The 475,713-nt window shown below is 46.0% G+C and overlaps 5 protein-coding genes across 17 annotated transcripts; 1 reads left to right on the top strand and 4 right to left on the bottom strand.

Moving 5' to 3' along the window:
• Positions 1-20,372: 20,372 nt before the first annotated feature.
• Positions 20,373-289,046, top strand: WDFY4 (WDFY family member 4). Of its 6 annotated transcripts, none has more exons than XM_013063131.2 (62): positions 20,381-20,540; positions 39,450-39,700; positions 49,909-50,023; positions 50,876-50,982; positions 53,052-53,186; positions 55,430-55,619; positions 57,428-57,617; positions 57,942-58,099; positions 59,543-59,995; positions 62,319-62,423; positions 64,189-64,379; positions 69,765-70,345; positions 85,850-85,943; positions 100,453-100,667; positions 101,616-101,710; positions 102,583-102,820; positions 103,230-103,306; positions 104,300-104,521; positions 105,160-105,338; positions 111,450-111,681; positions 112,819-112,964; positions 113,997-114,108; positions 114,819-115,009; positions 120,474-120,626; positions 127,132-127,205; positions 129,444-129,605; positions 130,212-130,303; positions 132,600-132,699; positions 135,287-135,492; positions 136,310-136,479; positions 138,575-138,700; positions 141,484-141,648; positions 144,281-144,484; positions 145,085-145,199; positions 146,451-146,608; positions 149,537-149,775; positions 152,491-152,612; positions 154,040-154,225; positions 155,807-155,943; positions 180,742-180,819; positions 189,279-189,485; positions 190,909-190,960; positions 194,023-194,189; positions 206,700-206,848; positions 212,010-212,130; positions 214,587-214,672; positions 216,344-216,406; positions 249,215-249,257; positions 250,392-250,511; positions 252,402-252,519; positions 254,180-254,289; positions 263,040-263,193; positions 265,126-265,217; positions 270,141-270,353; positions 272,884-273,031; positions 274,122-274,285; positions 275,178-275,336; positions 279,610-279,789; positions 281,550-281,732; positions 283,649-283,733; positions 287,454-287,565; positions 288,603-289,046. In XM_013063131.2, exons 2-62 carry the CDS (start codon positions 39,467-39,469, stop codon positions 288,667-288,669), a joined length of 9,540 nt encoding a protein of 3,179 aa, XP_012918585.1. In that variant the 5' UTR covers positions 20,381-20,540; positions 39,450-39,466; the 3' UTR covers positions 288,670-289,046. The 6 variants fall into 6 exon arrangements, with proteins under 6 accessions (XP_044924759.1, XP_044924758.1, XP_044924757.1 ...); XM_004765845.3 differs by having other exon boundaries at positions 20,382-20,540; positions 274,101-274,285; XM_004765846.3 differs by lacking the exon at positions 20,381-20,540 and adding an exon at positions 20,848-21,080 and having other exon boundaries at positions 274,101-274,285.
• LRRC18 (leucine rich repeat containing 18) lies at positions 223,600-244,814 on the bottom strand. 5 transcript variants are annotated; one of them, XR_200446.3, is made up of 4 exons: positions 244,726-244,814; positions 228,118-228,973; positions 224,677-225,070; positions 223,600-223,809 (listed from the first exon to the last, which is right to left on the bottom strand). XR_200446.3 is itself a non-coding variant. In XM_004765843.3 (3 exons), exons 2-3 carry the CDS (start codon positions 228,879-228,881, stop codon positions 225,049-225,051), a joined length of 786 nt encoding a protein of 261 aa, XP_004765900.1. In that variant the 5' UTR covers positions 228,882-228,973; positions 244,726-244,814; the 3' UTR covers positions 223,600-225,048. The 5 variants fall into 5 exon arrangements, 2 of the variants coding, with proteins under 2 accessions (XP_004765900.1, XP_044924761.1); XR_006603179.1 differs by having other exon boundaries at positions 223,600-224,864; positions 224,955-225,070; XR_200448.3 differs by having other exon boundaries at positions 224,955-225,070.
• A 19,527-nt stretch (positions 289,047-308,573) lies between the features above and the next one.
• On the bottom strand, positions 308,574-405,900 carry VSTM4 (V-set and transmembrane domain containing 4). Its single transcript, XM_045068488.1, is given in 9 exon segments — positions 308,574-309,961; positions 336,909-336,970; positions 338,231-338,337; positions 356,219-356,252; positions 366,171-366,278; positions 377,534-377,602; positions 397,631-397,907; positions 397,909-398,030; positions 405,819-405,900. Coding segments are annotated over 9 exon segments (960 nt in total). The 5' UTR covers positions 405,874-405,900; the 3' UTR covers positions 308,574-309,835.
• Positions 405,901-419,636: 13,736 nt separating this feature from the next.
• FAM170B (family with sequence similarity 170 member B) lies at positions 419,637-422,389 on the bottom strand. Its single transcript, XM_004765847.3, has 2 exons — positions 422,161-422,389; positions 419,637-420,835 (listed from the first exon to the last, which is right to left on the bottom strand). Exons 1-2 carry the CDS (start codon positions 422,270-422,272, stop codon positions 420,084-420,086), a joined length of 864 nt encoding a protein of 287 aa, XP_004765904.2. The 5' UTR covers positions 422,273-422,389; the 3' UTR covers positions 419,637-420,083.
• A 17,883-nt stretch (positions 422,390-440,272) lies between these two features.
• Positions 440,273-474,358, bottom strand: TMEM273 (transmembrane protein 273). Of its 4 annotated transcripts, XM_045068786.1 has the most exons (7): positions 474,225-474,313; positions 462,044-462,140; positions 451,956-452,009; positions 451,148-451,288; positions 450,093-450,123; positions 446,165-446,188; positions 440,273-441,037 (listed from the first exon to the last, which is right to left on the bottom strand). In XM_045068786.1, exons 2-7 carry the CDS (start codon positions 462,060-462,062, stop codon positions 441,013-441,015), a joined length of 294 nt encoding a protein of 97 aa, XP_044924721.1. In that variant the 5' UTR covers positions 462,063-462,140; positions 474,225-474,313; the 3' UTR covers positions 440,273-441,012. The 4 variants fall into 4 exon arrangements, with proteins under 4 accessions (XP_044924721.1, XP_044924723.1, XP_004765905.2 ...); XM_045068788.1 differs by lacking the exon at positions 462,044-462,140 and having other exon boundaries at positions 450,076-450,123; positions 474,225-474,358; XM_004765848.3 differs by lacking the exon at positions 462,044-462,140 and having other exon boundaries at positions 474,225-474,357.
• Positions 474,359-475,713: the final 1,355 nt, after the last annotated feature.

Genomic DNA, 475,713 nt, shown 5'->3' with positions numbered 1-475,713 from the left:
GGACGGATAGCACCCCTAAGTTACAGGTTTCCTTTTCTGACTGCCCCGGGAAGAGAATAATATCACCTGATGGCCCCTGGTCGTGTGTCCATCCCCCTGCTGAGGGGTGAGATCAACTCCCACCGATCCCCATGGAGAGGGGATACATGAAGGGAGTTTCCCTGAAGCAGCTATGTTTGTCACAGCCCCAAAGAGAAAGCAGGTGAGTCATAAAACTGTGCCATGATCCCCAGTAGGAACTCAGCAGTGAAAAGCGATGAGCTTTTGATACACATGACAAGGTAGGTGGATCACAAGGGTATTACGCCAAGAGAAAAAAGCCCATCTCCAACAGTCATACACTGTATGATTCTATTTACATGACATTCTCAAAATGACAAGATTGTATACATGAAAATCAGATTTAGTGTTTGCTCAGGTTAGGGATGGAGGGGGCAGGAGATGGGTGTGATGACAAAGGGGGTAGCACGAAGGAGATCTTTGTGGTGATAGAATAATTCCATCTCTTGGCAGTTACAGAAATCTACCCATGTGATAAAATGTCATAACATGATACACATTGTACCAATGTCAGTTTCCTGGTTCTGAGATGTAGCCAGTGGGGAAAACAGGGTAAAGGGTATGTGGGACCTCTCTGTAACATTTTTGCAACTTCCTGTGAATCTATAATCATTTCAAAATACAGAGTTTTTGTATTAGCAAATGTATACATTCCTAATCTATTATGTATCCACATGAAAAGGTCTTCTTAGGAAGTTAAAACTTTGCTAATATAATCAATTTTAAAGATTTCTCTAAAAGATCAAAAGGCAAAATGTATATGATAATTAATGACTACAAATTGAAATAAAAGCTCCTTGGACAAGACTAAATTTTATTGTGGTTAAAAAAAATATGAGTATACAAATGAAACAATTGTCAACCCTGGTGTTGCTTGTTGCTGGGGGCCATTGGGAAGGATCAGTTTCACACCTTGTATAGGTTATGTCTAAGACTACAACCATGCGTTTAGGAGTGAGTTGTTTAATGTTACAGAACATTTCCAAACTGCTACATAGAAGCCCTGTGAATATTGCACTCATGGGCTGTGCCTATGGGACTATGAAGTTGAGCTCTAAGAGAAACAAGAAAATGGATGCTTGGCAGTATTGGGAAATGAGATTTTGTTGTGGAGAATCTACCACTTTCAAGTGCTCTGAGTGGCAGGGTTTGAAAAGCTAATTATATTTTTTTCTATTGTTTCCATCTTCAGCCTCTCACCATACACTGAAGCTGTGTCCATGCTGGTCCATGCTGGTCACGGCACAACCTGTAAAGACAAACCTGAGCCTACCCACCGAATCCATGACATCTCCTTTTTTCTTGAGGATGTAGGGCAAGAGATGTGGCTTCTGGACAGTCCTAGTCTAATGCACAGATGTTTATGGTCAAGGCCATGGATCATCCTTAGGCCAGCACTTTGTGTAAATCTCAAGGGACAGAGGTTCCCATGTATGCTTTAACAGATGTATGCTGTTTATATTTGGGTTATTGTGGGCCCTCAAAGCATGGTGCCCCAGGCAGGAACCCCTCTGCTTCCTGGACACGTGGCACTTTCTGTCAGTGCTCATAAGGGTCCCTGGGTTTCCATGGCAATAGGCCTCCCCTCTGGGAGAGACTGGCTCTCAGAAGACATAGAGGCTGCCCTACTCACCTTGGCCTCCCCCGCAGGACAGAACTCACAGGTACTGGGGTTCAGGGAATTTGGGGACACTAGTTGGGCAGGCTTCTCTGAGGGGCCAAAGGTGCCAAGGGCTCTGCCAAGTAGAGCCCAGCCTTCCTGCAGAGAGAGACCCTAGCTGGCTGCTCCTGGGGAGACAACTGCCATGGCCCTTCTTCCCTGGACTTGATGCCACCTCTGAACAGAAAGCGCAAGGTTTCAACTAATGCTGTTCCAGACCAGCTGAAGGTAGTGTGACTTTCCCCCCATGTTCTCCTCCTTTTTTTCTATTCATCAGGTAGCAGATGCCCCAAAGATGGCCTTCCAAGTTCCCCCTCCTGCTGTGTGCATCTCTTCTCCTATCAAGAGGTGGACATGATGATGGGACAGAGTTGCACATAGCCTCTAAGAAGCCTGTCAGCATCGCTTTCTCTCTCAGAGTGTTAGCCGCCATGTTGTTCATGCCTTGTGCCAGTCTGGCAAGTGATGAGAAGCCATCCGGGGAAGAGAAGCTACAGGAGCTCCGAGGCACCAGCCATGGGAGTCGGAACCCTTGAACGTTCCAGCCCCTCTAGATCCCAGATGAATGCAGCTGGCGGCCCTCAGCCCACACTTTATGAAGCAGAAGAACCGCCCATCTGAGCCCTGTCTGCCTTTGGTCTTACAGAGTCATGAGAAGCAACCACTGGCTGTTATTTTAATCCATTATGTTTTATTATACAGCAGTGAGTACCTGAAACACCCTCCAGGAAAACTTGGAAAAATCTGATGGTCAAATGTTTGAGCACCTACTATTTCCCAGTAAAGACTGGAGTTTGAGGCTGGGGCCATACACGTGAACGAGAGAGTCCCTGACTCAAGAAAAGCAAGGGGGCAATGATACCAGAGTGATGTGCAGGATGAATGAGCAGTAGGGAAATGTAGGTGCCTGAGGGCAAGGGAGGACAGAGAATCCTATTGCAGAAAGGCAGGAACTAGAGCAAGGCATCTGGCCCGGTTGCTCCACACAGCAGTAAGGACCAGGGGGTGGTTGGGGATAGTCTCCTGCAGTACTTTACATGTATGGATTTTGCCAAAGATGTAATAATGATGCTACTTACAGATGATGTCAGTGACATGCGATGGGCTAGGTGCTGTGGATCCTCCCACTGTTTTCCTCACACCTACCTATGAAGAAGCATATTGCTATGGTCCCATTGTACTGATGAGAAAGCTGAGGCCTGAGGAATTGCAGTGACTTGCCTGGGGTCAGGCAGCTAACGAGGGACAGAGGCAGGAGCCAACTGAGGCTCTTGGACCAGGAGCAGAGGTTTACGGTCATGATGCTGTTCACTGGCTTCTAACTTAATGTTTTTAATCAAACATTTCCTCATGGCATTAAAAATCATATCCAAAATGGCATATTAATGGTCATATATTGTTTTAAACTCTCCTAAAGCAGAACACTTCAGGTTATTTCCACGATGCAGGGAGCACCTTTCAGCATAAAAGTTTGCTCTGCTCCTGCCTTTATTTATGTTCCCATATCATAACATTGTAAAGAATAAAAAGCTTTTTCTGACTATTGGGTCATTTCCTTTGGACAGATTCAGAGAGGGTAAATAAAATATTTTAAGTTTAGGGTTTTCTTCAAGAAACCTCTGGAAGGAAAAGACCATCGATCTCCGTGAGTGATCGTCACACCCATCCCTACTTAGAGCGATCATTCCCACATTTCATAGTTCTCCGGAAACACAGAGAGGTACTTCTGCAGAGGACCTAGCTATAATGACTCATAATGAAACCGCCCATAAATTTTCCCTTAAAACGTGAAGTGAACCTGTGGCTGAGGTTTGAGAATTCAAATGTGCTCTCTGGGCAGTTACCTTGGTGGGTGTGAGCAGAAAGCAGAAGTGGCCTCGCCTCCCTGCTTCTTCCCCTTGCGTCAGAAGCAAGCCAGCTCCCGCAAGAGCCCCGGGGCTGGCAGCCTCCCCCGTCTCCAGGCAAGCCAGGCAGGCAGCAGGTGGCCTTGTGCGGTGCCCGGTGGGGGGTGGGGAGCTCTTCTCTGAGAGGACAAGTATTGCCCCTGGGCCTGCTCACTGGCATAGCCATGTCTTTTAGAGAGTCTTATAACTGCCCCATGAGCCTGGGGCAGGGGTGGATATGGGAGGGATCAGCAGCCTCTTTTTAGAAATGTGGGTGAAGGCGCAGAGGAGGGATCTGCCCTATTAACCTGCTCTTTCCCAGCGTCCGCTTCCTCATCTTCAGGGTCAAGTCCTAGTTATCCTTGTAGCGGGTCTCCTAGTCCCCCAGGACCACAGTGGCCCTGGAGCCTGGGAGCAGGAGGCCTTTCCATATTATCCTAATTTCTTATGCGACATGATGGTGAGGTTAGCAAGCCTGTGAGACAGAGGTGTGCTGATAAACCCTTAAAAACTAGCTCTCAAAAATATGTCTGTCTGTCTTTCTATCAATGCCTCTCTCTATCCATCCATCTATTTCAGTTTATGGTAAATTTTACTGATATAAAATATGTGTAGCACATAATAATAGTAAAGCATACAATTCTTGATTGCAAATTCCATTTAGTCAATTAATTCTAATGGAATGCCGTTACTACTTTTTGCCAATTTTTTTGAATCTGCAGCCAGACTAGAGTGTCAATTTAACCACGATTTGACAAATGGAGTCGCACCCTGATCCACTGTGCTTTCCCCAGTAATTTACTGTCATTAAGTCGGATGTGTAATTTACCGCTAAACTCTCTGAGTCTCAGGCAATGTGCATTAACTGAGACCACTTGCAGCTTTCTGTGATGCATAGGTTAGAACTTTCCTCCATTGACAACGGTGTGAGTGACTTTGTTGAACTGAATAATTGTTTTCAAACAACGGAAAAATATTTCCTCAATTTTGTATGCTCTTCACAATGTGATGGCTATAGTCACAACCCAATTTAAACTTAATCTGCGTTAGTAACAATTTCCCCACCACTTTCTTAAGACTAATCCACAAAATAACAAGTCAAGCCCTCGTTGGAAAAATAGTTTCTAGTTTCCAAGATGTATATTCTCCCATCCAGGTCAATTTTAAAATACCACCATGAGCTGGAAGGTGTGTGGTTGTACATCATTGTACTGTTTCCACCACAGACACAATAACCTCAATAGCACGAGAGCAAATTGTAAGGAAATGAGTAGATTGTACGTACTTCCTATCTTTGTTTTAATATATTTAATGATGTTTTATTTATTTATTTATATTTTAAGTTTTTTTTTTTTTACTGTGTTATGTCAGTCGCCATACAGTACATCATTAGTTTTTGATGTAGTGTACCATGATTCATTGTGTATAACACCCAGTGCTCCATGCAGTCCATGTCCTCTTTAATACCCATCACCGGACCAGTCCATTACCCAACCCCTCCTTCTAAAACCCTCAGTTTGTTTCCCGGGTCTCCCCACTCTCTGGGTCAATCATGTTTCTTGATTCTACAATGAATATTGTGGGAAACCACACTATTGTCAATGTTGTTTATTAGTTTTTGAGTTTCTAGGGCCAACCTATGGACAAAGCAAGTAAGAGACTTGTAGTTAGCTAACACAAAGATTTTAAACCATGATAACATGAAAACAATAGCATAAGAAACATAAATAAGGGTATGGGAGAGGAAGAATAACTGGGCTAGTATTTTTAGCTTTCATAGTAGCCAATACCGTCTTGATTTAGTGAAGACTTGAGTGTACTATGAAAGTCATGAAAGCAACTGCCAGAAAGAAATATAAGAATCGGATGAACAAAGCTGGAAAGGCAACATGTAGAAGAATAAAGTAAAAATATGATTATTAATCACGAAGGTATATGAGAGAGGAAGAAGAAAGTAAGGAAAGGAAGGTAATTTTCTTGTTTCTCCTTTCTGAAGGTCTAAAGGTACCGTCTAAAATTAACCCTAAAATAAAAGTATTAGTTAAAGTTGTCATGGTAACCATGAGAAGGTCTACAAGAAATCACTCTTAGTGATTATTTGGGCAAAGCTGAAAATGTCCACAGGCAAAAGAAGCTAGTTTTTGTGTTTTTGTAAGCTGAATTTTCTTCCATGTGCAGGTACAGTTTTATAAATGAAAAAAAAAATCAGAATTCAAAAAGCAACTTCTGCTTCCTCATCCTGCACCTCCTTTACTTTGCAATAATCTTTTTTACAGTCTATTTTGCTTTTGACCACATATGCAAATACCCTGCATTCACATTTCATCCCTATTTCCACTTTCCACTTCCTTTGGCTCTCCCCTTTCCCCCTGCTGACCAGGGGAATTCTCTCCTTATACTGGGGAATGGCCACATTTTGTGCTTATCCATGCTACAAATATTCACAATATGCTGAATACTGCACTTTGCCATAGGTACATTCTTAGTATTTAAATCCCAGCACGCTAAATGTATGTATTGGAAAGGGAGGCTCAGCAGGCTTAGACACCTTACTCCCAGTCCCACAGTTTAATGGCTAAAATGAACACATTCCTCTTCTTTGCACCAAAGGATTCGGATAGTTATACCAATATCAGCATGGGCACCCTCCCAGGAAATCCCCCAGGCAGCACTGTTGAGAAGTAGAGGGTGCCCTGACCTGCCAGTTTGCACATGTATGCTATTTGATTCTCAAGGAACCAAAATCTGGATGAAACTGTGATTTCTTCATTTTCAGATGAGAGGACAGTCTCAGTGAAGCTTAAGAATGGGCCTGAGATCACCTTTCCCTGCCTGCTCCTCCTCAGCCCCCAGCCACCTGCCTATGGGAACATGTGGTCAGTCCCTTCCTCTGATAAGTCCTATGGCTGCTGGGAATGGTGCTCCCAGGAGGGAGGACGGCAGGGTCCTGCAGCTCCCTCTCTGAGCACAAGGGCTCAGTGCCTCTGATGGGAACATTGGCAGCCCTGCTTCTTCCGTTGATGTTCAATGTTCAGAGCTCAAGCTGATCCCCTCTCGCTCTGCCTTTCTCTGCAGGGCGTGTCCGGGAGCCATGCCTGAGTGGAGACCCACAGGGGCCACAGGCCAGCTGGCAAAGCGGTTACGGAAGCATGGGGCCAGCATCTGCTGTGCCTCTGCTGCTTCCCCTGTCACTAAAGGCCACTGTCTGGGGGGAAGAGAGGGTGCTGCCACAGCACAGAGGCCCTCAGGATGGCTGTGGAGGAGCTGGGCTCTGTGCCCTGTAACTAAGGGTGTGGGACCTGAAGAACAGCCCTGGGACACAGAGAAAGGTGCTTCCTTTCCTTTACATCAACTCAGCGCAGGCTGGAGTTGGGAGGGAGGCTCCTCCACACCCATCTGACCTTGACCAAGCTCATACATCCAAGAGGGGAAGCTAGGTCAGTCTGCTCTTTCTGCCCCATGCTGCCTCTCCGCAGTCCCCAGGGAGTGCTCCTGACCTCATCAGCAACTCTGGCCCCACCAACCCCAGCCTCCCAGGCCTTTGGTTCCCCTCCTCCTGGGTCAAACATGGCAGCCTCTCATTCGAAGTGACTGCATTCCTTTTTGTCTCTTGCTCTAGGAGAGGACAGGCTTCGCTGCCTTGCAGTGACCTTTCTGGGGCATGAGCGTCTGGCTGGATGCAGGAGGAGACAGCCTTCCCTGCACCTCTCCGGTGCCCAGGCTCTCATGTGCTCATGTGCTCAGGGCCAGCCACCCTCAGGGCCAGCCACCAGTGACTGTTCTGATCAGGGGATTGGACCACGATGGTGACCCCAAAGAGACCTAATCACAGTCACTTCCCAGGTCCCACCCAGGCCACATTTGGTTGGCCTAGGCGTTTACAGATCCAAATGAAGATGCGAGTGGAGGGAACAGCTCTCTCTGGGAGGCTGAGCTCACATGAGACAAATACTTAGGAGCCACGCATGGCCGTGTTCCACCATGGTTGCCGTGGACCAGGGAAGGGAGCAGGTGGAATGGTACAGCTGGAGGCAGTGACCAGAGGGACAGCATCTCCTGCTCACTTCCCGAAAGGCAGTCACTGGCTTTCTGCACCTCCAACGGAGAGTGTCCCCAGTGAGGCAGGTGGAAGGAGCACCCAAGGCTCCTGCCTGTGGGGACTGAGGACACACCTCCCATCCAGACCCTACACTAGGCTTCTCTAAAGGCAAGGGAGACAATTCTTGCCTCCAGAAACCGTGTCTCTGTTCTCTGCCCCAGCCTCCTCCGAGCTGTCAAAGGCGTGGTTGCTACGGCCACCGTATGGCTGTCTTCATTTGGGCTTTGCCCTGGGGGTCAGTTTTACTTCACAACCAGGCCTCGGAGGCCCAGAGCAGGTTCTTGAGGCCACGTTCCCTCTTTCGCGGTCCTGGTGACAGCCCGGCAAAGCTGCGCGCAGCTCCGCCCAGACGTCCTGGTCACGCCTGCGCAGCCCGCGCGGAAACGTCGGTTCCCCCACATTCCCAGCGCGTCTCCCAATGTCCCCGCCTTCCTATCCGCTGCTTCTGGCCCTCTCCCAGCCAGGTCCCAGCCCTGTCTTCAAGGAGACTCAGGCTCTGAGGTAAATCCTTCTCACGCCGCCCTTCAACCCTCGCTGGCGTGTTCTCTGTAGCCGGGAAGGGTTGAATGGGGCTTTTGGAGATGGAAAAGCAGCCCCTCCTGGATTGGGTAGAATGTTGGGAGGACCATCACCTATGGGTCTCATCCTTGCCACGCCAGCCTTCTGCTGCCGGCTGTGTCCAAGATTCAGTCGGGGCTTGCCATGGTTGTTCAGGACGCGGCACCATGGCAGAATGCTCCCTTCCTCCTCTGCCCCTCCCCTTCCTTCCTTCTTTCCGCCCCCAGGACAGCTGCTGCCCAGGTGGTTGACCTAGTGCAATGACCGAAGGCACTTCATCCCTTCCACGGCGTAGCCCCGGGCACTTGTGAAACGAATGTATGTTTGACTTTGGTTTCTCCTGGTTCCCCCAGGCCTGCAGGCAGCCTCTGGGATTCCCCCACCGCACTGCTCAGCTGCGCCTGCTCCTGGAACCCTAGCTTTTCACGATGCCCCCTCCTTGGTCTCCCACGGGAGGTCTGGGTCCCTGGCCTTGAGCCTGGCCTTAAGTCTCTTTGGGACTGACTTGCCTCATGGTTACCTCTCTGGGGCTATGTTCACCTCCCCGCGCTGCACCTACCAGGTACTTCATGAATGCTGTTCATTTTTTTCTTTAGCATTTTTTTTTGCATGTAAACAGTGGGATTCACTTCGCTTTTAGTGAGTGGTGAGAAATGATCTAATTTTATTTTTTCTTACATTTCTATCCAGTTGTCCTAATACCGCTTACTAATAGTTCATGTTTCCCCGCGGATGTGAGATGTCACCTTTGAGTACACTAAATCTGCACATCTGATTGAGCCTATTTCGGGATCTTCTATTCCATTGTTCCCTTGATTTATCCCAGAGAACACTGTTCACATGATAGGTGCAGAGTATGTTTTGATTTGTGGTATACCTAGCCTTCCCTTCTTGCTCTCTTTCTCTCCTAAAAAAAAGTTTTATTATGGAAAATATTTTAATATATGTAAAGTAAATGTAATACTATAATGAACCCATGTACTCATGGTTCAACTTCAACTATGATCAGCATTTTGCCATTTTGGGTTCATTTATATCTTATTTGCTACTTAATTATTTTAATCATTTCTTAATGTAAAATTTTATGTATATTGAAATGCATGATTTTTAAAAAGATTGCTCCATTTGTGTATGTAACGCATACCTCTATCAAAGCATTAAATATTTCCCTTGCTTCAGAAAGTCCTTTTGGGCTCCCTTCCATTCCATACCTCCTTCCCAGAGGCAACCACTGCTCTGATTTGTTGTTGTTGTTACCGTTGGTTATTTTTCATAAAAATGGGATCACAGAGCATGCTTTTGTATGCATCTTTATTTAGTCTGCAAAGCCTGTGAGATTCATCTGTGTTGAAGGGTGTAGGGATAGTAGGCTCTTTATTTCTGAGTAGACTTCTAATATATAAATATACCATGGTTTGTTTATTCATTATCCAGTTGGTGGACATTTGGCTTTTTTCTGGTTTTTAGCTATCATCAGTAAAGCTATTATGAATACCCATGCATGATCTTTATGTAGACATGTATTTTTATTTTATCTTGGGTCAGTTGGCAAGAATGCATTCCTGAGTCACATGTGTGTTTCATGTTATAAAAAACTGCTAAACTGTTGATGAAAGTAGTTGTATCATTGTACATTCCTACCAGCAATGTAGGAGCATTCCAGTTGCTCCAGGTCCTCACTATTTGGTGTTAATAATAGTTTTTAGCCATCATAGTGGGGTGCTGAGGCATCTCGGTGTGATTTTCCACTTATCCAGTAAGTGATAATGTCAAGCAACTTTCCATGAGCCTTTTGGTCACTAGTATATTGTTGTACATAAATATCCATGTACACATATGCATATATGTATATATTGTATATATTAAAATTTTTTTGGTATCTAAGTCTTTTGTACATAAAGCATTGTGAATCTTTTAGTTATTGATTTGATGGAGTTCCTTATATGTTCTGGTTACTTTCTTGATCAGATATATGCTTTGGGAATATAATTCCAGTGTATGACTTGCCTTTTCATTGTCTAACAATCTCTGTCCAGGAAGCCTTTTCCTCTTCTCAGGGTCTGTAGATATTTTTTAATGTTTTCTCTTAGGAGCATTATAGCTTTAACTATTTCAGTCTAAGAAACCCCTTATGTTTTGTTTGTTTATTTGTTTTGTTTTAGGGTCTTTTTTCTTTTTTCTTTTTGTATATGGTGTGATTTAAGAGTCAAGATTGATTTATTTTCATCATGGAAATCCATGTTATTCCAGCACAATTTCTTTTTTTAAATTTTCTTTAAATTCAATTAATTAACATGTAGTGATTATTATTAGTTTCAGAGGTAGAGGTCAGGGATTCATCAGTTGTATGTAACACCCAGTACTCATTATACCATGTGCCCTTCTTAATGCCTGTTACCCAGTTACCCCATCCCCTGACTCCCCTCCCCTCCAGCAAACCTGAGTTTCTTTCCTATGGTTAAAAGTCTTTTATGATTTGTCTCCCTCTATTATTTCATCTTGTTTTCTTTTCCTCTCCTTTCCCCTATGCTTCTTTGTTTTGTTTCTTAAATTCCACATATGACTGAGATCATATGATAATTGTCTTTCTCTGATTGACTTATTTCACTTAGCATAATACCCTCTAGTTCCATCCACATCACTGCCATTGGAAAGATTTCAAATTTTTGGATGGTTGGTGTATGTATATATATATGGTATATACCATATATATATACTTATATACATTGAAAATTTTTTGGTTGGTTGGTATATATATATAGTATATATATGGTATATATGTATACATATATATGCATATATATGTATATACACACACCACATCTTTATCCATTCATCTGTCAATGGACATCTGGGTTCTTTCCATAGTTTGGCTAATGTGGACATTGCTGCTATAAACATTGAGTGCACATGCCCCTTCAGATGACTAAATTTGTATCTTTGGAGTAAAAACCTAGTAGTGCAATTACTGGGTCATATGGTCACTCTATTTTTAACTTTTTGAGGAACATCCATACTGCTTCCCAGAATGGCTGCACCAGCTTGCATTCCCATCAGAAGTGTAAGAGGGTTCCCCTTTCTCTGCATCCTTGCCAACATTTATTTGTTGTTTCCTAATTTGTTAATTTTAGCTATTCTGATTGGTGTGAGGTGGTATCTCACTGTAGTTTTGATTTGTATTTACATAATGCCAAATGATGTTGAGCATTTTTTCATGTGTCTGTTGGTCTTTGGATGTCTTCTTTGAAGAAATATCTGTTCATGTCTTCTGCCCATTTCTTAACTGGAATTTTTTGTTTTTTTTGGGGTGTTAAGTATGATAAATTTTTTATAGATTTTGGATACTAGCCCTTTATCTGATAAAACATTTGCAAATCTCTTCTCCCATTTTGTATATTTTGGGTTTGTTGACTCTTTCCTTTGCTGTGCAGAAGCTTTTTATCCTGCCTTGGAGATGTGTCTAGCAAGAAGTTCCTGTGGCCGAGGTCACAGAGGTTGCTGCCTGCATTCTCCTCTAGGGTTTTAATGGTTTCTTATCTCAAATTTAGGTATTTCATCCATTTTGTGTTTATTTTTGTGTGTGGTGTAAGAAAGTGGTCCAGTTTCATTCTTCTGCATTTTGGCTGTCTGATTTTACTAACACCATTTGTTGAAGAGACTGTTTTTTCCCATTAAACATTCTTTCCTGCTTTGTCAAAGAATTAGTTGACCACAGACTTGAGGGACCATTTCTGGATACTTTATTCTGTTCCATTGCTCTAGGTGTCTGTTTTTGTGCCAGGACCATGCTTTCTTGATGACGACAGCTTTGTAATAGAGCTTAGAGTCCAGAATTGATGCCCCTAACTTTGGTTTCCTTTTCAACGTTCCTTTGACTTTTCTGGTTCCATACAAATTTTAAGATTATTTGTTCTAGCTCTGTGAAAAAAGTTTATGGTATTTTGGTAGGGATTGCATTGAATGTATAGATTACTCTGGGTAGCATAGACATTTTAATAATATTTGTTCTTCCAATCCATGAGCATGGAATATTTCTCCATTTCTTCGTCAATTTCTTTCCTGAGTGTTCTATAGTTTTCAGATTACAGATCCTTTGCTTCTTCTTCTTCTTCTTTTTTTTTTTTTTAAAGATTTTATTTATTTATTTGACAGACAGAGATCACAAGTAGACAGAGAAGCAGGCAGAGAGAGAGGAGGAAGTAGGCTCCCCTCAGAGCAGAGAGCCCAATGTGGGGCTCGATCCCAGGACCCTGGGATCATGATCTGAGCTGAAGGCAGAGGCTTTAACTCACTGAGCCACCCAGGTGCCGCAGATCCTTTGCTTCTTTGGTTAGGTTTATTCCTAGGTATCTCATGGTTTTTGGTGCAGTTGTAAATGGTGCCAATTCCTTAATTTCTCTTTCTTTCTTTATTTCTCTGTCTCATTGCTAGTGTGTAGAAATGCAACTGATTTCTGTGCCTTGATTTTATATCCTGCTATGTTGCTGAATTGCTGTATGAGTTCCAGCAATTTTGGGGTGGAGTCTTTCAGTTTTTCCATATAAAGTATCATGTCCTATGTGAAGAGTGAGAGTTCGACTTCTTTGCTGATTTGAATGCTCTTTATTTCTTTTTGTTGTCTGATTGCTGAGTCTGGGACTTCTAGTACTATGTTGAGCAACAACAGTCCAGTACTATTTCTTGAAATGGCTTTGTTTCTCATGAATCTTTTCTCAAAACATCCCCATACATTTCTTATTGCCAGAAGCTGCATTCCATTCCCCTTCTAAGCCTGATCCTTACTGATATCCTCCCTCTGGTCTCATGAGATCTCCCTACAAAGTGGAGCCTCTTTAGGGAGGACCTCATATCCGTCAGTGCTGCATCAGTGTGGGAGGGCATAAAGGCACTCAGAGCTAAACAGAAGTTTCAGCTGTTTCTTCCTACTTCCCTAAAATAAAACTGTTTTGGCATGGCAGGTGTGTCGCTGTGTATGATGTGGGTGATGTCTATGAATTTCCCACAGACACACCAGATCTTATCACCTCGGGTGTCAAAGGCATATGGCTATATCAAGGAGATGGCAGTGGGATAAATGGAAGCGTTGATCAAGAGAGATTTTTTTTCCCCAGTGCCTTACTGAAGCTCTCATCAATAGTGATGTCTGTACCTTCTCAACCACCAAAGATAAATGAGCTTAGCTTAAAGGACTTGTTCTGGGTTTAAAGGTCCTTGAGGAAGGCATTCTTCTCTCTTATTTGTGTTTGCAAAACCCAACTTAATACCTGGCCCTGATAAATCATTATGCTGGTTGCAGGGGGTTGAATGGCTTAAGTTTGAGTAATAGCTTATGATTCTTCTTTCTCTTTTCAGTGGGCTCCTTTTTGGGTGTGATGTCAGTGCTACCAATGTGGAGGTGCAAATTCTTCCAGTTACTTTTGATAATTAAAAGAAGTATTTGACCATTTGTACTTTTCTGATGCCCTGTCATTCTCCACGTCTCCTCCTGTCATCAGCAGCATCTATCACTACCCCTTCAGGCTCCAGGTGTTTTGTAGGGTTGCTAGTCACACTATTATTCATGTCCTCCATCCTCAAGAAGGTACAGTCTGATGGTTGGATTTCCTCTCTTTTTCTGGAGTTTATCATAATCCTCACAGGGATCGTGAAAATTCAAGAAAATTGCTTTCTCTTCAGATTTAAAAAAAGTCCCACTGCTATGGAAACAGGCTTCTTTCTTCTTGATTCCAACTTGGTGTAAGAAATACATTGTAATAATGAAATGGGAGAGTGTTTATGATGAATTAAGTGAAAAAAAAATCAGACCCAACATGTTATAAAGCAGAATTTATGGCATGATTTTAAATTTGTTAAGAAAAAAAAGATGAAGACCAAAGAAATATATTTTGGTAAACACAGAAGAAAAAATGAAATGTTATTCTCACATGGGTTATTGCTTAGCGATTTGAGGTATTTAGATATTAATGATTTTATTTTTTTGCTGTATTCTTTATACTTTTTTGTACAATGTATAAAATTAACTATTTATTTTTATTTATTTTATTTTTTTAAGATTTTATTTATTTATTTGAGAGAGAAAGAGAGAGAGACGGATAAGGACAGAGATAGAGAGAAAACACAAGCAGGGGGAGAGGCAAAGGGAGAGGGAAAAACAGGCTCCCATGGGAACATGGAAACAGGGAGCCTGACGTGGGGCTTGATCCCAGGACCCCGAGATCATGACCTGATCAGAAGACAGACACTTAACCTACTGAGCCACCTAGGAGCCCCAACATGATTTATTTTAAAAGTCAGGAAAATTTTATCAACTTTTTTTTATTTATCTGAAGAGAGTATGATGGAGACTATGAAATGCATTCTCTCTTAATAATAGGAATAAGGCTGGCATATGGCTGAACTACACTTCCCAGCCTTCCTTGCCATTGGATATGGCCATGAAGTCCCAATGGGATGTGAGCCAAAGTATTGAATGCCACTCACAAGTTGGGCTTTTGTGAGTAAAGATGGGCTTTGTCCATTTGCTTTCCCAGTTTGCTGATGGGATGTAGATACCAAGACTTTAAAGGACAAAGTAGCTTGTGTTCCTGAATCACTCTCTGAGGGACAACCACCTGCCCACTTGAGTAAGTGTTATGGGAAATAACCTTAACAGAAACTTTGTTTACTCATCTCTTTCTCCAGAGTCCAGCTGGGATCTGGCATAGAATAGATGCTCAGTGCATTTTTTTTTTTATTATTATAACTGAACGTTGACTTTCCTGGTATCTTTGTCACAAAGTTACAAATAAAATACATATCCTTAACTTATCTCAATTTTATTACACAAAGTTAATAAAATGCTTTTTCATGTAAAATGAGAGAAGCTTGCAACAGTATGTTTCCACTTACTCCTTCATCTTTTGTGGGACTGCTGTCATATATTTCTTGTAAGTATGGTATAAACTCCAATGCACAGTGTCACAATTTTTGTTTTAAACAATCCTAGTGTTTTAAGGAATTAAGGCAAGAAACAGTAAATAGTTTAATTATATTTGACATTACTAGGGCTCTTCCTTTCTTTCTGTAGATCCACATTTCCATCTGGTGTCTTTTCCCTTCAGGCTCAAAAATTTCTTTTAGATTTCCTTCCTTCCTTCTTTCCTTCTTTCTTTCCTTCCTTCAAGATTTATTTATTTGTTTGACAGAGAGAAAGAGAAAACAAGCACAAGCAAGGGAAGTGGCAGAGGGAGAGGGAAAAGCAGATTCCCTGCAGAGTAGGGAGCCTGACTTGTGACTTGATTCCAGGACCGTGGGATCATGACCAGAGTAGAAGGCAAATGCTTAACCTACTGAGCCACCCAGGCACCTCTCCTTAGAATTTCTTGTAGTACAGTTTTTCTGGATATGAATGATTGTCATTAATCTGCAAATAACTTCATTTCATTCCCATTTTTTCAAGGATTTCATTGACTAAAAAGTTATGTGTTACCAATTTCTGTTTTTTTCTTTAAACATGCTAGAGATATTTTTCCATTGTCTTATGACTTCCATTTGTTTCCTGACAAAACATCTGTCTGAGGTTGTGTTTTTGTTCTCCTGTTTGTAATACTGGTTTTCTCTGTTTTTAAGATAACCTTTTGTTTTTCACTGTTAGGAGTTTGACTCTGATGTCTGTAAGTGTAGGTTTCTTCCTGTTTTGCTTAGGACTTACTAAGGTTATTGTATTCACAATTTGCTACTTTTCAACAAACTTTGCAAATTTCAAACATTATTTCTTCCGATATTTTTCTCTACTCTCTTCTTTTTCTTCTTTCCCTCTGGGGCTTCAGTTACACATTTATTATGCCATTTGGTATTGTCCCAAATGCAACTGAATGCACGTTTATTTTTCTTCAATCTTTTTCTTCTCTCTCTTTCAGATTGAATAATTTTTCTTTAATGGCCTTTAAGTTCATTATTTTTTTTTTCCTTTTGCAGTTACCACTCTGCCATTGGCCATCAGTAAAATTTTCATATTAAATATACTTTCTGGTTCTAAAATTTACATTGTTTTGTCCTTCTCTTATTTTACTATTTAACACATAAAAGTGTTATATTTATTTTAGGTGTACAATATAGTGATTCAACACTTCCATACATCTCCCAGTGCTCATCACAAGTGTACTCCTTAATTTCCACCACCAATTCAACCCATCCCAGTTTGGTAGCCATCAGTTTGTTCTCTATAGTTAAGAGTCTGTTTCTTGGTTTTCTCCTCTCCTCTCTGGTAACCATCAGTTTGTTCTCTATAGTTAAGAGTCTGTTTCTTGGTTTTCTCCTCTCCTCTCTTTTTTCCCTTTGCTTGTTTGTTTTCTTTCTTCAATTTCTTATATGAGTGAAATCATATGGTATTTGTCTTTCTCTGACTGACTTAGCATTCTACCCTCTAGCTCCATCCATGTCATTGCAAATGGCAAGATTTCATTCTTTGTTATGGCCAAATAATATTCCATTGCCTACTTATACCTCATCTTGTTTATCTATTCATCTACCAAATGAACACTTGGGCTACTTCCATAAGTTGGCTATTATAAATAATGCTGCTATAAAAATAAGGGTGCATGTATCCCTTTGATTAGTGTTTTTGTATTTGAGGGTAAAAACTCAGTAGCGTGATTACTGGATCTAGAGTAATTCTGTTTTTAACTTTGTGAGGAATCTCCATATTGTTTTCTACAGTGGCTATACCAGTTCACACTCCCACCAATAGTGCCAGAGGATTCCTTTTTTCCACATCCTTGCCAACACTTATTGTTTCTTGTGTTTTTTATTTTAGCTATTTTGACAGATGTGAGTGGCATCTCATTATAGTTCTGATTTGCATTTCCCTGATGAGGAAGGATGTTGAGCATCTTTTCATGTGTCTGTTGCCTATCTGGATGTCTCCTTTGGAGAAATGTCTGTTCATTTATTCTGTTTTTTAACTGGATTTTTTTGGGGGGGGGTGTTGATTTGTGTAAGTTTGTTATGTATTTTGTGTAGTAAGCCTTTATTGGATATGTCATTTGTAAGTATCTCCTTACATTCAGTAGGTTGCTTCTTAGTATTGTTGATTCTTTTCCTTTGACATGTAGAAGCTTCTTATTTTTATGTAGTCCCAATAGTTTATTTTTATTTTTATTTCCTTTGCCTCAAGAGACATATCTAGAAAAATATTGGTATGGCTGGTGTCGAGAGACCTTACTGCTTGTGCTCTCTTCAAGGATTTTTATGGTTTTATGTCTCACATTTAGGTCTTTCATCCACTTTGAATTTATTTTTGTGTATGGTGTAAGAAAGTGGTCCAGTTTGATTCTTTTGCATGTAGCTGACCAGTTTTCCCAGCACCATTTGTGGAAGAGACTGTCTTTTCCCCACTGGATATTTTATATCCCAATCTTCTTATATTTTCCATTTATTTGCTGAAATTTTGTACCTTGCAGTTATTATGACTATCTTTTCCTTTTAAGTCCTTGAATACATTTATAATAGCTGCTTTAAAGTCCTTTGGTGATACTTTCAACTTTAGGTTTATCTTGAGGTCTATTTCTATTGACAGTTATTTTTCTTGTTATAGGTCACATTGTTCTATTCCTCCAGATTTCTACTAATTTTAGTCATATGCTGGAGAGTATAAATGTTAAATTGAAGGGATGCTGCATTACGTTTTCTTCCATTAAAGGATGATGAGTTTTGTTCTGGTTGGCAGTTTGACTACTGGAATCTCCTTTTGGTTCTGCCGAGTTTGCTTTTATTATTTGTTAGGACTTACTGATTTCCATTAAAAAAATTTTTTTTAAAGATTTTTATTTATTTATTTGACAGACAGAGATCACAAGTAGGCAGAGAGGGAGGCAGAGAGAGAAGAAGGGAAGCAGGCTCCCTGCTGAGCAGAGAGCCCGATGCAAGGCCCGATCCCAGGACCCTGAGATCATGACCTGAGCCAAAGGCAGAGGCTTTAACCCACTGAGCCCCCCAGGCGCCCTCTATTTCCATTTTTGAACTTGTTCCTAGTTTGTGGCTTCTTCTTTAGTGTATGGTTCTTTCTTCTCTGTGTGGCCTTTCAGGAGTGTAAGATGAATTCTCCATATACTCAAGGAGGTCTTTCCAATCTGAATGGGATGTAACTCGAACCTTCGTAACACTGCCCAATCTCTGCTACTTCTGTTCGGTTCTCAGCCTTGGAGCAGGTTATCTAGGTCTTTTGGAGTCTTACCCTATGCATGCACAGGTGACCCATGGCCAAGGACTCACATGACGAGTTCCCAAAAAACACACTCCTCTCAGGACTCTGCCCTGAACATTCTAGCTCCTTCCATCTTCTGCATTTTTATTTAAGGGAGATTATTGCCCCTGGGCCTCTGCTCGCCTGCACCTTGCCAGGAAGTAGCCATAGGAAGAAGTCAGGACAACTACGGGGTTCACCTATTGTGTTATTCTTATCTTGAGGACTATAGTCTTCTGTTGCCTTCTCTTCAGTGCAGGGAAACTGTTGTCTTACATATTTAGAGTTACTTTCAGTAGGAGGGTATGTTCTGTAACAGTTACGTTGTTATAAATGGAAGCAGAAGTATAATAGCTATTTTTGGACATTTTAGAAAAAAAATCACAGAATCTCACATTTCCCCTCAATAAAAATATACACGTACATGAGCAGTTCATAGTTCCTGCTTCAGTGTCTGAGCATGACCAAGTGTCTCAATAATAACTCATATTTGTACAGCTCTTTCTAGTGTTTAAAAACCCATTGGCAAATATTACTTGATTAGTCCCTAAGACATCATAGTCATTTTGCCCCACAAATAAGAAATGACGTAAAGATGTTGACTGTGCTAATACAGTAGTGGAAATTTCAACCAAGATTTTCAAACCAGGAGCTCAGCCTCTAACAACATATTCTTTTCAGTCGACAAAAGTAGGTCTCTCTCTGGGCAAGAGTCTTGTCCCAGCTACCAAGAAAATTAACACTTCTCTTCCCACAGTGGTACACAGTATACAGCATCATGGGCCTTGGATATAGTATAAGGAGGATGTTAATTAGTTGCTTTAAAAAATATTGGAGTCCGTTTTGGCCTGACAAGATGATTCTGGTGCTGGTGCAGTCACTGTGGCCTGTCTCCGGGTGACCCCAGATACCCCTCCTGTGCTTCTGGCTTTCCAGCTTCCAGTGTGGCTTCCTTTGTACCCATGGACAGTGGATGAGAAATGAAAGCTTACATAAGGATGCTGGTGACTGGGCCTGGGATCAGTGGGGGCATGTGGCCTTCGTCTTCTGCTGGACAGGGTCTCCCATTTTGGCTGCTGTCTCCTGGCAAATTTGCCCTGGCAAGAGTTGAGTTTTGTTATAACTGTGTTTTCATTTTTGAACTAATATCAGAGCCTTGCTGCCTCCCGTAATAAAGGATGTGCCCCTCACTTATAGTTGCTTATGAATGGCCAGTTGGTTATGAACTAGGAATGGGCGATGTGTTAGCTTGTACCAGTCAGACATTCATGCTACCTACTGCTTCTGCTCATGGGGCATGGGGAGGTTGTGTGCTTGGGTGGACATGCTGGCTGATGTTACATGGACGGTGTTGTGGAGAGCTGATAGGAAATGACTCAAGCTAATAAACCCAAGGGAAAGAGCATCATGTTGCTGAGTTTCAAAGAAGTTCATCCTATTATAAGTCTTCCTTCATCATGACTTCAATGTTACCCACAGCTGGCCATCTAGCCTTGGAGGACTCCGTTGGTTCGTAGTACAGCTTGGGTCTGAGGACGGAGGATTAAAGACTCCAAGTGGAGAGCTCTCTCTGGACCCGAGTGAGAAGAGGCAGATGACCCCATGCAATGTCATGGATGCCTGTTAGACACATCTCTGACTAAACTTGCCCAAGCACCACTATTGTCTGTATTTTATCAGAGGTCCAAGGGGGAAGTCCATCTGGACAGCACAGGGCTAAATTCTGTGTCCACTCCTCACTAGCTTTTCCTTTGTCCTCGGCTCCAGCCAGCACTGCTTGACCACTGAGCACCCTGCCCTTAGGGGCCTTCCCGCAGGGCCCGAGTCATCCACCAGAGCTCAGGCAGTTGTGTTACCGTCTGGGTCATCTGCTGACTCTCCACTTCTGCTTTCTCCAGGAAATGAGCAGAAACGCAGCTCAAGTGATTCATAGTGAAACATTGTTGGAGACTAACAATGCTGGCCGGATCCTCTTCCCCCAGGCCTGAGGGGCTTGGGCTGGATCTGGGGGCACCCATGTCACCTGACGTCGGCAGGCCCTGACCGCCACACCTCTGGGTAAGTCATCTTGTTCCTGGCCAGGCCATGCTGGGCCCGAGGTGGGCATGGACGTCCTGTCTGTCAGGGAAGGGCCTTCTGGTTGCCTCCTAGAGAGCTGGCATGGGAGTCCATGCGGCCACCAGTGCCTGGTCTGGGCTTGTGGATGTGGGACAGGAGGTGGGCTGATGAGCAGAAAGTGTGTGCCGGGTGGGTGGTACAGGTGGCGGGGGCCACTCGAAAGCATGGGTCTGCTGGGGTGTCTGTCCCTGTTGGAGTTTGCCGAGCTGGGCTGAGCTCCAGCTCCCTTCCTCATCCTCCTACCTCAGGTCAAGCCCTTTCTCAAGGTTCTGCTAAGGAAGGTGACGTTGCCACACGTGAGAGAGGCTGGACGTGGGCCTGTCTGTACTAAATCCCAGGGATGGAGAGGGGAGGCTGACTGTAAGGCTCCTCTGCCCAGAACCCTACAGGCCTCTGAAGGGTGTTGAGCTGTGAGGGCCGCTTCCCGGGGACAAAGAGAGCTAGCATTATTCTGGTCTGGTGGTCATTGCCAGGGGTCTGGTAAGTAAGGGCCTCTTCAGGCCTCCCTTTCTTCATGTGAATCACCACAACAAACCTTAGAAATGCCAATATTTTCTGAATAAGCAGGACCACCTGACTCACAGAGAATTTGCTTTTCTCTCCTGAAATCGTACCTTATAGAACACTGAACTCATCCTTTGTCCCCGCTTCTCTCAAGTGACAAGGAGCTAATTCAGCTTTTTATGTATTTTATGTATTTTATGTATTACTTTTTTATGTATTACTCTTTCCAGGGGTATTTTAATGTTGACATGATATTCTGCAAAATTATCCATTTAATTATTTGAGAAATATTTATCAGAAGCCATTTCCTCCCAGCACTGTTAAAGGCATCGGGGGCAGCAGACGGGGCCAGTGGTGCTTGGTGCCGTGGGCTGCATTGGGATGGGGAGCAGGGGTTTGGGAGTGGGGGGTCGGGAGGCTGGAAACCTGTGTACTTCTGGGTGGAGCCCTGAAGGAAGGGAGAGTCTGGAACCTGTGATTTTTGAGAATCATTCTGGGGCAGGGGACTAGAGAACGTCAAGGTGCCTTGCAAGAGGCCTGGTGGGGGTCTGGGGGGAGAATAGCGGGGTAGAGAGTGGTGAGGGCAGGCCAGTGACCTGGCCAGAGAGGGATGCCACGGGGTCAGGTGAGGGAGGGTCTTCCTGTTCAGTGTGAGGATTTGGGCTGTTCTCCCCAGACAGGGCGCTTCTAAATGGTGAGTAGGTAGAAAAGAAAATTTAGAAACAGTGTATAGGGTATAAGAAATATCACCGAAGTGTTTTTGTTTTTATTTTTAAAATTTTTTTAAATTTAAATTTTATTTTATTTATTTGACAGAGATCACAAGTACACAGAGAGGCAGGCAGAGAGAGAGGGGGGATGCAGGCTCCCCACTGAGCAGAGAACCTGATACAGGGCTCGAACCCAGGACACTGAGATCATGACCTGAGTCGAAGGCAGAGGCTTAACCCACTGAGCCACCCAGGCACCCATGTTTTTGTTTTTTTAATCATCAGTGTCTTTGAGGTCCTTCAAAGGCTTGGTTTCTCCCTCTCCTGTCAGAGAATATGGTTGTCCAGAATTTGGGGATTATTGGTCCCTTGCTTTTCTTTCTAATTTTACCTCACATGTTTAAATTGCTAAATATGTGCTACTTAGTTTTGCACGTTTTTTGGACTTTGTAAATAGGAATTTTTTAAGTCTTTTAAGATGTGCTTCATTTGCTCCACAGTATGGTTCTGGAATGTGTTTGTATTGTTGCATGTGCTTCTGATTCATTCATGTGTATTGCTTGCTGTATAATATTCTGTGATATATACATAAACCTCAGTATATGTCCCCAAGTTAATTCTGGTGGACACTGGGATTTTTTTAGGTTTTTGTTCTTGTTTTTTTTATTATAAGCTGTTAGGAGCTCCAGCACTTGTTAGGTATTGCTAGGACGCTTCTTGCACATATATCCCAGGGTAGGTGTGCTCGAATTCCCTAAGGTGTAAGCCCTGAAAGTGGAATTGGTAGGTGTACAATCTTCACCCTTACTGGATGATACCAAATTGCTTTTCTGAAACAGCTGCACCATTTTACCCACCTATCAGCAATCTGTAAACGTTTCTGTGGCTCTATATCTTCACCAACATTTGATATGCTGAAGTTTTAATTTTGCCAATCTAGTGAAAATGAAAATCTACCTAGGCTTTTAATTTGCATTTCCTGAATTACTAAGGTTGGGCATCTCTTTATGTGCTTATTGGCCATTGTGGATCCCTTTTCCTGTTCAGATCTTTTGTCCATTTCTTGTTGGCACCATCTGTCTTCTTTACCCTTCTGATGTTCTAGAATTTAATACATATTTGGGTATTAATCCTTTGTCAGATATATATATTATATTTTACTCTTGTTTGTGCCTTGTCTCATTACATTCTTGGCAATTTCTGCTAATGATCAGATTTCTTAATCTCAAATGAGCTTCATTTATCCATACGTTCTTTTATGATATACGTGTATTATCTAAGAAATTCTTCTCCACTATAAAGGCATACAATTATTCTCTTACATTATTATTTTCTTTTATAATTTTGCCTTTCACATGTAGAAATCCCTCATCTAAAAATGATTTTTCTGTATGACATGAGATAAAGGGTAATGTTTTATTTTATTTTGTTTTTCCCATATGGATAACCAAAAATGTTAGCTATATTACTTAAAAAGGCCATTCTTAGGCACCTGGGTGGCTCAGTTGGTTGAGCGTCTGCCTTCGGCTCAGGTCATGATCCCAGCATCCTAGGATTGATCCCCGCATCATGTTCCCTGCTTGATGGGGAGTCTGCTTCTCCCTCTGCCCCTCTCTCTCTGCTTGTGGTCACTCTCTCTCTCAAAAATAAAAATTAAAAAAAAAAATAAAAAGGCCATTCTTCAGCCACTTATCTACATCCACTCTGTTGTGAATCACCTTGTCATGTATATGAAGTTCTGTTTCTGGGTTCTCAGTACTGTCTGTCTGTTTATCTCTTTGACAGTACTATATGATATGATTAATTCTAGGCTTATAACAGATTTTGATATCTGAAAAGAACTATTTTATTTTCTTCTTCTTCCACTCTGTCTTGTCATTCTTGGTATGAATTCATAAAATTCTAACATTCATATGAATTTTAGGAACAGTTTATCAGACTCTACAAAAAAGCTATGTTTAGGTTTGACTGAAAAAGCAATTTGGAGAGCTAAACCATTTTTATGAAAATGACTTCTCCAATTCATGAACATGGTTTGTACCATTTATTTAGATGTTCTTTTAAATATTTAAATGTTTTATAATTTTCCTTATAAAATAGTGCATATTTTGTTTAGAGTTACTCCTAAGTAGTGTGTATTTTTATATAATTTTAATTGTCACTAAAAATATGTGTTTCTCACTCACTGATGCATGCTTGAATTTTAAAGAAGAATCATTTAAGCTATTCTATGGGTAGCAAAGGAAGAAGCAAGACTATCAGTTAAAAGAATGTTGTAGTAATTCAGGCTAGATGTATTGTTGGCTCTTTCCAAAGTGATAGTAGAGATAATGGGAAGTGATCAGAGTGCTGAGATTCTAGATACTTTCTGAGTATGAGATTTGATGATGTTTTAAGTGTAGTGTGTGGGAGAGGGAAGTTGATGACTCCAGAGCAACACGGGGAATGGAATCATCCTATTTTGAGCTAGGTCATGGGTAGAAAGAACATATCTGCAAAGTGATGGTTATTCCAGGATAAAGGTTTGAACAGACAAAGGTAGAGATGTATATTAGACACTAAGTGTAGAAATGAAGTCTTGGCACCTCCTGTCCCCATGTGACCTTCACAGTAGGAAAGCAAGCCAGCTTGGTCTTTTGGGGGGCAAGGGGCAGATATCTTGTGCAGGAGGGAGAGAAAAAAGGTGAGCATCTTGGAGTTCTTGAGCCACACTATAGAACTTTTTAAAATTTATTTATTTACATTTATTTACTTATTTCCAAGTGAGGACATGCATCTATTTCCATTTGTTATGCAAACTATCAAAATACATGTGCATTTTGTACCTCAAAAGACTTTCCAGGCAACACTCTTAAGCCTTTGGCTGATGGCCCGAAGCATTTGCACACCTGTTAGAATCTTAGGTCTCCAAGTCTGCACCTGTGCTATCTAACACAGAAGCCTCTAACCACACCTGAAATATGGCCAGTCTAAATTGAGATGTGCTGTAGTATAAAATGCACATCAGATATCAAAGATGTTTCAAACAACAAGAAAAAGAAATGTGAAGTGAAATATCTAATTGATACTTAAAAATATTGATTGCATATTGAAAATAATATTTTGGAGATACTGGGTTAAATAAAAATATATTTGAGTAAATGGCTTAATTAATTCCAGCTCTTTATTTCTACTTTTTAAATGTGGTTACCAGAACAATTTTAAGTTACGCACATGGTCTGAATTCGTGGCTGGCTTGGTATTTCTTCTGGGCTGTACTGTTCAGAGGTATTTCATGTTCCATGGCCAGAGGCTTTTATGGGAAATACAGTTCAAGAAGGATGGGAAACCAGGGAGATGAAAAGCCACTTGTCCCAAATAATTCCAGGGAGAAAGAAAGTATGAAGTGTAAGAGGAAGGGATTTAGTACTTAAAATAAAGAGACACTGGGCAGGGTCCTGGTATTTGCCATCTTTTTTAATCCCCACAATGAGCTCAGTTTCATTACTCCCATTTTACAGATGAGAAAATGGAGGTTTAGAGAAGTAAGGTCCTTCATCCTCAGACAGTAAGTAAGTCAGCTGGGATTTGAACTTAAAACCTGTGCCATTTGAATTAGCTGCTACCACCACCATGAGTTGAGGAAACACTTCTGGAGAGAAATAATCAAGGTTTGGCAGAAGTTTGGAAACTGCTCTTTCCCTTTAGCAAATGGTTAATCCTATTTTTGAAAATTCATCTTCCCCGATGATTCACAGGAAACAAAAAGATTGCGTGGGGATCCTTTTTATTCCAGCATCGCCCATAATAGCAACCGAGACACCCCAAGCATCCTGTGATTAGGGAGCAAGAGAATGAATTACAGGCAATAGACCAAGAGCATGCTTCTTGGTCATTAAACCTGATCATTTAAGGGACAAGGCAACATAGACTATGTTTATGATATGATGATAGACGATTGATACAATGAAACGGTTTATACGTCAGTTATAAATCAGATATGCTTCAACATGGAAAGTAACATGCAGAAGAAAAGGGACTTACCTGTTGGTCTTTGTGTTTTTAACATGATAATAATAACAATAGCAATAATAATAATAGTATCACCCAAGTAGCACTCGGATATGGCTTTTTAAAGGATACAAAGAGATAAAGATGCATACATGAAGAAACTGTTAGTGAGGTTGGGCAGTCCATATCAGAGTCCATAGACTCTGAAAAACAATCTGAGGGTTGGTGGAACCAGGTGGTGGGTATTAGAGAGGGCACGATTGCATGGAGCACTGAGTATGGTGCAAAAACAATGAGTACTGTTACACTGAAAAGAAATAAAAAAAAAAAAAGAGTAAGGTCGAAGTGCACTACAGTGAACCCATGGACTTCCTCCTCCCACTCTTTGGGTGTGGACCAGATGGAGGCTCGAGGGACAGCAGGCTGGGAGATGGACGTACTAAAGGCAGGGCCCAATGATTCCTCCTTCTGTGTTTCTGCCAGAGCATGCAGACCACCCCTTTACTGGGTTGGGTGGCGTTGTCCACCTCCTCCACGGATGCGTGAGTGCATGAGGCTCTCACGTTCTCCTTGAATCCAGCATATGTGCAGCAGCTGCAGGGGTGGGTGTGGGAGTGCGGTGGTAAGGAGGGACTGCCATCATCCTTGTAGGGAATGAAGGGTGAATAAAGAACCAGGGGAATCCAGTGGGGATGGGCAGAAGTCCATATAACCAAAAGGGGAAAAAAAACAACCAAACAAAGCAGGGCAATACTTTGCAATCAGTACACAGAGCCTGGTAACTTTTAGTTTTCCTTTTCACATACATGCCTCCAGGAAACATTTAATTATGTAAATTAATGGGGGGCAAGTCCCCCCTGCCATGATTCCACTGCTTCCCCTTGCAGAAGGGATCTCTCACAGACTCTCCCCTCGAAAACATCACCTTGGTTCCAAGAAATACTTCTTTCCCTGCACAATTTAAAGTGTCTGAATAGTCTCAATTTTGACATGTGTATTTAATGTGAGGATCCCCTCCCCTCATGTAATTAAATAATTGTGTCATTTTATAATTGATAGAAACCTGGAGTGGAGGAAATACAGGAAAGAGGAAGATAAAGTGTATTCATGCCTAATGATCACACAGGGAAGAACGTGTTGGGCGCCCCAGTTCTTACAGGCAGTAGGTATTGATAGATTTGGGAATTGTGAAGCGCTCACTTTTATTCTGCTTGACTCCACACGTAGTGTCCCGGCACAAATGGCTTTGGCTACCACGCTCCCCCTTTTCCCTGGACCTGGAGGTGATCATAATCCTGAGCACCTGGTGTAATTACTAAGTGAGATCTGTAGTGTGGGTGTAGGATTGGAGACTGGGAAGTGCTGTCATTGAGTAAGTGGGGGAAGGGGAGCTAGGGCGGAAGGGATAGGTAGGGGGCTAGTGACTAGGCTCATATAGGGGGCCACATGATCAGGCTCACCCCAAATCCCAGAAATGCTGAAGCCTAACACAACCAGAGTTAAGAGAACGAACCAGACCACCCTGCCCTGGGAGTCAGTGGTAGGTGGGTCACATTGTGACCGCAAGGAATGACCAAGTCGTAAAGAAGAAGTAAGCCATTAAAGATGTTACCGCAGTCCTTACTCAATGGTCCTATCAGTGGTAGAGACTTTAACAAGATTTAAGTTCCTTGGTCACTTTTCAATAAAAGACCAACCACAAAAGCCCTCAGTGGCAACTTGCTGGTTTGCGACCCTCTCACTCCTGAGATCTTTTGCTCTTTCCTTGCTCAAAACAATTCTATCACTTTGCTCACTCTCCTTCATCCGCAAGATTTGTTCTTGGACTCTGTGAGGCAAGAGCCTCGCTCTCCCGCTTCACTATGGGATGGTAGAGACTACTTTCTAATCACAAGGTGGCTCAGTGGCGGGAGGAGTTTGGAAGTTGGAGAGAAGAGGGTTATTTCTCAGTTGTGGCATCGGGGATGCCTGGCCACGGAGGCAGCCAGGAGCTGTGTTTGGAAGGGTTCTGTGGAGCTGAAGGAGGGAGGGGCATCCCAGGGAGAGAATCCTGAGTAAAGGCGAAAGATCAGATTATGAGTGGACAGTTCATTTGGCCAGACTGCATTGGAGGTGCGGCGAGAAGTGAGGCAAGGAAGGAGGTTGGGCCATGTCACTGAGGGCCAAGAGCTTGGGAGTGCTCCTTGAGAACACGGGGACCACTGAAGACACTGGAGCAAGGGAGTGCCGTGTCGGAGCTGTGCTCCCCGGTCTGCCGCTGTGGGGTAAGTGGGAGACAGGTGGACAGGGTGGGAGAAAGCTGACACTCAGGGGTGCAGGCGACTCACTTCCCCACCTGTAACATGAAGCACCCAGAATAAGGCTCTGGAAGGGTGTCTGCCGATGAAGTTTTACTTTTCAAATCAGCTTCATGTTCAGAGGATTTACATTTCTCTTCTGACCCCTGGATGAGTGTTTAACCAGAAAGAGCATCCTACAGCCTAGTGAGTTTCTGGTTGTGTCGGAAATATCTTCTTACCCAAACCTAGTTCTACATGCACAGGAAATGCGAGAATGGCATTGAGGAGGATCAGAAGGAAGCAAGGAACCTCAAAAAAGTACCCAAATGGATGAGATGGGTTGCCTGCCCTCTGCGGGGAGGCAGGCCAGGGGGAGCCCACGCCTGTTGCACCCCTGAGTGTCAGCTTTCAAGGCCAGGGCGTGGACCCAGGGCGGTTCTGCTCCTTCCCTGTTTACTAATCCAACAACCGGCCACACAGAGAAAGCTGTATCGAGCCACAGTTCCGGCAGCTTGTTCTGGAGGCTGAGTGTTGATGCTGGGTGTGCTGCAGGTGGCAGCCCCAGAGGGACCGGCCAGCGGGTGGCCACCTTGTGCCCAGGCTCATGAACTGTCAGCCTCTGTGGTTCCCAGAGTTCAGCTCTTGCCTCTGGGGGTGGTGAGATCACCCTGTTCTGGGCCAGCTGGCCTGCAGCGGGAGCTGGGGCCACACAGCAGACTGGGCACCAGACCTCTGGCCAGGGACCAGCAGCATCTTCGCGGATCCAGCTGGGGAACCCCTTCGGGGCTGTTGGCAGTAAGACCTTCCAGCTACATATATTCTCACCGCTGTTGTTGACTGTCGGGCCACCCTGGTCGGCTTCAAAGTCAGAAAAGTCTGGGTTTGTCCTTGATTCTGATGCTTATTAGCAGTTTGAGTTCAGACAAGTTCCCAATTTTCTCTGCGTGTCAATTTCTCTGTGGCTTGCTTTCCGCCTTTATGTCAGGGGGATAACGATATCTCCCTTACAATTTTTCTAAGATTAGAGATCACGGACAGCTCTGCCAGCAGATGCTCATCCAGGGACGGCCACGTACACTTGACCCACACTTCTTAGGTTGGAGAGCAAGCCACAGACTAGCAGCGGAGCGGCTCCCTGATGATGGGGGCTGGGCCTCTTGTTCCTTGTGCTGTCTCTAGTCCATGTCTTTGTGCAGACGGTGACAGCTCGGTTGCAGCTAAGCTTGGAGGGTCTGGCCAGGGGAACTGCTCCCTGGCTATTTCGGGCAATGTGGAAGTCAGTGCACATACCGAAATACAAAACCAGGGACCCTCCTGCAGGACCTGGCGAGTTCCTACATTCTGTTACTGTTGCACAAACCACAGAGGTGTGTGCTAAATGGGAGTGCTTGGCCTGGAATCAGAAAAAAGGAAGTTAACAATGGTCGGGGCAGGTGCAAACCACCCAGTTCCTGTCAGTCAGAGTCCCCATCTTAGTCTTCATGGGGGTGTTCCTCAACTTCTGGAAATAACCGAGGCAGGATGTAGGCTTGTGGGTGGGCTCTGCTGTGCTCTGCCAGTGGGAGCTCCTTGCCCTCGGCTGATGGAGGAGGTGGGGACACTTGCTAACTGAAGAGGACTTGGGGCAGCACCCAGGCTGCTGCTGGTCCTTGTGCTGGAACTGGTTGTTAAGCCTCTCAGGGAACCTCCAACACTACTTGTTCTACTGTCCCGTCAGCCACTGTCTACAGGGACGCTTGCCATTACCCATGCTCTTGTACTCGCCCTGGAGCTGGCTGTTGGGGAACGCACTCCTGCTCCTGTTTTCCACTTTTTATCTTTAAGATGGCCAACTCGCCACTTCTAGCTTTGTCTCTGCGAATCCCAGGACATACTTCTGAAGCCTCGATTTAATCCACCAAGTATCCTGCTCTCCTTTCAAGCCAGTGCCTCGTTGTGAGAAAATCTGAGATAGGACACTGTCGGCAGACAGGCCAGGGGTGGGCTGATACAGAAGAGAAGCCAGGTCTAGGGTGGGGTCCAGCTTGCCCTGGCTTTGGGGATGGACCTTAAAAAGTGACCAAGGCTCCAGAGCATACCCACAGAGAGCTCTCTGGCTTTAGGTTCCTCCAGGGAGGGCAGGCAAATTTCAGGAGCCTGAAGGCAACAACACACACAAAGGGAGCAGGCTAGGGTGGGATGTTTGTGGAGTGGGGTCAGGGTGCTGCTAGCCACAAGGCAAGAGGTGTGGGCATTGTGCAGACATCTAGACTGTGCTGGGTGGCCTCTCACATATATTCATGTGCTTAATTCTTTCCAAAGTCTGGTGAGAAGATACTGCCCCCATTTTACAGGTGCATGCATGGAGGTTCAGAGACTGTAAGTCACGAAGGCAGAAGGCTAGCGAGAGGCAGAGCTAGGATTTGAATCAGATCTGTCTGAGGCTGCTCTGGGTCTGCCCTTGGAGCTGGGTGGGGATGCAGTGAGTCAGGTTTGGCCCAAAACTCCAAGCTCGGGGTGGTGATGGTGTCTTACTAGGGAATTAAGGCTGCCACAGAGGCAGACTCAGAGGTCCCATTCCCACGCATCCTGAGCTGGCCTGCTGGTGGGCCTGGCACCCTTGGCCCCTGCCAGGTCACAGTCTGGCCTCCACTCACAGCTCTGGGATCACCTTGCTCAGGGATTCTTAAGCAAGGTACTCCTCCAGGGCCTTGCGACTTCTTCCCAGGCCGCTTCCCTCTCCTGGGGATGCATCGAAAACACCTGGGACATTGTAGAAAACACACTTGCCGGGGCCCCACCAGACCAATGAAGTGGTCCTCTTCAAGGAGCAAGGCCCCACTGGGTGGGGGGTTCCGGTGTGTGGCCTGGGCTGGTGCGGATTGCTCTATTTCGAGATGCACTGAGCCATTCTTCATACCGTCACCTTCTCTTAGACGTCCCTTTGCCTCTGTGTTTCCATGACCCTCGTGGCCAGAGCATTCCTTGCCTATACCTGGGGTGTACTTGAGGCACTGACTCTTCTTGCTTCTCGTTTCTCCCTGCTCCTGGCCTGGCTTAGTGCCAGCCAGGAATAACTTTTCTAGAATTTGTTTATATAGAATCTATTTATTTCTACAATCTGTTTATCTCTTCTCCCACACCTTCAAGATCTTCTCATTATCTAGAACACCATGTCCATGTCAGTCTACTCTCCTGGTCCTTCTTGACTTAGCTGCACCGTGATTTCCTGGGCTCCCTTCTCCTCTCCAGAGAGCCTGTCTGCTTGCACTGACCTTGTTTCCTGCTCACCGCCCTGTTCCGGCTCTTTGGCTGGCCCTGGCCTGTGCAGATGGGGCCGCGACGTTTGTGAAGCAGCTGCAGCAGGATGGGGAGAGGCAGGAGGAACATCCCTTTCCACATGCTACCCATGACCTCTTTCTCTTGAGGACCCATTGTCTGCAGTTGCACGTCTGGTCCTCTTTCGGTAGGTTCTCAGCTGCAGAGACAGGTGGGGGGTGCTTCTCTTACCCACAACCCCAGATCTGGCTCCTCCCTGCCTAAGAAGGTACAGCTCGATGTTGCAGCTGCTGCATGGTGTCTGCTCAGCAAACACTGAGGGCCGAGGGAAGGGCTGTCCCGCAGAGGGTGCCACTGTGCTGCTGAGCTCAGAGGGAGATCAGAGCTCTCTCGGGAACACTGGCTCTCAGGAGCTTGAGGCAGACTCTGTGGGAAGTCTCAGGCCCTGAGGAGCCCCTAAGGAGACCCTGCGACCGTAATGACCAAGCTCTGTCCCTTCTCATCTTGCTCCTTCACAGACAGTTGGTACTCGCCCTGGCATCCAGATGAGGTGTGAGATGTGGTGGTATGAGGAGAGGGAAGGGGAACCTGGAGGGGGTGTGTATGGACAGGGCTCTCTGGGGGACCATGGAGAAGCTAGGGTGGGTTGCGGTTGTGGCCATCCTGAGTGCTTCGGCTTTGTGGCCCCTGGGCAGGGCAGGCAGGGAACGAGGTCGTGCGTTCCATGTTCAGAGGTCTCTGTTTTGGGGGCCTGCTTTGGCAGAAGCAAAGGGACGGTGACATCGCTGTCTCCTGTCCACGTCACACCACACAGGTGCTCATGCCCCCTGCTGTAGTTTCTGTTCCTGGAGTTTTGCCTTTTCCAGAGTGTCACGGAAATGGGATAGCACAGTATGTAGTCTTTTGAGACTGGCTTCTGTCACTTGCTATAAGACTTTGAGGTCCATCAGGTTGCTGTGTGGGTCAGTAGTGTGTTCCTTTTTTACTGGGGAGAAACATCCCATTGTCCGGATATACCTGAGTTTGCTTGTTCCTTCACCCGCTCAGGGCCATTTTGGTTGTTTCCAGGTCTGAGCAACTATGAATACACCTGTTATAAACATTCATGCGTAGGTTTTATATGAAGGTAAGTTTCTATTTTCCTAGGGTAAACATCCAGGGGCCTAACTGCTGGGTGAGTATATCTTCAACTTTCTAAAAAAACTGCCAAGCTGCTTTCCAAAGTGGCTGGACCACTTGTATTCCCATCAGCCAGGATGCATCCTTGCCAATAATTAACAATCTGTGTCTACTTGTTTTTTAAAGACATTCTAATAGGCGTATCCTGGTATGTCAGTGCTGTCTTTCTCTGCAATCCGACTGTCTGGCTCAGTTCTTCTGGTTAGCTACGCTAGGCTGTGGAGGGAGCAGAGCTTCTATATTACTAGAACTTCTACAACAGCTTCTTCTTTTCAATTTACTTTTAACTCGTAAGCTCTCCTGTTAGCAGGAAATGGTGGGGAAGAGGAAGTGAGGCCTCGCCCCCACCTTGCCCATGTGTTTGGAACAAGAATGGCTTTGTTTTTATTTTCTGAGGGCTCTAGGTTAAGGCCAGGTCCTTGCTGACACAGGGGCAAGAGAGTATGGATCCGCTGACATGTGGCGAGGAACTGACTTACGAGCGGAAAGGAAAACAGATCACGTATAGCCATGCATGGAAAGCTGCTGTTCTGCTGTGTATCGTCTGATTTAGAGGTGCCCCCAGCTCCAGGGCCTGGGGGGCCATTGCCTGTGATGTAGAAGGGAAACAGGTTTGCCTCTACCCAGAGTGCACAGCGCGGAGGCAGAGTCACATAGGCTGAGGAGAAATGGGGAGGAATTCCATCTTGAATGGCACCATCACAGCTCTTTGTCACCAAGTCTGGGCTTCTCCATGGAAGACACTGAGTCTTCCCTGTGACCTGCCCTGTTAGAGAGCAGCTCCAAGCAACTTCCTGCTCCGTTTTCCCTCGAATGGCTTCCCGGCGCCTTAGCTCCGAGGGCTGCTAAATCCTATCTTATATCCTGAGGTTTCACCTGTTGGCAAATCACTCCACAGAAAGTCAGGGAAGAAAAGGTCAATGGTGCTTTAGCTGCCCAAACATCAGCAACCCAGCTGACTCTCCAGCACGCAGCCGCGAGCCGGATGCCCTGGGCCCTGTGCTTCTGACGCATCCCAAAGCAGAGTTCTAACGACGCTACGGATTTATGCAGGTGGGGTAGGAGCGCGGATGGGCAGTGACACCTATCTTGGGGAGCCCACGTGGGCACTTCCTGGGAACCCCTCCCTGTGCTGTTACTGTAGATCCGCCTCTGGTTCCCTGAACAAGGGCATGGACAGGGAACTCCTCCCCTGCACCTGCCCACCATGCACAGCCCCAGGCTCTCAGCCCACTCAGGCACCTCTCCAGTGCGTCCACATGGACTCATGTCCCACGTCTCTTCTGTGGTCAGTGCATAAAGGCCAGAGGGGAGAACTGAGATCACCAAGACCATTTCAATGACGAGAAAGCTAGTGTTGGAGAGGGGGAATAACCTGGTGAAGGCATCGCAGCAGCCCAGCTGAGACTGAACCTCTGCCCTGTGACTCCTGTCCTAGCCCGAGGCTCCCCTCAGTTTGAAGGCGACAGGAGTGGGCAGCTTCCTACCCCGTGCCTCTCTCTTGCTGCCTCACGCAGGCGGCAGGAAAGCAAGGCCTCTGGCCTGCCTGATTGGCTGTGTGAGGAACCATGACTAAACTGTGCTGTGTGTGACATGTCCTGAGCCTGACTGGAAAACAGCTCACTGGCAGAGAGGGGGCTTGGAGACCCCTGGGACACCCCCCACAGCTTCCAGTCCTCTGGGTCTGCCAAAGCCATCTTTCCCTTTACCTCACCCCGACTGTACTGCAGCCCTGCTCCACCCAAACCTCTACCTCTCCAAGAAATATTTGTAGGGAGGCACGCTTCCCTCAACCCAGGCTACCTGCCAAGCAGGAGTCCAAGCCCTACCATCTACCTAGGGTCCCACACCAGTCCTTGTTTGAGCTTAGCCTCCAGTGTGCTTTGCTGTCTGCAGACCCAGGATGGACTCTGTCTTGTCTGCTGACGGACAGTGGGACCCTGGGTTGGTCTCTTCCCTGCTCTGAGCCTCAGTAACAGCTGCAGACAGAGGCTGAACCCTTTGACATTGCTGGAGGGTAAGAAGATGATGTGAAGTGTGCAGGCATTTAGAGAGGCACCAGTAAATGATTGTCCATCCCCTCCTTCCTAATGGTCACACGTGCCAAACACTAGCTTAATCCTGGACCCCTCACAGGGGGGACCTGTGAGAGGTCCTGTTATGATCTCATTTTATAAATGAGGACACAGGAATGAGATGTTTCATCTACTTGTTCTAAGCCCGTTGATTCAAGCTGGAGAGGCCTCGTTTCCGAGTCTCTGCTTGTGACTGCTATGGTGTGTGTATTAGGGTCGAGTCTATGGAAGTTTGGGCCCTGCAGTGGTGTTTGGTCAACTTATTGATTTTTGTGACAAAATGCCCTCAGCCCCCATTATCATCAGGGGAGGCCAGTGGGTGGGGTCAGGCATCTTCTGGGTGAGACTCTGTCTCTTTTTGAAACTTTGATGTTCGCTTGTCATGGATTTTTTGGCATTAATTTTGATTTTTATAGACACTGCATTAAAATGTTATGTATCTTGGCTATTGAGATTTTTTTGGGGGTCCCCTTACATCTTGTGCCTGAGGTGAGTGTCTTAACTTGCCTCAACCTAAACCCAGCCCTACCCCAGTGACCCTACTCCCGACTTACTCCATTTTGCCCAGAATACGAAAGTGTTAGCACCTTCTCACAGATATAAGAAAGCACTTTTGATAATGAAGTGGATTAGAATGATTTCTTCTTGCCATTTGTCACATAGCCCTGAGAGGTTAGTTGCTCCCTGTTACCTTCCTCTTACAAATAAAGTAGGTCTAGGGTGATGGGCAGAACCAGGGTGGGGGATGGCCACAGTCTGACAATTGAGTCAGACAACTTCTCCCTGGGATTTCATGGATCCCCATTTGTTAGAAATTCTTGTTTTGAAAACATCTCTCTTCAAGAGAATGCGATTCAAATGTTTCACTTCAGTAAATACAACTTCTTAATTTCAGAGGAAATCTGAAGTGGTTTCTGATATCTCCACTGAATAGCCAGCCACTTTCCCCAGGACCACATTTTCACCTTATCTTCTCACTGGCTTGATCTTAAAATGTGGCATGGTGGCAAGCCCCCAGAGGGGTGTTATTGAATGGAACTCTTAGTTGTACCTGTAAGGGTGGCTACAAAATGACTTTTATGTGCTGGAGGCAACACTTAGCTTGGCTTTAATAGTCATTCTGTGGATTGGGATGTCTGTGCTGGACCTGGGACGGGTTCTGTTGGTGATGGAGATGAGATGGTGGTTTGTTTGGCATATAGGGATTGTCAGAGTCTGGGGGAAATCCAAGTAGAGATCTTGAAGTGAGGAAACAGAACATGTTTAGAGGAGGGGTCTGGACTTCAGAGAGAGGTTTGTGTGCCATCAGTATATGAGTTCATTTATTCATTCATCCATTTATATAGTAACATTTTGTTGAATGTCTATGTAGTGCCAACCACTGACACAGATGCAGTGCCTTCCTTCACAGAGCTAACATTCAGTGGATATGCTCTCAGGGGAGTAGGAGATCTCCTACAGGGAGCTCATGAAATGAGAACACTTGCCATCTGACTCCAGAAAACCACTGCAGGGATCCCTGAAGGAGACTGGGCAGCAGACAGACAGAAACACGGTATAGCAAGATACACGGTGGGATGCCAACAGAGATGCCATTGCTTTTTAACCTACCAAGTGAGCAAGAATTAAAAAACGATAAGTAAGAAAGTGTGAACTCTTGTGCATTCTTGGTCAGAGTACTATGCATTGATGCAGTGTTTAAGGAGAAGCAGTTTGGAAATATGTGTCAAGATTCAGCTATTTCCCTTGTAGGGATTTAAGAATGTATTACAATCTATTATTTAATCACGGATATATGCAAAGACTTAAGACATAAGGCCTATCATTGAAGTATTATTTATTGTAGTGAGTAATTTGAAACTACTTAAGTGCCTACGTGTAGGAGATTAATTAAATGAATGATGATCAGCATGGCCCTATGGTCACCATCAGTCATTCAAAATGAAGATGTAGAGGATCTACAACATGGAAAATATTCATGATCTGTTTTTGTGACAAAAAAATGTTATGGACTAATTTGTTAGAAAAATGGGTTGAGAGAAGGTATTTTTGATTTTTAAAACCAACAAGGGACAAGTTTCTAGAATATGCTTCCTCAAAGCAATAAGCAAAAGACAGGCAAGGAAAAATCAGCAAAGGTTATGAATAGTCAGTTTCCAAAAAAAGAAGTGCCAATAGCTAAGAGGCATCTGTGATGCTCAGGCTCATTAGAGAAATGCAAATTAAAATGACAATGAGGGATCACTTTACTTCAATCAGATTGGCAGGCATTAGAGAGCTGGGTAATTGGTGAGGTGGTAGAGGAGCCTGTGGGCAAAGTGTGGTCTGGTGCCAGCTTTCTGGAAACATCTTAGTTGGTGGTACTTAGTTGATGTAAGCAGGCGTATAACCTTGACTCAGCACTCCTGCTCCCAAGTCCATACCTGGAGCCAGTCCCATGCAGTCCCATGAAGGGACATGCATGGGAATGTCCAGAACAAACTTGAATGCAGCATAGAAGTCGCGGACAATCTGGCCATGGCTGCAGAGTGAACAAGTCAAATAGGCATGTGATACCCACTTTGTAACATGGGGCAGCAGTTAGAAGGAATGAAGTTGACAAGCACAGAGCCCCACAAGGGTCGGTCTGAAGGCATATGGCTGAGTGAAAAAGTGAGCTGCAGAAAAGATGCAGAAGGTCAGTCGGGGAACTCATAATGCCTGTCTTCAGAAATCGTGTCACCTGTGTTGTGTTTTATAAGGACCCATGTTGTGACGCAAGTGGAGCAGGCAGGGCAGGGTGGTGAAGAAGGAAATGCAAGTGGGAATGGAGGGCCAAGGAATAAGTAAATAAACCAACAAAGGCAGACAGGAGCCTGGTCCAGGTCAGGGAAGCCTGCCAGGATGTGAGCCATCCCACCACCTGCTCCTGAGGGTCAACCCAACAAAGGAAACCCAACTCCCACCAAGCCCCAGCCAACCATCAAAAGCAAAAGTGTAAATACAAAGTTTGCTTCAACAATATGAGGAGGATTTTTATTATTATTAAACAACGTATACATAAATAAAAGCTAGAATACCAACAGTCATTTTTCTGGGTACAGGCAAATGGTGTCAAAGGCTCAGAAACAGCCAAAGTAAAACCAATACATCACTGAAATAGTAATTAGTGAAAATTGATCGTCTACACACCAAAAAAGACAGTTTGTGAAGTGGGAACACTCAACCCAGGACATGGAATGAGGCTCAGGGGTTTATTGTTATAAAGCAGCTTATATAGTGAGAAAGTGGTGACTTTATTCTTCACGGTGAGAGGTTATAATGTGAGAATTTTCTTTAACGACTGGCAGTTGGTCAGTGGTTGCCTCCTATCAATCTTGGAAAACAGTTTAAGTTTTGCTTCTGATTTCCAGATGTGTAAGCAAGAAACAACTGAGGTCAAGTTAGTTTTGCAAAATAAGTTAAATTAAGCTTTGCTTGTATGACTAAACTGGTTCTGTCTGCTCAGGGAATTTTCCAGGCTGGTTTGTTTTTTTGCTTTACTACTTGATTGTCTTCCTGATACTTGGTTCCTTTCCTGTTTTGACACTGAAATTACATGGCTTTTGTAATAAGAAAATGAAGTTTGAGAGTAATAAGCATGTGTGTTGGAAGAAGCACTAGGGACTCATGGAGTTGTGTGTGTAAAGGGTGAGAATGTTTCAAAGAGAGGTGGTGCGTCTGGCCCTATGACCCTTCATCCACTCCCATTCTAGCCTGCAGGGGGTGTGTGCTGGGCTAAAAGATAAAACATGACATACACCCTGAGCTCCTGTAGCGTAGAGCAGAACACTGGTGGATCCGTCTTTTTGTGCCCATCCCTCTGGTTCCTACCCCATGATTGGTGGTTGTTGGTCACTGGCCAGATTCCAGAAAGGACTTTTACAGGGTGACAGTGTGGTCAGGGAGGGCTTTTTGCAGGAAGCCTGAACGTTCTGGGCACCATGTGGAGTTTCCTATACTCCTGACATGCAACGAACAAATCTTTGTTGTACTGTGACTGAATCATGACTCAACTAAATACAAGGGCAGTTGAAAAGTCAAGGACACAAATAAAAGCATCTTCTCGAGATCACCCTTTTGGCAAATTGGTCTTTGGCTATTTTTACCACATAAGTTCTTGTCCGCATGCCTACTGAACCAAGATCTGCGGCTCGTGCACATCATCCCTGTGTGTGTTAAAAAAGGAACTCTTTTAAGTTAGCATGGGGTGAGGGGGGGGTAATTGAAGAGTCCTTTTGAGGACAAAGTTCTCTAACAATATGGAATGTGAATCAAATAATGCTGAGAGTAAAGAACCTATATCCTTTCAGACTCATGCGGTAGAAGGAAGTTACCACTGAAGATATAAAATTACAGGCTTGTACAAATGTTGGTGACAGTTGCACATATCCCCTCTACTTACTTGGCCTTTTAGAGGAGGAGCAGCAGCAGGTAATAAACCAAACCAAACCAAACCAAACAACAACAAAAAACAAGCTTTGGTGTTAAAGGTTTGCCTTTCAACTGGATGTCTAGTTGCTGATATGCCTTTGGCCCAGCCACTTTCCTTCCTTATATAGTGAAAATAAAAATACCCACTTGTCCCCTGCGTCTGTGTAAAGAGCCCAGCATAGTTCCAGGCACATGTCAGATTGCCACTGTAAGTCACATCTAAGTCAGAATCTCTTTAAAAAAAAAAGTCTTCCTATTTTTGTCAGTTCAGTTTCAGATTCTTAGCGGAACCATCTTCAATAGGAACTGAACTGAGTGAGTACAGTACCTTGTCCCACACGCAGCTTCATTAGGAAGTGCTGTGACAGGACTTGACATTTTTGTTTTTTGTTCCGAATTCAGATCTGCTTTGCTAAGGCATGGAGGCAGAAGAAGTTTCAAGGGCTGAAGACAGAGCTGACTATCCAGGTTCCAAAAATGAAGGCCAGCCTGATGTTGCTCAGCCTGACTTCCCACATGGAGGGAAATCTCCTGGTCCCACTGCTCTCTGGGAGATGCTAGAAAGGAAGTTTCTAGAATACCAGAAGTTGGCTCACGGGAGCCCGGTTGAACATCAGCAGAGCCTGTTGGATCTCCTTCCGCTGTTCCTGAAGGTTGGTATTCTTATTTTTGAAACTGTAAGTAGATGATACAGTGCTCTGGGGACACTTCTGGGATGATTGGAAGCTGGAGTTGGTGGTTTTAATATCATCACAAGTGGTCCCTGTTGGGTTTCTTAGAGGGGAATGTTGTGCTATTTAATAAAGATGGCAAGCAAGGCTCATCTCCAGGATGAGGAAGAGTTGGAAAGGACAGTTGGCTCTTGAGTAATATTGTCTCCTTAGTTAAAAAAAAATTATATTGTTCAACCACCATTCTAATGTGGAGCCAGAGAAAGACCAGTCCCTCTGGAGCTAGGGAAAGAAGGTGTGTTGTGGATCGCCAGGATGGCAGGTAACCTCAAACACCAGCAATGCCAACAGTAAGGACAGAGAGAACCCAGCCACTGGCATGGGAGAGAAGCGCAGCCTCTCCACAGAGCTGCCATTCTGGCCAGTGGCAGCTGGTGATGGTTTGGGTACAAAGGATTCCTTTTGTTGTCTCAGAACAAAGGTCCTGCCAATGAGGTCTGCTTTATAGGTGAATGTATTGAAGTTTAGTGGCAGAGTTGGAGACACATCTTTTTATGAGGGCTTAGTTTTTGCTTGACTATTGATTTTGGGTCATTATTTAAAAAATACAGAGCTACATTCAAAGCACAAAGAATATGAGATACTTTTCACATTCGAAACTAGGCTAAGACAGATGGAGACCTTGCCAGATTTTCATTGGGAAACTCCCTTGTTGATTTGTTTCATCTAACTTATTAACCAGAAATATTTAAGGATTTCTAAAGATGAATTGGAATCTTCTCGGGATCATATTTCTAGGATACATTGTGTATCTTCTGTAAAGAATTTTGCCAAGTAACTTACTGCTCATGAATTCATTATTTTCCTCCATCTTTTGGACTTGTATACCCCATCCATTCCATTTCACAGATTGGATAACTGGCACATAAAGAATGTACAGGAAAAGTAAAACTAAGTTAGGAGAGAGAGCTAAGGTTTCTCATTCCTAGCCCTCCTTGCCCCAACGACCCTAGCTTCTGGAGGGTGGTTTAGTCTCCTCCAGTTCTCAGGTCACCTTTGCCTTATGGAAGGAAAAATGTGAGCAACCTCCTGTCCTCCACCAAAATTTGCTGCCCCCTATGTGTGTGGGCTCGGCCATTGCATGGTCTCTTTGCCACCCATCTGGGCAGCCATGGCTCTGTTGAAAGGGCTCTCATTCATGATGAGACAGAGCTTGGTACTTCTTCACCTCTGTCTAGATTGTTGATTTAAGAATTCATTCATGTGTTACACACATAAACTCTTATACCCTGAGCTGGGCTATGATAGTTGTGAAGACGGACAGGGGTTTTACACCATGGAGAGTTTAGTCCAGAGTGGAGAATACTAAGTAGCACCCAGAATGTGTCTTGTTTGCTTGAAGGAGTTAGCAAAGGACTTTGTGGCCATTTTTTTTCAAAATGGAAAGTTTTCGTGTGAAAATCAGATTTCCAGTTTTTCTTGAAAATTTTGGTAGGTGTAATACTGACAATTGGATGGAGATGGTTAGGGGCACCCCTTTTAGACAGAAGATGGTCTCTGTTTCTCAGTTTGCCACAGTCCACCATTCCTTAATATCTTTCACCCAACCCGCATTACTCATTTCTGTTCCCTGACCTGAAGGGATTTGAGCTTGTGACCTCACACGCACAAGCAGTTCTTATTACTGAACTTTGGTAGTGGCCCATGTTTCCCAAGCTCTGCTCTTGTCACTAGAGGCATAATAACCCTATTGTTGAACACATGGGTTTTCGTGTCAAATAGAGCTGGTGTCCAGTCCTGGCTCTATTGCTAATTAGCTGTGCATCCTTGAACAAATTATTATATATTGATGAACCTCAGTCTCCTTGTCTGTAAAGTGGCATCAGTAACAGATTGCTGGGAGTCTGTGAGGGTGAGAGGAGATAATGATTGTAAAGTTAACAGCACATGGAGAGCAGGCGTAGTTCTCATTACCTTTCCACCAGCCACCAGGATACTAACTGTGTGTGTGTAGTTTGAGATCCCATTTCCAGCAGTGTCCAAACTGCTGACACAACCTATATGTTTTGGGTCCCTGGAGCTCACCTCTGATGAACCCTGCAGAACTAGAATATTCTAGGCTTTTTATTATTGCTTAAAATCTCTATTTTTTAAATTAAGTCCTACATGTCTACAAACCTGTTGTTGTTCCTATTAAGAAAACCCCACCAGAGTGACAGCACTTAGGCTTCTTAATTAAGGGCTGGTATAATGGAAGGGGAACATGGAGAAGGTTAGAGGGTTATTGTTATTATTATTTTTTTAAGTATAGTATAGGTAAAAGCTGAAGTGTAGATGAAGACTGAGAACATTCACTGGAATACAGGTACTCCCATAAGAAGTCAAGCTTGAAACTACTCTGATCTGAATTTTATAACCACAGAACAGTGTTCTTCAAGGTCATCTATAAAGAACCCCCTTGGAAATACAAGGATTTAAAATGTCATGCCAAAAGGGTGCCTGGGGGGCTCAGTTGGTTAAAGGTCCGACTCTTGGGTTTGGCTCAGGTCATGATCTCAGGGTCATGAGATTGAGACCCTTGTCTGGCTCTATATTCAGCACAGACTATGCTTGAGGATCTCTCTCCTTCTCTCTCTGCCCCTCACACTTGTGCATGCTCTTGTTCTCTCTCTCTCTCAAATAAATAAATAAATAAAATCTTTAAAAAAATCAAAATAAAAAGTTATGCTGAAGCCTTAGTCATGCACTGGTTATCCTGACAGCCATGCCCCTACTGGGCTCTGAGATAACTGAGGGCTCTAAAGGAGTCTTGGACTCCTTTGGTTGGTGGAACTCAATTCTCTATACCTGACTCTTTTCACTTTAGGGCCAAGGAAAATTAAGATAATCTGGAATATTCTCTGTTTTAAGATAATGCACACAAGGGATTTTTGAATCACGCCCCCGCCCCCCCCACGACTTGGAAAAGGCTGTGTCCCTGAATTGGGGGCTTTTTTGCCTGCTTTGCCCAGGCCCTGTGTCAGTCAGAGGTGGTATGGAAGGGGCAGCCAGGGGCTCGGGGGAGGGTTGACAGCAATGAGTGCCCAATCTCAGTGGCCGCCACCTGCCTCCACCTAGTGAGTCTTGAGATTTGGAACAGGGACTGTTTGGTGTGCCAGACTCCCTCAGAACTGCTTCTTTCCCACCTTCTTCCCCCCAAAACTTCCCTCTGGCCTCTTCGGCTTTCTGTCCTATTTGATTCCTCCAAATCCACAGCAGAGGATCGTGTTTTCCCTAACTCTGCATTAACTGCTAGGCAAGCACAAGAATGGGCTTGGTTGGTTCCGTAGCAAATCCCAGCCCCACTGCCTCCCGAGTGGAGAAGCATCTACAGGGCTGTTGAAAAGTGAACCCATGCAAAATTTGGGTGATTCTCTTGGTAGTAAGGAAGAGCCTGATGGAATTTGGGGCATTGGAACCCCAATGAGGAACTGCTCTGGGAGGATGAGTCAGAAAGGAAGTTCTCATCCAGAGCTACAGCCTCTCCTCCCCCATGAGGCTCCATCCATCCTATACAGAGGTCAAGGAGGAGTTCTTAGCCAAGAGTGGTAGGCACTTTCACTGAGAATAGCTAATAATATTCACCAAGGTCTAACTACCTAAACAAGGCATTTTGTTTAATGTTGATAAGCTTTCATAATAACCCCGTGAAGTGGGGGTCATATGTATCCCAGCCTTGCAAATGAGGGAAGAGAGGTTTAGAGACGTTGTGTAACTTGGCTGGGGTCACTTCGTTGTTCGTGAGGAGCAGAACTCAACAGGGACAATATGCCCAGGCCTGTGTCTTTAGCCCCTGGGCTCCCTCACTTGGGCGGCGCTGGGGTTCATAGAATGGAGCACATTTGGCTTCCTTCTCTGTCCCATGCCTCCCTGGACATATGGCTTTGCCTGGCTAGTACTGAATGGTTACAAAAAGAATGTCATGCCCTCTACATGTGATGTTTGGATAGCTCCAGGATGTTGCAGATGAAAATGAGGTTTTAGAGCCTCCACAGGAAGCAGCAAGGAGTTGATGACTTCTCAGTGTGCAGAACAGTGTTTCCATGAAGGACTCAAGTGACTATTGTGTCCATGCCACAAGCCTTGGGCTTCGGTCTTTCTAGAACCCTTCCTATCATAGTTTCTCACATCAAGAGAAGAAGGCCTTCCTCTAGCAAGCCTGGGCAGATCCCACTGGCCCTGGGTTGAGTTTGTTTTGAGAGGGAAAGGAAGTGCTGTGGGACCTCACATTGCTTAGAGATATTTGGTTATAATAGACACAGGGAAAGCTAGAGCTGTAGATGTAGTAGTTGAGGACTGTTCTTGGAATGTGTACTTGGAGAGAAAACAGGCAGAGAGATAGGGAACCCCTATCAGTGAGTGTAAAATTCCTCACTGTCTTCGACAGACGGCCTGGGGGATGGGACCAGTGGGGACAAGGGGAGCTCTGTGGATGTGGTAGATTATAGAAGCTGAGAATGGGTCCACACTGCTCCCTTCAGGAGGTGGCATCCACATCCTCTCCTCTGGGATCTGGATGGATTTGTGATGACTTGGCCAATGGAATAGGGCAGAAGTGAGACTTGCAGGTCTAGGCTTCATAAGACTTGCAGGTTTTTCTCCCCATCACTTGTCACTTCCTGTCACTCTTAGAATTCTGCTACCATGCTGTGAGGGGGTCTCAGCTGCCCTGAGTAAAAGCCTACATGTAAAGGAACCGAAGCCCTTGGCCTTGCCGCTGACAGCCAGGACCGACTTACCAGCCACGTGGGTGTGGCATCTAGCAGGTGGATCTCTAGCCCTATCAGTTTCCCCAGCTGAGTGACGCAGAGAACAGATGTCCCTGCTGAGCCCTGCTCAAATTGCAGACCCATGAGAAAAATAAGCCCCTCAGTTTGGGGGTGGTTTGTTGTAGAACGATCTATAGCCAGAACAGTGGGTAACATGGCAGGGAAATCCTCCATTTCCTAGTGTGGAGGGATTGGATTTAATTCGATGGCACCTGGGCGGTGAATGTGTTTGTGTGCGTGTCTGTGTGCATGTGTGCAGACACACGGGGAGCACAGGAACTGTGAGTCTAATAGCCCTTCCAGTGGTGCAGAGTTCATGCCACCCAGTGTGGACAATCATTCTCATGGAAACCCAATTGATAGTGGAGGAGAGAGAAGTAATGTTAAATATAATAATAAGGATGAGCAATAATTATTCCCAAGTGAAGTGTCCCAAGGCGGCAATGAGGGTAAATACCATTCTTTGTCCATCCCTGATCTACCCAGCCTCAGAGTGGGACCTGCAATGCGGCTTCTTCCCATCTCAGAGAAACATTTTTTTTTTCTGCCACCAAAGTTTTGATGCATCACTTTTTAAATTCACAATGGAGAGGGTCAACTGTGTCACAGTAGCAGGGAAAATTTGCATAAAGTCTCTGAAATGTGTTGAGCTCACTTAAAGACCAAATCACCAAACTCAGTGGTAATGAAGAAATAGTAACATTGCAGCCAGCCTTGAAAACCAACCGGGTTCTGTCATTCAAAAGCTGGGGTTTTCTCCCAACCCCTCAAGAGCTTTTGTCTTTCCTCATTGTCCTTTGGAGGCCACAGTATCATTTTCTTTCTCTTTCTTCCATGGGAGAGACAGCCATGAGACACAGCTGAGATAATGCGAGTAAATAAAATTAAAAAAAAAAATATTGAGCAATATTCTCCCAGCATGCAAGTCCCAGTTTGGGGGAAAAAATTAGGTCCTTTTGGAAGCTGCCTTAACTCTTCGGGGGTCTCCACGGTACCATTCAGTAAATGATTGCCTCTCCGCATCAAACAGCACCCTAGTGGCCTGAAAGAGTTAACGTGGCCTCCAGAAGTGCCCATCGCGGTCCCAGGAAGGAGTGCGAGCCTTGGGAGAATCTGGCTGAGCATACAATTACTGTTCAGCTCACAGTGGCCCAATTTACTTTATTGTAGAGTGCCTGCAGGAGTCCCACTGCTTGAAGACGATCTAGATGCTTCTGAGTCAACTGCCTGCAAATTGGTCTTGGAGGGGTTTGCCAGTGCAGGGAGGAGGCACAGGAATTTGTTAGATATCATAGCAGATATGTTAGTCCTGGGGAGGAAATAATCTTACCAGAAATTCCCAGCCGAAAGGACTGATGCTTTCTTTCCAGGTGATAGCCGCTTTCCAGATGGCAGCCATAAATTTCTTAGTTACGCACATGCTACATGACTATGAGTGAGATAACTCAGCTCTTTATTCTGCTGTTTACCTGCTTCTCTGGGCTTACTCTCCGGCCTCAGCCTTCATTTCTGTAAAGTGGGAATAATCATAACAATACTGATCTCAAAGAGTTGTCATGGGATTAATGGAAGGAATGCACATAAGTGCTTGGTCCAGCAATTGGCACAGACCCAGCATGCAATACATTCAGCCATCAATCTGCATGTTGTGGATTTCATCATCATGTGTTCACTTATTGAGTATTCGTTGAAGGTTGACTACAGCATCTAACACTCACCTAGCATGTCTGTAATGGCTTTTTAAAAAATAATTTATTTATTTATTTGAGTGAGAGATTGAGAGTGAGTGAGCATGAGAACACAAGTAGAGGAGGAGGGAGAGGGGAAGAGAGAACCAGGCTCCTGGTGGAGCAGAGAGCCTGACGTGGGGCTCGATCCCAGGATCCCGGGATCATGACCTGAGCCTAAGGCAGACACCCAACTGACTGAGCCACCCAGGCGCCCCTAGCATGTCTGTAATTTCAGCAAAGTTCTGATGAACTGCTTTCTTATTTACTAAGGTAAGGGACAACTCTGTCCATTCCCCTGGGGATAAAAATATATGTTTATAAAAAATAAAAAATTAAAAAAAAATAATAAAAAATAAATTAGCCAATAAACATAAAAAAAATGGACAATAAAAGAAGTATTTCAGGTACAAAGTTTTGTTCAAAACAAAATAAATATTCCTGTACTCACCACCTATATAAAAAAAATAAAATATTTCAGATAAACTGAAGCCTCCTGTGCATGCCTGCTAGAGCTCAGTCCCCTTCTGCCCTCTCTGGTGCAAATCCCCATCCTGCTGAGTTATCATTCCCTGTAGGGGAATATATATGTATATATATGTTCCCTGAACATATTATATGGATACAACATGTATTATGTATATCAAATATATATATCCAATATATAGCCATGTTATACAATAATATGGATCATAATAATCATAAGTGATATTATTATGAATTTTATAGGTAGACTCATAGGTTTTTCTAGACTCAAGACTGTAATATAATTTTATAACTTGCTTTTTGCACCCAACATTCTATTTCTGCATTTACCCATATTGATTCATGTCACTCTATTTCTTTTTCAGATCTATATCATATCCTTACATAAGTATGCCACAGATTATTCATTCATTGTTCTGTTGGTGAACACTGAGTTCTTCCAAAATGTCACAGTCAGAGATACAGTTTGTGTTCATGTCTTCTTGTGTACACAAGCAGGCATTTCTACAGGGAATATGCCTAGAAAGGAAATGCTGAGTCATAGGATGTGTCCCCCTATAATTTTATTGGATTGGATGAAATACTCTTCAAAGGGATTTTATTATGCACGTTGTGCTCCGTCAGTAGATCATAGGGGTTTCCTGGTCCTTTCTCACATTTAGTATTGCCAGGCTTCACATTTTTTCCAGCTGGAAATATGTGACTGTCTCATTGTGCTTTTAAAGATTTTATTTATTTATTTGACAGAGAGAGATCACAAGTAGACGGAGAGAGAGGCAAGCAGAGAGAGAGAGAGAGAGGGAAGCAGGCTCCCTGCTGAGCAGAGAGCCTGATGCGGGACTCGATCCCAGGACCCTGAGATCATGACCTGAGCCTAAAGCAGCGGCTTAACCCACTGAGCAACCCAGGCGCCCTCATTGTGCTTTTAATTTGCATTTTACTTACTATTATTTCCTGATTATTTTCCTTGTTATTTTTTGTATCTTTTATAAGTTACTTGTTTCATTTGCCTGTTTTAAGAAAATCAGAGGTTTTTTAAAAAAATTAATTTGTGGGAATCTGGATGATATTCCTTTGTCTGTTATATGCATTCCAAATATTTTTTTTTACCAATCCATGGCTTGTTTCCTTTGTACATAGCATCTTTTAATACAGAGAACATTTCTTTTTTTTTATTTATTTCTTTTCAGCATCAAAGAATTCATTGTTTATGCACCACACCCAGTGCTCCATGCTCCATAATACCCACCACCTGGCTCCCCCAACCTCCCACCCCCGCCCCTTCAAAACCCTCAGATTGTTTTTCAGAGTCCATAGTCTCTCATGGTTCATCTCCCCTTCCAATTTCCCTCAACTCCCTTCTCCTCTCCATCTCCCTATGTCCTCCATGTTATTTGTTATGCTCCACAGAGAACCATTTCTAAAAGGTTTTTACTTTTTAAGAAATATGGTATCCACAGCAAGGAAACACATCCCTCTAGAATTTTGATGCTTTTCTCACCTTTTCTAGAAGGAAGATCTCAGGTTTAAAGAACTCAGTCACATCTTTGGGCAGGAATATAATTTAATATGGCTGGTGAGTAGGAGCAGTGTACAGCAGTCTAGCAAAACTCTATTTTGTGGAGGCCACTAATTGCCAGGAAACTGGAAAGAGGGAGTTGCCAGGAACTCAAGTCCTGTGCCAAGAAGAGTCACTCCACTCTGACTGTTGGTCTGGAGAGAACTCTCCTCATCCTGGGACTAGTAAACTTTGCCTGTGATGACACAGGAGAACAAAGGGAGAAGATTCTAATGAAAAGCAGATTGGGAGGGAATTCTGAAATTCTGAATTCTTAGGGAAACCTCAGTGGAATTTTAAAATTAATGACTTCTATTAAATAGTATCCTAAACAATGAAAGAAAAAGTCCAAGGTGAAAAAAGGACCAGATAGGATAGAACTAGAGAAGAAGCAGAGAAGAAAGAATCTTAAAGAATTAAAAAAACAAAAAAACAAAAAAAACAGAAATAGGAGATTAAAAGGGACCACAACCACGTGGACCCAAAAGAATTTCCCGAGCCTGGACCTAAGCGAGAAATCCAAGGAATAGATGGAAAAATTTCATTTCGTGTGAATTTCAGGTTTCTGTACAGTGAAACCAAGTAATACCAAATTAAAAGGAAAAAATGATAGTATTGTGGACCAAGTGTTAGCATTTTTTGGTATGTGAAGAGCTTTTTAAAACAAATAAGAAAATAGTGAAAACCCTGATAGAATAATAGGCTGAGGGTAAAAACAGGCACTTCAAGAAGCATAAAAAATGTTCATCTATTTTGGTAATCAAAAGACTGCGATTGAGGGTAAAAACAGGCACTTCAAGAAGCATAAAAAATGTTCATCTATTTTGGTAATCAAAAGACTGCGATTGAGAGGAGATTTTTTTTCTTCTATAAGCTTTCTCATTTAAGATGAAAAAGCAGGACAGTGCCCCATGCGTTTAGAGAAACTAGTCCCCTCCCATGAAGCCCCTGGAGAGGCTAATCAGGTAAACTTTTTCTGGGGAATGAGTTAGTAATCTGCATCAAAGCAGTAAAACAAACAAACAAATAAATAAATAAATAAATAGCATGTTCTTGTAACTTGCAATCCCACCCTTAGGAATTTATCAAAGGAAATAATTTTATGATTAAAACTTAGATATCTGCACAAGGTTCGAGAAGCAAGAGGCATGCAAGGGTAGAATCAGAGAGGTAACAGTTGATGGGGTAAGGAAGTTGAGGGAGACGGGAACCCAGAGAATCACCTTTGGAATTTCTCACTAGGGCACCTGGGTTGCTTGGTAGAACCATTCACAGAGACAAAATACACAGATCTGGGAGGAAGGCAGTGGTTTGAATTATGTGTATTTGACACTTTAGGAGCATGGGTTCAGGGGCCGATGCTCAGTGCCCAGTTGGTTGTGGGTTTGGAGCTCAGCAGAAGCTGAAGAATTTACAGGCACTAGGGTAGGAATACAGTGGAAGGTGTGTTAGGGTAGATGTTAGGGTAGGTGTTTCAGGGGCCTTTGGGATACACCTGGGACAGTGAGGTGATCCATGGGTTTGGGCTGGCAGGGAAAGTGGCAAGGCGATTCTCATACCTTGTTTTGTCACTTTGACGTCTTTGCTTGGAATCCTGTTATTGCCCTTCAGGCCTGGGAAAACTCCGTGGGGATCATCTGCTTTCCCAGTCTCCAAAGGTTGGCAGAAGATACTTCAAACCAGCTTGCCCAAGAGATACAGAAGGCACTTGTGGGAAAGCCTGCAGGTAAGAGAACACTTTATGGTGAGCAAAACCATCTTACGTGTTCCTCCCAGGACCCCTATGAAGCTCTTCTCTGCTTTCCAGGGGAGTCAGACTGGTGCCTTCCAGAGAGCACTATAGGCTCACTTCTGCTGCCGAGGATGTTGGGAATGAAGGGAAAAATTGGCAGAGAAGAGAAGAGGGATGTGCAGAATTCTGCTGCTCCTGGGAAGGACACACACACACACACACACACACACACACACACACACACACAACCAGGGTCTCTGGGAGGGGGCGTATTAGGATATAAGGCACACCTGTGTGTTCAGTGAATAGCTCAATCCAGAAAAGACATAGAAGCCAAAGCGAAACATGTTTTCAGTTTTGGGGCTCCTAACTTGCAATTTTCTGCTCCTATAGCTGGATCCTGAAGGCTGGGCAGAGTTTCAGGGTGACACAGGGCTGAGGGACAGGAAGGGATTCTAGGGGGAAGGAGTACTTTGAGAATGGTGCAGATTGCAGGCATCTCTGCAAAGTAAGGGGCTGAAGGATACAGGAAGAGGGGTGAGGACTCTGGATTGGAGAAGACCAATAGCTGGGGAGCTTCTTATTATTTGGTAACGGAGAGCCATTGATGGTTGTTGAACAGGCATGTTGACATGATAAAGAAGGTCCTCCCAGGAGATTAATCTGGCGGAGTGTGAGATGTTTGGTATGGATTCAAATGGCATTGTGGAGAGGAGAGGAGAAGTGCCCTAAAGATGCGAAAGCACATCTCATGGGAAAGGAGGCCAAGGGGATGGAACGGAGTGTGGGCAGGTCATTGCCCCGCCCTGCTGGTTACACTTTCTCCCCTTCATGTGCTGTTGCCAGAGCAAGCCAGGGAGGCAGCTGGGCAGTTGCTGCGGTGGAAGGGGGATGTGCATCAAGATGGCTACCTGCTCCTGAAGTCAGTATTTGTGCTCACAGGGACAAACTCGGTAAGTTTCGGACCCCGTGGGCCCCACTTGGGAGCTCTGTATCCATGTGCAGCAGGAAGTCCCAGGAAAGGGCAGTGGCATGTCTCAAGTGTGTCTTTTTCCCCATGATACTGATTTATCATTTCTCCTGCTCTATGTCCCTTCTTATCTAGAACATGGACTTGAGCAGCTGAAATTCATTTTGGAATCCTGCTTTTTTTCCGTTGACCAGCTGCCTGTAACCTTGGGCAGATTGTCACCTTTCTGGGACCCAATTGTGTGGTTAATTTTAGAATAGAGGATAATGCCTTAGTTCTAGGGTTAGTGCAAGGATTAACAATGGCTGATGTGTACGGATGGTTTCCTGTGTCAGGGCAAGACAGGTGTGTCCTGTGCAGGTCAGTTAAACCCTCTACGCCCTCTCACTAAGACTGTGAAGCCACTTTAGTCACCATCCTGTGTATTGCTGTCTGTCTGACTCCGGAGCCTGTGCTCTGAGCCATTGCTCTTTAATGCCTCCTGCTAAACTCAGACCGAAGGAGCCCACTTTAGGCACCTTAGGCACCTGTCCCATGCATGCCCGGAGATAGTGCCTGAATGAGTCTGACTTCTCTTCCTTCCCTTCCCTTCCTACGGTACAACCGTCCTGGTTGCAGACATGTCCTTCCTATGACTGTGGGTGACTGTGTCCTCTTAGGCAGAAGCAGTGCCCGGGAGCTGTGACTATCACCAGGAAAGGCCAGAGGCCCTGGACAGGGCAGGCCCAGAGACTCGTGTATCTGGTGAGAGTGCCCACTGCACTCCAGTCTGGCACTCAGCGCCAGGAGCAGCAGGGAACCAGATGGGGGCACAGCTGCCCTGAGGCTAAAGGTGGAGGAGACCTCAGCTGGGCATCTGAAATAGTGCTTGGAGCTGGGGGAGGAGGTTGGCGTGCAGTCCTTCATTGGGGGAGGGTCCCTGGCCTTTGCTCTATATACCTCCTGGAACACTACCTGCATGGCAGCCTGAAACACAGAGAGGGAGCTTTTCTGCCCCTGGAGCAGGACTGCTCACACTCTGGAGGTAAAAATTAGCCTAAGAGCTTGTCTTCCACTGTGAGCCACCAGCCTGCAAAGTAGTGAGACAAGTAAGTAGGTGTATTTTAGTGGAGCCCGTGCAGCGTGAAGTACAGGGGAGCCCCCCCAGGCCAGGCTGCAGGAGAGCCAGGTGTCCAATACGGGTGCCCTACCACTACCATGCCCTGGAAGCTTCAAGGCAGAGGGATAGGACCAGCATCCTGCTTTATATTCCCGGTTCTGGCCCAGACTGTGCATTCTTCCTTTCTTTTTCTCATTTTGCCACCGTGTGTGTCACCTTAGTCAGCTGGGTGGGAGGTCGGGTGGACAGTACGCTTCAGATTAATGCCAAATGTGTGCACACATGCACACACACACACACAGACCTTGCTGCTGCCATAACCCCAGGGAAGCGGCCAGCTGAGCAAGTGGAAGAAAGGCTCCAGAAAGTTCCATACTGAGCCTGGTCCCCTCTCTGCCTACTTCCTGCCTTCTCCCCTCTGGCTGGCTGCTCTGGTTATCAGTGCTAACTTATAGGACTGTTTCAGTCTTGGGGAAGTCTGAGATATGAACCAGGGGATGGGAAGGTCCTTGATCAGGTCCTTCATTCCAGGTTTTCACTTGTTCTGAACCACGCCCTCCCGAGTGTCTAATTCCCTAATCAGGAGGCAACCTACCCAAATCAGTAGTATAATCGTGTAGGAAAGCCCTTGTGTTCTGTTCTGTACCTGTCCCTCTCTCCCTCATTCCCTCCCTTCTTTCCTCCTTTCCTTCCTTCCTATTACCTATCCTATAAAAGACGAAATGTTTATTGAGTACATAGTATACACTGTATAAATGTAATCTTCACAGCTGCCCTAGGTGGGTCAGATGATTGTCTTTGGTCTTAAGAATGTGTTGCCCGGAGAGAAGATAGGATTTACCCACGTTCCCAGCTAAAATGGCCCCAGGGACTGGCTAGACTGTGCTGGTCTGGGCCAGAGGGGTGCTCTGCAGGCTCTGTGGCCATGGGTCATGTCTGCGCTTCCCTTGCAGGAGACGCTGGGCAGAGTTGCTGAGTCTGGCCTTCCAGCCCTGCTCCTGCAGTGCCTTTACCTCTTCTTTGTCTTTCCTCTGGAAAAGGACGAGCTTTTGGAGAGTGATGTTCAAGTTCAGAGGATGTTTGTGCAGGTGAGTGAAAGGAGGGCTCCCCAGCCCTTGGCCAAGACCTTGCACTGCTTCTTAGAGATGTCTTCATCTTCCTCAGTCATAGCCCCAAAGCAACTCTGTCCTCCCCAACGGTCAGCTCATCTGTCAGTCCCCAGTCTCAGCCAATGCCAGCAATCCTATGCATTTGGAAAACAGATGTTCTTCTCTCTCCATCTCATTCCTCCCTGTATCGATAGCCCCTTGTTCTCCCCCAGAAAAGCGTGCAGCTCCTCTACCTCCTGCACTTGGCCCCCACAGCTCCCCTTCCTCCAGGGTGCATTCCCAGGCCCTGCCTGCCCTCCCCAGCATGTGGAGTCCCTATCTCTGGCCCCACCACGTCCTCTGAGGACAAGCATGCTAACTGATTTTGCATAAGGGTAACCAACATTTCCCAAGTATTTCCCTGTCACTCCCCTCCCCCACACCTTGCCATGGCCTTGCATCTCTCCCTTCCCCGAGCCCTCTCTTCCATTCCAGGAGGAGTGTAGTACTACAGTTCTGATTCCATGTCAGCTAAAGCATGGTCAGTGAAAGTGGTAGTGGGTGAGGGGCTGGCATTGGGACCCTGGGGATCTGGCTCCCAAGAACACTTTGTGAGGTCACCTCCTTCCCCCTCCCAGAAGCTATCTCAGGCTGCTCAACATCAATGTAATTTCCTGGTGTCCTTCCCCATTTTCCCTATCCTCTCTAACTACCAGCAGTAGCTTTTTTTTTTTAAGCAGAACTTCTCACCTCTTTCCCTGCCCCCTTACCGGCCAGTTCTGCTTTCTCAGGCTCCCAGATGCTGCCGTCTCCAGAGGACTCCTCCCGCCTCTCTAGAGAAGACCTTGGTTGGGGGGGAGGGAAAGGAGGGCCCTGTGTCCTGCTCATCTTTCCGCAGCCAGGGCCTCAGGGCGCCGTCTCACAGAGCAGGTGCTTACGAGTTTTTGCAAATTTCCGAGTGCATTTGTGCATTGCATATGTTCATTCATGTTAGCATCGTGTGAGATTCATTCTCAAGCCAGAATCATCATTATCCGAGGTTATCTCACAAGTTCACTTATGGTAGGTCACTCCTCAAGCTGCATTTGTTGGAAGCTTGGGCATCATTTATCTGTATATAAATCACATTCTCAGTGGTGGCAGGATGCAGTCCCGGGCACTTTGACAAGCCCTTACCATGTGGCTTTCCCGTGTCCTGCAGAGAACTAGTGCAACCCTGCCTTCACGGTTCGGTCCATGCATGGGTAGAACATGAGCCAAGTGATAGGCCATGGCTGTGTTCCTGGGGCTTTCCTTATTTCATTCCGCAAAATTATATGGAGCTCCTTCCATGTGCTGCTCTACACCAGACTGGTGGTTCCAGCAGCAAGCATAGTACCCTCTCTCGTCGAGGTGACAGAAAGATGGGGAAGCCAAACAGCGGAAATAATCATGTGATTAAAGAGCAGGCCCCAATTTTTTAAGTGCTCTGAAGGAAAAAATGGAAGGTGTCCTGGGAATTGAGGACAAGGGGACCGGATTTAGAGCAGAGGATGAAGGAAGGCTGTCCAGAGGAAATGGCTCTGAACTGGAGTTGAAGGTTGTAGTGGAGGTGTGAAGGGGAAGGAGAGGGGACAGGAGCAGAAATGGTGTCGAAGGGTCCCATGGCCAGCAGATGGGGTCTGGAGCCCCGTTCTGTGGCTGTCCAGCTTGGACTCTGTTACTGCAGTCAGAAGGGGCTAATAGATTCAGATGGAAGGAGCTGTCCATATCTGCTGGAGAAGGAGATCTAGTCAGACCACCCAGAGCCAAAGGGTGGACTGCACACAATCACCCGAGAGAGGAGGTGGGGCTGGTCTGCACAGAGGTCTGTGAGCCATGATGTACCCCAAGTGGCAGGACCATATCAGAAGTCCCTCTGGTAGCCACTGGGAGATGCTGGGAGAGGAGGCATGGGGCCCAGAGAGGAAGTTCTAGGATAACTTCTGTGTAAAAGGTCAACTCTCTTGAGTCAAACCCTTCTTTGTGATTCTGAATTGGAAAGGGTAAAAACTGCTCGCATAAGATGAGGAGTGCAGACCTTAGCCCACGCCCTGTCACCCTTTTCTAGATGGTGCTCCTGACCCTGAGGCTCTGAGGCAGAGGGTGATCCAACAACCCATCCTTTGCCCTGAGACATACCCCTGGGAACTCTGGAAAAGGAGGGAAGGAATCTGTTACAGGAAAGAGGCTTCCTAACTAGGCATCTTTATTTTTTCCTCCAGATGTTGCTGAACATTTGCTGTGAGTCTCAGGGGCTGGAGAAACTTCTATCAGGAAATGAGCTTCAGTCTCTAGTGATTGCCACTACCTGTCTTCGGGAACACAGCTGCTGTTTTTGGAAGGAACCCACCTTCTGTGTGCTGAGGGCAATCTCCAAAGCCCAGAACCTCGGCATCATCCAGTACTTGCAGGGTATGACCCCCCGGGAGACCAGGGCTGGGATGTGGGCCCACTTTCTACAACGAGACCCTGGAACCAAAAAAGGCATGGACAAACTGAGTCTTCACGGATGCCCATCTTGGCCTAGTAGATGACCCTTTGCTTGGTTTCCTTCATAAGAGTGCGTTTATTATTTATTTTGGTGCTCCCTCGGAGCACCAAAGGGGAACTCATTTACTGTGCACATGCTGTCAAACACAGGCCGTGCTGGACCCATTTGTGTGTTATCTCATCTGTGTCTTTGAGATGGATATTAATGCCATTTCATAAAGTGGAAAATGGGGACCAAGGGTGGAAAAACTTGCCCAGCTCCCAGCTCACAACCCCGAGAATCACATTCTAAACCCAGAGATGTCCAATCCAGAGCTTCCGGCTCTGATCTGGGCAGCATATGTAGTGCTGATGCTATAGATTCTGGAACCAGACAGCTGAGCTGTGGACTCTAGGTCTGTCCTCCTGTTCTCATAGCTGAATGACCTTGAGCACTCAAGTGCCTGTGTGCCTCAGTTCTTTAATCTGTAAAATGGGAGTAGTAAACCCTTGCCCTGTGATCTGTCTTTTCTCTGGGGCCTCCTGTAACAGCGAAGCATCAGCTGGGGACAGCTGAGAGAGTTCAACAAATCTACTATTGTAACTGAGCCTGGGACCAAACGTTAGCCCCAGGTTAGGGATTCAAGGCCAGGGCCCAGCAGTAATGGCCCTTAGCTGAGCTGGGTCTGAGATGATCAGCAGCCCAGGTAACCCCTGCAGACTAGAGTCAGAGACCCCTGAGAAAAAGCTGCATGTGTTGGCGGCAGGTGTCTCTCACTGTACCATTATTAACAAAAGAAAATTTGTACCTCGGTGGGGGAGGTACTGGAGCACTGAGCCCAGGACTCCCTTAGGATCGGAATGAGCAGTTTCCATGGGCATAGAGGCTGAAGAGAAGTTTTGGAAGAAAGGGCTGGCCTGGTGGTTCCCTGTAAAGCCTGCAGCTCTTGGGGCTGACCTGCCCAGCATGCTGACTTTGGGGGGGCATCTGAAGCTTTGCTGCTGAGGAACAGAGCATGTGTGATCTTGTAGACGATTTTCCTGATCCACTGTTGTGTCTTTCCTGGCACTCAGAAGAGCCTTCCACCAGTGAAAGAGCTCTAAAAATAGTGATCCCTCAAAGTGCAAATCCAGTGACCTCTCTCTTATGACTCAAATCTTCGCGTGGCTTCTCACAGCTCTGGGTAACCAGCAAGTTCCATGGCTAGGCGCACACTTCTGGGCCCTGGTCCTGCCTTCCTCCCTTCCCTTGCAGCCCACACTTCTGGGGGCCAACCCCCCGGGCACTTTAGTAGTGGAAACACACCAACACACCACCTTTTTGTCCCTCACTTTCTTTAGACTCCTGTATCCTTCCCTGAACTTTTAATCAGGCTGATCTCTGTGCATCTTCTGTGCTGCTTCCTTAAAGAAGGTCTTTGTCAGTGCCCAGCTCTGGCACCGTGTAGCTCACGACCTGACAGACCCGCCTGTCCCACCCCTGCTGCATGCTGGGAATTAGGAGCAGCCGGCTAAGACTCTTCCTTCCTCTTCCTCTTTCACCTACTCTCCATCTGGGTCTGCAGAACGGGGCTCTTGGGACGGCACTTCCCACGGGGGAGACTTTTTGTTGACTCAAGTCCCAGTAGAAAAGTGTTTTGAATTAATTTGCATTTACATCTTGATATGTACAGTTTAAAGGAGAGCGGGGAGCAGACGGCTGTGGCAGAAAAGCTACGGCCTCCAAACTCAATAAGGTTTTCTTCCTGCAGCCATGGATTGCATCAAGCTCTCCCTTCAGAACCTCTCCAAGCTGGCGGACAGCCTCCCCGCTCCTGAGGTGAGCGAGGCAGTGAACCTCATCTTGGGCTTTGTGAAGGACTCCTACCCCGTCTCCTCAGCTCTGTTCCTAGAGTTTGAGAATGGAGAGGGCTACCCTCTGCTCCTTAAAGTGTTACTTCGGTAAGTGGTTGTCCTTGGTGGGGGGGAGAAATTGCCAAAGTCTAGGTCTTTTGGGATGGGTTCAGCCATGAGAAGCGACCTTCCCATGAGCAAATGCTGTAGCTCTTCACAGGTTTATATGGATTCCAAGTACATGCCCTTATACCCAAGGCTGCCATTTGCAGAGTAGCTTTTATCCAGGGTGCTCCCCTTGCCTTTGGTGCTGGGCTGGTGGAGACCTCTGGGGGACTGGCATTTCCTCGGCGTCCCTGTGACGAGTGCCGTGAGCCAACATGGCTGCCCCATCCAAGAAGCCCACAGACCTGGCCTCGTCTGTTCCCACAGGTATGACGGGCCAACGAAGAGCGAAGTGGACCCCCATCTGGAGGAGCTCCTTGACCTGGTGGTGTGGTTGACGACCTGTGGGAGGTCAGAGCTGAAGGTGTTTGACAGCGTCACGTACCCTCAGCTGGAAGGCTTCAAGTTCCATCATGAGGCTTCTGGTGGGTCATCTTATGTCTCTGGGGGCCTGGCAGTGACTGACACTGTGCCCTACAAATGCTACACTGGTCTATTACTGCCTCTTTGTGGAGAAATGAACACTTGGCTCCTGTCAGGGATTTTGTTGTACCTCTGTGGAGATTACCTATGGATTTAAAATCTCCCCTTTTTAGATTTTTTTTTTTGATGTCTTGGTGGGATTTAAAGGAAATGTTTGCTTAATAAAGGCAAAGACTCTCTCAGGTAATGGAGGGAGCCTCTGATCCCCCCCCCCCCCGACCTCTGCTATGATGTACTCTGCAACATGTGCTCCTATACAAGGACTGAAGTCCCCAAGACAGCCACCCAGGCTCTGAGACAGGGCCACCTCCATTCTTTGAGATTGATTGGTTATTTGATTGATGAACTCTGTGGCACCAGTGGGACAAGGCAGGTATCTGCTCCCTAAAACATCACTGTAGAGACAGTCCCACATATACAGAATCATGATCTCCTCCGTAACTGGCTGATAAATGCATCGGGGACAGTGGTGACACCAGGCAGGTGGGTCAGGTCTGTCAGGGTTACTCAGGAAACTTTGCCCAGAAGGAGCCATTCAAGTGGGGTTTCAAGGCTTGGAGTGGATCACCCAGGTAGAAAGGAAGAGGATAAAGTTCAAAGGCAGAAAGTACAGCCTGAGGAAATACATGGAGACCACACACATCTGGGTGAGTCTGGGGAAATGGGCACAGAGACGGGCACAGACCAGAGCGTGGTTTCAGGAACATCCCTGGAGTCTGAGGCAGGGAGGACTAGAGGCAGGGAGTTCTCTGATGGAGAGTTTCCTGGGCCAGAAAAGATGAGGCTTTACCCTCGAGCTAGAGAGAAAGGAAGGGATGGTTTCTGAAGGTGTCTCTGTTTAGCCGCTTGGCTAGAAATGAAACTGACTTTGCTTAGTAATCTTTAGTATCATTGAATCTTAATTGATTAAAACCAACCCTTCAGCCCAGTGCTCCCCAAAGGAACTATAATGAGAGACATACCACATAATTTTAAATGCCCTGTAGCCATATTTAAAAAAATAAGAAGAAACGGGTCAAGTTATTTTTCATAGTATATTTTATTTAACCTAATATATCCAAAATATTGCCATTTCAGCATGTGGTCAATATAAATGATTGTTAGTGGCATTCTTTAGGCTGCAGCTTAGAAATCCACCATCTATTCTTACACTCATAGAACACACCAGTTGGGTGGCTGTATTTCTAGGGCTCTGTGAATCACCATGTCTTGGACAGTGCAGCTCTGGCCTTACTCACACTCAGCACAGCTGGCTTTTCTGGACTTTCTCATAGACATTCACCTACAGGAGCTGGAAAATAGAAACTATAAATGGTATTTCCCAACGGTAATGCAAGTATGTGTTTCTAGGCATGGGCAGGAATTATTCCCTCTTTCATCTTCAGGGGTGACTGTGAAGAATCTTCAGGCCTTCCAAGTCCTACAGAATGTTTTCCACAAAGCCAGCAACCCCATCCTCTGCACCAAAGTCCTAGCAGCCATCAGGATCATGTGGGCCTGGAATGCCCGCAACTTCTTCCTGCTGGAGTGGACCCTGCAGCCCATCTCGCAGTTTGTGGAGATCGTGCCCCTGAAGGCAGCCCCCGTGCAGAAGCAATTCTTCCAGCTACTGGAGGCCCTGGTCTTCGAGCTGCATTATGTGCCCCACGAGATCCTGCGGAAGGTGCAGTGCCTGATCAAGGAGAGCCCTGAGTCACCGTGCTCCCTGGTGGCCCTGCAGAGTGTCCTCAAGATAGTTGGCAGGGACCTTCTCTTCACGGACATCTTCCGGGACTCTGGTCTCCTTGGCTTGCTGCTGGCCCAGCTGCGGAAGCGGGCCAAGATCCTGAGGAAGTCAGGTGCATCCCAGGATTTTCGGGAAGGGAAGGGAGCAGGTTGGTGGTGGGGGGAGGGGTCTGTGTGACATTCTGCCACCCAGCAACATAACAGAAAAAGTGAGTGTGCCCATGTCACCTGGAATGGGGGGGGGTGGTTGGAGAATATATCTTGGGGCACTTGGCTTTGCAGAGTGGACAGTCCTCTATTTCCTGTAACCAGATTGATCTTCCCCATGAAGAGGCCAGAGAGATGGGTGTACCTTTAAACAGACTCATGGGGCTAACTCAGGCCAGGGTGAATTCTCAGCTTGCAGATATTTCCTGCACTGAATGGTGTCTGAGTATGTAGCTGGAGAGATGTCAGGGAGGCAAGGGTGCTCCGAGAGTCCTGGGGTTCTGGCAGGGCAGAGGGTATGGCATGTACGTGTTAGGGGGTCAGCTGGTACACAGCCTCCTTTAGGTGCTATCAGGCCCAGTGTTCTCCTACCTGGAGCAGTGATCACTGCTATCCAGTTTCCCCCTCCAAGTCTTGTCCCACTTCTTGTGTTTTGTGTCCTTCTGGGCTCTGCACCTGTGGCTCCTTGGCAACATCGCTTCACCCCTCCCTTGGCCCTGTGCTCTTAGCCTCAGCGGCTTCTGCATCCCCCTGGGACTCCAGGGTCCCTTCTGCCCAGGCAGGAGTACTCGCTGGCTCCTCTCACTGCCTGACCACAGCCCCAGGCACACACCCTGATGTGGTTTGTCCACGCCCCCCACCTCCACCAACCTGCAGATAGGAGCCAAGGTTTGAGGACGCCTTTTCTAGCTCTTCTTGGCTTTCCCACATCTGCCCCTCTGGGCTTTCAGCCTGGAGAAGTCACACCAGGACACTGAATCCCGCCACTTTCCTCTCCCCAATATTTGGTCTTTTCTCCTACTGCACTGGGTGAGAGGGACTGAGGGCTCTCTAGCCATTGGCTGCTTTTGGAATTGGGCTTCAGACTCAAGCTGATGTCATCTGTCTGTCTGTTCCCTGGGTCTGTCTGAGGGGCGGAAGCTGAGGGAGAGAGTGTGGGCACTGGGGTCAGACAACCCTGGACGGAAATCCTGGTTATGTTACTTAGGAGCTGAGTGATCCTGAGCAAGTTCCTTAACCTCTCTGAGCCACTTTCCTCCTGTTAAATGGGTACAAGAATGTCTACATCATAAGGATGTGGTCAGCATTAAATGGGGAAGTACTGAGGTCCCCTTGCTGTGCCTGGAGCATCACAGGTGCTCAAGAAATGTTAGTTGTCTTCTCCCCTGCAGCTTCTGTGGCAATGCATGGAGGACTGAGACAGACAGGCAACTCTGGGATGCCTGGAAGGACTCACATCTCCCTGGAAGTGTTTGTAAATCGGGTCAAGATGGTGGATGAGGAGCTCCCTGCTTTACATATCTGGGCCTCTGGGCTGGGCCTTGGAGACCATCCCACCACATGCTTTTTTCCACTGCCCTTCACATAGTGTTTTTGTTTAATGTTTCTGTTGAATTTGCTTTTAAATCCCATCTCCAGACCTATGACCATTCCCAGCAGAATTTGAACTTTTTTGTGAGCTGATGTATTCGGTCTTACTTTGTGCTTTCTATTGTCTTAGTGTTCTAATGCTAGTTGTATTTCATTGTTATAGTGTCTCATGTCTAGTGTTTCTGTTGTTTCTTATTTTTCTTAGATAATTTGTCTCCTGGTTAATAAACTCTACCTTTATCCACTCATTCAGTCATTCCCCAAATAGGTATTGGGGGCTTTCCTCTTGTGTCAGGCACTTTTCTGGCACTCAGGATTCAACAGCGGACACATAGGCCTGGTTTGCCTTCATGAATCTAATGGAAACACCCATCCATTCCAGAATTTGGCAAGCCTCTCCACACCTCAAGTGGGAGCTGGCAGTCCTCCCTCCCAGGCATGAATGGCAAAATATAAAACTGTCCAGAGGAAATTCAAAGAGGTGGGCTTTGGACATTGTGTAGAGTAGTAGTTCTCAAAGAGTGGTCCTTAGACCAGCTCCATTAACATCATCTGGGAACTTATAAAAAATGCAATTATAGCATCCCACCTAAGACCTCCTAAGCTAGAAATTCTGGAGAGGAATTTCAGCTTCCGATTTTAGCATGCCCTCCAGGGGATTTTTTTGTGCTTAAGTTGGAGCTCCAATGGTTATAGGAAGTAATATGGTGACTTCTTCTGAATTAGGATGTATGTTCTCTTAAAATAGAAACATTATGTTCTCATTTCCTCAAAAGTATAGGAAACTAATGGAATCAGAGATTTGGGGCCATACCAGGTGTACTTAAGATTTTATTTATTGCTTCTTAAATATGGCAGGAAACAAAGAGTCCATGCTTGCTGTTCAGGATACAGAAAGAGAACTGACCTGTGTGATGCTGAGAACTGTGCTCACACTTCTGAGAGGCTCAGTACGGAATGCAGGTAAGCAGGGGCACCAAACTCGTTTTGTCACTGCTGGGGAAAACATTAACTGTCTCCCATGATTTATGTCCGTGTTGCCAGGTTTAGCCAAGGAATAACGAACATGAAAGCTGTGGCTAATGTCCATTTGCTGGTTGATGTCCAGTGATCATCAGTAACTTGGTAGACATCTTGGTTGACAAATTTTACTTTTTTTTTTTTTTTTAAGATTTTATTTATTTATTTCACAGAGAGAGATCACAAGTAGGCAGAGAGACAGGCAGAGAGAGAGGAAGGGAAGCAGGCTCCCTGCTGAGCAGAGAGCCCGATGCGGGACTCGATCCCAGGACCCTGAGATCATGACCTGAGCCAAAGGCAGTGGCTTAACCCACTGAGCCACCCAGGCGCCCGACAAATTTTACTTTTAAGATCATTGAATAGAGTTGGGATAGAGATATCTTAAAGTTATGAGACCACATAAATTACCCTCTTTCAAGTAAAATCTATGAATATCCTGCTGCATGGACTAAGTTGCTTTTCAAAAAAATCAGAATTGTAAAATGTAGGTAAAGAAAACTAGCCATTTTTAAGAGGCTTCTAGCCCCTGATGAGTTCAGTAGCTCCATCCATACAATACATTTTTAGCTTCTTATGATCCTGTGACTTCATGTTTTTTTTAATTTGGTGCATTAACTATGCATGTGTATACATTATGTTACAAAGCAGATGTATCAACAAAATGACATCATTGGTTTGGTGATTTAGGGTGTCTTTATCTGAGCCCCTCATAGATCAATGATACCAAATGTAAATAATTATTTCATATCCAGAAACTCTGTAATGTTAGACTATCAAAGATTCCCTGGTGGTACTGGTTAAAATGCATATTCCTAGGCTCACTCCCAGAGATTTAATTAGTAGCCGGTCAAGGTAGAGCTCAGGAATCTTTTTTTTTTTAAAGTAGGCTTCATGCCCCACTCGGAGCCCAGTATAAGGCTTCAACTCAAATTCATAAGATCAAGAGTCAGATGCTTAACTGAATGAACCACCCAGGCAACCCACGGACCTATGTTAAAATAGTCTTCCAAGATGATTTCCATGTAGGGATGCCTGGCCCATAAGTGGCAAATTCCTGTCTCATGGAGCCAACCAGCTCAAGTCCATGTCATGCTGCTTGAATGATCTGATTACTTCCTTGTCCACACATGATCACACCAAATATCAATCCTGCAGAGGGAATTCTTAGGATTACTTTTAAACAAAAGTATGCCACTAGACAAACTTCCTTCATCCGTCCCCCCACTTCAGGAAACTAGCTCAGAATTATATATGTTCGTAACTTTAATTCTGGTTTGTTTTCAATACGAATTTTGGCAGAGAAGAGAGAGAATCGCCCTTGGCCCTGGATTAGGGTATGAACTGGCAATAAGGGATAGAGGTATGATCTAGTTAACATTTATATTAGGTAGGTTCCTAAGAAAAATTCACTGAAAATTTTTTAGAAAAAAATTTCAAAAGCAGAATTTTCATTGAATTAAAAAAAAGGTATTTTGTTTGTTTGTTTTTGTTTTTTAAATTTCTCCAAAGCTTCAGCTTCTCTTTTCCTCTTCTCATTGTAACAGTGGGTATAGATTTTGAAAATTAAAAAAAAAATTATTGGGAAGAGGACACACATATAAAGGGCACAAAACACACTTGGATGTTGAAAGTGAAAGCCTTCTTGTCATTAAAATGAAGGTGCTGAGGCCCCATGGCTCTAGCCCCATACTGTCTGTCTGGTCCTCAGTTGTCCTCAAAGACCACGGCATGGTGCCCTTCATCAAGATCTTCCTGGATGATGACTGGTACCGGGGAGCCTCGCTCAGCATCCTGGAGCAGCTGTCCGTCATCAATGCTGAGGAGTACATGAGCATCATTGTGGGCGCTCTCTGTTCGTCCACTCAAGGCGAGCTGCAGCTGAAGCTGGATCTTCTGCAGGTGATGTCAGGTCTCCCTTTGCGACAGGCTTGCCCGCGGACAGGTGGCCGGTAACAGGCGTTCACATGGGACATTCCCTGGGTCACTGTATTGTCCACGTAGGATTCCTGCTATCGCCAAGGAATCCCACATCCTTCGTAGCCCTGTCAGGCATTCCCTTTCTCTGTCTAGTCCAACCAGGGATGGAGGGGGATGCCATGCAGGGACCACTGTCACCTGCGCATCTCATCCAGCCAGGAGACAAAGGAGCACGGAGAGTTGCATGAGGTGTTCTTCAGGCCTGCAACCCTGCAATGGGCTCACTTCTGTTCAACTTTCTTTGTGCACAACTCATTTGGATATGAGGGGAGCCAGGAACGGTAGTCAGGCTGGGCAGCAACTTCGCAGTGACACGGTCAGCTGGGGAAGTGGAATCTGAGTCAGTGGTGGCCAAGCAGCCGCCTTGTTTACTTGACCAGCATTCAGTGAGTGTCTACCTCCTGGCAGCGGAGGGCCTGGGACACAAGGCCATCCACGAGCTCCCACATTTGGGCTCATAGGAAGTGAGCCATCATTGCAGTGCTGTGTGGTGATGCCCCGGAAAGTACTGGGCACAGGCTTAGCCACGGGAGCAGAGGACTAGGAGAGCCCAGTCCCGCCCCACGTGTTGAGGAAGGTTTGCACAGGGGTTAGTGGAGCTAGGATGAGAATGTAAGGGGCCGACAGAGGCCTGGCCATGGAGGACACAAGGGGAGGAGTAAAACCAGGGTGTCATTTGTGGGTAATCAAGACAAGTGTAGGTTTTTGTTTCTGAAATACTGTTAAGGATCATCAAACAATCGTTACACAGTTAAAGTGGTAACACCTGTCTCACCACCATCCCTTCAACAATTCTGTTGTCGCTCTTCCATTCCTTTTGTCTTTGAGGCCTTACAGTTTTAAAGATTCCCTTTCTTTTGTTGTATGCTGTTGAAGAGAAGAGCAGAGGAAAATGCGAGTATCCCCCAGGGACCTCTCAAATACATGGGCAGCACAACTCCATGCACAACGTATGCTTGTGTCTCCGTGACATGCTGCCTTTGATCACCGGTGAATTAAAAAAAAAAAATACAGAGTTGCTCTGACTTCCAAAATTAAACCAGCAGGCTTACTCAGCCATGACTATTTCCATACAAAACCCTTCTAACATTTAGAGAATGGTGCTTGGTTTCTTTTACCTACTTGCTTCTCCACAGAGCCAGTCACTCTGTCACATGACTGCCGGAGATGTGTGTTCCCATCGCCACATGGCCTGAGCCGGCATGCTTGGCATGGCCAAAGCATCACGAGAAGCCAATCCCAAAGGACAGAATGACCATAATTACCACACATTTCACAGATGACCAGAACCAAAGCAGTGATTTAGTTGTAGAGCCAAAGAAATCAGCTTTAAATGAAATAAAACCAGACTTACGTGAAACAAAAAGTTAACTGTCTTGAAAGATAAAGATACTAGAGTCCCATGATGATGTGAGGTAAACGGACAGAGAGGGCTGTGTGAGAGACAGTAAGGGGGAGAGAGATATTAAGAACTGAAGGCAGTTTATAGCTTGGGAAGACTTTAGCTTCCTATGATCCAGTCTTAATGTTCCAGCAGAGACATGGCCAGAAAGCATCTAATACAAATTATGAGTTGAGCTTGAATCTGAGACTAATGGCTTAAAATCTGGGGATCTTTCCTCTTTAGCATGCTATTATTACATTTTTTTCTCACGTGTCTGTCTTCAGCCTGATTCACATGAGCCTTGCTGATAAGCAACAGAGAAGGCATATGACCAAAGTCGTGAGGACTTGGGTTTCCTGGAGGATGAATCATTGAAATCCCCATCTGTTTCTGGTATTTTCATATTGCAAGTCCAACAGATCCACAGGGGGGAAAGTTTTGACTTTCCTTTGCTTGGCGAGAACAAGTGTTTCTATGTCCATTACAGAGTACTCTGCATTGCTCGTGAAAAGTTCATCTTCTTTGCTGTGCCGCCCGGAGGCACCTTATTGGAGTCCTGCTACCCTTGGGTAATAGGACTGCATTTCTAGAATTAGCAATGTAAAGTCTTTCTGGTGTTTTACAGATTCAATATAGTTTCAGAATCATGCTTTCAAGGGATTAACACTGTGTAAGCTTATTTAACAAAGTCATACCCTGTTGTTCAATGTGCCATCTTCTCCATGGGTTCTGGGTCACTGCTGCATGGTTGCAGGGTGGTGCCTGGAGCTGCCTAGGGCTCTCCCAGGCCTCTGTTGCTCTGGTGGGTGGTGCGGAGGCGTGGGGCTGCTCCCGCCTGGCCCCCCAATGAGTCATGTGAGTGACTCTCCAATGTTTGCTGGAGTCTGATATAAAATCTGTATTTTTTCTAAACATTTGGGAACCTGCTGGAACTTTTAGAAACAAAGATGGCAAATTAGCTCTTTCTGGCTGGATCTCGCTCTTTAGAAGCTGCACGTGGACTCTGCCCGAAGCCCTGGGCCTGCAAAGTGAGTCAGATGTAGGATGAGGGGAAATGATGGAGTAGGGTGGCCTCAAAGGTAGAACCCTCAGTCCTCCCTCTCCAAGGTTTGCCATCTCTGACATGCATTTCTATCCAGGTGGGACCTTCACTTCTTTTCTCTGAGGCAGTTGGGCAGCAGCTTTGGAGGAGAGAATTCCTCCAGAAACACCCGCCTTCGGGCAGTTTCCAGAATCCAGGTGGCGCTTTCATACCAACACACAAGCACATGTGACTTCACCACCTAATCCTGGCAAATGATAATTGAGTTAAAGAATAATGTAAGCAAATGAATTTCCTCCCCACTGCCAGTGGGACTGTGATTGGGTTATGCACAAATTCAGATTGATCTGCTAATATACATTTAGCTGTTCAACTCTGGGCTTAATCACATTACCTCACGAGTCTTCCAGCATGACACATGGAAAATTATGAGGAATAACACATAATAGAATGTGAAATAAATCCGGTTAGTCCTAATGTCGTTAACGCTTTGCAGCAGACATCCATTTTATAGATTCAAGCTGGAGGGATACTAACTCCGAGACGATGACATGGTAACTGAGTTAAGGAGGAGAAAATGTGCTTAACGTTGACCTTTCTTGAAATGTGTCAACCCTAGCCTGATTACTTTGACTTCAGCTGATTAAATTTACTCCCTTCCGCAGGCTTGCAAGCCCCGGTGATGCATTGCCACGCAAAGTTGAATGACAGTAATGGAGACCCTCCTCCTAGGCCCCCAGTTCCTGACAAATCGTTTCCCGAAGTAGCACAGTATTTATTTTCCTTTATGATAGAAATGTTTCTCTTTAGTTGCTATGAAATTAAGCCTTTGTAATTGGATTTTGGACTCTTTACTTTATGACTCTGCAAATATGAAATTAACCCCATCCCAAGAAATAATAGAGCCGTCTAAGTTCTAATGAGATTACCCCCATTTTAGATAATGATTTTGAATTTAATAAATCAAACAAAGCAACAATTAAGGACAGCCATTTCTTTCTCCTCCCCCCTCCCAACAGGAGGAGAAAGGAGCCATCTAGGAATTACAGGGGACAGACCCTCTGCGAGACACGGGTCTTAAGAAGGACTTCATTGGGTTGTTCTGTTGTAAAAGTATCTGCTCTCAACACTCTTTGAAGTATAGAGTCCTTTTGAATGATATCTGGTGTCAAATTAGATGATTGGAAGGTGGCTTCTTGGATAAGAGGGGAGTTTGGTGGTCACCCAAGTGCCTGTAATTTGATTTGTTTGCTTTTTGATCATTTTCCCTTTTTCATACTTGTTTTGTCATGTGTCCTTGTGATAAATGGCATAGTTTCATTCAATTCATTTACCTTCAACAACCTCCTACTGGTTCTAGGAGACACAGAAAGCACTCCTATCAGTTTAGAGGGTTTGACATCCTAGAACTTAAAATTTCCCAATGTCTTGGTGATTGGTGACCAGGCAAAAGGCCATGCTCTACCATATACCAGTGCTCATCCTTTTACATGGAATGTCAATTGGTGGGAGGAACCACCACCACCAACACACTTCAAGGTCAGAGTGGGTTTCCAACTTGGTGGAAGAAATAATATTCTGTTGGGAGTGAGTTGCTCCTACAAGGCAGGCACAGATGGAGCAGATCTGTGTGTGGCTTGTCCTGGCCCCAAGTCCCATGGTGGTGCATAGGCACAGGCTGCTGCTGCTATGATGCATCAACATGGAGAAAGGCCTTGCTTGTCTTGAAGGCTTAGTGTTGCTCCAGTGGCTAGTGGGGAGACATGGGGTTGAACTTCACACTCACTAAGCATCACCCTTCTGGAGAACCTGTTTTAACAGTCTACATGCTTCTTTTGAGGACCTGCCTATAAAATCAAATTTCCCTGGGTTTTGAGCCAAATTCAGAAGTAGGCCATATATTTTCCTCCCTTCTTTCCTTCCTTCCTTCCTTCCTTCCTTCCTTCCTTCCTTCCTTCCTTCCTTCTCTCCCACCCTCCCTCCCTCCCTCCAAAACATTTGTCAAACCTAATGTACACCACACACTGTTCTCAATGAATGGCACATTGTAAGTGCTCAATAAATGTTTGATTTTAGAAGGAAACAAAAGTTTGTCTAGGAATAGCTCAGTGACCTGGAGAAGGCAGATTCTGCCATGAATGTTATGATAGCCTAAAATTCACACGTGCTCTATTCTATAAGCTAGAGTTATGCTTCCTTCCTTTAAACGTTTCTCTCCTCTACCTTGATTCCTTCATATTTCCACACCAGATATCAAGCCGATTCACTTTACCATCTTTCTTCATTTAACAGAGGCACTCATGTTTGCATAGAAAGGGAGACACATAATGATAAGCTACCTTATGGCGATTTCACTGTGAGTCTTTGCAGTACAAGGGATGGCTCATCCCACTTATTCAGCAAACATTTATGAAGTGTGTGCTACATTCCATGGCATGGAGTTGCCTGATTTCACAGAACTTCAGTCTAGTGGAGGGCTGAGACAATTTCCAAGTCTCTTCATGGCAGCGTGAAGAGAGTCTGATTCAACAATTGACGGGGGGCTGTGTGAGCCCTTGACCTGGGGGCAGTACAATTCAGCGGTCAAAGGACACTTCCTGGAGGGAGATGCATCGAAGTTAAGACCCAGGACAGGAAACCAGTGCAAACCCTGAGCATAGGCCTTGGCAGCATTCATTTGAAAGGAGGCACTGAGGGGAAACCTAACTAAAAGGAAGAGGAACAAGGTGGATACGGTTTCAGAATCACTCTCAGGTAGCCCGCTGCTCCCACAACTTGACCAGGGAAGAGCACGTGCAAGGCTTTGGCAGTGGTGTGCGGGAGCTTGACCTTAACAAGCTGCCTCCTGGGTTTCCTCATTTTTATCCTGTTGGTGTTTCAGTCTCTCCTCAGGATCCTGGAGACCCCCAAAGGCCGTGCTGCTTTCAGAGTGTCCAGTGGCTTCAATGGACTCCTGTCGCTGCTCTCTGACCTGGAGGGGTCGCTCCAGGAGCCCCCGCTGCAGACGTGGGTGATGGTGCCCCCCAGCCAGACCCTGGACCTGGTCCTGCACACCCTTTGTGCCTTGTCCGCGGCATTGCACCTGGACCCCGTCAATGGTGACTTCTTCAAGAGGAATGGGCTTTTTGAGAAGTTGGCGGAAGACCTCTGTTTGCTGGGCTGTTTTGGAGCCCAGGAGGAAGAGGGAGCCCCTCTGCACTCCGGGGCAGACACGAAAGCCAGGCCATTTGCTGATTTGCTGAGTGTGGCCTTTACCTCTACGAGCCCATTCCCACCCAAGATACAGAGCTGCCTCCAGATCCTCAGCTTTCTGGACAGCATGGCCAGTGGCACCCTTCACCTGCGCAGAGACCTGAAGGAGTCCCCAAGGGCTGGGCAGGACCCAGTTGTGAATGCCCAGAAGGAAGAAGCTGGCAGGGATGCCCAAGGCAACTTCAAGCAGTGGCCAGATCTGGAGGAGAGGTAGAGCTTTGCCGCCTGCTTCTGTAATTGGGTCATGAATGCCTTGCTCTCTCCCGTTTTCTCCCCAATATCCTGTGCATGTGTAGTAGGTCGGAAGCCTAGACCTTCAAACTGGGGCGGTGGTGGGATGTGTGGGAGGGTGCACAAATGTCACGTGTCTTTCTTCCCTTTAAATCAAATTAACTTTGACTTAAATCTCCTCTACTGTGGGAGCTGGCAGAGAACCAATCTGAGTCAATACGTGGTTAGAGGATGCTTTTGAGTTATACAAGAACTGGGGGGCTTCTCAGATCTTGGAAGCCAAGGGCAGAACTCTGCCGATAAGCTCACTTTCTCCACCGCCATCTTTGCTGCTGCTCCGGGGAGACTTGGTGCCTGTGCCCAGCCACCCTGCTGTCCTGGGCAGCCTTTGCCCACACCCCCCCCCCCGCTGCCATGCCTCTGCTTTGCCAGAAATGAGGTCATTTGACTTGCAGGATGACCACAGTAACCTTTTCTCCTATTCTTTCTGGCTGCTTTCACTTCTCATAACAAAAACAGTCATCACTGCTTACCTCTCAGGGCCTTCTCCTCCATGAGCCCAGACTTTTATAGACAACGCTCTACTTTCATTCGCACAAAACAGACTTCCACTAAAGCGATTGAGCACAAAGAGCACTGCTCCTTCCTTTGGAAATGCAGGGGAAGAAAATGAAAGAACATAACAGCAATAGTGGGTTATCGTATTTTTTTTTTCTTTTTAAGATTTTATTTATTTATTTGTTTAACAGAGATCACAAGTAGGCAGAGAGGCAGGCAGAGAGAGAGGAGGAAGCAGGCTCCCTGCTGAGCAGAGAGCCTGATGTGGGGCTCGATCCCAGGACCCTGGGATCATGAACTGAGCTGAAGGCAGAGGCTTTAACCCACTGAGCCACCCAGGCACCCCAGTGGGTGGGCTATCTTTTTTATTCTCCTCAGGTAGCAATGACAAAACACAAATTAATATTGCAATAAACTATCTTGCCTTCTACCTCTCCACACTGTCTGACCTTTGCTGCCATGGCTCTCCCTTCTGAGAGACGTTGTACCCATTTATCCAAAGATGTTGGATTGGCCATGCAGCAGTGCTGGGGGTTGTTGGTGAGGGGGACGAATGCCAAATCTCCAACCATGTAGATAATCATATCATTGTTCTTGTTTCTCCAGCTAATCTGCTAAATTAATTGGTTTTCTAACCTTGCATTTGTGCAGGCACCAACTTGCTCATGAAGTATTTATTGCTGCCTTTGATTTGCTGATTTTTTTTAAATTAATTTTTTATTTTTTATAAACATATATTTTTATCCCCAGGGGTACAGGTCTGTGAATCACCAGGTTTACACACTTCACAGCACTCACCAAAGCACATACCCTCCCCAATGTCCATAATCCCACCCCCTTCTCCCAAACCCCCTCCCCCCAGCAACCCTCAGTTTGTTTTGTGAGATTAAGAGTCACTTATGGTTTGTCTCCCTCCCAATCCCATCTTGTTTCATTTATTCTTCTCCTACCCACTTAAGCCCCCATGTTGCATCACAACTTCTTCTTGAAAAGGACTTTTGTTCATGAAAAAAATTGGCCTTTCACGCTCTTTTCTTGACTATTTTCACTATCAAGTTTATGGTAGCCGCCTAAAGTGAGTCGGGGCAGTGTTGTCTCTTCTATTCTCTGGAAGAGTTATATAAATAAAGATCACTGTTCTTATTCCTTAGCTTTGTGATAGAATTTGCCAGTAAAAACCTCATAAGCCCCATGTTTCCTTGTAAGAAGATTTATTTTTCTGAGAATAAACTTCTTGAATCATTCTCAGTAATTTTTCATGTTCATTTTCCCATTCTGAGTTCCAATTTACTGGCTGGTATAAATAAGGCTGTTCCCAATATCCTTTTAACTTTTTGCTCCTGACATCATTTGCTGCTTTTCTCTCCCCTGCACCCCTACACCCCAGCATTCTGGACAGATTTTTATTTATCAGCATTTCTCAGGGGCCAACTTTCAGCTTTTTATATCTCTCATACGTACTTTTTTTTTTTAAATATTTTATTTATTTGACAGAGTTAGAGAGAGAGCACAAGTAAGCAGAGCGTCAGGGAGAGGGGGAGAGAGAGAAGCAGGCTCTCTGCTGAGCAGGGAGCCTGATGTGGGGCTCGATCCCAGGACCCTGGAGTCATGACCCGAGCTGAAGGCAGCTGCTTAACCAACTGAGCCACCTGGGCGCCCCACATACGTACGTTTTAAATTTCTGTTTTCATTTGGTTGTTCTTATTATGTCCTCAACTTTCTTTGGGTTCATTCTGGTATTCTTCTCTTTAATTTAATTGATTAGGAGACTTCTTAAATGCAAATTTTTGTCACTTTACTTGAGCTGTATCATGCAACTTTCATTATGTTGCACTTTCGATATTATTTAGTCCTAAATATTTTAATTTCTTTTGTGACTTGTAGTTTGATTCTTGAGTCTTATTTGAATTATGAATTTCCAAAGTTACAGAGTATTTTTGGTCATCTTTCATTGTTGTTGAGTTCTAATTTTATCATCATGAGAGAAGGTGGGCTGTATGATGGCCATGCTCTGAAATTAGTTGAACTTGACCTTGTGGCCTCCCATGTGACTAATCTTCATAAGTGTTCCATGGGTGCTTGAAAAGAATGCATATTTTCCAGTTGTAAAACTCAGTGTTCTATTTATGTCCTTTACATCAAATTCATCTATTGTCTTCTTCAAATTTTCAGATTATTTAATCTGCTTGATACATCACTTACTAAGCTGTCTTAGATATTTTTCATCGTAGTGATAGATTTGCCAATTTCTGTTCATTTTTGCCTTACATCTGAGGATATTGGAATCACACATCTTGATAATTTTTACATCATCTCATGGAATCAGAAATTTTTACCTTCTATGGTGACCCTCTTTATCCCCAATAATATATTTTGCCATAAAAACAATTTTGTGTAACCATAAAAAGGCTATGCTAGCTTTCTTTTGGTTAGAATGTGCCTGGAATTAAAAAAAAAATTCTATTGTTTCAGGCTTTCTGGGTCCTAATGTTTTTGGTGTTTCTTTTGTCAACACTAAAGAGTTGGTTTTGTTTTTGCTTTATTTTGTCATTTAACCCAGTGTGGTATTTTTTGGTTATGGAAGCATGTGCTTTGTTTACATTTTTATAATTACTAATATGTTTGGAATGATTTCTACTTTGCTATTTTGTATTTTCCATGGTCCCCCTTTTTCTTTTGATTTTTTTCCTTGTCTTCTTTTGAATTATTGGAATTTTAATTTTTTAATTTAAATTTTCCCATTGACTAACTTGGATCTTATACTCTCTATTAGTCTTTTAGTGATTGCACTAAAATAATTTAACAGTTCTCTTCATAATGTTTAATCCTTTACTCTGTTTACCATTGCTATTTATCTTCATCCTCTTCCCAATATATATGTGTTCCATGTGTAATATGTAAACTTAATTCAACTCTTAAATGTACACTTACATTTCCAATGTATATATTACTGTTGCCTAATATTAATTTTGGGCCATGATCAATCTAATCTAAATCTAATTTTAGCAAATCCAACAAATAAGGCATGTATTCATATATTTTTTGTTGAGGTATAATTGACATATAACATTATATTACTTTCAGGTATAAAACATAGTTATTCAATATTTATGTATACAAATATTTTAAAGACTATATGAGAGAGAGAGAGAGAGAATGCTTGAGTGGGCTGAGGGGCAGAGGGAGAGAATCTCAAGCAGACTTCTCACGGAGTGTAGAGCTCGACGTGGGGCTTGAGCTCACAAGCCTTGAGGTCATGACCTGAGCAGAAACCAAGACTTGGATGCTCAACCAACTAAGTCACCCAGGCACCCCTCAGTATTTGTATATATTGGGAAATGACCTCCACAGTAAGTCTGGTAATTAGCATCCATCACCAAACTAGTTACAATTTTTTTTTCTTGTGATAAGTGCTTTTTAAGTTTTATTCTCCTTGCAACTTTCAAATATACAATATAGTAATATTAACTGTAGTCACCACCATTAACTGTAGTCACCATCAACTGTAGTTTTCAAATATACAATATAGTAATATTAACTGTAGTCACAACTGTAGTTGTACCTTATGTTCCCATGACTTATTTATTTTAAAACTGGAAATTTGTACCTTTTGACTGCCTTCACTTATTTTGCCAACCCTCTATGCCTTGCTTCTGGCAACCCTCTGTGTAATCTTTATATCTATGAGCTCTTTTTTTGTTTTTAGGTTTCATATGTAGGTGAGATCATATGGTATTTGTCTTTCTCTGAAGCATATTACTTAGCATAATGCCCTCAAGTTCCATCCATGTTGTCACAAATGATAAGATTTCCTTCTTTCTTATGGCTGAATAATATTCCACTATGTATTTGTACCACATCTTCATCCATTCATTTAATGATCACTTAGGTTGTTTCTGTACCCTGGCTATGGTAAAGAATGCTGTAATAAACATAGGGGTACATGTATCTTTTTAAGTTGGTGTTTTCACTTTCTTCAGATAAATGTCCAGAAATGGAATTGCTGGATCATATGGTAGCTCTATTTTTAATTTTTTGAGATATCTTCATATTGTTTTCCATAATGGCTGTACCCATTTATATTCCCACCAGTAGCACATGAGTGTTCCTCACCAACACTTGTTATTTCTTGTCTTTTTGATGATAACCATCCTAACAGGTGTTGAGGTGGTGTCTCATTGTGATATTGATTTGCATGTCTTTAATGATAAGTGATGTAAAACACTTTTTCATCACCTCTATATCTTCTTTGAAACATCTCTTTGGATGTTCTTCCCATTTTTTAAAAAAGATTTTATTGACTTATTTGACACAGAGAGAGAGAACACAAGCAGGGAGAGCAGAAGGCAGAGGGAGAGGGAGAAGCAGGCTTCTAGCTGAGCAAGGAGCCCCATGTGGGGCTTGATCCCAGGACCCTGGGGTCATGACTTGAGCCGAAGGCAGTTGCTTAAGCAACTGAGCCATCCAGGCATCCCATTCTGTCCATTTTTTTAAAAAATTTTTATTTTTTATAAACATATATTTTTATCCCCAGGGGTACAGGTCTGTGAATCACCAGGTTTACACACTTCACAGCACTCACCAAAGCACATACCCTCCCCAATGTCCATAACCCCACCCCCGTTCTCCCAACCCCCTTCCCCCCAGCAAACCTCAGTTTGTTTTGTGAGATTAAGAGTCACTTATGGTTTGTCTCCCTCCCAATCCCATCTTGTTTCATTTATTCTTCTCCTACCCACTTAAGCCCTCATGTTGCATCACCACTTCCTCATATCAGGGAGATCATATGATAGTTGTCTTTCTCCACTTGACTTATTTCTCCACTTGACTTATTTCGCTAAGCATGATACGCTCTAGTTCCATCCATGTTGTCGCAAATGGCAAGATTTCATTTCTTTTGATGGCTGCATAGTATTCCATTGTGTATATATACCACATCTTTATCCATTCATCTGTTGATGGACATCTAGGTTCTTTCCATAGTTTGGCTATTGTGGACATTGCTGCTATAAACATTCGGGTGCACGTGCCCCTTCGGATCACTACATTTGTATCTTTAGGGTAAATACCCAGTAGCCCATTCTGCCCATTTTTGATTGGATTTTTTTTTAGTATTGAATTGTATGAACTCTTTATATATTTTGGGTATTGACCATTTTATCATATATAAATTTGAAAAATATTTTCTCTCATTCTGTAGGTTCCCTTTTTGTTTCACTGCTGTACAGAAGTTTTTAAATTTAATGTTAGTTCTACTGGTTCATTTTTGCTTTTGTTATTTTTGATTTTTGTCAAATCCATAAAATCATTGCCAAGACCAATGTCAAGGAGCTTACCCTCTTTTATCTTTTAGCAGCTTTATGGTTTCAGGTTTTATGTTCACAGCAAGTCTTTAATCCATTTTGGGTTAATTTTTGTGTATGTGTAAGGCGATGGTCCAGTTTCATCCTTTTGCATGTGGCTGTCTAGTTTTTTCTCAACAGCATTCATTGAAAAGACTGTCCTTTCCTCACTGCATCATCTTGGCTCCTAAATTGGCTCGTAAATTAATTGACAACATGTATGTGGGTTGATCTGATCTCTCTATTCTGTTCCATTAATCTATGTATCTTATGCCAATGCCATACTATTTTGATTACTCTATCTTTGTAATATCTCTTGAAATCAGGGATCATGATGCTTCCTGCTTTGTTCTTGTTTCTCAAGGTCATGACATCTCTCACTGCAGTGGTACCACAGTGGCACCTTGTGAGATGGCCTTGACCAGATTCCAGGCCCTTCTCTTCTTGCTTTGTCTTGGGGAGAATTCCCTTTCTGAGGCTCCCTGATCTCTCTGTTCTGGGGAAGGGTGTCCTCGAGGAGGCCTTTACCCTGGCCACCTGGAGAGCATGGAGGTCAATTTGGTATCTCAGCATTGAACCTCATTCTACCAGCTGTTAGAGGGCAGGGAAGTAGTTGTCGGCACCAGAAGGCATTAGTAAGTGGTTTTGAGTGATGAGAAGCCATAGTCATTTTTCAGATGTCTCTGGGGGCTAAGCTCTAAACACTTCTATTCATTTAATTCCCTTCCAATCCTAGAACTTTACTAATAAAGAAACCAAAGCTAAGAAAGGATAAATGGCCAAAGTCACACATTTAGTAATTAAGCAATAGAATCAAATTATAATCCTAGGTCTATTTTCAAAACCTATGTGTGTGTCTGTGTGGCTGTGGGTTTCTATGGGTATGTGTTTTTCCTGCTTCTTCTGGAAACTCCAACAATAATGGCGATGATTTTCCAAATGTTCTGACATAATAGCTTACTGTTTAAAGTTGGTCTCTAACCTATGGATGGCATCAACCCACATTCTTTACTGATTAATCCTGTGTCAGATGTCACCTTGGTTTCATGATGAGTAATTTTTAAATGTATAAGAGTCAGATTTCATAAATAGAGCAATTTTTTCCTCATTAAAAGAAATACATCACCCTCGACCTTTCCTAATGGTTAGAGAATAAGTGAAAACCTATCCTCTCTCTCATGAGAGAATCTGGGGGATAAAGGCAGGGCGGTGGGCTGAGAATAGGGGACAGGTTGCTTATCCCTGCCCACCAAGAACATTTGGCATCTTCTTGGACAAGTGCCTTGGCTCAGCCCTGTCTGTGCAAAGTGGACCTTGCTCTCCAGGGAGGAGGGGCAGAGGCTATGGGCCTTGGACTCAGACCAAATGCTCTATGCCTTCATGGCCATGTTCCTTGGGCCTATTGCTTTATCTATGTGAGCTTCAATTTCCTGATTTGAAGGCAGTGGTAATAAAAGTATCCACTTTGAAGGCTGCCATGAGGTTGGGGTTGGAGATGATAATGGTGCTGGTCATCGTGACCACAGCTGCTGTCTTCCAAGTACTTGTGTGCCAGATGCTGTGCTCAGATTTCCACAAGCATTAGTTGGTTTAATTCATGTAACAACGATGATTTAAGTAACACTGCTCACAAAATGGAAATGATATATTATGGAATTGCCCAAATACATATGCAATGTGCAAGACTCTGTTGGCTGTCAGAGGACTTGTTTCCTGCCTAGGCTTCGACCTCTCCTGGCCTCTGCTGAGCCTCATGGGCGGACTTCTGTTCATTATATCAACAAAAGGGACAATATCAATGACTTAGAGTTTGAACCCAAGTTGTGGCTATAATGCTCATCTGTAAGGGGACATGCTGCCCAAGATGGCAGTGTGCACCAGGCAAAGACAAGGTGGCAGGGGGTGCTCGGCTGACCAGAGCCCTAACCAGTCCTTTGTCCTCCTCTGCTGCTATTCATCTGGAATTAATAATCATTCAGTAAATATCATGGCATCGAAAACCCAGTAAGATTTTAATTTCTGATGTATATAATATATGCTCTCAATTCAAAAGACCCAGCGAGAATGCTTGGCAAACTGTGAAGTTGAAGTATGTAAACCTTTTTTGCCTTTTTCACAGTAGTTGTGGCTCAAATATTTCTACATACCCATGCTCCTAGGATAGTCTAGGGGTTTGCTGGAGTCAGAAGCTTTGCAGACCAGGCTGCATGAGGGCCTGACTTTTTGCAGCTCTCTCTGAGACCTGGGGCCCTGGGATGGAGGCATTTTGGAGGGTGTCCCTCTGATGCTAGCCCTCACTCAGTCCGCCTTGAAATCAGCACCCCATTCTCCAAGATTCAATGGCTGGGGCAGTGTTGGATCTGGATCTTAGGTGCCTTGGAGGGTGGCCTGGCTTTTTCCCTGGTAACTCCCCTGAGCTGTCCCCTCCCAAAGGGGTCTTGCTCTGTCACACCTGCCATTCAAACCGGGCTTGCTTTTCCATGCTCCTCTGGATGACCAGGAATTGAATGAGTGGCATGTACCCATGCAGACATTATGGGGGAACTTGTGCTTGTGCACATGTGAGTACATTGGGTGTTGGCTGTGCATCTCAGGTGTGAGAACCCAGCTGAGCAGGAAGCATCTGCCCAAAGCCTATCATCCCTTCTGTGGAGCTGTGGCTTTGCAGGGAGCTTTCTCTTAAACCGCCATGCACTAGTCAGCCTTGACACACAGCTGATGTTTCATTTTGGGCAGTTTCACTTCTGGCAGCCAGCCATGGTCTGGAAGCAGGTGATCCTCCTTCTGACGAATTGTAGGCAGGCCAAGGGTAGCCTGATGCGGAGTCCCATGCCCGTGTCATCCACATGACTCCGTCTCTAGGTATTTTATCACTTCCGTTGCCACAGGAGGGGTGTGTAGGGCACAAGAAGATATTTGGAGAGACAGAGAGACCACATTCACATAACTTTTATTACCGCGTATTATTAGAATTTTCTAATAATATTTATTATTAGCTGCTATTGATTTCTTACTGTGCCTAATTTATAAATTAAACTTTATCATAGGTATGTATGTTTTGGGGAAAAAACCCCAGGATATACAGGATTTGGTGCCATAACGAGGACTATGGTTTCTCGTGGCTCTTTTTTTTTTTTAAAGATTTTATTACTTTATTTGAGAGAGAGAGAGTTTGTCAGAGCAAGAGAGTGTGAGAGAGTGCATGCGCACTTGCATTGAGAGGCAGGGCAGAGGGAGAAGCAGGCTCCTTGCTGAGCAGGAAGCTGTCTCGAAGCCAGTCTTGGGGCTTCCTAGGACTCTGGGATATCATGACCTGATCTGAGCTGAAGGCAGCCACTTTACCAACTGAACCCCCCAGGTGCCCCTCTTATTGTGGCTTTTGAGATCTCTGACTGTGCAGCTGCCATGCAGCCTAGTGCAGACCTAGTCCCCGCTCTGCTGCATGATGGCCACCCTAGAGTGTCCCTAACATATCTCCCGGACAGCGGTGACATGGCTCTTCCTTCAGAAGGCTGCTCCTGCCTGTGCCTCTCTGGCTTACCCCCGGTACACATCTAGTCTGGAGAACATGAGTCCAGAATTTCAGTAAGCACTCAGGGAATGCCTGTACTGGTGCCAAGCGCTCGGGGTCAGGCACTGGTGAGTACTTGGGGGAAGGGGCAACTGACCCCCTGCCCTAGCCCTACAGCTGGGTGTGGGAGAATCAGAAGTGTGAGCAGATCATTATACCACTGGTGGATGCCACCCAGGGCATCCCCAGAAAATAAGGGGGAATGGAGCAGCGCACCTGACACAGCCTGGGAGAGGGGTTCCGTGGGGCCTTCCTGGGTGAGACGATCCCTGAGCTAAGCTAGGATGAGAGAGACCGGTGCCTGGAATGGGAGGGTTTGGAAAAGGCATTCCCAAGCCTGAAATACAGACCCCACAGCAGCCACACTGAGTGAGGAAAGCCCAAGGCCTTGGCAGGGATGATGGACTTAGAGCCACACATTTGAGGGCAGTGCTGAGATGTGAGCCTGGAAAGGGGTCCAGGCGTGAATGACTCCCAGGCTGGCAAGGTGGGGGATGGTATTTCGTGGGGGAGCAGGCAGACAAGTTGCAGCGGCCACTCTGATGTATGTGTATGTGTGTGAATGTGTGACTGTGGTTTTGTGTATGAGTGTGTGTGTGTGTGTGTGTGTGTGTGTGTGAGAGAGAGAGAGAGTGTGGAGGGAGAGAGATGGATAGAAATGAGAATGAGGAGGGGGAGGAAAGCAAGAGCTGGGGGTCTCTCCCCTGGAGTGATGGCGATGACTGGCATCCAGACAACAGGTTGCTCATGGGAGAACGTTTTGAGACCTATTTAGGACATACTGTCTGGCCTTGGTAGCCAATGGGATGAGTGTGGAGGAGGAGGGACTGGCGCAGGCCCTGATAGGGAAGCGCTGGTAGAAGATCTGGTTTGGGAGAAGGTGGTGGTTGTCTTGGGTAGCCCGTGCAGACTGCCAAAATGAGATTGTATTCTTTTTAATTTTCCAATGAATCACTCAGGAATCCACTGACCTTAGTAAGAAGAGATAGAGTAGCTTGAGCTGCCCAGAGAATTTGGATATCATCAGGATGAGGGATAGTCTGACTTCCACAGCTAAGCAGGAAAAATACATGGATGGATCTGAGCACCATGCCTTACCCTGTGCCGCTTCCATGGTCACAGGGTGGGGAGATGGGGATAGCCAAACTCAGGCTCTGTGTGATGTGATGTGGTCTCACTGGTTCTGATATCCCCACAGGCCTCTGGATTCTTTGAATGAAATGACATCACTCTTACATTGTAAAACTCGACCAAGCACCCCTCTTCCCCTCTCCTCAGCTCTAGGCCTTGAGAGATATAGATAATCATTTATATAGTCTTGGATTATAACTTTTGGATTATAACTTTCAGTTACATTCACAGGTCTTTTGCAAGATAGATTGAGCCATTCAGGATCATGAGGTCATGTGGGTTATCACTATCTCTCCACCCTCCTTGGCATTCAGAACCCCTACCCTTATTCCTGCTCTTGGGATCCACATCTCAGAGCAATGCTTCTCCCAGTATGGCCTATAGCCTACCTGCCTGGATCAGAATCATATAAGTGCTAAAATATAGTCTCATAAACCAGATTTCCTGAATCACAGTCATTGGGGTTGGAGTTTAGGTTTCTATTCTTTATTTTTTGTTTTTGATTTTTTTTAAAGCTCTTTTGTATTTGTCCATCAACAGATGAATGTATTTTTAAGTACATTAAACTTAAAGAACTTGGTCCCAGGTGATGGGCATCTTTTTCTTTTTTTAATTTTGTTTTAAAAATTTCTTTTCAGTGTTCCAGAATTCATTGTTTATGCACCACACCCAGTGCTCCATGCAATATGTGCCCTCCATAATTCCCACCACCAGGCTCACCCAACACCCCACCCCCCTCCCCTCCAAAACCCTTAGTTTGTTTTTCAGAGACAACAGACTCTCATGGTTCATCTCCCCTTCCAATTTCCCCCAACTCACTTCTCCTTTCTGTCTCCCCATATCCTCCATGTTATTCCTTATGCTCCACAAGTAAGTGAAACCATATGATAATTGACTCTCTCTGCTTGACTTATTTCACTCAGCATATTCTCTTCCAGTCTCGTCCGTGTTGATACAAAAGTTGGGTATTTATCCTTTCTGATGGAGGCATAATGCTCTATTGTATACATGGACCATATCTTCTTTATCCATTTGTCCATTAAAGGGCCATTGCTGCTATGAACATTGGGTACAGATGGCCCTTCTTTTCATTACATCTGTATCTTTGGGATAAACCCAATAGTGCAATTGCAGGATCATAGGGAAGCTCTATTTTTAATTTCTTAAGGAATCTCCACACTGTTTTCTAAAGTGGCTGCACCAACTTGCATTCCCACCAACAGTGTAAGAGCGTTCCCCTCCTCTTTCTCCACATCCTTTCCAACATATGTTGTTTACTGTCTTGTTAATTTTGGCCATTCTAACTGGTATAACATGGTATCTCAATGTGGTTTTGATTTGAATCTCTTAGATGGCTAATGATGACAAACATTTTTTCATGTGTCTGTTAGTCATTTCTATGTCTTCTTTGGAGAAGTGTCTGTTCATGTCTTCTGCCCATTTTTGACATGATTATCTCTTTTGCATGTGTTGAGTTTGAGGACTTCTTTATAGGTCTTATATACCAACCCTTTGTCTGTAGTGTCATTTGCGACTATCTTCTCCCATTTTGTGGGTTTCCTCCTTGTTTTGTTGACTGTTTCCTTTGCTGTGCAGAAGCTTTTGATCTTGATGAAGTCCCAAAAATTCATTTTCACTTTTGTTTCCTTTGCCTTTGGAGATATATCTTGAGAGAAGTTGCTGCGGCCGATGTCGAAGAGGTTACTGCCTATGTTCTCCTCTAGGATTTTGATAGATTCCTGCCTCACATTGAGATCATTTATTCATTTTGAGTTTATCTTTGTGTATGGTAAAAGAGAATGGTTGAGTTTCGTTCTTCTACACATAGCTGTCCAATTTTCCTAGCACCATTTGTTGAAGACACTGTCTTTTTTCCACTGTATATTTTTTCCTGTTTTGTTGAAGATTATTTGACCACAGAGTTGAGGGTCCATATCTGGACTCTCTACTCTGTTCCACTGGTCTATGTGTCTGGTTTTGTGCCAATACCATGCTGTCTTGGTGATCACAGCTTTGTAGTAAAGCTTGAAATCAGGCAACGTGATGCCCCCAGTTTTGTTTTTCTTTTTCAACATTTCCTTAGCAATTTAGGGTCTTTTCTGGTTCTGTACAAATTTAAGATTGTTTGTTCAAGCTCTTTGAAAAATGCTGGTGGAATGTTGATTGGGATGCCATTGGAAGTATAGATTGCTCTAGATAGTATACCCATTTTAACAATGTTTATTCTTCTGATCCACGAGCATGGAATGGTCTTCCGTTTTTTGGGGTCTTCTTCATTTTCTTTTATGAGTGTTCTATAGTTCCTCTAGTACAGATCCTTTACCTCTTTCCAGGTATCTTATGGTTCTTGTTGCTATAGTAAACAGGATCAACTCTCTCATTTTCCTTTCTATAGTTTCATTGTTAGTGTATAAGAAAGCAACTGATTTCTGTACATCAATTTTATATCCTGCTACATTACTGAATTGCTGTATGAGTTCTAGTAGTTTGGGGGTGGAGTATTTTGGATTTTCCACATAAAGTATCATGTCATCTGCAAAGAGAGAGATTTTGACTTCTTCATTGCCAATTTGAATACCTTTTATTTCTCTTTGTTGTGTGATTGCTGTTGCTAGGACTTCTAATACTATGTTGAACAAGAGTGGCGAGAGTAGGCATCCTAGTCGTGTTCCTGATGTCAAAGGGAAGGCTGTCAGCTTTTCCCCATTGAGGATGGCATTCACTGTGGGTTTTTCATAGATAGATTTTATGAAGTTGAGGAATGTTCCCTCTATCCCTATACTTTGAAGTGTTTTAATCAGGAATGATTGCTGTATCTTTTCAAATTCTTTTTATGCATCAATTAAGAGGACCATATGGTTCTTCTCTCTTCTCTTACTGATTTGTTCTATCACATTAATTTGCGAATCTTGAACCACCTTTGCATCCCATGGACAAATCCCACCTGGTCATGGTGGATAAATTTTTTTAATATACTGTTAGATCCTATTAGCTAGGATCTTGTTAAGAATCTTAGCATTTGTTTCCTTTGCCTTTGGGGACATGTCGTGAAGGAGGTTGCTGTGGCCGATGTTGAAGAGGTTACTGCCTATGTTCTCCTAGAGGATTTCTTACACTTTAAAAAATCTTTTTCCTTTTTGTTGTTCAGACTGGGCAATTTCTATTGATCTGTCCTTAAATTCATGGACTCTCTCTCTTCTCATTTTCTTATTGTTTGCACTTAGTGAGATTTTAAAATTTGTTATTGTATTTTCAGTTCTTAAATTTCCATTTGGTTCTTTTTTATTGCTCCCATTTCTTTACTGAGACTTCTTTGTTTTTCATCCATTTCAATAATATTCACCCTTATTCCTTAGAGTGTGGTATATAAACAGCAGATTTAAAGTTTTTGCCTGATTAAAAAAATAAAATTTTTGTCTGATAGTTTCAACATCTGGGTCATCTCAGGCTTGTCATCTGTTGATTATCTTTTTCTGTGTGAGGTATTGATATTTCCCTGATTTGTTCTGTGCTAAGTAATATCAAATTGTGTCCTGGATATTTTGAATGTTATGAACTCTGGCTTTTGTTGACATCTGGAGAATGCTGATGCTTTGTTTCACCAGGCAAGCAACCAGGTTAGGTTTAGCCTGAAAGTTCTTACCCACCTTCCGTGGACCATGTTTCTGTTATTAGTTTGGCTTCACAGACTTGGCAGTGAGGTTTGATCTACCCTATATTTTCCCTGTGCAGTAGTCAGTCATGGGTGGTCTTTACCCTTGAGTTCAGTTCTCAAAGCCTTAGGAACTGGTTTAGGGTCACATCCACACATACAACTCAGAATTGAGGCCAGAGGTTGATACAAAGTCTGACTTTCTTAAGCCTCTTCCTCTTCATGTCTCCCCAACACTTCATGGATACCAGGGGTCTCTTCCTTCTCCTCTGTCTAGGAAGCTGAGGCTTTAGTTTCCCTGCTTTGACATGTACCTCCTGCCACTGCATCTGTTTCTGGTGCCAATCAGGGAAAGGAAAGAGAGAAAAGAGCGATGGAGATTTTGCCTACACTCTTAGAACTGTAGATCTTCTGGTTAGAGAGAAGGATTAGTCTTCTCCTAGACACTCAGACACCTGCTGGCTGCTGCTACTGCTATGAGGTTATCTGGAGTCTGACTGAGAAAGAACGAAGGAACGTAACAAAGAAAATCTCAGGGCTTCCCCTCCATGCTCTGTGACCTGTAGGAGCCTATTTTTCTGTTCCTCAGCCCAGAAACAGAGAGGTTTTCTTGGCACTCTCTCCTTGTCTATATATGGTGCACATTTCTGTTTTCAGATGCCCTCTGAGCCCATACCCAGGAATTCTGGAGGGGGACACCCCAGAAAATTCAATGCAGTTGAATGGTGCTGTGGGTTTGGTTTCCTTCTCTGCTACCATTTACTTTTCAGAGTCATCAGAGAACTGCTTATTTGTTCTATGTGAGTTTTGAGTTGCATTCAGGGGGTAGGGCAGAGTTGAGTATGTCTACACACCTTGAAGAAACTCAGAAATGTTTGTGTGTATGTGTTTAACATAAAAGGAGAGCCTGTCTATCTCCTTATGCCTGGTGGGAAGGGGAGAGGACCAGACAACTTACTTGCATTGAATATCGACTATGAGCCAGCCACTGTGTCCTGGGGCCCAAAAGCATTATTCTGTGTCTCTCTGAGAGAAGTATGGTATTATGGGTTCCACATACAGCTGGGGAAAATTAGGCTCAGATTAATTAGTTCAAAATTATATAGATCATACGTGGTAGAATAAGGATGTGTCCTGTGGCCTGTCAGAGAAAGATTCAGAAAGGTTTGTGAAAAACAGAAGAGACTAGAAAACTCAAAGTTGATATCCTGCTTGCCCTCTCTCTGCAGGGTGGATGAAGGGGATGCTGTGATCATGCACCCTGGGGTCCTGTGCATCATGGTGAGACTGCTGCCTCGGTTGTACCACGCAGACCACCCCCAGGTACTTGTGGTTGAACACATGTATTTGTCTTTCTCACATGATGACTCACTTAAGCTCCTTCTGGCCAGATTTCTTCTTCTTTGCCTTTGCCCTCAGTACCTGCATTAGCGGAGCCCCCCCCCCCCAACGTGAAGCTCCTCCTGCAGGGTAGAGTCAGTGTGTCCATGACTCTTGATTGAGTTTTGCTGCCCTTCCCTCCAAGGCCATTCAAAACAGGTCATTTTTGCTGGTGAAGTGACCCTACTAAAATCCACAGCCAAACACAAACTAGCTGAAATGATTCCGCCTTCATGAGGCCAGCCCTGGGTACTGAGGATAGCACTGAGCATTGTTGGGGCTGGAAGTCCTCCCCACCACCCCTGGTAGTCATCCATCCTGTGGGTGCTGGCTGTGATCATGGCTCGGTACTCTGTGTAGGACATGCCAGGCTAACAAGATGGGATGTGTCTCTCACGGGGACCAAGAGATGGTGCCAGTGCAGACAACTGAATAAATAAGCCCACAAATAAATATACAATGACAGATTGTGGCAAGTGATAATAATAGGGAAAAATAAGATGCTGAGAAAGAATAATGGGAATGGAGGTGGAGGAAGACCTGATTAAATCTAATTTAGAGGAAGGGGTGGAGGTCAGGGAAGCCATCTCCTAGATGGTGACATTCAAGCAGGGCCCTGAAAGATGAGTAGCAATTAACCAGGCAGGAAGAAGCCTGCTGCAGGCGGCTGGAGTGGGAACAGAGGGGGAGAGTGGGAAATGTGCCAGATGGGGCAGGCACAGGATGGCTGGAGCCCTGCTTATAGATGGAGTTTTTTCCCTAGGGTAGCAAGAAGCTTTGCAAAGGAGAGGATGACTCTATCAGGTTTTTGTATCAAAAACTCTGTTTATTGCATGGAGAATGGCCTAGGAATGGGGACAACAGTTCAAAATCCATGTCTGCAGGACCACATCGAAGGTGGCTCAGCTAGGGTGGTGTCTGGGCAAGGATGAAGAGAGAGGAAAGACAGACTCACAGGACCTGAGATGAGACCCAGGAGATGGGAAGAGGGAAAGAAAAAAAAAAAAAACAAAAACAAAACCACCCAAGTTCCTATCCTCACAGAACGAGGAGCTCCACAGGAGGATGAAAAGATTGAGTAACAGAACAAGGTCATTCTTGTTGAGGAAAACCTGGAGAATCCATGCTCTAATGAGTGCAGAGGAGAGGGTACGAACTGGACTGAGCAACCAGGTGTGGTGCTGGACTTTTTCATGGTTTGTCCTCATTGCAGTTTTCTTGGGAGTATTATTTGTCTCTGTTTTCACCAGTGGGGAAACAGAGGCTCAGATCATTTAAATGACTTGGAAGGATTCTCAGTTGGCGGACATGGTATTCAATGTGGTCCTACCTGGTGGCAGGTCTCCTGGTTGTTCCCTTGCGCAGTTGTGGCTTCTGTAGGAGGAATGAGGGACCGGGATTGTGGGTTGAGCTGGGCTTTGTCCAGGACCTAAAAATGAAGTGATATGTTCTAGGAAGAAATGAACACTAGTGGTGTCATTAATCACAGCCTGAAAATGACAATGACCTAATAAAATGTTGCAAACCTGCCAAAATCAGTGAGAAAAGTGGAGCGGGGAGCAAAAGCCTTGATGTGTAGGGAAGGGAACTGTTTTCACCAAAAAAATTCTGTAGTATTTCATACAGGCTTGCAAAAAAGTGCTGACTTGGTTCCATGTCTCTATGTCCCTTTATAACTGGAATCTTTTTTGTGGTTCCTGCTCCTTTGCTGGAAAGTGACCATGAAGTGATGGTCAAACCAATGAAGAGAGACTCATCTCATAGTAAAATGGAATGCATTTATATTTTTCTACATTTGCAGAAAATAAGTAGGCTGGAGTAAAATGGGCTTCATCGCTTCTTCAGTTACCTGTTGCTGTGTGACAAAGTGCCACCCAGTTAACAAACTATGTCATTCTTTCTCACGGTGCCTGTGGGGTAGGAGTTCGGACAGCCTCAGCAGGGACAGCCTGTCTTTGCATCCCAAAGTGATGGGTGGGCTGGACCATTTAAGATGTCTTCCTTACTCACACAGATGGCACCTCACTGGGCTGGCTCCAATGACAGGAGTCTCCTGGGCTGGGCCCGATGCCTGGGGCCTTGGTTGAAACTGTTATAATAGCATTCTGGGTTCTTCTCCATGTAGCCCTCTCCATCTAGCCTCTATCCATGCTCTTCTAAGTGAATTCTCCATCCAGGCCACATAGTAGCTCAGGGCTCCCAAAGGCACAAAAGCAGAAACTTCCAGGTCCTCCGAAGGCTTAGGCCTTGAACGAGCTGACCTTGCCTCCACAGCATTTGTTGGTCAAAGTGAGTCACAGGTTCAGCTTAGACTCAGTGAGAAGGGCCATATGCCTCCTCTACTGATGTGAGGGGTTACATGTGTGTAAAGGACAGAGGGGATTGTTGGGGGTCATCTTTTAAGACCAGCACCTACTCGCCTTAAGCATCAACTGGTAGATAAAAATATTTGACCCTGAAATAAAGCATCTTCTAGTTCTTTACATGTCTTCTAGTCATTTAGTTGTCTCAAATCTGGGACTTTACTTTCTTTACCTAGATGTTCAAGACAGGGTCTGCCTGGACCATTTTGGACACTAATCACACTTAGGGCTACCTCTGTGCCAGGCCTGTTGTTTCATCAGTATTCATAATAGCTTATCCCAGTACACTAGAATCTTCCCACATGGTAGGGACTTGAGGCTCAAGAAAGGTGGGTGACTTCCTGTGGTCATGGAATTGGTGATGGGAGGTCTAGAACTCACTCCCTGGCCCCAGATCAAGGTATGTTTGATGAATGGCTCTCTTATCTTTGCAGCTTTTGCAGAATGTAAGGTCATGATCTCTTGGCATTGCTCAATTTTGCAGGTGCAATAGCTTTACAGTAAGGATGTCTGGCTTTCTTAGCTGTATTTCCAGCCATACAGTGTACCTGGAATGAGAACAACCAAGCCAGTGGTATGGGTGGCCTTAGCAGCCAAATGGTTGCTGATGGGTGTGTCGTGCCCAACTCCATGGCGGTGATGACCGATGAAATGATGCAGAGCAGAGAGTGGCCTGTCTCTCTGCAGCTCGTGCATGGGAACTGTGGCTGAATCTGAGTTTCAGATAAACTCTGTGCCTTGTCATGTTAGTGTATGGAGTGGAACTCGATGGCCATCAGATGCATTAAGTATGCAAATGAGAATTCCATCTGGTAGGATTCTTTTTCTCTATTCAGGTCACAATAAGTAATTTAGGAAAAGTCTAGTTCTCCCTCACTGTCTCTCAAAATGCAAATGAAATGTAGTCGTGCGTTTTCTCAAATATTTTCTGCAGATGCCAAATCAGCAGCTATTAAAAGTTGAGTAATTACAGTAATTAATTTCTGAAAAGGGAGGGTGGGAAACCTCATAACAATCAATAGAATAGTAAATCAAATGAGAAAGGAGACCACACAGGAAAATGCTGGAATGAAAAGGACTGCAGGACTGCATCTTCAGGGCAGGAAGTTTCAGTAGATGGCAGTGTTACGAAGAAGATGGAATATGAGTTCCCCTCATCTCCCGGTCTGTTGGCCTGCCGGCTCCCAGCATTGTACTCTTAGCCACCTTCCTATCTGACGGATGAGAAATTGATGGCTTTCCAAGGTACAGATGTCATTTCAAGAGTGACAACTTAAATAACTACATATATGGGTGGTCTGATTTATTTCTAATTATGGCCACATGAAATTTGTTTTGCTTACAACCAAAAGGTGTCTTCCCCCTCTCCAAAATGCTAGCACCACAAGCTGCTCTTAGAAAAATAACCCAGCTGTGTCATCATCAATATTAAAACTGGATTGTGGGAATTGCTGTGAATGAGGCAGAAATGGCATCCAGCGTGGTTCTCTGGGAATTGGGTTGACCTCAGAACTAAACAACTGATTGGAAAGAAGATATTTTCCCTTTCTGGCATGCTCAGCAGCCACAGGGTCCCCAGCATCACTGTGTTTTCATCAGGACTGTGGCCTTTATTCAGTTCCTGGCAGAGGGGTATTTGCTTGTGTGCTCGAGGACTGTTAACTCAGATGGTGGGAAGCCAGAACCAGGTTAACAGAGGTGGAGCACACAGTGCTTTAGAACAACTAGTGTGATCCATATGTACCTGTGAATAATTTTATTCAGCACCTTCCAGATGCCACTGGGGATTCAGACATGAATGTCACAGGAGCTCACAGTCGGAGTTGAGGATGGCTAGGGAGTGTAGAAGACAGTAAGACCACACTCTGTTGCCTAGAACAGAGGTTTGCCCACTGGGCCTTGGGACAGAGGGGGAGGAAAGCCACAGACAGTTGGGGAAACCAGAACCGGGCTTTAAGGAAAACATGTGCCCATGGCAGATCAGCTGGAGGAGGGAGGGGAGAGAAGAAGATCATCCACAGAGAGAGGTACATGTGAAGATGTCTACTTGGGGATTCTGAGTAGTTCAGCTGGGCTAGGATAGACCATATGGGTAGAGGGGCAGTGTGTGGGGTTGCGATGTGCAGTCAAAGCCACTCCACGAAAGATGCTGAATACCATGCTAAGAGAATTGAATTTTCTTGGGGTACCATCCATCATCATCATCATCATCATCATCACCATCATCAACATCACCACAAGCACTACAGTCTTTACTGAGCACCTGTTACATGAGGGCAGAGTTTAGGCTCCAAAGACAGCAGAATGTCATCAGATCTCACCTCTGCCACTTCACAGTCACACAGACACAGGAAATGATTCAGCTTTCACGATCCTTCACTTTCTTTGCTGTCATATGGGAGTAATAATATCATCCTGTGGCATTATTGTGAGGATTAAATGCAATGAGTCCTTAGCATGGCGAGCAGAACATACACTGCACCATGGGAAACACTTACTAAATGGAATTACTGCTACTAGTTGCCAGAAACTCTACAAATGCTTTATCTTTTAATCTTTATAATAACCCTGCAGGGTGGATATCAGTATCCCCACTTTGCTGATGAGGACTTGAAACTTGTAGAAGTTGCTAGGTGGTGGATGTCCGTGGTGCCAGGCTCCTGGACTTCCTGCCTCTGTGCTAAGTGGCTTTTCCTTTATGGACGTGGTAGCCATGGGAGGGCTTTGGAAAGCAACAACACAATCAGACCTGAGTATTACAGAGACTCTGATCTACAGTCAGCCAGCACTGAGTCACTGTTGTGTGTGTTCCAGATTCTTCTGCCACTGAAATGTCCTTCACAGTCTGATGCGACAGAGAAAAGATTGGGCTTAGGGCTGCGTTCATCTATCAACTCATTCATGTCTTAATTTAGAAAAGGGTGCCATTTTCTGGAATTAGTCTGCATTTCAAACACATTGAAATAATTGTATGGGTTTCAAATAACTGAAATATTGACAGCATTAATAGCTCTGGGTAACATTGTGTAAGGGCATGCTATTTGAAAAGAGCTATTTTCTCCAACAAGGAAATGGATAAAGTAGGAGTCTCATTTTGTTAAAGTATGACACCTTAGAAATTCCAAATATGTTGAATTTTAGATATCCTGTCTTCTTTCATACTAATACCCCATCCCCAAAATTTCTGTTGTCCCTGGAAAAATGTCAAGCCTGGTCAAGATTCAGTTTACTTTTTAGGGTAGCCTTTTAAATAGAGCAAATACACATAATCTCACATGATGACCAAAAGGATCAAAGGAAAAACACAATGGGTGTAGAACGATGGCATAGAAGTTAAAGCTGTATGGGAAGACTTCTGGCCCAATTATCAGGGCACCTTGCTTTTAACCCCTTTTCCCATCATTAGTTCTGTGACTGATATAGGCTACCTTTGGTTCCCACACCTTGGTTTCAGCTACTCAGATTTGGCCTACATCACAGGGGTTGCAAACCCAATGTTGTGGGGCCAGGAAGGTGAAAGAAATGTATCAGTGGAAATAATAGGGAATGGTGAGTTCTGTGGCTGTTTGGAAGGGTACTTGTTCTGCCTAAAGGCACTTTTACTTAAATAGGGGGCAGTAAAACAGAAGGAAAGCCAGACTATGCCTACCAAATAAAACACTTCTAGATACCATCAATTTAGAACCCTTGTGTGATCAGGGTTCCCTCCGTTATAATGAGTGCATCATACTGTGTTAAAATCATGGGCTTTGGAGTAGGACTGGGTTGAATGTCAGTTCTGATACTCATTAGCTGTGTGACCTTAGGAAATTGATGTATCTCCAAGTCTTTGTGTTCCCTTATTATATTTTCCCATTGGGAAAAACAGTGGAAAATATAGTTGTACTTAACATAGTACCTGGCACACAGTAATCTACTCATCATACACTGGCTCCATTATATACCATCCCCCCAGCACCCTTTTCTTCTAGATTGGCAGTCTGTATTCCTAGGACTTTGGGTCATGGCATATAGAAATTCGGAAATAAAAATGGAAGATAATACATTTTAGGTATATTTCCAACTGGAGTTTTGCTATTATTAAATTATTAACAGAGAATTGATGTTGAGCTATATATTATAGTCTGCTTGTGAATCAAAAGCCTGAGTCCTCTCTTCTGCCTGTTTTGCATTTGATCCATGACCTGGGTGAACTCAAGTGGCAGATGACATAGATCTGGGAGGAGGAGTTACCCACTGGCTGACAAAATGGGGATGTGAAGGGTCTCTACCAGCCTGAAGAATGTATCAGAATCCCTTTGGGTCGAAATTCAGCAGAGATGATCAGGCCTATGATCATGTCTTAAAGCACATATATACTGGGCTGGGAAGGACAGAATAGAGTATGTGGAAGAGTCCCAGAAGGCTTAATGCATGGCCAGTAATTGTCCCAAGTTGGGTGAGACCACTGCTATGGTGAGTTCTACTTCCCTCTATATTTATAGAAGTATAGTGCCCAGCTAAAGGGAAGTGGTAGTCCCATGACCCCTTAACACAACATCTGTGTTTGTCCAGAGGTGAGAAGCCAGGATGGCGAGGGATCTGAAAAACCTCCTTAGTCATGGAAGGAATAGTGAACAGATCTGAGGGTTGGGAGCTTAGAGATAGAAGACATTGGGGACATAAGGGCTGAGCAGGTACTTGTTAGTCAGCTGGTGGTAGAACAATGCACACAAAGACCAGTTAGTTAAATAGCAGATGGTTTGGGCTCAATGTAAGGATATACTTGTCCAGTCTAGATGGACAGCTGGAGAGGTGGTTCCAAGGGGCTCAGAAATATGGCCACTGGCAAGTTACATATAAATGAGACTCCACCTACCCTCTCAAGATGGCAGAAATGGTCAAACCCATTTAGGGCTTGCACACGGCAAATACTGTGTACCAGTTACTAAATTCAGATGATCCCAGTGTGGGCCAAAGCCATGAACACTTAGTTTTTCCCGTAAGTTTTGATACATTGGCCTAGGACAGGATAGGATAGGTACCCCCTTCCCACCCCACAGAGTCACCAGTTTCAACTGACTTTACCTTGAAAACCCAGAGGTGGCCAGTGCTCTGGAGGCTTCAGCACCTGGGGGCCTGTGAAGCAGTGATCCCAGCGGCAAAGTGCAATTGACTTTCTGGTTTGAATTACTGTCCCTCCACACACTCTGTAATCTCAGCAAGCTGTAATCTATCTGGGCCTCAGTTCCCTCATCTGTAAAATGGAGTAATAATAGCATCCAGCTGTTGGTGTTCCAGGATTAAATGAGCCAGTATGTGAAAGCATTTAGAAGAGTCAGCCTTCAAATAGTGAGTGGGCAGTGGCGTTAGCGCCCATCGCAGCCATGGGGCCTGTGAACATGGTAGGTGTATCTTCCTGTTCTCTCACTGAGCTTGTGTGATGCACAGTGGCCATGTAAAGCAGGTGCTTGGTTGGAAGGAGTTTTGCTGGTATTAAAAGACAAGACCATGGCTAAGAAGAGTTAATATCCTGAAAACACTTGCATCCTATAAGAAAAAGCACTTTCACAGAAACTGTTTCTACTGACTCCCCCAAACAACATACCAGGGATGTCAGTATTTTCATTATTCCAGTTTTAAAGCTAAGGAGCTGAGGTCTTGAGAAAATAAGGAACTAGTCCAGGCTCTCCCATTCGTTAGTGTTAAAGCAGCCTGAGAACCTGGCTGTGGGGAGATTTCGGCGCTCTCTGCCTAGAGGGTGAAGGGAGGATGAAGGTCTGTCTGAAAGCTCAGAACCAACACACCAGGGCTTAAGCCACAGTTGGCATGTGAATAGATCCTTCATCTCCAGAAGAGACAGTGTTCTCTGCAGTCTTCTTTCAGGAAACTTCTCCAGACACGCGTGGATGGCTGTCTGTGAGCCGCAACAAAAAATCTGCTTTAAAAATATCTCTTAGCAAAAGTTGTGTCAACAGCGTCCTTTGGCTAAAGCACCAGAGACACTCAGGGACATTTAAACCACCTTTTCCTGGGTAGGTAGGAGAGGGAGGAAGCCTTGGCCCTAGGTGGGAAGGATTCGGGCTGGAGAGTGGTGTTGGGCCCCACACAGCCATCCACTGGGCTCCATTGCTCACCTGACCCAGGTCTCATGCAGTGTCCAAGGTGTTGGAAACTCTCCACTGATGTTACAGGTTCCAGGCTGGGCAGGCACCCTCCTGGATGGATGTCTACAGGCTGGTTTCCCTGGTGGTGTTCTCAGGGCTGACCACAGACTCATTGCAGGGGAGGTTGTTGGGTACCGGGGGTGAGGAAGCCCAGCTGATAACTACTTGTGCTCTCCAGCCTTTCCCTGAAAGGCCATGCCCACTTTCACCCCTTCATCTTTGCATGTGCTGTCCACACCCCTGGGAAGATAATTTTTTCTGCTGGCCAGATTATTTCCTAATTGCCCTCCAACACCTACTGGGTACATCACGTTTTCTGGGCACTCTCGGCCCTCTGGGGTAGGGGTACCTCCTATGTTCTAGAACACTTTTGCCCCTTGGGCTTGCACTTAGTAGGCAACTATTGCATTTGAGGCAGAGACAGGTGCTGGGCAACAAGGGTGAAGAGTCATTGTCTCAGGCAGCGGTTCACAGTGTGCTGGGGGACAAGGGGTGGTGGGAAGAGGTCTGTCTATCATCTATCTACCGAGAGAACCATCAGAGTATGGTATTTATGATTGAGGTATGGACGGTGCTATTTGGGGAAATCAGGAAAGATTTCTCAGGTGAGAGAACATATGAATTGTCTCTTGAATAATAAGTAGGAGCTCGGTAAAGGGATGGGGCTGGAAAGGACATTCACAGCTTTGGGCGTCAATCAAAAAGGGCATAGGGAGAGTCAATTACCATATGGTTTCACTTATTTGTGGAGCATAACAAATATCATGGAGGACAAGGGGTGTTAGAGAGGAGAAGGGAGTTGGGGGAAATTGGAAGGGGAGGTGAACCATGAGAGACTATGGACTCTGAAAAACAATCTGAGGGGTTTGAAGGGGTGGAGGGTGGGAGGTTGGGGTACCAGGTCGTGGGTATTATAGAGGGCACGGATTGCATGGAGCACTGGGTTCGGTGAAAAAATAATGAATACTGTTTTTTCTGAAAATAAATAAATTAATTTTAAAAAAAGGGGCATAGGATATTCAGCAAAGGGAGAGAATGTTACTAGGGCTGGAGCGTGGGGTGGACCAAAGGGAAAGATGAAATGAAGTTGGAAAGAGACAAATACTTTATAAATACAAGATCCTAGGCTTCTGTTACCAGGCAGCATCAGACATCATATGCGTGTAGTTTGTGAAGGAAGCATCCACGTGCAGCTCGGTCTTAGTTGCAAATCTAATTAGGGACATCAAGGAAGCCATGCCTTTAGACATGGGTTCTGCTCATTCAGTGGGACTCGGACCTCTACTCATAAACCAAGATCACAAACTCCCACACCTACAAGGCCATGTGGACAGCACAAATGAGTCTACCAGGCTGATGGAGACTGTGGCAGAAAGGAAAATGTGCACCCATATATAGAAAGGACTAATTCTAAGTAAGCAAAGATAACCATAAGAACTTGTCAAATGACACCCATCCATGAGTCCTGTTTACTTGTACTATTTCTGAAGAGCTGAGGTCACTTAACTTGTACTATCTCTTTTCCAAAATCATCGAAGACCATTTCATCCAAATTGGAATAAGCAACTAATCAAAATTTGGGTAGCTCAGTAGAACTCCCTGGTTTTTTCTAAGTGTCTGGAGGAAACAGACATGGTCATCTGAAGGTTTTTACATCGGTGGCAGGACACACTGTAGAGTTATGTGTCCAAAGCCCATGCCTGCTGGAAGGGACGCACCCCACCAGGATCCAGCCCTCACTGGACTCTGGGACTGTATGAATCTGGACCAGAAGAGAAAGAGGGGGAGAAAGAGAAAGAACAGCAAACATCCACAGTGGGGCACGGATAGACTTGAAGCCACGACTGTTAAGTGGAGAAAGTAAAAAACTCCTGAAGGCTGCCCCACAAATCGCTCTGTGATAAGTTGCCTTGCGGGTCCTGCCCGCCGGCCAGCCTGGTGACCCCACGCACTCACCATGGAGCCCTAATTGAACCACCATCCCCTAGCCTGCATTGGAAGTAATATGCGTTAGGAAAATCAATCCATTTGTAGGGGGAGGAAACCAGACTGGTTTCCTGCTACTGCTCATATTTTCACTAAAACCCCATTTTACTGGAACCAACATTGAAAAAAACAGCACATTTTATTCAAAACAAGGCAATATTGGTATTGACAGAGCGGCAGTGATTTTCCCTCCTCCATTATGGGGTATTGAGCAATTTTGGAGTAAACTTGTGGCATCATTAGACAAGATCAGCATTTCTCCCTTTTGAAAACTTTTGCTTTTTTTTTCTTTGCTTTTTTTTTTCTTTTTTGCATATTTAGATTTTAAGTAGCTCTTTTCTGGTGGATGAAAAAGAAAAAAGCAAACAACAACGAAAAAAGAAAGCCAAAAGCCCTCAAAGTAGTAAGTGAAGTGCTGATAATAAAACTGGAGATTGTAGACATTTCTTTTTAATTCTTATTAATAATACATTGTGGTGTTATTTTTGCATCTTGCTTCTACAGACTGTCTCCCCAACTTTCATCCCAAATTAAAAGACTGCAGTTACCAGATAATCTAGGTTCTGGAAGAGGGAAAATTCAAATCAAGAGGGCAGAGGCTCCCTTTGTGTTCTGAGAGGAGGCGACAGGAGGAAAGGCAGAGTTGTGGACTCCGTGGGGTGCAGGGAAGGATGCTGAGGGCCGTAGAAGAAAGATCTGGGGAAGGGGGGCAAGGAGGCGGGGTAGATTTCCACGTGGAGGAACTCCTCAAAGTACAAGTGGTGGAATTGTTTAGTGCAAATGAGTTTTGGCATTTCTTCCTTCTATCACTGGTTCCCATTGGGCTGTACATTGCCTCTAACAGTTTATACTGGCCACGCCAGTACTGCAGTGACAGGGAAGGGGTGGTGTCAGTCCATTCAGGCAGCTATAACAAAACACCATAGATTTGGTGGCTTCTAAACAACCAAAACTTATTTCTTATAGTTCCGGCAGCTGGAAGTCCTAGAGCATGGTGCTGGCAGATGCAGTGTCTGCTGGGGGCCCACTGCCCCACGAATGGCCCCATTCTTACTGTGTCCATACATGGTACAAGGCAAGAGAAGGCTCCCTGGGGTCCCTTTTATAAGGGCACTAATCGCATTCATGAAGGATCCACTCTTGGGTCCCAATCACCCCACAAAGGCCCCCACCTCTGTACATATCCTGTTGGAAATTAAGTTTCAACATATGAATTCCGGGGGACAGAGACATCCAGTGCATTACAGGGATCATATTATTCCAATGATGAGATCTTCCCTTGGCATCAGGGATGGTGGCAAAATGGTGACATTTCAGAAGGACAAAATCCTGTCTCAGAACAATTGCCCTTAAAACCATTCTAATGAGGTTTAAATTTTAAACTAAAATTAAGATGGTCTAAAATTTTAAGTTGAAAGTGTTACCGAAGATATTGTAGATATGTAAATTTTGCCGAATGCCATCAGTTTGAGAAAGGAGCTCTGGTTGATGTGCTCCTGGAAGGGGGAAGGGAGGAGGGAGGGTGAGCTGTATGACCCATTCATTTTTTTTAATCTAAAAATTAATGATAAACAGCGTAAATATGTGTCTCGATACATTTTAGTCCTTAAAACATATGTACAACCAAGCGGTGTTTATGACCTAAGGATGAATGCCACCGCTTTCTTAATTTCTGTCCCTTAGTGACACAGATATACTCTCGACCATGTGGCAGTGTGTTCCAAAATCTCTGCATGTGTGAAGTCAAGATGGGAAGTGAGGTGATCCTGAGCATGGAGTCTGGGGTCAAAGCCAAGCTCTGATCTTCCCACGTGGCCTGAACAATGTATTTCTCTGGGTTCAGTTTCCTCATCTGTGAAATGGGCAGAGTAAAATTACCTCCCTCATAGGGTTCCTCAAAGGGATTCTATAACCTATACATATCAAAATGCTTAGACTGGGGTCTGGCACATTCTGAATACCCAGGAAATACTCTCATCTCAGGGCAAAATTTGGCTCTTATAGGAGATGCCAGGCCTGGATTCCCTTCTAAATCCAATGTGTGAGGGGCTGCAGGGAACCCCTCCTTCCCAAGCACTGTAACGCAGCTGCTAGAGCCCGTTTCTCACTGTGCTGAGACTGTTCCCTCTCCTGTCTTGCCTGTAGTCCATGATTCCCTTGAGAGCAGGAACAGTGTTGTGTTAATCTTGAAATGCCTAGAGATTTACCCAGAACCTGACATTGAAGAGACAGTTAATAGCTTGTTTAAGGGAGAGAGGGAAGAAGGGGAAGCAAGAAAGGACCCCAAGAAAGCTTTCATGGGAGGTGTGCATATCAGATGGTCTGTGACTCAAGGGGATGAGAAGCCAATCACCCTTAGAAGAGATGATTCAAATTAGTGCCTTTGTGGTTAGTCCTGGCTTTCCACTGGGACTAACCTAGACATGATCTACATTGTTCGAGATCTCTTTTCTTGAAACCAAAAACTAGGGCAAAGGTGTGCAGTATGAAAAGCATACCAAGGCCCCAGGTTGGGTTCCTCGGAGGTAGAGCCCAAGACTGGAGTTCAGGTAGATCAGATCCTTCAAGGGAGGGACTCAGGAGGGGAGTGGAGGAAGGAGGTGGTGTAGGAGAAGAAGCTCAACGGGGATGTGCCATCAGCTGAAGTCCAGCCTCAGCCTGAGCCACTAGGGTGGGGCCCCCCAGGGCATGAATTGCACCACAAAGACTGAAGGGTGCAACCTCATGGGCTACGGTCAGGTGTGTGGTGTGTGTGTATGTACACATGGCAGGTGGATATGTGTATATTTGCATGCATGTGTACGTGCATGCATGTATGCACACAAGGATATGTATAGTTCTGTGGGCATGTATATACATATGCATGCTTATGTGCACACATGCGCATGTATGTGTATACCCGTGTAGTACATGTGTGCATATGCATTTGTGTGTGCATGCATGAACATACATGGGGGGCCACTTAGCAGAGGACAGGTGGGGCAGGGCAGCTCCCCCTTAGAGGACTGCTGTCCTCCAGAGAAGGGGGAGTGGTGATGGGTACATTCATCTGGAGGAGGAGGTCTGGGGGAGGGTCCCATAGCATCCACAGCAGGAAAATTCCATTAAGTTCTAACTGGTATCCCTCTGACTTTAGACCCTATCACATATAATAGTGAAAGAGAATGCAGGCAGTCCTAAGAGGACTCCCCACCCCTAACACCTCCACTCCTGCTCCAAACTGTTATCTACAGAAGCCTGGGAATTCCAGGGGTTGATATTTTTATGAAGAAAGAAAGATTGCTAGGGCACCTGGGGGACTCAGTTGGTTAAGTAGCTGCCTTCAGCCCAGGTTCTGATCCCAGGGTCCTGGGACTGAGCCCCATGTCGGGCTCCCTGCTCAGCGGAGAGCCTGTTTCTCTCTCTCCCTTTGCCTGCTGCTCTGCCTACTTGTGTTCTCTCTCTCTCCCTCTCTCTCTGTCAAATAAAGAAAATCTTAAAAAAAAAAAAAAAGAAAGGAAGATTGCAAAAGCAATGTATTTGGCTCAAATATTTACTGAGCTGACTCTGCGTTCTCTTCTGTGGACTTCAAGGACACAAAGATACTGAAATGACTGGAAAACTAGTCAGGGTGAGATGACACCACAGCTGCCCGCGTATGAGAGGAGGACAAGGACAGTTGGAAGGTGTCTGGGGGATGACAGCAGGGGCTGGAGGCACTGGGCACCGGAGCCATACCTGGGGCTGGCCTGGGCACTGAGTGTGGTTTGGTTGAGCCACAGCCAGTCGGCGTGGACATGGCCTGCAGGCCTGTCTCCTGGCCACGCTACACCTTCTGTGCCAAGGGTATGGACTCAAACACGGGACTGCAGTTGCCTGGCCCCCTAACCTATTTGAGGCCTGATTGGGGGTCGATCAAAGTTGCCCACAAAGTACTCTGACCTCAAGGGCTCACCGTTTGCTTTCGCTACCTCTTAGCTTTCCCAGGAGATCCAGTGCTCCATGGCCAGTCACATCCAGTCCCTGGTGAAGTCGGAGAAGAACCGTCAGGTCATGTGCGAGGCAGGGATGCTTAGGACCCTCATGGCCTCCTGCCGCCGGGCCTTGACCACCAGCTCCAGCCCCTTGCACTCGGGCCTCATCAGGATTTTTGAAAAGCTTGCCTCCCAAGCAATCGAACCAGATGTGTTAAGGTACTGTGTGCCGTGCATTAAATTCAGCTGGGCCGCTGGCAGCTGTGCTCAGATAGAGTGGGAGGAGTGCACAGGGACAGGTGTTCTTCTCCCTCTCCTGCCTCTCTACTCTGTGGGGTGTGGCCCTTCCCAGCACAGGACACTGTGAGTCTAGGGAGGAGATCATACAGACAGTGGACAGGCCCACAGAACAGACATGGCCTCTCCCATGGAGTTGATAGTCTTGGGGGAGAGGGTTCTGCAGACAACACAGCATGTGCTGTGGGGGTGTTCAGTGGACAGTGCCAGTGCTGCATGAACTGGGAGGGCCACAGTTGGGAGAATGGGTGGAAAGGGGCAGGGCTGCCAGGCAGTGGGTGGCTTAGGCCTGAGGCGTGTGCCAGTGTTCACGGGACTGGAAAGGAAGGAAGAGGGCATTGAGGACGCCCCACTGAGAAGGACGGGGGGGGGCTGTGAAGGCTTGACACCCCAAGGGGTCAGACTGCTGGGAGCTGGGCTGCTGCAAGGAGCCGGGGCAGGACTCCTGACAAGGACAGGGACCGTGTATCCTTGGGGACACTTCCCGCTGGCAGCCCCTCCAGGAAGGCACCTGTTTCCTGGAAAGCTGAGCAGGACGGAGAGAGGCATGTGGCAGAGCAGACAGAGCAGAAGCAGAACAAAGTAGTGCAAACTCCTTTCCCCTTCAGGGTCCAGTGCAAGGCTTCCAGCTGGTCACTGACTAAGTCAAAGCCACCTACATGCACTAGCTCTGCAGTCTGGGTGCCTGGCCAGGAACACCCTGCTGCTGCGTGGTTTGAGGAACCATTCCAGGCAGAGAGAGGAAAGCATGGAGGAGGGGATCAGGGAGCACCAAGATTTAGGAAAGTGCTCAGAACTTTCCTAAAGCTGGAGAACACTTCTATCCATAAGAGGTCTTCATTTCTTTCTCTCCTCTGTTACGATTCCTAGACAATTTCTCAGTCTTGGAATTCCCCCACCTCCGTCGGCTGCAACGAAAATCCTGCATTCGTCTTGTCTGCACAGAGGGGACCCTGGAGGCTCAGGTGAGGACAAAGGAAAGAACAGGGAAGGTTAACAGGAATGAAAGAGAATATGCATTCCTTATAAGGGAGTCTACAATAGGTGAGAAGCAGACAGACTTAAAATACCTGCTGTGCAAAGGACCGAATGAGGAAAAGCAGGATTGGTGGTCCCAGAGAAAGACCACATCTGGAAGGAAAAGGATGTCCCCTGCCCTCCTATAAGATAGGTGATGGTAAGATTGTACTTGACCCCTTGAGGTGCAGATCATGGAAACAGTGATAGAGTTTCCTTCGTGACATGATGCTGCGCCTGGACAGAGGTGCCAGTGATGGCTTTACGCACAGCTCACAGCTCAGGGCTCAGCGAGGAGGTCAAGAGGCCAAAGCCCTGCGTAGATCCCTGGTATCAAGCATGGTCCCTGGGAGGCTGCTGGCTCCAGGGAGCAGCTTAAAGAAAAGAAAGCTGTGAGCATACCGAATGTGAGATCACATGAGGGCATGAAGGCAAGGAGGCACAGCTGAAAAGCGTGGATGGAGAGCCAGCTTGTGCTGGCAACCAGTGGTGGGGAGCAGAGCTTTCAAAGAGATAGGCTGCTGTGAGTGGGGAGATCAGGGAGCCAGGATGCAGTGTCAGTGAGTGACTACCAGTGGGGCAAGCTGGAAACTGGGGGGCGGGGTGATGTTTGTGGGGCATGTGGACTGAAGGCAGAAAAGTTTTCCAGAAGGAGCATAGTTGATGCAGGGGTGTTCCTGAGTCAGCAGAGAGCCACATCACAGTGGTTATGCTAGCCCTCCTCCTGGGCTGCAGCAGAAGCTTTGGGGCTGTTGTCAGAAGAGCAGTAGAAATGCTTAAATGGGGACATGGCTCCTCATCTCTTCTCTTGTTGCTTTAGGGTCCCAGACTGCAGCAGCAGGGACTGGTGAGGGTCCCGCAGGAGCTGCCATGGATGCCGGCCCCAACCCAGCAGTCACACATACCCTCAGGGCCTCGGGGACATCCCAGGGCTCAACCACTGCCCTTCAGACCTCTCTGAGCCTCATCTCCATGACCTCCCCACGCCACCTGCAGCCTCAGAGGGCTGTCCTGGCTCCATCGTTTGTGGAATTTGACATGTCCATGGAAGGTTATGGGTATGACAGGCTTTCTTATATTTGGAATGCAATTTATTAATTTCCCAGTGCCTCTGATGAATTATAATATTGATGACAAAACTGTAGTTCTCATCAGCTCTCACCACTCAGAAGCAGAAAATGTCTGGGTCAGGGACAACCCTGTCTTCTCAGTGGCTTCTCAGGGTCAACATCATCAGCCACGGAGTGCTATGACCCTCTCCTTCCCCTTGTGGGTCTGCTTTCTGGAATGCCCTCCCCTTTAGGGTCCAGTGTGAATTCCATGCCTTGGGGTCCTCATAACAGCATCAGATGCTTTCTGTCCTCATGCTGTAAGAGGGAGGGAGGCCCCTGTGGAGGGACAGAGGGGAGATGTCACAGCCAAAGCTGGTTTGTGATTCACTGATCTGAGACACTTTTGTGTTTCCAGCTGTTTGTTTATTCCGACCCTGTCTACAGTTATGGGAAGCAGCACAGAGTATCTGGTCTCTGGAGGGATTGGGACAGGTAGGTGATTCTTGGGGGGCTCAGCTTGCTGAGCTGAAGTCACCCTGTCTCCAGAGCAAGTGCTGAGGGAGCCTTGATGTCAGACTTCCACCTGGCCTTTCAAAAGACTGGAGTCTTCCTTATTGGATCCATAAATGAGTCATCCTTGTGGTTTGTCATGCTTGTGTTAGGGCAGGAGGATCCCAAGGGCCCAGCCATGACTCTGCATACAGTGGGGACTCAGTGGTGATTTGATGGCAGAGTCTGGACTGGATTTATTTTGTCAGCGATTGACACAAGGTGAAATAAACACCTCACCCCACCTTAGGCCTCTTTCTAGAGAAGAATACATGTTCTATGTGGATGGGCATCTGGTCTACTTGGGCCCTGGCAGGCTTTGCTCAGTGCTGTGCTCAGCTAAAAACTGGCCGGGCAGGACAGGACAAGTGCCCAGTGCTGTCTTAGCTAAGCACCCTTGGTTAGGAGAACCAAAATTTCTCTGGGGTGGTGGGTGCATTCACAGCCCATCCGCACGGGACACCAGGTCTGATTCAGCTAATTCATGGAGGATGGTGGGCCCACTCTGTACCGCCAACCCTGTTACGGGGCAGGAGGACATGGATTTCCCTATAATGGAGACTTCCCCATATGAGGTTCAGCTGAGGTACACCTCGCGTAGCATACTGCCCAGCTTTAGATCAGCCAATAGTGACCATCTGCAGGGTTGTGCCCTGACACCCTTGGCAAAATGGCATGGCATAATAGGTGGGATAGAATTGGAGAGAGGCTCTGGAGATCTAGACTCCTGGTGGGAATATGACCTACTCCTGCGAGTATGAATAAGGGGACAAGCTTCTGTGGTGTAGGGTTGACATAAAGTCAGCATGAGTCAGATCAGGCACAGGATGGGTACACAGTAGGGCCACACCTGGGCCGAATCAGAGCCATGATGACTCTAGACAAGATTCCAAAGCAGGAGAAAGTCTAAGGGAGATGCTTGTGTTCTGACTCCAGGTGCTGCCAGGTCGTTCCCTCCATCTGGGGGCCTGACCTTCTCCTGCTGGTTCCTGATCAGTAGGCACAGCACAGTCCTTGAGGGCCACCCGCTGCGCTTCCTAACCCTGGTGCGTCACCTGGCCAGGACCGAGCAGCCTTTCGTCTGCCTCTCTGTCAGCCTGTGCCCGGACGACCTCTCCTTGGTTGTGTCTACGGAAGAGAAAGCGTTTCAGCCGCTGGGTAAGGTTTCGGGAGCTGGAGCTGTTTTTGCCCACACTTGGGAGAAGTGGAACTAAGTCAGCATGAGAGCATGGGAGACCAATTCTCCTTCAGTGGCGGGTGGCTGGCCCAAGTGCCGCCATTTCAAATTCTGCCTGACTCTCTAAGCTCATCCCCCTGTGATGGCCAGAAATGGCCTGTTCTTTTGTCCCCTGAGAGAGTCACTGTTTCATAGAGAGATGCCCAGAAGGCCCCAAGCGTGGCTTGGCGTCATTGTCACAGAGCACAACTACCCGCCCCCTCCCCCTCCCGAGGACTCGAGGGCAGATGTGCGGTCCATGTGGGGTCGACCCCCGAAGCCCGACTCCGGGGTTTGAGTCCTTTTGCATGACCCCGGGCAAGTTTCAGATCCTGTTTGTGCCTCAAGAGGCTAAGTGGGGATTGTGATAGCACTTACCTCACAGGGGGGGCTGTGAAAACGAAGTGAAGTGACATTTGTAACCGCTCTTAAATCAGCGTCTGGCACAGAGCAAGACGTCAAGCAATGATGGCCGTGGTTGTGCTTGTTTGGGCTGTGGCTCCTCAGCACAAGGCCCGTTCTCCCGGGGTGCCGTGGCATGATGCTGTGTGCCAGGTGTGATGCCCATGTTCTCTTGCAGACATCATGGAGCCCGAGGATGATCCCGAGCCTTCCGCCGGCCGCCAGCTGCGGGTCAGGTGTGGCCAGCTGCTGGCCTGCGGTCAGTGGCACCACCTGGCTGTGGTTATCACCAAGGAAATGAAAAGGAATTGCACCGTTTCCACCTATCTGGATGGACAGATCACCGGCTCGGCCAAGGTGAGCTCTGCTTGCCCCACCGCGATGCCTTCTGGCTGCGCCACCTGGAGCTGTCTCCCTTCTGCTCCTCGGCCTTGTTTGGCAGCGGATTTGGTGTCTAACGAAACTCCCCCTTGCTGCCCAGAGCGCTTGGCTGAGCTCAAACATGAGGAAAACCCCAAATCCAAGAAAGCAAAAATCCTTCAGAAATTGGAATGAAAGCCACACAAGCAGAGCAGAAGATGAAACATGGAAATAAGAGTAGTCAGACTATAAAGTCCCAGAGCAAATGAGGCTTCTCACAGTTTGAGTTGTGGATTCTCCGGGAAGGTCTGTGCAGGGTCTGAGGTTTTGCTTTTTGAAGAAGCTTCCTGGCCAATCTATTACGACTGTCTGCGCGCTGCGCTTAGAAGCCAGGCCCTCGGGCTTGCAAGGACACCACCTCTTACCAGATTTACAACAAAAATGACGAGGAAAAGATGGTTCCCTGCTTAGAGAAGGCAATGGAATGTGAACACGTAGCTGGAGAGGTGTCTCATCACTGCCATTTAGAGTCACCTGCTGCCCTGACACATGGGGAGAGGAAGCTGGGAGATGAGGGACATGGCAGGTGTGTCCTGGCAGGCACTGGGAGAGCTCCCCAGGGAAGCCAGACTGAGAAGGGCCCAGAAGACACCAGGAGATGGGTGAAACCCAAATTTCACCCAGGTTTCTGAGAGAGCAGCTCAAGCTAGGCTGCATTCTAGAATCACTCGGAAAGTATTTTTTTTTTAATTTATTTTTTTAAATTAATTTATTTATTTTCAGCATAACAGTATTCATCGGAAAGTGTTTTTAAAGTTCTACTGGGGCAGGCTGCTCCTAAGGGCAGTCTTAATAGGGTCTCTGTGTGCAGTGTAATTTGGTAATCTTTTCAGAGTTTCTCAGCTGGTTCTAATATTTAGCCAGAATGGAGAACCTTAGATTAATAGGGTTTCTCATTTTGATAGTTTGACATTTGAGGCTTGATAATTCTTTGTTGTAGGGATCCATTCTCTGTGTAGTAGGATACTTAGCAGCATCTGTGGCTTCCCTAGATGCCAAAGCATCTCTCTCTCTCTCTCTCTCTCTCTCCAGTTGTACTACCAAAAATATCTCCAGATATTTCCAAATGCTCCCTATGGGGCAAAATCACCCCTTGTTGAGAATCATTAGGTTAGAACAACCTAAGTTTGATATAACACCTAAAGATGAATTTGGTGCTATCTTCCAGTATAATTATCTTATCAAAAAAAGGGCAATGATAACCAGAAAGATTCAGCAGGAACATAACAAAAATAGGTCTTTCAAAGCATGGAGTTAATTCTTTCCTCAAATCATTGATGATACTAGCCATTCTTTCCTTCCTCCCTTTCCCTTCCCTTCCCCTCCCTCCCCCCCCTCCCTTCCTTCCTTCCTTCCTTCCTTCCTTCCTTCCTTCCTTCCTTCCCTCATTAAGTATTTTGGAGCACCCATTCTTTGTCAGGCACTGTTTCAGTTGCTAGGAATTGTCCATGCCCACCAGCCAAATACCTCCGAGAGTGCATATAGTACAAAACAAGAATTAGATTTATTAAGCTTGCTGTAGAAGGACACTCTATTTCATGAGGGGGGTAACAAAGACTTGGGAGGAATTTAGATAGGATTAGAGCTCATTTTAGGTGATTTGGGGAAGGGTTCAAAGAAGTGGAGGTTGGTCTCTTCTCAATTGTGTGCTGTCAGAAAGAGGGACTTTGATGTCTGCGTATGTTCACAACTTTTATCCAGGAAGCAGGAGGAATGGAGCAGGTTAGAGTTGTCATTGGAGAAAAAAGCAGTATCACTCATGTTAGCCAGGATGGAACTCTGGTTAGTTTTGTGGTTGCACAGTGTCTTTGTTATTATCTGTTTAGGCATGATTACAGAGTGGGCTTGTTTTTTTCTTCTTTTGCAAAACATGTTAGTGTTTGTGTTTTGTCTTCCAAAATAGGTTGGTATTCTGTGAAATGGTTCATGGACTTTGAGGCTAAGAAACAAATCCTGTTGATGTTTGGACCTTGCTCACACCTAGCACAGGGGCTGGCACCCAGTAAGCATGCAATAAGTATTCAGTGAATTGCATTGAATTTACAGCCACAAGGAGTAAGACAGACTGGATGATAGCATAGTTGAGTGAATTGGTCCATGGATGAAGAACTGACCTCGTGGGACGAGCTAAGCCAGAGTTAGTTAGCAGGAGGTTGGCAGTGGTGTGGGGCCACAGGAATATGCCAAAATATGCTGTGGGGAATGACCAAGAGTGGAGTCAGACAGAGTTGACTTTTCCAAGATGATCTCAAGTTGGTTCAGGATCAGCAAGTGAAATTTAATTGGAATAAATGTGAAGGCCTGTGTTTAGAGGCAGACATCGGCTGAGCAAGAACAAGATGGGAGAGCTTAGGTTATGGATGACCCAGTTTAACAGCCTTTACCTTAACAGCCTTACCTTAACCTTAACAGCCTCTAATGTTAGAGCCTTTATTTTAATTTCCAAGGGAAGATATAAATTTTGAAACGTGGGGAATAGTTCAACAGCCTGAATTGAGCAAAATGATGTGGGAGAAATTTGAGACATCTTATGTTTGTAAATCAATGCAGATGGCGCAGTAAGTAAAGGCAGTAGGAATTTGGAAAAAAAGACAAGCTGATTGCAGGGGTGGGGCAGAGCTTCAGTGTGGGAGAGAGAGAAGTCCCTGCTTGGCACGAGGGGAGAGGAGGAGAGAGCACAGTGGACCCGCTCTAGGCAGTTCTGGTGCTGAAAACTTGGTTTGTTCTTGTTTGAAAATCTCATTTAATTGTTAGAGAGAAAAAGACTATTTCTGAAATTGTATGACCCCTCATTTGAAACTATGTATTTATATACATAAATGTGGATATAGTGATTTTATAGTCATTATAAAAATTATATAAACACATTTTGAAATACCTGAAAAATATTGAAAAGAAGAAAGAATGCCTATATTCCTTCTATCTTACCATACTTTGTAGTTTCTTTTAGTTTATTCCCTTCAGAAAAATAGCTGTAACTTTATTGCATAGAAAATATTATATATTACTTAATTTTTACTAGTATTTAAAATATTTTTACCTGTGTAAACTTTGAAATTATCATTTTAAAATTTGGGTTGCCGGGGGGAGGGGGTTTGGGAGAAGGGGGTGGGGTTATGGACATTGGGGAGGGTATGTGATTTGGTGAGTGCTGTGAAGTGTGTAAACCTGGTGATTCACAGACCTGTACCCCTGGGGATAAAAATATATGTTTATAAAAAATAAAAAATTAAAAAAAAAATTTGTGATACTCTGTTAACTAGTTTTCTTCTACTTTATTGAAATTTTTATTGAGATAATTATAGGCTACCATGTAGTTATAAGAAATAATAGCAAGAAATCCTGTGTACCTTTTACCCAGTTTCTCCCCAATGGTGACATCTTAAAAAACCGTAGAAAAATTTCTTAACCAAAATATTGATATTGATACAATCTGCTGATTTGTTCAGATTTCCCAGTTTTACTTGTATTTGTGTATATGTGTATGTATGTGTTCCACACAATTTTATCACATGTGTAGGTTCCTATGTCCATGACTTCTGTCAAGATTCAGAATGTTTATGTCACTACAATGCTCCCTTGTGTCCCTTGTGTTGCCCTTTTATAAAAACTAAAATACAGCCACTCCCACTCACTCACACCTGCCTCCCTTATTCCTGTCCCTAACCTTGGCAACCAAGAATCTAGAATGTTGTCATTTCAAGGATGTGGTATATATGAAACTGTACAGTATATGATTTTTTAGGATTGGATTTTCAATCAACATAATTCTCTGAAAATTCATCCAAATTGTTGCTGTACATCAATATTTAATTCCTTTTTATCACTGAGTAGTATTCCATGATATGGATGTATATGTTAACCATTCACTGATTGAAGGGCATTTGGGCTGTTTTCAGTTTTGAGATATTACAGATAAAGCTGCTTTGAACATTTATTTTCCTTTTTTGTTTTTTTCTTTGTTTTGCTATGAACGTTTGAGTACAAGTTTTTATGTGAACTTAAGTCCATATTTCTCTTGGATAAATGCCTAGGAGTTCAATTGCTGGGTCATATGGTGATTGTATATTTGGTTTTATAAGAAACAGCCAAATCATTTTCCCAGATTGACTGTGCCATTTTACACTTCCCATCAGCAACAGATGAGTGATCCCGTTTCTCTGTATTTGGTGTGGTCACTATTTTTCGTATTAGCCATTCTGATAGGTGTGTAGTGATAGCTCATTGTGTTTTTCATTTGCATTTATTTAATGGCAAATGAGATTAAAAATCTTCTTAGGTGCTTATTTGACATCTGTATATCCTCTTAAGTTATGTCTGTCCATATCTTGTGGCTATTTTCTAATTGGATTGTTTTTCTTCTTGAGCTTTAAGGTATATATTCTATATACTAGTCCTCTGTTGCGTGATTTGCCAAAGAATTTCTCATAGTCAGTAGCTTGTGTTCCATCTTCTTTCCCATAGGAGTTTGGAGGGCAAAAGTTTTTGTTTTGATGAAGTATAATTCATCAGATTTTCCTCTTATGACTTAAACTTTTGGTGTTGACTCTAAGAACTCTTCGCCTAACCCTAGATCCTAAAGATTTTCTTCTGTGATTTCTTCTAAAAGTTTTCTAGATTTATATTTAAATTTGTTATCTCTTATGAGTTAACTTTTATAGGAGGTGTGAAGTTTAAGTTGAAGTTCATTTCTTTGCCCATGGGATGTCCAGCTGTTTCCACAACATTGGTTAAAAAGGCTATCATTCCTACACTGAATTGCTTTTGAAACTCCATCAAAAATCAGATGGGCACATTTGTATGGATTTATTTCCAGATTCTATATTCTGTTCTACCGATCTATGTGACTACATCCCTACCAATACCACACTATCTTAATTATTGTAGCTATGTATTAATATTGACTAAAATGGTGCCTCCCACTTAATTCTTCTCTTTCAAAAAAAAAAAGATAATCAAAATCACTCTTATTTTTTGAAAAAGAAAAATTAATCTATATGTTTAAGTTATTCTAGGGCTTGTACCTTCAAATATAAATGTTAGAATTAGCTTGTGTGTGTCTATAAAAGCCTTCTGATATTTTGATAAGAACTGCATTAACCTAATCATTTTAGGGAGAAATAATATTTTTACTATGTTGAGTTTTCCTATCCATGAACATGGTTTGCCTCTCCATTTATACAGGTCTTCTTTCATTTCTTTTGTTGACATTTTTGAATTTTTAGTATATAGATTTCAAACACTTTTCATTTAAATATTTCATTTTCTTTTGAGTGATTGTAAATGATAGTGTGTTTTTTACTTTTAATTTTTTAAAAATTTTAAAAATTTATTTTCAGAATAACAGTATTCATTGTTTTTACACCATACCCAGTGCTCCATGCAATCCATGCCCTCTCCAATACCCACCACCTGGTTCCCCCAACCTCCCACCCCCCACTTCAAAACCCTCAGATTGTTTTTCAGAGTCCATAGAAATGATAGTGTTTTTAATCTTGGTTTCTGCATGTCCATTGTTATCCTCTAGAATGTGACTGATTTTTGTATGTTGATAATGTATCCTGTGACCTTGCTGACCTCACTTATTATTCCTAGGTGCCTTTTTTTTTTTTTTGTAGATTCTTTGGAATTTTCCACATGGACATATTATTTGCAAATAGAAATGATTTTATTTCTTCCTTTCTATTTGTATATGTCTGTAATTATTTAGTACATAAAACTTAATGGGTGTGCAAATACTGGACATTTAGATTCTCAGTGGAATGACTGGAACAGAAAAGATAAACATTTTAGTGGCTCTTAATATTCCTTGTCAAATTTGTTTCCAAAGACACAGTGTCAGTTTTTTACTCTCACCAACATTTTGTAAACTGCTTTCCTGCATTGTTTCTCAGCTTTGAGAGTGAGCTTTTTAATGTTTGTAGATGAAATAAGTTTTTACTTTTAGAGTGTAAGGTATATCATTTTATATCAATGAGTGTTTATTTGATTAATTCCGAGGTTAAATCTTTCTTTTTCCCCCTACCCCCATCCTTTTAATTTTAACAGATGTTGTATATTCAGGCCTTACCAGGGCCTTTCCTTTCAATGGATCCATCTTCATTTGTAGATGTTTATGGATATATTGCTACCCCTCGACTTTGGAAACAAAAGTCATCATTAATATGGCGTCTTGGGCCTACATACCTCTTTGAAGAAGCCATCTCAGTGGACACTCTGGAAGTTATTAACAAACTTGGCCCAAGATACTGTGGTAACTTCCAAGCTGTGCATGCTCAAGGTATAGAGTGTTTTGATTTATAATGATCTCACTGATATTATTTTTTTAAATGGACATCTAGTTATTTATAGCATATTTATAAAGAATAAACTCAGTATAGATCAGTCATTAGGGAAGCCCTCTGTAATTGGATCATTATAAATTTAAAACCCAAAAGAAAATGTCACAGAAAAGGAAATGACAATATCCTTTAGATTTCAACTCCAAAGCCCATAATGGAGGAGAATGGGTGGGTAATACCATCAGCAAAGAAAGAGAGAGGAGAATGCGATAAATAACTTACATTCCTTTTAATGAAGAAGCTTTTTAACTAAAGTATACTATTGTATTCAATTATTAAACAGTCAGACAAACATCCACATTTCCATTATTGATTGCTGGCTGTTCAAGTAGGGAGTACTGCTCTCTGTGCTCTATCAAGTCAAGGGGGTCAGCTCCCATCTGGGAAGAATGATGAATGAATTTATGTACAGAAGAAGCCTTGTGCACAGTGAAGGGCAATTGAGCACTGTAGAGTTTTTCTGTCTCCAGGCCCCATGTCTTCTTCAAGCTTCCATTTCCTCTGGCAGATGGCACTGGCCAGAGCCATGCGATGAGGTCAAGTCTAAAATTTTGCTCACTGCCTATTCAGGCCATGCAGTTCCACTAGCCCACATGGCTTTCTTTGACCCAGGGACCAGGGTGCTCATTCCAAGTGTAATGTTCACCATGGCATATAGCTCATTGAAGATATTAGGGCTTTCAGCCCAGTCTCTCTCTGCCTCTCTCTCTCTCTCTTTCTCTCTCTCTCTCTCTCTCTTTTTTTTTTTTTTTTTTACACCAGCTCTCTTATCACTTAGCATTTTGGTTTTGGAGGATGAGGTTATATCATCTCTTTGGTAGATGCTTCAAGCTTTAGTAATTTCACACCCCAGTTGCTCTTATTTTATAGTAGGGTTAATCCTGTGAGATTTATCCAGTTTCCTGTAAGTGTCAGAGAACCACAGGGGCAAACATGTGACATAAACATACACTCAAACAACATAAGACAGCCTCTCAGTGGTAGCTTCACCATATAGCCATAGCTATTTATTTTACTGAACTCATACTTTCTCTTCTGTAGAGATAGTAAAGATGATCAAAGCTGTGTTGTTCTAGGAGTGGACCCTGATATAGAAGCGACGCCCCTCATTGCTGAGGAAAAGGTATCCTTTGGCCTTCACTTAGCCAGCTCCTCTACCACCAGTGTTACAGACATCAGAAACACTTACAGTGAGGTGGACAGCCGCCTGATTGCCAAAGAGGTACAACTTCTGCCTTCACTTGTTGCCCCCTTTTGGAATCATGACCTCATAGCTTGCTTCAGCTTTCAGTGCTTAAGTGGACACAAACTCATAAACATGCACGCGCCGACAGATTCACACAGGCGTGCTGCCCGTTTCATTTGTTAAAATAACACATGCCTCTTCACCCATTCGGGTCTCCTGGGACTAAAGCTTTTATTTGGAATGCTCAGAAGAGAGAGCAGGTGCTCTGTATTCTTCACTGGAGAACAGGAACAAATGGAATTTGAAAAACCTTTGTGACACTGAAAACACGATTGAGCTTCTCTTTTCTAGATGCTACTGACTCCCCAGCCCTGCAAAATGTTCTGTGAGTTGCCATGCTTATTTCAAACAGCCAACTTGCCAACAGCAAGCAGACATGTTTGTAGAGGACGCTGCCAGTAGATGAAGTATTTCCTAATCCCTGCAGAGCACGGTCTTTTGCTTAATGCTGATGAATTTGGGCTGATTCGTTTACATTCTCTCCATCCTCACAGACAGAGGGCCACCTCCCTTTACTGAAGAGGCTCAGTATATAAGGGATGAGGTCTTGTTGTGCACCTCCGCAGTGCCTTTACCCACAGAGTACCCCAGACTCTCGTCTGCCTAGCCCTTTGAGACCAGTGAGGCCGGGCCTTGCAGAGGCTGGACAGCCTGGACTGGGAAGGAGGCAGCCTGGTTTTCGTGGCACCATCCCATCTCCACATGTTCTTGGGTCCACCTCTCCCTCATTAGCTCTTCACTGTGACCTGTGGGACATCTGTGGCATGACTACACCACCAGAGCTGCTCCCACGTGACTCAGCCACAGCCTGGGTGGTGGGGCATGGGAACCCAAATTTTGACGTCAGTCTCCCTGACATTGGTTCACTTATTATTTATTCACTGACTTTCTCTTACTGAGTGCCAACACTGGACCAGGCCTTGGGGTGCCTGCTCTCCAGGACCTTGCAAATAAAAGCTCTTCCATTCCAGAATATTTCTTAGGACTGACTGTTGCTCATTTCTCTAGATGAACATTTCATCCCGTGACAATGCCACACCTGTGTTCTTGCTAAGAAATTGTGCTGGCCACCTCTCGGGTTCTCTCCGAACCATTGGCGCTGTGGCTGTGAGCCATTTAGGTAGGTGAGGTCTTGCCCTTTTGCTACTGTTTGGGAAGATGGGCATGTGGCTATCATTGCTTGTGCAGCCTGGACCTCTAAGCGGCTTCCCAGCGAGGGTGAGGGTTGGAGTGTTAGCCTGCCGCACTGCACAGAGATCAGTTCACCTTGCCACATTCGCCAGTTGCCAGTGAACTCAGCGACTATCCGGGCTGGCATCTATGCACAGTGGGACCTGTCGAGTGTGCATGGGGCGGTGGGGGGGCCCTTTGACAGAGGCAATGGTTGTGGTTATTTGGGTAAAAATAGCCACTGACTGCTGCTTGTCATGCAGCTGGGCAAGAGCAGGGCAGGGTGTGGGTACAAAGTCCAATCTTACAGGATTTAGAGCACAGACAAGAGCTTGGGGTTGTCACAACCAGCGTCCCAAGGCCCAGAGAGCTTGTGACTCTCCCAGCAGTCTGGATGGAGACAAAGGCAGTGATCTGAAATTCTTTGGGCTGTTTCAGCCTTTTGGTGAGCCAGGAAGAACTCAGTACAGGATTTTTCAGGGTGCTAAGACTTTCAAACCTCTATCCTTCCTCCTGCTCCCAGCCTGTCCTAGGTGCACAGGTGTCTCTACTCTGGGTGGACAGTGGCACTGGCAGCTCTTATGTCCTTGCAGGATTCCAGGGGACTTGCCATTGCCCTGCAGCTGTGATGTATTGATGGAATTCCTTTGTCTCACACAGGCGTAAGGGTGTTCCACTCCATCCCGGCAGCCAGCAGCCTGGACTTCATTGGTGGGCCCACCATCCTCCTGGGCCTCATTTCCTTAGCAACAGATGACCACACCATGTACGCAGCCGTGAAAGTCCTGCACTCTGTCCTGACCAGCAATGTCATGTGCGACCGCCTAATGCAGCACATCTGTGGGTACCAGGTAATCCCACCCTCCCCTCTGAGCCTGTAACTCCTGGAGGAGCGGAGAAGAGCTTCACTGGCCCTACGGGACTTTCCCTCCAGCGTAACTTCTAGAGAAGGGAAAGCAAGGGAAGGGTCTTGAAGCCAGTGTCACCACAGCGGAAGGCCAGGGGATAGCCAGGCAGAGAGGGACTCTGATCAGAATGGGGGTGCTCACCTGTATACCAGTACCTTTCATTGAATTCAGGAATCATCTGTCACCTACTTTGCACCTGACATGATGGTAGCCAGGGTGCAGGAACCAGGGTGCTGGGTTTGAATCTTGCCTCTTCCTCAAACTTGCTATGTAACCTTACATGACTTACTAACCTTACATGAGTTACTTACCCTAGCTGCCTCAGTTCCCTTGATAATATGATACGGACATTCTCCTGTCCTTTGTCCTGGAGTTTTCGTGAGCACTAGATCATTTAATTCAATGGATGGCTGTGTATTATGGCTGTGCAGAATAAGGGCTCTGTAAGTGCCAGCTATCTCTAGTTCTTACTCTCTTTGAGCCTCAGTTCCCCTATGTGTAAAATGGGAATAATAACAGCACTTGTTTTGTAAGCCTATGATGATTAAGTGAGTTCATACCTGCCGAGTGTTCAGAAGAGTACCTGCTCAGAGTAACTGTGATTGTTAATGCTGTTTACTATTTGTAAGGTCACCCAAGACACGTTCACTGCCCTTGAGTACCTTCCTGCATGGCTAGAAGGAAATCATGAAGGGCAGGACTAGTGTCAAAGTCTAGACAATGTCACTGGGGTGCACAGGCCATGGTGGTTCCTCCTGGGTACAGCAGGAGCTAAGAGAAAGCCTTCTTGTCTCTTTGGCCCCCAAGTCAGGGTCTGAGAAGAAGAAAGCTTCTCAGACACACACCCTGTTACCTAGACTGCTGCCCCAGCTGAACAGTGGCCCATTCCCTCTGCTTCTCCCTTTAATTGCATTGATATCAGCCATAGTTCTATATTACAGACCTGATGATCCTTCCTTCCTGTGCATACCCTTCAAAGGCACCCAGTCACTGGTAGAATATCCCAGACTCCTTATAGTGGATTCAAAGGCCTTTAAAAACTGGCTGCCAACCTGTCCTGCCAGCCCCATTTAGCCCCATTTCCTGCCCAGCCAGTGAAACTTCCTCCCTGAATCCTGCATGGTCATGGATTGCTAACCACCTCATATTACTTTGTGTACCTGTAATCTCGGCTTGGAGCACCGCCTCCCTCTCTTCCCCAGGTCAGGCTCTAACGGCAAAGGGGATCTCTCTTCTAAGCCCTGAGCTGAGTGTGCAGCCGTATCCTGGCTGTCCTTGGTACTGCACATGTGCCCGGTCTCAGGCTCTTACCCAGTGCTGTAATTATGCCTCTGCTCATCTCTACAGGACTGTAATTGTCTAAAGGCATGGGAGTTTCCTTATTCTTTGCCAGTATATTACTGACACCAAACAGATACTCAGTAAATATTTTGGTAATTAGTGAATGGGTGTGTCTGGTTTATGTTAAAACTCAAGAATTAGGGCTTTGGGGATATTAAAATTTTCTCTGAATCATGTTAAAAGCAGCTGTAGTGGCATGTGTTCTACTTCAGCACATGCAGATCTGCTGTGACTAGGCATTTGGGCTATTATTGTGAACATTTCCAAAAAGGTACATAGCACTTCCTGTTCTTGGGGGTTTACCTAAAAGGATAAAATAAGACAAATACCAAGATAATTTAAAATTTTTTAAAAATTAAAAAAAAATTTTTTTAGTACCCAAGATAATTTTAAGATACATTGAATGTAGTAAGTGTCCGAGGTTCTCTTCCAGAACTACCATGTTCTCTGTGACTTGGGTGTTCTCCAGCCATCACTTGGGTGTTCTCCATCCTCCCAGAAACTCCAGGTTCATGGATATCTGGAACTCTCACTCATGCTCACTGTGGCCTCCCCACCACCAAGTGTAGGGCCTGCAGCACTGTGAATTTTCAGTGAATGTTTTCTTGGCCTAAGCAGAGTGCCTTGAGAAAGATGATGTGCTATAGAGGTGGCTACAGAAAATGTGGTTACAGGTAATGGCTACAAAGTTGGCCAACATCACATGTGGGACTGTGTAGCTTGAGTTTTTCAGGAAGAAAGAGGTGGTAGAGACAAGGAGTGGCTCATGCATGGAATCCATGTACTCAGTTCTTGTTGACCGAATATCTCCTAAGAGCTAGGCAGCAGGGATATGGATGAGTCGTGATATGGAACTCGATCCCAGGACTCTGGAATCATGACCTGAGCTGAAGGCAGATGCTTAACTGACTGAGCCACCCTGGTTGGCTGGGAGGGTTCTAAAGATGAGAAATATTACAGCATTTTTGTCAGTGGGAAGAAGTAACAGGAGAAAGAGAGAAAAACTCTCCCGCTGGGCCATGTCCTCGAGAAGGTGAGGGATGTGCTCCAGGGGCCACCTGGATAGAGACCCTGTTTAGGACAGGAAGGAGTGCAAGCAGGCATCAGTGGATCTGGTATGGGCAGATGAGAGTGTTCATGTCTGATGGGTTCTGTCTTCTCAGCGGAGTGTGAAGTGGGGTGGTGGAGGCAAAGGGAGGTTGGGGAGAGAGGAGAAGAGATGAAAGCCTCATCTTTAAGATGAAGAAAACAGGCTTACTAGAAAAACAGAGTTGGACCACCAGGTCAAATGGGGTCTACTTTGGCATTTGACACTATTACTACAAAGTGAAACCAGTCAGCCTGCATGTGCAATTTTTCTCAAGCAACTTTCAGCCATCCTAATTATGTCTGGATCAGGGAATAGGGAATGGTCAGATTTCAGATATAGCTAAGAAGTGACTGGAGCAGTCTGGAAAGATAATGAGTATTCACTGATCACGGGTCATCTTGGGCAGTTGGGCTGCTTTAACAGAATACCACAGACTGGGTGGCTTGTAAACAACACAAAGTTATTTCTCACAGTTCTGGAGGCTGGGAAGTCTAAGATCAGAGTGCCACCATGGCCAGGTTGGATGAGGGCCCTATTCTGGATTGCAGATGGCCAATTTCTCATTGTATTCTCACATGACAGAGATTAGAGGGAGGGATCAAGCTCTCTTGTGACTCTTACAAGGGCATTAATCCCACCATGAAGCTCCACCCTCATGACTCCTTCTAACTCTACCTACCTCCCACAGGACACATTTCCAAATAACACTGCATTAGGGGATAGGGTTTCAACACACGAATTTGGGGAGGACACAAACATGCAGTTTATATCAGCAAGCAAGACTTCCCAATAGCACATTGGAGAGGATATCTGGGAGGACAAGGTGAATGGCTGGATGGTGTCAGATCCAGGCTTAGGGAATTGAGTGGTGGATAAGATGGGTGAGAACTCAGGTACCAGTAGATGGAGGCAACCTGAAGTTTGTGTGACTGAGGTCAACAGAGACATAAGGCTAAGTGAGATCCTGCTCATTAGTCTCCGAGTTGGGTCTGGACCCCTGGGATCCCAGTGGTTCCATCCTTATATGTTGTTGCTTCCCTGGGCCCAGCACAGCAGAAAGGCACACTCGGTGGTTGCAGCCTAAAGTAAGATGCTGGTGCAGCTGGGCTCATAGGGATGTGGTGGCTTCCTGGTGACACAGCAACGTTTATGGGATGGTTATGAAGGCAGGATTTGGTAAAGGGAAATGAGAAAGAACACAAAGAAATGCAGGAGGAAAAATACCTGGTAGTACAATTGCTTAGTCATAGGGTAGCTCTTTCTTCACCTTTTTGAGGAACCTCCATACTGTTTTCCAGAGTGGCTGTACCAGCTTGCATTCCCACCAGCAGTGTAGGAGGGTTCCCTTTCTCCGCATCCTCACCAGCATCTGTCATTTCCTGACTTGTTAATTTAAGCCATTCTGACTGGTGTGAGGTGGTATCTCACTGTGGTTTTGACTTGTATTTTCAAGATGCTGAGTGATATGGAACATTTTTTCATGTATCTGTTGACCATGTGGATGTCTTCTTTGGAGAAATGTCCATGTTTTCTACCCATTTCTTGACTGGATTTTTTGGGTTTTTTTGGGGGGGGGTCTTGAGTTTGATAAGTTCCTTATAGATTTTGGACACTAGCCCTTTATCTGATAATAATTGGCAAATATTTTCCCCCATTTTGTAGGTTGTCTTTTAGATTTGCCAACTGTGTCCTTTGCTGTGTAAAAGCTTTTTTATCTTGATGAAGTTCCAATAGTTCATTTTTGCCTTTGTTTCCCTTACCTTTGGAAATATGTCTAGCAAGAAGTTGCTGTGGCTGAGGTCAAAGAGGTTGCTGCCTGTGTTCTCCTCTAGGATTTTGATGGTTTCCTGTTTCACATTTAGGTCTTTCATCCGTTTTGAGTCTATTTTTGTGTATGGTGTAAGAAAATGGTCCATTTTCATTCTTCTGTATCTGGCTATGCAATTTTCCCATCATCATTTCTTGAAGAGACTGTCTTTTTTCCATTGGCTACCCTTCCCTTTTTGTCAAAGTTTAGTTGACCATAGAGTTGAGGGTCCACTTCTGGGTTCCACTGATCTATGTGTCTGGTTTTGTACCAGTACCACACCGTCTTGATGATGACAGCCTTGACACACTGCAAACAGATTGACAAACATAGTGATCCAAAGGGGCACATGCACCCCAATATTTATAGCAGCAGTGTTCACAATAACCATAATATGGAAAGAACCGAGATGTCCATTAACAGATGAATGGAGAAAGTGTGTGTGCGCGTGCGTGTGTGTTTAAAATGGAATATTAGCCAGGCATCAAAAAGAATGGAGACTTGTTATTTGCAATGACATGGATGGAGTTAGAGAGTATTTTGATAAGCAAAATAAGTCAGAAAGAGGAAGACAAATATCCTATGATTTCACTCATCTGTGGAATTTAAGAAATGACTGAACATAAGGGAAGGGAAGGGAAAAAATGAAATGAAAATTGAGAGGGGGCAAGTCGTAAGAGGCTCTTAACTCTAGGAAACAAACTGAAGGCTGCTGGAGGGGAGATGAGTAGGGATTGGGGTAACTGGGTGACGGGCATTAGGGAGGGCACATGATTTAATGAGCACGGAGTGTTATATGCAATTGATGAATCACTCTACCTCAGAAACAAAAAAATAAATAAATAAAAAAGAAATGTAGAGGGAAACCAAGAGAGAATGGCATTCTGAAAACACAGTGGGGGAGATTCAGGAAGAAGCAGGGGGTCCCTAGTGAGAGGTCAAGTCACACACGTACACAAGTACAGAAAAGTGGACCCTGGTCAGAAGCAGACACAGAAGTTGGGGTGTGTTTTTCCTCTGAGAACATGGGAATGAAGGAGGTAACAGCAGAGAGCAGAGGACTTGCAGGCTGAGCAGATGACAGGTGCTGGTGGGAACAGGCAGGCGAAGGAGAAAGAGTTCTAGTGATGCATTCATGAGGAAATTGCTTTGTGTTTTAATTTTTTCAGATAATGGCTTTTCTCCTGAGGAAAAAGTCCTCTCTCCTAAACCATCGAATTTTTCAGCTCATCCTCTCGATTGCTGGCACTGCAGAGCTAGGCTTCGGGTCATCTGCTATCACCAACGTTGGCGTCTTTCAACACATCCTCTGCAATTTTGAGGTAAACTGGAGACTGGCCATTAGCCCTGAAAGAGTGGGTGTGTGTGGTGGTAAAGAATGCCTGGAGCTTCCTCTAAACTCAGGAGGCCAGCTTCCTCAGTAACCATGGGGGCGGGGAGAAGGAAAACCTCAAAAGCTTTGGAGCCGGGGAGGTCTGGGTTTATAATTAATATGAGCCCATCAATGGACTGTGTGGCCTTGGGCGAGTGTCTTAATTTCTCTGAGTTCTAGTCTTCTCATTTATGAGATGGGAAGCATCATGTTCCTCCTACAGGCTGGCGTGGGGGTCAAACCAGATAGGATCTGTGAATGGATTCTAAAACTGGAGGATACCGTATATAGAGACAGAGATACAGATGTAGATGTAGATATAGATATAGATAGGCTTAAAAAATATATACTCTGCTCCCTTTAGATGGTGCTTTGCTGTTGACAAATATTCCTTAAAAGTGCTGACTGAGAGACCCTGAGGGAAGGACTGAGGCTAGGTGAGGGGTACTGCACAGAGCTTCAGCTGGATTGCTGTAGTCACAAAACACCATTTACTGAGTGCCTCTGGGCTCAGGCACTGACCACGTCCTGGAGACATGCTGGGGTGAGAGCACAGTTGGGTCAGATTTGTAGATCAGGGACTCCAGGGCTGGGTGGGGTGGAATGTGTTCAGAGGGGGTGGAGTGTATGCTATTGGCAGATAGGAAGGATGGGAACAGCCTTGGGGATTTCAGAGCAAGTGGCTTGCAGGGTGCCTGCCAGGCTGTGTGTTGCAGGCAGAGGGGAGGCTGGAGGGGGAAGGAGACATGACAGGTGAGAGACGCTAGGCTGCGGGATGGGACGTGCACGTTAGCCAGTCCCTGCTGCAGTCCATGGAAGGATTTTAAAAATGGATTTTTTTAAATTTAAAAATGATATATGCTCATTATAGAATATTTAAAATTACAGAAAAATGGGGGTGGAAGCTCTGATTTCTGAGATCCAGATGACTCTTGTCAACTTTTAAGGCATGGCTTTTTTGTACTTTCTATGCATAATACACATATATTTTTATATCATAGTCATGATCATAGCATAGACATATTTTAAGTCCTGCCTTTTCTTTTCTCATATAACAGACATGAAAGATATTTGTTATGGATTCTTCTTTTTTCTTTTAAACACTTTTTTTTTAGATTGTATTTATTTATTTGACAGAGATCACAAGTAGGCAGAGAGGCAGGCAGAGAGAAAGAGGAGGAAGCAGTCTCCCTGCTGAGCAAAGAGCCAGATGTGGGGCTCGATCCCAGGACCCTGGGATCATGACCTTAGCCAAAGGCAGAGACTTAACCCACTGAGCCACCCTGGTGCCCCAAAACACTTTTAATGAAAAGGAAAAGACACTAATAGTCCACTTGTCTGCCTCACATCTGACCACTTTAGGAAGCTGTTGAGTCCACACCTTTGGAGGAGAAACAATCAGCCAAGCCAGTCACTTGCACAACCCTTACTCTCTTGTACTCAGACTCCGGTTCCAAATGCTCCTGTGTTAAGAGTACATACTACATCGCATTACGAGATGGAGAGACAGGGAGAACAGCCCCCCTAGAGCTCATCTCCCGAAGTCTGGGACTTTAAGAACCAGACAGTGACAAAGACACAGCACCAGTCCATGGACAGGCAAAATGGGGAGGAAATAGGGCTTGAGAAAGAAAGATGAGAAACGTACATGGAACCAGGAAGTAAAGGAGGGAGGTATCTAAAACCAGAAATACACGAGAGCTAGGAAAACCCTTGTGACCTGTGCTGTCCCACTGCACACAAGTCACTAAAAGTCCAAGAGAGCATTTGCGAGACCTGTCCAATCAAGAATTCAAGGTCCCTTCCATTACATCATACCCTTTCTTAATCTCATAGGCTCCCAGCAAGCTCAATGCTTTAGCCGCTCTCTTCAACTCTCCCATCATTACTCCTTCAATGACCCTTTCCAATAATGCTTGTTAAAGATAACATCACACTTAAAAACATTTGTTATGGACTTTTATGAGGTTTTTTCTGAATCAGAATAATATCTGTCTTATAGCAAGTTTGTGGTTTCTTCACCATTCCTCTATTGTCAAAGTCTTAGATTTTCCCCCTATATTGTTGTTTTGAGTAAATGTTATTTTGTTGTTTCCCCTGCTTTAAAAACTGTGTCCTTTGAACAAATGATCAAAGTTAAATTATTAGGATAAAGGCTTTCTAGATAATTTTTAGATTATTACTAAGTTTTGCTAAATTCCTGATACCTAAGGATGTTAACTAAAGAATGACATGCTAGAATTTTATTTTAGGCCTATTACTCTGGTGGCAGGAGCTCAAGGCAAGGGAGAGTGGGTCATGAGATTGCTACAGAAATCCAGGTGGAAGATTTTGAAACTGAATTTTAGCAAAGATGGTGGGATAAAGAAGATTAATGAAGTTCATTCAGATGAGACGTGATTAAGAACTGAATGAAAGGAACTCACTATATAACACTGTGTATTACAGAGGACTGTTGACCGCTGCTGCTGAAAGCCAAATTTAGAGGAAAATGTATAGTCATCAGTATATATGTATTAGAAAAAAGAACATTTAAGGGGCGTCTGGGTGGCTCAGTGGGTTAAGCTGCTGCCTTCGGCTCAGGTCATGATCTTAGGGTCCTGGGATCCAGTCCCGCATTGGGCTCTATGCTCAGCAGGGAGTCTGCTTCCCTCTCTCTCTCTTTCTGCCTGCCTCTCCATCTACTTGTGATCTCTCTCTGTCAACTAAACAAATAAAACCTTTAAAAAAATAAAAAGAACATTTAAAATTAATGAACAGAATTTTAGATGAAGTTAGAATGAATAAACAGAAATGGAAATACAAAAACCCCAAACAAGAAAACAAACAGAGCAAAATTCAGAGAAAGAAAGAAAGAAGGAAAAAGAGATGAGAACATTACTTAAGTAGAAAAGAAACAAACATAGAAAGGATCACCAAGGCCAATAACTAGTTCTCATAACATAGAGCTGTTGAGATTGACCAAGGGGGGAAAAACAAACAGGAGGCACAGCTAAATAATGTTAGGAAGGAAAGGGAAGCATAGCCACAAAGGAATGAGCAATTAGAAAGGCAAAAAGAAAACAGGACCAACAACTAGGTGTCAATAAATGGGAACACTTAGCTCATTTGAACAATCTCCAAGAAAATTTGTTTCCAAAATTCACTCAGGAAGAAGTAAAAATCCAAATGGTCCCATAACCATCAAATAACAGAATCACAGGATTAAAATCTTACAAACAAACAATGTCCATAAGGCAAGTCCAGGCCCAGGTGGTCTGTAGGGAAGTTCTGCCAGTCAAGAAATGAGCCATTCCAGCCTTATCAACTCTTCCAGGAAACTGGAAAGAGAGCACTCCCAGCTTATTTTGTGAGCCAATCTTGATTGCAGAACCAAAAAGGACAGGATGGGACATGAAAACATACAGGCCAATCTTATTCATAAATATAGCTGCAAAAATCCTCAATAAAATATTAGTTAATTGAACCAGGTCCTGGATCTGGATGAGAAGGTTATGCAGGTTATGCAGGAAGCCAGCAAGGTATGGAATATAGGCTCCCAGAGCACAAGAGGAAAGGAGATAGGCATAAATGACTTCACCACCCTGATAAACAAGAAGTAGCAGGCCTTGGCCTCACCCCTGTACCTTCCAGAATGCTGTGGCTGAGTTCAGCAGCTTGGCTCCGAAGCATGTCCACCAGCAGCCTGGCCCAGAAAGTACCCATAACCACAGCTTGCTCCTGGAATGATCATGGGTAACACCCCACCCCTCCCTGAATAAACTTTTAGGGAAGCTGGTGCTTTTAATGCTGGAGTTAAGCAAACAAGCCACCTATAAAGACCAGAAGCTAAAAAAACAAGGTAAAACAAAATGAAATGAAATAAAATTAAAGGATTAGGAGGACAAAAGTTCAAAACCAAGAGAACTTTTCCAAATGTCTGCCTCTATCAAGTGAAGCAAGGGCAAGGATGTGGAAGTTGTAGGTTTTACAATTCGTAGGATTGTATAAAATTTGGAAGTCACTTGGAGGTCAACTGAAGGTCACTCACAGGCCTAGAAAAATGTAACTATTGGGGACAGAAGTGAGGTGAAGGGGGGAGGATGGAGTCGAGACATTTGGTGGACTTTTGAAGAAGAAAAAAAGAGAAGAAAATAAAAAGGAGGAAGTTTCAGGACTTAAGGGTCCTGAGTCCGGTTGTAGGCTGCGGAGGAGGAAGCAGCAGAAAAGTATAGTTAAAAATGCCAGTGGGAGAATCACTATTGACCTATTGACGGGACAGGTTCTTCAAGGAGAGGAAAAGTTTAGAGATAAAAGAGAGGGTTACAAAAGAAAGGGTAGATTCCAAGCTTGATGATAGGGACAGATAATTGAGAGGGAGGAGGGAGACAGGAAGCTGAGAAGCAGGAAGGGACAGGAAGTTGGGAAGCAAGGGAGGGCCAGGAGGCTGAGAAGCAAGGAGAGACAAGAAGGTGAGAAGCAGAGAAGAGACAGGAAGTGAGAAGCAGGGGTGGGGGGCAGGAGGTCGAGGCTTCAGGTTCCTTGAAGAAGGGATAGGCCAGCCCATCCTGAGTGAGGTGGTTCCAGGGGTGGAGAGAGGGTAAAATCTGACGCATTATCCATTAGATATTTAAAGAAATCTGATCCAGACATCTCAATGCAGTTCTCAGTATAGAGGTTATGTGACACAGGACAATAACCAGAAGATTCAATTGTCTGTGTTTTCCATATTCCAGATACTTGGTATTATGTAATTTCTAAAGAGCTAGGCAGCATTCCAATGTCGTGTGGCAGCTTCTTATTGTTCTAATGCTCTGGAAAGGAAGTAGGAATACACTTCCGTGGGAAAGGTAAGGGCTCAGGGCCACACAAGATTGGTCAGTCTGATCTCACTGTCTCAGATCTCCCGGTACCGAGTCGGACAAAGCATTTGCTCTATGACTGACTTCATGAATAAACATTCCAAGTGTGCAGGCTCTCAGATTCCTACAGACTTGCATGTTGGGGTGCCATGCCTGCCTACCCCCATCCCTACTGGGGCCTCATCAGCCCACACCAGCTCTCCCGAATGGCCACTGCCCTCCTCTGGTTGTGCCAGGCAGTGGCTGAGCACACAGGAGCTGGGAATCTGTTAGTGTGCTTCTGGCTTAAGAGCAAACCACTTATTTTACTTTGATTTACTTTACATTCACTCTTTTAAAAAATTTTGTGGGTCCTTATTAAGTGCCCTTTGTGTGGCATGTGTGGGGACTAGAGAGGGGGTCGTCCCTGCCTTCATGGGCCTCCTCAGAAACCTGGGTTTTTTGAGGTTCTTTTGCTCTCACTCTCACGTAAGAGGATAGAGCAATGGTCACCTGCTTGACTCAAGTGAGGTTGATTATTAACCCTGCGGTTCTTCCTCTGGAGGAGATGTCTGGGGAGAGCACAGAGAGGAGGCAAGAGGGTGGGCTTGATGGTCAGACCAGACTTCGAAGCCAGACTCTGCCAGTTAGAAACTGTGGGGTGCCGGGCAAGTTTCTGAGTCTCTCTGAGCCTCACTCTTCGTAGCTACTACATGCAGACAATGATAGCATTTTAGGACTTCGCAGGGCAGTTTTTGCCTCTAGCAAACAGTCTCTTTTATAAGTGTGAGCTCTTTGAGCTGCCCTGTGAGTGCACTCTTCCAATCCCATGTCAGAACCTTCTCCTTCTTGGCCCTAGGAAGTGTCAGGATTTGGAAATAAGAAAGAGTAGTGCTGCCTCAAGGCACAAGGCACAAAGGCATGCCATCCACTCTGCCCCGGCCGGACGGTCAGCAGCTGTGTTTTGTTCACTGTGAATGGAAACAACCTGAGCGATAAAGTTCACTCTAGGAATCTGAGTGCCTTCCCTTTGGTGTGCAGCTCGCAGTGGGTCGTGAGGGTTTCACGGAGGTGGGAGCTGAGGAAGGTGATACGTGCACAACTTGGGTGGGTGGTCACAAACCACTCTGATAGCATCTGGTAGCCTCTGTCTGGAAGCATCAAACCAGACAGGCAAGACTCAGCTTCTGATTCCAGTCCTACCGCTTGCTGGTGGTGAAAGGGACCTGTCCCTCTGTGGGTCTGTCTCAGGCTCTGTTTCCTCATCTCTACCTTGGGAAGACTGACACTTGCCTTCCAGGCTCCAGTGAGGGTGAGCTGTACCTGGCAAGAGGGGCTGCAGGGCTGAGGGCCAGGCACAGGGTACAGCAGGTGTCCTTGGTTCCCATCCAGACTTGCACTGAAGCACCGGGCAACAGCAAAGATAGGGGAGAGAGGAACCATGTCTGAGCTTTCCCCTGGGAAAGGCAGCCTCTAAGTTGTAGGTGTTGGGAGAGCTGCACTGATTCCTGAGCTGCTAAATGGCGTTAGTGGTTTCAAGCCTAAGGAGACCAGGTGCAGGGCTGTACATGCATACCCTGCCCGGAGTCCCTTCTCACGTGCGTCTTGGCTTCACTGTGTGCTTGTTTTCTCCAGCTCTGGACAAACACCGCGGACAGCCTGGAGCTCTCCCTCTTTTCCCACCTTGCAGAAATCCTTCGATCACCAAGGTAGGCCCAGTTTTGGCAGGGTGGGGGCTAGAACTGATGGCTTCATGCTGAGACGGGGAACTGAGGGTTGCAGGACAGGCTAGGGGCTCAGCAGCCACGGCCTTCTCCCATTTCCAGAGCTCTGAGTTCCCGGCGGGCAGCATGTCTGTCTCAGACCATGTGAGCTGCTGTAACAAAATATGATAGGCATGATGGTGTATAAACGACAGAGACTGATTTCTCTAAGTTCCAGGGGCTGGAAATCCAACATCAAGGCCCTGGCAGATTTTGTGTCTGGTGAGGGTCCTGCTTCCTGGTTAAGGGCAGTCTTCTCACTATAATGTCACCTGGTGGGAGGGGCGAGGGAGTTCCCCGGGATCTCTTTTATAAAGGCACTCATCCCATCATAAGGGCCCCACTATTGTGACCTGTTTACCTCCACAAGACCATGCCTCCAAATACTATCACGTCGACAGTTTGGTTTCAGCATACGAATCCTGGGGGGATACAGACATTCAGTCTTTGGCAGTGTCCTTCCCACTGGCTCATGTATGTAAGGCAGGTCTCTCCCCTGGTGGATTTGGGCCCAGGAGGGGACTCTCCAGCTCTAACTAGCACACGCTCAGGGGCTCAACAAACAGAAACACTTCTCTGTGTCCCATTTACCTCCCAACCTATTTTCCCTCTAACGGACTCTTCTGAGTCACTTTTCCGATTGTTCAGGGCTCTTTTGGTTGCAAGTGGTAGAAATACAACTCAAACCAACTTATGGAGGGAAGGAAGGGAAGAAAAAAGGAAGGGAGGAGGGAGAGCAAAAGGAAGGTTGAGAAAGGGGATTTTATTGGCTCATAGGTTGGGCGGGGGCAGATCTTCACATGTGGCTGGGTGGCGTTCACACTGGTTCATCTGAGACCTGTCACCCGTCTTGTCCACGCTTATCTTCCATGCTGGCATCATGTGGGCAGACGGCAAGATGGCCTCCGGGCAGCTCCTCAGAGCAAATCCTCGGCCCACAGAGGTAGCACAGAGGGCTTCTTTTTTCCTTTTTGTCTCAGCAATAGGATGGGGTCTCAGTGGGCCATCTTGGGTCCCGTGGCCTGACCGAAGCATGACTTCACCTCTGCAAAGGACGGAGGGGAGTTAGAACATGGGAGGTCCCAGTCCCTGGGATCAGAATAAAGGAGAAGGGAGGCAGGAAATCCACCCTCACACCCCAACTCCTTCCTTACCTGTCAGGCCGGTCACCCCCACGGCCACCTGCCTCCTCACAGAGGGCTGTTTCAGCTTATCAGTAATGCCTTCGATGTTTTGAATAGATTTGTGACCCTTTTTTCACTCAGCCACTCCCTGGGTATCTGCTGCAAACCCGTTCCATTTCATACCCAGTTCTTCATGCTGGAAGTTCCAGAACCACAGGACAGTCTTGTGGAGAAGGAATACAGACAAACAGGCTGCTCAGTGCTGTGATAAGAAAGCACCAAACACAGCCGGAGCCTGCACATTCTCCCTGGCAGGTGGATGCATACAGACCACACACAGAACGGGCCTGGTGCTGCCCCTGTATGTATCGGGGATGTGGAGCCTGGCAGAGTTCATGCTATCAGTCCTGAAAAGACAGCTCGAGAAGGAGCCACCCACCCCACTGCCCCCTCCTTCATCTTTCTTTTTCCCTTTCCCACTTTCTTTCTTTACTGGTTTCTACAAGATGGACATTTACCCTGGGAGCTGTTTTCTTTGGGGGGAGTCGAATTTACTGGAAATTGAATTTGTGATTTTTCTAAGAAGGAGGATGCAGATGCTTGAATTCTGTCTTTCTCCCCTTTGACTCTCAGTGGCGTTCATCCACTTTGTGGTTTGGGGCGAGCAGGAAGAGCACACACCCAGACAGACTCGCCCAGGGCTCCGTGCTGTTGGGAAGTGCTCCGCGGTCACACGGAGTCTGCTGTCTTCCTTCTGAGTTTTCTGAGACCGGCATTAGTTTTCCCTGAGGCTTAGAACTTAAAAGTCAATAACTGGGGTTGTCTTTGAAGGCAGTTTCCGGGGGTGGAAGGGCACGGGAGGCTCATCCCTGAGCAGCTCTGGCACTTGGCAGACACATATTCAATGGGTGTCTGACAGCATTTTGATGAGTTGCCAAGAGAGCACTGGAGTCAGAGGGCCACAGAGCAAGCCCAGCCTAGGAAACCTTTTCAGCAGAAACACAGCAAATTTGGTTCATTCCAGTAAAAGCTTTTACTGCCTCTACTCCTGGGCTCACAGGGAAGGACCCCGGAATGCTGAGATTGCTCACCAGGCCCAGCTTATACCCAAGCTTGTCTTCCTCTTCAATGAGCCGGGCCTCACCTTCTCCAAGATCCCCACCATCATTGCCATCTTGGGCTGTCAGCTGAGGGGCCACTTCAGCATCCAGGACTTGCTCAGGTACTGTGCCAGGCTTCCCAGGGGGACAGGCAGGGGTTTGGGACTATTTCACAGCGGAATATAGGCCCCAGTTCTTTCCTGACCACACTCAACCCAGCAACATTACCCTTCAGTGTAGTGGCAGATTCCATTTCCTTAGAACCTTCTAGAAGTTCTGTTCAGGGCAGAGAGTTGAGGAAAGGGGCGGGTCTGCTAGACTCCCAGCAGGACTATGTGCTCACTGCTCCCTGGTGCTCAGACACACTTATTACGCCAATGATTCGAGAATTTCCATGAGCACAGTCATCCTCATCAGCCATTAACCCAACAGGTCTGCTATTTGCAGATTTCCCAAAGGACAGTCCCAGCTGACCTGGTATTTATCCCTTCCCATCCTCATCACTATCTGTTTTGTTGATCTGGCAGAGCCAGAGCTAACTGCTCTGATGAATCCGGACAGATTTTAGAGGTCTATGGAAATACTGCATTGATCACAGAATAACATGATTCCCCTCATACCCTCCCTTGAAACTGATTTGGGTGGATCTGGGTACAAAACTTGTATATGTGTTGAGCAAGCATGGGTTGAGCTCACCATTCAAAGTATCCTTCTCTCTCTGCATTAAGAATCGGACTGTTTGTTGTGTACACCCTCAAGCCTTCTTCGGTGAACGAGAGGCAGATCTGTGTGGATGGGGGCCTGGATTCCTCGGTGCCTGGTGAGAAGACCTTTCTCAGACACCAGTCTGAAGGCAGGGAATGAACCTTATGGCACCCCTTGAGAGCCACCTCTCATGGGGCCATTTCGTAGAGGGAAGGGTTGAGTCAAAGGAAGGGGAAGATACCCACAACTGAGCAGTTGTTCCCAAGTACAGGCTTGTGAGGTCATAGTTTTTGTGAGTAGGGTTGCAATCACATCAAATTGCATATTCTTCCTTCACAACCTGGAGTGGCTTCCAAGACCTCTAGGATAAAACTTGGTTCGCTATAGGTCAACAGATGGGATCCTTTATGATCCAGTTCCTGCTACCTTCTTGGTTGAATCTCTCCTACCCTTCCTCCCCTGATGAGCCCCAACTTCAGCGCTCTGAAGGCCCTGCACATCCTAGTGTATGATGATCTGCCCTCCAGCCATGCTTTGTCTGTGCTGTTCCCTTGGCAGTCACCCTGTTCACCCCAGTTCACCCCAGTCCCTCCTTCACCCACTGGAGGCAGAAATGCCTCTCTGGTCTCATCAAGCCAGTTAAGTCACCTCCTTTGCTTATAAAACTGTTGGGCCTACTCTAATGCACACTCTTGTGATTTGTTTCTTTAAGGCTCTTTCTTCCCAACCAGGCACAGAACAAGAGCTATGTCATGCTCCTTCTGCTAGAGGAGGTGTGAAGGGAATAGTCACTGACCACTTTGTCCTGGGCCCTCCAGATCTATGCTGTCCAACATAGAAGCCTCTAGCCACATGTGGCCACTTAAACTTATTTTAATTGATAGAAGTTAAATACAATTAAAAGTTCAGTTCCTTGGTCATAGTAGTGACATTCCAAGTACTTGCTAATCACATGAGGCTAGTGGTTACTGTATCAGACAGGGGAGATATAAAACTTTTTTTTTTTTTTTGCAAAAGATTCTATTGGAAAGTGTTACTTGATCTGGAAAAATCTCTTTTCCTTAGGTCAAACCCGAATAGTAGGAATTACTATTCCCATTTTCTAAATGAGGAAATGGAGGCTCAGGGAGATTAAGACTTTTGGGGACAGAATCCAAGTAGAGAGAAATCGGACCCCACTTCTTCAAGCTGCCTCATCAGTCCTATTTCTGCAGCATGGTTTGTGTGCCCTGAATTGGTTTGTAAAATAACTGGCTAACCAAGGGAGTGAATGAATGAATGGATAATGGGACAAAAGTAAGCTTATTTAGTCACCCCTCCTTCTTTTTTTTTTAATTTTTATTTTCAGCATCACAGTATTCATTATTTTTTCACCACACCCAGTGCTCCATGCAATCCGTGCCCTCTATAATACCCACCACCTGGTACCCCAACCTCCCACCCCCACGCCACTTCAAACCCCTCAGATTGTTTTTCAGAGTCCATAGTCTCTCATGATTCACCTCCCCTTCCAATTTCCCCAACTCCCTTCTCCTCTCTAACTCCCCTTGTCCTCCATGCTATTTGTTATACTCCACAAATAAGTGAAACCATATGATAATTGGCTCTCTCTGCTTGACTTATTTCATTCAGCATAATCTCTTCCAGTCCTGTCCATGTTGCTACAAAAGTTGGGTATTCATCCTTTCTGATGGAGGCATAATACTCCATAGTGTATATGGACCACATCTTCCTTATCCATTCGTCCGTTGAAGGGCATCTTGGTTCTTTCCACAGTTTGGCGACTGTGGCCATTGCTGCTATAAACATTGGGGTACAGGTGGCCCTTCTTTTCACGACATCTGTATCTTTGGGGTAAATACCCAGGAGTGCAATTGCAGGGTCATAGGGAAGTCAGGGAAGTCACCCCTCCTTCTTATATGGACTTCATTCTGGACTCTGCAATTCAAACTCTGTCTTTAGTGTGACATCGGCATGCTGAAGGCCTAGCTTGGAAAAGCATTGAGAAGAGGAATTGAGATTAAGTACTAAAAATCTCCACCACTCTGTTCCCAGTGCCTCCTGTAGTGCCCAGCATGTAGTAGGTGGTCAAGAAATGTTGCAGCCTATGATAATGGGAAAAAAACATTTTTCTACTAGAAGATAAATTTGACCTAATTTTTTAGGATTTTGGGGGGGGGGTGATGGGAAGCATCAAAAACATCTTCAGTTAAAGGGAACTTAAGGAACCTTTCCTGAAATTCTTTTTAAGCATTGCATAGAACTCTAGATTCGAATGCCAAACTTTGAGTCTCATCCATGGCTAAATTCCTGAGTGAACTAAGTGTTTGGTGAATACGATTGCTTACTGCGGCAAATATTATGTCTCTTTACATCCGTTTTCTCTCAAATCTGAATTTCCTTTTTTGTAGCTGGAAGCCAAACATCTGGAAAGACAATCTGGCTCAGAAACCAGTTGCTGGAGATGCTGTTCAGCGTAATATCTTCCTCCCAACTTCATCTGTCCTCTGAGTAAGTAGCTCCAGGAAGAGTGATTTGGCCTGAGCTTGCCTCCTACAGGGTGCAGTATTAAAACCTTTTCTTAATGAAAAGTTTAGCATCTCCGAGTTGTTTTTCTGCAGTGTGTTTCCTGCACCAGTCAGAAAAAAAATTATATTCTCTCCACTCAATAAAGCAGACCTTGCCCTGAGATATTCTGATGCAAATGTGCAATGGGCATGAGTAACTCAGAACAGATTTGGTATAATGACAATAAGCTCTTTTTGTCGCCATTGCTATAGTGTAATTGTTATTGTTTTGGCAGTTGTGACAAGTACTGATTTTGATGTCCTGTACTTGGCAGACAGTAGAATAGAGAAATGGTTAGCCTAAATAACATCTATCAAGGAAATGGCTTGCCAAATTCTTCTGCTATTTACTGTCAGTTTTTTAGTTATTTTTCCAAGTTGGAAAAAGAAGTATCTGCCTTCAATTAACTTCTGAAACAATGTGTAACCATAAAATCCCATTAACTCTCTCCCCCAACTGCCTGCTTTATGTCATTCATTCATGCATTCATTCATTCATTCATTCAACAACTATTTGTTGAGTACCTACTGTGTGCCAGACACTGTTCCTCACTCTGAGAATGCAGTGCTGAAGAAGTTAGTCCAGATCCTTGCTGCTGCTGAGTTGACATTTTCATGTGTATGTATTTGGGGGACATAGGAATGGGGTAGGGAATCACCCTTCAGTAAAATAGCCTTGCAGGCAGTGCTTAAAAGGTCTGCATTCCTAGACTCTAAGGATGGTAGAACTGGAAGTTGCCCTGTAGGTGAGCTAGTCCAACTCTTTCCTTTTTCATCTTTTTGAATGAGAATGTAGTGTAGCGCTTAAGCACTGGGACTCTGATCTCTAGACCTCCTGGGTTCAAAGCCCAGCTTTGCCTCCAGAGACCCTGGGGAGGTTAGTTAAACCTTCTATGCCCTCTTTTGCTCATTTATCTGAGGATAAAATTAGTGCCTGCTAAAGAAGGAAGTTAATATGTGGCTAGCCCTAAGCACAGTATCTGAGATACTATAAATATTACATAAGCTAACTGCAATGGCCATCATAATCTCAACATCATTATCCTCACCATCATCATCACCACCATCGCCACCATCATTATCGTCACCACCACCATCATCATCACCGCCATCATTATCATTATCATCCCCACTATTATCACCACTACCACCATCATCACTACTACCATCATCACCATCATCATCATCATTACCATCATTATCATCACCACCATCATCACCACCATCATCATCATCACCACCATCATCACCATCACCACCATCACCCTCATTATTTTTATCTTTCCCACCATCATCACCACCACCACCATCATTATCACCGCCATCATTATTATTACCACTATTCTCACCACTACCATCATCATCACCACTATCATCATCACCATCATCATTACCATCATTAGCATCACCACCATTACCCTTGTTATTATTATCTTTCCCACCATCATCACCAACACCATCATTATCATCATCATTACCACAGTCATCATCACCACCATTATCAACATCAAGAAAAATGACCATAGCTCATCAAGAGCCCTGCCAAAGTTATCCAGTTAGTCAAAAGAGGCAGGGATAGAAGTGAGGACAGTTTCTTGACTCCTAGTCTGGTGGCCACAGCCTCGCTCCCTAATCTAGTAGCTGGCACTGACAACATTGCCCCGTAAAGATGGGCCCAACTCTGGTTCCCAGGAGGCAGAGTCCTTTGCTGAGCTGTTACCCCTGAGGATTGGTTGCCTACCTCCCTATCCTCCAGTCCCTTCTAGCAAGTTTGTATTCTCCAAACTCATCATTTTAAGATTTTATTATTTATTTATTTATTTGACAGAGAGGGAGAGAGAAAGGGAGAGAGAGAGAGAGAGAGCACAAGCAGGGGGAACAGAGAGGGAGTGAGAAGCAGACTCCCTGCAGAGCTGGGAGCCCAATGTGGGACTCGATCCCAGGACCCTGGGATCATGACCTGAGCCGAAGGCAGATGCTTAACCATCTGAGCCACCCAGGTGCCCCTTAAACTCATCATTTTAAAATTCATTTTTGAATGTGACACTTAAACATGTATTTTGCTTAAATTCATAAATATGCATAAATATTGGACTATTCCGTTGAGATTAATTTTGACCTGTGTATTTGAAAAGGGAGTTAACCAACCATTATGTGTTTTATGTGACTGTATTGATGTAATTAGATGAGTGGCTAGTCAGACCCACTAAGTAGGAGTACTAGCGGAGTAGGGCTATCGAGAACCTGCCCATTTATTCATTTGTTGATACAGTTTCCAATTGCACTGAAAAGATTTAGCCAGCTTACACTTCAGCCTTTAATAAACATATTCAGCCATTTAACAGCAACCTTGCCAGCATTTTATTTTACCATCCTTTAAAAATATAACATGTACTTCACTAAGTAATAGCCAAGTTAACCTTAATTTTCCTCTCCTTGGTGACAAGGGAGGCTGGACATTATTTGTATCTTCTGGATGTGATCTTTGCTCACAAACTAAGATAATTTACTGCATTTATTGAACCCTGCAGGACAAAGGAAGAGATGTTTCTGAGCCTGGGGCCTGACTGGTTCCTGCTCCTCATGCAGGGCCACGTGCATCACAGCACCACCGTGCTGGGGTTGAAACTGTTGCTGCACTTTTTGGCAAGCCCCTCCCTCCGCGGGCGATTTAAAGATGGCCTGTGTGCAGGATCCTGGGTGGAGCGCAGCTCGGAGGGTGTGGACATTGTGATAGGTGAGTGTGCAGCCTTCTCCAGGAGGTTCTTCTCCCACCTCATCCTAGGCTGCGAGTGAGGACCTGCCAGGCTCCTTCCTGCTTGGGGCCTTCACAGCTCTTGCAGTAGGATCACCTTGACCCCTGAACCCCATAAGCCCCAGTCGCTTCCTACTTCCTGGTCAGGATCCTCTTTTGTCCTCACTGCTTTCCAGATGCTGGGGGCTTCCTTTTATTCCTCAAAAGTTCCTTAGCCCTTTTCCTCTTCCTGAGATGTTTCTCCCAGCCCACAACACTGGGAAGGCTCTCCTGGCTAGTGTGGGTCCATCTTCTAGTCTCAGTTCAAATGTCGCTTCCTCCAGGAGAGGAGGGTTCCACCTGAATTAGGGCACCTCTGTTATATTGCTTTTTTTTTTTTTAATGGTTCTTGTCACAATTCACAAGCATCTATTCGTTTAGGTATTTAATTCCTTAATGTCCCTCCCTCTTGCTACATTCTAAGTACTTGGTGAGGGTCTGGGGTTCTGTATATTTTGTTGAAATGCTATGTCCCTATTGTTTAGTATAAAGTTGCCCTACTGCCTCTAAGATAGTAGGCACCAAATAAGTATCTGTTTTTGAATAAATGAAGGAAGGAAGGAATGTGTATGTCAGGAATAGGAAAAGGAACTCTTTTGAATACTTTCTTATGCCCGTGCACGTATGACATATCTTTCTATCTGGCATTTCTGTGGGATGGGTAGGTGGCAGGGAATTCCTTTGCCCTATTCCCACCTTGACCAGAAGCAATAGCAGTTGTTCTCAATTCGATTTTGTGCCCCTTCCACCTGATCAACAGATAACCTGAAGAGCCAGACCCCCACGCCTGACCAGAGCCCCTGCCTGCTTCCTGGGTTCCGCGTCCTGAAGGACTTTCTGGGCCACCATGTGCATATTCCAGAAGTCTACCTCATTGTGTCCACCTTCTTCCTGCAGACGCCACTTACAGAGCTGACGGATGGGCCCAAAGTAGGTTCTTGGAGTGCCCCCGGGATGGAGTGACCCACCTGCTTTTATGATCCCATGTGACCAAGGCACTTCCTTAAGATTCTCTACCCCTGCCTCCATCCACATCCTCCAACTTGTGTTGCGTTTGACCCACTTCCTTGCCTCGCACTGCTACCCCCTTGGCTAGTTCTTCAGATCCCCTGAGCTCCTGGGCCTCTGCCTCCCACCCTCCCTGACAGCAGGTCTGGGTTTTAAGTCTTTCTCCTTTTGGGCATGGCTAGAGAAGTCACATGATGATGGGAGTGACACGGGGAGGTGAATGCTGCCACCGCAGAATTAGAGCCTCGGGTTATGCCTTTTGAAAAAGCATGTCTCTTTACCTTAGCCAGACCCCTCAGTTCCCCTGCATTTTAGTGTCAGCCATATATGCTATCAAGTCTCCCCCCCAAAGCTGCTCTGTGCTCAGATGACTCACCTCACAGTGGGAGTGGAGGATCCCGGAAGGGCATTGTCTTGACACCCCACTTTCTACCACCTATTTATGCCATGACCCTCTTCATCACCTTCTCTCTATTGTCGCTGGCAAAGGCTGATGGATTCCTTCCACCCCTTTCCTGAGCGACCAGGGGTTAACCCTTTCTCCTGTATTTCCAGCCCCTCCCTTTCTACGGACTCTTTCCTCATAGACCATAAATACGTGACCTGTGTCTCCACCTAAATGCAGAAGCTGCCCCCTTGACACCCACTCTTGACCAACTGCTGTCTTACTTATCCTCCTCTGTCCTGCTTTAGCCAAATTTCTCCGGAGAGGAGCCTACACTTAACTAGGTATAGCTTCTCACCAAACAGCCCTTCACTCATTCATTTGCACCACATCCAAGGCTTCATGAGCTCCCCTGATGGATGGGGTTCCGACTCCACAGCCGGCATCAGGGCCCTCTGCCACTGGGGCCCTCACTTTTCTCTCCAACCCACTTTGTTCCCTTGCCCACCCTTGGTGCTGTGAGCCTCCTTAGTCACCTCTCCAGTAAGACCAGCTGCTGTGTGCTTGCCTCCCCTGTGCCTTTAACGAGCTCTTACTCCCATGTCCCCTGCCTGCTGAGGGGGTGGATGGACTCTCATCACTCAGCTCAGATTCCGCCTCCTGCTCAGATCCCTGGACAGGGGGACTCATTCTATCCCATGTGCCTTAGCATTTCCTGTCAGTGGCACTGACATTGTTATGTGATTTCCTCTCTCTTCAGCTACTGAGCTCCTCAGGTGCAGACCCTACTTCTTACTCACCTTCCTGGGTGCCTGACAAATAGCAGATTCAGAAAATTGTTTCTCAGTCTCAACTGAGTGGAGTTAAACTGCCCTGAATTGAAAGTGGGGGAGGGGCTTGGCTCTGTAAACTGAAGGCCAGAAAATCTACCTCTCTTGACATCCTTATATTTGACCTATCTAAATCTTGATATATGCTAATAGTATTAGAGATCCACACTTCAAAATAAAATTCTTAATATGCTGTGCTAAGTTCACCGAAACCGTGTATTTCTGTTTCTTCAGGAACGTATCATAGGGAACAAACATCTCCTCAATGTCAGGATGTTTTACATATTTTATTTCACTTGATATTTATAACCATCCCATGGGGAAGAGAATGTAATTTTCATTTTATAGAGGAGGAAACTGAGTTTCCAAGAGGCTTCAGAGCTTGCATAAGCCCAACTTTTAAAGAGGCAAAGTCAGAGCGCCCTGGTAGCCAAGCCCTGTGTTCCCTCTGCTACACTCGGCACCTTCCTCAAAGCCTTTGAACTCTTCTTATGTCCTCTGTAGTCTCACTTACAAAAATTCATGACAGTCGATTGGGATCGCAAACCAAATGGAAGAGCTGAAGTCAAGGTGAATCACTGGTGGGTTAGCAGCATCTTCTCGGAGCCATGTACTTCCCTTATGCACCACCAAGCGGGCTGACGTTCTCCACATGGACCAGCCACCTAGGCTGTCTGCACAGCTACTGTGCTGTTTGCCTTTCCCACTCAGGCCCTCTGGAAAATACAGTGTGCTGGCTGGAAAGCCGGTCCCCTTGGTGTGCCTCCAGTGGTCTCTCTATAGCCCCTGCCCCCTCTTTCAGGATAGCCTGGATGCCATGCTCCAGTGGCTCCTGCAGAAGCACCACAATGAAGAAATCCTCCGGGCTGGGCTGTGCACTGAAGGTGTCCTGCTGCTCCTGGAAATGCTGAAAGCCACCATGAGCCAGGTGAGACCCATCCCCCCCACATTTCATGAGGAGGTTCTGATGGGAAGACAAATCTTGAAGAGTCACCTTGACTTTTTCCAGCAGTTTCCCTTGCTGATAATTAACAAGTGTTATTCAGAATGCTTGGTAGAAGAGGCCAGGTGGGTTCCCCAGCCTAAATGTCCTCAGTAGAGTTTACGCACTCTTGCCAGAGAACATCTATTTTCCATTTGTTTACATATTTGAGTTTCTCACTGGGAGATTTAATGCTTTCAGTTAGGGGAACATTTCTGAGCAACTGCTTTAGGTCAGGAGCTTCAGGGGACTGGTAGGAGGTGGAAAGGGGCCTCTTTCCTCAAGAAGCTCACCTCCGCCATGACAAGTGGGCCTCACACATGGGTAAGCTGTGAGGTAGAAACCTGTTAGAGAAGACAGATGCCACCAACCACATACGTGACATGGAGAGCCATTAACTCAGGACTTCAGGGTCCTCAAGAGGCAGGTGGAGAGGTTATTTTTGACATGGAGGCAAGTGTGAGGGGTGAAGTCCCCCTGTGAATGGGAGTAACTGTGAGCCAGATCAACAAGAATTTGCATGGGAGGCTGAAAACTTCTGACTTCATTCTATAGACCCCAATGGTGACTGGAGGCTTCATTCTGTGTGGGGAAACCTTATCGCTTCTATAAGACAATGCATGTTTACCTTTACAACTTTAACCAAAGAGGAAGATAGAAAGTAAAAATCACTTGAAACACACCCATGCAGAGATAACCGCTGTGAACCTCAGGGGAATGTTCTTCCAGACACCTAGGATTATACCGTAGCCTTACAGAGGGGCCACATAAACCCCTCTTGCCTTTTTTTCTCAACACGTTGTTGGGAATTATCTATATTTGTACATGGAAATTTATGTTGTTTTTCAGAATGTTCATTGTTATAAAAACTCTGTAAAGAACTTTCTTGAGCAGATATCCTTTCTCTGTAGTTTGATATTCTCCTTAGTGTGAATTCTGGATTTTGGATAGTGGGTCAGTCAGTGACCTTCATGTGTTTTCTTTTGGATGCACTTCTCAGGAAAGTTGCATTAGACATTATACATACACGTCCCTACATCTAATCTACGTCCCACCATCCTGTATGGGAGTCCCCAGCGCAGTCCTCACAGCCCCAGCTATGGGGTCTTTGCTTTTGACCCAGTTTAAGTGTCACATCTGTAATTCCCCAGATAGCCATTTTATGTTTGACATTATAATGTAAATGTTTGGTCTTATAATAATAATAATAATTATTATTATTTTTTTACTCCTCTCAGCAGACTATACGTTTTCTTTGTTTTACCTGCTTTCATGTTATTCAATTTTTTTTTTTTTTTTTGCTTTTTCAAAATAACCTTTACTGGTTAGAAGGGTAACAAACTCTTTATGCTGCAAACTGGAGATACGTATTTTTTCAGGCACCCAACTCCGAAATTAATTGAACATTAGGTCTGTAATGGAACCATGAGTAAGCTTTCCAAAGAAGGAAAGTATACAGTTCACATGCTCTGACTAGGACATAACAAAATGAAGTGTATAACAATAATAAAAAACAAAAAGTCTAACCACATTCACGAAATATGAGTCAAGAGGTCTTTAAAACTGCAATCACATTAATTCTAGAAAGCAACAGCAACAAAAAAATGAAGATGCCAAATATTAGAATCTTAGAACTAGACAGGAAAATAATCGGGAGATATATCCAAAGTTGGTTGTTTAAATCAACCCACAAGTCCTCAGCTCCTTATGTAGTCAGAGGGTGTGGGGTAAAGAGAGCATGGGTTACACATACAGAAGAGAAGGGAGAAATAATCATACAGAAAATTAAATGAATTTAAAAAGGCCATTTATGCAAACTGAATAAAATATTACCTAAACAAGATCAAAGAGACATTTGAGATTCTAAACAAGGCAATAATGAAAAAAAAATGGAGCCCAAGAGTTTCATAAGAGCAACTTAAATAATACAAGAATTATGGATTTAACATCTTCTTGAATAAAAAGAAAGGAGAAGAGTATTTTTTTATCATAATACTGATAACAAAACCTGACAAACATAAAACAAAAAGAAAACTGCAGCCCACTATTATTTATAAATATGCACTCAAAATCATAAGTAAAATATTTATAAACAGAATAAGGAAGTGCACTGAGAGATTAACAGAGGGACTCAGTGAGCTCTTTGCAAAAATGCAAGAAATCTATTGGTGCAATTCATCATAGGTAAGTGGCTAAAAGAAAAAAACACCTAATTACATGTTAAAAGAGTATATCATAAAAATTAAATACATTTTTGTTTTTAAAAGGAGAAAAAATTGTGATCTGTACTTTCTTAGCATAATCTCTCTCTCTCTCTCTCTCTCTCTCTCTCACACACACACACACACACACACACACACACACACACACATTACAGCCAGATTGCCTGGGTTCAGTTCCTGGCTTTGTCACTTATCTGTTGGGTAACCTTTGGCAAGCTACCCGACCTCTCTGTGCCTCTGTCTTCCCATCTGTAAAATAGGTGTAAATGTAGAGAGTGGTCGTGAGGGGAGAAGAGGAATGTGTGTGAAGCCCTGTAACAATGCCTGCACATATTAACCCCTTCCCCAACTGGTGACTAGTATCCTGGGCTAACCCACAGACTTAGGTGTCTACAATTTAGGTGTCCTGCTGACTATCTCAGAAAGCCTTCGATTTCAGATCCTCTGGCTCCCCTGCAGTCGCCAGCCACATTCCCATGCTCAGCCTCTCATGAAGTGTGCCTTCAGCCCCCAGGAGGCTCTGGAGATGACGCCTGGGAACAGTCATTCCCTGCCAGCGTGCTGCATTTCCTTGGCTGTGTGCACAGCACCTACCCCCAGGATCCTGCCTGGCGAGCCCCGGAGTTCCTCCAGACGTTGGCTGCAGTCACCTTCCCTCTGGGGACCCACAAGGTAGGACATTTCACTGCCCTGCCCAGTGAGAGCAGGGGTGAGCATTATCATGCTTCAAGACCAAAGGGTAACAGTCCTCCTTAACCCCACCCCAAATTAAAATGCATTTTAAGGCAACTTGGCTGAAACATTAAGTAAACAACTTGGGTAATTTTCCTTTTCTTGGCTGAGATGCAGCTTGAGTCGTCCTTCAGCTCTGAGATTCAGTAATTTTTGGAGTGGTCCGGAATCTCAGTAATGAGAAATTTGATGGCGGACCAAGTCCAGTTCTGTATGGAATATTCACGCTGCTAATGTGAGCCAACAAATTCCATCCCAGGAAACCAGTGGCCCACACCCCTGACAGGAGACATGGAATACGAAGTGTCCTATCTTTGGGGATCACGCCTCTCATCCTGTTTGCAGGCCCGGGACTCTTTGCAGTCAGAGGGTTTGCTGAGGCCCAGCTTAGAGCCAGACAAGCCAAGGTTGGGAGGGCAGAGGGCCGACTGGGTCCTGAGGACGTGATGTGAGTGTGGGCCACAGGAAGAGAGGCCCAGCGGGCCAAGCGGGCTTGGTGGGCTGGGAGCATGTGGCCAGTGAGAAGAACAGGTGAGGATGGTGGGAAGGGCAGGTGAAGGAGAGGAAGGCAGACATCCCCCATCACCCCTACCACAGTGCAGTAGGAAGCTGAGACCCCAACAGGGAGGCTGAACCTGTGACACGTGTCTGCAAATCCATAACCACGGCTAAAGGAACATGTTAGAAGGCACGCAGTGCTATGGGGGAAGGTTCAGAAGCCGTGCTGTGCACAGTGTGGGCATGCAGTATTTGTTCTGTAATTCTCGGCTCAACAACCAAATGGATAGAACCAATGTGTTCATTCAGCTCCTCTTTTCTAGAAGTGTGTTCATGGTGATAGCTCCCGTCAGCTGAACACCTGGAGGGTCCTGAGCCTGGTGCTTTATCTGACCCGAGCAGGACCCTAAGCAGGTGGTTTCTGAAAGGGGGACAGTAAGCTCCAGAGAGGCCAAGTGGGGCCGAGCAATTTCTGCTGCATGTCGTGGGCCGTAAGACCCATCTCACAAAACGTTTGAGAGAAGGAAATAGGCCAGAGTTTATGTGATTCATGAGTGACAGAACCAAGATTGAAACCTCACTCTCTCACCCCAAGGCCCAGTTCCTTTCCATCAGTCAGTTTAAAATAAAATTAAATGGCCAAATAAAATTCAAGTAATTGGTTTTAATGAATAAACTAAGCATAAAGACTAGAAGATTTGCAAAAAGATAAAATGGTTTGTTGGGTTGATATGAACTAAAAGAACATACTGGAAAAGTAGGTGTTAAAAAAAAAAAAGATGCAGTAAAAAGCAAAGAAAATCACTGTGGGCTGCACTGGAGGGGTGGTGGGTGGGACAGAGTCCAGGCATCCCTGGGCCAGTCAGAGAGGAAGGACAGTCCTACAGGCTGTCCCTCATCATCCCCCACACTAGGGCCTCTGGAGGGGACCAGGACCCTGAAGTCTGTGGTCTGACATCCTTCGTCCAGAGCCCCACCTTAACTCCTACACCTGCAGGCCAGGCTCGCCATCTGCTGAGCCGGGGTTCCAGCCGGCTGCCTGCCCGCAGCCCACTCCCTGACCCAGGGCTCTTCCTCCTCACACTCAATGGTTCCTGCTGGGGGCAGGCCTGGCCCAAAGTCACCTCCTCAGTGACTGCAGAGGAGCCAAACCCTGTCTTGAGACTCCTGGCTCCGGTTTCAAAACGCTTATCCCCACACCTCTTAGCCTTGTCCCAGCTCCAAGTCAGCTTCAAAAAGCCTTTGTTGCAAAGAAAACGCGACAGGCCCTCTTGATGCAGAAGGCTGGTGGCCAAAAGGCTTCGATTTGCTGTAAATATATATGGCATCTTTCCAGTCAAGTCCACACGGAGCTAATTAATGCAGTCACCACCTCCCTAGGTGCCATTAAATTCATTTTATGGCTTAATTAAGAACGGCTGCATTAATTTTATGAATGAGCAAAGGGAGGTGCCGACAGATGAATGTGCATGGAAAGTTCATGGGCCGGGAGTCAGGAGCCCCTGGCCGTGTGTCCTTGGGTGTGTCATTTGGTCTCCCAGCATCCCCATGTCCTCCTGGATGTATCTGGGCTGACAACCTCTGCCTCACGGATCTCATATTTTTATAAACATAAAAATGAGAAAGTGAAGGCCAAGGTGCTTCTGGGACTTGGATGCTAGGCCTCGAGGAAGTCCGCCTTGTCTCAGCAGGTGGTCCTGTCTGTCAATGTCAGCAGGCCCTGGCAGGCAGTAAAGGTGAGGGCTCCCCCAGGAGGTGAGGACAGGCTGTCTTGCACACAGCCCATGAGGCCAGGCATCACCGTATGCACTGCTCATCACTGACCACTGCAGGCCTCTCTTGCTCTGTGCTCAGCCTCTTTCCCTGGCTTCTGCCTACCTCGTGTTCAGAGACCACAGTGGGCCCCCCGATGAGCAGTGAGACTCTGGGCAAGTGGCCTTCTTCCTCAGAGCCTCGATTGCCTTCCATGTTAGTGGGTTTGATAAGAATTCCACCTGTGCACATCTCAGAGATGGTCACAAGAGTGCCCTGAGGCAGGTGGGGCCACTCATGTTGGCGTTCTCTCATCTTGGAGGAGCCCATGACTCAGCCTGTCCAGAATGCCAGTAGCCCCGGGGTGGAAGCTGAAGGTGACGACATTGCAGAGGGTCCACAGGCTCCTGCCAAGTCACATCCCACGCGGAAGCAGCTGAGGGAGTTCATGCAGCGACTGCTGAGGGACTCCTTGCTGGCAGCCTCCAACCCCAAGCAGTGGCTGCCCCTGGAAGTGCTCTTGGAGGTGAGCTGGAAAGGGTGTTCTGGGGTTGTGTTTTGTGGGAGAGGCCTGGGAGGACATGGCACCGCAAGGCTGGGGGGTTCCCAGGGAGACCTGGGAGCTGATCTCTCTGGAGAGCTCACCTCGGCCTGCAGATGTCAGCCAGCTGGGGGTTGAGAACGTCTGCTGGGACTGCCATGATATGGTGGGAATGGCAGACCCTTGCATGGCAGGGAGCTCACCAAGTAGCATTTGGAGAGATGGGCGAGGGCAGAGCTTAGACAGGTCCTAAAGAAGCAGAGCCTAAAGCAGGGATTTTATGGAAATTATCTGGGGGCTGTATTCTCAGAGAAGCAGGAAAGAGCAGCAGAGGGGGACAGGGGAAAAGCAAGCTAAGCAATGGTCTCCTGTGGGTCCTCCACCCAGGAAGTGGGCTTCACCTCCCTGATGAGGGGATTTCATTAGCCAAGGGCAATGCCCTGGGGAAGGGGCAGTTGTGAGCTGCAGGCTGCCCACACTCCCGGCAGCTGTGGTATTAGCATACGGGGCACACAGAAGGCTTGATGGCATGAGGTTGATGTGATGGCTGTGTGGCCACTCTCTTAGTCCCCAATGTGTTTCCAGGCATCTCCACACAATGCCACCAGCCAACAGAAGCGAGACTTCCAGTCTGAGGTCCTGCTTTCCACCATGGAAATATTTCACATGCTGAATGGAGGCAATGTACCCATGCTCAGAGGTGAGTAGGGGTGACCTTCTTCTCCTTTATGACACAGAGCTTCTGGCAACTGAACAGGAAAACCTGCCCCTGGCTCACAGGGCTGCAGGGCCTCTTGGGAGCCACAGAAGCTACCCTCTACCTCCAAGTCAGTTCTTCCACAAATCCACAAAGAGAGCTCACCAACACTACCTAGAGGCTCTAAGGAAGGCATGGTGACCTTCTCCATGACACCCCTGCCATTACTGGACCACTCAGAGACAGAAAGCCTCTGAACCCAAATCCACTCTCCTCTGGTTTCAGTAAGATTGGCCTCTTCCCTTGAGTCAAGATGGCAGCTAGAATTTAACATTCTTCTGCTCAGCATCTTGTTCTCTGCCCCCAAGACTGGGCACAGCCAGGGTTTCTTCAACAGAAGACCCTGGATGAAGATGATGCCATTGCCTCTAAGAAGTTGAGATTGAAGATGCCTTCAGAATGCCTAGGTCTGGGGAGCCGTACCTTCCCCACAGAACTACACTAACATTTTCTCTGTGGTTTCTGAGCCATGGAATCCTTAGTGACATGGCTCATCTTTCAGACTCTTCCTTGCCCCACAGCGTGGCAACCCTGACTTTTGGTCTTTCTTGGAGAGCATCTGCAGGGCAGGAAGGTAGCGCAGTGAAAAGCATTAAGCGGGTGGTCCCATTTCTGCTCTGGGCTCTATCACTAGATGGCCGTGTGACTCGGGGCAGGTGCCTGCAGTTGTGAGTGAGGATGGCGACTGTGGCTAACTCAGAGGGCTCTCACAAGGATTAGCTGAGATCATCACATCCCCTCTGCACACAATGCCTGCCATGGTGGTGAGCGCACACCGATCAACTTTACAGCTTTACCTTCTGTTCCCTGTAGCCACAGGGCCTTGGGTCACCATGACAGCCTCCCCATTCACCTTAGGCCTTAAGTGCTCCTCCACCCACCTTCCAGATGCATGGTGGAAGAAATGCTGCCCCCGGTTTGCCTTCTCCACACTTGGTTTATGTCACTGACAAAATTGTTCAAGACTAACTTAGCTTTGAAAAGCATGTGTATTCACTGGGCACATACTGTGTATAAGACCCCATTTTCCAGCAACAGAGTATACAGAAGGTTACACTCAGGTATACAGAAATGAGTAAGCTGTGGTTGGTTGCCACAAGGGACTTGGAGACTGTTGTGGAGAGAAGGCTATTCAGACTCTGATGATTTCTCAGATGTGGTCTATGTCCTTACGATGCCCTCCCCGTCCCCCAGGCAGTAAAGAGCCTCAGCCAAATGCAGAAGCTGCTGCTGCTCCTTCACTTGCAAACATCTCCCACTTCACCCAGAAGCTGGTGGAGAAACTGTACAGTGGGATGTTCTCAGCAGACCCCAGACACATTCTTCTCTTCATCACAGACCGCATCGTGGTGGTGAGAACCTTGGGCTGGCCATGGTGGTGGTGGCGGTGTGGGGGGGATCTCTGCTGACCCACCAAGTGTCTGTATGACTCACTGTTGGCTGTCCTTCCTGGAAATTGATTCTGAGAGGGGTGGGAGGAAGGAGGAGGACCTATATGGCCCAGGTAGTACCTGGCGGATATTGCGTGCCCTTCAGGGCTCTTACCTCAGGCTCCTTGAGAGCCGTCTTGGGAAGTGGGAGCAGCACCCCCCCATGCTAGCATCTGAGCTCTGTCCCCTCCTAGACTCTACACCCCCACGTTAGTTTTTATTGTGGTTATTGGTTTAATCTTTGTTATTGTTATTCCCCATCAACAAAGGGTCAAAAAGTTCCTTATGTCCAATAGGCCTATTTCATTTCATTCTTTATATGCACCTATGGGTCATATTTGGGCCTTCCTGCAGTTTTCATGAGTATTTTTTCCCAGCCCGATTATTCCTGCATATGCTCTCCATCTCTCCCCAGATCAGTCTACATACACATCCAGGCAAGCAAATGTATGCCTGTAGATACACCTTCAGATGTAAGTTTGTATGTACATGTGTGCACATTTTTTATTGTACATGTGTACACACACACACACACAGAATCACACAATCTCCAAATTCTGGAGAGGAACCCTTTACTTTGTCCTCATCTTCCTTTCTAGAGACTTTTCCTGACAAGTGGCCATTGGCTCTTTCTTTGAACCCTCCCTGTCTGAGGAGCTCATGCTGGTGTGAGACGGTCCCAGCCAGTGGGGCACCTGTGATTGCTGGAAAGCTGAAATCTGCCTCCAGAAACTCCCACCAGTGGTTCTCGGCTTGCCTTCTGCAGCAGAACCCAGGGGAGTCCCTCTCCTTCCTCTTCACACCTCCTAGAGTGGTAGCATGACAGAATATTGCTGTCTGTGGAGCTACCTGCAGACCCCAGGACAGGGCCTTGACATAGTTCCTAGGGTGATAGTCCGAATGTATTCAGATGCTCCCTCTAGAATAGCCCCAAGATGGGAGAAATATGCCTTGTTGACTCTGAGGGGATTAGAATCAGATTCTTACAAAGTTGCGTAGAGAAATGAAAGTAACCATAGAGCTTCCGTCTTGGTTCGGGCCATAATGACAGCACCACAGACTGGGTGATTAGCCAACAAACATTCTTTCTCATGGTTCTAGAAGCGGATGAGTCCAAGGTCAAGATGCCCACAGATCTGGTGTCTGGGGAGGGCTCTCTTTCTGGTTTGCAGATGGCCATCTCCTCACTATGTCCTCATGTGATGGAGAGAGAGGGGACACAAGCTCTTTATTGTCTCTTCCCATAAGGCCACTCATCCCACCATGAGGGCTCCATCCTCATGACTACTTACCTCCCAGAGACCCTGTCTCTAAGTGCCATCACCGTGGGAAGCTAGGTTTTCAACATAGGTGTTTCCGGGGGGGGCGGGTAACATTCAGCCCACATCAGCTTTCCTGTGGTCAAAGCAAACACTCAGAGCTAGCATCAAAGAATGAGTACACCCTGGGGCTGATGTGCCTTCAGGGGGACGCCAGGCCAGACTCTGCTCTGCACATATCTGCCATCCTTCTCTCCTCGCTGCCTTTGACTCTCACAGATCTTAACTTCAGGTTGATAGTTGTGACCTATCTGAGAGGCAAGACAGGATGATGATTAAAAACACAAATCCCAATTTCCGGCATATTTAAATAAAACTTAAATTCATGGGCATAAACACATTCATTACCTATGCAATTCTAAGAGAGCAATCTATGACTAACAGATGATCTTCTGAATAGAGAAATATTTTGTACATAATTTTGGGCTATGGATTCTTTTAAAAAAATTGTAAATGTATTTTTATTGAGCTATAATTGACCTATAACATTGTATAAGTTTAAGTTGATACATTTATAGATTGCAACAGGATAAGCATCATAGTGTTTGTTAATACCTCTATCAAATCACATAATTATCATTTCTTTTTCGTGGTGGGAACAATTAAGACCTAGTCTCTTAACACCTTTATTTATTTATGTCTATCTATTTATTTATTTATTTTTCTTAGCCCCTTTAAAGTTTATAGGACAGTGTTATTGTCTATAATCACTATGCTGTGCATTAGATCTCTAGGACTTTTGTTGTCTATTAGATACAATGAAGCCAAATAGATGGTTGGACACACCAGTGTTACAGCTACCAGTCAGGACCATCTGCCTCCCCCTCTAAGTTTCTCATGTACAGAAATTTGTTGGCCTCCCATCTACTTTAGATGATATGGTGGCTATGAGCATGACTCAAGTGTCTGGGGTGGGTTTGACCTTTGCTGACCACTGAACCTCTCTGACCCTCAGTCTTTTTATCCCTTAAGTGGGATAATCTTAGTGCTTACTTCATGATGTTATGATGTTTAAATGAGGCAATGCATGTAAATCAATGCAAAAATACTTGCTAGGATAACTGGAATATTGTAAACACTCTAGACATAACTACTATTAATAGTTAATAATATGTTAAAAAATTAGACACTGTTATTAGCATGTTCTTATATTTTGAGTATCAACCACATTATCAGCATTTTAGAAATTTCGGGTTCATGTCTATTTTTATAATATGGGGGTCGTCAACTTTTAATTTCTTTTCTTTTTTAAATTTTTTAATTTTTAATTTTAATTTTTTAAAAACATCCTCTTCCGCACAAGTGTTTGATCAATCCAGCTGCTCGAATTTACTTTAGTGATCATTCACTTAAATAGAAGCTCAAAGGTAGAGGAAAGCAGTCCTATTTGAATTAGATCACATCACTTTTTGAAATACAGAACAGAAGCTAAGATTGTGTCATTTTCATAGTTAACTGGGTCCATATCTAAAACTCGCCAAGTGTTCACAAGCATGTGTGTGTGTATGTATGTGTTTATTTTATGACACAGGTCATCGAGAATGCCTCTTCTCAAAGGGATGCTGTCATCAGTGCTTTATACAGCAGTTTAAATAAAGTCATTTTGTACTGCCTGTCCAAGCCTCAGCAATCCCTCTCCGAGTGCCTCAGTCTTCTCAGCATCTTGGGCTTCCTACAGGAACACTGGGACATTATCCTTGCTACCTATAACTCCAACGTCAGCTTCCTCCTGTGTCTCATGCATTGCTTTTTGCTGCTCAGTGAGAGAAGGTAAGAGCTGCCTCCTTGTTTCCTTGCCTGCTCGTGGTCCATGCACAAAAGCAAGCTTCAGAGGGACACTTGATTGGGGTCAATATGAATAATATATATTCTTTGGTTATCTGGTTGTCCAAATTATGTGCAGTGTTTGACAGTACAGTAGATTGTCCTCAAATCTGTCCATGTAACTGAGCCACCAGAATCATCAGGAATAATAATTTACCCCATTTCCATAATTTTCAGGTTTTAAGATAGCTGATTGATTTCATTTTAGGGGCAGAAAGCTCCAACACTGAATATATAATTGATTTTATGATGCAGCCCAATTTCAGAAATATTAACATTTGATAAATGTAGTCTTACACTGGGAAAATATGTAATAAATTGTATCATGCAAGCCAGACATGATTTTCTACATACACACTATTTATGATATAAAATGATATCCATAAGCAAATTTGTATAAGAAATACTAATAAATAATAGCATGGAGGACATGGGGAGATAGAGAGGAGAAGGGAGTTGGGAAAACTGGAAGGGGAGGTGAACCATGAGAGACTATGGACTCTGAAAAACAATCTGAGGGTTTTGAAGGGGCGGGGGGTGGGAGGTCGTGGTACCAGGTGGTGGGTATTATAGAGGGCACGGATTGCATGGAGCACTGGGTGTGGTGCAAAAATAATGAATACTGTGATGCTGAAAATAAAAAAATAAATTAAAAAAAGAAAAGAACCCTCAGTTTGTTTTGTGAGATTAAGAGTCACTTATGGTTTGTCTCCCTCCCAATCCCATCTTGTTTCATTTATGAGAAGGGGGTGGGATTATGGACATTGGGGAGGGTATGTGATTTGGTGAGTGCTGTGAAGTATGTAAACCTGGTGATTCACAGACCTGTACCCCTGGGGATAAAAATATATGTTTATCAAAAATAAAAAATTAAAAAAAAAAAAAAAAAAAAAAAAAAGAAAAGAAAAAAAAAGAAATACTAATAAAAAGAAACTGAATTAAGTTTAATTTTTAAAAGATTTTATTTATTTGTATGAGAGGGAGAGAGCATGTGCTGTGAGGGAGGAGCAGAAGGAGAGAGATAAGCAGACTCTGCACTGAGCATGGAGACTGACACAGGGCTCGATCCTACCACCCTGAGATCACGACCTGAGCTGAAACCAAGAGTTGGATGCTTACCCAGCTAAGCCACCCAGGCACTCCCTGAATTAAGTTTATTTAAATGATTTTCTTAAATCCAAAATTCTGAGAATATGTTAGATTTCTCTGTGTATATGTACATTCTTCTTTTTCTCTGTGAATATTCTCTATCACCAGTGGCTTGGCACCATACTGCGTACAAATACGATCTCTTACAATAGAACTGTGTTGAGCATAAGGAAAGGAGGCCTATGCGATATTATACTTTGCTCTTGTCTTCTTGTTGTTGCTACTGTTGTTGTTTATTCTTATTTTTATTACTTGAAAAAAAAATCCAAAAATCCGGTCAAACTGACTATTGAATGTTAGCAAATTCAACTTGATTTGTCTTAAAACTCTCTGGCAATCACTGGAAAACACTTCTAGCCCAGAGGAGGCCCTTGCCATGTTATTTGTTTGATACAGAAGAATTCCTTTTTGCTGGGTTAAAGTGGGAGGCTCTGCTCTCTTGCCTGTGTTTTAAGAAGTAAGCCTACCCATGTTGGAAGCATAGGTGAGAACAGAGGAGTGCCAGCGTATGTGTATGCTTGAATTTCCAACTTGCTCAGATCCCTCTGTTCAGCTAAAGGGCCTCCAAATCCAAAAGGACTTTATTCTAGGAATTTCAAGAATGGATTGTCATATGGTGGTATATTTTCATCTCCTTGTTTGTCATTTTTGGTTCAATCCACAAACTTGTACTGAGTGGATGTTCTGCTTAGTTGACTGAAGGGTCCCAGAGAAGAAGGCACATGGATTAGGAGCCCAGAGCACATGGTTCATGAGGAACTTCAGATGCAAACCACTGTGCCTCCATTTAGAACCAACTTCATGATGTGCAGGAAAAATGGAGATGTGGGGCCTTGTTCAAAAATTACTAAGATTTCAGGGCACCTGCGTGGCTCAATGGGTTAAGCCTCTGCCTTAAATTGGCTCAGGTCATGATCTCAGAGTCCTGGGATCGAGACCTGCATCCGGTTCTCTGTTCAGAAGGGAGCCTGCTTCCCCACCCCCTCTTTCTGCCTGCCTCTCTGCCTACTTGTCATCTCTGTCTGTCAAAAAAAAAATAAAATCTTTTAAAAAATTACTAAGATTTCAAGACAATGGCAGCAGAGCCCAAGCACAGAACCTTTTTAAGTGTGGACCTTGTGAAACTGTACAGATCACAGGCCCATGAAGCTAGCCTGGCCCCTCTCAGGTGGGATGAGGTCAGTGCCAAGCAAAGGCAGAGTTCAATATTTTGGGAGTCTACAAAAACAAATGACCAGTTCTGATCATTGGGAAACCAGGAGAAGGTTCAGGGAATCTGCTGGGAGTATGAATTAGATTTAATAAGACTGGAATTAAAAAAAAAAAGAATTTTTTCTGTTCCTAATTGTGTATCTGTCATGGAAGTAGTTGTGAGGTGTTTGCTTAAATTCAAATAGACAAGTTTTTCCAGTTGATATGTACTAAGTTTGAAGGATGATTATTTGTAATAGAGAACAATAGAATGATCCCAAGGAAACTGGAGTTTATAGTGAAAAATCTCTTGTCTCCTAGTTATCCGGAAGGATTTGGATTGGAACCCAAGCCTAGAATGACTCCTTATCATCAAGTGTTTCTTTCTCCAAATGAAGAAGGGAGAGAAAAAGGAGAGGAAGACTTACCAAGTTTGAGCGATGGTACCTTATATTTGATGTTTATTTTTGGGAGAGTGGTTGGGTGGTGGTAAATTCTGGGTTACATTCTTCAACTCTGTAGGACTTGGTCAGGCTAAGAACTTGGAGGACTTACTATAAAATTCCAGGGGGCTTTACCATAAGGTGATTTCACTTCTCAGGAGGTCCCTTGAATTTTCCTTTGGACTGCTCAATAGGGGAACTGGAATGTCATCTTACCTCGTTGAAACTGGCTCTTTCTCAACTTTCTTCTCTAGAAAATGGGAATGGAGTAAATAAATTCCTTATTTCCATGAGATTTTTGGCTTGATGGAGTTTATTTTTAGATTTGCTAATATCAAAACAAGTTAAAGGGATTGGAAATTTTTTAAAAAAATTAAAGCCAGCTCCATGTGTTTAGGAATTGCTCTCTTTTGGTCACATAGGTGCCCAAAGCCAGTGCTTAAAACTGTTAAGTTTAAAGTGTACTGTAACACAGTGTTAATTACAACATGAACACTCATATTTGGGGTTTGGCTGGTAAAGTGGATGGAGAAATGTTAATCCTCCTAGAGTGAGCAAAATGGTCTATAGAATAAATGAAACAAGATGGGATTGGGAGGGAGACAAACCATAAGTGACTCTTAATCTCACAAAACAAACTGAGGGTTGCTGGGGGGAGGGGGTTTGGGAGAAGGGGGTGGGATTATGGACATTGGGGAGGGTATGTGCTTTGGTGAGTGCTGTGAAGTGTGTAAACCTGGTGATTCACAGACCTGTACCCCTGGGGATAAAAATATATGTTTATAAATAAATAAATAAATAAATAAATAAATAAATAAAGAGGAGTGACTCTGTGGTCCAAGATCCAATGGCATTTAGGGTCCTATAATTATGGGGCACATCAAGTAGAACTGGCCTGATGGATTGGTCTATATCTGGGCAAATCCAGGGCACTGAGATTGGTAGGTGGTAGGAAGCATGATTCAGTGTTAGGAAAGAGGACTGGCTTGGGTCCTGGGTCCCTAGCCATGGTTCTGGGCTTGGTGTCCATTCCTCTGAGGTGCCAACATAAAAGGTAGGTTAGACACAGCTGTTGGGGAGATGTCATTTGGTTAGCTAGAGCTTACTCGGGTAGTTTTCTATTTGGTATCTAATGGAATTGAGGGTAGGAGAAAGAGACTCCTTTTGTTCATCAGTCATGTTTCCCAGCTCTGAACATCTGAAGCAGGCAGGACTTGGTGGTGGGGAGTTAGGGGTGGGGGAAAGGCCAGCTCACTTGGATATTGGCAGCATTGTCTACAAACTGACTGCTTTCTAGCTGGAGCTTTGCAAGCTTGAATAATATTCAAGAAAGATGCAATAAAAGCAGCCATGATACACCATTCCCTGATGCTTGCTGGGAGAGGCACGAAGGCCATTCTGACTATGTGATGTGTTCTCTCTGTCAGTCCAGCACAACATCCAAAAGATTGTGCGAACCCTATGGCAGCAGCTCGTGGCACAGAGGCGGCAGGAGCTGGAGGACACCTGCAAGATCGATCTCTCTGTGAAACCTGGAGAGAGTGAAGTGAAGATTGAAGAGATTACCCCACTCTGGGAGGAGACGATGCTCAAGGCCTGGCAGCATTACTTAGGTCTCTGTCCAATTGGCCCCAGGGAACAGAACTGCTGGGTCTCACAGATGCAGACTTCCCCAAGTTCTGCTCAGGACCCAGAGCCTTTTCCAACCACATCTTCTCTGTCATCCCTTTGGTGGGTGGGATGGAAATCACTGAGATCTCCTGAAACTTTGCTCACAAAGAATGTGTGCTGCTTTGCATCCTGGGTGAAAGGAAGGTCAGAGATGCAAGCAGGTTCTAGTAATCTCTTAGAGAAAGTGTATGCCATGTCAGAGATCTAGCCTAGAACCCTAGAACCCTAGAACCCTAGAGCTTAGGGTTCTAGGTCTTTCCCTGATATTCCCCTACCAGCTTTGAAACCTTGTACTAAGTCATGGAGTGACCTGTAGCCTCAGGTTCCTCATGTTCCAAGTGAAAGTTTTCATCCCCAAAATATTAATGATCCTTGAATTCTTTCAGTGACTCAACACTTTCTCCTTCATATGAGTTAATACAGCTATAGGAATGTTGTTTTAATTTTTAAATTTTTTTAAAAATTTTATTTTTAAATAATCTCTACACCCAGTGTGGGTTCGAACTTACAACCCTGAGATCAAGAGTTGCACACCCTACTGGCTGAGCTAGCCAGCCCACCCACCTGGAACTTTGTTTTTAAAGTGGTCATCACTCTTAAATTATAGCCCATGTACTTGTTTTAAGTCTTCTAGCATCACAAAATTCACAGTGATTCAAGAATTAGTTATTTCCATGTGCATCACCCCACACTGCCCAGCGATATAGAACTTTTATTTCATTGGCTTTCCAAACTAGCACTAGAAAATATGTATATATGTACATGCCTGTGTACAATTTGAGGTCAAAATGTCAGATTCCATTTCAGAGAAAAGTTTAATGGAAAAGGACCTCTGTCCCCATACACATGCAGTGAATTAAGTGGTGAGATGGACCTCAGTGCTTGCTTACAAATGCCTCTCTTTTTGGCCAATAATCATGTATTGAAAATTCTGTACATTTGACCATCTGTGTTTTTTTTTCCCTAAAGATTTTATTTATTTATTTAACAGACAGAGATCACAAGTAGGCAGAGAGGCAGGCAGAGAGAAAGGAGAGAGAGAGGGGAGGAGGAAGCAGACTCCCTGCTGAGCAGAGAGCCCCATGCGGGGCTTCATGCCATGACACTGGGACCATGACCTGAGCCGAAGGCAGAGGCTTTAACCCACTGAGCCACCCAGGTGCCCCGACCATTTATGTTTTAAATGCATAATCTTACTTATTCTTCATGACACCAGAATGAGGTTAGATGCTCCTATTGCCAGTTTACAGGATGAGAACACAGGGACTTCTGTTTAATTATCCACATCTCACTTTGAGTCAGTGGAACTAGGAGTCTAATCTGGGTCTGGTGACCCTGAAACCCACACTATATGGCTTAGAAGATGGCAATGTGTGCTTGCAGCCTGGGCTGCTGTCCTTATTGGAGGTGGCTCACTGGGCTTGTGTCCCTGGCTGGCCCTTTAAAAGCCAAGCCAGTTGTAGAAATTGTGTATGCTCTTCCCTCAATTTTGCTTCTGACACTTTTTGCTTCTCTGTTCCTAGCATCTGAGAAGAAGTTGCTGACCAGTCGCTCGAGCGTGGGGCACCACAGCAAAGTGTCTTCATGGAGTGGTAGCTTATCTTCGGCCATGAGGCTGGTGCCGGGGAGGCAGGCCAAGGAACCTGAGTGCAAGACAGAGGTGAGCTCAGACACCTTGCCTTAGAGAAGCAGCACACATTCATTCCAAACCCCATGAGGGATGTCTTTGCTCTCTGTTGCTTGTGGATATGATCCAATTCCATATTCATCTGAGCATGTAAGATTATGCATGTGACTTTCCAGTTGAAATGACTTCTAGGGGAGCCAGGTTTTAGGCTGGCTTTAACTTGAAGTGCATATGGGCTCCCCTTGAGCTCCAAGAGCAGGTGGGTGTTCCTTATAATGTTAAAACCCAAACCAGGTCTTGTTCCCACACTCCTTTCTAGTCAGGTGTGTTCAGAGAGCCCTAGCTTGCCGCTTAGCAGGAGTTGTATGGGTGGGCTCAGCAAAATGAAGACCATCCCGAGGGTGGTATGGATGTGCCGAGCCCCAGAAACTGCCCACCTGTGTCCCAGCACTTGCTCCCGAGTAGGAGGGGTCCAGCCCTCTTTCTCTGGCTTCACTCTGGAACTTCTGTTCCTTGACCAAGTCAGCTCTGACCCCAGTTCAGTCTGGCTAGCAGCCGGGGAAGGGACAGCAGGGATGCTAGGTATGGGCGTGCCTTGCATGGGGACCCTTGTATGCTATTGACGTGCCTCTTGCCAGTTTTCCAACCACTCCCAGGTCACTGTCATTGGCATGGCTCAGTTGTCTCTGAGTTCTGGGGAGATTGGTTGAGAAACGGTTTATGTGAAAGACACTGGAATAGATTACAGTGTTTGAAGCCCCTGTAGGTCCACAAATGGCTTACAACAGTTTGCTCTGGGCTCACACTGAGAGATCTGGAGGCAAAAAAATTTTAAATTGGCTCTGTCTTTGGTGAAGGCAGGCTGCTGAAGATACTGTCTTCTATGTCAGTTGGGGTCTCCGTTTATTCATTCATTCATTCACTCAAGAAATACTTATTAAGTGTTTACTCTGTACCCTTCTGTGAGCCCTGAGGTTATAAAAGAGAGAAAATCTGACATATTCTCTGCCTTCTTGGAGATGCATTTTAGGGGGTGAAGATAAACAATAAATAGATACATAATTTGTAAATATGGAGGGTGCTAATTGCAATGAGGAAAAATGGAACAGGGTAACTGGGAGAAGGTGGTTGGAAGCCCTCTCTGGAAGGGGGGCATAGGAGCAGAAAAATAAGGCAGAGACTCTGGAAAGAGTGGTTAGGCAGGGAGGACCATCAGACAAAGGCGCTGAGATGAGCGTGAACTGGGGTGTTCTAAGGCAGCAAAGAACAGTGTGGTTGGACTGAAGTGGGGAGAGGGCAATCCCAGGGGAAGTCTCCCCTGGCTGTCACCAGCAGGAAGGCCTGTGCTTTTCCAGAGCAACTGGCAAACACCAGAACTTCTGTTGCAGTTACATTTCTTGGCAGGGTCATCTGGGTACTCAGAAGCTCGGAGAGGTGACTGGGGCCAGGCTGTTATATAACTACACACACCTAGCCCCATAAAATTCTGCAAAACACGTGAACACATGCACACATGTACGTGCAGACACCCCTCTCCCTGCTTCTGCCTTTCTGCTGGAACCTCGTCTGTCTTCAATCTGATTTAGTCATCCTGTCTTCAGGTTGTATTATCTTGCAGACTCTTTAAAGATAAATTTCTTTTGAGACAAAATTGACTTATGTTTTAATTTTTTTAAAATGAACTGTGCCTTTGCTTTGGAGAATCCTGTAACTCGGTCTGGGCCGGGCACAGTGCGTGGTACAGAGGAGGATCTTAAAATAAGTGTGTGGTACTGTACGGAGCGAGGGAATAAAATGTTTTCTCTCTTTTGGCTGGGATGAAACTCAGCAGCCTTCCCATCCGGCACCCATCACTCATCCCCGTGAGATGCCTTTGTTGCTAGCAGAAGGCACAACTTCTCAGGTACATATGTAGACTGTGATGTCATAGGAGAAGAGCATCAACTATTTGCCCTGGGGTCTGTTTAATTATTTTTAAAAATTAATTTTGATTATTACAGCTGATTACACCTCAGTGAGCAATGTAATTGATATTTTCTAATGTATCCCAAGGAACATTTTGTACAACACGCTTTTTGTTGTTGAAGGTTAAAGACTCCGTTATTGGTTTTTGCCTAAATATGCCACATCATTAGTCCCTCCAGTGAGAAGGTCGCCATCTGGAAAAAGCAGCATGGAGACATTATTCAGGCACAAGTGCATGAAATTGGTGTTTCTGCATCTTCTGTCTCTCTTCTGGAAAGAAGAGGCTTGTAATTAAAGGAGTTGATTTTGGAGGAAACATTATTCATTTGGTGTTATTCCTTATCATGTCAGCAGCTGACAGCTCTGCAGCACTGATAAATTGTTCCTTGGAGTGAGACATACGATGTACCATTTCTAATGCCGCTTACCTATCTTTGTTTTCAGTAGAAAATGTTTTCCTCTTGGCAGGTGAGCTGAACTTGGGGGCGAGGCTGGTATGATGGAGGTTATTTCTTCCTTTTCTTCTCCTGACCCCATCACAGGCCCCTCTGGGATCAGATGGTGAGGCTGTGGCCTCTCCTGGAGTGAATGAAGGCTGTGGGGGTCAGCCTGTTGGGCGGAGCTGGGGACGTTGGGCTCCCTTGAGGCCACCATAGGCCAAAGATGGTGTCCTGGAAGCTTCTTCCTCATGTCCACCCTAGAGCAACCATGAGTGTGCACCCCAGTTGACCGTTCCTCCTTCCAGCACCATGTGCCACTTGCCAACACAGCTTTAGATTTTCTTGTTTAACAAGAAGTTGAAAAAACATCAACAACTCGTGAGGGTTGCTTCGCTCTGACAGACGCACCATGTATGTTGTTAACATTATGGGGAAGCAGGTGAGGGGTTGACTGAACCCTCTGGACTATTGTTGCAACTTTTCTGTAAATGCAGAATTATTCCAAAATCTTTTTCTTTTTTAAGAGCATTAGCTCTTTTTTTTTTCTTTTTTAAAGAAAGAGAATTAGTGAACAGGAAATAGACAGGACCTGAGAGGCTGGGTGGGAAGGGGCCGTGAGGATGAGTCTGTGCGAGGCCTATGAGCAGGGGGGTGATCGAGGTCATGGCAGGACGCAGGGAGAACGCCGTGGCTCATGCTGGATGTGGCCAAAGTGAGGGCTTCAGCTGTGGGAGAGCAGTGTGTGTCTGTTTCTAGGGGTAGGATTGGAGGTTAGAGCCCCCGAGGGAGGGGCCAGGCTGGTGGCTGTGACATCATTTAGATGGGAGATAATGGAGGCTGCAGGGGCAGGAGTTAGAGCAGTGGAGATCAAAAAAGATGCACAAGAGAATTCTGTTGAACCAAGGCTGGGATGAGCAAAAGAAGGCGGCTGCCACAGGCAGAGGCTCTGACCTCATTGTAATCAGGCAGTGAGAAGAAAGGACAGTGGCTGTGGCAGGTGTGGCAGGAGCGTGTGTCCCATGGTTCTGTTGGATCTGCAGAGCATGGGAAGAACAAGGGTTCCTTGAGGAAGAGGGTTGAAAGTTCAGGGTCACTTCTAGCCTGTAAAAGCCTGTAAAAGTTCAGGGCCACTTCTAGTCTGGGTGAGTACAGCTGTGTCTGGTTCAGCAAACATGAGCTGGATTTTGCCCCACTTTCCTCCTGGGATCAGTGGTACATGTGTGCGCAGCTGTTCCATAGCGGGGCCGGGTGGACCCCACCTGAAGAGGGAGACACACACTGCTGCCTCCAAACAAAGCTGAGAGCCTTATGGAGGAGTCAGACCTTCTGGAGCAGGGCCAGCCCCAGTGTCCATGTTTCTGTGGCCTTTGGAGTTAGCTGAGCAAGTTTCCAGTTGCTGGCTTCAAAGTGGGAATGGCTCAAGTAGGGAAGAGAATAATAGAATAATAGAATAATAGAATTTCAATAATAGAATTAATTAGAATTGAGAAAGCACCACAGTCAGAGGACACCAAAGTGAGACACATTTGCTCCAAGATCCCTGGTGTCTCATAGCTGTCCTATGGGTGAGCCCTGTGCACCCACCAGGTACACTAGGGCCTCCAGTGAGACCATCTGTGCCCACACGTGGGAACTTTGATCTCAGAGACCAGACACCTGCGCCGTCAGGGTGACCACAGACATGCTATTGGCTGCCTCCTTGAATGTGTGCCCAGGCTCGCCGTCCCAGCTCCAGCTCCTGAGTAGCCTGCCCCTGGTAGAAGAGGAGATGCTGGTTGAGGCCAGCAACTGAGACAGCTGAACAAAGTGCAGGCCTGGCTTGGGTCCTTGGCAAGGGAAATGACATTTTTGACCCTCTGATTCTGAGCGCTTTACCCACTATCTCTTTTAAAAATCATTGTGAAAAATCTCAAACATATACCGCAACAGAGAAAATAATAAGATGAATCCCCATGTATCTAATCCATCACTTCCCATCCACAATGTTCATCTCATGGCCAATCTTGTCTCTATCTCTATCACTACCCACTTTCCCCTGCTGCACGGAATAATTTTGAAGCAACATCCCAGACATCATATCATCTCCTGCATAACTGTTCCTGTACACTTATTTTCTCTTTAAAGAAATCACAAAATCCAAATAAAAATTGCAGAAAGGGAAGCAAGTGTGCAGAATGGGAAGGCTTTAGCCAGCACTGGGGGAGTGATCAAGCAGTTCCTGGGCTTTCTTTCTGGCGTGTTTGTATTCATCTCCTGCTGCTGTGTGATTTTGGTCTTGCTGAGGCTGAAGGCACAATGAGCCTCAGAGAACTCAGTGCCCCTGTTTCCGGAAGGAGGGGAGGGACTGATGAGGACACAATGCTTTTGAGTTTGGTGCTTCAGAGCTTCTGAGTTTGGGGGATGCATGGGATTTACCGTGGAAGCCTCAGCTGTCATTCACCTGGGGAAAAGGCTCATGGGGCAGTAGAGCCCGAGGGCTAAGAAGAGATTTTTGAAAATAGAAAGAAATGGGCTTAAAATTTTTTTTTTAATTTTTCAGTGTTCCAAGATTCATTGTTTATGTACCACACCCAGTGCTCCATGCAATAAGTGCCCTCCTTAATACCCACCACCAGGCTCACTTAACCCCATACCTCCTGCCCCTCCAAAACCCTCAGTTTGTTTCTCAGAGTCCACAGTGTCTCATGCTTCATCTTTCCCTCAGATTTCCCCTGATTCACTTATCCTTTCCTTCTAATGTCCTTCATGCTATTCTTTATGCTCCACAAGTAAGTGAAACCAAGAGATAACTGACTCTCTCTGCTTGACTTATTTCACTCAGCATAATCTCCTCCGGTCCCCTCCATGTTGATACAAAAGTTGGGTATTCCTCCTTTCTGATGGAGGCATAATACTCCATAGTGTACATGGACCATATCTTCTTTATCCATTCGTCCATTGAAGGGCATCTTGGCTCTTTCCACAGTTTGGCAGTTGTGGCTGTTGCTGCTATGAATATTGGGGTACAGATGCCCTTCTTTTCACTACATCTGTATCTTTGGGGTAAATATCTAGTAGTGCAATTGCAGGGTCATAAGGAAACTCTATTTTTAATTTCTTAAGGAATCCTCACACCGTTTTTCAAAGTGGCTTCACCAGCTTGCATTCCTACCACTCCCCTTTCTCCACATCCTCTCCAACACACGTTGTTTACTGTCTTGTCAATTTTGGCCATTCTAACTGGTGTAAGGTGGTATCTCAATGTGGTTTTGATTTGAATCTCCCTGATGGCTAAATGATGATGAATATTTTTTCATGTGCCTGTTGGTCATTTGTATGTCTTTGGAGAAGTGTCCACATGAACAAAACCTGAACAAGCATGTGGGCTTTGACACAAAGGGAGGTCAGTGGTGGAGTAGCAGGTAACACCTGAGGAAGTCAAAATGCAGCTGTGAAAACAAAAGACAGAGTTCCCAGAGTCTGGCTACCGTAAGAGTTTCAGTCAGAAATCTGTAAGAAATTTTAAAAATCTGAAATTCAGAAGGTTTCATGTGGACTGTTTTTACTTAAACTTGTTGTAAATTCAACATGGTATTTGTGGGCAAGAGAGAAAGGGTTTTCCCAGGAGATGAATGTGCCTTTAAGAGAGATGTATGGAGACAGGTGGCCTAAATCTGGGGGGAAATTAAGACACATGAGGAATTCTAAAATTGGGCCAGAGGAGCGATCCTCATAGTATGTTCTCACTGGCATGGCAAAAGGGCAGGGAGACATCCTCTGTCAGCAAATCAAGAGAGGAACTGGAGGGACAAAGCCACTGGAAATCATAGGAAAGAGAAGAGTGATTCAGAAAACCTAAAATCAAGCACTTGGTAAGAAATCACAATGCTATGTTGTTGGAAAACCCCATTGTGTTTGGTGGTGGGAAAAGGCTTGTGAACAAGTAATTAAATGAGACTATGTGTTAGAGGAATAAAACCACTCGGACACAAATGGAAGTATGATTTAAAAAGAGATGTTGGAAAGTGTAAAACCCTCTATGGATGTGAGCACGGTGACTAAGGCCTTCTGCTAAATGGAATCTTGGTTTTTATAATTGCCGTGGGCAAGGCTGCCAGTGACTTACTTTCTCCTGATGCTTTTCCAGAGATAACTGGCCCTAAAAATAGTGTCACTCTTCCCGGCCTGGCTTAGAGCTCTTCATGGTACGTCTGGACTAGAATTATTTCAGAAGGGACTCCCATTACACTCTGGTTGTAGATGTGTTAGGGAGCAAGAAAGAGAAAAATGATGAGGTCCACCATCTTATTTCTCAAACCCTGAAGTTTCCTATTTCACTGAACCTGAAGTTATGTAGCATGAACTGTGGCCCCGGTCTTGCAGGAAGTGGTATTCTGACACCACACCCAGAACAGACCATCCAGGTGGTGGAGGTGGGAACACAGCGTCATAGGCTCATGGGAAGGCAGCCAGGCTGCGGCAACGCCGTGCGTGTCCTTGGTCCAGGAGTGTGTATGTGTGTATGCATGTGCGTGTGTACGCCTGCATTGCCTTTTAGTTGTTTTTCAAGTGGTCTGGGCGCCTAACCAGGGTGCTCACTTTCTTTCCCACTATTCCTTGACATACTCATACGGTACACACACACACACACACACACCCTATTCTTCAAACAGTTGAGGTAAGAACCCACTCGTCACATTGTCATCAAGAGGTGGCCAGGAAGGAGTCAGCTGGAACAAGAAACTCCATATAGAAGGGAACGTGGACGACAGGTCCCGACAGCAGAGGATTTGAAAAAGCAGCAGCATCACCCACAGAGCAGTACTCTCCAGAACAAGACGGAAGAATGGCTATGGGCAGATAGAGACCGTGGCTTTCCTCTTTCCATCTTAAGGAAATCTTAAATGTTACTAGTCCATCAAAAGTCCTTGGTCCAGGAGTTTGAAAAATAGAAGCAAATGAACAAAGCAAACACTGATACCTTTAATGATGTTTCTTTACCAAGTGCATCATTTGTGAGACATCCTTATCTTCATAATAGAAGGATAATTAACATCACTAATTATCTAATTAAGTTCATTAAGCATCCACCAACAGGGCACCGTGAAGTTGACATTATGTTCTACTGTCAACAAATGCTTTTGATTTCTTAGGAAGTAATTAAAATGTAAATTAGCATGCAATTATATGCACAGGGGAAGTTTTGAATTAGATATTCATTTCAAAACTGCTTAGAGCAACATAGTTTTTGTTTTTTCTTCAATAAAAGCCGACATTTTGCTATTAATGGTATATATTAAAGTTGCCATTCTGTTGTTCGGTGTTTGAATCATTGCCAGGTTAGAGTACTTACACGACACACGGCGTTGAGTTGATACGTTTGCTACTGTGCTTTGTGCTTTTGTTCTTCTTTGATCATTTTATTCGACACGTTGGTTTGTGTCTTGTGTTTAAAAAAATCACAAGTGATTTTTTTTTCTGAAAACCTTCTGTAACTTAAATCTCTAGATGATTTTGCCCTTTAGAGGTATTTTAGATCAAGTATTTTAATGTATTCCTTCCATCCGGTTAGATTCAGGGAATGTAATCAGTGGCTTGTTAAGTGCAGGTCGCACACATGCCCATCTATACACAGGAAAGAGGGAAGGGGCACAGAGCAAACTTGTGGTCCAGCCATCCTTGATTGCAAGTTCACGTTTCTCTCCTTTTTAGGGCGGCCCCTTGGTTTCTGATGAAATAGTATAACTTAATTTATTATAATGAGATATTACAACTGTTATGCTAAATACAGCAACCTCATCAGATGAGGACCCTTCCTGAAACATCACAGAGTCCCCAGACATTTGCTGGAAAAGAGGGTCCAAGACAGAAGCCACCATGCCCAAATCCCCAAAGTTTGCATTTTTTTAAACAACACCAACTGAATCCCGGAATGCCCATGTTTTAGTAAAGCTCATGGTTTGTTGTCACAGCTCAGTGGGTAGGATGCGCACCTCCCCCATATTTTAGCATGGAGATACTGGGCCCTTTGAGCATTAACCTGATGTCATTTGTTTAGTGAGAAGGAAATTCTCTGCTGATGCCATTGAACATCCCCAGTCCCTTTCTGGATGATGTTTCCAGGGATGGATTTAGGTGTTGCCAGACCTAGGCCCCTTGGTTTTGTGTGAACGAGATTTCAGATAAATGCAGAGAGAATACAGTGGCATAAGAGAGGCTGGCTGTCCCTCGTTCTCTTGAAAGGATTGTTGTCAGACTCTAGCCATGAGTAGAGCCTGCTGAATCACTAGCTGCTCATCATTGTGGATGTGGACCTCCCTATAGTCCGGGCAGAGAGAGGCTGGTCTCCTGGGGCAAGTGGGGAACAGTTAGCATGGTACAGGGACTGGTGAGGGGGCCTGAGGCTGGCTGGACTATGACAAACAGAGACATCACGCCAGAGGAAACCCACCCAGGGCTGTCCATTGAGATAGGCAGTTTTGGGGGTGGGGCCTGACTTCTGTCCCAGCTGTCAAGCTGTGAGCTGCGGTGTGGTCTGCATCTTTGCTCTCATTTGTCAGTCCAAAAGGGGCTTCTTTTCCCCACTCACGTAAAGGATAGTGTAAGCTAGCAGAGACCTTGGTCTGACCAAGAGATCCCACTGCTAAAATCAGATGATGCTGACCTTCTTCAAATAGGCAGCAACCACCTACTCAGTGAACAAATGGAATTTTCTCTACCAGAACTTTCCTCTCAACTGTTTATTCCTAAATCTTATCTTGAAATGTGGTCTACCATATCATGACTTCCCAAGAATGCAAAGTCCACACATGAGTAATTAATGCCAACAGTAACTCACTTCATCCTAAGGCTAGCTTGTGGTCCTGCCTCTGGCTAATCACACATTTCCTCATCTGTGAGCAGCACACAGTGATGGCAGAATCGCTGTGCTCCACAAATGCACCATGACACCACGGCACCAAGGGCTCTCCCACCCGAGAGTGGCACAGAGCCACCTCTCAGTGCTTTTCTGGTTATTCAGTCTCACAAGAAATGGGGCTAAAGTTGCTTTTCTTTTGGCAACAAGATGATAACTTGAACCCTCGCCAAGAGAGCAGGCACTGAGGTTAGGCAGGTTCCACAAATCAATGGCGTATGTCCAACAGCAGGTCCTGACCACTGCCTGTTGAAAGGGACATTGAATCTAAATTATGTTTGAAAAGTCTTTAGGGACAAATGCGCAGTTCCTTCTCCAAAGTGGTCTATCCAAGCAGAAACATCTAGTCTGAAAAAGGTAACTAGATCTTATCTCTCTCCCATTTTCTGATTTTCTTTCTTTCTCTTCTGTAGTATTTTTTTAAAAGATTTTATTTATTTGAGAGAGAGAGAGAGAGAGCAAGTGAGGGGAAGGGCAGAGGGAGAAGCAGAGTCTCCTCTGGGCAGGGAGCCCCACACTGGGCTCTACCCCAGGATCCCAAGTTCATGGCCTAAGTCAAAGGCAGATGCTTAATGGACTGAGCCTCCCAGGCACCATTCTTCTGTAGTGTTTTTATTATAAAATCAGGCTTTGTTTGTACACCATTTATGAGGGGTGTCATAGAGGACTGTTTCAAAGTAACTTGAAGTCCCAACTCTTCAGCTCAATCCACAATATTTTAATATACATAAATAGCTCATCCAATGAAATTCAACAACTCATGAATTTATTGAACAGACATAGTGTTCCTCACTAAAAATATAGAGATGAATAACTCATGAACCCCATATTTAAAGAATCCTGGTGCTGTTTATTGATCTCCCTACTTAGAGAGCATCTAAGAAGAATCATAGTAGATGGGTTTCTGAAAAAAATGTCTATAGGTCAATATTTTGTAAGTTGAAACAGATTTGAAATTAATTTAGAAACCTGGCAATTTAAAGGAATCATGGGTTGAATCTTTTGAAAACTGAATATAGTCATTTTTTTTTAAAGACGAATTATATACCTAGGAATCTATTCAGATTTTTGTATATTAGATTTCCTAATGTGAGACATACCTGCATTCCAAAAACTAATGTGGTATTTGGGGGAAGGTATTGTCATCCTAAGAAATGCTTTCAATTTTGAAAAATTATGACCTAAGGATGGGGGATGGAACACATTTTTGTTTACTTCTCTAAATCTGAGTTTTTAAAACTTAAAAAATGCAAAAGCGTTTTTGAGTCTGCAAGACAGAAGTGGCCCCAACTCTATAAATGAGAAGCGGGCAGATGGTCGTGGAGTGGAGAAGGAGTGCGGGGCCCTCCCGAGGCGCTGCTGCCATTCACAACCCGCTAGGGTCTGCTTCCAGTGTGGCCACCAGGCGCCTGCCATGTGAGTTACAGCCGCCTTCTCGCCCTGGGACCCATCTATTATGAGAAACCATTTTGGTTAATTAAAAAAGTGTTTCAAAGTCTCAGAACAGGAAGTTCTGAAATTTTCTTCACTTTGCTGTTGCCGATGGGGGCTGGTGTCAACTTGGCTCCACAGCCAGGCACAGGAGGGAGAGAGGGGACAGCAGAAGGAAGTGTGGTCGCCCAGTCTTGGGGGCCTGGGAGAAAGGTTGTGAGGTCCTCAGGGGCTGGTTGATCTACTGTTATTATTAGGGGTGACAAAGGAAGTAGCTGGGGCTATCGAGTGAAACTAAAGGGCAATTGAATGAGCACGTGTCTGATCGATTCTTGCAGATGGTTCCCAGCTCATGGATTTCTATGTCTAGAAGCTGCTGTACGGGCTGGGGAACCAGGCGAAGTGTCTGCTCTTGGTTCCGGGAAAACAGACTATAAGCAAAAGTGAACAGATGAGAAAATATTAGATAGTCCAACATAATCGGAAGGAAATAGATGATGTGCTGGAGACTGCCTCAAGATCACTGTGGGTTGGAAGCGATCATGAAGTTGAGAGGGAAGCGGAGCCCTCCAGCATCTGGGGAATGTGGACTCCTGAAACAGACCCAGCTAGTGCCAAGGCTCAACAGTGGGAGTGAGTTTGTACACTGGAGAACAGAGATAGAGAGAAAGGTCCATATCAATGGAGCAGGGAGCTCCAACGGGAGAGTGGTCCCAGAGAAGAGTGCAGGAACCAGCGGTCAAGTGCCCTTCTAGCTTCTCTAGAGGGTCAGAAAATACATTGGCATCCATGCCTCCATCTGCATCTACATGTCCATGCCTCTCTCTCTCTAAGCACACATCTCTTCTCCAGACATTCCCTCTTTCAATGTTCTATGCACATTCATCAATTTTCTCTTCTATCCCAGGCCTTGGGCATAAGCCCAGTGGATACAGGCACAGTCCCTGACCTGGGGATCCCGCCTTGTAGGAGGATGAAATAATGACACTGTAATAAGAGGTTCAGGCTCCGGAGCTGCCCAGAGGAGAGGGAACCTCACTTGGGCTTTCTGGAGGAGTTTGAACTAGATAAGGAGGAGGAGGAGGGCGAGGAGGAAGGATGTGAGGGGAGATCGTTAGGGAGGAAGGGGCCCCTCCAGGTGCAGAGGGACAGTTGTGACCATCTGCCTTGTGGCTCAGCTGGTAGTCTGGCACTAGCAGAATAGCATATCCAGTTTATCTTTCCTTAATTTCGTGTATGTATTTATATCCTGATTCACCCCTCAGAGGATTTATGGAACCTTTAGATGAGGATGCATGTAATAAAATAAAGGAATGAGATCAGGAAAAATAATCATGGAAGAAGAAAGCCAATTCCTGGGGAATGAAGATCATAAACACGCCGTCTATAAAGAGATCCTGTCCAGCACCTACACGGTTCTGGCTTTCTGGCTGCCATTGTGGAGCCAGAGGCAGAATAGTTCATATGTGTATTCCCCGCCCACCAGTTACTCTTCTGCCAAGAGGCGGAAGTGCTTGAGCACAGGGAGATGGGGAGAGCTAAGCGGTCCCCCCTGCCCAGCGTCTCCTGGCCACTCCCACTGTGAGTTTTTAAAGATCCGATCTGAGCCTCTCATGTCCCTGATCAAAAAGAAGCATGTACCGCCACCCTGTCCGGGCTAGAGGACGCAGACCCACAACCCCACTGCAAGAAGCCCGATCTCAATGCTTTTCCAAGCCCATCCCTCGCCCCCGTCCTGCACTGTCTTCAAGTCAGACCCAATTCCGTATTTTGTTACAACGCACTCTGTCCTCTCCCTTCCATATTTTCTGGCAAACGTGGTCCTGTCTGCCGGGAAGAGCCTCCCCCTTCCATGGGACCAACTGCTTCTCCTGGACTTTAAAACCGTGCCCCTTCTGAAAGCCTGCGTGCCCTCTCCAGCCTGGCTGGGCCCCTGCGTAGCCGAAGCTCTATTTGTCCTCACAGTGGCCGCAGCTGTGAGAACCAGCCTAAGGGAGAGGGAAGGGTTGGGGTTGATTTTGTTACCTTCGAGCTACATGCAGGCCCCCCCTGCCCCCTAGAGTCCCCCGAGACCTGTGACCGCTGAGACAGCAGAGGTGAGCAGGTGTGCACGGCATCCAGGAAGACAGGGATAAGGTTAGCGCTGTCCTCAGGGAACTCCAGCTGTGGCCGCCCCCATTCTTCTTAAAGACTAAAGAAGGAAGCCTCCCTCTGAACCGCAACTCCCATTTGTTTGTCTGAAATGTTCATTACCATGTGCAGGTCGCTCCTTTGCTAGGCAGCATCTGGAGTGAAAGGAGCCATGTGGGTTTACCGGTGCTGCCGTAACAAAGCAGCACAGCTCGGGGGCTTCAGCAGCAGACATCTCTTTCCTCTCACTCCCCATCCGTCTGAGCCTCGTGGAGGCCCTGACACCTGAGCAGGAGGCCAAGAGGAGGGAGGGTGGCTTCCTTGAGAAGTCCCAGCACCTACAGTTCCAGAGCTTTCGTCCTTTGCTGCCCTGGAGGGTTTTTTTGTTTGTTTGTTTAAGTAGTCATGCTCCGTGTACTCATGACAATCGAATTTAATAAAAACATCACAGTTGAAAAAAGACAAATTAGAAACCACCGTTCATCTTAGAAATGAATACGTGAGTGAATTTAACACGAGACGAATTGAGCTGTGGCGATCGGGTCCCTCCTCAGCCACTCGGAGCACCGGTTGTTTGTCAGTCCTGCTGGAAATATGATTATTATTCTGGTATTGCTTGACACTTATTACAAGTCTGGGGCTGTGTCTCCATAGCAGAGAGAAGCACAATTATCTGGGCACTTGGAGAAAAGAGCGCTTCCTGGCTGGAGTCATCCAATAGATACCCTGCCGAGACCCCTTGATCACGATCACGTCTTGCTCACTGGACAGACGCCCCTTCTTTCTATCAGTCTGCTAACATTGGATGGGTGCATGTATAGACATATATGACTAACCACAAACAAAGAAAGTGTTTAATTTCTTTTGTCAGGGAACCCAAACCTGGTCTCCACCAAGGACTTATATTTAAAGGTAGATGTGTCAGCCTTATACAGAGAAGGCATAACAGAAAAACTTCATTGAATGTTTTACAACCCGGAAAATATTGAATTTAAGACGGGTTTAAAGTGCAAAGGGTGTGAGGACCAGACCCGAAATTGTTGCCACTGACCCTGAGGTTCTCCTTAATCCTGATCCCATCGAGTGTCTCACTCCGGGCAGGGAATAACCAGGGACAGAGAATTCGGCCCAGCAGAGTGACAGCAGTCTATGAGTTTCATTTCAGTCTTTCAAACTTTGGTCATTGCCTCTGTTTGCCTGGACAGTGTCCCCGAGGAGCTTATTCTAATCGAGGGACAGGGCTGGTGGGAGATGAGCCACTGTAATTCAGAGTACTACTCTCACAGGGTTTCTGCTCTGCCCTGGGAGCCCCGAGGAGGTGTTCCAGGAAAGAGCCGAGTATTAATGATGGTTTCATGTTAACTACAAACCGCACACACAGACTCAGTGACATTGCACTGTTAAATCTCTCCTCCTCTCAGCCCCCACCAGTGGAGAAGAGGGGACTGGTGAGTGACAGTGAGAGTGACCAGTGAGAACGGAGATCCTTGGGGATGGGAGTTTCTTCCACATCTGGTTTCACGTCTGCCTTGGTAAATGGGAATTCACCTGAGTTTTACTTGAACCTGTCTCTTTTTCCTTTGGCCAGAGAAAGTCAGAGGTTAAAGGAATCTAGATTTGACACTAAAATCAAACAGCATGGTGATTGTTTTTTCTTTATGGAATTATTAATGAATACTTAGAAACTTTCAAAAAAATTGTGAAGACTGCCCACAGTGGAATCATGTTATATAGGATTAAGTGTAAAAATACATTCATGAAATGAAAATCAAGTTGTCAACAGTACTCTTAAAATTCCTTTACATTATTCACCAAGAACGATACCATGGTGACTTTGTGAATTTGGCACCAACCTTCTCTATATCCACTAGGCAGATTTCCTACCATTTTGGGGGGATAAGTTACTATTTCTTTGTCAAATGTCTGATGAAGGGGTTGGCTTATGCAGTTAGGGGGAGCAAGATTAACCTAAAATTATTTGTCTTTAAATGTGAGAATCACACTCAGTACAATGAGTTGCTTATACCCAAGGGAGATGTGGGACTGTGTCCGACTGGGAGAACGGTGACTCCTGTCTTCCACCTCAGTTTCATGATGCAGTTTAGGTAGAAAGCTTGTGAGAATTTCATTGTATTTTCCAATATGCTTTTTACTTAGGAATACCTTTCATGTACTTTTCATGTTCATCCTGTACTGTTATATACAACTCACGCAGTTTCCCCTGGTGTTAACATCTTAAATTACCATGGTGCCTTTTTCAAAGTGAAGAGCTGACATTGATGCATTACTAGTAACTAAATTCCAGGTGCTATTTTGGGTTTCACTAGTTTTCCCATGAATCCAGGATCCAGACCTGAGCCCCACATTACACTGAGTTACCATGTCTCCTTAGGCTCCTCTGATTTGTGACAATTTCTCAGATTTTCCCTTGTTTTTCATGACCTTGACAGTTTTGAGGAGTACTGGTCAGGTATTTTGTAGAGTGTGCCTCAGTTTTGGTTTGCTCAGTATTTTCTCCTAATTAGCTTGGGTCATGGAGCTTGGTAGAAAGATCACAAAGGAGAAGTGTGCTTCTGGTCATACTGTGTCCGGTCCGGGGTGCGTGACACACATGTAGCATCATCACATGGTCGTGGTGGTGTCTGCCAGATTGTTCCGCCGCAGAGTTCCTCTTGTCCTCCTCCCATACTTGATTCTTTGGAAGCAAGTCCTTAAGTCCAGCCCACCCTTACGGGTGGCCTCCTGGTGAGGGAAACATCTACATCTATTGTTTGAAATTCTCTGTAAGGAAAGGTTTATCTCTTCTGCCCCATTATTTATTCAATCTTTTATTTGTATCAAGAGGGACTCACGCATATTTATTTTATAATTTGGGGCTGTCGTCCATTAAGCCTGTTATGTATCTTGTGCTCAAATTGCTCCAGCTTTTTGCTGAGAGTATTTCATTGATCTCACACTTGCTTTCACTGGTGCTCTCTTGATCTTTTTTTTCACTGATTACAAAAATGAATCCGTATGAATTTTATGTGTTTTAATGCATCCCACTGTAAATGTTCTAACATTTTTGGAATGTGTATCACTCAGGATAAGTTATGGTACAGTAACAAGCACCCCCACATCTAATTGTCCTAAAATTGCAAAGTCATGTTTCTTCTTTGTGCTACAAGTACTGTGTGAGTTGGCCAGGAGTCTGCTGTACCTTGTCCTCACTCAGAGACACTGGCTCATGGAGCAGAACACTGAGTCTAGAACATTGAATGCTGCTGTGGCAATTAAAAAAGAACTTAGTGAATTGCTCGTGAGCCCTTCAAGCTTCTGCACGCTTCTCCCCAGCATCACATAGCTCAAAGGTAACAGGAAGGGTAATCATGCCATGTACCTACAGGAGGAGAGAACTGGAAATATTTGGCACGCAATACTATTTTCTATTACGTTTTCTTTTCTATGCAAATTCATATACATTTAATTGTTTTTGTTATGGCTAACATTTGGTTTTCTAACCTCCTTTTAAAAATATGAATATATTGGGGCACCTGGGTGGCTCAGTAGGTTAAGCCTCTGCCTTTGGTTCAGGTCATGATCTCAGGGTCCTGGGATCAAGCCCCACATTAGGCTCTCTGCTCAGAAGGAGCCTGCTTCCCTTCCTCTCTCTCTGCTTGCCTCTCTGCCTACTTGTGATCTCTTTCACTCTCTCTGTCAAATAAATAAATCAAGTCTTTAAAAAATATGAATATACCAAAAACTCGGTTCCATATCCTTAAATCTTATTTGACATCAGGGCTGCAGTGAGTGATTGTAGCAGTTACATGTTAAGACATCTGGCCAGAGTGGCAAAAGGAAGCTAAAATCCAGCCTTTGTTCCACTATTCAAGTCATCCATCCAGGCCTAGAACAGTGTCTGCCCAAAGGGAACACAAAAACAATATGTGGGCTAGTGGTGGCCATTTGGAAGAGCATGATTTGTGGTGACTGCTTAATATTCTCTCAAAAGGATAAGCCATTCTTCCATGTGTTGATATTATGGTGTGTCATTTGTGCTACTGTAAATAGGATGGTGGAAAATCTTGTCAGTGAATATTCGTGTACATATCTAATAGTTTCCTTGCAAGAAATTACTAGCAGTAAAAATGGTGAGGTTTCAAAAGAGATGTGTGGCCTGTCAGCCTGCAGTCGATACAGTCCAGGTGAAAAGCTTAGTCCCACACCCAGCATGTGTGCTGCTTGGCTGGAGAACCCAGACTTCTGACTGTAATCTCAGCCCCAAGTTTCTGAGCAGGGTCTGAGGGGCTGTGTTCAGATATTGGCCTTCCTTGTGTTTGCGAGGCTGCACAGCTGTGATTACAGGGCTAATGATGCTTTAAACAAACAAGTGTAACGACCATCATCAGTGGACAGCGGGAGCTTCCTCGGAGGCCCTGTGGGCAGGAGGGTCACCAGCAGTTCGCCAGCCCCAGGGGTGCCCTGGCAAAGGTGGATCCCACCAAGCTGAGGGCAGCTCACTTACAGGGGACCCTCCAGTAGGATGTGCCCCATTCCCCATTCCAAGATCTGGTCTGGATGCTGTAGCCAAACCCTTCCCTAAGGAGGCACTGGGAGAGCAGGGCACAGGCTCTAAACCAGATCTGCATCCCTCTCCAGTCTCCAAGCGGCCTTCTGAGGCCCTTTGTTCTACTTCAGAGGTTCTCAAACTCTTTAACACACAGGCAGTTGCTAAGCAAAGGCTATTTCGTTCCAATAAGCAGTGCAGAGCTCTGCTCTGAATTTGTCCCTGATCGACGTACCACATCCACTGCTGCCCAGGCAGATGGGCCTCTGCCCTTGAACCGACCCAAATGGTCCACCTCCTGCCTCCACATCCTGAGCATGACAGCTTTCCAGAGCATGAAATGTCTCCATGGCCACTGGGAAAGTAACGTTCACCTAGCACGGTGGAGTGGAAATGCAAGCCGGGGAGACAGACAGGGTGCCAGCATCCAGGGAGTCATCATCTAGCATCACACTTCCATGGAGTGTTGTTGGAGTCCCTCATCCTCTCTTGTCCCATTTCCTCTTCTGTAAAATGGGAATAGTCCCAATACAGATTTGTCAGGAGAAAAGCATTAAACATGATAATGCCTATGGAAACTTCTTTGTCGGTGTGCGGTGCTAGGTCCTTCCCTTCACCTTGCAGCATGAGGAGCCTCTCCCTTTGCCACTGTTCAGGTGGACCTCTGCTGGGCTGCCAGTCCCATCCTTTCTTGCTTATCTGGTAAAACCTGCACCATCAGGGACTTTTCCTTTGCTTTTCAAGCTTTTCCCACCCACTGCCGAGCTCCCCGCAGCCTGGTAATACACTTGAGTCATGTTCTTTCTCTTTTATCATGTGACTCTGCTCCCACCTCTGTTTCTCTTCTTCATGAGTCAAGTTTCTTCAATGAGTTGCTTTACACTCTTTGTGTCCACTCTCTTATCTCCACATTTCTAACTGACTCGTTGCTGTCAAATCATTCCTCTGAAATACTCACAGAAGTTACCAGTGACCAGTTTCAACAGACATATCCCATGGGCATTTTCAAGCTTTGTCTCACAGGACTTCTCCAGTGCATTCGCTATGGTCACATGGCTGTTGTCTTCCATGACATCCCTTTCTCGTTTTCCTTAAACCTCTCTAACTTTTCTCCTCCTGGCCTGAACTTCACTAGTGTTCTCCAGGTCTCATACCTTGTCTTATAGGTCTCATCTCTGTACTTACTCTCTGTGCAGGATCTTATCATCTCTCAGGGTTTGCCTAGCACCTGGTTGCTCATGACTCACAAATCCATCAACCTTGGAAGTCCCACCTGGGCTTTATTCTAGGGAGGCGCAGCTGTACCTCCGACACTTGACATTCAGCATGTCCTCATATCACTTACACTTGCTCTTTCTCTTATTGTTGTGATCACTGTTAATTTTTCTTCATTTAGTTGATCTAATTTAATTCATTAGGCAAACTGGAAATATTGGAGAAATTCTTACCATCTCATACAGTCACCAGTTCCTACCGATTTCATGTTTCATAAAATTCTTGAATTTGACAATTCCACATCACTCATTCCATTATGTGATGTCTCACTTGTACTGTCATTGTAGTGTCCTAAGGGGGCTCCCTACTACCAGTCTTGTTTTCATCGATCAAATTCCTGTAAGAGTGAGTTATCAAAAATGCTAATGGACTACATCAGACTTCTATTGAATACCTCCCTTTTAAGATATAACTAAAGCAACGTCTCAACCACAGAGCCTTCTCTGAATGTGACTCGGGACAAGGTCTTCTCTTCTGTGTGCATACGAGGTCCCGTGTTCCCATGTCCTGTGCTGACCTCTGGCTCAACATTGGCCATGGCAGCTTATAACCATCCGTCTCTCCCATTAGACTCCACAAAACCAGATATGGGGCTCACGTTTGTACTCCAGTACCTGGAAAATAGTAGGTGAGCAATGAGTATTTTCTGAACTTAACAATAGAGAGTGAATGTGAAATTAGAAATGAAGTATCTGAGCAAGGATATGAACAATCCTGGGCTATAGCTATGGTAGAGAGGAAATTTATTTAATTTTTTAATGTTTTCAACTGATCTTACCCAGGACCTACACAAAAATCATCTCTTTGGGTGACCTTTTCAGTTTACAAAGTACTTTCAGCCTATGGTCTTATCCCCTCTTCATGACATCTCTTCAGAATAGTCAAAGGAGGTCACATGAACCTCATCTTGTAGACAGTAGATCAAATTTCAAAAACGTTAAGTGGTTTGCCCATGTACTGTGGCTAGTAAGGGCCAAGTACCAAGGTCCTTGGTCTTCTACTCTTTCTACCTCCCATTCTCTCATTCAGCAACACTGAGCAACATGGGAATCTGGATATCTTTTCATACGCCTAGCTGAAAGTCTGCCTGCCTGGAGCTCCCTACCCTAGCCCCAGTTAATTCCCTGAGACCATTCACACAAGACCCGTCCCTTTTTGGCAAGATGGCACATGTGCTATTTTGATGGGAGCTACTTTGTGTTCAAGTGTTCCCCAAGAGTTCTTTTCTCCTGCTGCATGTCTCTAAGGCATCATATTAGGAAAAAGTCTGGGCTTTTGCCTTAGATGTAAAATTAGTCAAATTTGTCAGCATTTTATGTCACTTGCGATGCTCATAAGGATTGCTTTACTTATAAATGTGTATAAACACATGTAACCAGCAGTATTAAAGAAAATTTTGCAAGAAAAAAAAAAGGAAATAAAAGAAAATAAAGGAATCTTCCGATTCCCACTACTCCAAAACTGTAACTGGGGTTTTAAAATTGTATTGTTTTCATATTTTTTGAGTCTTTGCTTATAAAAATTTTTTAATCTTATCAAAATATAACATAACATAGAAAAAGTGTTCAAATCACAAATAAACATATTTAAGAATTTTGAGAATAAGCATGTGACCAGTACCCAGATAAGAAAATGCAGCAGTAATGGCAACCCAGAAGCACTCCCAAGCTCCATGTCCCATCCTAGTCACCAGTCCCTTCTTCCCCCAAAGTAGCAACTATTCTGGCTTCTAATACCATACATTCATTTTTCACATTGCTACTTTTTTTGTAAATGAAATGACACAGTATATATACTTTGCTCTGACCTCACTCCAAACATTTGTGCAATTTATTCATGTCATTACATGAAGTAGTAATTCATTCATTTTCATAGTGTTGACACAATAATTCTCAGGACCAATTTATCCTCTTAAAAATGATTGAGGACTCCAAAAAAGCTTTTGATTATGTAGACTGTATCTATTAATATTTACTGCATTAGAAGTTAAAACAAAATTTTAAAAGTAATACCTTTATTAATTCATTTAAAAATAACAGTAATAAACCCATTATATTTAAACATAACACTTTTAATGAATAGCTTTATTTTTCAAAACAAAAAATTGTTAAAAGAGAGTGGTATTGTTTTGTAATTTTGCAGGTCTCTTTAATATCTATTTGACATAGTAAGAAGATAGCTGGTTTCCTGTATCTGCTTCTTTACTCAATCCTTTGTACTATTTTTTTTTTGGTTGAAATATATGAAGAAAATCTAGGCCCTGAAGTTATGTAGGAGAGAAGAAAGGAGCATTTTTAATAGTCTTTTCAGAAAATTCTAGACATTCTTTGATACTACACCAAAACTTAACAAGTAGTAGTTTCTTAAAGTTTAGTTGAAACCTTTATCAGTGAAATTTTTGTCTTCAATTACATTAAAATCGATTGATCTATTTTACACTTTGAATGGATATTTTAAACTCCTACATGATTTTGTAACATGCATCTTTGCATTCTTTCAGAATATTGGTTGCCTGAGTTACATAGATCTCCCTAATGTTGACATGCTTCCTTGCACAACATGATTTTTATCATGTTCATGTCACCATTAGTCTTATAAGAAAAACTTTTAGCTGCTGGGAAACTGTTAAGTTCAAAGAGGCAGATACACGTTGTCCAACATTCTAATATTTAAATTTGAAAGCTCAATTTTATCTTTCATAGCAAATAGTGTCAGGCTGCTTTATTTGAGTTGATGGGCTTATTTTGTTTATTTTTAAGAAAATATCTGCCTAACAGGTCTTAATAACTATAATTTTGTCTTTGAGTCATTCTTTCAAATAAAAATGATGTTCTATGACAAAAGCTGCCAGTTTAGCTCATAACTCTAACAATTGCATAGTGCTTTTTCTTGAAACAACCAACATGTTTTTGGGTATTCAGAAGAAGTGCTTTATGCATACTTCCATTTTATCACACAGATTATTAAAAAAAAAGTATATTCAAAACTTGAGATTTAATAAAATGAATATTTTCTACTGTTTTATCAGTGACATTCTTTTTTTTTTTTTTAAAGATTTTATTTATTTGACAGGCAGGGATCACAAGTAGGCAGAGAAGCAGGCAGAGAGAGAGAGAGGGAAGCAGGCTTCCTGCTGAGCAGGGAGCCTGATGCAGGGCTTGATCCCAGGACCCTGAGATCATGACCTGAGCCGAAGGCCGAGGCTTTAACCCACTAAGCCACCCAGGCACCCCTATCAGTGACATTCTTTTTTTTTTTTTAATTAATTTATTTATTTTCAGCATAACAGTATTCATTATTTTTTCACCACACCCAGTGCTCCATGCAATCCGTGCCCTCTATAATACCCACTACCTGGTACCCCAACATCCCACCCCCCTGCCACTTCAAACCCCTCAGATTGTTTTTCAGAGTCCATGACATTCTTATGTGAGGATTTTTTCCTGCTAAGATTTCCTAGTGGTGAGAAATATATAAAATGATGATTATACAGTTGGTGCCAACCCCTTGGTTTAGATTATGACCCTAATTCTACTCCCCATTGCTTTTGGGCTATCAGTAGAAATGTGAACACAGTGAAAAGAAGGCAAAGATGTCCCAATGTTTTGAAAGTAGCTTTTACTTCACAGACTCCTGAAAGGTTTACAGGAACATCCAGGATTTATGGACCACTTTAATAACCATTACTGTAGAATATTCAATATATAAATATATCAAACTTGATGTACCCAGTCTGTTACTGATAGACATTTGCATTGTTCCCAGACTATTCAAATACTGAGTAGTACTGACTAGTACTAAATAGAGCCTGTTTCAAACACTGCTGTTATGAACATTGTTTTACATGCCTTTAGGAGCACATATATATGAATTTCTATTAGCTATATATCCATGAATGAAATCTCTGAGTCATTGAATAGGAATATATTCACTTTTTAAGATACTGCCAAACAATATTCCAAAATGGTTGTACCAATATAGCAGTGTAAGAGAGTTCATTTGCTCCATATCATAATCAAAATATGATATAATTAGCCTATTTGAATTTCTGAACATTCTCATTGTGGTTTTAATTTATGTTCCCCAAATGACAAATGAGTTGACCACATTCTTGTATGTCTATTGGCTAGTAGGACATCTTTTATTTATTTTTATTTTTTTTAAAGGTGTGTTTTATTTATTTGTCAGAGAGAGAGAGAAAGAGAGAGTGAGTGATCGTCCAAGCACAGGGAGCAGCAGGCAGAGGGAGAAGCAGACTTCCTGCTGAGAAGATGCCCAGTGCAGAACTCAATCCCAAGAATCTGGGATCATGGCCTGAGCCAAAGGCAGGTGCTTAACCAACTGAGCCACCCTTGCATTCCTAGGACATCTTTTAAAATTAAATGCTTATTCTATGTTTTCTTTTTAAAAGTTTCTATTGAGTTTTTTTTTCTGGTTTTCTTTCCTCATTGATTAGTAGTTTTAAAATATATTCTAGACATGAGTTTTTTTTTTTTTAGAATGGTAAAGCTAAATCCCTCTGATTTTTTTTTTAAACTAAACTTTTTATCTTGAAAATTGTAGGTTTATATGCAGTTATAAGAGATAATGTAGGGGTGCCTGGGTGGCTCAGTTGGTTAGGCCTCTGACTCTTGATTTTGGCTTCGGTTATGATCTCAGGATTGTGAGGTCAAGCCCCGTGTCAGGATTCACACTGAACTTGGAGTCTGCTTAAGATTCTCTCTCTCTTCCCTCTCCCTCTGCCCCCACCTGGCTTGTGCATGCTCTCTCTCTCTCCCTCTCTCTCTCTCTCTCAAAAAGGAAGGAAGGAAGGAAGGGAAAAAAGAAAGAGAGAAACAGAAAGAGAGGAAGAAAGAAAGAGGAAGAAGGAAAGAGAGCGAGCGAGAGAGATACCATGTACCATTTACCCAGTTCCCCCAGTGGTGCCATCTTGTAAAACTGCAGTAAATATCATAACCAAAAACATCTCAATCACCACAAGAATCCCTCACAGTGCCCTGTGATGGCCATTCCCACTGCTTTTCCCCTTATTCCCATAAACTCTCATAACCACTTGTACGTTTTCCATTTCTATAACTGTGCCATTTCAAAATACTGTTTAAATGGAACTGTACAGTATGTGACCTTTCGGGTTTGTCTTTTCACATTTAGCATAAATCTTTGCAAATTCATCCAGGTTGTTGTTGCATGTATCAACAACCAACAGTTTATCCTTTTTATTTATAAGTGGTCCATGGTATGGATGCATTACAATATGTTAAACCATTTGCCTGTTGAGGGACATCTGGGTTGTTTCTAGTTTTTGTCTGTTACTGAATAAAGCTGCTATAAACATGTATGTATAAGTTTTTAGTTTTTGTGTGAGTCTACATTTTCATTTCACTGGGATACATCCCCAGGGGTCAACCTGCTGGGTCATATGGTAGTTATATAGATTTTTAAAAACACTACTTACCTGTTTTCCAGAGTGGCTGTAACCATACCTTCTTACCAGCAGTACATGAGGTTCTAACTTCTCTGTACCTTCACCAGCATTTGCTGTTATTCCCTTTTAATTTTAGCAGTTTGGATAGGTGTGTATTAATATCTCACTGTAGTTATTTTTTGTTTTTGTTTTTAATTTAAATTAAATTAATTAACATGCAGTATATTATTAGTTTTAGAGGTAGAGTGCAGTGATTCATCAGCTTTATGTAAAACTCAGTGATCAGTACATCACTTGCCCTTTTTAATGCCCATCACCCTGTTACCCTGTCCTCCCACTCCCCACTGTAGTTTTAATTTTCATTTTCCTAGTGGAAATGATGTAGAACATATTTTCATATGTCTAGTTGCCATCTGTATATTCTGTAGTGAAGTGTCTATTCATGTCTTTGCACATATTATAATGGGATTTCACATATGGTGTGAGATAGCTAGAAGTAGAAGTATGCCATAGACATGCATGTGAGTATGTGTGTGTGTGTGTGTGTGTGTGTGTGTCTGTGTGTGGTATCAACACCAGTGAAGTCTTTATTTATGAGGTTATGATTGATTTGACCAACAAAACTTGTAACTGTTATTTCTCCTGATAATTGGTCAGAGGAGACAAGTTCCCATCTCAAATCACAACTGTCATTAAGCTGTCACTTGTTTCCTCTCTTTTCCAGGACTTTGTGTCATGTATTGAGAACTACAGAAGAAGAGGACAGGAACTGTATGCATCTTTATACAAAGATCATGTACAGGTGAGAAACAAGCTCTTTTCCCTGCACAGAAGACTGGACACTCCCTTGATTCTGAAATGAAGACTCAGAAGGGCCTTTGGTTTAAATTCTAGTTGGCTAAGTCAACCATAGGTGAGCAACATGTGTGCTGTAAGCAACTGAGCAGAGAGGTAGCATGCTTATCCTTTCATCTACTCATTCATCCACTAGTAAAGAGATGTCAAGAGCCCAGGGTGGGTGCCTCAGACACTGTGCTGTAAGCTCGGGGCACAATTGTAAACAGAGCAGACATGGGCCTGACTCTCTGGTAGCTTCACTCTACCTCTGTGTATTAAATAACAGCACAAATAAATAGATCGTTATTACTTATGACAAGCAAGAGACATGGAAAATATAGGTACAATGAGAGATTATGATGTGGGGAGAATTTACCTTGGGCAGATCAGAGGCCCCCTCCAAGAAAGTGACCATAATGTTGAGATCTGAAGGAGAAAGGTGTGCAGAAGTATTTTGAGGTTGTGTTTCTCCCTGTGGGAGGACATGTGGGAAGATCCTGGTCAGGAAAGAGCTGGATGTGACCAATTAACTGGAAGAAGTGACTGGGTGACCTGAACTGGAAATGAACAAGGGTGATGATGAGGCAGGACCAGAGCATACAGAGCCTACTGCCACCTTAGGGCTTTTGCGTTTTATCTGAAATGCAAGGGGTTGCCACTCATCAGAGCAGATTTAGATAATTAAAACACTTCTCTAGGTGTGATTTCTGGACAGTGAGAGTAAAGGGTATTGTCTTTCATGCCAGTGAGATCTCTGGTTGGGTCTCAGGTCTGCCTCTTCCCGGGTGTGGAATCTGAGCCTCGGGGTCCCCATCTTGAAGATGGGATCATACTGCCCAACTGTGACCATTAAAGAACAAGTGTAGAGGGTCTAGAAGTGGCTGGCAGGGAATACATGGCCCATGTGTGGTTAAAGAAGTTCATCTTTAGTCAGTGTTGTTCACAAAATGTGGTTAAAAACGGTTGCCAATATCAGGAAAATACAAATCAAAACTACAATGAGATACCACCTCACACCAGTCAGAATGGGTAAAATTAACAAGTCAAGTAATGAGAGACACTGGAGAGGATGTGGAGAAAGGGGAACCCTCCTACACTGTTGGAGGGAATGCAAGCTGGTGCAATCACTCTGGAAAACAGCGTGGTGGGCCCTCAAAAAGTTGAAAATAGAGCTATCCTATGACCCAGCAATCACACTACTGGGTATGTACACTAAAGGTACAAATGTAGTGATCTGAAGGGGCACATGCAACCTAATGTTTATAGCAGCAATGTCCACAGTAGCCAAACTATGGAAAGAACCTAGATGTCCATCAACAGATGAATGGATAAAGATGTGGTATACAATGGAATACCATGCAGCCACCAAAAGCAATGAAATGTTGCCATTTGCAATGACATGGATGGAACTAGAGAGTATTATGCTGAGCAAAATACGTCAATCCGAGAATGACAATTATTATATGATCTTCCTGATATGAGGAATCTGAGAGGCAGAGTGGGAGGCTTGGGGTGGGGAGGAAAAAAATGAAACAAGATGGGATCGGGAAGGAGACAACCATAAGAGACTCTTAATCTCAGGAAAGAAACTGAGGACTGCCAGGAGGAGGTGGGTAGGGAGAGGGTGGTTGGGTTATGGACATTGGGGAGGGTATGTGCTATGGGAGTGCTGTGAAGTGTGTAAGCCTGATGATTCATAGACCTGTACCCCTGGGGCAAATAATACATTATATGTTAATTTAAAAAAAGGGAAAAAAATGGTTGTCAATAATAGAGCACAACATATAGTATTAAAACCTTACTAAATATATTATTTTCTTTATGATTTCTCTGTTCCAAAGCCTATGTTAGGTATATGAAAGGCAGAGATGATAACACTACTGCTGCGCCTGGAGGGTTCTTAAAAATCAGTAGGGCACCAAGAGTTAATAAATAACCACAAATACGGTGATGAGGCCAATCCTAGGATGCCCTACTATAAAGAGAAGAGCAATAGAGTGTAAAGGACCACGGGCTGTGCCTGGGGTGAAGTGAGGAGCCAAGGAAGGGTGGAACAGCGGTGCCCAAATGTCAGGGAAACAAAAAAGGCTCTGATCAACTTAAGGCAAGTAATTTGGTCTAATTATTTCCATATGAGCTCATTTAGGAGCCCACACATGGCCCTGGGACTATGGATTCATGAGCTGTGCATCCTGTACCTCAGAAACATGCAGGTTAACAACGCAGCCTTCCTGGCTGTTCTGTAAGTGGAGGCAGTTCATCACAAGGGTGGAGGAGAAATCTAGGGGTCTACAGGACATGCTGCCATAAAAGCGATCAGGAGGCATTCTGATTTTTTTTTTAGCAAAGCTGGTCCTAAACAGACTCTCCATTGCAGGAGGGCCTTATCAGGGACATCTTCCCCACTGCAACATTACCGACTGCATTGCACAGCAGGATGGGTGCCCTGCTGGCTTAATTGCATGTTACCTGTGCCCTTCAAACAGACCCCTGCCCATCAGTGTCCCACCATTTGTATTTACTGACTTCTCTCAGGACTAGCAATATGGCCAATAAATTCAATTGTTACCGGGGGAAAATAAGATGAATTGTTTAAGATTGCATTCTTTATTTATGAACATCCTTATCATACTTGTTCCATTTCAAGATGAAGGATTTGTTTGTCTAAATGTCCAGATCAGCATCCAGTCAAGAGTGTGAGATCTCTCTTCTCACAGTTGGAAGACCTGGGTGATTTGCTTATGGCTAGGAGAGACGTGCTGTGTGGCACTTTGTAAGTTTCTGCTGCAGTTTGTGAGATTGAAAGTTCATAGGGGAAAGGACAGAACCTAGCAGAGGCTCCAAATCCAGAAGGAAACTATCCAGCCTTCTGGAGCATTAGCCTGGCTCATTTTCAGCAACAGGCCTGAATGGGATTCAGAGAATACTTGAGAAAGCTGTGTAGAGTTCTACTGCTTGAGGTATTTTTGAGAAAATCAGCATTTTGAGGCTAATCCATAAGGATACTTTCCAAGTGTTTAAATATTTAAGACAGATTGTTTGAACATTTAAAGGAAAGCAGAGGTAATCACCGTCTGCCAGAGATAATGGGGTCTGGAGTGTCTACCCTAGTTTTTTAAGGGACAAAACATTTTCCCAGTGCAGACCCCTCTCCACTTCCAGAAAAACCATGTTCAGATTCTATAAAGAGTTCAGACTTGTGAAACCTGCCATGTTCTTCAAGGACAGCTTCACCCAAGTATACTCAATGAGATCTCCCCAGGAGGGTGGTACTGGTGAGATTCAGGGATTCTGGCCCCATAGGACTTTCAAGAATAGGTGGAATAAGACTTCTCTAACTTGGTATTTTACCCACAACTGAGAGGTCTCTGGAGATGGCAGGAGCCCGCAGCATGACAAGGTCACATTACCCAATGCCCTGGAAGTTAAACCAAGCATCATTATATCCCATCATTATATTACCAGTAAATCTGGCAATTCTAGTATTCAGTCTCTCCAATTTCTTGTCATTCTGGAAGTACTGGCAAAAACCATTTCCTGTCCTCTGGCCCTGCCCAAATCCCTCTTTATCTTTTCCACATTATATTTGTTCTATTCCTGATGGTCCAGCTGCTTTGGTTCTGCTCTCTTGTATGCCCAGATTGTCCTCTTCTTGTGGGGAGTCCTTACCATAACATGCAGAAATGCCTCATTATTCCTGTGATATTTTTAAAACATTCCAGGCTTTTCTGGTTAAAGCTCTTTGCAAGGTGCCTGTCATACCAGAAGTAGACTTTTTTTTTTTTAAGTGTATGAGAGGCATTGTTCTTGGGTTCCCTAGGGTCCAAACAGGCTGTTGCCATTTCTTGCTCAGTTTCTGTATATTCATCAAGTGTTTGTCACATTTCTCTCTTTTTTAAATTTAAATTCAATTAACCGACACATAGTACATCATTAGATTCAGATGTGGAGTTCAGTAATTCATCAGTTGCATGTAACACCCCATGTCATCATATCACATGCCTTCCTTAATGGCCATCTCCCAGTTACCCCATTCTCCCCACTGACCTCCCCTCTAGCACCCCTCAGTTTGTTTCCTAGAGTCAAGAGTCTCTTACGGTTTGTCTCCCTCTCTGATTTCTTCCCATTCAGTTTTTCTTTACTTCTCGTATGATCCTCTGCACTGTTTCTTACATTCCACATATGAGTGGAACTCTATGATAATTGTCTTTCTCTGATTGACTTATTTCATACAGCAAGATACCCTCCAGTCCCATCCACACTGATATAAATGGTAAGATCTCATCCTTTTTGATGGCTGAGTAATATTCCATTGTAGACACACATGTACACACATATACATACATACATACCACTTCTTTTTTTTAAAGAACAAAAATAGTGGTATTTTTAAATTTTAATTAATTTTTTTCAGTGATCCATAATTCATTGTTTTTGCACCCAATGCTCCACGCATTATGTGCCCTCCTTAATTCTGATTTCTCCCAACTCACTTCTCCTCTCCATCTCCCAATGTCCTCCATGTTATTCCTTATGCTCCACAAGTAAGTGAAACCATATGATAATACCACATTTTCTTTATCCATTCATCTGTCGATGGATATTTCTGCTCTTTCTATAGTTTGGCTACTGAAAAAATGCTCAACATCACTTGCAACCAGGGAAATAGAAATTAAAACCAATGAAATACCCCTCATACCAGTCAGAATGGCTAAAATTAACAAGTCAGGAAATGACAGATGTTAGGGAGGATGTGGAGAAGGAGAAACCCTCCTACACTGTTGGTGGGAATGCAAGCTGGTGCAGCCACTCTGGAAAACAGTATGGAGGTTCCTCAAGAAGTTAAAAAATAGAGCTACCCTATGACCCAGAAATTGCACTACTAGGTATTTACCCCAAAGATACAAATGTAGTGATCCAAAGGGCAAGTACACAACAATGTTCATAAAAACAATGTCAAAGCTCTTTCAAATGCAAACATCAGAAACTCAGCTCCATCTGGCTTAGGCAGCAAATGAACTATTATGTCATACTGAAAAATGTAGGGGAAGCAGGCTTCAAGAAGAGCTGGATTCGTGTATTCAAGCTCTGTTCTAAGCCATCAGTTTCCTTTCTCTCCCTCCTTCTTCCTCTCTTTCACACATTCTAACACACACATCACACTTACATCAACACACACACACGCACGCGCACACACACACACACACACACAATCACACATCCATGTAAGAGATTCCTACAACATTGAGGAGCTGGTGCAGGTGGACAAGGAGCATGTGAGCTGATGCGAACTCCCACTCTAGTCCTCAAGCTGTGCACCCTATAAGTAGGCAGGTTCACATGAAGCCTGGGGACCACTCTCTAGCTGGCACAAAGGCTGTGTCTTCCTGTTGAGCTACATCCCTGTGGGCTGTGTCTGCCTCTTAGTGCACCACTGGTGCTCATAAAGGCACCCTGGCGTGGGGCTGGTGGCCACGACCATGAACATATGCATCCACCTCTCTGCCCTGCCTGCTCCAGATGGGGCTGCAGAGAGCACCACTCCCAGTCCCAGGGAATCAGGCACACTAGCCCGTCCTATAATCATCCTCCACCCGCTTAGATTAGCCAGACTTAGATGCCATTCAGAATTGAAGCCAGGGCTGGGCTCAGCTCCTCCTCCAAAGCACCAAAACCGGGGGAGGACTGGTTGCCCAGAGGAAAAGCTCATTGATACTACGACCCAAAAGTTTCCATTCAGCCCCAAATCAGAGCTATTTCTAACATACCAGAAACCTTGCCTCTAAGTCTTTGGCATGGTATTTGGCTCAATAAACTTTAAATTGAAAAAGGACCTTACTTGGTGCAGAAACATGGGCATCACAGAGCACCTTACAGGTGTGGGACCTCAGGGCTCTTGGTCTTTAGTCATCTCATGTCCTCTGTCCTGTGACCACTTGCAGCTTTCTTTCATGGACTAAATAATCACTCATCTCTGAGGGGTCTCACCACTGACACGTTTCTGTCTGGCCACAAGTATTCCAGACAACTTATTTGCTCTGTGTTGAAAATTTGGCTAGCCATGAGCCCCCAGGCTGCATAGGCAGATCTTTGGGAGTGAAGAGACTACTTTTTTTTTTTTTTAAGATTTTATTTATTTGAGGGAGAGAGAGAGAGAGAGAGAGAAGTTAAGTGGAGAAAGGTCAGTGGGAGAAGCAGACTCCCTGTCAACCAGGGAGCCTAATGTGGGACTTGATCCCGGGACTCCAGAACCATGACCTGAGCCGAAGACAGTCACCCAACCAAATGAGCCACCCAGGTGCTCCAAGAGACTATCCTTAAAATACTAATTTTAAGGCCAGCGTGGACAACCCATAGTTTGGGATTGTTTATCCTCTATGAAGCTCTATATGTTATTCCAAACCCATCAGCAATCTCCAAGGAGCTGAGAGATTTTCCCTAAAAGGGTATTCATTTCATATAATCTAATCCCTGTAAAAGGTTTTGGACAGACATTATTTTTCTGGAGTTCCTTATTAACCAATTGGAGTATTATATAAAATGCTGTAACTCTTTTGGATATGAATTTAAGAACTGTGGAGAAACAAAATAATCTTGCTTTGAAATGGGATTTGCTTTATTCACAGTAATAATACTGTTTATGCCAAGCAAGTCACCACATAAAACTCTTGAAAATATTGTCTCATTTAATCCTTACACAAACCCATGGTTTTATTATTATTGTAATATTATTAACCACATTTGATGAGGAAGCTGAAGTCCCTTTACACTGGACTACTAGGAAGTAGCAGAAACATCATAACAACTCAGGTTCATCTGATGCTAAAGACCACAGACTAAGCACTGTGTTGTCTGTTATATATATATTTTTAAGACTTTATTTATTTAAGAGAGAGAGAGAGAGAAGAGGGAGGCGCAGAGGGAGAGGGAAAAGCAGACTCCCTGCTGAGCAGGGAGTTGAGCCTGGGGCTTGATCCCAGGACCCCAAGATCACAGTGAGATGACCACAGGCAGCTGCTTAACTGACTGAGCCACCCAGATGCCCTGTTACATTTTCATGGGAATTTTCTAGTTCCAAGAATGATTTACCTGTTCCATATGGCCTGGATTTACAGAACCTAACTCTAAGTCTGCCATGTCAGTCTTTGGAGTATATAGCATCAGAAATCATGAGTTAATAAAAAGATGTCAGACCCTCAGGAAAGGCACTAGTGGGCAGGCTTAAGTGAAGGCTTTGGAATCAGATGGACTGGGTTTGCATCTCTGCTCCATCACCCGGTGGTCTTTGGAGAAATCACTACTCCTCTTCCAGACTTGATTTATTTATGAATATAAATATTTATGAATATAATAGAAATTATTTGCAAGTTTCAAGTTTTACTTATGGTGCTACTGGGTAGAGGAAATGAGATAGAGCAGGTGAGGGGCTCAGCCCTAATGCACGATAATGATTTTTTTTTCTCTTTATGTTAAGTTTATGAGATCTGTGCTTCTTGTCATTAACACTTTCACCTTTCAGTTTTCTGAAAACTTCAAATCAAAACTTAGGGCAAATACCATCAAGTATTTGAATAATACTTTGAATAAAACTTTGAAAATCAATGTTCCCTTGGCAGGGGATGCTGACAACTTGTGTGGCATACAAAGGCAGTTCAGGGGTGTACGTTATAGAAGGTTGGAGTTATATTGTAGCAGAAGGTGTGACAGCCAGATTTCAAGTATGCAAACAATGAAGATTTCATAGGTAAGGGATAACTTTCAGTAATATCAAAGGCTTTAGCTTCTATGAACATTCTAGAAGGCAATATTCTAGAACCCTGTGGTATTAGGATTAGAAAGACCCTTAGACAATATCCAAGCCTCTCATTTATCCGTTGGAGAATCTAGAGGTCCAGAGACAGGAATGACGTGTTCACATCTGCCAATTGTTGGCAGATGTGCTGATCCCCCACACCTCCAGTCCAGACACTGACAGGAGTATCCTTCGCATCATGTTTGAAGGGCAGGGTCTGTGGTAAAACACCCTGTCCATTTTGAAGAGTAGGGACTGTGATGAGATTCTGCATTCCACTTAGAAGATAGCTGTCCAGTGTACTCTGATGAATCGTCTCAGGACCTTTGGGACCAGTTCTGTCCTGCACAGCACCCAGCAGTCATGTTCCTGTGAAGGCCAAAGGGCAGATGGCTTTCTCCTCCTCCAACCTGGATTAAATGGTTTCCAAGCTGAGAAACCGATCTCTTCTCCCAGACTGGTCCTAGCTCTGGAGTGCATTACACACCCTGAAGGTGTGCAGAGCTTCCTAGAAGGGTTTGTTTTTCTTTATCTGAACAATTCAGAGGCCTTAGTCTGTTCACCCCCAGAAGTTTGGGGCCAAGCCCATAAGAAAATTTATCCAGGAATGACCCTGCATTTCTGCTTCCCAGAGGCAGAGATGTGACAGCATCAAGGCAGCCAACACCTGGGCCAGGATTCAAGAGCAGCTTTTTGGGGAGCTGGGCTTGTGGGGCCAAACAGCAGAAGCCACACTTTGCTCCAGATGGGAACTGGACTGGAGAGAAGGACCAGCTCGCATGAGGAAACGCATCAGACGCTTGTCTCCCCTGGAGACCCTGAGTCCAGAAAGGCTCAAGGTAAGTGTTGGACACAGCAAAACAATGGTGCTTCCAGGCAGGAAAGATGTAGAGAAGTGTCTCCTTTGCTTTTCTTTCTCATGCTCTTTTCATCAGGGGTGCTTTGGCATGGGTAGGCAGGAGAGATCATGTGCACAGGAAATGTGGGAGTGCTGTAATTTATTCTCAATGCCATTTAACAGAAGAAAAGAAACTCTTTCTCCCTAGTGCATAGAAAGGATGCTCTAACTACAGCCTAAGTAAATAAGTAAATGAGCCAGTGAATGAATGCTGGGGTAGTTCATATACCGACACCACTAACCTAGTACCACACTGACATCCACAAATATTGCATCTGATGCAATCATCTGGACATCAGTGTTTGCAAAGAGCCAAGTGATGGCCATTGTCTGTTTGTAACAATTATTTGCTATGGAACAGTCATAACTAGTGCTGTTATGGGCATTATTGCACAATCAAGTCTCTTTAACAAGTTTTACAATGGAAATAATCTTGAACTCAGCTATTTCTGCAAGCTTGAGCCCATGACCCATGTAACCCAAACAATGTTGAGGCCACATCAGATTCCCAAACAACAGAATCTAGGTGGGCCCTGGGAGTTTGCTGTGATGAATTTTTGAACTCTGTTGTCAAACTGACAGTGTTGCATTTTCAAGAATGTGGAACCAGTTAGATGAGGAGTGGAGATGGAAAAATCTGTTAATAGTTCTTTCATGTCCTCGTTGGACAATTCTGATTCAAGATATTACAGAGGGCAACCTTCCAAACACTGGAATGCAAGACGTTTCCTTCCACATCCATCCTGAGATACAATGTTGGGCTTATTCTCTGCTCTGTAACCTCAGAATCTTTTACACTTTAAATCCTTTATAAAATTTAATGAAAAAAAATTATATTTCATTTATTCAGTAGACACTTGAATTTTTAATGTACTGTCAATAAATCTCTGGTTTTATGTAGTATTTTTCTCTCAATGCATTCCTTAGGAAGTGGAGGCAGGAAAAATAAGTATCCTGCCCTCTGTGCTAGTGACAAAGGCAAAGCCTGGCTAGAAAACCTGGTCTCTGGTTTCTCAGGCTGCCTCGCCCCAGGTCCTGTGCCTAGTCCCCTCTCCAGGGTGGCCCATACCACAGACATCCGGGATGCTATTGAATCCCATTTTGGCATCATCTTTGGTAATTACTGTAAGTCCTACTTAATGGAAGATTGTGGGTTTTTGCCCCTTTGACTCGGGACCATCCATACTTGCATTTTATTGTGGTCCTTCAGGATTTAGGATCCCTCCCTCCTTGCTTCTAAGACTCCAGTAAATGAGTAATTCCAGGGCGTCACGTGTATGTGTGTGTGTTTGTGGGTCTGTGTGGTAGGGTGGCAGGCCATAGTCTTCAGGATTTCATTTGTCTTTTCCCTGGTTTTATTTCAGGAAAACCAAGACAGAAATGGCAGTGTTTCCGAAACAAATGTTGAAAAGCAAGGTATTCCATTTATCAGTTTACCTGTTTTTCATTTGTAATTAAATCACATCTTGGTTTTATTTAATATGAAATTCATATTTTGGAAAAGGAAATGCTGCCAGTCTAAAGTGGATGGTGCTTAGACTCTCTTCCTTACTGTGCTCTCCAGAGTGAGGAGGAACCTATTCCAGACCTTGACTTTCTGTTAGGTGAAAATTTTTATGTTAAATGTGCAACAGTAAGAATTTTATCTTGTCAATTTACTGTACCAGAGAGACCTTAAAAGTGTCCCCAATTAATACAAATACATGCTCAGTATGTGACCCAAAGTATATAGAAAGAAAATAAGAAAGTGTTTTAAAGTAAAAATGGTAGAAGAGATATTTAGTACTTTATACACTAAATTCTGTTTATAAAGATGACAGCTACAATAGTCATTATTTCCTAGTCTAAAAAAAATACTTTGAATCATTTTTGATGTTTACACTTACCCTTTATTTGTGTAATTTTCGTGGAGGAATTTGGTTGAGTTGACTTGCTGGAAATCCACAGTTTATTTTCAGAGGTCATTTGGCACGAACACATCTGAATACACACACACACAAATACAACTGACAGACACACACAGATGTATACACTCTAGTCCAGATTGCGTGTTTCTACCAGACCCTGCCTTTTGCTTCAAACACTGCCTGCCTGTGAGTTTCATTGTCTCCTGAGGTGCAGCTAGTGCCGTATCTTTAACCAAACGACAACTTCCGAGCACTGATCAAACTTGTCTCGCTTAGTGCCTAAGTACTGGATTCTGCATCGAGCCTTCTGTCTTGCTAGTCTACAGTAACAGCGCCCAGAAGTGAGGGTGCTGGGCCCTGATCCCATGTTTGTTTTTTTATTATTGATTATGTTATGTTAGTTACTATGCAGTACATCATTTGTTTTCGATGTACTCTTCCCTGATTCACTGTTTGTGTATAACACCCAGTGTTCCAGGCAATCCATGCCCTCCTTGATACCCATCACTGGGCTCACCCATACTCCCAACCCCTAAACTTTCCCAGCATCCATAATCTCTCATGGTTCATCTCTCCCTGTGATTTCCCTTCCTTCATTTTTCCCTTCCTTCTCCTAATGTCCTCCATGCTATTCCTTATGCTCCACAAATAAGTGAAACCATATGATAATTGACTTTCTCTGCTTGATCCTATGTTGATTTGGGGGTCCCACTGTGGCACCGAACTTGGGATAATGTCATAATGCCATTTGCTTCTCTTCTCTTTACCCTAAGCCACACGAATCCAAGATCAGAGGGGAAATCTGCAGAGACTGTGTTGGTAGAAGCATGCACTGATGTGGACTATGGTCATGGGCTGCTGAGTCCTCTCATTCCCATACAAAGATCCCTGCCCCGAGTAAGGAGTTCAGCCAGGGAAGAAGAAGAAAGGGCTTATGTTACAGTTCTCCCCTATGCTTTCTTGGGAGCCTATATCTCAGTGTTCTCTATGCATGGGGAAAAGCCTCTGGTGGCTGTTTCTGTAAGCAGCAGACACTTTCATTCATCCAGTTGGGAGACTCCCAGGTGGGGAGGAGTTCAAAGAGGTGAGCAACTTAGCACAAAGAAAATGGCCCCTCAGCTTTGCAGTCATGTACCATGCACCTGCCTGTTTTAGGCAAGTGGACATCTAGGACAGGGGAGGGAGAGAACACGATCCAGAAATCTGCAGCTCTGTACTCACCTGGTACCCAAATGTCTATGTCCAGAAGTGCATGCTTGGGAAATAAATCTAGGCGTGCACACGCATGATTGCAGCACAGTGCATTTATGGTAGAAATAGAAACTATCTGTGCCTCCAAAAAGTTGGATATGGATTAGATGATTATGAAAGAGCCACACAACAGAATATTATACAGCCATTTTAGGTGAGTTCAAAGAACTTTTAATGAAATGAGAAAGTGCTCATAATCTCAAAAAAATTCTAGAGAAGATGGGGTGCATGGATGGCTCAGTCTGCCTTCGGCTGAGGTCATAATCCCAGGGTCCTGGGATCAAGTCCCACATTGGGTTTCTGCTCAGTGGAGAGTCTGCTTCTCCCTCTCCCTCCCCCCTCCCCTCTCCTTGCTCTCTTTTTCACTATCTCACTATCACACTATCTCATTATCACACTATCTCAAAATAAATAAATAAAATCTTCTAAAAAAATTCTAGAAAAGAAAAACTGTAGATGCAGCATAATTCCTATCACGTTAAAAAAAAATCACGTATGTGTGTTTATGTGTATGTCTACACATATATACATATACATCCAGAAAAGATATTAGAAGTAAAGAACCCAAATTGTGAACCGGGAGGAGAAAGAGACTTGGTTCAGATTCAGCCTCTGGCTCTTTGTGACCATGTGACCCTGAGCCAAGTAATTAGCCTCTTCCTCTTTTCCTCGATTGTGAAGGGAGTTTGAAATAGAATCTACAATCCAATAGAAGTAAATGAAAAAAATGCCATCAAAAGCATCCAGCCCAGAAAAAGAGCTTACTTTGTCAGAGCTGTGGTTTATTAGCACTGTCTCTGGGTGCCTGAGTGATACTTGTTTTTCCTTCTCAAATATTTTAAGTTTATTCTCACAATTTCATGGTTTTCCAAGTTTTTTTTTTTTTTTTAACACTTAGATCATAGTGCATCCATACTTAGGAAACAAACAAACAAACAAACACTGTTTTAAAAGAATAAGGTAAAGTTCAGAAAAAAGAAAAAAAAAAAACAGATTCTAAGTGACCCTAAATGGAATTTCTCTACTGATGAATGAGGGTGGATTTTGAGGTGGTGCCCCGCAGTCATTCTGGAGCTGCAGCGTTCCAGACCTGGGACACCTTCCAGAGTGAATCAACCCAACAGTGTGTTGACTGTACCACAGGGTCAGGGGATGATATCCACTTTCAGACACAGTGAGGGGCACGCTGAGAGCCACACCACTCACCTCTGCCCTGAAACCTCACGGTTTCTCTCCATGACTCACGCCCATGCTGTGCACCACCCCTCATGAGGTCAGGGGGCTTGTGCCAAAACTGTGTGTCCCTTTATGCTGCTGCAGATGAGCTGACACCAAAGGAAGCCGAGAGTGGGAGAGAGGAGGTGGCGGTGGACTGCACCCAGCTGACCTTCTTCCCTGCCTTACATGAAAGTCTGCACTCTGAAGACTTCTTGGAACTGTGTCGGGAAAGACAAGTTATTTTACAAGAGCTCCGTGATCACGAAAAGGTAATGTAGTGCACCATGATTCTTCTTTAAAGGTTATCAGGCATGAGATCAAGCTTTCCTCATTCACATGGGGGGTGATGCTTCTCTTCAATAAAAAAAAAAAAAATGAGCAAAAAGAGCAATCATGCTTCTAAATTGGTGGGCCCAGAGCAAGGGGACAAATGGAAGCTGACAAACCTTGCATCGAGATGTTTAAAAGATATAAATCAAGGGGTACCAGGGTGGCTCAGTTAGTTAAGTGGCTGCTTTGGCTCAGGTCACGATCCTGGGGTCCTGGGATCCAGCCCCATATCAGACTCCTTGCTCAGCAAAGAACCTATTTGTCCCTTTGCCTCCCTCTCCCCCTGCTTGTGCTTGCTCTCTCTCTCTCTCTCTCTCTCTGTGTGTCAAATAAAGAAATAACATCTTTTAAAAAAAGATATAAATCAAGCTAATGCACTGTTATAAAATATTCTCTAACTTCCACACTAACCTTTATAATACCTGGAAGACCAGTTTCAGATTTAGAATTCTTGATCTTGTTTGGTTTGACCCTAGACTGCTCACTCTGCCACCAGCCTCCCCGGGCCACCATTCAGGCCTTGGGATGAGCACCCTTGCAGCCCTGGCACCCCTCAGCAGGGTGGACCTGGAGAAGATGAGTGCCTGGGCTAGGGGGCAGGTTGGACAGTTAGCAGGGAAATCTGCAGTCTAGGTTGCCTGGATCGGGGTTGGAGGACCTATACCATGGCCCCCTGCTATGACTGGAGAAGGGCCAGAGGGATCCCTAAAGTATGGCTCCAGCAGAGAATTACTCTTACCCAAATCAAAGAAGGGTATGAAAGACGAGGCTTATGTCTTAGAGTAAACCAGACCTGAGCTCAAATCCCAACTTGGCAATATACTAAATTGCATGTTACTGAACATTTTGAGCCTCAATCTTTCTTTCTTATCTTTAATGAGAAGTGTAGAACAACCATTGCACAAAATTCTTGGAGGGGTAAAATGAAATAATGGAAGCAAAGAGACTTGCTCAGAACAGGGCATATGTGAAGTAGCCCATTAAAGACCAACTCTCTTCTCTTACTAAAGCCTAGGTGATTTAAGAGCCTCTGAGTCTCACCCATCAACCCTCTGTTCACAACATAAGTGAAGGAGCTTGGCCAGCAGAGCAGAGGTGTTCTGAGGTGGGCAGGGGGACTCAGAGGCCATGCAGGGACCACACAGAGATGAATGTGTAAAAGCTGAGGGCTAGTCAGGTGGATGAGAGCAGATCCGAACTAAGACTCACCAAGGAAGCAGCCTGGATTTCCAGGAGCAGGTGCCCAGCTTAGCGAGCTTGTGAGGAGCATCAGCAGGTGCAGAAGTAAAGGACATCCTTTCCAGGGCCAGGTTCCTTGCAGAGACTCCTGGGGGAGGGGGGGTTAAGCTGGGTTTGCTCCTTGCAGGGGCTGGATAGAAGGGGGCCAGCTTGAAGTACATTGCCAAATGGTCCCCAGCACTTTTATCAAGTTTCTTAGCTGCTTTCGGACTGGGTCCCTGTTTAACCAATGTGGTCTTGGAACAACATCATCTTCTCTACACCTGCTTACCCCAAAGCTTTCAGGCACAGGGTAAATGTCAGTCCCTATCACACCTCACTCATGACTTTGCTCTTGCTGGTGCATCTAACGTGCCCTGGCTAGCCAACTCTCTGAAGCCAATCTTGGCCACTTTTCCACTCTGGGATGTAGAGTACCTACAGTTTCCACTGCCCCTGCATCACTCCCTCCCCTTGCTCCAGGCACACAGCCTGACCTTTCTCACTTCACCTGTCTGCCTCTCTCCCTGCACTTATGCTCTTTAACAGAGCGGCTGCTGGGTACCTAACCTCAGGCATGCATGGAGGAGACATTCAGTAAACACTTATGAATGAAGGACTGTGAAATTCATGTTTGTTTTATTTTGACTATGGAACTGAAGTGTGTCTACTTTGTAAAATATTTACAGATCGAAATCAAAACATGTACACATATATATATATGACATATACACATACACATATGTATTTATATCCTGTGTGCTATTCATGATACCAGCTGCTGAGGACTAACAGCTGGTAATGGTTTGGATTATCAATAGAGTATTGTGTTCATTTGAGAAATGTTTATCTAGTATATGCGTAATCAGTTGAAAAACAGCTCGGAGATTAATGTTTTCTTTCTATAAAAACTTTCCTCATGCCCTTAAAAGCTTATATAAAGTGGTGATTCTTAGCAGGGGGCAGCTTGACCCCCAGGGCACATTTGCCAATGTCTGGAGACTTTTTCAGGTTCATGAGTTGGCGGGGAAGGGATGCTATTGACCCCTGGTAGGCAGAGACCAGGGATGCTGCTAATGATCCTACAAAGCTCAGGGCAGTTCCACCCCCCACCAGAAAATAGTTATTCAGTCCAAAATGTCTGGCAGGAAGTGTAAGGTGGGAAACCGTGAGAGGAAGGATGCTTGTTAAGCAGCTGTCACGGTCAGCATCCCCTCCTCTTTCCTGATAGGGTAAGGATATATGGGATTGTATGTGTCCATATTGGTTATTTTCATCATTTTGGTAAGAATACGTCAATGGCAATGCTTTGCTTTTGCTTGGTATATTGATTTTCTGCTGCTGCCATAACGAAGTACCACGAACTTAGTGACTTAAAACAGCACACGTTTATTAAACGCAGAAGTCCCCGCACAATATGGTTGCACTGGTGCTCTGCTTTGAGTCACACAGGGATGAAGGCAAGGTGTTGGCAAAGCCGTGTTCCTTTCAAGAGGTTCTAGAGGTAGATCCATTTTCAAGCTCATCCAGGTGTTGGCAGAATTTGGTCCAATGCTTCTATAGGACTGAGATTCATGTTCCTTTGCTGCCTGTCAGACAGGGATCATTCTTGGCTTCTAAAGGCCACCCACATCCCTTGCCCCGTGGCCCCCTCCTCTGTTCTCAAAGCCGGCTGCTGTCAGTCAAGTCCTCTTCCCCCTCAGACCTTGCTGGTCCCTTTCCGCCTGCCTTTCCCATCGCACCTCTCCCACCAGCCAGCTCTTCTGCCCTCTTCTGCTGCTAAGGGCTCACGGCAGTACCTCGAACCCACCAGATTATCCAAGAAAATCTCCCTATTTCGAAGTCTGCTGATCTGTACCTAATTTCTTCTGCAGGTTCTTTCAGCAGCACCTAGGTTAGTGTCTGATGGGAACATCAGGGATGAGGTTCTTGGGAGACGTCTTTGGAATACTGCCTCCCAGTTGGTATCACTTAGGGTCCATATCCTACCTAATCCATGTCCTCCCCTTCCAAGCTCCAAGGGGAGCTTCTGTGGGTGACCTCATTTCCATGTACTTTTCAAGGCCAGCCTGGGTCTTCCAGCCCTAACTGGGCTGGGCAGAGGGCAACATCTGGAATTTACCATCACAGCCAAGGGCTAGTCTTAGCTCCAGTATTTACAACAGCTGGATGACCTCGGTGACTGTCCTGGTCTCGGAGAGCTTTATTTTTGCTGGTTGTCCTGCCTGGTGGCATATCCCTCAAGGGTCGTATCGAAGTGCTGGTTCCATGATCCTGAAACCCACAGGGGACTGATTTTGCCAGCCTCCAAGACACAGAACAGGACCAGGAAGAGACGGCTCTCCCAGCCTCCCCTGCCTTGTACTTAAACTTCAGTCTTTCTTGGTCTCCATGTCACACAGCAGGAAGCTGTCAGAAGCACCACATGTAGCTTGTTGTGGTAGCGGGGATCTCCCGGCTGTGCAGACAGGAGCCAGCTGAACCCAGCAGGGGCTGAGAGCAAGAGCAGTCCCGTTTGCACTTAGCACTTGGTGTATCCCATTGCCTGCCTGGAAGGGGTGGGGGGGGGCAGGGAGTCCAGAAGAATGTCAGCTCCCTGGAAAGAGAGGCTGAACAGCTGTAAGGTCAAGGTGATCCTGCCATTATCTGGACATTGGGTCTTTGCACAAATTGTTTTGATTCCCTCCGTTGTTGCTGGTTGCCTCTGGTTTCAGGGTCAGTTACAAGAGAGGTTGTTTCTGATTCAGCCTGCGTCTCCCAGGATCGGTGGGGCCAAACCCCTGGAGGCGCTTGCTCCCTGGAGAAGGAGGTGTGGGAGGAGAGCAGCCAGGGCCACACAGGGGCTGCTCCTGATGGTGAGGGGTGGGGGAACAGTGTGGCTGCAGCCTGGGGTGCTCCTGCGAGGCAAGGTGCGCTGCCCAGGTGAGTGCCTGGGCAAGATGTGAGACTCAAGCAGCCTGAGTGGGGCCGTTGTCTTGTGGATACGGTGGAGAATGGAGAATGACACTGAGAGTCAGAGAGGTGCCCACGAGAGACCTGCCTGCTGGGATGGGGCCCCTGTGGAAGTTTCTGCACCCACCACCGAATGTAATATTTTGTGCTCACACTGGCCTCACAGCCTCCTTTTCTCTTTGTTAGTTGCCAGGTTTGGGGCCTGGATTGGTAGGTGGTGACACAGAGGGAGTCCCTGAATTTAAAGCACACGGCCAGAGGGAGCATGAGGAAGCAGGCCGCAGGAGCCCAGAACATCCTGGGGCTGTGGAGCAGGTCCAGTCTAAGAGCTGCCCGTGGAGCAGGCCCTGGCTGATGGGGGTTGGGGGAGAGGGTGGACCCACCCTGACCTGCCCCCGTCCCCGCCCAGCAAGTGCCTACCAAGCACTCTGCCCACTTGGCTGCCAACACCACGTGACACGTGGCTGTAACTACGGCCCAGTCTGTGGTTTTGTGACAGGCAAGCAGAGGCTTGAGTTTGTCCTTGTCCTTCCCCTTCCTGACATGAAGCATTTGTGCTCGGAAATGTCTGCTGAGCTAGAGAACGCAGCTGTGTTGAGAGGCGCCTGCAGGGACCCAGCCAGGGGTACAAAGCTCAGGGAGGAGGCAGGCAGCCTGCAGCCACTGCCTGGGCCTGCTCTCCAGTCCCTGGGGCCCCGGCTGGGGGGGAGCATGGAGGGGCACAGCTGAGCGGGGGCTGGCTCCCACAGCGATCCACCAGCAGCGCCAGGAAGGCCAAGGCCAGCAATCGGTGCCGGAGGGCAGCTGGGCACAGGACAAGTGTTCACACTGGCCTCACAGCCTCCTTTTCTCTTTGTTTGTCGCTGTTTTTGGCTAACATGTCACTAGCTGCATGTCTGGAGCTGTTGCTCTACGGGTTTCCTGCAGCACTTCATCTAGTCTCACGCCTATGAAGGTGACTGTGTCACTTCCCTTTCCCAGGTGGTGACCGTCAGGTCTAGGATCCCTTGCCTGGACCTGATCTCAGATCAGTGTTCCTGGAAAGCCATGTGGATTTCCACTCTCTCCCAGCTCACTGTGTTGAGCAAGTTACACTAACTCCCCACCACCCCATTCCCATACTGGGGCTCAGAGATGTTGGCTGCAGGCCCTGTTGTGCTTTTTCTGGTAAACCTTCTGGTGAGCAGTGGCCCAAGCGGGCAGGCCTCCTGGTCCCTCACTGCACACAGCACCTCTGCCCAGGACATGGTGTGCCAAGCGTGCACCAGCCCACCCGCCCGCTTATGCCCTCACCCCTGGTCCACTGTGGCCTTCATCTCCCGTGTACTTTCCCGATTGTCAAGGACAGGAATTGTCCTTGGGGAAGGAGGGATTGTTGTATTGACACTTGACCCATGAACATGTTCAACAAAAACAGAGGAAGTTTGCCCCTGGCGGGTGGGTGTGTATATTTGGAAAGTTGGGGGGATGGTGGTGGTGGTATTTTCTGTCTTTCTCGGGCTGGCACATTCTGCCTGCATGGAGACATTTTGTAGCCAGCACTGGTTGTAAGCGGGAGATTCCCCCAATTCATACATCTCCATTAGACCTTCAGGGTCTGTGCTTTTTCTGAATTTCTCAGAGAAGCCCAGCCACGACAGGAGTGCGGGGTGGATGTGCAGCCATGCTCCCAGAACCTGCTGCCGACCAGCCGTCACGTACGCTAGACAGCCCACGACAGGCCCCTGGTTTCTCCTCCCCCACCACCACTGCAAGCGCTTTGCCAGAACAGAGGTTGTAACCTCTTTCCAGGCTTCTGAGTGGGGGGTCTGTCCCCACCAGAGGCCCCAGGGAGAAGCAGGAAAGCCTGAGGCTCCTGAGTGACAGCCACTTAACTCATGTCTTCATGCCGTGTGGGAGTGCTGATCGCCCCCCAGCAATACCTGGGACAGTAATTATTCTGCGCTATCTTTGCGTCATTGATTAATAATCCCCAGAACCCCAAACACATTTTTCTGCAAATAGCTCCATCTGACATGAGAAGCAGTATATTCAGTGCATGTTAATTGTGGGCCTGAGTCAACCCCTATGCTGTTGGGGGGCGATCCTCTGCACCCCACCACCCAAGCTGCTCTTAAAGCCGAGTCTCCCCTTGGCAAAATGGGCTTCCAGAGTCCAGTCCAGAGTCAGAACTCAAGTGACAGTTGATTTCACTGTTGCTACTCTCTTTAAGTACATGAAAAACTAAAATTAGTTTTTATACAAACTCAGTGTATCATATTAGCTTGAGGCTGCTTGCAAGGAATCAGGTCAAAGGGAGTTATTTTTGCTCTGGACAGCAGAGAGCAGCATCAAGCTCTTCCCAGGTATTTTAAGATGAGGCCATTTCTGGAAAGTGAAGAAGTGTGTTAACCTGTGTAGATGGTAATTTTCCGTGGAGGTGAACGGCCAGGACTGACTTTCGAAGATGCAGACTGTGTATGTCCCTACTTAACACCTTCAGTGACTCTATTTGGCATCCTTTGTGCTCCAGGCCACTCCCAAGCTGACCCTGCACTTCCTTAGGCTTGTCTCCCTGACCCTTATGTGTATACACACACACACACACACACACACACACACACACACACTCTCACACCTGACTTCTGACTCTAATTGTATACAACTACTTGCAAACATGTACAGACATGTCCACCCAGTTTAAGACTTTGTATCTTGGAATGCTTCTCCCGGGTTTTATCCTCTTTGCTCCTAGTTCCAACCCTGGGGACGCCTCCTTGGGGACCACTTCTATGATGTCAGCCCTGCCCCCTCTCTCACCCCCGTGTGGGCCAGACAGCCCCCTTTGTGTCCTGAGTGCTTGTACCCCGCCCCCCAACCACACCATGCTGGGACAGTTGATACTTTCTCTCCTGTTAGACCATGAGCATGGTCAAAGTGTGTCTTGTCTGCCTCTGCGCCTAATGGTGCATGGGACACACACTGAATATTCAGTGCGGATCTGGTAAAGGGATGCACAAACGAATGAATGAGTTATGGGTAATATGCTGATGGGAGACGAGATCTCATCTTTCATAATCTCGCTGGTGTCCAGAGTCAGTTTCTCGAAGTATGGTCTTCGAGACCCACATCGGAATCATCCAGGCTGCTTATTAAAAATGCAGATTCCAGGTCCTACTCTGTACCTGCTGCCCCAGAATATCTGGGAATGTGGCCTGGGAATATGAACTTTAGCAAGCTGCCCAGGTGATTCTCATTCATTCTCTTGGAATAAGTGCCCAAGATCTCCAAGTCCAGGTTTTATAATTTCCAGAGCTACTCTAGCTAGAAATGTGCTATGGTTTCAGTCAGCCACCAATGAGCAATCCTTAGTAAAGGCAACTTCCCTGGACTCTGTGTTTTGAACAGTCCTCAGTATGTTTCCCTTACGCTGATGCCATTTCCGTCCTTTCCATCTGCTCTGGTCTGAGCCGGCAGTGGGAGGCTGAGAGGCTCAGCCGTTTGCAGGCTTGTCGGCGGAAGTGGCACGTGCAGACAAGCAGGGGGCATCCCTGCTCCTTGTCTCTGCCTGCAAAGACGAGCTGCTTTAACAGACCCATGCATTCTATGTCTTCTCAGATTTGCCTAATTTATATAAAAATAGTATCTCGTTATTGTTTCATGATACATTTTTTGATCACTAACATGACCAAATGCTCCATTTAAAAGTGATCAAGATGCCAGAGTTCACAGGTAGCCAACATAAATGGAATGTATATAGTCTCTCTCCTTATTATACTTAACTTTCTCATGGCAATTGGTACATTTTTGAAAAATTAAAATACTTATTCCATATGCCAGTAGAACAGAATGCATCGAGAGCAGGGTGTAGGCAAGCAGAAGAATACAGTGTACACGGCAGCTCTGTTCTGGGTATCTCATTGGATGGCTCTGCATCTCACTTTCTCTGCTCATTGAATTAGGGCATTACACTGACTTGCAGACTAATAATGCTGGAAGAACTTCAGAGGGCCTCCAGCCGACCTTCCCCTTTTGCAGATGTGCACACTAAAGCCTGACTGTAGGAGAACATGCTGGCAAGGAGCTGCCATGGGATGTCCCAGCCAATTGTTGCCCCTGTAGCTTCAGCTCTGGGATTTCGGGATTCCCAGCCAACCTGTTCCTTATCATGCATGGGGCCAGGTGTGGCCACGTACTTCTTCGTGATCCACCTGCCAGAAGTGATGATACATCATCTAGCCGACCTCAGAACAATTCTACTTCTGAAGCAGAAGATCCTCTTTTTAAAGTGATCAATAGAATCACGGCATGAGGGAATTCTTAACCATGAGTAAACTTGGGAGGCAGCCCTCCCAGGGCTAATTTAAATGGAAGAGCAGGTAAGAGTTCACTGAGGTTCATTTTTTAGTTTTTAAAATGCCATTCTTTTCCAGCAGAATCAATTCTTAAGCTATTAACCCAGCTCTCATCAGACATTTTTCTCGTGGTTTGGTTTATTCTGGTTGTTACTTAATTCTCCCCAAAGGAAAACACCAGGGGCTCATAGGAACGTGCTCCAGCCCTCGCTGTGGGCACCACAGAAGGTGGGTGAAGGTGGGACTTCGCAGGGAAGGGGGGCTTGGAGGTACACAGGCTGGGGCTGGTGCCGGGGCTGTCTCTGCCCCGCTATGTGACCTTGAGGATGAGGTCTCCTCCGTACAAAGGGATAAGAGGAAAAGTTTTAACAGGCTGATATCACTGCCTCCTGATGGTGCTGGTGGGATTGTAAGTTGGTGCCACCTTACAGAGAAGCAGTCCAGCAACCGAGGAAAATTTAAAATACCCACAGCCTTGATCTGCAGTCCCACTTCTAAGAATATATCCTTCAACCCACCATCCTGCGTGTTCCATGTGACCTATGTCCAGGGATGCCCACTGCAGCATCGCCTGTAATGTCCAGACATTTGAAAACAGCCTGAATCCATAGGGGAATTGGACAAATAAGTCTAGTACATCTTTGCAAAGAAATACTCTGTACCTATTAATAAGAGTGAGTCCACTCTCTAAGAAAGGATTTGGAAGGACCTTCAAGGTGGGCCATTTAAAGGAAAAAACGAGATACAGAACAGTGAGCATATGGATACGCTGTAAGTATAAAACAGAAAGGGCACATAAACATCCGAATCTCTTTGTATGGATAGTGGATACATTGTAGGAGCTGTCCAACTTTTCCCCACCCTCAGACTCTCCAGCTAGGCTGGAGAATTAAGCTGACAGAAGACAGACCGACAGGATCATACAGATTTTACCTTTATAGGTATGTGGGAGTCTTTCTTCACAGGAAAATGAAGAACCCAAAGGGGTTGGGCCTAAGGCCTTAAGTTGAACAAAGTGTAGTCATTGTGAAAAAGTACCCAAAGTGTACAGGGAGGCTGAAGGGAGGTTCGCCCAACTGGGTTTATTTGTACAATTTTCTCTAGGTCTGACCTCTCTGTCTCGGGTGCTGAGAATGTTCTTTTCCTCCTAATAGAAGGAGAACATTTTTCACCTGGGAGTTTTATATCTTGCTTCCACCCCCCAAAAAATAAAATAAAATAAAATAAAATAAAATAAAATAAAAAAGGGGGGTGGTAAACCAGAGTGCCCTTCCTGTACCTGATGTTTTTTGAGTGTCTTTGACTCAAAATAGTCATGGCAAAGTGGCATATTTGGGGGGGGGGCGCTCATCTGCTCTCCTTCAATACAATAAAGTGGTGATGGTGCTTGTCTCTGGAGAAGGCTTTCGGGGAAGCAGGAGGGCTCCACTCAAATGCCTAACTCCCAAAGTAGACATGCGTCCTCAGTCATTCCTGTTATTATTGGTATCACCGGTTCTGCAGGTGTCTGGTACAGCTCTTGTTCATTCCACTCCTTCTTGCTTAGGTCCCCTACTTTCTCCTTCCTCCCGCTTGTCGCAGAGTACCTCCACACCCCAAGCCGTCTTTCTTCCAGGGGACTGCAGAAATAGCCACATGACTGATCACCTTCCCTCCACTCTTGGCTCTTTCTGTCCCCTCCCATAGCTTCCTGTTGCAATGAGCATAGAGTCCGCTGACCTCACCAAGACACCCCAAGCATCCCCATCCCCGGATCTAAGCATGTCTACTTCTCAACTCCATCTCCGCTACTGTGACCTGTTTTCTGCTCCCCAGATCTGCCTTTCCTGCCTCTAAGCTCTGTATTGAATGCTCTTTTCTCCTCAAGGGCTCTCTGAGTTTTCCATGGCTGCCCCATTTCCATCCATCATGTCTTAGAGTTTGTCTAAAATATTGTCCCTTCTAAGCTTCTCTCTTCCTTACTATGATCACCCTAGTTTTCCTCTCTCAGCACATATCACAGTTGGCTATAGTTTATTGGCTGACATGCATCCTTACTATCTGTCTTCCCCCCTGGGTTTTAAGCCCCATGAGGGTAAGGTTCTTGTTTATCTGGTCCATCCCTCTATCTCTGAAGCCCAGCTCAGGGCCTGGCATGTAGTAGGAGCTGAGTGCAAACTTTTGAAAAGATGACTGTCTGGATGAATGAACAAATTTGGAAATGAGTCCACGGGGAACTCTGGCTCTGCGGGGGGCACGAGGGCTAGCTCCTCCGACAAAGTGGGTGCAGGAGAGGCCAGGGGAACCAGCTGCCTTCAGGAGGATTGGGTTTTAGGTACTGCGGCTCTTGGCTAGTCCCCGCTTAGGAAAAATAGTTCAGAGATGACTGTGGGCAATGCTTATCTTGGAACAAAAAACCCTTGGCACATCTTCACTTTCCGGCCTTGGCCCTGACAACCGATTCCATTAGATGCACCAGTTGGAAAACTGGCATTCAAGGCCTGCTTTCCAGATTCCATCAGTGTAGTCCCAGTATTGTTCCCAACAGTGAGCAGGGGGCTTAGCTTTAATTACAGGCTCTGCCACTTACTAGGTGACTGATCTTTGGTAAGATTCTTATCTCTGTGACTTTTTTTCTTTTCCTCCCCAATAGTAAAACCTCCCATCCCTGATTGTAAGAATTATATTGGTTAGCATGTGTAAAATGTTTATAGTGGTTGTATGTTAGATAGTAAACAAACAAACAAAAAAATCAGTTCCTCGGGCGCCTGGGTGGCTCAGTGGGTTAAAACCTCTGCCTTGGGCTCAGGTCGTGATCCCAGGGTCCTGGGATCGAGCCCCGCATTGGGCTCTGCTCAGCAGGGAGCCTGCTTCCTCCTCTCTCTGCCTGTCTCTTTGCCTACTTGTGATCTCTATCTGTCAAATAAATAAATAAAAATCTTAAAAAAAAAAATCAGTTCCTCTTTTGAGTAACTGGAATTAGCACAGAATTACCCGGAGAAAATGTTGGCCTTGGCCTTACTCTTAGTTCGTTTCGGGTCCATCTAGAATTCATTGATTCCCTCACTTGTTCAGGGATTTATTCCGTGTAAACAACCACTGAGTCCTTACTTCATGCAGAAATCCAGGTCATACCAAGACACAGGTCAGGCTCCCTGGGGAGCCAGCTATGGGCCAGAGATGTGCACGAGGGACATTCCCTGGGAGTGACAGTCACAGGGTCGTGCAGAGGGAGAAGTGCAACTCTGATGCCTCAGGTGATGCCATGAGAGCTGGAGGTGTGGGGTGGGACTGGGGCACAGGGTGACTCTTCTTACCTGCAGGCACCAGTTGTTGGGTAGAGACTGACACTAGGAAGGGCGCGTGCCCTGCAGCTGGGCTTTCTCATTAGCACCGGTGATTGTGGAGAGCTGCCACAATTTCCAGCCACTGAGAGAATGAGCTTGAGTCTGAAAGGAGGGATCTGGGGGAGCACATGCCTCCTTTGTGTACATCTGGACTAGCCATGGCCTTGCAGAGGCAGCAGGGCCAGTTTTACACTTGTGGTTCTGGACAGGCATGTTCCAGTCCTGGTGCAGCCTCTCAGCTAGCCTTCCAACAAGCTCCATCACCTGTGTCACTTCTGCTGTTAACTACGGAAGTTTTCTTGGTTGGGGAGGGGTTTAAAGTGACAGGACGATGGTCAGTGTGCTCAGTACAGCCATAAACGCTCAACCCACGTGTTTTGGTAGGGTGGGGGTGGCCGTGGGTAATTCAAATAACAAGACCGTGGTTTTGGTGGAGAAGGGCCCCTGAGGCTGCGATGAACAGGGCAGCTTTCAGGCAGTGGCTCCGTCCCTCGAACAAGGAGCCGCTCTCACCTCCAGACCCTCAGTGGGCGCCTGCTCGCCACCCTCATGCCCTCTGTAGGAATGATGGGCGTGCTTCACATGCACACAGACTGACTCTGGCACTGTCTCCCTCCAGGTGACACAGAAGTACTCCCTGGTGATCGTGCAGGGCCATCTGGTCTCTGAAGGGGTCCTCCTCTTCGGCCACCAGCACTTCTACATCTGCGAGAACTTCACGCTCTCTCCCGTGGGGGATGTCTACTGTACGCGCCACTGCTTATCCAAGTGAGTTCCCAACTTCTCCCGCAGACTCTTTGCAGAGCCTCGACTTCCTTCACGGCCACCGCTACTCCTACCCCTCCCACCTTGGTGTTATTGTGGGCTTCGCTTTGGGCCTGAAACTGAACCATGAGAAAAAGCAGAAGAACCCTAAGACATGGGCATCCCTAACCGTGGTTTCCCAAAGCTAAAATCCGGCATGGGTAACAAGGAGGCAGCTCCTCATGCTTCATGAGACACAGAATGCATGAGGGGGATACAAGGCAAGGGGGCTCTGTTCTTAGGTGGTTTGGGTAACGGGAGCCAGTCCCACCAGCTTCTTCATTCAGCAGCTTGCTGACTGGCTACGCTGCAGGAAGCACACCACACTCTTCCCCTCATGCTGAATGAGGCACATGAGGGCACATGGCAGCACAAGCAGGTGCTTTTGGAAAGACTTTGGAGCACACTGTTTTCATGGGACAGAATATATGTCATGGGAGGACTCTTCTGGGCTCACAGTTGATGAAATGAGGCTAGTGTCCTGAGCGAGAGCCCCTGGAAGACATGGTCTGAGATCTGGGTTTGGAGGGATGGATGAGATTTGGGTAGAAATTCAAAGAGTCATTTTTTTTTACACCAACAGACCAAAGGGATGGATGAGATTTGGGTAGAAATTCAAAGAGTCATTTTTTTTTACACCAACTAGTACCAGAAGTCTTTGGCAGGAAATTCAGAGGTGGTTCTTCTTCTTCTTCTTCTTCTTCTTCTTCTTCTTCTTCTTCTTCTTCTTCTTCTCCTCCTCCTCCTCCTCCTCCTCCTCCTCCTCCTCCTCCTCCTTCTTCTTCTTCTCTTCTTCTTCTTCTTCTTCTTCTTCTTCTTCTCTTCTTCTTCTTCTTCTTCTTCTTCTTCTTCTTCTTCTTCTTCTTCTTCTTCTTCTTCTTCTCCTCCTCCTCCTCCTCCTTCTCCTTCTCCTTCTTCTTCTTCTTCCTTCTTTTTTTTTCCCCGCCAGAGGTTCTTCTTATATATATATTTTTTTTTCAGTGTAACAGTATTCATTATTTTTGCACCACACCCAGTGCTTCATGCAATATGTGCCCTCCCCAATACCCAAGTGTAATTGTTCTATTGGGTTCAGGTAGCTCTCACTGATTAATCTTCTTGTGTTTATAAAATACAACCACCCAAAATCCAAGTGACTGTGTTCACACCTTTGCTAGGACTTCAGTGGTCAGGTCATATGCTTCCTGGATCATCTTGATTTTTCTGACTAGCAAAGGTTCACATGATGACAAGAGAACCTCTTAACCCAGTGGCCCTCAAACTAATATCAAGTCACCTTGAGGGCTAGTTAAAAGAGACTTCTGGGACTCACCTTCATCTCCATTGCTAGTTTAGTGGGTTCATTGTAGGGCCAGAAATTTTAACAAGTTCTCAGCTGTCGCCGATGCTACTGGTCTCTGACCACATTTTGGGGACCCCATTTTGAGAACCACTGTAACTTCTAACCTGCCAATAACTAAGAATTTCAATGCCTTGTTGTCATATCACTTCCAGCCTATGGCAGGAAGCAAGAATTTAAGAAGTGCAGAAGAAGAGTATGTCAGCTCACTCTCCCTTGATTAAGATTTGCTCTAAAATGCTTGGCCTTTTTTTTTTTCCATGCTAATTTCCATCTTTTATTCATACCAAATATTCACCCATTGCTGTGGGTCTTCTGTGCTCTTCCAAGGCAGGAGGAGCCTAATTAATACTTGGCATGTGCATCCCATCTTATTGCTCATGTTTTATTGATACTGATCAATATGGACGATGGGTCTGCAGACTTGCCTTTCTGAGAGCCGATGAAAGCTTTCTACTCTTACCTCTGTGCATGGAATGCCCGTGTAATGACTTATAGAATCCATTGCTTCACTCTCCACCTCTGGTTTAAATTGAGTTAGTGTTAGATAAGATCTTATTGATTAGGTAAATTGTGTTTATGAGGAGCATCTAATCCTGATCAAACTGACTATCTCTGCACTTTTACTCGAAGCCCTGTTGTCAGGCTGTATGGACCCACTTGATTTGCAGTGACAAAGGAGACCTCCCATGTGTGGAAATGTGCTTCTCTGGAAAGTGAGTAGGAGTAAAGTGAGAACAAATGACTACCCTGGAGTGTCATTTGGGAATTGCTTAGGTGATTTTAGTCACCGGTCCTCAGAGAAATATTTGTTAATCAGACAGTGCTTTCTAGCTGAGGTCTTGTCTGCTGCCCTAAGAAACTGCCAGCTCTCATGGAGATGTGGTTCTCAGAGACTGGCTATTAGATCATGTCAGATCAATGAGGATTAAGTCTTATTTTGACCACGGAGACTAAGGAAGATACATAAATAAGCCTGTTAAAAATAAAGCTAGCGCAACCCTGAAATGTCTCTCTAAAAGACTGCCATCAAATTGAGTAGAGTTGAGCACTAGACCTTGAAAGAGGCTCTCTGATGCACCATAAAAATATCCCAAATAGAACTCAGGAACAGTGCAATCCTCCAGCATTGATTGCACTTGTGTGCTTTGGAACTTTCCTCAGAAAGTAAGAACTTTTCCAGAAGGTTTATTTTGCCTTCAGTAAGATCGCCTGTTGCTTGAATAGAATGACTATACTTGTTTCCTAAGGCTGGATAACAAAGTGCCAAAACCTGAGTGGCTGAAGAAAAAAAACAAATTTATTTTCTCCCAGTTTGGGAGACTAAAGTCCAAAATCAAGGTGTTGGCAGGGCCGTGGTCTCTCCACAGCTCTAGGGGAAGATCCTTCCCGGCTCCTTCTAGCCTCTGGTGTGTCCCTGTAGCCCTCAGCCTTTCATGCCTTGCAGATCCATCACTCCAGTCATGGCCACCTTCTCTCTGTGTGTCTTCACAAGATCTTCCCCCTCGGGGTGTGTCTATGTCCAAATTTCCTTTTTATTTAAGGATGCCAGTCCTATTGCATTAGAACCAAGTACCCTATTTCTTAAAAAAAAAAAAAAAAGTCACATTCTGATGTATTGGGGGTTTAGGACTTCAACAAATCCTTCTTGGAGGACACTACTCTATCCAAAATAGTGTCAAGCAAGCTCACATGATACAAAATTGGATTCATTTTGTGGGAATCCAAGCCATCTAGCTGGTATTTTGTGCTTATAATCAGATATTTTCTCCACATCAGTCAGCAGTTCTGAAGCATCATTGCTCCATTTAATTTGATTCAATAAATCCTGACTGGACATCTGTACTGTGCCAGGCACTGTGGTAGACTCCATAGACACAAAGAGGTAAATCAGGTGTGGGCTGAGTCTTGTAAAAAGTTTGTGATCTAGTGGCTGATTCTGGATTAAAATTACAGGTATAAATTCTGACAACAATTGGATAACCTCAGAAATAATTTTAAATATTTTAATCTGATATCCCCACTTTGACTCTCAAAGACCAGGTCAACCAAGATGATTATCACTTAGTTTAATGTGGTTTCCCTAGGTAAGAATATTAAAAATTATACTATGCCCACTCTGAGAGACTTGCATATGTCATGAGAGCCGTCAAGTAAAAGAGCTGTTAGCACCATCCTATAGCCACAGCTCTACCTAAAGAAGAATATAAATCAGTTTCTCCTTTCTGTTCATTGACCTTAGGTGCTTGAATTCTGACTTAATGTGCAGAACACATTGAATACAGCGTTGGCCAAGAGACCCAGTCACAGCTGTGTCCGACTAATGCTACATTAAGACAGAACTCCACTTTGGACTTACATCAGTGAACTTAATAATGTTTTTTACAGTTTTATCTTCCTGAGCATTTGGGTCTCTCTGAGCATTCCTGCCCAGTATGGTTATTCCATCCCTGCAAGTAGGAGAAAAATGAATGCATTTCCTCCTAAAAGCTCCTGCCTAAAAGCATTTTCCAGAAAATTCTTCCTCATGTCACCAGTGTCTCTGAATGTTGGGTCATGGGATCAGTCAGCAGAGAGTCTGCTGACAGGAGGGAGCTCACAGGGAGAGCTCTGTAAAAGCCAGCAGGCCTTTCTGCCTCAGAGGAGAAAAGGTGTTAGTGAATGAGCTTGGATTTTAGAGTCTGAGGACCCGGGTTTGAATCCAGTTCCACATGACCTTGGAAAAGTCACTTCTTCTCTTCGCTGACCTGGGTGACAGACCCATGTCTCTGTCACCATGTCATGTCCCATGTCTAGTGGCCAGTTCTGCAGGCCGGGTGAGGAAGGCCCCCTTGGAACTGGGGTGGGGAGGAGACAGGATGCCAGCTTCTTGCCTGTTCCTGCTACCTTGTGCGGGCACAGGGGCTCTCCCGGCTCTTGGCTCCTTGGATCTGTGGTTGATATGCAGGCTTCTTGAGGCTGAGGTGACCCAGTGTGGCAGTGGGGGAGGGTCTCCAGTTCTCAAGTCCTGAAAGGGCATTTGATCTGAGCTTTTGCAGCCATGTACAATTTAAATTTGCTACATCACTCCGAAGCAAGTCTGTAACTGAAATCAGTCTTGTTAAGTCCCCGCTCATGGGTGGTGAAAAGCTTGATCTGGTTCCCTAAAGGTGATTCCATTACTCCCAGTGCACGAACTGTCCTCTTTGGGGTGAATCTGAGCCCAGTTCATGATGCTCCCTTTCTCCCCTCTCCCTTTCTTCCCAGGGGGAGTCATTCTGCCCTCTGAGAGAGCTCCTGGCTCGGGGCCAGTGCTGTGGGGGCCACAGCCGATGCTGTGGCCAGTGTCCTTCAGCCCAGTGCACATGTCTCTGGGGCTCAGGGGTGGCTGGGCCACCCCAGGCCCCACACTGCTGAAGCCACCCTGAACACAGGCTTTTTAGGGAGGCTCTTCATCTTTCTGTCCTTGCCTTCTGGCCTGACATTTCTCCATGTGTAATGGGGTCTTTTACTCTTTCCCCTCTTTGACCCATGTGTGACCCATGTGCCCAGAGAAACTTCTTACACTCATGCCCCACCTTGTGCCACTGTCTGCCTTGGAGGCTTTCCCCACGTCTGATGATACTATGCGGCACCTGCTCCGGGGTAGGCTGATAGAGGCAAGGGGCCCGCAGGGCTGGCCCCCCTAGCTGGCAGTGATGGCAGCTCTCCACCCACGGTGTCTCCAGAACCACGGTGGGGCTGTGGGGCAGGAGGGGAACAAGCCCTCCACATGCCCTCTCACTGCTTATCCTGTTTCCTTTCCAGCATCAGTGATCCATTCATCTTCAACATGTGCAGCAAAGACAGGTCCTCCGACCATTACTCATGCCAGAGTCACAGCTACGGGGATCTCCGGGAGCTCCGGCAGGCTCGCTTCCTGCTGCAGGTACACCCCGGGGAGGGGTCAGGAGGGGCACCAGCTTCTCATGGCATGGGTGGTCCAGGTGCCAGTGAGGCCCCATCAGACTGTGAGGGACAAATTCTGTGACCCCTTTTACACCTGTGTAGAGCCCAGGTGTGCGAATGTGGCCTGATGTCCTGGTTGGCAGGTTTTGATGTCTGCTGTACTCACTCCCTGCTTCACAGCTCCCTGCTATTTGGCTGCTGGAACCTTCTCTCTCTTGCTGCATCATTTAGAACCCAGACTCTTTGCTTTATTTTCCCCTTGATGTGCTCCAGAGTGGCCTTGGAGATTCTAGAATACAGGACAGGGCACCTCCACAGCCTCATGGCAGAGCGGATAACTAGAGAGTCCAGGGTCAGCCTACCTGTCTCAGGGTGCGGACCACCTCCATTGACCTCCGCCCCTGTCCTTTGCCCTACCCATGGCCAAACCCAAACTCCAAACACCTGGGCATTTCTTGGGCCAAGTGGTTTAGAGATCTCCTAACTGTCCCCTCCAACCAGGCTCCCAGGGCTTCACCCAGTGCCTCCAAGGGCTCACTAGGGGCTAGAGGAGCCCATTCTTCAGAGGCAAGGATCTGCCACCAGCTAGGCACAATCGGAGGCTTCTCACTTGAGTTGCAAGGGGAGGAGCCCCTGCTGGCCTCAGACACCCCTGGCCTCCCCCAGCCCAGCCTGACTGGTAATGAAGCTGCGTGTGTGTCCAGAGGCCTCCCAGGCACAGGCAGAGGAAGAGATGAGAGACCACGCTTGGAGTGGGGATGGGCCCCAAGCTCTCTTCTACCCTTTCTGTAAGGTCTCTGCTCTGCTAAGGCCAACAGGGGGACAGGGTTTGGCCCTAATCAACCTGGCCATAAGAGTGTTTTTTTGGTAAATGTCTTTGGATCTATAATTCATCATGGAATCCTCCTCCTCCTGGGGGGCCTCCTTATAATTTTCTGACACTGAAGCTCAGGAAGGCCTTTTAGGCAGGCTTATTCTAGAAAGGATCCACAAGCTGCTGGAGTCCAACCAGCCCTCTTCCTCCCTCTCCACTGATTTTGTCCACAGAGTGTTGGTTCTCATCTTGCCTGACCTTAGTGAGCATTTTTGTAAGGACAGTGAGTGAGAAGGGGACCGCTGGAGGAAGCTCTGCCCCGAGGGTTCTGGGTAGTGTGGCCAGCATGGGCCTCGCCCTGACCGTAGCAACGACGTCTTGAGTCTTCCAGCATTACATGGATAGCGCTCAGCACATGTTTTGGCACTTCTAAATACTCAAAATTATTATTTTATGACTATGCCTACCTTATAGGTTATATATAGTAATACATAGGTATCAGCAAATGAGTTTCTTCCCCCTAGTGCCCCTCAGTAAACAGTGATGGTTTCCAGATGTTTGGTTATTGGCCTGACATTAGTGGAAGGGAGAAATGGGAGGGTGTGTGAGCATTGGGTGTGGGATTTGGGGGCAGGAAGAGCTTTGTGAGCAAGACCCCCATTTCTCTTAGGTTCTCCCAGGAGAAAGTCAGATCTTGGCGACTCAGGGTTGCCAGGAGAAGCCGTTACGTCTGCCTTGATCATCTGTTTTGCACAGTGCTTAGATTTCTAGTTGCAGAAAATACCCGAAGCTCCTATGTGCACCCCCAGCCGGAGGGGGTTGCATTATCATCACAGACACTTTCCTCTGCTCAGGAGTTTGGTGAACAGGACTTTGAAAGCTCTCTTCCAGCCAGGCGGAAGCGGGTGACTCTGATGTAGCAACACCCCTGGGCCTCTGTGCTCAGGCCTCACCCCTGCCTCCAGCCCTGGGAATTCTCTCCCGGACCCCATCTCATCTCCGAGCCTCATTCTCCATGCAGGCTCTCTCTGTGGCTGTTCCAAATATGCTATTTACACAGCTTGGAATAAAAGGAAGGGAGACAGGGAGGGAGGAGAGAAAGGAAAAAGAGAGTATGTAGAGTTCATTTTGACATTAACCAAATACGCTTGCTAGGTCAATAAGACCACAACAGATTGACTCGCAAAATGAGCTGGGCAAAGCACCCTGTGCCTGCAGGTCTGTGGGTCCGCTGCCCAGCTTGTGAGCTGTACATGCCCCCCAGCCAGTTCCCCTAATGTTTCTGATAGGGTGACTCTCTGGTTCAGGAAACCAAACTTGTGACCCAGAAGTGAAAGTGTCTGAAGGTATCGCTGGACCCTTTCCTCCCTGTCTATTCCTGGCTTATCCTGGGAGTGGGGCTCTTGCTTTCTGTTCAGTTGAAGGAAGTCTGAGCCCCCCTGCCCTCCTACTCATTCTGAGGGGACTCCCCTCGTCACCGTCACCCAGGAGGTTAGAAGAACCAACCAGGAAGGGTTGACTGACACAGAGAACCAAATGACCCCTGGTTAGAGACTCTGTGGCCTGGTGTCCCCTCTGTTCCAGGCAAGTTCAGCAGCACTGAAAGAGGTTTCTCTTTATAGGACATCGCTCTGGAACTCTTTTTCCAAAATGGATATTCCAAATTTCTTGTCTTTCACAACAATGATCGGAATATGGTCTTCAAAAGGTAAGGGTTTAAAAATCCTCCTCTAAGAAAACTGATCACGAACTGATTGCAGAGCAGAGCAGACATGGCTCTGTTCTGTTCTCAGGAGCACTGTTTGCAACCCACAGCAAGCAGGATTTAGGTCAGACACAGGAAGGACTTACTGACCTACAGAGCTATTAAACCATGGAACCAAGTACAGAAAAAGCAGCAGAAGTACCTTCCCCAAATCCTGGGATACAGGCTCCATTTCACGGACTAAAGTAGTTTAGGACAGTAAGGACTAAAGAGGGAAGAACATGTGCAGACACAACACATTTAAGAAGCTGGCTGTTTGATGGGCCTTCCAGAATCTTCTGGCTTTGTTTTTTTAATTTTCCAAATAATTTTTCTGGCTTAATTTTTCTTTTTGATCCCAGTTGCCAATTTTAGCTGCTCCAATTTCGTATTTCACTGGAAAGAATTCCAAACAACTGATTTCCCACTTTTTCATGGAACATCTTTTTTTCTTAAAGAGAGAAGCCTGCTGTTTTAGTTAAACTTCTTTCTCCAAATAGATCAACCAGTCTAAGAAGTTTAAGCTGGGGTTTAAATGTTTTGAGACTAATGGTTATTTTTTTTGGCACTATTAAAGTTATAGACAGACTGATTTGTGGAGCATCTAGAAGGGCCAGAAAGAAAAGGAGGTTCCTAGCCATAGACAGAAAACACAGAAGGCGGCAGATGGACAGAAGGGGTGGTCAGCTTCACTTGGGGCTAGAAGTTCTGAGGTGATTTGTGACATCCCTCATTTTGAGCTCAGAAGTTCTGGCCCTGCCTTCCGACTGGCCCTGGCCAGTAGCTGGCACGAGGACCAGCTGCTGGGACCAAAGGGCAGGGCCAGTGTGAAGATGACTCCCGCAGAGAGGCTGTTGCCCCAGCTCTGGGCACATCTCCATTGCCTATGGGCCATCCTCTGAGGTGCTTCCAAGGAGGGCTGTTATATGGCCTCCTAAAGCTTTCTTCAAGTGCTATTTTAGACCAAACCGAAGAAGTACACAGGCAATGTGGAACCTCACGTCCATTTCCCCCTGTGATTTCTGTGTGTTAAACACAGTTTTTCCACAGTTAATCTAGATGTTTTATTTTTTAAAGATCTTATTTATGTATTTATTTGACAGGGAGAAAGAGATCACGAGTAGGCAGAGAGGAGGCAGAGAGAGAAGGGGAAGCAGGCTTCCTGCTGAGCAGAGACCCTGATGCAGGGCTCGATCTCGGGACCCTGGGATCATGACCCGAGACATAAGCAGAGGCTTAAACCACTGAGCCACCCAGGTGCCCCTAGAAGTTTTATACATCCTTGGCTCAGGCAGTGAATGTTGGCCAAACCATACCTAACCCTGCCTCAAGGAGCCTTAAATTAGGTGGCATTTTCAGTGGTTGCTGAAATTGGCAACAGAATTGTCGAATGCCTGGCCCAGCCTGCCAACATGCAGATTGTTTTATTGTTACCATTTTATTAAGGCTGGAGTATATAATGACAGCATGTCTCAGAGGTACACCCCGGTCTGGGTTCATGACCTGGGGGACAGATTAGGGGGGCAAGTATGGGGGGGGGCAAGTATGTACCCTCCCTCTGGACTGTCACCAGAAATGTCTCCTGGTGGTAGAAGACTCTTGACTGCTGCTGATGATCCTTTCCTTTTTGCTTAGCTTCTGCTCTTTCCAGCCCACCTTGAAGGGGAAAGGCATCACAGAGGACCCCCTCAATCTAAGGTAAGAGCACACAGGCAGGTGTCAAGCCATGCTCTCTGGACATGGCACTGGCCTTGCTTCAGTTGCTTTCATTTGTCTGATCCTACGGTGAAGAAGTCATGCAAAGAGCACATCTATCTACCTTCCCCTTCGTTTTGCTGTCTCCCATCCCCATCCTCTCAACCCTCTTCCTGGAGCTGCTTCTGTCAATTAAACCTCTACAAAGGGAGCTTGAAATTCCATGGGCTCCATGACTTTTTTAGACCAAAATGCAAGAAGCAGCCCTCTGTCCTTGATGGGCAGGGCAGGCTGCCTGGTGTGGTGTTCACGCAGGCCCAGCCTTGGTGTCAGGACCCTGGGTAGGGGCTGGGAGCTGTCCCAGCTCTGTCCTTTTTTTGTGGGTGGAATGGGCATCAGATATTAACTTACGAATCTGTGATATGGAGCACCTTGCCAGAGAGTGACATGCTTCTAGCCTCCTCCTACGGCCTCCTTTAACAAGTACCTGGTTCTCTGGATGGCTCATTTGGGATTGGTAGTGCTTTTATTTCAGTTAGCAATGAAATGAGAAGAAGAGATGGTGGCTGTTTTTTTCTCTGGGAGTTTATGTTGAGAGGGGTGTCCCCAGGAGATTCAAAGTATTTATAATAAAAAAATATATATTTTATAATGATTGTGCAACAGGTACCTCCAAGTCATTCATGGCAATTTATCAATAAGGTGTTGCTTGTGGTGGTTGCTGCTTGACAGAGCAGCAAGTGGCCAGCATCTTCCCTGTCCTCACTGTGTGTGCATTTCCTTGAAGAAGGTAGAAGGAGGCAATGTCAATGAGTGAAATACAAAGTATATTAGATAATCAGTATAAAAAAACAATGTAGTTAGAGGCATGAATTGAAATCTTAGGGTGGTAAGGAAAACCCTCACCCAGAAAGCAATATTTGGATTCAGCTGTGAACAAAGTGGGGAAGCAAGCTTGCAGATCACCGGGGGAAGAGCATTTCAGGCTGAGGGAAGAGCAAAGGAAAGGCCATGGGTGGGGGTGGGGAGCACAGTGGGCTCAGCTGAGGCCAGCGTGCTTGAGGTGCAGAGAAGAGACGGGAGAGAGGGAGCAGGGGCTGATTCATGCAAGCCTCGGGGCTCCTGGTGATACTATTGGGTTTTACTCTGAATAAGTGGGCAGTATTGAAGGAATGCTGGGACCTAACTTATAAAAGAATCACTCTAGCTTCTGTCAAGAATAAGTATAGTAGGTCAAAGGCAGAAGTGGGAATCCACTTAGGAGGCTTTGGCAATAATGCAGCTGAGAGATGGTGATGGCTTGGATCGAGGTTGCGGGGGCACAAAGACGGCATGATGTGCTCTGTTTATGGACACATTTTGAAGCCATGTCTGCTGGGATTTGTTGGGAAATTAAGTGTGGGGTGTGTGTGTGTGTGTGTGTGTGTGTGTGTGTGAGAGAGAGAGAGAGAGAGAGAGCACTTAAAGATAAGACCAAGGATTTAGGCTTGAACAAGTAGAAAATAGGATGGAAAGACTACAGGAAGAACTACTTCAGGGTGTGGTGGATAGCAGGAGCTCAGTCTGGGACATGGTAACTTTGAGATGCCTGACATCAAGGTGGAGGTATCATGTAGAGTTTAAGGGAGAGGTCCAAGTGAGATAGAAACTTGGAAGAGTATTTAAGGCCTTGAACCTGGCTAAGATCACCAAGAGGAAGAGTCCACATGGAAAAGAGGTCTAAGGATTGCGCCTTGGAACATGCCAACCTTTAGAAGTTAAGGACGTGGAGAGGAGCCAGCTGGAGAAATGGAGATGTTATAGCCAGGGAGATAGGAGAGACTGCAGGTGTGGGAGACGTCCTTTAAGCCAAATCAAGTGTTCAAGGAGGGAATGGTCAACCTTGTTGGTGATCAGATATTATTGGTAGGCCAAATAAGAGAGGAACTAAGAAATGACCATTAAATTTCTCAACAGGGGGTTATTAGTGACCTTCAAAGATCAGTTGGAGTAGCTGCCAGCAGAAGCTTCCTGTTGTGCCAGAAGATGACCCTTTAGTTGGTAGATTGTGGGAAGTCCAGGGCATACCAGGGGATGGTTCAGGAGGCCCAGGCAGCACTGGGCTGCTAGAAGAGGGGTAACCATTTACAGGTGGGAATGGACGTGTTTCAGTAGTTCAACAGTTCCAATTGTGCATATCAGCCCTGGTGACCTCATGTTATTTATGTTTCATGTAAACTTTAATGTCCATACTTGGATTTCTCTGCAACATTTCAGTTCAAGTATGTAAAGCCACTTCATATAAATGAAGCAAAAAAGCAGATTCATCACCTCACATACCTGAAGACCAGCAAAGGTCTGGCTCCAGGCATGTTAGGATCTCTGGGCCCAATAAACCCCAGCACACTGTAGGTGTACACCTCCCAGCGAGGGTTTCCTTTGAGTTGACTCCATTCTTGGCAGGCTGTCCAAGCATAATGGCATCAATGTCCCCAATAGCTCTAGTCAATGACTTGGGAATTCTACCACAGGAGGAATGCTCTATCCTAGTAATTTCAGAAAAATCCCCAAAATGATTTTCATCTGTCAAAGTTAGGTTAGTGCCCATCCCAGAACTTATCAGGAGTTTTCGTAGGCCAGATCAGTGTCATGCACCCACCCACCTTCTAGAAGTGGGATCAGTCTCACCCAACAACATAGACCATACTGACAGGGTCATGGTTCCCCAAGATCATCAAGGCTCTGTTATCATAAGAGGGCTGAATACTGAGGGATCAACAAAAGCAGATAGCCAGCCACTACTCCATGTGGAGAGCTCTCCCAGGTACCACCAAATTCATGAGCTGGACACTATTTCCTCTCTCCCTGGAATTTTTCTCTCTTTGCATCAACTTTGACATGCCACTTTGCTGAACCCCATTTGTCTCTGCAGATCCCTTCTTTCTTATAAATGATGCCTGTGCTGTCACTCAGTGGGCATCCATCTGCCCCACAGCTATGAGCCTCACTCTGTCCATTCCTATACTGTTGCTCTCAGAGTCTTCAAGATGCCTTGCCCTGACAATGCATACTTATGTCTGCACAGGTAAGCTTCTGAAATTCTGTCCCAGATGGAGGGGGAGAAGACAAGGGAGCTTCAGAGGGAAGAATACATAAGACGAGCTAACAAAAATGACCACAAAGTGTCAGGAGAATTCCTGACCCGGGGATGAATCAAAGATGTAGAAATTACTTCTCATTCATTCATAGGGATGACTCTAGACACCAGCCTGTGTACTACCTTGTCCCTGTGAGATACCTGGGCATTTTATTTTACATTTACATTTTATTTATTTTTTGCACGATGGCTATCTGGGCCCATTGATGCGGGATCTTCTGGGGCCATTCTGTGCCTGCCTGGCACAGCCCTAGCACAGCTCCAACCATGGAGGCCCTTGGGAAATATAAAAGGGGAAATTTCTGGAGTCAGTTGGGAATAACACATAGTACACCAGAGAAAGGCTTATCAAAGCTCATGTAAGATGAGCTTTGACAAAATGAGGAAGTCCCAGTGGGAGCACTGGTCCTAGGCTCTGGGACTACCCAACCAGCTGGGGACATGGTGAGACTGTTGCAACAACAAGCAGTGGACTTTGAAATCAAACCAATTTGGGCTCTCAGTAGGTGCTCAATAAATACTGTAATTTCTTTGCTTAGCTTTAGCATCACCTGCTATATTTGTAGGGTGTATATGGACCAATTGATTAAAAACAGGTGGCCTTCTGTGCTCTCGGACCTCGTACATCCTTCCTCTCCAGCTCTTCTCCCACCAGCCACACTGGACCTTCAGGAGTTTCAGAGAGGGAAGGCAACAGTGGCCCCCAGCCTTCAGGGGGCTTGGCTGGCCATTACCCCATGCGTAGAGCAAACTTGATTATTTTCCATTTGTATTACTAAGGGCAAGGCCCAATCCACACGGTGGGTCTTGAAAAATACCCACCTTCTTTTAGGACATTCTAGGAAACAGGAGTTTCTCTTCTTTGATAGAAGTATGCAGTTTCATTCTGAGAGCTTTCAACTGGCCCAAAAGTCTTGGCCTGTGCTATAGGTTTTTATATCTTCAACTTCCAGCTTTTGAGAACCGATTTGGTCCCTCTGCAGATGATCCCCTCCTATAAGGGGGTACCAGAGTTTTGCCTAGAATTCCCGTGGAGACAATGGCTGTCTCCATAACTGAATTCCAGGAAAGGCCAGTGGGTTCATCCTGGATGAACCTGGGTTCTGTAATCCATCCATGTCTTCCCATAGAACAAGACTACAAGACTAGAACATTCTGATGAAAGCATGGTAGCTTGATCAGATATTCATAGGAGGCAAGATTCTGCAAGTCTCCAGGGGTTTCTCATAGAAAGCCAGCTAGATACTTCACTAGCTAAGTGTCTGGCAGCCAGAAAGCCCCACAGACAGGGGCTGAGATCTGAGGAGGACTGGCTGGAGGAATAGAAAGTACAGTTGAAGTGACGGGGAAGGTCAGCTGGTTGAGAATGTATCCGTATACTCACAGTCTTCTGCATCCTCCACAGAGGGTGGCAAACAGCTGTGAACTTAAATGCAGGGTACAACGATCATTTTAAAATGACCCCCAAATTCTTTTTTTTTTAAAGGTTTTATTTATTTGACAGACAAAGATCACAAGTAGGCAGAGAGGCAGGCGGTGGGGGCGGGAGGGGGAGCGGGGCTCCATCCCAGGACCCTGAGATCATGACCTGAGCCAAAGGCAGAGGCTTTAACCACTGAGCCACCCAGGTGCCCCCCAAAATTCCTTTAAAGGAGAAGAAAATAGATCTGATCAGGTACCTGAGTGATCTAGTTACCTAACTGTCCTGAAACTAAGTAAAAAAGATAAAATTGTTCTGGGTCATATCATTTTCCAGTGACAGAAAACAGGAAATAGGGGGTTTTGTGAACTTTTCTTTTTCCTGGAAAATACTTTTTCTTGGCACTGAATATCAAATTTGTCCTTGTCTAAAGGGTAGTGGGTACCAAAGAAGGCAGTTCCCTTTTTACAAGATGAGAAAAAAGAGCGTTGCCGAATATAATCTATATTGATGTTCTGAAAAAGTAGGGCCCTACCATTTGGACTGACTTCTGTGCAGACGTTTCTTTGGGATGCCAGCAGTTTATACTGGCTGGCCGGTGGTCTCAGTTGGTACTGAACCCAGAGTTTAGAAAACTCAGAGAAACACAAAGCTGGGATGCCTATCTTGTTCTTCTTGACATCTCTGTTATACACAGCCCACAATTTTGTTTTTAAATTTTTTATTTAAATCCAATTTAGTTAACATTTAGTGTATTATTAAATTTCAGTTTAGTTATTCATCAGTTGCATATAACACCCGGGGCTCATTATATCGTGTGCCCTCCTTAATGTCCATCACCTAGTTACCACATTCCCCCCCCACCTCCCCTCCAGCCACCCTCAGTTTGTTTCCAAGAGTTGATTCTCTTCCAGTTTGTCTCCCTCTCAATTTTCATCTTACTTTATTTTTCCTTCCCTTCCCTATGTTTGTCTGTTTTATTTCTTAAATTCCACATATGAGTATAATCATACGGTATTTGTCTTCCTCTGACTGACTTACTTCACTTAGCATAATATGCTCTGGTCCCATCCACATCATTGCAAAGGGCAAGATTTCATTCTCTGCTATGGCTGAGTAATAGTCATATATATATATTATATAAAATATCTTTCTTATCCATTCATCTGTTGGCGGACATCTGGACTCTCTTCATATTTTGGCTATTGTGGACCTTGATGCTATAAACATTGAAGAGCATGTGCCTCTTTGAATCACTATGTTTGTATCCTTTGGATAAATACCTGGTAACACACACACACACACACATACACACACACACACACACACACACACACACACACACACACACACCTTCAAAGGGGCCAGAGGCATCCTTCCATCCTTCCCTAGCCCTGGTCTCTGAAATGCTCCCTGTATCATCAAAGCTAAGTGGCCCTGGGCTAGAATAGAGTAGACTGTTAGGTGTGAAGCAGAGCTTATATGTGGGACCTGATTGTATCTGGGTATTTGTAGTTTCTGAAATGTTCTCTCAATTGTATAGCTTACTTAAATGTAACATTTAAAAGGAAATGCATTTTCTTTTTTGGCACAAAGTTCTACAGTTGAGTGTTGTCAGAGTTTTCTTTATAGATCTTCATTGAAAAATAATGAAAGACAAAGAGCTTAGAAAACCAACCATAAGAAGCTATAAATTCCCATTAGATGATGATCTTGCAGGACGATGAGTCACACCCTCAGAAGCACCCACAGTGTGGAGGCTGAAATTCAAGTGTCTCTCCTCCTCATGACTGCTCCTTCAGTCCTGCTCTTCAGAGATCATTGCTGTTGACCAGCTGAGAAGCTAGGAATCTGTCATGTACATGATCACTCTGATAATGATAGCTTCAGCCTCATCACTGAGTGCAGAAACATGCTTCTTGTGCTTCTTGGGAAAGCAGGGGCTTGGGGAGGAGTAACTGTAGACACAACAGAGCTCAGACCCCAGTGTCTAGAGCTAAGTTGCTGAAACCTGGGGTGAACTAAACAACTGGTGGTATAACCATTGCCCCAGCATTTAGGAACTATCCTTGTAAAAATTATTTTATTTATTTATTTGACAGAGACACAGAGAGAGAGGGAAGACAAGCAGAAGGAGTGAGAGAGGGAGAAGCAGGCTTCCAACCCAGCAGGGAACCTGATGCAGGGCTCGATCTCAGGACCCTGGCCTTATGACCTGAGCAGAAGGCAGATGCTTAACGACTGAGCCACTCAGGTGTCCCTAGGAATTGTTCACATCGTTGGCTCAGCAGGCCATGAGCAGCTGAGTCCAGTGACCTGCAGTGAGCCCTATGTGGATCATGTGTAGACCTTGGTTTCAGTCCCTGTTCATGTGACTCTTCTCTCTCTTGCTCACATCTCTTCTTTGCTATACCCTTAGCCAGGACCTCAGACCCACTTCTAGGTAACAGCTGAAATTAAGCCTCTCTATCTATACCAAGCCTGGCCCCTTTATCATTCCAGCTTAGTCACATTGTTTCCATGGGGCCAGGAGGGGTTGGGGTGAAAACCCAGAAAAATGAAGAGTAGCCCACTGGTTCAAGGTCCCCCACCCAACTTGCTCCTTGTGCCCACTCACCACCAGAAAACCTGAAACATGGATAGAGAAGCCATACATTTACTTTTTATTATTATAGCATCTTCAGTGACAAGATCAACAATGGATAATTTTAGATTAGTCTGGTGAACTGAGGTCAAGGTGCTCTTTCTCCTGAAATGCCTTAGCTCTTCGGGATGGTTGCAGCTTGTCATATTTACTCATAAATTAGTACTTGGCAGATGTACAAGGATCTGTTTATTGCTGCATCCAGGCTGCAAGATTGTTTAAAAATTTTTTTTATTTTAAAATAACTATAGATTCACTGTAAGTTGCAAAAATAATACATAGAGTCCCCACACAGCCTTCTCTTAATTTCCGTATATGGTTGTTACATCTGATGTTAACTCTGGTACAATTTAAAAACCAGGAAATTGACATTGGTATACTATGTATACATAGTTCTGTGTCATTTTCTCCTATGTGTAGAGTTTATAACCACCACCACCATAACAGGATGAGTTGTTTATAGCACCACAGAGAGAGATCTCTTGTGCTACTATTTTATGGTCCTGCCCACCTTCCACCACCTCTCAACTGTGCTAAAGCCTGGAAACCCCTAATCTGTTTTTCATCACAATCATTTTGTTCTTTAGAGAATGGTCTAAAAATGGAGTCATAGAGTGTGTGACCCATGGAGGTTGGCCTTTTTTACTCAGATTAATGCTACTGAAATCCATCCAAATGATTGCATGTATCCATAGTATGTCCCATTTTATTGCTGAATAGTATTCCACGATATGGATACACTAGAGTTTAACCATTTGCCCATTGAGAGAAACTTGACTGTTTTTAGTTTAGGGCCATTACAAATAAAGAAGACTGCTTACGTTTAATGTAATTATTGAAATGTTAGGATATAAGTTTGCCATTTTATTTTTTGTTTTCCTGTTTATGTTTTTTCCTGTTGTTCATTTCTGTTTTCTTTTCTTTTTCTTTTTTTTCCTACCCATGTATTACTGAAAAATTTGTTAAAATTCTACTTTGATTTATCTACAGTACTTTTGAGTATATATCCTTGTGTAAATATTTTGTATAAATTTTAGTTGCTTGACGGATTGCTTTATACATACATAACTTACCATAGGCGACTGGCGTAGAGACTTTACCAGTTTGAGTATAAAGACCATAAGTCTTTTAAGTCTTAAAGTCTTCTTATAAAACTTTAATTTTCTGTGACTTATGTCTATCATTTTCTTAAACATTTCCTCTATATATGTAAAAAAAATTCACCAAATATTTCCCAAAGTCATTTTCACACATAAATGGTCTAAAGCAAAGAGAGACAAAGTGAATTTAAGAAGCAAGTCAGTATCTTGGCCAGCACCACAAGGCCTAGCTTCCAGAATGTTCCCCTTACCACTCTCTTTCTTCTCCTAACCGAGGGCTTTTCTTCTTCAGAGTCGTTTATCCTTGTTGGCTGATTAGTCTTCAAGTTTTTGCCATAAACTACTCTAGGGAGATGTTGAACGGATCCTGGGGATGGAGACACAAGAGACTGAGGTGATTTTACTCCAGGTCATGGAGGCAAAACACAGCAAGATGTCACACAGGGGTCATTCATGCCTGGCTTTCAGAGCGGGCAGGGACTAGGTTAGCCTAAACGGGGTTTTTGTTCTGTTTGAGGAAAGCAAAACCTCATGGTTTTCCTAGCAAGTGTTTTAGGCTTAATGCAATATTCAGGAAAGAAAAATGACTGAATAAAGAAAATGTGCAAGATGACTCCTGTTTTATCTCCAAACTCTGCTTCATTCTGCTGCCAGGGTTTCCTGGCTAACAAGGTATCTACCATGAACATCTCTTGTGGCAAATCAAAACCTGCCCATTTATTTATCAGTCCTGGTGAAGGTAAACACATTTATAATGCTTTCCTAAGACATGGCTGTGAGAATGAAAGCATTATCAAGCACCAATGATGGCAAATAAATGTCATCTTGCACACCAACCATTCAGCTGGCAGTGAATCCAGGACCAGTGCTTGAGAGTTGTTGAGGACCAAGGGCCATGGAAGAAGTATGGTGTTGGGGAGCAGGCGAGAGAGTAAGGGGCAAATGTGTGGTCCAGAACAAGATCTGCCTAGGGGCACAGGGAGACTTTTTTGCTTCCTTCCTGTTCTCTTCCAGTTCCTTTGAGTGACTAAGAGGGGAACATTAATGCTAAAGAAAAAAAATGTCTCCGGGGGTTAGGAATGGAAATGGGTAGGATCCAAATAACTGGGCACCGCTCTGTGTTTGGATCATGTGTCCTGCATGGATTCTGTACTTCTTGGTGAGAGATGAGGTTGCTAAAACAGAATGGCTACCTCAAGGACATGCTCAAGGCCCCACATGCTAGGGGTGCCTCCTGAGCCTAAGGCAGGACATCTCATCATGTACTTTACAGATGAGGCTGCTCTGTTCTTCTTGGGAAGGGCTTCTGGGAAATCACTTCTGGGGGAAATGTAAAGGAGGGTACATACTCTCAGAGCTGACCACGAGGCAGCGAGACAGATTCTCTAATATTCTACTGCTAGATACATAAATGTATAATCCTATTATAACTATTTGATAGCAGGTATCAAAAATTATTTTAAAAAACATGCTTCTTATTAACATTTGCAATAATAAAGCTACAGCAAGAAAACAATGCAGAATAATTTATAAAGTCTTCATGGTAGAGACTTGCCTCACAAAATTATTTCTAGGAGTGAAATTCTGGAAACAACTTGAATACCCAAAAGTAACTTATGTGTGTTCAACAGGCTCACAGATGTTTTAAATTATGGTTATTAAGACCATGTACCAACATGGATTTCAAAGCAGGATGAAAATGAGATAAATGTTGTCATTTTAACTGCATATAAAAATATATACAGAACCATAACTAGTAAGGAAATCTGTCACTATGATCACTGGCTCACACTGTAGGGCTGTGGATAGTTTAAGATGTTATATTTAAAACTATGCTGGGGTTTAGTTATTTTCATAATGGAAAACATTTAATAAAGGGAAAAGTTGAAAAGGGAATTTTGAGTCATATTTTCAGAGATTTTGGAGAAAGAGTTGCCACAGCTAAGCATTCCAAAGGAAAGTAAGCAGCGAGGAGTGAAGAAATGAAATATGCTGTCTGCTGTGCTTTATCATGTGAAAAAGAAACAAGCTAGTCCCACTGCATTAACAGACCCCCCCTGCTTTTCCATGGACCACAACAAAACTTGCCACCAACATAGGAAAGCCTTGATTCGGAAAAAAAAAAAAATGATTTCCTAAACATATTTTCCTTGATCCTCCCCTTATTTAGGCAGCGGGAAGGGATGAGTGGGTGTTAGTGACTCGTACAGAGAAGGTTCTCTCCACCATTGTCAATTCTACCCAAGACTAACTGTGACTAGGGACACCGTCCAAAGTAGTATTTCAGCTTTGAGATGCACCAAGCTTTAGTTCATGCAGAGAACTGACTTCTGCTGAGTACTTCCTCTGTGTGCTATTTGCTATAGGTGCGCAACAGCCCTTCCAGTTGGGGCTCATACTATTCCCACTTTACAGATGAGCAAACCGATGCTAAGTAAGGTGTCCAGGGAAATGAAAAAACCAGAGCTGTCCTGGACCTGGATCTGTCCAGCTCCAGAATCTTTGGCTTTTCTCTAGGCCAGGCCAGACCTGTGTACCACTTGGCTCTGATTGCCTTACTTTCTCGGACAATAATCTGGTCCTGTCTTCTTTCAACTGGTCTGCCCAGGACAAGGCAAGCTTTCTCGTGCTGACCCAGTCCCTGTATCTAGCACAGTGCCTGGTAAGGTATTTATTTATTGACTGCACTGACCCATACCTGCACCCATTCTTTCCTTACTCTCACAAGAGTCTGGAAAAGAACTGGATATGAGAAGATGGGAATGCAATCTCATTCATTCACAGCCAGGAAAGAGCTTGCAGATTCAGTCTAGAAAGCTCCTAGAACCAATTGTGCATATGCAGACAAGAGAAAAAAAGGTAAGACTGCCTTTAGTACAAGACATTACCTATCAACACTTAATGATAATATCTGCCCATCTCTGTGGCTCAGTTTGGTCACCTTCCCAAAACTCAATGCCCATCTGCCTTCCTACCAATCCATGCTCTGAGATTCCTGGTCTCTGAAGCCCTGAGCCAAAGCATGCCCACAGAATGAACTCCACATCTGGGAGCTGGCAGTCGGTCCTAAATTGCACTGTGACTAAGAGTGTGCTGGCCGTAATGGCTATCCTGGTCATGGGCTATAGGCAGGAGAATTCTGGGAAGAAGCGGGGATGGATGGACCTTTTCTGATTCGTTGTGCCTATACCTGTGGGTGTGTGCATGCAGAGAGGATAGAAGAGACACAGAATTAAAAGCCCTTCATTCAACAAAATTACAAGCCAAGGAGGAAGGGAAAGGTATTTTATGGGCTTGGCTAGAGGAGCTGTTGCAAGAATAGAGGGCTCCCACAGTTCCCTGTAGATGCCACCCCCTACCTTCTTTCCTCCCTCCCTTTTCCCTTCCTGCTTCAGGGTTAGGGTCCCTGGTCACCTCCAGTCTTCCTGGGAATCCTTGGCCATGGAGTTGGGTGAGACCAAATTGGAAAAGATGGCCTTTTTCGGTGCTCCCGTGGCAATATTCTTGATTTTGTTCAGCTTGTCCCGGGCCTGTTGGCATTTTCTCAGGCAATTTGAACAAAGATCTTTGTCTTCCACCAGATATAAGTTGTCCAGCCTCTTGATGGTATCTAGGAATGTGTCTGACTCCTCCGACTTGGGAAAGGGATTTCGCTTTATGTTGAGCTTTTTGAGCTTGGGGAGCTTGGAGATGCTGTTGGGGATGCTGGTCAGCAGGTTGTCATAGAGCCCCACCTCATGGAGCTCCTTCAGAGCACCCAGGGTGGTGGGCACACTGTCCAGGTGGTTTAGGCCTAGGTTCAAGGTGCGGATATTCTTGAGCTGATTGAGCTCCGCAGGCAGCCCATTGGTGATGAGCCTGTTGTTGCTGACATTGAGGTAGAGCAGAGTCGTCATCTGGCCGAGGGACTCAGGAAGCTTGTCAATATAGTTGCTGTGCAGGTCCAGCCACCGCAGGTTCTGGAACTTGGAGATTGATTCAGGGATTTTTCTGATCATATTCCGGCTAAGGTCGAGCTCATCCACATCATTTAGTCTCAGGATACACTTGGGGAAATTGGTAATTCCCATCTTGCTCAAGTCAAGGCGTTTTCTCCCATCAAATGTGATTTTGATACAATTCTTGGCCACTTTGAGGGTGATCTTCTTGCCCTTAGGGCCTTTCCCGCCCTTGGCCATGTTCTTTTAGTAAGGGCGTAGGTTTGAAGTGTGCTGTTCTGATAGGTGGGTGGTCGGCTTGAGGGAAAAGTCACAAGAAACTGCTATATATACTGTGACAAGAAGAGAAAAGAAGTCTAGTTAGGAGCTGACATGAGGGCACCAGACTCCCCTTGAATTGTAATGCTTCACTCGCTAGTGGTTAAAGGAGAGAATGAGGAGGGTGGACAGAAATTAGGGCATCAGCAGAAGTCACCTAGCCAGAGATCTTCAGCAAATTCAGTGTCCTCTTCGGGGGTGCAGGGTCGGCCAAAAGGATGCTCAATGTTCCTCTGGCTGTGCCATTCCCTGACATACGAATCTCTCCACTGTCCTGGGCTCAGGCATACCCCACCCCCACACACCACCACCAAGGGCTACGTTTGTGTGTGTGTGTGTGTGTGTGTTTTCTTGACTATCTGCTACTTCCCAGACCCTCACATAAATCTAGTGTTCCCTTACAGTTATCCCATGAGTCCCTAGGGTGGGGACTGCTGAGTTCTCAGAAGCAGCACAACCTGGGTATGAGGGAATAGGTGGGAGTGAATGGACTCACATCTTACATCTCTCCTCACCTTCTTCCCGGACCCAGAGGCAACAGTTGGGCATGAGCTACTGTCACTGCAGTGTGTCAGGAACAGCAAGAGAGCATCTTTCACTCGGCCCGCAAGTGCATGTGGGTGCCCACACCTCTGTGAGGAGGCTGGAGGAGCCAGGGTTGAGCTTGGCAGCAAGAGAATGCTGTCTTTTTCTACTTCCTACCCCCATGCTTCCTCCCTCACTTCCTTCACGCTGCGGCCCCAGGGCAGACACCTCTGCACTGACAGGTCTGATGTTAGCTATGACTGCTGCCCTATGGAGAAGTAGAATGGACAGAGGCATGGGTAGATTCTGGCCTCAAAATGCTTGGCTTAGAAGTCTAGCTCTGCATTAAAGAATTTTCTTAAAGTTTCAGTGCCACAGTTATCTCATTTATGAAAACAGCCCTCTGATAGGGCTCTTGGGGAGTGTAAATTATCTAAGCCATAAAGTGCTTACAACAGTGCTTGGCACATAGTAAAACCTTGATTAATGTTAACCGTTAAATATCATTATCAGAAACTTTGCACATATTCCTTTTAATCTCCAACTGTCCAATAAGATCCATAGGATTATCTCCATTGTAAAGAAAAGAAGACTGAGGCTTGGGAGTAAAGAAGATCTTTAGCTAAGAACTATCCTGTCCTATTCTAGGGGCTGTTTTCTAAAACCTGGTGCCCTTTGCTTACTGATTTTCTATCTAGGACCAAGCTCCCACCCTGGACAAAAGCATACTGTCAGGAGACACATCATTACATTAGCTCCATTTTCCTACAGGCATGAGTGGGAGAGATGTCCTATGATTTCTGTAGTTCGTTATTCAGGCCCTCTATCAGGAACCAAGTTTGCAAAACACATGAGGCACCAGCAATTGGGCTATGTGAGTCTATCATCACACATTTTCCTCATTCAGTAATCCTCAGTGTCAAAAGGAAGTGGGTAAAAATTACCCTCCAGAGGCTTACTATCAATCATGCTATTGCCATTCCTAGCTAAGGTCAGAGGGTCCAGCCCTACACAAGTCATCCTGGATCAGAGCCTCCTGGGATGGAGATCTTCAGAGTAAACCAACGGAAGCATTCTTAGCTCTCAGCAGCACTGGTGTTCTTTCAAGCAGGCCTTGCAGGCTGAACCCAGTCTTTAGAAACAAGGAACTAAGCACATTCAGGCATAGCTGGCTGGTTACCAAAGACAGTACCGTGTTTACCACTGTTGCAGTTTTTACATCATGCAGAATTGAGGAACCAGAAAGGATAAAGCAGGCTAAAACTGATGGCTGGGATTCTAGCTGCAGTTAGGATGGAACAAGGGCCCTCTTCCCTGTCTCACCGGTTGAATGTGGCTAAAGGCCCCAGACAGAACTCCTGGAGCAGCTCTTGGAGGATAAGATGAAGGCTAAGGTTAAAAGATATCTGATCATATGGTGATAAAGAGTATCAGACAGATTGGAAAAGTAACTCAAAATAAGACCAACTTTGCAGCAATGGTGATGGGAAGATTTACAAGAAAAGCCCCCTTCTGTGCTCAAAACCAAGAAAGGGGGACTCTTGGGGTTGTGGAGAATGAGGGAGATGTCCTGGTTTTTTTTCCCATTTGTTTTTTCCATCCTCTGCTGGCTCAGCTCCAGGCAATCCCGTATCACTAGAGTCAGCCAGGCAGGCAGCTAAAACTCTGAGGGAGGAGAACAATTGTCTCTGACCAAACTTCTGTCCCAAGGAAATGGATGTTGCTTTTTTCTCTTTATCCTACTGCCACTTGGCCCCAGAGGCAGAAATAGTGGCAGGGAAGTACACAGCTGATTTAGAAAATAAAAATCCCAAGATTCTATCCAGAAGACCAAGGAGGGAAGCCACTCTTAGAGCCCCAATGGGTGACTATAAAGAGGAGGGGGTTTAATTAGCTTGTATATGAACTCCTGAACACACCCTGAGATGTCTATGCATGGAGAAAACCATGAACAAGATCTTTAGTACCCAATCCCAAACTGTGAACCCAAAAGCTTTGAATGTTGAGCTGAGAGGTAGATCACCGCACAGATCATTTCAACTGATGCTGAAAAAAATGTATGACAAAAGTTAACATCCACTTATGATGGCATACCAGTAATAGAAAGGCTCTTAACCCAATAAAAGACGCGTGCATGCACACACACACACACACACACACCCTATATTTCACATCATACCTGGTGACTGAATAAATGCTTTCCCCCTAAGTTTAGCAACAAAGCAAGAAGGTAAACCCTCAGTGTGCCTATTCAACATCATATTGGAAATTCTAGCCAGTGCAATAATGCAAGAGGAATAAAAGGCATACAGATAGGAAAGAATGAAATAAAACTTTTTTACTCACAGATAATCTGCTTATCCACCTAGAAAGTTCCACCAAATTTAAAAAACACTCTTGGAAGTAATTATTGAGTTTAGCAAGGTTACAGGATATAAATTAACACCTTGGTTAACACACACAAAAAAAGTATGTATTCCAACAAGAAACAATTGGAATTTGAAATTTGAAAAATACTAATACACAAATAAAATTTGTGTATTTCACATAAGTAATAAAATTTGTGTATTTCACGTAAGTAATAAAAATGTACAGCATTTCTGTGATGAAAATTATGAAACACTGATGAAATAAAGCAAATAATATCTAAGTAAATGGAGAAACATAGCATAAGTTGAAAGACTCAATATCATGAAGAATCAATTCTATCCAAATTGGTCTAAAGATCAATTAAAATTCCAGCAGGATTATTTGAATGAAAATATTTTAAAATTTATATTGAGGGGTGCCTGGGTGGCTCAGTGGGTTAAAGCCTCTGCCTTCGGCTCAGGTCATGATCCCAGGGTCCTGGGATCGAGCCCTGCATTAGGCTCTCTGCTCTCAGCAGGGAGCCTGCTTCCCCCACCCTGGCCCACCACCTGCCTGCCTCTCTGCCTACTTGTGATCTCTGTCTGTCAAATAAATAAATAAAATCTTTTTAAAAAATTTATATTGAAAGGATAAAGAAACTAGAAATCCAAAAATTCTAAAAAAGAAAACATCAAGTTAAGGGAATCATGCTTTCAGTTTTAAAATTTATCATGTAATTACAACATGTGGTGTTGGTGAAGGGACACATACATAGATCAGTGGAATAGAAAACAGATCCCAGAAATTAGAGCCACACAAAAACAGCCAAATGGTCAAATTATTTTTGACAAAAGTTCAAAGGAAAGTCAATGGAGAAACAGTGAACTTTCCAACAAATAGTGCTGGAACAATTGGTTACCCACAAACAAACAAACAAAAATAATCATCTCAAACTATTGAAATGAACTCAGATTAACTCAAAACGAACCACAGATATAAATGTAAAGTGTAAAACCAGGAAACATCTAAAAGAAAACATACAAGAAAATCTTCATAAGCTTGAGTTGGGCAAAAGTACAATCCATAAAAGAAAATATTGACAAATTGGACTTCCACAATATTTACAGTTTCTGCTCTGTAAAAAAAAATCAAGAAAAAGACAAGCTATAGAATGGAAGAAAATATCTGTAGATCCCAGGTCCAACAAATAACTAGTATCTAGAATCTACAAAGAACTCAAGGTCAACAATAAGAAGACAATATAATAAAAATAGAATGCCCAAGAGATTTAACAAGATTTTTCACCATAGAAGTTACAGGGTTGGCAAATACGCCCACAAAAAGTTGCTCAACATCATTAGTCACTAGGAAATGCCAATTAAAATCACAAACAGATACCACTGCACAGCTATTCGAATGTCTAAAATAAAAAAGCAAAAACCCTTAAGAAATCTAAATAGTACAAAGATTTGGTGAGGAAACAGCAACCAGAAAACTCATGGGAATTCAAAATGTTCCTCCAAAAAAACAGTTTGGCAATTTCTTATAAAATGAACTGTATACTTACCATACTTACCCAATATCTCCCCAACTAGGCAATTACCCTAGAAAAACAAAAATTTAGGTTCACACAAAAACTTATGAATGTGTTTATAGCTGCTCTATTCGTGATTGCCAAAACCAGAAGAAAACAATCCAAAGACCTTGCAGTGGGTGGGTGGATAAAGAAACTGTGGCATATCCTATCACGGAACACTGTGAAACAGAAAGAGGACAAATCTGTTGATCCACGTGACAGCTTGGATGCATCTCAAAAGCATTTTGCTGAACAAAAGAAGCCAATCTTCAAAGCCCATATAATGAATGATTCCACGTAATGGTGTTCTGGAAAAGCCACAATGATGGTACAGAAAACAGAGGAGTGGTTGCCCGGGACTAGGGGCAGAGGAGGTTTGACTAGGGGCAGAGAAGGAGGGAGTTTTCTGGGGCGCCGGAACTGCCTGTATCCTGATCGTGGTGCTGGTGTGAAACTGTACATATGTTAGAGCCCAGGGAACTGTGCACTAAAAAAAGGAAAGTTTACACAAATTTACAATTTTTAAAAAACTTAAAAATACTTAGGACTCTACTTCTGCTTCTGTCCTTTTCACTGTGGCTCCTTGCTTGGCCTGGTTTAGAAAGCCTGCAACTTTTTTTTTTTTTTTAATTTTTTAATTTATTTTTTATTTATTTTCAGCATAACAGTATTCATTATTTTTGCACCACACCCAGTGCTCCATGCAATACGTGCCCTCTATAATACCCACCACCTAGTACCCCAACCTCCCACCCCCCGCCCCTTCAAACCCCTCAGATTGTTTTTCAGAGTCCATAGTCTCTCATGGTTCACCTCCCCTTCCAATTTCCCCCAACTCCCTTCTCCTCTCTAACTCCCCATGTCCTCCATGCTATTTGTTATGCTCCACAAATAAGTGAAACCATATGATAATTGACTCAACTTTTGATGCGCCCACATAGCCCTGTTTTGCCCGGTAAAGGGCATCCAGATAATGTACCACGTGGCATTGCTGTGGCACACGTGCATATCAGCGCAGGGAACAGCCACCCACAAGATGGCATGTCAGAGCAACTGCCCTACTGCACTTGAATTGAAATCATAATTTAAAGAAAGATGGGCCAAGAGCAAGGGAACCTGTGTTCTGATCTTATGGCTAACAATGACTTTTCTGCGTGGCAAGGTGCCAGATTTAGCCCATAAAATTACACACTTCCAGCTAAATTTGAGCTTCAGATAAACAAAGGACAATTTTTAGTATACATTGTGTCCCAAACATTGCATAGTTCCATATTTTATTTGGCAATTCTGTCTCCCGGGCCTGAACAATAGTAAAGTTTCCTTTGTTCGTGACCCTTGTGTTAGTCCTTTGGGACTAATTTAAGCAAATCGATGTACTTATTGCCACATTCATTCGTTTGTTCACTCACAGAGGAAGTATGCTGAGAGCCTATTAGTTGCTGCACAGGTGAGCAGTAAAGAGGGCCAGTCCCCAAGCTCCAAGGGGTAAAATGTAGATTGTTATTGATTCTCCTATTGAGCTCCCCAAAGCTCAGGGATAAAGTTCAGCTCAAATACAATAAACATGGGTTAGAGGAGCCCTGGATAAGAAGAATGCTTCCAGTACACTGAAGACCAGCCAGGTGAGCCCTGCTGAGTCTGTTCCCCAGAGCCCACCCACACCCTGATGAGAAGCCCCCCAAGTTCTGATGATGGGAAGGCAGCAGCCTGGAGCTGCCCACAGAGGACTTTTCCATTAAAGAGCTTCTCTCCAACAGGCCCTTTAGCTCCAAGCTTGCTTATGAATTGCCTGCAAGGCAAAGCAGGGGCTAGGATAACAGATGCTGCCACTTCCCCAGCATATCTGGGGCCGCAGTCAGCTCCAGGCCAGGTGAAGCATGATCAGCCCTCACCCACTTCATACTTCTTCCACCTTATCTGGCTGGGGACCTTGCTCTTTGCTATAGAGATTAGGGTGTGTTATATTTGCTCAGAGTCCATGAGGACCCTCTAAGCTGCTGAGTACCATTGGAAGCAGACTAATGTCAGAAGCCCCCAAAGGCCAGGAGTATCCCTTCTCTCATTCAACTCGGAATGGTCAGCATCCTGCCCAGTTCTGCCCATCAAGTAGGAGAACAAATATGGGCAAAAGAATTGTAAAACTCATGATCTTTCGATTCAACAACAACTGGTTAGATGGTCTGATATTACCAATTCACAGAATCCTCAAATGTCAGAGTGGGAGTAGCAACCCACAAAAGGGCAGCTGGAAAACAGAGAAGGAGATACAAATTGATAAATGGATAGATGTAGATGGATGGATGGATGGATGGATGGATGGACGGATGGTTGGAGAGATAAGAGGTTTCATATAATGAATAGCTGAGAAGCCCTAACACAATAAGTTTTTAAATGCACTGGGTCTTTTTGTCCTGAACAATTGGTTTTTATACTTTGGAAAAACTGGACCAGTTGGTTGACTCTAATTTCTAATTAATTTTTCTATCTAGTCATCGTGAATCAAACAGCATGGTGGGACACCCCGTGGATATCTAAATTAAAAATGTAACAGCAACCTATATTTTCATGCCATCAAAATATTTGCAGGCATTTTTAGTTGTAAGATTGTTATCATCACTATGCTAATAGAGTTTATCTTGTGTGTTGCACTCATGTGTCTTTATATTTGTAATTAAGACTGACTCTGTATATATCTGATATCTTTAACATCTCGCTAATGTAATCTCACAATAATTATTTCACTCTTGACTAATGCATTGAGACACAGGACAGACACACTATAGAGCCCAAAGCCCAAAAGTCACAGCTGTTTCCCAGCCAGTATTTAGAGCTAACTTAAAAAGTTAGCTCTAGGGGCACCTGGGTGGCTCAGTGAGTTAAGCCGCTGCTTTCGGCTCAGGTCATGATCCCAGGGTCCTGGGATCGAGTCCTGCATCAGGCTCTCTGCTCAGTGGGGAGCCTGCTTTCCCCTCTCTCTCTGCCTGCCTCTCTGTCTACTTGTGATCTCTCTCTGTCAAATAAATACATAAAATCTTTTTAAAAAGTTAGCTCTAAATACTAAAAGTCTAAAGCTCTAAAGGTCATGCTGTATGAGTGAGAAGTATCTTTTGCTTGCAGGCCATCTCTTAAGGGGAAATGATGTAAACTTCCTTCAGTAGAATCAGTCATTCCAAAGGCACTGCATTTATTCTCTCTCCTGACTTTCATAAGACCCATTCCCTGGACACATAAGGGGCCAGCCTCCCCTCCACTGTGACTACCCATGTGGCTTCCAATCATTCCATGTGCCCTCTGCCCCTTCCCCAAGCATCTGTGTCTTCTCATAAGAGGCAGCCAGGTGGCAGGTGAAGATGTGGTTGCGTCCTCTGGGACCGTCTGTGAGCTGCCCTTGGACCTTCTGGCCAGGGCTCCAAAATAGGCACTAATGTTTGACTTGGGCCCAGTCTGCCCTGGGGGAAAGATTTATCATTTGTCCAGTGCCCACCCTGGGCCAGGAACTGTGCATTCATCTATTTGCTTTACAGGGTAGCTGGTTTCCGGAATACAGGCTCACTGGGGGGTGTAAACATGAAGTGCTTTTATTTTTTCCATTCCTGCCCCCAGCTGTGTTATGTTGAGCCCCTCTTTCCTGTAGGCAGAAAGACAGATTACTAGGAAGGGGATAGGGGACAGACTGGAGACAGAAGGATGTCTGCGGAGCTCACAGCAACAGCTCTACCATACACATGGCAAGAGAGATGCAGACAGCAGGCGTGGAGTCTTACAGGGCCCCCACGATCATGCGCATTTTCTGACATCATCATCAGATCCACTCAGCATCATTCACTTGGGTGACATGTCGTGGCAAGTCACGACTGCAGAGCTGCGGCTGAGCCCTTCCTCTATCTCTACAGCAATGACTCAGAGGTTCATTCTATCTTTAGAATAAGAGAACGGAGGCTCAGAGAATCAAGTGACTTTCCCAAGGTAACACAGACAATGTAGCACAGCCAAAGCAAACACAGATATGTCTGATACCAAAGCGTACGATCTCTGTGCTATACTAGGCTGCCTTTCTTTCCTCTGTCTACTGTTGCCATTGCTCTAGCAATAGGAAATACTATTTCCTATATCCTATTCCTAGGGTGGGTGGGGGCACATTGCCAGCCCCGTGACTCCAAGGAGAAGAAGGCATTCTGGAATCCTAGCATTCCCAGGGCAAAATATACCTAGAACAGAAATTAAAGCTGCTTGTCCCGCATGTCCCCAAAAGATGTGCCACCTCTGGCTTTGGAATCTTTTGTCCCTCGGCCGTCCCCAAGCTCCCCCATGGTGTGAGCTTCTTGCCACATTGAACATGTCAAGAATGTGAAGATACAGATTTTTCATCCAGTATGGCCGAGGAATGGTAGCCCCCACCTTCCCAGGTTCTCACCAGAGACTTGGGGCCCTCTTCTCCTCTGGGGGGCTGCTGGCTATGTAGGCGCGCTGAGAGGCTGTATGCAGACCACCAGAAGTTTGATTTTCACTGTGCAGGCTTACTGTAAAGTCTAATCCCTGTGAGTTGCTCGTGTGCTCTTTCCAGACAACAGGCTACCCCCCTGTGTCAATCACATGATTCTCTCTACTCCCTCCCCCTCCCACACGCATGCTCAACCCCTAGAGGCACATCATGCCCTCTGCTTCCCGCCACCTCCCTTAGCCATTTCATTTGGTCCTCACTACCCTCCCTTGAGGTGAGAATAGTCCTCCTACCCAAAGATAAGCACGCCATGGGGGGGAGTGGGGCATGAAGTAGTTTATCCAAACTCCCACAGCTCACCTTATTCCAAGGCTTCTGGGTAGAACATCCTTTCCATGATAATAGAGCTGCAGCAAACAGAGTGTCTGTGTGGGAATCATCAGGTTCACTCCATGTGGCAGTTATCTGGTTAATCGGATCAGTGCGGCTCTAAGTGTCTTCCTGGGCTATTATGCGTGTACAGCTCTGTCTACCCTTAATATTATTTACTTCTCCGTCCTGAGCACCCGTGCGGCTCACTCATGCTGTTATCTGTCAAACTGCCCCCTTCCCCTGGCGGATAATAAGAATTCAACTTTTATTTGGAGCAAAAGTTCCCAGGGGGTCACATGGCCCAGTAACAGAAGATTATGATTTCTTATTGGTTTAATAGCATCTATTTTGTAATTCTGAATGTACTCTGTTTTAATTGGATTTGTTAAAGGAACAAAAGGGAATAGGTGCCTTACGATTAAAATAAAATATTAAGATTATTAGTTTAACAGACTAGAAATGCCTTGTTCATCAGCGAACGCATTCAAAACACACAAACCAACCTCCGCACACAGGAAAGCAGAAGGACCAGTCATTCCTGGCACCCGCAGACCTTCAGAGATGAGCGCTAATTCAGTTTCAACCAACGGGGTTTAAATACTGCTACTGCCAGATAGATGCTATTGCATTTTCTCCCCACGGCCTAGGCCTCCCCTGCAGATAAGGCAATGGGCTCCGAAAAGCGGCCTGGAAGGGTGAAAAGTACAGGGGCTTCAGACCACCTGGGGTGCCTTCTGCCTCCCCCTCTACCATCTGGGGGACCCTGGACGGTCCCCTGAGCCTCACAGAGCTTCAGCTCCCCCTTCTGGGAATAGGATCACAAAAGTGGCTGCTTCTGAAGGTGGGGTGAGCATAGGCGAGCCCTGGAGGCCTGTGCTGTGCCTTCCTGTATTGGGGGAGAGGGGAAATCGTGGCATGATCAGGACAGCGTAACTGGTCAACAGTGGAGCCACAACTCCAGCAGTCCCACGGAGTAGAAATCGGATTCAGGCTCCACAGCCCCACGTCCTTACTGTGGCATCTCTGCCTCACCGGGTGCACTTTAGGTTACTTTATCCTGGGGGACAAGGAGACAGCTCCTTGAGCCACAGGACCCCCAAGAATGGAGCCCTGAAGATCGACCGTAAGGGGACAGTTGAACTTCCCATGGCTCTTTTGGATTTACTCATTCATTAACCATAGGTACCTGATAGCCGCTGTGGATGGGCGTGGTTTCATACAGCAAGCCACAGGAAGCGGGAGAGGAGCAAAAGCAGAGAAGCGTACAATGCCAGGTGGCAAGGAGTGCTAGGAGGAGAAAGAGTTGTGACAAAAGAAACAGAGATGGTGCTGGGGGGAGGGAAGGGGGCGTACGCTTCTGGAGAGGGTGACCAGGAAGGGCCTCCTTGAGAAGAAGACAGCCGGGCAGAGACTGAAGGAAGCAGGGATCCAGGGAGATGGGGAGGGTGTTTTGGATGGAGGAAACAGATGGCAAGGCCCTCGGCAGAGGGGAAGGGGGGGACAAGCGCCGGGGAGAAGGAAGAAGGAAAATGGAAGGAGGGTAAAGAGAGAAGGGGGTGGGCGGTGGAAGGGAGAGAGAGAAGAAAGGGAGCAGGCAGGCCAGAGGCACAATCAAAAACAAAATAAGCAAAAAGAACAACAACAGCAAAAACACACCAAACAAACAAAACGAGAACAGACGTGACCTGGCTTATTGCTTATTTTCCAAATGATACTCGGGCTATTGTGAGAAAAATCCCCAGAGCATGTCATACCAGAGAGAGCGAGCCAGTCCCCACACTTCGTCCAAGGCCATCACAGACAAGCCCAGGTTCCCTCCGCTCTAATTTCTACCAGAGACTGGAGAAAACCCAGCCACCTGGCTGGCATCAGCCATAGTGTGTTACTGGACTGGCACGTCACTGTGAGGTGTGCTCTCAGACAGGGTCTCGGGGCCACCAGGAAGCAACCGTGCACAGGACCTCTTACGTGCAGCCCACTGGGTGGGAGCTCTCGGGGGTAGTGGACATAAACCAGACATGGCAGGGAGCTGTCCGGGCTGGATGAGAACTGTGTCTGCCATGGGCTCCCTGGGGGCCATGGCCAAACCACTCACCTCTTCTCAGTCTACACCCTATACCTGGGTGATCTCACCTAGTGTCTTTATTTAAATACACCAATGACTCCCCAACTTTTGTTTTTTGTCTAGACCTTGCCCTCTGACCCCAGACTTCTTTATCTTTCTGCCTACTTAACATTGCTCCTTGCACTATGCGAAGACACCAAAACACATTGTGTCCCAAACCAATCTCCCTGTCCCCCGCGCTGCCCCCACAGCCTCCTCCAGCCAGGCCGACAGCAACAGCATCTCGGCCCCAGATGCTGGCTGGGGCCCAGACCATGGCATCACACTCAACACCCCTTTGCCTCTTAGGTTACATGTTTGGTCTGTCAGGAAATCCTGCTCGCTCTGTGCTCAGGGTCTATCCAGAATCCTACCATTTCCCACCATGTGTCTGGGGGTCACCCTGAGCTGAGTCACTACCGTTTGCCACCGGGCCTTGGCGGCGGCCTCCTGTCTTATTTTCCTGCACCTGTCTTTGTCCTGTGCAATCTGTTCTCGACACAGCAGCCAGAGGATTTCTGTTACCACAGCAAGTCCCTCCCTTTTACTCCTTGGTGCACACCCCTCCAGTGACTCCTGTCTCACCCAGATAAGGGCCAGACACTTACCAGTGGCTTCATGGCCTGACCCATTGCCTCCTCTCTGAAGGGTCCTCCACCACTCACAGCCACACTCACTCCACATCCACCACTCAGCCCGGCCATTCCTCTAATCCACCCCTACAAACTCCTTTTTATAGCCTTTGCTCCAGCTCTTTCATCCTTCTGGAAGGTTCTTCACTCAGATACTTACTTGACCGACCTGTTCATCTTCTTCAAGGTTTTGGGTAAAATTTACCTGCTCAATTCAGCCTGCCCGGATGCCCCAATTAATGAAGCACACCGAACCCCAGCGTGTCCTGATCCTCCTAGTTCTGTTGCACTGTCTTCCATGATACTTATCACCTGAATATTATTTCTAATAGGCTTACTTGTTGTGCTTATTTTTATCGTCTGTGCCTTTCTCTCCCCCCAACCCCTAATCAGATGCTGCACTCCCAGTGCCTGGAATGGAGGAGGCCTTCAGTCAGTCTTGGTTGAAGGCATGGATTCTAGGTGTTTACCAAGCTCATCCCAGCTCCCACGACCCTAGCCAGGGGTCAGCTTCCTCCCAGATCCCACGACTGCTGTGGAATCCCTCGTGACCCACTATTTATGCACCTACTTTGAAAGGGCTTCTAGAACATGCAGACTATTTTTTAAAGGAGAAATCTGTGGGGGAAAGTCGTCACTTTCACACCAAATAATTATCAGTCACCAAGTGCGTACCCAGCCCTGGGTGGGACACCCTTGAGGACAGGAAGACTTTCCAAACAGATGCATACAAGGGTGTGATGAACTTTTTGGCTGTGAGATTAAGTGTGCAGTGAGGCTGGAAAGTGGGTTAGCAGTACGACAAATGAAACTTTAATTGGGTTCGGCCAAAGGGAAAGAAAACGTCCCTGGAGTGAGTAGCCGGATGTAAGACTTGTGGAAAAATTTTTGCTGATTCCCAAGGACAAAAGTCTTTGCAACCTTTAAACACAAATCATTAATGATAATATTAATAATAAAAGAAAAAACATAGCAGCAATTAGAAGCTATGATTATACCTTTGTCCACTGTTAACCTCTAGAGCTTGCTACAACCCAAGCTACTCACTTGCTCATTCATTCGTTCGTTCATTCAACAATTTGTATTTGAGTCATTCTATTGGTCAGGGTCAGGTTGGAAGAGACACAGTAAACAAAGTAGACATTGCTATACTTCTCACGAAGCTCCTATTTCAGGCGAAGCAAATCAATGAATAAAAACAAACAAAAAGGCCCAAGATCATTTCAGCCGGTATAGACACTCTGCAAAAAAATCAAACCTGGGTGTGGTGTATAAACAATGAATCTTGGAAGAGTGAGAAAAAATAAAATTAAATTAAATTAAAAAAAAAAATCAAACCTGGTGGAGGTCCAAGGGAATGTCCAGGATCAGGGAAAGAATACTGGGGAGGGGTGGCCTAATTTAGACTCAGAAGGTGGAGCAAGGACTCTCTGAGGTGACGTTTGAACTGACACTAAAATGAGGGCACATGGGAGGATTTGGGGAAGAACTCCCTTGTGCGGTGGGGGGTGCACCAGGGCAAAGGCCTACCAAGCTGGGAGGAGCTTGTGGTGTTTACTAGAAAGGAGATGTCTCAAGGGCTGGAACAGAGACAGTAAGGAGAGGGTAGAAGATGAGGACAAAGGGCTGGGGAGGGCCTGCCTGAGGGGGGACAGCATCACCCTGGTTGCTGGGAAGTCTCAGAGGTAGGGAAGGAAGAGTAGATGGAGATAGCCCCTTGCAGGCAGAAGATGATGACTACCAGGGGCATAGGAAGGAGAAGGATGGCGCATATTTACCGTATGTGGGAGAAGCAGAATTAGAATGGTCTTCTGGGTTGCATGTGTGGGTCAAAGAGAAAATGCAGCCTGCCGTTCTAGCGGGCCTGGCATTTTCTACACGTTTCCTCTCATGCTGAACGCTAAGTTTATGTCCAAGTGCATTGCGTGCATTATCTCATTTGATCCATCCACCCCACTTTACGGAGAAAGCCCTGAGCCTCCAAGTGTGTCCCTTGTCAAAGTCACACGCTGCTCAGTCCTCTTGTCTGGGGGCTGAACTGGCATTCGGCTTTTCCGTGGAAGTTTGATTTTACAAAGTCCAGTGATAAATCTGGCCCTCTGGGTTGACAAGGAAGCTCCTGACTCATATTTTCCAAACAGTAGCCTCAGTGGAACGAGGTTCTGTGTAACTCTCTCTCTAGACCAGGTCAAGCCTCACCCTTGAGATTCATCCCTCACGGCAGAGATAGCATGTGTGTGTTATCGACCTCGCTCTGGGGGCTGAGATGAGGTCTGTGATGCAAGTCTGGGAAGAAACTAGAAGTTGGCGATGAGTCAAACTGGCAGCGGATGGAAAGGCTGGCGATGGATTGTGCAGCCGGGGGACCCATCATGCCTGTTTGGAGGGGTGCATTTTTCCCTGCACACCTTCTGTTCTAGGGAGACCAGGGACCAGGAAACATCACCCAGTCTGACTTTCCCATCACATAGGTGATGGCTGGAGGGAGAGAGCATGAAGTCACCCTCACCTCTTGATAGCAATGGTAATTCCAAGAGGAAATTGGAGCCACCAAGAACTGGGCCTTAAAAATTGGTCTCTAGACAACGGTGGGGCTCAGGGTCTCTGCAGAATGGGCAGTGTCTGGCTCAGTGCTTCCATTTCCCCTGCAGGCTCAGACTCCGGCCAGAAGGCATGTGAGTCACAGACCAGTCGCAGCTCTGTCTCTCTAGATATATGACTTCGTACACATTTCCTAACCTTTCTGACTCCTCATTTCATCCCACAGGAGCTGGTGTTCAGGACTCAGTTCACGTAACATCACATATGGTTCGTAAATGTATTGAGAACTCACTATGTGCCAGACCCTTTGCAAAGCAATGACACTGCGTAGCTTTTAACATATTTGAATTCAGTTCCTGCTTTCAGACTGTGTGTAGCAATTATACTGACCACCTATTACAGGCCAGACATTTTACAAACATTATAAGGAATTCTTATAACCACCTATATATTGGTTTTCATCTCCATTGGACGGATATGGCAACCAAGGTTCAGTGAGGCCAAGTAGCTTATCCAAAGTCACAAAGACCGGAACTAGGAGCACCTGCATTTTCCCATTATACCTGTCTTGGAAATAGGGACATAGGCAGGTGTTCCAGTGTGTTCCTTGAAGAGTCTCTCCTTGCAAAGCCCACCCCAGCCTAGGACATGACTGCTTGTTAATGGGTCCCAGCATTCAGGACAACTTGTGAAGAGAGTTAGCTTCCAGACTTCTCAAAAGATGGCGTGTGCCCCCAAACCCCACTCCGGTCAGCAGTCATTAGGCTCCAGCCTCCTGAGTAAAGAAGTGTAGCCACCCTGCACTCCCCCGATGGGTCAGTCACTGGTGGGGTTAAGAAGCATTTCAAATTCTAGTCACCTCTGCCTGTGGAACAGCAAAATGCTCCAGATGCAGACTTTGGAAAGAGACCCAAGTGTGACCCCAATGTCCCAGAGACTCACACACTGTCCTTCCCAAGCTGGCCATGGCCCCAGGCACCCAAGAAAGGCCGGCTGGGTCCCCAGCTCGGGCCCCTGCTAGCTGCCCTTCCTGCCTGCAGCTCAGGGCCAGCTTCCTCCTCTTTAAATAATGAATTAGCTCGTGTCTAGGGTTTGTAAATAAAGCACACCAAGAGAACCAGCGTTTCCAAAGTTGCTTACTCAAAGGAGGAGAGCAAAAAGCCAAGTTTGTTTGGCAGAGTTCAAGTAAATCGATAAATGAGGGCCACCACCAGAGGAAAACTTACCCCGTTTGTGCCAGTTCCTCCTCCTCCACTGTGAAACTTTGTCACCAGGCAACAAGAGACTTGGGACCTGGAGTTAATTAGCATAGTCTTGACGCCAGCCTGCAAGGTGGGAACACAATAGCTGAGAGGTCTCCAGGACACACAGGCGCAGGCGCAGGAGCTGTCCTCGTGGCAGGGTGGGGGGGTGAGGGGGGGCGCCCGGGGCCTGGGCTCCTCCAGTTTCTTGTTGGGGGGGCTTTCCTTTCTGCCACCCCCAGCAGCATGGTGGATACTTCTCCACCAGACAGAACTGGCCTGCCATGGCCACACCGGAAGTGGACATTGCTAACGGAAGAGCAGCCATGCTTGCCCCTTTTAAGGGACAAACACCTTACTTTTATATAAAGCACAGAGTCAGTCCCATGAAATATCATTCGTCTTCCTCGTTATTTGTCCAAATAGCTTTTTCAGCTCTTTGATCTGTGAGAGAGCTATCTTTTATCTGCTTATTTGAATTTAATTATTTCTTGCGTTTTTCTCTTTGTGCCCTTTTCACACGATGAAGTCGGAATGACCATAATGCGCGTATAAACCGTACAATTATATAGTCATTTTTGTCTCACTTAATATTATGTTAAATGCTGATGTGTAATTTCTAAAATCTACTGCTCAATAGAATGTGTAATACTGAATCTGGTTGACTGGGCTTTTCCTCTTGTTTCCAATTTGGTGCTGTCGTGACTAGGGCTGCAACAAATATATTTGTACATTTATAATCTTTTTGTTCAGTTTTTTCCTTTAAACTAAATTGCCAGACATTGAGAAGACCAGCAAAAAGTTACCCATGAAAACTATTATGCAAATAATAACATTGTAGAAAAATTTGAAAATGCATACATAGAAATAAATAAATATGCCCGAAATTACACTACCCAAATGAAATTAAATAAAATAATTAGCAGATAAGTAATTTGAACTACAAAATAAATCCAAGCACTGCACATTTTGAAAAGTATTAAAGCAAAAGGAAAGAGTTGAAATTAAAAAAGAAAAATATGGTTAACCACAAAAACTTTAGATACATGGATATCACCACTGTTTTTTTTAATGCAAAACTAAAAAAAAGGTCATTTAACTTAGACAATAAATGGATTTAAAATAATTATCAAATTCAGATAAGTAGAAAATTAAAAGTTACCCAAAGTCCTAGGACCCAGTGTATTTCTAGACTATTAGTAAAAGTATATCATTTTAAATTAGAAAATAAACAATGTGAAAATCATAGAACACAGATAAGCAAAAAAGCTAAAAAACTAAAATCAACATTTTATGGAAGAAAATGCACAAGAAGATAAATAAATTTTAAAGTGCAGAGATCTAAAACCTCATGAGAATTAAAGCCGCTCAGTTTCAGCATCTGGAGATAACTTCCTGTTCTATATCCTTCCAGACTTTTAATATCTCAACAGCTTCATGTTTATCTCATGGGTATGCAGTGATAACTTAGCAACTTTGCTAGGGCTCATTGTTTAAACCCAGGGGTACACAAATTACTCATTTGTCAGGAAACTGCCTTCTAACTCAGCCACAACTAAGGTTTTTGCCTTTGTTGCCTTTTGTTTACCTTTGTTTTCTTTGCCCTGGCAGAGGAAAGAGCTTGTCTTGTGAGTGGGGGCCTTGGGTCAGGGTTTGGTCCGAACGCGTGCTTTGCACAGTCCAGTGTGTCAGAGTTTCACGAGTCTCTGCAATGTGCCATTTGGGGGAGGAGGAAGCAGGCTATCCGCGGAGCGGACAGCCCAATGCGGGGCTCGATCCCAGGACCCTGGGATCATGACCTGAGCCGAAGGCAGAGGCTTTAACCCACTGAGCCACCCACGCGCCCCATCCACTTTCTCTTCATTAAGTGAAGAAATGGCTGCCTCATTAGGTCGTTGTGGAAATTAGACAATGGGTAAAGTCTTTGCAATCTTTAACGCATGACAATTACTGGTATTTTTTATTATTATTATTATTATGTCTCTGAGTGAAGGGGATGGGAGATGGCTTCCAGTTACACAATGACTAAGTCATGGGAATAAAAGGCCCAGCATAGGGAACACAGTCAGTGATACTGTACTAGTGTGTGGGGACAGACGGTAGCCACACTTGTGGCGAGCCCAGCATAATGTTTAGAGATGTTGAATCGCTCTATTCTCCACCTGAAACTAACATAACATTGTGTGTCAAGTGGACTCAAATAAAAATATAGACATAAATTTTTTTTAAAAAAATAAAAAATCAGTATAGGAGTATATACATAAATTCTCAAATTAAATGAAATAAGAAAGAAGTGGAAGTGATAACATAAAACAAACATAAATAAACAAATAAAAAGTTAAAAACTATGACTCACCTTTGGTTAGGTGTCTCGGCAGTGCTGGTAACGGCGTCCTTTGCTGGTCGTAAGGGAATGATGGATCTTCCTTGGAGCTCATAGCCGATGAAATGAGAAATGGGATGGTGACATGCCTCTATCTTCTGCACACCATTCCACCTGGGGGCAGTGTCACAAAAGACCACCGGTAAAATTCTAGAACCCTCTCTGAAATTGAAAATGGCTGAGATTGTCTCTCATTGCCTGAGCTATAATAGGTACATTTTGTCCCCTTATTTCCTGCCCCCCCCCCCGTCAAACTTGCAAAATAAAGTAGCAAGACTAGTGAGCTTTGCCATACGGACTCCACATGCTTGTAGCTCGACCTCCTCAGGAATGCTCAGCACATGTCCTTTCCAAGGTGGTGACCCCCACTGTCTCCAACCTGGGCTCTGCCCATGTTTGTAGCCTTTGAAGCAGCCTGCGTTCCAGAACTGGGATAGGCGGCCGGCCCCAGACTGAGCAAGTGAACCAAACCTTCGCTGGAGCCTTTGCAACCTAAAGCAATAAACTTGACTATCTTTTGCTTCTGTTCTTGTTACTGTCATTTGCCTAGATAAAATGGACATAACAGATGATTTTTCTATTGGGGGTGATGGTGTGGGGAGAGGTAAAACCCAGGCTGGGCGCTGCATTCTATTTATAAAAAACCTACCAAGGAAAGAATTGAGTGAAAAGCGATGGGAAGCCTGAGGCAGAGTATAGGCCGGCATTGCTGGGGTGAGAAGGTAAGGGAACTGCCCCTGCTCGGGCACTTGGGCAGCCAGGCCTTGTCCAGACAGACAGAGGCTGGAAGGATCCTGGTGCAGTGTATGTGAGTAGAACGTAAAACGCATGTTGGGGTGACATCTGTGGGCACTTGAGTGGGACCGAGGAAGAGTGAATGGCTGAAAAGAGGAAACATGATGTGGTTGGGTTTGGCAAAACATCTTGAACAAAGGTCATGAGAGCAGAAGGAGAGTCAGAGAGGGGAAGAAAAGAGAGCTGGAAAAGGAACCAAAGGATACCACAGAGGCCAAGGAACTGGCTTCCACAAATCCATGCTGAGCAGAAAGGGCATTGCATGTGGAGAAAACCCCTTCCCGTCCCCTTCCCAGCACACCTTGTTGCCTTCTAAACTCTTTCCCACCACATTGGTCAAAAATGGTATTTCTTTGGTTCAGTTTGTATTTCTCAATTCTACGTGTAGAAACATAAATCAGTACAGCCTTTTAAGAGGACAGGTTGGCAATATGTAGCCAACTAATATGTAGCCAACAAAATGTTCATACTTTTCATCCCAGTAGAACCGCTGCCAGAGATTTCTCTCGTGGATACGCTCACCAAATACCCAGAGATTTATGTCTGAAGCTGGTCACGGAAAGGTCATTTCTAAGGACCAATCCCCACCCCCCGCCACCCCAGGCAGGCTCAACCAGTCCCAATCCATCTGTACAATAGGGTCCTGCTGCTGTAGAAACGAATCCCATAGAGCAATGAGAGCTGACTCCACCCTGCTGTGAAGTCTGTGACAAAACACAGATGAAATTATCCCCCCATATTGTCATAAAAACAACAATGATCCAAGCGCATAGACAGGCCTAGGGGTAAAACTATTCTGGAAATCATTAACTGGGGCTTCTTGAGTAGGAGTGGTAGTTCGGAGACTCTGATTTTACAGTCTTCCACATTTGTTAAACTATGTGCCTATGTTATCATCCCATTCCAGTATGTTATAATCACGTATGTTACATGTACATGGGGAAAGCAGGCTGACACGTGGCTGTGGGAAACCCAGTGTGGGGTTGTGAGAGGTCAGCCTGCTTTTGCGTGGCCCCAGGACTTCCCCCACAGGCCACACGTAAGACAGCAGTAGAATATCGCAGCATCCCAGCAGAGCAAAAGTAACCATAAAAGCCTAACCTTCAGTAGGGTAGTGTGGGGGCAAGTAGAGCTTGGATAATAGTCTTATTACCCTGCCTGGAGAGGGCCTGTATGCCCTGGGAAGGCTGTGGCTTTTCTGGATGCACCAATCCCACAGAGCTCCAGAAATTCCCACTTCTCCCCTCATTTGTGCCTTGAGACATTTGGTCACCGTCATTGTTTTCTGTCCCACAGGAGATACCCAGGCTTCGACCGGACCATGCTGCAGAGGTGGCAGGTAGAGTGACCCCGTAGAGGACTCTAGGTCTGAGGAAACCCTGTGGGAAGGCAAATCACAAAACAGCTCTGGCCCCAGTGATGGAGAGACAAAGCACATGGGGGACTCGGGAAGGAACTTATTTTTTAACTTACCAAAATGTCCTGAATATTTCCCTACAAAGATCTCAGTGATCAAAAGTGGTCTTTGAGGCTTGGAGTCCGAGGTGGGTGGTGTGTGTGTGTGTGTGTGTGTGTGTGTGTGTGTGTGTTTGTACACATGCATATGCACCTGCCCCATCCACAGACATGTGTAAGTGGACACAGTGTAGAGGGGCTCCAGGGTTCTCTTGTTCTGAGAGGACATGCATGACTCTCAGTTTGAATGAATGGACAGTTAGCCTCTGATCCTCAGTGAAAGGCTAGGACCCCAAGAGGGCCAGTCCTAGAGATCACATGGCAACAAGAAATGAACTCCTGGTCACACTTATCCCAAATCTTTTCCCAGCAAGAGGGCCAAGCGAGAACTAGCATGCGGGTCCCCTGTGAGAGGTGACAGCTGTGCTGGACTCAGTGTCCTTTCTTCCCTTGGCCATTTTTCCCAAATATAGGCCCTGACTCCGCCTTGACTGTACATTCTAAGACCCTAAAAATGAATTTTATCCCGACAGAGAAGGGCAGAAAAGAAAGTCCCTAAATTCCCAGAGGGAGACAGCTTATTCAACCTGTTGGTGAGGGCACCTTTCTCTGTGACTGCAAGGCCCCCTTGACTAATTTGTTTTTAATCATAAGAAGGTCAGCAGTAAGTTCATCCATCGCATTTGTGCTCTTCCTTTAATCAACTTTTGAGTATCACACTCAGCAGCTGAACAAAAGAAGGCTTTATCCTTGGCCTTGGATGGCTGTGCTTTATTTTCTCTTTTTTACTGGCTGACTTTGCTTCCTGAATATATTTGCTTCAGTTCATGTTGAAATGAGTGGGGCCTCCCTGCTTTGGCCTGGCTTGGGTGCCAGGTGCACGGGGAACTCTGGAGGCGTGTGGGGCCTGCTCTCACCCACACAGTGAGGGCTGCAGAGGGTTGAGAGATAGACCCCCATGGCCCTTAGGAAGATGCCAGTCATGTTTGGTTTATCTCCTCTCTGTCTCTTCCGGCAGAAAAGGGACATCAGCAATTTTGAGTATCTCATGCACCTCAACACCGCGGCTGGGAGGACCTACAATGATTACATGCAGTATCCAGTGTTTCCCTGGGTCCTGGCTGACTACACTTCACAGGTATGGTAGTCACGTGGCTGCTGTTCAGATGTCCTGAGGCTTTCTGACCCTGAAGATCAGAGTGTACTAAGTCAGCACACAGAGCCTCTGCTATGAGATTCAGTCCACCTGGGCCAGAGGGCTGCTCCGTGTTCCAAAGGAGGCCTTTGGAGTCTGGGAGCTCAGGTTCCTCTCCAGATCTACCTATGGGAAGGTGACCCTACCTGTGGGATGATCAATATGACGAGGACAGTTGCTAACATGAGCCCCGGAGGGCCTCCTGGCTTACTCAGTATTCTGAAGGCAACTGATAGCCATCTGCTGAGACACTGCCCAGTCCTGCAAGTGAAGGAGACCATGGAATTTATTCCCGAATCAACATGTGTGGGTGAGGGGTAGAGTAAAGGGGAGAGACCCAGAGACCCAGAGAGAACAAACTACTCCTCTGTATCTTGACTTCAGCCATCCGGATGTTGGTATGTGGACTTCACTCAGGATCTGGACTGAGACATGTTGGGACAGGGTGCTGACGGCGAGGCCAGATCATTCCCTCTTTCGGCGTGTGCCCCTGGGCCTCAGCAGGCAGGGAGGGAGGAGGAAACCTGACACAGCCGGGCCGAGATGACATTGCTGGGAATGATCTGGCCACGAAGCACTGTCCCAGCCACCTGGGCTCTGGCCATCAAGTGGGATGTTGGGCTGTGTGTGTAAAGGAGAGAAGGTGGCTAAGTCCTGCTTCAGACTAGCCCTTGCCAATCCTGCCTGGGACAGCTTGGAAGACTGACACCCAGGATTTGGGAGAAGGAGCCTCAAGCCTTTGTGACCTCCTATCCCCAGTTAAGACATTTAACACAAAACTCTTCTCTCCAGCTGCACATTGCCTTTTATTTCCCTAATGATCCATCTGAGGCTGAGCTATTTCAAGAATGAAACATGCAAATCCCAGCTTTAACTCACATGTTGCAAAGGGGTGGTTTACCAGCCCCCTTTGTTTAGTCCAAAATTGTGATTACTTACCCGTGTTTAGAAATCAGGCAATTTCTCCTAGAAATGTGGATTTCCAATACTTTTGGAGAATCAGGAGATGCAGCAGCCTGGAAGCCCCATTCTGCCCTGGCAAAATCACAGGGGCCTGAGAAGGGTCTGCCTCACTCTGCTCCCACCCCTGGTTCTGCAGGTGTGGAGATGGGGACAGGCCCTGCCTCCCCAGGGGGACTGCAGTGGTTCATGGCTAGTGAAAAGGAAAAGAAGCATTAAAAAACACTTTCTATGGGACATGAAAATCCTAGAGGATATTTGACTCCTCTGCTAACATGTAGAGTATCTCTGCTCAAAGCAAACGTCTCTGAGGACACCTGGCCCTAAAAACCTCAGGTCTCCACTGCCTTATGTTGTGTTCCCCAGGGCAGAGGAAGGGGTAAACTTGCATGCTGTCATTGCACAGAAGGGAGAGGCTCCAGACAAAAGAGGATGCTCCTCACATTTCCTTCCCAATCAGAACCTTCTAGAGAGTCCGTTTGATTCCTAGTAAGGACTGTGAACTACTGGAGCATACATCTCTCTCCATGGGGGCTGGAGCCAAGCACCTCATTGACAACAGGGATTCTTTTCAAAGTCTCTTTTTAGTAACTGGTGGCAATGTTCTGATTTGGGTCAACTTGGAACAGGTTCAGTGTGAACTCAATCTTCCCCTCCTCTTAGTTTCCTTCTCTCCCTTATTAAGTCTTTGTGGATCACTGACTCTGGGGCCATAAAACCCCAGCACGCCTGCTAATCACCAGAGGGGGTCAGACCAAATGACGATAAACCAATAAAGAGAACCATAAAACTAAAGAGCGTGGCTCCTGAAGTCTCACTGGGGCACAAGAGGGTCTGAGGGGAGTTAACTCCAACTACACATCTGCCTTCTAGACATTGAACTTGACGAATCCCAAGACTTTCCGTGATCTCTCAAAGCCTATGGGGGCTCAGACCAAGGAAAGGAAGCTGAAATTCATCCAGAGGTTTAAAGAGGTTGAGAAGACTGAAGGTGGGTAGATCCCAGCTTGACTTTTTTTTTTTTTTTTTCCTGCAGTGTTGCTCATTCAAGTACCTTGACAAGGTCGTTGGTAATGATTCGGGCTCTCACCTAGCATGGAAACAATTATGTTTGGATAGAAACAGCTCTAATCCTCTGGTCTGCACCTTGACTGCAGGGAAGAGTTCCCTGGGCAGGTTTTACACCTACTGATGCCCAAGCCCCACCCCTAGAGATTCTGATTTAAGTAAGGCTGTGGTGAGGCACAGGGAGTACTGAGAACTACCGTGCTAAGAGCTGCTGCCTCCAGACCTAGGGCTACCAGAGGCGGAGAGCACATTCATTCAGCATTTTGTGTGTATTCCCAGCACAGGCCAGCCCACATTCATAAATACAAGGGTCCATTCCAAAGAGAAGGGAATTAAACACGGACAGTTCAAACAATGCATTCAAGATCACAGCTTCTAAATGGCGGAGCCTGTATTTGCTGGACTCTAGAACCTACCTCCCAGTCTCTTCATCAGCACATCACCTTTACAATTTTTATCACATTCACATGCGACTTGAATTCCTAATGCCTTAATTTTTTTTCTCTAGGTCTATTCATTTCTGAACTTTGATGAATGTATTTTCAAAAGAAATTTTTCTATCATGCAGTTGATGCTAGCTCTATTGGTTTTCTCAAATCCTTTGAAATAAACATATAAGTTAAAATAAGGAGCAGCTATCCATGAACCATGAAAATTTCCCTTGGGAACCAGAGGTCTTGTGCTTTGGAAAGGCTTACACGGCACAGAGACGCTGCTTTTGGTGAGCAGGTTCTCAGCAGGACAGGGAGGGTCCTGCTGCATCCTGCACAGCCCCATAGAGGCCTGCCCGGGACCCCTGCACTGCATGGGGCTGGCACTCAGACTTGCTCAGGGGAGATGGGAGGATGTAGACTGTTGGGCAGGCCCTCGTTGCCCTGCCTTTCCTCCTGAGGCTGAAGGTGAATCATTAGGACCCTTCTCGGGGAACCCCCCAACCCCGCGTGCTGTTCCTCTGGCTGCCGGGCGTGGCAGGGCCCCTTCCACAGGGGCAGGCCAGGGGAGCATGGAATCTCACCGTGCTTTCCCATCTCACCTTGGGTGTGCATTTGAGCTGCCTGTTGGATTTGGGACCTTGTGCAGGTTCCTCCACCAGCCCCCGGAATAACTGGCTTAGACAGCTCCTGCATGGCACCAGGGAGGGCTTCAGGCTGAGCATGGGGCTAGCGGCAAGATGGTAAGAAGTCACCACAGGGAGCTGGTTCAGGCCTTGGCCGACTGCGCTGGAGGGATTGTAGGCATGCTGGGGTTTTCTATGTGCCCCTTAACTCAGAAGGCCAAAGCCACTGTCTTCCCATGAATCCTGAGTGCAGCCTTCCCAGAGCCTAACTCTGCCTACGTTCTCAGGTGTAGACCACTGGGGACTCGTGGGTGCCACTGAGGGTCTTGAATGTGCTTCTCATCACCATGGCTACTGGCCAAATCATGACATCTGCGAGCAGAGCCAAGGTTTCATTACGCCTGCAGGTGCTATCTTGCGCGGGGCTTGTGCCTGCCGCTCATGATTGAGCCTGGTAGAGTCTGTGTGTCTGCAGTCTGTCCCAGCACAGGGGGACATCCATGCCAGACTTGTCCTTTCATTGCAGGAGATATGACAGTCCAGTGTCACTACTGTACTCACTACTCCTCGGCCATCATTGTCGCCTCCTACCTGGTCCGGATGCCACCATATACCCAGGCCTTCTGTTCTCTACAGGTGAGCTCCCTTACACACACACACACACACACACACACCACTATCTCACCGACGAATGGCTGGGCTTGGATGAAGCAGGGGTCTCCCTGCTAGAAATCCAGTCTCAGCCGGTGATTCCCGGATGTTGGCTCCGGGATCCTGGGCATTCCAGCTGGGGCAGGCTGCCCATCCTCACTGATCTGCAGTGACCCGCACCTCTGCCCAGTGGTGTTGCAGAAAGACTCCAAAAACAAGAAATGAGAGGTAATAGGGGGAAACATGCATAACATAAGTCAGTTTTCATGAAAAAGGAAAAGCAGAAGGCTTGAAGACTTCCTTGAAGGTGGGTGGTTGGGAATTAGAAAAATAAACACAAAGAAGGAAAAAAAATAACATTACAAAAAAAGAGAGGAAGGAAGAGTGAACGAGTACCACTTGTGACTTCGGAATGCTGACAGCCATGCTAAGTGCAAGTTGAAAGGCTTAAAAGGACAAAGTACTTGAATAATGAATAGCTGAACCAGAGAAAGAAGCTGACCAACTTACCCACCCATGAACCAAGAGACCATTCATTGTACCAGCCTAAGGTTGCCAGATTTCACAAATAAAAACACAGGATGCCCGGGTACATTTGAATTTCAGGTAAACAGTGAATTTTTTAGACTAAAAAAATGATTTGTTATTTATCTGAAGTTCAAATATAGCTGGGCCCCCTTCTGTCTTTCCTCAGCCCTATGCAGCGTGAAGGGAGCAGGCCCTGCTCTGAGTGAGTGGTATGGCCAAGGCACATGGGGTTGCTGAGACAGGGTCCTTTGTAGGCAGTCAAGACATTTATTTTCTTTCTGACCTTATTGCTGGGATCCTGCTTCCCAGGTTGTCCTAGGGGCGCAGCTGTCAACTGGGGAGAGCCTCTGGGTAGCCCAGTTCCAGCCAGCTCCAAAGGGAAGCAGCTCACAGTGCAAGTGCACGGCCTGGCCAGCTCCAGGGCCTTCCCAGCATCCTACGGAGAGGAAGGCAGGAGCCACGGTGGGCAACAGGCCACGAATATGCACAGACTTGCTCCAGTTATGAAGTCCAACAAAGAGAAAGTACGAGTGTTCCAGGAGTGTGGGGTTTTGGTTTGACCTCGCCCAAAGGCCACTCTTCGTGGTCAGATGACCTTGGCCCTGAGAGACCAAAGGCCACGTCTGTACTAAATCCAACTCCTGAGCCCTAGGTGGGAGTGGGTAGGCAAGGTCAAGGTGATTTCTCCAACTAGGAACAAAATCCCTCCAGTCTTCTCTGTCTTGGCACAGTGTTCTCTCTCCTTAAAGGCATGGATTGTCTAGACATTGTATAACCTCCTCTCCCTGGAAATACACTCAAAAATAATAAGTGTGCTTCCCCTGAGCCTTTCTCAGGCAACAAGCATTTTAAGTAAGTTTGGTTTGGAGAACAAACGGTCCCGGAGCTCTAGCCCGTGCCAGGAATCCCATCCAGACGTTGCTCATTAATCCACAAGAAGAGATGATCGCGTTGATGATGATGGCGATGCATTCTGTTATAGCACTCCCTCCAGGCGGCGCTGGATGCTTGAAAAGCTTTCTTTTGTCCCTTCAGTCTCTGTAAAGTCCCATCTCTACGTGTTACTAAAGGTCCTCTCACGTGGACAGGAGGCAGAGTGAACTTGAAATGGTATCCGCCATGAGATTTATACGCCAGATCTGCTACTTCATGGATACAGAATCTTCTGCGAGGGATCTTACCTCTGGAAATGAGGGTTGATTTTGCATAGCTTCCGGAGCTGCTGAGGTTAAACGAGAAACTGTGGGTAAAGCCCCTAGTGCAGGGCTTGACACTGCGTAGGCAATAGATCCTGGTCACTTACTTTCTCCCTGCAATCAGCCAGATCGAAGCTGAGCAGGCCTGAGCTTGTTCAAGCTGGTCCGCTCTGGGCTAAGCTAATTCAAGACAGCCCGGACTTCGGAGAAGCATTCCAGGACAAGACGAGCCATATGAAATAGGTGTGCTGCAGACCCACAAAAATGCTGGGTTAAGATCAACCTGAAGTTAGTCACAACTAGTCTGAGCTTTCTTTTTAGCTAGTTTGATCCATGAATGAGCACACTAAACTGATTTGAGGTGGTCTGAACCAGCGTAAGATGGTCAGAACCAATTTTATCTGCTTTGGGGTGACACACATTAGCTCCGGCCCTTTAACTCCCATGCTGAAGTCTGATGTGACTCCTAGTTTTTCCTGGTTTGACTCTCTGTGGCTGTTGGCTCATCTGAGCTGAAATAAGTTGGGTTCTCCATGTGTGCTATTTTTTACTGACTCTTCTAGCACAACCTGAGAAAAATCCAGCATCTTCTGCTTTCTCCTTAGAATAAAAGATGAATTTTAGCTCCCAAGGGAATGCTTAAAGGCTATATCTGGGGGAAAATGCACCTGGCTCTCCTTTGGGAGTCCTGGGACCTTCACAGACCTCCTTAGGAATGTTCCTGAAGTCAGGCTCTTTCTCTTGCCCCCACCGTGCCTCCTAGGGGACAGGTCCATTTCTTCTTAAGGGACCTTTGCTTCACTCCTGTCTGGTAACGAGGAACGGAACCTCACTACAGTCTCAATAGTAGACTTCCATTCCCCAGCATGGACCATGAGGTAGCGAAGAGTGAGAAATTTGGAGAAGATGCAGAATCCAGGAGTGAGCCCTTCTTATTTTATTTATCTGGAGAGCAGGGAACTGAGAGGGTTGGATGGACCCAGAGCTGGGTGTGTTTGCAAGAGTCAGCCTGACAAAAGGCGTGCTTCTCCATTGCGCATGAAGTAAGCTCTGCCTCTTGCCTATTAGTGTGAAGGAGCCAGACTTGCCAGTTGCTTGTTCCATGGCTCGGCAGGGAGGATGAATCTTTGGAGTGGAAAGCCATGTGTCTAAGCCCTGCACCCCGTGTGACCCTGCGCACTGTCAAGAGGCAGACATGGTGCCTTGGGTACAGTGGCTTGCCCAGCCACCCCTGAACTGGATGAAGACAGAAGGGGGGGCTCTGCCCCACAGCCTAGAATTGCCATGCAGCACATTCTGATCCCTGGGTGGAAAGTGTGCTATGTTGCCTTCACTTTTGCATCTTGCCCACTTTGGGCTGCTCTCGGAATGACTGTGTTTGATCTTCTGCCTCGAACCGGGTATTATAGCGATAGACTCTCACAGTCCAGAAGGTATGGCAGAGAGGCAGAGGTACTGCAGAGAGGCAGTGCGAGCCAAGCAGGTGACACCACAAGTCGCGGGGGATGAGATGGGAGCTGGTCATACGCTGTCACCCCACTCTGTGGAGACCTGAGACTGCTGTCTTCCAGAGCCGGGGGCTCAGCTCCTAGGACGCAGTCCCTCTCTGGCATCTGTCCGGCCTGGAGCTGGTGCCTGAGAGCAGCCAGGAGGCTGCACCACTGCCGGGGCCACAGCCCGCCCCCCCGCCCCATTACCACCCCAGCGGGAGCACCAGTGGCCATGAGGCCCACAAGGAGACTGGCCTGGGCAGGGCAGAGCGAGGCAGCAGCGCCCCAGCGAGGGCACAGTGGCCGTGCTGCTGCAGCTGCTGTTACATTTAATCAGAAGCTGAAATAAAGTGCTGTGTTAATTAAGTCGCAACCCGTGTGACGGCAGCTGTTACCAGCAGTAGGGAAGGGTTTTCCGAACCACCTGAGGCGCGATGCCTGGTTTTCGCGTAAGACAGATGCTCACTGCAGAGAGAACAGAGAGCCGCCCAGGCAGTCCACGTGGAGGCTCCGTGGGTGACAGGCCATGGGTCCGGGGGGAAGCTGTGTCCAAAACAAAGGCACAGTTATCATTATGCTGACTCAACGAGGAGCATTCGGAAAGGCTCATGTAATAGAGACAGGAGGACCTGAGTCAAAGTCCTGGCTCTAGAACTTTCTCATGAGTAGTATTGAATCACTGAGCTTCCATTCCTCCTTTATTTTTTTTTTCCATTCCTCCTTTAAAATACCCCCTGCCTCGGTAGGTGGTAAAGATGGGGTGAGTTACAGCAGGGGAGCCCTTTGGCTGGTTTCTAAATGCTCCATATTTGTCCACTGTCCTCCCTGTAAGAGTGGACAGCAGGCGTCTGTTGAGTAAAGGGCCACATCCTCCAGGAAGGAAAGCTAATGGCTACGCTGGGGGAGGCCCACCCGGCATCGAGAGCAAGACTGACGAGGCAGCCCAGCTGGTACACGGGCTTCCCAAATTCTCGTCGGGCCGACAGCCCAGCTGGCTGAGTGGGATGTCAGAGCCTGGCATTCTGAAGAAGCCCGCAGAAGGCCAAGCCCGGCTCTTTCCTCAGCTGCACACATTGGCCCTGGGTGGCCCTGGGGGGCCCTGGGTTGACTCTTGGGTGGTGATGGGGTCTCAAAATTGACCAGCTGATGCGCTTACTCTTTTGTTCCCTGTCCCAGACCCCGCCCCTGCTCACTTCCCCCCAGATCCCACCTTCTGCTTCTAGGAACTTTTATTCATTTATTTTCTTAGGTATGGATGTATTTTTTTTATTTAATTTTATTTTTTCAGTGTTCCAAGATTCATTGTTTATGCACCACACCCAGTGCTTCCAGGAACTTTTAAATTCTTTTTCTTTTTCTTCTTCAGAGCCCTTGGTTACCTTCCCCCATGTATCTGAGGTCGGGGCCCCAGCCCAGGATCGCTTCTCCATTCCCACACTGCAAAGAGGGACAGGGGCATCGGGGCAGAGTCCTCGGGGCATCTTTTTCTGTCCGCCTGGCACTGCAGGAGGTGCCTCACACATGTGTGCACACATGCACACTCACACTCACATGCTAACCCATGTTTGTACACCCACAACCGTCACCCCAGAGTAGAGTGTGGGAAACATTAAGACTTAAACTCCCTGGTGGGAAACATTAAGACTTTAAGAAACTCCCTGGTGTTCACACTGCAGGAGGGCAGAAACCCCCGTGCTGGTCCACCCAGTTGCCCAGCTGGGGCACCCTCTCCTCTCGCTGACACACCCTCTTTCACGGACAGAGGACAGCAGCTTAGAGGACCCATGCACACAGTTGTCCTGGGAGTGGATTGGTTACATGGGATACTTGTAAATTACCGGAAAAACCATTTCCAGGAGAATACATTGTCAGACTGCTCATAAAACCAGTCCCATACTTGAATGTAGTGGTGGGTTGACTCAGGTCAGTCCCACCGGAAAGGAAGGCTAGACTTTCTAGCACGTAGTGTGCAAATCTCTGTGTTTAAAGGTCCTTGAGCACATGTAGTTGCTGTACTCCTTGCGGGTCTTGATCAAGAATTGAATGGGTTTTTTTCAGCATAGTTTCCCTGCCCACACTGGAGAGGAGTTTAAGAATGTCTGTCCCTCTTGAAATGCTTACCCAGGGGCACAGGGGCACACAAGAGCTGTGCCTTTACTACAGAACACTCCTTTCAAGACCATTTCCAGTTTTGTTTTGTTTTTTAAGACTTATAGTTGGTCTTTTTGTTTTTGTTTTTGTTTTTTTTTTTTTTATTTGTCAGAGAGAGAGCGAGCGAGAAGGAGCACGGCAGGCAGAGTGGCAGGCAGAGTCAAAGGGAGAAGGAGGCTTCCTGCAGAGCAAGGAGCCGGATGTGGGACTCGATCCCAGGACGCTGGGAACATGACCTGAGCCGAAGGCAGCTGCTTAACCAACTGAGCCACCCAGGTGTCCCCCATTTCCAGTTTTAATAGACGTATCACAATCACAAACTTTTTTCTAATCTGAACTCCTGTCATGTCCAGCAGAAGTCCTAATTGGCCATTTCTCTCCCCATTATTTTGATTTTAATTTTGATTCATCTCTTTGCAAAATTTTGTACCCCTTGGAAGTATTTTAATTGAGGACGAATACCTAGGGTTATATTGTTTGTGAGCCCTTAAATATTCAGAATATCTTTCTGGCTTCTTCATGAAGGAGTGATATCATTTAGAAGTAAAATCCAGCTCCTCTACCTTTTGCCTTCGAAACCTCCAGCCTTAGCTGCCTTGTCTTCTAGCTCTTTAGCGTCACATGGAAAAAGTTTTCTGCCAATGAGAGGTTGTTCCTTTGTTGATAATCATCATCATCATCATCTTACTATTGTTTTTATCAGCATGTCGGGTACACATAGGATTCATTGCTCTTGGTACTCAAGGATGCGCCAATATGCAGAATGGATTTAGGAGCAAAATCTTGGCTCCGTAATTCTCTCCGATCATTTGGTTTCCACTCAGTCTGTATACTTAATTTTTTTGTTGTTTTATTTTATTTTGTTTTGGACTTTCCTCATGGCAGGGCTCTGCAGACCTTCACTGTGCCTCCCTGCCTCGCTCCTTCTCTCCCTTCCTTTTCTCTGTCTTCTCTTCCTTTTCTCCTTCCTTCCTTTCCTGAGAATCAAGTCATGGCTGAGACTCCCTGCTGGCGGCCCCTGGATTCCATGTCCATGCACAGACTTACAGTACAAGCAATAGAACAGCTCCACTTTTTCTTCTAGGGAATTTGGCTTTTCTTTTGTATTGCAGAGGTGAGAAAACCCATTAATTTTGAAACAAATGTATGCAAATACATTTATTAATATAGGAAATAGGAAAATCAGTTATTGCTTCCTTTATAAATAATACAGGCTTAAGTTTTAAAGATATTACTTTTGCTAAAATGCATTAGACAGCTGTGAAAAAAATAACATTCTTCTTTGTGGTAATATCTTTAACCAGATTTGTAGCACTAACAATATTTCCTATGTATATATTATTTTTATTTAATACAGGTAATCTTTTTATTACCAAATCATATTGTTTCTCAGGAGATTACCATCAGTACTCATAAAAGCTGCAAAAGGAATCCAGGAGGACGAGAAGGCATCAATCTCCTGCAGATGTAAGGCTCGGGCTGCAGATTAAATATGCAAAGCTCTTAATATGTTTCAATGAGCCACTTGTTAGGTGCATATTTATTTAAAAACACTCTCCCCCTATTTTGTTTCCATTTCCATTTGAATCTGATGGTGGGCAGCATCCCCTAATTTCAACACAAGAGCAAAGTGACCTTGGAGAAAAGCCACATTCTTAAGCTGCCCAGGTAGTGTGTTCTGTTGCAATTCTGCTGCAACTGGCTTTCTCAGTGTCCCTGTCCATGTCTGTGTGCAGAGAACGACCCATGGGCCTCCCTGGATCCTTAGGTCTGACTCGGAAAACCGACCAGCCCACCAAGATGTCCAGATGGGGTCCATCTCAGGCGAGTGGCAGAGTCTGCCTTTGCAGAAAGAGCTGAGACTCCTCGCCCCACAGGTTAGGAGATCACATTTGCCCCAGGCCCAGGGACTCCCCCCAGTAAGCTGGCACAAGGGCAAAAGAAGGCATGTCCGTTGGAGGAGCATCCATGGGATTGACCTAGTTCTGCCACTGGTTGCTTTTGATAGCCTTGGGAAATCCAGGACTTGTTGAGGACCTTCAGTTTTCTGGTGTGCAGAATGGAAGTGGACTTCCTTCCTGACACCCCTGCTGTGAGGATCAGGAGCCAACATCTCTGTATAAAGTGCCTAACATGTGGAAGACTTGCCAAGGGGTGGCTGTGGCCCTTCTTTACTCATCATCTACTCCTGCAGCTGCCCCAAAGCTTCCTTAGGTAAATGCTGACGAGACCTCAGTCCCCGAGAAGTGAAGGGAGCTGGCGGGTGCAGAGGAGAGCTCTACGCATTTGTTCTCAGGCCACAAGAACCCTGTACAAGTTGGCAAAAGGAGGACAAGTTCTGATTGAATGAAGGCCCAGCCTTAATGGGGACAAGAGAAGTATCCAATCCCGGGCAGGTGTTTGGGGATGTCCCCAAACTTAAGTAGACCCAGAGCCCCACTTCAGAACCTCTTTCTGGAAGTCCATCTGCCCCCAGCATCGTCATTCCTCCAACCAGACCTTTTTCCCTCTGCCCAGCCCTCAAGGCCACCTTATAAATAAGGGTAGCATCAACTAAAGAGATTTGATGACCCAGATGAGAGGAGCAGAGCATTCAAAGAAAGAATTTTTTTTAAGTCTTACCTGGTGCAATCCTAGTTGCCAGGCTTGGGATGCATCAGGCCACCTGTGGAAATGGGAGATGGAACTGGGGCAGTCCTTGAAGAGTGTGTAGACATCTTATCTTCATGGACCAGCTTCCTGTATCTGGGCGGCTGGTATCCCTCCAGATCTTCATCCTCAGACCTGTTCTCTCTTGTAAGACTGCTCTGTTAGGTGTCAGCAGGGCCCTGACCTAGCCTGCTTCCTTCTGCTTCTGTTCTTGGCCTTGCTTCTGCTCAGAACACTCTGCCTTCTTCTATGTCACCAGACTTGCAAACTCACCAGGGGTCCACTTCTCTAGAAAACTTGCCCTGATCCCACATGACATGGCTGACCCGCTCTCTGTCCTGTAGTGGGTCCTTTGTGTCCTGTCTGTGCGTGATTCAGAGTGGGCCCTTAGCACATGTGGGGAATGGACAGATAAATGACTCTGCTTTTCCTGTCTCTGATCTGAGCCCGGATTTCTGAAATGGAGAATGAACAGTGCATCACGTGTCCTTTGAGGAAGCCTCAGGGAAAGGGTCCAGAGAATGGTCGAGTGAGCGGAGCCACGAGAAAACCATGGCACGCACACGTGGAGCGGTGAACGAACCTGTGTGGGAGTGAATGGAAAGAAAGCTCTGACGGTGAAGCCGTGCCTCAGTGGCCGTGGGCGAGGAGAGGCCCACCCGGGCAGTGCCTGCGTGTCTTTCTCACTACAGGTGATCACATGGGCTCCCTTTCCTCACAGGGTGGAAACTTTGATGTGGCAGACAGAATGTTCCACAGTGTGAAGAACGCGTGGGAGTCGGCCTCTAGGGAGAACATGAGTGACGTCAGGGAGCTGACCCCGGAGTTCTTCTACCTGCCCGAGTTCCTCGTCAACGGCAACGCCGTGGAGTTTGGTGCGTGGAGGCTGTGGTGCGGCCGGGGTGGGCTGGGCAGGGGAGGGATCGCTCCCCAAAGCTCAGGCAGTGACCAATTTCATCACTAACTTTGCTGGTCACCTAAATGAAGAGACCCTTCACCAAACCAGTGTGGTCATTGTGAGGTCTCCCCTCGATGGTGGCCTTCAGTGGTGAGGTAGAAGCCAAGGAAGGACTTGAAGGCCCCAGCTGCCAGGATGTCTCTGAGGCACAGTCCCACCCATCCTGTGAGGGTCCCCAGGCCTCAGTCTGCCGTGAGAAGCCCTGCGTACAACCAGGTCTATGCTGACCCGCCGCGTGACCTGGGCAAACCCCTGCCCCTCTGTGGCCTCGTTTTTCTCCGTGGCCCACAAACAGGTTAAGCTGGGCTCTGAGTTGGACCCAGAGAAGCTGGGTCTTCCGGGAGAGATTGCTTACCGGATAGGGTCTAAGGGGAGTGGTATGGGGACGCTGGTGGCTCCTTCTCTTTCCTGTGCTTCCGGCTCCACCCCAGGAGGAACTAGGCCATCTCCCCGGTTTAGAGGAGGAACAACAATTTCAGGACACCCCTGTGAGCAGGTCCCCTGGTGGCTGTGTGTGTACCTTGGTAGCCTCCGCTGTAAATGTCAGGGTGACTTGTGGAAGGGGCCATGTGGTCAGAGCCTGAGGCAGGGTGTGGGCCACTGCACCCCAGAGGAAGGGAGATGGGATCCCTCACCTGATGGGGGGCACTCGTGAACTGTAACTAGCATACACCTGCACCCCAGAGCTCCCCTTCCTCGGGACCCTCCTTCCTCCAAACAGCCCACAGGGGCACCTTTTTTGGCACTGGGGATTTAGTTGGGGCTCCTGGAATCGACTGTCCTGAAGGTGTTTACATTCTGTACAGGCATGGAGGAAGGGGAGAGAACATATAAACATATTTATATAAGTGAAATTGTATCTGATGCTGAGAATTGTTATGAGGACAGAAGGTAGGAAAATGGTTCAAGAGTGATTCAGAGGACACTGTGTTAGTCTGATCTCCAGGAGGCATTGCCTGAGGTGGTGACAGGGGAGCTGAGGCTGGCTGGTAAAGGAGCCACATGAGGCACAAACCTGTGGGCCAGAGAGAAGCGGGGAAGGTTTTATTTAGTTGAAGGCTCTGGAGGGTTTAAGCAAGACCACAACCAGTGTTTATCGGGCAACCATCATATGCCTGGAGTTTTTCTAAGCACATTGTGCGTATTTTTCTTTTCATCCTTCTACCAGCCCCCTCCCCCGGGGGGTGGCTAACAGGTAGGAAAAGTGAGTCCCAAAGAGATTAAGCAATATGCCCAAGGTTGTGCAGCTAATGGGTAGGAGAGAGACTTGGGCTTGGATCCAGACTCGTTCTATTGTCTGGGGAAGCTGCCTCTAAAAACCTTGCTGTCCTCACTTTAAAAATGGAAAGAAAATACATAAATTATAGAGTTAAATGAAGATTCAGTAAGATGTTGTGTGCCAAGCACCTAGCATAGAGCCCTGGCATAGTTAGGTGCTCAAAATACAAGAGCTTTTACTGTTACTGTGATTATCTCCTTATTGCTCTAGCCCCGAATAGAAAGCACCCGGATAAAAAGGCACAGAAGGTAGGGAGGAAGACAAACAATGACCACACCACTGCCATTTTATAGGCAGTTTGTGAAGCAAACACAAACCTGCCTGGGAAGCAAGGAGGGCCTTGTGGAGGGTGGAAGGCTTAGAGACCAAGTAAGAATATTCCAGGCAGATGAGTGGGGGATGCACCAGACAGAAGCAGCAGCAAGTAGTGAGGCCTGTGCAGGACACAGCTCTTAGCCTGATCTGCCTGGAATCAGAAGTCCTAGACAGGACAGTGTGTATCCCCCCTGGTTCCTAGCCCAGTTTGGGCTCCCATTCATGCAAAGCCCTGCTGTTTCTCACCCTACTCAGGCTGCATGCAGGACGGGACAGCACTGGGAGACGTGCAGCTCCCTCCCTGGGCTGATGGGGACCCTCGGAAATTCATCAGCCTGCACAGACAGGTGAGTTGAGCAGGGTCACACCAGAGGCCCTGGCATCCTGAATGAAGACTGCAGTATCTTCACTCTCCGTGGAGGCTTTCTGTGTGAGCACAGGGCTAGTGATATATGTTTCTGAGGCTCTTATGTCTACAGAGCCCAGAAAAGGTGCTGGGCTCCATTCTCCAGGTTAACAGGAAAATGTTTGTGTTGTGGACTCTTCCAAGAGTTCCATTAGATTCTGTCCTTGCGCCAGTTTGTTGTGGGAATCACTGGGAGAAATTAATTCAGTTTCTTTTTGGATCACCTGGGTCAAGTCAGTGTCTTTAGCTGGCCCTATAGTCAGGGCCATGATGGGGCCGTACTGCTCTATATAGCTCATAGAAAGGCTGTAGACCCTGAGGGGCTCCTTTTAGCCAAAGGATTTGCCAGGACTGGGGAATACTTGGCTTCTCAGCCAGAGAGGTTGATGTGGTAGAAACCATTTTGGGACACATATCCTGGATCAAATACATGCATTAGCATAAACCACAAAAATATATGTGATAATATCATTACTCATCAGAGAAACATAAATTAAAATCATGGGAGATGACATTACATACTCACAAGAGTGGCTAAAATTTTAAATATGACAAAACCAAGAGTAAGCAAGAATACAGAGCAATCAGAGTTCATTACACATTGTTGGTAAGAAAATAAAATGGAAAAGGCACTTAGGAAAAAACTTAGTAGTTTCTTACAAAGTTAAAGAAGAATTTACCTTATCACCCAGCAATCCCCCTTGCATATATTGACTGAAGAGAAATAAAGATATGTCCATGGAAAAGCATGCACAAAAATATGCACCGGTTTTATTCAGACCAATCAAAAACTGAAAACAACCCAAATGTCCAGCAACTGGTAATGGATAAACAAATGATTCATTCACGCAATGGAATACTATGGAAGAGTATTACTAAGAAAGAGATTACTGATAAATACTAAGAAAGAGATTACTGATACATGGAGCAACATGAATTAATGAAAAAGCATCATCCTAAGCAAAAGAAGCCAAAACTCAAAGCTACATACTATAGGATTTTATTTATATGACATTCTGGAAAAGGTAAAATTATGGGGACAGAGAGTCGATCAGTAGTTACTAAGGTCTGGAGTAGGGAATGATGGAAAAGGAGTACAAGAGAATTTTTTTTTTAAGATTTTATTTATTTATTTGACAGACAGAGATCACAAGTAGGCAGAGAGACAGGCAGAGAGAGAGAGAGAGAGAGAGGGAAGCAGGCTTCCTGCGGAGCAGAGAGCCCGATGCGGGGCTCGATCCCAGGACCCTGAGATCATGACCCGAGCCGAAGGCAGCAGCCCAAACCACTGAGCCACCCAGGCGCCCCAAAGAGAATATTTTGAGTTGATTTAAATGTCCTATGTCTCAGTTGTGGTGGTGATTACATGACTACATTCCTTTGTCAGAACACATTGAACTGTATATTTTAAAAGGGTGAATTTTATTATGTGTAAATTATATCTAAAAAGAAAAAAAAATCTGGGGTGGGCCTGGCTAGTAAAAGCAAAGTTGGACTCTTCCCTCTGTCCTTCTTCCTTGCCAAGGAGAAAAGTCTTCCCTGGTTTATCCTTGCCTCTGGAAGTGTAGTAATGGTAGGCATCTCTCCCACAACCCACTGGTCTTGAATAGCTGGACCAGAGGTGAACTTAACCTTCAGGTGACAGCAGCCCTCTACCAGGTTGTTCTCAGAAAAAGTTGTTGACCTGGGCTGAGTGAGCAGATTCACTCTACAGGACTGACTGCAGATGCCGGTGGTCTAGTGGGGAGGCAGCTTGATTATATAACCACACAAATAACAGAAAAATTATAACTGCACAAAGTGCTACAAAGGAGAGAAATTCAATGCCATCAGATATAGGTTAGAGGTGAGACCCATGGGACCTGGGTGATGACAACAGCGGGGAGACATCTTCTGGTAGAGTAAAGATTAGGTTGGAGTGGATTAAGGTGTTAATGATCAACATCAGTGAAAATATCAGAGTAGGAATCTCTGAAAATCCTCTACTCCATAAAAGCAATAAGAATAATGGCAAAGATTATCATTAAAAAAAAAAAAAAAAACTCTCCAGAACTCTGGAAATTAACCAGAGGCTTAGAAAAATCAGGGAAAATAAAAAATCAAAATTCCTTTCTCAAAGGAAAAATGACTGAATCTTTGTAAGAACAGCAAGCTTTGCGTTGTTTTAATTTATACTCTTCTCATTTCTCCTCATCTCTGTAGTAGTTTGAAAACCAACAGCCCACAATAACAGTCAAAACCAAGAGCCTAACAGTCATTGGAGGGTGAAGAATGGGTTTGGAGCTCCTTCAAAACCCCATACCCAGAGAACTGTCATTAGTTGACTTGTTAATGTTTCCCTGAATGTCCCCACCAACAAGTCTTTTCTTCAGTGACATTTGTGAAAAAATAAACCAGAAACAACTGTTTGACACTGTGGCTGCCAGAGGCAGTGGATATAATTGGGCAAACAACAGACTAACCAAAAAGCTTAAATAGAAAAATTAGAGAATGAAATATTTATTAGGAGGCCTTGAAAAAAACTTCAAAATATCTCTGGAATCTAGAAGGACACACACAACTGTAGGGATACTTTCATGCGCAAGGCTGTGTTCATGCTCCTAAGGTCCTAAGCTTCACTTCAGGCTGACATTGAGGCTCTGTGCAAGCAAGATATGGAGTAAAAGCAGAGTTTTTATCAGGTGGTTGCTGCCTAGCTGAACATTGAAGCTTTGTGCTAACACGCACACAAAGCCCCTCCCTGGTGAAAGACTGGAATGCTAATTGGTCCTAGGCATTTAAAGAAATCTTCATCCAATCATAAGATGATCATTAAGCTAACAGAGCAGAAATTTTAGTGGCCACATACAACAACAACAAAAATACAGACCTTATAGAACTAGTTCAGAAAAGTCCTAAATAAACCAACCAGCAAACAACAATAACAAACAGTAAAGCAACAACAAACCCTGGAGAGAGGTAAAGATCTGATTTCCAGAGCTGATACATCATATTATCTAAAATGCCCAGTTTTCTATAAAAAGTATGAGACATGTAAAGAAAAAGAAAGTATGGCTCATAATGGAGGATAAAAGCAGTCAGTAGGAATACCTCTGAGGAAGCCTAACCTTTGGACTTACTAGACAAAGACTTTAAATCAGCTATTGTGAATATGTACAAAGCATTAAATAAAACCGTGTTTAAAGATTGAAAGGAGAGTGTAACAATGAGAAAAGATATATAAAGAGATAGAAATTATGCAAAGGAACCAAATAGAAATTGTGGAGCTGAGAATTACAGTAACTGAGATGAAAAATTCACTAAAAGAGATCAATAGCAGGCAGAAGAAAGAATCAACAAACTTGGAAGATAGGTCAACTGAGATTATCCAATCTGGGAAACAGGAAGAAATGAGTGAAGAAAAGTGAGAAGAATATATGCACCTGTAGAACACCATCAAACATACCAACATACACAAATTCAAAGTACCAGAAAGAGAGGAGAAAAAGGTACAGAAAGAATATTTAAAGAAATAACGTTCAAAATATCCCAATTTTGATGCCAAATATTAATTTATACATTGAAGACACTCCATAAATTCCAAGTAGAATAAACTCAAAAAGATCTATATTTAGACACATCATAAATTGTCAGAAAGGAAAGTCAAAGGAAGAATCTTGAAAGCAACAAAAAAAAATCATCACTTAAAATGTATCTTCAATAAGACTAACAGTTAATATTTCATTAAAAATAGAGGTGGGACACCTGGGTGGCTCAGTTGGATGGGCATCTGTGTTTGGCTCAGGTCATGATTCCAGAGTCCTGGGATTGAGCTCTGCAACAGGATCCTTGCTCAGTGGAGAGTATGCTTATCCATCTGCCTCTGCCCCTACACACCTCCTTATGCTCTCCAGCTCATGCTCTCTCTCTCTAATAAAGAAATATATTCTTTAAAAAAAACAGAGAAGTAAGAAGGCAGTGGTATGAAATATTCAAAGTGCTGAAAGACTATCAACCAAGAATTTTATAGCCAGCAAAGCTATTCTTTGATAATGAAGAAATTAAGACACTCTGAGACATATAAAACTAAAAGAACTTATAATTAGCAGACCTGTCCTATAAGAAACACTAAAGGGAGTTCTTCATGCTAAAATAAGACAGTAACTCAAGAAATAAAGGAGGTGAATGATAATAAGGAAACAGACATGGTAAGGATGGGAAGAGACAATGCACATCAAACCCCAAGCCAGTGCCTGGGACCTAGAAAGTGCACAGTGTAATCATTGTAGCTAACATTAATTACATGGAGTTCACTGTGTACCAGGCATGGACACAAACCTAACCTCACATAATTCCACAAAGAAGGTACAATTACTGTCCCCATTTCATAGATGAAGATGAAGGAACTGAGGAACAGAGGTGTTAAGGAATGATCATGGCAGTGCTGGCGCCCAGCTGGCTCCACAGCATATTCTCTTAACTGCTACACTTAATCTCAACCTCCTGATATTTCTGGTCAGAATCAGCTCTCACTTTTTCTTATATCGATCTCAATAGGACTCCAGGACTTTATTTTCAGTCTTCCATTTAGATATCACTACAAGACATAGATATTTTGAACCTCATGATTATAGCATGGCGTGAATGAGCTAGGGTGATGGCAGCAGTCAGATCCATTTTCCCACTAGCTGGAGGCAAGAATGGGATGGTCATTGGGTTACACGCATGTCCACCCACTTAGTGCTCATCAAGCTCAGTGAGATGTCACACCTTTCCTGTGCAGAGACAGCATCCTGAGACATGTGCCCCCCTCCTGATCTGTGCAGAGGGCTCACAAGTCCAAGAGAGGCCTTCATTTTTCATGCTCTTTCGGTTTTGGTTCCAGGCTCTGGAAAGTGATTTTGTCAGTGCCAACCTCCACCACTGGATCGACCTCATCTTTGGGTACAAGCAGCAGGGGTCAGCTGCAGTGGAGTCTGTCAATACCTTCCACCCCTACTTCTATGGTGACAAAGTGGACCTCAGCAGCATCAGTGACCCCTTGATCAGGAGCACCGTCCTGGGGTTTGTCAGCAACTTTGGACAGGTGCCCAAACAGGTACAGCATCTATGTTCTGGGTCTTGCTTTCTCAAGAATGTGAGCATTGTGAGCTTGGGAGTGACTAAAGACATTTTCTCCTGGAGAGGACCAAGAGAGGACTGGGGAGGGGAAATGGTCTTCCTACACCTCTCAACATCAAGGATTACTCCTCTGTTACCATCTGATGTTGATGAAGATGATGATGTAGTTAATGATAATGGTGACGACTAGTTTCCCCTGTGGGATATGTGATGGACACTATAGTAAATCCATAGGATTTAATAGTCTATATGGGTGTCTATGCTGCACAGTTGCTGTGCAGAGCCAAGGAATGGAGACATCAAGTGCTTGAAAGTGACTGGAATATGATGGGCCCTCCGCAGATGTTAGTTACTAGTATGATTCCCTCATTGAATCCCCTCCTAAGCTCTGGGAATAAAGATTATTCTTTTACAGATCAGGAAGCTGAGGCTCAGGGAGGTTGAATACATAACTTGCCCACAATTATACTTCAGCAGATGCCAGAGGTAGAGCTCTACCCCCACCTGGCTGTTCCCACAGCCTCTGCCATGTCACCAGCAGTGGGAGAGTATCTAAGTTCTTCCTCCAGGGCACCTGGTGAAGTTGCTGGGGTCCCATATTGGCCTTTTGCTCCACTGGCTCCATCCCACATCAGGATAATCATGTAGTGATATGAGGCTGTGCGTTCATGGGCATGTCCTAGTGAATAGTGGGCAAGAGGAGTGCTTAGTTAGCTGATCCCAGCCTGGTTGGCCCTCAAACTTCAGTTCAGCATGGAAAAGTACTATTCCTAAGGATATCCATTTGGGCTACTAGCATGGCCCCATGGGCTGGGGTCTCAGCCTGGGTGCTCAGGAGTCATGCTGGGAAATGAGTGCATAAGCCCAGCCAATTCCAGGGCCATCTTGGACAAAGGCCTATCCCATGTGTAACCATGAGGCTTGCAAAAGCTCATCTTATAGTGCAAAATTAGTAACATCTTTTCTGCCTGGTCTTGCATACCACGCTGCAGGTTTGCTCTGCTCCCTGGGGAGGGCAATGTGAGAAGTGCCTAAAGGTGACTTGGAGAATGAACAGTGCATCTAAAATGTGGGTTTGGCCAAGGAACACTTCATAGGAAGGAGGGAATTTCAGGAAAGAAGCTTGGGTAGCCTAATGGTTTCATTTTTTTTTTTTTTAAGAAATGAAATAATCCAGATAAAGCAATTAAATCAAAATAGTAGTTGCCCCCAACCAATTGTTTCCTGTGTTGTGTCATTGTCCTTGTCCAAAAGCAAAAGATATTTTCACATCCATATGCTCAGAGAGTGCACACAATTTTAGATTCTGATTTCATTTAGTGATGTAGCCTATGAGCTTTTACAAAGATATTTCTAAGTAATTATCAGAATTAGACTTCTTGTAGTGGTCCCAGCTAGAGGCAGGATTAAAATACTTCAAGGACCGTGCACTTGCCATCAATGGGTTCTGCGTGCTGAGGCTGTGACGGGCCGCTGGCCTGTGGTGCTTTAGTCATTTTGCTTGCCAGGAGGGACGGTCTTTATTTAATGCTCAGTTAAAAGTCCCCATTCTGATTTCAGTTTGCATTGATCACTCACCCAGCTTTACTAGGTAGACCAGCATCTGATCGAGGCCTATCACTGAGCCTAGGCTGCTGTGAGAAGCCCCCTCCACACCGCCAGCTGCTTGCTGAGCCTTGCCTCTGCCCCTGTGCCCAGCTGGGGTCAGCTCCCACCCCTCCATTGTGGTACCCAGTGGATGTTTCCATCGAGGAGCAGAAGCGTGGGCCTGATGACTGGAAAACACGGCCTCATTGGGGAGGGGAAGGTGGCGAGGTGGCCTCGGTTGCCCTCTGTGGCAGCAGCAAGATTCTGCCAGCAGCATGGCCTTGCACTTCACGTGTTGCCTGGTTATGCAAAAAGTTTGGCCTTAGGGACATTTTGACAGCAGAGATCTAAGAAAAATGAAATTTACAAAGGCCACTAATGGGGGTTGCCTGTGCTCTTCGGAATGTTTGAATGGATGCCATTAAAGAGTTCTGTGTTGCTGCCCAGACAGATGCTCCTGCAGAGAGTTTGTAAGGGAAAGAAGAAGAAAAAAAAATTATATATATATATATATATATATATATATGAAATAGCTCAAGCAAATGAAGAGAGACATGTGATCTCGAGAGGAAAGGGGGTCATTCTGACCCCATGATAGGAGAGGCCACTCTGCCGGGGACCAGGGCTCCTCAGGGAGGTCCTCCTGCTCCCAGGCAGGGTGGGGAAGATGACAGTTGGCAGCCAGGAAGGCTCTTTCTGCCAGTCCAGCGCTAGGAGCTGCAGGAAGTGGCTGCCCCTCTCTGAGCCCCAGGCCCCTCATCTGCGACCTCCGAAGGCTGATCCAGAGAGTTCTGTTCATGCTCATCTCAGTTAGGAGCAAGCCCAGCTCAGGCAGCACTCAGAGCAGAGCGGCTGCCGCCGCCTCTGGCCATCTGTCCCTAATGACTTGTGTGGTCTGCATCTGTCCCCTGTCTCTCCAGCTCTTTACAAAACCCCACCCAGCCAGGACCGCTGCGGGCAAGCCTTCACCTGGAAAGGATGCCGCCCTGCCTGGGAGCCTGCCCAGCCACCCGCAGCCCTTCTTCTACAACCTGCAGGCACTGAAGCCCTCCCAGGTCACGGTCAAAGGTGACTACCTGGTCTTGCTTTGTTTGGCGCCCTGCCCCAGAGTTGTCCCTTTGGAGGTTCATGGAGCACAGACCCTTCAGGATCTTGGGGTCTGACTTGACATGGCTGTGTCTCTAGTCACAAAAGGGACCTGGGGAGGTCTGCTCCAGAAATGTCCAGAACCATCTCTGTTAGATCCCGACAGACTTACCTGTGTGTCTGAGACACACATTCCTCCTTCATGTATCTCTTTCACGCACAGGCGCACACATGCGTGTGCACGCACGCACGCGCAGGCGCGCACACACACACACACCTCTTTCTCCCTCTCTCTTTCCTGCACACACCCCTCCTCACCTCCAAAGCCAAGCAAGGAATTCCCAGATTCCCCAAGGGAGGGTTGCAGCCTCTGCTTCTTGGTGGTACTCGTATTCATGGTTGCTCCCAAGCCCCCGGGTGGGCCTGCGGCCTTTAGGCAGGTTCATCTGTCCTGAGCAGATAGCCTAGTGGGAGTTCCAGCCCACTGCTTCCTAGAGACACGGTGTGTGTGAGGTCCAATGTCTGTACCACCTGCGGGCTGCTTGGCTTTGGGGAACTCGCACTACATGGGGCAACATTCTGAACTTGTATAAGGACTATAAGGTCGGGTTTGTTGGGGTTTTGTGATGTGTCTTTTTTTTTCCCTTCAAATCCAAGAATAGGGTCTTTGGCACACCCCGCCCCACTAGATAAGGTGTCTGGGAGGGGCAGGAAAGCCAGAGCCCCCAAGGCTCCTGTGGCTTTGTGTCATCACCCAGACAGCCTCAGCCACTGCTCCCCTGGCATCAACCCTTAGAGACACTGAAGACCTGCATGGCCACATGTGAGCTTCATGTATGTGTGAAAGCAGGGGATGAGCTGAGGCCCAGGTTAGGACCAGAGTCTAACACGAGTGAGGCCCTCAGAGTGACGTGCTCTGGCCAGCCAGCGGCGTCTGCCCAGGCTGGTGCTTTGCCAAGTCTGTGTCACCTGCCACAGCTCCTCTCTGGGCCCAGTGATAGTGGGTCTTGTCCTTTGGTGTGTAAGCTCCACCATACTAACTGGGGGGTAGATATGTACCTTTTCTCTCTAGGCTCCGAATCCCCCAAAGGAGCCATTGGCCACATCGTCCCCACGGAGAAGAGCATCCTGGCCGTGGAGAGGAACAAGGTGCTGCTGCCTCCTCTCGGGAACAGGACCTTCAGCTGGGGCTTTGACGACTTCAGCTGCTGCCTGGGGAACTACGGCTCTGACAAGGTGGGCGGGCGTGGGGTACGGGCGCGGGCTCAGGGTCTCAGCCTCCATCTGCTGGGGCAGAGGCGGTTAGGAGACGGGCCGGCCCAAAGCAGGCACAGCTGCCCACACCCCACCACTTCCATGTGGCTGTGCCTCCTGCCTGGGAGGGAAGAGTGTTGTACAGCTGGGCTCAGGGCCCTCGGGGCCAAGCCTCCAGCCTGGGTTCCACGGAGTGGAGCTCACAGGTTCTCAGTGCACACTGTCACCTCAGAGCAGTCTCTGTCACCACCTCGTCACTCAGCTGCATGGAGGCCGTTCAGACTCTCACTCAGCCTGGGTGGGAAGTCAGGGTTCCTCCGGCCCCAGTCGTGGCTCCAAGTCAAAGGACAGTCACTGGGCATTCAGCTGGTGCCAGAAGCCAACCATCTGGCTAGTCTTCCTCCACGCTTACACCGGCCCATCCAGCGAGCTCACTTCTTGCTGTGGCCCTGGCAGCCTCCCAGGCTCCTTGCCTCTCCGCTCTCCCCTCCCACCGTAATTCCCACCCACCGATCACATGCATGAACTCCCTGCCCTCCAAGCCCTCTCTCCCCACCCCCAGACTTCCCTACCACTTCATGAGGCAGCCAGAAACCAGTTCCAGATGTCAGTCCCTCCTGAAAGCTGTCCCTGACCACCTCAGGCTGTTGTTGGCCTCCCCACTCCCTAGAGTATGAGCTCCCTGGGGACAGGCTTGAATGGCCTGGATTTTGTCACCAGAGCCAGCCTCCCAAACAAATGAAGTGCCCCCCCAGTTCCCGTGGCACACAGGGCAGCAGTATCCAGACCTGCCTTTGTCCCTCTGTCACCCTGTCCAGGCTCCCAGCCTTGTGCTGGCCGGGGCACCAGTGCTCATCCCACTTGTATCTTCTAGATCCTAATGACGTTCGAGAACCTGGCTGCCTGGGGTCGCTGTCTGTGTACCGTGTGCCCAGCCCCCACCACGATCATCACCTCTGGGACCAGTGCCGTGGTGTGTGTGTGGGAGCTCAGTATAGCCAAAGGCCGCCCAAGAAGCCTGCACCTCAGGAAGGTATGGTGCCTCAGGTGGGGATGGTGCCAGGGTGCCAGTGGTGAGTGCATGGTCTGGTGTGGGCCAACAACCTGAGCACCGAGAGCCCCGCCTCACTCAGGAGCAAAAAACACAGTGAGGCCCTGGAGGGTGTCACACAGCTCTGTGCCACGAGAGAGCCACGGTTTCATGCCCGTGGGGGACTTGACAAGCCCGCAGGTCAGGTACCCCCATGGAGACCCACGCCTCTGGGAGAGATGCCACTTGCATGTGCCACAGAGCCAGGGAAACCAGATTCCTTGTGCTAGAGAATGTTTTTGACCATATGCCAGGGACATGCTTATGCCCACAGCCTCGTTTTGCCTTCACAATAGCCCTGTAAAGTAGGTACTGTTATCATCCAGACTTCACTGCTGGGGGTGGGGAGGAAGCAGGTGCAAGGAAGTTAAGGGACTCGTCCTAGAGGCAGGAATGGAGAGGCTGTTTCAGAACAGAAATGGTTGTGCAGGAAGAGAGCAGAAGCAGGGGCGAGTGGACTCCTTCGGGTCCTGCTTCCGGAATGAGCGCGGCTCTACTAAGAAGCCGAGTGTCCTTACTGTTTACTTAACGACGCCGTACGTTCATCTTACTCCTGTAAAGCACCCACAGTTATGCCCACTTTCTCAGGAGGACACTGAAGCTCAGAGAGAGCAAGTTTGCACTTTCATCTCGGTCGATCTAACTTGAAACCCACGCTTCCTGCTTGTGCACCCTTGAACTTGACTGAGAGTATAAGAGTATGACTCAACTCTAAAAGGCAACTTATGTTTCTATCTGTCTTGTAGTTAGCCATAGAGACCCTAGATAACAAGACACCCAAAAGAATCAGACAAAACTCACCATGGGTCAGATTTCCTAAACTAAACGTTTCACAGGAACTGATCCTGGGTTCCTCTGGATGCTTTTGCAGCCCCACCCAACACATGGCTGGTGCATGGTGGGCTCTCAGTGAACGTGAAGAGAAGTCAGTGTTGAGGGGGCTGATGAACGCTGCAGGGGCAGTGGTACCTGCTGGAGGGGTTGGGGGGGGCAGCAATGTGGGCCAAGTGCAGGCTGCCTTCACCAGACTCTCCAAGGTGGTCCTCCAAAGCCAACCTCGGAGCACCCTGCTTTTTCATGTTTTCATAGCATTTTGGGTTTCCCAGCTCTTTCCATGAATTGCAGTCAGGGGGCTGGGTTCTAATTCCAGACCTAAATAAAGAGCCTGTGCATTCCTCTGTGGAGCATTCCCCTGGCCAAGGCACCACTGTGGGGACAGCCAGAGATCCAGCCTGAGGGCAGAACTGTCCATGGCAAGTCAGGGAAGGGGGCTCCCCTTGCTGCTCCGAGGTCCCTTTTAGAAATGAAGATGAACTGTAAAAGCCCCGGTATCGACAGCCTAAAAATGTCATTCATCATCCTCTCCTAGTTATAAATCAATAGGGAAAGGGATAGAGAATCCCACCCGCTCTTATCTCCTAGGTGAGCTAGAACACTTTCTCATTTACCTGTAGGGGCTGACATGGCCTTGGGGATCCCCCCAAGACCCCCAGCTGCTCAGTGAAGGGATCTGTCCCTGACTTGTTGACAAAACCATCATTAAATAGTTTCATAAACTGTTTTTTAAGCGTTTTTTAAAGATTCTACAACACTAAAGACAAATTTCAAATTCACTTCAAAGTCGAGCAGTTCTCTCTAATCCCTCTAAAAGTTTTCATTGTTGCTCCTGCCCTCCCCAGATATACATATTTATACCATTCTGATCATTGTGCAGATATGTTTATTCCATCTTCGCCCAGCCTATCCAATTGGTTCTGCTTTTCCACAGTCTCTATAATTTACATTTCAATTTTCCATATTATTCCATTTCCATAAAATTACATCTCAGTTGTTTTGTTATGTCTAGCGCACCACAGTTTAATAAACCATTTCTTCTGAAACTAGACAATTACATTACTCCCACATATTAACTATTTTAAAGAGTGCTGTGGAAAACAACTTATACAGATTGCTGTTTGCTTCTGATTAATTGTTTCCTTAAAATAAATTTCAAGAAGTAGAATTAGCAAGCAGGGACATAGTGCTTTATCTCCAGTGGTCCCGTAGCTTTTCCGTGCCACCAATGACTCCGCGTGCCTGTTTTGCCACAGGTGTCCAGCATGAGCAATTATTTCTCAACGATTTTATTTTATTTATTTTGTGCTACTTTAGTTAGGTATGATAATATTGTGCAGTTATTTTAATTGGCCGCGGAGACAGGTACAGCTGTAGTCCCCTCCCCACCCCGCCCCTTTATTCTGGTTTCACTTCCTGTGGTTTCTGTTACCTGCCGGTCAGCTGTGACCTGGAAGCAGATGCTCCTCCTTCTGACTCATTGTTAGGAGGTTAGTAGTAGGGTAACACCGTGTCATGGTGCCTGTGTCATTCCCCTCATGTCATCTTATCAACTCACATCAGCACAGGAAGGGGGGAGTACAGGGTCTGATAAGATTTTTCAAGACAGAGAGGCCACATTTGCATAACTTTTATTACAGTATATTGTTATCACTATCCGATTTTATTATTAGTTATTGCTCTTCATCTGTTGCTGTGCCTAATCCATAAGTTAAATTTTTTCATAGGTATGTATGTATAGGAAAACAAAAACACAGCAGACATAGGGCTCAGCATCTGCTGAGGGGGACTACTGTTTTCTGAGAAAACAAAAGAGCCAGTAGGGAACAAATTTAAATCTGTTGCCCTCTTCACTGATTTCCCTAGCCTTTCCCAACAGCGGTGGCTGAGTGCCTGAAGTGGGAGACAGTAAGCCTGATGTGGGTGGGCCATGTCTGCACGCAGGCTGGTCCCCCTCACTCTTGGGTGCCTTCCCTCAGAAAGCAGCAGACTTTGCTCCATTAATGGACAGCACGCACATGGGCCCTTGGGCTCAGAGTTTCTCCTTCTGAATCCCCTGCCCTGACTCCAGAATCCCCCGGCTTACAAGCTTTGGAGTCACCATGTCCCCTGCGGTCAGAACTTAGTCATCAGAGCTCCGGGCAAAGCCTCTGCTTTTCTCTTCATTTAGACAGCTTCCAGTTTCCTAAGATGACCCAGTCCCTCTTCTGTGGGTCACAACCAGAACCTTGCCAGTACAAGCTGCTTAGTGCCACATTAGGACCTATTAGAAACAAACAGGGATCCTTGGCAGAACTTTTAATTGCAGTGTCCAGGCAAAGTGACAGCTTTGAATAATGAAGCTCAGCCTCATTGACCCAAATGAGCGAGCAGTCATCTGTCCTGAGGGTGGAGGTTTACCGCTAGGTAAGCCAGGGTAATCACCTTTCAGAATGCCACCTCTGCACTTCATTGACTGATTCCAGAGGACGGCAGCACAGGAGCACGCAGGAGCTCTCAGATCAGGCTTACCTGGCAGCTTCTGGGACGGTTGTGATGGAAACCACACTGTTGCCAGCAGCAGTGGGCCTGGGCGCGTCGGGTCACCCCAGCTCCTCTGCCATGCATCCCCGGGAGCAAGGGCTCTGCCTTTATCTGGATACGCGAGCGTCTATAAGCCAGGCCAGAAGCAGCACAGGCCAACCTGAGGGCCAGGACCAAGTTGCCAAGTGGCCAGACGTGCTATGAACCCAGACCCATCACACATGAAAAGTGACATGTTTTTTCACTGTGACCTGACCTCCCTGCCTTCTTCCCATTTTAGCAGGCAGATGCACTTTGTTTCTGAGGCTCCCTTGGTGTGATGCTCAAACTTGAGCATGGAAGAACATTTCCTGGAAGACTTATGAGAACCCAAGTTTTGGGGCCCCAACCCCAGAGTTTCTGATTCAGTAGGTCTTAGATAGAGCCCCAAAATTTGTATTTCTAACATCTGGGTACATGCACCTGGTTGGAAGGCCACATTTTGCAAATCAGTGTCCTTTCATATGACTGACATATGTCCTTTCATATGACATGACAGATGCAAGACAAGTGCAGGTGAGCACACAGCAAGAGGGTGCTACTGGCCTGTGTTTCACTTATGACAAAAGGACTGCAGATCCTGGCTGGGCCTCAGCACCCAGAGATGAATGGGACTGAGTTGAGAGGCCAGCATGGACACACGCACATGCGCACTCACACAGGCAGGAGTACACAAACCATAGACCTTGGAATCACAGAATCACCCTGAATCTCTGTTTCACCCTCTGGGACCCAACAGTGAAAGGGAGGGCTGGATATCTCCATAAGTAGCTGGATTGAAGGTCCCTCTCATACCTGTGGGTCTGCCTCTTGTCCCCAGGCCTTGTATGGACACACCCAGGCTGTCACATGCCTGGCAGCGTCGGTCACCTTCAGCCTCCTGGTCAGTGGCTCCCAAGACTGCACCTGCATCCTGTGGGACCTGGACCACCTTACCCACGTGGCTCGCCTGCCCACCCACCGAGAGGGCATCTCTGCTCTCGCCATCAGTGATGTCTCGGTACGGCCCTGTCTCCTCGATGTCCGGGAGCCTGCCTCGCAGTGTGGTGTAGTGCCCCAAGGGAAAACCTGGGGACAAAGAGAGGCTGACCCCCCAAGAATGTGGAGAGGCTCCCGGATGTGTGGAGTATTCTTTACTCAGGCAAAGTGGAGCCCTCAACATGTGCAGCATCTCAGGCTAGATTTTTTTTTTCCATTTTTATTTTATTTCCCTCAGGGGGATGGGGGTTGTGGGTCGTGCGGGTGGTGGGAAGTGTCTGTTCTTGCACAGGCATGAAGTTGGCTTTGGTAAGAGATCTGTTCGGCTTGACTAATTCAGCTCAGTGACGGCAAACCAGTGTTAATTCAGCAGGTGCTTCTAGTCTCCGTAGCAAGAAGTGCTTCTGCTTTGTCCCTCCAAGCTGGCTGCCATAGATGAGCCTGTCAGGAACATGTATGTGTGTGAGAGAGAGAAATATTTGCCTAAACCTCAGTGTGGAGTTTCTCACAGGCTGGTATCCCCATTTTAGGGCATGGGGTTCCCTAAGAATTCAAAGCCTCTGCATCTACTCACAGAAACACCCAGATCAGTGCACGGACAGAATGAGCAAGGGGATAATAGAAGGAGGGGGAGATGATCGAGAAGGCTCCTGGTACCAATTTTAGTCAAAAATGATCTCCATGTAGGCCTGATCCAGGATGAATGTTGCATGGGCAGATAGAGGATGGATGGATGGATGGATGGATGAATAGGTATGTGAGTGGATGCATGTTGGGTGAATTAGTGGGCAGATATGTAGATGGGCAGATAGAGCGTGGGTGTGTGAATGGATAGATGGGTGGATAATGAGTGAATGGATGAATTGGGGGATGTTTAAGGAAGGGAACCAAACCCTGATCTGAGAGAGCATAAAACCCATAAATAATGTCTTCTGTCCTTAGAGAAGACTTAACATCAGGACAACAACTTGTTGACTTCAACTTGTCCTGCTGGGCCCGGTGCTGGGTACTGGACAGAGATATATCAGATATGGTCATTGGCCTCAAGAAGACTCTATATCAAAGAATTCAGGAAAGGACATGATGGACCCCAGTCCAGGGAGCTATGGAGGGGCACTGAGTTCCCTACATCCCTTTGGTGGTTAGGGAAAGGCTCAAAGGCATGGCTCCAGCTGGTTTATGACGTTTTGGTAACAGTGACCACCACATCATTGGCTGTAACATAGACAAGGACTTAAGAAGAAAACTCTCAGCATAAACATTACAGGAGATTAAATGGGGACATTTTTCCTCAGAAATTCCCTTCAGAGGGACACTGTCCAATTTTATGATCCATATACAATCATCCAAACCACTTTCCTCACCCTCCACCAGTGATATGCTGATTTTCTTCATAGATACAGGGCTGGCCAGCCAGGTCCCATGTCCAGAGCCAGGGGCAGACTCCAAGCTAGGTCTTCTATGCTAGCCAGTATATGGTCAGTGAGAGGGCTCTGGGAGGAGCCCAGAGGGTGAGCCAGCCAGCTTGTGTCAATGAAAGCAGTATCCAAACATGTGATTGCAATAGAAAAATCACCAGGAATCTGCAGTGTGTGAAAACACAGCAGATCTAAGAGCCAAGATCTAAGATCTAAGATCTAACAGTGCTTTGGTGTGTGAAAACATAGCAGATCTAAGATCTAAGATCTAACAGTGCTTTGGTGTATAAACTCTGGCAGAGCAAGGGGCAGCTGGGCAGGCAGTGACCCCAGCATGGAGTAAAGTCAACTCTCACGGTTGCAGGGCACCATTGTCTCCTGTGCGGGAGCCCACTTGTCTCTATGGAATGTCAATGGACACCCCCTGGCCAGCATCACCACTGCCTGGGGCTCTGAAGGAGCCATAACCTGCTGCTGCGTGCTGGAGGGGCCAGCATGGGACACAAACCATGTCATCATCACTGGGAGTCAAGACGGCATGGTTCGGGTAGGTGTGTCTTGGGCAGAATGAAAGCATGGTACAAGAAAGTGTTTTTCTCTGTTTCGCTCACTTCCTCCAAGAGTCTAAATGTATAGGCTGCATTTGAAACCACAAGCCATACCAGACCAGGTCTCCATAGCAAGTGAGGACAAGGGCAAGGCCCACTCCTAGCAAAAAGTAAATAAATAAATTCATATATATAGAATTTTATATACACATATACTTATGTAATGAAACACGTAATGTCACAAGATGTGAGAGCTGAATGGTCAAATGCACAAGAACATAGCCTAGTGCTGAAAAGAAATATTTGGGCCATCCATTCACACACTTGGCTATCCATCCACCCACTAATTCTGTTCTTCACCCGCTAGTCCATCCAGCTGTTTATGTCTATACTTTCCATCTACCCATCCATTCCTCCATCTACCTATCCATCTGTCCAATAATACAACTACCTACATACCCAACTATTTATCTCTCTGCCATTTCTTCTTTCTTTCCTTCCTTCCTTCCTCCCTCCCCCACCTCCATCCCTCCCTTCCTTCCTTTGTTCTTATGTCTCTATCCAATCATCTTTCCTTCTATATATACATCCGTTTACCCATGAATCCATCTATCCACCCACATGTCTGTTCATCTATCCGTGTATCCATCCGCTAATTCTGGCTCTGTGCCGAAATCTTCATACAAGCCATAGGGGACACACAAATCAATGGTAATAGGCCCTTACCTTCAAGACGCTCATATCCTAGAAGAGAAGACAAACAGAAAATACCTGTATGCAGCCCATGCTATGACCAGGATAATCAAAGAGTGTCATGGATCCTCTGAGGCAGGCCATGGCGAGGGAGAGCTCCAAGAAACCAGGAAGAGAAGGAAACAAACACTGAGGTGTGAGGATTAGCACAGGAAGAACAAGGTAATTTTTCTGAGACTGACAGGAAAGATGAAGGAATAAGTAAATATAAGGAATAATTCAGAGGCTTCCTCAAGAAACTGTCAATTGAATTCCACAGTTTATGAAAGGAAATGTCAACTGAATGCTACAAGGTGTTCAGGAAAAGGCCCATTGAATTCTACAAATGGTTATGATATCTTCCTGTGTGCCAGCAAGAGACAAGACTGAGGAAGGCCCCTCAAGAAGCCCTGTCTGTGGGCTCTCAGGGGTACATGGTCTCTGCAGAGAGCAGGGTGTCTTGGGCTAGCCAGAACATGAAGAAGCCAGCGAGGTCTGGACTTGGTGGGGCGTGATCCATGCTGTGGGTCAGTCAGAGGAGCCCGGGCTGTCTGAGCAGCAGGTGCATTTCTTCCACAGGACCCCAAGTTGTGAGTGGGAGTCTTTCATACACTTGGCCCTCATTCATCCAGGATGGTCATGGAGCTCCTGGGATGGCCCGGGGCGGTGTTAGGCCTAGTGTGGAACTCACAGAAGCATTAAAGGAGGCTTGTCCTTGTCCTTTGGCTACAGAACTTCCAGACTTTGCTAGTGAGAAGCCCTACGTGGTCAACCTGAGGACACTCACAGGAGGGCTTGGGACCAAGAGCCAGACACAGAGGATGGGGAGGCCTAGCTGCTGAGTGGTGAGGGAGGCCTCCAGGGATGGCGGCCATGGGATAAGAGGGCATTAGCTGAGTAAAATGGCAACCAGCTCGCTTCGGAGTCTCATCCCTACAGCTGAGGTCGAGGGCAGAGGTCCTGTCACAAGAGTGCGGAGTGAACCCACCAAGTGGCAGCTGTGCTTGGCTGAAGCCTAAGTAATTTCTCCCAGAGAATACATTAGTCCTGGAGGTGAAAGGGCCATGCTCCTGCCCCTTCCCTCAGAGACTCCCTCAGAGTCCCTTGGATGAGAGGCACACACCTGCAGACAGCATCATTTCTCCAGCCAGAAAGATGTTCTTTTTGTCTCTTTTCTGGGCAGATTTGGAGGACCGAGGACATGAAGACATCTGTTCCCGGGCTGGCAGCCCCAGAGGAGCCCTCAACTCCACCTCCAAGCCCTAGAGGTACCTGCCTGGCTGAGGGCGTGGGACATGCTTGCCTTGCTCAGTCTTCCCTGTCCTCTCTCTCCCATCCTGTAGCACAGTCAGGCCTGCGAGCCCAGGGAAGCCATCGAGTCTCTCTGGATGTTGCCAGGTTGGGGGGACACGGCCATTAATTGCAAGCTGCTGGTGGGATGTGAAGCATCGTGGAGAAGTCCTGTTGCATCCTGGTCCCATGATGCAGGGACCAGTGAGCTCTGCGCTGCTCCTCAGACGTGAGAGCAGTGGAAATGGTGACTGTCAGGAGCCCGTGAGCTTCAGAGCGGGGAGAGTAGGGGACACACCTTGCAGAGCTCAGTTAGATGTTCTCCATCTGCCTGAATGACCCTTCAATCCCAAACTCACCAGCCCAGGGTCTGGGTCCAAACACCTACTTGCCTAGACAGCCAGGCTACAGACAGGAGCAAGAAGGGGACAGGGATAGGTCTTGCCATATGCCTAGGGAGAGGAAGTGGTTCCATAGTGCCCTAGCGTGCCCTGTGGATCCTGGCTTAACCCACCCAACTCTATAGCAAGCCCTTCAAATTGGGTCTTGGTGCCCTCTGCATAAATATCACCCAGAAGCCTTATTAAAAATGTAGATCCACCTTAAACTCCAGAAAACGATGGGTATTGTTAGATTTCCTTATCCAACAGGTCCCCAAGTAAATGGGGTGTGCACCAAAGTAAGAGCACAACTTTTCTGGAGCCCTCTTTGGGTTGTGGCAGATGGGACGGAGGTAGGGGAATCTTCTCTCTCTCTCTTGCTATCATGGCCACTTGGTACCACCACCAGTCTGGCTGCCATTACAGAACTCAGAGGGAGAGGACTGGCCAGGCTTACCATGGTGCACACTTGCCATACATTCTCTTATTTGTCACAGCAGTCATGTAAGGTCGATTTTGCTATGACACCTCCGTGTAGGATAAGGAAATTGAAGCACAGAGAGGCTTAGTAACTTGCCCAAAGTTATATGACTACTACTCTTCAGACTCAACCAACCTCAGACTAACTTCACACCGCCAGACTAACCTCGACTGCAAATCTTGCCACACATTACCGACAAAACCATCCCCTGACCACAGGCACAAAGGTCACCATCGAAGCCATCACCTCCTTCTCTTCTACCCCAGCTATCCCCATGGCCCCCACCATCAGCTCCTCCAATGCAGCAAACCTTTCTCAGCTCTGTATTCATCGAAGATTTTGGCACAGAACTGAGACATCTTTCTCGGTGTCCATGACGAAAGGAAACATGTTACCATGAAGGGATTCTCCTGTCATCCTGAGTCCCTCTGTTTAGCTCTGCATCCCAGGACCCATGGTCTTTCATGGGAGAGAATTTTCCAGAGTTCTGAGGGCTGTCTTCTGAAAAGAGTAGGCATTTTCAGTTAGTTCATTTCTGGAATGTACTCCACACCTTCTTGAACCATTAGTCAGCCATTTATGGTTTTTTTCTTCACACAAGCACACACAGACATCTCATCAGCCCTTACGAGGTCCCACGCTCTGCCCTGGGAATCCTTTCCTTCAAAGTAAGGCCATCCGGGAACACTTGTCAATAATCTGGGCTGCCCAGACCAGCGACCTCACGAGGATCTACCACCACATTCACTTCATTGTTCCTAGTATCTCAAGGGTCCTTTGGGACTATAAGGAATCAGCCCATCTCAGCTTAAAAAGGAAGATGTGTGGGGCTGGTGCATTTTAAGAAACTAACAGCACTTCCTTGGAGAGCAGGGGCCAAATGTCCTCCCCACTGCCACGCACGTGGAAGAGAGCTAGCACAGGATCCTTATTCTCTGCCCATGCACAAGTGCATGGTACACCTGCCCGAGGGCATGCTAGTTCAGGCTCAGGCGCTACTGGAGCTATGGAGGCCCAGTGAGGAAAGATCCACTCCCCCGACCCAGCCACCCAGGCCCAGTGAGGAAAAGGTAGATAAGTGGATGCCTGAACAGAATGCTGGGTGAATGGAAGGACAGATGAACAAAGGGCACCTCAGAGACTTTCTGCTGGTTCTTGAAGTGCCAGCATATTTATGGATGTCTACTCACATGGATGTCTACTCAGGATCAGCAGTTGTGCTGAGATTGTGCTCATTGGGAATGGGGTCCAGAGCAATGGGAAGTGAGATAAAAAGCAGGAGACAAGGCTCTGGATCTGGCTCTGTCCCCAGTAGCTTCTCTGTCCCTCAGTTTCCCCCGCCCCATCAGCTGGAGATGTTCCTACACCCTAGTAGGGAGTAGAAAAATATTAGAGAATGAGAAAAATGAGAGCAGAAAAATAATAGGACATAGACAAGAATCTACTCAACAAAATGCAGATCATCCTTGCAATTTTCACATGCTTGTAAGAGCCTTCCTGACTCGTATACCAGCTGATGACATTAGGGAGCTCACAAGACAGTTTCAGGCTGCCAAGACCCACCCCCACCCCCCGACCCAGCCATCCAGGCCCAGGCCCACATCTTTCCCTGCCATTTGTCCTGCCCTGACTGAGGTCACTGCTGTCAAATAGAATTATGTGCCAGGGCTGTGATCACAGTTCAAGGGAGGATTCAGGTGAAATGACATGAGGGCACTGGCACATTGTTGAAAACCAGGCGAGCCACGGTATGGAGCTAGAACGTCCACATGCAGGCTTACAAACGTAAGCCAGTAGAAGTCTTGCTGTTCTCAAAACATCGCTTGAAACGGTTTTGCTGGAAAGTGACAGTTCTGGGTGTGCACAGATATTGGCACACGTGTCCTGTTGGTGTGGATATCGCTGCATCCCTTAGATGCTGTAAGGGGCAAGAGAGGGGATCTTTGAAGACATTAAGGATGCTGCATTTGTGCCCAGATGTAATCTAATTTCTGCCTGGGATTCATTTATTTGTCATTTGAAGCGAGGACCAACCCCGGGGAGCACAATTCATTTTAGGAATCACCCCGTAGATTTTGACTTAGTCTGGCACATAAAAAGTGCTAGAGGAGGGCTTGTTGTCTGGACTTCTGCACAAACACAAAAGGCACATGCATTTCCCAGGGCCTGGGAAGAGGTCCCCTCGGCCCAGCTGGGGCAGCAGCAGCAGCATCTTCCCGCCCGGCCTCCGAGGGGCCTCGCGGGGATGGACACAGCTGATGTCTCTCCACCTCACCCCTCCATGCTGAAGGAATTACTGTCTGTCCCCAAATGCAGTCATGAAAATGAGTGAAGTAACAATCATCGAGTTATATTTTTTGAAAAAACGTTCTCAGCATTTAATTATTGGTTGTGGCGTGAGAGGATTTAGATAAGTTGATAATGCCGACTTTATGTAATTTATTTTTACTAGGCAATTACGGGCTGCATTACATCCTGGCAGCAAGGTATTGTGGGGCATCTTATTAAGCATAAAGCCAGTAAACACTGATGAACAATTTTGCTGAACTAGGCATGCAATTTAGAAAGCAATAATACACAAATCCAATTTGGTACACAATGGATACCGCGGCCCGTCAGCACATGTAACTATCACAGGCTGCAAATTAAATTGGGACGGCCCTTTTTGCAACAGCACAGGCCAAGATTAAATATATTTTCCCCCTCAATTTAACAAGTTGCTGACCACAAATATAAATACGTGTTTATGTGTTTGTGGCCCTGCATGTGGACACACACGTGCCTGTGTGTGAGGCCACTCAGGGTTTCGGGTGACCCTCTTGCCGTGATCCCCACAGGTCACAGGTGGGAGAAGAATCTTGCCCTGTGTCGAGAGCTGGATGTCAGCCTTGCCTTGACCGGGAAGCCCAGCAAGACCAGCCCTGCGGTGACAGCTCTGGCGGTGTCCAGGTAACCAAGGCCTGGCTTCTTCAGGCCTCCAGCAGAGGGCGCCAGAAAAGCCCCTTGGCTCTAGGCTCCGGTTCCCAGGCCCTGGGAGGTGGCCTCCGTACCATAGGAATCGGGGAGGGCCCCTAAGGCACAAGAGGCAAACGAGGTGCCCGGGTAGGGCCCTAGGACATTTTTTTAACACACGCATGTTCTTGCTTGCTCTCTCTCAAATATCCGTGAACTCATAAAGAAACCGTAAAGGTAAAAGTATATGGTTTTGTAGTTTCATGCCGTAGAAGGACTTTTTTCCTGAGGCCCACTACCGATTATAACATTTGGTGTGGTGATGATCCTACATCATTGAAAAAAGAAAATGCCCTTTGAAAGCTCCAAGCCAATGTAGAATGGCCAAGTGTCAGACACTACCCTTGATAGACATTATTTTATTCTTGCCAAGGCAGTAAGGGGTGCTTACCGTCATTAATCCGTCCCACACAGCAGGGAGTGTAGCCTCAGGAGGCCATGGGCCTTTGTGAACTGCTTCCCTTCTTCCCTCACTGCCCTGGAGTGGTGGCTTGGGGTCCATGGTGGTGGGAAGCACTCAGTTCTAGAAGCCAGACTGAAGTGAGGTGGGCCAGGGGAGACCATGGGCAAAGGGACGGAGAGTGCAGAGCCCTAACTCTTTGCTGGAAAACTTGCCATTTGTTTGTTTGGGGGAACCAGCTGTGTCTTCATTGGATAACAGGCACACCTGGAGATGCTGGAGAGAAAAGTCTGGGCTTCACCCTGCCTCTTGGAGCCTGGACATCATGGAGTGTCCCCCACAAAGTCACGAGGGAGGCTACAACTAGCGTAGTTCAAAAGTCCCCCTCCCCCACAGTCAAAACATTCTCCTGTTCTCCCAGCACCCCCACCCCTGCCTCAGGTGGAGGCCAGGTGCATGTCCCATGGGGTCCTGGACTGAACCCCCTGTGTCGCAGTCTCCTGAGGGTTGGCTGGGATAAGTGGGACTCACAGGCTTGGCTCTAACACTCCTATCTATTCATTCTCTTCCCAAGAAACCAGACCAAACTCCTGGTCGGCGATGAGAAGGGGAGAATATTCTGCTGGTCTGCAGAAGGGTAGGAAGAAAGAGACGGCGGAGGTCTGGCCCAGCGGCATGTGTCCTGCGAGGCAGCAGCACCCCGTGAATGCAGGCTGACTCAGTCCCTGGGGCGCAGGGAAGTCTCCCCCAAGGAAGGGGCTGCTGGCCCTCAGAGCTGCACACCCTGAACTTCTCCACGGCCTGTGGGACTTTGGCCTTGGATTGTCCAAGGACGCGCTCTACAAAAAGGAGTCGCACCTGGGAGCCTGGGAGCAGTGATCTGGAAACCGTGACTCGCTCACAAGCTGCCCACAAACTCATGAGACTCACCTTTTCAAAGAGCTAATAGGGTCACTTCCTGGAAACTAATGGGAATACTGGATTGTCTTTATTTTATTAAAACAACTATTTTCCAGAAGCAAGAGGGCTCGTGAATATAAAATCACCCCCCTTTTCCACTCAGATGTTTCCTCCCAGACCTAGAAATGTAGGGAGGCCCCAGGGACGCACAACCCGCCCAAAGTTTTCTCAGGCCCTCCTGTCTCCCTCCATGGAACCTGGCGCTCTTGCAGGCTTGCCTGCCGGACAGGAGCTCAGGGGGAGCGCGGGGCCATGTTCAGGAGGCCTACTTCTGTGACATGGAGGAAGGGGTGCTTCTGAGGTCCATTGGGCCCCTCCCTGGGTGAGAAGGGCCCGTGTCTGACCCCAGGGCCAAGGATCACACTGCCTCCGGCGGCACTCTTCGCAGACAGCCCATTTGCAATCCCCTCATCAGTCTGGGGCTGCACCGGAGGACCATAAATTGAAGAGCAGAGAGCACCACTCCCCAGGAAGGCAAGAAGCAGGGTCAGAAATATCAAGGCTGGGGCTGCTGTCATGTTTCAAAACACCATTCATCACATTTTCCCAGGGCTGAAAGGTCTGCTGGCCCAAAGGCTGTCTTGGGCTCATTGACTTGACAAACACATCCTGAACCGATGCCTTTTGCTTCCCCAGATCACTGGGAAAGGAGGGGGGATGGCGTCAGGTCTTATTGTTGGAGTCTTGGGACTAAGATGTCTGAGCAGACAAATGTGACTTGAGGAGGAACGCTGAAGAGACGGACACCCTGTGCCCTAGGTAGGCCCCCGGTGATACTGTGGCTCTTGCAGTCGGCTCAGGCTGCCAGGATACAGTGTCGCAGGCTGGGTGGCTTAAACAGAAAGGCTTTGCACAGTTCTGGAGCCGGGAAGTTTAAGATCAGGGTGTCGGCCCAGTTGGTTTCTTCTGGGACGTCTCTCCCCACCTTGTAGATGGTTGTCTGCATCTTCACATGGATCTCCTCCTGTGTCTGTGTCCTAACCTCCTCTTCTTATAAATATACCAGTCATGTTGGATTTTAAGGTCCATCCTCATGACCTCATGTTACCTTAATTACCTCCTTAAAGATGTTATTTCCAAAAACTGTCACATTCTGAGGTCCTTGGGATCAGGACTTCAGCCGATGAACTTGGCCAGGATGCAGTTCAGCCCAGAAGGAGGCGGCTCTGGAACAAAGCTTGGGAAGGCAGCTGTGAGTCAGCCATGAGCAGGTGGAGAATGAGACGTTGCCAGAAGAGAAGACCGCGCCGGCAAAGGCACAGGGCAGGCCAGGCCAGAGCTAGAAAGAGCCAGCCGGCAGAGCGAGAAGACCATGCGGAAGCTAGGAGCAGGAGGGGCTGTCACCTCAGGCAGCCTAAGTCCTTTCCCCTGTATCCCCACTTCCTGCCAACAGCAGCCTCAGTTTCTCTGTCTATAAAATGGGGCTACCTAACAACTTGTCATGGGGTTCAAGTCGTATCTGTCTATTTTACGGAGGGCTGAAGAGGACAACAGGTGGCCTGTCCTGACATGATGTAGTAGATCACTGATTCAGTCACTCACCTGTGTCTTCTCCTGCTGAGCCAAGCCCCGTGCCAGGGTCCTGGGGACAGAGAACATTCTGCCTGTTCCCAGAGAGGTTCCCTGCCTGGGCTGGGGAGAGGCACAGAGTGAGCATGACGGGAAGCATGCTGTGCGCCCAGAGGTCTCTCAGGCTGGAGCAGGGATGTTCACACAGGAGACCCTTGCTTCAGGAACATCCTGGAATGCAAGCCCACCTCTTAGTTTCTGGGTCCCTCCCAGAGCAGAAGCCCACGTCCACATGTTTAACAGTTTCCCAGGCCGTGCTGATGTGGGGCCTAGAGTGCCCACTTGGAGACATTCTGGAGCAGACAGAGACAGGACCCAGCAGGGGTGGAGGCCTTTGCCCTCTGCTGCCTACGCTGCCATCTCAAGACAAGTGCTGATGGGCTTCCCTGACCTCTGAGGTCAGGGACCCCCGTGTTCCACTGGCTTTCACTGGCTCAGCCAGAGACAGTGGGCATGCCCAGTGCTCGCCCAGTTGAGCTCATCCCCATGACAACTACTTAATAGCTGTGAGGCCAGGGGCACCTGGCGGGCACAGTCGGTTGAGCATCTGACTCCTGGTTTTGGCTCAGGTCATGGTCTCGGGGTCCTGAGGTTGAGGCCCCCTCGGCTCCGTGCTCAGCAGGGAGTCTGCTAGAGATTCTCTCTCCCTCTCCCTCTGCCTCTGCTCCTGCTCACACATGCGAGGCTTTCTCTCTCTCTCTCTCTAAAAATAAAAAAATAAATCTTTAAAAAAAAAAAAAGGAAAAAACTGCGAGACCAACACCCATCTTCCCAACCCTACCACTGCGAAGACAGAGAGCTCCCACACTCCCATCCTGGGAAAGTCTCAGCTCTGCTCGCTATTCCAGATAAATGCTCCTTTCCCACCCATTCATCACAGTAATGCTCTCCCTGACCTTTGGTTTTCCATCTCCGCTGAGAGCCCAGGGAAGGGAATTCAGAGCAATGGACCTCCCTCTCACGGCAGACAGGACGGCAAGGCTTTCAGTCCAGTCTGCAAAAGTGAAGATCAGCATGTGCATTTCAGTCAACACTTTGGGAGACAGCTTTACCCACCGTGGGTCCCAGCAATGCTTGAGCCGTGCCCACCTCTCTATCTGGACAGGCTTAGGCTCACCTGTGACATACTTACCCTAAAAACTCTTCATTGCTTATCAGAAGTTCAAATTCAACCGCTTGTATTTGTATTGATTAAGTCCCAGTGCCCTGCTCCCTGGAACTCCAAGAGGCAAGGAAGGATGGTGGCCGGCCCAATGACCCTACACGCCCACAGTGCTCAGTGCGTTGTGGTGGATTGCTTCTGTGAATTGCTAGAACCCAGTGGAGGGACTGCCAGGGGTTCTTTGTGCCACCAATCATGTTTCCTCTGTCCCTCACTCTTGGTGGGTATACCCTGACCTTCCAGTTTTGTCCCTGTGTGCGCTGGAGTCCACGTGGGACAGAAGCTACCTCCCCCAGGCTCTGCCAGCAGCTGGGAACCAAGCCCTGAGCACCCAGTCTCGGGGCTGCCGAGAACTCAGAGATTGGATTTGGCCACATCAGCATGCAGCCGAGCAGGGCACATGTGGGGAGGAACAGACTCTTCATATGAAAATCCTGATGAAATTTATTTAGCATAAAATCAAATCTCTCTAAGCCAAAATCAGTTTTGCTTTAGTAAGTTCTGGGTACATGTCACATGTGCAGATCCAGGGCGTGTATGTGTGTGTGCATGCTCACACGACTGAGTTGTTTCCATTTCATTCTTACGGCTGTTGCCGGTAGCACCTTCATAGTCCTCTTAGTAAACAGGATTCTCCAAATTATCTCCTTCCCCCAAATCCTTGAAAGCTCAGAGAACACTGTGAGGTCCAGGGCAAAGCTCTCTGTCTGTCCACAAAGCGGCTGATACAGACACCTCTCGCCCAGGACCCACTACTGCCACCTGCCAGAAATGATCACGTTACACCCCGCACCCTGCCGTGACTCCAGGTGCCCCGGGCCCAGCGGCCCTACTCCTCACTCAGGCAGCAGGTGGTGATGCGATCTCACTGACGGCAGAGTGATGGCTTAACTATCCTTCCAAGCAGCTGCTCCTTTCTTCCTTCCATCCATTTATACTTCCTTCCTTCCTTCATTTACATTAACTACCCACTCAAGCGACTGCACATTCATTCATTCATTCATTCATTCACTAGCATTGCCCAAGGGACCACTGAGTGTCTGTTCCAAGCCAGGCTGGAGCCTGACAGAGAGCCCTAAGAGCCTGGACACGGATGCCTGAATCTTAAGCCCTAAGAGCCTGTACCATCGGGGGTCACACAGCCCCTCTAATTCTGCTGTTTTACAGGTGAGGGAAACCAGGGCCCAGAAAAGGGAAGGGAGGTAACTAAGGTCATGGAGCAGGTCAGGCAGGTCAGTGGCAGAACCTGGTCACGGCTCTGGATGAGATCACCACCCCTGCAGTACCACACGGCCTCACGTTCTTTGGTGGGTGTGGGGGGGAGGCGGTGGCACAGGCAGATGGAGGTCTAGCCTGCTGCCAGGCCCTGGAGCCTCAGCCCCTGCCTTACTCTCCAGTGCCTGGGTTTCTGGGACCCTACCTCACCTCACAACAAAACATGGAGAATGAAGAGTGGATATAAATGCTTCTGGAAGAATAAAAAAGAAAAATGGGTTGAATACTTTGTATGGGAAGAGACCACCTTGGATACCTCTTACAACAAGGAACTCACTGCCTCAAAAAGTAGCACTCTGAGACCTGGGAGTTGATCCTCCTACTTGGAGCACAAGTCACGGGAGGTTCCTGCACTGGGCAGCCCAGACCCCCAGAGTCTGGGGAGCAGAGGCTGCGATGTTGCCCTTTTGGACTGGGCATGGCTCTTGGCTCTGTGCCCCTCAGCCCTGGTTGTCCTTCTTTCCTGGGGTTCTGTAAGTCAGAGGGAAAATTCCCCACCTCACAGGCTTCTGGAAAATTCAAAGAGATCCTGTGTGTAAGCTTCTACCACAGAGCAGGGGCTCAGGAAAGGCTTATTATTGTCATGCTAATTAATATGGTTTCTCACACAGGGCCCGATTAGAGAATAATACTTTCCTTTTCTTCTCTCTCCTTTCCAGGTCATCATCCCCTTATTCAAACGCTTCCAGAATTTTTCTCATTCCCGACCACCTTCACAATTTCTCTAGGCCGTCTGTATCAACCACAATGATCTTAATGTTGTCTTTAACTTCATGTGTTCTGTGAATTTTAACCTCTAAGCATTAATGTCTGTGAAATCACAGGTTTGAGACACAGTTCCTATTTTTTCTAATTACATAAAAATAAAAGGGAAAACAACTCTTCCTCATGTCCCCCTACAACCACCCAGTCCGGGGTCTCCTAGATACAACACCAAAAGTGAAATCCACTAAGGAAAAGTAGGTAGATTGGATCTTGTTCAAGATATTCTGTTCTTTGAAAAATACTATAAACAAAATAAAAGACAGATGGAAAAAATATTTGCAAATCACATATCTGACCCAGGACTTGTAACCAGATGATACCTTAAAGCTCTCAAAATTCAATGAAAAGAAAATAACCCTGTTAAAAAAAAAAATACAAAAGATTGGAAGAGACACTTCACCAAAGAAGGTATCTGGCTGGCAAGTACGCCCACAAAAAGATCTGAGTATCATTATCATTCGGCAAATGCAAATTAAAATCAAGTAATAGACCACAATGTTATAAAAATGGCTAAAACTGAAAAGACTGATCACACCAAATATTGTAAAGGACATGGAGAAGTGAAATTCCTTTATGGCGGGAGGGAATGTAAAATGGTACAATCACTTTGAAAAACAGTTTGGAAGTTTTTAGAAAGATAAACTCTTTCCAGTATGAAAGCAGTTATAGACAACGCACAGATAACGTAAAGGGATATGTGTGCCTGTTTCTAATACAATGTTTATGGATGTTTATGGATACTGAAATTTGAATTTCATGTCATTTTCACACCACAATGTATTATTATTCTTTTGATTTTTTCCAAATATTTAAAAATGGAAAAACCACTGTTTACTTGCAGACGATATCAAAAGAGGGCTGCAGCTTGCTGACCCGGTTCTTGGGTAAGTACCCAGGGCCATTTCCACGAGGAACAAGGAGAGGCTTTGGGCATACGGCCTCTGCTAGAAGGTTGGAGGCAGCAAAGCCAGGTCCATTTGGGAGAGCAACTTCTCCCCACTTCTGCGTGAAACACAGCATGACTGGGGTTCAGTGAGCCAAGGGACACAAGGGATCCAGATGGCCGTGGATCACCAGTGAGAGAAGATGAGGAAGGTGGAGACCCATCGAGGAGCCGAAGGTAACAGCCACAGGAGGCTGGACCAGGGGAAGCCCTGGAGTCACCCCTGAGGGCTCATGATACCTCCAGTTGACTTCCTGGAACAACGGAGGGGTCATCCCATTTGGATGATCCTCCATTGCGTGGCAGAGAAAGCCCACGAAGGAGAGACATTCCTTCCCCATGCTGGAGAGGCCTAGGGACTTTGGGGTCTCATGGTGCGGAGTGAGCAGGCTCCTCTTGACCAGTGTGACAGGCTTGGGCTCTTCAGAAGCCCCCAGTGACCAAGAATCAGCCACGGGTGCTCCTGGCCCTTTACGGCTCAGAGTAGTGACTAGTGATTACCCCCAGCAGCCTCGAAGAGGGGTCACCCAACCTCACATATTGGGGATCTCTGGGACCTTGGGACCACGGCAGGGTCACAAACAGGTGGTTTGAGGAGCGTGATAGAGCCTGCAGGAGTCTTCTGTCTGGGCTGGTGAGAGCGAACCATTGTTTGGAGTCTGAATGCCCTGGGGAGGTTTGAATGGCACTGCTGGTGTGGAGCCCACCCTGCTGCTTCCCACAGCCAGGTCAGGTCCACATCATCAGGCCGGCCCCAAATCCATTTTAATTTACAACCACTGGGCCAGCACCTTGGGGGAGACTCAAAGCCTGAAAAACGTGCAGGCACCCCCACTGCCTGGCATTCAGGGGGCAAAGGAACACACGCCCAGGATCCCCCGAACTCAGACCCCTCGGAGTCAATAAGTGGCTGGCAAGAATTCTCGGCCATTCCCTGGAGTGATGCCCTCCTCTGGGCACTTTCTAACCCGTTCCACGTTTATCCATAATTACTTTTCCAGACCTGACACAATGGTGAACAAGACAGATTGAGGTCCCTGCCCTTGGGTAGCTGACATGAACACAGTCCAGTCATGGACACAGACAAGAACACACTGAAAAGATGAGCTTGTGAAGCGGGCCATCGGGGAACACTCAGGCTAGAGCAGGGAGGGACACCCTTCAGAGAATTGGTTGCTGAAGGGCAAACCCAGATACATGTTGTCTCATGTTATCTTGTGTCTTACAGTTAAGGAAACGGAGCCTGGGAGAGGCTGGGGGCCCAGTCCCAGCTGAGGGGCCTGGATTCAGGGGGGTCTGTGTCCCCACCTAACAGCCTCACAACAAAGAGCTGCGGGACGTCCTTTGCAGGACAACACTGAGCCCTGCTGGGTCTCTTCCAGTGTCCTTTCCTTGGCTCTAAGATGCACTTCACCCTGTCCGTGTCTCTCCCCTGTCCTTTCAGAAGCATTGTGGCTCTCTCTCCTTCGTGCTCCACAGACCACCTGGGCAGCCAGCAGGTGGCGCAGGGAGGGATGGGCTCTTCTGTGCCGTCTGCCTCCCTGGACTATCCTGTCACCAATACAGGAGACAATGGCTGCTTCCTCTCTGAGCACTAGCACCAAGTCGAGGGTCTGCTGTGGGGGACAGGGACACAAGGCCGTGAACGGGACCCAGAGGGGCACCTCAGATCGGTGAGGCAGCACCCTCTGGGTGGCTGGGGAAGCCTTCTCATAATGACTCCAAAGACCGTTCTTCATCCCACCTCGGCTGCTGGAGAAGAGGTGTGTGGGGAAAGGAGCTCCTGAACTGAAGCACCAACCAGCCCCCAGCCAGACTCTTCCCTGGCCCGCCACTTCCCCCTGTTGCCTCCACCCTAGCCCATCACTCAGGAGCGAAATTCCCGCTTTCCTGCCCAACCCCCTGAGCATCGGTGAGGTCGTGAAGATCAGAAATATTGTCCTGTGTGTTTACGTCTGTCTGTACTGCCTGGGGCGCTGGTCCCATGCAGGCACTCTGGGAAGGTGTGTTGAACGATGAACTGGAAGGAACCCTCAAAATTCTGCAAGTCTGTTTTCCCAGCATCTGGCCAGGCCCTCATAAGCGGTCACTGCGGAGAGCAGCACCGTGGCTGGGAGGCTGGAGAGGAGCTCTGGCAGGGGTACCCCCCGGCTATCTGGGCCATGGACCCCATGGCCCGGGGATGAGCAGACACTGGGCTTGGCACTAAAGCAGTGAGGACTGGAGGTTGAAGACAGAGATACAAAGGGGAGTGAGAGACCAAGAGAGAGTGGGCAATGTAACGGAAGCAGGTCGCTTCTTGGGACAGGACCTGGGCAACAGGCAGGACACCTGGTGACCAGCTAAATGCACCTGGACCTTCCTGAGATTGGCAGTCTCACTGCGGCAGCCAAGAGGTGGGAACACCGGACCCTGGCGAAGAGGTGACTTTGAAGTAAGACAGACTGTGGCTGATGTCCCAGCTCTGCCCATGCTCCGCTGAGGAACTCGAGGAGCCTGATGTAACTTCTGAATCTCGTTTTCCAAATCTATGAAATGTCCACAATCATACCCAACCCTTGTGAAAACATCTAAGGTGTTGTGCACGCATTCCCTTAGCCAGGTGCCCGACACAGCTGCTCGGTAGTGAAGCTGGCCCTTTGGTGTCTTTTTGTCAACCAGCCTAGAGCCGTGGGCTGCCCTTTTCCTCCAAGGACATTCTAGCCTATTCCCCTGCCTCCCATCTATTCATTCGTTGAACGCTGAACTCTCACAGTGTGTCGGGTGCTGGTCAAGGCCCTGGAGATGGAGCAGGGCCTGATAAGTGAGTCCCAGCCTCCAAGGAGCTTGCATTCTACTCCAGGAGACGAGCAGTAGAAACTTAAGGAAAATACCTGGTAAGTAAGTTGCCACAGGTGGGAAAGGGGCAACCGGGGGGTGGGGGTGGGAGTGTGACAGGGCTCCCAGGGATCGCTGCCCCAGGAAGGTGGCATCTGCCCCAGGAAAGTAAGACCTGAAGCAAGCAAGATAGTGAGCCAGGTAGGTGTTGCAGGAGAACATTCCAGCACAGAGATGAGCCAGTGCCAGTGTCCGAAGTAGGAGCATGCTGCTTCCAGAAACAACAGGGGTGGGGGAGGGGGTGACTTTGAATTGGGGCGGAGTGATGAAGAGAAGCAGGGACAGGGGCAGAGTAAAAATGAGGGGAGGGTCCCAGGGAGCACCCAGAATGGCCAGAGGTCACTGCGCAGCAGACACGAAGGGAGGGCAAAAGGTTCCAGGGTTCCAGACCCTGACCGTCCCACATCCTGGGACCGTGCCTCCCAGCTCCACCCGAAGATGCAGAGGGCTCACCCACCGCCACCAGCTCTCATGGGCCACTCCTTCCTGTTCCTGTGGCCGCAGCATCTCACATCCCGGGAGCCATCTCTGGAGTCTGGCCACAACGCTGTGGGCATTACCTAAACTGGGAGGCCCACGTCAACTGCCTCTCCCCACTTGGCTGAGGCCGGGCCCCCGATCCTCCGCTCACGTCTGCTCCCGGAACAGCGTGTCTGGGCTGGGCGGGAATCCAGCCGCCGGACTCCAGGCGGAGCCCAGGGCCGTGCGTGGGGATCGCTGTGAAAAATAACACAGATGGCAAGCCTCGCCATTTCCTGTACAACACATAATTAGGTTAGATAAGAAACTAGCTGTGTCTAAGTGCTATAAATGTCTATATTAAGCTATTTTGAAAGTGCCGAGCACTTTGACATTTCAGAGTTCAGAGTAATTGAGGTATTGAAATAAAATTGCTTCTGTTATTTAAAAGGTCATTATCGTCTTCAGCTAGATATATGAGGACTATTTTCCACTCTAGTGAGCTGTTCTCCCTGGCGCAATTAGTGTCGCTTGAGCAGCGGCCTGCTGGGGGACCCCCAGCCGCAGCCCCCGCCAGAGCCCAGGCAGCCGCTAGGACACACGGAGCAGGAGGGAGCGGAGGAGAGTCTCCGTCAGTGGCCGTGGACCCCACCCTCCATGCTTGGGGCTTTCACGGGCACTTCCTGTGCAGTTGGTCCCACCCTCACGGGGACTGCAAGGACGCTGGCGCTTTGGCAAGGCTGCAGAAGGGAGTTGAGGCCACCGGCAGTGACGGAGCAGTGGCAGGTGCCGCTGGGGACCGGCAGGGTGGCAAGCGCTGGCCACCGTGCACCGAGCACTTGGCATGCTCTGGAAGTCTGCCAGCCCTTTACTGTTCTGGCTTCTTCAAGGTTTGTCATCATCCCTAGAGGAAATGTGCCCATTTCAAAGATGAGAAAACTGATCCTCAGGGCAGTTGAGAAGCTGGAAACAGCAAGAAAGTGGCTGGAAATGTTGGAAGACTCAGGAATGGGAAGAGTATTGCTCAGGGCCCAACCCCACTCCCTGTAGCTCAGACAGCCCTGGCCTCTCTACACCATGACCTGCCCCTCCCCCAGCCTATGTCCCTTGTGCCTTAAGGGCTCCTTGCAAAGAACAGAAATAAGAGTGGTCTCAGCTGGACTACTCGGCCCCGCAAACTTGGACCAGCGGTTCCTGGGAGGGAGACTCTGCTGACCCAGGGCGCTGGCTTGCAGGAGAGCTGGGTACCAGGGGACACATACTGGTACGGGTACGGGCGCCCTTGCCAGGCCTCATCAGTCGCATGGTGTTCCTGAGAGCATCCAGATCAGGTGCACATCTCAAACAAACTCTGCAAGCACGGCTCCTGGAACGTTCCTCCATAAAAACTAAACATCACAGCTCTTCTCCCATTCGCATTCGAGCCCCTCACCACCCCCACCCCCGATGGTTAAGTTCAATAAGTAGAATGCTCTTAACTAGAAATGAGACACCTAATTAAGTACCAAATTATATTCTTGGTTATCACTGATATAATATATCACAATCTCCAAATGTCCCTCAAAGGGAATCTTGACTTCCAAAGGCATCTTCAACTCAACAGTGTGAGGTCCACTGCTCTGGGAAAAAGATAAACGGCAACAAGTCAGCACTCCACCTGCGTGAGGCCCTGTGCTGCACAATGGGGAAAAGCTTCAGAAACAGCACTCGCTCTCTGAAAGCAGGGACTCTAACTGGTATCTGTACCCCCATGCTCATGGCAGCACTATTCACGGAAGCCAGAGAGTAGGAACAACTCACGTGCCCATCGATGGATGAACAAATAAGCAAGACATGGGAGACAGGTGTGACGCAGTAGTATTCCGCCTTCGAAAGATGGGAAATTCCAAAGCCTGGCACTCTATGGCTGAACCTTGAAGACGTTATGGTCAGTAGAGCAAGCCGGTCACAAAAAGACAAATACTGAATGATGCCACTGACGTGACACCCCTCGAAGGGTCGAATAGAGACAGAAAGCAGAATGGTGGGGCCGGGGACTCAGGATAGGGGCGTATTGGGAATTATTGTTTATGGGGAACAGAATTTCAGTTTGGGAAGACGAAGAAAGCTCTGGAGACGTGTGGCAGAGAGGACTGACTGCCTTGTGAGTGCCCTCATTCACGACAAACCGCTAAGACGATCCATTTAATGTTAGGTATATATTATATATATAAAAGTAAAAAGTAAAGAAACAAGCATCCTAGTGGGGCCACTGACACGGCCAGTGACGTGTGGCGGGTGTGACAGCATGGGGGAAGGCTCAAGTGACAGGAGACAGAGCAGTCTGTTTTACATCGGTTTTACTTGCGCTCATTGGTGGTTACAAGTTCTAGTTCTCTTGGCTACTTGATGACCGCTGGAGAGCTGTAAGGTCACACCGGGTTCCACAGAGGAGAAGGGAGCCTGGCTGAGCAGCACGAGCAGCGGGGTGCACGGGGCCGTGGCGTCCCTGCCGGGCATGAAAGGCTACCCCACAAGGTCGAGGAACCCAAGACGATGGGCCGGGCCAGGGTGCAGGGAGGCAGCAGCTGACACGCCTGCTTCAGCCAACGAGCAGGAAAGAGCTAGAGTGGTGGGAAACTCAACCAACCCTGGCCCTTCCCCAGACAGAGTACTAGAGAGAGTACTAGAGTACTAGAGAGAGGGCGAGAGAGAGTACTAGAAAACGGAGTGTCGAATATGGGAGAGAAAAACAACACACCCGAAGACCCTTTGGAAAGTGTAAGCAATTTACAACCTAACCTCCTCTCACTACGTGGTCCCACAGTTGGGATTTCTTCTGGAAAAATAAAATATTGCCTAAACCTCTACACATTAGCCCGACCCCGTCAAGATACTGAAAACAGGTATCTCCCTAGGCAGGTGAGGTCTCTTCCCCCAGACCCAAGTCTTCAGCTCTGGTCTCCTGACTCCAGATGTTTCTGAATTGTGGGGCCAGCCCCGAGCCAGCCTCCTCGCCCTCATGATCCAGTGTTTTCCAGGGAAGAAGCACCACCTCCTTCTTACCCACAGAAGAGGGGCCTCCATGGGCCTCTGAGGCTGTCTACACCCCCAGGTTTCCGCCAAGCCCCCCACCCTGCCGGGACTGACCACAGCCCCAGCGCAGCCAGCCACGACTGCCTCATCGCCACCCTCCCCAACCCCTGACAAGCATGTGATTGCAGGTTGGTCTTTGATGGAAAGTGGTGGAAGGGGCTGCCAATAGGACAAATATAACTGTCTTTTTGCTGAGTTGTGGAAGCTCTGGATAATGTGGTTTGGGGCACAAGGTTTGGATGCCTTCGGGAGGAATAAAATCTATAGGAAAAATTTCCCTGGGTTTGGGTTGTATTTTTTAGTTTTCAAAATATCTTCACTGTCCTTTTCCATCCTGTGTCCCCTTTCTAGATATCATGAAGCCAGTGGGTGCTGGGCTCTGTGACAGGCCTCAGGGACAGTGTAGTGACAAAGCAGATAGGGGCTGCCCTTAGTGGGACTCGCGCCCTGGGGAGAAGAAAGCCATCATTTCCTTGTCCTGTCCCCCAACCATGAGCATTCTGAAGAGGAGGACATGTTAAGGAAGCAGAGCCAGGAGCTGGAGGCCAGTTGCTGGCATCTTGTGGAAGGTTCTGGAAGCAGGAAAAGGAGGTGACTCTGTGCCCAGGCCTAGCGCTGTGTTCATGTGGGTCAAATAACTACCAGTAGATGTTTTCATCCTCAGTCTAAGTGACAACAAGCTGATGGGAGAACCAGGTTCCCTGCACCAATACTCCCGTCCTGGGCCTTAGGGCAGCTCCTCCCTGGGGTGTAGCCCCTCCGGGAGCCCTCTACACGCCTGTCCCTCCCTGCCGTCTTCTGAGGCTCACAGCAAGGAGGTAGTGATGATAAACCCAGCCTCCCCTCCCCTCCAGAGGCCGACTCCTTCCATATGGGAAGGTAACTCTTTAAGTGTTATCAGCCCTGGTCATTTTTCACATGAGGGCACTGAAGGCCAGAGAGCTCGAATAGCTTCTCAAAGACACACAGCAGTTAAAAGGCAGACTTTTAGAGACTCAATAACATGAGTCTTAACTCATATGTCTCTAAAGTTAAGACTCTATGAGTCTTAACTCATATGTCTCTAAAACATAACTTTTAGAGACTCAATAACATGGAGCACAGGATTCAGTCAGAAGCTCTGGTCCAAATTTGGACTTCTGACTGAATCCTGTGCTCGTGTTATTGAGTGAGAAAAGCCAGGACACCAGCAAACGAAAACCCCAGACCAGAACTCCATTTATAGGCTCTGATCTGGTCTCTGGCCAAGGACAGTGGGGAGGAAGGGAGGTCCGCAAGTTTTCAGCTCTGGCCACCAGGGGGCGCTGCCAACCCCCGACCGGCAGGGCTGCGGTCCAGATTTGGCCAAAGCCAGACAGAGGTGGGAGAAGCACCTGGCCCGGAAAAGCTGGGGGAGGGGCGAGGAAACGGCGTGTCCCCACTACCTCCCAGTCTCTTAACTCAGGAAGTCCCAAGCCCGGGATGGATGCTTCATGATCCCCTTCCTTACACTCATGATTACATGGGCTGTAAAAGGAAGGAGCTTGCCAATTAGCAAAGGTCTCCTTTTTACTCACCTATCTGGAACAAGCCTGTGGCCAGTTATGGGCATAAATTCCAAATCTATCAAAATAAGAGAACACACTAAAGCTAAAAGGAACAAGGCCACCAAGCTCCCTTCATTGGCGATGGGAGTGGGCAGAATTCTAGAATTTTAGGGACTTTCAGTAAAGACTTTTCTCTGCAGTGTCATCTTTTTGGTCTTTCTGCCATCTGTCAGGTGTACCAAATTATCTTTTTACTGCAGCTTTTTTCCTAAGCAGAATGGCCTCAGTTCCTTTCTTTCTCTCTTTCTTTCTTAGATTTAATTTATTTGACAAAGAGACACAGTGAGAGATGGAGCACAAGCAAGGGGAGTGGGAGAGGGAAAAACAGGCTTCAAGCTCAGCCCCAGTGCGGGGCTTGATCCCAGGACCCTGAGGCAGACACCTAACAACTGAGCCACCCAGGCCCCTGGCCTCAGTTTCTGCGTGATGATAAGGTGATCCCCACTGCTGGCTGTGAGGGGAAGCACAATGCCCAGTGTCCCTCAGCCTGTGCACTGTTTACAATCCCATTTGAAAGGCCTGTGGCCCATCCCCCTTCCCAGGCACCCTGGGCTCCTGTGCACTGTGGTGGCCCAGGTGAGGCAGACAAGGAGCCCCACACCCCCTGCTCTCCTGCCATGCACCTTCCCACCAGGAGCTCTGCATGCAGCAGGATATTCACAGGGAACCCCCTGTCCTCTGCCTCCGGGCAGATTCTCACCCCTCTACAGAGCTCTGCTCCCGTGGACACTTTTTGCAAAAAGCCAGTCCTGACCCTTTCCTCCTTCTGGTTGCCAGGGTACTTGGGGATTATTTCCTTTTTCCGTGTCAGATGACAATAGAAAGAGCACAGGATTGACACTGTACAACCGTGACGGTTAAGCCAGCTCTGCAATGCACGGTGCAGCCTTGGGCAAGCTACGTAGATGCTCTGAACCTCATTCCTCCCAGTCTGCACTCAGAGCTGACTGAAGGCGGGAGCCATGTGGCCCGAATGGAGGGACAGGTGCCGGCAACATGAGGAGCGCCCACAGGAGATAACGTGACTCCAGCTCTGCCCTCTTGAGCAGGCTAGCTGAGCTCTCTGTGCTCAGCTTCTTTGTCTGCAGAGGCAGGCGGGACAGTCTTGATTTAATGAGGTAATACAGAAGATGTGCTCAGTAGGGTGCCCGGCCCCTGGTATTTGTCTCTAAAAGTCAGCAACAAGTCTGCAGCTGCTGCTTATGACCCACATCTCCACTGACCATTTCCTGGTTTAGTTTCCAGTCTGAGAAGAGGAACAGTGGTGTTCTTAAGCAGCACTGGCTAGCTGGGGAGGGGCCTGGGATGCTCGTGATGTGGTCAGCCATGGACACCGGCTTCTGAGAGACGCGGGTGTTGCTGGGGGGAAAGGGCTAGTGGGTAGACTTGGAGCTCAGGAGAAGGGCCAGGGACCCCAGGTCCAGCGCTCCAACTGGTAGGCTGCCTGGGGCCAGAGCTTGAGGGTGGAACTGGAAGGTTTGTGTGAGGATATTGAGGGGGGACAATCACCAGGTTTGATTCCCACTGGGCTCTGCTGCCAACTAGCATCTCCCTTCCCATCCTTACCTTCCCCAGCTGTAAAACAACAGATTTCATCATGATGCTCCTAGGGGACGTTGTCATTAGGACCCTGGCAAAGAGTCTCTAATGGTCCCATCTTACGTGGAGCGTGGACTCCTTTAGAAAACTGACGAGTGCATCAGGCGCTCACATAAGCAACACAAACTTCTACATAAAAATTCCTGGGTGTCCGTGGATTATCTCAGATCCCACCCCCCATAGACCCGGGAGTCTGGGGTCCTAATCATCCTCATGCATAGGGAGGGAGCATCCCCAGCTACCTGCTAGCAAGCTGTAATAAAGGAAAATGAAATGCTGGTTCTACCAGCCATGGCCACGCCCACACCCCCCCACACCAGCTGCTAATGAGTTTTTCTCCTGTTTGCTGATGGAGGACACTTGTAATAAAGTTTAATGTGGAAGAACAAGGTGCATTTAACCAAAGCTGTAAACATCTCTAATTCTATTTAAAACTATAGGGTCCAGTACATTAATGTTTAACAATCAGACACGAAATTGATGTGAAGCTAATCGAGCTGTGTTTATTAGAAAGTGGAGGCCGAGTCATCTTTTATCAATGACAACAGAAGGAGCAGAAAACTGCAGTGGCCCCCGTACCCCCCACCCCACCCAGGCTTTAATTAAGAGTCTTCCCCAAATCACCATCCTATGGAAAGACACTGATTATTTCAGGGAAAATCCGCTGAGCAGATAACACGGGGCTCAGTGCTAGTGTCTGTCAGCCCTATGCACTTGGGGGAATCACTTTCCTCAGCAAAACAAATCATTTTTAAAAATGCAAAATGTACAATTAATTCACAAAGAGCAAAGGCTCAACTTCTATTCTATTCGACCTCTGCAGAGTGCACACTGCTGAGGGCTTCCTTCTTTGAGAAACTCCCAGACATGGTTTTCACCAGCCCTCTCCCACTCCTCTGATCACTTGGTTTCCCCTGGCCTGCTTTAGGCTCCTCACCAGCTCCTGGAGCTGCCAGCAGGGAGCTCCCCATCGCTCAGGCACCATCTCTCCACACTGGGCTGCCTCTCCCTGGGGATTTTGCTCACTCTCAGGCTTTGGCTATGACCTATACTCGGGGGACAGCCCCCAAATCTCCAGGGGTTCCAGATCCACATTTCTCAACAGTTTGCTTTGATGCCACTCAAAACATGGTCCAGATTTAGAAGCATGGGCATTCCTTGGGGGCTGGTCAAAAACACAGACTCCGGGACCCCACAGAGACTTCCTGAACCACGATCCACAGCTTAACGAGAACCGGTGATGTGGTAAAGTGTAGGGAGTCCTCATCTATCCTACCCATCTGGACACTCCACCGTAGCTCACATTCAACCTATCCATGCAGAAGGCAGGCCCTTCCTCCAAACCACGAATGTCTTCTTTGTTTTCCCACCAGTGATTAGCTTCTGTTCAGTATGGGGTAGGGTTAGGGGGTGGGATGTGATGGAGAGTCAATATCCCACCATCCCTCAATAGCCTCAATAGCTAAGAATGACACAGAACTGGGTTCCACCTTCTCCCCCAGGAAATACAGGGATACTGAAAGTCATCATGTTCTATACGGAAGCCACCCTAAACTTCACAGCCACACAAAAGACTCCTTCCAGTATTCCAGTGATGTGGCTCCTTTGAATCTCCACCCCTTGTCCTTCCCCTATTGTTTCCAGTGCTGCTTAGTACTACGCCAGGCCTGCTGGTATCCATACTCCAAGCCAGAGGGTACCTCCATCAGGAGATGATCAGTCCGAAACCTGACAGTCCCTCTCCCTCAAGAAGAGTATCTTCAGGGTCCTGAGAATGCAGGCTCAGTGGAAAGGTACTGAGCACAGCAGAGATCATGGCTCCAAGTCCCTCATAGGACATAATGTAAGTGGACCCCTTGGCTAGTGAAGCTCAGGGCAACTCTTTTGCTGCCCAACCTGGGAAGTAACTCGGATACATACTATAGTAATCAGAATTATCACCATTGTAACTGGATGGGGTTGAAAAAAACTAGGACTTAGAAGGTAGGAGAATGGGGTAGTTGACTGAATCAAAAGAAGATCTAAAGGAAAGAGAAGTCTGGGAAATTCCTTGGGGTAGGATTCTGTGCTTTCCTCCCTGCTTCTCTCTCAAAGTCTCCTTCATTCTTGAAGGCTTCTCTACTCATCAGAGACATGGCTGGAGGCAGATCTGGTACATGGCATCCTGGCTTCGCTTCCCAAGGGAAAGATGGTTTGTTTCTCCCAAGGATTCTGGTTAGTCCAGACCAGGCCTCTTTCAAGATTTGGATTTTTTTTTTCTTTTTTTGTGGCCTGGAGCATGAGTTCCAGTTCATGGTTGGCCCAGCCTAGGTTGTCGTCATGCATATCAAAGGCTGGATGATGAACAGGGGCGTGAATCGTCCCTAAAAGCATCAACGGGTTTAGTGTTCTTATCCCAAGTGAGTGTTTGGGCTTATCGATGTGTGGGATGACCCAGATGACTATGGACTGAGAAATACCAAGGGCCCCATGTCATTTTCACTCCAGCAAGTATCAGGAAGGGTGGGAACGGGGCTGCTGGCTTTTTCTGACTCACCCTGTGAGCTAACAAAATCATGATGCTTTAATGAAGACATGATCCCAAAGAAATCCCAATCCTTCCTCCAACCCCCACCATACCTGCTTAAATTCAGAGCATGGGGATGCTGTTTTTCCATTCAGGAGACCTTGCCTCCTGCCATGTTTCCATGTTTCCACGTTTCCATGTAATGCCTGGCCTAGGTCAAAGTTCACCACCAAATTTTAGAGAACCTATGAGCGATGGGTTCTTGTTTTGAGTTCACTTAAATGTATAAGCGATTGTCCCCTTTGTAGACTGCTTTAATACAGTTGTTTCAATAGACGCTTGAGAATAAAAGCAAGATGAAGAGCTCTTCCTAATTTCTATTTGATATGCTTTCCCTTTCATATCATTAGAAATGTTAAGGCATGGTTATCGTCATGTCTAAATATGGTAAGTATGCCAACCATATTTGATAGAGAATAATGAGTAGACCCATTTTCTAAGTTTACTATGATAATGAAGTCGAGATTTATCTCCCCAAAGAAACTCCAGGGACAGATCATCCATTGCTTCTAGTTGTGAGCTAGAATGGATGGTTAGCTTCTGAGCTAGTGGGATGGTTTGCTTCTGGAGATAATGGTGGGATGAGCTCTGCTTGGATGTGGATGGTACCTTCCAAGATTCCCTAGGGAAGCATTTTCAGTAAGGGAGATGGTCTGCGCAGGATCCTGTCATCCTCTCTGTCCAGCTGGCCCCCCAGTCCCATAGCCCAGGGTGGATTTGTGCCGCTGTTACCAGAATGTTGGAGGAAACGCCTGAGTTTGACTCTATACTGATGACCTGTTCGACTAACTTGCAGCTACCAGCTCTAACTTGTGCCCTTCTTCATGGCATGCGTTATTTCCATCTATGATGGTCCTACGCTCCCTCTGAATTTAAGAAGGTTTGAGGGTGACTGAAGTTCAATTCAGTTCTGTGGAAGCCTGGGGGCTCCCTACCCTCTTGCCTGTCCCCACAATCTTCTCTTCATGTGCCCCACTCTCCATCCCCACCGGGCACCCCAGGGTCCTACTAGCCTGTATGGCTCCTCGTGCAAATGAAGAAGTCACCCTCCTTCCTCAAAACACCACAGAACCATATTCTGCAGGAACACCACCATGATAAAATAAGATAATTATGATAGGAATTGTACACCAACCATACATTCTGATCCCCTAAAGGATGATCTGGAAAGTTCTAGTGAATTCTTCCAAGTGGTATTTCTTCTTCAAAAGCTGTGTGGTTTATTCACTATCTTTGGAATTTGGCAGAGGGGAAGGGAAGGAGATACAGGTAGAGGCCGAAGAGAATGACTTCCTCTTTGTAAAGTCAGGCTATTTCTGCTTCTAGAAAATCTACCTGCTCTTAATCTGGACCCTTTCCAATAAGCCACAGGAGATACTCATAAGCTATCATGGGTCTTCAGGAGTGTTATTACTGTAGAGCTAAGTTCAGGGACAAACATTTATTTTTTGAAGCTATGGTAAGGAGAGCCTTACACTGAAAAGAAATTTCATTCTGAAGATATGTACTGGCTGTCGCATGAGCGTTAACCTAGTGTAGTGGGCATCAATGTATTCTACCCAGAATCTGGGAGTAGTCCTTATTCCATTACATGAACTCTATGGCAGGTTAGGTCACCTTACTACAAACATGAGTTTGAGGTAATTAGGGAATAAGACACTTGACCGAGTTCACTTGGCTATACAGAGGGGCACAGCTCACACTCAAGGTTGTGTTTAAAATATATAATTTACCATATATACATGGTCCATTACAAAGCCGAACAATTTCTACAGTGTGCTATAAGTGAGCACCCAGAGCACACCCCACAAAAAAGTGTCCTTAACAATACAGTCAACAGGATGTCTCTCTTCTAGAAGGTCTCCGTCTTCAGGGAGATCCTGGGTGTTGTAGCAGTCCACACAGGGCAACTTCCGCACAGATCTCCTCAACCGGCATCCCTGTCTGAGCCCAGGCCAGACACGTGAGAAAGCCCATGTGAAGTTGGCTTGGGAGAGGTGCTCTACAACAGTAGGGTCTTTAAAACACGTTTGTCCAGCTCGGCTTGCACCTCCTACTCTCCTAGCCCAGGGGAACCAGGCAGAAAGCTCTGCTCACACAGAAGCAGACATACAATCAGAGCAGTAACTCTGTACACTTCTAAGAGGCCCACTTCCAGCAGTGTGTCCATGGATGGCTGGCTCCCTCCCTTGCTCCCTCCCTTGCTCCTTTGGAAAACAGTAAGAACTTTCTGGAGAACAAGAGTTTCTATAGCAATGCGGGTCCACCATGCTGAAGTCCTTTTGAATGGTGTGCTACTCGCCCTGCAGCCTTGGGGGATCCCGGGTGGGGAAATGGGCTCTGGCGTATTTGGAGATACTGGGCTGTTAGCTTAGACAGCAAGGTTCCCCACAATCTGCCACTGCCCTTAAATCTCCAGGGTCAGTGCATCTGTTTAGAACAAGAGATGCTTTCTTGAGTGACCGTTTGCAGTAAGCAGTTTGCTCCGCTCGAGGTGCCCTAGAAATGCTCTCCGACTTTCTGAAAAAACAATTAGTACGTATCTACCATCTCACACTTGCGCCTATAATGGCATTTCCTCTAGCTGTATACTATGAGCTTGATATCACAAATACAGGAAGAGTAGAAGATTAAAATAAGATTTTTAAAAAGATTAAAACCCAAAGAAAGGAGAGGAAAACATGAAGGGGTTTGGCTCAGCAGAAAATCTCCTTGGGTGCTCTCCGAATCAGAGTCCATACTGCTCGGGGCTCAGACCCAGACACGTCCCGTCCTGGGAGATTCGTCTTGGGAGATTCGTCCAAGGGCTGCGGCCCCTACTTTTTTACGGAGAGGAGCCTTGTACCCCACCACACAGGAGACACGAGGGAAAATACAAAAATAAGGGTTTTGTTTCCAAGGTATCATAAATAACTGGGGTGGCATGTATTAAATAGGACCACGGAAGAGGACCACGGAAGAGGACGCCACGTTACAGCTTGTTCTCCTCAAAGAGGATCTGGGCGTAGACGGTGCTGGTGGGGAGGCCTTTGGCAGCCCGGTGGGGTTTGACCAGCTCCAACTCAGCGTAGGTCAGGCTCTCCTCTGCGATCTTCGGCTAGAAGACAGAACACAACACAACTCTAGCTGACCACAGGGAGTTCCACATCATACCTTCTTTCACTGCGTGTGCACTTTCACTGCATTCTGGGATCCAAGGGGGAACAGATGGACATAAGTTTTCCAAGGATAGATAAAACCTCAATAACATAATAATACAGATCTGTCTTCTAAAGAACATTATGCCCTGCAAAGAGACAGCACGAATTATTCTTTTTTTTTTTTTTAAAGATTTTATTTATTTATTTGACAGACAGAGATCACAAGTAGGCAGAGAGGCAGGCAGAGAGAGAGAGAGAGAGAGAGAGAGAGAGGGAAGCAGACTTCCTGCGGAGCAGGGAGCCCGATGCGGGGCTCGATCCCAGGACCCTGAGATCATGACCCGAGCCGAAGGCAGCAGCCCAAACCACTGAGCCACCCAGGCGCCCCAGCATGAATTATTCTTAACTCGACAAAGAACACTAACAAAAAATGATTAAACATTAGGCTACAAGGGCGCCTAGATGGCTCAGTCATTGGGCATCTGCCTTTGGCTCAGATCATAATCCCAGGGTCCTGGGATCCGGCCCCGAGTCAAGCTCCCTGCTTGGCAGGAAGCCTGCTTCTCCCTCTCCCGTTCCCCCTGCTAGTGTTCCTTCTCTCCCTGTGTATCGCTGTGTTAAATAAATAAATAAATAAATAAATTCTTTTTAAAAAATTAAAAATTAAAAAATAAACATTAGGCCGCAAAGTAAACTTTAATCCTGAAAGTGTTAACAGTTTCTATCTCTCTCTCTCTCTTTTTTTTTAAGAAATGTTTCGTTTATTCATTTATTTGATAAAGAGAGAGCATGAGAAGGGGGAGGGGCAGAGGGAGAGAATCTTTTTTTTTTTTTTTTAGATTTCATTTATCTATTTGACAGCCAGAAACCACAAGTAGGCAGAGAGGCAGGCAGAGAGAGAGAGAGAGAGAGAGGAGGAAGCAGGCAGAGAGAGAGAGAGAGAGAGAGAGGAGTAAGCAGGCTCCCCGCGGAGCAGAGAGCCCGATGCGGGACTCGATCCCAGGATCCTGGGACCACGACCTGAGCCGAAGGCAGAGGCTCAACCCACTGAGCCACCCAGGTGCCCCAGAGGGAGAGAATCTTAAGCAGACTTCCCGCTAAGTGTGAAGCCCAACTTGGGACTCGATCCCATGACCCTAAGATCATGATCTAAATGGAAATCAAGAGTCAGATGCTTAACCACCCAGGCACCCCACTAACAATGTCTGATCAAAAGGGGAAAAAAAGGGGCGCCTGGATGGCTCAGTGGGTTAAGCCACTGCCTTCGGCTCAGGTCATGATCTCAGGGTCCTGGGATCGAGTCCCACATCGGGCTCTCTGCTCAGCGGGGAGCCTGCTTCCTTCTCTCTCTCTCTCTGCCTGCCTCTCAGTGTACTTGTAATTTCTCTCTGTCAAATAAATAAATAAAATCTTTGAAAGAAAAAAAAGGGGAGGGAAATGATAGAAACAGAAACAAAAAATTCTAGAAATTAATAAAATTAGAATGGTACCATCTACACATTTTTTTTGAATGACTTAATCTATACAAAACTAAAGTTCTGGAATATCTTGATAATGATGAAAAAGAAAGTATTACTTGCAAGAACCCAAAGAATTCAGTACTCACTGAAAAATCATAGTCTTAAATATTTATATTAATAATATGAATTAAGTGTATCAAGCAACCAATTAAAGAAGTTAGGGAAGAACAAAATAAATGAAAAAAAAAGTAAGAAAGAAAGACCAATAAAATTAAAACCAGATAATATGAATCAGAAAGCAGAGCAAGAGTATTATAAAAACACCCAAAAGTGTGTGTTTGGAAAACACCAGTAAAACAAATAAACTGAAAAATAAATTAATCAAGATAAAAAGGGAGGGAAGCCCAAATGAATAGAATAAGTAATGAGGAAGGGGATATAATGTAAGTAATTTTTTTTTTAATTTAAAGAAAAACTTCTTTGCTCAATTTATTGTCCCACATTTCAAAATACAGGATAAAATGGGTAACGTTTCAAAAATATGTGAATTATAAACATTAACTCCAGCAAAATGAATGTACTAATTATCATTTTAAAAGAAAAAGGAAAAGAAAAGAAGGGAAGGAGGGGTGGGAGGGAGAATTGGAGGAAATAGTGTCAATAGCTCTTTCTTAAAAACACCAGGCCCAGGCAGCTTTACAGGAAACTTTCTACAAGAAATTCCTTTAAGGAAAAGATAATTCCAATGTAATTAAACTGATCCAGAACATTAAAAGAAGAAAAACTTCATTTATTTAAAAACAAACTCACTTATTAATGTACAGTTTAAATCGTATTTACTCAGAATTAAAAAGCACATTAAAAGGCAGATAACTGTGTTCCTGGAATGCAAAGATGGTTCAATATCAGAAAAAATCTACCAATACAATCCACAATAGCTATAGAGGCAAACAATAATATGGTTATCACTATAAATGCTGGAAAAGCATTTAGTAAAATTAAAAAGAAACATTTTTATTAAAACCAACTTTTGAATGAAGGACATAGAGGTGTTTATTTTCCTGCCATAATTAAGGAACATAACCAAAATAAAGAAAAATTGGGGGGTTGTTATGGAGTGACATCAGCATTACAGCAGCATGTGTCATTCCTTTTTTCTCTCCCCTTCCATGTACAACTAATTGGACATCCACAACAGAGCATACCAGGACAGCCCAGAGATCTGTCCATCTGTGCACCTGAAGATGAGTGGACCCGACTGCAGAGGGAAGGGGTGGTGGCAGAGAAGGGGTGGGCTGCCCCAACAAGCAGCCAGCACCACCTTTCTGGCAGAGGGGTGGAGGGTGAAGGCAGTGAGTGGTGGTCTGCCTGGCTATGTGCCTCCCAGCTGGAGGTCTCTGAGGAGACCACAGGGATGGGGGAGAGGAAGAGAGACTGAAGGAGGACCATCCCCACTTCAGGATCCCCCTATGGAGCAGCTGGCACACCCAAAGCCCCAAGCACTGAGTACACACCTTTCCTACTCACCCTTGCTCTGCCCCAACCTTTTCCTTTTCTAAAAAGGCATAGTGCTCCCAACCTGAGTAGACCTGCAGATCCCTTACCAGAAGCCAAAAACTTGTGCTATAGCGCCACCTTCTGGAAAACAAGAGGAAGGTTCCTAACTATGGACCTGTTGAATTGAACTGTTAGAATCCTAGTAAAGAAAACCTTGCCTACATAAAAAAGGTGTTCACTACTTCAAATGCAGTGGCAGAACCACTTCTCTTCAAACACTGTGAAAAATCACAGTAATATGAAAACAATCACAGTAACATGGTAATACAAAATGACAATTTTCCAGCAACCAAACCCAAAGATATGGAATATTGTAACCTAACTGATAATTTGAAATACTTGTTGTAAAGAAGTTCACCAAGCCCCAAGAAAACTCAGTTAGATGATACAGTGATCTCAGCAATAAAACTAATAAACAGAAGCAATGCTTTACCAAAGAGACTGAAATTCCAGAACAGGACAGAACAGAAATTCTGGAGCCGAAGAACTCAATAAATGAGATGAAGAATGCATTAGAATGTACTGGAAATACAGCAGATCAAATGGAAGAGAGTTCTAAGACAGAAATATAGAAAATATTCTAGCATAAGAGACAAGAGAACTGAAATGCTTAAATAGTGAAGAAATCATGTGACTCATCTGACTCTATTAGAAAAGCCAACATAAGAAAAATGGGTATCCCAGAAGGAGGAAGGGGGGGAGGGAAGAGAGACTGTTTAGAGAAATGAGCTGAGAACTTCCCACTCCTGGGGGAGGAACTGGACATACAAACAAGTTCACAAAACTAGCAGAACACCTTATTATCTTAATGCAAAAAGACCCTCTGCAAGACACATTATATTAAAACTGTCAAAAGCCAACAAGAAAGAAAGAATTTTAAAGACAGTGAAGTGGGGGAAAAGACAGTAACCTACAAAAGTGTCCTTGTTAGGCTAACTGTAGATTTCTCAGCCGAAACTCCACAGGCCAGGAGAGAGAGGAATGACATATTCAAAGTCCTGGAAGATAAAAACCATCAGCTAAGAATATCTGGCAAAGTCATCCCTCAGAAATGAAGGAGAAATAAAGGTTTTCCCAGACAAACAAAAGCTGAGAGAGTTCACTACTACTAGACCTGCCCTTTAAGAAATGCTGAAAAGAGCTCCTCAGGCTGAAAGAAAAAGAGGAAATGTACTCAAAACTTTGATTAAGGCTATACATAGAATTATAATACAATAACTCTTCTTTAGAATAGTATATTAACCTCTTTACAGCATAAAGGTTAAAGGAGAAGAGCATTAAAGAGAACTATAGTTACTACAACTCGGAACATATTTTAGAACAAATGGACTTAACAGACATATACAGAACATTCCACCCAATAGTGACAGAATACACACTTTCTCAAGTGCACCTGAAACATTCTCCAGGATAGATTATCTTAGTCCACAAAACTTATCTCAGGAAATTTAAGAAGACTGAATCATAACAACTATCTTCTCTGACCACATGGTATAAAACCAGAAATCAACAAGAGGAAAAATCTAAAAATATGTGGAAACTAAACAACACATTTCTAAACAACCACTGGATCAAAGAAGAAATCGAAAGGGAAATAAAAAATTATCTCAAAACAAATGAGGATGAAAACATAACATCGAATACTGTGAGATATATCAAAAGCAGTTCTGAGAGGACTATTTATAACATTAAGTGCATATACTAAGAAATTAGGAAGATCTTGAACAACAAATTTTATATAAAAGAAAACAAACTGAGCCCAAAGTTAATAGAAAGAAGGAAAAAGCAAGCATAAGAATGGAAATAAATGAAATAGAAACCAGAAAAATAATAGAAAGGATCAGTGAAACTAAGAGCTGGTTTTTCAAAAAGATAAACAAAATTGGAAAACCTTAAGTTAGACTAATTTAAAAAATAGAGAAAACTCAAATAATAAAAATTTAGAAATCAAAGAGAAGAACTTAGAACAGATACCATAGAAATGCACAAAATCATGAGACTACTATGAACAATTATATACCAACAAGTAATATAACTGAAGAAAAAATGTCTACATTTCTAGAAACTCACAGCCTAAGAAGACTGAATCAGGAAGAAACAGAAAATCTGAAGAGTAGCTTAACTAACTGTAAAGAGATTGAATCAGTAAAAAACAAAACAAAACAAACAAATAAACAAAAAATCTCCCAACACAAAAATTTTCAAGAGCAGATAGCTTCATTGGAAAATTCTACCAAACATGTAAAGAACAATTAATACCAATTCTCTTCAAACTCCTCTAAAGTATTATGAAGAAGGGAATGCTTCCACCTCATTCTATGAGGCCATTATCACTTTGATTCAAAAACCAGACAGGGGTACCACAAGAAGAGAAAACTCTAGACCAATATTCCTGATGAATATCAATGCAAAAATTCTCAAAACAGTGTTAGCAAATCAAATTTATGAACATATTAAAAAGATTATACAGCATGACCAGGTAGAATTTATCCTTGAGATGCAAAAATGATTCAAAGTACACAAATAAATAAATGTAATTCACCACATCAATAAAATGAAAGATAAAAATCACATGATCATCTCAATAAATACAGAAAAAAGCATCTGACAAAACACAGTATCCTCTCATGATAAAAACCTTTAACAGACTAGATATAGAAATAACATACAAAGGGCCATATATGACAAATCCACAGCTAACATTTTACTTAATGGAGAGAAACTGAAAGAGTTTTCCCCAAGATCAGGAACAAGGCAAGGATGCCCACGTTCATTATTCTTATGCAATATAATACTGGAAGTCCTAGTTAAGGCAATTAAGCAAAACAAAAAATTAAAGTCATTCAAATCAGAAAGGAAGAAGTACAATTATTATTTGCTGCTGATATAATCCCTACATATAGAAAATCCCAAAGAATTAGTAAAAAACCTATTTCGGTAAAGTGGCAGGATACAAAACAACATATAGAAATTATCTGCACTCCCTTACACTAAAGATGAAGCACCTGAAAAACAAGTAAAAAAAAATGAACTCGTTCATAATGGGACATCAGAAAAATATATACTTAGGAATAAATTTAACCAAAGAAGTGAAAGATCTGTACAATGAAAACTAAAAAACTTTGCTGAAAGAAATTGAAGAAAACACAAACAAATAGAAAGATATTCCATATTCATGGATTGGAAGAATTCGTATTGCTAAAATGACCATACTATCCAAGGCCACCTACAGATTCAACATAATTCCCATCAAAATACCAAAGGCATTCTTCACAGAAATAAAAGAAACAATCCCAAAATTTATGAAGAACCACAAAAGACCCCAAATAGCCAAAGCAATCCTGAGATAAAAGAACAAAGCCAGTGGTATTATGCTTCCAGATTTGAAACTACAGCATAAAGCCACAGTAATAAAAACTATGGTACTGGCACAAATATAGACATATCAGACAACTGAAAAACCCTAGCATATATGGTCAACTAATATTTGACAAGGGAGCCCAAAACACCCAATAGTGAAAGGATAGTCTCTTTAATAAAGGGTGCTGGAAAATTGGAGAAACACATGCAGAATAATGACATTGGACCACTACCTCAAATCACTCACAAAAATTAACTTGAAAAGGATCAAAGACCTAAACAAAAGATCTGATACCATAGAAGTCCTAGAAGAAAACACGTGAACAAAGCTCATTGATATTGATCTTGGAAATAATTTTTTTGGAAATAACAGTAAAGATACAAACAACAAAAGAAAAAATTAACAAATAGTACTACATAAAACTGAAAAGCCCCTACAGGGGATAGCAAACAATTAACAAAATGAAAAAGCAACCTATAGAAAGGGAGAACTTTTTTCAAACTGTATTAATGGATAAGGGGTTGAAATATTCAAATAATATTCAAAATGTATACAGAGCTCCATCAACCCAATAACAAAACAAAAAAATCCAATTTAAAAATGGGCAAAAGAATTAGACATTTCTCCAAAGAGGACATCAAAATGGCCAACAGACACATAAGATGCTCAGCATCACTCATCATAAGGGATATACAAATCAAAACCACAGTAAGATATCACTTCACACTTGTCAGAATGGCTATCATCAAGAAAATAAGACCACAGGAGTTGGTAAGGATGTGGTAAAAAGGGAACCCTTAAAACATTGTTGGGAAGAATGTAAATTGGTCCAACCACTATGGAAACAATATGGAGGTCCCTCAAAAAATTAAAAATAGATGTATCATATAATCCAGCAATTCCACTTCTGGGTATATCCCCAAAGAAAACAAAAAACAGAATTTTAATGAGATGTATGCTACCCCATTTTATCGCAGCATTATTCACAAAGCCAAGATATGGACACAGCCCAAATGACCATCAATGAATGAATGGATAAAAAAGATACACTATATATATACACAATGGAATATTATTCAGCCATGAGAAAGGAAGATGTTCTCCCCTTTGTGACAACATGGGTGGGCCGTGAGCACATTATACTAAAGTAAGATAAGTGAGACAGAGAAAGACAAGTTCTGTATGATATTACTTATATGTGGAATCTCCCAAAGTTAAACTTATAAAAAGCAGAGAGTAAAATGGTGGTAATCTGGGGAATGAGAGGAGTCAAATCAGAGTGATAGTGCATAAGGGTACAAACTTGTAATGAGCAGTAATAAGGCACTGAGATCTAATGCACAGGGCAATCCATGTAGACAATAATACTGTGCTATGATTATGCACACGTGTATGTACATGTATAATTATATAATGTGATAAACATCGCTACATTGGCAATCATATTACAATATATAAAGGTATCAAAATAGCACAGGTATACCTTAAACTTATACCATGTTACATATCAAACTTAATAATAAATAAGCATTTTTATTAAAGATAAATATATTTCTATATATAATAAATAGGTTATATTATATAAATATATTCATTAAATAATTGTAAATTATAAATATATTTATTAAAAAATATGTAAAGAATACTAGTAATCCAATTCTAGTGATATTAAAATCTAAGGCTGTAATAAGTAAAATACTGTGGTACTGGCAAAGGAATACACCTATACATCAATGAAACTGATGAGAAAGTCTAGAAATGAACCCGGAATTATAAAATAAATTATTATTTTTCAATAAATAGTGTTAAGACACTTGGGTAGTCATTTAAAAAAAAAAATCCCTACATCATTCTTTACACCAGACAAATCCCAGAAAAATTTAAAATTTTAATGTGGAAAATAAATTCATAAGAAGTGCTAGAAGAATGTGTGGGGACATTTTTTAAAAATAACTTCAGTGTATAGAAGGTATTTTACACAATACTCCAGGATCAGTACAAAATAGATATGCACATCTTCGTGCCATAGACGGCAAAATATTTCCTAAATAAAGCAAAAGGACCATTAAATAATGAAGAAGAAAATAGTTGCAACTCATATCAAAAGACCATACAATTCAACAAAGATTATAGCCAATAATCCATCAGAAAATTAAACAAAAGTACAACAGACAGACCAGATAGTTCACAGGAAAGGAAATTACAAGGCTCTTACACATACAAATGAGACTCAACCTCTCATTGAGAGGTAGTAAGAGAATCACGATTTAAAATCAGACATCACTTTTTGTCTTGTGTGTTAACAAACATTAAAGAAGAAAGATTGCCCAAAGAAACAGAAGAAATGGGTCCTGTATATCGTTAGTGGAGGTGTTTGTTGGTACAAACAAGAATCTGGAAACACTTCAATGGACGTCAGCAGGACGTCCACTGTGTTCATACAGTGGGTATATGGTGAAGTCTTTAAAAAGAATGATGGAGGGGTGCCTGGGTGGCTCAGGGGTTAAAGCCTCTGCCTTCGGCTTGGGTCATGGATCTTGGGGTCCTGGGATTGAGCCCTGCATCGGGTTCTCTGCTCAGCGGGAAGCCTGCTTCCTCCTCTCTCTCTTTGTCTGCCTCTCTGCCTACTAGTGATCTCTGCCTGTCAAACAAATAAATAAAATCTTAAAAAAAAAAAAAAGAATGCTGGAACCATACATGTACTATATGTTTTACTATCATTTGGGCAAACACGTGTGCTTCTATTCTACATGCTTAGAAAGTCCTTGGAACCTGCTTGGAAATCAAACACCTGGTACGAATCCATGATGCCCTCCACTGATGTAATCTAGATGGCCGAAGGGAGACCCACAAGTTAGTGTGCAATTTGTTGAAGCTTCTCACATCTTCTAGTAGGCACATGTACATAAGCAGCACATTAATTAGTTTTTAAGTCATAATCAGAAAAATAAGAGTCAGTCACTAATTTACAGTCATAAAAAGACACATGACTTGCTTTTAAGCAACCTGTTTGTCATTTTGGTTTCTTGGCTTTGGTTGTGTTGTTTTGTTTAGATTTTTGATTTTTCATGCTTCCACCTTGGTTATCGAGCCAAGATTCAGGACAAGTAAATCATTCGCATTCGATTTAAGTTTCTTAAAAAGAATGCCGAAAGCAAAAAGCCTCTTTTCTTCTGAAATGGAGCATCCTAACAGAGACAGGAAGCAAGAGACAAGGAGAGTTCCTAAACTCCTACAGCCAGTACGAATGCCAAGCGACCTTCACAGATTGGCCATTTTTAAATTTCCAAGGACATTTATAGGGATGAGAGCCTCCTGCTGGTCTTTGGACATCAACAGTCTTTACATGGCTTCCTAGTTGTCCATAGATTCCAAGCCAACGAAAATCCCGTTTACATCTTGCTTTTCTTTTAATTACATTTCACATTATAATGATTCCATTTAGAAATGCCATGTGTCCTCCAAGAAGCACGCAAAAACCTAACTCATGTAAATTTTAGAACCCGGATTTAGGAAATCACATTGTCCAGGGGTTTTATCACATTACTTTGAAATTGCATTGTTTTCTAGTGTGGATTATCTGTTTATTCTTAAGTTATTCCATTACGTTTGGATATGAAAAATAACACTAGCTTTCTCAATACAGGTCACCAGGCTGGCTGGGCTGATGTGTTGTTTTCATACATTTTTATGATGTTTCTATAGTAAACATAATTCAATAAAGCCAAAGCACACTAAATAAATAATTGCATCTAGAAAAGCAATAAAAACAAATAAAATTAGTACTTTCATAAGTGGAAAGGTACTTCAATTACCGCTACAAGCAACAACCCACCATAAAATGTGTAGAATCATTTCCCTTATGCATATTTCTGGGATATAATAATTTGATTGAAGCTATGAGGCAGCACACAGGAGGCTCCACGACGTGAAGTGTATACAGTTTCCCACAGAAGATGCGTAATGTCGGTCCTTGGCACCTTTAAAGATCCTTTTGTTTTTCTGGCATTCACACTTGGCTGTCACCATCAACCATGTGCTTAATTACACTTCCCAGCTTGTTTAACTGGAAACAAATTCCTGATGGCCAACGGAAGGCTGTAAATGCAAACTCTTTACCAGTTCTCACCAAGCCACCTTGTTTTTGCCCGGATGCTTCCGTGGAAGGTTCAGGGGAGAAGCAAATTGGAGCAAATGATGAGAGTCATTAATTACCGGTGAAACTGTAGAACTGGTAGGAAAGCCAGGAGCCAGGAGCAGCAAGTGAAGGTTAAGGTGAGTGATGTAAGAGGGCCCAGCTGGGGTGAGGACCCTGCAGCCCGTCTTCTAGACCCCTTCCTACTCACACAGAAATGTATGCGCGCTCCAGAGCACAACCTTCAGTGCTCTCCAGTGGGCTGTCCACACCCACTCAGCTGCTTTAGACTTCTCTCAGACACAAAAGAAACTCCTAGAAGCAGGATTTCCAGGCCCCGGACGCTTGGGTCTGATGTTGCTGTATTCACCGGAAAGCAGGAGAGAGAAGAAACAGGAAGGAGGGAACGTGGACCAACTGCTGAGAAGGTCTGACGGGATCCTTTAGAAAAGGCCCTAGAACTTTCCAAACATGAGAGAAGCATCTGATCCATTTTCTCTTTGTCAGGACTGTTTAGTTTTATTTTCTTTTCCCTCTCAGCCTATAGAGACCCCTGGCCAGTTCTCTATTCCTCCAATAAGGGCTTGGGATTTCTGTTCCACTGCTTGGGATCTTGCCTGTTCTAAACCTCTTCTTTGCTTTATGTACCTGTAATCTCACTTGGGATACATTTTCTCCCAGCCAAGGGAGAATCCATTCCTTTTTCCGGAAGGGGACTCAATAAGCAAGAGGGGATGGAAGTTCACACACAGACATGTGTTGATGCATCAAGGAAAGGTCTGAATGGAATTCTGAAAACTTCTTCTCTAGGTTGGTGGAAATGTTCATGGAGAGGAGGCAAGGAGACCAGCCCTGAGGCCAGCATCTGGGGCTGCCAGCAGAGAATGGCTATAGGACCACTTTGGACCTGGGCTCAGATATCAGATATGTGACCCTTCCACTGTCCCTAAGGACCTCACAGATCCTAGGCTTGTACTCAATAGCACACTGACCACCACTGAGCCAGATTACATTCTCACATAGCACAACTTCCCTCGGAAGGCTTCGGAAAGCATCATCACACAAACCAGTTTTCTCACGCAGTGATGGAACCTTCTGGACTCTAGGTGTAATGAGGTCAGTGTGCAGTGAAATGCCAAGTCTTCCATGGCCCATCCTTCTGTGCTGCCAGTGGTGAGACACTCAACAGCAGATGACAGTCCCCAGGCTGGATTTCCCACTTCTAAATTAAGCTCTTCTTTCCCCTGGTTTTAGAGTATTGATTATGGAAAGTGGGTCTATGGGGAAGGATTTACTGGACATGGCTCACACTAGAGAAGTCAACCCCCAAGAATTCAGAAGTCGTGCATCTCTTGGGGACACAGCACACTTCAAGCTCCTAACTGGTAGTTTCTGAGTATTTCATTCCAGGATTCAAACCAAAACTTAACATTCTTACCAGGATTGAGACAGAGAAAAATAAGAGAGAGAGGGAGAGAGAGAGAAAGGCTGATTGAACATTCCACGCAGACTCCTGCAAAACAACATTTTTTTTCCTAGAGATCACAGCTGGATGTGCACGTTGAATTAAGTTGCAGGAATAAAAGAAAAATGGAATTGCAGCCACTGCAAGTTCTCCAATGTCAGAAGTTCAATTGGGTAATAGCATTATCTGAGCAAAAGATCAATAACTAGGACATGGGGATGTTTATGCTAACGTCACCTTAGAGTTAAAAAATGTGATTGCAGTTCTACCGACTTGCACTATCAGGAATCTATTTGCCCAAGAGAGAATTACATATTATCAAGGGCAGACTTCCTCTTCCCCCTTCAAGATAAGTGCTCATTTTTTATTCAACAGAGGAATACCTAGTAAAACAAATGCTCCCCTCACGACGCCCACACACAGGACTCCAGCCACCAAAGATGTGGAGGCAGTGCTGTGGGCGAGGCTCTATTTGATGGCGGGCCCCGGACAGGTAGCCGTAGGTCCAACCTCTGGAAAGAAAACTATGCCATCGTTCTCACTGGTCCAGTTAGAACTGGCATGCCTTGGATATGAACTTGACTTAATTTTGAATTCCACAGGTCAGCCGACTGGCGTACTCTGCTTTGGCCACGCTCTGTGTCAGGTGGCAGCAGACTTTTTTTTTTTTTTTAAGATTTTATTTATCTATTTATTTTAGGGATAGAGAGTGAGGACAGGGAGGAGCAGAGGGAGAGAGAGAGAGAGAGAGAGACTCTGCATCGAGGGCAGAGCCTGAAGTGGGGCTCGATCTCAAGACCCTGAGATCATGACCTGAGCTGAAATCAAGAGTCAGAGGCTTAACCAACTGAGCCACCCAGGCGCCCCTGGCAACAGACCTTTGAGTAGAGAAGTCCACTGCACGGGTGGAACTAGGAAGCTAAGCAGTGAAAGGGTAGCACTGGAGAAGGCCAGGGGAATTTTATGAGGGAACTCCTGGAGTCACATGCCAGGTCTACTCACCATCTCCTTGGAGGTGAGATCACTGGTCCACTAGGACCTCTGACTTCAGCAACATAACTGATACCAGAATCCTCACTCTGAGGGGAGGGTTGGGATTCAGCCACACTCCCCAAATTCAGCATGCAGCTGTGACTGCTGACACGGATGGGTGCCTCTTGACATTCTGAGCCAGGGTCTAGAGACCAGGACCCTTGGTCGTCACACAGCGGCACACAGGCACATAATGCCTCCTTCGTCTGTTGCTTCAGACTTCCATAAACCTCGGGATTGTATCTGCCCAAATTCCCTCCCCATGCCTGGTTTCACATGATTATTCAGAATTGATAGCCAATGAACCAGTGTTCTCTATGGCTTTGGAAGGATTTGAAAGGCTCTGGAACTTAGGAGAGAAGTTTTGGAAGGAGATTAAGATTTCAAAGTTGTATCCAGGTTTTTGGCACCGAGGGTTGGATGAAGTCACTTGGAACTCTTGAGCAGAGCAAATTCGCATCATGCTCTTGACTCTGGAGAATTCAAAGGATGTTTAGCAAAGCGCATTCCCAGAATGACTATGACATGATGGAAAGTCACATGCCCCTGGCTAATTGCTCTGAGGACGCTCAGAGGTGACCAGCTATAGAACGCTAAAGCCACACACAGAAAAGGCCCAAGGCTTTACAAGTCATCAGACAGATGGAGGTCTCTAGATTTCACCAATGTATGTTTGGAAGCTAAAATGTGATTATAGATAAAGCTCTTGGGGAGGATCCTGACACATGAAACTTTTCATAGTGGCACAGTTATAGCGGTGATTAGCTCCATGATCTAATACAGACACTCATTTTCTTTTCCCCATGGACCATAGATGTATGTTTTCCCAGCTTCCTTCCAAAAGTACTTTTACTGGCAGTATTCTTCAAAAGAATATTTATGTTTAGAAAAAGAGAGTGTTTCTTCTTCTGGAATCCCAATTATTCTAATGTTGTTTCGTCTTATGGTGTCACTTATCTCTCGAATTCTCCCCTCGTGGTCCAGTAGCTGTTTGTCCCTCTTTTGCTCAGCTTCTTTATTCTCTGTCATTTGGTCTTCTATATCACTAATTCTTTCTTCTGCCTCATTTATCCTAGCAGTTAGAGCCTCCATTTTTGATTGCACCTCATTAATAGCTTTTTTGTGATTCACAGACCTGTACCCCTGGGGATAAAAATATATGTTTATCAAAAATTAAAAATTAAAAAAAAAATAATATTCTCAAACAAAAAAAAAAAAAAAAGAAAAAGAAAAAGAGAGTGTTTGATTATCTCCTTCTACGTAGGAGCCCACTATGAGAATCTTCGATTTTGAACCCTCCGTCTTCCAGTCAACTGGAATCCTTAACGCTCTGACTCACAGAGTGTCTGGGCTTCCAGGGTCTATGTGGTGGTACATAACAGCATAGATTCTCAGGGACAGAAAGGCTGCTGTTTTCCTGCTCTGTGACCCTAGGTGAGTTTCTCGGCTTCCCTATGCCTCCATTTCCTTATCTATAAAGTGAGACTCATGATAGTATCTATCCCACAGGGTTATTTTGAAGATTAAATGCATTAATATGTGTAATGTACTTAGAAAATGACCTTGTCGGGAAATAATAAATACTACACAAGGGCTCGCTTATTATTATTCCGATAATTTTTATTATAGAGTACAGACAAGTGTTGTTTTGACAGTTGGTCCCTTTGAAATACTTAGAGGCAGAGAGAAGAAGACACTCAAAAATCATTTGGAAAACGCCACCTGCCAGATTCTGATGGATGCCACTGGACCTCAGGTCAGTGCCAAATACATCCAGTAAGATATATATATATATATATAGAATTTTTATATTATATATATTATATATATTTTTATATTATATATTAAATATATTATATATATTTATTTATATCTATAATGCATAGTGGTAAAGTTGATCCATCTAAAACAATAAGTCAAACCACTCACTTCTCTGCACAAAATTCTCCAGTGGTTTCTTATTATACATAGAATAAAATCTAGAGTCCCTATCAGGATACTGATCCTTCATGATTTTGTCCCAGGAATCCTCTGACCTCAGTTCACACCACACATCCGCCTTGCTGACCAATGCTCCAGCCAGACTGGCCTCCTGGTGTGTGTCAGACACACCCACACAGTACTCCTTGTCCAGAGCCCACCTCAGGGCCCTTGCCCGGGCTGCACTCTCCGTCTGGAATTTCTTCCCCAAATAGCAGTGTGGCTTGCTCCCTTACTTTACTGGGCCTTTGTTCCAAGGAGGCACTTTCTCCATCAAACGCTGTCCTTCCTGGCTCATTTGCTCTGCAGTACAGCTCTGCAGACCACATATCACTCCTTGGAATTATAAAGTCCTGTTCATCTGCCTTCTCCCACCAGAATGTAATCATAGCACCTAACTCTATACAGGAAGCACTCTTATCATCGTCATCATTTTACCCAGGTAGAAACAAAGTCACAGAAATGGCAGGCTTGAGGTCACCAGCTAGGAAGCAGGGGCACTGGTGCTAGAGCTAGTCTCCAAGCACGCCGCCCAGCTCCGCAAAAGCACGGACTCTGTCCACCCTTCACTGCTGCATCCAAGAGTGTGCTGGGAAACTGTGAGCAACTCATTCTTCAAGAAAAATGTTCTGCTTTATGGCACTGGCTGACTTACATGTGTAAATTTCATGATGCCAAAGGAATTTGTTTTCTCTTGTGGACAGACGTGGGCTGGAGCACGCCACTGGCTGAAACTTAGCTTCCCGGAAGGTGCCTGATTCAGGTGCTCCTTGGCACACAGGGGAGAGTCAGTGAACATTTTTACAGGATTGACTGAATGAGTTTAAGATGAAATGAAAGAAAATCAGTCTGACGCTGCGGGAAAAACCTTTCTCTGAATATCCTGGGCCTTAGGTGTACAGTGAGGGGATGCTTTTGGAAATCATGAGCAGACCCATGGGATTTTTTTTCTCTTTCAGCCTATTTAGGGTTTCCGTGAGCACATTCTACCAAGAAGAAGGATACATAGGTTCTACTTCCTGGAATCATATAAATCTGCATGGCTATCAACTTCATAAGTTAAAATATTGACATATGATGCTATCAGGTACATAGATGAAAGAAATGATACCATGACACTTTGCAGTTATTAAAAGAACAGTATGGGTCTACATATGTACTGACATGGAAATACGAACCTGACATATATTATTAGTGAGAAAACATTTCAATGTGTAATCATTTTGTTTCAGATCATTCTCATTTTTAGGGAAGTTGGCACACGTTAATCCTTTGTCATAATCTGTAACCATGACCTACACTGCTTGTGGGCTGACTGTGTATACACTTTGGGAATATATAGAGAGAAAGATGGATATAATAAGTGTGTACATACACAGAAAACGGCTTCAAGAATGCAAGCCAAATAAAAATCTGGCAACTACAGAGAAATGAGAACCTACGGGAGGAACTTCACTTTCTAACCTTAACAAATGGATATTCTGAACTACCAGCCCCAGTCCAGTGCCCCCAAGTAGGATCACTATCGCAACTTTCATCATATAAAAACCCCAGATAGTGAGGTCAAGACAGAAACCACTCCAAAACATGGACTAGAACTTTCTTGAGTGCTCTCAATGAGAGGCCACGGAGCCCGGGGAGGGGACGGACAGGGACCCGAGGCCAAGTGCCCAACCAGACCCTGTACTGTCACTTCCCAGTGGGTGATCTTGTGCCAGTCCTTACCTCCCTGAGCTCCCTGCCTCATCGGGGAGATGGAGCCAACAGCAATCTTAGGTCAGGTTGTGCCAGCGTTCCTAGGGACAAGCACGGGGATAGCGGAGAGTGCCATGGAAGGGAAGGGTCTGAGTCATCACAGTCATCGCCATCATCATCTTCATCACGTCACCACCGTCACCATCACCATCGCCACCACTAGCATTATGTCAAGGGCACAGTGCACAGGACACAAACCGAGCAGTAAGACCAGACATAAAATAAGAGCAGGTATGCTGGCCCATTTGTTGAATTCATATGTAATGTGAGCAATGGGTCCACACGATTGAATTCGCAGTTTGCAATCTTCAACTTTCTGTGTGTGCCCGAATCACACATGCACGGGGCTTCTGGACATCACACAGGCTTGTTGGAATGTATGAATTCAGCTTTTGGAAGTTATAATAATAAATTAGAATTAAATCCGGCTCCAGGGCCATAAAATCCCGTCAGTGCTCTATTAGATCTTCAGGAACTCAGAATTTCACATCCAGATTTCCTTCTGGATATTCTGAATACTTAGCTTGATGACACAAATACCATGATTTTTTTTTCTTTTCTTTTTTTTTCCCCCAAAATGGCACTTTTTTTTTTTAGTGTTCTCTATTTGAGATTGAAAAAGTCTTTCAATAACAATTCTGAAATGTTTTGCACTCAAAACTGAGGTTTTAAATGAAATCAGCTTTTTCAATTAAAAAAAAATCAGATGTGAGTACAAATGATATTGTTTCACGAGATTACAAAAATAAAATAGAGTAAAAAGGTTTAAAAAAAATTTCCCAGCAGTGCAATGATCCCAACAACGAAGTGCCCAATAAAAGCGGCAAATCAGCTGAGCTGAGCCGGAAAACAAGCCACCGCTCTGAAGGGACGGTCCCTGCAGACACACAGGGCTGGGTCTTCCCAGAGTGGGCCTCTCCAGGACCCCCAGGAGCAAGATGGGCCTGTGCCACATGGTGGGGCCACTCATGGGGCTGGACCTGCAGGACCTTCAGGCCTCCCCCCAGCCTCGGTCAACCTCTAGCCCAGCTTCCCTCTCTGCCACCTGTTCCCCTCGGTCAGGAGGTTCTAAGGCTCATTGCACCTGTCCCCACAGCTCCTTGCACACTGTGTGCCGGCACTCAATAAATGTGTGAGGAATGAACAGGTATGTGGAAGACTGCAATGTGACAGGACCGCCTAATGACACAGTAAACAGGGACCACAGTCCTGAGGCGGTCAGTCCCGAGTCACCTTCCTCCTCAGAGCACAAGGTCACATTATTCTCCTCAGACGAGGTGAGGCGGGCTTCTCCTACAGCACTCACTTGTGGAGTAGGATCCCTACCATCTCCCAAAAGGGGGTTCCTCACAAGTGCTTAAGGTGCTACCAGTCTTCCTGGAGAGGAAGAGCGTCGCTTGGCCCACCATGAATAAAATCAGAGCCTCCAGCGACCTCCACTGGCCTCTTGACACAGCTGAGAAGCGTCCAGCCAGGTGGCTGTCTCTGGTCAATGCCAAGCAGCAGAGGGCCTGGGAGGTGACATCCCTGTGACAGAGTTGACAGTCCCTAACAGGAGACTAATCAGATTCCACCTCCACTTGGGGCCAGTGGGGGGGCCTGCTTCACCTCCTTGAGGACCGCGTTGTGCTTACCCGGGGCCCCGCGGCCTGCTCTCTCCGGACTGGAGCAAACCCGTGAAACCAAATGACTTCTGTTTCCTTCCTCTCATCCCTTCCGAAGCTCAGCATCTATTCTTCCCTCCAGTCAACATACATAACTCCCTGTGACAATAATGGGATATGCATGTGTACCGAGGGGAGCATAGAATTTTTATCTCTGTAAAAATGGTACTAGCGTGGTACCAGCAAAGTTTTTGTTTTTTTCCCAAGGCTTTTACTTGGGGCAATATATTGTACATGTGGTTGTGGGTTTTTTTCTTCTTTTTAATTTTAAATCGAGATTATGAACATATTTTATGCAGGTTAATATATCCTTTTCATGTAAAATTTAACTGAAACCCGTTCTAGCCCATTAACGACAACAAGAGAAATTCTCTGGCTTATTATAAACATCCTTCAAGAAACCTGAAATGCGTGTCCTCTGGAAATAATTTTGCTGGGATTTGGGTTATTATTAAAATCCTCTCAGAATTCTATCACTGGTGCCTAATGTGCCTCCAAGCCCTGTTCTGCTACGGATCAGAGAGAAACTCTTTCTGGTCTTGGCAGGATGTTCTCGATAGTGAAACGGGGCCGGGAGAAGGGGCTTCTTTCCTGAGACCGGGAAAACGTGGGACAAGGTGAGGTATCTGGGTCCTGGGCTGACCACTTAGTGGAAGGCGGTTCTTCAGACAGGTTCCCTCTCAGCTCTGCTGGAATGAACCACAACCTCTGTGTGTCCACTGGGAGTGCTCTGATCTTTAAGAATCCATGAGAGGAGGCAGGTGTACTGCAGATAGTGAGCTCGAGGGAACCCCAGGCGGGCAGGTTCGGTCACACTCTCTCTACGTGTCAGAACACTCTGCCTGTGAGAGGCCCTCGGAGATCACAGCGCAGAGCTACCCCTGGCTGACGCAGAGATAAGCTGTCCAGGAAAGGTCCTCAGGAATGAAGGAAACTCACCGTACCCTTTAGAAGCAGATTCTCGCATTTAATTTTCTCTCTGTTGGTAAATAAGAAAACCCACGCAGTGGGCTGAACTCTTTACTAAAATATAAAGTCAGTCCAGATGTGACAGACTCTGTCTTATTGGCCATGACCCAACCAGAGCTGACTACTGAGTTTGATAGTTATTCAGAGCAACTTTCAAACCTTCATGTTCATCAGATTCATCTGGGATCTTGTAGAACTGCAGATTCTCATTCAGTAGGTCTACAGTAGAGTGTGAGTTTCAACTTTTCAACTAGCTTCCAGGGGATGCCCGGACTGCTAGATCATAGACAACACTTTGAGCAGTGAGGACTCAGAGCTCCAATCACAGATCTCTGTCCTCAATCGTTCATTCATTCCACACATGTTCTACAAGCTCCAGCTCCTCTACTGGGGACACAGTGATGAGGAGGACAAGTCCTTGATGATTTTGAAACTAGAGCTAATTTAAAATTCCTGTGCATCAAAGAACATAAGAGAGGAAAAAGGCAATCTACAGAATGGATAAAAATATTTGCAAATTATATATCTGTTAAGAGATTAATATCTAGAATATATAAAGAGCTTCTATAACTCAACAACAACAACAAAACAAACAACTTGGTTTTAAAATTAAAAAAAAACAAACAGGGGAATGACTCAAACAGACATTTCTCCAAAGAAGATATACAAATGGCCAAAAAGATGCTCAACATCACTAATTGTCAGGGAAGTGTTAAAGAAAACCACTATGAGATACCATCCCACACCCACTAAAATGGCTACTAGCAGAACAACAATAACAACAACCCCCAATAAACAGAAGATAGCAGTGTTGGCAAAGATATAGAGAAATTGAATCCTTGCGCACTGTTAATGGGAATATAAAATGGCACAGCTCGAGGGAACCCCAGTAGGGCAGTTCCTCAAAAAAATTAAAAATATAATTATCATATGACTCGGCAACTCTACTTCTAGGTATGTATCCAAAAGAACTGAAATCAAGAACTCAGAAATGTATTGGTACATTCACGTTCACAGCAGTGTTATTCACAATAGCTAACAGGTAATAGCCACTCAAATGTCTATGGACAGAGGAATGGATAGGCAAACTGTGGTATATACATTCAAGGAAATATTATTCCAACTTACTAAAAACCAAAAAAGAAAGAAATTCTGACACATGTTGCAACACGGATGGTCCTTGACAGTGTTGTGCTAAGTGAGATCAGCCAGTCACAAAAAGAAAAATGTGATCTCAAAAAGAGAAAAAAAAAAGACTATGTGATTCCACTTGCACGAGGTACCTAGAGTCACCAAATTTATAGGGACAGAGAGAAGGATAGGTTCCAGGAACAAGGGGATAGTGAGTATTATTTAATGAGTACAGAGCTTTGCAAGATGAAAAGAGTTCTGGAGATGATCTGTACAGCAATGTGGAGACACTTAACACTACTGAACTATATACTAAAAAATGGTTAAGGTGAATTTTATGTCATGTACATTTGAGCACAATTTTTAAAAAAGCAGCCCATCCTGTCTCCACCATCTAAGGTGTCCACAGTGTGGAGAACTGTAGTGTAAGAAATGCAGAAGTCACTTTGTAAAAGGAGCCACATGATGCTAGTGGAGGAGAAAGTGAAATCGGGAAGCTTCAGAGTGGTGTGGGAAGTGCTAAAATACAGGTCAGGTGCTGTGGGGGTCCCACGGAGAGGCCCTGAGGTCAGATGGATGGGGAGGCAGTGGGCATGTGAGCCAGTTACGGCAGTGAGTAGGGGGACAGGGAGAAGCCTGGGCATACTGAGAAGTAGTTCTCACCACCGCACGTGGTGGGGATGGGGAGGGGGCAAAGGCACCCAGATTCTGGACGGGACAGCCATTCCTGGGCGCAGGCATATCCAGGTGGAGCAGGGTTGGGGGTGAGTCATCAGTGTGCACTGTAGTTAATTTGGGGGAGCAGGTGGAGCCTCCAAGGGACTGTACCGTAAACAGTCAGAAGGACTAGTCAGGCACTGCCTGCAAGACCCAAGTGAGGGAAGGGGCAGGCTGCCACGTAGCGGCTGCACCCGTGCAGGTGTTCACTCTCCTGGGTCATCTGTTCAAGAAAAAGAGCAGCCCAGAGACAGCTAATATCCCGGAGAGGTGGAGGAGGAGACGCAGCCTAACCACCTGGGGCATGGTCACCACCAGGAAGCAAAGCAGTCAGCTGGGCTGGTGGCAGACAACCCATGTTTACCTCCAGGGACAAGGACACTAATGCCTCGAAGGGTCCGAAATGAGAGTTTCATTGAAAAGTGCCACGAGGGTAGGTGATGGGGAGCTCCCTGACATGCAGGGGCGTCACTGATGTTCTCCGGGTCAGGGGTAAGTGGGACTCTGAGGGAAGAAGGGCTCCACAAGAAGTGAGTCCGGAGGTGAGTGGTGCAGGACAGGACTGGCGGGGCCCCCGGGGTCCTGGGGCCAACGGGAGACAGCCCACACAGGAAGCCACGTTTCATCCTGGAAGGAAGGAGGGAGCCCCGAGAGCATTTTCAACAGGGTGATGACATGGTTGGAGCTATGGTCGAGAAGGATCTCTGGGCAGCAGCGTGGAGGATGGATCTGAGTGGGACAGGCAGGATACAGGAGACCCGCAGGGGAACGTGTGAGAAGGAAGCCGTGATGTGCCTGATTTCTCTGTGGCTTCAGTCTTCTGCTCACAAAGGGTCATTTCTTCCTCAGAGAAGAGAGGTGGCCTGAGCCTTCTAGCTCCCGAGTGCTATCCCAGTGCCTTCATTACAGAGGTGCAGGGGTGAGGCACGGAGCCAACCTCAGCGAGGAGGGCGCAGGCTCAGAGGTAGGAGTGTGTGAAGGTCCGCTGAGCCCAAAGGACCTCTTTCTCTTCTCTTGTGGTTCGTTCTGGGGTGCTGATTGCTCTCCCCTCAGATCCGTCCTTCTGTGGCTATCCGTGAAGCACTGAGCTCTTGCCTCCACATCACCGAAATGGTTTCCTCCTCCTCCTCTCGGCCTCCAAGTTATAACTGACCCAGCACAATAAAAATCAGTCAAGAGCACTTCTGGCTTCCTCTGTCTCTTCAGAAACCAGGGAGCCGGGACAGCTTTTCCTGGAAGCATCTGCATTCACTCAGTGAGTACTGGCGGGCTCTGGAGGCAGGGGTCCCCAGAAGGCTTCAGGGGGTCTTGAGCTAGTGCCAATCCCTCTCCCCTAGCTGAAAGGAGAACTACACTTTTGGAGGGTTGTGAAAGTACTCCCTTGTCCCCAAAAGGACGAAGAACCTCTGATGTAAGAACAATGCCTCATGGTCAGTGTTTAGTGTTAGAAAACAACCGATACCATGATCAGTCAGAGAGACGCTGTGTGATCGCGCACAGCCTCCCTCTCAGATGAGGTCACCTCGAAAGCTGGCTTCTGGGTTTGTTTTATTATAAGAAAAAGAGGATTAGTTTTGGTATCCTGATTATAAAATGCCTAAAGTACCTTCCTCATCTCTTTGTTTCCTTCTTGAATCCTACCTTTTAGACTTTCCAACCACTATTAGGGTCCAGCATCCGTATTTTCTACAAAATGTCACGTTGTCTTGAAAACATACAAAAAGACTCCTGCTTTCATGCTTTGAGGGAGAAAACACAAGGAAAGGCATCGGTCATTTTTGTCCACCAGTGTCCAGAGGTTCCCACCAGGAGCTCACGTGGGCACTTAACATGAGTGAGAAGGAGACTGTGAGCTCCTCACAGAGTAGCCGGCACATAGTAGGTGCTCAGTAAATACAGATTCTCCCTTGTTGTCCAGGAGTCGCTGGAGGCAGCGGGCAGCGTGGCTTCTCAGGGCGAGTGTGTGCTAACGTCCCTCTAGAAACAGGGCTGGGGGGCTCTGCAGCTCACGACCACTCCAGGAAGCACTGTTTTACACAGATGGTGGCAAAAGGGAACAGCGACAGAAAAAAAATGCCCCAACTAGTACCAAGCCCCGAAAAAGAAATGTCTCCAAGTTATTTCCTAAAACACACACCAAGGCCTCTGTGAGTCAACAAGTATCTATCAACTTTTGTTTCAGCTCCCATCAAGACTTATTGATCTGAGAGCTTAATATCGACCCAATTGAGACGAAGGTCAGTGTTGTCCCCTGCCTGGGAAAATAAATCTTAATATTAACTAAAACCTGCAGATGCTAGGCCTGGTATTTTTGACTCTAAACTGCTGGTTAGACAGAGTCCCATTCAAAGTCAGCTCTTTTCTTTATTGTCTATTATTATGGGTAGAAACTGGTTTCCAAATGGTCTCATTTTTGGAAAATTCTGATATAGAAAATTTTAGGTCTTTTCACCTCATAAATGATCCACATATAATTTAGCAACTAGCAGTTCTTATTGGAGATACTTCCATAAAACAACGATCCCCTCTGAAACGCATATAACTGCCCCAACTTGCTTTCCATGACGACGAAGAATGACCGAGGTTGCATCAGCCCCGAGAGGAGCACCCCAGCTCGAACGCACCTGCAAACAAAACTCAGCAACTCAGACTTGTGACTAAGACCGGAGTCGTGTTTGAAAACGCTGTTGACTCCAATCTGCTTACTGGTGGTCCCAAAGTGCTTAATGAAGCATTCTGTCCCCGAAAAGTGCACAACTGATTTTTGTTTAATGGATAAATGAGAGATGTCCCCTGCTCAGGCTGTGGACTAGAGAAATTGTCCATTTAGGATCGGCGACACTGCCAAGGGGCTGTCCACTGGGGCAGCAGCACCGTCGTCACGGGAAGTGGATTGCTACTCCTATGAGGTGTAGGAACTCGCTTTTCTTAAACAGAGAGTGTGTCCTCATATGCAAAACCGGAGATCAAGAGAGGGGACCTTATTGTGAGGATTAACCACAACAACATGCCAAAAGCACTTTTTGGCTCTCTCTCTCTCTCTCAGATCCACAGAGTGTCAGTAAATAGCTGTTTCTGCTGTTACCAGGGCTAAAATTTTGGATTAGAAGCAACAGCTCCTGAGCAACTTGGAGACAAAGTACGGTGGGAAAATTTACAAGGCAGATCCTTTCCTGAGTTTGCTGATAAATATAAGAACAAGAAGGAAAGATCTGAAAAAGACAGACACTTACTCACACAGACGTGCAGGGATGCACAGTTGGGGAAGTGCCCCTCACTGAATGTGCATCTCCCTCTGCCCATCTGTAAAAGCAGAATGACAGAAACTACTCCTTGGAGCAGGTGTGCCATCATTAACACATCTCCCTCATGCTGGACCCTGCTCTGGGCATGGAGGACATCGCAGTGATGCAAGTTAACAGGCAGTTAACAGATAAATATAGAATATGTCGGGTGCCTGTCATGGGGACTGCATTAGAGGGTGAGCAGTGTTCTATGTAGGATTTCAGGAAAGTTTCTCCATCAAGGTGACGTCTGCGTAGAGACCTACGGCATGAGCGACAAGCCACAAGCACAACCTAGGGATAATGGTCCAGGCAGAGTGAACACCTGGTGCAAAGGCCCTTCCAGAACATGCTTGGTATGTTTAAGGACCAGCAAGGAGGCCAGGGTGGCCAGAGGGGAACTAAGAAGGGAGACAGTGGCAAAAATGATGTGAAAGAGGTAATGAGAGCTAGACCATATACAGCTGAGCTTTCCAATGTGGTAGCCACTAGTCAATTGTGGCTTTTAAGCCCTGAAAACATGACTCTGAAACAAGATGTGCAGTAAGGGTAAAATATACACTGGATTTTGAAGGCTTTGGAGAACAAAAAAAAAAAAAATGTAAAATATCTCATTAATAATTTTTGCATAGATTATATGTTTAAATGATAATCTGTTTGCTATTTGGGTTAAATAAACCATACTGTTAAAATTGGTTTCACCTGTTTCTTTTTACTTCTTTAATGGGGCTACTAAAAAATTAATGACGTATGTGGCCTGTATGGATATAGGGCATTATAGGCCACAGTATGGAATCTGGCATTTACACTGAGCAATATGGGAAGTAAATGGAAATGCACATGAGGGGCTCAGCATATTTCCCAGAACACACTGGAAGAAGTTTATAAAACCAGAATTCCATTCCCAAGCAAATTGCTCAAATATAAAGGCCAATAAAGATATTTGGGGGGGGGAAGACATTAGATCAAGAAAGAATAATAATAAAACTAGTAAATATTTAGTTCAAACTGTTTAGGATGTAGGGATGAAGTTTAACAAAATTGGCAAGGAATAATTATTGAAATATGAAACATAAAGTAACATAAAGAGAATCTGACAAACAGATAAAACTGGATACATGCCCAAGGAAAGAAAGAAAAAGAAAAGAAACACGCATTTCATTTTAGCCATCTTCCTACCTGTAAATTTTATGCTTTTTAACTTGCATTGCCATGATGCCAATGAGGTTAGATATTTTTCATGTGCTTACTCTTGGTGTATCTCGTTCTGTGAAGTACATGTTGAAGACTTCTGCTTATTTATTTAGTTTTTTCGTAGAGTTGTCCTTTTATAAAAGACTCGCTAAGTACCAAGCAGAAAGGAAAAGATTAAAAATTTGGGTTACATATCAATATTGATATGTGGGTGCTCAGACATTCTAGGTAAGAATCCTTTGTTAGACGCATGCACGCCATCATGTTCTTCCAACCTGTGGTTTTCATTTGCATTTTTTTCTTGGTGCCTTTCAATCACAATCGACATTCTAAATTTTAACATTGATTTATTTATTGATTTTTATTTTTAGAGAAGGAGAGAGAGAACAGGGCAAGGGGCAGAGGCAGAGGAAGAGAGAAAATCTCAAGGCAACCTCATCTCTACTCATCAGAAAACCTCAGAGAAAGCCAAATTAAGGGACACTATAAAAAAATAATAATAACTGGCTGCTTCTCTTCAGAAGTGTCAAGGCCACAAAAGAAAAAGAAAGGCAAGGGAATGTCACAGACTGGAGGACGCACGACAACTAAGAGCTATGTGACAGCTTGGACTGGATCCTGGAACAAGAGAAGAACATGAGTGGAAAAACTGCTGAAATCTGGCCAGAGTCTGGAGCATGGCTTGCAGCAATGTGCTAATGGTAACCTCACTTTTGACAAAGACACCAGGGCTATGTGAGAGGCTGACCCTAGGAGACGCTGGGTGAAAGGCAGACAGGAACTTGCTGTGTCTTTACAACTCTTCTGTAAGTCTACAGTTATTTCGAAATAAATTGCTACAGCATATTTTCTGGAAGATTCTTCAGCAGTCTCTTTAGAGTAGTTATCAGGGAAATTTGTATAAGCAGGTTCATATCCTATTTATATCTTCCAGAGTGTGGTTTTTTCCCCCCCCTTCTTTTTGAAAAATAACATTTATAATAGAACATGGTTCTCCTTGGACTTTTAAAAAGCCACTCTGGGAACAAGATGTGGAGAAAAGACAGCTCAAAAGCTGACCCAAGAAGAGAGAACGTCTTTGCTTGGGGACCAAAGCACCGAGAAGTTTCAGCATATTTTGAGTCAGTCAAGGTACTACTTGGACCTCAAGTGGATTTAAGGCTTAAGGGGACAATAACAACACCGACTATGGTTACTCACCAGGGCGACTTTCCTCTGTGGTTTCAGCAGCTTCGGTTTATGGAATGTGGCAGCTATGGGAGCTGTGGAAGCATGTCAAGGGTTTAGCTTGGATTTCCTCCAGGATTCCCAATGCCCACATAACATGAGCATCCCAGACATACTCTGTGGAGACTCACAGTCCCTTTCCTGCCCCCAAGGAAGAAGTTTGGTTTCTGATCTAGGTACCACTGGATGCTCCTCCATGGAGAGCAACCCTCCCCGAATCTTTGGACAAGTCATCCTCTCCCAGCAGCAAGGTCAATGAAACAAGTTTACATAAAACACTGCCAGCTACCAAGAGGTGAGGCGTGCAGGTGAGAACCAGGTATGTTTGGTTAAGCCTGAGGCCAGAAACTTCCCTGGGGCTTCATCCAAACTACACACTTCCAATTAAAGCTGTGACCTTGAAAACAACCCTCAGAAGTCATCAGGGAGGTGGGTCTTTATTGTCCCCATGTAACAGAGGAGAAAACTAAGGCTCTTCCCCCCAATATCATGTAATGAGTACTTCAATGTTTTGGAATTTGAACTTGACCTTGAAATTCAGGCAGACCTCATCTCCAAGCCAGGTTCTACCACTTAGCTCTCTGAGGCTCACTTTCATCTTTTGTAAGGTAGGGTACTAATCACTCCAATTGAATGAGACATTACAGCAGGGTTCTCTGCCCCCTTCCCTCCCCAGATCTATATTCGTCATGCCTCCCAGAATGCCCAGGCCTTCCAGTCCCTCTATCCACCCAACATGCGCTCGGCCTGAGCACCAGTGGCTTTCAGCACAGGACCCCAAGGATCTGTAAGGGACAGACCTAGTACTACCAACTACATTGGAACCTCACCTATGTTGCTCTACATTACAGTTGGAATCAAAGACCAACCTTGATTTTATCCCCAGAACAAATCCAAAATAAACTACATACCTGACTTACATCCTTAGAAAAATCAGAGGCTCCATTCCCTTGAATAAACCAAGAAGATGTTGATACCCCTTTGTCCCACCCCACTATGTGTGAGCATGTTAATAGCTGAAGGTGAAATGCATTGTGGAATCAATCTGTGCCTGTTGACATCCCCTCTCCCAACTCCCCACTAACATCATGCTGGGCCAGTGCACCAGCACCAGCCCCACTCCAGTGACAGGCCTCAGTGATTATCAAAATGAAGATGGGGTTCTGCAGGCCTATCGTCACCAGATGTCCTCCATCTGTCTACTCACCCTGTCCCAATCCCACTGCAAACCCAAGACCCACTTCTAGATCAGTTGTGCTGGTTCCCACATGGGTAACCATGGGCTAGCCTCCTACCTTTGGCAGGGACTGCAGGAGGAACGTCAGCCTTCTCCTTCCGCCTCTTGCCCTTCTTGGGTTGCAGGGGGGCCAAGCTGGTCACACTGGTCACAGTCTCCCCGGAGCTATACAAGAAAAGAGTCCTGGTGAAGGCAAAAGCAGATTTGTTCCAGGGAAAGGGAAAGGAAGCAATAGTTTCTGTGTGCTTCCTGAGTACCTACATAAGGTGAAGTTTTCTTACAGCTGGACTGGGACTCTAGGGAGATCCCCAGGGATGTCGGGAGGTCTAGTTCTGACCTGTGGCTAAGATAAGGATGGCGAGATGAGCTAGTTAGTGATTTATGATGTGCTGTTTAATGTTCAAAGATCCCTGGGGAGATCTGGGGCCAGCTTGTCTGCCCTTACAGATGGAGAGATGGACGGTTCTTACTAGGTGCATCAGTTACACAGTCTGGCTTGGCCACATCACCAGTAGGGTATTAAGATACTATCAGAAACTTCTACTTGAACTACCCTAAAACCAAGATTCTTTGCACGTATTTTTGTGGTGCACAATCCACAGAGCTCCTCCTGTGCAAGGGAGAAAGGACCTTGGGACCTGTACCCAGAAATCTCCAGGGTCCCCCAAGATTGGTCACGCCTTTTTCTCCCACTGTACCTTTATCTTGAGAGGGCAAGTGGCTTCACCCTGAAGAGGGCTGTTTTCAGTTATCTGGCTCTGTGTAATCACTGTGCTATCAGGTTCTTTCTATGTTTTACCCAGAATGATGGTACTGATAAGCCTTATACTGGGGGTAAAAAAACAAGGACACGCAGGTGCTAAAGTGACAAAAGTTACAAAGACCAGCTTGATGGCAAACCTTGATGCCACATGTGGGATAGAGTCCACGTGCTTCCTTGAATGGCTAACACTCTTATCTCAAATGCATCGGAGTGACTCCAGCAAAGACCCCTTCTAGAACCTCTTGTCCTGAGACACACGCTCCAGCCGGGTAGGTGTGGTTACCAAGAGAGGATCTCTCCCTAATACATAAAGAATTTCTAGAAATCCATAAAACTATAATCAACTGCTTAATAATCAAAATGAAGGAAGGCAGTAACAGTTACCACACGAGAGGAAAGGCTCTTACCACTGAAAACACACCAGAGCTCCCTCACGAAAGGAAGCCAAATTAAAACATACTGCACTTCCATTCTCCTCATATGGAGTGACAACAGTCACACTGGAAGCAAAGCACTCTTTTGCCAAGGACTTAGAGAATCGGACATGCAGAAGTATGGCTGGTACAAGCGAAAACCCTTCCGAAAGGAGAACTTGGCAATCAAAAGAACTTGGCAATCAGAACTACAGACGCTTATACTCTGACCCAGCAATTTCACTTCCGGGAGTTTACTCTGTGGATATCCCTGCACGTGTATGAAATGTGCGTGTGAGATTCGTCCTTACGGTGCTGTTGTTGATAGCAATGGATCAGAAAGAATCCAACTGTCCATCAGCAGGGGACTGGCTAAGGAAGTGGTGGTGAGTCCACAAATACATATGCGGGGTTCTCTGTAGCTGCAAAGAGGAGTAAGAAGCTATTTATGTGCTGATGAGGAAAGATACATTGCTAAGTAGAAAAGCTGGGTGTTGGACAATGTACAAAATGTGCCCCCTTCTTGTATGAAAATAGGGGAAAATAGAAATACATATTACTGTTTGCATGTATATGCATAGAGAAATTCTGGAAGCAGTCACAAGAAATTTTAAAAATAGTGGTTCCCGGGGCGCCTGGGTGGCTCAGTGGGTTAAGCGTCCAAGTGTTGGTTTCAGCTCAGGTCATGATCTCAGGGTCGTGAAATAGAGTCCCACATCTGGCTGTACGCTCAGCACAATGTCTGCTAGCGATTCTCTGCCTCCCCCTTTCCCACTCCCTCCTTCCCTCTCCCCATTCACCTATGTACACACTCTCTCTTTCTCAAATAATAAATAAATAAATAAATACAATTTAAAAAACAAAATAAAATAGTTGTTCCTTAGAATGGGGATGCTGAGAAACTAGCCAATGGGAGACCAGGCAGGAAGAATTATCACCATATATATTTTTAGTCAATTATTTAACTTTTTTTAAAAAATGATTTTATTTATTTGACAGAGGAAGAGCACAAGCAGGGGGAGTAGGAGAGGGGGAAGCAGGCTTTCTGCTGAACAGAGAGCCCAACGTGAGACTCAATCCCAGGACCCCAGGATCATGACCTGAGCCTAAGGCAGACACTTAATCCACTGGGCCACACAGGTGCCCCAATTATTGAACTTTTTAATTTTAACTATTAAACCATGTGTTTGTATAATCATTGAAAAACATAACCATTGCAAAACAGTAAATTAAACACAAATAAATATCTGCATACATGTAAGAGAATGTACGCTATTTTAACAGACTCCTAGGGTTTTTAAAATGAACAAAGAATGACTCACGCATCGTGGGAAAAATTCCAAGGATACGGATCATGCTGAGACTCCCCAAAGACGGCTTATTTTTACTGGGAACTGAAACTCCAAATGACCATAGGTTTAGAGTACAGGGTCAATTGTGTAAACTCACAAACCGGCCAAAGGAATGTGCGTTTACAAAACGCTGACCACTAAGAAGAAACAAGGGATCCAAAACTCTCAGAATTGCTTCAACACACAACTGCAAGCATAGCTTCATCTCATAGCTTTAAACTCTTCAAGTGTTTATTTTTTTCTTTCCATTATAAATTAACACACATTCATGTTTCCAAATGGTAATTACAGGCAGGAAGAAAAAGGAAAATAAATAAATCTATCCTAACCAAAACACAGCCTTTTAAAATATTTCCAGTCTTTTTCCTCTTTCTTGTTTATTTTTTTTTAATGGACTTCTTTTTTTTTTTTTTTCAAGAGTAGTTTAGGTTCACAGCAAAATGGAGCAAAAGGTAGAGATTTTTCATATGCCCGCCCACTCTCCCCTCGACGTGTACAACTTCCCACCATGGTGGGACATTTGTTATAACTGATGCACCTACTTCAAGATGTCATTAGCACCCAAAGTCCATAATTTACATTAGGGCTCCCTTTTGGTGAGTTCCATTGGTTTAGACAAACACATAATGTATCAGACCAAAGAGCTGAACTTCCCCAAAACCCTCTGGGCTCCACCCATTCATCCCTCCTGTCCCCCACCCCCTGGCAACCACTGATCTATTTGCTGTCTCCATAGTTCTGCCTTCTCGGGAATCTTACACAGGTGCAATTATACAATAGGTAGCCTTTTCAGAATGGCTTCTTTCACTTACTAAAAGGCATTTAAGTTTCCTCCAAGTCTTCTCATGGCTTAAGAGCTCATTTCTTTTTATCCCTGAATGATATTCCACTGTCTGGATGTACCACAGCTTTATTATGCATTCCTCTACTGTAGAAGATGTTGGTTGCTTCCAAGCTTGGGCCATTATGAGTTACACTGCCATAACCATGTCCAAGCTTTTGGACATTAAGTTTGGACATCAAGTGGACATTGTTTCAACTCCTCCTTGATTTTCATACATTGTATTTTTTTTGTCATAATCTACTTATAATTTCATGCCCTTCTTTTTACTTAATCTCTATTTTCCATATTGTTACGTCCTCATACTATTCTGATGAGAAGCTATGCCATGGCTTCCTCAGCCATTCCCCAACATCTAAGTAATATTTGACGCATGAGTGATATTGCCATACATGTATTTGTGAATCATGGTTTTCCACTCTTAGACTTGTGTTTTGGGTTAAAGTCTTAGAGCTGGGATTACAAGTTCATGGAGGAGGACCATTCGAAAGGGTATCTAACTCCCTGCGACAAAAGGATCGCCAACAAGTTAGTCCTACATCGCAGTCACTCAGTCAATGGACGAGGGTATTTCTGTTTTCAGCCTTTTTAAAACCAGGTCTAGCAGCTTTAAAAAAAACCACTCGCTTAATGAATAAAACTGTGATCTCCCTTTCCTTGCATTTCTCTGACTGCCAGTGAGAAGGAGCATTTCCAGCATGTATCTAATCGTGTTTCTGCTTTTACAAATGCCGTATGGACATCTGTTGTCATTTGCAAGGGTTCTGAGTTTTTCTTACAGGTTTGCATGCACCTTTCCCATCAGTCTGATGTATTTATTACAAACATTTCCCCCAATTCCCTTTGTTTTTGTTTGTTTTTTATTTAACTTTTTAAATTTATTTTCAGCGTAACAGTATTCATCGTTTTTGCACCACACCCAGTGCTCCATGCAATCCGTGCCCTCTCTAATACCCACCACCTGGTTCCCCCAACCTCCCACCCCCTGCAAATTGTGGCTTCTTGTTAAATGCACGGTGACTTGTTTCTTTTGCTAAAATCATGCAGTTTTCCAAGCTCAGTGTTGCCACTGAGCTTGGATCGTCCTCCCCAGCTGCATCTCACACGCTGCAGAAACCAGGATTTCTCCTTCCTCTCCCCTTTTCATGGACTTCGTTCTTTAGCTCTGCAACACAAAATGAAAGCTTTGGGACGATCATTTGTACAGATGCGTGGTCTCAGGTCCAGGGCATTCAGAAAGCTAAAAAAGATCTGCTTTGTCATCACTGTTTTCCTTCAAAACAGAAAAACTGCACTAAACTAAATTTAGCTCTAATTCATACTTCAACAATGAGAATTCCATATACAATGAGTCACCCCCATGACATGACAGATTATTTTGCTCACAGAATATTATGTTTCCCATTGAGCCAGCAAGACTGGCAGACATTTTTGACAAAGAAACTCCACCTTTTGCTTCACTAACCAGAAAGTTACTCTATATCTTAGATTGGAACAAGACTGTGTTTTGTCTCTGACACAAGGGGAGTGAGTGTTGCTGGAGCCAGTCAAACCCGAAAAGATAGAGAAGAGGCCGGAAACTCGGTCTAAATGAGAGAGCTGTGTGATTGGAAAGCAGGGCTATTTGTGGAAAACAGGGCTGCTTTTCTGGCTCCACCCGGGGCCTCGTGGCTGGCACGTGTGTGACAAGTATAAGGTTCCAGGCTGGCCACCGCTCGTGGGCATCTCCCTCCCACGTGCGTGGGGCATGTCTGCTCTGTGACACACGGTGGTTGGGTCTAGGTCTAGTGAATTGGCAGTGGACAAGGGGGTTGGGTCAGCACCAAAGCAGGTTCCACTCTGATTAGAGGGGTGACCCTGGATGAGTCTCTCGCTTCCTGGGCCTCATCTGCCCATCTGTAAAATGGGGAGACCCACACTTGGCATCTATCACAAAGAGTTATCATGAAGGGCTAGTAGCGCTGACCTGCAACCCTGGTGTGTGGTGCAGGGGGAAATGCTTCATGGCGTGCTGCAGGAGAACAAAGTTTTCCCCTGGGTACCTCCTGGCATCATGTCTTTGCCTTGAGGGGAGGGCTACGAGTTAGAAATTAAACTTCGATCAGAAAGTCTTTCCTCCTGAGATGGTCCAGCATGCCTTCCTATTGCCACAGAGAGAGCGGTGTCAGCTAAGAATCAGCACCAGCACACAGCCGGCGGATAAGGAGGAAGAGGAAGAGGCTACAGCCTGAGCAGTGGGAGCTGCCCCAACACGCTGGAGGCAGCAGGCTACCTGGATTTCTAGGTCCTGAGCACACTGGGAGCAACTATATTTTGCCGAACTTAAATGATTAAGAGTGATATTTGCCTCTAGCCTGTGCAAAGCACCATGAGAAGTGCGTGATATTCACAGTCCTGGACACTCCCCGATGGGGAAAATGAAGCCTCAGAGAAGTCCAGGCAGGAGACGTGGGATCTGATCCAGGTTGGCCTGTCTCCCTGGCCCTGAAGCAAGGATGCTGGGTCCAGCCCCAGACAGCAGAGAATAAGAAAACTAGGACAGGAAGAGGGTAGATCCAGCCAGATCCACAATGGCTACTCTGGGCTTAAACCAGCTCCCTAAACAGAAAGCACTGAAAGGCGAGATCAGCATTCCACTGCATCCAAGTGTGTACTAAATCTGGGCCTCTTACAGCTGCTAAACCTTGCCTGGGTTGGGGGAAGAAGGGGCCAACCTGAGTGCTGGACACTTGGAGGCAGGAGCTGGGGCTGGTGCCCAAAACCAAGGATTATCCTGGTCCGAAATTGGGCAGAGGAGCAGGGGAGTATGTACTTATACCTGGAATGATCTGGAATAAGTGATGTCAGCTGTCAAAATGGAGGTGGGAGGGGGTAGTCTGGCCATGTGGAAATTTGGTGCCTCTGAAGTGTTCAGGAACAGGAAAAAACAACAACAATAAAACAGCACAAGCGGAACTGAACCCCCCCAAACAAAGAACATAACTGTAAGAAAGATCCACAGATCCAGCCACATCTTGCCTCCACAACTAAATGTGAGATCAAAGCACCCTCATACTGAAGCACGGTGCCTGTGGCATAGGCATCCTCGCCCAATCATCCGTGCCCGTCCTAATGCCTGCCTCTCCCTGGGATCATACTAGAGGTGCGGCTAACCAACCATTCATGCCAAGGGGCTTTAATACATCCGACCCGAGCACCCCAGATGCCAAGCTTTTCCCTTGGTGCAGGGCAATCTTTGCGTCTCAGCACAACCACTGTGAATCAGAATGCCTCCTTGAGGTCTGTCTAATCTTGTTTCCCATAGAATAAGCAGGCGCCCTCGTCGCTGGGCACACAGCAGTCGGTCACATGCTGCAAGGGGATTTGCTGTGGTTTGAACTGGGATGGCCAGAGATGCCAAGTGTTGTCTGTCAGTCAGAAAGCCATTCGGGAACAAGGCTGAGGACAACGCGCTGGTTCAGATCCTGCCGACCTTCCCCCAGGCCTGCTTCTTGGAGCCATCGCCCCCCACCCCAGCACTTCTTGCTCCACGCCGTCTTTGGAAAATCATTGCTTTTGCAGAAATGTCCACGTGCTTCCTTTCCTCCTGCCCACGGAGCTCAGTTGTGACAGCGGCAGTGCCCAAGAAGGGTCCCCAGAGGACCATGAACTCCTTGCCAAACAGCTCTGAGCTCTCCTTGCCAAGATTCCCTGCAGCACACTCATGAACTGTTAACCCTGCACCCTACAACATCAAGTGCGCCGTCTTGAAGGAGGAACACTGCAGAGGCAACTCACTGTCATTACCAGTTATGGTCAATTAAATCTCAATAAGCTATAGGGAGAAGAGCGATTACAGTCCTCCACCCCCAGGATGGCTGCCACTGAGAAAGGCCAATGGTTCCGGCAAGGGGGCAAATTTCCCGACATCTCGCTCGAGGCTTTGGGACGTGCTTTGCAGGCCTCCTGCGCCACTGGACTACTCATGCCAGGAGCAGCCTGGAAGTTGTAGGACTCCCCGCTCAAGATGGACGAAGGGCACCACCCACTCCCATGACTTCCTTGAAATGACTCTTTTCATAAATGGCATTTCACACATGCCAAGAACCTAGAACCATGTCTGGTGTGCCATGAGAGTGAAATGGGTCTCACGTGCTATTACCTTACTGGGATTGCTGTCATCATTACTGTGGAATCTCCTCTCGGAGTCCTGGAGTAGGGAGCCAGACATGACAGAGCTCTCTGTGCCTCCAGCCAGCACCGGTGCCCTTCGCAAAGCCCGGCAGACCCTCGGCAGTCACGGTGTCTTACTTCTGCTGCTTTCCCTCTGTGATGTCTTGGTGTGCGCATTCCAAGCAGCAGCAGAGGAAAGCTATTCCTTTGTGACAGAGTTGCCAAGGCGTCTCCCGGTCCACAGCCTCCGTGGCCTTTCATCGTAAATGCTTTACACAGCCCGAGAGGCTCTGCTGGGGCCTCTTTGTTAAGGCTGTTCCTCTGCAGTCCCTGCCAGCTTTGTGATCATGAGTACACATTCCACAGGCCACGGCTTTTGTCTGTGATTGTAAAATCTCTGAACACAGACTGGAGAGATCGGGAGGGGCTTCATTAATATTTAGTGGTTCCATGCAGGGTTCTCTCATCTTGAGTTGTAAGAATAACGGCAGAGAGAGGTCACTGGGGGCATATGGCCAAGATCTAGCATCTGAACCCCTAGGGCTGAGGGTATATGTTTGGGGGGGAATCTACCCCAGCTCCCTCTGGCCACCGTGCTTCGTTCGGGCTGGTCCCCTAGCCCTAAGGGGTGACTGTGTTTTCTGTCAGGAAGGAAGACAGCTCCTTCGTTAGGCCAGTAGGGAATGCACCTGCCACCACCTTTCTCTTCCCGAGGGGAGGCAGCCTGACCTGAGGACAGACCAAGCCTTGAGGCAGCACTGCCCAGAGACAGGCTGGAAATGGAAGCCACCATCATGATGACAGCGTGTCTCCTAGATAGAACTTCCTCGAGGCCCACCCACCATGGCATCCCTAGTTAGATGAGTCAGCCAAGTCCCTTCCAGGGTAATAGCATCTGTGCTAGCGTTCCTGTCACCTGGAATCAAGAGGTTCGTAAATAGTACAGAGGACTAGCTATTTATCTAATAGTTGGCAGTTTTATTCCTGTTCTTAGTCTGGGGAGACTAATTTGTGCCTTACAGGGTTTTATGGGGATTAGAAATAAATCCCATAAAGTGTTCAGAAGTGGAGGTGCAGGGGCACACGGTGAGTCATTATGAGGAATTAGCCCAACAGCCACTGAGAGCTCCTTGAATCCTCAGAGCGACCCTGAGCGATAGGGACAGAGGCAAATTTGTACCCATTTTGTGAAGAGTGAAAATTCCCAAAGAAGCCAAGTGGCCCAAGGTCACCAAGCTGCCGGGTGGCATGGCTCCAGCGGACACCAAATCCAGGTGGAATGTCCTTCACATTACGTGAGGAACAACCACCAGGGTCCATCTCACAGGCCAGCCCTCCTCATGCCTGCCTCGGCCTGGGGGCTACGGAAGGGCACTGAGCCGGAGAGCTGAGGCAGGAGAGGGGGTGAGGATGAGAGGACCAGCAAGGAGGTCGGGGATGCAGGGTGGGGGCCGGGAGACACAGCCCCTGCGTCTGCCATCCTGCGCTCGCCACCTTCCATGCTCCGGTGAACCTTCCATGCTCCGGGAAGGCGTTTAGGGTGTGGGCTCAAGCCAACCAACGACAACAACAATGGTTGGAACTTTCGTAAATGGGTGCCTAGACCAGAGCGCGCTGACCTTTCAAAGTCAGGGGCGTGGAGCGCAGCTGCAGCTGCAGCCAGCCTCTGTGGCTGAACCCTTCCCACTTCTCCTTCCACGGCCCTGACTTCCTGGAGCTTCTCCTCCTTGTTCATCTGAGCGAATGCCAGCACGGAAGCCCTCACAAGCAAGTCTGAGCTTCCCAGGCTGGCATCCCTCGCTGCCCCATCCCTGCCCAGCAAAGACCTCACCACCATCCACACTCCTTGTGCATCACTTTCCATCTGTAGAATGGGACAATCACAGCACCCGCTCACACGATGCTGTGAAGAATGAAGATGGTGTGTGGCAAGGCTTAGCCCTGTGCCCATCCCTGGCCTTCTCCTCCAGCCTCTATTTCCTGGTGCTCTGCCCGGAATCTCCAGAGAACCTCACTGCTGTGGACCAAGTGCCGCCAGCCCCCCAGCCTCCTACCCTCTGTACCCCTCTCTCCCCACTTCTGTGTGCTGTGCTTTCCCAACTCTCTTCTGGAACACTCTTACCCCTCTTTCAATACTTGGCCCAAATCCCATCTCCAGGAAGCTTTCCCTACCACCCACCGACTGGGAAGATGGGGTTAGCAGGGCCTCTTTGCTGTGCCCACGTCAGCTTTGTGGGTAGCACATGGTTTTGCTTCTCTAGTTCTCCCATTCAGTGTGGACCTCAAGGGCATGGGCTGTGTGTTATTTCATCCCTGCCCTCCAGGCCTTATAAAAAGTCCTCTATAGAAGAATCACCCATAAGTATGACTGAATAATAACAGAACCACTTGCATAAAGCTCACCATATACCAGGACCATTGGAAGAACTTTTTACAGACTAACTAATTCAATCCTCCCAACCCCACTATGCGCTAGGACTTTCTCTGCCCCCATTTCATCAGAGAGGTTGAAGAACTAGCCAAAGTCACACAGCAATCAGTACCCAAGTCCAGATTTGAACTGAGGCAGCCTGGCCTCAGAATCTTTAAACATCCCAGTGGATTACCTTTCAAAAAAGAAACAAATTCTGTAATACTACCGCTCTGCAATATTGTGAAAATAAAGCAAGTGGGTACCTATCTAAGTTTGGAATCGACGTGTTCACATTCGTTCTGAAATCATTTCTGCCTTCACGCTAAGATCCTGAACAAATCAATTATTAATTAAATCCCATACTCCAGCTATAGGAGTGTGTTTAAAAAAACAAAACCTCTGATGGTTCAGGGAAAAAAACGGAAAATGTTTTAAATTAAGCTCACAAACCACAGTAAGCCTGTGCCTGTAATTTATCCAACATATAAATGGTCTACACCCCTGCTTATCCACAAGAAGGCGTAGGAACCAGAACACATGAAGAAGGCTTGGATTACTTCGGTCTCCTAACTGCTGTTGGCACAGGGAACATGCTGTCTGCTTCAATTTCTCCCATTTGCAAATACTTTATTACCTCAAACCCATAAGGAGAGGTCAAGCAACAGGTCAGGAAATCTACTGGAAATTGCCTTTTTGTCCATGTCCACCTTCTTGGCAACTTTCTTGAACTTGACCTATAGGAAGGAAGGCATCTGGATCCATGGAAGAGGTATCATGGTGTGGGGACCTACCACATCTCTATGTGAATGGTGGCATTTCGTTTCAAATGTGACTTTCTGGGACCTTTAGGGGCAGTTCCATGCTTACCCATTGAGCTGCTGTCAGGGAGCGGCCGTCCCCGGGGAAGGCCCATTTACAATCCTGCAAAATCTTGACAGGCTCCCTCTAGCCCAGCCTTCTGCTCCAGAAGAACACTTAGCCATGGGAAAGAAACAGCCTCCCAGCCCCAAAGTCAGTGCCCGCCCCCGCAGGAGATGGCAACTTCCGACTCCGGGAACGACACACATTCAAGATGAGACTTGTTTTCCTTCTGTATGAACTTCTCGCAAAAAGTCATTGAAAGCCCTAGGGTCTCCAAATTCTTGCCCAGTCACTCAGCAGGCCTTCTCTTGGTGACCGCAGTCTCAGCGCCAGCATGGCCCCATCCTGAGGGTCCCTCCCCTGCCTGAGGGTTTCCGTTCCTGGCATCTCGCCCTGGCCCTGCGCTTTCTGCCCATTTTCCCTAAGGAGGAAGTGGTCAGAGGACAGAGAAGAGCACTGATGCTGGATAACAGCTTGAGAAATCTCCAGGCCCAGCCGCCCACTGCCACAGCACACATGGGGCTGGGATCTGGGAGCCCCCGGCACGACAGGGACAAGAGAAACTGCCTGGGCTGCAGAAGCAGAGCAGAGAGCCGGCCAGAACCTGCTGGAAGGCAAGGACTGACCGGTTCACTTGCGAGGCATCGTGGCAGGGAATCTGGGCTGCACGAAGTCAGATAGGCCTGAGACTCTGATCAGGAAGATGAACACTGTCGACTTGTGTTCATCTGCATGGTCCTGGGGTGCAGTGCAGTAGAGGCAGCTTTGTAGAGGTTGATCTATTGGCTGGTCCCCCAAGAGGCATGCCCATGGAGAGAGCTTGACTCAGGCACTGAAACAGACTCACTGAGAGCACCAGCTAGCAGAGGGGCAGCCCGGTAGGTATCCCGGGCCTGGAGAAGACCAGACTCTCCTGCCCACCAGGCTGCGGTAGCGCCTCACTGTACTCCAGTCTTAGCACCAGCTCAGGATAGGGGCCTCCTACAGGTCAGACTTAGGAGGGACAGGGAGGAGCCCAAACACCAGCACTGCTTGCTAACCATGAAAAGCCAAACAGGAGGCCATAGCAAGCAAACCCTGAGAAGCACTGGCAGGCTGGCCCTGCACAGCCTCTGAGCTCCCCAGCCATAACCTCCCCAGCCCCCCACATCTGAAATGCCAGGCCCTGCGGAGCACATGCTTTTGGAAAGAAACAAGTACCTTTATGGAGAGATAATTTAGTCATCATAAAATTCATTGATCTTAAGTATACAATTCAATAATTTAGGGTAGATTTATCAAGGGGTGCAAACATCACTACACTACACTTCTGGAACATTTCTATTCCCCCTTGCCCTTTTGCCCATTTATAGTTAATTCCTACTCCCACCGTCAGCCTTAAGCAACTGTTTTCTGTTCCTATAAATTTACCTTTTCTGGACATTCCAAATAGATGATATCATGCCATACATAATTTTTTGCATCTGGTCTAGTTTGCTTGGTATAACGTTTCTGAGGTTCATCCGTGTGCCGCATGTATCAGCACTCTGTTCCTTTTTATTAGCAAACTGTATTTTAGTGAATGGATTCCTCAATGGTGTTTAACCATTCACCAGTTCTTGGCTGTATTCAGACTGTTTCCAGCTTCTGGTTATTATGAACAAAACAGCTATGAACAACAGTATGTTTGTGTGTGCATGGACAGATGCTTTCGTTTCTCTGGGACCGATTTTCTGGGTCCTATGGTGAGTATGTGTTTAATGCTTTAAGAAACTACCAAATTGATTTCCAAAGCGGCTACACCCTTTCACATTTCCACCTGCAACAAACAGGGTTCCAGTTTCTCTACATCCTCACCAACACTGGACATTGTCTTTTTATCGCTCTTAGAGCGGGTATGAATAATGAACATATTTTCATGAACTTGTTAGCCCTTTTGCGTATCTTCTTTAGGGACGTATGTACTCAAATTTGTTTTGTCCATTTTAAATTGTGTTATTTGGCATCTTATTATTGAGTTGCAAGACATCTTTCTGTATTTTATCCCAGCATTATTTGTTGAAAAGATCATGCCTTCTCAAAATTTTCTGAATTACTTTGTGAGGGGCTGGTATTATATTTTCCTTTAATTCTTGATATATCTCACCAGTAAAGCAGTGTGGGCCTGGGCTTTTCCTGGTTGGAAAGATTTTAGCTAACAATTCAATTTCTTGACTTACTGCAGGTTTATTCACTTTATAGATTCCTTTTTAAATCAATTTTGGTAGTTTGTGTCTTTCTAGGAATTTTTCCATTTTATCTATGTTGTTTAATTTGTTAGAACCAATGTGTTCATAATATTTTCTTATAATCCTTTTAACGTTGGTTGAGTCTGTAGTGATTCCTTCTTTTTCTTTTCTTTTTTTTTTTTTTTAATTTTAAATAGGCTCCAAGGCCAGCATGGAGGTCAATGCAGGGCTTGAACTCACAACCCTGATATCAAGAATTGAGCTTAGATAAGAGCCAAATGTTTAATCGACTGAGCCACCCCAGAGCTCCAGCTATTTCTTTTTTGCTTCCTGATTTGGTAATTGGTTTTTCCTCTTTTTTATTTTCCTGTATAGTCTACTTAAGATCTGTCAATTTTATTGATCTTTTCAAAGAACAAAGTTTGGCTTTATTGATTTTTCTCTGTGCACGTGTGTGTTTTTTCCATGTCATAGATTTCTGTTGTGATCTTTGTTATACCCTTTCTTCTGCTTACTGTGGATTTCACTTGGTCTTATTTTTCTGGTTAACTATGGTGAAAGCTTAGGTTATTGATTTGAAGTCTTTCTTCTTGTCTAATATAGGCATTTAAAGCCATAATTTTTTCTTGAAGCACTGCTTTAGCAGCATCTTGTAAGTTTTGATGTGTTTTGTTTTCATTTGTATTTAATTCAAAATATTTTCTAATTTCTCTTGTAATTTCTTCTTTGTATTATTTAGAAGTGTGTTGTTTTAAATTTTGAAATGTTTGGAAATCTCCCAGATTCCTTCTGTCATTAATTTCTATTCAATTCTGTTGCTCAGAGAACAACCTTTGTATGATTTCTTACGTACATAAAATTGGTAAATTTATGTGGATTTGTTTTGTGGTGTAGATATATGGTCTGTCCTGGTGGATATTCCCAGTGCACTTGACAAGTATGGTATGTGGTCATTGGGTAGAGCATTCCATGTCAAGTAAAATTGCTTGATGTTCTATGCCCTTGTTGATTTTCTGTCTTGGTATTCTATCAATTTCTGAGAGTGGACCATTGCAATCTCCAACTATCATTCTAGAATCACCAATTTCATCTTTCCTTTTTCTTTTTTTCTTCATGGATGCTGAGGCTCTGTTGTTAGGCCCACGTTCCTTTATAATTGTTGTACCTTCCTGGTGGTATTAATCCTTCACAATTTGTAATTTCCTTCTTGGTCTCTCATCCTATTTCTTGTCTTAAAATTATATCTTATCTGATATTAATTCAGCTACCATGTCTCTTGCTACTATTTGCACAGTGTTATTCTCTCCTTTGGGTGTTCTCCATACCCACTCCCCATGTGTGTTGTCTCAGTGAGAAATACACTTGCCCTAACTGTGACCAAAAGCTCAGACTAGCAGCATTGTTGGCCCTCCTTGCTCAACTCCCCTAAGAAGGTCACCTCCCGGGATACTGCTGCTGAACGTGAGCACTGCACACTGCTCTAAGCCACATGAGCCCCCTTCTAACAACAGAGCATCTGGTGGTCCTCGCAGCACTCCCTGCTCTGAAAGAAGCTCACCAACAAAGCAGGAGGGAAGAGTTTCAGAGCAAACAGAGGCCAAAACCCCACCAGACCCCACTGTCAGGAGCAGCTTAGCAGTTTTTTCAGTATAAAAGGCTCTCCGTTTAGCATACACCTGTGGTCTTCCCAGAGTGTTAGAATAATTATTTTTGTTGATTTGGTTCAATTAAAAGCTGCCTTTGTGGGGAGAGGCTTTGCTGATGTCTTCACTTAGCCATAGTCAGACATCTCTCCCAGGGACACGAGCATTTGCATTCAGTGCCTATAAGTTCCACAAAGCAGGGATTTCTATCTCTCTTCTTCACTGTTGGTCTACTCCAAACAACAACCTGGAAGGTGGTGAACTCTCAATAAAAGAAGTTTATATTTTGATTTTAGTAATAGGGTTTCTCTGGATCCCAAACTCAGCAGCAGAAATGCACAGCAGTCAGGTATACGGACTGCTGGGGCTATAGAGAGATCCTCCAGAGACATCCAAATTCACATCCAACTGAAGTATTTATGAAGATAACTGCAGATTCACATACAGTCATAAGAAATAAAGCAGAGAGATCTTGGGTACACTTTACCCATTTCCTCCCAGCAGTCAGTCTCCTAAGAACCAGATATTTGATTCACTGATTTTTCTCTATTGTTTTGCTCTTTTCAGTTTCATCAGTTTCTTCTTTGACCTTTATCATTTCATTCTTTTCTGCCTGCTTTGGGTTTATTTTGCTCTTTTCCTAATTTTCTGAGGTGAGACTTCAGATTGTTGATTTGAGGGCTTTCCTAATTCCTAATGCAAGCATTTAAGGCCATACATCTCCCCATCAGCACTGCTTTAAAGGCATCACACACGTTTTGTTGCATTTATTCTTATTTTTGGTCAATACTCTGTATTTTTTTTTATTTCCTCTGAGACTTCCTCTTTGATCCATGCATTATTTTTAAAGTGTGCTGTTTCATTTCCGTGTGTTTGTATGAGTTCCATTGCTTTAAGGTTGCTGAGGTTTGTTTTAAAGCCCAACATTTGGTCTAAGATAGGCTAGATCTTATGGCGAATGTTCTGCGGGGGCTGGAAATACATGTGTTCTGCCGGTGGTGGTCCGAGTATTCAATCTGTATCAATTTGGGCCTGTCCTTGATTGCGGTGTTTAGATCTTCTATACCCTTACGAATTTCTGTTCAGAAGGTCTCCTGGCTGCTGAGAAGGGGTACTGGAGCTGCCCTCTGTAACTGTGGATTTATCTCTTTCTTCTTTCAGCTCTTTTTTCTTTGCTTTATATACTTGGTAGTTCTCCTGTTTGGTGTGTATACATATATTTAGGGTCTTTATCCTGGTGGATTGATCCTGTCATCATTATCAAATGTCCCTCTTTGTTTCTAGTAAGTATCTCTACTCTAAAGTCTATTTTATCATATTATTAGTCTACCCACTCCAGATTTGTTTTGGTTTTGTTTATAAGGTAGAACTTTTTCCATCCTTTTATTTCAACCTACCTAATTCACCGGGTTTGTAGTGAGTTTCTTGTAAAGAGCATATACACATGTTGTGTGTGTGTGTGTGTGTGTGTGTGTGTGTGTGTGTGTTTAATCCACTCTGTCAATCTCTGTCATTTGACTAATGTATTTAAACTGTTTAAGTTTTAAACCAGGTAAGAGAAACAGTATGTTAGCAATTAAGTCTGTCATTTTATGATCTGTTTTCTGTTTATTTCCTGTGTTTTTCATTCATCTGTCCCTTTATGTTACTGAAACATATTTTAGGATTCTGTCTTTATTTCTCTATACTGTTTTGGGGTGTATTTTTTTCATAGTCACTTTAATGGTTGCTTTGAGCGTGATAAATAAATGTGTGACTTACCAAATTTCTATCACTTTGAGGGAAGTGTAAAAACCTCACTTCTATTTAGGTGACTTTCCCCTCCCCACTTCTAAATATCTTAATGCTTTTCCTGAGTATCAGATGGTTTTATAATTTTTGTTTTGATTACAAGATATTATTTTTTTTTAAGATTTTATTTATTTATTTGTCAGAGAGAGAGAGAGAGGAGTGAGAGTGAGCACAAGCAGACAGAGTGGCAGGCAGAGGCAGAGGGAGAAGCAGGCTCCCTGCCGAGCAAGGAGCCCGATGTGGGACTCGATTCCAGGACGCTGGGATCATGACCTGAGCCGAAGGCAGCCGCCCAACCAGCTGAGCCACCCAGGCGTTCCACAAGATATTATTTTTAAAACTCATGAGGAATAGAATAGCTTACTTATGTCCCCATATTTCTGCTCTACTGTTGATCTTCTTCCCTAATGCATCAAGTCTTTCTCTTCTATTTCAAAAATTTATTTTGGCCTTTCTTTTAATGTAGGACCCATAGTGACAAATTCTTTCAGTTCTCCTTCATCTGAGAATGTCCTTATTTCCCCTTTATTCCTAAAGGACAGTTGGGCTGGATATAGAATTCGTAGTTGACAGTTCTTCTCTTTTGATATTTGAAAATGTGCCACTTCTTGGGCTGCCTGGGTGACTCAGTCAGTTAAATGCCCAGCTCTTAATTTGGGCTCAGCTCAGGATCTCAGGGTTGTGAGATCAAGCCCCACATCAGGCTCTGTGCTTAACGAGGAGTCCACTTGCGATTCTCTCTCTCCCTCTCCCCCTCCACCCCTTACCCTGCTCGTGCTCTCTCTCTCCTTTGCTCTCCCCCTAAAATAAATAAATAAATAAAATATTTTAAAGAGAAAATGTACTACTTCTTTCTGCTTTCCATCAATTCCAATGAAAACTGCAGTCATTCCAATTTGTGTTCCCCATAAGTAATGGATTGTTTCACTCTCATTGCTTTTAAGATTTGTTTTTCTTTGCCTTTCATCATTTTTCTTCTTACCCCCTTTCAGAGTCCTCCTTTGGTTGTCTCTGGCATTATTTTCAGGGTTTATGGTTGTGCTTAGCAGGGAAGAGCAGGGAGAAACTGACCTATGCCATTGTGCCTGAACCAGAAGTCTCAAATTTCTACACACTATGAATTTGCAATGTCTGCTGTAACTGTTATGTTACCTGTGAGGTGTGTTCCACCAGTTAGAAGGCTAGCATCTCAGCACATGTATTTCTAATGGCCACATTCTACAGAGAAGGGCATAGGGCAAGCAGGCACTGGTGGAAGGGAATTAGGAGGATTTGTGGCCAGAAAGCATCAAAGTGCTTCAGTCTAGCTGCTAGCTTCCTCCTACACAGGGGAAACAGCTGTCCAAGAGCAGGTGCCAAGGCTCCTCCAGCCGCCATGTTGAACCAGCATGAGTTATATTTTCTCTGGAATCTGGGTGTAAAAACCAGAGCACGGAATCTAGAAGCACACAAGTGCATGAAGAACACACATTTTTAGGCCAAACTGCAAACTACCATGCAGATAGTTTGCAGCTAGGTAAAGATACAAATTAAGCCAATTTCGTGGTAATATCAATAGAAAGGAAAATATCAAAGAGTTTCATTTGAAAAAAGAAAGAAAGTATTCCTACCTGTTCTGGGGACATTTCACCAAATAATGTCTCGCTGTAAAATGAAAAGAAATAGATAAATAAATAAATGTAAATAAATGTTACTTTAGAAGCATGTGCTCCAGGAATCACCAGGAAACGTAGGTACCCAGGCGTTGCCCAGATGTTTGTACAAGCCACTTCTTGGGGCTTTCATACTTCTTTTTGGATGAGTAAGCATAACCATAGCATGGATACCACATTGACTTAATACTGTTCCACACCTAGACTGAGCCAGGCATGAACCATATATCCCAGATCTCTTAGTTTGATGACCTAAAACAGTCTTTTTTTTTTTTTTCCCAAGCCAGGTTGAGGTGGTTCTGATCTGGAAGGTCTTAGAGTAACAATCACCCAACTTGGAAGCTCTGCCTTAGTCATGAGAAAGCCTTTGGGGACAACCTGTTTCCACTTAGATGCTCCTCTCTGCAAACTGGCATTTTGTTCTCTGATCAACACTCTTCTGGGGGCAGGGAGGGTGTGTTGGAAAGACAGTCTTAGAGCAAGACATCCTCCACAGTAGGTCTCATAGTGGAAAAAAAAATATTCTAGCAGCAGAGGAAAAACAAGAAGAACTAGGCAGTTATCCTAATAAGTGGACAATCTAATCTCACAATTGAGTTCACTTCAAATAGAAGCAAAGCCATGGGCTCCGGAGGTGGGTGGTGGATCATTACATTGATGGTCCCAATGAATCGCACCTCCCTGTGTCTGTCCACACCGCTGTGAAACTGCTTGACTGCCAGACGTGCTTTGGTCAATGAAATAATAACCAATATGTCGCAAGCAAAGGCCTAACCGGCCCCTGTGCTCTGAGGTTTGCTCATTTGTTGTTTCATTGCAGGGAACTCTTCTGCTACCACGTAAAGAAGCCTGGCTAGCCTACTGAGAGATGAGACCATATTGAACAGGCACAAGTCACCCCAGCTGAGGCCCCAGAGCAGCCAGGCCACAGCTCATCCACCAGCAGGCTGCAGCAAAGGAGGGACTTCAGCGAAGACCAGAAAAAATGTTCAGCTAAGCCCAGCCGAAACTGCTGACCGATGGAATTGTGAGCAAATAAAATCCTTTTACTTTTAAGCTGCTACACTTGGCATGATCTGTCCTGCAGGTGACCAGGGCTGGTTCCAGACCAGCATGACAGGGGCTCTGCTTTAGAAAGGGCTTTTTGCAATGTCCATGGTCACCAAACTGTGGAAAGAACCAAGATGCCTTTCAACGGACGAATGGATAAGGAAGATTTGGTCCATATACACTATGGAGTATTATGCCTCCATCAGAAATGAAAACCCAACTTTTGTATCAACATGGAGGGGACTGGAAGAGATTATGCTGAGTGAAATAAGTCAAACAGAGAGAGTCAGTTATCATATGGTTTCACTTACTTATGGAGCATAAGAAATAACACGGAGGACATGGGGAGATGGAGAGAAGGGAGTTGGGGGAAACTGGAGGGGGAGATGAACCACAGGAGACTATGGACTCTGAAAAACAATCTGAGGGTTTTGAAGGGGCGGGGGGTGGGAGGTTAGGTGAGCGTGGTGGTGGGTATTACGGAGGGCACGTATTGCATGGAACACTGGGTGTGGTGCGTAAACAATGAATTTTGTTACACTGAAAATAAATAAATAAATAAATAAATAAATAAAAACACTAATTCAAAAAGAAAAAAAAAAGGCTTTTTAGGTTTACCTGTTACTACTCCCTTTTAGTGCATAAACTCTTTCTATAGCCTATTTACCGAGCACCTACTCTGTGCTGGATAATTTACAGTCGTGGCAATAATAAAACCATAATTAGTTTTACGGAACATTTCATGTTCCTGGCCTGACTCTAGGCTTATTAAATAAATCCGTGATCATGTGTCTGCGGTTTGCAAACCGGTGGGCAATCCTAGGAAGGGCAGTGTTAAGGAAATCGCTTTCTAGATCCTCACCTAGCACAGTGTTCTTTCTTCCAGAATTCATTCTCCCAGAACATGCCCGAGCTCTGGCTGCATTCCTTTCCTCCCTCCCCATCACATCACTGTTTCTCTTCACAAAATCAAGGCATACCTCTCACCCATCCTGACTTGTGCTATGGAGGTAAAACACAGGAGGCACCAAATGAGAAATGATTTGAAAAGTTGGTGCCAGTGTTGAGAAAGCAAATGACTAAGGACTGGGCGACTAAAGCTTTCACCAGCAGAGAGTCTTCCAATATTTTGCTTTCGACAAGGATTAAATAATGACCTAATCCAGTTGTCAGCTGGTCAAGTATTAAAAATAATTTTCAATGACAGATCATATACCCTTGTGTGAATCTGCCTAATAACAGGATTCAACATCATTTCTATTCTTAGTAATGGAATTCAGCCTCAATTCTCTACTTTAAAAAGTAGGAATTAGAAGTGATGTTGAATTCTGTTATTAAGCAGATTCACACAAAGGGAATATGAACTAAAATAAAAATTTACTTTAATAAAAATACATTTCCAATAAAATGATCTTCTATGACTGATTATCTAAATTGATAATATCTATGGGGTTTTGATTAATTTTATATTCATTTTCCAAATCTTATTGATTGTTCAATATTAATAACAACACAAAAAAATTTAATACCTAGAAACTTATGGAATAAGGAAATTTAAAAACTCTTAATTTAAATTTTTATACACATTATCTTTACAGAGAAGTGTAAACAAAAATAACTCCATTAAAGTGGGATAAAATTTTGTGGGAAAAGTAGAGTGAAAATAAAAGTTCAAGGAGAAAAAGGAACAATATCCAATTTCTAATAGCTGAAGCATGTTCACAGTCTTTTTAAATAAAGAGAGGTAGTTATGAAATTCATAACATTTAGATGTGAAAGAGATTGAAACACTTTGTTTTAAGATGTCCATATTTGTGATGCCCTAGAAATTACCTCCTTTGCAACAATTTACATTTATGATCAAAAAGTTTAGACACCAAAAAAAATGTTCAAGAGTGCATAGTTTTTGAAATGCTTATAGGTGCTATGCAAGCAAAAATGTTTGAAGACCACGAATTTTGCACTTGAATTTAATCTTCACAAAAACTTTGTTATGCACCTAATTCTATGGTGGAGGGCACTGAGACACAGAAAGGTTAATGACCTTGCCTAAGATCACACAGCTAATGTTAGGGGCTGAGCTGCATCCTTACTATGCTGAAGCCTAAAACCCAACACATCAGAATGTGACTGTAGTTGGAGGTGAGGCCTTTAAACAGGTGATTCAGTTAAGATGAGGTCACTGGGGGTGGGCCCTAATCTAAAATGACTGATGTCCTTCTAAGACGAGATTAGGAAACAGGTGCAGAGGAAAGACTGTGTGAAGATACTGGGAGAAGACAGCCACCTACAAGCTTTACTATGGCAGCCAAGCAAACTAACACACCTAGGAAAGGGCAACACTGGGCAGCCTGACTCTAGAGCCCTCTTGTAACTACTCCTCACCATTCTCAGAGATACTGGGTGGCTGGTATCAGAGCTCCTTATAGACGTAGAGAGTCAGTCTCAGGAGAGATGGCTGGCCCACTGTGCCACAGCTGGGCAGGGAAGAGCTGGGGCTGGAGTCTTAGGGAATCCATGCATTGGCCTCTACTTTGGGAAATCCAGTCCAGGGACAGTGAGGTGAGCAGCCTGGAGATCAGGAAGCCAGGGAGCCGGAGGGCAGGCCAGGGCGACTTGTAATCGTTGGCTGCAGGAGAACGGGCTGATTCAGAAAGACCAGGGGCCCAGAGAGGATGGTTAGTGCCTGGCACAAAATATGCCCCTCGGCCAGCACTTGCTGACTGATGCTTATGATGTCTCAGACATGGCTGATGCTCCTTTAAGGCTGAGGGACTGCCAGGGAACCAAAAGTAATCCATACCAAACATAAGACCTATACACATCGGAGACATAGCCATGGCACAGAGTCACCTTTAAATATATGTAACTTCATCAGCACTGACTCCCAGGAAGCAGAGCCTGTAAGATAAGCATTTCAGGACAGAGTGTCTGTGGGATGGGATGCCAGCAAACCCACTGGAGAGTGGGGAAGTGAGACCAGCAAGAGAGGAAGCCAATAAGGGGGGGTCCTGGAGCCCGTCGCCATCATGGGCCATGACCTTGCACCCAGCGTACTTGACCAGGGGCTCCTAGCCCCACACAAAGGCAACAGACTGCACAGAAATGAAAACTCAGGACAGTGTTCTTTTTCAGTGGTGATCTTGTGATCTTTAGGACTTGGACGACTGAAAGGAAAAGATTGTTTTTCTCACCTCCTGGCAGAAATGTGTGTGTGAGCTGGGGCTACCCTTTCTCTGCCACCTCAGCCTGAGCCACACTGCTCCCAGCCCCCACCTCGTGGCCAAATTTCCCAGATGACCTGTTCAGGCTAAAGCCTGTCATCCCCATCTGGGCCCATCTCTGCCACCACTACCACTCCCAGACGGGTGATCTGGAGTGGAAGTAGCCACGCTCCCCCATCCTATCAGGCTCTGTACCAGTGTTGAAGCCTCAAGGTCAAGGCCTGACCCTCCCCTAACTTTCCTCTAATTTGCCTACACCTTCTCCCAACCCAGGCCTTGCAGAGACACTGAGGTAGGACCTGTAGATAATTCTGCTCTGCTCCCCAAGCATCTCTTGCACCATGCAAGGACTGTAACAGCCCCTACAAAAGGTCTCATGCATCTGCCGAAGGAGCAAGAGTGACTGAGCACAGTGCTCTCCCAGCACCCCCCCCCCCCCCCCAGCTCCAGCAGGGACAGACAGCCCAGCAGCCTGGAAAAGGACATCTGCACTTCCCTGTGGGGAGAGATAAGCCCAGGGTTGTGCCCTGCTTCCTGCCAGCCCTTCCCTTTACACGGGACTGTGCTCCCATCACATCACATCCAAAACCCCAGCCCCTGCCAGGAAGCAGACCTGCCCTAACAGTGTTTCGGGGCTGGCTCAGTCACAAGGCCAGGTGAAGCCATTTCCCTCGGGCACCAAGTGGTAAGCTGAGAAGGAGAATGCCTGTCCTCTTGCTACAGGGAGCTATTTCATGACCACGTGAAAAGCACTGATGGAAAACACCAGCACATAAAGTTGTGGGTCTAGAAACTGGTCTCATTTGGAAGCCGTGGGCCCCAGGTGGCTACCTAGCACTCGAAATACGCCTAGTCCCGAGGAAGATGTGCTGGAAGTATGAGATCATGCTGGATTTCAGCCTCAGCATGAACAAAGGAAGGTAAATATCTCATTCTGAATCTTTATATTGATACTTGTTGAAATGCTATTTTAGATATATTTTAAATAAAAGAGTTGGGCTTTTTTTTTTTTTTTAACCTCTTTGCCCTGTTAATGCGACTACTAAGAAAATGTCCGACGACATGTGTGTGCTAGGGTTCTAACACAGCAAGTGCCGGCTAGACTGGGACATCAAAGACCAGTGACAAAGGCATTAAGGCCATCTCCTTCGTCTGGTCCTACCGTGCCTTCAAGCTGCCGTTGTGCGAGCTCAGACAGGGAAGCCTGGGGCATTGCTGGAGACAATATTTGGGAGCTCTGCTTGCCCTCACAGCCAGGATGGCTGATCCCACAGTCACTGTGACCGTGATGGAAGGATGTAGTTTGGAAACTGAGCTGCAGGCTTTGGAAGGTGCTCTCCAGAACTGCCTGCGCCAGGACCGGCGGCCACACCACCCTGGGAAAAGCATCCCCAGGAGCCACGCAAGTAAGAGAAATTCTTATCCCTATTTTATAGTGAAGACCCTTGGGGACACAGGATGTCTACTCGGGGCCTAAGAAGACCCACTCTGAAAGTAAAGGAGCTTGAATCCAGGCTCTGGGTCCCATGCTCTTGGCATTAGGCTCCTGGGGAGGCTGACAAGCACCCGCGCAGGGAGGATGGGTCCCCTTCCCAAGAAGGCAGTGGGCCCACAAGAGCCAGCCAACCTTCCCACATGCTCTGCAGATGCTCTGCATCTAAGAAGTGTACGGCGAGGAGAGCTCATGCTAGGGATTGTCCAAGTGTCCGCGACAGCAGGCAGGTGAGCCAATCAACTTCTCCAAGGCCCCAGGGTCACCTCTCTGCTCCTCACCCACAGCCACCCCCGATTCCATGCTTTGAGCCTCCTCCCTTCACTGAGCGTGGCTGTGACAGGGACATACACCCCCACCACCTTCTTCCTGGGGATACAGTTCATAGGCTCTCTGGCCCCATCCCCTGGGGAAGCTGGGAGAACAAGCCTGCAGCAGGGGAACGTGGGGGTCTCGCAAACTCTAGGAAGCCCTGGCTCCAGGGCTAGGGTTCTAGCACAGCAGTGTCAACTAGACCAAGATGTCACAGAGAGTAGCGACAAAGGTGTTAAGGCCATCTCCTTCCGTCTGGTCCTACAGTGCCTTCAAACTGCCCTTGTAAGATTTCAGACAGGGAAGGCTGGGGGATTGCTAGAGCCCTCTCAAAGCAGCAAGTCTGGGCTCATTTCCAAACAAGTAAAAGTCACAGGAAAGCACTGTGCTTGAGGAGTAACTCAGGGACTGGTCCTGGGCCACCAGGACTCGTGTTTTCCACGGTGATTCAGAGCCGCAGAGCCCCTGGGACAAAGCTGCAAGCACCCAGGCACTAAGAGCCAGGACAAAGAGTCACAACTCAGGAGGAAAGTGCAAAGCAAGGAACCCATGGGTGCAATTAACAGCAGCTCACGAGAACAAGGAGCACCCCAGGAAAACAAGGCAGCGCGAGGCGGGGGGAGGGCCAAGTAGCGGGAATGGAGAGAGAGAAGGACGCTGGCTGCTGGCCCCCCAGCTTCCAGGCTGGGCTTTGTTTACCTCAGGCAGCCTCCAAGGGATGGCACCGGGAGTGGGGACAGCTACTCTGATACCCCCTTTGAGGAAGATCCAGGGGAAGGAGCGGGAGAGCTGGTGCTGGGCTCCCCTCCGCTTTCCTTATGTCTGTGAGCAGCCAGGATGCTCTGAGGTTCTTAGCTGGGCAAGAGAGCTTGGCTTTCCTCCATGTGGCCAGAAGGCAGAAGGCCCAACCCACACACAGTGACACAGGAAACCCAGAAACTGTCCACATAACAAGGGGGTCTGGGCCCGATTGTATTTTTGTGGGCACAGGCAGCTCATCTCATCTCTGAGTTTCATTTCAAGATGGTAATGGGATCCTTTCAAAATATTTCGTATAAAAGACGGGTACAGAGGAGGACAGGGTTCAGAAGAACCAGCTCTAAGGCCTTGCCACTCGAAGCGTGGCGTCTCACAGGTAACCATGGCCCCGCCATGATCTCATTAGAAGTACTCAGTCAGAATGTTCATTTGAGCAGGCTTCCTGGTGAACACTCTGCTCCTTGAGGTTCGGGCAGCGCTGTGCTAAGGCTCCAAGGTCCAGGTGAGGGGTAACCCTGGCCCCACCCTGCACAGTCCCTGTCCCCGGCCCTGTGGTGGCTGGGAGGCACCTGGCTGCTAGCGTCCCACAGGGCAGGACCCGCCCAGCCAGGGCCACAGAAGGCCAGCCTGCTGGAATAAAGCAGAGCTCCCTAGGGACTACGGGAGCGATACCTGCTGTTTGGAAAGGACCTTGGCAGGAACCGCCGTGAAGGCTGAAAGAAAATTCCTTGGCAAGCCTGGCTCCCAGATGGTGAAGCTCTCCTCCATAGAAATTTCCTCAGAATCAGGCTGAGCTTGGGCTCTGCCATACCCCTTTCAGGACTTTCTCAAGCTTCTCCGCTGAGTCCTTTCTCGCAAACGGAAGCAGTAGGGACTGGTGGTGAGGATTACACAGGATTGTGGAGGAGCCACTGAGCAGTGTGGACCCCGCGAAGCTCCTGGAAGCTCAGTGGCACTTTGGGACACTGCACAGGTGCACACAAGGCTGTCTGGGCTCGTTCTGGGGGTAGGGGGGCAAGGGCGACTGGGATCAGGTTCTCGGGGGCTCCGTGTGAGGCATGGCACGTACTTTGGCAGTCTGCTTCGTTGGCTCTGGAGGAGGTGGATGTCTCCTGAACTAACTACTTTGCTTTGTTTCCCCGATCCTACCTACCAACTACCAGAGCCAGCAGCTCAAGGCACGCTGCTCTGTCCTGCTCCCAAACCCAGGCAGAGGTGCCTTTGGAGCAAAACAGGCTTAGAGACTGCTTATGGGGCTTCCAAACTCCAACAGCTGGGAGCAAAGCAGCTGGGAAACAAACACATTTGTCCCCCACTTGCTGAGCAGCTGTCATAAGCCAAATTCCAAGGAGAATGGATCAGATGACGGGCCTGTACCTTCCTCGTTATTCTCTTGAAGGGCAGCGAAGGCATCTGTACAACATGTCCCACAAGCTCACAGGCGTAGGCAAGGGTTTGCAACAGGAGGAAAGCTTGGGCACTCGTGATGTGGTAGGTGGAGGCTGCAGAAGAAGTCTCTCTGGCTCAGCTGAGAGACCGCAGAGAGCACTGTGGGAAGGGTATGGCTTATGAAAGATCCGCCATAGGCCTGGGTGTGCTGGGTGTCTCTGTGTCCCTCTCCACCGTGACTAGCAAGGAGGCTGACCTCCACACCCTGCCCTCTGGCTCCTGGTTGGTGAGAGCACAGCAAAGCAGCAGCAGGACATGCAGAGGAGAGGGGAAAAAGGAGAGCAGAGGAATGAGTGCTCCCGGCTCCCTCCCTGCTGCCTCCTGGTATGGCGTTGCCTGGGTCCCTCTCCTAAGGCTCCTGCTGGTGACACTTGTCCCACAGCGGTAGCTCTTGCAAGTCCCAGGAGCCTCTCCTGCCCTCGTCTCCTAACTCTGCAATGGCAACAGCTTCCTGCAGGCTGGTCCCCGAGTGTACCCCCACCCTCCCTCAGCTTTGCCTGCACCTTGGCGGAGAGGCCCTCTGGAAGCATGGCTCCGTCTCCCTGTGCAAGTGTTCCCATACACTGTGACCACCCAGTCTAACACTTCCCAGCTTTGTGACCTCGGACTGATGCATAATGCTAACCATGTGTCATTGACACTGACAAGAGTCGGAATGTGTTAAAGGTTTTGTTGCTGTTGTTGTTGAACTTTAGCCTCTCAATAATCCCATGGGACTGGACACATTACTGCTTTCCCATTACTCAGATGGGAAAGGTGAGGCTCAGCGGGTAAGTCATCCACTGGTAAGTGAAGAGCAGCCATCTGAACCAGAGCCGGTTTAATTCCAGAGCCCAGCTGTCATCCACATCATCTCGGGGAGCTACAGCGTCCACACCTGCTTTGGAAATGCAGACGGTGTGCAGGGAGGGTATTTCGGAGGAAGCATACAGGCTCCAGCGGAAACGAGACATTAAGGCTTGCTGAGAGGTGGGGACTGCAGTGGAAAAGCAGCCCGGGCAGCCTGCATAGGGAGGTAAGAGTCGGAGTCCCCAGAACTATAATCATTAAGAGAGAAAGAGCAGAGCAGGACGGGGCTGAGGACAGATCCCAGGCCAGTAGGGATGCTGACAGGGAAGGAGATGGAAGTGACCCCCCCCCCAGGCTGGGCGGAGCCTTCCTGACCCCACCTGCCTGCCGGGCGCCAGGCCCTGGGCCAGTACTATAATTAAATAATGAACACTCAAAACCGCACGTCGTCTGAGGAAGGCAGTGTCCACCCCAGTTCGTTTCATAGATGAAGACAGTGAAGCTCAACGTGGTTAAGGAACACGTCTAAAACCAGTCAAATCCCGGTTCGTCTGACTCCATAGTCCTGTCTGGGCCAATGACAGAGAGAAGGGCCACCGCCTCGGAGACCGCGGAAGGAAGGGATTTGAGAAAAAGAAATTTCAACGCGGGCACAACTGATTTTAGCAGAGTAAGGGGGACACATCTCCTCACTCGCTGTACTCACCCGTCACAGGGACATAATCCCTGACTCACGATGCATTTTTCAAACAAGGTTATACTTTGCCCAGCATCTTCCCCCGTCTGTGGTTTGGTTGTGCTCCTGTTCCAGACATGACCTTATCGGTCCTCTTACCTCTGGCTTTCCTCTTGCTAAACACAGACTGCCAGATGATGGTCAGGGTGAAGAGGAGGACACTGAGGATCCCCACGCAGCACACGAGAACAGCGTAGATGTAGAGATCTGAAGGCAAAGACACAGTGGTATCAGATAAGATCAACTTCATACGTTACCAAAAATCAGTCCAAAATAAATCACAAGCCTACACAGAAAATACAACCTAGAAAATTTAGGGGAGAAAATAGGAGGAAAATCTTTGGGATCTAGGACTAAGCAGAGAATTTTTTTTTTTAAAGATTTTATTTATTTATTTGACAGACAGAGATCACAAGCAGGCAGAGAAGCAGGCCCAGAGAGAGGAGGAAGCAGGCTCCCCGCTGAGCAGAAAGCCTGATGTGGGGCTCGATCCCAGGACCCTGGGGATCATGACCTGAGTCGAAGACAGAGGCCTTAACCCACTGAGCCACCCAGGCGCCCCAGAGAAATTTTTTTATAAATGTATTTTTTAAGGACTTCATTTGTTTGTCAGAGAGAGAGAGAGAGAGAGAGAGAGCACAAGCAAGTGGGAGGCCGAGGGAGAGACAGACTCCCTGCTGAGCAAGGGACCCGATATGGGACTCGATCCCAGGACCCTGGGATCATGACCTGAGCCGAAGGCAGACACTTAACCGACTGAGCTCCCCAGGCGTCCATAAGCCGAGAATTTTTACACTTCACACTAACATCATGTATATAGAGAAAATTTGATCAACTTGATTTCATCATAATTAAAAACTTCTCTTTTGTAAACACCCGTATGAAGAGGATGAAAAGACAAGCTATGGACTGGGAGGAAACATTTGTAACTGTATATCCAACAAAGGACTAGTATGTAAAATATAAAGAACTCTCAAAACACAACAGTAAAAAAATGAACAACCAATCCTATTAGGAAATGAGCAGAACCAGAGACATTTCATTAAAGAGAACATACAGGAGGCAAATAAGTTCATGAGAAGATGTTCAACTTCCTCAGTCATTTGAGAAGTACAAATTTAAACCACGCCGAGATATCTCACACACCCATCAAAACCAATAAAATAAAAAATAGCGACAATACTAAATGTCGGGAAGGCTATGAATAAACTGGGTCACTGGAGACCAGTTTGCTGGTGAGAATATAAAATGGCACAGCCACTCCAGAAAACAGTTTCATAAAAGATACACCTACAAATTCCCTTCAACTCAGCAACTGCTCTGGGACAAATGCCCTCAGAGAAATGAAAACTTCAGTTCACACAAAATCGCAGCTTTATTTGCATTAACCCGAAACTGGCACCTGCCCAGATGTCCTTCAGGAGGTGAACGGCTCAACAAACTGTGCTCATACACACCACGGGCTACTAAAGGATGCAGCAATCTGGAACTTCCGGAGAATGATGCTAAATGCGGGGGTGCAGGTTGGGGGGCAGAAATCCCAGAAGGCTACATACTGTATGATTTTATTTATATAATGGCAAAATTACAGAAATGGAGAACAGATTAATGATTGCCAGAGGTTAAGCAGCAAGTAGCTGATGGGAGGAACCTGGGTTTGGCTCTAAGAAACATTTGTGGGGAGGGGAATGTTCTGTATTTTGGGTGTATCAATGTCAACATCCTGGTTGCCGGGTTTTACTAGAGTTTTGCACGATGTTACCATTGGGAGAAACTAGGTTAAGGGCACAAATGGGTACAGGGGATCCCTGTATCGTTTTTTAGAAATACATGCTACTCTACAATTATGTCCATTCTTTTTCATGATCATCTTTGTCTCAGTCACTTTTGCCATTATAACAAAATACCATCGACTGAGCAGTTTTTTGTTTTTGTTCTTTAAGATTTTATTTATTTATTTGACAGACAGAGATCAGAAGCAGGCAGAGAGAGAGGAGGAAGCAGGCTCCCCACTGAGCCGTGAGCCCAATGCGGGACTCAATCCCAGGACCCTGGGATCATGACCGCAGCCGAAGGCAGAGGCTTTAACCCACTGAGCCACCCAGGTACCCCCGACTGAGCAGTTTAAACAATAAACATACACTTCCCACAGGAGCAAGATGCTGGCAGAACTGGTAACTGGTAAGAGTTCCCTTTCTGGTTTGTAGACATTTCTTCTTGGTGTCCTCACATGGCAGAGAACAGAGAGACACCAAGCAAGCTCTTATGAGGTCTTGTCTTAGAAGGGCAAATAATCCTATTCAGAAGGCTCCACTCTCATGACATCATCACTTCCCAAAGGCCCCACTTCCTAATATGGTTTTATTAGGGGCTAGGATTTCAACATGTGAATTTGGGGTGAACACCAACCTTGAGCCCTTAATAACATACATCCTCATTTCCTAAACTCCTATGATCAACTTCATCACCAATCTGATTGATCAAATGCCGACTGCTCAGAAAGGCAAAGAGAAGCCAAAAGCATCGTTTAACCCTTCTCTGCCGCAAAAAGCTACAGACGTTTGAACTCAGCAAAATGTTTCCCTACCCACTTAAATGTCTTGAGCCAACAGATGTTCATTATCAGCCATGTTCAGCACTCTCCTAAGTACAAGAAATAGAACAATGGACATTTTAAAGTCTCATCAAGAAATCAGAGAATTCCATGGCATTTGTAACAACAGAAGGGTGTGCCCAGTGCCAGAAACACACAGAGAAGGAACTCAACCAGTCTGAGGAGGTCACACGGAACTTCAAAGAGGACTGGAGCTCTGTGCTGAGTCATATTTAAGAAAACACAGAAGAGGCGCCTGAGTGGCTCAGTCGTTAAGCGTATGCCTTTGCTTCAGGTCATGGTCCTGGGGTCCTGGGATCGAGCCTCGCATCAGGCTCCCTGCTCAGCAGGAAGCCTGCTTCTCCCTCTCCCTCTCCCACTCCTCCTGCTTGTGTTTCCTTTCTCAGTGTGTTTCTCTCTGTCAAGTAAATAAATAAAATCTTAAAAAAAAAAAAACACAGAAAATGCAAAAATGTATAGAAAGGATAAAAATACAGAGAGAAACAGAGTGAAAAAAATGTATTAGATTAATAGAAGTGGCTTCATGGGAACTTATTACTGATCACACAAAGTGTTTCTAACTGCTCCCTATAATAAATGAGGAGGATGAACATTTACAGACTCAACCCTTAACACACCACTCAAATTAGGTTTTTTTTTTTAATTTTTTTAATTTTCAATATAACAGTATTCATTATTTTTGCACCATACCCAGTGCTCCATGCAATCCGTGCCCTCTATAATACCCACCACCTGGTACCCCAACCTCCCACCCCCCGCCCCTTCAAAACCATCAGATTGTGTTTCAGAGTCCATAGTCTCTCATGGTTCACCTCCCCTTCCAATTTCCCCCAACTCCCTTCTCCTCTCTAACTCCCCATGTCCTCCATGCTATTTGTTATGCTCCACAAATAAGTGAAACCATATGATAATCGACTCTCTCTGCTTGACTTATTTCACTCAGCATAATCTCTTCCAGTCCCGTCCATGTTGCTACAAAAGTTGGGTATTCATCCTTTCTGATGGAGGCATAATACTCCATAGTGTATATGGACCACATCTTCCTTATCCATTCATCCATTGAAGGGCATCTTGGTTCTTTCCACAGTTTGGCAACTGTGGCCATTGCTGCTATAAACATTGGGGTACAGATGGCCCTTCTTTTCACTACATCTGTATCTTTGGGGTAAATACCCAGGACTGCAATGGCAGGGTCATAGGGGAGTTCTATTTTTAATTTCTTGAGGAATCTCCACACTGTTCTTCTCCAAAGAGGCTGCACCAACTTGCATTCCCACCAACAGTGGAAGAGGGTTCCCCTTTCTCCACATCCCCTCCAACACATGTTGTTTCCTGTCTTGCTAATTTTGGCCATTCTAACTGGTGTAAGGTGATATCTCAATGTAGTTTTAATTTGAATCTCCCTGACGGCTAGTGATGAACATTTTTTCATGTGTCTGATAGCCATTTGTATGTCTTTATTGGAGAAGTGTCTGTCCATATCTTCTGCCCATTTTTTGATATGATTTTCTGTTTTGTGTGTGTTGAGTTTGAGGAGTTCATTATAGATCCTGGATATCACCCTTTTGTCTGTACTGTCATTTGCAAATATCTTCTCCCATTCCGTGGGTTGCCTCTTTGTTTTCTTGACTGTTTCCTTGAACTACAGAACACTCATGAAAGAAATTGAAGAAGACACAAAAAGATGGAAGACCATTCTATGCTCTTGGATCGGAAGAATAAACATTGTTAAAATGTCTATACTGCCTAGAGCAATCTATACTTTTAATGCTATTCCGATCAAAATTCCACCAGTATTCTTCAAAGAGCTGGAGCAAATAATCCTAAAATTTGTATGGAATCAGAAGAGACCCCAAATCGCTAAGGAAATGTTGAAAAACAAAAATAAAATGGGGGGTATCACGTTACCTGATTTCAAGCTTTACTACAAAGCTGTGATCACCAAGACAGCATGGTACTGGCATAAAAACAGACACATAGACCAGTGGAACAGAGTAGAGAGCCCAGATATGGACCCTCAACTCTATGGTCATATAATCTTCGACAAAACAGGAAAAAATATACAGTGGAAAAAAGACAGTCTCTTCAATAAATGGTGCTGGGAAAACTGGGCAGCTATATGTAGAAGAATGAAACTCGACCAGTCTCTTACACTGTACACAAAGATAAACTCAAAATGGATAAAAGACCTCAACGTGAGACAGGAATCCATCAGAATCCTAGAGGAGAACATAGGCAGTAATCTCTTTGATATCAGCCACAGCAACTTCTTTCAAGATATGTCTCCAAAGGCAAAGGAAACAAAAGCGAAGATGAACTTTTGGGACTTCATCAAAATCAAAAGCTTCTGCACAGCCAAGGAAACAGTCAAGAAAATCAAATTAGGTTTTTAAGATGAAGTTCCTAGAAGTGGAATTGCTGAGTCAAAAGGAATGCACCTTTGTAAAGCCCTTGGGACCTGGAGAAGCAGGTAGTTAAGTGTCCAAATGGAAAAAGCAAGCATGCTGGGAGTGGCAGGGGGGAACGCTGCCTTCCACAGAGAGCTGGAGATGCAGGTACGGCCATGGTCAGTGAGAGAGGAAGCGGGAGGATGGGATGGAATCAAACATCTCAGCCTCCTTTTGACTCTCTCTTCCCTGGCCTACAGCCCAGGAGGCTCAGTGTAGTCTCTGAGCCAGAGTCCACAAGGTCCTCCCGTGGTCTTAGGTTCACTCAACATTTTTGCCTAAGCTAGTCTGAGAAGGTTTCTCTTCATGGAACTTAGGAGCCTGAACTAAAAGCAAAAGAAGTAGAAAGCACAGTAGGATAAGGCTTCAAGGGAAGGGAACACCTGCCCTAACATTTAAGGGAGCAAGAAGTTGGGTAGGAAGAGTTTGCTACAGAGGGAGCTGGGAGCCAGTCACAGAAGCAGAGGAAAACTGAAGTTGAGAGTTCTAGAAGCCAAGAGAGTAGATGTTAAAGATTCTTTAATAGCACCAGGTACTGCTGGAAAACATCCACTGGGTTTTCCTCCTTGGAAGTTACTGGAAAAGTCCTGGGGGAAAGCCAGTTCAGTGGGATGGTGCGGGCTGTGCCTGATGACAAGGGTCGAGGAGTTCAGTGGCATGTGAGGAGTTTGAGACAGAGATAGCAGAAACCCTCTCCTACAACAAAAATCAAAACTGCCTTTCTGTATAGACATCTTGTCTCAGACACGTGGGCTCTGCAGATTCACTCGATGAGAGCTCTGAGTGGTCAGAGTTAGGGGCTCAGGTCTCCGTACAAACAATGAAATTCTGAGAGCTAGAGCAGGGGTCACAGACGAGGATTCACGACAGGATGCAGGGTGGGCCAGAACACGGAGAGCACACAGCCAGTCCCGGATCTACAGGGGTTAAGCAAACTGCTCAGGGACCAGGACTGTGTAGTCATTTCTGGCATGAGAGGATGACAAACAATTCAGCCCCATTGCCAGGCACACAGACGTGGGGCAAAAGAACACAGCATCCACCTCGACAGACTCCAAAGATGAGGGCCTCAGGACCAAAAGGGCAAGGGCGATCAGGCTTCAGTCTCATCCTTCATTGGAGAGACAAACCGTCCCACTGAATGAAGTTTCTGGATCACTGGAGCAGGGCAGCGTCCACCACGAGCTCCCCCTTCACTGGAGCCCCTTCTTTTGTTTGGAAACTGTAGCAATCAAGCAGGGACAAGGTCGTGGTGAGAATCTCCCACAAGCGTCCCCAGAAGCACGCTGTAGACATCTGTGGCCCGCTCTGCCCCGGCAGGAGGCGAGGGGCTCTGAGAGGCCCGAGTTCTGGTTTCAGATCACAGCCTCTACCACGTGGCACGGAGGAGGCTCTCCCCAGGCAGCCCTGGCTGCAGACATAAAACATCTGGCCAGTCCGGAAGGCTCAGCTACACCGCCAAACACTCAGACCCAGGGGCTGGGGACACTGGCCCGCAGGCACCGGCCTCCTGTGTGTGTGTCCCCATAGCCTCAGGAGCAATCACACCTTCTCTCTGTTGCATTCCTGAAGCTCCAGGAACCTGAGCAAGTGTCCCCTTGCAGGAGGAGAAAAGCTCAAACAGAACATCTGAGTTTCTCTGGATGGGGTAGCACCCAAGACCCCAGAGTTCTGAGTTTTTCCCTCTCTTCCAAGAGTTTCTTTTGCTGCATAAAGACAATGCCGTGTTTTATCTACTCAAAACACTGAAACCACCACCCCCAGTTGTCTCTGCAAACAGATAAAACGCTGAGCCATTTCAGCCAGGGTCACAAACACGTAGATGGAGCACCGCCTTGCCACCGAGCGAGCGACAGCAAAGCTGGGCTGAGTTCCGCACAGGTGGCGGCCACTCTGCTCAGGACAGCTGTTCTCGGCCCGGAAGCTCAGGCTGTGCTGCCTTATCTCCCACTTTCCCTTAACTTCCTTCTACACACCTCTCTAATTATAAATGTGGGCTCAAAGGTTTCAAAACCCAGACCAGACCGGGCCAAACAATCCTTGTCTGGAGGCTGAATCCACAGCCTTCAGATCCAAATTGAACAAAACATCTGCACTGAACCGAACCTGGGGTTAGCTTTTCAAACACCACATTTTCTTGTGCCCTCAAAACCATTCTAAAAATCTTTTACGTCCCTCAAACTCATGTGCAGCTTTGTCTTCTGCCACCAGACTTTCAAAGGCACCAATGTCATTTTTAAGCTCTGTTACAAGCTGCCATGCAGAAAATGTCCCTCCTGCCCCAGCCCAGGCCTCCCCGAAGCAGATGGTGGGGCTGGCAGGCTGGAGGGACACTCACGCGGCAGGGAGGCAGAGGGTGGGGTGCCAGAGCTAGTGCCAGAGCCCCCTTCCCAGAACACCAAGCCACCGCAGGGCAGGCCCAGCAGAGAGGCCCCAGCCACAGGCAGGCAGCACCTGTTGCTGGGCAACGCGGAGGCCAGCTGGGATATTCGGCCTCTCTGAAACCCGGCGGCCCCAGCATGTCTCCGCGCAGTGAAGGACGCCACTCTCCCAGACCGCTGACTCCAGAAAGTCCATGTCCGTCCCTACTCTTCCAGGGAAAATGCAAACGCCAGGATCTCGGATCTGTGCAGGCAACCTGAGCAACAGGCCTGAGGGATTTTAACTCACTGCCGCATTTCACCAAGCGGTCTGACAATGCTGGGTTTTGTCCTGCGGGCATGTGGCCCACTGAGCGGAGCCCCAGGAGACGGCCATCCCTCATCAGCTCTCCCATCCAGGAACAAAAGGGCAAAGGCCCGGCATCAGGCGCCAGGGAGTTTCATCTGTACCCCTGGCCTCACTGACACCATGGCTGGGTTAAGAAAGCAAAACACAAGGCCACTGCTGCTGGAATCACAGGGAAAGAAGGTTCTAGAAACAGCTGCTCTGCGGCATTAGACAGTGCAAGGACTCTAGCTCTTTTCTGAAGGGACCTAATTCTCTGTGTGGAAAAGGAAGCCCACCCTGGGCTACGGATTTTGTGTAGAGAGCTAGGTTAAGAGTGACCCTAAGAGTCAAGAGCTACATGTGAATTACCAAGTACCATCAATTACACGCTCGTTTTAGCACGCTGAGGATGCTGCAAGGCAGGTTGGGACCACGTGCTGCAATCTTCCCAGATATAAGGAGTCTTGTTTTTTGTACCACAGATTTTTTTTTTTTTTTAGATTTTATTCATTTGTTTGAGGGAGAGAAAGAGAAAGAGTGTGTGTGTATGTGTGTGTGTGTGTATGTGTGTGTGTGTGTGTGTGTGTGTGTGAGCAGGGGCAGAGGCAGAGGGAGAAGCAGACTCCCTGCTGAGCCCAATACGGGGCTCTATTCCAGGACCCCGAAAACATGACCTGAGCCAAAAGCTTAACTGACCCCCACCCCCGTACTACTGGTTATTTCTAAATACAGTCCTCAGACCATTTGCACTGGGGAAACACCCTGGGCCCCAGTACAAATGTTTTGCTCCCTTCCTAACTGCAATAATCAGATTCTCGGTGGGGAGCCCAGAATCCGGGTCACTAACAACCCCCCAGGAGATCCTTATGCATCTGATGATAAACAAGGTTCCCGATGTCACAGCTGCCAACGACCTACCTTAGGGATGCCCTGGATGTCTCCATACGTCTCCCTCACCATTGGGCCTCGGTCATGGAGCATCTCCCCGAAATATGGAGTAAATCAATTGTTTTTTTTTCTACTGCTTCACTCCATGAAGTAAAGATCCTTTCATCTCCTTGCTAACAAATAGGCATTCCCTGAATGAAAAGCTGGGGTGGGTGGGGGGACACCTGGGTGGCTCAGTGGGTTAAAGCCTCTGCCTTTGGCTCAGATCATGGTCTCGGGGTCCTGGGATCAAGCCCCACATGGAGCTCTCTGCTCCACAGGGAGCCTTGCTTACCCCTCCCCTCTCTCTCTGCCTGCCTCTCTGCCTGCTTGTGATCTCTGTCTGTCAAATAAATAAGTAATCTTAAAAAAAAAAAAAAAGAAAAAGAAAAGAAAAGGCAGGGAATACAAGGAATCGCCACTGAATGAAAGAGCAGTCTCACAAAGAAAAAGTTTTATGGCAAAACAATGAATCTCAGTCTCTTATCTGGGTGATACTCCCTGGTTGCAAATAATGTTCACAACTGTGATTACATTTTTCTAAGAGAGAAAGTGCCTCCATCCACTGCTTTTAACTGGCTATCGGAAGAGGAAGAGGTGGGTCTGGATCCCAGTGCCCCCTCCCATGGGGCGCGATCTCCTTGCAGCACATCTCTGAGCTAACGAAAGGTGAGGGGAACCCCCAAGGCACACACGTCTCCCGAGATCTGTTCAGCTAGGGGATTCATCACCTATAAATGCCATGCCTTCCCTAAATGTAATCCTTCGGGAGTTCCTGATCACCTTTTGACATTCATCAGTTTTTCACTGACCAAAGGCTCTGCCCAGAACTCACAAAGGACATTCCTTCATTGCTTCTGGTCATAATCCTCCCCCTCACTTTGTGATCATAATTCCTGTGAACTCTCCTCACTCTCAGTAAGGCAAGGTTTCTCAGCCTCGGCACTCTTGACATTTGGGGCCAGAGACTTCCTTGTTGTGGGGAGCTGACCTACGTGGGCATTCCTAGGACGTTTAGCAGCACCTCTGGCCTCTACCCCGTAGAAGCCAAGTGCATCGAAAGCCTACTTGTGGCAACTAAAAATATATCCATAACTGGCAAATGTACCCTGGAGGGGTCCAACCCCCTCGAACCCCAGTGCAGCAGAATCCCCCCCGGAGGTCTTGTGAAAACCGAGACTCCTGGGCACCACCCCTAGTGTTTCTGATCTTGCGCATGAAGGGAGGACCCGACACTGTGCCTTTGTATCAGGCTCCCAGGTAATGCTGCTGCTGCTGGCCTGGGACCAGCCAGGGTTCCTGCTGGGAGCACCTGGAGAGCTTTGAACCAGTTCCAGTTCAATCAGAATGTCCAGAGACGTGGTCCAGGCATCAGTGTTTTTAAAGCTCCCCAGGGGACTCTAACATAGGTTGAAAACCACTTGCTGAAGGTTCTCAACCTATTTCTAGAATCCCAAACTCTGTAAGAAACTGGAGATAAAATTTGCCACGGTAGGGGTACATTTCATTTGTACAGTACTTGAAGATCCCTCCCTAAAATCACTTAGGAGTAAGAATTCTGGAGCTTGGGGCTTTCTCTCTACTCTTTCAAAACCCATGGGCTGATACCAACAGGATTCCCACCTTACCCTCGTTCTCGTTCTCTCTCTCTCTCTCTCTCTCTCTCTATATATATATATATATATAGTTTTGGGGTTTTTTCAAAAGATTCTACTTACTTTTTTTAGAGAGAGCGCATGAGTGGGTGAGGGGCAGAGGGAAAGGGAGAGGGACAAGCAGACTCTGAGCTGAATTTAATGTGGGGCTCGATCTCACGACCCTGAGCAGAAATAAAGAGTCAAGAGTCGACACTTAACCGACTGAGCCACCCAGGGGTCCCCTCCTACCCTTCTCTTGAGTAAATTTAAGATAAGAAAACAATTTAAGGGACACCTGAGTGGCTCACTCGGTTATCATGATCCTGGAGTCCTGAGTTCAAGTGCTGCATCAGGCTCCCTGCTCGGTGGGGAGTCTGCTTCTCCCTCTCCCTCTGCTCATGTTCTCTCTCTCTCTCTCAAATAAATTAATTTAAAAAATAAAGAAAACAACTTGATGTCATAGCACAACTAAGAAGTCAGGATCCTTTTTGTTGGTTAAATGCAATAGGAAGCTACTCAAATAAGAGGGATGGAAGCTCTCAGCAGAAGGTGGGAAGAGAAGGGACAAAAGCAGGGAAGAAATGTGTTTTGTTTCACAGAACCAACAGTTCCAGCCTAGGAGACGCCCAATGAGGTATTTCACCAGAGACTCACCTGCTCGGGGTGTCTCCACTAACAGCCCGCATGGGAGCCAGGTGAGCCAGGCTGAGGCTGAGGACCTCAAGTTACCTTTAGCTCATTATGCTAACATCACATCCTATGGGCAGAATGTTCTGCCATTTTTTAGAACGTACGAGGCACATAGTAGCGTGCTGACGTGCTAGACATGCGCGACTCATCCAACCGTACCAATGGCAGCTCCCTGCCCCAGGCCCTAACACACTGAATAAAAGGTTCTTGTACTAACCCCGTGGGGAGATGGGGCTTTGAGAACTATCTCCCTGTCCCCTAACTTGTAACAAGAAATAAAAAGTCCTTCGCTTCCAATATTGGTTGTGTTCAATTTGGTGTATGTACCCCAAGTGGTGACCCCTCCTTGAGTTTGGTGATGCTTTCTTCCCATTTTATTCCTTTCTTATTCTCTAAAAGAGAGGGGCATCTTATAATAAAGAAACATGCAAGGTCTACCTTCAAAAAATGCCCAGGTCTCTTTCTTTTTCTCAAAGGATGAATCTTCAGAAGCTTTGAGGGAAATCACTGTAAGACAAAAAGAGAAACGGCACAGCGTGAAGTGCAGTAGTTTACGGACCCGGCCCACACTGTGATCCAAAATAATACCATATGGTGTGAGCGGCCCTGACATTTACAGAGCCATTTTCTCATTTGCAGAACCACATTTAATTATCACAACTCACACATGAGGGAGAGGTACAACGCCTGACACACCACACTGGAGGCTCCAGCGGGGGGAAAGTAGGTTGTCTTTGTTTAAAAGCCAATAAATGACAAAGCTGGGACTGAACACAGTAGAAGTCCCACTTGCCCCACATACTTGTCAACTACAGAGTTCCCCAGTTGGAATTCTAAGAACCAAAACGTTTATTTGACCATATTAGTGGACATCTTTCTAAGTATGATGCACTTGACTCCTCCTAGACAGAGGAGCCTGAAGTCATTTGATGGCCCAGGGTCTGGGTTCTGAGCATCACTCTGTACCAGACAGTCATGCACAGCAGGCGGCATCTGATTGAGATTATTTTGTTCACTTTTAGTTATAGTTGGTCACTGAACTTACTGAGCCTGCTCCCAACAGTCAGGGAACAGAACTGAGCTATACAGTGTAAAACTTTGAATATTCCACAAAAGAGGCTGGAAGCACGGAAGGGTTCCATGCATAAGGGTAATTTAATCATGGGTAAAAAAATTAAGCTGACCAAAAAAAGCAAAATGTGAAGGAATGAGATCACTGTCCGATAGAACTTTCCAGGATGAAGGAAATGGCCGCCCATGGCTAATTGAGAATGTGAAGTGTGGCTGGTCCACATGGGCCTGAGGAATTGAATTTTTAATTTTATTTTAATTAAAATAAAAAGGCCTGTGGCTACCTCACTGGAGAGTTCTAGAGAAGAAAATCTAGCACCTGAATAGAAAGACAAAGGAGGTTGGAATGGAGATTGAATCAGAGAGGTAAGGCCTATGGCAGAGATCGTCTGAAACTCTATTTACTGTCCCTCCAAAAAACTTTTGTATTATGTTGTCATGAATTTCAATCTGAATTTTCACCTTTTTACTTCTCTAGGCCTTATACTGGGTATTTCTTATTGACCCATCTTGCAGATCGCCAGTCTTCCCATGTGATAAAATCGTCTATTAACTCATTTTTATATTTAATTAATTTATTCATGTTTATAAATCCCAGCTCCCGACAAATTTCTCCAGCTTGTCACCTAATTTTGCAACCATATTAATCACATTACTTTAATGCATGTGCCTGATAACTTTCATATCTGCATCACCCGTAGACGTATTTCCGTTATCTATCTTTGCTTTTGATCATGTCCCTTGCTGTATCTTAGCACTTTCTTTTAGTTAAATGCCAGATATTTTATATAGAAAACTTTAGAAAACTAAGCAAGATTTTATCTTCCGGGGTCTCTGGCAGGCTCAGTGGATAGAGTGTGCAACTCTTGATCTCAGGGTTGTGAGTTCAAGTTCCACATTGGGTGTAAAGCTTACTTAAAAATAAGATCTTAGACATTTTTTACTTAAAAATAAAATCTTAAACACTTTTTAAATTTTCCTGGTAATTGGTAAAAGTGGAGAGAACATCTAATCCAATCAGGATTTTAACTGCCTGGAGTCTGGGTTTCAGTTTTATATAGTCTAGACTATCTTTGGCTTGCCCTTACTTAAGGGATCCTCAGTGAGAAGCCTAGAGTATCAACCAGGGCCCTTCCAATTGTTAAAATTGCCAAAAGTTATGCTTGCCTCTCAAGCATCCTGACTGACACTCTCTGTATAGCTTCTCTTAACTGCTTAAGTATGACAGAATTTCTCAAAGAGTTAGGTGTCTCCAACATTTGGGGTCACTAACTACTCTTCCCTATGCTCTATTTAGATAGTCCTTCAGAGACAAATAAGGGTAGCTGAAATGCATATAATTGTGCAATACAAATGTATTTATGATAAATAAGGGTGTAATTGCTACAGAAATCTACATTTCTTTTTTCCTACTTTCTAATTGCTCTCAGAAGGCAGACTTTGATCTGCTATAAGCTAGTCTGCCACTACTGAAGAACTCTCCCATTAGAACCTAAATTCCTTAAAATGTATCTTCTATCTCTATATCCCCATCACTTGGTAGACTGCCTGGCAGCTAGTTAGTGCCTAGTAAATAAATGGATAATCCATTTCTTTCTGAGTCCACGAAGTAAGCATTCTGGCCCTCCAGGAATGATTTCTTGGTCTTGTATATAATATTCAACAAGTCACATAATTTGCCCATCATCATCCTGCTTAATTTCCCCACCCACAGCTGACTGCCAGTGCAATCAATCAATTCTTCCTTCAAGAAGTTAAACTAAGAAACATAGTATATAATGGTTGTTGTGGGCCCTGGGTTGAAGGAGCCTGTGGACTTCTGGGCGGCAGCCATGTTGGAAACACAGGCAAGTGGAACAGAGCGGGGGCAGAACCTGCAAGGGGACACAAAGTGAGAGGACTCGTGGGGCTGAGGGCTTGATCTTGCTGGAGCTCTAGGCCCCAAGAAGGCTGATGTAATGTGGCTGCTATCCTTGCATTTTATGAGCTCCATATCCTTAAATCTATCCCTGCTTTTCTTCTGAATTAGCTTGAAAGGGCTTTCATAACTTCAACAAATTGAGCAGAGGCTAGGAGTACCCTAAAGAGACACAAAGAAAGCCGAAAGGAAAGAGAGATGATCTCCAAGGACCTGAGTTTTCAGGAGATCCAGCATGCCCATGATCTTCCAGAGCCCTGCCCCTCCAAATGTGGCCCACAGCCAAGCAGGGCAGTGTCACCTGGGGTCTTGTTAAAAGTGCAGAATCCCAGGGTCCTCAAGCCAGACCTACTGGACCAGAATCTGCTTTTAAACCAGATACCCTGGATCAATCATATGAACTTTAAAGTTTGAGATGCACTAATAAACCTCGGGTTAAAAAACAAACAAAAAACAAAACAAAACAAGTTGCCATTTACTGGTTGTGTAACCTTGGGCAAGGTGCTCGATTTCCCAGTGCCTCAGTTTCACAAATAGGGATGACAAATGCCTGCTCTTAAAGGACATGTGAGTCAAACACGTTAATATATGTGAAGTGCTTAGAACAGGGCCCAAGATGGAGTGAGCCATTTTTATCTGCAACAGTGTTAGCTCCATTAGAAAAGGGATTTTTGTCTGTTTTTTTTTTTTTTCCTGGCTCAAATTCCTGCACCTGATTCCAGCACCATCCTTTGTTGTCAGTCCTTTGTTTCACTGTGTGAATCTTCAGTCGCCCAAATGGTCCCCAAGAAAAGGTTCCTTGTCCTTGTCACTAAATGCCTACAGCTCAAAAGGGCTGCTACTGTCCTAGCAAAGGCAGGCATCTTCGGACAACTTTTTCTTCATTTTTCTTTTTCTTTTTCTTTTTTTTCCACAGAAATTATGGGTCCTTGCTGCAGTCAATAACAATGGCTTTGCCTTACTTAGGATACAAGATAACAAGGTCTCCCTAACCAATTTACAGAGACCTGCACTGAAAAAGCCAAAAAACTGGGATTCTAAGCTAACAAGGCTCTAAGCAATGAATTAATGCATGTTCCTCATTTCCCTGCAGCGCAACTGTTTTATGGGAAAATACAGCAAATCTATTTGCATATGATTAGCAACACGGATCATAACTTTATCTGTTCCATAGACTCCTTCTGAGCTTCAGAAATTTGTCCAAGGTTTTGCCATAATGATCTTGTTTCAGCTGCTAATCCCCTGCTATCTCAAAGTGAATTTGATACATTGTCAAACTTTGTGTCTGAGCCCAGACACTGTAAGGAAACAGAGTGCAGGATGGGTGGGTGAAGGGCTTTGCAGTGGACAAGAAGCAGGTCTGCAACTTGAGCAGTGCACCTCCTTCACAGCATGGCTGCACAGGGCAGGCACAGATTTACAGAAGCGAGCCTGGAGACACTGAGTGGAAGAGGCCACTGCAGGGTAGCTACAGAGGAGGATAAAATGCTTCAAGGAAACATTCTGCTTCACCAAGCAGAGTGGCAAATTTTCTAAACACAGGTTATTTACTCTGATCAAAGACTTTTAGAAATAAAATGACCGCTTCTTGATCATCCAACACTTGTAATGGCTTTGGATGAATTAAGCCATCAGAAGGCTTCAGACTTTCAAACAAGATTCAATAAATCTATCACTTTCAACTGCGTTTGCCTCACCTGGTGATCCCAGCTGGACTCCCAGACAACTGGGAAGAAGGCAACAAGCATGCTTTCATACCCAAAGTGCTGGCTTTTTCTAAGTATCAATCAGCTCAGGGGAGCTGAATGTCCTCACACATCCTGATAGTTACCTAAGATTGGGGGAGTTCCCAGCTCAATCCCTCCAAGATAAGAATTCACATGCATTCAATCAGCCTTTTAACCAATGGGTTGTCTTATAGGGTCATGAAAGGGAATGGGGTGTTCATCCTCTGTGCTGGGATTCTGAGGTCCGGAGGAGGAATAGCACTTCCGTCCCTTCCCAGAATGGAGCGTGTTACTTGAGTATTCCTGCCTGGCCTTCTCTTCCCTCCTACATCCACTCAACCTCCTACTTCCCCAGGCAAGGGGGCTGGGGAGGAGTCCCTAATTCAGGCGAGCTTCTGACACACTGCCCCTCTCTGGGTGGAGGAATGAGGTCAAGCCCCTGCTGAAGGCAGTCTCGGTCTTGTACACGTTCTGAGACTGTGCTCTCAGCAAACAGCTGACGAGGGGATGGGCAGTGTGCGCCCCCTCGGGAAGGTCTCATTATCCCGGCTGCTGGGAGTGATGCCAACCCTGCTTCCCGGGGAGTTCTGTCTGTGGCCACTCAGGTGCACGCTCCTCTTTCATCCTACCTGCAAGGACCACCTCCAGCCATGAGGTTGGGGGCCCCGGGCCACCCTGCTGGGCCTGGGCGAGGCTCCCGAGGAGCAGTGCAACTGATCAGGAAAGCAAAAGGAAGTCCAATTAGACCTTAGCAGCAGACCACTTTTCTTAGGATAAAGTGAGCATTTTTATCTCTGTCTGATTTGGGCTCATTTTTCGATCGGTTTGGGTTCACAGTAGAGAAAACAAGAGCACTCAAAGATAGGTCATCCACTGACCTACGGACTGCTTTACAATTTTAGGGACCCCGGTGCCCAGTGGACAGAGCCTGTGCGACCTCCCCGTGAGGTGTGGGCAGGGATGACGGAGCTGCAGACTGTCTGGGGGCCTCTAGCCAAGACGGCAGAAATCAGATGAATCTCAAAAGGAGCAAGTCGTGAGATTCACCCTATCTTGGCCGCTCTGGGAAGAACTGGTTGGAAGTGGCCACCGGATCAAACAGTCTGGAAGAACGCAGCCCAGAGGCACCCAAACTGATCCTATCAGCCTCCTGTCTGGAAAAAGCAGGTTGGAAAGAAAGAATCTTAGTCAAGCCCCCTGCGATGAGACCCGTGGGGAAACCATCACTCAAAGAGGTGTGAAAACTGAGAGCCTTGATTGCTAACTTGGACAGAATGTCCTGCCAACTCCCCTGGGGAGGACAGTTTCACAGGCTGTGGCAGACTGTGTCCCCAAGCCCCTGAGACAATGCCCTCCTGGCTGAGGGGCTCCCATCCCCCCTCCTGGTCTTCTTTCCACAGATCATACTGATACCCTTCTCTGGACCTGCACTGACCCCATCATCCACAGAACAGGTCACTGACAATTTTTAGGGGCCTTGGAAAGGCTCCCTTTCTTCCAAAACTCTTTCTCATCGGCTCTCCCTGTGTCCCCAGTTCCTTTAACAAAAGATCCTACAATTAAAGCAGCTTAAATTGGAACCATGGGTTACATCCAAAGGAAGGTGCACAGCACATTTCTGATAGGGAAGGCCTTCTGGAATGCAGATATTGATGGAGAGGAGCGTAGAAGGGTCCCCGGCTCAGCCAGAGGTCTGAGAAGGCTGCAGGGACACCGCACAGGCCAGCCTGAGTTCAAGAGACGTACCTTCGCCTTTCTAGTCCCACTGTTCTTTAGGCTGGGCTTAAGCATTCTCTCGGATTACATACACAGATTTTAATCATAGAGAATGTTACCTTTATTTAGTGCCCAAAGACCAAGATTTCTAAAACTTTGGTGTGTAGGGGAATTCACTGGGACTCTTGCTAGAATGAACATTCCCAAGCATCACCCCTAAGCTTCTGATGAGAAATTTGGGGCTGGCTTAGGAATGTGCACAATTGGGAAGCACGACATTCAAGAAAGCCCGAGGCTCGGGGTCTCGGGATTCCGCTTAGAGAAGCCCGGCCTAGCACGCTCTGAGTAGAGAGGTGAGCACAGAGTGCAAGGAGACATGGGAGACAGGATTCAAGTCACCAGGAGCCAGACCCGGGGCCTCCGTCGCTTGTCCAGTCCAGGGCAGGGTCTGGAGCTCAAAACTCAAATAATGCCTCTCTCCCTTTCATCCAGGAAAAAGAAAAGTAACAGCAAAACCTAAGGAGTAAGCCTATCACATGAGTGTTGTTTACAAAAAACTCCAAACAGGCCCCTTTAAATAGCATGTCTCAGGACAAAAGAACACAGTTTTTAAGGAAGTTACTTTCTAAAGAACAGACCGTCTGTAACGACTGATGTGTCTCCCCAAATGTCTGACTCAAACTTGGAAACTGGAGAGAATGTGAGCGAGGGACACCGTGCTCCAACGGTGACCTGGTATTTCATGCTCTCCATCCCTGCACACTGTGTTGCCTTAGAAAGCATCACTGTGCCCCACGCCTTCATGTTGTTATCCACCACCCCCAGCTGGACTGCACCTGTCTTCCTCACTTCTCAGAATCCTTCTGGGCCCACTGTAAGTCACGGTTACTTTGAACAAACAAATGAATGGAATGAGCATGAGCATTGGTATCAGTGGGTCAAGACCGCCTGAAAGGAACTTGGTCCTGGGATGATGACACTGTTACATTCTGGAAGGCTGGGAAGAGAGGCCAGGGAGGGACCCATCCTAGCCAGTCACCTCCCTTTGTCTGGAAGCCCTGCCCCCAAAGCAGTGAGAATGCACCAGTACACCGGGCCATTAAGCCTGACTTCTCTGCAAAGTTTGGGCCCAGGAGTTACGTACTGTGTGTCTGCTATGATTAATCCTATGGCCTTTGAGTTCTTAGTTCATTACAGAATGGAAGCAGAAAGACCCAAGATCTTAAGCAGAAGGCAATTCTTAAGCTCACGGAAACTGAAAGGAGAGGGACAGCCAACCCTGGTCCCTGGCATGTAGATCTCACTGACTGGCTCCCAGGGGCTGCAGGAATCCACACAGCAGACACTGCCCTGCCTCAGTTTCCTTAAGCAGCATCTTGCACAGATCAGTAAGAGGGAAAATCAGAGGAGACCAGAAGAGGTTGGTGATATGAAATACGCACAAAGAAAGATCCTTAGGAGCACCTGGGTGGCTCAGTGGGTTAAAGTTTCTGCCTTCGGCTCAGGTCATGATCCCAGGGTCCTGGGATCAAGCCCCACATCAGGCTCTCTGCTCAGCAGGGAGCCTGCTTACCCCTCCCCTCTCTTTCTGCCTGCCTCTCTGCCTACTTATGATCTCTGTCAAATAAATAAATAAAATCTAAAAGAAAGAAAGAAAGAAAGAAAATCCTTAAAGAAAATAAAGAGGCGGCAACACATTTGCTGCAAATTCAAAAATGCATACACTCAGTTCACAGTTCCTTCTTATTCAACGAGGGACAGTTTTCCAAGGAAAAAACTGTTAAAAATGTAGCTGTGTCGCCACTCTTTATAACTGGATCAGCATTCTCAGGGAAGGCAGGGGCAGCCCCAGGGACACACAGAGACTTTCTCTGTCTCTGACCTTCGGAAGTTCGCCTATTGCTTCACTTCCCCCTTGTGTCTCCAAGATTCAGGCTAAAGGCAGTCTCTCTTGGGGCTCAGACAAAGCCATGCATGCGAGTAAGACCTCCGAGTGACCTACAGGGAGCAGCTGATGAGAAACGGAAAAGTTCCAGTGCATCTATTTCAGGCCACGCTTTTTTTTCGCATCCACTGTAAGACAAATTTTAAAACACAAAGGAAAGCAAAAGAGCAAACAAGCCAACAACCGAAGACCCGGATTAAATAGACTTCCCATTATGACAAGGCAGTTGGAAAAGAAGGTCGCCTTGGGAGATGGAATCTGCTACAGAATACAAAGGCCCAGTGTATGACCCCAAAAGCCATTAGGAAACGCTGAAATGTAGGGCTTGGGAATGGGCGCTCCAGATACAAGTCCGGGTCTACATACTTGCTTGCTTCCACCTTCCACTCCTTGTTGCCTTTAATTAAAATGGCATTTTACCAAAGAGCCTGGGTCACTCATTCTTTCTTTCTTCCCCACCCTCCCCCCACCCCCATCCCCCACCAAAATACAATCACGGAGCCCTTCTATGAACCATGACCTGTGTCAGGTATGAGGATGCATTTCAGAAGAATCTGGCAGGGTCCCTGGAATCGAGGTTATCCCTAGCTAGGTGCACCATGCCGACCTCAGCTCCTACCATGACCCCCCCCCCGCCCCGGCCCCGTCTGGCCCTCACCAACCACAAACATGCAGCCAGCTCTAGCAAGTCGTCTGCATACTCCTCTTCCCTCTGGTCTAACCTTTGCTCAGTCTGTTTTTTCTCTTGACATGGCATGGACCACAGCTGTCCTGGTCCCCCTCACCCTGTGGCGCAGTAGAATCCTACAACCTCCAGGTGACCTTCTCATTTCCCCTGAGAATATATCCTTGTCTCTCCTTTACTCACATGTCAGTGTCACCCTCGTCTATGGCCTGTTCACACTTTTTCTTAGCTATCTCCATAACATCTCTCAGATCCATACTCTTATCTACGTGTTCCCCCTCCAGATGGCGAGGCTGGGCCCAGAGAAGGGGATCAGACCTCCCCACCCATTCCTCTCTTTAAGGTAGGCACAGCGATAATGGGCTCGTAACCCGGGGCTTAATACATGTGTGTTCAGTTTGATTTCAGTCTCTTCAATTCTTCCAAGACCATGGCAGTCGGAGTGAGGGTAGGCACACTGAAGAATTGTTTCAAGCGTAGTTTAAATTACACTCCTGTTGTCAATTTGTCCCCTTTGAGGATCTGGACCTGTTGACGCTTTCAACATCTTGATATGTGCTTGCTTAATTAAGCAGTAACACTAAATGTTTAGTAAATCTCACTCCTAATTATCTGCTCCGTGTCTCCAGTGAAAAAGGAATTATTTAATTTCTTCCCCTGAAACTTGAAATATGGGTTCCCTGGGGTAGTACTTTCAGATCCAATTATTAAATTCCCTCTAACATTTTGGGGTTAAGTAGTCAAATAAGAAATTGTAATTTCATCTTTGCCCCCAAACACTTTTAGGGTAACAGAGTTTTCCATTTGCTTTGTTCACTCCCTACATTTAAAGCTTATTTATATAATCTTGAGTCACATAGCCATTTGGCTTATTAAAATATGTTGTTTGGGGTCAGACTGAGATACTGATTAAATTGCAGGGGACAGCCTTTGCAAATTGCTTCTATTATTAGCGTTTTCACTGTTAATGAAGACATCTCCATCTGAAAGTATGCAGATTCATTTTGGCTCAGAGTATCAGTCGGCCTCTGAGTCTGTGGGTGGCAGGACTGGGCTGAAAAGCCATCCAGGGTAACTTTTTATGAGGTCTGGGGAATTAAATTTGCTGTCCCTTAAGACCTCACCGGGCAGCTTCATCTCCCCATTGGGTAGTACCCCCAAACTTCTACTCATACTCTTTCATTTCCATTCTGATCAGTTGTTTGGCCAACTGCAACATTTTTAAATCATAGTGCTGGGTACAAGGCACTCAGGACTCCACCTCCCTGCTATCCCTGGGGTCAGGCAGGACCTTACCTTGTTCTTCACTTCATGGTGTCTCACCCACACTGAGGCCCGCATCTGCATCTCACCTGCTCATGATGAATGAGCAAGAAGATGTTACCTACACATGACTGTCATTGGAGCAGAAGACACAAGGCTCACAGGGCCCCTGGGGATCGAGGTGACTGCAGCTGGTCCTCACCTAGACACTGTGCTTCTCTGAATATCCCACATACTGACCTTCTGAGGCTCCGGGCAGAAAGCTACTGTACTTTCTCCCTCCAGTGCTGCCTTCTACTAAGAATATTCTGCTTTGTCTAGACGGCCAATGGGCTGGTCTGGAGGTGTTTGAATCAACACCGACCCAAACTAGCTCTTTCTGTTGCCCCAAATGTTGACTCCATCCCACCCCTGCCTTTAGACATTCTCCCTCCTCCCCACCCCCCATGGTTTTAGCTGCCTGACTCAGAAATCAGTTCTCACTAGCCAGATCAGATAGGGACGTCAGCTCCTCATGCTTGTGTACTTACCAGACAGGGTGGCCTCCAGCCATCTTACTCTCAAACCTAAATGCCTCCTATGGACCAGCTGGGCACCACCCTGCTCATACTACTGAGACAGACCTCTGCGTGCCATCCCAAGCTCTCTTTCTTGCCCACACCCAGTCGGTTACTAAAGACTTCCCATCTGACCTCTCCACGTCCCTCTGTTCCTCCTGCCAAATGTCATCCTCTATCATTCCAAGCCTGGGCAGCTACAGAAGGCTGCCTCCTCCTCCTCTAGTCTGGTTCTCAAATCCATGCCCTGACCAGCCAACACAGGGATCTGTCAGAAGATTCTAATACTTTCTGGGGTGGGTGATTCTTATCATTTAGAGGAGATTGAGAAGAACAGCCTACAAAATCAAGTGTAAATTCCTTAATAGTCAGGACAAGCCCCTCCACCTTCAGCCCTGCCTGACTCCCCCAGTTATCCACAGCTGCCTCCTCTCCCCAGCTCAGACTCCAGACCCACAGTGATAGCCGGCCCACACGCTGAGATGCCGCCCCCTCCCGTTTACCACTGCAGAAATGGCCCTGCCTTCTCCCCCATCCTTGGGGGCGCTCCCATGTGTTGAATGAATGCCCGGTGCACACCGTGTTTATTGCACATACATTACCCTCTAACATCCTGTTTGTGTATCAGCCACCCCTACAGACAGATCTACCATATGTGTCCCAAGTTTCCAGCAGGGCAGGGACTCAATAAAATGCCCACGGAGTGAAGGGATAAAGGAGCCCACACAGCGCCGCTGAGCACCGCAGCCCACGCGTGATTCCCCGAGGCAGTGTGTTCACTGAGACCTGCAAAGCTTCCTCCGCCGAACGGATCGCATCTCTGGAGGCCGCCACTCATGTCCTCATCACACTCGCCCCTCTCCTCTAGTTTGAGTCGATCCTTCTGAAAATGAGGTTCCCCAAACGTTCTGTTGGAGTCCCCATTAGTCTCACCAGCACAGCGCACACGACACAGCCGCCTTCCTTCTCGGGGGCACCGGGCCACTCTGCACGTGGACGGAAATCAGGCGGTGTCAGCCCTGCAGTGTGGCCCTGCAGAAACGGGGCTCATTCACGGCCCCTGTCACCAAGGTCCTTTCTGCAGAGACAGCCTCTCGGCCTCTCGTGGACCATCCCACCATGCCGGGGCTGCGCTTTCCCCGCATGCATTGCTCTGCGGTTTTCCAAACGGAATCTCACGCTGTTACTTCCCGCCTGTATTTCTGACCTCTCCGGATTCGTTTTTATTATGTTTTTACTCCTCGCTGACATGAAAAACATTTCCCAATTTTGCATCTTCTGTAAAGTTCATTAGGGTGCTGTGTGTGCCTTTTTCAATGTCGTTGATTAAACGATTAAATGAAATCAGACCTAACATTGGCCCTCCTGATTTCCACTGAAAGCTTCTCCAAAGGGTTCCAGTTCCCTGTGTCACTTAGGACTTTTTGATCCGTTTTCTCTGCAGGCAGGTCTTCATGCACAACATTCCTTACCTTTCCTTCCACCTCCGTGTAATAAAAATAACACCATCAGGCTCATCTGATAGGACAACTTCTCCAAAATAAACTGAGCATGGCTCCACGGTCCTCTAGAGGGTCATACATTTTCAATTTTCATTATTTGTCATTTCATTTTGTGCCACTCAGTACCCAACCCTACAGTCAGAAGCCCTCCCTCCCATGATCTCACACAGACATGATTTGCAGATAAGCCCCGATTTGTCAATTCCCTATTCTTCAAAACCCACACTTCTCCATCATGTTTTACTGACACTCACAGTTAAAACATAAAATGGCAAGTTGTGCTTTGCCTCAAATTCATACAACTTACATTTCTTAGCTGCACATTTTCAGCGATGTCTCCGGGGGAAATTGCCATGACAAATCCTTGTGCTAGTGCAGATTTTTTCCCAATAACTTGCTATTTTTTTTTCCAGCACATACACATACTCAAGGACTCACCCCAAATTGGGGGAAACTCAAAAAACTAGAGATCAAAATAAACAAATAACACCACAGCTACTGGGATGCACTGGTTTGGTTTGGTCTTGGGCTTTTTGTTCCTTTTATTACTTGGTATCACATTTATAAAGCATTTTATAAGCACACGGATAGCAAGCCAGACTTTGTAAGGAGCCACCATGTCAGGGACACAGCAGGGATGTGACAGGTTGTGGTTTATGAACAAATCCCTGAACACCCCTTGTAAGTGCATCCCTCCTCCCCTTCAGCAAATTAGATCAAAGCATAAGTGATATGGACTGATGTATGATCACACCCTTGACTCCACTATAACACATATAAACAATTTAAAGATGCTAGACTTCAATCAGCATTCATGAAAATTTAGTTGTGGTGCCACCATGATATCCAGGAGTTTCATGTATTCAGCAAGCTGGCAAGGGAACTTTCCCAGGAATGACCTTTCCAACCGGTAGGCCCACTAGCCATATTTCCATCCCTTTCCTCCTCAGAGGACAGCAACATGTGACCTTTTGTACGTGGTGATCACTCCCAGGTCAGAAAGAACTCCAACTAAGGAAAAATCTGATGTCCTAGAGAACGCTAGAGGCTTTGAGACAGGAATTCTGAGGCACCTGCCTAGAAAAGCATATGATGGGATGAAATTGCCCTAGAACCTAATCTCCTTACAACTGCGGTATTTCAAAACGAAAAGCTCTTTGAATATCCACCTGCCGGTTTGTTCATCTCTTCTCTGAGGCACGACTTTTACAGACCAGGCACTTGCAGAAAACCTCAGCCCCGTCTGATAATCTCTTTCTCTGACCTACTTCGAAGGTGCTGCACTGAATCGGGAAGCCAGAAGCCACAAACTTGAAACAAGCTCCAGGTTGCAACTTTATAACAAGTTTGCTCCTACAAACACCAGACCAGACCAATCAGAGCCACAGTGGACGCCAGCCCTGACCTTTCGATTTTTTCCTCTTGTTATAATGCTAAAAATCATGGCCAGGGATAGAGACTTAACATGCAAATAAAATGTTGCCAACTGCACCTGCGCACCCAAGTCCCTGCATTTCCCTACCTTTACCGTGCGACATATATACATGACGTCACTCCTTTCCTGCCCCAACTCCTTCAGATACTTGCCCAGCCCTAGCTCAGGGAGGAGTCTGGTAGCCCTTTCACTAAGGCTGTCTCCCTCATGCCCAGGCCTGAGCTTACAGTAAAGGCTATCCACATCAACCTTGGCCTGTGTCTGCTTCTACCTGGGAGGGTTAGAGAATCCTAAAGTCAGTAACACCTTGGCTAGAAAAAAAAAAAAATGAATAGGAAAGTTGGCTTTTAAAACTTTAGGCTATCTCTGACAAGTTTCTAGGATGGATTTTATTATTATTATTATTAAGACTAATTTTTTTAGGGGCGCCTGGGTGGCTCAGTGGGTTGGGCCTCTGCCTTCGGATCGGGTCATGATCCCGGAGTCCTGGGATTGAGCCCTGTGTCAGGCTGTCTGCTTGGTGGGGGAGCCTGCTTCCCCCTCTCTCTGCCTCTGCCTGCCGCTCTGCCTACTTGCGATCTCTCTCTGTCAAATAAATAAATAAAATCTTAAGAAAAAAAAAAGACTAATTTTTTTTTGGAGCAGTTTTAGGTTCAGAGCAAAACTGAGGGGAGGGTACAGAGATCTCCTATACCTCCAGCCCCTACATACGCACAGCCTCCCCCACTGTGAACACCCCCACCAGAGGGATACATTCGGTACAACAGATGAAACTACAATGACACATCATAATGATCCAGAGTACATCATTTACCTTAGGGTTCACTCTTGGTGTGGTATGTTCTACAGGTTTGGACCAATTAGTAATGACATGTGTCCACCATTATCGTTTCATACAGAATGTTTTCATTGCTGCAAAAATTCTCTGGGTTCCACCTGTTCATCCCTCCCTCCCCAAACCTCTGGCAACCACGGATCTTTGTACTGTCTCCATAGTTTTGCCTTTTCCAGAACGACATATGGTTGGAATCACACAGTATGCAGCTTCTCAGACTGGCTTCATTCACTGCACAAAAAGCATTTCAGGTCCCTCCATGTCTTCATGGCTCGATAGCTCATTTCTTTAGAATGGATTTTTTAAAGTGTTTTAAGAAATTTAAAAAGGAAAAGGTAAATTACTAAGAGCCATTGGCAGGTCAATCCCACTTGCTTTTCTGATAGGTTTACTAGCGGGGATCATGAAAAAGTCACAGGCACCTCAAAGCTGGTTTTTCAGTAGAGAACTGACCATCCCTAGCAGTGGCCATGTGAGCTATACGGGAAAATATGGTCAAGATAAAAGCCCAGATGGTAAAATTAAAATTCCTAGCGCTGTTAACAAAAAGAGTACAGGTAGATGACTCACTTCCCCCAAAGTCCTGGTCAATGCAATAAGGTGAGCTAAAACAGTGACATATCAATTTGCAGACATTCTTGAGAAGCAACTGAAAATGTCTATATTCAAAAAAAGTAAGTCATTATGTTGCCAAATGCAAGCCAACAACTTTTCTATACATCAGTAATAACCAATTTAAAAGAGGTGTGTGTGTGTGTGTGTGTGTGCATGAAAGGAGAAGGGATAGATCCTATTTACAAGTGGGCAATACCTAGAAATAAACATACTAAAAATATTCCAGACTCATGTTAAGATATCTTTTACTGAAAGACTTAAAAAAAAAAAAAAAAACCCACCCTGCATGCATGACGGAATATACTAGTTCTGTGGATAGGAACATTTAAAATCATAAAGACATTGGGCATCTGAGTAGCTAAGTAGATTCAGCATCAGACTTCTGATTTTGGCTTAGGTCATGATCTCAGGTCTTAAGCCCCACACTGGGCTCTACACTGGGAGCGGAACCTGATTAAGATTCTCTCTCTTTCTCCCTCCCCTTTGCCCCCCTCTTTCTAAAAAAAAATGAAAAAGAAAAAATCCCCCCCCCAATTTCTAAAAAAAAATGAAAAAGAAAAATCAGCTGATGGAAAAACTAAATCATTTAAAAAAATAATGAGACCATGCCAAAATTAAAATTGCTTTATAAAGTAAGGAGTTTGCATTTAAATGGGATTTCTCATGGGGTAGCCTGAATTTTATCTGTTCAATAGATAATGTAGGGACAAAAAGACAGCCATTTGGAAACAAAAAGTTAGTTAATTATTCCACAAATAGTTAATTATACAAAAATGGATTTCAGGGGTGCCTGAATGAATGATCACTGAGCATGTGCCTTCCACTCAGCTCATGATCCCAGGGTCCCGGGATCGAGCTCCGCATCGGGCTCCCTGCTCAGTGGGAAGCCTGCTTCTCCCTCTCACATTCTCCCTGCTTGTGTTCCCTCTCTCGCTGTCTCTCTGACAAATAAATAAAATCTTTCAAAAAAATGGATTCCAGGGGCTCCTGGGTGGCTCAGTGGGTTAAGCCGCTGCCTTCGGCTCAGGTCATGATCTCAGGGTCCTGGGATCGAGTCCCACATCTGGCTCTCTGCTCAGCAGGGAGCCTGCTTCCCGCTCTCTCTCTCTCTCTCTCTGCCAGTCTCTCTACCTACCTGTGATCTCTCTCTGTCAAATAAATAAATAAAATCTTTAAAAAAAAAATGGATTCTAAAGAGATAAAGGAGTAAAACTTTCTTTTAATCCTTTAAAAATATTAAAGAAAATTACAGAAAATACTTTTGTCAGCATGGGTGGGAAATACCTTCCCAGATAATATATGAAATCAAGGTACCATGTGCAATTTATTGAATAAATTATATCTCAGTAAAAAAAAAAAAAAAAAAACCCTGAAAATAGGAATACCGTAAAGGGAAAAAGAAACTTGGTAAATTTGACAAAATAAATATCTTGAAAATGTAAAATATTCATGTGGTTGAAAAAAATAAAGTGTAAAGATAAGTAACAAATAGGAAGAAAATTTTGTACCATACATAACAGCTAAAGAATTAATGATCAGAAAAATATATATATGTATGAAAAAGACAGCAAGCAAGTGAAAAATAGGCAAAGGTTAGGGACAGGCAATTGACAGAAAACTTTTTTTTAAAGGTTTATGTATTTATTTTTAAAGAGAGAAACAGAGAGAGTGAGAGAGAGCACGAGTGGAAGGGACACAGAGAGAGGGAGAAAGAGAATCCCAAGCAGACTCCATGCTGAGCGCAGAGCCCACAACCTGAGACAAACAAGGGGCTCAACCCCACAACCTGAGACAAAACCAAGAGTCAGACACATGACTGGCTGTGGCACCAGGAGCCCCAACAGAAGAAATTTTCTTAAACAGTCAATAAACATATGATGAGATGTTCAACCTCACTAATAATTGAATACAATAATTAAAATTAAATTGTATTGAATATAATAATGGAAATTAAAACAACAATGAAATATTCTTTTTCCCATTACCAGGATAAATAATGAAAAAGATTAATAATATCCATCGATAATGAGGCTTCAGGGAAATAGACCCTATCATGCAATGATGGTCAGAGTATAAATTTGTAAAATCTTTTTGGAGAGCATATGGGCATTGTCTATTAAAAATTTAAATATGCATGGCCTTAGGCCTAGCAATTCTCTTTCCAGGAATTCAAAAGACACACTTGAAAATGTGTAGAAGGATGTTCACTGAAGCACTTGTTATGTTAATGAAAAATTGGGCGTTTCTGAGACTTCATCACTAGAGGGATGATGGCATACAGTTTGGTGTTGTCTGACTATGTAATACCACTTACAAAAAAGAGCACAAATAACATCATCAGCAATACTTATAAGGCATGAATTGTGGTGTCATTGGAATATATGTGTGGGGGCAGGCACGAATGCCCACAGAAGAGGGACCTGATGGAGGCAGACCACACCATGGACAATGATTACCTCTGGGGACAGCAGTGCCCCTGAGGATGATAGGATGTAATCTCAGTGGGCTAGCATGCACAAAGAAGAGGAGGAAGGATAGACAAGCGCCTTGAACGAGATGTACAATTGGAATACGCCAAGGAAAAAGAGATGACTTCTCCCAGAGAAGGTGACATTATCGACCAAGTCTTGCCTCCCTCATGTACTGGTAGCAACAAGTGCTATCAAAGGGCATTTCATTCATTCACAAGCCAACCTCCTTTTGCAACAGTGAGATGAGAAGACATGGCATGTCAACCATTCTTCCTGGGACTTTACAGTGGAAGACCAGCAATTTTATCTCACATTGAGAACAATGCAAGAAAGAGTGTGTGACAGTCCACGGGGACAGGGGTAGTGTTAAAAGCATTCCCGAGGGGTACTTGGGTGGCTCAGTGGATTAAGCCTCTGATTTCAGCTCAGGATCCTGGGATCAAGCCCCACATTGGGTTCTCTGCTCAGCGCGGGAGCCTGCTTCCCCCACCCCCTGCCTGCTTCTCTGCCTACTTGTGATGTCTCTCTGCCAAATAAATAAATAAAAGTATTCCCAAGAAAATTGTCCTGCTCCTGTGAATGGTTTGAGAAGCCTTCAGGAAGGAGAGCAAAGTGAGTTCCTTAGAACAGAGGGACTCCGGAGCCCAGAGGAGGAAAGGCGCTCACTCCAAAAACACTTGTGAGAATTGCTATTCAGTGTTATAGCCCAAAAGTATTTGCCCACAGGACTTTTCATTGTGTTTGTTTTTGTTCTGGTTTTCCATATAACAATTATTCATATGAAGTGAAGATTTAAGAAAATAAAGCTCCTGGAAATGAGCAAGGAAAAGGGCCTGGGGAAATGGTGCCCCGGGAAGTTGGAGCCAGGGGCCTCTTCCCTGCCTTGGGCCTTGGGGAGAAGGACAGTGAGCCAAGCTTCCGCACTCTCCCCCCAGCCTGGGACAGACATATTCCAACCTAAACAAGCCAGTCTGCTTTCAGGTCATTTATGTAGAGTCATCTTTCCTTAACCTTCCTGGTGTAGTCCCCTTGAAGCCTACGTGGAATATTCTAGAAGGTATGGTCATCACTTTCTAAGGTTTCCGATCGTCCCGTTGAAAAACCACAGCCTTTCCCAGAGGCTGAGACAGTGTGAGAAGCAGGAGGCTCTGAGTTAGGGCAGAGGCAGCCCGGGAGGTCCAGCTCTGCTGTGAGATTAGAACCACTTCCAGGGCCTGTGGGGGACGCGCGTGAGACCGACAGAGAGACAAGGGAAAGAGGAAGTGAAGGGAAGGGGAAGCAGGAGGGGAAGGAAGAATCAGAAATGCAAGGTCCAGGAGATGGAAAGAAAAAGGAGAGGAAGAAGAAAAAAGAGGTTCAGAGAGTGGGAACAGGAAGGAGGGAGAGAGGAAGGGGCTTGGGGGAGGGGGGAGAAGGAGGACATTTCGAGTGAAACCTTATGAACCACCTCAGGTTTGGGGAGCAAGTACCTAAGTAAATGTTCTAGAAGGAACCCATCTTCACTCCACGAAAGCAGATCCACATTAAATGTGAAAAGTGCAGATGACGGCACTTGAAGGCAAGGAACTTTTCATCTATTCTAATTGGCACAGAGACCTTACTACCAAGAGATGTAATGTACAGTTCCAGAATATACTGTGACATAAACATAAAAAGGACACGTATAAAATCTTATGTTTCAGAGCCAAGTGATATTCAGAGTGAATTCCCTCCTTGGCCCTCGGTTATCTGATGCATTTTTCTGTTTTCTGGCCAAAAGATATATTTATACGAATAGTCATTTGTTTTCTTGAATGAATTTGCTTAGGGAGAAAAAATACACATTTCAGATAATGCATCATTCCCTGCTTAAGAACATTATAATGAGGAAACTCCAAAGGCAAATAAAGTTGTACTAACCACTCTCTCCATAAATTATCTGCTTTAACACATCCCTTATTCATACAGGATATTAAAAATACTTCTTCTTCCATTAAAAAAAAAAAAAACCTTCACAACTGAGTTTTATCCTTTCAAAAAAAAAAAAAGCTTATCAAAGCCACATCACTAATGCCTTTACTATTATATTACATGTATATAATAAAATTAGATTCTTTCTCACACTTGATACCATCAGCTTTAGTTTGTGATCCTCTTAATACTGTACCAGACCAAATTCAAGTTCAAAGCAATCAAAAATGTAATGTTTAGCACACCATAACTAGTCTTACTAAAACAGTAGAACATTTGTGATAAAATAATGATAACCTTCAAATGTGGGGCTTGGTAGATAAGATGTTCCAGAACACAGCCGATACCTCCTATCTTTCTCCAGGAAGAGTGGGCTACCTCTGGTCCTTTGCCCACTTTTGGATGAATTTCTCAGTGAGATGTTGCCAGGGACTTGGATCTGTTCCTCTGGGCAACAGATCAGAGCCACTAGCATGCCCTGCTCCCAGGCCTGGAAACTGACATCAGGATTTCCCCACGCAGGCCTCCCACTCCAGCCCGAGCAACCAAGGCCACACGGATCTGAGCTGGAGGCAAAGCACACACACAGCCAGTCCAATCTTTTAGACATAAAGGTTTTGCCCAGGGCCATGTTGGGCAGGATGGGGCCAGGCACTTGCTAGCCCCAGTGTCCAAAAAAAGATCTGTCCTCATCCCCAAGCCTAGCTCACGTGGCTGTGGCCCACAGAGGCCAGGAAGATGCATTCTAGCCCAGCAGAGCCATCTGGGGGCCCCTATCTCACCAATTAGAGGAAGGACCACTGATCTGTGCCCCCCTTGTCTCCCCAAAGAGCAGAGGCCCTTACCTCTCATTTCCGTCGCTGAGGAACCGTTGGACCAGGCGGTCCACTTATTCCTGTGCTTGCTGATTTCCTGGACTTTGCAGACGTAATGCCCTTGATCTGCTGGCCGGAGGGTCAAAACAGAGAGCGTGTAGAGTGCCCCGCGCCTCTCCTCCAGGAGGCACAGCCTCTGCCGGAAGGCACTACGGCTGTAATTCCCGTAGTACTGCACCACCCGGAGTTTGGTCATCTTAACCATCAAGGCTTCCTGGGCATTGGGGCGTGCGAAGAACCAGCGCACAGGCCAGCAAGCTGTCCTTTCGTCTCTTCTGGGAGACATGGCAGAGAAGAGTAGCATTTTCCCCCTCCAGGTAGTCAACCACAGGCCCCGGGGACACGGTGACATTGAGGGCCCCACACACCTCTGCAGAGAAAAAAGGAAAATGATGAGCATGAACGCCGCCTTTCTCTGGAAAGGACACACTGTCCGTCTTTTCTCCAGGAGCCATCTGTATGGCCAGAGGGGCAGGCCACCCTGATCCCCTCCACGCTCCCTCTGTGCCTTTGTGGTGGACAGGAGGAGCCCTTCTGGAGCATGGCAGGGACAGGGGGTTTCTGTGGGCTTCCACAAGCTCATCCATGGGACAGTCCCACCACATGAAAAGCCCCCGACCACTTGGCCCAGACATAGTTGAAAATGTTCTTCAATTAGTTGGTGACATTCAACACTTGGGAAATCTCACATAAAGATTTGGGGTTTGGGAATCCCTTAAACATTTCCAGCGCACATGCCATCCACCAGCCTGCCTCCCAGGGTCCACTTCCGATCAGTTTCATCGCCTGCCTGAGACAGCAATGCTGTGGGTCTAGGAGCTGCCCTTCCAAGTCCCTTGCCCTGTCTCAGTGATTTCCACTGTAACCAAGGCAGAGCATCAGTGCTGGTCAGGCAGACATTGAACTAGGACCAAAGAGCTGGAACAGCAGAGGTTTCTCGGTGTCTTACTCTAAGTCTTTTGTAGACTTAGGGTCCACGGTCTCAGAGCTACAGTGTAGGAACAAAGAATGAAGGAACCCAGGAACAGGGAGGAGGGAAAGAACCCCCCCAGCAACTCAGAAGATGCTCCAAAATTCCAGACCTGTCTACTCCTTCCTTGTTTTTTGCTTTAGATCCACTCCAATGTCTGCCCCTCCTGAATTGCCCTTCTGCCCCCCAAGGTGATTTTGGAGGGAGCCACCCCAACACCCACCCCAAGCAGCCAGACCAGCAGACCTCACACAGAGGCCTCCCCCCGGAAGACTCACTACATGGTGACAACAGGGACTGAGCCGTGTGGCCATCCTGCCTTGGAGCTCACCGCTGGAGCCATCAACTGGCAGATGGAACCCAGAGGATGCACAGAACCTGACAGCCAGTGCGTCTTTACCCCGGGTCCCCCATCCTCCCTCTGCACTGCCAGCTGCCAAACCCCTGCCTGCCCCACCACACCAGCAGGGGGCCCTGGGGTCATCTTGAGCCACGGCTCTCAGCCCCAAATGTCACCTCTGATCACATGAAGGGGCTTGGGTCCTGATGTGAGGGTCAGCAAAAGCTTTGAACTCTGGCCAACGCTGCAGGTGAGCAAGGAGGAAGGATGAAAAAGTGATCAGGAAAGTCCGGAACCTTCCACTGAGAAGAGGCCGTGAGTCAACAAGGTGAGGCCCTATGTCTGTCTGGGTGGGAAAGGCTCCCAAGAAAAATATTCTTCACAGTAGAAGTCCAGGCAACAATCTCATCCTCCTAAATGGCTTCCACTGTTGAGTTCATAAATTGCATATGTTCAGAGAGAGGACGGAAGCGTCTACTTCCTCTCATTTTCTTTCCCAGCTCTCAGAAACCAGGCCCACCAGGACACTCAAGCACACTCCAAGGTCCATCCTTAATCACCTCCATTAAGTACCTCTTGCCACGTAAGGTAACATTCACAGGTTCCAGGAGTTAGGACACAGACCTCATCGGGGGCCATCATTCAGTTTTCCCACATCCTGATAATCTCTTGTTACCTTGAAAAACAGACGGTTATAAACTCACAAGAAAAAGGTTGGTGCTGGGCTGGACTGTCCTTGTGGAAAAGAATGAGACTGTCTCTGTCTACGGCCACAAACGACAAAGCCAGCCCTGGGACATACTTGGGGAACACAGAGCATCAGCAACTAAGGCAAGTGCGGGTTCTCTAGTAACTATCTTCCTGTGACAGAAAGTGCTCATGTAGGACAAAAGAAGAGGAAATGCTCTCGCTGTCTCCCCTGCATCTCTTGTATCTGCCCTACACTGAGCCCAGACATGGTATTAAATTAGTCCAAGTCCCTCCAGACTGCTAAGGCCCTGTCTGACGTCCCCATGGGCCACAGCAGGGACACCAGGCTGACCCACTCCAGCAGCTGCCCCGGGGATCGGGGATCGGCAGACAGAGAGCAGCAGAGAGCTAGTGGCAGCTGGCTTCCAGAACTAAAGCCCAGCTTTACCCACCCCCAAGGGCCCCCACTGGAGTCAAGCGGAGAACTGGGGAAGGCAGGAAATTGAAACAAGATGGGTGGGATGAGTGAGCCCAGACCCCACACCCCAGTCTCCTCCCATTAACGCTGGGTGAAGGAGGGATTATTTATAGTGACTGAAACCAGGAGAATGTGCCAAGTGCTCCGTCCCCATGGGAGGCCAGATTCCATCCTGGAGGCAAATGAGTAACCCTTCCACTTCTGCAGCTCAGACCAGGAGTCAGGAGCTCCCTGGAAAGCCAGTGGATGAACCGTCTGCCTAAAAGGACCCCTCCTTTTCTCTTTACCAAGGCACCTCTCCACCTTCATTTAGCCCTATATCCTCTTACAAATGGGCCAAGCAGGCTTCTCCCAGCAAAGTGCAAAGACCCTAATGTGCTCCCGAATTCATATGTTGGAAGCCCAAATCCCTACTCCTCAGAATGTGACTGTCTTTGAAGATAAGAGCTTTCTAGGGGTGATTAAGTTAAAATGAAGCTATTAGAGAGAGCCTTAATCCAACATGCACGATGTCCTTATAAGAAGAACTCTGGACACAGACACGTGGATGCACAGAAGTCTGCCCATGTGAGGACAGAGGGAGCACATGGCCATCTGCAAGCCAAATAGGGAGCCTCAAGAGAAACCAACCCTCCCGACACCTTGAACTCACACTTCAGGCCTCCAGGACTGCAGGGAACAAATATATGAGGTTCGTGGCACTTTGTTCTGACAGCCCTAGCAAGCCATACAACGTTGTTGATAGGAAGGCTCGTTTTGGCCACACGCCTGTCACCAACCAATATTTATACCCACTGTCAGCCCAAAAGCATGAGTTACTGAAATTCAGGGCCAAGGGCCCCTCAGAGGCGTAAAGCTTTGCAAGAGAACACAGGCTCTCAGTTGTCTCCAGGCCTGCGGTGAGCCTTCCTTGAAAGCCAGGTGGTCCCAGTAGCACCCTTTCTTTGGCACTGGAGATGGCTAGTTGAAACCCAGCAAATAGCTCCTGTGCAGGCCTGAGTCGGGAGGGGGAAAACTGCCTAGCAGATGCCTAGCAGATGCCAGCTGAACTAGATATTTAGTTAAATACTAGAAAAGACCGCATCACTCGGCATCTGCCTCACTGCAGCCATCACCCCTCCAACCCCCCCACCCACCCACCCATGCTCAGCAGAGAACACAGCAGGTGGGAGCCAGGAGGGTAGGAAGCAAGGGCAACACCAACCAACGTATGGAGTCGGGCTGGCCAGAAGGCAGTGCCCGTGGGAGTCCAGGCCTTTCTCTTCTGGATCTGTCTGAATGACAGAGCATACACCCACCCTGCAGGGCAGAGGCAAGCCAAGCAAACAAGAACCAAGCCAGCTCAAGAAGGGAGGATGAGTGTCACCCTCCAAGCAGGGCGGTCTCCCCTCCCCTGGCCTAGGATGGAGAATTGTCAAAAACTCTCACCCAGAGAAGAACTGAATTTCTTGCTTTGTGACCCTGCATTGCAGGGAACTGAGATGGGAGGTAGATTCCCCACCCTCCCCCCTGCCACCCCACACCCCACCCTGCCCCAGGCTCCTCTGTGCCCAGGGTTCCCACTTCCTCCAGCTTCTGTCCCAGCCTATGCTTTGTTCACTTAATCACTCAACAAATACTTCCTGAGCAACAGCCTTGAGCCAGTCACTGCACAAAGAAGACAGCATTCCTAACCTCATGGACCTGAGGGTCCAGTGGGCAAGACAGATGATGCCAGGGAAAAACGATACAGGAGGAATGACAAACAGTGTCACGTGGTACAGAGAAAAGTTGCAAGGCTTTTAAAAATCAGGGCAAGGTCCCGATCTAGACTGTGGGGTCAGGGAAGAAGGAGACTCTTGGGAGGTGACTGTGAGCTAAATGCTGAGGTGGGGTTAATGACATAAAATTCAAGAGAGCAGAGGAACCTGTGTGGTTCAGTGAGTTAAGCATGTGCATTCGGCTCAGATCATGATCCCAAGTTTCTGGGATCTTGCCCCACATCCAGCTGCCTGCTTCTCCCTCTCCCTCTGCCTGCCACTCCCCCTACTTGTGCGTGCTCTCTCTCTCTCTCCTTGTCATATAAATAAGTAAATAAATAATTTTTTTTTTTAATTCAGGAGAATAGAAAGGAGTGACCTTCCTGGGAGAGAGGGAGTGCCACCTGTGCAAAGACCCTGAGGCACAAGGAAGGTAGTGCAGGGCAGAGGGAGAAAGCACAGCGTCATCTGGTGAAGGGCACTACGCAATGGCCCAGAAAGCCACCAGGCCTGCTGGTAGATCTCAGGAGGGAACTTTCTACTCCAATAAGGACCCCTCTGAGGCCAGTTCTTAAAGGAGGAATACGACAACATGGGCAGGGAAGAGGCTGAATGAAACAGAGCAAACGGGATTCTGGCCACAAGGATCCTTCCCCCAAGTGGGCTGGGCACTGGGATTCTCACGGCCCAGCCTTTCGCAGAGGCTTAATGGGGCTGGGCAGAGAGCTGGGGGTTGGCTGGGGTTCAGCCAACCCCAGCTGGGAGAGCTGGGGTTCAATAGAGCAGGGCTGGAAACTTGGTGCTATTAGGTGTGAGGCCCTAAGAACCTCAGTTTCCTCCTCTGAAAATCTAGAAAATGATGCCTGGCAAGGTGAGTGTCAGCTCCAATGAGGAAACACCTTCAAATACTAATATTCGTCTTAAGCTCTGAAAGCCAGGCAGGAGAAGGCAACAGAGAGCGACACGTGGCGACCTATGAGCAGGGCGGGCTTCCAGGGTGTGTGAGATCCACAGTTATCCGGGACCCTGCACTGGCAGGGGCCCACTGCTGGGTTCCATCTCTGTTGTCACTCTCTAGAAGTTTTGAATCAGGGACCGCGCATCTTCATGTTGCACTGAATTCCACAATCTAAGAATTAAATTCCTGCAGAGAGGATTTCTGGGGTCTAACCCTCTTGCTCCCTTTTGTATACCGTCGTGAGAAGGACTAATGCAGCGCTGAAAACAGCTTAAAAGTACATCCCTCCAACAAACAGTATACAACCTACTCATCTAGTATAAAGCCTGGGCCTCTCCCTCCAGCCCTGGCCACGCAGTGGAGGAGGGCAATTTCCAGCTGCAGGGAATTGTAGGACTTCTAACAGAAACAAGGCGCCCACATGGCCTGGGACCCAGACAGGGGTAGGGCCACCAGCAATGTGTTGGTGACTCTGTGCCCCGCGCTCCTTCTCTGTCCTGGAGAAACGGCTCCCACTCGCTCAGATCATTCCTCTCGCTGCTGCCCTGAATTTTATGCCTTTAACTCCAACTCAGCCTTCAGGGCCCCAGGGTCTCCTTCTTCCCTGACCCCACTCGGCCAGAAGTTTCTGTATTTGGAGCACTGGGTGTGGTGCATAAACAATGAATTTTGGAACACTGAAAAAAATTTAAAACAAACAAACAAACAAAAATAATGCAAACGGTAGGTACCGATCAGCAGCAAAAATCTCATTCTTATCAAAAAGATAGCCTGAACTCCTGGCAAATAGATCTTTGAAAGAAATACAATTGTATTATTTAAAAGCGCATGGCACTGGGAGCCTGTACATATCATGCACCAAGCAGAGGCGCTACCAGACCTAGCCTATGGGCTGTGGCACTCACATTAACCCATCACCTGAAAATAGCTGTCATCGGGGACAAACACAGGACCCTGACCAATGACAAAAGCTACCATGAGCTGCGTGTGAACTCCAGGTCAGGCGTTGTTCCAAACACTTTAGGTTTATCTGGCCGATTGATCCTTATATCATGTTTATCCTCATTTTCTGAAGACACTAAGCCCACTGGTCAAGCACACAGAACTCAGCAGAGCTGGAATTTGAACACAGGCCATCTGGCTTCAAAGCAATTCTCAACCACCACTCCGGACCACAGCTTGGCCTTTAGGAAATATTTTGCCCCTCCGTTTCCTTTCCTGTAAAATGAGGGGTTGGACCAGGTGATGGCTAAGGCCCCCCTTTGCCCCCAAAACAAGAAGTAGGAAAGGGCAGCGGCTAAGAGTCGGGACCTATGTGTAAGGCGGCTCTCTGCCAGGTCCGCCGTGGGGGTTCGTGGCCAGGGGTCGTGGGCAAATGCTCAGCAGGGGGAGGCATTCAGCCTGTGCCACACAAGCAGGACTGTCGTGATGAGCTACCACATGGCCTTGGACACAGCCAGGGCAGACTCTAAAGGACCCCAAACCGCAGCTCTCAAGCCTCTTGACGTCTCCTGAAACCATAAAAATGTCCTTGACTACCCCACCACCCCGCAAAGTCACTCTCTGGGGATGCCTCCTTGATAACACCCGTGATCAAGGTGGTCGGGGAGCCTGGAGGGCTGAGATTGGGGACCGTGGGCCTCCTGTTTGCTGCTGGCTACTCCACCAGAGCTGTTCTGGTCCAGCCACCCCAATCAACGCCCCAGTCAAACCTCCAGTCACAGCTGGTCAAGACAACGACAAGGATGACAAAAGCATTTCCCACAGCACCGATTTCAGATTCCCCAGAAAACCGGGCTGCTCTGGACGCCAGGGGCCAACGGGTGAATTTCTGCCCACTGTGATCCAAGTTCTTCCTGCTCAGACTCTGACCTATGCTGGGTCAGATGCCAGCTCCTCCACTTGGTAGCTGTGTCACCCTTGGAAAATCACTTAATTCTGAGCATCAGCTTCCTTATTGACAAAACACACCTTCGACGGAATGAGCAAAGGCTAGCACCAGGCTCCCGGGGTTCAAATCCCTGCTCCACAACTCAAAAGACCTGTAACTTAAGCCAAGCCAATTTCTGGGCCTGGGCCTCAGTTTCCTCATTTATAAAATGGGCATACTAACAGCATCTCCTTCAGATTACTGGCAAATTGAGTTAATGTTTTCAAAGCAGCTGGATATATATATTTGATTTTTGTCGTGATTAATTTAAAGTGCTGCTGTGATTAAATGAGATCATGTGTAGCGGGACACCTGGCACCCAACAGGCACCCAGGAAATGTAAGAGCCATCGAAACAGTCATTGTTAACTATTATTCTAGCCAACGTGGACTTTCCAGCTCCAAGGCAGGCGGGCAGGGCTCGGGGAATCAACTTAGAAACGAGGGCAGCAACCCCAAGAGAGCCGGCAGTACAGGTAGGGTCTTTCCTAAAGCAGGGTGCTCCGGGAAAGGGTCCCACTTCTTCCAAGCGCCGACACGGTGTCTCGCTCGGCCTGCTCTCACAAGCCGCGCGCGGACAAGCCCCGCGTTGCCGGGGCCCATCCAGCCCCTCCGAAAACCCCCCGCAGAAGTAGAGGAAAGTTGCTGCTAGTCCAACCTGCCAACTCTTGTTGGTCCTGGCTGTCCTGGAGAAAGCAAGCAAGCAAACTAACAGCTAGGGCCGGCGCGCCCCTGGTTCAGTCTAGCCCCCTAAGGCCCGGCCCCGGGAGGGCGCGGGGGCTGTGGCGAGTGCCCGCGTAGCCCCCGGGCCCTGGCGGAGGCAGGAAGGGGCCCCGCACGGCGGCCGCTGGGAGCCGGGAAGGCGCCGCCGCGCTCCGCGGGGCTGGCGCGGCTACAGCTACCCGCGGAACCCTGGCCCCGCCGGGCGCGGACGGGGAGGGGGCGGCCTGGGAGGCGGCAGGGCCTCCCCGCCAGGCCCCCGGCCCAGAGTTCCGGCCTCCCCGGCGCGGGCTGCCCTCGCCCCACCCGCGCTCCCCGGCCCCGCCGCGCTTACCCGGGGCCGGAGCCCGCGCCAGCAGCACGGCCGCCGCCAGCGCCAGGAGCCGCATCTCCCCGCCGCCGCCCGGCGCTGTGACGCCCCAGCAGCGCCGCCGCCCGCCCGGCCCCTCCGCTAGCCCGCCCCGTGCCGCGCCCGCCCCCGGCCCGGGCCCCGGCCCGCCCCTCCCGCTGGCCCCTGGCTGTTGGGTGCCGCGTGTCACAGAGGGCCAGGAGGTCCCCCCTGCCATCGGCTTGCCCAGCGACCTGTGGCCGGCTCCTTGTCGCCACCCCCACTTCACAGATGAGAAAACTGAGGTTCTGAGAGGGGATCGCTGGACCCGGGAAGGCACAGATGGAGTGGGCTTCGCGGCCCCTTTGCATCACCCATGGTTATTGCTACGGGGAAAGATGCTTGGAGTTTGGGGCTGTTGGGACGAGGGGGGTGGGGGGGGTTGCGGCCACCAAATGAGGTGGCTGCTGGAACCTGAGGCTAACCGGATTCCCAGCGTCTCTCCACAGCGAGTCAAGGAGCAGCTAAGGGAGGAAAAAGCCCTCTTCCGCTGCCCTGAACTGGGTGTGGGGGGTGTCAGGAATGCGCTGGAAAATCCTGGAGAACTGAGAGGGTCCACAACAGGTAAGTTCAGAGTGTGTGTGGACACTGTTAAAACCAATGACCACTCAGAGTCCACTCAGCCACAGCCTGGGCTAAGTACTTTTTTTTTTTTTTTTAAGATTTTATTTATTTTATTTGACAGAGAGAGAGATCACAAGTAGGCAGAGAGGCAGGCAGAGACAGAGGGGGAAGCAGGCTCCCTGCTGAGCAGAGAGCCCGATGTGGGGCTCGATCCCAGGACACTGAGATGGTGACCTGAGCCGAAGGCAGCGGCTTAATCCACTGAGCCACCCAGGCGCCCCTGGGCTAAGTACTTAGTGCCATGTTACTGAATCCTGGCACTGTAAGACCCGGGGACAGTTCCTTAATCTCCATGCCTCCATTTGTTCCATCTGTGCAGTGGGGAAATAGGCACATCCATCATGGGGTGTTTGATATCAAGTGAGACAGCTCCAGTTAAGGCACAGCCCCTGGCCCCTGGCCCATGAATGTCAGTTATCACTGCAATTGTCATTATAGATAACGAAGCTGAGTCAGAAAGACGAAAGAGCTGACTCAGTCACACAGCGAGGGAGTGGGGACAAGGTCCCTCAGCCCAGGTCACTCTGAGCCAATACCAGTCTCCTCACCGTGATTCTAAACTTGGGGTCTGAGGCCAACTGGTATGTTTAGTCCAGTATCTCTAGAGCAAGAACAGTATATATTAGCTATGTTCTCTATGTGTCTGTCCAAGGGCGGTCTTTGTGGGGAAAAGGTGAGTCCTGCTTGGCAGTGGACCCCTACAGAAGAACAGGGTCCCCACTCCTTCCCTGTAAGGACAGAAGAGGGATGGGGAAAGTGTGGAGAGAGAGGTGGTGGTGCCCCCTGGTGCTGAGCCACAAGGCCTGTCCCAGAGGGACCATCCACAGCCCCAGTGGGTACAAGACCAGTGGGTACAAGCCTTTGTGATCTTTCCAAATCCCAGACACTTCATGGGGCTCCTGGTCCCCAAGGACTTTTCTAGCTGGGAGACGGTTCCATAGAGCAGGCCCCTGCAGTGACTGGACCCACCGTCAAGGTAGCCAGACTGGAGGGAGCGGCCCCCCACTGCTGAAAAAATGTCCCGAGCAGTCGGTGGTAAGCTGGCTGCAAGGTCTCTGGGTCTGAAGCCAAGGACAAGAAAGAAGTAAGGACGAGAACTCTGTGTCCAACTGGATCCATCACCCCAGGCAAATATTCCTAGGAGGCTTCCAGACCAGAGCTTGGAAACCGTAAGTAAATAAGCCTTGTTCCCCCTCCCTGTGAGGTCCCAGGCTTCATTTTTCAGATTAGTAAACTCAGGCTCAAAAAGAGGACTGCAGACCTGCCCAGGGCTTTGTGGGCCTCCAAGTGTCTGACATGCGACCCTGCCTTTGTGTCGGAGGAAGAGTGTTGGCTCTGAAAGCCAACCAGCACCTGACCCTGGGTGACAGTGTGGGGTCCTTTGGCGATGTAATATCTCTGCGCTTTACTTTCCAGATGAAGGCGACGTATGTAAAATGGCATGTCCACGTGACCGTCCAGGATGTGGACAGTGAGCTAAGGGGGTGGCAGGACTGCTCGGTGTCTGCTGTGACCTCCCTTCACACTTCGTGCTTGCAATTTACTCTTCTAGTCAGTGGAAAGTAGAAGGAGCCCCTTATACATGTTGGTCACACTTGAAGGAGTCAATTCCTGCTTTGATTATTGGATCTTTTCTAAATATCAGTCTCTCCCCAAAGGATTGAGTGGATATTCAGCCCAGCATTAGACTTAAGTACCCACTCTTCGCTTTACTTTCTCTGGTGCTATGCTGGAGATTTGGGGCTGGAAAGTGCTTTTTGTGTGCTACTGTGATATGTGACATTGTTCTGTTTTCAACCGTGTGCTCTCTTAGTACTTTTCAGCTTGCCAAATAATCTACCAGACCATCTTGGTAAGATCTGTGCTGCATGGCACAGGAATGGGAAAATACACCCATTTCCCATGGTAGAAGCAATCAGCGACCCAGAGGAGACTAGATATTTCAGTTGGCTCTGGACCACAGTAGCAAAGGCCCTCACCCTGCCACCTGCGTACTCCCTCACCAGCTTAAGATGTAAAAATCCTCCACTGACGTATTTGTCCAGTCCCTGACTCTATCAGGTCTGACTTAGAATTAGAAGAATAATACTGTTTTGAATTAGAAGAATTAATACTGAAAGCCAATTATTTTTTTAATTACCTCTTTTGAGAATCCCTATCTGGAGTTTCCAGATGAGGATCCAGACTATTCTAAAGTGGATACAGGTCCCTGTGGACACTGAGCGATGTGGAAGCTCTCCTCAGCTAATCTGGATTCTATCAGTCACCACCAAAAGAATCTTAGAAATCCAAATTCCCTCCAAATATCTGGTCTCTCCTCTTTCCTTACATAGTCGTCTGCTAAAACCTGGGTCTGAGATGAGAGTATGGCATGGTTCAAGAATTAGCTTGATTTCGTGTACAGCAACTATATCCCTAAATTAAAGCACCAAGGAAAAGTAAACACCCCCTTCTATGGTGTTGGGCAGATTTCTGGGTTGCTTTTTCAGTCTGGGATTATACGAGTAATTTTTGAGATTTCCTCCTTATGGCTTGCCAGCATTTCACCCCCAAAAAGCAGTCAGTTGCACACTTGAACTATCATAGGGAGGGAATGAACAAGGAGTGGATTTTGGATTAAAAGGGTTTTACCTCTAACTGATGGGGTTGGGGGAAGGGTATGAAAGAAGAGATCATGTTTACAGGGGGTGCGTCCATCCAAGCAGAAGGAAAAGCCATGAACTAGCAACGGTGGAACTTCCACGAACCCTGCAGCATTTTGTCCCCTTTGAGACTTGGAAAGGGCTGTGAGGCGCACTGGGTATTTATTCCCTAAAGGGAAGGAATGTGAGGTTGTAAGCCTGACAGTAGATCTATATAGAAAGAGCTTCTGCAAACCAATCTCACTGGTGACCCTGATAAACTGGGATCATTCCATGACTTTAGCATTGACTGTGAGCTTTGTACTAGGGACTCTGCAAGCTGGCTGGATGCAGAGAGAAGCGGACCCAGATTCTAGAAGGCTCCAGAAGGAAAGGACTGGAATGAGGGAGGGATAAAGAACTAGATGTGTTATCTATATCTCTGACCACAATAGAGACCTTGCCCACTTCCTCTTACTATCTGCTGGAAACAGGAAACATTCAAATGAAGGTAGCCCTTGAACTGAACTTGGAAGGACACTGGGAGAGTCCTCCAAGAAGGGGGTGAGGGGCTTGTTCCAGGTGAGGGAGCAATGTGTGTCAAAGCACAGAGGCTAAAGGACACAGGACTTTCAAAGTTCATAGATGGTTTCTGGGGATCTAGAAAAGCAGTTGTGTCTGGGAAGTGAGATGTAGACCCAGGAGTTTGAACTTCAAATCAATAGTGGTGGTTCCCACTGAAGGAGAGGAGATGTCACAAGGGTCCCCTGGAACCACAGAGCAAGGGACTGCTAGGGAAGAGCAGGTTTGGAGGAAGGGGCTATATGGAGCCTAATATGTCCAATACCACTGATAGGAGATCCATGAGAAATACTGAATTCTAGGATCTCTAACACAATGAAAGTAGAAGCAGGGAAAGACAACTGATTCATCCTCGAGCCTACACGGGATGTCTTGGGAATAAATGCCACTGCCAAAGGGTTAGTTCTCTGAGATAAGGGGAGCTCCGAGTACTGAGCTCTTAGAAACGCAGTCCTGTGCAGTGCACAACACGTGGTAAGTCATTGATCAGTATTTCAGGGGTGCACCAGGCCTCTTTTCCCGGCTTGTAGATGGCCTGTGTCTTCCCATGGTGTCCTCTCTGTATGTGTGTCTGTGTCCTAACCTCCTCTTCTTACACATATAGGATTGGGACCCACCCTAATGACCTCATTTTAACTTAATTACCTCATAAAGACCCTATCTCCAAATACAGTCAATTTCCAAGGTATTGGGGTCTCGGACATCGATATACAAATTTTGAGGACCACAGTTTGGCTCCTAACATAAAGGAAGGAGAGAGGGAGAGCGGAGATAGGAAGGGCAGGTGATTTTTTTGAGAGAGCCGCCAAACAGGAAGCTAATAGGAGAGCTGGCAAAGAGAGATGGGGGGAAGCCAGCAGATTGTGCTGTGGTCTCCCACTCCCACCACCAGGCCCAGTCTCTGAGAGTCTGATAGTCTCGACTATCAGAGAGAGGCAACTAATCCCAAAACAAACGGCAACAGGAGAATCAAGAAAAATCTCTAATCTTCTCATGCTGACCTGGAATTAACAAAGCGTAGTTCCGGAAGAGATATCTCTTTGGCACGTCCCGGTGTTTGTAAATAACAGGCTTTACTGGGCCAGGGGGATCTGGAGTGGGGAGCAGCTTTCATGCCAGAACCCTGCCAAGAGGTCTCCACCGAGCCGCTGAGCCTTCTGTCATACCCCACACTGTTCACACCGGTCCCGCTCTTCCTGCTGCGTTGGCACTATGCCCCCTCGTGCTTCGGACTGGCCAATGAAAGAAGTCTCAGTGGAGCTTAGTAGAGCCTGTCCTAAGGGACATGACCTGTGGCTCCAGTCACGGGGCAGTGTGACCCCCCAGGAGTGCTTTGGGCACGTGTGGGGCATTTTTGACTGTTACAACCATCTTGGGGTGCGGCCACAACTGACATCAGGGAACTGGGCTCTGATACAATGCCTTAAAGGGTAATAGGCCATCCGGCACCCAGGTACCAGTCTGCACAAAATACTAGTGGTATCCTCGCCAAGAGATTGAGAGACAAGGGGAAAGGAAGTTGCTGATACAGTACTCTGGGGCAATCGATGCCTTCTGGGATTTTGTGAGAGGAAGGTTGACAAGATCCAGAATCCTGTCCAAATACAAAATGGCCATTGATTGTCTTATGCCAACTCCAGGACAGCATGCTCTTCGGCACCCACCTTGCATGCAGCTCTCAGGTTAGGCATCTGTCAGCCCAGACTCCCACCACCAGCCTGGCTTTGCCCTCACACCTACTCTGCCTCTGCAGAGGGAGGCTACGTCCCTTGGGAGTCAGCAGGGCTGGCTAAGTGCTGCTCTTAGCTACCCTCGACCTTGACGGAGAACAAACCAGGAAAATCAGATTCAGATTGCTCATGTTCCTCCCAAACACTGGCTCACTCAGAGCACCAGGGTTGAACAAGGGGGAAACCGGGCGGGTAGCTACAGGAGGAGCCCAGGCAACTGCTGGACAGAAAGCTCTGGTCTCCATCTCAGGTAAGCCAGGTTGCTCGGCTCAGGTTTCCCGGCTGGAGGAGGGTAGGATACAAGGAGCTAGTTCTTTGTGCAGCAACTGTGGTAACTTGCCGAGGCAGAGAAAGCTGAGGCTACCCAGTGAGCGAGAAGACAGCCCATCTTTCCCGCCCTTTTACTCCCCTACCTGCACATATACATGTACCTCATCCCACACATGGATGGATGGGGGCTGAGAACTCTCCAGAGTACATGCCCCTCTTCCTGGCCCCCAGTCCGCAGCAGGTGAGGGCCAACATCTGGCCCCACTCCTCTTCCACAGTTCTACCCAACTGCATTTCCATGCCCTCAGGAAGTTTCTCTGACCCTGTAGCAAACTGACGAATTACTTCATGCTGTTTTTGTCTTACTATGTGAGCTTTGCAAGGATATTTTTATTGTAGTACAGAAGGAAAAATTTTAAGTCGATGAATGACTCTGATGATGAAATTGCTGACTCGTTAACCAGCCTCTCAGAAGAGCTTGTGGGAACAAGTGGTGAGGTCTCGGGGTGGGGGGACCCTCTTTCTCTGTTCATTAGGATAGCCTTTGTTCTAGAAATGCAGAGTCCCAGTCTTAGCTTAACTTGGGATGTCTGGAATAATTGCCCCTCAAGGACACAACTGGACTTTCAAGATTCTCAGCATATCCAAGTCCTCATTGTCCCTGTGCTCAGCTCCTTTGCTGGGCATCCATCACCTCCTCCAGGAAGCTCTCCAAGCCCCCAAAGTCTGTTGGGTCTTCTCTTCCAAGCCCCTATGGTTTCCTATACAAACCTCTATGTGCAACATCATTAATACTTAAGTGAATGTCCCTGTTTGATCCCCAAGGCCAGACACTGGTTCTCAGTCATCTCTATGTCCCTGTTGCTTGAGCCCAGCTCTGGGGCCTGAGTGGGAGTAACCGGTGAATGTCTATGGAATGAAGGACATTCTACATGAGTGCTCTCTGGTTTTTCTCCTGGGAAAAACATGAGCAACCCCAGGGCTTTTACTGTCATTGAATTCTTGAAACTTTAGGAAGATCTATAAAAAAATTTTAAAGCATGTGGATAATCTGGGTACCTTATAAACCCCAGGTGGCACACGAGTCTTATGCCCTAGTTCGCATTAGGCTGGCAATCAGGACCACCTCAAGTGGATGAGTTTATGTATCCATAGTGTCCACACTGGGAGACCGTGTCATCTCTGCCCATGACAGTGAGAACCCGTCTCCCACAGAGGAGTCAGCCTCCCATTGAGTCCCATAGGCAAGTGGATTTTACAAACACTCAGCTCAACAGTCACATAAAATCAGTGCTGTTAGTTTGAGTTTTTATGGCTGTTGTCACTGTATTTAATTTATAAATGCATGCTTATTTTATACTTGTAAACAACTATCAATCTGAATGTTTACATGAGTGAATTTTTTCAGCGGTCATAATTTAAGCCAACACGGATGTGTAAGAAGGTTCTGTGCTTTGCAAGGAAACTACTCAAGTTGGAGAAAACACTGCAATGGGGCATTCTCACTCCCTTCTCCTAAGACCAAAGGCAGCTCAGTCTGCGGTGCTGGGTGAGCAATGGGAGGCGCGTCAGGAAGGCTGACAGAACCTAATGTTCATGGTTTCCATCCCACCCTGTCCCCTGACCTTCTCTCCAGGTCCTTGTGCTCTGCTCCGAGCCCAGTACAGCAGGGCCCAGGGCTGAGTGGCATGCACCACAGGCTCACACACTCACAAGCTCATACCCACACGCATGTGTGCATGGACACACAGAGTCTGGCTCCTGAGCTCTAGATATAGTATTTTCATAAACTGCTTATTCCATCTTCCCTACAGCTCAGCACACCCAAGACCCCATTTTCCCTGTGCCCAGCCCATCTGCTGGTGGGGCCTCAGCTCCATTACACTGGGTGGGGAAACATTAGAGGCATAGAAGAAAATCAGAGAAAACACACTGGGCTCTCTTAATTCCCACACCACTGTGCACTCATGCACCAGATTCATTCAGCCAAACCCTCTGACAGATGCCCAAAGCCCTCAGAGTCCTAGGGACTGGTAGGACACTCTGTGTTTGTCCAAAGTCAACTGGTTTTTTCCCAAATGTATTTATGCCTTTCTGGGCATTTAAATCAATAAACCTTGATTAACCACGCATTCTGTGCTTGCTCTTCTAAGGACCTGGGACGCAGAAGGCTCCCCGCTGGAAACATGGACTTTTCTGGCTTCTGCCTTCCTGTCTCTAATTCCTCCTCATCAGCATCTGAATTATTTCCTAGGTCTGCCTAACAATATACTACTTTTCTTAAAATTCTGGAGGCCAGAAGTCTGAGATCAAAGTGCCTGTAGGACCAGTATTTCTGAAACTCTCTGCTTGGCTTCTAGATGACCATCTTCTCCCTGTGTCTTCCTCACATGCTCTTACATCTGTGTTTTAATCTACTCTTTTTAAAAGACAGCAGTCAGATTGGATTAGAACCCACACTTGTAACTTTATTTTACTGTAATTACCTCCTTAAAGACCTTATCTCCAAATAAGGTCACATCATGAGATTCTGGGGGTTAGGACTTCAACACATGAAAATGGGTGGTACACAATTCAGCCCATAATAGCATCCATCACTGAGCACCTCAGTGCCATCTTTGATGGGACCTCCATCCTTTTCCACCAGCCTCTGACCTGGACCCCCTTTGTGATGTCACATTCCACAGTCAATGTATTCCTTAATATCTGCCATTCCTCTTTCTCTACTCTTTTGTCTCCCTTCCCCAACTTCTTTTTCCCTTTGTCCTCTTGCACAGCCTTTGGGTCTCCCTTCAGGGCCCTGTTTGTAGGGCCCTTGATTCCTTTCCCAGCTTCACTGTTTACTCCTTCCTTCAACTGAGCTCCCACCCTGGTTCTCTTTCAAGATCTCCCTCTCACTCAGAGCTTTCATCAACTGCCATAAGTCATAAGGACATACCCAAAAAAGAGCTTTGTAACATAACTCAGGGAGTTGGCTGGGTCCTTCTCCATTACAAATTAGTCTTAGAATGAAAGCTAATGTCATTTGCAAGGACCAAGGAGTGTGATGTTAGAAGTTGGGGTTCTTCAAGCTTGTAGACCACAAATGTGAACGGGGAGGCCCCCAAGGTCACTTCTCACCTGAAGCAATTTTTTTAATTACATTTAAATTCAATCACATTTAATTTAAATGATTAAATGTTTCCTTTTACTACAAAAGCCACACTTCCCCATCTAGAAAACCTTAAAAAAAAATGTGCATTACAGAGAAAACAAAATTTATCAATAATTATCAACTAGAGGTAATCACATTGACATTTCACAACACTTAACATTAATATCTGCCTATCTAGTGAATGGAGCATTGTCTATGTTATTTCCTAATTAGCCACACCTAATTCACAAGAAAGCTTTCGATATCCACTTTGTGTCTCAGCCCTTTACCTTTAATGATCTCAAGTTAATTCATTTGCACTTACAAGGTAACTATATTGTCTTCTTCCAAAAATGGAGATTTTTTGTCCCTTATTTATGTTTCATGTTTTTATTGACTTTAATTTCCAGGATATTAAATAAAAATTTATATTTTTCTGTTTCCTTGTGCTTTGGTCTCATATCTAAGAGACTATTGCCTGACCCAACATTGTAGAAATTTATACCTTTGTCTTCCTGTAAGAGCTTTATAGTTTTAACTGCTACATTTAGGTCTTTTTCATTTTAATGTTTACATACGGTGTGAGGTAGGGACCCAACTTCACTTTTTTGCATATAGATATCCAGTGGTCCCAGCACTATTTTCTGAAAAGATTATTCTTTCCCCCATTGAATTATCTTGGCATCCTGGTTGAAAAAACTCTATTAGCTATTATTTTGTTGTTTACAAATGATATTGATGTATTCACTGTTTTAGTGCCGTCTTTGTCAGGCATTGTTACCAGGTTTCCATAAGTGTTATAAAATGAGTTGCATCTTTTTTTATGGTTTGGGAAAACAAAAGGTCTAAAGTGGTTAAACATTTAAAATGTTTGAGGTCCCTTGAATCCCCTGGAGGAGTTCTCCTTACCCACCCTGATACTTACCTTATTTGGTGGCAGTCCCAGGTTTTTACAAAGTGATGAGTTTAAACCACAAATGAATACTGAACTCAGCTGAGTTTAAGCTATACTTTAAGAACAAGTGACTATTTAAGAGTAATTTTATCCTTTCCTCCCCCATACGTGTCAGCTTAAGTTATTCTCTACATTAAAAGTTTGCTTACCCAAGGTTTCTGTCATCTTTCATTTATTCTGAACGCCCATCATTTTCTCCTGATCTCCAGCTGCTGCTACTTAATCTAAAGAAAATACAACCTGTGGAGTTGACATGTTTGCTTTTCTAAATACCTTGCATCTGTCTTTACATTAAAATTTTCTTCATGTGATGGTTACAGCACAGGCTCTGAAACCACACTGCCTAGGGGTGAAACCTGAGTCTGCTGTATACCAGCTGTACAGCCTTGGCAAGATCTTTGTCTACTCACCTATCAAACTAATCATAGTACTCACCTCATTAGATTGTGGAGAGCATTACATGACTTAATATTTACAGGGTTTTTAGAATGATGCTTGACCCTTAAAATATCAAGGCTACACTTGTCTTAAAGGCTGAAATTCCAGACCATAGATGCCATCCCTCATTTTTCTTCACACACTGATTTCTAAATTGAAATGTTCTCACTAGTGCTCTATTATTTCTGGCTTCTACCTGCCTACTGAGCCTCCGTCAAACACCAAATAGCCCTTCTAAGAAGAACGTGACAAAGTTGGGCCATTGTCCTATCCCTTTATCCTTTCAAAGCTCCTCCAGCTCCTTTCATAATTTAGAAAGTCTGTGAATCTGTGGCATCTTAAAATTGGTGATAACATCCTCAATGGGGCTGATGTCCATTCTAAGATGATCTCATGACTTCCTGTTCCACTGAGGTTGAGAAAATGCATCCCACATGAGACCCACATAAGGCATCATGTTCTTAGCTAATTACATATACGTAGATGACTGCAATTGCCAACCCAAGTAATACTCTTCCAAGCTCCAGCTCCTTCTAACTCCCCTCTGGATGTTTCTATCATAAGCTGAGCTTATTCAAAAGTGGATTCAGCAGTATTCCAGCAAATCTTCTCCTTTGCTATTCCATTATCTAGAAATGGCCCCAACATTCTCCAGCCACTCAGTTGAAAAATTTGGAAGTCATTCTAGATAACTTCTTCTCACCACCCTCATCAAACACTAGCCAAATCTACCATTTCCATCTCTCGAATATCTCAAACTCATCCTGTCTTCAATACTTTGTAACTGCACTCCTTTTTGCCAGCAATGCTCCCTCTCATTCACACTCAACAACCCTGCTCACCAGAGTAATCTTTTGCAAATGCAAACCTGACTTGCTTACAATTCCTCAAGTGTTCTTTGTAGGTTTGGGGGAAAGTGTGGGAATTCAAGTTTTATAATTTTGTCTCCTAAGTCCTACTTGACCTTACTGTCCATATGAGTGCAACAGAGAACACAATAATGTCCTTGTCAAGGGCACATTTCTTGATATCTATTCAGGATGCAGCCCTCTCTCACCTGTTTCACTGTTCTAGGATTTCCCCATTTTTCTTGCATTCTGTCTCCTCCTTTCTACTGATTCATTCTCATTAGCATGTAAACTTGCTCCCTTCCCTATCTTCATCTTTTTAATTTCCTTTTGTACAGCTACAGGCATGGTTGCTTCCCCTTTTAAACAAAACTTGCCAACAGAGTTGTCTTATGCTTGTTCCCTGTGGTTGGCCTCATGTCCACTATTGGCCTGTGCTCATCTGGCCTCTGCCCCACTCAGCCTGAGACTGCTCCCATCAAAGCCATCAGAAACCTCCACATGCCAGATGAAATGAAAAATGTCTCATCCTCAGCTCACTCCCATATTCTCCCACATTTGACACTGCTCATCCCTCCTCGAAATAATCTTAGTTTTGTTGACCTTGAAGAAAACTCCTAAGAAAAGCAGCCCCCATGCCATTTCTCTTTCCTTCTCAGGCCACACTCTTTCAGTATAACTCCACCCAGCTCCCTACTTAACCTCAGCCATCCACTGTTGTGGTTTTAAATATGGTACCATCATGTGCTGTTAGCTTTCTAATTTGTTTCTAATCCAGACTGATCTTCTGAGTTCTAAATCATACACCACTTACCACTCAACATTTGTACTTGGATGTGTCATTCGCATTTAGAATTGACCTAGTCCTAATTGACTTCAACCTCCACCATCCTCGACATGTACATCCACATGCAGACACTTGTACTCATGTACATACATACACACACACACACACACACACACACACACTCACACATTCACACATGCACTTTCACACACACACACACAGCCAACTTTCCTCTAAAGTTTCCCATATCTGGTAGTGTACCACCACCTACCATTTACTACTGCTAGGAACCTGCAAGTCTACCTTGACAAACCCATTTCCCCCACCCCACATCCACCCATCCCCAAGTCCCCAAAATAGGCCTTGAATACATCCATGCACTCCCTCATGGCTTGTGACAAGCCTTAGGCAAGCATTACATTGTCCCTTGTCTGGACTTCTCCAAGAGCCTCTTAAGCTATCTCCCTACTTATTCTTTTAACTGTACCAGTCCATATTTCACATACAACCAGAATGAGTTTGAAATATGAACCAGATTATGCTCTCTTTTTAAAACCATCTGCAAATAGGCCTACACTAAGACAGCATGATTGGGAAAATCCTCTTTGAAAAAGTAACAAAACAAACCTCCAAGATGAGCAAGGGGTCATCCAAAAGAGTGACAGAGAAGGATTTGCACTCCACTTAGAGGAGAGAGTAAGTGCAAAGGCCCTGAGGTATGAGAGCTTGGAGCACAGTGAGTGAAACAGCGAATGCTATAAAATGGTGATGGAGAAGTTAGTAAAGTTGGGCCATAGAGGGCCTTGGAGGTCATAAAACGAGTACTTCCATAGTTATTTCTAAATATGTATATATGGAGTCTGTTTTTGCCCACCAGCCATAAGCTCCATAGGAAATCATGCATGCCTATTCACCAGTTTTTTTGCATGCCCAGTACAGTGTCTGGCACATAGCAGGTACTAAATCTTTATGGAGCACATGAGGGGAGAAATGTCTCCAGCATTCCAACCAGACTGAGTCACTGGCAATTGACCAAAGATCTTGTGCCATTCCCTGTTCTAAGATCCACATTCTCGTCCAGCTCAGTGATTATCCACCAAGCAGTGATTTTGCCCTCCAGGGAATGTTTGTTAATATCCAGGACATTTTTGATTGTCACAATTGTAGGGAAGAGGATGCCACTGGCATCTGGTGAGTGGAAGCCAGGGATGCTGTCCAACATCCTACAATGGAGAGGGCAGCCCTCCCTGACACAAAGACAATTATTCATCCCAAAATGTCAATAGCACCAAGACTGAGAAGGCCTGGTCTTACTAATTCTACCTGTCCTCCAAGCCTTTATGAACATTGCCTCTTTTGGAAAGTCTTCCTTCCTCATCAACCAATGTGAGGGTTTTTTTTTGGGGGGGGGGGGGGCCTCCACTGAGATCACCAAACCTATTTTATGTGATTCAGTCCCTTGCCTTGTAATTGCCTATTCTATCTGCCTCTCACTAGAAGGCTGGGCTGTATGTTTCATTAGCCTAATCTACAGTGAGCCTTCCATGTATTTTCTTGAATGAATGCAGCCCCCTGAGCTGGGGACACATAGCAGGGTGCAAACGAATTTTGCAACAACATTTTAAAACATAAGGTTGACCTATGTGAACTCACAGCTAGCAGGACTTACCCAGACCCCATCTCTACCTCTGGGAACCTGCCTGTCTCCAGGTATCTGTGCTGGTGTGTAACCTACAGAAATGGCAACTTCCTGCGGCTCCAACCTAATAGCATGGTTCACTCCTTTAGACATGGCCTTAAATTCTGAGTTACTCAAGTTTAATCCCACTAAAATAAGACATAACTAGGGCATATGGCGGGTTCCTAACAATGAAAAATATAGGGCTGACGCTTCATCTGCAGTTGGCTCTCCTGTGAGTCATGACCTGCTTGATTTACCAACAAAAATAGAAATCCCTGTAGCCACAGGCTTGCGGGCTTCAGATCTCGTGCCCGTGGTCAGAAACATTTGAAGCCCACGTTTTTGGATTCAGGTTTGAAATGGACTCTGGTTGAAATGCTGTGCCCTTTGGAGGGGATCTTCCCCTTCCCTTGTCATGGCCGCCCAGTTCTAGCTCCTGCTGGCTTTCATCCCCCGGCACCTGTAGTTCCGGTCCTGCTGACAGGGGAAGGAGCAACCGAGGTGCCGGAGGTGAGGGCAGGACTGGGCCCATCACCTCCAGCTCACTCCTTCTGCTGCCGCAAGGGAAGCACCCTGGCATGCGACCTGGAACATTCACTGCCTTCCGAAGGGCTCTGTTCCTCCTCCTCCAGCTGTTGCTCCTGAACTTGGCCCCGGGCCCGCCTTCTCTCCAGCATCTCCTCGAAAAAGATCTGGCAGCTGAAGCCCTCCTGGATGCCATACTGGGCGTGCTTGAGCAGAGCCTCCAACGTGGGGAAGACCCGACAGCAGGCCACGCAGCGCAGCCCATAGTTCGTGGTGACCAGCCAGTCTGGGGTGTCCCGCAGCTCCTGCAGGCAGCACTCGAGGGACCCCAGCAGCTCTGGGTCATCCTCCTCTGGGCAGCAGTTGTTCTTGCTGGCTTCCAGTTCCCAGCGCAGGTCGGTGTTGGAAGCCATCTCGAAGGAGGAGCCTTTCCTCCTCTGCCTCTTGATGAACTCAGCTTCATGGATGCGGGGTTTCCTGCTGACAGGCTCGAAGCCCGTCTCGGTCTCCCAGGCCACAGCCACGCCCTGCACGGTCTGCACGTGGGTGTAGAAGGCGCACACGCTCTGCTGGGCGGCATCCTCGTCATCGTATGCGCAGGAGTAACAAGACTGGTACTGGGAGTAGGACTGGTACTCGGAGGAGGACTGGGAGGACAGAGAGCTGCTCCAGCTTAGCATTGCCCGAGCCTTGTTGGCCAAGTAGACGTCATCCTCATGGGGAACGGCTGGTCCAGGCCGTGGAGATGTCTGCTCTCTCTTTATGGCCCCTGCAAGTGGAAGGACATTTTCATCAGTGCCCCCTGCAAGGATCAGTACTGAAACCCCCTTTCAGGACTCTGAAAGGGCGCAGGCTCCAAGGCCTTGCGCAGGTGCCTTCTGCTCCTGTGGCTGTTTCCTTCTAAGATGGGGATGGCAATGCTTACCTCGTGGGGTAATGATGAGGATCAAACAATGTATGAATGAGATCACCAAAAACAACTAAACCCCCAAAGACCATCTACTGGTGAATGGACCAATAGTGGTACATCCATACCAGGCAAGCCTATCCACTGGTAAAAAGTATGATCCCCTGATACTGACAAAACGTGGAAGAATTTCTAATGCATATGCTAAATGGAAGCCCCGGGACAGAAAGCCCATACAGTTTAGGACTCTACCTAGATGACATTCCAGAAAAGGTAAAACTACAGGGAGAGAGGAGAGATCAGGAGTTACCAGGAGCTGGGGGTGGGTGAGTAGATGGGATGCAGATGCAGGGTAACTGATTTCAAATGGTCACTAGGGAGCCTTTGGGGGGGTGAAAATATTCCATATCGTGATCATGCTGGTGCTTACCCAAATGTATACTTACCAAAGTTCTGCAAATTGTGTACTGAAAACCGATAATATTTCTGTTTAAATATGAATATTTAAATTTAAATATAAACTCAAGCAAACCAATCTCAAAAACCATGCATGGGACATGATTTGGACAAGGCCTTCCAGCCCCACAATACCCTTTGGCATTTGTGACGTGTCTCCGTCTTACAGAGGGAGCATCTCGCCCTCTCCTTGAACATTCACTGTACCCCATCACCATCTAAGAGTTTTGCCATGTTTTAACTCCATTAATATTGAAAAAAAAAAAAAAAAGAAAGAAAGAAATCACCTTGTTGTAATTCCCATTTGACAGATTAGGAAACTGAGGCAAAAAGAGCTTAGCTGACTGATGAGCTGGTATTATCCTTAGGTGCTACCCACGGTCACTTCATTGTGGTCTTCAAATTGATGCTCTAGATTAACTTTACTCAATTTATTATAAAGGACTTCTTTATTTTATTCTGAAATCATGGGATTCACATGCCAGTTCTGTTTGTCCAATGTACATGAATATATATAATGATGAACATTTTACAGTTTCATCCTCATACCTTCTGAAATCCCCTCAAGTACTCACAATGGCCTCAAGCATACCCACCACCCATTTTTATGGCCAATACAACACTTTTGTAACAGCACTGAGGGGTGACCCCATGCCCACTCCTCATCCTCTGGGGCCTCCTTCCCAGGGGTCACAGCTGGCAGCACCCTTCCACCCTTTCTTGGGACCTACCTGACCAGCACACTTCCGTGCCCTCTTCCATAGACTCCGGGCTGGCCAGGCTGAGACTGGTGCCATCTGCGGGTGACTGTTCTACCCTGTGCTCTGTGAAGTGGCGTTTCATGATTGGACACCAGCACCCAGGGGACTCAGTGCTCCAGCTCTTTGGTGAAAGATGGCTTGGGCTGTGCTGAAGCCCTCCACTGGTCCCAGCCCAAGTGGCTGCTGGGCTCCCTGCTGTCACTAGGATGCTGGCTTTATTCTGTGACCTCATCAATGACACTGGCCTGTTCTGTGACCTATGGCAAAGACTGAGACTCCACCTGGAGCCCAGGAGAGGCTTCTTATCAGGATCTCATTTCCCCATGGGGAACTTTCCTGTCTTGTTTATTGTCAGGGACGAAAACACAGAACACACACACACACACACACACACACCTATAAACACTTGTACACACATAGACACACAAACATCTAAACATACCCCACAAAGACATTTATACATATATAAACACACATACCCTCACACTGACACATAATCACTCAGACACACATACATTCAAACATACATAAATACACACATTTAAACACAGAGACACATACATACACATTCATACACACACAAACACACATACAAATTCATATACACATTTACCTAACAACCCACATATGTTCACGCATGCATACACTCTAACTCACACCACATTCACTTAACTACACACATGCTCCCACACTGTCATCACCCAGTATCAAAATAGGCTGACCTGATATTGAGGAAACAGCAGATGACTGAACATCTTACCTCCTCCCCAGTGTCGCACCCCTGCCTCATTTAGACCTCTTGGCCCTCCATGGCCTAAGTCCCCAGGTGCCAGGAACAGCCTACCTCAGGGCCTTTGCACTTGCCCTTCTACCAGGCACACCTTGCTCTAAGTTCTGGTGGCTCAATCTCTCAGTACAGTCTGCTGAAACAGCATCTGTCCACCCATCTTTCCCCCTTACCCTGCTTTTGTTTTTGCCCTCAAGCAATTTTATGTTGTGCACACATGCACAATGGGCTTATCTGTATTCATCTCTCTTCTTAAAGGTAAGCTCCATGAGGAAGAGAGTCCATTCAGTTTTCCTCTGTCACACCCCTAACATCTAGAATAATGCTTGACACACGAACAAGCATTCTAGAAATAATCATCAAATCAGTGAATGACTAAACAATACATTGGAGCTCCTGAGGGTATTTGTCAAGGGCACGCCTACCTAGCAGATCTGCCTTCTCTCTGCATCTCGGTTTTCTGCTGCCCTGAGGCAAGATGGTTCTCACCCCATGACTTTGGGTCCCCTCCATTCTCCACCTGCAAAAACCTCAGTCCAGACACAGTCACTCTGGCACATCTTCCCGCCTGCCCCCTCTCTCTGCTCCTGGAGGTCCTTATGTTGGAATGTACTTTCTCCAAAATACTTCTCTCCAATTCCCTCTCATCTCTGCTCAGGGTCACCACCTCTATTCCTCTGCATCCGCAAATCTAAATAGCTCGAAAAGGTAATGATTGGAAATAATCCCTATAATTCCAAAGTAACCCCCACACCACCCACACAGCACCTAGGAAAATATTCTCCTCTCTAGAACAAAAGGCCATTGCATGAAGGAGAACAGCACAGAGCTTTACAGAGTGATGAGAAGTCACACTTACACCTACAAAGAGACAATGTTCCCTGGTGGAAAGAGGAAATACAGTGATCGTGTTCTCTCTTACCAAATAAATCCAGAGGCTGGCCTTATAAAAATAAGGGGGTATCACGCAAAAAATAAGTACATCAATGGAAGAAAAAAGTAGTCCAGAAAAAGATCACATTATATATTTGAATTTTCGTAAGATTTTATTTATTTATTAAAGAGAGAGAGAGAGCACATGCATGAGCCAGGGAAGGGGCAGAAAGAGAGGGAGAGAATCTCCTGCAGACTCCTGCTGAGCTTGGAGCCCAACCCGGTACTTGATCCCATGACCCTGAGATCATGACCTGAGCCGAAATCAAGAGTCAGACACTTAACTAACTGGGCCACCCAAGTGCCCCTATATATTTACACTTAAGAGATAAAAACAATAAAATCTAGGAGAAAAAGAAGACTCAGTGAGTAAGTGATGCTGAAAATTTTTATTCACTATTTTTTCTTTAAGCCACCACTGGCCTTACCTCATATAAAACTACTAGGGATATTTTCATAAGATGCTGGGTTTGTGTTTTAATTAAAAGTGTATAGAAAGAAACTATAAGTTAACACCCTAATTATAGGCTGGTTTTTCTGAACCTAAATGATATCAATCATCACAAGCATCGGGAATCCTTGTCATCTTTTCTTAACTTCATCCTTAAAAAACCCTCATTGTTTCAATTTGCATTTCTCTGCTTTTTAGTGAAACTGCCATGAGCAGCTCAGTGAGGGAAATGAACAAGCAATTCCCAGGAGAAGGAATGCAGATGGCTGAGAAACAGATGAGATGTTCAGCCCAACTCGACCTAACTATAATGAGGAAACTACAAATTAAAAACACATGATGTGCAGTGTATTGCGTTTGCCCCTAAGACAAGCAAGAATGAAAAAGACTGACAGTTCTCCGAGAGCGTGAGGGGGTAAGGAAGTGAACACTTATACTCTCCTGCTAACAGTGTACCTGCCTTTCTTCAAGGCAACTGGAGAGCACCCATGCAATTAAAAGTGGGTGTGTTCTTTCACCCGGTCATCTCTTTCCTGGGAAACGTTCACATTTTGTGCTATGGGCATGAAATCACACCTGGAGAAATATTTATTGCCGTCTAATTTATAAGAGAAAAAGAAAAAGGAAACATTTCAAAGATCCATCAAAAGAAAAAGCCGTTATATAAATTACACCATAACCAAACTGTGGAATACTATGCTATAGTAAAAAAATGCAGATCTGTATCTACTAATAAGTGAATTCACGTGAATTGCAAAAAGGAAAAATGCAAGGGAATTCCACTTAAGTAACTGAAAATTAAACACGCACCCCCTCCCACAAAAGCCCTAAACCAAGTCTTAGTTATCTATGCATGCAAAGGAATAGAGGACATCTGAAGATCATCCCCTGCCCTTGGGAACGGTGGTGACCTTGGAAGAGGGAGAGAGAGTAGATGGGGCTGTAAGAGATTATATTTTCCAGAGATGGCCACATTGGTGTATCTCCCATCCCACATGCTCTTCTTACAATGTGAGTGAAGTCGACACTGCTGCATGGAGAGAGGCTCTCTGTCTTCCAGAAGCCAGGTGGACTTTGTAGCTGCCTCCACCAATAGAAGGCAGGGAGCAATGCTTCCAGACTTTCAAGACTGTACCATAAAAGACCATAGGGATTCCTCCTGGTTCTCTCTCTCGATCTCCCTGTTTCTCTTTTTACATCCCTTTGGACTCAGCCACCATGTTGTGAAGAACCCCAGGCCCCACGGAGTTGCTCCAACCAGCAGCCCTGGCAAAGGTCCCAGCCAACCAGCAAATGCGCAAGTGAATGAGCCTTCAGATGCCTCTGCCATTGAGCTTTTAGAATCTTCCAGCTGGGTCCCCACACATCTCAGAGCAGAGAATAGCCATCCCCTCCAAATCCAGCCATCAGCCCTGCCTGAATTCCTTGCCCTCAGAAACAGTGAGCGTAATAAGAGCTCCATTTTTTATGAGGTTTGGGGCAATTTGTTATGGGGCCCTGATAATTCAACAGACTTTTGATCTTAGCCGTAATGTTTAAATATGTTCTAGTTCAGCAGCTCATTGACCAGCGTCTATTGCATAGTGCGCTGTCCTGGGGGACCCCGATGGTTCCCCCAAAGACAACTTAGGAGTCTTTCTCCTGCCACCCACCATCCATTCACTGGTTTGTTGACTCCCAGGTTTCACATACAACAGTTTCAGAGTTGTATGTAGTTGTTTCACTAACGACCTCAGAGTGTTTGTGGAGGGTTGCTTTTCTCTTTAGCTCTTACTTTTTTACTCAAAATAGTAATATCCAAGGTCACATGAGTCAGCTCCTTTATTCCACCAGAATCTCCGTAAGCCCCTATTAGTCTTCCCAATGACCCCGGCAGACGGGCATTATTAACCCTACTTTCCAGAGGGAGGTTGAAGCTCAGAGGGGTTAGGTGAGGCACGGGCAGGGCAGGAGGGATGAGCTGGAAGCCCGACTGCTTTGCCTTGCTGCTCTAATGCCCGTTTCCTACCAGGCCACTCCCCAGCAGGTGGCTTAGAGCAAAGCCCCACCAGAGGTGTGCAGATAGCCTTCACCCCATGTGGCCTCTGGGTTGCTTCTGCCCACGAGAAGGCCCTCTTTCCGAGCCCCTCCCCTTGCTCCACGCAGATAGTTAGCTCAGTAAGGCGGCCCATACAGGGGTCCTGCCCTACCCCAGGGAAAAGAAGGGAAGAATGGTTAAGGCCCAGGCCCGCCCAGCCCACTGCATCCCAGGCCCTGAAGTTTTCCAGCTGGTTCTCCAGCCTCGCCAAGAACTTCCGTGCTCCACGGTCAGAGCCAGGAGACTTGGTGCACAAAACCCCAAAAGGACCAACACAGCATTTTCGTGGAGCTCTGAGTCCCGGCCAACTCATTTCACACATTGCATGTCAGCCCTAAACCTCATCAAGAAGGCCCAGAGTGTTTTCCAGCCTTAACTTTTCTTCCAAGACCTCCTCTTCCCAGCCTCTGGTTTTCTCAGCCGGGAAGCGGCTGACAGGAAGCAGCCCAGCCGCAGGCACGGCAGGAAGCGGAGACGCCCCTTCTCCCCTCCCTTCCCCTCTAACTCCTGAGGTTGGCTCATGCCACAGTCTCCGAGACAGGGAGAGTCCACTGGTTCACCCCAGAGCCCCTTGAGCCTCCAGAAACTGCCTGTCCGCCGGGCCAGGGTGCCAGGCAGGCGGGCACGGCATCAGACCTGACATTTCTGTGGCCCAGCAGATAGAGCAAATGTTTTCAGCAGACAACGCTCTTCTCCTCATGCTAGAAAATAGGGCCCCTCGAGGCAGGACCCACCCCCTTACCGCTGCCCCGCAAAGCACTCCTCTGATCAGACTTAACAACCAGAGGGAGATGCTGCTGCCGGCCAGGGTGGGCTCCCAAGTGGGGAGTTTCTCCTGGGGAAGGCCAATCCCCAGGAATTATTGACGACCTCCGCCCTGTGCCAACGTTACAGAGAAAGTGCCAGAAGATAGCTGACCCTTTGAGGATTCGAGTTCATTTTCTCTTGTTTCTTCTAACTATTTAAAAAGAAGTGAGTCAGTGGACCACATAAGGAAAAACTCAGCCACAGAGAAATGTAATACGAAGAACTCTTCCTCAGGCTCCTCAAGCAAGTGGGGAAGGGAGTTTCGAATTTTTTTTTTTTTCCCCCTGTCAGCCTTAATGACAGGCCTCTGCTTCCCCCTGGTTTGTTTGGAGCTGTCTCAGGGTTTTGACTTTAACCTCAGGCCACCCACACAAATAGCCTAGGCCTTCTCTGTCATCAGAGAGCAGGGAGGGGGACACGCTTCAGGCTGGGTCCTCGGGCAGGTCCGTGGCAGTGCTCCAAGCCCCAGAGCCCTCCCTTCCTCCCTGTCTAGCTCTAGCTCCATGGGATCTCGAATATTCAACAAGATTTCTGGATGCAGAAGTGTCTTCTTTCAACATATGCTTCTTTGGAAGGGTGATATCAGCTAGTAGGAAGGACAGCGCAGCTGGAGGCCATGTACATGATGACCCAGGAGCTCTAGGATCCTGGCAGCTGGCCACTCCTCATGCATGTTCTTAGACAGCTACGCTGGGAGCTCTGGGGAAAAGGTTGGATCCTCTCTCTCTCTTTGTCCAAAATATGCTGGCCATAGGCCTCCCTGGACACAGCTCTCAGGCACTAGTTGCTAATTCTTACGGAATGAACCTTCTGGAAGCATGGCTCCACCTTAGAAGGTGAGATCCCAGGACCCCAAAGGTCAACAATGCGTCCCCATGACTTCTAAGTGTGCTGGGCTTACCCCCATGCAGCCTGCAGCTCAAGTCCAAGGCATTTGCAATCCCCACTGGCAAGCAGACTATATGATCACAGATAACTGGGATGCTTTATTCCCAAGCCCACAATTAGAAAAGGTTTATTGCAGATCCTCATCTTCAGACTGGCTTCTTCCCCTCCTGTCCTTTTAGAGAAAGGGTCTCTTTTGTGAGATAATATAGTTGCTTAATGGATGGGAAAGATATCCCAGGAGAGGCCAGTCACTGTCCCTTTCCCAACATTCCCTCCCAAACCCCACAGCTGATCCCAGGCCCCTCAGGAATGATTTCTGGGAAGACCAGGTTAGGCTACATGTAAGTCCTATGGGAAATTTCCCCAGAAGGAAACCTGAGGCTAAGACTTAGGGGCCCGAATACGAGGCTGTGTGTTGAACCACCCCAGTTGGCTGCCAGCTGGACCCTATAGGGCAGTGAGTCTGGCTCCAGCCCCTTCCACATCGGGGTGGGGAGCTTTTAGTTTCACCTTTCTCGCCCTTCCTAATAAATATTTATTAGGATATTAGGAATATCCTAATAAAATATTTATTCCTAAATATTTTACTCTTTTTGATGTTATGTAAATGCATCTGTTTTCTTAATAGCTTTTTCAGATTGTTCCTTGCTGTTGTAGTGAAATACAACTTTTTTAAAATTCAACTTTGCTTATATTTATTAATTCTAAAGTTTTTTGTGAACTCTTTAGGATTTTCTACACATAAGATCATGTCACCTGCAAATACAGTTTTGCTTTTTCCCTTTCAATCTGGATGCCTTTTATTTCTTTCTTTTTCCAAATAGCCCTGGCAAGAATTTCCATCTACACTGAATCAAAGTGCTGAAAGCCAGCATTCTTCTCTCGCTCCTTATCTTCACGGAAAGCGGTCAGCCTTTTCCCATTGACAATGCTGTTAGCTGTGGGCTTTTATAAATGGTCTTTTTCACGTTGAAGAAGTTCACTTTGAATCCTAGTTTGTTGAATGCTTTTATAATGAAAGGATGCTGACTTTTGTCCAATGCTTTTTCTGTACCAAATGTCGTCATTCCATGGGGTGTTTTCCCTTCATTCTATCAATGTGCTATGTTACCTTCTTGGACTTTCAAAATATCGAACGACACTTTGCATTCCTGTGATTCTATCTGGCTCTACACCCATGAGGAGGTCTGGTTCTTAGGGACCCCAGCTCCATGTGACCATCGTGCTGAGGTTGGGAAAATGGGAGGAGTTCACGGTCCGGGAGAATTGGCTGCAGGGGCCCAGAACCGGGCTCCAGCACTCCCACAGTGCGCGGGAGACGTGCTTCTTGCGTCTGACCCCCTGGTCACCTGAACCAGCAGGCCCCTGGGCACTCTGGGCACCCTCTCCTGGGGGAGAGGGGAAGAAAAGCCTTTCAGGGTCATTGAGAAGAGGATCAGCTTTACTAGGTTCACTTCTCAAGGAAAAGACAACTGTCCTCAGAAGCCATCCCATGTGCGTCTGGGCTACAAGAAATTCAACAACTCTGATCAAGATCAGAGACCAGCAGGTAGGACTTATTTATTACTTACAGAAGAAGCCTCCAAGCATCTGCATTATTATTTAAATTTTGATTTATAGTTTTAAAACTATTCCCCAAAACTTGAAGACAACCCAGCAAATTTATTATGATTTCATTGGCTACAATACCTAATAGACTGTTTACATATAGCATGGACTCACAGGCAGTGGTACATTATAGATGCTGAAATATCACTGTTCAGACCAAAAAAAAATTTTATGTTGTTTATCTGCTTTAGGGAAAGAGGTATGAAGGCTCATACTTGAGCCACAAAGTATACGCAAATGCAAGTGGATGTATTAGAAAATTCCAGGTCGCGAACATTAGTCATGTGATAAGGAGCAGGCGCCCTGTAGGACTCAACGCCCAACACACAACAAATTAAACTGATCACAATAAAGCCCAACTAAGATAATTAAAAGGCAAGAACAGCAGCAATTGAAAATTGATCTCTCAAGACCTCACTGATGAGGTTCTGGAAACAAAGCATGCTTCCCCCAAATTGCCAGCTTTCTCTCTGCACGAGACACGTGCAGGGGGAGCTTGGCTGCACTCATGAGAGCTGGGGAGATGTCTTAGCAGAATCCCAAATCTCAGTCCTTGCAACACTGAACTAACACTGGACTATTTTATATATAAATGCCAAAACCAAAATAACTCAGATTACCAGTGAGTGTCGCCCTCCGTCAAATGGACAAGATGAAGTCGGCATAACCACGCATTGTTCCTGCATAAAGTTGAAAAAGTGACTTGTATTTTTCACGAGTTCATGGACAAAATGGACATCCAGTGGTGTGCCAAGGTCACCCACTTCTGGGTGCCAGTTGTTAACTTTTCCAAGAACTTTTTGCAAGCCAGTTGTTAAACAAAGTCCTTATCAAAATTAAATTCATACAAACTGACAATTAAATAAATTATATTAAACACAAAATTATTAAATACTTAAAATTCATCAATTCCTAATTATTTTACTAAATTTTAGGACACAGTGGCAGCTTGTAGGAAGGCATGGAGGAAGTAGTTACTAGGCAGTAATTGAAGAAGGCTAAAATCAAGGCCTCTCCTCCCCCGCCGCCCCCACCCCTCCTCAGCTGTGAGTGGGTTATCATTTATTTTCATACCACAGTGGGGTAGGAGGGGGCTCCTGCAAGCAACTGGTGGAACCCACAGTCCTGGCTGTGAAGACAAGACCCTGCTAGGCAACTTTCCACACTATAACTTTCCAGAACTTTCTACACTATAGGCTATATCTTTTTTTTTTAATTTTAAAAAATTTTAAATTCTCTATTTTAAAATTGTTTACTGAAATACAGTTGACATGCAATATATTCTTTTCAGGTGTGCGACATAATGATTCAATAACTATATGCATTACACAATATTCACCATAACTGGTGTACTTACTATCTGCAACCATACAAAGCTACTACAATTACTGATTATATTCCCTATACTGTATTTTTCATCCACTTTATTTATTTTAGAACTGGAACTCTGTACCTCTGAAGCCCCTTCACCTATTTTGCCCATCCCCTGACTCCCTCTTGTCTGGAAACCACCAGTTTGTCCTCCGGTCTGTTACAGCATTATTTACAATAGCCAAGATATGAAAGCAACCTAAGGGTCCATTAATGTGTAAAGAAGATGTGATTTTATATATATATATACATATATATATATATATATATATATATATATATAAATACTATTCAGCCATAAAAAAGAGATCTTGCCATTCAAGATGGACAACATGGATAGACCTGGAAGGTTAATATTATGGTAAGTGAAAAAAGACAGAAAAAGATAAATACCATATGATTTCACTTTATGTGGAATCTAAAAATAAATAAGCAAATGAAAACCGAAAATACACTCATATATAGATATGGGTTGTATCTTAATCCTTCAGGGAAGGGCTCAAGGTTCCCCCCACCTGCATGTGGGTCACAATTTAGAAAGGGCTGTCCCAGGCATCATTTTATGATTCTCACAGCAACCCAGGAACGGGGCAGAAGAGTATTCTTTCCCTTCTAATAGATGAAGAAGCCAAGCTTCAGATCAGTACGGGAGGTGTTCTGGGTTCACACAGCCTGTGGCTCAGGAACCTAGCTTTCTCGGCTAGATTAGCTACATGTGACGGGAACATTTTATTTAGAAAAGGGGGAGGGAGGAGGAGGAGGAGGGGCAGGAGTGAAATAAATACAAAGTCCAGAACTGATAGACTCTGGTAGAAAAATAAATGAAACCAGCTTTCTGGCAATACGTAGCAACAACCTGAAGCTTGTGATACCATCTGGCTAGGCAACCCTGCCTTTAGGGATGTATCCTGAAGGAGGGATAGGCCCGAGATGTTGCTAGTCCGTTTTTACCGCAGTGTCATTTACATGCATAAGCTCCAAAGGGACCTGTGTCCCAAGCCAGGAGTTTGGGTTAACCTGATTGGGTGGTATCAGCTTCCACCTGGGAATTTGTTAGAACTACAAATTCTAGGGCTTGGCTCCAGTGTGGGCCAGCAACCTGTGTCTAAATAAGTCCTCGCTGTGATTGCTTTGGATGCCTAACAAAGTTAGAGATTCCCTGGGTTAAATAAATTATGGGACAACTAAATGAAGAAATACAATGCCATTCATGAAGAAAGCAGAGTATGTTCACAGTGTAGGAAGTAAAAAAATATACCATAGAATACTCGTTAGGTAAAACACGGTCTACATCTATCTCCATGCTCACACACATGTAAGGTCGGGAATCACACATGCCAAAATGTGAGTAACATTTATACTTGGAAAGAGGGTTCCCCTATCCTTTTGTTTATTTTTTAATTTCTGTGCAATAAACATGTAATAAAACAAGCAACTGCTTACTTTTACTTTTATTTAAGTACTCACGACATAAAAATAAAATAAAATACAGACCCACAAGCAAGAATTTGCAAAATGCCACGCCTGCTACCCATCCATCCCTCGGATTCTCCACAGCAGGGCCAGTGGGCCCATCCTGGGGACCGGAACAGCACCCACCTCTGGGTCCCAGGCAGGATTTGGCTCAGTGGGTGCAGCCAACAGGACTGGGATGAAGAGCCAAACACTATCCCTGTCTGCACAGGGTTAAAACAAACTGGCTAGAGAGAGGCCTCGTGGGAAAGACATGACATTTGTTTGCAAGGAAACATAAACAGGGATAAATGAAGACAGAAATGTGGTTCAGTGCGAGCCTGATCAAAGCCAGCTGGGCAAGCAGCTACAAGGAAGAAAGCCTGCAGGCTGGGAGGCTCCCCGGACCAGCCTGGGGGAGGGCAGGAGCCCCTCTAGCTCCAGGGGCTGCCCAAGGGATCAGGGCCTGGAACACAGACACAGGCAGGGAAAGTTGGGTGTGATGGGCTTCGGGCACTTAGGGACCCGAATTAGCCAGTTCCAGTTGCCCAGAGGAGGAAAGGAAGTTCCATCCAGATTTCTGTCTTCTCCAGCCGAAGGTCATCAACCAGAAAAGCGTGGGCCATCTATTGCCAAGTGTGTGCCAGGCACAGAGCAGGGCATTTCATTCTGACATTTACTCTTTATGGTGGTCCTGGAGGAGGCACCGCTGCCGCGGCTGCCACGACCACCCCGCCCCCACCCCACTCCCGTTTTCCAGTGTGACTTGCCCAAGGTCAAATAGCTGTGGAGCTGCCAAGCAGACATCTGAACCAGGGCCCACATCCATCTGCAGAGCGCAGGCTTTCCCCATGACGGCAAGCCGGGCTGTCTGTCATCAGTGCCCCTGGCGCCCTCCCTGGGCCCTTCCCATGGTCCACCCTGCCCCTCTGGACACGGGACTGGGGCTGGCCCTGGCCTGACCCCAGCCTCAGCTCAAGGCCTCAGCAGTCCTTCACTCCTGAGCACCTGAGCCCTTAACGGCACTGGTGTGAGCCTTGGACTTGGCATCATTTCCACCCTGTAAAGGCTAAGGCAGCCTTACAACACTGCATTAAAATTGTGCCAGGCAAGCGCTAAGCACATATTATAAATTATCATTAATTTAAAGAGACATTTCCCTTTGGGAGACAAAGTGCCTCGCTGATCTCATGAACAACAGCTGAGGCTTAGAAGTGACACCAGACTGAAGTTTTCTCTCTTGGCCTTGGCCTGAAATACGACCTTTGGTTGTTTGCCCTCATTCCTCTTAGAACACAGACTCGGGCGTCCCACTCAGAACTGGGGAGACAGTGGAGGGGTCCCTTTCGAGGCCCAGGTGGGGTCTGAGAGAGCAACCAGCCCGGCATGCAGGCTCCAGGTATGAGCCACCTCTGTCTGTCCCTCCTCCCCTTCCTCACTATCCCTTCCCTCACCCAGGTGAGTCATTACCACCTTCATGTAGGAAGCCACTGAAACAGGGTGATGACCCCACCCGAAGCCAGGTCCTGCCCATCCTGGCTAGCATCCTTCTTCCTTTTTCTTCTTCTTCTTTTTTTTAATTCAAGTGTAATTGACATACAGTGTTATATTGGTTTCTGGTGTACAGTATAATGATGCGACACTTCCATACCTTTCTCAGGGCTCGTCGAGATAAGTGCGCTTTTAATCCCCTTTATCTGTTTCATCCCATCTTTCTTTATAGGACATCAGGGGCTTTTCATGGCAAAACTTCGGAAAATTTGTTTTTAGACATTGTGTCCCCTCTAAAAAGTTTCACCCATGGAAAATCTTCTCTGTCTTCCAGAACAAATCCCCTTCCTGCTGTCCTGCTCTTCTGCCCACCCCCTCTCTGGAGAAGTAGAGTCAGCCCCCTCAACCAGGACTTACAAGGGGAGGCAAGGGAAGGCATCCACACAATTCGGTGCACAAAAACGTCCATGCGGTCCTCTATGACTTTGATCCTCCTTCCAGGGTGAGGCCAGATCCATGGCCACATGAAGAGCTGAGAGTGTGTGGATTCTGTGGTTGCTCTCACTCCTAGAGGCGCCCATACAGAGTTAAGACCTGTCCTGTATCAGCTCCACCAACTACTGAGAGGAACAGCCCTCTCTAAGTCAGCTACTCCCATGTCAGAGAAGAGAATGAGCATCACCTTTACCTCCTACTTACTCCACCTTTCCTGAGACCCACAGGTCTTCCTCAGTCTGACTCATGCCCTGTCTGCAGCTGCCCTCCCAGCACCCCCACCCTCCACCTCACCCAGGCCCAGGCCAGTCCTGGCCCCCTGAATTTCTTTCTACCATTCTACACTCCTTCCTGCTACAGCAATCTCACAGGTCACTCTGTCCCCTTTCCTACCTAAGAACTCTCTCGGCCAACATCACCGGAGGCCACCCCTTCAGGCTGGCAGAAGCCCTTCTTCTCTCTCATTCTCTCCAAGGGCAGTCTGGCCTGGGAGCCAAAACTTGGAAAAAATGGCCAGAGAAGAAGAGGCTTCCATTCCAACATCAAGGTCAACCACCCAGGGATAAAACCATTATGCACAATACTCAGACTGTTTTCATGCTGTACATGCCATAGGCACAATATGGTTTTAAGGAGTAAAATTTCTATCTGCCTTAGAAAAATTCTCACACCTGTGCCAAAAGAATATGTATATAAAGAGTTTTATTTTTTTGTAATTGGCTCATGCAATTATGGAGGCTGGTGAGTTCAAATCTTCAGGGTGGGCTAGCAGGCTAGACACCAGGGAACATCCCATGTTGGAGTTCAGGTCTGAAGACTGTCTGCTGCCAAAGTACCCTCTTGCTGAGGGGGGAATAGTCTCTTGCTCCATTTAGACTTTCAGCTGATTGGGTGAGGCCCACCCACACCATGGAGAGCAATCTGCTTTTTACCAAGTCCACCCATTTAAATGTTAATCTCATCCAAAACACCCTCGCAGAAACAGCCAGAATAATGTTTACCTCTATACCCAGACACTGTGGCCCAGCCAAGTTGGCATGTGAAACAAACCATCACACAACGCCCCTCTGGCAGGATCTGGACTTTGAAATGTCTCTCAACAGCACAGCAACTGCTGAAATCTCTCCTCAGCAATTTTTAGCCTTTGCACTGTCATTTCCCATTAAGCCCTTTCAAATTTCACTGTGTGCATGCCCAGTTCAGAAGTTAGTCAAGGATTTAGGGGAATTCTAAAGCAGATTTTGGGTCTCCCCCTCTAAGACTGCTTTCTTTCTAGAATTGTTCCCCAAAACGTCTAGCCCCTATGACTGCTGTGAGCCCCACTCTGTCTTCCAGGCACAGTAAGAGAGCCACTTTCTTCATACTCATTGCCCTGTATACAATGTAAATTGTACATGTCCTCAGGGTAGAGCCAAATAAATGTGAACTCACTGAAGTGTCTTCTTTAGGAGTCAATTTCCCTCTGGCTTATGCCTGCTTTGAGAGGCTCATCAGTACTTCAAATTGTTGTCCTATTGTATTTTGTACTAAATTTATCATTGTTATTGGCAGGAGGGCTAGAATGATACACTACTCAGTCATATCCAGCTTCAGAATCCCTCAAGAGTTATTTTTCAAAGTATTTAAAATTTCCAAGCTAAAAAATATTTTTGGACTAGCATTTAATTTTTTTTTAATATTTCACTGGGGTCAGTAAACATAAAATGCATAATTTCAATCCTTGGTAATTTGATCCCAGGTCAAGTCCTGATGGAGGGGTGGGGTAGGAGTCATCAACCCAACCTGACTCCGTCCAGAAGGCTGACGGAGGGAAATGAGGGTCATCTACAGTAGCAACAGTTAGCACCTTCTGGATGACGTGACTGAGGCCACATGACATCTCTTCTTGGAGTGAGTCTACTGGAGGCAGAGAGCAGAGCCCTTGCTGCCTGCTGTAAATGCCCCATCAGAGCACATTGGGGGTAAATCTTGGACATTGTTTTAATCCCTTTTTGGTCAGCAGTTGTGCTGGACTCACAATTTGTAGCCAGTAAAAAGAACCACCTTCTGATTTAAACCCAGGATAGGATGAAAAATCAGAACCACATTATAAGGCTTCTTGTTTTTGCTAGGAAGACTTAACAGGCAACTCTGAGCCACTTCCCTAGAGAGCTCAGGCCACACTCAGGAGGGCTCCTGCCTGTCCACAGAAGGAGCAAAGGTGGGATTATCTTTTCTTGGGTAAGAGAGGACAGTGGAGTCATATCCGCAGTTGCCCCAAACAGAGGCTGAAGTACTCTTGTGGTCTCTGCTGCAGAGCCAAGGGGCACAGTGGTTGTGGGAGGCTAACCTGAGCAGCCCCACACTAACTAGAAACACCTGCTTTGCTTTATGTTATAAAGAAAGATTTCCTTTTTACTGAGCCTAGCAGATTAGACTTAAGTAAGATTTGTCAGCGATCTGCCCAACTTAATTTATATAAACAATAGTAAACATTAGTGAACACTTGGTTTATTGTATGATTATAATCAATTTTATGTTCAAATTAACCTAAAAGAAATTTACCTTCATGAGAAAAACATCAAACTCTGAGCTGAGGAACAGTCTGCACAATACTGATACACAGTGATACTGACCAGTGATACACAATGATAGTGACCAGGGCTCCTCAAAACTGTTCAGGCAAGTCTAAGAGACCATCACAACCAGGATGAGTGTAAGGAAGCATGATAACTAAATGTCATGTCACACCCCGGATGGGTGAGAAAAGGGACAGTGGGTAAAAACTAAGAAGATACAAATTAAATAAGGACTTTAGGTAATCATGGAATCAAATTGGTTTGCTAGCTCTGATACTTAAATCATACTAATGTAAGATATTGATAATAAAGAAGCTGGGAGCGGAGCATAAGGGAGCTCTCTGAAGTACCCTCACAACTTTAAGGAAAACCTAAAACGGTTTTAAAATAAAACTTGATTCAAAAATATCTATAAAGAAATGAATGTCTAAAAATGAAGACTTCCTTAATCTCACTTTTGAATTTTAGAATGGAGTAAAAGGTGACCAAGCATTTTGCTGAGTGCCAACTACATGTCAGTCTTCTAAGAGCTTTATTATCTGCGTTACCTCATTTAATGCTAACAAAGATCCTATTAGGTAAGTATAACTATTAGCCCATTTTTACAGATAGGGAAACTGAGGCATAGAAAGGTTAAATGATGCATCCATCTCACAAAGCAGCATTTGGCTACAGAGCCTATGTAATCTCTTACATCCCTAAACTGCACAGAGGGAGGATCACAAATGATGAGAAAAATCATGTCAGTGGAAACTCCAGAACCATGAACACTCAGACCCAAAATATGCTGATAAGTGAGGCTGGGATGAATGAGGCCTGAACAACTTCCCACGCTCTGTGTAGAGATGGGCCAACCATCTGTCATCCAATGATAATGTATATGTGAAATATCATATCCTTTGAAGGTTGATTAGTTTATCTGACAAGTCTGAGATATTGACAGATGACTTGGAGGGACAAGAGCCAGTCAGCAGGAGCACAGCTGAGCACAGCCCGGACCTCACTTTCCCCAAACATAGGACCCCCCCCCCCACTTCAGTGCCCTAATGGTTGATGCAAGAGACCCAAGACCAGCTGCAGAGCCTTCCTGAGGCTAGCACTCCCCAGGTCCTCCACCTCCTAGTCCATGGCAACAAATCCTAGGAGTGATGCTGAGTCACGTCCTCCCACTCGATCACATCTACCCATCAGTAACTCTTGACATCTTTGCCTAGTCTAAGCCTCATCCCAACACATCCACCCTCTGCAACCTTGCTGCCCAGCACCACAGCCCAAGCCACACTCATCTCTCCGACTGGGGCAAGGATGCAAAGCAGCACGCTTGGGACAGCAGAGTGATACTGACATGTCATGACTCATTTGAAAGTCACAATAACTCTCATATTTTATTCTCCATCGGCTTGTTTGTCTATTCTCAGCTATTTCCAAACTTGAATGATGAAAAGGAGTACCATTTATTAACTTATTTAAATCTCCTTATATCTTAAAATTCTATGATATGTATACTTTAAAAACACACATAAGAGAATATATATACACATATGCATTTGCTTTTTATGTACTTATTTTAATTTATAGATTCAATGTAAGTAAATTTCTAGTTTATAGACATAGAGATTGATGCATGTTTTTTTTAATTTGTTGATCTGGCCAGATAACCCTCTCCCATCTCACCTTCTTCTCCTCTGAGTGCTGAGTTTGGGAGGCAACAAAGCACAGCTGTGCCCAGAGATCCTGGCTGGTTGCTGCTGTCTTCAGCCTGCTCTCCCCATGTAGGGAAGGTTCACCCTCTAGTGTTTGAGTGTCATTGGTCCTCTCCTCACCTCTCTGTTAGAGGCAAGCTGGACTGTGCAAGAATGGCATGTGTTCTATGGGTCCCAGGTTCTATCGGGCTGGGAAGGCAGGAGTTTCCTCTAACCCTTGGCCTCTGCTACCACACTCCCAAACCACTGGGTGGGGCCATCAGAATGGCCCTCACTCTTGACATTGCACTTGCACACACAATGACTTCTTGTGGCTGCTTTCAAACATTTCCTAGAGCTCTTGCCCATTGGAACATCCATCCCCATGAACCAGGGAGAAGGGCTGTCAAGAAGGGGAATCAGAGAACTTCAGTAAAACTGCCACAGAAGGAAGCCACTGCGCTTGAATTTGGGGTGGAAGCCAAGGGGACCCGTTACAAAGAGTCCCGCTGACTCCCAGGGCATGTCAGCCTTTATAACCCAAGGAGAGAGCACTGGTCTTCAGCATACTTCTCTGTTCTTCACCCAGGAAACCCTGTGTGGGGCGAAAACAAAAGGGGAGCCCAGGAATGATGCTAGGAAAATACATCATGGTGTGGGATGGAGGAGAGGACGCCACGGTTTTGTTGTGCCTATAAAAAATGATCACTGAGAATCCTGAAGCATTCACCTTCAGGTTGTAAGTGTCTCTGCCATTCATGAACAAGAAGTCTTAATTAAAATGCTGCTAAAAGAAGCAAATCAATTAACAGATACCTTACAAGATGGTTTATTCTATCTTACACACAGAAAATTGCTTATGAGTATCGGGTTACCGCTTTAGGTTATCAGCTAACAAAGGCTGCTAATGAACTACATTGTTATCAAGTCAGATAAAAGATGCCCTGGGAATCCAGGCAAATTATTATAACACAGCACTGAGTTTTGAAATATTGCTCATCTTTCATCACACACAAGGAGAAGAACCCAATCCGAGGAGAACCAGCCCACGCAACCACCTGGATTTCTGCTGAACTGGAAAGGCAAAGAGTATTCAAGAATGCAGCCCCAGAAATACAGGGTTAAGAGTATGGGGAGAGAAATGTTAACGAGGCCTGTGCCACACAGCCTTTAGTTGATGGCAATAATAAAAAGATGGGCGTTTCCTAAGCCTCTGTCGGGCATGTCCTCTAGGCAAAAGCCATTCAGATTTGTACTAATAACCACAAAATAATGCTCTAAACATAACAATAATCCCTTACATCTGTGTGGGTCCCTACAAGGCACACCATTGGCTTTTTATTTTTTTATTTTTTATTTTTTTAAAGATTTTATTTATTTATTTGATAGAGAGAAATCACAAGTAGATGGAGAGGCAGGCAGGGAGAGAGAGAGAGGGAAGCAGGCTCCCTGCCGAGCAGAGAGCCCAATGCAGGACTCGATCCCAGGACCCTGAGATCACGACCTGAGCCGAAGGCAGTGGCTTAACCCACTGAGCCACCCAGGCGCCCCACCATTGGCTTTTTAATTTAATCCTTTGTTGGCTTCATCTTGTGTAGAGCTGCAAAGCTGTAGGCCATTCCGTGGCCATTCAGACCCCTTCCTCTCACTCTGGCCCAGTCTTCCATTCTTTCCTGTGGAAGATCAGTCTTTCATTCCTCAGACCAGAGACTACCCCATAGTCTTCATGTCTCAAGGATCCTGAATATTCACATGGGGGATTCTTATGACAACTGAAAAGGTGAAGCCATCAGTTCTAGAAAAATGATGCTTACCTATTGATAAATGGTGGTATTAAGCAGGCTGTGTCTTGACTTTGGTCCCCATTTCCATGAGCCATTTGCTCTGGGTAGGTTCCATTGATATGGACACAATGTTATCACAGAATCATGAACAACTCCACCAAGGAGGACCAGGATAGACAGTGTGGATTATTGGCTTCCATCTTTTCTTACTGCTGGGTAAAGTGCTCATGCTTCCCTCTGTTGAGTCCACTTCTCATGGAAGAGAATTGATATTTTCCTTTAGGACAGAAACACTGTAGACTCTATTCCATCTGTTACTTGGCCTGGGCATTGACGTCCACATGAAGGTCAATCACCAGCTTTGGAAGCTCAAATTCTTGACATCCCTGAGATTGAAACTGTCCAGACTGCCCAACCTTTCCCGAGGAGGCCACTCATTTAGAGCTCAATCACTCGTTCATCTCTGGAAAGGAAGAGAACCATCAGGAAGACCTACTGATGGAGTGATTATGCTCTCACTAATTATGGCATATGCTTATGCAACACACACACAATTAAGTAGCTATGAAAGAATTCATCAGCATATCTTAGCAAGGTGAGACATTTCCTTGTGCAACATAGAAAGTATGTGAAGACCAGTGGCTTCTAGGTAAAAGGGGGAGCTTTTTAGATAGAGCTCAACTGAGAGGTTGTTTTCTGCCTGCCAAACCTTGAGCCACAAAACTTCACCCACTTTGGTGGAAAAAGGGAAGAAGTCATTCCCCAAGATTAAAAGGCATATATTCTGGAAAATGCCACTTTATGTACTTGAAGAGATTGCATCAACCTGGGAAGATGCTACAAGGAACCAGGTATTTAGACCTGTGCAAATATAATTAGAAACTTATACATTCGAGTCTGAACTTGTGCTGTTATAGAGCATGAGACTTGTCCACACATAGCAGATCTATCTCTATCTCTATATCTACATAAAATTAGGAACACATAGGAAACTATGAGGTCACCAAACCGGACCCCAATATAGTAGAGCTCAGGTTGAAAGTAGGGCACAGACCCACTGCTATGGCCACTTTCAACTAAAGACCTCACCCACACCCTCAGGCACAGAGACTGAATTCACACCAACATTCACTACCATTTCCTGTAACAGTCATAATTTTAACAGAATGGCATATTTGTGTTTACATTGAATGTTGCATACTTGTTTATGCCATTTGATTGTGCATATTATCTCAATGCCTTTATATCTAACATGGGAGAAAAGACAACAACATTAGAAAGATGGGGCAGAGAGAAGCAGCAATGAGATAAGCCAAGCCAAAGGCCATAAAGAGAAAGTACCTACCTACCCTACGTGTAGAGGACCAAGGACACACATTGAGGTCAGGGTTACAGAGCTTGATGGCAGCAGAGGCAACATGGAAGGTAAGCAAGTTGGAAACAAGCAAGGATGGTGACAGAGAAGTCTAAAGGGGTTCCAAGAGAGTTTTTTGTGCTTCTCCTTTAAAATGTGTTGAGTCCAAAAATCAGAGTTTAAGCTGGATGGTCTAGAGGTCCAGGGGCTCAACAGAAAGTTCATCCCTTCTAACATCTTTAACAAGTTCTGAGCTCAAAGGGCCCTTTTGGATGTTGTTAAGAAGAAGATCCAAAGTGGCTGGACCTATGCAGCATCTGCTCGTGAATGCTGATGTCTACAGAAGATGGGAAAACCAAGAAGGCAGCCTCCTTCTTCTCCTAATGGCCCTGAGCTGGGGAAGGGGCACCTGTGAGCTTCTCCATGGAGGAATTTGTTCTCTGACAGGGCAGTCATTCCTCTATGTACAGCTGTGTCACAGCCCCTAGAGAGATAGGCACAATGTACAAGAAAGGTAAGTTGGACAGAGGCTGGAAGAGTAGCTGCCGACAGGACCAGCAGGTGAATCAGACTACAGACCTGGGCTGGGTATCAAGAGAAAGAGAAAGAGACTTTGGGAGACTGTATCTGCACTGTTTCCACTATTATTTAATGTTGGTGGTTTTAGTCAATGCATTCAGAGAGGAGGAAACAATTAGAGGCATAAGAACTGGGAAAGAAAATCTACAATTTGGCAGATGACATAATATTATGAAAATTCAGGGAAATCAAGAAGAACACACATACAATGAAAGTATTCAGTAAGGCTGTCACTATAACACTAACATACAGATATAATCCATAAGCAACCAGTGACCCAGTAGGAGACATAACAGAAGACTCCATTGATAAAAGCAACAGAAACAGAAAAATATTTAGGAATAAACTTAACAAGAAATGAGAAAAACCCATAAAGTAAAAGCCAAAAACTCTCTTCAGATACGTAAACATGGACTTGCAGAAAGATTCACCTTTCCATGAAGGACATTGTAAAGAAGTCAATCGTCTTCAGTCTCATATATGAACATAATGCAACCCCAACAAAAATACAGAGGTGTTTGTTCCATGGATAGATTGAGTTGGTTCTGAAGGTCATATGGAAAAACAAATACTCAAGAATAGCTAGAAGAGAACAGCAAGAATGTGCCTGAATAGGACACACAATGGGAGTGCGCCAGATAGCGGAGCGAACCATGGAACCCATATGAGTAAGAGCGTGGTCCCAGCATGTGAATACTCACAAATACCATGAACAATAATATAAAGTCTAAGATTACCCCAAGTACACACGGAAATTTAGAACACAATAAAGATTGCAGATAGAACTGGGGAAAATAATATTTTCAATAATGATACTGAAATAGATTGCCATTTGGGAAAAAGGTAAAATTGGATCCATGTGTCATCCTACACACCACAATATATATTAACTGGATCAGAGATCCAAAGAAAAAATAAAACCTTACAAGAGCTAGAAAAAATATATGTATATATGTAAACATTTTTTTTAATTTTAAGGAAATTATATATATATAATTTTAATTAAATATATTTTTTAAAAATAACATGGGAAGATAAAGCCAAGACTTGAAAATAGTTACCTTCATGCAGTGGGTGGGGACAGGACAGAGCAGACATGTATGGGAGGGAGACTTCTCTGAGCTCACCTGTTTACATATTTTTTAATCTTTGAACTATATGTATGTTTTACAAACTCAAAAAAGTAGAATTAAATTGAAAGAATTAAGAACAGAAACATTAAAATAGCATATAAAAGGAAACAAACCCCATATCAAATTGATAGCATAACCACACAGAGAAAATAATTAGTTCAGTTTGAGTATAATACTCGGTACAGAGAGAAGGCTAAATTCTAAGAAAAAAAAGAAACTGTGAAGAAATCTTCAAGTTACTAAGCAAGTTTGTGGTTGTAGAGTGTTGTGATTGTGGAATTATTTTGTTTACTGTTAGAGGATAGAGCAAAAGAGCAAAAATATTTGTATGGAACAGGGTTTTCACTTTGAAGGTAAAAAAACAGAAATACAGAGTGAGGGAAACTGAGAGCCTTATGAGTTTGTGGTTTAAACATATATCTCCTGACTCTGTCCATTGAGAGGGTCATGTCTTAGCAGCCACGAACACATCGTGCCCACATCTTGGCTTCTAAAAGCTATTCCATATCAAAGAAAGAAAGAAAGAGAGAGAGAGAGAGAAGAAGAAGAAGAAGAAGAAGAAGAAGAAGAAGAAGAAGAAGAAGAAGAAGGAAGGAAGGAAGGAAGGAAGGAAGGAAGGAAGGAAGGAAGGAAGGAAGGAAAAAGGGAGAAAGCAAGCAAGCAAGCCGGGTAGGTACATGGGTGACCAGGTCTGAGCAGTCAGTACAAGGTGAGCCCGGGATACTGTGTTGTGTAAGAAGTCCAGGAAATGAAGAAGAAGGAAAAAAAAAAATCTAGGAAATGCTCAAAAACCACCAAGAAGTGATGGTACTGGACAAAATGGGGACAATTTGAGCATCACAAAGATCTGCGATGGCAATGAATTATAATATGTTGAAATCCACAATCATGATACTCAACAAGTAAGAGAAAGAGAAAAGGGGAAAGGAAAAAGTCTTTTCATCCAGAGGCATACCAGCTATTAAATGCAGAAGGGATGCTGCCCTTAGAAACTCAGTATTTTGTAACCTCCAATATCATAACTGATTCAAAGATGGATATAAACAGATATAAAATCGCTGGATGAAGAATCATTGAGGGGTCAGGATGTTCACATGGTCTCAAAGTATCACCCTTCAGGTTATAAACCGATTACAAAGAGGAAAATCTGTCTCCCCAACACAGACATCTATTGGTCACTTCTTTATTCAAGTGGCCGAAGGCAGGGATGCCTGGGTGGCTCAGTCGGTTAAGCGTCTGCCTTTGGGGCCTGGGATCTGAGTCCAGCACCAGGCTACTGCTTCTCCCTCTACCTGCTGCTCCCTAGCTTGTGCTCTCCCCTGCCTCTGAAAAATAAATAAGTAAAAAAAAAAAAAAAAAAAAAAAAAGTGATCAAAGGCAGCATCGCCCACCATGAGACCCTCACGTCATGGGCTTCCTGATGTAGTACAATATTGGACACACAATGTCACTTCCGTGGTGTTTTTGACAACAGTCTCAATCTTTGTCTACTCATGAGGAAACAGACCAGTCCAAAAGACAGGACATCATACAAAAGTACTTCAAAATCGACAATGCCACAGAGAAAGAAAGCAGAGTCGTCCAACATACAAAACATACAAAAAAGACGAAATGGAGACAAAATCAAATACTGTGCATCCGGGTTTGGAAGACTAGAGCTATAAAGATTCTTTGGAAACAATCAGAGCTATCTGAATGTGGGCTGTGTAAGGAATGATAGTACTGAAATACTGGTCATTTTGGGGGTGTGGTCATCATATGGTGACCTTGCAGGAGACACCTGGTTCCGTATTTAGGGGTGAAACATCTCTACTAACTTACGGGTGATACTTCTACTAATTTTTAAGTGGGTCAGGAAAAAATGCAAGTGTACAGAATAAAGTAAGTGCGGGGACTACTAACTTGGGAATCTAAGTGTATGTATATGTCTTTCTTCCACTGTTCTTTCAACTCTTTGGTGATTTAAAGAGTTTTCAAAAAGAAGGAAGGTGAGAGCACGTAGGTGATGCATGAGACACAGACAAGTGGGCCTAGGACTTGTGACCTGTGACCAACCCCGCACACTCAGACTTCGTCCACTGCAAGACCCAAAAGCGACAAGGGAAACAGACACTTCCGTCAAATCAATAGCGTTGAAGACACCAAAGTTTTGGATTTTTTTTTTTTTTTAATCTCATGGACTAAGTTGACAAGTTCATGGTTTGACTGACGTTTAGGGAAAATCTGGGCAAATAAAAGAAAGTTAACTACCCTATTTCTAAAATCTCATTTTCTCAGCTTTAATCAGGCAAAAGTCCCACAGCTTCATTTTAAATCTTCCTGAAGTACCACTAAATTAAGACTTTTTGGAAGGGAAAGAAGAAGGAGAAGGAGGAGGAGGGGGATTCCTGTTGTCCCGGGAGAGGCAGGAGGAATGCGTGGCTCCGGGCTAGCAATCCTCTCCTGTCCTGTGTGGGGGCCGCCTCTGGAGAGCCACTGCCTTTCTCCCTTTCAGAACCAGCGATCCATCCTGCTTATCACTCACCTTTCAGAGAAATTGAGATTTGACCTGCAAAACAGGAGAATCAGGTGTTCATTAAATCATTCCTGCATGACAGAAAAAGCACATGCGAAGTTTTGCTCCAGGAGAATGGCTTGCCTGTCCTGAGCTTTTTCTTTCTGGTCTAACTTCTTCCTGACTCCGCCTGACTCCATCTAGTGTTACTTTTGGAAACTTGAAGCGTGCTTCCCTCGTCTCCGACAAGCTCTGTTCGCAGAGGAGCTCTGGTGTGACCTGTGCCAAGAACAGCTCCCTGCTCGTGGGGTGGGGGTGGGGGAGGCTACATCCTAGAGCAGGGGAGGGCTCCCACCCAGCCACCCTCGGCCCACTGCCCTGCATCTCTCCCTTCCCTCCCTGTGTACACATGCCCAGGATTGAAAATTAGGATTTGGGTACTCTTCCATTTTTTTTATTCTATGACGAAGATATCCCTGAAACAGGGTCTGCAGAGACTTCTGGGGGCCCCTGGAGTCTCCACGGCCAAGCACCCTAACTCAAAGTGCCCCTCCATGTGTGGGTGATTTGAAAGGCCAAGGTAGCACACTCACCCCTGTCGGTGGTGAGATCACTACGACCCCTAAATCGTGACAGAGAGTCACAGCTGGCCACAACAATCTGCAGCCACAGGCCCAGGGTGTCCCCACCCTGCATGGTGGAGCATGCAGGTGGCCCAGCAGGGGGCCCCGGAGGCCACACTGTGGGCAGAGTCTTTGCTATCACAGACATCCCCCATCTACGCAAAACTGACTCCCATAATGTACTCCCCACCCCAGAGACCAGCTGGACCCCCAAAAAGCAATACAGGCTCTAGGCCTGGAGCTCATCTATTCATTCCCAGTTCCCCTCTTCTCCTTAGTCAGGAGCTAATCCTTCTCACCCTACCAGACTCAGCCCATGGCCTCCCATACCCCCGTTGGCCCAGAGCCCTGTCTGAACCCCTGATGAAGGTCAGGTTGCCTTCATTCTCTAGTGGGAGAGCCTGAGTCAGCACCCAGCTCAGAGCCGCAGGAACGCTGCGCCTGGGTGAGCCAGGACCACGATGTTCTCCCAGCACAGGGCCCCAGCTGCATCCTCAGCGGAACCTCGCGCCGCGCCAATCCCCCAAGGGGTGCCTGGAGACAGGGCTGCCCCAGTGAGAAGGTCCCTCAGGGTAGGGAAAGACAGGGGCCGTAGGAGCCAGCCAACCTGAAATTCAACCTTCCCCCATAAGCGGTCTCACGGACTTGTTGGCGTGAGAGCTGTTCAGCGTGTTTCTTCTATAAAGAGGAATGCGACACCTTAGCCAGTGCGGGTCTGGGTGTGTATGAACGTGTGTGTGTGTGTGTGTGTGTGTGTGACATGGGACACATGGCATCATGGTCTCCCAGCCTGTGAATGTCCCTAATTCCTCCACATGTTTCCAAAAGCTCCCTGGGACTGGTCACCCATCCCTCCCCGGCGTGAGAACCCCAGGTGCAGAGGAGGTGACATTGTGAGCAAGAGGAGACCGTGGTGCCCATCGTGGGGCCTGGCGAGCACTGCCTCACAGCCCCACTAAACCGAGGCTGACCATATGCTCCAGTTCCCCCAGAACTATCCAGGTTTACCCATCGTCCTACCACTGTTATTAGCAATTCCTCTTCACTCTCCCAAAGTCCTGGATGACAAGGTGGATGGTCACTGTAATCACACTCCTCTCCCCCAGCCCAGACCCCTGTGGGGTGGCCATACAACACAGGAGTGGGGGAAGGGAGGAGGGACATGGGAGAGGATGGGACAGACAGAGAGACAGAGAGATAATGAGAGTTGGGGAAGACGGGGCAATGCTTGGAGGCAGAGTCGATGAAACACTCTTCCAGAAACCAGAATATCTGAAGAAGGGAAGATCCTCAAGAAAGTAAACTTCTAGAGAAAATCCACTTCCAGTTCAGCTCTGAGGCATCAAGCATCTGTCTCTCTCTTCCCCCACATGTCCACCCCTCCTCCCATACACACGCTATAGCACTTACTGAGTGCTAGGCTTTGGGGCAGAACTGGAGGAGAGCCCAGGTTCCAGGTCCCCTCTAAAACCCACTACCCCACGTAGCCCAAACCTCTGTCTGCATGCCAGCCCTTCCGGACCGCCCCCTCTACTTGGACGTCTCCAGAAGTCTCAGATTCACTGTGTTTAAAAAAGGACTCCCCATCTCAGCCCCCCAGCCCACTGCCCAAACCTGCTCCACCATCTACTTCTCAAGGGCACTGCCTCGTGGGGACCTTCCTGTTCTGGATTCTTCCCTCTTGATGGCTGCACCTTCACTCAGCAACCAGGTTCTGGGCCCCCCGCCTCAGTATCGCTCTGATTCTTGCCCAGCAGGGCTTTGCAGCAGGTCTGAGGTCCTCAAAGGGCTTCCCCGCAGGTCTCCCTGTTTCTAGCAGATGTCCCCGCCCCCTGCCATGCTAGTACAGCAGAAACCCTGTCCCATCCCTCTTCTGCCTAGAATCGTCTGATTGACCAGAAGTTTCAGGACAGGGTACAGACTCCTTCACTTAGCATACAAGACCCTGAGTAAGACTACCCCCTCTCCAGCCTCTGCACTACAGACCTTCGTGTGAAGCATTTGCTCCTATCACACAGAATGCTTGTTCCCCGGATGTACACAATGACACACGTTAGTGTACCTTCTGTGTACACTTCTCTTTCTTCCCCCCTCCCCAGGACTTCTCACCGCTCTGTATGCAATCCCAGCACTACCTGAGATCCTTGACATCCTGCCTCCCACCCGGACCCCTCTGTATGTCCCAGGCACAAGGCAACACATGCTTAACTATGTCACAGCTCCCTCTCCCTAACCCCAAAACCCTGCAATAAGCATCTAGGATGTGCCTGTGTCCCCTGCAGACTGAAAGGGAGCCTGTCTTCTCCCAATGCTCAGTACCTAACCCATGCCCAAAAGCCCATTCATTCATTTTTTAAACACATATAAAAGTACTCATTCTGGGGTACCTGGGTGGCTCAGTGGGTTAAAGCCTCTGCCTTCAGCTCAGGTCATGATCCCAGGGTCCTGACATTGAGCCCCGCATCAGGCTCCCTGCTTTGCAGGGAGGTTGCTTCCTCCTCCCCTCTCTGCCTGCCCCTCTGCCTACTTGTTATCTCTTTCTGTCAAATAAATAAATAAATAAAATCTTAAAAAAAAAAAAAGTACCCATTCTGTTCCATGCATGGTGCTAAATGTCAGAGCTACAAAGATGAAAACAAAGATCCCACCCTCAAGAACTTTACACTTCAGGGGGAAAACCATCAAAAGAAACAGAAGAAGAAGTATATCACATAATGTCAGTGAATGGAAAGTAACATGAAGAAAGATAAAGCTAGGTAAGGGAAAGGGTTTCTATTTTAAACAGGCCATCTAAAATGAAATGGTGGCCTTGAAGCAGAAATATGAAGCAAATGAAGGGCAAAGGTTGCAGCTATCTAGAAGAAGAGCATTCCGTGTAGCAGAAAACAGCAAGTGCAGAGGTCCTGAGGCAGGATTGCCCTCAGAGGACATAGTCTCTGTGCAGAAGAGCAATGTGGATCACGGCAGCAGGGAAGCCAGGTAACCCAGGGCAGGCCATATAGGTTTCCCAAGTAAGTCATGGCAAGGGTTAGGGACCTCATTCTGGGTGCTGGGGGAACGCACTGGGGGATTTTGGGGGGGAGGTGGGGCAGAATGTAACTGAGGGTATGCAGAGGCAAGCTCAAACCCCCTTTGGCTACTGTACCTTGTGGCCCCTCACTTTCATGACTCCTGCCCACTGAACCAGAGAAGGGAAGAGGGGGCATGGGGTGCATTCTAGTCTCCCAGGAAGCATTTTGGAGTGGTAGGAAGGGCTAGGATGACAGGCAAGGAAGCACAAAGAATAAAACAGAAGGGAGAATGATACCCCACACTTACCACAATAGTGACCTTACCTTGGGACTCTCTTCTTTAGTGTGGCAGTGTCTAAAAGGAGAAAGCAGGGCTTTAGGAAGGGGACACTGTCATCAGTGGAGCGGCCTATCCCTAACACTCCTCATCAAACCCCTCCACTTGCCACTCCCAGACCCTCTTGGTCTAAGGGGATCCAACACGTCTCCCACTATGTGATGAAGAGGCTGCTTTCTCTTCCCTTGTGATCATAGGGATACAAAAATAATGGTCAGCAAAGTCCTGTGACTTATTAAACCCCTCGTGCAGTGGGCAGGAGTGGGGGCTATCTCAGGACGCCCTGGAGGGGCGTGGCTCCGATTCCACCTTCTGCATATCTTCGCGAATAACAATCCTATATTCCAGAGCCATGGTGAGGCTCGTTCCTCCTCACCCTTGGGAAAATATCATGGAAAACGGCATCATGATCCCATTACTAAGCACGCTGACGGGACTAGGGATGATTTTTGCAAGTTCCATCTTGAGAGAAAGGGGATGTCAATCAGTGCTGCATTTTGCGATCAAAACTCACAAACTGACTGCTGGGCTTGCGGGATAAGCCTCCCTGAAGGTGCCACAAGGACACCAAGAGCCACGCCAGGGTTCACACTGGCCCAGCTCTGTTCGGACCAAGGGGACACAGCACTGCTCTGAGTAGGACCAGCCCAGGTTATGACAAAAAAAAAAAAAAAAAAAAAAAAACACACCCACTCAGCAGCACCTCCACAACCCACCCAGACTCATCAACTCCTGGGATTCATTTTATCTGGTCACATCTTTGGATACGGGAATAAACGCTTTGGTCCAAAGCCAACTCACCTCCCTTTCCCAGCTTTCTCCAAGAAATCTGATTCTTAGGAATGGAAAAAGTACAGAGAGAAGAGGGGAGGGGGAGAGATGGACAGACACACAGAGAGGCCTCTGCGTTTCTTTCCAACCCAGTCTGTCAGTATTTCTCTGGCCAGGTTTCGGGGGTGGTGGAGCCCTTGGGGCCTCAGGCTGCCGGGACTGTCCTGGTCTGGGCAGGGGGGAACGGGGCCAGAGGTCGCTGCTCCCTTACCGTTGAAGCCTGGGTTTGTGCTTCTCAAGTCTGAGAAGTCGATATCAAACAAATGCTTCTTGATCATGCAGATCTTCAGGACCAGGAAGACAGCCAATATGGCGACGCCCACAGCCGTCCCAATGAGGGCATACTTGATGTCTGCAGGGCAGGGAGGAATGCAACCTTAGGTATCCATCCATCAGTCACCACTCTGCAAAGCTCTTCTACAGCCCCCTTCACAATCAGGTTCAAGTCCAAAGTCACCAGAAAAGTCGACATCCAATCCGCTGAAGCCCAGGGCCACATGTGCCCCCTGCCCCTTACCTACCCCCCACCTTCTCCTCCTGGAACCCCATCCCACTGTCTTCAGCCCTGGGAGTCATTTCCCAGAGGTTGATGGCTCCCTTTTCCGGCCTCCTGTAGCCCTACCTCACTTGCCTTTGCATTAATTCATTTATGGAGCACGTGTCAACTGCTCGCCTGCTCCATGGTAAGCTTAGAAGGCAAAGGAAGAGATCTGACTCTATCTTGAGGGCAGGTGGAGAGAGCAGTGGGAAGTCTGGCAGAGTGCAGGGCACTGTGGGGGCTGGAGCTACGTATCAGAGGAGGGCAGGCCTGATGACTCCGGGACCCTTTGGAGAAGGGCTCTCCAGCAGGCCTGTGCCCCTGAGGTAAAGCTGTGTTAGTCCTCGGGCGGATGTGGAAGTGAGTGCTGCCCTGTTCTGTGATGACCCACAGGAAACCCGCCAGGCTCTGAGCGTACCCCCCTCACCCCCGCCCCTCCTGCCCCCCTCAGCCCTGCACAAAGAGGAAGCTGGGCACCTACCAATTTCGGCCCCAGCAGACTTGCCCGTTGCTAACACTGGAGCTCCTCCAACATCTGCAAAGAAAGAAAACCCAGAGTCCGGTTACAACCAAACTGGTGGCTGTGATCAGACCAGGGGTGGAGGGCCAAAGCCCTGTCCCCAACATATCTCCCACAGGTCCAGGAAGGCCTGGCACGCTTGGCCTCCAGCCTCAGGAACACCGAGGCGGGCTGCTGGTTGCCACGAGCATCTTGGAGCCTCGCCGGGACTTCAGCACCCTCCTTCCAACCCAGGCCAGGAGTTCCATCCAGTTCCATTCAGCTGGCTCTTGCACATCGCCTCCCAGACCCACACCAAGCACTGTCTGCTTCCTTAGCCCCTTCTGTCATTCCCATGAAGCCTCTCATCCCAGAGAGTTCAATACAGCTCCTAGTTCCCCACATGGGCCAGGGATCTGCTGCCTCTGGGCCATTCCTCTGCCTGGCCCCATCTTCTCCTCTTGCTTCCCATGTTATGTCCTCCTGAGCCCCCCATGCCTGGCTTGGCTGTATGCCCCATGGGGGCTGTTCTCAGCTGCCAAAGATGACCACACCATTTATTTAATGATGTTACTGGTGCACTGTTGGGTGCCAAGCACCCTCCGTCCCAAGAGCTTCTCAACTATGAATCCTCTGACCCATATCTTCTTGCCAGTCCCCGCTCTGTGCTGTCTGTGCCCCATAAAGAGTGTTCTGCCCCTAGCACATGACACAGCATCTGGCACAAAGGAGGCATCAACACAAGTTGCCGAATGAATGGTGGTGATAGGCAGGGGTGCCTCACGCTTCTGGCCAGGGCTTGAAAGCTTCCTTCTAGAGATGGGGCCACAGTCCTGCAGACTAGCCCTCAAAGACCCATGACAAAAGCAGCAAGCCTATAGCGGAAGGGGCCTATGGGGCAGAGCTATAGAGGAAAGTGCCCAGTAACTGGCCACTGACTTGGAGGTGACACTGGCTGTGGCATGAATGCGCTGCAGCAACAGCTCCAGGAACCAGGTGCTACTATCATCTCCATGTGATGAATGAGGAACCAGAGAGACTGAAGACTTGATAATGGATCTAAAAGCCAAGGGAGGCAGAATGTGGCAGGGCCGGAGCCTGTGTCACCCTGCAAACTTGAATCCCAGGGAGCTAAGAGAATAATGCCACAAGCCACAAGGGCTGAAGGGGCTTGGGCTGGGGTGGGTGGACAATGAGATCCAAACCTGGTTCTAGGTACAAGCTTCTAGGCAAAGGCAGAAGCAGAAAGTGCCGGGACTGTGCCAGGGCTCCTGCTTCTCAAAGGAAGCAGGTGACTTCATGGGGAGGGCCAGATCTTTCCCAGCTTAGCTCCCAGGGAAGTTCGCCTTCCAATTCCCCACCTATCGGAGTTTGAATGATGACTGAGGGCCCTGTCTGCTGACTACGGACAATGCTGCCTGGGGTGACGTGTTGGGTCAACACTCTACAGAGGGTATCTTGCTCTGCATGGGTCTGGTGGGGAATGGATAATCATCATGGAGTTTGGGATTTTTCTGGTGGCCTCACTTAGTCAATCGATAAAGTCGGGGAGTTATGAAGCAAAAGCGCAAAGACGTGCTCTAATCACAAGTCCTCTTGGAAAGTCAATGACTTCTGTCTTTCTGTCCACTCACCTAAACATCACAGACACCCCCACATACAATATGACCTTTGTCTTGTCAGTTCTCCCAAGCTCCTGCTAAGCTCCACTTTACATTAAATCTGTTGCACCAACTAGCTTGAAAACCACTCCAGGGATGGGACAAAATCTTCTATTTTGTATGTGGTTGGCCTGAGCTGTTATGAGTAGCTTGGTTAGGAGCTGACTTCCAGATGGATGCCCAAAATTGAGAGTTTCATATGCCCCCTGTTCACCCTGGCTCCTTTCCGGACACCAGTCTGGCCCCAGTCTGCCATCACTGGGCAGCAGGCAGGGGACAGGGCAGGTCAGAGAATCAGCAAGCAGGGCTAGGCACACAGAGGGACAGTCTGTCCCCTATCCCCTTCACACACAGATTTCTTTCCTGGGTCCCCCACTGGTGACCATCGCTCTCCACGTAACGCATGCAGCGTAAAAACTTTATATGAGCACGAGATGAAACTTCAATGGGGAAAGGAGAAAGATCACAGATCAGGAAAAGCAGATGGAAAAAGTCAGAGAGCCAGAGAGAGAGAAACACAAAAAGACTCGATCACACAGGGACACACAGAGGTGGGCCACAGGAGCTCAGACCTCTGATGGCAAGACTCATAAGGAAAGAGGAGAAAGAATTTGAAGTGTCAAAAACCAGCCAGGTCCTGCCCTCCCTGACAGCACTGGGCCCCAGCACTCAGCAGGCAGCCCAGCCTCCCTCCGTCATCAGCCTGGCTCACCAGTGACACTGTCCTCCACGCTTGGCTCTTTCTTTCTGCCCTTCCCTGACAGGGACTCCAGGGCTGGAGTTCAGTTCAGCCGTCACTCCTCACTCCCACCGCGCACTGACACACCACTCTCCACGTTCCATTTTGTATTGGCCCCAAGCCCTGAGGCTGCCCCTAATCCCTGTCCCCAAACAGGCTCTTGGGGCTTAGGGCTCCCCTACCGGGTTCGAGGTCAGGGACTGAATTAGCTGCAGGCAGACAAAACAGGCGGTGGACACATTGGTCCCAGTAATTCCTGCTAGCCAGCCAGATGGCCACTCGGCGGCAGCCTTTCCCCTCCTTGGGGAGGGAACTCCCTCCTTGCAGCCTTCCCCCTGCTCTCCGCATCTCTGCCCTGAGCTCTAACAAGACCCTGGGTGAGGATCCATCATAAGCACGCTAGCCCAGCCGACCCCAGCCCCGCCTCCTGCCAGGGTCTTGAACTGGAGTAGTCCCTCCTGGGCCATAGACCCCCTGCGAGGCCCCAGTGCTCGTTTCCCCTGCTTCTGCAAACTAGCTGGAGGATGGATGGCCCTAGCGGCACAGCCAGAGACCTCCAGCATCTAGACCTGTGGGAGCCCCAGGAGGAAGTCTCAGGGCATGTTCTTTGCTGGATTTCTCTGGGTTCTCTTGCAAACAGGAGGAGGAAGCTGAGCATCCAGAGGACAGACTCTCCAACCCAGGAGAGAGTCCAGGGGGCCTTAGCGGGGGCTGACTGTACCAAGGCTGGTCTCCCTGGGGGGCACGGAGGGACTGTGTGGATTGGTTCACCAAGCAGTATAACAGGCACAGCGCTGGCCAAATCTGACTTGACCATCAGCACTCCTCAGGCCGTCCACCCTGAACCAGGCACTGGGGACAGGAGGAGAGGCCTCAGAGCCCAGCCCTGGTTGCTGCCTGGCACAGAGAGCAGAGGCCTGTTCTTAGATGAGTCTCCGCCCTCCTAGTCTTCCTGTGCCCCCGGGAGCTCCCACGAAGTCACACACCTGAGGCTATACATGTCAAGGGATGGTGCCCTTTCCTCGGGTGCACAGAGGCACTTATGGTTCCGAGTCTAGAGTCCTTGCTTCCTCCTCACGCCCCCTCTGAACATTCTGCTGCCCAAGGATACTCTTCCACCCCTCCCTGCCGAAATAGCCAGTCTCCAGCTCTCCTCTCTGCAGACCCTCCTGCCCTGGTCACCTAGAGCCCCGCCTGCTTCTGCCAGTGATTTCCAAACAGAAAGGAGCCTCCTGCAACAGTAAATGGTCCTGAGGCCTTGAGGCTGGCTGGGTCCCCTTGCCTGGGACAGGAAAGGACAACCTGCAGGGGAAGGCAGCAATGGGGTTACTCTCTGAGACAGAGCTGAGGGTACAGCGTGGCCTTGCCCCATCTCAGTTGGAACCTGATCCACAGAGAACCCATCCCTGATGTCCAGACCGATTGCGCTGCCCATAACACTTGTCAGACCCACCCTGTATGGGGGCTGGAAGTCTTCACCACCCTTATTTGGGCACAATCGGACTATATGGTTCCAGTTGTGGGGTAGTGGGCGTACGAGCCCTCAGATGTCGTTCTATAAGTATCTGAACTATAAATAAGGAGAAGCCGCCCTAAGTGTTTGCCAACTGATGCCCCGTCATCTTCATCTTGGAACTTAAATATTGCAGACTGGCTCCTAACTTTAGATCTCATGGATTCTAATGTTCCCAACCAGAGGAAGGGGCTTCGAGTGTCAGACAGGCATCCGTCCTCTCTTAATGCTGTCAGGAAGTGCCTGCCATGCGCTCTGGACAGGGAGTCTGAGAGCAGCCCAAGTCCCCTGTCCCCCATCAAGGAGCTCTTGGAGTGACAAGGGAGACAGAAGGAAAAATCAGAGCGTCATGGACGATGTCCCGCACCTTCTTGCAAACCTCCATCTTCACTAGGTAGAAGTCTCAAGGGGAGCCTGCAGGATGGAGACTTGCTGTGTGGTCCACACCCTTCCCCTGACCGGGAAATCCTTTAGCTTTCCTTCAGGGAACTACCTCCATGTGATTCCCCAGGGCTGACTCCAGGGCGAATACAGGAACACCTGATTAATTAGCATATTCCAGCTTCCTGTCAGTAGTGATTGGTTGAGGGGTGGGGCAGGTGATCCAATTCAGGCCAGTAAGACTCAGCTCTGAGACTTTGAGGAAAATATGGAGAAACAGGGGTATCTTCTGGAATTGGTAACAGTGGGCAGAGGAAGGTCCACAGGATGGAGAGAACCTGCTGGGACTGAAGCCCCCACAGAAGAGGGTCAAGTCGAGACCAAGTCTTAAAGATAGATGTTAAACGCCTGAATCCAGCTATGCCTGAAACACCTCTTCTTGACTTACCAATCACCTTAGTAAGGTTTCTTTAGTTTAATGATCTGAGCGGAGTCACTGTCATCTGCAGTCAGAAGAGTCCTGAGGACTTGGGTGGCAGGTCCTTCACAAAGCATCACCGGAAATCAGGCTGGCGAGGCAGGGAGGGGAGCAGAGAATGCTGGCTGGGAACAAGCTGCTCACAGCACAGCCGCTGATAAACCCAAGTAGGACCCACCGGCTAAGCAGCCCGTCGCTCCTCTGCCCAGCGCACGCCGCCACCTGATGCAACGCCTGCCTTGTTCCCATGGAAAGTTCTTACTTGTCCTTCAAGACTTAGCACAAGGCTACCTCTTCTGAAAGTCCCCTTTCTCTGTGTCTGTTCAGGCTCACCCTTGTCACACCTCTGCCCCCGCTCCATGTACACTGTCCCGCAGGTCATTCTCTGGCACAAAGGACATGCTTCAGAATAAGCAGCTTGTCTCCAGGGCCAGGATGAGAGGTGAGATTCCTTAGAACTCAGTTTCTCTTCCTGTGAGATGCAGAGAGAAGCAGGAAGGGAGGAACCTGGAACTAACTGGGAAGTGACCCCAAAACGACTGAGCATGAATCCAGAAATGGCTTCAAGTGATGAGACTGAGTACCCAGTACTAAATGATAATGCAGGCTCAGGAGGGAGGTAAAGTGAAGCCAAAGAGAAACAAGGAACCATCATTGCTCTTGTACTCTGAGACGGGAAACTCTTATGGCACACCCGCAGAGCACATATGGCACACCCATGGCATACGCGTGCCTGCCACTGCTGTGGATGCCTCTGTCTCCCCTGGTCCCCTGTCTCCCCAGGTCAAGCACAGTGCAGCAAGCATCCCTCTTCAGTCCTCTCCTGGGCTGGCCTAGGTGACGGAGCACTCTGACTCCCAGGGACTGCTGGGTGTGCGCTGGGGTCTCAAGCCTTCCCCTGACATGGCTGTGACTTGAAGAAACCTCAGGCTCCCTGTCCACAAGCCCAGGAAGCTCCCGAAACTGCTCTTGCTCCAGCACACCTTCTGGTCTCATTAGCCAGACTGCAGCGGCCTGCTCCAGGGAAACAGGCCTCACTGCTCCTCTCTCAGGGTGGTGGTGTTCCCCCTTCCCAGGAAAGCTCCTAGACTCCGGGGCAGAACCCGCACCTGCTAGAGCCGTGCACGTTCTAGACATAGACAGTAAAAGGAAAACTGAGGAGCAAGGACAGCAGCACAAAGAAGGCTCAGAGGGGCCTCTGTCCACAGCCAGAGGGCACACCAGGTCAGACCACCTGCTCAGCAAACCCAGCTCAGCTGCCCCAGCCTGGCCAGTCATGTGCCCTGATGTCTGACCCTGCCCCACTGAGCAGGGAATTCCTTGCACAGAGTCCCGGTCGTACTTGGAAGTGTGCATCCATCAGCCATCCGGGAGGACAGAGGGGTGCCTCCCCCAGTCTGAGGGAGTCAGAGAAGGGCCCCTGGAGTAAGAATTATTTAAATTAAAAACAAAAGGACAAGTAGGACCTAGTGAAGGTGGGAGACTGAGCAATAGGCCAGGCAGGGCCGGTGTCCAAGCAGAGGAAGAGGCACCAGCAAAGGCCAAGAGGCGGAGGAAGAGCAAGGGCCTGGGAATAAAAAAGGCAGCTTGTTGAGTCAGCAGCGAAGGGGGCACTGGTAAACTGAGGCTTTCAGCGTTTTCCAGAGGATGAGGACGGGACAGTTAGCCAGGACCCAGCTGCCCTGAGCAAGATCTAGAGTCCAGAGGCCACCAGGAAGAAAGAGAGGCTGACCCAAGGCTCCCAAACACACAGGAAAATGCCTCCAGTTTCCAGAAATAACCTCATAATTAAGAGGAAAATAATACTGGTGGGTCACCAGACAGTACCAAAACTTGTGCCCACTTTGTTTTGCCTGAGCAATCTTTGCTAATTAATTCTTAAAGATTCACACACTGGGATTAAAACACTCAGCTACAGAAGCTAAACTGATCGATACCCTTCCAGACTAATGGAGGGGCTGGAGGCAGGGAGCCGGCTTTGGCCCAAGGTAGACCCAAGGGCACTCCAGAAATGGGGAGCTGTCCCAGAGGGGCAGGACCCTCCCAAGGTATCCCAGACCCATGCTGGACAGCAGGAAGTGACATCAAACCCTGTCACAACTAGCAGGGGAGCTGCTGAAACCTTGAGGAAGCGAGAGATGCTGGAAGCCAGGGGATGCATGAGGCTGCATTGGTGGCGTGCGTGGTGGTGTCTCGGGAGGACAGGACTGGAGAACCCACCATGGGGACACTCAGTTAACCCTACACACACCTTGTGGAGGGTGCTGGTCCCTCTTTGAATGCCTTCATTGGGGCATGAGTGCTTCATATGACTGACTCCATGGTGGGTAGAAAGAATTGACACTCAGAATCGGAGCTTCCGAATCTCCAGTCTGTCACTGTTCTGCCAGTGGCCTAGGGCCGGACAGGACAAGACTGGCAGCTCAGCGGCCTGAGCAACAGCTGACTCGCAAGAGGGCTGACCACAGGAAGCCTCCTTACCGCACACAGAATGCTGTGACGATCCCTTGAAGGTGTGTGGGAGGTGCAGACCGAGGTGCAGGAGGAAAGTCTCCACAGGCCCTCAACCATCCCCTTGAGATGGTGTCCTCAGCTTTCCTGGAGGCCACGGGAGATGTGGGGAGCACAGCATGCCAGGAAGCAGCCCTGGGCAGGAGCTCAGGGGGGAAAGATTATCCTCCCCGTCAGCAGAAGTCACAGAGCTTGACAGAAACCTCCAGAAGGCTGTGTGAGGCCAGGTGTGGGGACAGCCCACCCACTCCATCCCAGGGCTTCAGCCCAGGGAAGGCCTGTTTGCAAGAGTGCCTTTGCAGAGAGAGCAGGGGCGGCTGGAAGCAGCGCAGAATAACTAATTAATGATGGTAAAGTATTGTGGAAGGGGAAAGCGTTGCATAACCGCTAAGTGGTGGGGTTATTATTATTCATGCAATATTCATACTGTGCTCTTCAGCCTCGGAGAAGCTCCGTTCTGCAGTCCTCGGGGACCAGCTGAGGCAAGCATGTGCCCAGGGGGCGGGGCTGTGGGACAACAGCTGGCCTGGCCCACAGGGAAAAGCTCCTGACACTGCAGCGGAAACAGCAACACCCAGCCAACACAAGAGCCCCTGGCGCCTTGGCGACTCCACTCTACCTGCCTCCATCTACCAGGACCGAATTTCTCTGAGCCCTACTGTGCGCCAGAGTCTGTGCTGGGTGTTTCTTGGTCAAGGCAGCTCCTGACATCTGCAGAGTGTAGGGCATACCATAGTATAAATATTTAAAAGTTAGAGATCCGTCCACACGTGGCCCAGCCCACTTGCCACTCAGGGCCCTGAAGTCCACCCCCCAGGAGTCATCTTTCTGAGGGGGAAGCTTAGCCCTCCTAAGGGCCCAAAGCCTGGCTGGTCTGTTGGGCCTGAAGTGGGTCCTGGCCTGGGCCTCTTGGAATGCCAGGATGCTGAGGGATTCAGGACAGGGCCTGGCCCGGTCAGTCTTCCCACCCCGCCTTCTCCCCAATGCCTCAATTTCCCCCCTGGACTTCTGGCCAGCACTGAGGTATGCTTCCCAAACTAGCTTGCTAAGTGGAGAAAAGAAGTGAGTTTTTCTGGTCCTCTGCCAAGGAATGCCTGTTGGTCATGGAAATAAAAGCAGTTCCCCTCTTGCTGTCTAGATCCCAGGCCCCCACAAGGCTGGCTTCCTCCCTGGACAACCCCCCCCGTCACTTTCAGCAGCCTGGTGGACACACGCAAGCCCCTCTTCTTTACGAGTGCATGCTGACCCAGGTCCTAAACTTGGGAAATCTTTTACAACAAGACTGGAAAGAAAGAAAATCTTCACATTGAATATATGTGTGAATGTGTGTCCCCCAGAGTAGGGACAGGGCCCTTTCTCCTGGGGCCTTGACCCTCATCTCTCCAGAAAGCCCCAGCAGGTGAGGGGTCATCTCGGGGTCACACCGCTGAATAGGGGAGTCCTGGGGTTGGAACCTGGGTCAGCCTGGCTCCAGGAAAGGGTTTCACACTGGAATCTGGGCTGGACAGTGGCTCCAAGTGGACCACAGTTTCTCCCTGTGTCACGTGTGGCTTAATAAGGACTCCCCGGCAGCTTGGGAGGATCTCTGTTCTTAGTGCCCTGAGGTCAGCTTAGGGACCCTCTCTGAATATCTCCAGAGCCTTCCCTGGGTCAACCCCATCCAACATTGTCTTCTGTGGGGCTGCGCATGGGCCAGCCACAAGCTATGACAGACACCAGCACCTCAGCCACAGCCTCTGACCTCAGGCCACAAGCTACTTCCAATGGGGAAGCGAGTATGAGGTGTGCAATGGGGCCTGCAAACCAGCAGACCCTGCTGGTGTGGCCCTGGACAGACCCTGCCTGTCTGCTCTCTCCCAGAAGGTTTGCCTCCAGCCATTCCAAGTGCTACACTACAGCTGGCAAGATCTTCCTGCAAAGCTGTGGCAAATGCCCTTCAGGAGAAGGCCTCCCTTCCTCCCGGTGACTCACCAAGCCCTCCTCCTCCCCTGGCCCATGCTCACTTGTCAGCCTCACTCCGTACTCCCCTCTGAGCCAGCCTACCTCCTGCCTGGGCTTTGGCAGGGGCTGTCCTCTCTTCTTAGAACTCCTTCTTTCCCATCCCACCCAGATTTGTTTCTGCACAGACTTCCTGCAGACTAGCTCCTGGAAGCTGGGGTTGTACTCTAGGCACTAATCAACCCACAGACAAGTGTTGTTACTGGCCATTTGCTGGGCGGTGACCTGGCAAGACCAGATCCTTGCACCAACAGAAGTGACAGCCCAGAGGGGGAACAAGATCCCAAAAAGGCACCCATGAAGACAGGTATACTGTTAGGATTGTGAGGAGTTCTGTGAGAGAGTATCTCCCAGGATCCTGGGAAGGAAAAGCATGAAACCCATACAGAGCAGACGATATGTGAGGAGAAGCCTTCACAGCTGGACAGGAACTTGACAGCTATTCCATGGGCCTGGACAGCAGAAACACGGGGTGGTGCATGTGATGGGGCTGTTCTGCGGACACCCTAAACACTTTGGTCTATTCTGGTAGCCATGGAAAACTGTTAAAGGATTTTAGCCACACGGGGGCGCAATTAACTCTCACTCAATAAGACTCCTCCTCCAAGAAGACCTCCTGGACACCCAAGCTTGGATCAGGAGCTTTTTCTCTGTTTCCCTCCATTTTCCTTTATCTCAGTACCTAAGACACCACATTACAACTGTTCTTCCTATAGGCTGTCAACTCCTTCAGATCAGGGCTTGAATCTGTGTCACAACAGAGCCTGATAAAAATCAATATTCACTTACCGAAAGCAAAAGCTCCCATGTCTATGTGTCCCAGTATCGTAGGGTGGCCCAAGAGCCCAGCTCCAGGCCCTTCACCTCTTCCCCTGGGCAGCAACTCCTAGACAACACGACCCAAAGGTTTGCGTAGGTTTCTGAGGGGGTGCAGGCGGGTTCCAGGCAGAAATTCCCCAGCTGCTCATCTGTTTTGTTCAGATGAGCAGGAGAGAGCAAGCCCGTTCATCTCACTGAGAACCATTAGCCTGTTATTTAATGGAATCAAATTTAATAAAAGGAGCAGTTCAGGCAATTCTGGAGGATAAATGAGGGTATAGATGTGACAGAGATGCTTACAGTGACTTTAAAGAGGAAGCACAAGTGGTTAACGTGGAAGTGAGTGAAAAACTCTGCTGAGCTATGGAAAGTGTTCAAGGACCACTGGAAATTCCCAGCAGGTGTTTTGTGGAGGTCACCACACTGTCCTTCCTTCAGGATCCCCCAGGATCAGTGCTGTGTGTCTGAGAGACATTAAGGAGCCCCGAGTCCCCTCCCCAAAGATCTTCCTCCAAACCACCCACCCATCAGGTTCTTAAAAACTCGTCTCAGACCTCCATTTCTGGAAAGATAGAACAGGCTAACCTTTCCCTATTCTTCTCACCAAATTTAGCTTAAAACCTAGATATTAGACAAAAACAAACAAACAAACATAAGAAGATCCTGAAAGATGGAGAGAAGAAGGCAGACTGGCTGAGGACCTTGGGGGCCCCACTGGAGGCAGCCTGTAGCCTGTGGTCAAAGTGTGGCTGTCACAGCTCATAAAAATATAAGTCAACAAAACAGACTTTCTTCTCCTCTAAGATTTCTAAATTCTGTTTGACTGTTTAGACTAAGAAATAACATGTCTAAAGTAGTTCCCAATATATGTAGAGGAAATATTTAAGAGACGAAAGGGACATAGAGACACAATTTCCACTTTTCACTTGAACTGTTAAAATGTTGATAACAATAGATGATAATATATTATGCATATATCATGGAATACCTACTATACTAGTCCAATGGTAGGAATATCTACCATTCCAGTGTTTAAGCAACCACTGAAAAGGCAATGAAAAGAAATATGTTCAAAAACACTACAGACAAATCAAATGGAATTCTAATAAAGAATGTTCCAGTAACACACAGGAAGGTAGGAAAAAGAGAAATGAAAAACAGAGAACAAGGAGAAATCATAATATAAAGGGGCAGCCTGAAAGCTCCAACATATCAAGAACTACATTAAGTGTAAATTGCCTATATCTGCTAATTAAAAAACAGGTTTGCAAAGCTTATTTAAAAAATGATTGAACCATATGCTGTCCACAAGAAACTCACCCTAAATATGATATAGGTATGTAGAAAATAAAAGAATGAAAAAAAGAAATCCATGCAGACATTAACAAAAAGAAAGAGGAGTGGCTACATTTATATCAGAGACATTTTTGAGCACAGAAAATTAATGGTAGGGCCAAAGATATTACATGACATTGTATTACATTACATAATGATAAAAGAGCCAATCCACCAAACAGACACAGTAATCCTAAATCCTTATAAACAAACAACACAGCTGTAAAATCTGTGAAGCAGAAACCAATAACACTGAAAGGAAAAATAGACAGATGCACAACTATAGTTAAAGGCTTCAATAGTCCTCTCTCAACAACTGATAAAACTAGACAGAAAATCAGCCATGATAGAAAAAAATTCAACCATATTATCAAGCAAAAGGACCCAACACCAGCAGAATATGCATTCTCTTCAAGCACTTCTATAAGATATATCAAGGTATCTAGACTACATTCTGCATCAAACATCAACAAAATTAAAATAATTTCACTCATACAAAGTGAGATCACAATGGGCTCAACTAGAAATTAACAATAGAAAGATAACCAGAAATTTTCCAAACACTTGGAAACTAACGATATTTCCACAAAATTTGTGTGTCAAAGAGGAAGTCTCAAGGGAAATGAAAATATTTATTAACTAAATAAAAATGCAAACACACATATCAATATTTGTAGGGCATAGCTAACATAGCTGAGAGGGCAATTTATAGTACTAAATGCTTACATTAGGAAAGAGGTGAAGTCTTCAAACCAATAATCTAATATCTCACTTGAAGAAATCAGAAGAACATCGAAATAAAGCCAGAACATGCAGAAGGAAGTAAATAATAAAGACCATAGCAGAAATCAATGAAGCAGAAAACAGAAAAAAAAATAAAATGGTTTATTTGTAGCCTGTAGCCTGTAATAAAGCCTGTAACCTTTATTAAATGGTTAATAAAAAAGAAATTAAAAAATCCAATACTTTGAAAAGATCAATCAGATAAACCTCTATTGAGACTGGCAAGGGAAAAAAGAGAGATGACACCAATATCGGAAGTGAAACAGGAACATCACTACAGATCCTATAGACATCAGAAGGGTAATAAGGGAATACTATGAATAACCCTAGCCATAAAAACCTGGTGGACTTATGGACAACTGGGTGACACAGTTGGTCAAGCAACCAGCTCTTGGTTTCAGCTCAGGTCATGATCTCAGGGACTTGAGATTGAACCCCATCATGGGCTCCACACTCAGTAAGGAGCCTGCTTGAGATTCCCTCTCCGTCCCCATCTGCCCCTCCTCCCCATATGTGCACTTTCAATCTCTCTTACATAAATAAATGAATCTTTGAAAAAGAAAAACTGGTGACTTAGATAAAATGGGCCAATTCCTCAAAAAGTACTGACTGTCACAACTCATCTGATATGAAATATTTTGAAGCCCTATAACTATTAAGGAAACTGAACTCAAAATCTACAAACCCCAAAAAAGAAGTCCACAGGCCCAGACAGTTTCAGGGGAGAATTCTAGCAAATTTTTAAAGAATAATTAACACCAATTATGCAAAATCCCATCCAGACAATAGAAGAGAAGAGAAAGCTTCCTAATTCATTTTATGAAATCAACATTACCATGACATTAGGACCAGAGAAAAAAAGGTGCAAAAAAGGACAACTACAAACCAGTGTTCATCATGAATACAGACTCAAAAACTCTTACCAAATGCTATCAAGTAGAATTCAGAAAAATAAAATCATGACCAAATGGAGTCTAGTCAAGGATGCAAGTCTGGTTTGATATTCAAAAATACATCACCGCAATCCACCACATTAACAAATAACAGAAGAATAAAATCACATGATCATATCAAGTGATGCAGGGTTCTAAACCCACGTATGACCAAAATTCTCAGAAAACTAGGAAAAGAGGGAAACATCATCAACTTATTAAGAATCTACAAAAAATCCAACAGCTAACATCACACTTAATCATAAGAAACAACGTGTTTTCCTACGAAGAACAAAAATAAGGCAAAGCTACTTGCCATTGCCCTACCTGTTCAACATAGTACTGGAAGCTCCTGCCAGTCCAATAAGACAAGAAAAGGAAACTAAAACAACATACCATTCAGAAAGGGGAAAATACAACCATTTGCAGTTCATGGTCCACATAGAAAATCCCAAGGAATCTAAAAAATAATTCCTAAAATTAGTAAGTGAATTCATTAAGGTGGCAGAATAGAAGATTGACATACATAAATCCCTTATACTTCTATATACTAATAGTTACACATAGAAAGAGAAATTTAAATACAATTTATTATCACCCCCACAAAAAATACTTAGATATAAACCTAATAATACATGTACAGATTTCACATATTAAAAATTCCACAATGGTGATGAGAGAAATAAAAAAGAATCTTAATAAATGGAGATACAAACCAAGTTCACGGAAAACTCAGCTAATAAAGATGTCAAATCACCCCAAACTGATCTCTAGATTTAATGTAATTCCCATCAAAATCCTTGCAAGATTTTTTTATTGATGTAGATAAGATTATTCTAAAATTTACATGGAAAGATAAAGGAAATAGAATTGCTAAAAACCTTTTTTTTTTTTTTTAGAAAATGAAGAATAAAGTAGGAGGGAACATTCTAACATCTTGAAATTTACATACTTACAGAAATCAAAACTGCTTGGTATTGGCCGAGGAACAGACCAATGGAAAAGAAAAGATGACCCAGAAATAGTCCATACAAGAATGATCAATCGATTCTGGACAACAGAGCAAAAACAATTCAATAGAGGAAGAATAGTTTTTTCCAGCAGTGGTGCTGGAGTGATTAGATATCTATAAGCAGCAACAACAACAACAATAAAGTATGCTGAGCTAAATTCACAAATGAACTCCAAGTGGATTACAGAATCAAATGTAAAAGATAAAACTGTACAACTTGGTGAAAGGTAAAATAGAAATGGGGTTATTTAAAAGGGAACAAAGAGGTCATTAAGGAGATGGACCTTATGCACACCCTCACTGGACAGACCCATGAACTTCTGAACTAGGTCAAACTGCAAATATTTCAAAAGACTCAGCCAGAACACCTATGACTTGTTAAGAGAAGTTAAGCAAAGGCTTAATTAAGATAGTCTTAGCAACAAATTATATTCAATCAAGATTATTTTTCTGTTGCTAACACCAATCAAAATTCTTTGTAAACAACATTCAAGCATTCCCTTTGTTTTTAGAAACCCTTGACTTCTGTTCCTAGAGGGGAGGGGAGGTGCACTATTTGTGTTGTGTTGTTAAATCTTTTGTGTTCCTGAATTACACATCGGAGGCCCCCAATCAATGATTTTTGTTTTTGTTTTAGTTCCGGGTTTTTTTGTTTGTTTGTTTTTTGGTTTTTTTTGATTGACAACTTTTAGGAGAAAACATAAGATTAAGGAAGGAGCAAGCTGGCAGAGGAGTAGGAGAAAACATTAGATAAAATCTTGGAGACCTAGGGCATGAGTAGTGAAAATGTTTCAGATGTGCTATCAAAAGCATGATCCATAAAAGAACAAAAAAATCAGTAAACTAGACTTAATTAAAATTAAGTACTTTTGTTCTATGAAAAACCCTATGAGGGGGATGAAAAGATCAGATAGAGACTGGGAGAAAATATTTTCAGATCACATCTTTGAGAAAGGACTTATATTCAGAATATATTAAAAACTCTTAAAATTCAATAGTAAAGGAAAAACCAAGCAAACCAATTAGAAAACTGGCAAAAGTCATGAAGAGAATGCTGGCTTGACCAGGGCATTTCTCCTCACCTTCCCAGGGTCCTCCCTTTTTCATTTATGTTCCACTGATTTTCCCAGTGACCCTGCTGTATTGTTTTCTTTTGTTACATTTGTGATAAATTGTTGCATGGCAAAAGAAAACTAACATGTCAAGAATTCTTTCTTCCTGGAATCCACTCACTGCCTGATTGTGAACCATTGTCTTGGCAGGAATCTGAAACAGGGGAAAAGCTGTCAGGAAAGATTTTTACAAAGATCTCAGGGACTAAGAGCCAAGGAATAAAGTGATGACTTTGACTTGTAAGATAAAAACGAATTTAATTCTCTTTACCCCAGCCTCTGCCATCTTTTCATTATAAATTAAGGGGGCGGGGGGGGGGGAGGTGGCGGGAAGCCTCTGTTCTCTTCAATAACTCTGGCTCTTTCAGTGAAGGATGTTTTAGGCACTGGAACATAATTAAAGTGATATTGTATTTCTTTTATTATCATGATTATAATAATACATAGATTTCAGCGAGTCCTTTCCAACAGAATTAAAACGGAGACAGATGGCTGACATTTTGGTTGGAATTAAGAGTCCATAGGAATATTTTATCTGGCAGCCTTTTAAAAAGGAAGGTACAAACCTCTAAGAAAATGCCTAGATATCTCACCAGATATTTTCAATAGCTATTCTTAGAGCAATATTTTAGCAAAATTCAGCAATATTGATCGGTTGGTAGTTAAGTGCAAATATTTATTTAGAATTGTGACAACTGTAACCCACAATCTGTGGAGGCCGAGAAAAAACAAGGCCATCACACCTCAGGTTTAGCCTTAGCATAAGTACAGCCATCTTAGCTCTGGCAGCCGTCTCAGACCCCTGTGCCCAAGGGCTGAACTTTCCCTCACCCTGCTTTAGTAACCCCCACCCTGTTTTGGTTCCAGGAAACCCCACCCTGCTTTAGTAACAGGAACCCATAAATACCCCTGCCTTAACTAAGCTCAGGGTCCAAGTTCCTACTCTGCTGTGTCGGTTATACTTGGGCGCAAGTTAAGATTGTCAAATAAACCCTCGTGTGATTGCATCAGTACTTGGCTCCTTGGTGGTCTCTCAGATGTGAAAACTCTGGCACAACAAATCAGCTATAAGTCTTTCATCATTATGTCAAGAGAACCTGAGCCTTTCTTAGACAGGTATCTTCTGCTTCCAAACGTGAAGCCCTTAGAAGGACCCAAGAACGGTTATACGTTGTTTAGTACAGAAAGGATAACTGGAATCACTAGAATATCAGGCAAACTCCAAAATGTGGAACGTTCTATGAAAGAAAAGGAGATGGGGTGCTCGAGTGGCTCAGTGGGTTAAATCCTCTGCCTTCAGCTCAGGTCATGATCTCAGGGTCCTGGGATCAAGTTCTGCATCAGGCTCTCTGCTCAGCAGGGAGCCTGCTTCCCCCTCTCTCTGCCTGCCTCTCTGCCTATTTGTGATCTCTCTCTCTCTCTTTCTCTGTCAAATAAATAAAAAAAAAAAAAAAAGGGAAAAAAAAAAGATGGAAGCTTCTAAAACACCAATGTCATAAAAGACAAAGGCTGAGGAGATGTTTCGGGTAAAGAAGGTCAAAGAAACAAGGTTACCAAATGCCACATCGGCCCCTCCACTGTCTCCTTTGTTCAGGACAGTGAAGCTGCAAAGGGCATTGGTGGGTCCAGTGAAAATACTGAACTGCGATAGATTATGTGAAAGTATTTTGACAATGATAACTTTCCTGATGTTGCCAACTGTGCTGTGGTTATACAAGAGATTGTCTCCATTTTTAAGAAATACACACTAATGTACTTAGGGTTAAAAAAACAACATGATAGATATAACTTACTCTCAAATGACTCTGAAAAAAAAGACATCTCTCTCTTACTATATAGAACTATATATATTTATATCCTCATTTGTTTGGTATAAACATATTTCTCCAGAGAGGTAACATAAGATAATGCAAATGATGGAATCTGATTAAGAAATCAGCAAATCATACAGGTGTTCTTTGTATTATTTTTCTTGCAATTTTTCTTTAAGTTTGAAACTATCTTGAAATAAAAGATTGAGAAAACAGTTCCAAAAGTCATGTCAGTTTTCCATGATGACACTACTTTCTATTCTCAGCTGGGCGGCAGTTTGGTATTGGAGCTCCAAGTACAGCTTTTCAGCATCAAACTGTTTGCATTTGAATCCAACATTTCCACTCACCAGCTATGTGACCTCTGATAAGTTACTTTATCATTCCGGGCCTCAGTTTCTTCATCTGTGAAATGGGCATGAGAAGAACATCTGCTTTGTGGCTGGTTTATCAGAAACAAATGAGATCTACGTAGGAGTGCTGGGCGAGACACCATACTCAGAATCAGCTCTCAGGAAGTGGGCTTTGATGATGCTTTCAAGGAAAATAATCTACACATGAGAGAGAAGGTGTAGTAAGAGCCAAGATGAGTTTTAAGTCAAAGCAAAAGAAGAGGGAGGAGGAGTAGAAGAAGGAGAAGAGGAAGAAGAAGGAGGAGGAGGAGGAGGAGAGGGAGGAGGTAGGGGAAGGGGGAGGAAGGGGAGAGGGAAGGAAAAGGGAAAAGGAAGGGGAGGGGGGAGGGGGAGGGGAAGGGCGAGGGGGAGGAGAAGAAGTAAGGAAAAAGAAGAGAGAGGAGGAGAAAGTATCTTACATACAAGTTACCAAGATTCACAAGCTACAGTGAATACAGTAGTGTGACATGACTCAACACAGAGAGACACAAATACTGGCACAGAATAGGAATCCCATTAATAGTTCAAATATGCATTAAATGGGTATAAAATAGAAGCAACACTGCAAAGCAGGGGAGAAAGGAAAGATTGTGAAATAAATGATATTAAGATCATTGAGGTTTCATATAGAAAAAACCTAAAATTAGATCCTTTGTTTAGGCCATACACAAATATAAATTCCAAATAAATTAAAGGTGCAATCATGGAAAATGCAACCACTTTAATTAAAAAAAGAAAAAAGTTTCTTAGACAAGGGAGAAAAACCAGACACAGCAAAAGTCAAAGAATAATAAATGTCATTGTATCCCATTTACAGACTTCTGCAGAGCAAAGGATACCACAAAGATAAAAGATAAACAACATACATAGATAGGATATTGACAATACATGACAGAGCCAAGTAATTAATATCCAGAAAAATATATATAAAGGACCAATTGGACCACAGGAAATGTACAGAAAAAGACACCTGGCTGTCTGATAACGAAAGGGAAAATAGTTAATCTCACTAGTCATCAGGAACGTGCAACCTAAAAACTTGGAGATAATATTTTACAACTCTGATTGGCAAAAAATGAGAAGTCTGACACTACTGAGTATTACTAAACCTTTAGGGGGACAGAAAGGTCCGGATCTTGCTAATGGAGAGCAATTTGGCAATATCCAATGAGGGGAAAATTGTCCATACCCGTGACTTGTGACGTCTTCAAGATTGTCTCCCAGAAAACAGCCGCGCATGGCTTCTAAAAGATGAGACTGAGAAGTTTCATTACAGCATCAACAAACACTCAACAAGTAAGAAACAACCTAAATTCTCTCAGTTACCAGAAGGTACAACTAAATTATGATGTAGTGTTTCAACAGACCTATTTAGGACAGTTGAAACGAATACCATTGATCTATGTGATCAGCACGGGGAGCTAAGGCAGCGTGTTGAGTGTGCTGTAGTGACATTCGTGTCACATGTTGAACCCCTAGAAAGCAACACAGGAAGGAAGCTCAGTCAAAGCAGGGGTGCTGTATCTTTCGGAGAAGAGAGGAAACAAAACAGGGGAGGGGAGCCCCAAGGGCATTAACTCCATTTCTGACATTCTCTTTCTTTGATGGATATGTTGATTTATCTATCTACTTACAAATCTGTCTAAAAAACCAGCCAAATTTTAAAAATGTATTAATTCAAGGTGTTGGGTCCATGTTTGTTACATTGATGTCAGTTTTTTTTTTCTTTTTTAAGATTTTATTTATTTATTTGACAGAGGGAGACAGTGAGAGAGGGAACACAGGCAGGGGGAGTGGGAGAGGGAGAAGCAGGCTTCCCATGGAGCAGGGAGCCCGATGTGGGACTCGACCCCAGGACCCTGGGATCATGACCCAAGTTGAAGGCAGAAACTTAACGACTGAGCAACCCAGGAGCCCTACATTGATGTCAGTCTTAAAATAGTTTTAGAATATTGGAAAACTGACTTTCCCAAAACTGTCCAACTACTCTGTGTTGTGGGAAATAGAGGCTCATGCAAGCCAGGATGTCACGGGAGTCACTAGGGAGAGATGTCCCTCTTCCTCCCATGTCCCCAAAAGCCCTCATGCACAGCTCTCACATATGCCCTGGGCTGACTGGCCTGGTCCCCTGCCCTGTGTTAGTAGGTATCACTAGATAATCCCCCAGGTCGCTTCTACCAGTTTGTAAAGAAAAGTTTAATTAATTCTTACAACTTTCAAAGAGGCTATCATGCTACTTTTTGGTGCGGTGCATAGAAATTTATTTTGTATTAAGAATATATATGATCCTTATGAAAAATATCAATACAAAGAAACCGAAAGATGCCTTATAATCCTATTTCCTAGAAAGGGTAAAAGGAAACTTTTCATGACTTGCTGTATTTCCTTCCAGTCAAGTTTTGGATAGGCAAGCAAACATATGGAAAATGTAATTCTGTACCTATAACTCCACAAGTTTGTCACCTCCCCTTTATCCATGTCAGTTCTGAGAATGTTTTTCATGTAAACATTTTGGATATCGTTTGAAAAGTTTGATTATAACTGATTTAGCCAGGGCGCCTGGGTGGCTCAGTGGTTTAAGCCTCTGCCTTCAGCTCAGGTCATAATCTCAGGGTCCTGGGATTGAGCCCCGCATTGGGCTCTCTGCTCAGCAGGGGAGCCTGCTTCCCGCTCTCTCTCTGCCTGCCTCTCTGCCTACTTGTGATCTCTCTCTATCAAGTAAGTAGATAAAAATCTTTTAAAAAAAACTGATTTAGCCAGATTCTGACTGAAAATCATTTGTTTTCTGGTTTCTACTGGAGTCAACAGTGCTAAATAACATCCTATTAAATATTCAGGGAAATTTTTATCCTATTACTTCATCAGGATAAATTTCTGGGTAAAAGGTTGTGAACAGCTTACACTTTGCTACATGTTATCCAATTATGTCCTGAGAAGATTGGGTCAATCAGTGTTCTAATCATCCAAATAGTGAGTGCCCACCTCCTGTTAGATCCCGGCCATGTGCTTTAAACGTGGCCGCAGACTGAGTTCTCTCAACAGCCCTGTGAGGTTCGTACAGTCATTATCCCCAAGTTACAGATGAGAAAACTTAGCACAGACAGGATGGACAACGTGCCCCAGCTCCCAGGGCTGGTAAAGAGCTAAGAGGATTAACATTCGTTTCTTTAGAGGGAAACACAGTCTCTGAAACACCACTGTTTCTGCCAGCGGTATCTGAAAACACTAACTGGCTGTGATACCTTAGCCAACTAATTAAAACTTTATCCTTAAAATGCGGATAATGGTGGGACCTATTTCATGAAGTTGCTGTAGGCACCAAATGAGCTAATGTGTTTAAGGGAATAGGCAGCAGGTCGAATGCACTCAAAAATGTTACATTACTCTTTCTTTTATTATCTGGGACCTTGAGCATTTTCAAGGCTTATCGCTTGTTCGTAATTTTTCGGAAAACTGCCTACTTGTATCATGGGCACATTTTTTTCAGGGGATTTCTTAAATTTCACTTCCTTCCCCACACCCACCCCCTGGGACAGGCGGGGGGAAGGAAGATGTACAGACTGGTCTGTACATCTACACTGGTCAAAAGCAGAAACAGGTTAAGATGCCTGCCACCTCTGTCACGTCGCCGAGCACACTTTGCGTTTTCTGCCCTGCACACACGTCTTTTTTGCTTGCTGGTTCTAACTACCCCCATGGCCACTGCCACTCATTACACATGGCCATTTCCACATGTAAACTGCTAGATGCCGAGGCTCTCTGCCTCCCACGCTAACTCCCAGAAAGCCAAGGTCTTTGTTCACTCCGGGCTGGATGTGGGCTTCAGGCAGGAGTCCTGCCCCTGAGAATTAGCACTGCCCATGTCCCGGATCTAAGTGTTGCTTCTTCAGATAGAAGATTAGATCTGGAGATCGACTGCCTGCCTTTGAGTCTTGACCCAGGGCAAGTTCTGAGAAACAGCCTCTTTGTGCAGATGCCTTTTTAAGAAATATCAATTAATGTTGAAGCAGATTTTGCAAAGTACGTGGCTCATTAATCTCTGTTTATCTCTGTCTACACATATCATTCTAACCATCATTCTGGGCCTCAATCTTTATCTCTCTCTATTTTCCCTCTCTGATTCTCTGGTCTTCTATTTCTCCCTCTATATCCGGCCTTACTTTTCTATCAGTCTCCACCTTTTCCCCTTCTTCCTTCTTTTGATGTACAGAATTAAAGAAGATGTTTAAAAGTCTGGATACTTCTGGGTGACTAAGAACCTCCTCCTTCATTCCATAATAAGACTCATTCACCATGAACTATGGAGAAGCACCTACATTTTCTCATTTTAGATAATTATTTTGGTTTGACCTAATTAAATTGAACTTAATTTTCAAACAATCCTAGAAGACATGCATTATTCTCCCCCTTATCTCTTATTGGTTCAGAAACGGAGAGAGGGTCCAAGAAGTTTGCAGCAGTTTGTCAGCAATGAGGCCACAATTTAAAGCCAGATTTTTCCAGGTCCCAAGCCCAAAGCTCTTTCTACCACATGACCCTTTCCTGTTCTCCCCTGACACAGAAGCATCTGTAAGTTGCAGCTGGAATGAAACAGACAAAAATCGTTGCTCACTGTTTCCTGTCTCAAAATGAGAAAAGCTGTCTATCTCAAGGGACACATCTGTGCTTGAGGGACTGAGCCCCAGTGGGCTAATGCTCCCCCAGTTTCCCACTCACTGAGGGACCCCAGCCACAGAAGAGTCCCACCCACACCATTTCTGCATTCCTTACTTACCCAGGAGGAGGAGGAGGGCTCTCAGCATGCTGGCCCCCAAGCCCATGCCGGCTCTATGCTCCTGGCTCCTCTCTGAACAGGCACCGAGCGCTGTATGACCCAAGGCTGCAAGGGACAGGAGCCAAGCTCCACGTGACAGACAAGGAGGAAGCTGCCTCCACGCCAGGAGGCTGCTCAGTTCCTCTCCGCGACATCAAAGGGCAGGGCTGAGAGAAGCACTTGTTGTCCTAGCTCTGCCATCTGTGGAAGGGAACTAGCCCACAAGAAAGGCTCCTTGAGGCTTTCCAGGATACTGGCTATCACCCCATCTATCTCCCATAACCTACCCCCACCCACCACACACACACACACATAGCACGGGAAGAGAAGTGCCCTGAGGGCAGATTCTTGCCCAGAGACCCAGGCTGATGAGTCTCAGAGGGGGTTGTGGGCAAAGCAAATATGGATGTCTAGGTCATGCAACGCCCATGGCCACCAGCCCACAATGTACCGCAGTCACTGTGCTTGGTGCCATAGACGTCTCTCAGTCTGGGAGGCTGACTCTCTTCTCAGAATAACATTTTAAATGTCCAAAATAAAGTAGCTAGGATCCTAAAAGAAACCAGTTATATTGGGGTCCCTGGGTGGCTCAGTCAGTTAAGCACCTGCCTTCAACTCAGGTCATGGTCCCAGAGTCTTGGGATCGAGTCCTGCATGGGGCCGGTGGGGGAAGCCTGCTCAGCAGGGAGTCTGCTTGTCCTTCTGCCCCTGAACCTGCTCGTGCTCTCTCTTTCTCTCAATAAATAAATAAATAAATCTTAAAAAAAAAAAAAAGAAAGAAGCTGGTTATATTGAAATACAGTTACCAAAAATAGAACACACACTTATGATATAGAAATAGATGTGCTTTCTCTCTACGCAGCGAACAGCAAGATTTAGCAGAGGGGAAGAAAGTCCACAATCTTGACATCATGACAAACGTTAACAATATTTAGAGATGTCTGTACCAGCTGGAAGATGGACAAAAATCCTGCAGTTGCTACTAGCCATAAAGTCACCCATGTGGTAACATCACAGTGGTTTCTTGGTTACCCTCATGTTGAAAAGACGTGTTAAGTCTCCAGTAGAGGTTAGAGGACAAGGATGTGATTTTTTTCTCATCCACATTCCCAGACCCCACTTAAGCCCCTCATGCCGGAAGACCCTTGATTCTCAACAGGCTCAAAACAACAAATTTGGAGCCATGAGTTTCCATCCTTCTCCTTAAAACCTGCCTGACTGTCGAGCCACCAACACAAATGTGTAAGAAATCTCACTTTTAAAAATGTACAGCCCCCTCATGACAAGTGTTGAGCCCCATCCAAACAAGAGGACAGTGGTCAGCCTCTTCATCCTCGGGCTTCCTCAGCCAAATTCCTAACACTGCCATCTCACAGAGCACTGTGTCCCTCAGGCTCTCACACTAATGATGGATGTGAGAGGACCAGGATGTTTGTGAGAAAGGCCATCT

The sequence above is a fragment of the Mustela putorius genome, unplaced genomic scaffold (assembly GCF_011764305.1).
Source record: "Mustela putorius furo isolate JIRA1106 unplaced genomic scaffold, ASM1176430v1.1 tig00003909_pilon_pilon_pilon, whole genome shotgun sequence".
Lineage (NCBI taxonomy): Eukaryota > Metazoa > Chordata > Mammalia > Carnivora > Mustelidae > Mustela > Mustela putorius.
Note: the sequence above shows the minus strand (reverse complement) of the source record. Positions and strands in the feature narration are given on the sequence as shown.

Coding starts and splice junctions, on each gene's coding strand:
- TMEM273 (XM_004765848.3), bottom strand. CDS start 474,270: ATGGGCTTGGGGGCCAGCATGCTGAGAGCCCTCCTCCTCCTCCTGG. Junction 452,010..474,224: donor AGCCCTCCTCCTCCTCCTGG/GTAAGTAAGGAA, acceptor CTTTCTTTGCAG/ATGTTGGAGGAGCTCCAGTG. Junction 441,038..446,164: donor AATCTCAATTTCTCTGAAAG/GTGAGTGATAAG, acceptor CTTCCTTTCCAG/AGATGAACGAGTGATTGAGC.
- WDFY4 (XM_004765845.3), top strand. CDS start 39,467: ATGGAGGCAGAAGAAGTTTCAAGGGCTGAAGACAGAGCTGACTATCCA. Junction 50,983..53,051: donor TGCTCACAGGGACAAACTCG/GTAAGTTTCGGA, acceptor CTTCCCTTGCAG/GAGACGCTGGGCAGAGTTGC. Junction 249,258..250,391: donor CCATGCTGCAGAGGTGGCAG/GTAGAGTGACCC, acceptor CTCTTCCGGCAG/AAAAGGGACATCAGCAATTT.
- LRRC18 (XM_004765843.3), bottom strand. CDS start 228,881: ATGGCCAAGGGCGGGAAAGGCCCTAAGGGCAAGAAGATCACCCTCAAA. Junction 225,071..228,117: donor GATTCCCAGGAAGACTGGAG/GTGACCAGGGAC, acceptor CTCCATCCCCAG/GATCCGTTCAACATCTCCCT.
- FAM170B (XM_004765847.3), bottom strand. CDS start 422,272: ATGAAACGCCACTTCACAGAGCACAGGGTAGAACAGTCACCCGCAGAT. Junction 420,836..422,160: donor CACGGAAGTGTGCTGGTCAG/GTAGGTCCCAAG, acceptor TTCCACTTGCAG/GGGCCATAAAGAGAGAGCAG.